A 563,319-nucleotide genomic window follows, 5' to 3' on the forward strand; every position below is an offset into this window, starting at 1 on the left:
CTGCAATAAGATATTTAGATTTGCGTGAGACCACTTTTCGATTCTCGAAAGATGGTAACATTTTATTATATTTGGGGTTGGAGCAGTGTTTTGGAATCAGTCGCCAAAGCCACGAGAACAGCTAATTATTCCTCCGAGCCTACAATGTGGGAGTCGTTTGCAGGGGTGGACACACTGGTTACTATTATTTTATTTCTTTCCCCCTGACTTCCAGGTGTGAGTGATTATTAGAGAACACACATGGCATGTAATCTTCATTGCCTGTGAAGACCTCCGTGTTGAGAAATTCTAGAAGCCTGGGAAAGTTGGAGAACTTTTGCTCTGTTTCCAGTAGGATAGATGGAGACCTTCCTCTGGTGATTCTGGGGCTGGTGGCTCATGTTCTTGGATGAGAAGCACTTTAAAAATGAGGAGTATACAACAAATACGATACAGGGCTTTTTGGGGAGAGATTCGGGGCACAGACTATTAGTCAGAAAGGCATGGGTTTGATTTCTACTGCCAACATTTTCCTGGGTAACATACTTAAACTTTCTAGGCTTTCTTTTTCTCATAATAAAGCCTCTTTCATTGTCATGAAATTAAATACCCACAAGTCCATGCATGTGCATATGCACACACATGTGCAAACACACACACATACACACAATTTTTCTGTGAAGTGCTTAGTTCAGTTCCTGGCAGGAAGTTAATAAGTAACAGTTATTATTCTTATTAAAGCTAATTAGCTTTTCTAAAACCTCTGTTGTACTACTGTAGGGGCACCTGGGTGGCTCAGTAGGTTAAGCGTCTGACTCTTGATTTTGGCTCAGGTCATGATCTCAGGGTTGTGAGATGGAGCCCCGAACTGGGCTGAATGCTGGGCGTGGACACTGCTCAAGATTCTTTCTCTCCCTTTCTCTGTGCCCCCCACACCCCCATCGCTTGTGCTTTCTCTATCTCTCTAAATTTTTTTTTTTAAAGAAGGCATTATAATCAGATAAAATACAAAAATCGAAACAGAGAGATAGTTGTCTGTTAAAGTGAGATGAAGAAAAACTACATTTCCGTTTCAGTTGGCCTGTTCCTTCTGTGCACACGCTGGTGTGTCTTTCCTGTCTGGGCATTGAGGATAGAAACAAGACTCTGGACATCTGCAACGAGTTCTCCTCATTGGTAGAATCCTGTTGTATTTTGACGGCTGAATAGAACCAGGTAGGAAAAAACCAGGGCATTCAAGTCTGGGATCAATTGGGATTGTGTGTGTTTTCAATGAGTATAATCTCGTTGGCAGAAGAATGAATGAAGAGTTTAAATATGGGTTTCAAGATCTTAAAAGCCATTTAAAGTACATCAATACATAGAGTTGATTTACACAGTTTAGAAAAAGCGAGGAAAAGGAAGCATCAAAGCTTAGTATTTTATTCTGATTTGGCTATTTTTGTTTGAAAAGAACTTTAAAATGCAGGTTAAAAACAGTCTCAGGGTCTGTTCTGTTCACTTTTTTTCTTTTGATATTTAAACTTTATTTTTTCAGTGTTCCAAGATTCATTGTTTATGCACCACACCCAGTGCTCCGTGCAATATGTTTCCTCCTTAATACCCACCACTAGGCTCACCAAACATCCCATCACTTTTAGAGATTCACCTGCTCTCACTAAGTGGTAATGATCCTTTGAAATAATGAGATTTAAAATCCCAAACAGAAAAACATGCAGTCATACAATAAGGCCAAACATTAATAAAATTTTGTGGAGATATACATTAGAACAAAGAGAGACACGAGTCCAGAAAATGCACTTCAAGAAAACAAAACGGAACAGATCAAAAGATCTGGTTTTCAGCTTTTCAATATGTATAAAGTCCCATAGTAATTATACAATAAAACACCGTGTAGGTGGCATGTCCCTAAGATATTTGCATTTCAATTTGGGGATTTTGGAACCCGTCTTATCAAATAAAATTTTCCAAACAAAATTTGGTAGACTTGAGCAAAATTTTTGATGTGCAGTGGGAAAACAAGAACTTCAAGCATTCAGAAAGCAAATCATCTTTGTGGATTTAATTGCCATTGACAGAGAAAGGCCGTTGGGCTGGAAAGATAATCATTGTTCAGCCAAAAGGCATGATATAGTCTGAAATTAAGGAAAAAAATTCTATTAAGTTAAAACAGCTGGAAAATGAAATCTAATAAAGAAAATATTTAATTTAAATGATTTGCTTTATTTTTTATTTTATTTTATTTTTTTGGTCAGTGAACTTTCTCACTGCAAATGTGACATGTATGGCCAAATATCACATGTCTAGGCCAGGTATAAGTGGATATTTATTGATAAATGTCAGTCTTGAGAGAAAAAAGTCACAGACCCACTGCTTTTAAGTTTATTGCATTTTCATACCAGGCCAAGTTTTTTTTTTTTTTTTCCTCCTTTTTCCCCCCCTTCTTTCCCCCTATGGTTTAAAAAGAAGAACCCTAGTCCATTTTATGTCCAGGCCCAGGGAAGACATTTTTTTAAAAAATGTATTTACTTGAGAGCGAGAAAGAGAGAGAGAACCTGGAGAGAGAGGGGGAAGCAGACTCCCCACTGAGCAGAGAGTCTGGCTTGGGGCTTGATCTCAGGACCTTGGGATCATGACCTGAGCCCAAAGGCAGATGCTTAACTCACTGAGCCACCCAGGTGCCCTCGGGGAAGACATTTTGATCCAACAGTGCCCTCATAAAGGGGAACTCCCCTTCCCTTCCTGAGTTGGACCTCAGCTCAGATGAAGGCATCTGTCCCTTCCAAACCAAAGCTGCCGCCGTGGTTTGGTTTTGTGTTTGTGGAGTGTGCTGTTTCTTCTGGTTTCCTTGCTGCCTTTTCTCACTTTGTTCCCTTTGTGAATGTCCTAGCCTAGCCTGCTCCCCACACAGAGCACCTTCTCTCCACCTTCAATTCACCCTCATGCTGGAGAGCCACGGCAGCCACGACTCCTTCAGGTGGGCCCTGCGATTGAAATACAGTCAAGCAGTGATGTAGACATGGCTTGAATTTCAGGAGCTTTCCCCCCATTCCCCAGAGCCCTAGCCTCTGTACCGAAGACAGGCAGCATCTGCTGTCTTCATACTCATGGGTCTGAATGAAGTCCCTGGGCTAATATTGGTTTGACTATTAAGTCTGTCGTTTTCACATCTTTTTTCTTCAGGAGACATTAAGTTCCCCTAATTGGGGAACCATTAATTCATCTACTTGTTCATTCATTTATTCATCTTGTTTTTATGAGGGGCCAGATACTTGCATTCGTCCCTGGAAATAGAAAGATTATTGAGAAGGAGCCAATGTTAAAGGAAGAGGGGTGCTTTCGACTGAGGCTGGATTTTCTTTCACAGTGTCCCTGAGATCGGACCTGGCGTTTAGGCATCCTAGACTCAGATCTGTTCACTCGAATTCTGTTATTTCTCATTAACACTCCCCTCCACCCCTGAAGGGTGCTCTAGCCTGTGTGTCCTCTCTCATTACTGTCATTCCTGTTGTAGGAATTCACATCCAGAATTTGGGCTCAGTATTTGGAGATGAGGTAAGAAATCATGGAAGCCTGTATCTCAGGGCTTGCATGTTCTCTGTGCAGTGGGAGGCAGACACAGTGCCCCAAGACAGGGTAAAAATTAGGGAGAGCAGTCAGTCAGTTGTTCCTGTCATCACTCTAGCTCTACATCTCCTTTTTCATTAGAGTCGGCAGCCCCTCCAAAATCCCCCAAGTACCCAGAGGTTACCAGAGCTTTTTTTTTTTTTTTTTTTTTTTAATTTATTTGACAGTGAGAGAGAGAGAGAGAGATCACAAGCAGGGGGAGAGGCAGCTAGAAGGAGAGGGAGAAGCAGGCTTCCTGCTGAGCAGGGAACCCAATGTGGGGCTGGATCCCAGGACTCTGGAATCAATACCCGAGCCTAAGGCAGATGCCTAACTGACTGAGTCACCTGGGTGCCCCACCAGAGCATCTTTTATAGGTTCAAGGACACATTCACTCCACAGTGTCAGAGTTTCCATAATGCCCGTGGGCACTGTGGGTTTCCACCAGTGGCCCCAGCAGGTGGCTGCTACTGCATAACCAGGTACAGAAGCCATGCCTTGGACCCTTCGTGGCTCCTCTGGGCTGTGATCCTGCTCACTGCTCCTTCCGACCTGGTAGTTCCAGCTGACACCCCTCTGAGCACTCTCCGTTAGCGTCCTCCAAAGCTTTGTTGCTAAGGGCTTCATGGGCTGTAATGTGAGAAGAAACAGCTTTTTCCATTTTTTATTTTCTCTCTTGTATACAGACAAGCCCTCAAGGGCTGGCTTAAGCATACATCTGAATGAGCCGCCTTGCTGTTCTAAAAATCTTTAGTATGTTTTATGGACTAAGGCTCTGTTACTCAGTTAACATCACCGAGCTGGAAATGAATTCCATCCTGGAGGCTCTGCAGATCTCATCATCTCCCACCTCACTCCATTAAATGGTCTTGAACCCCACTATGGATACAACCTGAGTCACTGTGTCAGCAGACCTCAGAGAACCCTCTCTCCATAGCTCCCCAGCCTGTCTACACAGCCCAGAAGACAACAGCAGTAAACTAGGCTTAGCTTAAAACCCATGCCAAGAAAATTTTAGAACAACAAAGCTTTAGAACAGCTGCCTAGAGGCTGGAAAATGTAGGAGACCAAGGAAGGTTACAAACTGCTGACAGTTACAAAATTCTACTCATTTCTTCACGGAGACTAGAGACCTTCGATTGAAATGGCAGCATCCAGCATCTGTCTGTAATTTTTCCAGCAGTGTTGGGCATCCCAGAAAGAAAAGAGAGGTTTAAATTGAATCAGGGTTGAGGATGAGCAGGGCTGGTAAGGTGTGGTGATCCAGAGCGTGATGGGACTGAGAAAGTTTGTAAAATCATTGTTGGAATGATGGATTGGGAAGCTCATCTGGGTAGAGCCCAGGAAGAAGGGGAATCTGGGGAGTTGGTAGAGTCATTTGTTCAATAAGCCGTTATTGATCACTGATGATGTGCCAGCCAGGTACAGGAAAACTGTAGAAATTTAACTGTGTGAATTTATTTCTGGGAAAACTGCTCTTGAGAAGTTTACGGGCTAGTTGGAAAGGTAGATCAAGATAGAGTAGACTGTGCTCCGTGCTACGATGATCTACAAGGCATTAGGAGTACAGCAGAGGAGCACTGAACTTTATTTTGGAAGCTTGATTTGAGGAAGTTCTACTTCCATGGAGACCAGGTAGGCAAGAAGGAGTTAACCAGAGACAGGGAAATGTGCTCCCAGGCAGATGGACCAGCTGGGTAAAGGCTGGACAGTAAGAGGGAAAGAGGATGGCAAGGTCAGACTGGGATGGCTGGGGCATAAAGATCACAGAAGAGTCTTGACAGGTGAGGTTGACGGGTAGCAGGGAGTTGCATCAGGAAGAGTCATGTGGCTTCACAGGATGCTTGCAGGATTATCTACACAGCCTGGTCCTTTCCCTTTCACCCTGAGCCCCACTAAACTGCTTCACCATCAAGGGGAGACTCCAAAATCCAATGCTGTGTGATGCTGACTGGGCTTCCCCTGTCATAGCTGGTCTGACCACCAGGATCATAGTCCAGCATATTCACAGAGGAACATTGAAAGCTGGTTGATGGAGAGAGACAGAAAGAAAGAGAGAGTGAGAGAGATGCTGAGAGAGAGGAGGAGGGGAGAGATTTATTGAGTAGCAAACTTCCAGGTTTTCCAAGAGGTTGTAATAAATAACAAAGCTGTGTCTATGTAATTAATTCCCCCCCTTTTGAACCCAATCTAGCACAAGTAGGCAACTGTTTCTTGCAACCAAAGGAGCTCTGGACTAGGCTCACCAGGGGCAGACTATAAAATGATAGGAATGAGCCCCAGGTAGAACTCTGGAACAGAAATAGGGGTAGACTTGTTTTATGTTTGAAATAGTCACAGATTTTTCTAATCAAGTCTGTGGTTTTCTTGGCTGTACAAGAGACTTCAAAGCTTACTGAGTTCAGGGGTCAGCAAACTATGGCCAGTGGGCCACATCTAGGCCACCACTTATTTTTGTAAACAAAGTTTTATTGGAACAGCGACATCCATTCATTTACATGTTGTTTACAGCTGCTTTGACCCTACAACAGTGGAGTCCCATAGTTGTAACAGAGACACAATGGTCAGCAAGACCCAATATCTTTTCTGTATGTCCCTTTATAGAAGTTTGCTGACCCTTGATCTAGTTGATTCCTCTGTTTTCCATGACCATGCCCACATGCCTTTTCTAGATGTACTTCTTAAGTTTTGTTTTTTTTTTTTGTAATTCTTTGCATTCTTATCTCCTCTCCTGTTCTTTCTTTCTATTATCCAAATTGTCCAGTCCCTTGAGCTTGTCAGGGTGTGGGTGGAAGAGCCACACTTTGTCTCCATTGACTGAAGTGTTCCTTCTGACGGAAAGGATTTTCTGTGCACCACACCTTTGGTTGAACCATTCCTCTGACATGCCTCAACCAGTTCAAAGTTTTTAACAACAGTTCATAGCGTGGCCTTGACCTCACCCTTACAAGATAAGGCTGGGTATTATTTGGCCCTTATTGCTTAGAGAACTTCTCAGTTTTATCTTTCCCCAGTTGGACTCGAGTGGTTTTCTTCTTTCAGACCACAGGTCCCTCAATTTCCAGACTTCTGTTTTGTTCATACTCGTACACCTGCCAACACTTTTCTGAACTCATCCTTTCCTTGTGCTACCTTGTCAACCTCAGCCAACGACAGCAACATGTCTACTAATGCTCTGTTTTCCGATCATCTCTCTAGAGCTGTGAGTTCATGAAGTACGTGATCTACCCACATAATCTGAGTGGCAGGTTTGCCCATTTTTAACCACTTCATGCTGCATACCACCGTCCCAGCCTCCAATGACCAGTTCCCAATGCACTAAATACTTGCTAGCCAGTGGACCATATTGTAAGTATTTGGTATGGTGGCACCTCGCTTCTAGGTACTGTGGAAGCCTATTCACGAAAAGCCACTGGAAATACTCTTACAGTCAAATAAAACTCACTTCATTGCAAGTAGGGCATTGAGGGTGGGTGTTTTGTTCTATGAGTCAGGAGAGACTTGCTGTAGGACTTGGGTTTGTGCACAGTGATGGCAGAGAGGGTTTAAGGAAGTGAGGCCTCATTTTAGATTGGGAGCTTTAAGGAACTGGGGGCAGTTCAGTGATGGAGAATCTCACTAATTTTTATCTAGGAGATGAAAGGCACGGAGTGGGGCTAAGATTGTCACTGGTAAGAAAGCAGTGATTATTCGTGTGGTGACAGTCCTAAGGACTGTCCATTAGGACATCCAAGATATCCAGAAAAAAACCCAAAAAAGCTGGTGACGCAAAAGCTACTGCCCAGGGGGGAGGAAACTTTCCTTTTGATCTCTTGAGCAAATCTTCTTTGGATGGTTTGACCTTCAGTGCATGGCATAAAGTCTATCCTTTAATGTGCATTAAAAAAAAAAAAAAAACAACCCTTGAGTGGCAAGAGGAAGCCTTTGGGACAAAGAACCTCTACCTCTTTATGTTGCTTAATGTTACTGTCCTAGAGGTGCCCAGAGACCTTGGCAGTGAGTGCATTTCTATAAATCTTAAAAATCAATCAACTGATCAATATGTAGGGAGGGTTGGTAGATGTGCCCACTTAAAGCACTAAACTCCTGGTTCAGCTTGGCCTTTCTCATTATTGAGGAGACATTGATAAACTGGGGATGTGCAAGGGATCATAAAGATGACCCTCGTTTCACTCTCTCCTTCCTACTCGTTTCAAAATCATGCATTTTGAAGTCATCTGGGATCAAGGGAATTGAATATGCACATTTTGAAGGAAAGAAACCACTGAAGCATCTATAAATACTGAGGAAAGATAACGGAAGGAAAAGGGACAAGTTATTGACTGTCATTAAAAGTACAGCAAAGAATAATGGGCCTCACCAGGATGAGGATAACTTTTCAGTTATGATGGATCCGACTTCTTACGCTGAGGAGTGGGGAGAGGTCTGTAGACAGAGACCCCTTTCTGGGTACTCAGAGGCAAGCAGATGAAATCGGAAGGGTTTAGTACAGCGAACAGTATTGCCTCCACCAGGGGCTTTCCGTGGCCCTAGTGGTTTGTTTTTTCATCCCTGAAATCTAGAATCCAGTTTTTCTTTGTAGATTTTGTGTTGACTCGCTTTGATTCCTTCATTTCTTCCTCCCCTGCCCTCCTGTGCCTGTGGTTGTGGCTTTTAAAAATTTTATCTTGTGAGTCCAGTTTACTTTCCTCTTCTTGTTGATCCTTATGGTCCACTGCACGCGTACCATGTTCCAGATGCCTTTCTTCGCGACTCTCTCTTGTTAGGGTGGATGCTAGGTGATTGGAACACAGGAACTGCCCCTTGAGAGACATTTTTCTTTTACTCACTTTCTTAGCCCATGTTGCTTATTGCCATTCTTTGCAAAGCTCATGTTTGACTAAGAAGCTCATGACCAAGAATAGTTGGTCCAGCCATACTGTCTTTGTGCAAGAAGGATTTGAAAAAAAAATGTGGCTTCATTTATCCTGGCGCCATGAGGCAAAAAGGTGGCTTTTTACAAATACAATACAAATACACCAGCATTTATATACAAAAAACAAAACCAGCAAAAACCAGACTATCCCTCACTGCAGCCTCCTTATTCTACTGCTACTGCCAAAAATAAAAAAAAAATCTGGACGGCTGTTTGGGAATTGTTTATGGGGCATATTTGTAAACCATCCCTGGAAAGTAGTCTCATTGCTTATTAATTGCATCTTTCTATTTGACCTAAAATTATGTTACCTAGCATTGACACCCATCTGACTTAGTTCAATCTGCCTCATAAGGCTTTATTTACAGGTTGACATCAGGATGATCATCAACGTGTTTGACAACACATTTCATTCAGAACAGATGTGGATAATGACCAACAGTGGTATACATTGTATGAATATCAACTCTGCTCTGTGATATTCCACATTTTTTGAAATAAAAATACCCTATTTATAGTGAACTTCGACATTTGTTTGACTTTCCAATGTCCAATCCTAAGTGCTCAAGTGGGGAAATCCCTATAGTGTGTGGTCTTCTTGAGACAATGGGTGGTACCTTGGCTTCTCACTCCTGATGGGAAAAGGCTGGAAGCTTTCCTCTCCCCTCCTGGGGCTTCCCAGGTCTGTGGCAGGGTCCTGACCCATTAGATACTCTCTCGAGCAAGTCCAAACAAGGCATGGAGATCAAGTGTCAGTTTCTTTCTTTCTTTTTTTTTTTTTTTAAGATTTTATTTATTAATTTTTCAGAAAGAGAGAAAGAGTACGCACACAGAAGCAGGAGGAGCGGCAGGCAGAGGGAGAAGCGAGCTCCTAGCTGAGCAGGGACCCCCATGTGGGGCTCCATCCCAGGACCCCGGGACCATGACCCGAGCTGAAGGCAGATGCTTAACCAACTGAGCCACCTGGGCGCCTATGTCAATTCCTTTTAATCCTTGTGCTTATACTGTTCTCCTGGGTTCATTTGACTCATATACATTATCTCACAGCCCTGTAAGCATTTGGGTTTATGACCTCTATTACAACTTTAATTCTCATGAAAAGCCACATATAGATCAGAACCAAATGAGTATTTTATTTAACCACCAATGTTGAAGGGAAGTCTGTTTATGCCTGTTGTCTTCAGCAGCATTCCCTCCAAAGTGCCCTCCAAATGTCATAGCCAAAGCTGACATTTATCATCAGCAGGCTTCCAAAAAACAGACAAGGGAGCATCCTTTCCATCTCTCTCTGCTCAGATCTGGAGAGGAAGGCTGGGCCTTTTTGGTATGATTTATCAGAGTTTGGCTGAAAACTCTGATAGTGGTATCTGTCACTATTTAGGACATTCATCTTCTCTCAAGCTGGCCTTGTGCCTCCTCTTTCAGACGAAAGGTCTGGGGTGGGATCTGGGGTGAGCACCTGTAGCTGGACAGAGCCTAGGCTCAGCCCCAGGGTTTCCACCAGCGATGTGGGTGACTGCACTTTGTCCCATCATAATTAGACTGGGAGAGTGCATAGGCCAGGCGGCAGGTGTTGGGAGGCAAAGTTGTGCTGGGAAGAAACACAAAGGAAGTGCCTCAGAAGGTGCTCGTGCATTCCAAGGGCATCTGGGTTAGCGAGAACCTGCATTTTGGTGGTGGGTGTAGGGTATGTCAGTATGGCCTTGACCTGGCAAATACAGACCTGGTCTCTTATCTTCATTGTCCTACTGACTAGCTGTGGGACTTAGGGCTGGAGACAGCCTCTCTCTGCTTTGGTTTTCTTTTTTGCAAGAGGGAAGAAACTGGTAGTATCTTCTAGGGTTGTAAAGATTAGATGTAAAAACACAGTGCCGTGCCTGGTGTGTGACAATGTTCAGCCAACAAATAGTACTTACTGTTGTCGTAGCAGTAACCCATGTAGGAAAAATACAGAACGCCAGGTGCCTGGTTACCCTTGAATTTCAGGTAGACTGCATACACACATAATGTATGAAGAAGTCCCAGGCAATATTACACTTACACTAAAAATTTTGTTGTTGATCAGAAATTCAAGTGTACCTGAGTGCTTTGTATGTTTATTTGCTAAATCGGGTGGTATGCTCCCAAACCTCATTCACTCAGGCAACACATCTTTATTGAGCGCCTAGTAAATGCCAGGCACTGTTTTTGGCTGATGGAAAAGAAATCGAACAAGACTGCTGATTGTGGGGGCACCTGGGTTACTCAGTGGGTTAAGCCTCTACCTTCAGCTCAGGTCATGATCTCAGGGTTCTGGGATCGAGCCCCACATCGGGCTTTCTGCTTAGCGGGGAACCTGCCTCCCCCCACTCCCCGCTTGACTTTCTGCCTACTTGTGATCTCTTTGTCAGATAAATAAAGAAAATCTTAAAAAAAGAAAAAAAGACTCCTGATTGTGAGAAGGTTATATTTGAGCGGGAAGAGACGGGTAATGAATGGCAGGTATTAAACAATTAAACTGTGCAGGCTAGGAGAGGATTATAAGTGTTATAAGGGGGAAAAAAAGCAGAATGAGTTAGGGTTCAGGGAGTGTTGGGGCCTGGTGGTAAAGCCAGTGACTTCCTTTAAGGGGGTACCAGGAGGCCACTTGAAAGATGAGATCTGAGCAAGACTGAAAGAAGGTGAGAGACCAGGAGCTTCCCGGGCAATGCACATGGTTGGAAAAACTACAGAGCCAGGGTGGGTGTCCAGCACATTTCAGGAAAAGCAAGGAGGCTGAGTCCCTTGTACCCCACGGAGAGCACAACCATAAAGGAGCCAGTACTTTAAGCCGCCAATGTCTGCATGGAAGCTGCCCTCTGAAGCTCTTCTTAGGTCAGCAGAAACTCTCCTACCACTTCCTGGACCAGACCCCTAGAAAGGCCCTCACCAGGGTGAGGTCACTGAGGTACCAGGAAGTGACATTTCAGGAGATGCTCGCTCTCAGGGGCTTGTCTTGGGCTCTTCTTGAAATTTTCTGCCCTAGGAACCTTACCTGTGTCACTCTAGTCCTGGCTTTGCTTCTAGAGATGGGGAGTTTTCTATTCCTAAAGCCTGTTCCCTTTCCACATGCCCACTTCACCTCTACTGGAACATGTGCTCTTGCTCTGCTGAAGCTCAGGCTCGTCCTCTCTACTGGGTCCTTCCATGCTCACCCCCATCTCCTCTCAAGGACGCCCCTCTTTCCCTCTAATCTGGGTTCTAGAGGGACCCTCGTGTCTCAGGTGTTCTGCTTATATTTGAACCTCCATTGTGGGATGGGTTAAAGGTCTTTTCCATAAGGCTCCTAGACGCAGTGCAAATGTGGGTTGTGTCTGACCATTTGTTCCAGAGTCAGTAAACATTTCATGGAAGCAAAAATTTCCTAGAACATTCTGAGATGGTGCCTGATGTCAGGTTCCCCAGAGATGAAGATTTGGCTACGTAAGTGATTTAATAAGGAAGATTTGCCAGGAAAAAACTGGCAAGGGGGTGGAGAGGTGGGACAAGCAAGGGAGAGAGTCCAGGCAGATCCCTGGGGAGGGCAACTGCAGCCCAATCGCTCAATCTGGATGGATCTGAAATGTGCAGGAGCCTCACAGATGTTCAGACCAGGGGCAAGGAGCTTGGCAGATATCCTCCTGCACCCATCAGTCATAGGCTAAGGGCTGCCCTTGGCTGGGGGCTTGGGGACATACATTCCCAGGGACTTGGAGCTCTGTACTCCTGAAGGCAAAACTGACTCCAGTAGTTTGGGGTAGTTTTCCAGAAGAAGAGTCACTGGAACACAGTTTTGAGGGTGAAGGTTTTTGAAGCAGGTGGAAGGATGCATAGAAGACAGGTAAAAGGATTCTAGGGGATCTGAGTGGAACAGAAGGCAGGCCAGGATCTGAGTTTGTGGAAGACTTATGGGGACTCTGTTATCCCCAAACCAACTTAATCTAATAGCCCAGGGTGAGCAACCTTCAGTCTACAGGCCAAATCCAGCTGCTGCCTATTTTTGTTCATAAAGTTTTATTGAACAATAATTCCCATTTTGCTTACACACTACCAATGAGAACTTTTGTGCTAAAAATAGCAGAGTATGGCCCTCAAAGCCTGAAGTATGTGCTGCCTCTGACCCCTTATGGAAAACATTTGTCAGCCCCTATAACAGATTCTCCTCTTGATCTCTGCTCTAAATATTCAATTACACAATTATATTTTCACATCTTAGAGTTCTCATCTGGACTTTGGATGCTGATTGGGCTTTGGGTGTGAGAACAGGGAAGGACCAAGAGGCTGAGAGAACACAAAATGCAAGGAGGGGATCCTGGCTAAGAAAGTTGAGGAAGTGTGTGTAAGGAAGAGTGAATGGTCTCATCTGGTGAAACTGGTGATGCTTCTTACCCCTCTGGTTTTGGGGAAAGCAAGGAAAAGTAAATTTTAAAGAGTGGCAGAAAACAAAGGACTAGGGAGAGAAGAAGTGGGGTCAGTTGGCTGTTCTGCCAAGGGCAGGCCAGGTGGCTTTGGGGTGTCCCCAGGTTTTTGCTGTCTGCAGAAGTATAAATAGTTCCCTCAGAGGCTAATCCTTCCTGTGAAGCAGACATTTTCTGCTTGTATCTTCTGGGAGTCTTCATTTTCCTCTTTGGGTTCCTCCTGAGAGGTCTGATAGTGGTAGTAGCAGACATAAAGAACACGTACATACATGGCAAGTGTTTGAGCCACATCTGTTTTTGGAAAGACAGATTGTACTCTAACCTCCCAGGAGGAGAGCCAGGAGCCTGTGAAGGATTCTTCTTTCCATTTAAAGCAGAAGTAGTAGATGAGCATCCATGGCATAGTGGGAGTTGGAAGGTAAGCATGAAGCTTGTTGTCATTGGAAAGAAACAATTGAAAATATCTGATGTGTGTGTGTGTGTGTTGGGGTGCGTGTTGTCAAATTAGATGGCAGGGAATGGGTTTGGTGGATTTCAGTTGTCTTTCTACGCTGTTACAGCTTAGACTGGGTCCCCATGGGGTACATGAGTAAAACACTTAGTGCAAAAATGGTATGAACATCCAAAGTGTTGATACGGCTTGGACTTATCTGAAGATAAAACATTTTTTTTTTTAAATGTAAGGTAGAGGGTCTCATCCTAAGAAGGAATTCTTGATGTTGACCACTAGAGTCCTGCCAATACCTGGGGACACCCACTTTTCTTCACTACCATCTCTTGAGTGGTTAGTAGAGTATTTGTGGATACAGTGTCAGGCATCATATCTCCCAGACAACCAGGGTCTGTTGTGTTTTCTTCCAAGATGAGCTGCATGATGGGTCTAGTTAAAGTTCTGGGTGAAGAGTTACTAAATTTAGACAACTCACACAGCTATGGTGTTTTCACAGAGATGGTATTTAAGATACATGAGTTCCATTTTTGATTTCCTAATTTGATCTCTATCTCTGTAGTTCAAGACAGTCATGTAAAGCAGCTCGTAAATGTTAAAATAGAGCAATATAAAGATGAACAGATGATCTATAATATGCTGACAATGGAAATATCCTTGTGTCTTGGGATTTTCTGATTTTTCTCCAACAAACAGAGTAATTTATAAAATATAAGATATCAATAACAAGAAAAACTGGAAGCAAAAATGTTTCCCTGTTAGTATCTTGTCCTTCATCTGTAATCATGATGTGGTCCATGTGACCAGAACCACGGGATCCACAGTTGACTCATCTGAAGCCCAGTGATCCACATTGATGATGCATTAAAGAGCTTAGTCAGTTTGCATGTAAGTAAGTCTTGATGGATCTTCCTCTTTGAGAATGTTTATTGGTAGCATAAGTAAGTCTAAGCAAGCTGTGAATCTCAGATAAGATTGCAGGATTTGGAAATGAGGACAGTAATACTTACATATGGTGGGAAGCTAAAAAATGCCTCTCTCTTTTCTGCTTGTATCCAATATCTTAATAAGAGTATCAGTGAAGGACATCAGTAGTACCGTTCACCACTAATGTTATTGCGTATGGGTGGATGTCTTATCTTGCACTGGAGTTCAGTTTTTGAAACTACTTCCATTCTGGATGTGTGTGTGATATTGGCCTCCCTATCATTGCATATGTGCAAATCACCAAACATCCTGGACACATTGCCAGTTTCAGAGATTTTGCCCTTGATAATGACCTTGATAATGAAGCCCCTATACATATACAAAGGCTGCCACACAGATGCCAAACTATTGTAGTACAAATAAAGCAGAGGGTGTGACACGTTCCTGAATGATAAATCAGCAGGTTTGTGGAAGCTAGAAGAACTTAACAGCTGGGAGCACACACAGAATTCTTTTTTTTTTTTTTTTAAAGATTTTATTTATTTATTTGACAGAGATCACAAGTAGGCCGAGAGGCAGGCAGAGAGAGAGGAAGGGAAGCAGGCTCCCTGCTGAACAGAGAGCCCCACACGGGGCTTGATCCCAGGACCCCAGGACCATGACCCAAGCTGAAGGCAGAAGTATCAACCCACTGAGCCACCCAGGCACCCCCACACACAGAATTCTTAAGGGTGACATGGGAGTAGCAAAGAAAATTCTGGAGTGGACTCACTGCTGTAGGTCCAGGGTCAGATTCCTGATTCTACACTTATTCTTGTTCTTCACCTGCTGATGAGATTAGTCAAACAACCTGTAGGATTTATAAACTTTCTCTTTCACTTTTCAGCTGGTTTCAATGCCTTTGCCTTTGGAACAATTAGAATTCTGTATTCTAACCCAGAGCTTCTGACTCTCAGTGGTAATGGAACAGCATGACATATTGGAGGCATTTCTAATTTCCCTTTATGTATCTTACCGTTTCTGCAAAGCAGCAGTAATCATTCAGGCTGTATTCATCTAAATCATAGTGGACTTGGTAATTAGACCATTGGAATTTATCTTCAACAACAGCCTTTCCTGAACTATAGCATAGATCAGATACTGTATACTGGTGGATTGAGAGACACGGTCTCACTGGGGTTCAGTGTTTACCCACCTTGCTGAGTACTCTAATTCCTAATATATTTAAATGCCAGCTCTACTCATGAACTCTGGAGTCTTCATCAAGCCCATTAAATTTTATGATTCTTAGTTCTCACCTATAAAATAGAAATTACTACACTTCCAAGGGTTTATGCTAGGAGAAAATTAAGAAAAACATACAGTAGTCTCCTCTTATCCAGAGTTTTGCTTTTTGTGGTTTCTATTGCCAAGGTCTAGAAGCAGATGAGCCTCCTTCTGACATGTCTTCGGAAGGTCAGGAGTAGCTTAATGCTATGTCACGTAGCCAGTCTATACCATCTGCCATCATCACAAGAAGAATGGTGACTGCTCTACAATAGGATATTTTGAGAGAGACCACATTCATATAACTTTTATTATAGTATATTGCTCTAATTATTGTACTTTATTGCTAGTTATTGTTACCAATCTCTTGCTGTGCCTAGTTTGTAAATTAAGCTTTACTATAGCTAGGTATGTATAGGAAAAAACATAGTACATACAGGGTTCAGTATTATCCACAGTTTCAGGCATCCACTGGGCTTGGTCTTGGGCCATCTCCTCTGTGGATAAGGGGGTACTAGTGTACATGAAGGAACTTTGCAAATTATACAAGTATAAAGTTGTTACTCTTACCAGACAGGAAGAACTGTCACACACAAATGATAGGAGGCTAAAAGAATATATTGCCAAACTACAAGTCCACAGGTAAGCCAGATCTGTGGGCATTTAGAATTCTCTGTCTGTGATTCTGTAGCATGTAAATGATGACTGATAAAAGCGCAGACTCAGTGCCTGCTGTGATGAAGGCAGCAGAGTGCCCAGCACACAGTAGAATAACTATTTGTGGAATGGAATAGAATGGAGTCTTAAAGAGTGACCAGAAGTTAGATAGGCTGACAAGGCAGGGGCTGGCCGGCCAAGCAGAAGCACAAAATGTTCCTTGGGTATTGGAAAAATTTTAGGAAGTTTGGTTTGAGAGTTGATGAGAGATGACACTGAAGAAGTAAACAAGGGGGTTGGGTCCTAACAGACCTTGTATGTTGGGCTGGAGTTTCTTGTCCACTCTGAAGGCAATGGCAGGCATTGGGAAGATTTTAAATAAAAGAGAAATATGTTCATATTGGCCTTTTAGAATGATTTCCTTGGTGGCACGCTTATGATGGGTAGAGAGACCAGGAGAAGCCTATCACGGTGGTCTGGGTGAGCAGTGGGTAGGTTTGAGTTAAGCAGAGGCAGCGGGAGATGGAGAGAAGAGACAGAGTTGTGAAGAACTGACATGACTAGAGCCATTTTTAAACAGACTGGAAGTGGTCAATGCAGAGAAACTGCCTTACCTATGTTTGTTTGGACTGGGCCAAGTGGCAGTTGTTTAAATAATGGCTTGAGAAGTCAGTGGGAAAAAGGACATCCTGATCGTAAGACCAGTGGTTATGGATTTTCTGAAGATAGAATATTTAACCCAAGGTGTTAGCTTGTTAACACCTATAGAAAAGGTTTCTCCCCACCTCTACTCATGTAATTGCCCCTGTCCCTCATTATAATCCCTTGCTTTCATCCTACAAGCAGGACACTATCTGGGTTTCTTTCTGCACCTGTGCTCCCTGAATTGCAATTCTCTGATGCTGAATAGGTTCTCATTTGCCTCTTATTGTAGCTCTTCATTTTTGGGTTAACAGTGTCAAAAGGAATTCATGAGGCGCAATTTTCAGGTGTAATTTGGGTGTGTGTACGTGGGTGTGTATGGGGTCAGGATAAATTCCAGACCTCTGCTTTGGATGCTTGGGGGATGGAACCATTAACAAGGATAAAACAAATAGATGGAAAGCGTCCATAAAGAAGAGGGTGATTATGTCCACCATCTGCTTTAAGAAAACATAGCAGTGTTTCATCTGTTCTAGGTAGATTTTCATCTAATATCCAGAAACCCTCCATAGGTGTCTTCTTCCCTTGACCGTAACTTTCTTCTTGGTACTGCAGATAACTGAATGGTTCTTAAGGGCTATCTGTTCAGACTCCGTTCAAGGGGTCAAATGATGGATAAGGAGCCCAGACCTGTGTGTGTTAGTGAGGAACTGGTTTTATCTACTTTGTGACAGCTTCCCCCTGAACTCTTTCCAACCATGGATTTTTTATTATATTCATCAACCATTGTCTTGCTACAGTTGCCACTGAATAGATTATGTGTAGATGGTTGGCTTAGTAGAAAATTTTATTGGAATAGTTTTTGGAATCATTTAAAACAGATATTGGTGATTGTCTTGTAACTGAGGCTGGGTCTTTTTCCATTCATTTAACTGTTTCAAAGTCAGCGTCAGAACTATGTTTCATAATTTTAATTCTGAAATTTGTGTTATTTTTGAAATATTACAGGAAACATGGGACGGTTCCAGGTTCTGTTTTTTGCATTATAACTATGAGTTTCTTGAAGGCAGGTATTCATTTTGTTCATTTCTGAGTTTTCACAACAAAAAGTTTCTGGCACAGGGGCGCCTGGGTGTCTCAGCGGGTTAAAGCCTTTGCCTTCAGCTCAGGTCATGATCCCAGGGTCCTGGGATTGAGGCCCTCATCCGGCTCTCTGCTCAGAAGGGAGCCTGCTTGCCCCTCCCTCTCTCTGCCTGCCTCTCTGCCTGCTTATGATCTGTCAAATAAATAAATAAAATCTTAAAAAAAAAGTTTCTGTCACATATGAAGTGTTTATCACATATTGGTGGAATATGAAATGATTGAATTTAAGTGATGGGTATCTTTATTTTTTCTTTTATTTTGAACTATTTTTTGTCTATTTTATCGTATTTTGTTACATGATTTAAAAAAAAAAAAGATTTATTTATTTATTTGAGGAAGAGAGAGAGAGTGGGGGAAAGGGACAGGTGGAGGGGAGAGAGAGTATCTCAGATTTCCTGCTAATCACAGAGCCAGACGTGGCGGTGGATCTCACGACTGTGATCAGGACCTGAGCTGAAATCAAGAGTTGGGTGCTTAACTGGCTGAGCTACCCAGGTGCCCTGTTCCGTGACTTCTCATAGGTAAAGAATATTGGCACAATGATTCAGATATATAGTTACAAAGTGATTATACTTATATCAGTGGTTGTTGTCCAAATATTGTATTATTATGTCCTTGTTAGAATGGAGACAATTATTCCACTGTTTCTCTTCCAGTCAGCATGACCGTAGAACCCAGCTCTGCTGAAGGTACTGGTGTTGGGTGGTGGAAACTATTTGATTTTTTATTGTGACAGTTGAAATAACTGTGTCCTTTTATTATTTATTTATTTATTAATTTTAAGGTTTTTATTTATTTATTTGAGACAGAGAGAGAGACAGTATAAGCAGGGAGGAGGGTCAGAGGGAGAGGGAGAAGCAGGGTCCCCACTGAGCAAGGACCGTGACTTGGGACTCGATCCCAGGACCCTGAGATCATGAACTGAGTGGAAGGCAGCAGCTTAACTGACTGAGCCACGCGGGTGCCTCAAACTGTGTCCCTTTAGTATATTAAGCATTTGTATAATGAACAAAAGACAACACAGTTTATTTTTATATCTTGGCTACTGTGAATGGTGCTGTAATGAAATGGAAAGTCCAAATCTCTCTTTGAGATACTTGTTTTATTTTTAATTTGGGTATAGTTGAGAAGGTTGTCTTTTTAAAGACATGTTGTCAAACATATTTTATAATGATAGGTTTAATCATGGGCATGGCCTTTGCCCAGTGTATTTTTAGAGGACTCGAAATGGAAAGAAAGTTCGACAAGGACTGTATCTTGTCTCTACCCATGAGGGCAGAAGCGTCAGTATCTTCTTGCTCCTCTTAGAAATCCATCTCGAAGTTTCCTGGCCACTTTCCTCGCCTATTTATAATGTCTGATCACTCCAATTTTTGTTTCCGTTGCTCGTCCTAAAGCACTTCTTATCAATCACAACACGAAGTTCATCTATGGACCTCCCTGCAGCCTAAGAAATGTTTGTGAAGGTCACTAAAGTATGCAGATCGTCATTCTAATTAAAAAAAAAATTTTTTTTACTGGCATTTTAGCAAGATATTCCCGTCTTCCTTTTGATCTAGTCAGCTATAAAATGACGTTAACTTACCTCTCGTTCTCACATTACAATTAATCAGGAGCATATGCTAAACGCCTGAATGTTTCAGAACATGCAACAACAGGCATTGCTTAGGGGCAGCAAAAGCTCTTTCCCAGCAGAATCCTCTGCAGTACTTGGCCCACGGCTAAGTGTTAATAGGAGACTGGGGTGGCTGTGGGCTCCATCTGCCTGGGGTTTAACATCTTCCATCTTCAGGTTCTTGTGGAGACCTCCTCTTTCCATCCTCCGGGTCCCGTGGGGTTGTCATCATGAGGCCCCATCCCCCAACCACAGACATGGTGGGTCTGTGACGCTGAGTGGCCGTTTCCCATGCATCACCCCCCAACATGGCGCCTTGTCTAGAGACATGTATGAGACTCCACATTGGGGGTCTCCATCTGAGAAGGAAGCCGAGCAGGGGAGGCAGGTGACGTCCTTGGAACCACTGTATCCAGCGGTGCTTGAGGTCCCCAGCAGGATTTCCGTGTCGGCGTGAACAGCATTGGCTCTTTTTGTCTCCGCAAGTTCAAGTTGGAATTCTGTAACCTACAACCAGCGGAGTCCTAATTTATCTAGTATTTTATTTGAAAAGTGAAAATAATCATGATGTTGACGAGTCTGCCTGGTGCCCCAGCCTTTCCTGAACCCCCGGGGCCATAACACATGCTCATTTACATGCTTACCATTTAAATGACATATCTGAGTTCAAGACACACTTAGCCTAGAAGCTCATGTCAAACAATTCTTTATTTTTTATGGTACAAATTAAAAGTGACAGATCTGAAGCTGTTAAGAAATACACAAAGTGCAGCTTTACTGACCATACAGATATTGCTCTAGATTAAGTACAGTTTTGTCAGTTTTTTTTTTTTTTTTAAACGTTAAGCAACCTGTGCAGATAAATCAGCTTTGGTTTCAATGTCAGAGCAAGTAAGGAGCTTTTAAATATCAAGTTTGGCTTCTTGGTCACAAGTCCATCATGTCAACTTCTCATCATGATGATTTTTTTTCCCAAAATAACCCAGTCTGTTTTCCTGCCCTCCTTCCTGCTGCCCCCTCCCCAATGTGGGGGGAGTAGGCAGCTGTCTGTGGGGCCTCATTAGTGACCCTGGGGACCAGTCTAGATCACAGCACGTAGGACAAAAAGAAAAAAAAATCACTTTCTCAACAACAAATAAAACAAATGTGCCTCACATAATTTCAAGTTGAAGACAAGCAAACCACATGACGAAAAGCTCGTTACAAAATGTTATCCGAACAGATTTTACACTCAAACATTAAAATGAAAATCAATTTCTTTTTTCTCCATTTCTTTAAGCTTGGTCATTAACTGGGTACAAGTAGAGTGCTGAGGTAAAACATTGATGAACAGTTTGTATTTCTTTTTTTTTTTTCTTAAAATAGGAACAGTTTAGTATTGCGAGATTGTCAGCAACATTTAAGCCATATCTGTACAATGTGCATATACCTACATTGAGCTTTGGTCCAGCGTAGAGAAGATGAGCAAAGGCATTTTACAATTTCTTTTTGGTTATAGCTTGAGTTCTTTGATACGCCTCTACTTGGTTTTCTTTTTTCCTAGCTCCTTTTGCTTTTTTGTTCTCTCTTTTGTGGGGTGTGTGTGTGTGTGTGTGTGTGTATGCATGTGATGAGTGTGTGATTACAACATATAGAAACCAAAACCTTGCAATGCAATTAAAACTCTCAGTTGTTCAAAATGGTTTTTGGTTGGGAAAAAAAAAAGCCCACAAACAAGGGTGAAGTTGAATCAGTCCTTTCTCTTTTTTATCAAACAAGAAAGGAAATGAGGATGACATGATTAAAGACTACGTAAGAAAAATATTGAAGCTTGAAATACAATCACGTATGCCTGAAGTGGCTTTTATTTTTTTGTTAGTGGCAACCTTATCCTTCAGTTCATGGAAACGTAAAAGACACTTAAGAGATACTGGCAGAGACAAAGTTGTTTACAAGTGGAAATAAGAAATGTCATAATAAAATTAAGCAGTAGGTGAGGTCCCGAAGACTTACAAGTCACACAGTATAATTTATATTCCTAAGAATTTGTTCAGGCACCTTTTTATGCCTTGTAGCAAAAAATTCATCTGTAAAAAATTAATATAAGAAGCATTACAACACCTTATAAATAATTTATAAAACAATACAAAATTATAAAACTATAAAAAAAAGCACTGCACATGAATGGTTTTACGACTGTGGGATGAATATATTCCTTTTTTATTCCACTCTGGAAGATTGCTTTTATTTTATATTTTCACTGTCCTAGTTACACCCTCCCAATTATAGATCTCCGAACCGAGCAGGCCTTATGTAACTGCTGCTGGCGTATGTTTAAACATTTAACATCCATCATATGTCCTCTTGTTAACTTCTCTTCCTGGGGAGCTTTTCTTGATGGAATTTGGAGCAGGTCCTAGGAGAATACAAAATCTGTCTAATCGATACATTTTTGGATTTCTGGGTTGTCGGTCTTTGTGTGCAGTTTTGGAGGTGGAGAAATGGGTACCATGATCTTGTTGGCATTGAAGATCAAGTTAGCTGTGGTCCAGTTAGCCTCAGACTGGCAGAATGGAGATGCCTTTACAAGCAAATGATTCCACTTGCAGGATTTCTTTTTGAGTTTCCTTGATGGTGGTCTCCTGATTGGCACAGGAACCCTCCGGAGTGGGGGGTAGGGGATAGAGTGGGGACAGTCCTACCATCGCACTGACACCGGCAGCAAAGGGGCCCACTCACACTCCATGGGTAAGGGAGCGTGCTAGGGGAAGAAAAGGACATTTCTGTTCAGTTGGGCAACTTGAGGTTTTTTTTTTTTTCTTTCACAGTTCACTTTTAGAGAGTACGTGAGCGTGATTAGTAAGTAATTACTCGGGAATATTTGCATCTAGACAGCAGGCAGATTGGTGGTTCCTTTTGCCTAAACACATTGCACGTGGCCCCACGGGAAAGAGCAGCTGTGGGCTCTGCATGGCCACCTGCCCAGCCGTCCTCACATCTCATCCCCTCCTTCTGGCTTATTGGGTGATTTTGGCCCACGGACCTTTGGAGTCAGTTATCTTGAAACCTGAATTAATCCCCTAGTTTTAATGGTGAAGGCTACTCTGATTTGTTAGAGAAGCTCCTTCTAGAATTTTCCTTGTAGTGGAGGTGCTTCACTGTTACAACTTCTCTTCCCCTCAAGAACTCAACCCCCAAGCCTAATTGTTTAAATCCGTCCTCCAACTTTCTGCTTTCTCTATATACATATCCCAAAAACAATGGCTCCCCCCACTGAAAAAAGTCTGCCATCCCTATTGGAATGACAAGAGTAGCAGAAAAGATGGGATTTACAGGATGCATGATGGCCTCTAATGATCCACTTACCATCCCTTTCTTTTTGGCCTGTTGTCTTTGTGTGTGTGCATATGGGTGTGTGCATGCTATGTGTGTGTTTTGACTGAAATCTTGAGACATTTCTTTGGCTATCAGACTTCTGAGAGAAATTGCTTTGCACAGAAGCATAACATAGATGTAAGTATTGAACCAAATGTGCAGTTTATGTTTATATTACAAAATTAGTTTTGGTCAGCTCTCCATGTACGTGGCCAACAGACTGAGAAAAATCCCAAGCTCTGGTGTGGACAGTGAGTATAACGACGGCTTATGCCAGTGTTGACAGTCCATCAAGCAAAGCCCTAGTTATTTCGGAGTCTCTCCTGCATTTCACTGGGATCGGAGTGGAAAAGACACCGTTCCCACTCTGTGGCCCTCCAGCAGACCCTGGAGGCTGCACCGAGGGAGATGGAGATATGGAGGAAGAATGGGAAATGCGAGCTCCATTTTCTTTTCTCATACCCACAAGTCATAGTGAGAAGAAAGCAGTGGATGCTTTGGCACACGATCCAGGAAGTCCCCTCCCTCCGCCCCCTCCCCCCCCAAAAAAACCAAAACCAAGACAAAGAAAAAAGAACCCCCTCACCCCAAATGAAAACCAACAGTGAGCCTCAGAGAATGGCTTCAACAATGGCACCCACCCCGCAGGTGGGGACAGAGATGGGTAAGACGGGAGAAATCAGGCTTCTTAATTTTCCTTTAAGTACAAATGTAAAAATTCGTAACACAACTTTACACGCAGAGGAGTAGACCAAGGAGATCGCGTTTGCAATGCCATGTTTCTGACTTTGGTTAATAGGGTTTCAGAGTGAAATCAGCACTTGGAACCTGAAAGAACGGAGTTCCTCCTCCAGGTGGCAGGCTTGTGTTTGCTTTGAACAGGTACAAGTTCTTGTTGGTTGTTGGGTCTTCCATTCTTTCTTTCTTTCCTTTTTTTTTTTTTTTTCCGTTTGTATTTTTTTTTTTTTTTTTGGTTTGGTTGTTTTTCTTTTTCCTTAAAATGTGTTCACATTTTCATAATATACACAAAAAAAGTTTGTGGTTATTTGGTTTAAGTCCTTTAGAAAATTGGCTTCAGGGAGGCGGTAGGGCCAGGGGACTATGCTACCGCACACACCAGCAGGTATGGTGTGCGCCTTGTTAAAAATTTTCAAAAATTGTTTGTTTGTTTGTTTGTTTGTTTTTTGTTTTTTTCTAACTTTTTGGAAAACCCACGGACACGTATAAACCATTCTGTCCGCTTGGTAGTTTTCTTAGTCTTTTTACTTACAAGGGTGACTTACGGGGCTCTCTTTCGATTTTAGTCCCAACGTTTTATTCTTAGTGATAATTGTTCTCCCGAATTCTGAGCTGCGGAGTCCAAGGGCGGAACTGGAAGGTCCTGCTGGGTCTGCTTCTGCTTCGGGCGGGGCGTCCGTTTAGGAGTTTTCCTCCAGGGAGTCCGTCAGGGGCTCCAGGGGGACCGCCGTGGCCGGCTCGTGCTGTTTTAAGCGCTTAATGGTGTTCTTCAGGGCTTGCCTCTTATTGCAGAACCAAACTCTAACTACCTCCCGGTCATAGTTCAGCTTCTCGGCAATCTCGGTCATTTCCTGCCCCGAGGGGTGTGTGTTCTTCTCAAAGTGGGCATTGAGGATCTCAAGGGCCTGGGGTGTGAAGGAGGTGCGCCTCTTGCGCTTTTTGGACGGCTCACTCCCGATAAACTCGGTCAGGTTCTGCACACCTGCTCGGTGGCGGGCCTCAGCCTCAGCCATCCACCGCTCAAGCACCGGCTTGATCTTCTGGGCACTTTTAGGGGTGATGTCCAGCTTTTCAAACCTGGCAGGATACAAAAGGCCAGGGTTCAGTTTGGCTGTCAGACTGCTAGCTATAGTGTTCTCTTGGGCTTCCTGTGGTAGGAAAAAGTGGCTTCTCAGGATGGTGTGTCTGGGGGGAGAATTGAGAAAGAACAGTCTTACACTGAGTCCTCTGCCAGGGTGGGCGTCCTGCCTGCCTGCCTGCCTGCCTGGCGGAGCCGCGTCCCCCCGGAGGAGCAGCCACTGCGAGGGAGCCCCCCACCCCGCTCCAGCCAGCGCCCCCGGCCCAGCCCGCACGCATGCTTCATGCCCCACATGCAGTCCGCCCCGCACGGCCACGCGGAGGGGGGTGGGGAAGGGAGCCTGCGGCAGGACCTGGGAGCCCCAGGCGCCCACACCCAGACCACCCGCCCATCTCTTCCCTGCACGCGCTGGGAGCTGAGCTTTCACCCCGACCGCCTGGCAATGGTCTGTCTCCCCCCAGCGTCAGAAGCCTCCAGGCAAAAATGAACCCCAGGAAGGGGCGTCGGAGACAACAGCTGTCATGTTCTTTCATTTAAAACGATTCTTTTTTGTGTGTTGCATTTAGTGTTCCTGAAACTCCTCCCATGGACTCGGTGATGAACATCTTGTATGTTACCAGAGTCAGGGATGGCGACTGGGACGCAGCTCTTTTCATCTCTGTTTAGTGTCTCGTTTTAGTCTCTCTCTCCCTCTGTCTGTCTCTCCCTTCCCCCCACGCCTGTGCTCTTTCTGGTAACAAACAATTTGCACCCTATGTCAGTTAACAACTTGCCCCCTTTCCAGGTAAAACACAGCCCGTTGCTGCTTTACTGGGGGGACCCAAGCAGCTGGACACCTTGTAATTGCTACGAACTCCCCCTCCCTGGATGTGCGAAAGCCACCTCGTGCCTTTCAAATGCTGTCCGTTGTAATGGTGTACTTTGGCACTGGGGCATCAAGCTGTGTTTAATGTGTGATATCTGCAAACTGTACTCCAATGATATCATTTTCTGGAAATGAGGTCTTCTATGTATCAATCGCCATCAGCAATTCCTTGCTACACTGATTTTAAAAAGTATGAAGCATCTTGGGACAAAATTATATGGAGTGTTTTAAGAGGTCATCCTGGTATCAAATTCAGCCTCACGCTCAATGAAATATACCAAAGTGCCAATTGCTTTTCTTCCTTCGTTTGTTTATTCTAAATCCAAATTCAGGGCTCTCCAGTATGACGACCTTGGATACACAGATCCTCTCTTTTGGATCCCCTTTGGATACACGCTTTCTAAGTGTTCAGCAGTCTGACTGCACAGTACATCTTACAAAACCAAAATGAACCTGCTCTAGCCAGTCAGGGTATGTTTCAGGACGCTTGCAGGAGGACACAAAAGGATAGGCTTCCTTTCCCGGCCATAATCTTATCTTTGACACTGCGCTTTTAGATACTGTGATAAGCAGTGCCAAGAGTATCAAGTTTGAATGTGATTTCCATAGCTTTGCCTTCCCCGTAGAATTCAAGGGGTTATTATTATTTTTTTAAACCCAACTTCCACTGCTGATCAAAGGGGGGAAAAGTACATTTTGCTTTCAATAGAAAATGAACTAATCATGTCATGTCATTTAATGAGCTTGCCACAAAGCTCTAACTGTCGTGGTAATTTGCCACATACCACATTTTACCGTGGAAGCCAAGCTGCAGAGCTTAAACTCTGGACAGCACGACAGTAGACCTCACAGTGCCAGGGCATGAGGCACAAAGTTTGCAATAGGGATGTTCAGCGTGTTGGTGGTGTTTCCTTCTCTGTATCTCTGTTATGGAGGACTTGTCAGAGCTGTGTCTAGGAGTCGCCCAAGTGACACATGGGTGTGCAGGCTGAAATGCAGATTCTTTCACTCCTCTTCAATAAATGTGAATTATTCCAATGTCAGATCTCCGTCTCTTTCAAGACTTTCATTTTTTTTTTTCTCTCTCTTAGTAGTTAGCTCCTAAAACTAGCTCACCCAAACACTAGAAACTAGAGAAAGGCTGGCAAGTCAAGGCATCTGGCATATTCTGTGATATGAATTCCCAGGGTCTCTCTCTCTCTCTCCATTTCAGCCATAGCTTTCTTGGCTTCCCTTGGGGAAAATTTTAGAAATCTACATATTCGATTGGGAATGCCCCAGACACTCTATGGGTGTTGGTGAAAACATTAGATGGCACTTAAGCCAATAAAAGGAAATCACATTTTAGGACTAAAAATAAGCCAGAGAGGACTTTAGCAAAAATAACAAATTGACAACTTAAAAAACCTGTGGCTGCCTTCATCACAAGGCTGTCAAGATGAAACGAAATTAATGTTTCCCAGAAGGGAGCAGCAGTATTCATATCATTGATGCTGCTTGTTAGTTGATGTTTCTTTTCGTGTTGTTGGGAATAACATATACAAGCCTTGAAACAAATTTCCCAGCAGTAGTATCCTTGTATAGACTGAATAAAGGTTATTTTCTGCAGGGAGGTATCTTATAAGAAAAAACAGTAGGGGAGACCATAGAAGTGAGAGGATCCTATGGCGCTTTTTGTATTTAACAACAATCAATGGGTTTTATGGAAAATCATTGAGCAAAATGTGAGCTGCCAGCTACTACCCCATACTGATGTTATTTATAACCTTAGTCTTAAACTGCAGGAAAAGTACACTTCCGTCCTTTGGGGAATACATTAAAAGTATAAAGAGCAGATAAAAAGACAGCATTTCATGGATCACCAAGAACAAAATCCACTTAAATGAGTTTAGAGTTGGTTTCTTGGCTTTTCCTGATGGAGGAGGACTCATAAGGCATTGCCCAAGAGGGAAAAGCTCTTACAGAAGTGCCTTTGTTACCTCATGCATAAACATAGGATTAGTGCAACACATACACACACACACAGAGGCATGCATGGGGTCTGCTGCTGGCGGCTTGACCCAGATCAACTTGAACACAACCAAGGCTGGATTCTGTCATTTATTTATTTATTTATTTATTTATTTATAGGGATGAGGACAGGGTAGGCCAGGTTCTTATTATCCCTTTCTGAGCCACGTAAAGCGGCTGCTTCTTTGGAATGAAAAAAAAAAAAAAAAAAAGGCCTTTTAGAGTTATGTCTGGGAAGGCAATGCTAAAGCATTCCTTTGTGGTGACATGAGGGTTAATTTTCTTTTTAAGGTATTATTTCCTTGGAAAAATCCCAATAGCCATCCCTGGGCAGAAAAGGGAGGAATGTTGGGACTGGCAGCTTTACCGTGTTTGCTCAGGTTACCCATCTGCAGGCGGGAGATGGGGCTCTCAGGGGGTAGGAGGGTGGGTCCAGAAGGAAGCTTCTGGCCCACGGTGGGTGGGGGTTTTCCAATGACACTGCCTTATTTGTGAGTTGACAGGAGTTATCAAGCCAGGCCCCAGAATCTGCTTTAGCACCTTCGTTTCTGTCAATATCACCGATTGCACCATATCAACCCCCCACCCCCCAAACTTAGTCCCCATACTCTACCCCTCCAGCTCTGCCCACCCGAAGAAGAAAAGCTGAGCCATGAGGACAAACGAGGCCCAGGCCGGCCAGGAGAGGTGACAGCACGTGGGCACGGGTTACCTGCAGATGGCCGACTGGCTGTACGCGGGGCCCTCGGTAGCACTGAGAGCCTGTCCCACCTGAGTCTGCGTCAGGCCAAGGGACAGGCGCCGGATTTTAAAAGCTTTGGCAAATTCTCGGATCTCCTCCAGATTAACCCCATCCACCTCACCCGCTGCCGTTTGAGGATCTGTGGAGATGTTTTTAAAAATAGGATCAATACGTCAACGCACATCCAAGTAATATCTGTTTGTGACGGTTTCTAAGAAAACGGCTCTCTTAACAGCAGATGCTGGGGAAACTGACCCTGCAGGATGTTCTCTTTGTCTCCCAAGTGAGGTGCCCGGGACCCCATCCTCAAGTGGTTACACCTCCACAAATCACCCTTCGGGATGTTTCTATCCCAGATAAAACCACGGGTAGTTCACCCATGGCCACTTTCATGATACGAGAGCCTGTTCCCCTGGGCTTAACGGGGAAGCTGTTAAGGGGAAGGCAAGAGCTAGGGGATGCAACTCCATTTTGCCTGTCGATAGGTTCAATTACGGTGCAAAAACATAAACATGGAAAGGTTTCAATGTGAAATGTCTTAAACTGGGTTCTTTAGGGCTGAAATTTGCCCTTGAAGAAAATAAGATTTTTGGTTTTTTTTTTTTCCTTCACCAGATCACTGCTGCAGTCAGGCTACCAGATGGTAATGTCTAATTTCTTAGTTCACCTTAGCCCCTCAGAAGAGAGTGCTTATGAAGCTGTGAGGATAATATTGTCTTTTTTTCCCCCTGGTAGCAGTTTACTGACACGATGTCTTTGTCCCCTAAAAGGGCACATAATAAAAAATGCCTACTGCAGGAAGGCTCCTTTGGTGCCGGATAACGCGGTCAATTTAGGACTTATCAAGGGAAATGACACAACAGCTGGAGAACGAACCCCCCAGCTTCCCGCTACTGATCCCCAGATAAATGATAAATGAAAGCGTACACCAAGCTGGAGACAGCATGGGTTGGGGATAGGGGAAAATTTCAAAGTGCTGCTTGCTCTTGCCTGGCGCGAAGTCCTTCTCCCTGAGAGCTGACCCTATTGTTCTCCACCTCATTCCTCGGACTTAGGTGAAAAGTTTTTCTCTTCTTCTTTCTGCACAATAATCCATCAATTTCAGTAAATTCAAGTACTTGTCTAGGGACTCTGGTGGACTAGATTCGCCTTTTGGGCTACAGCGAGGCTCCCATTATCATGAAGAGAAATAAGCATTTGCATTTCAAGGGCCAATTGTTCAAAGACTTTTAAATAAACATGTTAATATCTGTGGGGGCTTGGAGCTTCCTAGTACATCTTCTCAATACAGGGGAAATGGATTCTCTCAGTAGAATCAGCAAGACACTTCTGCACGGTACCTTCTTTATCTTCACATTCAAAAAAGTCCTGTAAAATTTTTGCACGTCATTCATCGTAAGTTTGTTGAGGAAAGATTGAAAAGGGGTACAGCCACTGAGACCTGTCTGTGAGTATTTAAGAAATACTCCTGGGCATCCAACCGAGTGTTAAAGGGGAGCAGGAGAAATAGGGGAGGCAGTTCCAGCTTCTTGTGGGATTTACGGTCTATAAGGGGTTGGGGCTCGATATTAGGAATGAGAATCACTCATGAAAAATACCAAGCTGAGTAAAATCAAGAACTAATGGTGTCATCCTCACAGCAGAATTTACAGAGAAGCGTCGGTTGACTGGAGGGAGGATTCGTGTGGGTCCTGCCCCATGGCTACCTGTGGCAGAACAGAGGGGCCACATTCTGGCCAGTGGGAGCCACCTGCAGACAGGCCGGAGCAAAGCGCCTCGAGGTGCCTGCAAGCGTTCTGGCCGGCTGGACTGGGGAGCTCGTGCTAGGAGCGGCGGCTATTTCATTGTAGGACATTGAGAATCTGTGTCCATGGCCAGGGCAGAGGGTGACTATAAAACTGATTAAGATTAATTAAAATCTTGCCCCCCCCAACTTCCCCCCTGGAGGGCTGGCAACCCTGGTTAAGGAGAGACTTGTTTGGGTTGTCCTTGGGGAGCGGCTGCCGTCTGGATATTAAATCCCACCAGCACAGCAGCCTGGAAGCAACTTCAAGGGTTTGCTAAGGATTCTGGGAAGTCGCGTCCATGCACACAGCAGCCTGGAGCCTCTTCTCTCATTTCTTCCTTAAACATTCCTAGAGCAGAAGTTGCAAATGAGCAGCTTGCACATACAGCTCAGCTTTCCTAGAGCTTACAGGTTTTTGGAATTGCCAACATTTAAACATTGGGAGGTTTCTCAAGAAACACATCTTTTTTTTTTTTTTTTTATGTTCTTTTGAAATGTTTAGAAGGTTTGGCTGCACCAGGCCTCCACTGGCACTTAGTTGGGCACAATCAGTCAGCTCGAACTGGTTCTGGCTGCCCGTTCTGCTCGTCCTCCTCCTCCTTGGCAGCCCCCCTTACACCCGCTGCTTGGCTCAGCCTATTTTGGAGACTCTATGTTCAGGTTGTGCATTCCCAATGCAGAGGGTTGTGGCCCCCCCAGAGGCCTGTGGGACATAAACAGTAGAGATGTGCAGTAGATCTGTGATATTAACATTTTGCCGGGGAAGGAGGGCAACCGGGATTTAAAAAAGCGTAACAGGGCTTCTTGTGGGGGAAGAAAGTGATGGTAAAATAGTAGTCAGGAAGATCTGGTTTGGAACTGAGCTGGCCACTTGGTGCAGATGGGCGCAGGGAGGGAAGCCTGAGAGTCCTGGGAGGCTTACCAGCGTGGGCAGCAGAGGTTCAAAATCAAGGCTGAAAAACTGGAAACTGCAGACTTTCCTTATAACGCTATAGCTTTTAGGACGGTGTTTTCTTCCTTTGGCAGGGCTAGGAGTCGCCTGATGGGGCCCAGGACATGCATTTTGAACAAGTACCCCACATGATTCTGCAGCAGGGGATCCCTTGACCCCACAGATGGGGGTCTCTATGTTTCTGGCCTGGCCCGGGACCAGTAGCATCACCCTCTGCAAATGGCTGTCTTCTCTCCACTCTTTACCGTCCTTATTCACCAGGTTCCACGACACAGGAAGGTTGCTGTGCCACCTGCGTAAAGAGTGATGAGCCAAAAAGGCGCTGGGAGGGGGGACCCCGGGCAGGCACCCCATCCCTTGCGTTCCCTGAACCCAACTCCTTTATTTCTGTCAAGTGGCAAACGTCTGGACTGGGGTTGCCAGTGTAGTCCCTAGTTAGGGGGAGAGTTTTTCTCTGAGTCAAGCTAAGTAGTCCTTGCGGGAGGTAAATCTGTTGCCTTGTATTAGCTCCCTCTCTAGATCAACAGGAATCAGTGGAGTTACTCAGCACGTGAGGGGTGGGTCTTTGATCTAGGAGAACACTGTTCCGCTTCAGCCCTGTGGTCTCTGCATGTTTAGGACTTGGGTTGCATTTTATGTAAATCCGATCTCTCTTACTTCTTCCCTTCGCCTGCAGCCTTTCATGTGTATTCTCCTTCCTGGTTCCGGGAGACTAGCAACAAAATCTATGCATGTGCCTGATTACTGATGATAACCAGGGCTGACCAGAAAGCTGTGGGCTCTTAACTCCCTGCACTGAACAGACTGTCAAAGCTGTCACTCTAGAGCTCAGAGAGGTGGGCACCTGCCCCACTGAGCCCAGGGACTTCCATGGGGCTCCGGACGAACACTCATCACACCAGGAAGCTGAGTTCCTTCTTCCTCTTCTCACACATTTCCCTTCTTGTCTTTTTCCTCATTCTACTCAGAGAGCTGATGAGATAGGAATTCTTGTGAAATTTAAATAGGTTGATGATCTGTTGGATAAAGGCCCAGGGAAGAGAAGCCAGTGTCTCCTTCTTTGTGTAATTTGTTAATGCTGGAGATGAGCTGCCCAGTTTTCTTTATATTATTTTTCTTACTCATAAAATCAGATGGTAAAATGTCTTACTACAGTTTTCTCCACGAGTCCCAAGGCTACAAAGGCCTCACCATGCAAAGAAGGGGCCCACCCCTGGGCAAAAATTAGTTTTATCCTGATCACAACATGTGGGAATTGTTTTCACACTTTGGGAGAATTTATGAGGTGGTTTTTATAAGACGTTTTTGAATTGATAAAAAAAATTGACGCTTTCTTTTCTTCTTCTTTTTTTTTTTTTTTTGATACTAAAGTTTCTGTTTTAAACTCTTGAGGATCCCTCCCCCGCCCCGTCAGAACAATACTCTTCCTTAAGAGATACATGCTTTTCTGTCTGAGGAGGGGGAAATGTAATGGGACCCTCTTCCCTGAGATATGACATCAGCCCTCAGTCTGGCTTAGAGATTGACATTCCATCCTGGGACAGCTCAGTCTGGTTTTCCCTCACCCAGTCTCCTGGCTTGGGGAGATTGGGTTAATTTCAAGGAGAATTCTGGGGCTACCTTGATGGGGGCCTCAGAAGGATCTCTCAGATCCCCTCCCGGATCGATCCAGGGCTAGGGCAACCCAGTCTGGGATTTCTGTGCATTGAGGAGGAAGTGACACCTTTTCGAGACGTTTGCTCTTGATGAAGTTAAACCAACAGATTAAGTATAGGGTCAGGAAGCAACAGCAATGACTGCCAGAGTCTGCCTTAAACCCGACCCTTGCTAGAGGAGCCAGAAGATCAACCCATATAGAGATTAACTGGCCCAGAGATTTAGAATGAGCTGGCCTTGAAAACTGGCAAGATCTCATAAGCAGGATGTTTCCCAAATCAAATCTGGAATGCAAGGGCTGAAAAGCATTTTTTTTTTTTTAATGGTAACTAAATGCAAATTGGGTGAATAAAATCCTGTTCTGCAGAATCTGGTTGTATGGTCCACGGGTCCCTACCAACCTGAGGGCCGAGGATGGACCAGCACAGATGCTTTTCTTGGTTTTGTTTAATTTTTAAAATTTAGCTCCTTCTACCAGTTAATGTGGACATCAGCTTAAGGGTTTGCTAAGTGGGTCGAACCATCACCTCCATCAACATCACCCTTCTACAACCTCTGCTTACGGGATTTTCCTATGAATAATATGCAATTTTAAAGAAGCTGCCAAGTACGAATTAACAGACTTAGGTAAACACCCGTCTACTTTTTTATGCAATTCTCACAGCAAATAATGGGTGTATTTACCAAATATTTCTGAGAAGTAAGAAACTGCTTGAGAACGGGCAATGTAATTTGGGAGAACAGTTTACTTGCAATATGGTGACTTCATTGTGGAAAATGGTGGAAGTCGTGATCATGGGAATCAGGGGTGCCATAAGCTATCACCATGCATCTTTATGTTCACTTTATGGTTTGCTTTTTTCTGGTAATAGCCAGTGGTCCTTTGCTGTCTTAAAAAAAAAAAAATCAAGTTTACAGGCCAGGGGTTTAAAGAGTATGTACTGAAAAAGAATACAAAACCAAGCTCAGCAAGGAATTAAAAAAAAAAACAAACAAACCTGAAATCTACCTGTTTTTAAATAGTGCTATGGAAGTCTTGAGCCAATTTGGGACATTTGTCAAGTCATTTGTTTGACTCTGTTCGACTTTCCAAAAGCCCTGCTTTTAGAAACTATATTTACCTCCAATGACTGTGAAGACCAAGCAAGGTTTAGCGCAGGGCACAGGGTAAGCTGTATGGGTACAGAGAATAGGTGCCCACAGCAGGTGTTCTGGGAAGTAAGGAGTATGCTTATTTGGTGATGCTGAGCTAAGATGTGATGTCCTTTGCATATGAAGCTCCCATTATCATTGCTAGGGCATTAACTCTGGGTTCTTTTGCCTGGAGTGGGGAAGATTTGAGGGTGACTTTTGGTCCCATTTTATCGGGAATAGCGGCAAGTTGAGCAGCATTATGACAGTCTTTGACTGTGATGTGGGAGGGATCATTGACCAAGGTCTTGGCCACGGGTTCCAGTTCAATTTGACCTGGTTCCTTCTATGGCCTTGGTTTCTTGGAGGGATTTGTTGATTAACCATCCAACTCAAGAATTATTTATTCTAGGAGGTCCTTCTGTTCTGTTTCAACCTCTAAAACCAAGTTAACTATCGACTGTATTGCCATAGTCCTTGTTCATGTGTTGATCATAGCATTTCTTTCTTTTTATTATAACTGTGTTTCTTTGTTACCGGTTCATGACCTCCCCCAGGGCAGGGAGCCCATATTACTTATTTTTGATTTCTTAATTTCTATTCCTGTGCTTGGCATATATATGGCACTGTGTTTTTATTTTTAAATTGACAGCCTCTAACCAAACCACCCTTTTCCCCTCTGTATTTTAACCTGTACCACAACTACATCTGAAGTATGGGGTTAGGTCTCCCCACATTATCTTATCTGCAGATTTGTTGAAGTGCCATCTCAGACAAAAATAATTCTAGATGGATATTTCATGCTTGAATACAATTTCAAAACATGAACGATGTCTAGTTTTTCTCTTTATATTATCTCAGGGAAAGGCCTGTGCTTTAATTGTAAGGCATGAGTCCAGGCTTTTAAAGAACTATTGAGGACTATTTAGGTAATCTGATATATGCCACTGGATATATGTCAAATGTCACTGGATAAAATTTAGGTGTAAACATCTTTTTTTTTTTTTTAAAGATTTTATTTATTTATTTGACAGACAGAGATCACAAGTAGGCAGAGAGTCAGGCAGAGAGAGGAAGGAAGCAGGCTCCCCGCCAAGCAGAGAGCCTGATGTGGGACTTGATCCCAGGACCCTGAGACCATGACCTGAGCTGAAGGCAGAGGCTTAACCCACTGAGCCACCCAGGCGCCCCTTAGGTGTAAACATCTTAATTTTTAAGGCAGCTGTGCTGTGTGTCATGTGTACGACCCATTGAATCAGACTCTGGGTCATCATCCCAGCCTGCAGCCCATTAGATTTTTCACACAGAGTGTCACAGCCTCTCTGCCAAGACAGAATGTGGTTCCTCGGACAGAAGTTCGCCAAAATGGGTTGCACTTTCAGGAGCTATCCGATGTCAGTTTCAAGATCTGCAAATGAGGATTTCTATGGCCTTGGTGTACTAAAATGAGCAGAGTATTGAAAGTGCTTTGAAAACCCTACTTTACAATCCAAGTCTTAAACAGAGATTTGTTGGGGGGGGGGAATCAGCATCCGAGAAATACTCTGTATATCATTCACTGTGTAGTTGGGTTTTGAGACAGAAAGAAGTCAATTAAACGACATGCTCAAAATCGGGAGCAATTTTGAGGCAAGGAATGGGTTTCTGTGAAGTCTGACCCTCCATGCAACTGCTAGAGCCGCTCCTGTATCTTCCAGAGGTTTCTCATTCAGGCTCTGCATATGAGTTTGGGGTTTCCTGCCTCAAGTGCATATGGTAAAGGAATCTCTGTCCCCATTCTTTATATCTCATATCAGGATATGTAATATGGTTCACTCATTATACACCCAAAACTTAGATGCCCCATTGGCAACTGTGCAATTGAAATTCCATCTGTCCCAACACTCTGTGATGGATTTCTGAAAAAGGCTACTCCTTTCCTGCCCAGGACAAGAAAGTGATGAGAAAGAACCTGGTATCATCCATCCATCTGTCCATGCGTTCAACCACTCACTCATCTCCAACATGGACTGAGTGTTTAACATTGTACAAAATACTGTATTTGTGGGGTGCTTTGTCCTGTAACTTATTTCTTCTCTCTGTTTGATCTCAGTTCCTTTTCTTTTAGGACCAAAGCTTAAAAGCCTCTCCTACACTTAAGACTGTGCTGCTATTTACAACTAGAGTATTTTGAGGAAACTTACGCAGAATATTGAATGGGAATGACATTGAAACCTTTTCTAACACCCCTATGAGGAGTGACTTTATCGGGGAAAATCTGGCTATAATTAAATTAACTTTGTGGTTTTATTCCAGTAAAACTAGAGTTTCTGGCCCAGATGAGAGGGTTTGTATATGCGAAAATCCTATAATAAGTGGTTGATGGCCACTCTGTGTGCACCCTGACACTGTGTTTGGTGTTGACCCATCTTTGGGGTCAGGAGCCTCCAAGCTAGTTGACATACTTGGGCATTTTAATATCTTCCCATAATTCCTCATTCTCTTCTCCCTTCCCTGTCCTTTTTGCTGGAATTATCCATGTTCTTGAATGTACATGTCTGCATGCACGGACATATATATTCTTTTTTGCAGGTGGGGCTGCTTGCATGGGGTGGGCATGGCAACCCTCCGTTTTGCTTCACATCACAGACATGTGACGATCCCTGCTGTTCCCATTATAACAAGTTATTCATGACACCTGATCAACACAGATACTCCACTGTATCCTTATTTTACAGCCCAGATGTCTATGCAGTACTTTAGCCCTTTAAACCTGTAATTACTGGATTTTTGGTTCCTGGAGCATTATAATCGAAGTGCACATTCTGTGATTCTATTCACGGGTAAAAATTGCACCGACAGTCAGCGACTAACCTGGAAGCAGACCACCATCCCAGTCATCTTCGGCTGTTTTGATCTGCGTGTGATACGTATGCTGTCTTTACGTGGGGCCACATACCAGCTCTCAAGATTATGTATATATGTGGCCCCTTCAGGGAAGCAGACCCGTAGACTTATTTTATTTTATGAATGGTGGCTCAGAGATTTCCCATCTCATTCCAGCCCAGGCAGCTTCCCCATGTGCCCCTGGAGGCCACTCCTTGTGCGCACACACCCACCCGCCCACGGGCACGCTCTCTTTTATTTCCTCTGACACCTACAAACAGAATGGCAGGGGACTTCAAACGCACGGAAAAGCAGCTTGACCTGCTGGCTGAGTGCCTGTTGTTGGTTTATTTCAGTTCTGAGCTCCGCGGCTCATGGCCTGCAAGCTGATCAGCTGCTCCCTTCTGAAAGCAGCAGGACTGACTCAGTGTGGCAGAAAGCACTTGAGATAGAGACCGGCCCCTGAGCACACTCATCAAGGGGGCGTGCTTTGGGGCCCTGATTCCCTAAGGAGCCATCCGGCCCTGGGCAGAGACCTTATTCTGCTATTGGCCTAGAAAGGCCAGGAAATTCCTCTTTGATGTTGAAAAAGAACAAGGGAATGAAGGAAGGAGGGCCGGTGGGGAGAGAGAAAGGGAGGAGGAGGGGGAGAAAGAGAGAGAGAGAGAGGAGGGAAGGCATTGCAGATAGGCAACAAGAAGGCCACCACGATTTAACCGAGCCAGAAAGGATACTTACTGCTGACTAACTGGCCCACGCTCAAAGCTGAGGAAGAGGAGGATGAAGAGGAAGAAGAGGAAGCCTGGCGGACGGGGCTTTGAGACATGGATGCTTGGCTGTGAGCCAGGTGCAGAAGGCTGCCTTGGGAGGCTGCTTGACCCACTGACGTCTGGGAGGGTTGGTGGAGCTACATGGGAGGGGGATGTAAAAAATACACACAGGAGTGAGAAATCAGGGTGGGGAGACACCAGAGGGCAGAAGTTTCATCTGGGGTTGAAGCATTGTATTTCCAAGAACATTATACTTCTCAAGAACAGTGCAAACTCTACACCAACTGGCAGGAATGTGTGTGTGTGTGTGTGTGTCTGTGTATAATATGTTGCTGCTTGCTTGACAGGCATTTTATTAGTAATCCTAAATATATTATTAATTCCCTACTTGGCTGGCAGGAGCATCCAATTTTCTACCTTTCTCGACCACAGTGTATGGCTGGACTCTTTTCTGCCTGTTCACACAATTATAGCGCACTTGACAGGCCTCTCTGGGAGGTACAGATAAAATACAGTGTTTGCAATGAACTTGGAATGCACAGCTCAGGCTCACAGGTGTGGCTGCACCCAAGCATTTTGGCTTCTAAAACTGGTAGTTTTAGGAAAGTTCCCCTTTAGGCTGAGTGTGAATTGAGTCTAGGAACTGTCTGTTCCCCCTGATCCAAAATCTGGCTGGATTACTGTAAAGTGGGGGGAAAACGTTTTCTGATGTCCTGTAGGAAATGGAGAGATAATTTGGGGCAGCCGGGACAAAAACATCCAGTAGTATTTGCAGCTTCCAGTTGTTGCTTTCTTACTCTGTGCTACTCTGTGTTAAGGACTTTGAAACCCTCGCTCATTTAATTCTTACATTGGCCTGTGAAGTGGGTGTTATTTTCACCTCTGTTCTGCAGACAAAGAAGCTGAAGCTCTGAGAGGTTAATGGGTTTTGTGGGTTCATCCAGTAGGTGTAGGGGAGCTGATTTCTGGATGTAAAAAGTCTGGCCTGTAGGCTCGAGCTCTTAATCATCATGCCAGAAGCAAGAATAAACCTAATTTTCAAAATTCAGTGTGCCTTGACAAAGGCTGACTTTATGTCCATTTCTTCATGACTCCTTTAGAGCCTCTCAAAGGCTGGTTGTTCTGGGTGGTGAAAAAGCCCAGCTCAGGAGAGGAAGGTTGGAGGGAAGGGAAGCGAGTGCAAGTACCAGGTCCCCTTGAAGGCCCAGGAGGGGTCTTTCTCCACCTGCATGTTGCCCTCCCCTCCCCCGCCAGCCAGGAAGTTGACACAAAGCAGGCAGCCCAAGGGCCCCCGGAAAGGTCCACGATCAGCCTCAGCCATTGCGTCGTTTGTGATTGGAGATGGCCCTCCTTGGTTTACGAACTTCTTTCTTGGCCATCTTCACACTCACAGAGGTGTAGCAGAGTTTCTACAAAAGGAAGGCAGCTGGGAAGTAGAATCAGGTCAGGCCCTGAACAGTGGTTGGCCCTCCCACCAAAGTTCACGGCCTCACCTGATCTCTGACCACCTTCTCAGGATCTGACAGCCAGCCTGGGACGTGTCAATTGCACATTTGTCACTGTTTCCCCTGTGTGTTGTGTGTGTGTGTGTTTGTGTGTTCATTTTTTCATTCAAATTTACCAAGAGATCATTTATACATAATAAAATATACCCATTCCAAGCATGCAGTTTGAAGAGTTTTGTCGAATAGATACTCTGTGAAAGCACCAACAAATCAAGATGTAGAACTTTCCTTCCCATCATTCTGTAAAGTTCAACCATCCCCTTTGAATCAGTTTCCCCCAGTGGGACAGTGGACTTTGTCACAACGGACTCATTTGGCATGATTCTAAGAATGGAACCGTACAGTACGTACTCTTCTTTTATCTGGGTTTTTTGGCTTGAATATTGTTTTTAAGATTCGTTTTGTTGCATGTGTCAGCAGTGTCATCGCTTTTTTTTTATTGCCGAGTAGTATATATAGTATATATTTGTGGTGCATATCTCTATATTTATAAAGATATCTATGCCACAAGTTGCTCATCCGTTCACCTGTTGATGGACATATGGGTTATTTCCGGTTTGGGGCTATCAAGAACAGAGTGGTCGTAAATACTGATGTTCGGATGTTTGTGTATACCTGTGTTTTCATTTCTCTTCTGTAAATACCTGGGAGGGGAATTGTGGAATTCTTGTCTCGTACTATAAATGCATGTTGAACTTTTTAAAGAAATTATCAGACAGACTGATTTCCACCATGGTTGTAGCATTTCGTGTTCCACAAGAAATGTAAGAAAATTCCAGCTGCTCTCCGTCCTTACCAAGGTTTGGGGTTTCTCAGTCTTTTAAATTCCTTAATGAGCTTTTAACCACCAATTAACATTTTACCCGCAAACAGCTGTTAGTAAGATGCTACCCTGGAAGTGCATAAGGAGCTCTTTCCTCTTCTGGTCCCTCGTGGTAATGCTTTTGCTCTCCGGGTTCACATGACATTCCCATGCAGCAGATACACTGAGCCTGATAACAAGGAGTGAATGACTGGCCCAGATCATGTGTTCCAGAGCACATTAGAACCTGGGTTCTCATTCATAGCTCCGGGCTCCTTCTGGGTGCCATCTTGTCTCCCTTCAGAATTGCCTGAAGTTACCTTTCAAGTGCACGTCCTTATTGTTCCTGAACTGTGCTAAATGGAGGCTATACTGTGAATAAAAGATAGTGATAATTGACATGGAACCCAAATTAATATGCATCAAGTATATGTCCCAAGGTAATTAGCCAATCTACCAAGCACATAATCAACATTGAATCCAGTAAATTTTATTCTGTAGGGACACATATTAAAGATTAAATCTATTTTTAATTTGCTTAATAAAAGGTGATGGATATTTGCATGTCAGTCTACCCCTTCTAACTTATTGAGTTGTCCTTCTAAATATTGTTACTTGACAAAAGCTTTTCACAGTTTTGAGTCACTGGATCATGAGATAGCCTTCTATTTTACCATTCCATCAATATTTTATTGGCCCTGGGTGTGGTAAAGTACCATCAAAGAACTGGGTAAGACAATAATCAATTAAAATTTTCTTCCTCAGATACAACTCAGTAGAGAAACAAATTAATGGGTTGCAGCCTCACTAAGGACTCAAAAAGCAAACTAAGGCTTATGCAGGAGAAGAAATTCAAGGGGAAAATAAAATAGTTCTTTTAAGAGCTTGTGCAGTGTCCACACAGTCAGAGAATGGGATGACTCTAAGATATCTAAGAATTTAAGAAAGATACATTTCTTTCAAAGAAAATAAGCATTTTCTTTTTAGGACATTGGGGTTCTGCTTTCCCTCCAGAGTTTAACCAGACAATATGGAGAGACCAAGAAAAATTCTGAAAAGTTCTTACTTATTAAGAATTGACATTATATAAGCAGTAGCATCCTTACTGGAGCCCATATGTCTCACTCCAAGATAGGGAGTGTATAAACATGTATCTGTTAATTCTAGAATCACTTGTAAGTTTAGATGGAATAGCCTTTTGTACACCAAAGTGAGCCCAGAGATTGACCCTCTTTGATAACTTCTTCCCTCAGAAAAAGAGGATGTTAGAGTAATACCTCTGTTACTTCCCAACCCTAACATTGTAATTCTTTGAGGTAAATAACAACAACAAAAAAAGGCTTTATCTATGATATTCTTAGTCTAATGATTCTGATGCATTAATCTTTAGAAATATCATACTTAAAAATACATGTACCAAATAAAGAAAGGGAAAGCAGAGATTTAAGCTCCCTCATTAAACAACTGTGGTTTTCCATATGAAAAGTTCAAAGACTTTAAATAAGCAACATTAGAAAAATGTCATTTAATTAGATGTAGCTTTGCAGACCCTGACTTGAATCTGAAAATCATGTATTGTAATGTGCAATTACTGGCAAAAGAAATAGGTGTATAAATACCTCAAACATAATGGACCATAAAAAGTGACAGAAAGTGCAGGGAATTAGGGAATAAGGAGAAGCCTGGAGGAAAAGCTTCTTTCCTTTTCCTTCCTGGAGAAAAAAGAGAACTTGGAAGCTTCTATAGAGGGAGATGTTTTATTATATTGCCTTGATCTTGAGAAGCCAACTACATGGGTACCATTGATGGGATGCTTCCCACGTGTTTTTGAGTGTACTTTTAAATTTTGGTATTAGCCCTCTTGGTTATATGATGGTGTTGTCCTTACAGAAATGGAAACAAACTTAAGATGGCTTGGCTGGGGTCACACAGCTGGTATAACTGAGCTTTGAGTCCAGAGAAGTCTGACTCAGGAGCCAGAACTCCTTCCAGCAAGCACACCGCTGCCCCGCTCCTGTCTACACTGGAAGCAGGTATGAGTCAGGGAGATAGCAGGAAGCTCTAGCTGGGGTTGTGGGAACAGACAATGTGTATTCAAACGGGACATGCTGAGCTACACTCTAGGGTTGATCAGCACGAGCGTACATGGTGGTCTATCATTTTGAACACATCTCATCTCTTTTTGCTAAATATGACAATTTAAGTATTTTTCTATTTAGGATTATTTTCTACATACAGGTCCTGAAGTATTTAAAAATGTCATATTTTTTTAGGGAATCATGGTAGTCAGAGGTGGCCAGAGCATTATGACTTACTTCAGTGTCGTCTGGGACACACCTCGGATTGAGTTGTCTATAGATTGTCCTTTGTTTAATGTAATGAGTCCCAGTTATTTGGAGCACCCCAAATTTACTTTTCTCAGTATCCCGTTTATATGATGATATTTTCTATTTATTCACTACACCCTCTCTGTGCTGCCTAAAGGAGCTGGAGTTTATTTTCATTAAGTTCCAGGAATCCTTTGCTTGCCTTTTACTGGGCTGTAAGTCAGATGTAAATAGGCTGTGTTATGGACTGAAATGTGTTACACCCCAAATTCGTATGATAAAGCCTAACCTCCTGTATCTCAGAATGGGACTATAATGGGAGATCGGGTCTTCAAAGAGGTAATTAACTTAAAATGAGGTCCTTAGGATGGGCTTCATCCAGTATGACTGGTGTCTGCCAAAGAAGAGATTAGGACACAGACTGGGAAAGGGGGGAGACCACATGAAAACACATGAAGGAGGTGACCACCTGCAAACCCAGGAGAGGGGCCTCAGGGGAAGACATCCCTCCCCAACACAGTGATCTTGGACTTCCAGCTTCCAGAACTGTGAGACAATAAACTTCATCCTATCTATGGCATTTTGTTATGGTAGCCCAAGCAGGCTCATACAATCTGAGAGCACAGAGTCAACAAAACAGGAGAGGGAAGGGGCAATTCATGTTAGCCTGGGCTTTGCATTACCCAGGGAAGGAGGGAGGAATGTCCATCTCCTCCAGGAAATGGCAAACAGGGAAGGATAGGATTCAGGGTCTCAAAATCTTCTCTCTTTCCATGCTTTTCAGAGGCTGGTTTCGTTGGTTTGTTTGTGTTGGCTGGAACTAAAGGGTGTTTAATATATTCAACAAAAGTAAATTCAAGTGCAAGCATGCTTTATAGATGTTCTTGCTTTTCTATGCCCTTGGCTCCCTGTATAGCTTCCATGGGTAACATAGTATATCCTTAATAATGTTTTAGTTTGTGGAATAAAGCATCTCTTCCAATTGAATCCACAATTGCTATAAAAATAAGTGGAGGTGACAAGTGTCTTGGAAGTGGAATAAAATGTGGAATGTGCTAGACAAGTTGGAAAAATGAGTGCATATAAAGAGTAGAATTCAAATGGAATTAAATATAGAGAGATTAATTCAGGGAAGAAAAAACTCTCCAGTTATGCCAAGGCCAAATGCAGGAGGTCTGGCCTTTTACAAGTATGTCAGGGAGTCATAATGAACGCCAGGCTGTATCCCCAGGTGGTGCAATGAGAATGTGAACACAACCCCAAGAGTTCTAGCAGGAACAAGAGCATGAAGGAGGACATGGTGATTCTCCCTCCCTGCACTGGCTGGCATTTTTCTGAGTACCTACTCTGTACCTTATAATAGCCTAAAGAGAAATTCAGTCAGTGGATCTCAAGATACAGCATTCGTCAGAATCACCTGGAAGAGCTGTTAAAACAGAGATCATACCCCACCCTTGCCTGGAGGGTCTGATGCAGTACATCTGGGATGAGGCTCAAGAATTTGTATTTCTAACAAGTTCCTAGGTGATGCTCATGGTTGGGGGACCACACAAAGGTTCTGAAGGAGCTTTTCTTCTAAAAAGGGTAAAGGAATAGGATTTATTATGCCAGATGAGAGAAACAACAGCTTGGACTTAATCAGAACCTTCAAGAATGAGGAGGACCGCCTGAGTGTTACTGTGTTACTGAGCTGCTCGTTCTACGGTGGGTAGGACAGGAGCCCAGGTCTTAGATTTGCCAAGATTTAGAGTTTACATCAGGACAAACCAGCTTGAAAAATTTTGAGGACCTGGAACATGACCTGAAGTGGCGATTTGAATTCCTTTCTAGAAGGCTTGAAAAAAGCAAGGAGGGAGTTGTCCTTTTGGCGGGGGAAATTCATGAGACTCCCTGAATTTTCCTTCCAGTTCTCTCCATGACCCTGAAACAGCTCTTTCGCTTGGGCAGGAGGAAGAGCCCCAGATGTAAGCCTCCCTCGGACACTTCCGGTCTGCAGGGGAGTTACGCACCGGAAGCGGAAACGCCCGCTTCCGCTGGACGCAAGAAGGAGTCACACTAGGCCCTGGAGCCTGCGGGGAGGTGAGGAGAGGCCAGGTGGGGACGGGATTCAGGGAGATGCCTGCACACAGGCAGGCAAGGCCGGTGGCAGTCCTGAAAAGCAGCGAGGCCAAGTCGCTCTGGGCCCTGCCCGCGGTGAGGGCTCAGTCGATGGCGTAGATTTCTAATGACAGCACAAGGGATGACAATGAATGGAACGGAGGGAAGGCAGAGATGAGGGAGCATGTAGGGAAGCTTCGAGAAGAAGGGATCCCAGACAGAGGGGCGGTGGCAGGAGTTTGCCAGACAGAAGCGGTGGGAAAGGCGCTGCGGGCGGGGGCACTGCGGGCCGGGCTTGGCAGGGAGTGACAAGGGGAGACCGGAAGGCAAGATACCCAGCTGTGCGGCTGGAAGGTCAAAGGGCACTCTGCGTTGAGCCAGTGATAGGCGTTGTATCCATCTAGGAGAATTCCTGTGCTGCTTCAGATCCTTGTGGGTGGAAACGCCTCATTTGTGTCTCGTGGTGGGTGGCTCCGGAAAGAGACCAGGGACCCCTGTTACAGGCAGGTGGGGGCTGGGAAGGGCAGCTGACGTTCCAAAGCAGGTAAGGGAGTACATATTGTATTTACTTGAAAAACAAATGAACGTATTTGGGTAATCAGATGGCATTGGGGGGCAATTTAAATAAACTACTTTCCTTTGGCTTCCTGTTAACACCAAGATTACATTTTGAAGAGAAATCACGTGCCTTCGTAGATGGCAGTCTCCAAGGATTATATCCACAGCCTTTAATTTTCGAAAAATTCCATTGCTTTAATTTTACAGATTGCAACATTTTTTCCTTTCAAATGTCCCTATGCTCTTAAGCGTGCTAAAAACTCCTGCTAAATTTTGTTGGAATTTAGTTAAAGGGAGAATAAACATACATAAAAATGATGTCTGTGCTGCTTATGGACACATCGTTAATTCACAGTCACAGTTGTAAAGGGATCTGGGGCCTCACACTTTGTAGAGTCCCATGGAAGGAACAAAAGGCTCCTTTCAAAATCCACCAAATATTTTGGATTAAGTAGCTTCTTCCCCCCCCCCCCCCCCCCATTGCACAGAAAGATACTTACATCTTTCTCTGTTTTTTTTTTTTTTTTAAATCTAGTCTTTTTCTGACTTTAATTCTCTTGCACTGCTCACCAAGAATCTCCGCTGTGATACTGTGAAGACTATATCTAGGACCATCAAGTCATGGTATGTATTTAAGAAATATTTTGCTTGCTTTCCAGATGATAACTTTGTAGTTTGGCAATCTTTTATCATTGGCATAAATCATCATCAAGAGTAGTTGAGGGTTCACTCTTAGTTTTTATTCATTCATTCATTCATTCATTCTACCCTTAGACTTTATTCAGGTTCTTTTAATTAATGCTAGGTAGATGTGAAAATAAAGTTAAAGATGTAATTATTTTTGTTAAATTAAAACAAATCACCACAAGCAATCTGATCCAAGCTACTTCACTCCCATGAAAGTGAACTCCCTCCTGAGTGTGAGTTAGGGAACTTTCTGCTCCTATAATTTATGATGTATTTTACTGTTGGAACTATGCTCTTGTGAGATCAGGCATTTGTCATAAATCACATGAAAAAATAAATTGAGAAAGTTCTCTACTGTATGATAGAAATCCTTTATTTTTTAGTGGTTGTCTGTATTATATTTCTTCAATGTAAAGGGTAATATTTAAAGAAAAAAAATTGAAGACCACTATCCTTACACCTCCAGCTCTGAGCTTTTTACTCTTGGACGCTTGGGCATTTTATGATCCGCTCTCCTCAGGATCCCAGCTTTTATGTCCAGGACTCAGACTTGATTGTCTCCCATCAGTTCACCCAACTTGTTAACCATACTAGGTGCTCTGAGGTGTTTCACGGTGTTTCAGAGGCGGATGGCAAGAAACAGTACCAGTCATTCATTTCTTTCCACCATTTCCTGATATTTCCAACCAGGTTCACCCTTGGTTCCCTCGATCTTTCTGGGACTAGAATAGACCATGGGCATGTGGCTAGAACAAGAAGGATGGGCCCCGGGGTGTCTGCTGCTTGGAGTTTCAGGAAGTTTCGCTTGCCACTCTTCTCCAGCTGTGCTCATGTGTTCTCTCAGCATGAAGGTACACCAGAGGCACTTGTGCACACATCAGTCCAGGACAGTCCTGCTTATAACTGAGGCGAAATGGATTTGCAAGGCACACCCCCAAGGGGCTGATCTACAAGTAGGCAGAGAGGCAGGGAGAGAGAGAGAGGAGGAAGCAGGCTCCCCGCTGTGCAGAGAGCCCCATGCAGGGCTCGATCCCAAGACCCTGGGATCATGACCCAAGCTGAAGGCAGAGGCTTTAACCCACTGAGCCACCCAGGCGCCCCGGGCTGGCTGTTTCTTAGGAGTTGCTGGGTCCTAATTCTACAGTAAAGAAGACAACCATGGAGGTTAGAGCAGCAGAGGACCAAATGTTCCTGCAGTGATAGTGAAGTTTGCTCCAGCGACCAATAGGTGCAGGGTGAGAACGTTTCTGAGGTGTGTCTGTGCTCACAAGAGAGGCTGTGGAAATGGATCAATGATGTGTACTTTGGGCAAAGAGTGAAGGAATGGTACCATATTCTGCCTTTTTTTTTTTTTTTAATGCCATTTCTTGGTTAGGTCCTTCTCCTGGATTAAAATCCTTCTACCTCAAATCTAGAGCTGTAATTTTATGTAACTCAAATTGTCTATCACCTACACGCCCTCCACTGAAATCCAAGGTGAGAACGAGACTACCTTGTACTAAATGTTGATGATTTCTAATTAATTCATCACCTTCGTGGCAATTTACAACTTGGCTTTGCTGACAGAAATAGTTTTAGCAGATTGTATGAAAAGAGGCTGATCTCATTTTCTCCCTCCTAGAGATAATTTTAGCCTAAGTTTGAACAGATAGAAATAAGTCTTAAAAAGCCAATAAAAGATAGAATCTCTTGCCTTATTTAAGGAACCATTTAGAAGGTAAAGAGTCCAATGGCATCTTGTATATAGTATAAGAGATAAGCTAGCTGAGAGACAGGGGTGTGGTGGGGGAGCGAAGTCCTCAGTGGTATATTTTGGCAGGGACTGCACCACGGCCTAGGATTAAGCTGAGGAAGAAGAGGGGTGCTGGGAGCCTTGGCTCTCTAGGCAGTAGACTTACAGATTCGGTGGGAGAACCAAAGGGCATAAGACCAGAGTCACCATCTCTAGGAAGTGTGTTCAGGCCTGACTTGGTTTTTTCCTCCTCCCTCAGTGGAGGAGGTGTCCTTGCTGGACCTGCTCCTAGATCCCCTCGCTACTCCCTCAGCATTTACTAGAGATCTCAGGTACATATTTGTGCAAGTCTTTGATGAATGTCCATATTCCTCCCTAGACTCATGGTATCCGTCATGTTTATGACATGACATGTCTATGTCTATGTCATGTCTTTGTCATGTCTCATGTCATGTCTATGAGCCTAGCTTCCAGGAACAGTGCCTGACAAATAGCAGGTGGGAATCTATATACATATATATATATATATACACACACACACACATACATACTCAGTTACTTGTTCAATAAATATTTTTAAAAATCTGTTTTATACATATATATGTGTATGAAACAGATTTTTAAATATTTTAAAAATATTTATACATATATAAAATTTTTATACATATATATGTATAAAATAGATTTTTAAAAATATTTATTGAACAAGTAGCTGAATTTCCAAGCATAGCCTTTAAGTGCCACCAAGAATGGGCTCTATGCATGGCTGGATCAGAAGCCAAATGGCTGAGATATCTGGAAAGATACTTCTACTTTGTTACAGGTGATGAATAGAGCAGTGCTTTCTTCTTCCTTTTTCTTTCACATCCTATTTCCTTGCTAGACGCTTCCCATTATAGAGTTTTCCAACAACTCATAAGGCCATGTACTTAGTCACGTACTCACTGTTAATATCTGTCTTCTCCCACTACATTTCCTGGTAGTGCACCCTCCAACTGCAAATCTGGGTCTCAGCCTGGTCCAACTTTGGCTTCTTCACTCACCCTGCTGCTGGTTTCAAAATGTTTCAAACAGAGCAGCTCCAGACTTTAAAGCGTCACAACAAAGAGAGAACTGATATTTCTCCATTGCTTTACCCGATATCATCTCTGCAGTGTTTGACACTGTGTCGGTTCCTCCTTTTAAAAAAAAACTCTTGGATGCTCAATCACTACCCTCTAGATTCCTCGCCTCCTTAACTGGCCATTTCTTCCATCTCTTCCTTCCTCTTCTATTCCTTAAAAGCTGATGTTTCCCCAAGTGACTCTGTTGTCTTCCTTCCTTCTTATGCTGCTCCTGAGTTTTCTGAAAGTTGGTTTTGCTTTCAGTGACAATGTATGCACTCGCTGACTCTCAGGTCCTGTCCTGGAGCTACTACAGTTCCAGACTCTTGGTTTCAACTATCTGGCATGTGCTTTCATAAATTCCTGTCCACGTTTTACTATAGTCTCCTAAATGGTTTGTTGACAATTGATGTTTCACCACTTCAGCTCAGCCTCCATCTGCTCCCCGAGTTAGAGTTGTTTTCTTGAAAAATAAAACTGAACATGTCACTCCTCCCTTTAAATACCTCTTACAGGTTTCCAGAGCTGCCGAATGGACGGTCATCACCATCATCATGAGCGTGTAAGTGTTTACTGTGTACCAGGCACGGATCACTTCATACAGATGGACTCACTGAATCCTCGTGACCACTCTGCGAGACGGGTACTGGTTATTCCCATTTCTCAGATGAGGACACTGGGGCACAGAGATGATGCGTAATGCGTTCAAGATCACATGAAGTCCATCCTTTCCAGCTTGATTATGGAGCCCTTTCTATGAACCTTTCTTCTATTTCATGACGCTCCATCCTTCTTCATATTTCCCTGTCTTTGTGCCTGTGACCTGGCATGTTGTGATTCCATCATTGTTCCATCTTCATTCATCAAGACTCTGTCCCCAAACCATTTTCTCCGTGAGAACTCAAAACTCCTCAGACAGAGTTGGCCGCTCCCACCTCTGTGATGATTCTAAACCTTGTACACACCTGCCCTGCTATGGGACAGCTCCTGCTTTATTTCACAATGGAGCAGTTTTTTTTTCATTAACAGTTAAGGCAGAAGTGGACTTGGCTTCCTCTTGACCCCTTTTAAAATTGTCTGAAAATTAAGTATCACCAGTGTCCAAGCAAGGACACATCCCTATTGAATTTTAGGCGGCTATTTGTTTATAACTTAATATATTCATATTTTTAGGTTAGAGAACTAGCTCTTACCCATATTCTCTAAGAATGTAATAAGAGCTACTTGCCTTTTAAAATTATTGATGTGTTAGGATTCAGGTTGGAATCTTCTGTGGTTTTATAAAAATTACCCGTCATTGATTGAGCGCAAACAGAAGATGAGTGGGAAGGAGGTGGTCCACGCAGCTACAGCTGCCTGGACTTGGGCCGTTACCTGCTGGCCGGGCTTGATGGGTGAGAGCGTGATGCCCTGGGTGTTGATCACTGGCAGGATCTGGTTCCCGATGACTGTGGCAATGATCTGGCCCTGGGCGTTGGTCAGGAGCTGGGGGGTGATGGGTTGCACTTGCAGGCCCTGAGTGCCACTCGCTGCTTGACTCGATGGCCCCGGATTCGGCATCAGAGGGATGGTCCCAATAATCTGCAAGAGATGGGCCCAGAGGTGAGGAGGCGGGCTCTGCTCTGGTTCTGCACATGCAGCTGAAGGTCACTCATGCCTTGCTCTGTGCAGGAGCCTCCCAAGAGCCTACGGAGAGACTGTGACCAGATCTGGAGGAGGGTGTAGAAGGCAGGGGTAGGGAACAAGCACCTGCAGGAGAGATAAGCACACGTGAACGGGATGCATGGGAAGGCGGGGGGAAGCACCTTACTTGAAAGCAAAATCAACCTTTGGTGAAGACGCAAACTTGGGGTTTCACAGACATCTGCTTTGTTGTCTCCGAACCAGCCAGAAGATGGACTTCACAGGCACCCAAGACCCTCTTCTAGCAGGGAAGCCACATCTCTTCCCCAGAGGAGCATCTCAGACCTGCTGTGCTCCCTCACATCTTTCCCCTGCCTTGTTCTCCTCTGCTCTCTACATCCCGGCATCCTTTCACCTTCCATCCTACTCCCCCAAGGTCCTCAGCAGCCTAGCAGGAGTGCGTCTCTCCACCCTAGTTCTGGCATCAGGGAGACAGGGTTGCCTTCCCAGCTCAGTCAGGGAGCTTCCGCTTTCTGAAGGTTTGAGAGAACTGGGATCATAAACGAATGCCTGAAACTCTTAAAATAGAGTTGGAATGACAACTGAAAATGGCACTTTTTGAAAATGTGCATTTTAGATAATGTGTTTGCAACCAGGTCTTAAGGGTTAGAAGTTCAGGGCTTCTGTGGCGGGTGGCAGAGAAGGTTTCTGCTTGCGTCTAGCAGCTTCTGGCTTCAGTGAGGGGATGGGGCGGAGTGTTGCAGGAGGGACCTGGCTGGATCTGGTGATGGCGCTGAGGAGGAAGGGAGCAAAGGGAGCGTGGGCAAGATGGCAAATGGTCACGGTGTCTATGAAAGCTGGAAACATGGATCACATTCCTATGCTGCTAAGGGCAAATTTAATCAGTACAGAATGAAAAGATGATCTGTCTTCCAAAGTTATGGACTCTTCTGGGGGAGTCACGGAGCTGGCAGTTGGAGGCTTTCCTCTCCCACACAGCGCAGGATGGTTCAGCAGGGCTGCTCTTGTAGTCACATTCCAGGATTCCCTCCTAGGGTGAACCGTGGTCACATGACGTGAGGACCACCTAGACGTATTTATAATACTGTCTCCAGAAGTGCTTTTACGTCCATGGTTTCGTTTCCTTCCATGTTCTTACTTCCGCTAGGAAGTGGGCATTAGTCTGCCCCCTTTAAGTGGCTGGGACCGCGGAGGCCCAGCTGTCGCTTGATGGAGGTGTTGGTAGGTGACAGCGGGGCAGTCTAGGTGCACCAAGCGTCTGATGGCGGCGCTTCCATCATGTCATCTGTTTCCCACCGCAGGGAGGACGTGGGAGAGGGCCCACTCTTCGGGAGGGCACTGTGTCCCGTGGGAACTTCTGTTGGGACAACATGCAGCTTGCAGTCCCGAGTTTATAAATGACTCTGTTTTCCGGTCCCACAGCCCTCCAGAGAGGGCTTTGAACACAGGTTCTCAACACATGTCTTTTGGACGAATGGTTTCTAGCCTCTGCTACTCCTACGATTCCAGAAGCAACAAGACTGGCCGGAGAACCACAAGGGCAAACACGGTTTGGTGATGAGGATTGCGACAAGAGGGAATCCTCCTGGCGCTGCCGTTGCTCCCACTGCAGGAGCCCCCAAGGGACGGTGCTAATGGAGCAGCTGTGTGCATACAAAGCAGTGGCGGCAGTTGTCAGCGGATGCCGTTGGAGGTCATGTAATGCCTGCGAGAGCAGTCAGCAGGCCCTGAGGGAGTCCGTCACTCTGCGGGTCTCCTGGGCAAGCCTGCGGGTCCGTCTGGCAGCATCAGTGGTGAACCCATCCCAGCAGGGCAGCCAGGTCAGGACGAGTCCACATCAATAGATGAGAGCATGCAAGTGCCGCACTGAGTGGTCTTGCACGAAGCAGCTCAGGACCCAGAAGCTGTCCCTCTGACCCCACGGGTGGTATGTAGAGACCTGGGGAGCAGGCTCCTTCTCCCACACCTACATGTACCTGTCTAGTCTGGCCTCCCCGTGTCTTCGACCTGAGAAACCCCAGTCCACCAGGTTGGCCTGAGTTGGAAGCCGAGAGAAGCCAGATTGGTTTAGGTGGCAGGGTTGTGGGTTCTATTTTAGGCAGCATGTCAGCGTGTTTAGGAGCCCGTGTGAGTTAGTAAGCCGGAAGAAGGCTTCCCAGTGAGGCACAGCGCCTGACAGCTAAGCCCGCTGTGATGCTGGGAGGCATTCTGCTCCCAGAAGATTGACACGAGTCTCTGCTCCCATCACGGTAATGAGATGCTTTGCCTTCTTTCCCAGCGCAAAGAAGAAAGGCAAATGCAAACGACTCTCCAGCCTTTCCCCAAAGTGCATCCTTGCTCTGAATACTGTGCTTGACATTACTAAAACATAGTGCCACTAAAACTCCTCCCTACCAGCTCCTCTTTTCTTTTGGGGGGCCCAGCATCACTTGCCGTGGCTAGCATGGGAGCCAGAGGGATCTGGAACTGCACACCTGGAGGAATCCTTTAATAAGGAGGCTTTGCCTGCCAGGTGGCGGGTGGGGGGTGGTTGGACCGTTCTAAGGTCTGGAAGCCTTCTGTGAAGCTGTGCATTTCTCATTTTTGTTCCCCTTGCAGGGGAGTTGGGATGACTTTCTGGGCATGGCAAGAACTTGGCAATGCACTGTGGGGGTTTCCCAACATCCCCCAGTGAAAACCAGAACGCTGGTTTTCATTTGCTCCCATTCATTGAGGGTAGAGATGATCACACAGTGCGGTCTACAGATTGCCAAATGTGCCCGTTTTGTTCAGGTTGGCCCCGACTCCTCTCAGTACTTCCACAGACCTCACCAAAAAGCTTCCTCCGATCCTGATGCCAGAGAGATCTCAACAAGGAAGCCAGAGATGCTGAGGCAGCCATGGTGTGAGGCTCTTGGCACTTGTGTAAAGTTGGCAGTTTACTGTATTTGAAACTGTATTTGAAATCAGAGGCCTTTTGATATTCAAGGGAAGTATTTACATCAATACGTATTCCAAGGAAGTCAGGAAATTAAAACTGACCATTGATATTTGGAGAGCTCCTTCTTGAGGGCAGAGAGAGAAGGGATGCTTCTGAGACATCTGGAGACCAAGCCCTTTGGAGTCTGAGTTTCTGGCTCACAGAGCTAAGGATTTGCTGCTAGGGGAGTTCTGAAGGAAAGATGCTGAGTGAGCAAAGCCAGCCAGTAGGCTGTGACTCCTGGTCAAGGCATTAACTGCATCAAGAGAACTGACTTTGGCAGAGCAGCCTAGTGCCTGCTGACTCTTCTCTGCGTGGAGTGTAGCATCATGCGCCATGGAGAAGACTGAGAAGATGCAATTAGGGACAGAGGAGGGGGTAACAAGGCAGGCACATCTCATGCAAAGATTCTATCAATTCAACAGAAAAATGATATATACCAAACAAGTAGTAAGGACTACTGATAAGAATCTCTATATCCACGTGGTGAGTGTTCCAAGGTCTGTTGGGAATGAATGAGTGGTATCAGAGGAAGAATGATGAGGGAGTTCAGGGAGACTTGACTGAAGAAATGGGGCAGAGCTGAGTCTCGAATTTTGGGTGGGATTCGGCAGGGCAGAGAAACCATTCCAAACAACAGACGAGCTGGCCATGAGAGACATGGGGGCTGGGGCATTGACTAGTTTTCAAGCAAGAGGGTTGAGACAGTGGATCAGGGACAGGTCAGCATGGAAGCTGTCAAATTGCATTCGGGCAAGGAGATTCAACGATGGTTTTTGAGCGGGTGGAGAGGAGCGCTGAAATGGAGTTACTTCTGGGATAAAGACAAAGATGTGGACGGTAATGAGAGGCTCTGGATAGGAGCTCCATCGCCAGGATGCCATTCTAGCTGGCCAAGGGTGAGGAAAAATGCCTCCATGAATCCTTGACAGAGAGGTTCTGGAGTCATTGTCACTTCAGTTCAAAATGCATGGCCTACTTTATGCCTTGGTTACAACATTAGAAATTTTGGGGTGAAGTTATTGTCTCATCAGTCCCACAGCAAATAGCTCGGGCATTGTTTGCAATGATCCTCGATGTCTTTGCCTTGGTTCTAACTGTAATGATTCATCTTCTGATGAATGCTGTAACTAGGGTTGGGCCCTTCGTATCATAATGACAGCTTGAGATCTAAAAAAGAGTTCTGGCCTCTTTGACGGAGGACTTCCTTGGTTGTTGCAGCTCGTGTCCACCTGTCTTTTTCTTTAGAAAAGTTATAAGCATAAACCACAACAGAAAATGAAGTCTGTGGCACAAGAGCAACTAAAAAAATATAGTTAAAGTGACTGCCGGTGTTCGTTAGCACGTGTAATCCCTGTTCCTGTAAAAGTTTGGGTGGCATACCCATAAAAGTGACTGTTGTGCATTCAGCGGCAATGAGGACTATTGTCTTGGAACTGTAGCAAATCTCAGCAATTTGGGGTCACGTGGTTATCTTTACAGTGTCCTTAGAGACTTCGTACTAGTTGAGATGCTTAGTAGGGACGAATTAGAACTGATGGAGATAACATGTACTGAATTCATTCACTGCCTACATGTGGTGTCCTCAGCAACAGCAGACGCTGGCATCACAGAAGCCCAGGGCACCCAGACAAGTCATCTGATAGGCCACGTGTCATAATTGTCTATGACATGCTGTTAAACTCTGCCACAGAGAATGTGTTTGCAGATGTCACCATTGACAAGTAATTTCATTGCACGATCTTTAAGAAAAGGAAATCCATCAATGCTGTGAATCGGTGACTTTCTCAGCATCTTCAATCCATCAGCAGAGATGATTCTTTGCCAAATATTTGTGTAATCTCAGCACTTTTTGGTCAAGAGGCTTTTGTTAACACTAGCATCCAACAAAGAGCACCAGAGCGCCAAGGAACCAGTATGAGTGATCCCCAGGATAGAAACAGCTCATTACCTTCTCCTTCCTCTCTGGTCTGGCAACAGCCATTCTCTCTCTTTCTCTGAGGGAGGATTTTGTCTTCTTTATATAACACATTCAGTGTGGGGTGCCTGGGTGGCTCAGTCAGTTACGCATCTTCCTGTGGCTTAGTTCATGATCCCTGGGTCCTGGGACAAGTCCCACATCAGGTTCCTTGCTCAGCAGGGAGCCTGCTTCTCCTCCTCCCTCTGCCTGCCTCCCCTATGCTTGTGCTCTCTCTCTCTCTCTCTCTGTGTCAAATAAATAAAATTTTACAAAAATAACACATTCAGTGTGATTTCACTGGGCTCCAACTGTAAGGTTAAACCCACTTAGCCTTATTTTGGCAGCTCCGATTAGGATGTTGGTTCCAGGAAAGGTAGGAGAATACAGTTACTCCCCAAATGAAATTCTTTTTTTCTGAGATGCACTGGGGCCTTCTTGCATTTAGCACTCTGTCCACGATGGCGAAGAAGAGAGGCGTGGGTGTTGAAATGGGCTTTCACAGAGAATCTGAACCGGAAAACAGTAAAGGCACGAAGATAAGCAGATGAAGGAGCTCAAAAGAGGGAGACGCTCAACTAAGGACCCTTGGGTTTAATCTTGGAGACAATGGCAATCAGTTGGTTATGGCTTCCCCAAACTCTGGAGGTGTCAGCGTTCAGGACAAATATAACACCATGAGGGATGAACAATGTCTGGCTTGGGCATGGGCAGTGGGAATGGCGGTGCCTGAAGGTGGTATCACCGAAGCCCAGGAGATGAGGCAAATTATATCAGACCAATTTGCAAGAAAGGGACTCCACGTAGTTCTTTAATGAGCAACTGCGATGCTTGTGTTCTGGGTGTTGAGAGGTGTTCTACCCCTGGGAATATGTACCTACTCAGTGTTTCCTGCTGTCAGAATTAGGATCCCTGTTGGATGATTGGTTTTCAACTTCAGACCCCCACTCACAGACAAGAGTAAAGAATTAGAAGTGCCAGGATCTTTGCAGTGTCACTTGTGGTCACATTAGGAGAAGGATAATTTGCATGAAAACCAGATGTTGTAAAGATAACCATAACATCAATAAAAATAATCCTCTAAAATCTTCCTAAGAGCCATTAAAGATCATTCTGCTTAATGGAATTTAGGATATGTTTATAGAGGAATTAAATTATCCACTGCCCAGGTGCAAACCCAGGTTTTGCCCCTAACCAGTGGGAGATTGTTGGCAAATGACCTCACTACCTAGAACCTCAGGGTATTCATCTGTAAAATGGGAATAATGACATCCACTTCATAAGGGCATTGTGAGGATGAAATGGGACACAAGTCTCCAAACAATACTTCACTAACCAAACTGATGTTCAATAAACGTTTGTTCTTAGCTTAATTTTGTTAATATTGCCTGTGTGTAACTCCTGGCGTTTGTATTAATTTGTACAACTCTCTTGTATTTTTCTGAGTGGTATGACTTTACTATGAAAATAGCTTACCAAGAAGAACAGAAAACAGTAGTTCACCATGAAAAATAGTTAAATCCTTCCTGTCTTATAATAGAATGCTAAGCTGAAAGTTTCCATCGAAGCACCAAGATTCAGTAGGTGTTGCGTTCCAAGGGAGGGAATAGACTATGCTGCTGAAAACCAGGAGGACAATTTCTAGAATTCAGAGGGCAGACACAGAAAGATTTAAAAATTCTGTGTGTCTTCCTCACTCCCAGGAAGGGGGCATGGGGAGTTTTCCCTCACCTCCAGGTTAATAAAGGTAGTTAAGTAAATAGTGTTCCCTCAAAGTTGGGGAACATACGCCATAAGGAATCTAAAGGTGAGAGGCTATGGTTTTTGAGCTGAGGAGGGAAGAGAGAAAAAGAAGAGCAAAGAAGAGGAAGGAAGAGAAAGGAGAGGGATGAGAGGGAGAGGGACAGAGAGAGAGGGCTCTACTGCATTGGCCCTTGCTACCCTCCCACTGAGAACAGGCAAAGACGGGTGAGTGTTTCCCTGGACTCATTATCAGGGGTCTGAGCCAATTATAATCCTGTCCCAGAGGACCCCCTTGAGGAATGGGCACTGGGACAGAAAGCCTTGGAGAGTAGACTTGGAGAAAACCAGTCCCTGGAGGGGAGTATGTAGCTGGAAGAAAACACATTGCTTATAGCACTGTGCTAATAACATAACACAGAGCTGTAGCACTGTCCTATAGCTGTTGGAAGGTCCCAGCTGTGCCTCAGACAAGCTCGTGGGAGAGCTGGCTTGAGCCATCTGCTGGCCCAGAGGGCAGAGGCTGTCTCTCAGCAGTTCAACCTGGGGCCGCATTTATGCCCATCTGTCTTCTCCCCACCTCAGCCTGCCTTGTCAGGAATGGAGGCAGCAAGCTGAAGGAAGGAGAATCACTCCACCAGAGAAAGTACCCTTTCCTACAGCAGCAGCTGCAGCAGCGAGAAGGAGGTCCACCTGGGGCTTCTGGTGGCTGTGGGACGTTTAAGTTAGGTTCCAAGTGTTGATTACTGTCATGGATGGGGTATCTTGTTGGCACCTTAAGGTCACTCTAGAAGACTCTGTTTCCTTAAGGGCCTATGAGAAGTTGTAGGACAAGAGTCTGAGGTTTAATCCAAGGGGAGGGGACAGCCTGTGGCCACCGAGCTGGTTGACAGGGACAGTGAGAGGCTCTGAGGATCTTACCCTGCTGGGTATCACTTCTGTCCTTGTTCCCCACTTTAGGGGAAGGGTCTTCATAACTGCCAATTACGTGACCAAGAGATTTAAGCTTGTCCTTCCGAGACCATAGTTCAGTAGGTTTTTTTTTTAAATAAGTTAAACATGACTTAATCATGAATATTAACAAGTATTTTCTAAGCCATTCCTATCTATAATTTTAAAAACAGGTAAAGAGAGGGGACTGCCTTTACCTCAATCATCAAGGTCAGTAATACTAAAAAAGGAGTCCCTGTGGGTCACAGGACTTTGTTCACTAAGAACACTTGCAAGGTAGAGGAGAAATGAAGGCAAGAAGGAGGCTTAGAAGTGGGGAGAGAGTAACGGCTGCTGGAGGAGTTACAGCTGTGAGCACAATATACACATTCCCACGTGTATATTGAACTTATATTGACTATATTGACCATGAACTATATTGAACTATATTGAACTATATTGACTATGAACTTGGTTTGGTTCTGAGAGCCTATGCTGACTGTGGACAGGTCAGCCGGTAAATTACTGAAATCTACATCCAAAACTCACGAAGTACTCTATGTAGCTAATTGAATTTAAATAAAAAAAAGAAAAAAGAAAAAAATGTCAGCCGACTTAAAAACAAATAGTATGGCAGTGGCTTCATTGCTGAAATGCCACTGAGGCTCTTCACAACCTGGGAGCTACACTAGGGAAAGTCAGTGGCCCCCAAAGGAGGGGAGAGTGTCAACACCCAAGGGAAGGTCAGAGGAATCAGGGAATTTCAACCCAGTGGTTTGGCAGTTATCTTAGCAAGACCATTCTCATCAGCAACAGCAGATTTATAAGATGTGATAAAGGTGTGCATATGGGTCTTCCTTTCCTGTCTTATCTTTAATTAGACATATGATTAAGGAGCACAAGACCATCCAGTACTCCCAAACGCAGCCTGGAACACGGTCTTTAATTTGTTTAATTGTCGAGAAAGAAAAAGTCTAATGTAAATGTGTTTGTTTTCCAATTCCAAATGGTGAGTCGGGGAAAGGGATCCCACTCGACTTTCACGAGGGGAATGATTTGCTTATAGAGCATGGCCTGAATCCTGGTTCTGTGGCCCATTAGCAGCAAACACTGTGGAAGAAACTCCACATCTCAGGGAACTGACAGGCCTCCCAGGTAAGAGTCAACTCAATTGATACAATGATCATTCTTATTGGACCTGAGTCTTTCTTGAGTCCTTTGGCAAAATGAAGTTAGCAGCTGCGGCCACGGTCTGAACTGTTGACAGTTTCTATTACAATAACACTACAACTGAATCTGGCACACTCAACACTCTGCATGCAGGTGTTTTTTTGTTTGTTTTTTCCCCTCAATTTTTAAAAATTTTAAGATGCATCACAATATCTGTTCTTACATATTTTACTGTAAACGTGAGCTTTTCCTATTCTCTCTTTTATTTGGTTTTGTACTCAAGCATTAGGAACCATTGGCAGAATAAAAGTTTTGATCTAGAGTGTAGTCTAAAGATTAAATTAAATGTGCACAAGATGATCCTACAGTGTGATAGGAATTAAGTGGGGAGTTATTGTAATTGACTGCCTGTCTTACTCGTGGAATGACTGGTGGGCAGGGATCAGTGTCCAGGACACTAATCCTTTTCTTGAGCACAGTATAGGTGCCCACTGTCAACACAAGTTCTTTTGTTAAAGATTTTTATTTATTTATTTCTCAGAGAGCGAGAGAGAGCACAAACAGAAGGAGCAGCAGGCAGAGGGAAAGGGAGAAGCAGACTCTCCACTGAGCAGGGAGCCCACTGTGGGGCTTGATCCCAGGACCCTGGGATCATGCCCTGAACCAAAGGCAGGTGCTTAACCACTGAGCCACCCGACATCCCTCACCGCAAGTTTTAAAATTGTATCTGAATTATAAATCTACTCTATTGGAAGGCATATTGGTAAGCTCTGGATTATTTAGGAGTTCTTTATTTCTCTGTGGTGCTATTTTCCCTCTACTACTCTGCTTTTACTTAACTAGAATGTGGGAAGAGGAAGACAGAAGAGGGGAGAATGAATTTTGTAAAATATTCGCTCAGAGTTTTATTGGGCCTGATATGGAATTCAAAGTTGAATGACTTCATCTGTGACTGGACAGAAATATCTAGTGACACAGAAAAGGTTCTCCTAGCAAAGCTCAAGTAAACATGACTTTCAGGACTAAATGCAATTTTCTTTGGGGAAGGGAAGTGGAATTTGGAGAGATTCTTTTGGAAATGGAAGGAGAAATTGCCACTTTGTTCCATGCCCATCTTCCCCTTGGAAATTTATTGCTTATGGTTAGCAGTTTGTGTTTGTTTATATGAATATTAATATTTACATATTAAAAGTATTTTTGTATAAAGAGATAATACCATATTAGCAACTCTTTTACTGTCAGAAAGAGTAGGGGATTGAAATGACTAGGTGATTCTAGCAAAGAAAAAAATCTCTTCCACATTATCTGGAAAAGTCAGGTAATTGAACATCTCTGTTTTATTCTGAATGGCTTCAAAATTAAAAGTGTTGCTTTATTCATTCATTTGTTTCATGCACAAGTTAAGCGCTTATATACTCACTTACTCACTCACTCACTCAGCAAATCCTTTCTGGGGTCTGCTCTGTGCACATCACCCTAGTACCACCTGCTCTCATTCCTACTGTAGAAGACGGGGAAATCACCCAGCCATCTGCGTTCATGAAAATCCCTTCTTTTGGATTAACAAGAGCATTCTGTAAAGCTTGCTGTCTATGGCACCAGCAACTGGCCAATGAAGAAAAGAGCCGAGGTTTCTAGTAGGCCGGATGGTCAAGATGGCAGCCACTGTATGAAGCCATAGCCCCCACTCTTGACGAGTAGGGGCTGCAGCCTCTTTTCTCCTTCCGAGAAACAGCTGCACTGATCAGAGAAAGAGTATGTTTTTCCACAGCAGCAGCAGCAGGAAGGAGGCCCCCTTCCTGCCTGGTGGCTGTGGGACGTTTAAGTTAGGTCCCAAGTGTTGAGTACTGTCATGGAACGGGGCATCTTGTTGGCACCTTAAGGTCACTCTAGAAGACTGTGTTTCCTTAAGCGTCTATGAAAAATCGTGGGGCAAGAGTCTGAGGTTTAATCCAAGGGGCTTGAGGTGATCTCCCGCGGTCCCCCTTATTAAGGACTGCCTGTTTGCATGCTCACATGTGTCATTGGACAGCTGAATTCACCCATCATTGAGAGGTTCTTATTTTCTCTTGAAAAGTAGCAGGGTTTTTGTTGAATCTTTGAAGAAGGCCAGGCACTGTTCTACATTTTGGGAGACTGAGGGAAAAAAAAAGAAGCAGCAGCTGGATTTGATGCCTGCTGAAATCAGGTGGCAATCAGGTAGCAATCAGGGGGGTGGTAGAGGTAGATCCATTGGGACCTCTGGTCCCCAAGAACATAAACAGAAACTGCTGGTTTCCCACTGGAGACGAGGAAGGACAGGAGCGTGGTGGGGAATGCCCCTCGGTTTGCACAGAATGACATTCCTCCTTGGCGACCACAACCCCGTTGCAAGACCTCTGCCATCTTGATTCCACTACAGGGATCCTCGTATGAATTCATTCTTCTGGTAAACGAGGGCTCTGGGTCACTGTGCTGTCACACAGCTCCCCCCTCTTCATCTGTGAACGTATCAAGACTTTCCTATAGAGAATCGGAACTGGAATTTAAAGAATGCATATTTCAGCCCATGGTTAATACATAACAAGGGCAAGTGTGACGTCTGGTACCAAAGCAAATTCCTTCATGCCGTTGTGGTCCAGGTGTCAATTTGTGGCTTCTCACTCGATTTTCAATAGTAGGGAATGAAAATGTTTGTAAATATGATCTAATGCCCCAATTTCCAATTCTCTGCAGAGCCTTTACATTTTCGTTTTTAATAGTCGTTATATTTGCCTAGAGGGTTGTTCCACATACCAGATAGCAAAGACAGATTCTTAAGGATGAACTGTAACATTCGTTATTCATCATCTTTCCCTTTTCCCCCAACGACTACAAATTAAACTCTGAGTCCTATTTATTTTCTTTGCTGCTGCTAACGCTGTGGAATTCCGAAAACATTATTTTTCCCTTCCAAAGAGGATCATCACTGTAGTGAAGCCATCATTTTGCAGACAGACCAACTTTGTAAGATTTTATATGGCTTTGCCTAAGAGTTTAAGTTTTAATACCAGCAAAAAAATACCTAGAATGTGGGGAAGTATTTCTGCTTCTGCCTGCCGATGCCAGATTAAGTGACTAAATCAGATTAATGTTATTTATTGCTTGGGAGAACACCTTTTAGTTTGACTCAGCCTTGGTCCTTAGAAGCTTTAGTAAACATCCCTAGATGAAGCTCTGGACCTATGAACTGTATATTTTATATTTTTTCCCAGATGGGAGAAAAAAAAAAAAAAGCAATAGCAATGAGCTAAAAAAAAAGACCCCACAAACACACACACACACACACACAAAAACACAAAAAACAAACAAACCAAAAAAAATAAATAAATTTGGGACCAGTGATCTCCAACATTCTAGGTTCTTTGGAGCAGTGGGTCCCAGTGAGGAAATGTTTGGCAATTGCTCAAGAAAAGTGCTGCCCATATTTAGCATTACCTAGTACTGTGAGGGCATCCAGCCTGTAAAGATGAATTTAAATAAATATAAACAAGAAAACAAGCATCTAAAAAAAAAAAAAGAAGCGTAGGGAATGAAACCACTCCAAGCATCATTAAAAAATGCATCTATTTATTACCACCTGGTTTCATGAGTCTGAGGTGATTCATATGCTTTTTGTCAAGAGAATATCCATTGTTGTGGCAAAATTAAATGTATTTTGATACTGCTTGCCATATTTATCTATCTGTTCAATCAGAAAAAAAGTTGCCTCATCACTCTGACATATATTACTTTTTCAATTTCCTCTTAGTAATTTTTTTTAATACTCTTTAGGGTGAGACCACGGAGTTTCTCATTTCTCACAACAAAGACGGTAACTCATTAGAATGATGCTGATGAGTTTTTCTCATAAAATTGCATCCTCATTTTCAAAGGTGACCAATCTGCCCCCTTAGCCACAGCCATCGGGCAGGTGTCGATGGATGTGATTGAAAGGGCCAATGCCCCTGTCCTGGTGTGGTTTCTCATGGTTTTGCGCTTCCTATTTTAAATGTCCCTGTGTGTGTGTGTGTGTGTGTGTGTGTGTGTGTGTGTGTGTACTGACTCAGGTTCTTCCAATGCAGTCCAAAAAAATGTAATTTATCATAATGAATCAACCACCACTGTAATGATTTTTTTAACTGTCCTGTTCTAAGCTCAGTAATGTAAAATTTATACCAATGGTATGAATTTTGGAATTTTTAATTTCAAAAGCTGTTTTTGAAGTATAGCTTTATCAGGAATAAGTTTGGTTCCTTTTAGAATTTTATTTATTTATTTGAGAGAGAGAGTGAGCGAGACAGAGCACAAGCTGGGGGAGGGGCAAGGGGATAGGGAGGAGCAGACTCCCGGCTGAGCAGAGACTGGAAGTGAGATTCGATCCCAGGACCCTGGGATCCTGACCTGAGCTGCAGGCAGCAGCTTAACCACCTGAGCCACCCAGGTGCCCCAAGGATGTCACCTTTTATATTAAAAAACGCAAATAGTTCCTTTCTAATTCAATAATACTGAGAAGATCCCACATTAAAAATCCATCCATAACTTGCAATGAGATCTTCCAGTTCCGTGTCAGGTTAAAAGAGTTTTGTTTTGGTAGCAATACATATCACTAAATCTCTTCCTTTTGGTTGCCTGGGAGAGCTTGCTAATGTCACCTAAAGATTTACTGAAGGCAGGTGAATATGTTTTTTATTCTAGAGCATCAAGGAAAGCAGCAGTAGTTAAATGAACCTAGCAGGTAATAATACTCCTGTGCCCCTGCCTTTGGATTAAATGAAGTCCAGCAGCCACGTAGTCATGATAGAGAGGGAAAGTACACATTGCCTAGCCTTCTGCTGCTTACACTGTAGAGAAAGCGAGGCAGCCAGCTTAACCTGTTACTAACGGTGTGGGCAGTGGACTCAAAATCCTCCTCCTGGCCCTCCACGTGCTGGAGTGACCATAGGTCTCAAGATGCACGGGGTCAAGGGAACAAGACGGTAGGGGTGGAGTTTGCTGGCTAACTCTGCTGTGTTAAGCATTTAACATCCTTTCTGACTTGCATACTCCTTACAGCAGCCCCTAAATGTTAGTAGTTTAAAAAACTGAACAAAGTAAACAGACAATGCCATTTTCATCAGGCACCTTAATGCTGGGTGCTTAAAAGCATTTCCCCATAAGACTTCAATATAGTTAACAACTCTACTTTAGATCAGCCACCCTAAGTGGATTAAAATATATGCGGGTGAAGAGCCAGAGATATTTATGGAAAGGCTGCCGTATGGCAGGCAGTGTCTGTTCCCGAGGTGCTGAAAGCGGTTTCACTCAGAAGAAAGCCGAGCTTCGAAGGCTTCGAAGAAACAAGATCTTCCCTCAAATCCAGACTCTTTCCCTTACTAACTGTGTGGCTCTGGGAAGTTGGTTCCCTTTTCTGAACCTGTGCTTGCTCAGATGTAAATTAGAGATATTAGACCAAGAGCAATGTGAGAATGAAATGAAATGATGAATTTTTGTAAAATGCTTATCGAATAATGTATTAGCTTATAATAATGTATTAGCTATTCATTCACTCCTCAGATTTTATTACTATGTTTATGCTTACTGTGGGCCAGGTGTCATTCTAGCCGCTTGGGATACATCGGTGAATAAGAATGTTTTAAATTCGTATCAGATCACAGTGATAAGAGCGATCACTAATAGCAGACAAGAATTGAGTTTCCATCCTGCCATCAGCTGGGTGATCTTGGAGGTTTATTAATCTGTACAATAGGGATCAGACATAGTCCATGGTTGGGGTAAAGGTGAAATGAAATAATAGAATATTATTGAATGCTAAGCAAATCTTTACTATGTGGAAAGTGCTTAGTAGGGGCACCTGGGTGGCTCAGTCAGTTGAGCGTCTGACTTTGGATCAGGTCATGATTCCAGGGTCCTGGGATTGAGCCCCGCACAGCGCTCCTTGCTCAGCGAGGAGCCTGCTTCTCCTTCTCCCTCTGCTGTTCCTCCCCACCTTGTGCTCTCTCACTCTCAAATAAATAAATAAATAAATAAAATCTTAAAGAAAAAAAAAGAAAGTGCTCAATAGATGGCAGGAATTTAGGAATTTTATTACTGTTAGTACGAATCCCTCTAACAACCCAGAGAGGAAGGGACTGTTGTCAGTGCACAGAAGCGAAGACAGCTGCTGAGTTAAACTAGCTGCCTTGCCTGGGGTGGCAGAGCTGCTTGGGGATGGTCCCTAACTTGGAAGCCTGTACTCTTTACAGTGGGTGCCTTCCATGGGACCAAGTAGACCTTCCCACTCTCCACCTCTAACTCTTAGACACAGTGTTCTGGTGAATATCTATCGAGAAGTGTTAGAGGTAGGGAGTGTGTAATGTGTTTCCTTTGTGTACCGGGGCGGTGCTTGACTGATGGCATTGACTTCTAGGTACAAAGCTATATCACATCTCGACTGTGCTGTTTTACCCTGAATGCCCCACCTTATGACATCTCAGGATCTACTTATATTGTTACTTTTACAAGATGGAAAAGGTTAGTTGATGAATTGATTCACAATTTGGAGCAATGTTCTATGTGAATGCATTGAATTTGGTTGGATTGTGCAAAGGCCTCCTTCTGTATGTTTGAACTTGAACCTGGCTCTTCCCACTGTTCTGAATTATGACTTTTCCATTCCTACCTACTTCTGATCTATTTCTCATTTCTCCCTTATTGGCCTGTGAGTTGAGGACATGTTGCCCATGTCTTTAAGAAGAATGTGTCGTGTCAACAACTGACAGGCCAACAAAAAAGTTGGGTGTATCATTGGGCATATGGCGTAGTAAATGGTTGGGTGAACATTTATTTGGAGGTTGAATGCATCTTACATGTAAATTTAATGTTTTCTCCTCTTTAGGAATGTTCTGCTTAACCATAAAAATCTTTCACTGAAAAAACTGATATTGATTTAGGGATGCTAAGTCAAAATTCAGTACTTCCTCTCTTTCCTCACCCTCAGACCCAAATCAGGTTTAATTTTCATTCTCTAGTTGTGAAAACTGAGACATAAATAGCTTCTACTTCCATCCCTGACTTTCTACTAAAAAATGTGATTACTGAAAAGAGAATTATCGTCAACAGCCCAGTCTTTTTGATATTGTATTTGGTTAAGGTTATTTATCAAATAAATAACACACTTCCTCAATTATAAGAGTCCCACATTTTTTCTATTTTTAATATCTGTGAAATCAGGTTGCCCTAACAGTTGATGTATCTGTTTAGTGCGGTAGTATTTTCTTCCATTGTAAAAAAGCTGTTCTTAAACTGATGGTGTAATTTACTATCAGTGACTTCCTAAACTCAGAATACAGTATTAGCTATTACTCTTTTTCTTTGGAAGGGCTTACTTCCCTAGAAGGGAGGCTTCCAAAGAGAAGGATATAGAAATGTATAGTGCCTTGCCACTCTGGGAGCTTCCTCAATTCCAAAATCACTTTACTGAGGGATACTACAAAAAGCTCCAAGCCGACATTCACTGACCTGGTGTTTCCTATGTGGCTCTGAAAGGCTCACTTTGCTGAGCGCCCATATCAAGGACACAGCATGCACTCTTCCAGCCTGTCTCAGCTGTCTGGCTGGCAGGCAGGGGACCTGCAGTCCCCCAGACCCTGATGCCCTGGGGCTCATATTCCCCTCCGCAAGATAAAGTGGAGACCTGAGGTCATTTTTTTTCAAGATTATCTCATTGCTTTAGAGACTCCCTCCTTTTCTGGTTCCTCAAATCAGCAAAAATAATGTGAGAATACTGATTAAAATAACATTTATTTTGGCAAGGTTTACATTTTTTTGTAGTTTTCAAGTGTGTGTTTATATATCTTCAAGAGAAATCTTCGAGGTTGATAGGGTGAGAATTACAGTTACCATTTGCCGATGGAGCGAGGAAGTTTCTGGAATCTGTGTCCTGTCTAATGGAGCATCTAGGAAATGAACCCAGGTCTTTAAACCTAAGAAAGTGATGATGGTACTGGAAGATGAGGTTGGACTTGGGGCTCAGATCTCAGTTCTGCCAGTTTCTTAAGGTTTCATCTCAAAAGTTTGCTTGTGTGCACAGCTGGGGTAATCAAACTGCGTGCTCTTCTAAGAACTAACACGGTTCTAGAGCTTTGCTCACCGAAATGAGCTACATGCGCAGGGGTTAGTGATACTACCTTGCGGTCGGGATGGAATGTCAATGCAGCTAGTCAAAGATGCGGGGAGTCGGATCAGTTCTGAGGAAGCTGTCTGTGAATAGTACCTCGAAACCCATTACCTGTTTGGAATTATAGCTGTTAATTAGGTTGTTTCATTAGTTAATTGGCCCCTTTCCTATTTATCTGGAAAGAATGTGCCCATTCTCCATTCAGGAGCCTACACAAGAACACATTTCACTGTTCCCAGGAAAATGAAATATTATGTTGAAGAACTGGAAAAAAAAAAAAAAAAAGCAGTGGAGAAAAAAATGTAACACCACCACCATCCAAAGTTCTGCTGTAGATGAAAGAGAACTTGGTTCTCTCTGGCTCAATCTACAGGGTAAATCCCCTAAAACAAGATTTTTTTTTTTTTAATTGTGTATTTCTGGCCACTCCTTTAATTGCGAACGACAGGTTGCACTGGGTGGAGCGTGGGAAGAAAGATTTCAGAGGGTGCTTCATTTTTAGTTCAAACTGGCCAACTCTCCGGGGTGTTGGCATTAATAGGATTAACCCTCTCATTTCAGAAATGGGGGCTGTAAGGAGGAATCACTCGGTGGGGAGGGAGAAGGCGACCTCTGGCCCGGCAGCCAAGGTGTGGGCTGAACCATTCACTGTCAAGTACAGGGCCAGGGCATGCTCCTGCCGTCTCAGAGACCCAATTATGTCCCGCGCGTCAGCAGGCGAGCCACTGCAGAGGCAAGGTCTCCCATCAAATCCATCTCCCGCGAAATCACTGCGGAGCCCAGGGCCATCAGGGCTCATTAGCGCCGTTTACCATCCAGGGAGGCCCACTCCTCAAAAGGGCGAGGACCCAGGACCCGAGAGCCAGGCCCGGGGTCACTCCACTAGCCGGCCCCCTCCTTTCCGGCCCTGACCAGAGGATCCGGGCGGCGCGTCCCGAGGGGACCTGCGATGGCCCTGCGCGCTAGCGGCGCAGCCGCGGGGTCAGAGCGGCGTCCGTCCACCTCCCGGTCTCCGCTCCCTGCAAACGTGCTCTGGGATGTGCGCGCCCTCAAAGCCGGGAGGGGGCTCTTTCGGACTGAATCATCAGCTCGCAGTCCAAAGCGCGGATAGGAACGAAGCGAATGACTCCCCGCAGCATTTCCCAAAGCGTGCTCTGCAGAGGTCCATTCTGCGAAATGTGGGGTGGACAGGAAGTTTGGGGAAAGCGGGGTCCGACAAGTTAAAGGGGTCTGGGCGCGTCGGAGCCCAGCTGCCCGGCCCCGCGGAGCCCCTCGGGGCGGAGCCCGCGCCCCCCGCCTCCCGGCCGGGACCCTCCTTCGTGCAGCGACCCGGGGGGCTCATTTATTTCCAAGGCGCACACTTAGGGAAACGGGGCTTTAATGCAATGGCCTCTCCTGAAATGAGGAAATAAAGCTCTCAATTGGGCTCGAAGGGGAAATTTGATATGTTAGTAGAAAGATTGAGGTTGTTTATTGTTGTTATTGTTTCATCTTTATTACTCAGATGAAGCCAGGGTAAAATTCTTATAATATTACTAACCCCATGAACATTTATTTCCCAGTCTCCGGAAAGAGCAGATTTTAAAAGTGTTAAAAAATGTGATTAAGGGGCGCCTGGTGGCTCAGTCGGTTGAGCCTCTGACTCTTGGATTAGGCTCAGGTCAGGATCTCAGGGTCCTGAGCGGAAGCCCCCCTCCCCACCCCAACTGGCTGGTCCTGGGTTTGGAGCCTGCTTGGCGTTCTCTGTCTCCCTCCCTACCTTGCACATGCACCCTCTCTCTCTCTCTCTTAAAAAAAAAAAAAAAAAAAAAAAAGATGTGATTAACAAAATGCATATTTGATAAGTATTCTACTGCATGTGATTGAATTTTTACACATTTTTTAAGACTTTATAGAATGATATTTGCAAGTGAGAAAAGAAAATCTTTTGTTAGACTGTTTTTTGAGTTTTGGTTTAGAAAACATGGCCAAAACCATTATCTAAATAGATTGTTCTGTTCATATTTGGGCAAAAATATACAGACACCAACCCTGAATTTTTAGATACCTACTCTGAATTTTCAGCAAAACATATTTGATTCTTAGTTATGCAACATGTCTATTTTTAGTATTAAAAATGGTATTCTGTACATATGATTTTGTAGCTTTTTAGAAAGATACCTTTTTCTTTTCTTTTCTTTTCTTTTTTTAGTAAAGATGTAAAACTTGCATGAAAGGAATTACCAGTGTTATAGTATCTATCACCTTGGAGGGAGGGGCATGAGGAGAAAGTGTCAAGGACTCAACTGTATCAGTAATGTTTTATTTCTTCTAAAAATAAACAAGAGAACTAAAGCTTATATGGAAAGATGTTAATACTTAACATCTCTGAAGGATCCTTTGTTTTTTTTGTTTTTTTTTTTTTTTTGTAAAATATTATTATTTTTTTAAGTAGCCTCCATGCCCAATGTGGAGGCCCACTTGGGGCTTGAATTTAAGACCTTGAGATCAAGACCTGAGCCGGAATTAAGAGTCAGATGCTTAACCGACTGAGCCACCCAAGTGCTCCTGAAAAAATTATATTTACCTTTTCATGCATCTAATGTGTTTTATTATAAAAAATTAAATAAGAGGCACCTGGGTGCTTCCATTGGTTCAGCATCTGCCTCTGGCTCAGGTCACAATCCTTGGGTCCTGGGATCAAGCCCTGCATTGGGCTCCCTGCTCAGTGGGAAGTCTGCCTCTCCCTCTTCCTCTGCCCCTACCTCCCCCACTCCCACGCTTGTTCACTCTCTTTTGATCTCAAATCAATAAATAAAATCTTTAATAAAATACAGTAAGAATATGTGTGAAACTCCCTAAATTCCTGATCCTCTCACTCTAGCTGGGTGTGTGTGAGGCCCCCCATTTGCTCTAGTCACATTATCTGAGTTAACACACTTTATCTCCTTTGCACAGGGTTTGAAATTTGTTTTACAAAGGTGGGCAGCTATGGCTTTATTTGTTCTCCTGAACAGATCTAATAAAACCCACAGAGAGGTTCAATGGACCTCAATTGAATAAATGTATTACATCTCAATTCTCTGGCGGAAATTTGCATTTATTACAACTTCATCTTCGTTCATCTTGTAGTGATTTTCTCTGAAAGAGTCTCCTCTTTCCATTTAAATTATGTGTTGAATTACTTTAGCCACCTATAGTTCAGGGCCAATTGCTGGCTTTTCATTTAAAGAAGAATAGCTATAACATGAATTTATTGATAACAATATACTTTATTAAATACTTAAGACATATCGGGCACTGTGCTCAGCCCATTGCTTGCTCTCTCATGTTTAACCCCACCATGAAGTATGTGAGATCTCTTATCAGTCCCATCTTCACTGATGAGGAGACAGGGGCCCAGACGAGCTCTGTAACTTATTCAAGGCCAGATAGCTAGAAATGTGTGCCAATCAAACCTGTTTCCTTCAAAGCCCGGGATCTCAGCTGCTCTACTCCCTTCTAGAGATGCTCTTTAGCCTTTGAGGATTATAATTCAGAGGAATGTCCCAACCTAGAATTCTTCAATTCTAAGACATGTATTTTTCACATATTTGAAAGTTATGGTATTAGGATGGTCTCCCAATTGATGTGTACAGACGCGGGGCCGGTGGTGTTCCTGCCTTGGCCTTCTTCAACCCAGGGCTGCCATGAATAGAGGCAACTCACCATCCATGGTTTTGCACAGTCAAGGGTGTACTTTCTAAGCTACATTGCAGAGGCTACTACTGGAACTGAGAGATTGCTTTTCTTTGAGCATGACCTGGTCCTTTTAGACGGCAATGCCTCCCTACTGCAAATCCTTCTGTCTTGCCAAAGCAGCTCTGCTCAACTACTGTTTCTTCATGTAATGCTGCGTGTGTTCTTGAGTCATGAAGCGAACGGGTAGGTCCTTTAAATTTTTCTCCTTTTTATACATTAAAAAAGTAAAGGCACCCGGGTGGCTAGTCCATTAAATGTCTGCCTTCGGCTCAAATCATCATCTTGGGGTCCTGGGATCGAACCCTTGCATCAGACTCCTGCTCAGTGAGGGGTCTGCTTCTCCCACTCCCTCTGCAGTACCCCCTGCCTGTGTTCTTTCTCTCTGTCAAATAAATAAATAAAATATTAAAAAAAATAAAAATAAGAAAAAGATTTAAAAAAGTAATGTTGTTTTGTTTTGTTGATTTTTTTTTTTTTAACTTGACTGTTTCTTTAAGGATGGTTGGGAAGGGCTTTGGTTTGACTTGTTGCCACTTAAGAAAATTTCACATCGGTCGAGAACTAATTTCATCAGGAAACATTCTGAGCTTCAGTTAAAATGTAAAATGCTTTTCTTAGCCCCAGGATAAAATGAAATTTCATTTGCTTTTACTTTTCTGCAATAAGGCCAATAAGGAGATATTGCCAGGGGCAATAGGGAAGCCAGTTCTATAGCTGAACAAATCGATGGTAAATCTACTTGCCAAATCCTGAGTATACCCACTGTACGAGTGTTAACACACACACACACACACACACACACACACACACACACACCCCTACTGCACTATCTGGGGTAAGGCTAAGATTTCCTTAAAATAATTTAATGTTCTCCTGCTAAGATTCTCACATTTAAAACTCCTCGCACACACAGTGGGGGTTTGTGTGCACAGTGTGAACTGAAAACACATAGCATCTTAATTAATAATAACAGCATATACTGAGTGTTAGCATTACTGAATGATGTCTATGTGCCTGACCACAGGCTGAACTATTTAATCCTAGAAGATGGTTATCTTCTTATCCGCATTTTTCTTTTTTAAGTTTACTTATTTATTTATTCGAGAGAGAGAACCCACATGACTGGGAGGAGGGGCAGGGTCAGAGGGAGAGGGAGAAGCAGATTCCTTGCCTAGTGTGGAGCCTGACTTGGGGCTCGATCCTAGGACCCTGAGATCATGACTAGAGCTGAAGGCAGATGCTTAACTGACTGAGCCACCAGGTGCCCCTTATCCCCACTTTTCAGATGAGGAAATTAAGGCACGAGAGAATTAAGTCAACCTGTGGTCTCACTGCCGATGAATGGCTGCCTGGTTCCAGAGCAGGAAACCTGCTGTGTGCTGGTTTTGCCTGTGTGCTGTACTGCCTCTTCCTATATATCCAAACCAAAGAGAGGTTTCCAGAAAATGCTAGACAGAACTCTAAACCGTGATGATGATGATGATAATTTCTGCAGCCGCTAATTATCACTGAGTCTTTAACTATATACTCCAGGCTTTTTACACAACTGACCCCACTTAATCTTCAAATCTGGGGACTTCGGTTTTATTATCTTTATTTCATAGTGAAACTGAAACCCAGAGAACTCATGTAACTTGCTTGAAGTCACAGAGCTAGTTAGTTATTGGCTGACCTGGGATTCAAACATGTGTCTTGCTAATGCCCATTCCCTTGTCTGGCTTCCACACTCACAGGAGTTCCTGATTTAGGAAGCAAAGAGAACGAGAATGTTCTTCTCAGCAGTGTGACAGTCATTACACATTCCAAGATTATGAATTACCAAGTGGACACTTGCTACCTTTTCACCTCAGAGTGAAGGTGGGTATGATACCATTTTTTAAAAATGGGATACAATATTGCTTTGTGACTTCGGAATATAGTGTTTCTGTGAAAATGAATCACTCTTTGGAATAGTGCACGACTTCTGAATTAACCATAAATGGATGGCAGAGGCAGAAGGGGAAAAGAATGACTGAACTGGTTAGGGGGAAAAAAGGGAACTAAAAAACTAAAGTCCTTTAATATATGGAGATTCCCCATCCCTTTAAATTCATTGAAAGCCTGTAAATGGAAACAGTCAGATTCTAAGACAAGGAGACAAAAACTGCAAGTCCCCGATGAAGGGGCGCTTTCTCCCTGTTCAGATGGGGGCATGTCTCCCTCCCCTTCTCTGCAGGAAGACCAAGAGCCTTTTGCCCAGAAACCATGGTCCACAGCCCTGGGCCTCCTCACCGAGGTTGTCTTAAACTTTGAGGATGAGGCTCTGGTTTAGAAAGATTAAATCACTGATTGCCCCAAGGTCCAAATTTAGAAACATGTAGAGCTTGAGCCCTATTCTAGGCAGGTCTGAATTTAGTAAGGGTTCTTTTCCTGGGTAAAACTGTCTCCGTTTCCAAGTAGCCAAGAGAGGGAACCTTAGCAGGAGGGAGCAAGTTTCAGGGGACCCCCCACCGGTGCCTTCTCTGCAGCCGACCTCCCCCAAATATCAGCAGAGTAAAACAAGCTTTCTAAACCTAGGTGTAGATTTTAATGTTATGACTTCTGGGCAGACTTTCAAATGTAAAAAATAGTTGATGTCAAGAACTCAAATGAAAGGATCTATAAATATATTAAGAGTTTTCTCTTTGTACCTTCTCTGGTAAAGCTCTGTGGAGATTTTTAAGGAATTGAAAATGGGCTGGGTGAAGTAATTCTCATTTACACGGGTTTTTGAGCAAGGCTAATTATATGAACCTGATTCCAATGCAGTCTTATTTTTTGTACCGCATTAATAAAGGGTAAGGAACACACACACACACACACACACACCCCAAATAATTTTTGCCCTTCTTTTTTGTTGTAATCTCACCACTTCATGAGGTTCAAACAAGTATCTTTATGCCAAGAGGTACAAAGCATGCACTTTTTTCTGGAAAGATGATTGTGTTTGTATTGTAAGTTTTTTTAAAAACACACACAGACACACGCACACACAGACACACAGACACACAGACACACACACACACAGCACTACGGGAACGTGGCCAATTCATTAGCTTTGGAAACTGAGTACCTCAGTCTTTTCCAGCACTGGGAGGAGTACATGACACCCCAGGGTATGTTTCTAAAACTCTCAGACAAGACTTCACGAGTGGGCAGTATCGATTCCGCTGTGATGTGATTTTTTTTTTTTTTTTCACTTTAGGAGGTTCGTGCACCATATCAAATCAACTATTACAGCATAGTTTCTAAGACAGAAGAATTTTAAAATTAGACCCAACCCTTATTCGATATATGCAGAGTGCCCATCAAGGCTTTAATGGGAAGTTCATTTCCCTGTGGGTCCTCACGGGAGGGAGAACCATCCCCGGAGGTGGGAGCTGGCAAAGGCCAAGCGGAGTGGAAAGGCTGTAACTCTAGGCCCTCAGAAGGGGATGGATTTGTAACTGGCAAGATGACCCGCCATTAAATCACCAGAAGAATAAACTCCTAATAATTCCTTCTCGGCAATAAAGCATTTTCTCCATCACAAACTCACAAGCGGTGGGGCAGAGTGGTGCATTTTCCTTGGACTCTGGAACCGGAAAAGTCAGGGGGAAATACACATCAGTGGATATGATTTCTATCTGGAACTCCTAAAATCTACATCTCAAGGGCCAGCTGCTGGCAGGAATGAATCGGGGTGTTCTATTTTGGGCAGAACTCTGGGAAGCAGCTTCCAGGACCGACCTGATCGGAGTATGAGTTACAGATATTATAACCAACTTTTCCTCCGTGCCCAAACCCAATCCCTCCAGAAATCGTAATAGGCTTTTGAGAGCCTCCACTTAGAGCCGGCTGCATAAAATGATGCTCTGATGAAAAGGGATTGGAACAAGGGTTAAAGCCGACATTGAGAGGTGACTGTGGAGGGCACAGTGTTCATACAACCCTCCTTTAATATGTGTGGTGTGCACCTGTGATAAGATGATTCATTACCTGGGGCTGCTCTTTGACAAGCTCCATCGTTCAGCCCTCGGGGTTCTGACGGGACAATCCCGCACCCGCCCAGGAAATATACCAAGGTCAGCTTTTTTGCCCTGGGACGTAGATTGAGATGGTTTAGCTTATAATGCATCTCTGTTTACTCTTTATGTAAAATAAAAACAGGGTGCAAGACGTCGCCATTCCTGTTCTTCACAGAGCAGGCCAAGCAGGGATCCGTAAACTCACTGCTGAGTAAATAAGTCTGGGAGGGAAAATCCTGAGAGCGTGCAAGCTCCTTCCACCTTGGGCTCCCACCCTCAGAAGTGGCCACACTTGAGGTCAAGGTGCTCTATCCACTAAGGGTCAATGTCGAGCCTTTGAGTGGAGGGCGCTTCTGATACCCTCAGCTTTAACTATGGTTTGCTTTCTCTGCAGCTTTTAGGTTTACTGGGGTCTTGAACGGGGAGCCCCGTCATATGAAGCTCTGTCAGTGTCCTCGGGGCCGTGAGGCGGGCGCATGAGGGGCGTAAGGGGACCAGCACGCTGCCCATGACATGAGGAAGGTTTGCTGGCCCTGGCCCTGGCTGACTGAAGCAAGCCTTTAGACATACGCGACCCAGCCTGGCTTCCAGAAGAATCAGCAAGAGACCCTCACCCCTTCCCTTTGCTGCTCTCCCAAGAATGCACTGGTCCTTCCCATCGCGCCCCGCCCCCCCCCCCCCCCCCCCAGTCAGAACCTGGCTTGCTTAGGGCTGCTTTAGAAATCTTAGAGCAACTGGGGAAGGAAATGTCCCAGTTTCCCCCCGCTGTCCAAGTTTAAAATGAATGAATAAATAAAAGAGGAAAACTGAATTTTTATTTTAAAAATTACCTTAAAAAAAAGGAAAAAGAAAAAAAGAATGCCCCGTCATGGAAAGTGTTTTCCTTCAGTTAAGGTCAGAACACGAGCCATCGTACAGAAATAAAAACGAAAACTTAGCCATTCTAGGGGAAGGAAAAAAAGAATCTTGCTTCTAAAATATAGAAACCCCTCCCAACCCTTCTCCTATTCTTGACATTGCTAGTAAACATTATTTATTTGCCTCAAATGGATGCAGTTACATATCACTGTCATGCAAAAGAAATTCATTTCCTTTCCGAGTTCAATCTGCCATAAAAATTCACTCTTGTTCCCATCTCCCACTCACCTGTCCTTGTGCATTAGTAACTAGTTGACCCGTGACCCCCTGAAGACTGGAGAGAGCATTGCCAAAGGCTTGTGAACTTGCTATGGAGCCCATGGCGGCTGCTGCAGCAGCCTGACTTGCTAGTGGATTATTAACCAGCTGCAAAGAGAGAAAAGATCAGGGTGAAACCACCAAGAGAGGCACAGGCACAGCACACCGTACAACATTCACGTGGGGGAAGGACGGTCCCCCTCCAATTGGTTCATGCAAAGGGCCCGGAACCTCCGGGAGGGAGCCTGCTGAACAAGCTGTGGACTCTAGGGGAGGTTGGCTATGAGGCCGGGAAGAAAACAGGCTCCACCCACCCTGGGCTGCTTAGTGGAGCCCCAGGAGAGAAGGAGGTGGGCCCTGGGGTTGTGGTGGGCTGTCAGGGTCTTGCCAGGTGGATAAACGATTTTGGAGAAGTCCCTGGATTGTGTCCTCTAGCCTACCTAAAACTCTGGGAAAATGTCTCCTTTCCTTGAGGCCAGCAGACCGAATGTGGATTCATGTAGGTTGGGAGTAGAAGTGGAGAGGAGGAACAGATGTTAGGGATTTCTAACTAAATTCTAAATGAATTTATCATTTTCATTTGTGAGTCGCTCCCCATGGCGAAAGGCAGATGCCTCACTCCACCTTCTTCTCTGAAGGAAACCAAAGTCAGTAGCAATGGAAACCTCCTACCTCTGTGTTCTCAGAGGGGGAGTCCAGGGTTGGGACCTGGGGGGAGGGGCGGCTCATGCCAACCGTGGGATTCAAGGCCAGTGAGGAAGGTCTTTTGGTGATTGGCCAAGTTGAAGCCTAGCTGCTTGCTTTGGACTAGTATGTGGCCTTCCCTGGGTCTCTTCCTGGGACCAGGGTGAATTAGGGAGGAGAATTTGACTTGGGTGGGGGGACCCACTCAAGGAGCAGGGTATAGCTGCCAAAACCCGTTTTTCCATGGAGACCAATTCAATATTCTTTATCCTGCCAATTTTCCACGCCACGGGTTTTCAGGCCTTCTGACCATGAGGCAGAAGTGTAGCTTGAACTAAAATCTGCATTTAGGTTAATGACTAGATATAAATTCAAGAAACATTTAAACTATTTTCACAGTATTGGTTTTGATACATGAATTTCATTTGTATTTATTCTAGGGTGTTATTTTTTCCCATATAGTTCCTCTCAAGTACAACGATTGTTGTGTATAATAATGCATTTTCCATCACCAGTTCCCACATCCATGAAATTCCTGCATTTTAGAAGAAGCCTGCCAAGACTAAGACTTGGAGAAAAAATTAATGCCATGCTTAATTCAGGTCCCAGAAGCTTTTCTTCCACTTTCTTCTTTACTTTCTCAATTCTCTTAGTCTTTCTTATTTCTTTCTTTTCCTCATTCCCTCTTTCCCTCAGATTGTATCTTATTGCTTACCTCCTCTCAAAATTTGCCTAGAGTTTTATATCATCCAATGAGGATGGGAAAACTAATTGTCAGGGGAAACATCAAAAGAGACATGAATTTAAGAATTCTTTTTTCATTAATGTGATATCCTTATCTCTCTGGTTTCTTTATTCATCTATAACTGAATTTCACGTAACTAGTTCTACAGAAAATCCCACTGACCTCGCGCAGTTTTTTTTTTTTTAAAGAAGTGAAAATCCATTTTAAGCTCATTACTTTATGTGTCTTTTGCCTTTATCTCTCTCCTAAAAGACAGGAATGATTTTCTTTTTAAGGAGAAAAAAAATTCTCATTCATCAGCCTCAAAGAAACCCTGTCTCATCCCAGATTACCACCATGGGATTTAAAATTCAGGTTGGCTGTGTTCTTGGCTTTCGATGTTCATAGTGTAGATGAGGCAAATAGTGGTGGATGGTAAGTGGAGCCCTCCCTATTTACGGATTGACTACCTTAGGTGAGAGAGTTTGTACCGTGTACCTTTTTTTTTTTTTTTCCTTTTCCCCCATTGATGAAGTGAGAAGATCTTTGGGAATACCTTCCCCAAACTGCCCGGACAGACCCTGCCTACAGGCACACTATCTCGGCTCACATGCCATATGCTATGTTTACTCTTCTTTTATGCCATACAAGTTAAAATCACAGTGAAATTCCCCAGGCTCAGAGAGATCTCCAAATATGCTTCTCAATCTCAGAGAAAAATGAAATCATGTGCCGCTTGGTGTTTGTGTTGAATATGCCCTTTTGTCCAGGAGTTTTGGGTGCAAAATTTAAATCGGTACGTGCAGAATGTTTTCTGAAGAAGAGAGACAGTGATTCCTCCTTAATGAAGAGAAAATATTTTCAGAAGTTGTAAGACATTTCCCTAACATCTAGGTCAGTCAAAAATTCTAAACAGGAAATTATGGAATTACTCTCTGGAGATAGTGGTGTCCTAGGAGAATTCCTTACATTTAGGATTTGAGTGTATGTTCAGCTGTAGTTCCATATATTTGCTGTAAATTCAGACATTCTACAAAGAATGAATTATGGCTCTGAATAGGAAACAAAGTAGCTACTTAAGCCTTCTTGTCATGGGAGCAGGAACAGGTATCCTTGCCTTGTTCTGGAAGGTTGCCAAAGCAACCACAAATGCAAGGATTTTGTTGATTTTTAATGTTTCTTTCCTCTCAATCCTGGTCTTAGTTCCCCCCTCTTTGCTGCCTTTCCCTCTTACTGGAACAAGAGCCTACTCGGTGACTCTCTTCATTCCTGTCCTGCATCCCTAGGTCTTTGCGAAAGGCGTAGGGACTCTGGGGAGATGCACCCCTGACCCCCGGAAGTACAGCTAGAGCTGAAGGCAGGGGGTGTGGTGCATACAGACAGCCGGGACGAGTCGGTCTGCACACTGACAGCCTTTCAGGTGGACCATTGGTGTTGTTGACGGATGCAGCTCTGTAAATATCTTTGGGCTTTTCTATCTGAGACTGCCAAGGCAGGGATGTAATATGCATCGAGATTTGTGGCAGAGATGGGGAGGGAATGGTCCGGAAACCATAAGTGTTTCCTTCATCACCTCCGGTCACGTCACTCTGTATTGTCCCCAGTCATGTCATATTAGCAGTGTTCCTATCAGTCCTTCTCCTTGATTGGAGGCTCGGGGTAGATTTGGACAGCGAGGAGCCCGGGCACAATAAATGTACATAATGAGCAAGTCAACATTCTAGGAAGTCGCTCCCAAGTTTATGCCTTCAGATCTTTCATTGCCGACGTACCTAAGCAGCTAAAGGGTGGCCCTGATGAAGTCCGATTGTATTACATACTTGAATTTTCCACAGACCGGCGACTCAAAAGTCAGGCTGAATTCCGGGGCAGGCTTGTTTATAAATGTGGACGCCCCCCAAGCAAGCAGGAGCAGAGCGCTCGAGTTCTCACACTGCCTCCAAATGGAATCTGCACTGTGAATACATCAAGCTTTAGCTCTATAATTCACAGATAGTCTAAATACCTTCTAATAGAAAAACTAACTTCTTGAAATAGTTCCCTGCCTCCCCCACAATATTAGAGAGTAGCATAACAGGGAAATTTTTAAAAATAGTTTTGCACTGGGGGAGGGGTGGGCATCGCCTCTGAAACCAGACTGCATTGGCTTGTGACCTCTAGCAAATCAGGTCTCATTGTCTCATGGGTAAAAGGAGTATAAAGACGGTACCAGCCACAGAATTACCATGAGGATGAAATGAGCTAATACGGACAAAAGTTTTAGAATAATACTTGACATTTACCACGTTCTGAATACATGCTCACTATCATTCTCATGGTTCATATGGTGCAGGAGGGTTTTGAACTCATCAGTATGTCAGAATTAGGGCTCACCTTTACAAAAATTTTCTCCCTTTGGAAATAATGGGGACGCAGGCAATTGCATTTTCTATTTTGATATTTTAACTGTATTCTCTAATTTTATTTGACTAATTTTTTTTAAAAAGTTTATATTTTTGACCTGAGGACATCGAAAAGAAGTACTGAAAACCTGACATTACCTGCTTATTTTGGGCTTCCTGTAGTTGGTTATTTATAGAGAAATTTAGGGGGAAGGCACAGTTCTGACTCTGAGGCCAGGGTTGTTCATGACGGACCAGCAAAAGGGTACTTTTCTAGCATGTTATCCTCATACTTCGTTGACAACATTTGTTGGGTTTCCACAAGGACACCCATTTTGGAGTTTAATTCCTGCCTCGTGTCAAAATATTGTGAATGAATCTATCCCACACTTGCTGATTTGAGAGTGAAGGCATGCAGAAAGATCTGTAAAAATCTTTCCTTAGGATTCGCAATGGTTTATTTCCAAATGGTTTATTTCCAAATATTCCATATCAATATGGATATTGGGTGCTCACTTCATAATGAGAAAAAATCCATATTCCCAGCTCTACAGAGCTTTGTGCTAATCTTTGTTCTCTGAGGTCACTAAATGGTGATGACAAGAAAAACTCGGATAAAGTCTCTTCCAGGAGCATTCGATGATGTCATATGTAGGTCACCGTATAACTGTCACCATAAATTATGTCACTCCCTGATGGAGGGCTGTCTTTCTCCAAGTCCTGCCCCATCTTCTCTTTCTCTGAAAGACTCACAACCTAGAGCCTGGTAAAGAATTCAGGTTTCTTGAATCTGGGCATTAGCAGTCAGAATACTTCTCAGGAGACATTGCTGATTACAGTATTCTATTATTATGAACCTTATTTATGAAAATAAGGCAGGACGATGAGGCACCTGACCTATGGTGTCATATTCTGCTTATGCCTTTATTCCGAGAGGGACCTGTGAATGCAGCAGGCTCAAAACATTTCTTTGGAGCAGAATTGCCCATGATGTATAGTTTTGTCCTACTCCTCGTGAGCTACGTGGATTTCATAGAGCATGGACTGTGGAGCAGCTCTTTTTGCTACTAACTTCTCAATTTAGAACCTGGAAACTGTGGCGCCATTTGTTTTTAAATGAGGATGTTGATAAATGCATTCACCATCGCTCACTCCCGCAGAAGGTCTAGAGACTTGCAGGGGCTGCCTGGACACAGGACGGCAAATACGGCTGCCCAAGTTCATTTACGTGCATGAGGTCCTTGTCTTTCTTAGGCTCTAGATGTGACACATGTGTCTCTTGGTCTCCTGTGACTCTTAACCGAATCAGTGCTTGCACTCACTACCCTCAAGTCTTCTCTTAAAAGGGGGAGGAAATACCAGTAGACACGTGTTGGAAGGTTGGCCACATTTATTTCAACGACCTATTTGATGAAGGTTTTATCCTCCTAGGCTTTCCCCCTAGGTCTCATGATTGTTCTGTGATACAAACAGAAAGTTAGGAATCAGGTTGGAGAGTTTCAGTATCAAGCCCGGCTCTTCCACTCGCTGTCTGCCCGCTTCTGTGCAGTGATGGTGAAGTGTTAGATGCTAACCCTCCGACCCTCTGCCCGTCAGAAGTCTCTGGCTGGAGGGCCTGAGGTTTGCAGGGATGACCTAGGCACCACCATACCCTAAAATATCTTTGGTCCATCAATGTCAAGTCACACTGATTTCACTATAGTTTTAGAATAAACTTGATTTTTAAAAAATTTTTGACAAAACTGTAAGTATAATAACTTCCAAATAATGCTCTACTATCCAGCCACATTCAGTAACAGAGAAATTTTTATTTTATTTTACTTTTTAAAAATTTTTAAAGATTTTATTTATGAATTTGAGAGAGAGGGAGAGCACAGGCAGGGGGAGCAGCAGAGGGAGGAGAAGCAGGCTCCCCACTGAGCAGGGAGCCTGATGTGGGGCTCGATCCTAGGACCCTGGGATCATGACCTGAGCTGAAGGCAGCTGCTTAACCAACTGAGCCACCTCGGCACCCCAATAGATAAATTTTTAAAGTGATCTCATGTCTGACGTTCGGGTCCCCAGAACCAGGGTGGAGAAGGGAAGGATTCTGATCCCGTAGGGGCTCTGGAGTGTGACTAAGGTTTCAGAGCTGTCCTACCCCAAGGCAAGGAAGCTGGATGCTCTCCCTTGACACTTGATGCTTCCAGTTGAGTGAGAGCCCTTAGGGTCAAGGAAGGGTTGGAAATCAAATCCCTGGCCCTGGTGGCTCTTTGCTCTTGGGGTAAAGTATATATGGGGGCTGAGGAATGGAAGAAGGGCTGCAGGTGATGGTTGTTGAAAGCCCCCAAAGGAGTAAAGGCAGCTCACCGAAAAGAGCAATTCCAGGGGACCCGGGTAGGACATTATCATGACCTGTCACAGCGCAAACAACACTTCCTTCCACTCACTATGTCTTCATCCCACAAACACTGGTTCAGCACCCACTATGTTGTGGGCACAGTATGAGGGGAAACAGTGTGATGACTGATCGATCTGCTCCCTACATTCATGGGGCTTTAAACAGGGAAGAGCCTTTGGTGGAGAGGGAGGGGACGTAGGAAAAGATGAGGGATGTCTCACTAAGGAGGGATATCCGGACCTGGAGAGGGTTATAGTCTGGGGTGGTGTGTCCAAAGAGACCTAGAAGGGGCAGCTCTGAGTCTTTGCACCTATAGTTCCTCCAAGTTGCACAGAAATGTGCCTGGCGAGAGACAAGCCATTCTCCCTGAGAGGATTAAGAGGTGGCATTCTGGAGCCAGACTGTTTGGGGTCTAATTCTGAGTCTGCTAGTAACTGGCTGGTAACTAGCAGCACCGTCTACTACAGTCTGAATGTTAGGGTCCGCTCCTTCATATATTGGCATCTTAACCCCCAAAGATGGAATTAGGAGGAGGGGCTTTGAGGAGGGACTTTACGTCACAAGGGCAGAGCCTTCATGAGTGGGATTAGTGCCTTATAACAGAGACCCTCTAGACACCCCGAGCCCCTTCCACCATGGGAGGACACGGTGAGCAGGTGCTGTGAACCAGGACCAGGGCTCTCGCCAGAGCCTGATGGAGAGGGTGCCTTGCTCATGGACTTCCCAGCTACTAGAATTGTGAGAAATAAATTTCTGTTGTTTATAAGCCGTCCAATCTGTGGTCTCTGAAAGGACTGGCACACTTTCTGCATCCAGGCTCCCTCAGTTTTTGTAAAAGGGGACTATTAGTGGTGGTCATGACGTCACAGGGGTATTGGGAAAAACCACACAGCATATGCAAAACATGGGAGGAATTTCTGGCACACGGTGAGCATGATAGATGTCTTGCTGTAAGAATCTTCCCTCCTGAACTTCATGCTGTTGTAGGCTTGGGTCCCCTCTGGCCCTCATTCCCTCCAGGGCGGACACACTGGATCCTCAGCTATGTCAGGATGTTCGCATTTGCTGGCTCTACATCCACAGCTCTCTGCGCTGTCCACACGTCTCCTCCCCCAGGTCACCTGCCTGGACCACCCTATCTGAGAGGTCATTCCCTTTCTTTCAGAGATTTATGCCAAGACATGTATAAGGAAACCGTAGGGTGCCGGGGATTTTTTTCTACGCAATTTGTGGTGGGATGGGGAGAATGGCGGGAAGGACGAGGCAGTCTTGGGTTGAGCACATGGAAGCTGGGTGGTAGACATACACGGTTTGTTTGACTATTTGTTCTACTTTTGCATATTCTTGCAATTTTGCCGCCGTAAAGTTTTTTGATAACTCTATTCACTCGCCGTCTTGTCTTCTCGCCTGCTTACCTCGTAGCACCAAGAGAGCTTCACAGTCTCATCTGTTTATCCCCATCACCCCTCTCTCTAGAATGTAGATTTCGGCTCACGGGTCTGTCTTGGGCTCCTCCAGCAGTGCCAGGCACCCAGGGGGCCCTCAACCAACGTTTAGTGAATGAATGTAGGAAGGAGTGAGTTGAGAATGTGTAGGCCTGGCCGGGACCTCAGTGGGAGTTTGCCCCTTTATTTAATATTTACAGAAAAGAGCCAACATTTGGGAGGCAAATTCGTCTAAACTCTTCTTTTTTAAAACACAGCACCACACTTAACAGTCTCTCATGGCACGCTGGCTGGACTGGCAGGAGCCTTGAACATGGTGATGCAGTCCTGAGATTCTGGAATCTTCCCTGGTGTGTCCCTCCCTCCTGTGAGGCAGCCCTTCCAGGCTCCTCTCAGTGGCTCAGAGAGATTTTTGCCAGGAACCCTGGGATCCTCCAGGGTATAAAACTCAATAATGGCAGCCTCTAAAGGTGACAACCCAGGCATTCCCTGGATATTTTAGACCCAAATCCCTAGACATCCCTAGAAACTGTGTGCCTAGAATTGGGTGTGGATAAGGCTGGGTGGAAGGCTTTATCTTTAGGTATCTGGAAGCTGCAGGACAAGGAGGCAGAGAAGGAAGCTTTAATATTTTTATATTTTATATAAAATGTATTTTATATTTTTATCCTTGGACTGTGGTGGTGGAATTGGAACTGGGGGTTGGGAGTCTCCTTCCCCAGCCCAGCCACCTAGGCTATATAGAGCAAAGCCCATGTAGACAGCAGCAAGGGTGGGAACAAGAAGGGACAGTTTCCCCAGATAAAGATGGATCTATCTGTCGTTGGGCACAAGCCATGATGCTTTGAAGACAGGTGATAGGGTGTGGATCTATTAAGGAGAGATATGTTTTCTCTTCTTGGGGTCCCACTGGAGTAGGACCCAGGAAGTGCTGGGCAACTTGGGCATCTAGATGGTTCATGGCTCCTGATGGTCCTGGATGCAGGGGCAGAAAGGAGACTCTAACCAGATGGGTTCACAAACCCTGAACATCATTGCGGGTGGACAGAGGGGACTCTGCAAGCACAGATGGATGCCCTAGAGACTATTCTAGAAGTACCTTCAAGAGAGAGGTGGATCCTGCAGGGGCCCCCAGGCCCAGGTAACACAGGAAGATCAACAGATCTGTAAGGAGGAAGCGGGGACACTGGAGGAAGGGAAGGAAATAAACAAGTGGCCAGCGCACTGTGACTTAGCAACAAACTACGGCAAAGCTCTTCTAAGGAATGCACTTCTCTTTTATTTTTAAATTTACTGATAAAACAGTCAAGCCCAGAGTTGAGGGGGGAAACAAAACAAAACAAAACACCAGCTTTTAACTCAACCCAATACATCTGATTTTGAAGTAGAGAGGTCAGCATTATGGAAACATACCAACTCTAAATCAGATTTTATCCAAGTTATATGGAGCCCAATACTGTGTTATCACAAGCTTACACATCTCATTTCCTTTTCCGTCTAGTCCTCCATTTAATAACCTGAAAATCTATCCTTTTATTGAGTTTCATGCTATTTTCTTACTTACATACAATAGTGCTCCTCTCACCAATTGCCTATTGTCATGGCACATTAGTTAGGTGAATTTGTTGATATTTCAAAATTACTCTTCCTGTATTTTTTATTCTATCATCCAGTTTAAACAAGTGATCGGGAGCACTCCTGGGATGAAAGAAAAAGGCTTTACTTCTTTTTTTTTTTTTTTTTTTTTTAAGAATAAATTGCTGCGACAGTAGAGTAGTTGGCATTATTCTGGCTCCTAGCTATGGGAATGTACAGTTTAGTTCGTCTTCGGCCGTACCTAATGTACTTACGGTGCTTCCCCAATCGAAGAAAGACAAGGCACGGTCTGCCTTATGGAGCCTCCGGATGATTTTGGACATGATCTGTTTCCTGATGACTATGGTACTGGCTCTAAGCCAGATCCCAGGGGCACAGACACAAGGCAAGAGCCTCTGGCCCTAGGTGCTTCCAGTCTGATCTAGAACTATGGATTTCCACCCTGTAAGAAGGGGGCGCCCCGAGCCCAGGTGAGCCCTCATGAGGCCTCAGGCAAACAGACCACTTGGGAACTGAATTTTAAAGGATTATGAGGAGTTGACTAGGGAAAAGGTGGGAAGGGGAGAAAAACCTTCTTGATCAGCAGCGATAGTGGGATTGCAGCTTGGAGGCAAGGGGTGGTGTTTTGGGGACATGGAGCCCCTCAGTTGTCACTTAGACCTTTGGGAAGACAAAGTGGAGAGAGGAAAAGGGCAGAGATGAGGTAAATCATGGGATTATGGAGGGATGACTGTCACTTTAAGGAGCTTGTCCTTTATTCTATAGGCAAGGGTGGAGAGGTGTGATGAGATCTGAACTTGAGAGTCTTTGGAGACGGAGTCCAACTGGGTAGGACTGGGTCAGACTAAGGTAGAGGAGAAAAGGAGGCTGCTAGAGCCAGGACAGGGGCAGAGGGTGGCCCTGCACTAGGGGAGGGCAGTGGCTTCCTGTATTCACACACGGAACGAAGTCTGGTTCACGGTTCACTGATTCAGCAAACACTGAGCACCAACTATAAGTCAGGTACTGCTATATTGTCTTTCTCCCCAAAGAGCTTTCAAGGTACGGGGAGGGCAGATACACAGACACATAAATCAAGAGCCAACGGTGCAAATCGCAGTACGCTATCACCTCACACCTGTTAGAATGGCTATCATCCAGAAGACAATGGATAACAGGTGTTGGTGAGAATGTGGAGAAAAGGGAACGCTTGTGCCCTCCTGGTGGGAGAATAAATTGGTGGAGCCACTGTAGAAAGCAGTATGGAGGTTTCTCAAAAAGTCAAAAACAGGATTACTGGGTCCAGTAATCCAGCAATTCCATTTCTGGATATTTATCCAAGGAATATAAAAACACTCACTAACTTGAAAAGATATATGCAATGGCCGAGATATGGAAACAGCCTAAGGGTCCATTGTGATTCTGTGTGTATGTGTGTACATACATTTATGTATATGTATAATGGAATATTATTTAGCTATAAAAATAATGAAATCTTGCCATGGGCAACAACATGGATGGACCTCAAGTTGCATTATGCTAAGTAAAATAAGTCAGACAAAGAGTAATATTGTATGAATTCACTTACGTATGGAGCAACAAAATCAACAACAACAAAAAACCAGCTGATAGACACAGGGAACATATTGGTGGTTGCCAATATGGGAGGGTGGGGTGAAATGGATAAAGGGGGTCAAAAGGTTCACACTTCCAGCTACAAAATAAATCAGTCATGGGATGTAATGGCATTAACTATAGTTAATAATACCATGTTGTGTAGCTGAAAATGGCTACGGGAGTAAATCTTAAAGATCCCATCCCAAGAAAAAAACAATTTTGTAACTATGTGTGATGCTGGATGTTAACGAGACTGATGATGGTGATCATTTTGTAATCCATACAAATATCAAATCATTACGTTCTACACCTGAAACGATATGATGTTATATGTCAATTATACATCAATTTAAAAAAAAGAACCAATGAGTATGAGCCAGGCTAGGGATATGCTCAGTTAGCTGTGGGAACACTGGAGAACTGACTAGTTCAGTGGGGGAAGAGGGATGCCAGGGAAGCTTCCCGAAGTAACTGACAGGAGCTCAGTCCTGAAAAAATGGCAGATCAACAAAGCAGACAAAAGAAGAAGGGCAGATAGAATAGAAGAATAATTATGAAGTTATGGAAACATCAGAATGCCTGCTGGTGTGTTCTGAAGGGCCAGAGCACAGTTAGGGCAGGAAATGGGGTTAGGAAAATTCTGGGTGGGGTTCTGAAGGCAGAGCAAGAAGGTGGGAAGATATAAATTAGGAAGCACACATGCCTATGTATCTATGGTACAGAGCATTTCCTGAGTGATTTCACTACAAGTTGTTGCTACGAAAGTACCTGAATATTACCATTCATGGAGATAGTTCAGTAGCCTTGCCGCACAGGAAACAACACTACTTATAGTAATTGAGTCATAAAATCCTATCATGTATTTTATATAAAGGGAAACCTAAACTGCTGACTGACCCAAAATTAACCATTGAATTTTGATTAATAAAAAATAAAAGCCATCATCTTTTAAAATACAGAATGTTCTCTGTTATGAAAAATTACAAAGATGGATGGTAAGTGATACATTGTATCTGTGTATTTACCTTGGTATCCACAACTGGGTCCCTGTGTGAAGACTGAGCTGTGAATTCAGAAATTATAATTTTATAGATTAATTATACAGGTTGCATTTGTTTATAAGACTTTAGGTCTCTGACATGCTGCGCAGAGAAGATGGAAGTCTTTATTTACTTTGGACTTATTTTACTTCTGAAAACGTATATATTGTATGGGTAGATAGTAATGTTACTATTGAAACTCACGAAACTTTTTATTAAGTGCAAACCAGTTAAACTTATGAGGAACCAGTTAAACCACTTATGAGGAACAAAACATATGCTTCTTCCTTTCATCCCCATAGGCACATTGGGTACAAAAATGTGCTTGTAACTGTTACACATTATATCGTGGTTTGATCCTTCCACTGGCAAATGGGAAGTCTGTTTCAATTGTTACTGATTTTTATTATTATGCATAATGGCTTGCTTGCCTCATAAAACGGATTCACTGAACAGCTGTTGCACACAAAAGCTAGTCAGAAGAAATGTTACGCTTCCCACAAAACAATACGACCGTTGAGTCACTCATGCATGTCCTTTTCCCCAAGGACAGCAAATCAGCAGAAATCAACCCATTTCCTGTTGGTCTGCCATTGACCCTTTACAACTTCTACTTCCTTGGATTCACAATAAGGGTCAGATGGACCATTTAAACTCAAAGATGAAGAAAATGCCATTTTTGGTCAGGTCACCCGCGTCTCCTTCTGCAGAGGTGTGCTAAAACCTGGGAAGAGTTCCTTCCTTCCCTGTAAAGAGTCGACAGAGATTTGTGGCAGATGTGGGCATGTCTGCCTATCCTAAAAGCCCCCATCTGTGCCAGACCCATGGCAGCCTCCGTGCCCAGAAGAGAACTTTTGCCATTAGGAAAAACGAATGGTCCAAATTATTAAAGGAAATACGATTCTGTAGAAAGAGGAAGATAAGTACATGAACGAGAAAGCAAAAAACATGGCCAGAATGCTCAGAGGTAAATAAAATTCTTCTGCGCTCACAAAATATATTGGTTATAGGTTGTTCTAAAAACATTAAGCTAACAGTAAGAACCACTACCTGTAGGAGCCGTAAGCCAGGAAAATATAAAAAGTTGTTGTATAGATCGTTCGGGAAGTTTCCATTAATAAAACGGAACATAGGTTAAAAAACATAAAGCTTAATCTCACCAAGAGCAAAAGCAAAGCTGGGTCAGAATTTTCCGCGTGGAGGGAGAAGAGAGCAGAAAGTCACTGGAGAAATCAATCCACCCAATCAGCAAGGAGAAAAATCGGTTCAAAAATTTCTTGCCAATAATGGTAACTTCTGAGCAATGAGTGGCCCTGCATTTATAGGCAGAAACCAGGCAACCAGGAAGGGACGAGGGAATGTGCAGAAACAGCGAGAAGTCAGGGCGCACAGGGACTCCCTCCCGAGTCTGCAGCTGACGGGGTCTGTGTGGGCCTCCACGCCTGCCCAAGCTCCATTTGCTGGTCTGTGAAATAAGAAGGTTGAACTAGATCCACTAGATCAGTGGTTCTTGAAAATGGTCCCCGAAGGGCAGCTAAGCTGCCGCAGTTTTGGGTACGTGTGTTATGGAGTTTGCCTTTCCTAATGGACACCCCTGATGAACAGTAAGGCTTACCCATCCATCATCCCCCCAGCTGCCTGCAGGCCTGGAGAATTCATGATTTCCTACCTCCACTGATAGTTCTGCTGGGTTTGGGTTTCCAGCCCGCTCCAAGAATGTTCAGTCTCTGGAGCAGACTGGAGAAAGGCTTTTCTAGGATAGTGGTTCCCGGCACAGGTCCTGGGACTAGCACCATTGGCATCACAGGGGAACTGTGCAAAATGTAAATTCTTGGCTTCATCCCAGACCTGCTGAATCAGAACCTCTAAGGGGGAGTGGCAATCATCTGGGTTTTAACAGCAACCTAGAGGGTGCTAGCTAAGGCACACTAAGGCCTGGGAACCCTGAACAAGATGATTTCCAAGATTCCATCAAACAGTAAAAATCTATGGTGATGTTAAAATGATGGAAAAATATTTGGAACAATGCTATACTCTTTCCAGTTCTCTTCCTGTAAGAGGTACAAAATGTTTTCTAGATCTGCCCTGGCATGTGGAGACATAGTGCTGGAAATATGTTTAGGTCAGGGCTTAAAGCAAGTTCCCAAAATGACCATGCTGTTCATTGACTTCTGGGCTGGTGGCCAGCAGCCGCCAGGCAGCAGTGGGAGGGTGCAGCACATGGTTGTAGCACATGGTTGAGGTGGGGGGCTACCGGCCTTCCCAACACGATCAGAGCAATCCCAATGTTCTATCACTGAGATCAGCAGTAGAATTTTAAATCTGTGATAGAGCTTTAATAAAAAAACTAATTACGTGGGGGCAGGATGTCTGGGTGGCTCAGTCAGTTAAGCATCTGCCTTCAGCTGAGGTCATGATCCTGGGGTCCCGGGAGCAAGCCCAGAATCGGGCTCTCTGCTCAGCGGGGAGCCCGCTTCTGCTTCTGTCTCTACCTCCTACTCTGCTTGCACACTCTATCAAATAAATAAATAAAGTCTTAAAAAAACCTGATTACTTGGTATTAAAAGATAAATTACCACAAGCCAACCAAGCAAAGGCTTTCAAGGACAAGAACAAAGAAAGACTAAGAACTGGCATATTCCAGTTCTGCCTGAATACAGAGGAAAACCACCGCTGAAGGAGGGCTGGTCACCGCTAGGAAACCTGGGTGGACGCACCTGCTGGGGATTAGCCTCAGAGTCTCTTTAGTATAAAACTCCCATTCTTTAGGTTTGGAGGGATATATTCCTGGGCCTGGATGATAGAAAGTTTTCCTCATGCTTTGTTTGAGTTTTCAGATTAGCATGTATGCTGTTTACTTCTTGTTTGGTACATGACTTTAAAAAAAATAAGAGTACTTTTTTTTGTACTTGATATCCTGTGTTTCTATATTGTAGTACACAAAGGGAAAATAAAGCAAAATGGCCAAGAGTTAAAAAAAAAAAAAGGGAAAAAATCAAAATATAGAGATGATTATACAATCATTTTATAGAAAATATCACTGAAAATACAGAAATAGAAGATGAAAAAAATCACATTAAATAAGTAGGTTTACTTCCTCTAAATTTTGGTTTCAAGAACTTGGACACATTAAGTAAGATAGATTTTGTTGTTGTTGCTGTTGTTGTTTGTTTTTTGTTTTAAGAAAAGAGGCATGAAGTGAAAAGGGGAAATGTACTTTCAAAGGACTTATCAAAATAATGTGGAAGTCCATGATGTCTTTCTTTAGAACGCTACATGCTAGAAGCAATGAAATTTTGGTGGAACCCTTGAGAATTACAGCAGTTCCCAAAGTGTGCTTAATAGGACTCTGGTCTTGGGATTTGCTTTAGAATAAAAGGTCTGGGAGTCAAATAGTTTTGGGAAACATTGCAGGAAGCATCTGCCTCTAGGTGATGGATGGTGTATCTTGGTATGGTAATGGTTCTGGAAATTGCCCACAGGTAAAGAAACCTGTTTATCTTATTGAACTCAGCATTCCCCAACATTTGATTGTATTGTCCCCTTTGCCACTAATGTCCCGAGAACTTGCGTTTCATGGTGTGCCATCTAAGAAAAGTTGGGTGATGTTATTACTTGGTCGCCCACAGATTTATCAAATGGGCTAGTGCAAGAAGCTTGCAATCCACCTTGGCTAGTCTCATCTATGATAACTAAAGGAAAGACTATATTCCAAACCCAGATGCTCCACAAACCATCTAAGTCTGAACAAAATTCCCTCTGGTACTTTTGCAAATGTTCATGCAGACTGGTTAAGATAAAATTCATGGATTGAAAAAGAATCCTGGAGATCGCGCACACTTTAAGAATTCACAAACACGTATGTGTTACCATTAAGTGAGCTGGATGATAATACGTTCAAATTACCATTAGGGGGAAAGTACCACTGTTAAGTGAGCATGATGGTGTCCTCACTATTATCACCTGCTGTGGCCCAAGATGTGACCTGCTGAGGTCAGGATGGACTGGAGTGCAGGAGAAACCAAGCCCTTGTGTTAGAGAAGAAACCCACGTGAAGGGAGGGCTGTCCTCGTACACAGCGCTGTGTGTGTCCATGTGTGTCTATTTTGAAGGCTACGCATTTTGAACTTGCCTCACTTGCCTAATTCTGGCTTGAAAATAAATACTCTAGTCTTTTTTTTTTTTTTTTAAGTTTTTAAAATTTATTTGTCAGAGAGAGAGAGAACACAAGCAGGGGGTGTGGCAGGCAGAGGGAGAAGGAGACTCCCTGCTGAGACTGGTGATGTGGGACTCTCTGATTCCAGTATTCTGGAATCATGAGCTGAGCTGGAGACAGATGCTTAACCAACTGAGCCACCCAGGTGTCCTTTTATTATTATTTTTTTTATTTTTAAAATTATTTTTATTATCATTTTATTTATTATTTATTATTATTATATTATTACTTTTATTTTGTTATTTTCTATTGTGTGTGCCCTAGTAGATAATTGCTAAGCAGAGTGGGGAAGTAACCAGGAAAGCTTTTGTTTTGTTTTTAAAACATCCATGGTAATGAAGCCAAGAAAAATATTTTTTCATATATCCAGGACATTATATAGTTAAGAAAAAAATATTTTGGAGCAATAAGAAGCAAATTCACCAATTCACATTTGGTTTTCATTTTCCTTATTTTCTGTCACCATAGCATTTTTTTTTTTTTTTGAAACCTTGGCAGCTAAATATATTTCCATCTCTGGATGGGTTGCTTTATCTTACAATTACAAAAAAGGTGAGTTACTCAAAGGTATTGGTTTGGCTATATCCAAAGTCCTGAAAAAATAAAGTTTCCTTAATACAAAATATAATCATTGTAAATTATAATGAAATCTCACAATTAAAAAGCCTGGTTCTAAAATAACTCCATTTTGTATTTTATTAATATTTTAGAGAGGGAATAGAGGGGCAGAAAGAAAGAGAGAGAATCTCAAATAGATTCCATGCTGAGAGCAGAGCCAAACTCGAGGCTTGATCTTACAACCCTGAGATCGATGACTTGAGCCAGAATCAAGAGTTGGTGGCTCAACTGACTGAGACACCTAGGCTCCCCACCCATCTTGTTTGAGAGCTTTGTCATTGTCAAGGTTATTTTGAAGCATGTCAGAATAAAACCAAAGCATGTGGACTTATTGCTCTGGGAAATAAACTTATTCAAAACACAAGAGAATCATGTATTACTGTCTTTTCTCCTAATTATCTCTTGAGTGTTTAGAAAAGTAACAGGATACAGGGACTTCTATATTTCTATATTTGAAAACAAGTAACACTAGTTTTCCTTCCCATAGCCATTGTTACTCCTGCTAGGACCACCATGGACACAGTTTTCTGCAACAAACATCTGCACAGGGAGGGGTGGGGGTGGGGTCAGTAAACTGATGGCTATAGATGTCTACAAATTGCCCAAAGTAAAACAGTAAAACTATGGTAAGTAAACCCAGGAAATGTCCTGAAAATTGCATTCCATTTCAGAAAATTTTTGAAACAATCCTATAATTTTCTAATGCATTTCCCTTCTGTGAACTTTGTCACCTAGTATTCAAATAGCAATCACGGAATACATTATAAAATAGGTTATTTCAAGAAAAAATGATTTTGAATATAAAAGGGGGTTAATGTACCAGCCATTAATTTAACTGAAGAGATAGAATATGGACTTGGCAGAAAAATCAGGTCTTTGCCCCCACTTTCTTGTTTTTGTTTTTCTTGGAAGAAGAAGATCAGGGAATTCAATTCACCATTAAGAGGGCCATCCACAGCCAACTTTTCTTGGTTTAAAAAATCATTTTGGCAATCAAACAAGGATACTAACAGGACATTCAAATAATAGAAGCAAGGAGATGATTCTTATTGGTTGGGAGGAATGGTGGAGTTGCCCCCTCTGGTCCTGCCCGGGGTGGTTCAGTTCTCCACATGAGCGCTGCACAAGGCAGGGAAAACCCTCACCCAGAAAGCGGTTGTGGGGTCAGTTCTTGCTTTCGGCCAAATACCTCTTCATTCCCTTCCATATAAAGGCTGGAGAAACATGTATTTTGCTCCTTGACGGAGGGGCCATAAAGAGAGATATTATGATTTCCTAGAAATAACTGCTTTGGGGAGGGTCCCTTTATCTTCATGTTCTGAGTAAACAATACGAAGTGATTTTTAGACAGTTGGGATGGTTACTTTTGAGACAGGAGGCCAGTGGACTAGAAGCAGCATCAGCAATCAGACGGCCACGTCAGACATGCACATTGAGGGCAGTAGCTGAATTCTGCGTCCATTCTGTGACTTCTACAGGTAGCTCAGTGTCTGACACTCAAAGGACCTTATTAATGTTTGATTAAAGCATGATTCTCCACTATCAAGACAGCAGGTTAAGAACCACTGTATCAAAGACAACTGTTTGGTCAGAAATTATTTTTTATCCCAAAGGACAAAGCTAAGAAACTGGGCCTGGATCATCAGTTCTGTTGTTTGGAGGCAGGAAACCTTCAACATTGTGGAGGTTCCTCTGGATACAAAATACGCCCCCAGCATAACAACTGAGGGCCGGCATTCCAATGAAATCCCCTATTCTTTAAAGGGGAATAATAATGGATTTGTTGGGGCCAAAATGGAATTGTAGGCAGTACCTACTCTCAGCTACATAAACTGTGAAATGCAAGCCACGTTTCTCTGGGTTCTGCCATTGTGACATATGTTCAAAGTTGGGAAGATGGACAATAACGTCAGGATTGCGAGTGCCTTCTCATGGAGACAGCCCAGTGTGGAGAGAAGAGCAGTGTTGTCTCCTGGGTGACCCCAGCTTCCTGGAGCATGACTTGGGTCCAATGGCTTCCCATTCCCCCAGCAGCAGGTGCTCCATGTGGGCTCAAAAGGGCCTTTTGGTACAACTGGTCCCAGGAAGCGTGTGCTCCCAGTTGACCTACATCTCCTCTGAACAGTCCGTGCTCAAGCTTAGGCTGTTTCTACTCCACTTTCAAGACTGATGTCATGAGCCCAATAAAAGGGGAGAAGCAGGGGGAGCCCAGCAATGACTCTTCCAATCATCTCCTAACTGCCCTGTGGGCCATGACTTCAAAGACCTTCTTGTGTTGAAGATAAACTGGAAGTCAACCATCTACCTGAGGATTATGCAGGGGGTAAGTGTGCTCCTGTGCATCCTTCCACTAATCCAATTTATGTCTGTTTTCTTTTGCATTTTTTTCAGAAAGTTAAAGAAGGGATTGTAAAGAAGGCGAGACTCATCGACAGCCATTATGGAGATAAGGTGACCTTTCCCTTATTGTCCAGGCTCTGTGATTTTGTCATAGAAACCATCTTAAAAACATTGGCTGATATCACCCTCCCATTTAAAATCCTTGCTGGTTCCCCTCTGGACTTTGAATAACATCTCACCTCTTTGGGATGACACAAAAGGGCATTCAAAGCCTGATAATTCTGACTTCATCTCCATTCTGCATCAGGTATCAGAGGGCTAGACTAAAATAGTTGAGCTCTGGAGTCCTGTTGTCTGGGTTCTAAACAAGGCTCCAGCAGCCTATCACCTTGACTGAGTCACAGGTGGGTGAGACTGCTGGTCAAGGACAAGGACTGTCTGCCTTTGGGGCTGACCCCTGAGGGAGGGCAGGGTAGAAGCAGGAGTGAGGAGACATCCAGCTGGGACACCGGCCTGATGTCACTGCCAACTCCATGAGGAAGCTTTGGAGCTAGAAGTGTCCATAAGAGAGGCCAGAGTTGAGCCTTTGAACTCCCACATGGATAGGTCCCTGGATATGGACCATCCTGGAAGGGCCTTGGGCAAGGCTTTGGATGAGGAGGTTTCTCTGCAACTGAGGCCATGCCAGAGGGGCTGTTGGGAGCTGAAGCCTGTGTGACAAGAGCATTCCCAAGCAGCCAGGGTGACAGGTCCTCAACACCCCTTCGCCACTCTGACTAACTCGTTGCTCCAGGAGACCCCAGCACGCTCTCACATCTTCGGGCCTCTGACTGGAATACTTCCCTATCACTGGCGAGCTTCTTCCCAGCCCGAAGCCGACATGATCCCCCCTCCAATGTGTATCCCCAGGCCGAATGAATTGCTGCCTACCCGTTACTCCCATTGCACTTTGTATATGACTCTAATAGAATATTTATCTTATTATAATTAATTATAGTCATAATTAACTATAGCCTGGTCTGATCCCCTCCCCTTCCCCCAGGACCATGAGCAGAGCAATGCAAGGGTAGAGACATGTCTTTCTCCTCTTATCTCCTCCCTGTACTTCCGGCACGGAGCACACAGGCTTATCAGGAAAGCAATGTGTGTTTGCTGAATGAATATACGAAAAAGAGGAGGGTCATTTGTGACACACTCAGCAATTCCTCCTGTAAGGATTTAAGATTTACAGAAACCATTGTTTCCTTCTACATCTTTGCCCTGAGAAGGTCCTGGGTTAAGTTTAATGAGCAACTGTAGAAATGCTATCCGCCTTGGCACTGAGTGTCTTAAGTTCTTTTTATACTGCATGGATTTGGGTGTTTGTTTTATTGACTCTACTTCTGAGATTGTATGTTTTCGATCCTACATCCTCTCAGATCACTTTTGGAAGCAGGCAGGTATAAATTACATATATGCAAATAGCAACATGGCCTTCAAAACATGTGGCTAGTACTACCTGATGAAATTCATCCCTCCACTTATAAGCATTTGTTACAAAATGCAGAGCTTCTAAATGTGTTCGGAGTCACCTCGTCCCAATATAATTTGCTCCCATCTGATATTTACAGGGGCATAGCTAAGATATGGTGGGGATCTTGCCTAAATTTGGCCCACACAGCAGAAACATAAATGCTGAAACAAAGGGGAAGTAAGTGGAACCATCCATTCAGCATGTGTTTACTGAGTGCCTGGCATTTTCTAGGTAATTCGGTTGGAATAAAGGGCAAGATCAATGTGGGGGACAAAGTGCCTCCAGTCTAGTTGAGTGAAGACAGGCTTAAATGGGTAAGCAACAGGTGAGATCACAGTAGGCAGTGGAAAGTGCAAAGGAGAAATCAGAACAGGAAAAGGTGTTAGAGGGACTGATGGTGGGAAGAGGGAACACCTGCTTTCGATAGGGAAGCTGGGAAAGATCTTTGTGAGAAGGTGGGATTTGAAGTGAGAATTTAGAAAGAGAGAAGCTAGCCATGTAAATGTCTCGACATAGAACTGTGCATATGAGGGACAGCAAGTGCAAAGGCCCAGAGGCAGAAACAAGCAAGGCTGTTTACAAGCCCTATGCTTGAAAACATGCATAATTATTTGGATATTAGTTATTTCAATGTATAGCCAGTACATATGGCAATTAAAAAAAATATTTTATTTATTTATTTGACAGAGAGAGAGAGAGAGGGATCACAAGTAGGCAGAGAGGCAGGCAGAGAGAGAGGGGGGAAGCAGGCTCCCTGTTGAGCAGAGAGCCCCATCTGGGGCTCGATCCCAGGACCCTGAGACCACGACCCGAGCCGAAGGCAGAGGCTAAACCCACTGAGCCACCCAGGTGCCCCCATATGGCAATTTTTTAAAAAAATTAAATTTTAAATTTAAAAAATTTTTTTCACAAAGAGAATTTCAAGCAGGCCGCACACTCAGGGCAGAACCGAACGCAGGGCTTGATCTCATGACCGTGAGGTCATGACCTGAGCTGAAATCAAGAATCAGACACTTAACCAACTGAGCCACCTAGGTGTCCAGGCAAAATTTTTTACCTTGGTAAAGAATCACAAAAAAACGCCTGCAGACTCCTAATGACTTCCATTCCCACAGACTTCAGCCTCAGCCATGAGTGTGAGCCTGTTCTGGGCTGCAGCATGCTTTGTTAAAACTTTTAAGAACTTGATAAGGTTTTCACCATAGTGATCTGTCATTGCTATTTGCAAGAAAGGAAGCATCCCGGCCGTGGTGGCTAGCCCAAGCTCCAGAGCGGTTTGGGGAACTCCACCCTTGAAGGACAACTGTATCCTTCGAGCTGCTCCAATTTTGTGGCTGACTGCAAGCTCTGCTAATAGGGTCCTTGATGCATTCTCTCTGGCTTCAGTTCTCCCCTGAGACCAACTCTCATGAACCAACTGCAAGAATTTCTAGGGATGGAGTCTTTACTATTTTATGCGGCACAACCACAAAAATCCCTCTTTCCAGATGTCAGTGGAACAAACAAGAACCACTGGGGCTACTGTGGATTGACCCCCTATTCCCTGACCTCTAATCCGGACAGTGCTTTCAGTTATTGAAATCTTTGAGTTCCTTGTGTTTCAATGGTTTGTGATTTACCGCATATGTCAAGACCCCTATGGGGGGGGGGCGTTGATTACATTCAAATTAAGCATCTAAGGAGAAGGTGATCGAATGAAATGTGTGGCTCTTGCAGAAACAGGTGAGAGAAACACTGAACATGCATTTGAGTGGGATCTCATACAACAGGGATGCTGGGAGGTGTGCAACTGACAAATGAAGAAATCGAAACTCAGGGAGATCTCACAGGGGCTTACAGGTGCAGAAAGTCCCGACTACTTAAAACTCGTGCAGCTTTCCCAGCATGGTTGGGAATCCCTGCGGCTTTGGCAAGTAGAAATGCAATCGGCCTTCAGGGGCTTGGGTTCTAGCACCGTAATCACTGGTGTGTTTTGTGACTGAGGACACCTTGTAACCCTTCTAGGGTTTGGTCAAAGGATAAACACCTCTGAATGACTTATATGGACTCCTTGCTGATTTTAATACTCTGCTGGTAGAAAGGAAAGACGTCAAAGAAATAGATCTTGATGCTAAAAGAGTTTGCATGGGTGGATTTAACAAATTAGAGGTCTTTGCTCAAAGGAAATATAACATCTTCCTTGTAAGAATAAGATACAATGTTGCAGGAGATGGTGGCACGGGAAGATTCTGTTGGCGGTGGTGTAGACTGAGGTTCTCATTTCACAGATAGAAGAAAATCTTAGCTGTCTGGGGTTCCTAGAGGCATGAATTACCGCAGATCACCAGGAGTTTAGACTGAGGATTTTTTAAATACTGTTTTAATCTTGTACATGGAAATATTAAAAAATGCATTGCCAATGTCTCTACCTTCTTTTTACCCTTTATCACTTTTTGTATACTCCAGGCACCTGTTTGTCATGGAATATTGTGAAATAGAGACAAGCAAACAAGACATAAATTACAACTACCCCAATCTCAGAGAAAACAATGCCAACATTTGGAAGCCTGTCCCATAAGTCTCTCTGGTGATGCACATTTTAACAGTAATAGGAGCATAATATGGGTTCTTCTTGGCGGGGGGCAAGGTAATCTTTTCTTCACTTTTTTTAACTGCATTATATGTGATCCATATTTTGTCACACCAGTAAATTTTTGTGCCTCGCTAAGCTTAATGGCGTTCCTTTTTTCTGATGACTCTAGGTCATCATTCTGAAAATCAATTAGTGTCGTAGGCCCTGCTAGGTTGTTTGTCCCAGGTCCCCTCCTCTCTAGGAGCTTAAGAATTTCGGTTTGGGGAACTCCACCCTTGAAGGACAACTGTATCCTTTGAGCCGCTCCAATTTTGTGGCTGACTGCAAGCTCTGCTAACAGGGTCCTTGATGCATTCTCTCTGGCTTCAGTTCTCCCCTGAGACCTGCTAGGTGTTCTTCTTCTAGGCTGGGCACTGCTCCTCCCAAAGGAGCACAACTCTGTCCTGAACTTTTGTTTCTTAGTCCTGTAGGGCCTGCTTGTCTCTGTGTCTGGGGAGTTCCTGGGTGCAGTGCTCTGTGTCCTCTGCCTGGGGTCTGTAGCTGGGGTCTGTTCCAGTTACTTGCCTCCCCTGCGTCTCCTCTCTGGACTTGGTTCCCCCTGCTGTCCCAGACCGGGGACACTGAGCTGGCATTGCCGTCTTGGCTAATGTGCATTTGCTCCCTTTGCTTCCATCCTACACAGGCCCAAAGGGCTGTTCTTTCTGAGTTGTATGTTTCTAGATCTTCCTGTCCCAATAGTGCTATTTTTCTCAGCTATCACTGGGTCTGTTTCTAAAAGCAAGTCTACCCCTTCTTCTCCTTCTTTTAAAGCTTTTATTTATTTATATGAGAGAAAGAAAGAACGAGCAGTGGGGAGGAACAAAGGCAGAGGGAGAAGGGAGAAGCAGACTCTGTACCAAGCAGAGAGGCTGATGCAAGGCTCAGTCCTGGGACTCTGAGATCATGACCTGAACCGAAGGCAGACGCCTAACCAACTGAGCCACCCAGGTGCCCCGACTCTACCCCTTCTCATATGTTGTTTTATAATCTGCTATGGCTTTGGGAACCAGATAGTCCATTTGGTTGGTTCTGGATGAGAGCTTAAGTGTCTTCTCTCTCCTCTAAAGGACGTGCATGGCTATTCTGACAAAGGGCTCACAATTTTTATATTATTATTATTATATTCTGCTTGTCTCTTGGTTCTCAACTGTTTCAAAGAGTCAAGCTGATGGATGGAGGAATTTCCAATAAAAGAGGTGTTACCCTGAAACATTTGTTTTTCTTACACTCCATCTGGAATGGCATAGCTGTTAGCTCGAGAGATTTCTAAAGATATAAACAGGTTCTAAGAAAGAGTTTGTCTAACTTTACAAAAGACACAGGCTGGGTTAAGAAGCAGAAATCAGGAATCTAATCAACTGATAATGAGACTCCATTTCATAATTAGGTCACTTTTCTGTTTAAATTGGAACAGGGGCATGGTTCCCCCCGCCCCACCCATCTGTAGTAAATATGCTGAGAAGGAAACACTGAATACATACAGATCAGTCTGTTAAAACCCATAATGAAAGACCTTCCTAGGCTTCTCCTGGGAGAGCTTTGGATGAGTTGGTGAGAGCTTGCTTAAGGTGAAACTTCTGTGTCTGGGGAGGAGGAAGAACCCACCAACGATGTAAAAATGGGAAGACGCAAGAGGTGGGAATGCTGATTGTATCTGGGCTCCATGACATACATGCTATATGGGTTCATGGGTAAGCCTCTATCTCATCTGGGGGAGGGGTAACTGAAGAGTAGCAAGCCTACCCACCCCTCAAGTGTTGTGTGGCATTTCTAACAGAGACCCCTAATGAAACCAGTGGTCTGGGTAGTATGAGCAGAATTTCTGGTAGACGTGGTGCTCAGAAACAGAAGCTTGGAGTCTGTTGTGAAATCTGTCTTTCCAAAGACATTTATTAAATATCCCAGCAAAGGGGGCCCCAAAAGGGAGAACTTCCAGGAGCAAAAGGGCAGGAGGCTGCGCCTTGGTAACTTTTCAGGACTTTGCCTCTGTACAGAGAGTGATCACACAAGAAGGTAGCTCATACGATGATAAAATAGAGCGACGTAAAAAAGAACTCGATGTATAATGAAGTGATTTTTTTTTTTTTTTGCATTGAGCACTGTCACCCTGACAATGTTCTTATTTTATGATAGTCTAAACATCTCCTGCAATTTGCAATACAGTCTGTGCTGAATTGAGAACAAAGGTGTGAAATGGTGTCCTCTCCATCACATGTGCAGAGCAGCATATGTACATGGACGGTTCTGGAGATGCAAAAAAGATCCGTGCAAAATATGACTTTTTACATGTGATAATATTTACCACATCACATCGTATGTGTCAGATGCTTAACATTTCATTGAATCCCTCAATATCTGGAAAAATAGATTCTATTATCCTTGAAGCTCAATAACTTGTCCAAGGGTCATGGGAGCAGCTGCAATTAGAATCTGGGTCTCACTCACTCCGGGGATTAGCTGCCTTCTTCGGGTGTCACAAATAAAAGTGAATTTTGTAGGCCAGGTTGATACAACCCAAATTAAATGGAGCTGTGAACATATTCAGTGGGAACATCTATACTCCTCATGTGAATAATATGACAATTTTTTCCCTGTTATCTATATTTCTTCAATTGGGTTGGGATGAATAGATCATTTCTAAATAAAACAGGAGAGCATAAAAAAGTAAAATGAATGGGCTCAATCCCAGTTGAAGCAAGAAGAGTAAAATACATTTCCCTGCTTGAAAGAAAACGATTCATCTATTTGAGGTTCAGTAAATGCCCTCTTTCAGAAAGTCATACAGCTCTGTCTGGAAGGGCATTTTACCTCAAAATGACAGGGGCTTTCATTTTGAGAAGGAATATCCTCGCACACATTGACCCAAGTGAACAGTTCTCTCTGAAAACCAAGGGAGCTGGTGATGGTTGATATGGAGGGGAGGCAGCTTGGTAGAACCAGGATGCAAACTGGCCCTGGATTTCTTTTTGTTTAAAAGATTTTTTTTTTTTTTTAACGGAGAACAATAATAACCATGGTGGGAAGCAGCGGAGCTTGTGAGCTATCTGGCTCCACTGGGGGACTGGAGATCTTGGGTAGAATTTTTCCTGAAGAGCACTGAGTGGTGGGTCATGCAAAAGAAAGACAATAAACTATGAACATATGTTCCTTGACTGCTATGTCAGGAGGGTTGGAACTTGAGGAAAGGAGCTGAGCTGAGGCTGGCTGGAAGTGGGTGACAGGTACAGAGGGTGGTCGTTTGGGGACAGAAGGGGAAGGTGGGAGCTGAGTGGCTAAATGGACTCCAAAATACAATAGGAGCTATAAAGCCAAGAATGCAGGGCAGTGGTTGTTGGAGGACAGGCAGAGTAGCAAAGGCCGTGCGCTCCCCAGGAGAGATTTTAGTCCCCATAATTCTATATCAAAATCTACGATTTTGGCTCTGGCTTGGCCTGCTTCCAGAGAAATCTCAAATGTCTGCTGTCTTATTTCCATGGAAGGGAGAACAGCCCCTAAAACTCTGCTTGTTCAAGGTGGAACTCAATTTCCTCCCCTGAACCCCATCTCCTCAATCCTGGGTCATTCCTCCCCAGTTCCTCTCTCTCTCCACTTCTCAGCTCCAGTCAACGACTAAATCTTATCATTTAGATTTTGAAGCTCCATCCACTTCTCTGCTTCCTTTCTACTCATGGTGGTCTCATTCAGGTCCCCATATCTTCTCGTTTGGAGGATTATAAGATCATCTCGTTGTTCTGCCTCTAGACTTTTCTATGTCTAACTAATCTTCCCCACAGGAGAAAATCTTGAATAACCATATAATTGGGTCACAAAATGAATGTCAGACATTTCTGCGCTCAAATTAATAGTCAAGAATGGCTTTGTCATTCAAATGATCAGAAATCATCTAATAAGGATCTCACGTGGGTCCTCCTAGAACACGAAGAGTTTCTGCCACTGTTTGAATGACCCAGTTACAGGGGGGACACCCCACATTTTCTTGGATAAATGTCACAATGCTGGAGAACGATGGGGTCTTTCATATGAGCTATTGATGGGCTCATTTGTCAGAAGGAGAAACTGAGGCTCAGGGATGATAGCAGATTTACAGGACCCAGACTGAGTGGCAGAGGTAGCCCCTGCTTGCACTCTGCCATCTGCTTCTCCATGCCAGGCCACACCATGTTCCATGGCACGTCACGCCTCCGACAGGAGCAGGTCATTGCTCATGTTTCAGAAGTTTGTCTTGGTCTGTACAATGGGTTGGGAGGGGCCTCAGGGAAGCATGGAGTCAGGGAAACTGGAAAGAAGGTCCAGAGCTAGTACACCCTGGAGGTCACCTGGGATGGCGGCAATGGGGACAGAGAAAAGAGAATGATTTTGAGAAAGAGAACACAATTCTGCACCCATAAAACCGTGCCTTGACTTGCACAGTTTCCTGGGACAGAGACTCTCTCGAAACATGATCTCAGCATTTTTTAAAAAAAGATTTTATGTATTTATTTGAGAAAGAGAGCGAGTACAAGCAGGGGCACAGCAGAGGAAGGGGGAGAAGCAGACTTCCGCTGAGCAGGGAGCCCGATACAGGACTCGATCCCAGGACCCCAGGATTGTGACCTGAGCCGAAGGCAGATGCTTAACGAACTGACCCCCCGACCCACCCGCCAGACACCCAGCATGTTCTCATCCTTATGGGAAGTAGAGTAGTGGTGAGGGGCCAGCAAGCTCACGTCAGCAGATGGGCTATGTGCACACACGTCTATCAGTGGACAAACTGGTTATGCAAAATATCTGGCATTATGTTTTCGATGTCCATTTGAGTTGCATGCATCTAGGCTAGACACTGGAGACCACAGATAAGAGATTGCAGTTATTTTAAACAGCAAATAGTCAACTGGATCATAAACTCAGAAGTGGAAGAGTCCTTAGACATTATTTACTTACTGGGCACATGTGGCCCTTAGGTTTGTTTCTTAAATGCTCTGGGCCTTAGTTTTCCTAATCTGTGGAACGAGCGTGGCTGAGAGGGGGCATTCAGGTGCAGGACCCAGGAGACTCCAAGTCCCCTTCAGCAGAAAGCTCAAGACGCTTTCAAGGCTCATGTGGACACCCCAAGACCAGGCAGCCTCTGTCACTCACAGCTCGCTGGCCCAGATGCTCCAGCCTTTGCTCCCCATCCGGTGCCCCCTGCACCCCGTCAGCTGCTCCGCCAGCACTTAGTTTGTTCATTTGCTTTGACTCAGACTTTGAGCCCTTGCTGTTAGAGCTCATGCAAGGTTCAAGCAGTCCTGCAGTCCAGAAAAAAAGCAAGGGTCAGGTTCAAACCATGAGTCTCTTTGATGGCCTCCTGAGGCACGTATCCGGGAGCACCTGCCACTGAACAGCTTGACAGTGGAGTCTCAACCGATTCCATAAGGCAAATTAATCCCCAATTTGTGATATACTTGCACATCTTTTTGAGTTGACCATAATACCAGCTGCAGTTTATGGAGGGCACACAGCAGTCATGCCAAGTTGTTTCTTTCTTCCTTTCTTCTTCTTCTTTTTTTTTTTTTTTCCAAGTTGTTTCTTTTTTCCCTTCCAACAGAAAAGCCTGGACAGGTAGCTACTATGATAGTTCCATTTTACAGATGAGGAAACAGGTTCAGAGTGTTCAAGGAGTTTGCCCAGGGTGACACAGCTAGTGAGCGGCAGTAGGATCTGAATGACGGTATCTCCGGCCTTCCTGAGAGGGGTCAAGGATAGTTTGAGGGGGAGGGCCTGGAGCCACAGGACAACCTCCCCCCCAGTGAACGACTCTGCCAAAGTGTAGCAGGGACCAGGAATGCTGATCCGAAGGCTTAGACAAAGGACTGCTCAGGGTGTGTCTTTTGGGACTGGTTCTCCTTTAGGGCTAATCACTTCTCCTGTGTTGTGGGGGGACAGCGGGTAGGAGGCGGTGTTCAGTTGTACCTTCTGCCTTCCCTTCTATTTCCTCAGCTAAGTGGGAAAATTAGATTTTTAAAAAAATTTTTTTAAATCAAGGAGGAAGCATCAGCCCTAACCAAAGAGCTCAATGATTCTCACATCCTGGTAAAGGACAAGGGCAGTGGTGAGCGCTGGGGGGGACTCCAAGGGCACCAGAGACTCGGGGGACACGGCCCAAATGAAGGTTGAATTTGCCAGCCCTTGTGCTCATCACCTGAGTAAGACCTGGAGAGTAAATGAAAATAGCCATCCCCAGGAGAAACATATTTATTCATTTAATGGCCGAAACAGAGTACCATCTCTGTTGTGATGACAAAAGGTTTGAAGTGCATTACTGTCGTTTCTCAATACACTTGTGGTCTGGCTGTGGGGTCATGGGGAGCAACAGCCCATGTAATCCCCTGAATGGAAAAAAATTAGGCTCAAAGTACCAAACGGACGCCCACAACATAATATCAGGTAAAACAAGCATATTCTTTCCCCCACCCCTTCCGAAACCTCCCCAAATGTTAGAGAAATAGAGAGAAATTCCAGTCATTTCTCATTACTGTGAAGGTCAGCCTGGCTGGGAAAATTGTTTCTGCTTTACAATTCCCCAAACTGTAGAAAGCAGTTAGACTTCTGGACAAAAACTAATGTTGCATTCAAAGGGAAAAGAGGCTGAGACGGCATTGCTGTAGTAATAAGAGAATTTTTTACTCTTTCCACTTCCCTGTGAACCTAATCAACTGTGACATGAGAAAATATACTGGGCTCACCCAGCCAGAATCTGACTGCCACCTGAAAATGTCCTCAATATTCCACTGTTTGGGACTTTACAATGATCTGTCTGACATCAATTTCGTGCATGTACATCAAAATGCCATTAGAAATGCCTACACACTGCTCCGTTCATGGGCCTGCCCTGGGCCTCCAATCGAAGGCTCCCAGGGAAGACCCCCGTGGTTGACTAATGGTTCCTTCCCGTCACCCGCGTGAAAACATTTGCTTATATAGAAAGTTGTCTTGGGAAAACACAAGAGATCTCAGGATCATGATGGCTGATCTCTCCCCAGAAGCATTCTTGAATAGAATGAGGCAGAACTTCGAGAATCAGAGGGGATTTAAGGATCAGCTCCAAGCCCGTGATTAGTATTATTCGTTGACTTGAGTTCTAAGGCTTTCCTCCAGACCCAGAGAGCTGGTCAGCCTCCCATAGCACATTGGAGTGCAAGGAAAGCGAACCCACACGTGTCTGTGTGCAGGGCCTGTTGCAAATTCCTAGCAGCTATCAGACGCTGAGAGGCATGGGCCTGGCGTAGGTGGACAGGCAAACAGATGGCTCCCCTATCCATTCTCCTCTAGAGGACATGCGTGTGCATGCTTTCTGGGCTCATCCACCGGCACGTACACATGCATAAATGATGTGCAGCAGGTTTTGACAAGTGCTTGGCATATATAATGAAGTTCTTGATGACACTTTTATTATTTCTCAGTTATGTAAAGTTGAACAAATCTGATGTGACTCTTCACGGTGGCATTATCATCATTTCCCTTTGCCCTAATATTTACAGGAAATATTACAAGTGTTTGACATATAAATTCAGCATTTGACTGGCTTTAATAACCATGTGATCAATAACAAGTGATATTTTTATAGTCCAAGTTCAATATTTAAAGGGTCATGGGTGGCAAATCTTCATCAAAGCAATAAGCCTAGATCTTTTGTTTTGCAGAATCTATTCTATCTCTTTTAAAAAATTCTCTTCAGAATGAGTATGATTAAGGGTTAAGATCTAGAAAAAGTTGGCCGCATTTCAAAGTCGTGGCATTATAGAGGCTCAGGCGCATAGATACATCTATTTCCCCCATGGCTTTATTTTTGGATACTAAGGAGAAATTCAACGTGATGAACATAGATAGAAACTGGATAGGAAATCAATGAATGTAAATCTGGAACTTATTCTTTATTCAATAAGGACACAATTCCCCCTCCTTTGTAAAATTATTACTTCTCCAGTAAACTCACAGTTAGCTAAGACTACTAGATAGGCAGGACTTCATCTCCTGTGTGCTGGGTTCTGAATCACCTCTGAGCTCAAGCGGCAACTTTCTCCTTCCCTTGCCCCACATCTCTCCCAGCTCACAGTCCTCCAGATCGTAGGGTCTCCAGAGCAAAAGAAACACTCATAATCTTGCTGAGTGAACTGTAACACAAGACCGTGACTCTCGGTGCTTGGAATTCCAGTGGAAGTCCTGCATTTGGCAACGTTTGGCAGGCTTGGCCAGTCTCAGAAGGCAACCAGTTTTTGAGCAGCACTCCAAGCCTGTGGAAACTACTCAGGGCCCTGGCATCATGAGGACTCATTGGCCATCTTCTTCATGGTCTTCCTTCTTCCATGATCCTGGCCACCATCAGCTTCACATCTAGCACTTGAGCAGTGCTCACTCTGTATCAGGCAAAGTTTTTCTAAGGACTTTACAGACAACTAACTCCTTTCCTGTCCACAGGAAGCCAATGAGGTGGATACTTTTATTTGCATCTATGAAAGCAGAAAACCGGAAGCACAGAGGGGTTAAGGAATGTGCCTAAGATCCTGAGCTCACAGTGAGAAGTCAGGATCCCAGCACAGACTGTCAGGTTTCAGCCTCCTCTCTCACTACCTTCTTTGTTCGGTGGGGTGGGTTGCTGTCATTATTATTATTAAAATATTATTCGATAGCAATTATTGGCAAACTGTTGCTCATAGACTGAATTTAGTCCACAATCCAAGAATGGTTTGTACAGACGAACACTTACCATTGCCTTGGTGAGGAGGAGCACTAATTTTGCCCTCCAGTTAATGAAACATTATCCCCCTGTGATGGCTAACTTTATGTGTCAACTTGTCTAGGCCACAAGGTGCCTCAGATAGTTGGTCAAACTTATTCTGGATAGTTCTGTGAGGGTGTTTTTAGATGATTTACATTTACATAAGTGGGCTTTGAATCAAGCAGACTTCTCTTCTCAATGTGGGTGGGCCTTTCCCAATTCGTTGAAGGCCTGACTAGACCAAGAGCTAAATGTCCTCTGGGTAAGAGGGAATTCTCTTGCCTGTTGCCCTTTGGACTCCTGCTGGGACATCAGCTCTGCAAATTTGGATTTGCCAGCTTCCATGATCACATGAAGTAATTTCCTGGGATAAGTCATATATACATATATATATGAAAATACAGCCCTATTGGTCTGTTTCTCTGGAGAACGCTAGCTAATACACCTCCCTCAGAAAAATACCAGAATTCTGTTCTCGTTCGGAGCCTGTATTAAAAAATTCTACTCAGTTACTGTTATTATATCTTGGATTTCACCAATAAGAAATCTGTGGAAATCTGTTTACCCTTATTACAATATAAGCACATAAAAGTATCTCCAATTTTCCCTCAACACACAAAGCCTAAAGCATTTGCTACTTATCCCTTTGCATAAAATGTTTGCCAACTCCTGCACTAGAACAATGAGCCCGTGGTTGAACCTGAACTCGCTGGTGAGTTTGGCCAATCATTCACCTAGCTTGAGTGCTTGGAGGAATTATCAGTGGAGTCAAATGACAGAGGGTAACTGCAGGGGAAAGAGATAACAGACCCACTGCAGAGGAGCAAGGGGTGAAAGATGGGGCTTCTAACACTCCAGGACTGGGTTACTCCCAGAATGCACTCTGAGAATCACTCGCCAGACTTTGGATTCTTTTGCCCCAATAAATACAGCAATGTCTGTGATCCTACTGACTTTATGGGAAAGACTTCCTCCATTCTTCCACAGGTCTGGAGAAGAACTGTACCCCTTCTGTCTTCATATAATCCATGAGAAAGGGACAGGATTGGTCAGATTCTCCAGAAAAACAGAACCAATAGAATGTGTGTGTGTGTGTGTGTGTGTGTGTGTGTCTATCCCTATATATCTATATCTATATCTATATCTATCTATCTATCTATCTATCTATCTATCTATCTATGTAGAGAGAGAGATAGATAAACAGATAGGTTTTACAGAATTGGTGCATGCAAATATAGAGGATGATGAGTCCAAAATCTGCAGGGTGGGCTGGCAAGATGGAGACCCAGGGAGAAGCTGATGTTGAAGTTCAAGTTGGAATCTGCTGCAGAATTCCCTCTTGCTCAGGGGAGGTCAGTCCTTTGTTCTCTTCAGGCCTTCAACTGACTGGATGTGGCCCACCCACAGCATGGAAGGAACTCTGCTTCACTAAAAACCTACTGATTTAACTGTATATTCCTTCCAAAAACACTCTCATGGAAACACACACAATAATGTTTGAGCACATATCTGGGCACCATGGCCCAGTCAAGTACAGAGGGCACAACTGACCAACGTGGTGGTGCCTATCTGCCACAAAGTAGAGACCATCTCAATGAATAAACTACTATGCAAACATTCAGGAGCATGTTTACTTACTATGTCTTCCTCTGGATTTTCCTGCCCTTCTAAAATCTACTAAACTTTGGAGCCCTGCTCAAGTTCCACCACCTCCAGAAAGTCCTCTCAGACATTCCCCTCTTCAGCTGGCTCCTTTCTTGGTCTCTGACAGCCCTTGCTGTCTGTCCACCCAGTTTGATCCTTCATGATGTTGTCTTACAGTGCACAAGAGTCTTGCTTTCCCAGAACATATATAATTTATATTGACAATAATGATCCAACATCATCAGGGAGTCGCAGTTATGCTCCCTTTCATCCACACCTGGCAAATCACACCCCTGCGACTGTCCGTCTCACCAATCTGTCAAATCTGTGAAATGCCCACTTTGCTGGGATGTTGGTAGATAATAGGAGATAATGTTTGTGAAAGTACTTGGTAAACCACAGGCATGATACAAATAGAAGATTTTTATTACAATGATACTTTGTTTAAGAAGGCAGGGGATGGGAGTAAAATGCTTTTAAGTGATTTACATTTTCCAAGTTTTATAGTTCTGGCACTAAAAGGTTTAACCCTTAGCTCTTCTGGGAAAACTCAGCTATCAAGAGGAAGTTATTTCTTTGGGGGTGATGAATAGCCAACCCCTGATGTTCTATGTGCAACAGATCCCATGCCTCCCCCCCTTCCAGAACACCCCTGATTTGTTTCATCAAATGTCCCTCTCTATTGGATCACTACCATCTGCCTGTAAGCAAGATGTTTCAATTTCCATCTTAAAAAAACAGATCCATCTTGACCACCCCCCTCCAGCTAGTGCACCAGTTGCTTCCTTTTGGAGAAGGTGCCTGGAAAGAGTTGTCCATTCTCAATGCCGCCAATTCTTCTCTTTTTGTCCCTTTTTTTTTTTTTATTGGTATCCACTTTAATCCCTGCAACCCCTTACCCCCGCCCCTTACCCCCGCCCCTCAGAAGCTCTTGTCAAGGGCACTGCTTCCATCCACATGCTAGCTCCAATGTTTATTCTCAGCTCCCCTCTTACTTGATCTGTCAAGTAGTTGGCACTGTTGATCACTCCTTCCTGGAAGTATAGATTTACTTCAGCTTCTGGGTGCTTCTCCCTTCCCTCCTCCTTGACCTCATCTCAGTCTCCTTGGCTGATTTTTTTTTCTTTTATAGGAATTTTTCACATTAAGTGCTTCAGAAATGCTTGAACCTCTTTTCTATCTGGGCCCACCATTTGGGTTATCTGGTTCAGGGTTATGGCTTTAAATACCAGGGGAACACCAATGAACTCCCAAATTTATCTCCAACATGGGCCTTTCTTTAGAACTTGAGATCCACCTGCTTTCTCAACCTTTCCTCCGAGACATTTAGCAGCTCTTGAACATAACCTGCCCAAGACTGACATGCCAAAACCAAACATGTCCCCAAACCTCTTCATCCCATCAGCTTCCCCATGTGGAAGTTCCATGCCTCCCGTTGCATAGACCAAAGTCATTGGAGACAACCTTGACCTCCTGTCCTTTTCTGACATATCAAAGCCAGTCCTTTAATGAATCCTGTCAGTTCGTCTTCAGACTACATGCAGGTTGATTACTTTACACCATCTCTACCTCATCCAACTTGGTACAAGATCTTGTCACCCTGTTGAAATCAGTGCAGTGGCCTCCTAACTGGACTCCCCATTTTTGCTTTTGAGCCCCCACAGTCTCTTCCCCTCAGAGGGTCTGCAGGGCTTCCTGATTCATTCAAGGTAATTGCTGACATCCTAACAGTGGCATACAGGCTCCAAGATCATCTGGTCCCTGCTTCCTTTATGGCCCTATCTGCTGCTACTACCACGCTCACTCAAGACTGTAGTCTTGTTGCCCTTTCTGCTCTTTCTGGAATCAGCCCAGCACCCTCCTAGCTCAGGGCTCTGTCCTGGTCTCTCCCCTGGAGCCCATTCTCTCCATATGTTGGCAGGTTCTCTCCCAACATCTGTAGAGGCTCAAGGCATCATTGTTGAATAAATGAATGCATGACTTGAAGGATTTGAATGGCATGAGAAATCTAATACGGAACCTGAAAAAAGTTCCCCAGATGTAAAGGTCTGGGTTAGCTTGCCACAGAATCCCAGAATACTCTGTGAATCTCGGTACCCCACGAATCCTTCTGGATTTGCTATCCTTCTAAGCAGACATGCCCAGAAAGGAGAGACCTCCCAAGTCAAACCTGGGAGGTTCTTTCCTGGGCTACTCAACCCTTATATGTGTTGCAATAAACATTTTCATTTCCTCCTCTCCCCTCTTCCTTTTTTTCCTGGAAGTTGATAGATTTCAATAGGAGATAAAACGGCATTGACTAAATGCACGTTCTCTGAGTTTTGGGCAGGAGTGAAAGCTTCAAGATATATTTTTAGTGGAGGGTATTTTTTGAGCCATTGAAGACTAGATTATAATTTTGTTTGGACTCTCCAAAACAGGAACTCATATTTGCAGACAAGGGAGGCAAGGACTGCTATAGAGATGGAGGCTGAGTGAACGAACACGTTCTCAGACACTGCCACCGGGGGATGGTACCCAGAGGGAGTCGAGAACTGTCCTGCATGGCTCAGGACTTTGTCCCCTGGCAGTCGGAGAAGGAAGTGCTGTCTCTGTGTGACAGAGACACTTTCTATGGGCTTTTCCCCATTGCCTGACCCACTCATTTCTGCAAATAACCTCAGGTCCTCTCTAAAACCAGAGCTCAAACATTTGTGGATGTTCTTTCTTCAGACTCAAGAACGGGCAATTTCATGGTGACCCTTTCAAACTGTGTGAGCGGGGCAACATGGTGAGAGAAACACATCTTTTAGTGCTGTTTCCTGGCTCTCAACTAAGTTACATAAAAAGGGAGAAAATAAACTTTAAAATGTTTTTTTGAACTGTCATTTGATGATGTGTTCTGCAATCTTCAGAAAATAGGTATATGTTACTACCACATTAGGGAGAAAATAAGTTAAATAAAAATTTCTAGCAGCAAGCCTGAAGGCTATCATATTGTCACTCAGTAATCTTTTTCTGAAAATCCCCCACTGCATTTTAGTAGGTCTTCAAGCTTTCAACTTTCTGGATCACATACCGTGTGCAGTACACCCAAAAGAAACAGAGGCAGTCAAAGTGACAGATTCTAATTTAGAAACCAAAAAGTGAATTTTCTACTGTTTTTGAAGGTAAAAAAATGACAGTCTTGCCTCTTCTCCTGAAAACTTATCTATAATTATGCTTTGTGGTAGAAGGAAAACAGCCTACTTGCTGTGCACAACACTTGGGTTTTAAAAGCTGCTTTTGATTAATTAATTCATATTTTTATCATAAGGTCAGCAAGTCGGCTTTTCAGAGCTCCACCTACATTTTGCAGCAAGTCTTGATATATGAGACAAATCCGGCTGAGCCCAGTCGAATACAGGGAAATCACCGCATACAAAGGGAAAGGAAGTTTTCCAGTGAGGGCCTCATTAGATTAAGATCTTTGGTCTCTTTGTGGTATGCTCTTTCCTGTTGTGTTTCTGGGTTCCTTCAGGCTGAGAGAAAAACCTCTACTCCCCACCCTCTAGAGTACTCTTGCATCTCAGGAGTGCTGGGGGCTCGGATTTGGTCAGGTTCTCAGTGCACACTCAGAAGGAAGAATCAGAGGTCTTGGCAGCATCTCCAAAGGCAACACTGTCTTGGTGAGAACAGACGGGTGGGGTGGTTCGGTTGAACCAGTCAGCAGAGAAGAAGGGAGGGAGGGAGCCAAACTCAGATGCGCTGAGTGACTACTGTGTTCTACTTCCTGAAAGGCACTTTAGCACCTTTGTTTATTTAATCCTCGTGACAAACGAGCGTGCCATGTAACATTTCACAGTTGTAGGAAGTCTCCGAACGTTTCTATGTGACTTCAAAGATTAGGTACCTGGAGTTTACAGAAATCGTTTCTGTTTCTCGTTCACATCTGTGCCTTGCTTGTAACTCATCTCTAAGAATACACTCAGGGTATTCATGAGAAAGTCTTTGGCTGATACTCAGTAACTAATACTAATCAACAAAATCTTAATTGGTAAACAATGGCACTGCGGGACACTTGGCCTTGGCTCCTACTTCACAGGTCCTCTCACAGACAACGAAGATCCTATCGGGAAATGCAATTCTAAATAAGGACATTAACTACTCCCTCGAAAAGTACCTGGAAACATCCCCGTAAGCCAATCTTGCACGTGAAATATAAAAATCCTCTGTGTTGCATTTGAAATCTGATAAATATTTATTATCAATGCTGTTTGCTTTTAATCTGTTCAGGATATCATTTCTCCAGCTTCTTAGTAGTTAAACAAAAATGGCATTTACATTACAATATTGCTTGCCAACAATCTCATTTTCTGGTTTAGTCAGCAGCCCTTCATGCTTGATTAGTCTTTAATTATACAAATACCTACATATTAAAAAAAGTTTTCTTTTTTCCATACTTTGAGCATGTAATTATTTTCTCTTGCATGCAATAACCTTTAATTTTAGGATTAAGCAACTGATTCTTTTTAGTATGGATGGGCCTTTTCAAGTGTTAAAACAAATTTGGTTATTGTATTATGAGAAAAATTAACTTTGGGAAACCTCTCATCAGTGTCTTTGACCCAGCACCCTGATGGGCTGTTACAGAAAACGCCAGGTATCCAAAAGATAAAACAAGATTTCATCCCCCCCCCCCGCCAATTTCTCCCTCTCTGTCTCTCTGGTCTAGGAATGTGATAATTTAAGCACTGAAGACCTGAATATATCAATTTTCCTATTTGTGTCAATTAGGGCTGAGAGCATATGTTTCATATAAAAAATATTTTAACACAAAGGCTGTTTATAGTTTGAGTTGGAAAAATCTGCAAACTATAAACTTTTATAATTTAAGGTTTTCTATAAGAAATCCACAGAATCCTTAAAAATATAGGAGTATTTTGTTGAGTTACATGGCGTTTCTCTCCACACACCATGTGTAATACATGGGGCCAATGAGAAGCCAGAGTAATGAAATGGTGCCTCCCTTTCTAAAACCAAACAAGGGAAATCCTTAATATACTGCCTGACACACTTCTGGACATTTGCTTTAGTTTTCTTCTCTCTCCTCTCATACTAAACCTGGAAAAAATGACACGCATTTCCTTATGAGAGTCCTCTCCAGGAGCGAACTAATCTCAGAACTTCATGGCATTCAGCTGGTCACCTTAAAGATGCCCCGGGTTCTAGGTTCCAAGTGAGGCTTGCAGGATACAGAGGCAAGTAAGACTCACAGATGAATTAAGCCAAACCCATGCAGTAAGACTTGAGCCAGGTTCAATACTTGAACTTGAGTTCAAAGCATTGCCAGGAAGATATTTTAACTTTCCTCCATTACGCATTGCAAAGTTTAGTCCAGCTGGTGATAAAAGCATCATCCTCTCATACCCTGCTTTTATGGAGAAGTACAACATTCTCTTTTGTTCTGTCCTCAGGACTGACCATAGGATCTGAGAACTGGACGGGATCATCAGGCTCCTCTGGTCCAATGTCTCTACAAGAGAATCTCTGAAGTGGCTACCCCTTCTCTGAGAGGGACATCTCGCTGGCTTTCCCAACAGCACACCCCTCTGTGTGTATATCTCCTAGGAAGCTCTGTTTTCTAGAGATTGCCCCTATAGTCCTAGGTCTACCAGTGTGAGCACTTGACTCTTGCTGGATTGTAGCAGTGAACGGGACAAAGTCTTGTGACTTTGTCACAAAGGGGACTACAAAAGTTCTATTTACCTCTGACTCTTTTAGTACACTTCCTTCCTTGTAAAAGTTTTTGCTCTTATCAAAGATAGTCATTGCATTTCTATTTGCTTAGTTTTCTTTCTATTCATAATTCTTCCCAAACTCATCTCAAGAATGATGAACACTGCTTTCCTTTAGGTTAACCATACCAGGTGTTCTCTTGGTTTCTCATCTGCTCCCTTCCCTCCTCCTCTCCTGTCTCTTCTCCAGGGACAACATTTCTAGAGTCCTCAATGTTCTGCCCCAGTGGAAACTGGTTGCTTTCTAAGCCTACTGTGTAACTATCAGCCTGGGGGTTCCTTCTTGGCTTTTTTGATGGTAAAGCTCCAATCTTTCTGTCCTTTGGCTTACTCTCTTGTCTTGGTGGAATGCTTTCAGTAAAGTTGATGATGAATGCATGACAGATCAACTTGAGACAAATTTTCCAGAGACTCTACACCTGGATTGTTAGTTTACTCTTATATTTGATTGATTGCTCAGCAGTATATTAAATACAAGCTAAAAACCATTTTCCCTCAAAGTTTTGAGGAAAATTCTTCCAGCTTCATTGTCTTCTAGCTTCAATAATTGCTATGGAAACCCAGTGTTATTCTGATTCTTGATTCCTTGCATTTTATCTATTCTCCCCCAGAAAATATTCACAATGATACATTTCAGGTGTTTTGTTTTCATTCATTTGGTTATTTACTCAGTGAGACTTTCAATGAGGTAATATCCTTCAAGTCTGGGAAGTTTTCTTGGATTATTTCTCTGATAATTTTCTCTCTCTCTGTCCCCTCCCTGCTTTGGATTCTGTAATTCTGTTAGTCAGAATTTAGATCTCCTGGATTGATTTGCCATTTTCTCCTTGTTTTACTAATTTATTCTCTTTTTTATCTTTTTGTTCTACATTCTGACAGATTTTATTTATTTTCTAAACCTTCTACTGAATTTTTATTTCTGCTATAATTATTTTAACTATTATCTATCTCCTGAATTATTTTTTAAGTGTTCCGTGTGTACTGCACCTATTACATGTTTTGTGGATACATGATCTCTATGGATATTCTATAGGATAATAGTTTTAACATTTTTATTGAATTGTTTTCCTTCCTCTATTGCTTCTATTTCCAACAAATGTCTCCTCCCATTTCTTTTTGTTTCTGATTTCAGACAAAGGCATTTCTCAAATATTTAGTCATTCTTTGTTGTCTTTTCACATATAAAAATATAGCAGGGACCTGGTGATGTTGGAGATGGAAAATATTGATAACTGAGTCTTTTCTCTCTCTGATTAGTGGTCAGGTTCCTCCAGAGAAGAATCCACCAATTACCTGGGGTGGTTGAGGTGGGAAGGCAGTGAGATGCCTGCATACTCGAGCATCTGTATGCCTTACCATGTAAGTGACCCAGGGAGGCCAGGTTTTATCATTCAGGTTATAGACTTCCCCTTTGATGCCCTGGTCAGCAGTAAGGAGCTCTCTCCAGTATGCAGCCAGACAGACCTATATCTCCAGTCTAGAGGGTCTCTTGTTTCATTTTCTCACACATAAAGTTGCTAGAAGGATAGTTGCCTGCCTGCTTGGATTGGGGCAGCAGCTGAGGGTCTAACTGTTCATTATGCAGTCATTAACTTATGTCCTTGTTTTCAGCAACATGGCCTGCCATCCCCATCTTCCATGGCACCTGGTGTCTGCAACCCCCAAGTGTTGCCTTGCTTCTTGCTGTGTCCCTTTCAGACCCTTGGTGTTTACCTTTCTCAGCTTGGTTTTCTCCTCCACCTGCTTCTCCAGAATTTGGTTGACATTACTTGCCCACTGTTGTCTTTTCTACACTTCTCTTTGTCCTTTTGGACTTATATGATTAAAAAAATTTTTTCCTTGAGTATTGTTTTAGTGCAGCTCCCAGAAGATGTGTAGAGATAAATGTACATATTCAATCTACCTTACTGAAGAAGAAGCCCTCCCATTTTCTTTTTCTCTTTGAGAATTGGAAGATCTTTTCTATTTTTAGTTTCCTAGTACCCTTCCTATTCTTATATTTCATCAGATATTAATAACCATCTTCACTTTTTCAATCCTTCACTTGAAAAAACCTGTTTCTTAAGATGCTGTGTTTCAACCCATCAACCATTTTTCATCTGTATATTGCCCTGAGCCTTGACCAACCTATCCTGATCTATGAAACTGTTTATAGTTCCATAGCGCAAGAGTTCTTCAACTTCTTTGATCATCAAAATCACTGGCTTCACCTCAGAGATTCTGATCTTGTAGTTGTTGGGTGGAGTGAAGAGAATCTATATTATTAAAGAATCCCCAAGTCATTTAAACTTATTTCTTTATTTTTTCCTATGAAAAAATTTAAACACATGTAAAAGAAGACACAATGTTATCATGAAATCCCATGGACCCATCACCCAGCTTCAATACTTATCAGCTCAGGGCCAAACTTTTATCCATACTCTACACAACAACCTCCACCAGTATTATTTTCTTCCTTCCCATATCATCTGAGGAAAATCTAGACATCCTACCATTTCACTTGTATTTAAGTATGTATCTTCAGAAAACACTCCTAAAAATATAACTACATACCACCATTACACCTACAAATATTAAAAATAATCCCTAAACATGATCAGACATCCCATCAGCAGTCATATTTCCAACTGCCTCATAAATGTCATTCTTTTTCTTTTCATGTTTGCATGAACTGTAATCTAAACAAAGTCCACATCATGAAATTCTTTGTGGTATCTTTTGATCTACATGTCCAACCTCCTCTAGTCCTTCATCTCAATCTCTCTTTCTCTCTCTTTCTTATGATTTACTTGCTGCAGAAACTTTCCCATGTGGTTTTGATGTGTGGCCAATCTGGGAATTACGGCTTCTCTGAAGCACCCTCCGAGCCCACCTAAATGAGAGAGGCTGGAGCAATCAGTACTCTGGAGTCCCCACTTTCATTAAGGAAATGTTGTCACCATGTCACCAGCAAATCTTTTAATAATATGCATTTTTGGCTCCCATTCACCTTGATTTTAAAAATCATTAGTTCTGGGGTGCCTAAGTAGCTCAGTCAGTTAAGTGTCTGACTCTTAATTTTTGGCTCAGGTCATGACCTCAGGGTGGTGAAATGGAGCTCCACATTGGGGTCCACACTCAGCATGGAGTTTGCTTGAATTTCTTTCTGTCCCTCTCCTTTGGCCTCTTGCCCCATGTACATGTGCATGTTCTCTCTCTAAATAAATAAACAAATAAAATCTTTAAAAAAAATCATTAGTTCTTTTTTTGTGCATGTGTGTGTGAGTACTTTTCCTCTCCTTATAATATATGTTGAACACCATCTTTGGGAGGTGGTTTATTGTTGTGTTGAACACCTCATTGAACATCATCTTTTAGGAGGTGGTTGGTAAAGCTTTCTGTTCTAAATTACAATTCTGTTAGCATGGTGTTAGTCACCTTAGCCAGGATCCAAGAACCATCCCAGTTAGGTTTTTCCAAATCATTTGGGAAACGAAGGTGTCTCCTGTGGCCCTCCTCTTGTCTCAAATAGGATTGTATTTTGAAAAATTAGTAAAGTTGCCAAGTAGAAAGAACACAACATATTTCTAAAAATGACTAATTTCATCTTTTCACTAAATTAAGATGACATCCAAATGCCTTTGCTTTTATGACCGAACCATTTCACCTGTGAGGTGAAAACAGGTAGAGGTAGTTTGGACAAATGTTGGAGGTGACATAGAGAGCAGAGCTTAGGAGAAGGGACCCCAATGATTTATTGTCCAAACCATGACAGTTCTGAGTGTGAAATGGGTGCTATTAGCAATTACACTGGACAACAGGCATACAGAGACCATCCCAGTTAAAAGACTATTTGACATCCCCCAGGTTAGAGCCAGACACTCTGGACTCAAATCCCAGCCCCTAAGAAGCTGTGGGCTTTTGGTGAATTACTGGCTTCTCTAAGTCTTGGTTTTCTTACTACTATAAGTGATTGTAAGGCATAAGTAGGAAAACAGAGACAAAACACCTACCACAGTTCCTGCCATGAAAAGCTCAATAGTATTTTCATTTTTAAACTGGATCATCATTTTTCTACTGGGAGATTCTGTACTAGTGGGATTTGGGCAGCAGAGCATGTCACATGAGAGTCTCTGGTATCCAGGTGGGGGCCTGAGGTACACCCTTGGTGGGAGATTCCCTTTCATCTTTCTTGGATCTTTCTATCTGTTTTATAATATTTTTAAACTTTGGAAAATACGACTTAACTCCCAGATCAATCAGATCTATAATATACTAAGGCGGCTTGCATTTCTCTCTATTATCAAGAACCGCCATGGGTCATTGAGATGAGGGAGAAGGAAACAGAAGATTAAATGGAAAATGGTGGTCCTTGCTTTGATGAACATTTCCCGCTAAAGGAAAGAAGCTGATTGGAAGCAGTCTAAATGAGTTCTGGATTTCCCAAAGCCCACTGAAAAGACACTGCAAAGAACAACAGTGTTAAAACCATTTCAAAGAAATCATAATCATAGGGGTGCCTGCTGGCTTAGTTAGAAGAACATGTGACTCTTGATCTTGGGGTTGTGAGTTCAAGTCCCATGTTGGGTGTAGAGATTACTAAAATAAATAAATAAATAAATAAACGAATGTGGAAAAAAAAGAAATCACATTCAAAACAAGATCTAAGGCTTTCATAGTCCTTACTACGTATGAGGCATTGTTCTAAATATAAAAATAAATGGGTAACATTTCTTTCATTAGTACTTGTTATCTTCATGGAGTAATTTTGCAAATAAATTTAAGGTAGTTGGATAACAGTCAGCTGCGTATTTGTGCAATGAGTAGCTATGACATGAGAAATTACTAAAACATTGTTGACATTCCTGGGATGTACCGAGGTGTGAAACATAGTGTCGTTCTTAAGGGGCTTATAATTCAAGTAAGTAAGTAAGTAATGTGTGAGTCAGAGAGGAGCGCACTCACTGAGGGCTGGACAACCAGGCAGGGAGTAGGAAGTTCAGAAAAGTGTAGGGAAGCATGCAGGGCAGTGGTGAGGAGAGCAGGCATGCCTGGTAATGGGCAGGGGCCCCACACAGCCAGTGAGGTAGACTGCACAAGGCCCCTGAGGCCTGGGAGGTGGGGGGAGTCCTGGGCGGGGGTCAGTGGGAGACGGAGTGGAAGGGAGGGCTAGAGCACCCAGGCTAAGAAGGCCCAAAGAGGGCTTTTTAAGTATGAGGGTGATGGAACAAAGCGCTCTTTTAGGCAGGTTAGCTTGGACGTGGTTTGCCCAGTGGATAGGATCAGGGAGGAAACAGAAGTAGGAAGACCAGGTCAGGGAGGATGATGCTAGCTCTGCCCCAGGGTAGGAGAACCGAGACAGGTTCCCATACTTTGGATGTGGAGCTCTCTAGCCCATGAGTGTTCTGACCAGAGCCCGTGGACCCCGCTCCCACCCTGTAACTCTCAAGACAGAATTTTCCCCTTGATTAATGTTCCAGGAACCCAAATCGGTATGGGGTCCTGGGCTTCCTTCCCACCCCATTCTCTCTCCCCTCCCCTTTCCACTTTCTCTTTAGAATGGCTTCTTCACTTTCCCTGGGACTGCTTTGTTCTTTTTAAATATGTTGCTCCATTTCTCATTTAATAGGTTTGTTAAGCTATGAATTTTATGTGAATTTTCCACCACGGGGGCAGTGGTATAATGCTAAAGACTCCTGCAATGTTGTGTATGTGGCAGGGCTGGGGGTGGATGGTAGAACTCTTCAGGTCCTTTTTGACTGTTGGGGATGGCGGTCAGTGTTGAGGAGCCCATCATCACTTTCAGTACATTAGAACACCAATAAGCTGGCTTCCTGCGCTATTCTAGGTTTAAGAATTCCCACCTTGGGTTGGTTCAACATCCGCAAATCAGTCAATGTGATACAACACATCAATAAAAGAAAGAACAAGAACCATATGATACTCTCCATAGATGCTGAGAAAGCATTTGACAAAGTATAGCATCCCTTCCTGATCAAAACTCTTCAAAGTGTAGGGATAGAGGGTACATACCTCAATATCATCAAAGCCATCTATGAAAAACCCACCGCAAATATCATTCTCAATGGAGAAAAACTAAAAGCTTTTCTGCTAAGGTCAGGAACACAGCAGGGATGTCCATTATCACCACTGCTATTCAACATAGTACTAGAAGTCGTAGCCTCAGCAATCAGACAACAAAAGGAAATTAAAGGCATCCAAATCGGCAAAGAAGAAATCAAATTATCACTCTTGCAGATGATATAATACTATATGTGGAAAACCCAAAAGACTCCACTCCAAAACTGCTAGAACTTGTACAGGAATTCAGTCAAGTGTCAGGATATAAAATCAATGCACAGAAATCAGTTGCATTTCTCTACACCAACAACAAGACAGAAGGAAGAGAAATTAAGGAGTCAATCCCATTTACAATTGCACCCCAAACCATAAGATACCTAGGAATAAACCTAACCAAAGAGGCACAGAATCTATACTCAGAAAACTATAAAGTACTCATGAAAGAAATTGAGGAAGACACAAAGAAATGGAAAAATGTTCCATGCTCCTGGATTGGAAGAATAAATATTGTGAAAATGTCTATGCTACCTAAAGCAATCTACACATTTAATGCAATTCCTATCAAAGTACCATCCATCTTTTTCAAAGAAATGGAACAAATAATTCTAAGATTTATATGGAACCAGAAAAGGCCTCGAATAGCCAAAGGGATATTGAAAAAGAAAGCCAACGTTGGTGGCATCACAATTCCGGACTTCAAGCTCTATTACAAAGCTGTCATCATCAAGACAGCATGGTACTGGCACAAAAACAGACACATAGATCAATGGAACAGAATAGAGAGCCCAGAAATAGACCCTCAACTCTATGGTCAACTAATCTTCGACAAAGTAGGAAAGAATGTCCAATGGAAAAAAGACAGCCACTTCAATAAATGGTGTTGGGAAAATTGGACAGCCACATGCAGAAGAATGAAATTGGACCATTTCCTTACACCACACATGAAAATAGACTCAAAATGGATGAAGGACCTCAATGTGAGAAAGGACTCCATCAAAATCCTTGAGGAGAACACAGGCAGCAACCTCTTCGACCTCAACGGCAGCAACACCTTCCTAGGAACATCGCCAAAGGCAAGGGAAGCAAGGGCAAAAATGAACTATTGGGATTTCATCAAGATCAAAAGCTTTTGCACAGCAAAGGAAACAGTTAACAAAATCAAAAGACAACTGACAGAATGGGAGAAGATATTTGCAAACGACACATCAGATAAAGGACTAGTGTCCAGAATCTATAAAGAACTTAGCAAACTCAACACCCAAAGAACAAATAATCCAATCAAGAAATGGACAGAGGACATGAACAGACATTTCTGCAAAGAAGACATCCAGATGGCCAACAGACACATGAAAAAGTGCTCCACATCACTCGGCATCAGGGAAATACAAATCAAAACCACAATGAGATATCACCTCACACCAGTCAGAATGGCTAAAATCAACAAGTCAGGAAATGATAGATGCTGGCGAGGATGTGGAGAAAGGGGAACCCTCCTACACTGTTGGTGGGAATGCAAGCTGGTGCAACCACTCTGGAAAACAGCATGGAGGTTCCTCAAAATGTTGAAAATAGAAATGCCCTATGACCCAGCAATTGCACTACTGGGTATTTACCCTAAAGATACAAACGTAGTGATCCAAAGGGGCACATGCACCCGAATGTTTATAGCAGCAATGTCCACAATAGCCAAACTATGGAAAGAACCTAGATGTCCATCAACAGATGAATGGATCAAGAAGATGTGGTGTATATACACAATGGAATACTATGCAGCCATCAAAAGAAATGAAATCTTGCCATTTGTGACAACATGGATGGAACTAGAGCGTATCATGCTTAGCGAAATAAGTCAAGCAGAGAAAGACAACTATCATATGATCTCCCTGATATGAGGAAGTGGTGATGCAACATGGGGGCTTAAGTGGGTAGGAGAAGAATCAATGAAACAAGATGGGATTGGGAGGAAGACAAACCATGAGTGACTCTTAATCTCACAAAATAAACTGAGGGTTGCTGGGGGGAGGGTGGTTGGGAGAAGGGGGGTGGGGTTATGGACATTGGGGAGGGTATGTGCTTTGGTGAGTGCTGTGAAGTCTGTAAACCTGGTGATTCACAGACCTGTACCCCTGGGGATAAAAATAGATGTTTATAAAAAATAAAAAATTAAAAAAAATAGGAATTCCCACCTTGGCCTCCCTGAAGAGCTCAATTTTTCAGGACAGCGTTCTTCAAATTCTTCTGACCTTGCTTCATGGTAAGAAATACACTTGACAACTCAATCTAACACATTCATACATAGAAAATACACTCAAACGTATATGGACAAATCTCTCTCTATATGTATCTCTATCTGGAACTATATACATTTATCTCTATGTATATACTTCAAATAGGAGCCTCAAGAAAAACATGTAGCTTTACTACTTGTGATAGGATGTCTTGTTATTTTCTATTCTCTTTTATTATTTTCTTTAAAAATGTTGGTTACGAACCAGATACTAAGCCCATGTAATAACCATGCCAAGTGTGGTTATTATATCCTCCCCCAATCTGGGCATGTCGTCCCACCTAAATCTTCATAAAGATCCAAAGGAAGGTGCAGGAAGCAGAGTCTCTTGAGCGCCAAGGCCACCATTGTCTTCTGTGACTGCCTAGCTCCCTCGTTTACAAAATTTACCCAATTTATTACTGGTGGTATGAAGATAGGACGAGGGCCTTTTCACACTGGGGATGGAAAAGTATAAGCATCTGGTATAGGGATTCATGGATGGGATTTGGGCCACCATCGTAAGGTCAAAGAGGAAGAACGTGGTGCCCCAAACAAATTTAATCCCCGTTGATTGGGAAGGAAGCTTCCTTTCTCTATACCTTCCTGTCACCTCTGTTATAAAATGGCTCTCCCCAGGCGAGGCATCTATAGTTCCCCGATAAAGCAGACCTGGTTGGAGAAAAGTTCTACATTGCTCCTAAACTCTAACTTCTGAGGTCTTCCAATGGAAAGTCTAGACTGGGATGTCCTTTAGGGCGCCTTCTCTGCATTGCTAATAGGGCAATGTATTTTGTAAATACTGAATGAATTACTGCTCAGTGTCAAGGCTCCTGTTGAAAAGAATCTGGACTCTGAATTGTTTTCTTAAAAAAGTTAGTGCACAGCCACCTGTTCACCTACTTCTCTCCCCTGCCCCACCCTAACACAACACATGGTATAAAGTGGTGTTTATTTAAAAATTAGTATTCCAGGACCACACCCTCTTGGGGGACAATCAGCTCTTACAGCTGAGGTTTCTGCCCCTTCTGTTGGGACACTTTAGTTCTATCCACGCCCTAGTTGTAGAGCCCTGTTGGCAAGGAGATTTTTCTAAAGGCCTATTTTCTCATTGCTTAGAGCCAAAGATTTTGTCCTATGACCTTTTGATTCCCGTTCTGCCTCTAATCAATGTCAGGTCACCGCAAGGGAAGCTAAGATGAGGTTAAGTGGAAAAAGCCAGAGCAAAAATCCCAACTAGATACAAAGCCCCCCCAGCCTGCCCCGCCGCTAACTTTTAAAAGCTCACCATGTTGAAAGAGTACAATCACTTGGATAAGAGAACATTTCTGGCTTACCTCCCCACTCACCGCCCCCCCCCACCCCCATTTGTTTGGTGCCTGATTTGTTTCTAGTTGCAGCAGGGAGGTCAGAGGCAGCCCGGAAAATGAATGGAATCAGCCTCCTGCCCGGGTGCCTGGAGCGGGCGGGTGTTACGGATCAGCGTAAAGCCAGCTCCCTTTCCCGGGCCGGGCCGATGTAACTCACTGGAGTGGCAAATTACATCAGACCTACAGCTGTAACCCGACATTATGATTAATTTGATCAGTAATTTCTCCTGTTTTTCATTTTAATCGGTGTGACTATTCTGCTGTGGCAGGTCTTTCAGATCTAATTAAGATAAATTTCCGAGTAAAAGACTTGGCAGACTTTCCGAGTCAAATCCAGGCATCGAGTGTGAAGACCTGAAGCCCCAGTCAATCACCTTCGGGGAGGGCCGGCACCACACGTGGCAATCAGCCATTCACACTTAAGCAAATTCATAATCTCTGGCACTGCTTAGTCATTCTCTCCAAAATGTCCCACGCAGAAGAGGAAAGAAAGGAAGACCGCAGACAATGTCATTTCTCCCCTTGGGCTCACACTTGGCTGATCTGCCCAGACTACATGGATAACCCTGTAAGTGGACACTCTACAGAATCCCTGAGTTGGTGTTCAAAAAAAAAAAAAAAAATTAAGTAAATATGTGCCAGTGTATACATTGAATAAACGCAGTTATATATACACACAGATGTGGAACGCACATACATGTAATGTAGGAAGACTGGAAAGCCTACGTGACAGGTCTTTTGCAGCAAACGCCAAGAGTGAAGGGCTTCTTTCAGAACAAGACAGAGGACAGGAGAAAGCCCTACCATGAGAAACGAAGTATGAGCTGGGAAGCCTCAGTGCCAACATTATGATGGGGGCTTGCAGCCCAAATACACATCGTCTGCTTTCAGGGAGGCCAGAAAAAGCCCTGTGCCTTGAGGGTGGACGTTGGGGACATCCCCGGGGGCTCTGAGGGTTGTTGTCTACAATGCTGACAAGGAACTAGTCCGTACCAGTGACGAACAATATTGTGCGCAAGGAAAGTGCCCCGCTCTGATGGTGGTAGGAGTCCCACTACGCACTGCCTCTGGGCTGCAAGAAGGGGGCCACCCTGACTGCCCAGGAGGAAGAGATTCTAAACAAAAAACAATCAAAGAAAATTTGTAAGAAATATGTGGAAAGGCAAAAGAATGCCTAGATCAGCAGTCTTCTGGAGGAACGTTTCCAGCAGGGTGAGTTTCTCCCGCGCACTCTCCAAGAGTAGATGGACCCGCGCTAGAGGGCAAGGAGCTAGAGTTCTTGCTGAGGAAAATCAAAGCTGGAAAGACAAATAAATTTTCCTCCCTCCTATCGCTGGTCATGTAAAAAAGGTGTTTACTGTTCAGAAAGAAAAAAAAATGGTCCACGTAATATGCATACAGTCTAATGCTTTAACGCAAATACACATCCATCCACATACTGGGCCTGGGTGGGCATGGGTTAAGAGCTTATTTCCCCTGTTTGTTTTCTTTTAAGTCAATCCATGCATTCATGTGTGTATCCTAAGGCTAGCGACTAATATTTGCACAAGTTCTGTTAGGTTTCTTCTGTTCCTTGAAAATGACGATGTTAATGAGATTATTTTTTCCCTAAAGCCATTTAATCAGCAAGACCCGCCTGTCCAACCTGGTAGAGGCAGACACTGGGTGAGTGGTAAGGATTTGCCTGGGCTACTGGGTTTACGTGTCCACTTACAGGAAGTCCAAAATGATGTGCTAAGAACCTCGAGCGGGTGGATGTTCTTGAAGACTTCTCTTGCATTTTATGAAGAATACATCACTTCACCATGATGGCACTCCTCCTGATGATTACACAGCAAATTCTCCATTCTTATGGAAACAGCCATTTTGGAAAGTAGATGTGACTGGAGAGACAGTGCTCGATGTGAATGTCATGTCACTGTGTACCCTGCTCCCACACTCCTGATGAAGACTGGAAGGAGCTTTCACAAAACACACTATTGGAACGAACTTCAGGGAAAAAGAACTATGTTCTGACTCTGTATGGCTTCTACATCTAGAGGATGATTTTGATACCATTTTACATTGATTTTGGCTTTTGCTCTTGAAAAAGTGTATTGAAATGATGGTGTAGAAGACTCCCTTGCCCCCCCCCCCCCCCCACTGAAACAGAGTCTCAGGTGCAATTCTGTGGCTGTATGACAGATGGTGGGGATATAAGAAGGGGTGAGCTTCCCAGTCATATAGCCAGGCGATCTTGGGCCTAAAAATTGGAATGAGACCCACCAACTTTACAGCTCTGATTTTTTGGTGGTCACAGAGCATTTCAATCTCTTTGTACTTCAGTTTCAGTTGGGTAGAAAAGGTTCCAACAGAAACTAGTAGATATACCAAATAAAGAGAAGAATGTGAGGCTGTACCCTCGTCCCTAACTTCAGAGTTTCTGTTCACGAGCAATGATGAGATTGAAACTGAGATCAGGAGCTATAAGACAGACCAAAGAGGGGATGGAGAGAGCCTTTCTTCTAATTGTGCAATTACCTCCATCTTTATCTGCAAGTGAGATCATTATGGATTTAAATGAGATCTTTTCAAACAGATGGACATCCACAATGGAAAAAAAAAAGACTAAAAAGAGGCAGTTGAACATAGTAGACAAGGTCTTATGTCAGACAGACTTTGGTTTGAATCTTGCCTCTTAAAGGTCCTTACTTCTAACTTCTGGCCATGAAGAGAGCAGTTGGGACATATAAGTTTCATTGAGCTTTGCTACTCCAAATGTGGGCAGAGGGCCAGGTGCATCAGCCTCACCTGAGCTGGTTAGAAATGCAGAATTTGGGGTGGGCCTTCTAACCCAGAGCTACTGAATCTGAGTCTACATTTATCAAGGTCCTAGGGGAATTCATATGCAAAGAAACGCTTGAGAAGCCCAGGTATAGATTGGATGAGACATCACCTAGCAGCAGTCTGGACATCTAATAAACTCCCAGCCAGTCGCAGATAGTTCTTGTTTGGAACAAGAGGGTGTTAAAAGATTATTTATTTCTCCTATTTTGAGTGTCAGAGGTGAATCACAAGGTGTGAGATTCTTCTGCAAATATTGGCTAATACCCCAACTTCAGAGTCTGGGAGAGACTCCAGTGGATAACAAAGTACATTTATGGCTGTTTTCATTTCCTGATGGGCTGTGAACCTGGGGAGGGAGAGGGTTGAAGTAACACTGGCTCCATCTTCTTAGAAATGAAGAGCTAGTTTTATTATATCATAGAAGTAAAGTTAGCACCAACTCCTGCAATGGGCATTTCATGTAAAAGGCATTTTGTATGAATAAAAGGTAGGAATTTGCTTTTTAGTAATGAATAATTAGGAGCCTATTTACAAGACAACAGGTAGTTGTCCTTAACCCTTGCTCCAAGTTGGAATCATTTGGGCTGCTTTAAGAATGCTGATGCCCATGCTTTACCCCACTTGGGTTCGCCCAGGTGTTGGCATTGAAGAAAAAAGTCCCCACAGGGGATTCCCAAGGTGCAGCTAATGCTGGGAACCACTGCCCTTGAGTGTGTAAAAGAACTGAACAAAATACAAAGAAATGAACAAAATACAGTGTGGGCATGGCCACAGCTATTTGGAGATAATATTGCTTGTGTGACCAAGAGGAAGGAGAGGGGTCAGACAAGGCAGTGAGTTAATGGGGCCCTATGGCCCTGAAAATATCTGATACATGGAGGTCTGCCTTTCCGGTATGAAGATACCTCCTCTATCACTTAAGGAAACCCAGTAGTAATGAAAATGGTATGCACGTTGTGCCTTAAAGATGCTTAAAATGTATTCATGGTGATATTTACACTGGGGAAGCTTGGAAAATACCCCATATTTACTTTCTGCCTTTAATAACTTTCTGCCTTGTCCAGGTTGGTTCCAAGGACAATTTGGTTTTCTAGCGCTAGATTGGTCAAATTCTTTCCATAGTGTGCAAGATACTGAAGGTGGTAATTACACTAAGGAATGTTAATTTTTAAAACCTCAGACAGAGGCACCGTAAGATGACTGACTTTCCCTCTGATTTAACAACATACAAGTTTCCAAGACAACCAGACTCAAGAGAGCTTTCTTTGGGGGAAGTGAGAGGGTTTCTCTGAAATCTTCTCCTCTCTGAACTCTTCAACATTGCTTTGTTCTCTTTAAATGCCACATTCATAACCTCACAATGCAACGACAGAGAGCTCAACTCTGGAAAGAGCGGCCAGCCTCAGGGAGGATATGGAGCCCAGCTGAGAAAAGAAGGAGCTCCCTGACTTGACTTCTCTTTTATGACAGTTCCATTTCTTCTGGTGTAGAAAACTAAGTGATGGTTGATCCCAGTGAAATGACAGTTCAGGCAAAATGTGTCGGGCTGGAAAGTTGCATTGATCAGAGCCCAACTGGGCTTTCAGATGAGAGCCACTCGTTCCCAAAAGAAAGCCATCAGCATCTACATGCAGGGAGCTCTCCCAACCACTGCGTTCATCTCTGTCCTCACAGGCATCCCCACCGAGGGGCCAAGGTCTGGGAAATGCCCTGCCGGTGGACGGCCACCCTAAGGAGCACCCGAACCTTTGCCATGTGGATTCCTCTTACACATGAAAGAAGAGATTCTCAACATGGCACTTTTCTATGGCTTATCTCCGTACGGAAGCCAGAATGCCCAATTTAGTTCTCCACAGAGGAGGATGAAAGAGAAGGAAAACACCAGTGTCTCCGAGGCACTAACTCTCTCTTTTCAAATAGGAAACAAGAAAAGAGTCAGGATGGGAGCATTACCGCTGAGAGACAGTGCCCCACAGACAGAGAGTACTGAGATCCGGTACTCTAGACGCCTGTATGCCAAACTGACTTGACCTGTTGCTTGGATTCCAATCACTCTTAAACCCGGGAGTTGAGAAGGTGGTTGTCAGGGTATTGGGAAAACGTCCTGACCAGCAGTCAAAAGGCAGGAGGGTGGGGGTGTCGTGGGGAGAGAGCATGCTCTCTCTGCCCTGTTGATTCCACAGGGTTGCCAGGGGCCATGGGGTCCCAGGGTCCCCTGCTGTCACTTCTCCTTGCCCTGGCATGGTAGGCATGACTCCAGGTGCAGTGCTGTGCGAAAACGAGGAACAATAGGCAGTGAAGAAGAGGAAATGGGGGAGCCCAGCTGGAGGAGAAGCTCTCCAATACCTCAGCTGCCATGAGGGGCAGCCCAAGCAGACCTTCCCTTAATTTTTCGACCCAGTGGTTTTTTTTTTTTTTTTATTGCCAACTATAAGGACCATGCTTGGTTTTAGCTTTCCCTCCTCTTACTTTGGTTTTGAATTTTTTCTTTGCTCTTTCCCCACTTTTCTATACTTTGTTTTCTCAACTGTCCAGGCTATAGGATTTGGTCTGTGGATTTTTGCACAATGTTCTAGGTAAGAAAATGCAAGATTATTTTAGTTGTGTGGATGCGGCTGTGATAATTAGAGAAGGAAGGCTTACAGTAGTTGTTGAGGGATTTTTTTCATGGGATATTAGTGTTATGTGAAAAAAAGAGGTTCAGCGGTTACATAAGTTTGAGAATTTCTTGGTTAAATAATTTGTCTAGACATCTCTACTGCAGGACGTGTTTTAGCATTTAGTGTCTTACTAGTCATTGAGAAATATTTAGGAGTGGCATGCAGTGTGTGGTATCTTCCTGTCTTTCTCTCTCTGTCCATCCATCCATCCATTCATCCACCCTTCCGTCCATCTATCTGTCATCTCCTTAACTACCATGAAATCTGTTGTCATGCAATTTCTTTGGCCTTGGTGTTTTAGGGATGACACTTTGGGAATGCTGACATTAGAAAATGCTGACAGCCAAATAAGGGGATAAGAATATATAACTCACCAACAACCCAAATGAATAATAGCAGAGGCAGTAAAATATAAACAGAGATGCTTTGAGGTTTGCCAATAATGTTGAGAAAGTCCCTTCAGCTTTCTGACAGTCTGCTTCCCTGTATCTGAACTGAAGATTCAGGCTCTTGTGAGGAGGAAAGGGGAGGCCAAAGTACTCAGAAAGTATAAAGATACATAGATAGAGCCCATAAATGATAATGGTTATTCCAAGAGACCACTGCATGAAATACTGTCTATAAAATGCACTTTGTAAATTTCAAAACACACTGCAAATACTGGCCACATATTATCAGGAGTCTTTCTGGAATATTGCATACCTGTTCTGGGTTATGATGTGGTACATACATTGCTCTTTCTTTCCATGGAATTCAAACCACCTTATTTGTGTTATTTCATAAACAGAATGTGGAGCTGGAAAGGGCTGTAAGATCATCTAATACAAAGTTTTCATATACTAAGTGACACAATGGAGGCCCTGAGATTAGGCAACTTGTCCATGGTCAGTCAGTGGCAGAATCCAGATTACCAAGATTCTTCCTGTTCACCACATATTAAAAACCCACAACTTTGGGAATTTAGAAGGAAAAAAATAATTTTGGGATCTTAATAACATTGGTGGAGAATCTGACATTCTATGGGTTGAAGTGCTAATTCTTTAAGATTCCAGGAGTGCATGGCTACAATTTGTTCTTGCTCCCCACCTTCTCCAAGGCCTTTGTGCAGACTCGCCTTTGCTGTGTATGCCCAGCCCCGCTCTGCCGTGTTCCCCTCCTCAGAAATCCTCCTTGCCTCTCCAGCTGGACTCTGCAAAACTTATTAGCCTCATGTTAGCTTAGATGGGTTTTTTGGTGGTGTGCTGTGCATGATTCTATTGTGGACATGTAGACTTTTGTATTCCCATGAATATTCGCTTTTTATTCAACTTCAAGTAGTCTTTTTTTCCCCCTTCTCAGATGGTAGTATTGGTAGCCAAGAAAGGAAAGAAGGCAGGCAGGATACTGGTATTTTTTCAGTACCTGTTATCTATCAGAGACCCTCATGTAAGTCATCTCATTTACCCTGTCATCATCCCTCCAGCCAAGGAGGAGATCGAGGCTAAGGATGGGCAGACCTCACCCGAGTGCCCAGCAGAGCCGGCATTCATTCAAGTTCAAGTCTGTCTGCTTCTAAAGACCCACGTCCTCTATGGCACCACACTGTCTGTTCTGCAAACCTTCCCTGGGGCCCCCAAACACACCATAGATGTAAACACACCCAAACACTCCCTAAATGTTTGCAAATCATGAGAGAAGTGCTTCCTCCACAACCTGGAGAATATTCACTTGCAAGTCTATACTGTGAAAATCAATTTAAAAGTCCGTGGAAAATATATCCCAAACCTGTGGGAAGTGAACTGAGGCTCAAACACAAGGAATAACGCTTGATCAGGCAAGCCCCAAGAAGACGGTATTACGTTAGCATAAATACTGGCTGTATTTTGCTCATTCGGAGTGAGGAGCCAGCCAGCCCATTTGGGACATCTCAAATTGCCACTAAAACCTGCATCTATGCACCTGGAGGCAAAATGGCTTAGAAATATTCTGAACTAGACTTTGAGATTCGCTTATCAGCCCCATCCGACAGACGGCGATGGGACTGGACGTCGTGTGCGGCTCCAGCCTCAGAGCTGCACTCGCTGCCGATGAGCCACGGATCTGCCCGCTGTGATGCTCAGAGTGGGCTGCTTCCCTGGGGAGGTTGTAACTTGCCATGTCCGAATGCAGCAATAATCTCTCCACCTCTCTGAATCTGGCACCCCTCCTATCTATCGCTACTTGACGTGAGCTTCCGTAGTCAGTGGGTGAACATGCTGTCTGCTTTGTTAAACCCTTTTCTACATGATTTGACTAATCTACACAGCACTACCCAGAAATGGTAAATCTAGACAATGACAAAGAAGCACTGCACTGTATAAGTATATTCTTTGTAAACTAATTTCCCCCCTGCCACTCTCAAAGCAATATAAACTTTGTTGTTCCTCCTGGATCTCAAATGCTTGTAATAAATTCTTTGAAATGTCAGTAATGTTGAACTGAGGGTTTTTTTTTTTTAAAGGAGATTTTCTTTCTTTCATAAAAGGAAAGATTGTCCCTTGCAGACAATGTGGATAAATATGTTTTGTTTATTTTACTCAGTGCTGAGTATGGTTGGGTAAAGGGACTCCCATTTCCCACCCAATCTCTTGCTGAAAGAGTGAATGATAAATGAAACCCTCAGTTTCCTGGACAGTAGTATAGCCAAATAAATTCATACTCTTTCATATATGTAGTATAATTAACAATTGCTGCACCCATTTATAGCCTATAATAAATACAAATATAAGTATAAATGTAAACACTGTCACCAAACTCACTCATTTTCATAAAACCATAAACCAGTTCAGTGAAAAACGTCAACCAAATTAAAAACATTTCAATTCAATCAAAATGATTGGTTTATTAGACCCATGCATACACTATTTAGTGAGCATGGATTTCCACCATAACCCCTGCTCCGAGCCACTCTCCAACACACACACACTTGCCTTTCTACTGCACAAAATTTGGTACAACTGTCAAGTTCAACTGGAAAGTGGGATCCAAGACCTGGATGAAATTTATGCTGGATGCAAAGTCACTGGCCTTGGAGGATATTTGCCAACTAAATCATTTACACAGTTGGTATCCAAATGGTGGGGGTTGAGGGTGTGGGAAGTGAGGCAGTCATTTCAGGCACAAAATTAAACAGTTTCCCCCAAAACACAATTATCAAGATGAATCTAATGTGATATTTTAAAAAATCAAAATGAATGCAAAAGAATTCTTGATCAACAAAATCAGTATTGCTGACTTTTTATCTTGTCTCAGACTCCAATATGACTCAAGGTTATTACTGATCCTATATCCAAAATTTTGTTATCTAGTGCATCATGGATTTGGGCATTCATTTTGATTTTTAAAAATACTGCATTAGGGGCGCCTGGGTGGCTCAGTGGTTTGGGCTGCTGCCTTTGGCTCAGGTCATGATCTCAGGGTCCTGGGATCGAGCCCCGCATCGGGCTCCCTGCTCCGCAGGAAGCCTGCTTCCCTCTCTCTCTCTCTGCCTGCCTCTCTGCCTACTTGTGATCTCCGTCTTTCAAATAAATAAATAAAATCTTAAAAAAAATAAAAATAAAAATACTGCATTAAAACACTATCGTCAGGGTGCCTGGGTGGCTTAGTCAGTTAAGCGTCTGCCATCAGCTCAAATCATGATCTCAGGGTCCTGGAACTGAGCCCCGTATCAGGCTCTCTGCTCAGTGGGGAGCCTGCTTCCCCCTCTCCCTCTGCCTACCCCCCTTTGTGGTCTCTCTTACTTGTTCTGCCCTCTCTCTCACACACACAAATAAATAAATTTTCAAAAATCTTTAAAGAAATATCTAACTTGACAATTGCATTTTTGGGGAGCACCTTGAATTTTGCATCTGAGTACATCCCTTGTTTCACTTTAGTTTTGGTCCAGGCCAGGAGAATTCTACACTGAGATTCAGCCTCATGTGGGCATGGAGATATCTGAGTTCTCTTAGAATAACCAAGGCCCCCAAAGGGTTATGTGACTATGCCTACAAGGGTAGCAGACTATGCCACCCCAAAAGGTGTCACTTCAGCATGAGGATTATTTTGAGTTGAGGACAACTGAGAAGTAGATATAGGAAAAGCTCTCTAAAGAGGAGCCCTTTTACACTGTTGGTAGGAATGCAAGAGTAGAGATTCTTTAGGAAATTAAAAATAGAGCTACCCTATGACCCTGCAATTGCACTACTGGGTATTTACCCCAAAGATGTAGTGAAAAGAAGGGCCATCTTTACCCCAATGTTCATAGCAGCAATGGCCACAGTTGCCAAACTGTGGAAAGAGCCAAGATGTCCTTCAACAAATAAATGGATAAAGAAGATATGGTCCATATATACAATGGAATATTATGCCTCTGTCAGAAAGGATAAATACCCAACTTTTGTATCAACATGGACTGAACTGGAAGAGATTATGCTGAGTGATATAAGTCTAGCCAGAGAGAGTCAATGATCTTATGGTTTCACTTACTTGTGGAGCATAAAGAATAACACAGAGGATATTGGGAGAAGGAAAGGAAAAGTGAATTGGGGGAAATTGGAGGGGGAGATGAACCAGGAGAGACTGTGGACTCTGAGAAACAAGTTGAGGGTTTTGGAGGGGAGGGAGGTGGGAGGTTGGGTGAGCCTGGTGTTGGGTATTAAGGAGGACATGGATTGCATGGAGCACTGGGTGTGGTGCATAAACAATTAATCGTGGAACACTGAAAAAAAATTAAATCAAATTTAAAAAAAAGAAAAGAAAAGCTCTCTAGCATTCCTTATTTGCCAAAAGTTGGACATAAATGTGTTAAAATGTCCCTCCCTCCACTTTCTACCAAGAAGGACAGCAATTGGCGGCAAGGAACAACTGGAGACCTTTCTAGCATGAGAGAAATCGATAACAGATCTTGCCAAAATTAGCCTTTACTTTCTGTGAAATTCTCAGTACAGGGGTGCCTGGGTGGCAAAGCCAATTAAGCATCCTACTCTTGGTTTCTGTTCAGGTGGTGATCTCAGGGTCATGATCTCAGGGTCGTGAGATGGAGCCCCATGTCCAGCTTTGGGCTCTGGGCTCCACACTCAGTACAGAGTTTGCTTAAGACTCTCTCCCTCTCCCTCTGCCCCTTTCCATTACATGCATGTGCACGCATTCTCTCTCTTTCTAAGATAAATAAATTAAAAAAAAAAAAAGAAAGAAAGAAAAGAAAGAATTTCCCCATATTTGCCTTCCCACAATCTGCCTTCCCTGGAAGCTCTAAGTCCTTCTCCTTTGTCTTGTCACTTCTCTACCAGTATATTGTTCTGCTAAAATGCTGTGTGAATCTACCCCCTTTGAGTTACTCCTCACTCAGTGCTCCCACCTGTGATGCCCAAGTTGATAAGCTCCTATTTATTTTCCTCCTGTTGGGTCTGGCTTTTGTTAGGCAAATTTATGGGCCCCAGCCTGAGCACCTGGAATGAAGAGAGAAAAAAGATTGTGTTTTCCCCTGCACCAATATGGGTCCCTCAACACAGTTTCAGAGGTTTATAACCTAAAACTGTAAGAACCATGGAAGGCAGAGCTTGAGAGAGTTTCATTTTACCCCCTCCCTTTAGAGATGAAAAAACTTAGACCCACAGAGTTTTGACTAATCCCATGTTAAATTAAGACTAAACCCTAGAGAAAAGGAGGTTGGCCCAGGGCACCGAGTCTTTCTTTTCTTTTTTTAAGTTTTATTTTTAATTCCAGTTAATTAACATAGAGCCTTCTATAGAGCCTTTCTATAGGAAGAAGCCCTTTGGAGACTATTTTCTTTTCTTTCTTTCTTTCTTTTTTTTTTTTTTTTAAAGATTTTATTTATTTATTTGACAGAGACACAGCGAGAGAGGGAGCACAGGCAGGGAGAGTTGGAGAGGGAGAAGCAGGCTTCCCACCAAGCAGGGAGCCAGACCCAGGACCCTGGGATCACAACCTGAGCTGAAGGCAGACCCTTAACGATGGAGCCACCCAGGTCTCTGCTTTATAAAGGGATACTGTACCATCCTCTCCATCACTCACACACTTTGGAACTTCGTACTGAAAGTCTGCCAGTGGGAAAATGTCCCAAATCAGATTAGGAGGCGGGGTCTGCTACATGGCACAGGTGGAATCTGGATGCAATTTTACTCCCGGATGCCTGAGTGGTAACAAGACCTTTACCTTGGCAAATGCACACGGTCGAGAACAATTTTACACTATCTCTCGAGCAACTTCACCTCTGAGGAGGTGACCATGCCCCTCATTCCTCATCCAAGCACAGATAACTTTCCCTCCCCTAACTGCTTCCACAGATCTCTCTCTCCCTCTGTTATTTATTAAAATGTGCAATACAACAAGAAAAGGAAAAGATTATCCTGCCTCCTGCCATGCAAGACGGCATGCGGAAGGCCAGGGTTAAATGCAGCATTTGGTTTCTTAAGCTTCTATAATGCATAGGTGTGGAAAAGCAATCTGGGACCAGAGCTTACAGCGGTGACTGTCTGAGGATAAAAACTTGACTTTAATTTGGACTCTCTGGCTAAGATAAAATCTGCTTCTGCTATCATTATCCCACTTATGTTTGTCCCCACTCTCTTTCCACTCTGCCACCCAGCTGAGTGGGAAGAAATTAACATGACCTTGAAGAATACCCAGAGACTCCTTAGGACCATCGCGTTTTCAGTGGCCAATACAGAGGACTACGAACATTTACATAGACTCTGGGGCCTGAAAGGGATCTTAAAAATCATCTAGACCACACATTTAACAGATGAGAATAATTAAGTCCAAGAGCTCATGTGACTTGTCCCAAATGGTCAGCTAGTTGGAAGAAGGGTCAGATGAGTATGAAACCTCAAAACCGGGAGCTCCCTTCCCAGGGCACTGTGAGTAGGCTCCAACCACGGCCCGCTCAACCCCAGATCACTGACCAAGGAACATGCACACATCGGGGAGTTTATACACATTTAGAATTTCTCTCGGGCCAATAAAAAATCCCAAGGAATGGGATAAAGACAAGCCATCTCACAGGTCACAGAAAGGAGGTATTTCAATATTCTTCGGTTTATAGGGGCTTTATCCAGATCAAAATTATATACTCAAATTAGAATTGAACACTTTTTTCCTACCTAGGAATGAGAACCTCTGTTTTCTGCCCCCTAAGTTGCTTCCATTTATGTTTCTGATTTGCTCCTACCCAACACGTTCTGTTTTTCTAGTTTTAGGTTCCAGCACAGCCCGTGGCCGGTGGGTAAGAGGAAAAGGATGAAGTGCGGATTGATATTTATACAGGAATCTATGGATTAAATTCAACCCACCAATGTGTTTTGTCAATCCAATCTGTTTTTCTTATTTATACTGGGAAGTGTAAATTCTCTCTTCACCCCTGCTGAGAATGAATTTGTGGGTGGGTAGTCTTTGAGCCTCAATGTAAAGACAGCCCTCCAGGGGCCAGATGCTGGTATTCATGCTGGACAGGGCGCTCCCTTACAACCCTGAGCAACCAAGATTAGTTCTCGGAAGTGACCATCCTAGAGACTCCTATGTGTCTGGAAGCAACAACTGGGTTTTGCTAATGCAGTCAATTTCATGGACTTGAGTAAAAGGGTGAAAACCTTATATGGCAGTCTTAGAGAAAAACCTGACAAGAACTATTTGGAGAATTTCAGTCTAGAGTGATACTCTCTGCCAGCACGATTCATCTTTTTTCTCATCTCGAGAAATTACCTCACCCAATTAGACCCACACAAACCACTGCTCTTAATTTATTTTTTTCCTGAAGATACGACAGCCTCTGCACACTGTAGAAGCAATTATTATCCTTCAAAGCTTTTGGTTTTTTAAACCTCCTGCATTACTGGTTCTCCCTGACAATCTAGGTTGTGTTGTTCTTAACTACTTTCTCTCAAGCAGAGTTGGGAAAAACAAGGGACAAAGCCCACATGAAAATAAAGAATCACAAAATAGAATTTAAACCGTCACATATGAATTTAGCTGATCTTTGTTCCCCTTAATAATATTCAAACAAAAGCACTGTGTTCTGGTTCATGGAGATCATTACCTTTGAGAGTTAAATATCTTCGCAGGTCCTTTTAAAGTTTTCTCTTTAGAAAGTTCAAATATTTCATGTTCCACAAACTCAAAAATCCTTCAACTAGTGTAGAAAAAACTGGTATTTCAAAACCATGGAATTCTCCATTTCCTTTACATATGTCTATCGTGAAGGGAAAAATCCTTTTATGTCCACTGATATATATTTATTCTAAATTAGTTCTCTATCTACTGGGTAAAATTTTTAAAAGCTCTACAGAATCATTCCTTCAGTGGTCATCCATTAGATCTACAGAAGTTACAATGTATTCATTAAGTTTATAAGTTAAAATCCCAAGAGCAAAAAATGAGAATATTCCCTCAAGGTTATAATATAAGGAATGAAATGTGGCTCCAAGCCTTCATTTCTTGCAAAAATAATACAAAACAAAACATAGCCCCTGGACTTTTATAGGAAACCATTAGGGCAACTTTGGGAAATTCTCCTAGTAGAATTTATTTCCATGGGGCGGATTGGTGACCTCATCCACAAGTCCTGTCAATAGCCACTCAGATGTTTGTCTACACCAGGCTTTCACTGGCCCATAGAGATCTAGAAGATGTTGACAGTGTTCCGAGAAGATTGCTATCCACAGATTTCAAGTTTCACTCCACTGTAATGAACACCGGATTCTACATGACAACAGAGGACTGAGCTAAGCAACCTCACCCCTCAGAGAAGGATACATTTTTTCTTTGGTAATTTCACCTGTTTAGGTGGCTCAGGTAGAAGTCTTTAACTGAATGGTGTATAGGTCCGTCAAATTTAACTGCTCCTGAAAAGCATTAAACTCATTCTTTGGATTAACAGAGTTGAATTCCGAACACTAAAAACACTGGGACGGCTACGATTGTGCATCTTTTAAGTTTGATCGTACCTTTTTTCTCTGTAGATGTCAAGTGCACACTGAAGATGTTTATAGCCTGTGTTCATGTCAGTCCCAGGTCAAAGGTATTATGCTCTCTCACACTTGTAAGATTTTAAAAAACACATCTTCAACACCGACTCAAGAGAGCGTTCATGTTGAAAGTAATCATGACCCAAGTGCCAGGGAAAATACGATTACTCATCTCACTCAAATGCTTTCATTTCCAAGAAAACTTTGGGCCACCATTGAGAATTCAAGTTCACAGAAACAAAGTTAAGGGACAACAAACAAAGTCAGTTCTTAAAATACTAAGTCTCTAATCCGCTTGCCTCTCTGTCCGTGTGTCATTCTAGCGTGACCTCGCATACTTTGCTGTTGGGGACCTAAGAATGCAGTGCAACCGTTGGTGGCAACGGTGAGGGCTGAGTTGGTGTCTGAAATGAGCGCCCAGGCTGCTCACTTGGTACTAAATCATTGGTCATCTCACCGGGGAGCCGATCATTATACAAGTCAAAACCTGCACTATTAATTTCTGGATTGGAGGTATTGACATCATGGCCATTATGTTTTGAAGCTAATTTATTTTAAAGGCATCTAAGTTAAGAATGGCTTTCTGAACTTTAAAGTTATGTACTCCTGAATGAGGGGAGATTAAAGATCAGCTTTCATAATTAGCCTGAATATCTTTTTTTTTTCTTGATGCCTACAGCCTCAAGGTAATAAAGTAAATGTCCGAAAGCTTTATTATTTTATAAAGATGTGGATTTGTTGAGGCTCCGTGCATCCTTTTAGAGGACTTGTTAGAGCATGGTTGGAATGGTTGGAATCTGGGACCAGACGGGCTGAATTTCTTTACCCTCTTAACCCCAGAGAGTCTTTAGAAAAATAGAAACAAAAGAGCACAAAGTACTTAAGGTAAGACACTGTTGTATTCATAATATAGAGAAATAACCACCATGCCTCATGGACAGGAGATGTAGTTCTCCACGGGGCTACAAAACTGTGCTAGTAATAATTTTAATTGGATGCTATCTTTGCTGCCTTCAGAAAGTATCATAAAATGGAATTATTACGGGCTACAAGTGCACTTCCAGTGCGGGCCTCTCACAGGAGGAAAGAGAAAACATTTATCCATCGGAGGGCAACATCAGCGGCTTCTATTTGTTTCCTTTACATGCCTCCCCAGCTGCCTGCTCTCACTTCTTCCTCCCTGGGTCTGAGACATCAATTCGAATTAGGCGCCTTGGACCCGGATGCCAACTTTTGCAGGCCCTGGGCTTCGGTGGGGTGTGGGGGGAGGGGTGGGGGGACGCCGCCCGAGGGCAGGCCCGGGGCGGCAGGGTGGGGCGGGGAGCATACCTGCAGAGGATTGGGTGGCGTGAGCGGCGACGGAAGGCCATGTCCCGGAGACTGGCTGGGTTTCTGAGGGGGGCTTGCACTCTGCTGAGTTGGAGACGGTTGGTTCTGGTTCTGGTTCTGGTTCTGGGGATGGGGGTGGGGCTGCTGGGGCTGAGCGGGCGGAGCCGGCGGCTGCTGGGAGGCGGGAGGCGGCTGCTGGGGCGGGGCGGGCTGGGGCTGCGGCTGCGGGGGCTGCGGGGGCGCGTGCGGCCCGGGCGGCTGGTGCTGGCCGGCGGGCGGCGGCGGCGGCGGCGGCTGGAGCTGCTGGAGCTGCTGGAGCTGCTGGAGCTGGGAGTTCAGGGATGAGGTAGCTACAAGGAGAGAAAGGGAACGTGGAGTTGAGACACGCGCGACCTCAGCTGGCGGGGTCTCCGACAGCTCGTCCGGCGCGAGCCGCGAGCGGAAGGGTTGGCTCGCCCGCCCTCGTCTCTTCGCGGCTGGCGAGGGTCGTGGGGGCCCTGGGAGACGAGAGTCCCTTCGAGGGGGAGACTTTGCCTTTGGGAGGGGACCATCCTGTCCCCCGCCAGGCATGTCTTTCAAGCACCGAGCAGAGCCAGGCAGGGCTGCGCCAGAAGTGGGAGTAGCGTTACTCGCTTTCCCTCTCTTCCTTCCCACGCTGGCCTGGGAAAGCCACGAACGCTTTCTAGATTGGCTTTCCAGGGTTTAGTTCTTTCGGCAAGTGCCCGGCCGGAGTGAAGAACAGAAACTGAGCTGTCGTCTGCTTTGGATCTCAGGCCCCCATCCACGGCGCCTCTCCCACCTGCCGCTTCGGGCCTCCCCAGTTTGCTCACACGTTAGTTTCAAGTTTCTACGCTTTGGGTGGCTTTTTATGTTTTTTTTTTTTCCTTAAACGTGGCACATACTTCTTGGCTTTGCAGAGACAAATGCCTGAGTCGGAATATTTTGTCTGCTGATCAAAGAGGCAGAAACCCCTCACCCCTCACCTCCACACGGAAGGGTCAAAGTAGACTACTGCGAACTCTGCAGTGCTAACTAGACATGACCTGTCAGAGCCTCAAAAACAGGCCAGGAACTGAGAGAACAAAATCATCTTTTTAAGATTTCCTTGTTGTTTGAAAACTAAGGTGAGCTTCTTCACACTAAACACACTATATTTGTTCTATGCCCATCTAGCACTGGACAGTTTCTACATCAGGAAGAATGTGAAGTTTGGCCAATGAATGATCTAGAGAAAATTATTGCTACAAGTTCACTTCCTCCTTTACCTGAATCTCAGGCTAAAAGCTTTCTAACACTACTACAAACACATACAAGGATCAATGTTGAACCCATAGGTCTTGACTGAAATGTTTTCCTACTTTTCCTTTACTTAGAATTAGTCAACTATTTGAATAGTAATAACTCCTGTTTGTAACATTAAACGAGTTCCTGTTTTTTTTTAATGCTCCTTTAAGGATGATTGAGTGGTTCAGTCAGTTAAGCATCTGCCTTGGGCTCTGGTCATGATCCCAGTGTCCTGGGATAGAGTTCACATCAGGCTTCTTGCTCCGTGGAGAGCCTGCTTCTAAGTTTGCCTTCTGTTGCTTGTGTGCATGCTCTCTTTCTCTCTCTCTCTCTGTCAAATAAATAAATAAATAAATAATGAAATCTTTTAAAAAATGCTCCTTTAGAAAAAAATCCAGTGGTTCTGTAAAGTGGAATATTGCATTACCTGCCCTCACACAACAAATAGGTTCTTGAGAAGTGTGTGCACATTGAACCCTGTGTTGAGGACACCTAGAGAATTTGGTAAAAAAAAATCAAGCAGTGACTCTAAATTTAAGAATCATTTTGTTAAATTTATTGAACATCAGCTAGGCACTAGTACTGTGCCAGGCAGTACGTAGGATTTAATCCTGCCTTCAAGGAGTTCATAGTCTATTTATGGAGATAAGATTAACTCATAAAAAACAATCAGGTCTGGGAGTAACTGTTATAGACCCCTACTGATGGTAGACCAGAAGGACCCAGGGAATCAGGCCAGGGGTTTTCTGTGGGTTAGAGAGGCCAAGGCAGTGTCCATGGAGGTTGTGGAACCAGAGCAGAGAGGGTTCAAGAGAGAGAGGGTCATTCCTCGAAAGGAAGGAAGAGAGGATATTATGGTCTGGAATGTGAGAAATATCAAGATGACACAGCATGGCTTAAGTGATATTTCTGAAGGACAATGTGGAGAACGGAGTGCCTGCACCAGAGGTTCTGGGAAGTTTGAATGAATTTAAACCTTAGAGAAAGCAGAGAGCTTATTTTTTGAAAGTGATGCAAAGATCGCTCCCAGTTAGTCTCCGATATTAAGTCAGATTTTAAACATATAATCTGGTTTATTAGTATTTCTTTTAAAATTGGGTTTGTTCAAAGCCAGGCACACCTGTATCGGCAAAATGGTAGCTTGACAGTTCCCAGGGCACCAAATACCTATCTGTGCTCTCGGGTCCTTTGTAGAGCTTCCCTGTTGGACAGGTTGGGATGGCCAGTGCTCACTGGGTTGGTGAATGACTCTAGGTCTATTCAGCACTTGCTGCAGTGTATGTCCTGCCTTGCATGGAAGCCGCGGTGCTCTGGGAGTCCAGAGGTAGAGACAGTGTGTATGAGACAAGATCGCGAAATACCCAGTCAATGGGAACTCTCTGAAGCTTCTGTTCCGTTTTGCAGCAAACCTAAAAATGCTCTGAGAAATTAAGTCCCTCCAGAAAAAGTCTTCCCATGTATTGGAACCTCAAGAGAATGGCCTGATTTTGTCACCCGCACATTCCTATTATACAAAATCACGTTTTATTGAAGATTTGGGAGCCCCGCTCAATTCTGACCTCCCAGGATCTCCCGTAATCTGTAGGGTCCCAGGAGAATGGGCTTTGATCTTTCCTTTTGGTGAGTTTACAGATTTGGGGAATCTGATTGCATCTGGCCTCCTGCCTGATTCAAATCAAGCCTGTCCTGCTTCCTTTCAGGTAAGGGGCACATATGTCAGTGCTTATTTTCATGGTTGACTTAAATACCATACTGTTTCATTTTAGTTAGAAAATCATTTATCTAAATCAGCATTTAGAAGCAGGATAGACTGGGGAATATTGGCAGACAGGTATTGGCAGATGGGTAGGTGCAGCAGACCCTAACCTACTAATGAGACACGGTTCCAAATGTGTCTTCGTTTCTATATGTTGGTGCGTTCACGTTGCTTGGCTATTTCTTTCCTTTAATCTGCAGCTTGCCTGGAAAGGCATTAAATTAAGCTAAACAAAACTTCTTTGAGTTACATAAACTAATTTGGCATCTTCAAGCAAAAAGTGGTGGACTATAAAATATGTCCAGGTATGTACTGGGTGCAAAGAAAGGCACAAGGGAGTGATACAAGAATGTAACTCTGGTCTGAAGAACTAAAGCCACATACATAACAATATGTAAACAAAAGCTTAAAAAAAGTGGTAAAGCAAGGAGCGTCTAAAGGGCTCATTGTGTAAAGCATACAGAGATACAGACACACGGTAGGAGGGTTCAAAGACATTTAACTACAGAGAATGTGGATAAAATGAAGATTTTTAGGAATGAAACCCTGACCTTATGCATGAAAGATTAAAGATTTTTATGGTAGATGGTAAATATAAAATGTAACTACAATACCAATAGCTATGAAAGAAAAAGAGATGCATAGAAATTTATATTAGGTCATTTAGCTTTTTTTTAAACTTACGGTGTTAAAAAAGAAACATAAAACAAAATTCCAGCCAACTCTGAACTTCCTAGAGAGAACACTATGACAAAATCTGTGGCTCGAAACCTCCCAAATAATTTAATATGACAAAGGAGTAGCCAAGAATCCTCCATTTCTCCATTTGCTCAGTTTCTATTTATCAAGTGTACATTAGAAAAAACCTCTTCTTTTGAATCTTTGTGAGGGGTTTCCTTGGAAGTCTCACACGCAATAGAGCCATACCACCAAAGGAATCAAGGACATTGGCTGGGATTTACGTTGACAACTTCCAAGCTGGGGAATGTTTGTTCTCAGTATCTTTTGGATAGCAAGAGAAAACAAAGAGAAAAACATTCTTCCAATTAAAAGTCTCTACAAATTACCAGTTAGTGCTGAACCACGCAAGCTTCTTTCTTTTGTGGGTTGTTTTTTGGCCAGCTCTAGGTAGCCTATCTCAAATTGTGGACAGAATCACTTGGGGAGTTTGTTAGAAAAGTCAATTCCAGAGAGTAGGCCAAAATCTGCATTCTAAAGCACCACCCAGGGGGTCCAGAGCCCTTGCCATTGTGGGTGCCAGCAGCCCAGACCAGAGGGAGGGGCTGTCAACTGGAGCAGCTTGCCTTGCCATCTCTCCATAACTTTGAGAATGTTCTTCTGAAAAGTGAATCTGTTCTTCCACTAGCAAAAAAATATGAAATAAAATCACTGTTTGGGAAAAAAGGGAAAACAGACACCTGGGAAATCTTTCAGTATCTTTAGCATATTTTTTTGATATGAGGGCAATTTGCCACCCATTACTGCCTTTGTGGACATATTTGGGGCTACTCTTGTTGGAGTCTTTTTACAAGTATTTAAGTATGGAGACATAATGTTAGCTTTCTATGCCGCATTAAACAAGGAAGATTAAAAGCAAAGGAGCACCCATAGCAAAGCAAAAGGAAGAAGTTGCAGCATGGGCCGTCCCCAAGGCAGCCGTACCTTCCCAGAATGCATCAGGGAGGCTGGGGACTCATAGGTGGCTGGGCCTGCTGGAATGTCCAGCAGGATTTGCCAGGGACCCCTTCAGTGACAGCTGTTCTCCTACCATCACCAGAGCTAGGACAACCTAAACTCTCAGGAAAAATCATGGGAAGGCTCTTCTCTAAAGAAATTGAAAAGCATGTCTGGGGAAGAATTAGGATTTCCAATGTGGATGTGGGCACATCAAAGTAAAGTCCTCTTATGTACCCTGAAAAAGCCAGTCAGTTCCCAATATCACCCCAATACACTGAGCTATCAACACTCTTCCAAACCCTTAGGAAGCCATTCCAGTTTCCAACTGTGTTCCAACCAAGTTGGAAGAAGAGAGGACCAATTGGATACTTTCCTATTAAATTGCAGAATACCAAAGATAAAGATTTTTTAAAAACTTAGAAAAATTTCAGAGAGACAAAAGGCAATCTACAAAGCAATGTAAGTCAAACTCACATTAGACCTCCCATTAGTAAAACCGTATGGCTAAGATCAGAGGAGCACTGCCTTCAAAGTTCTGAAAGAAGATAATTCCCAGCCAAGAGTTCTATTGCTGGCTCAACTTTCTGTCAAAAGCAAGAGCAGAGTAAGGCCCATTCTGGAAATTGTCAAAGCTTATACATCCTATCTTTACACACTCTTTTCTTAGGAAATCAACAAAATAAGGTGGTGAGCCAAGAAAGAGGAATATTTAGGACCCAGGGAGCAGTGTGTGACACACAGGCCAGAAATACCAGAAACCCCACTACAACTGTGTCTGGAAGTTCTAGAAAGCAATGAGTCTAGATTGCAGCATGAAGTCAAGGTTTAGGTGAGCTCTCTCCAGAAAAAAATGAAGATTCCATAGAAGTGGTAGAATATATAAGAGCGTGGAAGAATTTGAAAATATGGGAAAAAAAGAAAGGAAACTAGAAACTTTAGCAAAAACAAAAGCTCTCTGGGAAAGCCATGATCAAGAAATGAAAGGGTCGTTCCAAATCAGAACAAGAAATCACTGAGCTCCAAGGAGAAAGGTGGAACCGGTTGAATGCTGTAGAAAAAGAAGAAGCTGGAAGATGGTAGCCACTTCCTAAAAAAAGGATACATTTCTTCTCACAATAAAAAAAGATGGGTAATAAGATACTTCAGGCAAGACAAACAAACAATATAAGAACAAGGTATGGTTTTATAAGAAACAATAAAAGAAACAGACAACATGACCCAGTTGTGCAGTGAGATGTGGTGTGATTTTGAGGACTTGGTGAAGGACAAAAGGAGAGTCTATCTGAATGTTTTCTTTGAGTGGCACTAAAATCCAGACTAGAAGGGCATGTGATCACAGCATACTTCTTGGCTTTGTAGGAAATAATGAGGTAGCCATATTAAGGTTAAAAGTATTTACTGGCTTTCAAGTTTTGAAACAGCCTGTAAATAAGGTATGCAAGATTTAATGAGAACATAAACACTACTAAAATCCTTGACAATGTGAAGTGAAAATTTCCTGGGAGGGAGGAGGGGAAGTGAGAACCAGAGCATTAAGTGGGGACTCAAGAGACCCCTCCATAGGGGACCGAACAAATGGGGATTTAAAGGTGATATTTGAAGTCATAAAGGTAACTAAGATCAGGGCTATACTTCCATCAGTGGAAGGGAGGAAAAGGAAGCAGATGTTGTAAAGGAACTAAACCCGCATACACCATAGCAGGAAATGAGCAGATGAGACATCCAGCTAATAAATGAAGAGGCAGATAGAGATGGAAAGTATTCAGAAACACGGAGATAAGACCATAAGACCTGAATGAAACGGGGAATTGTTCAATGTGCTCACCTTGGAGGAGTAATCCTGAGGGTAGGGAGGAGTACAGCTGCATTTCTTCACAAACCTTCTCACTGTAATGATTTTTAACTACATGCCTGCATTACATCAACAAAGGTTTCTAGAAAATCAGTGTCAACACTTGGGCTGCATCTTGTAGGACAATAGCTAATTCTTTGGGGCCAGGCATGGTTCTAGACCCTCATATTTATTTTCCATCCTCCCAATAACCTTATAAAGTCAGTCTCCTAGATCCAATTTTTCCCAGTGCAAACCCTGAGCCAAGGCTTCAAGTGTCAGTGATTTATTAAGAAGGGCTTCCAGAAGAAACTAGGGTGGGAGTAAAGAACAACAGGATAGAGAAGGGCAAGAAGCAAAGGGTGGTGAGATTTTAGGTGAACTCCCCACCCCTCCCCTATCTCATCCTCTCCCCAGGGGCTCTGAAGCATGAACTGCACTCAGAGCCTGTCCTGTCTTGAAGCTCATCTTCTCCTCTTCCTGCACCAGGAAGTCATTGGCTCCAGGTGGTCTGCGGCATAAACTCCTGGAGCTTCTTATTCTCGAATGGGGGGAAGTGACTCCAGTGCCCCAGAATCAAAGAACTTCCTAAGAACTACCATACAGTATCTGATAATTACCACCAGAGGTCATGATACTGTGTAGCAGGCCCAGAAAGGTACTCAGAAATGCCTTCAAAGTGACAGGATATGAATTTGCATGAACTCATCTATAATGGTTTGGTCACAACACAACCATATCAGGTCTCCTTGACTATTTCTCTATGTAGACAAGGATATATCTATTTATATCTATAAATACACCATCACATACATATCTGTATAATATCCACCTATATCTGCATTTACACCACTATATCTATATATAATCCCAGATGTATGTCATCTGTATATCTATCTATATTTATATCTATATATACACCAAGCCAAGTTAAAGAGACAGGTGGTCTCCAGCCTCTAATATTTTGGTCAATTAATTACTGAACAGAATGCTGGTGATAGAGGATTGAACAAAACAGAAAAGGGTGTTGCTATTATATTGCTTAGAGATCATTTCCACTGAAGGCCCTGAACTGATGAAAGTTTTAACATAGCAATAGGAAGTAACTAGCCATCAGACAGAGGCTAGTTATCACCAGAAGCACAGAAAGAGACGCTTTACAGAAACCAGTTTTGGGCTTGGGATGGTGTTCTGAGACCATGACCTACCTGGCCCAGAGGGGCAGATATACCTCCTTGTGCAAATATTCATGGCCATATTATCTTTGAATAATCGACATGCTTAATTTCATATTCATGGTCATCTGCAAATCTTCTGTCAAGATTAGAATTTTCATGGTTTTGTCCTTCTATAAGCAGAAAAATTGTTCGCCAAAGTACAATCATATCAGGTCCACTTAACAATTATATTTCTTTTTGTAAATTAAAAAAGACATTCTCGTTTTATAAACCTGTCTTTTTGGGTGTGAGTGAGTATAGTAATATTTGGATCCATTCTGCAACACTAATTAGATAGAACTCCTTGAGCTCCCTGGGCTGGATGGAACCAATTTCACCCTGTGCTCCTTCAGCGACACCAACTGTGACTTAAACCTCCTTTTGAAAAGTCCACAATAAGCAAATAATCCAAAAATTTGTATGGAATCAGAAGAGACCCCGAATCGCTAAGGAAATGTTGAAAAACAAAAATAAAACTGGGGGCATCATGTTACCTGATTTCAAGCTTTACTACAAAGCTTTGATCACCAAGACAGCATGGTACTGGCATAAAAACAGACACATAGACCAGTGGAACAGAGTACAGAGCCTAGATATGGACCCTCAACTCTATGGCCAAATAATCTTCGACAAAACAGGAAAAAATATACAGTGGAAAAAGACAGTCTCTTCAATAAATGGTGCTGGGAAAACTGGACAGCTATATATAGAAGAATGAAACTCGACCATTCTCTTACACTGTACACAAAAATAAACTCAAAATGGTAAAAGACCTCAACGTGAGACAGGAATCCATCAGAATCTTAGAGGAGAACATAGGCAGTAACCTCTTCGATATCAGCCACAGCAACTTCTTTCAAGATATGTCTCCAAAGGCAAAGGAAACAAAAGCGAAAATGAACTTTTGGGACTTCAACAAAATCAAAAGCTTCTGCACAGCAAAGGAAACAGTCAACAAAACAAAGAGGCAACCCAAGGAATGGGAGAAGATATTTGCAAATGACAGTACAGACAAAAGGTTGTTATCCAGGATCTATAAAGAACTCCTCAAACTCAACACACACAAAACAGACAATCATATCAAAAAATGGGCCGAAGATATGAACAGATACTTCTCCAATGAAGACATACAAATGGCTATCAGACACATGAAAAAATGTTCATCATCACTAGCCATCAGGGAGATTCAAATTAAAACCACATTGAGATACCACCTTACACCACTTAGAATGGCCAAAATTAGCAAGACAGGAAACAACATGTGTTGGATGGGATGTGGAGAAAGGGGAACCCTTTTACACTGTTGGTGGGAATGCAAGTTGGTGCAGTCACTTTGGGAAAACAGTGTGGAGATTCCTCAAGAAATTAAAAATTGAGCTTCCCTATGACCCTGCAATTGCACTCCTGGGTATTTACCCCAAAGATACAGATGTAGTGAAAAGAAGGGCCATCTGTACCCCAATGTTTATAGCAGCAATGGCCATGGTCGCCAAACTGTGGAAAGAACCAAGATGCCCTTCAACGGACGAATGGATAAGGAAGATGTGGTCCATATACACTATGGAGTATTATACCTCCATCAGAAAGGATGAATACCCAACTTTTGTAGCAACATGGACAGGACTGGAAGAGATTATGCTGAGTGAAATAAGTCTAGCAGAGAGAGTCAATTACCATATGGTTTCACTTATTTGTGGAGCATAACAAATAGCATGGAGGACAAAGAGAGTTAGAGAGGAGAAGGGAGTTGAGGGAAATTGGAAGGGGAGGTGAACTATGAGAGACTATGGACTCTGAAAAACAATCTGAGGGTTTTGAAGGGGCGGGGGTGGGAGGTTGGGGGAACCAGGTGGTGGGTATTGGAGAGGGCATGGATTGCATGGAGCACTGGGTGTGGTGCAAAAACAATGAATTTATTTTATGCTGAAAATAAATTTTAAAAAATTAAAAAATAATTAAGAAAAACAAAAGTCCACAATAGACATTCTTTCCTCAGGTGAGACACATTCCCAAACATCATTCCACAGGATCTCATGAAAAAACAGCATTCTGTGGTCAAATAATTTGAGAGATACTGTATATTGTATTCTATATTTGGAAACCCACAGTGAGCATTAGAATATCAATAACTTAGAATTTTGGCATTAAAGAAACCTGATTAGCATTTTTCATCCAACACTCACCAAACTCACTTGACCTTAGAACACCACCATCTTGCTTTTTCTGACTCAAACTTATGCATGCATATATGTAGAACTAATACTGTGAATGGTCCACTTAGGAGTAATCTAAAGATGTTTCTGTCTGTTGTAGTCAAACATGACCATTCAATAAAGAAATTATATACCTATATGTGAACAAGAAATGTACATTATACAATGTATATATATATATACAATGTACATATATACAATATAGACACATAATGTGCAAATATAATATATATACATATATATGGTGTGTATAATGTACATATACATAATATGCATATATGCAATACATATACATATGTATATGATGTATTTTAATATACTTTTTATATATACAATTTACATATACATACAATGCACTTATATACAATGTATATGTCCATACAAAATTGCATATATAACTATATATATATGAATTACATATATATATCAGTGTCTCTGGAGGAAATAATAAATTATTTTCAATATAAAATAAGTTTAATAAAACCGTTTTCTTTTGGGGGTATAATTGAATGTATTAGTTTTAGGTGTATGGCATTTTGATTGTTATATTTATATATTGCAAAATAATTACCAGAAAAACTTTAGTTAACAACCTTCATCACACCGAGTTACAATTGTTTTATCTTTGCAAGATGAGAACTTGTAAGATTTTCTGTCTCAGTAATTTTCAAATATATGATCTAGTATTGTCAACTATATTCACTATGCTGTATGTTACATCGCCAGAACTTACGTATCTTCTAACTGAAAGTTGGTACTTTTTGAGCACCTTGACCCATTTCATCCACTCCAAATCCCACTTCTCTGTGGCAACCACCTATCTGGTCTCTGAATCTATGAGTTTTTTTTTTTTTTTTTTTTTTTAAAGATTCCACATATAAGTGAAATCATGCAGTATTTGTCTTTCTGTCTGGCTTAGGATATATGGATATCCTAAGGATAATGCCCTCAGGATCCATCCAGGTTGTTGTAAACAGCAGGATTTCCTTTTCTCTCATGTCTGAAGAATCTTCCATGGTACACATATGTACCACATTTTCTTTATCCTTTATCTGTCAGTGGACACTCTAATAAGGCTGCCTGGATTTTTCTGTAATCAGATTTATGCACTGTGGTGAAACCTAGTTAGTTCATGCTGAAGAGAAGCTGTAAGTGAGTGTGGTAAATGTCTTTGATTGATTAAAAATGTAAATAGGTGTTAAGAGGGGTTTATGCATATGGATTTCTTAACCAATGCAGTTTTCTTGAAGGCAAAGAAAGCCTTTCAGGTAGTTAGACAAAAATATAAAGTAGAAAAGAGAAAGACATACAAAAAAAGTTCTTGAAAGGTGCAGAGGGAAACCAGAGCTGGAAATTTCTCTGACTAGCTAGGACAACCTGGGAACTAGCCAGACTCTCGCCAGCACTGGAAAAGCATCACTGTGAGCTATTGAGGAACGTGGGATGGATATTGTGCTCTTCAAATAAGCATACAACATGAGTAAAGGACAAAAATGCAGTTCTATCAATACTAAATCTTTTTTAAAAATAAGATCTTCCTTTCAAAAAAGATTTAAATAACCCCCTCCTGCTTTTTCCTGCTTTTTCCCATCAAATTTTTAAGTCTTCTTCGGGTGTTAATAGCATATCAAATGAGAACGCCTAGGATTTGAATGTGCATTTTGACTAAATTCCTGTGGATAGATTCTACATGTTCCTTGATTTTGCTTGATTGATTTTTCCATAACCTGCAGGGAGTCATAGACTATCTATGGCAACATTCACTCTTGACTTGAAATCTATTTGTTCAGCAGATGAGACCAAATTTATTCATCAGCAAATCCCAACCCTTCCATAATAACTGGTTTCCTTCTCTTCTGGAAGTCGGCAGAGACTCAGTAAAGAGTACGGTTGAAAGCAATGAGACCCCTAACGGGTGATGGTTCTCTAGGCTCTGCTCATTCTCCAACACAGGAATAATCAGGAGTGGGTTTTTGTTTTGTTCTGAAAGATTTGAGGGTCCGAGAACATCACTGATTATGACACTTCACCTTCTTAAATGCCATGTGAGTTAAATGACAGAAAATGCATTTGGGTAGAGTAAGAAGCAGCTCAAAGAAGCGCTCGCGTAATATTCGATCCCATTATTTTCCCCCCATAAATGTGAGAAACAGTTATTAACTTCCTTGGTGACCTCTTCTCAAAAGGCCAATCCACCTTTTAAGTGGAGGTTAAAAGGTTTAAAATTATAGCTAACATTTATGGAGTGTGGTGTTCCCAGAGAAAATTTCAAATCATTAGCGTAGAAGTGAAGCCGTGTTCACTAAAAAGGGAGCTATGGGTATGGGGGAAGAGAAGGAGTATGTCCATCTGCTATTCCTATGCTAAGAAAATAATAACATAATTCTCTACACTTATCAGACAAAGCAAGATGTACACTGGCCTTCAAAACAGCAGTCTCTCTTTGCTTTTCCCTTCCAATGAACATTTGCAGGAGAAAATATTAGAGGCGATTCAAAGTATATGGTGCCTGGTTTAAACACAGCACTATGTTCACTCAAATTTCTTTTAGGCTATAGACACATGGGCCAGTGCTTATTTTCATGGTTGATTTAATCCATCCCTCTGCCACTGTGGGGATTATTCCCTACAGTTATTCTCCAGTGAGCTGTCAGTTCAGATTAAAAAAAGTTAAGTGACAAAGATGCGGTAGCTGATTCCTTTAGAAGGCTCTGGATGCTAGAATGTATAGCAAGAGAGTTCTTTTTAAGAATCGGACTGGGTTCTCCTCTTTTTCACTTCCCCCATAGTACTACAAGCCTTCCTTATGGGGACTGAATGGCAAACTACAGGTGATGCACCGTTGTTCCCATACAACAACGTCAAGGTTACCAATAAGGCTTAATAGTTCTTATCTCATGGGATCTTGCTTATTTCTTGAGAAGAGGAAATAGCATATATTTCCTCTTACTTTACAGATGAAGATGTCTGTAGATGAAGAATCTATAGATGACTCTAGGACCACGTGTATCCTAGTATTGTTTGGCTCACGCAATAAGTGATAAAACTCTCCTTAAGCTACACCTATTTTTGTATTTTGAAACATAGGAATTAACCATATGTCCTTGCTAGATTTGCAGTTCCATTCCAGATTCATTGAAAAGAAACTTGTTCCAAAATGACTTTAACTGTATGGCAAAAAGTTACTCCTATTACATCACCATATTATTGTAATTCTCATTTGTATTTTCTTTTCCCAACTCTGCAGCAAAAGTCTTTAGTAGAATAATTACTACACCTCAAGACTTATTTGATGAGGTTGCATTGACATGCAAATTAGCCTCCCAATTCACATAGTTTGTTTTAAGCTTTCGTATGTAGTAAGTTAAAAAGAGGAAAGCTAGTTTCAACGAAATAATTATATTAATGAAAACCCTACTGGAAGAACAGAGCCATCAAAAGAAGAATTTTTGGAAAATTCATAAAAAGCAATAGATGCTGGAAAATTAATGCGGTCAGAATGTAATATGGTTTCACCTATGCTGGCACCCGTGTTTTCACAGTAAATTTTGTGGATTTCTGCCAGTCTGGTTGATCTTGCTCATGAGAAGTAAAGTAACATTATTTTTACTTTGTTAATGCAGTATGGACGCAAAAGGCAAACACAAACGTGATCAGTGAGGATAGATCAGGTTATACTGTGGTAATAAACTGCCCTAACATCCCAGTGGATTAGCTCAACAAAGTTTATTTCTTTTCATGTCATCATCAGTTGGCAGGGGGTCTTAGCTCGTTGCAGTCACTTCCGTGTCCAAGCTGATGGAGCTCTCACTATCTTGAACGTGGCCAAGATGATGCCAGAAGGAATGACAGATTTTGAGGGGTGGGGATTTAACCCTCTGGTTTAGAAGTCATGTCATCACTTTCTACAGCAGCTCATTGGCCATTAACAACACGTGGCAGTGCTAAATAAAACACCAGACTAGGAGGTGTCATCTCATCAACTCCCAGGGAGGAGGAAAGCCAGACAAATTTGGGGGAGGTAGTTAATGACCTGCATGAGGGCATCACTCTGCCTCTCAGATAGTATCTGTATTTATTACTCTCTTTCCATGTTTGTTTTCCTAAATTTAACCTCATTATTGTCTGGATCATTGAAAGAGCCTAATTACCTGGCCTCTAATGGCTTACCTTCTCTGCTCTCTTGTTTCATTCATTAATTCGACAAATGTTATCAAGTCATGAGTTGAGTGCCCATCTGCCACCAGAATTATCTTCCTAAAACACTGCTAATGGAAGAAAAAAAAAAAAAAGACTGCATGATAGTTTCCATGATCCGGAGAATGGAACCAGAGTGCTCTATCCATATTCAAGAATGACTGTCTTTGCTCCAGCCCTCCTTCCCAGACTCATTTTAACCCCACCTGAGAACTCTCAATGTCCAAATCAGAGGGAGAAGGTGGTGGTACAGAACTCAGCACAACTTATGGAAATGGGGCTTTAAAAAAGTTTGAATTGGTTAACAAGATTAAAGAAGCAGGAGAGCCTGCATAAAATATGCACTGCTCATTTTTCTAAAAAAATAAAAATAAACATAAAAATAAAAATAAAAATAAAAATCCAGAAGATCTTGCAGCAAGTTCTGGAGCTGAGTAACTCTGTACTGCTAGCCAGGGCTGGTCCCCACTGCAGCCAGAATGAACTGCTCTTCTCCCCATGCCTGTAAGGAGACAATTATGGGGAGCCTCGCATTATGATGAATAACGTGTATCCTGTTGCTTCTTTTGCCAAATATCTTCCTACAGAAGGTAACCATTTCAGTCAAGTCTGTTTTTCCTTCTTAATCTTCCTCCTTCCTCTCAGCAACTTGTATATAATAGATGCTCACTAAATAATTGAGAAATGATAATTGTGGGGAATGTAACCTGATTTACCACTTGTTCACTTTATCTTGTTCCTTTTTTTTTTTTTTAATTTTATTCATTTATTTGACAGACAGAGATCACAAGTAGGCAGAGAGGCAGGCAGAGAGGGAGAGAGAGAGAGAGGGAAGCAGGCTTCCTGCGGAGCAGGGAGCCCGATGCGGGGCTCGATCCCAGGACCCCGAGATCATGACCCGAGCCGAAGGCAGCAGCCCAAACCACTGAGCCACCCAGGCGCCCCCCCCACTTTTTTAAAATTTTATTTATTTACTTGAGAGAGAGAGAGAGAGCGAGCGAGCACAGGTGGGGGAGGGGTAGAGGGAGAGGGAGAAGCAGACTCCCCCCTGGGCAGGTAGTCCAACACAGGGCTGGATCTCAGGACCCTGGGATCATGACCTGAGCCAAAGACAGACGCTCAACTTTCTGAGCCACCCAGGCACCCCCGTCTTGTTATTTTTACCTTGTGTCATGTGCTTGCTCTGGCTTGGCTTGCTCTTGGCTTGCTCTGGCTTGGCTCACAAGAGAAGAGATGCCGTGGGAGAATTCTTGAGGTTAAAGAGATTCATTGCTGAGGTTTCTAAAAGACTAGGATCTACAGTCAACTTTGTGGAGGGGTATGGATTCCTGTGTTCCTTTTTGGTGACCATACAGGCAAAGGTAGACATATGCATCTGGAGCCTGGACCAAGACCTAAAAATTCTGTGGAATAATTTTGTTTATGAACTAGGATGTTCATAAAGGAAGTGAATGAGCATTTAGGGATTCCAGATTTGAAGGTGTGCTACAGAAATTCAACATGAAGTATGCATATAAAATGTGGTCAAAGAGGAAAGGACAAGCTTAGAATGCTCTTTGAAAGGTTATCTGGAAAAACAGCCAAGAGCTTCAGGTGGGTCTGCCACAGACAGAGGAAATCATAATCTTAGAAGTGCAAAAAATGTCATCAGAACCCAGGACTGATCCAAATTCCCCCTAATCTGAGAAGAAACATCATAGAGCATATGGATTAGAGAGTTTGAGTTGAAGGTCAGGTTTTTAGTACATCCCTGCCAGCAGGATTTGTGAGTCAGCCAGGCATAACAAGGGCTTTGGCTGGTTAAGTAGGGAGTGAGTAGTAAAAGGGCAGGGACAGATGTAGTAGATGTGGAGGCCCCATGGGTCAGTAGCTGTCTCCTCTCTCCATGCCCACACTCTACTCCTCACCATCAGCAAATGCATGCTCTGTTCATCAGGGAAACCGGGCAAAAGTGTGGGATGGATGATTGTAAAGTCACTAACAGTGTTGGTAAAGCAACACTTATAGATCCTTTCTACTTATAATGAATTAAGACATTAAATACAAATCTTGAACATGTTGTAGATTAACTGTTTAGAGGAAGATGAGAATTTGAATTTTATGGCAACACTAGCATCTCATAAATATAAGTAATTCTCATTGTTGCTTGCCTGGACCAATGTAATGATCTTCTGTTTTCTCTTCCATTGTGTGTGTGTGTGTGTGTGTGTGTGTGTGTGTGTGTGTGTGTATACATATATGCTTCATAACGATGGTTTATATATTATAAGTGCTCCTTTTCTTTTTATTTTACTTTTTTTTTTAGATTGATTGATTGATTGATTGACTGATTTGACAGAGAGCGTGCACAAGCAGGGAGAGCAGAAGGCAGAGGGAGGGGGAAAAGCAGGCTCCTCACTGATCAGAGAGCCCAATGAGGGACTCCATCCCAGGACCCTGGGATCATGGCCTGAGCCCCAAACAGATGTTTAACCCACTGAGCCACCCAGTTTCTTTTTAAACTGAAGCATAATTGACCCACAATGTTACATTAGTTTCAGGTGTATAACATAGTGATTGAACAACTCTATACTTTATACTATGCTGATCACAAGAGTAGCTACCATCTACAAAATGTATATAATAAAAAATACATTTTGAAAGTACAGTTCCCCCTTTCCTTTTCTCCCTCTGCTTTCTTCCTTCTTTCTCCCATTTTCCTCTCTTCCTTCCTTTTGCCCTATCTTCCCTCTTGACTCTAACAAGTTATTAAGCATCTACCATTGCGAGGGAAGTATTAACATGAATTAGACTCTGATTTCCCACAGTTCATTCACAACCCACCCAGGGGGAAAGACAGGCAGATGGCCAAACATAACACAATGTGATAGTTTAATACTTCTTGTTTAACCGTATTCCCCTCTTGCCTTATTCTCCAAGATGAGTATAAGTCTTCAGCCTTCACATTAAAACCGCCCACAGCTTAGCCTCAGCCCCCTTTTCTGGAGTTTGTTCCCCTGATTCTCCTACATGAGACCTCCAGTCTGACTGAATGGCTTGAGTGTACAGTAGGTGCATTGCAATGCTGTCCTGGTTGTGGGATGTATACATATCCTCCATAGCTCTCACGCAGACTGTGTTATATTACAGCGTCGTTGTCCTTGTTGAGACCATGTTGAGACTCCGAGGCTGTGTTGAGCCTGGATCATGAACGCTCTTGAGAATCTGTTAAAAATACATACCTGTGCTTGATAGACGTGTTCATATTTGAAAATTTAACGTAACTTTTCAGGAGATTTCAGATGCCTGTGAAGCCCACCCATAGATGTCTACCCAAGGTAAACTTCTGGGATCAGTCTACAGGTGAGGGTGAAAGGCACTGGCTTTCTCTGAAACATGGGGCCCCCAATGGTGTCCACTGATGTGGAGAGGTGGGTCTTCATACTGAGACTCAGAGTACGGAAGGTGGGCTGCAGGTGGCAGAGGGAATTCCAGCCCCTTTGATGGTTTTATTCTCTTGGGTCCGGTCTCGACAGTCCTTGCTTATGCTCTGGACCTCCCAGGTGGGAAGAGTTAAAGGTCTCTCTGCCACATGGAGATTCATTCTGAGTGAGCTCAAAGACTATCTGATGGCAGCTTACTCTTTGAGCTTTTAGTAAAGGCATGATAAAATATTCCAGTGCAGTCTCGTTCTGTTAGAGGGGTTAACATGATCCTATAATGGCAGATATTAGACACCACAGAACATTCCTGGACCAAGGGGCTGATTTTTTAAAGAGGCTGTCTGCGAATGAGGTGGGCGTCTCATAACTCTTCATCTACATCATAAAGGAAAATACTTGTAAATAGTACATTTGGAAAGAGTTATTGGTGTTCTGTGAGTAGAGAGTAGGGACTCTGTATCTTTCACCTCATGTCAAGAAAGAGGGGTTTCACACAATGACACAGAGGGCTTATTTGTATCTTGGCACTGGGGAGACACACTGGACTTGTGTAGGGCTTTAGCTCGGACGATGCAAAAGGTGGAAGACAGGCTGACTGGCTGCTCTGATGGGCAAACAAAGGAAAGATGGCAGGTCTAGTGGCTGGCACCTCAGGTTTGTGTGAGGATTTCCTAGGGGCCAGGTGTGGGCCAGGTGCCTGAGGGAGTGCTGGTGTGGACCATCTTAGAGCCCATCTGAGAGAGTTCTGAGGAGGGTGAACAGGTCTCAGCAGGGAGCATTTAGAGGTAGGGTATCACCCACATTGAAGGATCTATAGTCCAAAGGCCAGGACTGGGAGGTGGACTGGAGGTTTTCTCAAATCCACGAAACCACCCCTCAGAGAAAGAAGAGTCCCCTATTAATATTTCCAAGTCCAGTGAGCATGAAGCTGGATGGCAGACTGCCAGTCAAGTCGGGTGTCCCTGCCCTCCTCACCTCTGTAGGGGTCAGAACCTGTCGGTGGTCAGGGGTAAAGGAGCTGGAACCTGAGGTGGGGAACAGCTGGGATGTTGACTGTTACTGCATCTGGACATTGTTCTTATTAAAGTGAAGTGGTGTTGGGGCACCTGAATGGCTTAGTTGGTGAAGTGTCTGTGTCTTGGTTCTGGCCCAGGCCGTGATCTCAAGGTTCTGGGATCAAGTTTCACACTGGGCTCCCTGCTCAGTGGGGAGTCTGCTTCCCTCTCCCTTTGCCCCTCCCCTCTGCATGCATGTTCTCTCTCGCACACGCTCTCTCAGTAAATAAAGAAATAAATCAAGGTAGTGTTTCTATTACTCAGGAGTGGCCAAAGAAGCTGTGGGACCTCTGTGAATTGTCATCTGGAGGCAGGGGAAGAACCAGCCTTAGTCCATGAATTTGAAGTGAGAGCAGGGGTCACCATGACGTTGAGCAAGTCCTGCTTGTTCAGCCTGTGGTTACACTAATGTTAGAGGATCGGATCCTCGGTTTGTTTTTTCCTGAGAGGGAAGATAGGGTCATTTGCAGTACAGACTTGGTAACTGCTGGTTTGAGTGCTCAGTACTTTTTCTGTGCTTTTTCTCCCTAGTGTGGCCCTTGTGAGGCCAAGACCTTTGTTGGGGAGAAAGGGTAAGTGTCCTTTCCTTTGGAAACATGCATTCAGCATTGGGCACATATTTATTGACTGTACTATTAAGGAAGCTGTCAATTTTTGAGACGTGGAGGGATCACCTAGGATGCTTATAAAAATGCTTATTCCAGGCTCCACGGATTTTGATTAGGTAGACCTCCAGTGGGCTGAGGAACTAACCACTTTTCACCAAGCTGCTTCTGATACATGAAGGAAGTTGTTCATCCTCGAGTAGCACTGGCCTTCAAGGGGTTCTAGGCACTGTGCTGGGTGCCTGGGAACGCCCAGAGAACCAAGGATATTTCTTACCCTCCAAAATCTAACAGATTGGGGGCACCTGGGTGGCTCAGTGGGTTAAGCACCTGCCTTCAACTAGGGTCCTGATCCTGGTGCCCTAGGATCGAACCCCGAGTGGGGCTCCTGGCTCAGCAGGAGGTCTGCATCTCCCTCTGCCCCTCTTACTGCTGATGTGCTCTGTTTCTCTCTCTTAAATAAATAAATAGATAAATAAATATCTTTAAAGGAGAAAAGCCTAACAGATTGGCGGCATATGTACATAGCCTGTAAGTTATTGACATACATGAGTATGTATTTCTTTTGGAGGCATTTACAAACCCCTGGACAGCAGTAGGATTAGTGTGGGGAAAAGAGAGAGAAAACCCAGTGCAAGTGGCAAGAAAGAAGGGTGTTTCTGCTGGTGTGAAGATCAGATTGACAAGGGAGGGAAATAGAACGCAAAGTCTTTAAGAGGCCAACTGCAACAAAAGGGTGACTTCTAATTTGATGATTCCTCTGCCAGGATTCTGCCAAATGTATGAAAATCAGAGCTGGCAAGGTCCTTGGAACTCATTGCACCCAACCTCACCCTTGAGAAATAAGGAAAATGAGACCCAGAGACCTCATATGATTGGCCCAAGTGCACACAGAGGAAAAGGTAGGCTTGTATATCTGTAAACTTTGGATATATTTTGAACCAATAACCGCTTATACTCAAGGTAGACTTTTATTGGCTTAGAATTCTAGGGGCAGTTCAAGTCCAATGGGTAATAACCCGGCAAACACATGGTTGAATGAGTGAACTAATTAGAAGGGCCTCCAAAAGTGTCTTCTTAAAGAACTATTTCATCGCAGATAACACAAGTAAGTGAAAAAAAATCCCCATGGTAATTTATTATCGCTTAGCTTTTGACCATAAATTATTAAACTTGAAAAATATCATTGGCACAGAAACTGAATTGTGTATACATCTTCATTTGTTTAGGCAACAGATATTTTCCGAAGGCCTCCCGAGGCCCTGGGGCCTCTCCCAAGCAATCTGGCATGTGAAAGAAGGCGGTGTGCACGTTAGAAGGGACCGCAGCTCTCTCTGGGCGTCTGCTGCCTTTCATAAACCATCAGTGAGGGCCAGCCCTGTGGGCAGCGTATTTCTAGTTCAGCTGGGAATCATTTTATCTGCGAGTGAATTAGGTGGTCCTCTGGGAAATAGAGCCCCTCCCACACATTCAAGGCCAGGTAAAGAATTTCAGTGATACCTATTCCCTTTTGGCCTATAGGATGGCTTTCTGCAGAGGGAGAAGAATTGAAGAAAGAGAAAGTGCTGCTCTGGAATAGAGTGAATTGCTTATCTTTGCAGGAAGGGGAGCCCCTGATGCTTTCTTCTCTCAGGCTGAGACAACGCCACATCACCAGAAGCTCCTGTCATCTTGGGCAGTGGTTGCACGGGACCTCTCTAGTTTTGCCCCTTGCTTTTCAAGTGAAGATATATAACCAGAGATTGGATATTCGAAAAGACTCAAACCCACAGTAGTAAAACTTTTTTCCCTTTTTAAAATTATTAGGCAGTTAATACAATAAATTTCTTTCCTGGAATTCAGAATAGCCACAACGTCTCATCTTCCTCCTGCCGCAGCAATGTGGGGCCAGAGGAGAGAGGAACCTCCTGTCTTGTCTTAGAAACTCCTACTTCAAAAATATGCGGATGCAAAATTAGAAAGATGATTAAGAAAATGAGTCTTTCAGAAGATACGGTACCTAGAGCACCATGTGCTAGACCAACTGAGGTGTTCCCAAGTCATACAGAGCAGGACACAAAAAACTTCTCAGATGTAGGAACTGCTGGTGATGGCCCCCCCAACCCCCGCCAGCCCTCCAGCCTTGATTTGCCTGAACCTTCCTGACACACAACCACTGGGCTCTGGCCAGGAGCTCAAAGGGGCCTCGGGGTTCTTAGGTCTTTCTCAGCCTCATTACGGGAGATCCGAACACTTTGCTGCCAAACCTTTTCATTTGAGTCTCTGGATCTGGCTGGGATGAATGTCAAAAGCAGCTCTGCACAAGATCACAATCGCTTTGTTAGCGTTCTAGTTAAAATGGAAATCAAAAACCATGTCCTTTTTAGTGTTCAGAGGGTGCTTGGCAATGACATAAATTCAAACCCATTGACTGAGGGATCTGAATAGTACCATGTGAGCATTTAGAATAGGAACGCTGAAAAGACCTCAAGTTGAATATTGAAGCCTGTCAATAGGAGGGGGAGGCATAAACCTTCTGAGATTTCTACTACTGTCATTACTACTGTTGTTAGTGTTGTTACTATTATCGCTTTTTCTACTCTCATTGCTGTTACTCTCATTGCTATCGATATTACTATTAAATAGAACTTGAATTCAAGGAGGACTTCAGTCTGCTCTCCACCAACATCTCCCACCTGAACTGGCAGGATTTCCCCATAGGACAAGTATAGAAAAAGGATGGGGTAATTAATTTTGGGCAAATGGTTTACTGAGTCTTAGGTCTTGGGAAAATTAGGGACTCCACATGGATATTATGAACACAAATGATATAACCCATGTAGAGCCCCTAGCTCAGAGCCATCCATAAAGTAGGAACATTGAAAGTGTTTGTTCTTTCCTCCTTTCTCCCTAATCTACGCTGTTTCTGCTGCTGGAGACTCCAGCTGCTGGACTGAAGTAGGAGGTCTGTGAGATAAGCCGGGAGCGGGGTGTGGAGGGGAGACAGGTGGAAAAGGGAAGGTAGACCCCCAGAAGAGCAGAGCCGCACTGTTGCAGAAGCTACGATAAGAGGCCATTGGTACAGAAAGGCTGCCTGCCAGAAACATAGAGGAGAATGGAAATTGTCCCTAAACTAGTGGACTTAATCTTTCTAACAGTGCAGAGTTATCAGTCTGAAAACACCAAGTAATAAGCCAAAAAGTTTTCTGATGATTCACTTTTTACATGCAGCATTCCATCTCCTATGGTTCTTACAAAAACCCCTTGTGGTTAACTGGCACAAGTCAAGCCAGCAGAATCCTTCTTGCTGTGACTCCAGAGTCCTTATGCTTCCCTGGAAAAATCAGCATTGTACATTGCTAAGAAAACATTTACAAAAGAAAGGTTCTCTCAGATGGTTGACAGAATTAGAACAGCCAGGGAGCTTCCTTCAAAAGTCCTAACCTATACATAGCTGGCCTCCCCCCTCCCCCAGCAATGAACTGGAAACACAAACCTTTCTTTCTATGGCTGTAAAAGCAGGATACTAAAATAGGCAGTACCATAAATCTCAGTCACAGAAATGCTGTGAAACACAGTGAAATGTTGTACGTAAGACCACAGAAGTCTGGATTTTTGTTGTCTTTTAATTTTGATCACCTGAAGCTTCATCCAAACCAGCTCTATGAAGGTTATCGCTGTCACGGTTCCGTGGCCAAGAGATTTTTGAAAAGTTACCTCCTTAAAGGCATCACTGAAACTTAAGGAGGTGGACTTCTGAAGAGCTATTGGGAATAATTCTTTCCTTTCTTTCTTTTTTTCCCCCAGAGCCTTATATCTCTCTATCTTTGCTACAGTTGAGTTCAAGTATCCCATAAAATAAAAGTATGATTAATTTAGCTCCCAACTTTCCAGTACAAACAAGTTGTTGTTGTTGTTTAATATAGCAACACGAGTTCAAAATTTTCACTGTTTAAATGAACATGAAGTCTGTATTCTGTCAGTTGGACTCAGAAACAGCATTAGCCACACAGTATGATTATTAGAAAAATGAACACAACAAAACTGAAATGCAGACAAACAGAAACATTCATTCCATGCTCTTCCTTCTGACACCCAGCATGAATGTGCCTCTCACCGAAATGCCTGGTACCAGCTCAACTGTGTTTAGAAAGTTTAGCACCTTCTTATAAGTCTTTTATCTTCACTGCCAGGAAATGTAGGATCTTGCTTCAGCCAGGGCCCACGTCTAGCTTGGAGGAATTGCCTAGAGGTCATATTAATGTAGTTACAATTTTCAAAAGATATTGGAGGTGTCCTGCTTACTCCATTACAGGAGATGGATTTCTCCAGTTGGAATTACTGATGAATTGTAAATCTTTTCAGGAAAGACCAGGCAACCAGCTGTCCACTGGAAGTGCTACAATTCAATGGGCAGTCCGTAGGAACAGGTGAAGCAACCGGCCACCTGCAGTCAGGAGTATAGTTCCAGTCCCCAGATGTCAACATCTGCAAAGCACCATTACTACAATGGAACCACATGTGCATCACAGAATCTCAGAGCAGGAGAAGACCTTGGGGGCTCTCTTTAAAGGAGCTGGACTGAACTCCTCTACATGGTGAGAATTTCTTGCCTAGGGTCCCTTTCAGGAAACATCCAACCTCTGTTTTAACAGTCTTCCTTGGCAGGGAGGCCAATTCTATTATCAGCTCTGACTGCAAGATGATTGTCTTGGAAAACTGAAAAACTACCTCTCTGTAAATATCCAAACTATTTTCACAACAATCCAAAAGAAGCAGTACAAGACTTCTTGGATGTTCTTTCTAATTCATTTAGGTACAATTAACACAAAGGCTCAGTATTCAGGGGGTCCTAACAAGACGTGGGTTTCAGACTCCTCAGACTCATCAACTTCTGGGTTCACTCTGGTTTCAAAATTGTAAGGAGGTTGATGGGAAGGGATGGAGTTTCAGTCCAGGGGATTTATTCCTTTATTTGGTAAATATTTGTATGCCTACTATGCTTCAGGACTGTTAAAGGAATAAAGAGATAGATAGAAATTTGTGTCCTTAGGGAACTTTGATCTAGTAGGGGAAAAGAGATAGGAAAGTCTGTGAGGTGGTGATAATAGCTAAGGAGAAAAATCAAGCAGAGAGGAGAAAAAGAGGGTATCTGTGGGTACTGAAATTTTAGACAGGATAACAAGGGGGGCACAAGACAGGTAAGAGAATAAGACATTCCAACATGGAGTGAAAACCCTCTAGGAAGAGGACACAGTGCAAGGCTGGTGGTGTGGCTGATGCGTTTAGGGATCAGCCAGGAAGTGAGTGAGTCTGGAGTACATGGGGCAAGAAGGAAGGGAGTGGGGAATGGAGTTAGAAACATTAGAGTAAACAGGAGGTGTGGGATCTCGTAAGCCATTGTAAGAACTTTGGTTTTTACTATGAGCCAGGTGGGTCTCTACCCATCTCCTTGCTGAGTTGGTATTCAGTAGAGCCATGTTCCTTGGGTTCTTACACAGTAGTGATTTTATTGCTGGGGGATTGCTTGGCTTGGGATAAAATGTTTAGGCCATTTTTCTCTCAAAGGTTTATTGACTTGACCCCATCATCTTCTGAAATATTAGAAGTTGGAGACCAACTTACTAGTTACCCTTTCTAGATAAGTTCCTTTTGATGCTTCTGTGTTTGAATAATTAACCTTTAAGTTCAGTAGTAGTATCGAAAATATGTCTTATAGCAAATATTCTGCATTAATTCACTCCCCCCAAATGTATTTTTCATGCTGATTCAGTCCTTCATTCATGTCCAGATATTTTTTCTATTACATCTTTCATTTTCTTTGGAAAATCAATTATATTATGTTGGATCATCATTGTCTATTCTCCATATCTTTTTCCCTTCTGGTCGATTTAATCTATGACTCTTTTATTTTCACCACATAAAGGTACACTGTATTCTGTTTTCTAGCTATGTATATTCTGTTAATTGATGTTTCTGATAATTCATGTTGTATTTTGCTAGCTCCTCTATTCTTTCTTTATAAATTTTGTTCAATGTTACCACCAGCTCTTTGTAGTCTGTTCATTGATGACTCTGGTTTATTCATCTATTTTTAAATGGTATTATTCTGATTTGTTTTGTGTTTTGGTAGCTCCTAAATTCCTTATAAATCTAATTCAATGTCACCATCACCTCTTTGAAGTCTTGCTTTATTAATTTCATGTTCTCTTTCATTTCCTTTCAAGAGGATTTCTTTCTTTTTAAAAAATTCTTCACTTAGTTTTTGCACACTGTGCTCCTTTATTTACATCTACCCATATGTATCTATCTTTAAAAAAAAAAGATTTTATTTATTTATTTGAGATAGAGAGAGAGCATGAGTAGGAGGGCAGTGGGAGAGGAAGAGGTAGGTTCCCCACTGAACAGGGAGCCCTATGTGAGGCTCGATCCCAGGAACTTGGGATCATGACCTGAGCTGAAGGCAGCCACTTAACTGACTGAGCCACCCAGGTACCCCTATGTATCTATCTGCCTTTTCATGTGTTTTTTTCTATCATCATAGCCACTTTCATCTATATTTTTATACTTACACCCACATAACTGCATCATCGAATTGCTTCCATCTTGTTTAGTGCTGTAATGTTCTTCATGGATAACTAATTCATTAGTTCAGCAACATTTATTGGGCTCCTAGCAAGGGCCAGCTGCTATTTTAGGTACTAAAGAAAAATCAGGAATAAAAGCAGACAAAATCTCTGCCCTTGGGGAGCTTACATTCTAGTGGAGAGGAACAGAAGGCTACTAACTATAATAAGTAGGTACATTTCATACGTGTGAAAAGGTGGTAAGTGTTACAGAAAAAATCCGAAGCGAGAGAAGGCAACTAGGAGGTTAACCATTAGAAGGTTTTGAGAAGACCGATGTGATTTTATGTATTTTTAAAAATAAGTACCCAAGCTGCTTTTTTACATATATAGTTTGTGCCCCATCTGGCTACTATTTCCTCCTGCTTAGTAGGAATGGGTTCTCTCCTTGACTTTTCAGAAAAGAGCGTCAGCTGAGGGCTTTTCATTGCTTCAGGAATGAGGGGAAAGAGGTCAGTGGGAACCTTGGGCAGACCCTGGGAGATAATCCACTCCCCACTCTGTCTTCCTGAGATCTCATTAAAAACCAGGCACCGTGATGGCTCTCTCCAAACAGGGAGGCAGCCTGCTTCTCTGGAGGTATTTCCTTCTGATCGTTCCCTAGTTCAGGTTGAGGTCCCTTCCAAGCGGGTCCACTGCAGGGGTCCATTTCCCTGCTTTCCATCTTCGCTTTCTCTTCTCAAGCAGCAGTCTTTGCTCGGCTCTTGAACAGAAGGTGGAAAAGGCACAAGATTGCAGGGGCCCATGGCCGAGGCAGGTGGATTTCCTGCTGGTGCCTCTTGACTCCGTGGGTTTTCGCTCTTGTCTTCAATCAGCCAAGTCCATGGTTTCGACTCTGGGTGATGACAGTAGTGCTGCCTTCCTCCTGGCTGGGGGATCAGAACCTCAGCAATCACCTTATTATCGAAGCAAACCTAAGTGGAGACTTGAACTTGAAAATAGAAACAGAACTCGTGTGTGTTACGACTCACTTTAAAGACCTGGGGAACCCTCCACTGGCCTCTGAGGACGCCTCCCAGGATCAAGACCCAGAGCAGATGGCTGAAGTGCGCATAGACATCCGGAAGCTCCTGCAGTTCCTCCCTGGGCAGCAAGTGAACCCCACGTGGGCCGTGTGCAACATTGTCAGCAACAAGCCACTCCATTTTGATTTGCTCCATGAAGACGTGTCCCTGCAGTACTTCATTTCGGCTTTCTCCTAGCCCACCTCCAGCCACGCGTGTCTGTGCTTTACTCTGCCCCACCATGATATCTAGCTAAAAACTGAGTTCATGGAAGACAGCTGGATAAACATACTTCTTTATGTGGAAAAAAAAAAAAGAGAGAGAGAGAGCAGTTTCTGTGCTCTCCGTGAGAAACTGAATACCGTCCTTCAGCATCACAAAGTTGAAACCTACACGTGCCGGTGTTCTCTTCATTTTAAAAGAATCCATCTCCGTTTATGGGGGCCGCATTTTCATATTGATAGTTAAGGCAACAGGTGTTTTCCATCAACACTTGAGGATCTGGATTTCTATCTCAAATCTTGTTACAGGAAGGAGGGTTTTTATAAATAAGTCTGTGTTCATGGATGGCAAACTCCTGTGTCTTCCTGAGTCTTCTGAGATGAAAACATAAATAGACATTTGTGTATAAACCAATAAGGACACTCATCCTTCTGTACCTTCTATGTAAAGCTTTTTTTTCTTAAGTGTAATTTTCCTAACGTGTTGAAACTTACTTTAGTTACTTTTCCACCTCACAGAGTTATTAAAAAAAAAAAAAATTAGATCCAGTGCACAGATCTGAAAGGCTTCCCATCCTTTACAAGATTTTTTTTCCTTTTTCTTCTGCCGCTCATTGTGAAACGCTCTGAAGCATGGCACGGTGGGCTGCATCCTCTGGACTGCCCTAGATTCAGCGAATTCAGAGTTAAGGCTCCAACAGTAACCTTAACTTTGGCTTCTTGCAAGGTTACGGCAGCCTTTTGTTATGTGATCCCATCATCCCAAAGAGCTGTATTCTCCACGGCTTATCTGCCAGTCCACCTGCAAACCCCTCTTTGAAGCTGATGGGCTCTGGGCACAGAGGGGCCAGACATACTACAGGAGAATTAGGCCCCGTGCATTCAAAGCTACAAAACGACACACATATGTGCATTTCTTATCTGTGAGGAAAGGTTTAAAAGGTCACCATTTAGCTACTTTAGCTACTTGATGGCGCCTTCTGGAGGAGCTATATGGAAAAAAAGAGTGTGAACTCTTCCATTTATGTAAGTCACATTCTGTGTCATGGCTCCAACTCACATATAGTTGGTGGATAAAAGCCTCCATTGTACAGGAAAGGTAACCTTGTAAAAAATGACAAGCGTAGGCTTTCTTGGTGTTTTATGCAATTAAAATGTTAACCTTGACATTATATTAGCCCTTCAGTTTTCTTTAAATGTCCTTCAGTTTGCAAACCAGAGGAAATTTTTTTTCTTAAAGTGTGGCATATCTATAGAGGTAATCTGCCTTTTTACTTGTGTTCTCCTCACCGATAGCCACGGGGATGGGCTGTCCCAGCCAGTGGCCATGGCCATGTTGGGCTCCCCTGCACTATCGTCATTCCACTGTCTCTCCCGGAACTTTCTTCACCCTCTCCTGCCTACCCTGCTATGGGGCAACAGAGCACTAGGGGAGAGAAGGGAAAGGCCCGAGAGCGAAGGTCGCTCCTACCTCGGTCCTCCCCGGCGTGGACACAGGGAGGCAGGACCCTCTGTACCATGGTCTCGCTCACAGAGGGCCCTGGGTTGTTCCTGAGAGAAAATTCCTTTGATCTTCTCCAGGTCCTGATTTCCCTAAAAAGCAGTGGAGTCTCTTCCAGTTCTGTCTCCATTCCAGGCCCTTTTCTTTGTTATCTATAAGCAGGCATGCATCATTTTTATCTACATAGTGGAAATACAAAAAGGGAGATGGAAGACACGGAAGGAGCCTTCTAAGGGCTGTTTGCCTGCAGTAACGTCCTATTAGGAAAACCTCATCAAGGTAAAGGAGGGGGATGGCAGTGTTTCAGCCACAGGACATAAGGACGAAAGCTGTGGGACAGCTTCCAAAACAGCCATCAGAGCTCTGTGCTGACAAGATGAGAGGCCGGAAGAAAACAGGGCGGGAGGTGGGTCAGCTCCTGGGGCCCTGAGTAGGTGATGGGCAGCCAGACTGTTTGCTGAGATGCGATGGGGTACCCGGGCCTGTGATGCAACCTCCCTCAGTCCTTGGCCCTGGCTTGGGAGAGCCGGAAGTGCCCTCCTTGGGCACTACCCCAGTGGCTTGGGGCCAGATGATGTTCTGCTTCTGTCTGGTGGGGGGGGAAAGGAACCGAAAGTCTTACTGTTTTTAAGGAAAGTGTTCTGATATTCCATTTGGAAACATGAGGTTATTTTTGCAGAGAAACACAGACTACCTTCTCATTTATGTCTATGATCCAGACTCTACTGGGGGTGGGTTCTGAATCGAAAGCTTATAGAGACACCCTGACAATCTTACTTTTCCCATGAAACTAATGAAGCTTAAGCCCCAAGCCCCTGAGATCCTTGACAATCGGCAACACCTGCTGAGTCTTTCCAGTGGATCCCTGCCCCACCCCCCCACCTTGGAGTGGTTGTGGGCATTTGTGGGGAAACTGGGTTGAGACTATATTTAGTATTGGTTTAATGGGATGTCTTTATGCAGTCCGCAGTTCCCTTCTACGAATAGTTTAACTACTGCTAGATGTCTTAGAGTAGGAAGTGCTTCGAGTGATATTCCTACCACCTGCCTTGTGATATGCATGATGTAGCACTTGTCCAATGGTGTCTGGCACCAGAGGTCTGTGGACATCAGAGGCCATGAATGTAATGTGCAAAGGGAGAAGTTGTTTGTGAAAAAGTCTTCTAAATGTCACAACTCTCCTAGTGACAGTGACTCCATAGAGAGTGAAATGTTCTCAAATTTGACAACAGTCCTAAAACTTCACAATTCCAATAACAAATGAAACTCCAAGAAGCCTCTGAAGTATCAATCATTTCTTTTTAAAATATTACTCAGGACAAAAGAAACCCTGAATTATCTTTTAATAATCACCACAGAAAGTGATATTATAAAATTTCTGTCATGTGAGGAGGTGATCAAAATATATTAACCAAAAAATGTAGGTGATATTATAAGAGTAATATTGATTATACTTGTGGGTTTTGTGATACTTGTAGCCTTTTCCAACATTTATACTTTTGCTTTCTTTGCCCATTCTAAAAAACCTATGAACCCTAACACATAATTTCGTATTCTTAATTATATATATATATATATTTTTTTTTAATGAAGACTTCCCCAAATTATAGAACCCTCAGGCTCTACAACCCTAGACCTGCCTCTGAACAAAGAATATTCTGATTTGTTAAATACTGACTTAGCAAAATGTTGTCTGCTTTTTAAGGTGGTGGTTGGCTGTCAATTATTTAACCTGTACAATAGTAACTACAAAAGCGGTCCCTTGAGAGCTTTTTAGAATTCAAATCAACATCTCTTAAGCCAACACTTGGTGATTTTCTTGGACATCTGAAATAATGCAATGCCCTTGAATACCTCATCCATGAACGACTTCTTCTACACCTCTTCTAGTGGATCCTCCCAAGTCCTGACCTCTAATCAGAGCCGAATGTTTGTGATGTTGAAGACAATTAAAAACAGAACCCAAGAAATCCAGGGACAATGTAAATCCCAACACTGACAGAAGCAACCAATAAACAGAGCCTTCTGGCATAGGAAATAGGAACTGGAAACTCCTATTTGGACAGAAGTCCCCAATCCAAGGAGTGACATGAACAAATGATGCCCCCTGTACTCTGAGAACAGACACAAACAGCATGCCTTTCCATCTGGGATGGCAGCCCCCAGGCTTTCGGTATTCTGTAGAAATTTCTAAAATCCTGGATAGTTTTTCTGAGTTTAGCTAACTGTTAAAATTAGGTAATGCCCCCCAAAGTGAGCTTGGAGCTAAAAATCCCAAGGCAATGATGACACCACATGCCAGAGCGTAATGACACATTCTAGAAAGTAGAATCACACAAAAAGTCTTAGCTGCCATCTCTGTAGTGGTATAATAGTGGCAGGGCAATGGTGTGGAGGGACCATTAGTGATCCTGGTTATGTTACATAATCTCTCAGAACCTCGCTTTTCTTATCCATAAAACTAGCATAATGGTACCTACCTGCAAAGATATTAGCAAGAGTAAATACTGTGTTCTGGGTAAGTATCTGGATACCAACGTGTCCTCACCAAAGAGAACTATTATTCCTCTATGCGCTTATGCCACCACTGCTGTTAGAAGGTCAAAGTCTTGGGCTCATTAATAAAATCTGTTTTTATAAGCAAGGGTGACTTTATTTTCAATAATGCTAATGTATTGGCTACTGACTGGCTGTATGTTCTGGTTGATCTAATGGGTTGGGCTGTCTTGATTTTTGAACCTGGTTTCTTTTTGTTACATGCCCGGAAATTTCCAATATTGTTCACAGACCGAACAATATTTGAACAATATTCCCAATATTGTTCATGGAGTGAATTTGCAAATATAGTGTCTGTCCCTAAGCAACCACAGATAAAAGAAAAAAAGAGAAAAGAGAAGCAATAATGAATGCTACTCTTAAAGGGAAGGAAATTGAGTCATATTCCAGGAACAAATCTGTCTCATATCTCTTCTTTTATATTTGGTGGAAATCACATAGATGACAATTTAAGGAATCATGCTTTGGGATGTTCTTAGCACACTGGAGAAATTAGCTAAGACTTGTTTACTATCTTACATTTTCTGAGGTGTATTGTCAACCTAAGCCAGCTTTTTTCCCTTCAGGCTGTACTTGTATATTCTTATTGAAATTGCATAGCAGGGAAAAAGCCACTAGCAAAGTCCCCACATGTAAGTATGATGCCTGAAAATCTCCACAAGGCCCGTGTCAAGGACTGCTAATGAAACTCATTAAAGTTTTCTGGACAGCTGTATAAATGTTCTACCTGTGGCATGACCACCTGTGACCAACCCCATTCATACTGGATCCATGTCAATAAGTTTAGTATAACATTAGAGTGCCATTATGATTTTTGTTACCCATTAAGAGTTATAAGAGAAGCACTTTCCAGTTAAATACATTCTGAAAAAAAAACTAGATAAACAGCTGTCTTTGATTATAGAGTAATAAGTACAAAATTAGTGCCATTATTATTACTAATGGTATGGCCTTGGGTAAGTTACTTGATCTCATTAAGCATTAGCTTCATCAAGAGTAACATGGGAGAGGAATGTCATCTTAATAAAGTTACAGAGGAAATCATGTGTCTACAGAATTTATTTTAGCACTAAACATTAAAAATTGGTCATTGTTATTTTGGCCTGTAAGACTTCTATTGATTTTTGGCATCAAAAATGCTAACTTATGAATTGGTATATTACATATGGCTGAAGAAAAGGTTTTTTGTTTTTTGTTTTTTTTAAAGTTAGGTTGTGAACTTGGGCAAGGATAAGCCTAAAGAAATAAATTTTTTTTTTTAAACATATCTTACTGAACTGAAACACTTTGAACTAAAGGATGGTTTGTGTAATTCCCCTTTGTAGAACGAGTTCTAACATCCATAGTAATCTCTGTCTCAGGAATTTTAGCTCTAGGTTCACATCTTGGAGTCACTACCTAATCTAAGTATCTAGTGAAACTCTCTAAGAATTGGGAGTTTTCTGCAGAATACTCCAAACTGAGGAACTTCTTTCCAAATAGAAAAGCATACATTTGTGTTCGTTTTTGGCTTGTAGGTAGCATCATTTTTGGATAGGGATTTCTGTCTAAAACTGAGGAGATGATTTTCATTTCTGGTGCCAGGGGACCCTATTTACACTGGGTTTCACTCAGGACTGAGATCACAATAATGCCTTGATTTCTTTGCTCCTTTTTAAAAAAAAGTTTTAAAGATTATTTACTTATTTATTTGACAGAGAGAGAGAGAGCACAAGTAGGCAGAGAGGCAGGCAGAAAGAGAGGAGGAAGCAGGCTCTCCTCCAAGCAGAGAACCCAATTTGGGGCTTGATACCAGGACCCTGGGATCATGACCCAAGCATAGCAGAGCCTTAACCCACTGAGCCAACCAGGCGCCCCTTTTGCTCCTTTTTTTTTTTTTTTTTTTTTTTTTTTAACTTTGCTTGGTTTTACTTAATCTCTTGGCTCTGATTTGGGGTAAGGATCTTGGAGAGATCCTTTTAACACAGAGACTTGTGAGGTGATTGGATTGTTCAGCATTCCAAGAGACCTACCAGATGTGGGCTCAAAAAATATTGAGTTGAATTCTAAAAAGGTCTCTGAAGACTATTTCTATTTATTCATTTGCATTGTTTTTTAGATTCCACATATAAGTGAAATCATATGGTATTTGTCTTTCTCTGACTTGCTTCACTTAGCATTATACATTCTGGGTCCATATATGGTGTTGTGAATGGCAAGATTTCATTCTTTTTTATGGCTGAGTAATGGTCCATTGTGTATATATATTACTGATTCAGTATTTTGTACACCTGAAACTAATGTGTCAATTATACTTCAATAAAAAATAATTTTTAATTAAAAAAGACTTTTTATAGTTTGCATATTTTTCTTTTGTGTCCTTGCCCATTTTTTTCCTGTAATGAGTCATCCTTTCATTATTAATTTATAAAATCTTTGTATATTAAAGGTATTTCTGTCATATTTGTCTCAACTCTTTTTTCTCTTTTTTTTTAGTTTTGCTTTTTTAATTTAAAATCTTTTACATTTTTGTATATTAAATTTTTAAAGATTTCCCTCTAATGGAGCTTTTTTTCTTTCTTTTTTTTTTTTTTTTTTTTTGCTTTCAGTTTTAAAAATGCCTATTCCCATTTGAGATGAGATTAATATCCCTGAAAGCTGCTGGTGCAAGAGGGTGACATTATCAGGACTGTGGCTTGGTCAACTCATCTGATACTATATTTGGGATGAAGTGTGTTGAAGTGGGAGTTGGGAAGTGCCGAGTGTAGGAAATCCATAATGTTTTGAGTTGGTGGTCTTTCATAAATTAGAGTTCCTAACTACTTTTTTCCTCTGAGAGGAATCAATGAGACTATTTCTTAGGATCTAAGCACAGTCTTCTCTTCCTGCCTCCTTTCCTTTTCTGTGAATAGGCAGACCACATGGGTATTCCTTTTTTTTTTTTCATATTCCATTTATTTATTTGAGAGATATATATTTATTTGTGTATATATAGAGAGCATGAGTTGGGAGGAGGGGAGAGGAGGAGGCAGACTCCCAGCAGAGCAGGGAGCCCAATGCGATATAGGACTCGATCCCAGGTCCCCAAGATCATGACCTGAGCTGCAGGCAGACGCTTAACTGAGCCACCCAGGTACCCCATCTAAGGGTGCAGCTCGATGGGCTGAGCCAGGCTGGGTGTGCTGTGCACATCACTACATCGGACATAGCTGATAGCAACATTTGGCTCCCACATTCACTGAAGGAAGAGAAGTCAGCCTGATGTCCAGAGTGCTGTCCACCCAATAAACTTGGTCCACAAAATCAACTCATTTGCACCTTCCAAAAGCCACAGGGATGAGAATATTGTGAAAAGACTAAGGAAAAAACAATTACAATCAAAGAGTGTGAGGTGTTTCTACATAGTCATATAAAATATCCAAGCAGAGGAACAGAGACCTAAAGCAGCGTTAGTAGTAAAGGAGGCACCTGTGTTCTAACAACACATCAGCAAGAGTGGTGTCCCTGTCTGACAGTATCAGCATCATCTATGGACTTGTTGGAAAAGCAGATTCTCTGGCCCCATCGCAGACCAATTGGTTGAAAATTGATGGAAAACCCCAGCAATCTGGGTCCTTACAAGTCCACGGGATTCTAATGCATGTTTGAGTTTCAGAACCATGGGACTAAATTAGACCTCAGATTTAGGATCTGACTCTGACAGTCACTCACCACTCAACAAACATGAATGTCTACACTTGTGTTCCGTTCTACAAGCACTGGTTCTGCTCTGCCTGTGACCACCTGATGATGCTTGAACTGAAAGGAAAGAAAAGATACAGGTGCTCACCTTACTTAGGAAAAACGTAATTTTGATTTTATTCCAGTTTCTTGGCTCTTATCGATTGTTTCTTTCAAGACCGGGCATACTAGCATATGTTAAAAATCTGTTTAAGACTTGTGTTCTTCTAGTCGTGGTGGAAGCTCCAAAAGAAAGATCAGATATGACCCCCACCCTTGAGGAATTTAGAATTTCACCTGGCCAGATTAAACATGCAGGAAAGAAAGTGCCATGATAAGGTGTGGATTAAGAACTTGATCCAGTGGTACAACTCTGAACTACTTAAGAGTTTCTCCTTTCTTCTCTCTTGTCAAATGACTTTTACTCAAACATTTTGGCTTTGGCAAAAAATTCTCAAGAACATGGCATGTGAGGGAAATAAGTATCATCATTAAAAGCCTGCATTTTGTTATGGCTTCTGTTTGTTTTGGTCTTTATTCCTGGAGTGGGGCAGATTTCTCCTCAAGTCCTTTATCCTCCTTTTGGGGAGTTGTTAGGTGACACTAGTTCAAAGCTGATTTGAACAACACTTGCCTTTATAACTTGTGAACTTGCCTAGGAGAATGGGTGTGAAATTGAGAAAATGTAAAAACTGTCAAAAGAGGGAAGAAGATGGTCTTTGACAACTGCAGACTGGAGAAATTAAATTTTCTCTCCCACAAAATTCACTGCATGTGTATTAAATAAGTGATTTGCAACTGCGTAAAAGGGTGAGCACTAACTGAGAACTGGCATACATTAACAAACAAATTAAAAGGAAGAATTCACTCCCCTCCCCCATAGCAAAACGTATTAGTTTTGTAGATTTGGGGGAAGCTGTAAACAAATTTCTATTATTATTTTGGTTTAGATAGAATAGTCCAATAGCTTCTCATATGTCTGTGTGAATATGTTGAGAAAGTATAGACTACTGGGGGATTCATCAAGTTCATAACTGGCTGAGCAAACAAACCCAGAGGACTGTTTAATGGGCAGTGTGGAGCCAGACAGAGCCCTTGATGTGCTGCCTCTCATAGATCTGCCCTTGACCTTTCCTATTTAACATGTTCATTACTGACTGGAGTACAGGTACGGAGGGTGTGACTGCCCAGGCGATGAACAACCGAACGAGGGTCTAAGACGTTCACGAGAGTTTGGATGGAAGGTGACAAAATAACCTATGATGAAGACAGAGTCGACAATCCGTGTGGTGGTTTAAATACACGCACTGATGCCGGCATGCACATAAGCACACGTGCGCACTCACGTTCACGCACAGAGACATACACGTGCACTGACGCACGTGCCTCTGCAGAAAATGATAGAATGGGGGTCCAGGGTGACAGCGGCACACGTGAAACAGCCTTATGGGTTCTGGATGACAAAGAGCAGCAACTTTCAAGAGAGTTGCCCAAAGCTGATGTGTTTGACAGAATAACAGAGTCTGGAACAAAGACCGTAAAATCCCCCTGCACGCAAGGCTGTCAGGTCCTACTGGGGGATACAGCGTTCAGTTCTGGACACCATGACTTTTAAGGGGCACTGAGAAGAATCCATCTTTTCTTGGTGCTGCTGGAAGACCCTAAAGTAAACAAAATGGAAACTTCAAGAAATGTGTCAATTTTAATTTCACAAGATGGCCAAGAAGTGGAGATAAAATGCTATTAAATGACACTGAAAAACACTTTGGAACCTCTAGATAGCCTTTTTCCATCACAGAGGACTGAAATGTAATGATCCTGAGAATAAAAAAGACAAAATTACTCTACAGCATTTCTTCAAAATACAAATGAGGTACAATTTTCTCTATAAAATTAAAGAAAGCATTCCAAGGAAAATGACTTCAAAAGAGTGGTAAAGTTTGCAGTAAGAGATTTTATAAACTGTATTGTGTCTCCCCTGAACTTCCTATGTTGAAGCCCTTATCCTCAGCACCTCAGATAGGACTGTATTTGCCAGATAGGTTCTTTAAAGAGGACATTTCATTAGAATGAAGTCATTAGGGTGGGCCCTAATCCAATAGGACTGGTATCCTTATAAGAAGAGGAAATCTGGATACAGACACAGAGAGAAGATGCTGTGAACACACAGGGAGAAGATGGTGGTCTACAGCCCAAGGAGGGGGTCAGAACAGATCCTTCCCTCATGCTTTCAGAAGGAAACAACAGTGTTGACACCTTGATCTTGGACCTCCAGCCTCCAGAACTGTAAGAAAATAAATTATTATTGTTTAAACCCCTCAGTCTGTGGTCCTTTGTTACACAGCCTGAGCTGACTACTACAGAACTCCCGTGAGGTGTTGGCTGTCCTCTGGTGCCAGCATTTGTCCCTGGCTGTGGGGGGATGGGCCTGAGAATCACAAGCCCTTCCCAGCACTTTTCTAAGGTCCCTGCCACTGCACTACCAGCTTTGCAGTCCCTGGTCTTCAGGGAATCTTGGCATGTCCTCTATTATTTGGGATATCTCCATTCCACACCTGACTGAATTGTGACTGTTTCTAGTTATTTATGACAACACTTAGCGGAGTCGTGCCAAAGTTTTAAACTTTGTTTTAAAACTTTAAAAGTTTAAAATTCATCTTTTTCCTTACAACATTTTTGGGGAAAGAACATAACTTTTCTGTGCTTGGGCTTGAGGGTTTTTCTTCTTATTTTATTTTATTTTTTAAGTGTTCCAAGATTCATTGTTTACGCACCACACCCAGTGCTCCATGCAACACAAGCCTGGTGGTGGGTATTAAGGTGGCTTGAGAGTCTCATTAGTGACTGAAGGCCATCCATTTTGAGAAACATCCCAGGTCACGGGTCTTCCCGGTCAGGCTCGCCTTGAGGAGGGGAACAAGAGCTTTGTCTCCTCAGTGGGACAGGCAGGATGTGGAGTCTTGCCTGCTGGCAGGAGGAACAAAAGCTCTCTGGCAGCAAACAGCACGGCCTGAAGGAAGCCGCCAGGGGCAAGCACCTGGTGCTCGGTCAATCAAGCTGTAGCACACCATGGCTTTCCTCCCCGGAGAATTCTCCCAGGCCTTTCCTGCCTAAGGGACCTTGACATCACGAAAGGCCCTTTGGAGTTGAATGAGGACCCACATGGGGCACCAAACCCAGAGCAAACATCGGTGAGGTGGAGAACTCCCAGCCTTGTTTAGGTTGTAAGCCAAGGCTCCTTAAACCCAGTGTATTTAATTCTAGTAATCTCTGAATTTTAACATTCAGTTTTGAAGGAAGCCCAGAGCAGGTCTGAAACAACTCGGGTCCCTCATTACCAGTAGCAGCTTCCTGTGGGGCAGGGAGGGACGTTTTATGGCCTTCTGTGAAGTCGATACACTTCTAGCTGGTTCGATGTTGTTTATTTTCAGTGCCTTTCAGACAGGCCATGGCTGGGGGCACAATTCAGGCAGCAATGGGGTTTATTAATTATTTGGGCTCCCTCTCTAAGAGGACCCGAGCAGATCTCTGCGAGAGGGTTGAAATGCACAGCAGTAGCCAAAAGGGTGGGCAGAGAAGATCTGACAGGCCACCGGTGGGAAACCAGGGAAGGGCGGCTTCCTTTGACAGCGCTGGGTCCCAGCCCACACCGACAGTGACATTACCTGAAAGAACGCTCCCCACCCTCTCCCCAGCCTCTTAGCTCTTTTGTAGGAATATACCCACTTTTATTGAAGACTGGAATGAAAAGCAGGGAGCCTGCTTCCCTCTCTCTCTCTGCCTGCCTCTCTGCCTACTTGTGATCTCTATGTGTCAAATAAATTAATAAAATATATTAAAAAAATAAAATAAAATCATTTAAAAATAAAACCCCCTCAAGTTTTACATATTGTTGGGATACCTTAGGGTTTCAGAACATATTAGAGTCCTTCAATAAGACCTGAGCCTTAATGGAGCAGCTAAACCATTTATTCATTCATTCACCCATTCATTCCTGTCTGATACAGGCGAGGCACTGGGGAAACAATAGGGAACAAAACCAGGCATTGAGCCTGTTGTCACAGAGCTATGAGGCTCTCACTTTTAAGAGGGGAAAACACACATTTGGTCCATAATCACACATAAAAATGCCAAAAAGACACCTTTCTTCTGGGAGTGGTGCAGGCAGGAATCAGCTTCTAGGCACAGGGAATAGTACCTGCGAAAACTCTGAGCAGGAGAAAGTGGGCGTAACTGGAGATGGTACTAGAGATGAGGATTTGGGGGCTGTGTTTAGGGATTTGGGATTGGATTCCCAGGTCTATAGGGGTACAGCCTGCTAGGGTTTGCATTTTGAAAAGATCACTTTGTTGCAATGTGGAGAACAGATGGGATTTGTGGAGGGGAGGGGAGAGAGGACAGTGGCTTATTTAAGTGCATTTACAACTAAGACATAGTATCTTGCCCTCCAGGGTGCTTAGCAGGGTAGACAAAAATTAAGATTTAACATTTGTTTGATAGGGAGACTAGAGGGGAAATGATTAACTCTAGAGTTCTTATCATTAATAAGCATCAAATAACTCTTGTTTTCTCATGTTTCCACAAAAGTTAAAAAGCCAGAGAATTCTCCGTAGGAGTTTATGTGGGAAACCGGACTCCACTCTGAAATCACTAAATAGAAAATTGTAAACTTACTATCTCTGGGTTTCTATTCCCTTAAATCTATGACGTGACTTTGTTCTCATCAAGCCCTCCCAAAAGACATTTATGTGACAAATTCATTCACGTTAAGGTGTGAAGGGCTGATAACTGTGAAACGCAGCTCTGTGACGGCCGGGACCAGGTCCCTCCTTATATCCTCGGGTCTGCTCTGCTCTCCAGTATATAGTTATTCATATAGAAGGAACTAGGTCACTTGTCCTACCTGGCTTGTGTTTTGAAATAACATGTATGATAACATATAGGAAGAAATTTCTAAGGGATGAATTTTAGACAATTTGGTATAAAGATGAGGGAGATCATTTTTAGTAATATGGTCTTCCTGATGCTGATCGAGACAACCATCCCCAGGGCTCCACTTTTTCTTCCCCGTATACAATTTCCTTTTGTCACTTCACAGTTCCCCCATCAACCCCAAGAAGGCATGAAGCAGATTTTCCTGTGTTGCTTATAGAACTAAATGCACAGCATTCCAGGTTCATGATTCAGGAACCTGTTAGCTATATGCTGCACTGCGCAAAAGAAAATTTGGAGGGGCGCCTGGGTGGCTCAGTTGGTTAAGCATTTGCCTTTGGCTCAGGTCATGATCCCAGGTCTGGGGAGGGAACGCTGCATCAGGCTCCCTGCTCAGCAAAGAGCCTGCTTCCCCCTCTCCTTCTGCCTGGGCTCTACCTACTTATGCTCTCTCTCTGTCAAATAAATAAAATATTTTAAAAAAAGAGACAATTTGGACTAAATATTTTGGGGAATAAAACAAAAGCACTTAAGATAATGTTGCTTAGGACGACAAGAATTCAAACCTGTAAATGGGGTCCTTTGGCTAAGGTAATTAGCAACATGACTCACAGATGAGAACACGTTAACAATTCTTTCTCCAAATCCATTATGTGAGAGGTTTTATTTGTTTTGTTTTGTTTTTTTCCTGGCCCCATCCCTGATCCAACTGCATGCATTCACAGGTGCCTAGTCCCAGATCTGACTCTGGAATAGTCTCCTATCCTGGGCTCAATCCAGCAAGTGTCCCACCAGAGGTCTTTCCCCAGGTCAAATATGAGTCAGGCTTGAGGGAGGAGGAAGTCAAATGAAACATCCATCACATGCTGGTCAGGCCGCATAAGTAGCAGTCATCCACATGAGGCTGACTAGCTCTGGGTCCCGCAGCCTTGGTGATCTGGCTTTACCACGATCAGCCAATCTCTTTCTTGAGCTCTGGAACGACTCAGGATACATCTGGTAGACCCCAATGGGACAGACACTAAGCAAAAAATGTTTTTAGTCCATAAGATTCACGAGTAAGATGAATGTTTGTTGTTGTTTTTTCACTTTCTTTGAATTAAGTTGATGTAAGCTTTGTTCTGGAGTCAGACAGACTTGGACCACTTGCTACTTCATTTGTTCTTTGTGTCTAGATGGGCAGAAAAAAGAGTAGTGTGCTTTTATTTATTTATCTAACTATTCTTCTTTCTTTTTTCACCATTTCTGAATGGTGAAATGCTGTTAGCAGAAAAAATTATATACAATGCACCTTGTTAATAATTTGGCTGAGGACACCTACTTTTAATACTTTCAGTTGACAAGTTGTACTGAGTCAAAGTAAAAACTGAGACAGCAGCCTCCATCATGGTGGCAGCTTTCTGGACAGACGGACATTCGATTCTCCCACAGTGAAATGATCCATTAGAATGAATTCTCAAAATGTAAAAACAGGCAATAATTTATTCCGTTACTAGTCAACCTTGTCTGTGACTAGTTTTTCCAAGTAATAATTCTACTGGCAAACTGTCTCCTCATTTTCATGCCAGAAATGATTTTGCTTATCTTCTTGTTTTTCCTTCTTCCCTTTCCCTTTTCAAATCTTTTGCTCTGTCCTTATTTCATCCAACTTGTACATCCATGTGGAGTCTTCCCTGATTGTTCAGGTCACGGTGGTTTTACTCCAGGAACAAGACAATTTACCTTCACTTCACAGAGTTATGGAAAAAAGAGATGTCCCCATTCATTGGATTTAAAAGGACATCAGACTTTAAAAAGGAACTGCCACAAGTTTCTTACGTTAAGCTGAACATTTGAACTTGGTCTTGAGATGCTGCCACTTTGACAATATGTTTAGATTTAGTACGAAACCTGACCAAGGGCCTGGCTCACAGGAGCTCCCATGGTTCCCATGTCGTCCAGAGAGTGGGCCCATCAGGCCGTAGGAGGAATTGCGCCATTTACCTCAGCTACGCTGGGGTCCAGAGTCATCATGTTCTATGCGGATCAGAAAAGGAAGCCAACAAAAAGGAATGAAGAAGAAAAGAAAATTCAAGGGGAGGAACGACCAGCCCCCAGTGGCCTTATTATATGAATAGACTGTAGATAACTCCATCTTTCTACCACAGTGGTTCATAAATTCTGTCATCTTGTTAGCACTGTCAGAACACTGACCTCACTTCCTCCATTAACGAGCTCGCCCTATTTTGAGGGGAGAGTCTTTGCGAACACACAGCCCAGAAACACCTCATAAACAGCTTGTCAGCCTTGCGATTCTGGAGGTAATGAACTCCATGCCAGCGAGGGGGAGGGCGGCGGGTGGGAGACCAGGGGACCGCACAGGTGTGCCTGGCCCAGTCACAGGCTGAGGAGGGGCCACACACGACTAGGTCTGGGAAGGGTCTGGAACAAAGTGTAATCCTGTTTACCCAGAAAGGTGTCAGCGACCGATTCGTGGCATTTCACATAATAACTAGGCTTCTTTTTATTGCCTGGGAGCTGTCTCTATCCAGTAAGACAGAGGCAGCCTGAGTGCACGAGTCAGGCTTGGCAACAGGCTCCTGAAAGAGCCCATTTATGTGCCCCTCCCCCAACACAAGGATTTCACTTTTGTTTTTGAGAGCTACTGGAAGACTCCATCCATCTCCCCGGCATCCAACCTGGTTCTCTTATCTCAGACTAGATGAGTAAAATGGCTTTGAGTTCCCAGAGATCTGGGATGGATTAAATGGTCAAAAATTGCACTCTGGAAAAAAAAAAAAATTGCACTCTGATTCTAAGAGCCTAAATTTGCGTGGAGTCTCCAGCACGGCCATGAGAAGGAAACTACAAACCTATAAAGCCAAGGAGACGTCCCCGTGGCGAGCTCATGCACCGGGCAAACTCCATAAACCCGGATCAGCCTGGGTTTGAGAGTCTCAAGACACACAGCGTCAAATTATTTATAAAAACAAAGCGTTTTGAATGCCCAAGAGGACCTTGTGGCTCATTCGTAAGGTCTCCTCTCCCACCCCAGCAAGAGACTTTTCACCCCTGTTGATTTACGCTCCCTCCGCGGACACAAGGGAGAATGGAGCACACACTGTCTAGTGCTTCTTCTGGTGCCTTCAATGCACAATGAAAACAGCTCGGTGGCCTGGACACAGTGTCCTCTCTTTCCTGCAATGGTTGGCACCGAAACCTTTCCCAGCACACACCATAATCAGAGTCTGCACACAAGGGATGGATTCATCAAAATTCATTTGACACCTTTGGGGGGCCAGTGGAGGTGGGGAGCAGAGGTAGGCTGGGCTGGCAAGCAGGCTCAGAGCTCACCCATCTCTTCTGGGTGTCTCCTCTAGACCAGGTGTACAGGGTCATCCGTTATTTCCAGTTGCTATTTTGGTCAGCCCCATAAAAAATATCCCTGACAATTCTGAATTGCATGTATAAACCATTTTATGGCTGTTGGTCTTGTTGCTCTCTCCTCTCTTTCTCAGTTTTTTTCCCCCTTCCGAGGATCCCATATTTCCTCCTCTCTGCTGTATACAACATAAACATTTATCTTCTTGGACTATGTATTCAAAAAAAAAAAAAAAGGTAAAGGGAATAGTAAAAATCCAGAGTCAAATGTGAGTGGCAGAGCTATAATTCTTTATGAAGTAGCAGGTAAGATTGATTGTCAAGGGTCAAAAGGCTAGGTCAAACTCCGCTCATTCGTCAGCTGAATGTCATTTTTGTTTTCCCTGTCACCAGATAGCTTTAAAAAAAATTGCAACTCCTTCCTCATTATCTGGGACTTGGCTCCTTTTCTGCCATCCAGTATTAATGAAACCGTGCGTCAAGCCTGGCCCTCATCTTCTGAGGTTCTTCTTCACGTCCTGCCTTCCTTTCTTAAGCACTACAGAGAAAGCACCATTTCAAAGGCCATTTTCTCCCACAGCCATGTTGGGGAATTGCCACTAGCATGAGGATGATTTGCAAACACACATGGAGTCTAAGAGTCTGAATGAACAAAAATGTAATTAAATCATAGCAGGTGTAAATCTCGTGACCCAATGTAATTGGAGGGTGGCAATATCTTTGCATCTCATAAGTAGGAAAATAAAATGAGCTGTGAGATCTGGAAGCCGTCTCAAATTAATGTGTCATGTCTACAGAAAAAAAAAAAAATTCCCTTGTAATCACAGCCGGCCACAACAACATAATGCAAAACGTAAAAGAACACACTGATTTCCCTGGGAGTCTGACATGTCACCCACAGCAGGTCAAATGTAGGTTAACAGTATCAAATAATTCCTCCTCCAAAAGATTCACTTAATTAGCTCATGTTTGCATTTCCTGAAGTGAAAGAGAATGATGATTAGCTAGATGGGGATTCATTTGTGAATTTTTAAGCATACATATGCCAAATGCTGTAAGTTATCAGCTGAGAGAGGTACTCTTGAAACACAAATTTCTATCCACAGCTAAATAACAGTGTAGAGTTGAACCTTTAAGCAATCACAATGAGTTCCTCATTTTGTAAGTCTGAGCTATTTTGCTTTCTAACCCCTTTGCCTCTAAATAGTGTTAGTACAGAGACGTGGACCAAAGTGCATTGATAAATCAAAGTTAGAGTTTTCTTTATAACAGTGACATCATTTGGGCCAATCATATAGTCTTCTCCACAAGCGTTTATAATTTCCATTAGCTTGGCTCATTCCTATTGGTTGGCAACCATATGGTGTGACCAAAGTCTTAATATGGGCCAGTGAGTTTCACTTTGTTTCTATTTCCTGATTATGGGCCTATAGTCACCACAGAGGTCCTACCAAGTATCTCAGGAGGCTGGAAAGAGAGGGCATGGACGGATGGGCTTTAAGATCAGCATACAGTCTCCTTAGGGAGGAAAAAGAATGACAACAGCAAACCAAAACCCTCAGTGAAATTCTAGGCTAATTTCAATTTACCAGAAATGATAATTAACTTTGAATATAGCATCTATTGATTTTGCAGCAGTATGTTTGGTCTTGGAAAAATGGCCCTTGCAAAGCCATCCACTAGGTTCAGCTCGAAGAAGTTGATTAAAAGGAAGATGGCTCATCTTTAGAATCTGGAATATAAGAGCCAAAAGCCCAGAGGAAAAAAAACAATTCTCCATGGGAGTGGCTTGCTAGAGACGCTTGTCCAGCCAACCCGTAACTGTTAACCCAGCCCCAGGGAGAGGCCCCAGGGGAAAGCTGACTGGCTGTAGCGACAAGGGTCCTGGGAGTGAGATTTAGATTCTGAAAGTGTGGTGGGAGACCCCAGCGGTGGGAGCCATGAAAAGCAATTCAGTCCATTCTCTAATAAGGAGACAGACTAGTATGAAAGAGGAAGCTGACAGCCCCAAATCTGAAAGGGATGAAAGAAAACTCAAAATCCATGTAGACAAAAAAGGACCTAAAATAAACTCAATAAAATGTTATGTTAAAAAATATGTACTTTTCCTTAAGTTGTATTTCCCCTCCAACTTTGGATGGTGTTTTATTTGATAATTTCTAATAAAAAGAAATAGATTCACCTTTTGTTGTTATGATTCTTAGTCTTTGTAAGTTTTACCAGGACTGCCCAGGGGTCAGTAGGAAGGTCCATGTCCGTGTTGTTAGACTAAGATGTCTTATCTTAACAGCAACACTGCTCACCCTGCTGACAGTGACTAGGAGGAACAGGGCCAGACATAATATAATAAATCCCATGAGGGTTGTCCCAAACCACAAATAATAATGGCAATGTCACATCTCTGACTGTAAATGACCTAGATTCTATCTTGTGACACCAAGGTGTTTGTTCTAATGGACTATGAAAAGCAGGGCCAATCACTTCAAACCTCGAATTCAGATTATTGGAAAGAAGTATTAAAAACTGACTGCGTACATTTTCCTTTAAAAGACCATGTTCGTGTTGTTGAAAGATCAACAGCCACACTGGGATTGCAAACCACCAGGCACCAAATCACTAATAGACGTTATCAGTGAAAGTGGAGAGCTAATATTTTCCACAATTGAATCGAATTGCAAAAAGACTGATAGTTTTTAACGTGGGCATCGTCGGGAAAAATGTGAAGTCCTGCTTTTAGGTTAGCGAAAGAGCTCTAAGCATAAAAGAGCAGGAGAACTTTGCTTCACAGCAGTTCATATGAAACAAACAGAAGACTTCATTATAATCCAACAATTTGACACTGTGATAGAATGGTGATGTGGTAGGTGGATTAATGGCTGGAGTGATATCTAAGTCAGGGATACACCAGCCTATATGGCCTTTGCTGTCTAGTGTCTGGTGCTGGGCCGGAGTGGCCCCTGGGAAGTGTAGTTTGGTTGGAATGACGCTGGGGATAGAAGACCTGTGGCCAGACAGAATCGCCAGTAGTGTCTACCAGAGGCAGCTGGAGTAGGTGCCAACATGGAAGGGATCATGGGGAGAGAGGATATCAGTGGAAAAGGCAGGTATTGGTGCTACATTTTGAGATGTTCTCCTCAGAAAAGCAATGATATTTAGGTAGCGTAGCTCTAGTTTAGGGCAAGATCAGGAACAATGTTTAGAAGCTGAATGAAGGTGAGATTTGGGCTCAATGCAAACACAAAGTCTTAATAATTTGATTATAAGGAGAGAATGTGCTATCTTCAGAATCCCCTAGTACCTACCACTAGGCTTCCAGGCGGAGACTGGGTGACCACCTGTATTGTAGAAGAGCTGAACTGAATGGGGCTTGGACTACCCATCCTCTAAGGCTATATATAACTCTCATTTTATTGACCAACAGATGAATAGATTTGAAAACAATGATTGAACATCTTCACTATACTGGACACTATAATCTTATGAAGTATCTGGTATGGTCCCAGCCCACGTGATGGGCTGATTCAACTGCTTTTTCATCATGTAGTCTCCACTGGAGGTAAATGGAGAATGGACTGAAAATTCCTCCCTTTGCTCACCACGATGACTACAGCACTGTGGTCATGATCCATGCTTCAACGATGAGCTTCCAAACCAATGATTGTGGGGCTGTACATGTAAAGAGCTTCCTTGTTTTCCCCTCCATCATGGCTTTGATGAAGAGAAAGTTGGAACGTGCTGAAAAGGGAAGGAATATTTGTGGATTTGCTGTTCACATGTGAGTCACTGTGCTAGAAGCTCTGTGTATATTATATTAGCTTATCCTCCTTTGCCAACATTACACAGACACAGAGTTAGTAAGAGGTGGAGCTAAGCTTTGAACTCAGGTCTGTCTTAATGCAAAGACCATAGTCTTGACCCTACCTCTTATTGCTTCTAAGGATAAATACAGCCCACTGAATTGTCAGCACTATCACTTGCATTTAGAATTTGATTATAATCAAAAGAAGATTAAGTAATGAGAAAACAAATAAATAAAAAAATAATTCAAAAGCAAGGTTTTTATGTTTTAGTGTTTAAAATTGTATCTGCTCTTTGGTCTTATGTAGACAAATTATAGTAATTGTTTTGAGGCAAGCCTCTTCCTGTTTACTCTATACATGCCTCTGGCTCCAGAATTTTCCAGTTATCAATCCCCCTACTAACAAGTTTCATGCAGTTTCAGTTAATAAGCATGGCTGCTAGAAAACCCCATTGAGTCCCTGCTGTGTGCAAAGCCCGGGCTGGGTGACGTGAAGGATGGGGGCTCAGGGCTGGGCACATCATCTGTGGACTATTGCTTCTCACCCCACATAACCACAAATCACCTGGAGATCTCAAGGAAATGCGAGTTCTGATTCAGTAATCCAGGCTAGGTTCTGAGAGTCTCCATTTCTAACCAGGTCCCAGATGATTCTGGAGTAGCCAAGCTCTTGGGAACCAAATAATGACCACGGACAGGTAAAATTTAGATCATTACACGATTGACCCAATATTTTGTCTGTGTGTGTCCTCTAGAATCTGAATGTGAAAGGTAAGACTAAAACACGTGTAAGAGGAACTAAGTCCTAAATAGTAGAGAAGATGGAAAAACAACCCACAGCTAACGCATACGTAGAGCTTTACGTACATTAACATACTTAATTTTCAAAACTACTCAGTGAGATTGGTTGACTTTGACTTTTCATACTTGTAGGCGAGGAAATTAAAGCCAGAGGGGATAAAGAACACATCCAGCAGCAACTACAGGTTTGGAGTTCTGCTTTAACATGTTGTGTGTTAGAAGAGGTATGATGCATCTAGAGAAGAATCTAGGGGAGAGGGTCTAGGATGCAGAGAAGGTCTATAAACCTTATCACAGGCACAGTTATTTGAGAAACTAGGATATTTAGGCTGGATTTTTAAAATTTTTTAATTTAACTAGGCTCCCGCCCAGCGTGAGGCTTGAACTCACGATCCTGAGATTAAGAGACACGTTCTCTACCAATGGAGCGATTGGGGATTTTCAACTTATGTTCCTTATGATTTTTTTCAGATAGTATTTAGAGAGCTTTATGTGGAAGGAAAAGTAGATTTGCTTGACGTTTATTTTGCATAACTGTTTACAAACATTGCTTGCTGAATGAATTTTTAGAGATGCTCTGTAGAACAGGAGATGCTGCGGTCACGAGAACACCTATTGCCTACCCACTCCTTACAGGGATTCACAGCATCCAGGTGTCTAATAAAGGCTCTGAGAAGTCCCAGGCAAGCTGCCCTTTTAAGTTAGGATTTTCCTTCTTATTTGATCACAACTCCAAAAACCATACTTCTTAACTGGTCTCCTTGGGTCTCACTTGGGAAAATGTTCCTGTCCATGGATGAGGTAGGGCCAATGAGTGAAAGTTTCGGGGAAGCAGATTTCAGAGTTATAGAAAGGAGAACTTTCCAAATATGTGGACTGTCCATACCAATAAACTCCCCACCAGGGGAAGGGAGAGAAGATTCACTGTGTCTGGAAAGACACACCATTCTGTGGAACAAGTGGTTGGTGTTATAACACTATCTGTGTCTTGGGTGGTCTTGTTGATTTTGTCCTATAATTTGATGGTAAGATTAAACCATGTTATGGTACTCAAACCACCACATTAGGAAGTAACGTCATAAAAAGAGTAAATAATAAAAATCACTTAGATTCACTGCGGAGTCAAGAAGTTTTCTGCTTAAAACCAATATGTGCCCCAGCCATCCTCTTCCAGTAATACTTTTGTAATCTTCAGCCCAGGTAACAGCTCTAGAGTCTTCCAATTTATGTAACATGGCACAGAGACCCACCTCATAAGTAAGTAGGACAGATGTGTGCCCATATAAACCATGACTTCAGAGGTCCTTGCCCCACCCCTCACTTCATAACTAATTTGCTCAGGGATGCTCTGAAGGCTAAACTTCCTTTACCAAGGGAAAAAATGTACAGTTAATAAGCAGAGATGAAGCTTCCAGTTCAAATGCTGGTGAGAGAAGGAACTCACTGACTCTGAGTCACCCACTCATTCATTCACTGATTCATGCCATCAATCAACATCTATGAGCATCGACTTATGCCACGCACTGGGAATACAGAGCCACGTGTTCCCTTCCCCAGGCAGCAGATGACTTCCTGAATACAGGTTTAGATAGGACGATGGGGAGGAGGTCTCTGGGAAGAGGAAATGGGGGGAGGAGCTACACTAAGGGGAGAACATGGAATTCCTGAGATGGTATTGACAAACCTCTGCATCTCCTTAAGGCCAGTCCTATTAAGGAATTTTAGATAATTTCAAATTTCTTAAAGATTTATTTATTTATTTATTTATGAGAGAGAGAGATAGAGAGAGAGAGAGCAGAATAAGTGAGAACATAAGCCAGGGGAGGGACAGAGGGAGAGGCAGACTCTCACTGAGCAGGGACCCTGATGTGGGGCAGGATCCCAGGACCCTGGGATCATGACCTGAGCTGAAGGCAGACCCTTAATCAACTGAGCCACCCAGGTCCCCCTATAATTTCAGATTCCTTTACTTTATGGCTAAGATATATATTTTTTCAAAATCTAAATCACATGTAAAAGGAAAAAGGTTTTCGTTTCTTAATAAGGGAGTGTTTGAGTTTGAAAAGTGTGAAAATCCATACATTTAGGTTTTTGAAATAATACATAGCAATTGGGTCCTGCCCAAATATGACTTTTTAAAAAACTTAGTTGGGGGGGGGGGGTGCCTGGGTGGCTCAGTGGTTAAATCCTCAGGTCATGATCTCAGAGTCCTGGGATCGAGCCCCACATCGGGCTCTCTGCTTGGCGGGGAACCTGCTTCCTCCTCTCTCTCTGCCTACTTGTGATCTCTGCCTGTCAAATAAATAAATAAAGTATTAAAAAAAAAAACAAAACTTAGTTGGTAAGTCTGCCTATATTCCCAAGTAGAAATTCCTAAACCTTTGCTTCTGACCATGGAAATAAACCTCATGTTCCAAAGGTCTTTTTGCTGGTTGGTCAGTTGGTCAAAAAACCGTGGGTGACTAACACATTAGGTACACAATGAATATAGCAGCTATACATCCTAGGTTTCTAGGGGTAGTCTCAAAATATCCTGTCTTCATTTCCACCATCACAGACATACCAACAATGGCCCCAGAGTTTTTAGTGGGGTATATGATATCCAGAGTGAGGGGGTACAAAGGTAGAGGAGGAAAATTCTAACAAATAAAGCTATGGCAGAGTAGAAAGAATTGTTGATTTTGGATTTGAAGGCCTGGGAGTGAAATCCAGGCTTTGGTGTGACCAAGGCAATCCACTGCAAAGGCTGGGGTTCCCAGAATGGGAGGTTATCCACTGTGAGGACCTCACAGCATGCACTACAAGCTCAAGAGCTATGTGGAGAGGCCCACGGATGAACTTGGCATAGAGGGAGTGAAGCCTTCAGATCTTGTGTGGACCCCATAGGCTTGGGTGAGAAGCAACGCTGCTGAGAACACCCCCTTCTGAGGAGTCAGGCCATCAGGTATTGGGGTACAAATATGCCTGGAGATCTTACTCAGTGGGAGGAGGAGGAGACAGCCCCTGAGAGGGCTGATACCACATTCTTTCCAACCTTCACTCAGTTTAACTTGGAGGGGGAAAAAAAAACCCTTTCTTATTCCTTGAGTACATGGAAAAACCCAATCCCGTTATGATGTTAATGTTGAGTACTTCCCAAACAGAAGTGTTTCAAAGCACACGGAAAAAGAGATTGTGTGTTTCTCCAAAGGATATATAGCATCTTATTCCCACTCAGAAGGCTGTATCACCCTTCTAAAGAACAAAGATCAAATTAAATGTTCGGCACGGCAATGTGCTGTCGCCAAGTATGTCAGTATATTTATGAACAATTTATAACTTGAACTGCTTTCCAGACAGCTGGTCATATGTACATTAAAATAGTCATAATAGCCTGTCAGGAGAAATTTCCTACAGCATGTTCACTGCAGAAAATACAGGTAAGCTTGGCGGCCTTTTCAAATCCCACCAAATCCCTTTATCTTCCAAACAGAGACCCCCACAGCTGCAAACCCTGCTGAAAACCCAGAGCTCACAAGGGTTTATTTGTATCCCTGCCTTGTCCATTTGCTCCTCGCTGTGAAGACTTTGGGTCACAAATATTCCTTTACCCATACAGAGTTGCCCCAGTACTGCCTGGGATGTGTTAAAGTCAACCAGATCTCCAAAAGACGTAAGAAGGCTCTATCTTCATCATGTGCCAGCAGTGAAAATGAATCTCACTACCAGGGATCTTTTACAAAGGAAATCTCCTGGCTCTGAGACTGTAGGATCTCTATAAGGTGAGGAGGGCTTGGACAGTAGAAAAGGGAAAAGGCTCAGACTTCATTGGTAAAGGAATCAACTTCTGTGTCTTGCATTCTTGGTATTTTCCATTAGTAAGTATTAAAACTTGAAGATGCATTCATCTTGGAAAGTGTCCTTTGGTGTAACCCTAAGGCATTTTGCATCAAGGTGCTGTGGATTCTAGCAAGGTCGTGAATGTCTGGGAATTCACTGGTTTCTGCCAAGTGGATCACTACATCTTGGGCACCTAGAAAGGTATTTGATGATCACTTTGTAGCAGAAGGTATCTTTACTCACAGATCCTCCAGTGCTCCAGTCATGAAGTTCTAGTGAAATCCCAAAGCAATCAGTGTGTTAACTTATTTTCTCTTGGTTGCATTATCTTGTGCTTACTTATGTGGTTTTCTTCCTCCATTATGTTATTCAGTTATCTTGTGTGAGCTTTCAGGGAAAGAACCCACATATCCTACTTCACTGCCCCCTTAAATTACCTGTGAGAAATGTATCAAATACATAATTTCAGAAAGTAGTCATAATTATTTCCATTACCAACATGCAACTATAATTTCCTCTTTAGCAATTTTTGGAAGCAATTGAAAGGAGAGTAAGTTTCGGATACATGGTCCATTTGAATCTTTATATTTGGGTTTGTATGTAGTTTTGGATTCTGGGGTTCCTAAAGGTGAGCTATGAATGCGTTGGGGAAGGCAGGGGAAGAAAGCAGCACCAACTATCCTTCCTTTATCGAACATACATGTTGAGTCACCTGTTCTGTGCTGGTGTGTGTGGGATTATTCCTGAGAGTGGAAGGGGCAAGGCATCTGAATGCATGGTGGGAGAGCACAGGCTTAGTACATACCCTAACCTGCTATTTATTATTTCTCTTGGGTTGACTTAAGTTCCCCCCAAAGATACATTGAAGTCCCAACCATCAGTACTTTAGAGAGTGACCTTACTTGGGAATAATGCCTTTATAGATGGAATCAAGTTACAATGAGGTAATCAGGGGGCTCTCATCTGATAAGACTGGTGTCCTAATAAAGGGGGAAATTTGGGTACCGACACGGACACACACAGGGAAGGTGGCTATGGGAAGATGGAGGATTGGGAGGATGTATCTATAAGCAAGGGGTGTCAGATTGTGCTGGCACACCACAAAAAGCTAGGAAGAGACAAAGAGGGATTTCCCTAGTGTTCAGAGGGAGCAAGTCCCTCTCAGTCCCTTGGTTTTAGACTCCTGGTCTCTAGAACTGTGAGACAATGAGCTTCCTGGTTGGGATACATCGTTAGGACAGCCCTAAGAAACCAATGTGTTATTTCATTTCTCTCACCACCCTACGGGACAGGTGTTATTTTTTTCTCTCCTATTTTGTAGATGTGGAACTGAATTCAGCTCAGAAAGGGGATGACTGGAATAAAAGGCCCTTGAACATCATGAGAACCTTTAGCGTGCCTAGGGTGTCTGTGAAGGTTGATTGGTGGTGTCTGAGTTGGGCTCATGGCATGTGCAGAGTTTGCTTGGTGGAAATAGTGCATTTCTGGGGGATGTGAGAGAAGAAGTTGCTGGGCAGGAAGGGAAGTTCTAGATGGCTTGAATACAAAATGTGAAGCATGGTCAGCCATGAGGTGAGGTGGGAAAGAGTGATCAGAGCCCAATTCTGAATGACCATGTGTGTCATGCCAGGCACATCAGAGAGAATCAATCCAGTGGGAAGTGGCGGACAGGCTGCGCAGCTCCTAACCCCAGTTAGAACCAGTGAGGGTTGGGATTAAGACCGTGAGAGTGGAGATAAGGAGTAGGAAGTGAATTTGGGGCCATTTCAGAGACAGAACCTAGAATGGGGGGTTCATGGGGTTGGATGTTGTTGGTGATGAGGGAGAAGGACGTTTCAGACACACTTCTTTAGTCTTTGGGACTTTGGATGCTGATGCCTTGATTAAGAAAGGTAATACATGGGAAGAAATGCACAAAAATGCATCTCAGCCAAGTCACGTGCTTGACTTAGTGACAAGCACATGTCTTGTTCATGAGTGAATACTGGTGTGAAGAAGGAGCATGAGCACAGAGTCCCTCAGAGAGGAGGCTTTGCTGAGTGAATACGCAAAGGATTATCAACGGTCAGAAAGAAGGCCCTAAAGCAGTCACAGGGATCTTGCCACCAGGAACAGAATGGGACAAGTGCAAGGGCGTATCTACTTAAGAAGAAGATCTAGAAATCAGCATTGACATCCACTGAACATCCTTTGTTCACTGCGCCCCCCTCATCCAGTAAGTTGTAGAGCACTCGCGTTAAAGAGTGTGGGCTCAGCCACTGTCAATAACTTCTCTTCATGAGACACAGGCTAAAGAGTGTCACCACCTGGGCCATGTGGACTCCGATCTCTGTGGAGAATGAGGAACACAGGGTGGGCGCCCCCCTGGGCCCTAATACCACACTGAAGAATAAGCTGTAACACACTCATCGCCATCGGTTTGGGCTTTCTAGGCCCAGAAGTGGAATGGCCTTTTGGTTTTTGACCACACTTAAATGCTGATGTGTCCAGAGGCTCGTATCCCAGGGGATCTTCCTGAAATGCTCTTCTTTGCCTTTGCCCTGCGTTCCTCTGCATGTGGGCCAGGAGGAGCTATTCCTTACATGCTGTCCTCCTTGTCCTGCCCTATATGTACCTTCCCCAGGACGGACGGCTTCCCTCCCACCATACTGGTGACCCCGATGAATGTGTGTGAAAGGGAGTTAACCTGGGAGTCAATCTTCTTCTCTTCCCTGAGCCTACCCAGCTCCGTTGATAATGACAAAAGTTCTGCCATCCTAATCCTCCCTACTCCCCCAGGGCTGAAATCAGGGCACTGGGGCCCGGAGACTTGATGCTGTGTGTTTTTCTGATTATGTCTATCTATTAGCTAGAGGATTTGAAAAAAACAGAGATCTTCCTATCTAGCTTTGTTTACTCGAACTTGTACTGTTTCGTAAATCTTAGTTATTGTTTTTCCAATTGAGAGACACAGTTTGCCCAGAAGCACAATGCTGTTAGCAATGTTTTGAAAGAGAATTTTATATATAGTTCGTTCAAATTAAATGCTAGTGGGCAACAATAAATATTTTGGTGAGTAGTTTGAAGGTGAAGTGAAGTGGTCACCAAACTCTTGAATACAGTTGCTATTTATGTAAAGCAAATTAAATTTGTTGGGAGTAAGCACGCAAAGTTGTCATATCCATAGGGTTACTAGTCCTATTTTTCTTCATTATTTTTCTCCTTACCTTTACATTTTGTAGATGAATAAAGTGATATTGCTATATAATCTTTTACTCATTTATATTTTTTCATTGATAATTACTAGAATTTTGTTGTCAACACAGACTTCTTCTCTTCTTCTTTCTTATTTTTTTTTTGGATACATTGTAAAAAGATTCCTCCCATCTAGTTAACACAAACACATTCATCGCCTCATAATTATTGTTTTTTTTTTAAATTTTATTTATTTATTTGACACAGAGAGAGATCACAAGTATGCAGAGAGAGAGAGAGAGAAAGGAGGAAGCAGGCTTCCTACTGAGCAGAGAGCCCGATGCGGGACTCGATCCCAGGACCCTGAGATCATGACCCGAGCCGAAGGCAGAGGCTCAACCCACTGAGCCACCCAGGTGCCCCATAATTATTATTTTTTTTTAAATTATAATTTTTTCCCCATCTGGTGAGATCATGTAAGTCCTATGTTCTTAGCAAATTTCAATTATACAATGCAATGCATCAACCACGGTCACCATGTTTTTACGTTAGATCCTCAGACACTTATTCATCTCAACATAGACTTTTACAAAAAGCAAAATTCTTTATCTTTTCTGAAGCAGCAAAAGTGTTATATTGAGAAACTAGTTGACATGTTATAATCTACCAGGATAAAGGAAGGAAATGGGCAGAATTAAGCTTCACGTCCAGAGGGGTGGGGCACATCTATGTATGTTATTTGGAATTCCTCTTTAAGGAAGATATGAGGTTGTTACTTGCCAGGTTGATAGTAGGTTTCCTGGTTAACATCTTGTGAATTCTTATGTTCCCATAATTTCCCCAAAAGGTTTATAGTTTGTTTAAAGTCATCTTCCATCCTTAGTATCATGGGCTTCCAGAAGGAAGTCAGTGGCTCTAACTTCCTCCCTGCTGGTTGCCTCACCAGTGTGGAGGGCAGAGCTTGCTTCGGTAATGTAATCTAAATATTCGCTGATTCCTTTCCTCCTTGTTTTAGGATGGAAGATTTTAGGGGAAGGAGAAATATTTAGTCCCGAAATTATCATTTCTATTTAAGGACTGTCCTTTTTTTTTTTTTTTAAGTAGGTCTTTCTAAAAACAAATAATTATGAATCTAAAAGTAAAACATAGAAAATTGACTCACATTTTTTTGCTGATGTGGGTTTAACCAATGCTTGAGGAACTAGATCTTGAAATTTAGGTTTAAAGAATGTTTGGTGCTGTAATCCTTAAACTGTTTATTTTCAGAGAGATCCAAACTCAACAAGAAGTTCCTCCTTCCCACCCCCTCACCAAAGTTGGGCTCACTAGGTATTTGGTTTTTGTTCAGTAGACATTTTATTTATTGGGTGCCTATTATGACTCTGGCCTTGAGGGCAGCCCTTGGATTCCGTGAAGAAGATTTCCAGGTTGGTAGGGAAAGAAGACACATCTAGGAGTCATTCAATGCAATCCAGCAGTGGCGGGATGGACAGGGGGTGCCCCGTGTGCTGTGGAAGCCCTGGAGAGGGTTCTCCGGCCCGGAGGGAGATGCCAGTGGGGGTGGTTAGAGGAGTCCCGCAGCTGGCTGTATCTCTCTGTGGTAGCCACAAGGATGATGAACTGCAGAGTCAGAGCATTCCCATTCGGTATTTCTTTTTTTTTTTTTTTTTTAAAGATTTTATTTATTTATTTGACAGAGAGAGATCACAGTAGGAGAGAGGAAGGGAAGAGATCACAGAGAGAGAGGAAGGGAAGCAGGCCCCCTGCTGAGCAGAGAGCCCGATGTGGGACTCGATCCCAGGACCCTGAGATCATGACCTGAGCTGAAGGCAGCGGCTTAACCCACTGAGCCACCCAGGCGCCCCCATTCGGTATTTCTGACTCCTCTCGGTCCACCCAACTGCTAAATGCTGTGTTTTCTTCAACACGACAGAAGAGTTTCTGTTCTACAACCCTGAGCTACCACCGGACCTCCCCCAACTGTCTATGGCATCCTAATACTTAAATTTCTCTCCAAGTCTATCACCGACATGTGTTTCAGAAGTACCAGGCTTTGGGAAATCTGTTCTAACAAAAACCACACACACACACACACACACACACAAACACGCACACACACACACAGACACTCACAGACACTCACACTCACAAAAACCAATTCCTCATCTTCTGGATCCAGCCTCCTACTTGATCGGAAATAATCAAATCTCTGAGCTTTTTTTTTTTTTTTTTTTTTTTTTCCTTCCACAGCAAATTGGTTTTCCTGAAAATGTTTTCCATTTCCAGGATTTTTACTATTTTTTTTTTCAAGGGAAGAGTAAAGTAAATAGAATGACCAGTTGAACTCCGCTAGGATCTCTCACCCCCACCCCCCATTACAGCAAATTATCCCTCCTGGCGGAGATAATGTTTGAAAATGAGCATTTAGGCTTGTTCCTGATGGAAAGTTGTGGCACACGAAGCAGGTTTCCTTAGGCACGAGACCGGGGCATTTTGAGAAGCTCAAGCGGCTGCGATAATCTATTGCTCCCTATGGCTCACGCAGCTGACACGGCCGCTTCTGTGGCCCGCTGCCAGTGCCCGGGCTGTCTGTAATTTCTCGACCGTGGGGATGGCTTCCTGCTCATAAGGATTATTTGTTTCATGGACTGAACACAGGACAGGACCTGGGATTTTCTTTGGGAAAGAAAAAACAAAAAAGCAAAACAAATCTAACCTGGAAATTTTCTTCTTGCTGTTCCTTGAAATCCAGAGGTGGTAAACTTTCAGTAAAGTGCCAGATAGAATAGGCTTTAGGCTTTGTGGCTACATAATCTCGATGACAGCTACTCACCTCTGCCGTTGCCCGCAAAAAGAGCCAGACGCAATAATACGTAAAAGAAGGAGCGAGCTTGAATGCCAATAAAACATCATTTATGGATGCTAAAATTTGGATTTCATGTAATTTTCGTGTGTCATAAAAGGTTGTTGGCTTTTTAATTTTTTTCAACTATTGAAACAAGTACACACCATTCTAAGCGCGTGGTGTATGGGAGTAGAGGTGGGCTGGGTTTGGCCTGCTGGCTGTTGGCCGACCCTGATTCAGAGGAATACAAGGAAGGATCACCCAGTTGGTCTCCGGACAACAGTGGCCTCCCTCCTGCACAGGTCTGCTCCCTGCTCTGTGGGGTGTGTGATGGTACCCTGGCCTAGGACTCTGAAAGAGAGTCCAAGAAATCCTCAAGAAGGAAAGGGGCTTGGAGCACATAGAAATTAAACAGTCTGCTTTTACAGGGGAACAATGGGAGTCTAGGTGAGGTTAACCGGCTGATCTATGGTTAGGGGACAAGTTGGGACCAAAATACTGGTGTTCTGCCTCTCTAATCTAGGAGTCTTCCTACTATTCCACGTTTTCGCGAATGAAAGATAATTGATGGGAAAATAACATTTGAGTGGCGCTGTGACCCTCCATGCGTCACAGTGACCAACAGAATGAATGTGCGCCATAGCCTCATTTATTACTGTGACAAGACTCAGGTCTTGGCGGTAAAAGCTATGAAAACAAAAGCTCCATGGACACTGCAAAGGCTTGTGCCTGTTCACTCGCCTCCACCCCACAGAAGAATGGAAGAAAAATAGCGACAACAGTAATCATAGCTACTACCATTTACGAAATACACTTCCTGGAGACAGTATAGCATAGATGTTAAAAGCACGCTCTCCAAAATCAAGCTGCCTGGATTCATGCGCCGTTCCTACCACGTGCTCCCTAAAGGGACCCTGGCGAATTCTTTAGCCTCTCTGTGGACCGTATTGAGTCCCTACTGTAAGGTGCTTACGCTGGGACTAGGCACCTGTAGGTTTTTGCTCTCTCCATCCTCCTTGGAAGGACTCTTAAGAGGCAGGTGTCACATGTCACGACACCAAGGCTCAGGATAGTTCCCTCCCACTGGAACTGCGTATTCTCTTAACTGTGATGTTGCTCTGTGTCCTCTGAAGGGAAAGACAGGGAGAGATGCACAGGGACGCTATGGACTGATTACCCCTCTGCTCGCCTGTGTTCTGTCATGGCTTCTCTCCTAATGATTACTGCTTCAGCGACGATAATGACAAGGCTACTTCCTGTGTTTGACGAAATGTGGAGAGTCCTTCTTGACTCTGTCCTGGAATTGAGAGTCCAGCTTTGGGGAGTCTGGAACCGGGCACCGTGATTTCATTCTATCTACTCTCCTTTTTTTTTTTTTTTTTTTTTTGATGGGGTATATGATGGCAACACAATACAGCAGGATTGGCCGTGATTACATGCCTCTCACTCTCTGATGCCTCACTTCTCCACACAAGCAATACACAAAAGAGCCCACGGCAAGTCCATTATCCACATTAAGAACTGAACATAAAGCCCAAGCAGGTGGCACTCCCACAGGCTTGGGCGGGCCTCCCAGGGAGAAGAGTTAACAGGCAGCCATGTCTGGCCTCAGACTCCGGAAGACGAGATGTCCTGGGAGGCAGATCCTGTGCTCTGAGTAAAAGAAGCTAATGAAGAAAGGAGAGCCATGAGGAATTAAAGGAATAGTTTGCCTCCGGTCGGCCGGCTTGTCGAAGCCAGGCTGGGCAGATTGTCTGCGCCGGCCAGGAGGCCTCCATCTCAGGGCTCAGGTGTATCCCATGGGGAACCTCGGGAAGGTCATGGTGTCCCTCCTGATCCCTCCACCCCCACTTACTGGCCTAAAATGAAGCAGTATAACTTTCCTATGCACAAAATTTCTTAAGAAATAATCAATATAATCTCTCACTTATACCATCAAGAAGAAATAAAAGGAGGATAATGGATAAGAAAAAAACGCCACATATTTCCACCTGGAAATGCCCAAGCATGACTATTCTAAAAGACACAGAAAGTCTGATTTTCGTACCTATAGGTGGAATCTGAATCCCACAGAGACTACGCTATTAGGCGCATGATGCAGGAGCACAAGGTGAGCGAGATAAACACCCCCAGTGGCATTTGGATTGGAGGCTTTCTCCAAGCCATGGAAACTCTCGGTAAATCTGGCGGCAGATCAAAACAAGCCAAAGTCCAGCCCTCCCTTGATGTCAACGTCAAGTAGTCACATCCTGGAAAACTCGATGCCTATTAATTCCGTACAAAAAAATCATTTGGATTGATTGGCTTTCCGTTTTTCAGTTCAGATCGTTATAAAAAGGGTTTTTCCTGAATGTGGATGCCTGGCAGGACACTCAGTCCCTCTGAATCAGAGCGGTCTTCCCTGTGCGAGGCCGGCCCCTGTCCGAGGACATCAGCTTCTCCGTCCCTCACCCGTGGACTATGAGGCGACGAAGGAGTTCTTTCTAAACAGGGCCGTTTGGAGTGCCTGTACCTACTTCTGCTTGAGCAACCTCGCGACGATTCTATCTCTTTGCTTAAAAACACCCACTAAAAGTCACCGCGTGCCTTGTGCCTCGGCGTTTTATGTACTTCCCTCCCTCACCAGGATGAGCCAGAGCCCCGGTGTGCTTCCTACGACTGTCCCACACATACAAACACTCATAAAGAGAGCATCAGGCAGATCTAAAGTGGCGCCAATTAGTGTCCCGGCCCTGAAATTCCAGCTCGGGTGGGTGCAGAACGGGCATGTGATTTTATTTTATCTCCTTTCCATTATCTTTGATGGACTCCACAGCGGTAACAAAATCACAGTCCATCTGGCACGTGAGTCCGTGACTTTCACACTCTGTTGCCACATCTCCCTATGCACACAACACATAAAAACACAGTATATTATCTCGGAGGCTAAAATTGAGAAAGTCACCAAGAGCTCATGCTTCTCTGGAATTAGTTTACTTTAAAGAGAAGCCCAGCGATGCTATAGGACACACCTGAAGGATGGGCGTCAGTGACCCCTTCTATGCAAATTCTACTCACCAGCGAGCCCGGTGTTAGTCACTTTGTTTCAAGACCTGACAGTTGGACAATAAACCTCTTATTAGGACTAAAGTAAACAGTGGGAAAAAAAAAATCTGACGAGAGGAATTGGAATGTTAGCAGATGGCTAGAAGGTTAATAGTAAGTGCTTAATTAAACATTATAAATTACACGCAAAGTCACAGATAGTCCTTATCAGTTGGAAATGTTACCTTACAGGGGAAATCCTGCAAATGACAGCAAGTTCCTGGGGTTCTCCCTGTGTCAGACTGATCCCAGATTGGACTTGCACTGGATACGCAGTGACAGGCAACACTGCTGCCTTCTCAGGGCCTGGGTCATGTCCTGCTCAGGAGAGGTGCTCTGTGAACATGTATTCAAAACATAAATGAGTGGATTGGGGAACAAGTGAAAATAAGGGGCGCTCAAAGGGTATGGGCACCATAGAAAATGACGCTTGTGTATTTGAAGAACAGGAGCCCAACTGTGTTTTTCTACAATGAAACTTTCCAAAATAGACTTGATTTTTTTCAGAGAAGGTTTTGGTTCACCGCAGAAGGTACACAGATTTCCCACATGCCTCCTGCCTCCACTCACGCAGAGACCCCAACCTGTTACCATCCTCCTCCACCAGACTGGTTCGTTGGTTACAACTGTTAGCACTAACGCAGCATTGTCATTGTTCATAGTTTACATTAGGGCTCTCTATTTTTTCGGGTTCATCTTGATGTGGTACATTCTAAGGATTCAGACAGATTTATGCTGTCATGTATGCACTGTTAGAGAATCGTATAGAGTTTTTCTGCTGCCCCTGATAATCTTCTCTCTTTGTCTCTTGCTTTCCCCTAACCCCTGATAACTACTGGTGTCTTTCCTGTCTCCCCAGTTTTGTGTTTTCCAGAGTGTCATGTAACTGGAATCATACAGCATATAGTCTTTTCAGATTGGCTTTTTTTTTTTAAGATTTTATTTATTCATGAAAGATAGAGAGAGAGAGAGGCAAAGACAGAAGGAGAAGCAGGCTCCCCAAGGAGCAGGAAGCCCAATGCAGGGCTTGATCCCAGGACCCCAGGATCACGACCTGAACTGAAGGCAGATGCTTAATGGACTGAGCCACCCGGGTGCCCCAAGATTGGCTTTTACACTTAGTAATATGTGTATGAGTTTCTTCCATGTATTTTCATGACTTGGTAGCTCATTTCTTTTTAGCCCGGAATAACATTCCTTTGTCTCCATGGACCACGTTTTATTTATTTCTTCACCTGCTGAAGGACATCTTGGTTGCTTCCAGTGTGATACAATTTTTGTGTCGTCTGTGTTCTCTTTCTTATTTCCATTCTCTGTGCACACTGTTACTCAACTCCATTTTTTACCTGCTTCTTTAGTTTTCTACACTTCTGCCATTTTACTCTCTGGTTACATTCTCCAAGCAAGCACACCACTCCTCCTCCCCCTGCACCCACCAGGATAATTCTTGGCATGATGATAATAAACACAAGGCAGCTTGTGTTCAAAAGATGGAGTATTTCACCTCAAAGTCGCTACATGAAATGCAAGGGCCAAACCCAGAACTGGGTTAAGGGTGATTCTTGAAGGCCAGATGAACAGTGTAGATGAGCAGCACCTGAAGGGTGTCCCTCTGCGATTTCCTGGGGAAAGCAGCTCACCCAGGAGCAATTTGCTGAAGATTTACTACATCCTTGCAATCTGGGGCAAAATGTTGTCTGATGACCTTGAACCCTTCTTCCTGGTCAACACGGGCTTTCACCTGCCCCTAAGCACATGGATTCCCCCTGCCCCCAATTCAAGTTGTCTTTTGGACCCTTTTTAACTACCAAAACTACATTAAAGTCTTTGTCAATCTTTGCCAAGGGCACTCAACCGGTGGGTGCAACACAAACCCAGCCAGATTTCACTCCATGTAAAGGGCTGAAGGATTCCAGTGTCTTCACGGGAACTCTTCCTTCCTAGGGAGGTGAGATGTTTGGATACATCTGAAAACCCACTGTTGGAAGGAGAAGGCAGACCAGCCTTTCTCTTCCCCATTATTACCTGATATTTTAACAATGAAAAAATGTATGGACTTTGAACAGGAAGGGTTAAACAGACTTTAACTGATAAGGGAGAATTCTTCCTGGAAACTCCTTGGAGACACTTGTAATTAATTTGATCTTCTTCAGTCATTAACTCAGACCCACAGTGAGTCGTCTGCACACTGCTCTATTAATTCACTGGAGATCACTTCCTAGGATTCATTTAGTTAAGCAGCACTGTTGGATTACATTTTAAAACCCTTAAAACTGGTTGTAATTGATGTCTGTTTATAGAAGCTTACTTTAATGGAGTCAAAGTGAGATGGAAATGTCGCCTGCCAGCCCGAGCCGCTGCCTTCCTGCATAAAGCCGGGCTCTGGGAGCCTCAAGCGAAATAAAAATCACTGCTGATTAAAATAAATTATTATTTTAACCTGGATAATAGTTTCTAAAATAGGGAGTATGTCAACTGTAACAATATGAATAAGTTATTTAAAACTGCAAGGTCCTCTTGAAATGCACATGTACATGTACATACTTGCTTGGACTGAACTTTCGAAGAGACGAAACGTCAGTGAGAGCAACATGGGTTAGAGTAGATGGGTCTCAGACATGGGTCTGAGATTTTGTGGGGCTCTGGTTTTCTCCCTGGAGGAAGTCAGGGCGGAATGGTGATAACGCCCCAGTAAGCCTCCCCTGAAGCTGGCTTCGTACCCACATCACCCAACAGGCCTGGCTGGCTCTGCGGAGACAGTCCAAATGCTGACCAAGCACTCTGACCCCAGGCCTGGGGCATCGATCACAGGCCTGGATTTTCTATCCCAAATGCTCAGAGCCAGAGGGTCCCAGTGTTTCCACTAGGCTGCTGGGGGGTGTCTTTATTTTTTCGATGAAACGGTAGATCACGAACTGCCTGAGACACACATTCTGACCTTTTCCATTTATTTCACTGGGCCAGCTTTTCTCTGCTTGGCCGACCTTTACCTTTCCTTCAAAGTTCACCTCCAGGCCTAATGACTGCTCTCATAATCCTTCTCTGGCCACACCTGACCATACAAGCTAATTTTTTGTTGTTGTTGTCTAGACATTTTCAGTTTTTCCAATCAATTTTGGATACCCTCTTAGACTTACTCTTGAGAGTCATTCTGCATGGTATAGACCGTGTGTGTGTATGTGTGTGTATCTATATACACATCTGTACCTAGACTCACAGACATACTCATACATATACACACATACTCTGAACACTTAGACGATTTATTGAACATATTATTTGTTGACTCATTCATTCCACATATACTGAATACTAAACTGCTGGGGAGCCCTGGCTAGGTACGAGGGATGCAGACTTATAACACGGGGTGGGGCAGATGGATAAGTGATGGATGACGTTATGCCCGGCCCCCCAGTGGCCCCTACATGGCCAGGCAAGACAGAATCAGAGGGCACGCACTATTTAGGCACAAAGTAGGACTCTCCCCACATCCAAAACAACACACTCTGAGAATAATCTTATGGACCGCAAGCCCACTTTTGGAGTCAAAGAGGCATTCTCTGACCTTCATTATAATTCAAGGATTGAATTTTCTAATCAGGCAATTTACTTTCTTTGAAAATTGCCCAATTTCCCATGTCCAGGCCTCAAACCCCTATTTGTTACCTACTCTCCAGGAGACACACACTCTCATTTGCCTTTGTAGTCCAATGACATTTTCCCAGAAGTGACAGCTTACACGAGGAGTGGAGGCAAGGGCAAAAATGGGGACCCGTCTGGGTTGGGTGTCCAAGTCCCTGGGAAGAGCGCTTCCACCTCTACTTCCCTACTTGCTCCCTGATTTCCTTTAATAACAGCTGATGCTAACAGAGTACTTACTACATGCCAGGCCTCATTCTAAGAATCTCATGGATATTAACTCATTGAATGCACATGGTGGCTGAGAGGCCGCACAGGTAGGAAGTGCGCCAGTGGAGAGCACAGACCCAGGAAGTCAGGTCTGGGGCCCGAGCTCTTGACCCTGACACTGAGTGGCCTGTACTTCTGTTCCAGTTTTGATCTCCCAGACACCTTGGGACTATCGAGCCATATAGGCTGCTACAGTCAGCTCTTCTGTTTGTGGGCAGAAAATCAGTGAATTGGCCCCAGATGCCAGACCGAGGGGTAGAATGCAAAACAGGAAGTGGCCCTGGGTCTATATGCCCCAAGGGCTTATTGAGGACTTAGTATATGCCAGGTACTATTCTAGGCTCTGGAGATATGAGAGGGATAGAAACAGAGCCTCTGGCTTCATGCAGGTTATCTTTGGGAGTGATAAGCCATAATAAGGGCGATTAGGAAACAGGCAGCAGGGCAGGTGACAGAACACGTGTGGTTTAGGAGTGGAGGACAAGACTTTCTGGGGAGGGAAACTTGACCTGAAGAAAGTACGGCAGGAGCCATGTGAATATGCATGGGAAGAAAATTCTACGCACAGTAAGTAATGAGTATGAAGACAGAAGCACACCTGTGTGTGTGTGTGTGTGTGTGCACACGTGCATGTGCATGTGGGAGATCATGGGCATAGTTCGTGGTTTCATAACTCAAAGACCAATATGGGGTGCCAGGGTGGCTTAGTCCATTAGGCATCTGACTCTTGGTTTCAGCTCTGGTCATGATCTCAGGGTCCTGGGATCAAGCCCTGCATTGGGCTCCCCACTCGGTGGGGACTCTGCTTGTCTCCCTCTCTCTCTCCCTCTCTCCACCGCTCATGTGCACGCTCCCTAAAATAAATAAATAAATCCTTAAAAAAAAAAGACCAATGTACATTATATCAGAATTCTGCTTTTGACTCTATTTTTCTTTATCTAGTACATCATAGTCAAGAAGAAGCCACATTATACAACCATTGTTATTTTAATGAAACAAATATATCAATCCTCTGAAGTATACAGGTCCAGTTATGTTCAAAGCTAAAGGCACAGCTTGAGGAATACATTTAAAATATGCTAAATGAGAAAGCCCTGGCTCCTATAAAAAGCGGGATTTAAAAATTTTAAGACATAGACTATATAGGTGTGATGAGATAAAACAGTGGAAAGAAAAACACCAAAATATTACAAGTAGTTAACTGAATTCAAAGAATCTGAGTGATTTTAAAACAAATTTTTTTCATTTTAATAATGCTAGAAAGAGAAAGAAGGAAATAAAATTTTCCTTAATCTCATGATAAATTAGGAGTGATTTTGGTTTCCTTTTTAATTTTTTTCAGCATTTTTTGAATTTTCAATTTGTGCATATATGTCTTTATAATAATGAAAAGCACACAAAAGAGGTCTCTAAAAATGTGATTGAATTTCTGGGGACAGCATGTGGTTTCACAACAAGAAGAAACAAATTGCCACAATCATCTTTAGCGTGATCTCATATCAGATGAGCTGAACACTGTACCTTAGGAAACCCATAGAAACTTGGCTGTTTTCAGTCAAATAAAAGTGAAGGGAAATGGTGATTTTCTGAGCAATAGCACTCTTGTTGTCAGAAGAGAAGGTAAAAGGAGTTGGGTACTATTCACAGAAAATGCACTGGGTAATTTTGTTAAGTATATGTTATAGGTGCCAATGCATTTTATATTAAAAAAGTCCGACTTCATGATTCCTATAGGTTGGGGAAAAAAACAACAACTATAAATAAAATGCATACTATAAGACTTAAAAGTGAAGAAGTTTATATTCTGATCTGAGAATTCTACACCTTTCTGAGCTGATAACTTTAAAGTTTTCCCAGTGTGACGTTGATTAGTATAATATGATGCTTTTCGTAAGAACTAAAAAAAAGTCCTAGTTATTTATAAAAAGGAGCACAAGTTGCTCCACAAAAAGGTGGGTTGGCATTTGTAGATTAAATAGCTGAACAATGATCCAATGTAGGTTCCATTTATGACCTTTTTTTCCCCCCAAAGAACAACAAAATAATTTATTTAGAATATTACCAGACACATTACCGTCAGGGCTAACCAACTAAAGAAGGATGGAAAATGAGCCAAAATCTAAATTTCAGACTTCCTACCGTTTTCAAAACTTAATCATTCCTTCTGAATTTGAGTCTAATGACCTTTAATAATATCCATGCACACTGAGAAAAATAAATAGATTCTAAAATTGAGTGTAAACAAGCAGGTGATGGGACTTGAGCCTGTTGTCTCTAACCACTGTGACCTAGGCACAAGTGCATGGGAGTGGTACAGAGGCCCCTCGTTGCTGTCCTGCTAAGCTGTTTCTTTCCCAAATCTGACTGTTGGTAGTTGAGTCTCTTCCTCTTGAGGTCTTACTGAAGCTTAAAACAACCTTATTGAGCCACTGTTTTCAACTCAGTTCTGTCATGTATGAAGCTCATCTTTGGCTTTAAATTTATTTAAGGTGAAAGATTTTGAGCCTCAAGAGGTCTCCCCGAACTGATCCCATTGAGTAGCCTTTTCTTTGTGCCCCAGATCCCTCACCCCTGGTTACTCTACACTTCTGCATTGCTGTCTGCAGCAGCCAACTCAGAAAACACATTTCGAGCTCTCCCTCTCACACCGATTCCCATGGGGCCTAAAATCAAGAAGGGAGAAAATATTGAATGTGTTTTAAATTTACTGGCTCATTTCCTTTATATCTACTGGGTCTTCTTAAAGATCTAAGCACTAGCGTATTTTCTGGTTAAGCCAATCTGCATAAATATGACAAAAATAAAAGCTTATTTACCTGACTGGCATTGTATGGAAGCATCACCAAACTATACAGATGAGAAGGACCTTGGGGATCGCTAGCTCATTTCGCCATTTCTTAGGGGAGACATGGCAGTAGAGGGCAATGTGGTCAGGTCCAAGCTCAAATACTGTCTCTGCCGCTTGCCAGCTGAGCGGTCTTGAACAAATGAAAGTTCAGAGCCTCCGTTTTCTCATCGGGAACACCACCACCCACCTGAGCAGGTCACGTCTAGCAAACTGATGACAACAGTGCCTTGTACAAGCGGGTTCTGGACAAACTCTTTTCTCAAGGCAGCCTGAAAGAGGAAGTTGGTGCCAAGCAAATAGAGAAACACGTATCATGGCTTGGAAAAGTTCTAAGGTGATCATTAGCATTTGCTCCTTCATAAAGCGACATGAAGAGTTAGCAGAGGTGCTGGGGAGGAGTTTGACATTTAGAGATGCCTGGCTCAGTGAAGGGAGGCGAGCGAGTGGCGCAGGAAGAGCCGCTGGTTACAACACGTTTCCAGCAGGACAGGCAACCTGCTGGCTGGCTGTGGAATCAGAGCTGCCAGAACTCTTGCCTAGATGTCTCCACGGCAGCTCTTGCTGTTGGCTGAATGAGGCAGGAGACAGACCCATGTGGGGTGTGCATGCGCACCTGTGTGTGAGTGCACGCGTGTGTCTGCGCTTGGGCCGTATGTGTGCGTGTGCGTGTTTGCGTGTGCACGTATGTGTGCGTGCACGCCTATGTGTGTGCACTTCATGTCTGCAAGTGCGCGTATGTGTGTGTAAGTGTGCACACACACACATGCATGCACATGGGCTCCCAACTGGGTCTGAGGTGGTGGTTAAGCTCACGGGCTGGGGAATCCCTAGGCATCCAGGCTCTGCACAAGTTATAACAAAGCTGGGAGCTGGGGGTGGGCAAACGGCTGAAATGAGCTCTCCACAAATCTCCCTAAGGAGCAGCAGAGGCTGTTAGAGAGTACAAGGAGACCAACGAAGAGCTAGAATCTGGAGCAGGCTGGTGAAGGGCGGAAAGTTTTAGGGCATGCACAAGTATGTACTTGGCAGGGAAATGCCAGATTGGTCCGAGTGGAGGTGGAGGGATGGGGAAGTAGTGGTGGGGGAGGAGAAAAGCTTCCTTCAGAGAAACTGTGGGCAAGAGGTGCTCGACTGGTGCTTCAGTGGGCTTTTCCAGGTCCCACACATCTGCTCTCAGGGCCTGGGGAAACTGGGCATGCATGTGCCACGCCACCTAATCAGCATTGACTTCAGAGGAGCAACTTTGTCCTTGGGAGTCCTCAAGGATGAATGTGACCCCCTACAGGGTCGGGGCTGGGCGCGTCCCCCAAGCTTGTTGCATACCACTGGGCCATGTCCAGGCTTGCTTCTTGCCTTTAACCTTGCACACAATCTGAACAGCCCTGATACCTCCCTACTAGGACCAGATGTATTACATGCAAAGAAGTAGTTAATGGGCTTAAAAGATTGTCCACTGTTAATTTAGTTTTTTTCCCTCATTCTAGGACAACACTGAGACCGGAAAGCCAAAATCAGCTGCTCCAAAGTTCATAGACTGTACTGTTATAAAGGCCTAGTTGGCCGGATTTTTTTTCTTTTGAATCAATCTGTGGTCTTTAAATGTCTCTGCTTAACATGGCTTCTAGATAATCATCCAACTTCTGATGGAGTGATTACCAGGTAATGCTATCAAATAACAATCATGATTAAACAAGTTATGTGAACCCTCAGGCCCTGAAGCGATTTCTGTGAAGAATGAGTTTGGCCTTCAAATGGCATAATAAGAAAAAAATTAGGTGCAATTCACCCTGAACGGTGTGTTATGCTGGGAGAAGGATAATATGTTTATCCATTCTTAACAGTTATAAATGGCCTACAATTAGCTTGCTTTCTTTTCAGCTTCCCTTCTTTCTCATTTATGTTTTACATTCTTTGTCATATGAAATAAGCGAAGTAGTTTATAGCTGCCACTGGCTTTTTGTGTCTACCTGGACCCCTCTTTTAGATCATCACAAATTCTGGCCCCCCGCTTTTTACCATCTAGAGTAAAAACACACAAAGCAGGAAGAAAACATTTTGTAGCTCTGGGTGATTTTTATACTTGACATGTCGAAAAGCTGTTAAACATAATTAAGCTCAGGGGCGCCTGGGTGGCTCAGTGGGTTAAAGCCTCTGCCTTCAGCTCAGGTCATGATCCCTGAGTCCTGCACTGGGCTTTCTGCTCAGCAGGGAGCCTGCTTCCTGCTACCCCCTCCCCTCCTCCCCCAGCCTTGTGATCTCTGTCTGTCAAATAAACAAATAAAATGTTATAAAAAAATTAATTGAGCTCAGTAAAAAGTCAGCAAGCAACAATTATGTTACCACACTACAGATTGTCCTAGATGAGTCTCTGTGGACTGAAACAACCAGAAAAAGGATGGGTTGATTGATTCATTATATGCAAGGTTTAGGCATAAGATTCTTAAGATGTGGAACTTGGGGCTCAAGCCAGCTAGAAAAGAGAAAACAGAGAGAAGGGAAACACAGTTTAAAAACCCACATGGAAATCTGCGGATGAAAATCCAAAACTCCAGAATAAAGGTATTGTTAATATTCCTTCCTATTTTTCTCTTCTATACCTGGGAAATGTTTTCAAAAAGTAAAAGGCAAATCAGCATCTGCTGTTGCCTTTCCATGTTTTTTTTTTTTTTTTTTTTTTCTGTTTGGGGAGGCAAACAAATGAAAACATAAAAATACATAATTATTGTTTCTACCGTGAGTTACCGTCATAACCAATGGAAGTGAATTCCACCACCCAAGCATAGTAGCGCCTAGAACATTTGATGTCCTCACCTCTGTGCAGTCTTTCCACAGCAAATCTGGTACTGGTACCAAATGCGGGGGGTCGGGGAGATACACTGGTGGACCCAATAATTTAGTTTCAAAATTGTGCATGTAAATAGCATTCAGCACTGATATTTTCCTTTCAGAATTTTTTTGTTGCCTTTCCATAAAAGTTACAGATGTCTGAAAGCTGTTATATGCATGAAAACATGTCTATGGAAGGAGAATAAAAATAGAATCAGCGTGGGGATTGGGGCACATATACATTTCCCCTGTTCTCATTCTGCCTCCTAGGCACACAAAGGTTCAGTAATGTGTATTTTCTGAGTGGAAGATGGGATGCTGCACGTGGTTTTGATTCCAATGCATAAACATTATCTTTTTATTTGAGGTGTTCAAGGGCTGGGCTTGCAGTTTCAGGCTCTAATTTGAGCCCGTTTCTGCAATCTTCTTAATTTTGCTCTTTATCTCCCAGAAGGTGTCTTTTTGAAGCTCACTAGGTATGCGCGGAGTCCAAGGGTGTGCCTTTCATGCCCACCCGTGGCTGGCTTGGTGGTGCCCATCGTGTGGAGACAATGTGTCGGCAGTTTCAGGAAGGTTGATGATGGTTTTTGTTACTGGATAGTGGGTGATGATCTTCACCTGGGCAGTGGGGAGAGGAAAGCCAGTCCAAATAGCAATTTAGAATTTTACCGTGTGAGTAGGATGTCATCTCCCTTTCAAAAGTTAAAAATTATATCTATGCATATTAAATTATTTGAAATTCTAACTAGGCTTTCCAGTGGCTGATATTATCTAGGTTTTTCAGAACTCAAGTTACGCCTGACTCTGGGCACAATGCATTTTTCCTAATGTATTAGGAAGTATATTGGTCACAATATGAGGGAGCAGAAAATCTCCACTGGTACCTTCCCTCGAGAACCCCATTCCTCTTTGTTATCTAGGCCACGTTTCCCAAAATATAAATATATGTGGTTGCTGAGTTTAGCTCTGGCTTGGAAACCACCAGATGTGAGCGCCTGCCTTTGAGAGGGTCTGATGGGAGTTCTCCATGAAAGAGCCACTGAACTTTTATGTGCATACGTGCCATTTCATGATAGACTCCCAGGGCATGTATAAGTTTTCTGTTTGCTGCTGTAACAGATGACGCAAACTTAGCAGTAAAAACAACATGAATTTTGTTATCTTAGATTTCTAGAGGTCAAGAGTTGGAAGCGGGTTTTACCATCAACATCAAGGTGTTGGCAGAGTCACATGCTTTCTGGAGGCTGGAGGGAAGTATTTGCTTTTGATCCTCTTTCCAGCTTCCAAGGAACCCCAACATTTCTTGGCTCGCAGTCTGCCTCCTCTAGCTTCAAATCCAGCAGCGGTGGGGCAAGTCATCTCTTGATGACTCAAACTCACAATGCCAAGGTCAAGAGCTGCATGCTCTACTGATTGAGCCAGCCAGGCACTCCCTCTCTTGGGAGCCTTCCTTTGCTCCCTGGCCTTTGAGCACATTGTTCTTTGGCTCCATCAGATTCCATCCTTTTTCGTCCTTGTACTAGATATTCCTGATACTTGATACTAAGTACTAGGTACACATAAAGCCATGTGCTGTATGAAGGAGAAGTACATAAGAAGCTTATAGGGATGAAAGTTATGAATGAGAAAATGATAGAGACCAGGAAAGAGGAGTACAGCAATGATCTCAACATGGACTGAAGAAACATCAGAGGGGACTCAAGGGACCTAGTTGGAAAGCCCAGAAGTCCTTCTTGTACTTGTAGCCCTCTTAAATGCCTCAACCCAGTGAAACCCTATTTCATATTTCTAGGTGATTTTTGATCTTATCCACATATGGGGCAATCCATTCACTCAGCAAACACCTACTAGGCACTGTGCTAGAAGGCAGAAAAGCAGAAGGATATACTTATTCCTCAGAGGGAGCTCACAGTCCAAAAACTGGGAGGGAAGAGAGGAACTTTCTTTTTAAAGGGGAAGGAAAGGAGAAGACAGATAAGCACCCACCACCTTCTTCAAAAGAAGTCTTCTGGAGTCTCCCAGAGCACCCTCAGCTTTGGACGGATGCTGTCTGAAATGTCATTCCTTGCCTAGGAAGATACTGTCATTTCTAAAGCTAGACAAATTACAGATGAACAATGATTTGTCTGGTGATTGGTGAAACCAAACCAGGCATTTAGCTAGTTTAATTTTTAAATAACTTGAGCTAAAACCTTTTACTTCCCCCAAGTAGTTTACATTCTGCTCCATTTCCCAAAATATTAAAACCAGAGTCATTTATTATTAATTTCCCAAACATTTATTGACCACCAAATATGTGTCAAATTCTGAGCTTCACACCAGACACACAAAAATGAAAAAGGCTTTTTCCTTGTCCTGAATTGTAACCCAGAGAATAAAGTATTTCCTTTCCATTAGGTATGTCTGTTAATTTGGTGGACTGTGTTCTCATCCACTTGGTGAAGATACCCTTTTATAATTTATCTTTCTATCTAGCTTTGTAAGATTTTCTTCTAATCTAATAGTTGTGACTTTCTGAATCCCAGTGAAAGTAATTTAACAATAGTAAATGTTTATAATTCAGTGAGAAGGCCACTTGTACTAGAAAACAAAAACAAAAAACTACTATTCATTGTCAAAAGTTGCAATAATTTCTTTAAAACCAAAGCTTCCTTTTTGAGAGGGTTTCAAACTATCCTTTCTAATTCTTCTGTTCAACTATGAATCAAAGGATACACTCACACCCTCAAAATTTGTCTAGATGGTTTTATAAATCTATCATAGTATTGACCTCTGTAGATTAATCTGTGTAGTTGTTCTTGGGCTGCAAAATGACCTGGATGGGTAGAGAAGAATTACAGCAGGATTTTGAAATGTTCTAGATTTTGACATGTCTAGAGCTTCTGTCCCTGCTGGGGCCATGAACTGGTCCCATGAAGCCTCCACAGTATCCCAGCCCACAATTAAATCTCTCTTAGAGGATGTCTGTGTTGTGGCTCAAATGAATAAGCAGAAGCAATCATATTTCTCTCTGAAAGTTGACTTTAGGAACTGAAAAAACTTTAGTGATGGGACCTGAACCTGAAGTTACCAAAAGGACCCAGAAAGCAGACTGGGGGAGAGATGCATGGTCCCAGAAGCGGAAGGTATAGGGAATTCAGAAATCATTGGAGTTCTACAGTTTGGGGAGGGAGGGCAAGATCATCAGGAATAGAAGCCAGAACGCTGTGAAAAAGCACATACAAGCCACCAGAAGCTCCAGACAGTTTCTCAAAAGTTGGTTCCCCAGATGGTTTCTCAAAAGTTGGCTTCTCAGAGCAACTGTTCTGCTATTTCATGCCTAGAGATCCTCATTCATATCCATAACAGAGTCCCTCCTACTTGAAGCAACCCAAGCCAGCCTCTGCTTCTCACTCACAGTAACTAACACGGAAGTGGAGGGTGGACATATTCAAGTTCATTCATTCATTGTAAGTATCTTGATTCTCCCATTTGACAACTTTTGGTATGCAAGAGCTGCCCTTTTTTGGGAAGAAATGGTGCAAAGATTATAGCTTGGTGGATATTAGGCTGTTGGGAATATCTTAGCAAAAAAAAAAAAAAAAGAAAGAAAGCAAATTTCATTGTCATTGGCTTCCAAATTCCTCAGTGTTTCATCTCTTCATCAAATATTTGTGCAAGGGTCTGTGTCAGGGGTCAAAACTACAGAGAGGAATGAGCCAGTGCCTACCCTGGAGATGTCCAGCCTCAGGGAAGGGGTTGGGGAGATTGCACAGTGAGGAAATTATGACGCGAAACAGCATGTGCAATGATGAAAGGAAGCCTAGATCCATGAACACTTCCCTCGTACTGATTTTCCACTGACCTTAAAGTGTGTCCTGCCTTTGCAATGGGCTCATGACAGCAACTTGTGGTTCATGGTCAGGTACTTACGAGTGCATTCCAGGCAAGACCAATGTTAGCAAATCAGTGCGGATGAACCCAGATATAAAGAGGCAGAAATCTAGTAACGAGTAAATTCTAGAAGGAAACCATGGTTTGGGGACCTCAGAGGAGAAGCATAATAGGAAAAAGTTAACTTTGCCCTCCACTTATAAGGGAAAGGAAGCATAGCCTTCTTCCCAGTGTCCCATTTTCCGAGGTTGCTCTAGGTATCTCTGTGCCTTCTCTCCTCCCGGCTCTGAGCCTTCCTCTACCAGCTCCACCACTTTGCATGAGACTGGGGGCCCAGTTTTCCCCATCTTGTGACCTACATTACCTGCTTCTCACTCCTACAGCCGGCAATAGTGATCGGCTGTTGTTCTGGGCTGAGTAGCAATTCGGTAATTTTGTTCCCTCATTATAAGGTGTCTGTTTATTTATTAAAGCTGCACTCTGCCCAAAGGCAATGAACAAAAAATATAGAAATACCAAAATTAAATAAAAGCTATTATTGCTGTTATTTTATAAAGCTTGTCTCTCACAATACACTGTGTAGCTTTAGAGAATAGAGGCTCTGTTAATCAGGCTCTCTTAGTCACCTCAGTCAGCAAACTTAGCCACTACCCTGTTCCCTGCCTCTGTCCATGCACAGGCCCTCTTTATCTGAGGTTCTTGCGAGAGGCCCAGAGGGTGGCAGATATGTCTAGAGTCTCGCACCTCCTAGAAAATTCTGCAGCCTCTGAACCTCCACGCCAAGCAGTGCCTCCATGGGGTCTTTCTGTTGAGCTCAAACGCCCTGGAGACAGAAGGAACATTTTTGTTCCCAAATGGGTCTTTCCTCAGTTGGATAAAGAAATGCAGGGAACTACTGAGTCTCCTTTTGGTGCGTGGCTGTTGATGGGATGCTCCCGGGGGCTGAGGGGCCAGCAGAGAGTACACACAGTCACAGCCCTGCAGGAGCTCATGTGTCACGAGGGAGGCAGAAAATGGACAAATACTCAGGGCAATATATGGCCTCTCACATGATGTTAGAGCTATGGCTAAAAATAAAGCCAGGAGAGGGCATCAGGCATGCCAGTGGGGTGGGGGTGGGGTGCTCTGTTCTATATAGGGTGGTTCAAGAAGGTCTCACTGAGGCAGTGAGGAAGAGGGTCATGTGGACCTGGAAGGGAAAAGCATTGCAAGGGAAGGGAAGAGCAAACACAAAGACTTTGAGCACATGGGAACAAAAGCATAGGTTGTACGTTTTTCTAAACACAAGTGTTAGCATTTGTAAATAGCTAGCTCCCTGCTGTCACTCAATAAAGAGTAGTCCCCACCCCCCCACACCTTTCTTTCTCTATCTCTTTGTTTCTCTCCTAACACACACACACACACACACACCCCACATCTGATTGGATTTGGGATCAAAAGAGGCTCCGGGAAGCTGTTTTGGCAGCATTACATAATGCTCATTCCTAAAAACCCATAAGAGCAAGAAAGTTCTAGGGCTGCTCAAAATTGTGTGTGCATGTGTGTTCCTGGTGACTGTGGAGAGGCTATAAAACCTTTGAATGCAAACATTGCAACTCTCCTGTAGGAGAACCCCAGCCCCCCCTCTTTGGCTCAGTGGGGCTGGGCCCGCTTTCAGGTAACAAGTAAAGGGAAGCCTGTTGGGGTGTTTGCCCTGGGATGAGAAATGCTGAGAAACTCACGAAGGGGCGGGGCTCCTGGGCCAGATTCTGGCCACGGAGTCACTTCATTTCCTTCCCTATTACATCCTGATCTCTCTACAGAGACTCTAGGGGAATGAGAAGGAACACAAGGACAGCCACGTGCTCAGAAGTCTGTAGGGCTGGCCATCACAGTTCAGACAGGCCAAGAACAGAGGGGAACAGTTTTTAGATGAAGGGATAGATTCGAGGCAACAGGCGCTAAAGGGAACCACTATAGAGTCGGCTCTAGCCCTTTGATGACTCTGAGCTTCCTTATTTTTTTCCTTTGGTTATGATCAATTTCATGGAGGGGAAAGGAAAGGAGAGGGAAAAAAAACAAAGACAGGAAAGAAGACAAGACAAAGGAAAGAAGAAGGAGCCCGTTTCCTCCCCAGGCTGGTGGTCTGGGAATCAGGTTCTGTTTTCTGGGGGACACAGTCTTAGCCCCTGCCCTGGCCCCCAGGTCTTTGAGAGTATGTCCCAGGATCCAGAGTTGCGACTGCGTTTTTAAAATTTCCTCCCCAAGAGACACGCCTCAGAGCAGGAGCTCAGCTGGGGCCAGGAGCCATTTTCCCGTTTTATTTCTTTTTAACGTTGAAACAGACTCATTTTGACCAGTAGGTACTTGAGCCAATTTTCAGGGTAGGAGACCATCAAATAAGACATTAGCAAGAAAGTTTAGGATATTCTGCACAGATTTCTAGTTTCCTATAAAGAAGAGACAAGCCTGGCCTGCCTTCCCCCACACACTCCAGCCTGAGAACAAACTCTTCTCCAAGCTTGGCTCACCAGTGTCATTTTGCTCATTCTCCTCGGCCAAAACTCATTTCAGAGAACACTGCTCGCTATAATAACTTTGCTTTAAGTAGAAATATCTCCTGTGATGCCATCAACTGGAAATAAAAAGAATAATTTTCAAAACTCTTTTCAAACAACCAGCAGCACTGATGAAGCCGATCCCAGAAAGCAGGCAGCCGCCACCGGCAGGCAGATATTAAAAGAATTAAAAATGATGGAATCGTGTCCCCTTTCTGAGCAATGGACAAATTCCAGATAAATGCCGGGCCAGTTCTCTTAAAAAAAAAAAAAAAAAAATCAGACTGTGCTTAGGTTCACCATAAGCTAATGTCTCCTATGTATCAAGTTGGGAGCCTTTATAAGATACTGGAGTTTGAAGTGCTTTATTCTGGCTGTAGCTCCTCTCTTCCCCCCAGGTTAGCAAGCTTCAAGGTGAATGTTATTTTTGCTATTCCAAATGGTTACACAAAAGGAAAAAGTGAACACATTTGCAATTATTCATTAGAGCAAGCCTCTGTTTTGCACCATGATTTTTATTTAACATAAAATGGTGTTTTCCCTTTGGTTGACTCTATCTGGCCAACAGGGACTTTTTATTTTTTATTTTTTTCTTGGTTCTTTTAATAGATAATTTCCCTTCCCAGGCCAATTCAACTTGAGAATTCTTCCCATAATATAAGTTAATTACATCAAATTGCTTAAGTTTGTGCGAGGGGGCAGGGTAGCTGTGACTCCTCTGGGCTAAGGGACCTCGGTGGAATGAGGGGGAATCAGATCCTTGTGGGGGTGGCGAGGATTAGACTCGCCTCTTGTTTCCAGGGGCACAATCCCCTAACAGAATGATTGCACTTCCCATGGAACGTTTTAAATCATGAGGACACAAGCTAGAGAACTATTAATGAATAAGGAGCGCTCCAAGAGGGCCCACGCAGGTTAAATGGAATGCGGCTATTAAGGAGGTTGGTTTTTCTTGTCCCTGCGTATCAATGAGCCACATCTTTCGATAAGGCTTTTTTTCAGCCCGATACCAGATCTTATCCGATGTTGTTACACACTGTTTAGTCTCTGGGGCCGACACAAAAGAAATGACATCAAGGTCGGATCGCCGGCGAACGGCGTGGAGAAAACCAGAGGGCGGTGCAGCGAGGGGGTTCAGTGGCCGAGGCAGGGGTGCTCTGTCCACAAAGCTGAGCGACCCCCCCCCCCCCCCGGAGTGGGTGGAGACCGCCAGACGCGTGCAAGCGAGTGTGCGAGCGCGTGTGTTGGTGGGGGGCGGGCGGGGGTGGAGGAGCGCTTTCAGAAAAGGAGATCCGTGAAAACGCAAGGAGGGAAAGAGAAAATAAAATGGCACGCGGGCTGCCAAGATGGAGATGGAATTTGTTTTCCCTGGTGCGGCCCCGGCCGGGCAGCCCCCGCCCCAGCCAGCTTTTGTCCTTCAGAGCCGCGAGAGCCCACGCTTTAATGCCTGCAGGTTGACCATGCATTGTTATTATACAGTCTTCATGTTCACATCATGTGTCATCTGACCAAAGGAGAGTCTACAAAGTGAAAGGCTCATGCAAAATTTATGCTTATATGGCTGTTTCAGTCAGTGGAAAAATCAATACTGCAGGCTTGATGCACAGAAATGACTGAGTGCTCTCTGACTGACACTAAAAGCACCGGGAGATTGAGAGCAGCGTTTGCTGTTCAAGGAATCGAGTGTATTAGAGCTCTTCTAATAGTCTGCTCACCTTATATTAGCCTTTCCTTGGGATTATTTTTTGATAACAATTATGATTGTGGGGTTTAAGGCAATTACACTATTACAAAGAAAAAGCTGCTTTTTATGTCCTGTAAAGCTGTCATATATTTCACACCGCAACTGCCTTCCAATTATTTTGCTACAATGCACTTTGGAAGCAAAATGTCCTAACGGATATATATTAGTCCTTTATGTTTTATAAATAAAAATCAAAGCCGTAATGTAATCCTTCAAAAGGAGCCTCTCAGTTTCCCCAGACATGATTTTAGAGAGAGCAGGAATGGAGTGGGTGCCGTATGTTTTGAAAGAGACACATTAGAGCGTCTGTGGTTCCTGGGGAAGATGCACATTCCAGGGGTGCTGCCGAAGATAAAGCGAGAGACCCCATCTGGACCTGGGTGGAAAATGCTAATAGCCTCTGTTACGGGTGGGTTCTGGGGAGGGGAGTGCTTATAAGTTAGAATTTAATGATAAAGCCAGAAACCATCCTTGAAATTAATTCAGTCAGAAAGGTACTCAAAGCCATGGGACAGAACATTCAGGAGTCGGCAACAATATGGATAAGATTTTTCTCTTATTTTCTAAGCCCTTTCACGGTGAAGATTTGACAGCTATACAGAGCCCCTTGTGTCCGAGGGTTGGGCAAGGGGAGTACGGAGACCGGCACACAGGGAACCAGGTAGGAAAATCATGGGCCACAATGAGTCATCATAATGGGGATCTGGAAGTTAAGAAGAGGCAAGAGAGAGCTCCTTGTTGGTGATCCATGAAAAACCATCCATACACATTCTTGTCCCGGGGAGGGTGGGAAAGGCTGTTGTTTTCAGCCCTGAAAACCCTCCAGCAAGTTGGGCAGTCAGCTCAGGGGGTAAAGGAGAGACCCTTGTATGGTGACCGATGACGCTTGCCTGTCTCTTTCACCATATGACCCATGATTCCTCCGCGGCCACCAAGGCAAGTGAGTTCAGCCTCTAAGTGAACGGTAGGTATGAAGGTTGTTTTATGTCTGTGTTCCAAAAATTAAACAACAGCGTTGCTATAAACAGCTGGAAGCACACTGGTTGTTCTGATGATAAGGGGATGATAAGGGTGCAACATAGAAGGATGCATTCCACAAAATTGATTCACCAAAAAATTTTATCCATGCATGCATGGAGGAGGGCCTTTGGGGCTTTAACACTCAGTGTGTAAAGGATTTCCATGATCCCTGGGACACCATGTTGCAGTAGAGAGGCACAGACATCTGGCTGGCCTGGGAGCATCCTCTCGCTGGAGTTCTGTGATTGGCCAAGGACAGGAAAGCCAAGAGAAGCAGCATGGATGATCTTTCATCTTGTGTGCATTCCTAAACACACGTCACCATTTTGAAATGTTTCTATTAGCTCCCTGGTAAGGACTGTTTCCTCAGGACTGTTCCATTTTTAATTGGAGGATCCCATTTCCTTTTGCTGATGCTTAGTTCCAAAGTGAGCTCATCAGCCAGAACTACTATTTCATCCCATATCCTGTTAAACATTGTGCTGGCACTTGAAACGTCAACAGTATCTTAGTAAGTCAATATGGCCCCTTCCCCCGGAGGGGTAATGTCACTGTGCCTTTTGTCCTGGGAAACAACACACTTACTGTGAGATCTGTTAGAATCAACACAGCACATCTTCCCTTTACTTTTTAGTATATTCTGAGGCTTCCACCTATGACACATGCTAAGGGATTTTATATAGTTTATAATCTCTTAGGAAAATGACCCATCTCAGATTTAGAGGAAATATCTAACCTCTACCTGGAAATGGCAGTAAAAAATAGAAAGATCTAGGGATGCCCAGGAAATCATAGAGGACTTCCACACTCTGACAGGGAAAGCACGTACTAGATGCCCTGGAACGTTGTGTCAGAACCTGAAATCTGTAAAGTCTGAACCCTTTTAACCTGAAAGTCTGGAACATCTTGATTTTGGTTGAAGTCAATGGTAGCCCAGGGAAGTGGGTGGTTTCTGAAATTCCATCATAGTCTCTTCTGGGAATGAGGCTGGTCATTAAGTAGATGTTGATGAGTATGTTCACTGGTATGTCAGTGAACAGACCAATGTGTCCATGACCACGTAAAAGGAGACAGGGCACTGGACTTGAGGTCAGATAGCCTCACTCTAGATCCTTCTCTGTCCTTTATTAGCTGTGTGACACTAAGCAAACATCTCGAGCTTCTGTGAGCCTCCATTTCCCCATCTGTACAGAAGAAATAATAACCCCTGTCCAACAATGGCCTGCTGAGGGGGTGCCTGACACAGTGTGTCAGGCAGTGAAGAAATATTTGTTCTACAACTAGTAGGCAGTGAAGAAATGTTTGTTCTTTAACTCATTCCCTAATCAGAGTGACTCCTGGCTATAAATAAATAAATAAATAAATAAATAAAGCCATCCTGGATCTGAGGTAAGCTGGAGTGTGTCTCAAAACTGAGCGGAAAGACCTTTTCCAATCTCTCTCTCTTTGGCTAGAAACATCCATGGAACAAATGGCTACAGAAAAACTGAGTGAAAAAGACTGTCCTGATTTATGAGATTCCCTGGGTCTCCACTTGTTACTATTATCACCACTGGCAACACCACCACTGATGATGATGATGATGATGGTAGCTGATATTTATTAAACCTTTTCTTAAAAACTAGCCTTCTTAGAGAATCATCCTATCAATTCCATCAGATAAATAAGTGATTATTGTCACCCTAATTTTATGCGAAGGAACCAAGGTTCAGGTAGGTTAAGTGACTTACCCAAGGTCAAATAAGACCCAATACTAGCCAGCCTGGCTTACTCCATCACGCTGCCTTCCAATAATGTTCCTTACATGTCACTTTCAGGATGTGGTAAACCTGAATTGTTTTCATCTAAATTACACACCCCTTTTTCTCTACCCTGACAGTGTTTTCCCTCTTCATACTACCAATAGGTACTATGCTGACCATTCACTTCTTTGGTTAAATGAATGCTCTTCAGTAGAATGTCCCTGGGGTACCCATCCTGCACTCTAGTCCCAGTGCTTACCTCATGCCTGGGACATAGAAGGGACTCAGTATGTATTCCCTGATGGAAGGAAAACATGATTTCATTGATTGTGTTGGTTGACCAACAGCCATCCAATGAGATAATTTTTTAAGGCTGGTGATATCAAGTGGCAAAAAAGGCCTTGGATTCAGTCTAAAGCATGTCAAAATCTTATTTCTTTCTCTCTTAGCAGTTACCCCAAGACTTAGGGATATGTAGTTTCGCGGGGAAAGGAAAGAAGCTGAAACATACATCATATTGAAGTTCCTCCTCTATATCCCCACTTCTTATCTCCAAATGCCACCTTTGTCCCCTTCACCATGTTGGTAGAAAAGGGTTGGAAATAGTGGTAAAGAAAGCAACAAGGACCATGAGATAAGCTTGGTAAAATTATTTGGTCCTTTTCCTGGTTTTTAAGAATTCTTTCCCCACCAGTGCCTTCTACTAAAAATCTAGCTGGTGCCACGGACAGTCCCTTATGTTACACTGGAGACAACTGAGGATTTTACTGAGGTTGACAACATGATTTTCTGAGAAAACTAAGCTCTTCCTTGGATAGAGGCTTGTATTCATGTTCAATCTGACTCAGCAGATAGAGTTAGGAGACTGCCAGATGGTGGCAGGGACAGCAATCTCTTGCTCATTGGTTTAAAGGAGAGGTGAAAAATTGATCAAAAATCCTGTGATAAAGAAAAATTTTTCTTTCAGATTGGAAAATACTGTTCCTGAGGCATTATATGAGGCTCATGACTTCGCTAATATTCTCCCAGTGTGTCTGAATAACAAACAGAATGGGGAGACCCCTATGACTTGGTGCAGAAGTGGAAGGACAGGTGATCACACATCATTTACACCTTTCAGAATCTAAAACTAGAGCAGAACTGGGCAGTCCTCAAGAAAATTCTCCATGGGTCAAGTTTTATGAAGCTGTCTGCTTGCTTCTGAATAAATTAATTTTGATATTATCTTCAACTCAAGATCTTAAAGGAGAGCCAGATATTTTCCCCCAAGCAGGCTTAACCTTTAAAGATATTTACTTCCATGATTTTAGAGATATTTATTTCCATGACTTAAAGAACAAGGTAGACTTTAGCTTTGCTGGGTAGTAATTCACTCAACAAAATTCTACTTTCAGAAATTCATTATCTAAGCCCCACATTATTTCTATGAAATACCTGCAAGGTTATAGAATTTTAATTTTTTTAATATTTTATTTTTTATAAACATATATTTTTATTAGAATTTTAATTTTAATTTCAATCTTAGAGAATTTGGGCACCTTCAGGACCCCTTTCCCCCCCCCCCAATCTTAATTGATAACCAAATTCTCCACAATGGAGGAATCATTTCTGGGCGGGGATAGCTGTAAAGTGATACTGAGGAAGAAATGATAGCGATTTGGGTCCTCTGAGCTGGAGATGGTGAATCTGCTCCTGGTAAGTGTAATGGGAATCATGACTTTAGACACCTGACTTGGATTTGGGGTCTTCACATGATAGGTCATCTTAGGATCTTTCCTGTATTAACCCTACACAGTTCATCTGAAACATATGTGTGTATATGTGTACACATCATGAACAATTAGTGTTTATGGGATTCCTTGAGATTTCATAATTTTAGAATTTTAGGAAAAGGGGCTATGAGTAAGTCAATGACTATTCAAGGTTCACACATGAATGTAATTAAGCCTCACTGCAACCCTAAGTATAAATATTCTCATGCTACTTTATTGATGAAGAAATTTGGTCTCAGAGAAGGAAATTCATCGTGGCTTATAGGCAGTGAGTGGGGTAGTACCAAAACCTGGTTCTTGCCCCCAGATCGGATTTTCCACAGTTAACCAAATGGGTATGTGTGGGATTTTTTCATAGTATGGACATATACTGAGGGGGTAAGGTGTTGTTTTCTGTCTTCCTCTTAGAAGCAATTTTAAATATGACTCTGCCTCAGAAAGACACAGCACAAAGTTAAAGATTTCATTATAAAATCTCACCGCAAATTTTTTTTCTTTTTTAAATAGGAGGTTTTAGAGGGTTTCTGTTTTTCTACTTCACTGAGAAATATTACTTAGGACATGTTAAGTCAATTAATAGAAATTTGTCAAATGTTGTTACCTTTTTGATTAAAAAAATTCCTTTCTCAATAAGCAGATCTTGTCTTAAGAAGTTGAAGACCACTGTTGTAAGTCTTGAATTGTCAATGGCCTGACCACTTTCTGCCCTCCCAAATGGGCCTGACACTTCTACACAACCTCCTACACCTTCGCTCTCCACAGAGGAATCTTTGCTAGAGCACAGTATCCTAAACCTGTTTCAAAGGAGTTTCCCAGTTAAAAAAAAAAAAAAAAAAAGAGCAAATTCTCAATTTCCTGACTGACTGAGGGACAAATCAGATAGATTCCAGGGACTTCATATCTGGGGATTAACATACTATCCTGACAAAGCTTGGCTTTTCACACTCTTACGATATACAATCTCTAAAAATGTATTCATTTTGATCTAGTAGCACAAATTGCCCAGATTTGTAGACTAAATTATTGATACTACAATTAGCACCTCTTATCTATTCTTGGGGAACTCAGCAAAATAACTCCCCTATAACTGGGCCAAGAAATGAGAAAGGATAAAAGGACTTTCTGTTATGTTTTTTTGTTTGTTTTCCCTTATCCTTCTGGCTCCAGACAAAGGTGGATGCTGCCATGCCCTCGAAGGGAGTAAGTGCTCCAAGCAGTGATGCTGGACATCTGTGAAAACATGGACCGGAGAGAGGGAGGAAATGGCTCTAATATGCACTGGCTACGTGAGGAAGGAATGAAGAGGTGTGTCTCCTTTCTATCAGCAGAAGACTAAAGCTGGGCCAGAATCACTAAAAATTGATAAAGAATCGTACAGTCTGCCAAGTTTGGGGGCCGCTGATCTTAATCCAGTTGGATAAAGAAGAAAGAACATCATCACTATTATTGTTCAAACAATATGGCATATGTGCTGGACATTATGGAGAAGAGTTACATTTAATGTTTTTGTTGGGCCAGTTTTGATTCTCAGTAGGGATGACCGATGATTTCCCATCGTTTATTAATTTGGTTAATTCACCAACTATGAACGGAGGTGCTTCTAGGAGGGCAGTATTGTGTGGCAGGCAGAGACAGATTACGAGCATTCAAATCCCCCAGCAGCCATTTACTAGCTATATGACCCTAAGTGAGTGGTTTTGCTCTCCATACCTCAGTTTCCCCAGATATAAAACAGGGGAGAGAACTAGAACCCCACAGTGTGATGTGAGGATCTGTAAAGGGTATATGTGTGCCTACATGTGTCTCGGGCGTCATCAAATGGTAGAAGTCATTGTTTTCTAGGCAGGCACAGTGCAAGGTGTTTTCATGTTGGATGTCTGCATGTTAGGACAAATATACCAGCTAGAGATATTCTGCCCAACTCATCGCCTCCAACCCAGCTTGTGCAGTAGCCTCTATCCGATCTCTGCCTCACCGGCACCTTGTTCCAGACCCAGACTCATCTTTCTTAAGTTCTGCTTTTACCATGTCATGATACAAAAAAAATAAATAAGACCTTTCTCATTAAGCACTTTACCAAAGAAAATAAATGGAAAGCAAAGAAGCATATGAAAATGTGCTCAATATTCTTAGTCTTTAAAGAAATGAAAATTAAGGCCATAGTGAGATCCCACTAGACAACTGTTAATGGACTAAACTGAAAAGAGAGAGAGAAAGAATAAACCTAAATTGACTAAACCCAAATGCTGAAAGGATGTGGAGTGACTGGTCCCTCAGACATTGCTGATGGGATTACAAAATGATAAATAAAAAAAGAGCCTAATTTTAAAAAATTAAAAATAAAAAACTAAAAAGATAAAATGGTAAAGGCATTTTAGAAGATAATTCAGCAGTTTCTTATACAGTGAAATAAATACTTGCCGTACGACCCAGTGGTCTCATTCCTAAATATTTACCAAAGAGAAATAAGCACTTATGTCCACCGAAAAACTTGTATGCACATATTTGTAGTGGCTTTATTTATAATTGCTAGGAAATGAGAAACTGTCCAAATACCTTTCATATAATAAAATCCATATAATAAAATCCCACTCGAATCAAATGAACCACTGCTACACACAGCATGAGTGAAGCTCCGATGGATGAACTAAGTGAAAGGAGCTACACTCAGAAGACCACATATGACATTCAGGAAATGTCAAAACTTTGGGGACAGAAAACAAAGCAGTAGCTAGCAGGAGCTGGGGGCCAAGGGGGATTTTACTGCAAACGAACGAGAAAGTTTTGGAAACTATTCTCTACCTTGATTATGGTAGCAGTGACACCGGCTGGATGTATTTTTCAAAACTTATGGAAAATATACTAGAAAAAGTGAATTTTACTTTATGTAAAGTATAGCTCAATAAAAGGGAGATGTGGTATATATATATACAATGGAATACTAGGCAGCCATCAAATGACATGGATGGAACTAGAGGGTATTACACTAAAGGAAATAAGTCAATCAGAGAAAAACAAATGATCATATGATCTTGCTGCTATGAGGAATTTGAGAGGCAGGGTGGGGGTTCGTGGGTGAAGGGAGGGAAAAATGAAACAAGATGGGACTGGGGAGGGAGACAAACCATAAGCGACACTTAATCTCAGAAAACAAACTGAGGGTGCCTGGAGTAGCGGGGGGTGACTGGGTAATGGACGTTGAGGAGGATATGTACTACGGTGAGTGCTGTGAATTGTGTTAAGTCTGATGGTTCTCAGACCTGTAGCCCTGAAGCAAATAATATACATTACATGTTAATAAGAAAAGAACTTGACAAATACCCAGTTCTTTCCATTACCAATAGAATAAAGGCATTCCAATAAGCCGAGCATTAAAATCTGCTCTTCCAGACTGATCCTTAATTATTGTCCCCCACTGAGTCTTCCTCTCTTTAATCTGTCCTCCTTGTCATAACACTTGTTTTATGTGTTTCTACTGCCCTATGTTGGATCAAATGGTCCTGACAAATAAAATAACTTCAGCAGCCCTTGAGCCATACCAAACCATCCAAATTCAGGCATATGCTATTATCTCAGTGGACTCTTGCTGCTCACATCAATCTCCAGTGACATCTTCAGAAAACTCCTTTGGCATTTATTCTTTGGATCACTCACTTGGCTGTTATGTTATTTTGTTTTGTCTTCATCTTGATGCCATTGGTTCCCCTTTTGTTCATTTATTAATTCATTTATTGATCAGGTACTAATACAGGTGTGATCGCTATTGGCTGATCACTATGATCAACCTATTCCTATGCAAGCCTATTCCTTTGCTTCCTTCTGTGTAAGATGATCCTGATTTTGTTTCAGGAAGATAACCATGCCTCTTAATTATCTAATACAGCAGGGATCCCAGACCTTCTGCCACCGATAGATGAAGGGTAGGCATGTGACCCCATTTTGGTCAATAAGAAATGAGATAAAGTCAGCTGGAATCTTCTGGAAAAGGTGACACCTAGAAACTGCTACAACTATTCTGCAACAATAGGTGAGTCAGCTGCGAGAAAGCTAATATGCCAAAGACAGTGGGGTACAATGTAGAAGAACATTGAGTCTTTGGTGAGCCTCTTGAACCCTGAATGAGCCAATATGGATGCTGTCTACCTCTTTAATTCTTTTTTTGTTTGTGTGTTTTGTTTTCCCCCAGTTTTATTTAGATATAATTGACATATAACATTGTATCCATTTAAGGTGTACCACATATAATGGTTTGATATATTTGCACATACAACAAAACCAATTGTTCTAATTGATGGGAAACTGACACTTATAGAGCATAATGGATTGTGAATAAGCAGGTGATATTCACAAACTTTAACAAAACACCTAAGTTATAATAAAAATACAGAATATCTGCAAAGCCTTATTTTTTACAGTGTAGGTTTTAGTATGGAGGTGTTTTCAATTATTACCAATGCTGTAAGTAAGATACAAGATATTTTCATGAGATATGTTTTACCTATAGCCAGGTAATTTAAAATAAGTCATAATTCACACTCAGTTGATTTTACCTCTTTAATTCTTATTGCATGTAATTTTCCATATGGCTGGAAGTATCTTACTGGTTATTTACAAGAGTCATGGAAGAACATAAACTTCCTTCTATTCATCAAAGAAGCAAGCATGAAAATTACCACTCATTCATTTATTCAGCAATAATTTTGAGCACTTACTTTGTGCCAAGCCCTGTTTTAGATACTGGGGATACCACAGTAAACCAAACAAAGTCCTGTGTTCAAATAACTGTTTTGTAAGCTTCCTCCCATCTGTAGATCCTTAAGTCTTACCTTATGTCATATGTAGGATTTTGAAGTGATTGGTAAGAACTGGTTTCTGGCCTTCTGAAATTGAGACCATCAGAAATTCACAGAACTGGGAAAAGGTGAGGAATTCATTTCAATCTACAAGATCCCTTTGACTCACAAATGAGGAAACTTAGGCACGCAGAGTTTAAGTGGCTCGTCCAACACTGCTCAGAGAGTAGTGACAGAAGCCAGAGCGGGGTTTGGTCCCCAGAACCAAACATGTCAGTACCCTTTCAGCTAAAGCAGGGACCTCTTCTTTTGATTATTTCTAGGTACATCTGGAAAATCCTGGTGCGGGGTCATTTCTGCAGTTTGCTTCTCTGGTGAACTTTTCTTTCCCTTGTCCTAATTTGGGGGAATTTCCCTGCTCACTGCTCTAGCAAGCAGAGATGTCAGGGATCTTGGAGTCCTTTCACTGGAATGCTTCAAACACACATGGCACAGCAGGAACTCTAGAAATGGTGTGGTTTTAAAAATCTCAGGTGGAATCAGCACTAGATAAAACCCCTCACCTAGTCCTTCAGAAAAACCCTCCTGCCCTGTTCAAGGACACTTAGCAATTTCTGTCTTAGTGGAAGAAGTTGCCACTTTGAGATGTGGTTGAAAACAGTCTCTCTTAAGAGAGTCCCATTTGTGCATAGAGGGGCGTTGCCCCTCTATGAGCTTTCCACCTCTCTCCCATCAAAGCTGCTCCAAGAAAAGTTTACAGGTTATGGGCCCTGGAGATTGGGTATCAACTAGCTCTATGGAAACTAACAGCTATGACCTTTCTTGGAATGGAAGCAGAGACCACAGTTAATAATAATATTACTCTTGTGTTGGCTGTTTGCATGGGACAGGCATTATTCTAAGTGCTCCTTAGGCATTGCCTAATTTCATTCTCCTAATCTCCAGGAAGCAGGTGTAAACCCACAATCCCTTATAAGAAACTCTGTGGCAGGTGTTTAAGAATTCAGAATGTTTTATAGTTTAAAAAGTTAATATGGAAAATATGTACTATACATCACCTAACAGTCTCTGTATGATCTAGGGCAGGGTTCCATAATCAAACACATCAATGATTCTGTAACAAAACCTACTACTTTTCATACTAAGCGAGACCGATAAGAACTCCAAATATCCTGATACTAGTTCAGCTCAGTTTTGCTGCCACATGAATTATGAAAACACCTTTTGCTTTTCAGAGATGTCTGGGATTTTGGAATTGTAGATGAGGAAATTTAGGGCAATACCACTATTTGACCATTTCACAGTGGAGGAAATAAGAGGTTGCCCCAAGTCCCATGACTGGCCTGGAGGGGAGTCAGCATTCAACCTCCTCTGGGCAGCCTCCTCTCAGAGCTCTGCTTTGTCATTCTCCTGTCTCCTGTCCCTTTAGTCTTGTGCATTCAGATACCACATACCAAGTACAGGAAGGGCACTGACTCTAAACATACAGCTCAACAAAGTCCTGCCCACGTCACTACCATCTTGAGCTAAGTGATCAAGGTATTGAGCAGAAGGTCTCCCTTGCTCCTCTTTCCAGGGACTATCCTCTCCCCCACGACTCTGACTTGCATCTTCATGATTAATTTTGCACATTCTATAACTTCATGAAAAGTCAAGGAACCGAATGTGCTCCTTTACACCCAGCTACTTTTGCTGGCCCAATGTTTCTAGTTCATCCTTTTCATTGCAGTATGCTATGTCCCTGTACCGATGTCTCATTCATTTCCTCCCCATGGATATTTGAGTCCATTCCAGTCTGGAGTCTTAACTATCAGACCTTCCTGCCACCACCTGCCAACATCCAGAGCATCAACTAACCCTAGAGAATTTATTCTGTAAAGAGCCTGAATAGTAGATACTTTTGGTTTTGTGAGCCATGTAAGCTTTATTACAACCCCTCATCTCTGACATACAGCCTTAAAGCAGCCACAGACGATCTGTAAACAAATAAGGGTGGTTGTGTTTCAATAAAGCTTTATTTAGAAACACGAGTAATGGATCAGTTGGCCCCACCCTGCTCTGCCATGGCTGACGCTGCTTCCTGGTTAAGGAAGCCAACCCAATGGGCACTAAATGGAACAGCACTACGTGCCAGGTGGAGTCTGTCTTTGTACACATATTGCCTTGTTTCCTCTCCACAACAGTGCACTCAGGCAAATATCACCTCTGTGCCCATTTTACAGATGCACAAACTGAGTTCAAGGAGGCCAAAATTCCTGCCCCAGTCTGTGGCTAGTGATTTGAAGGCGGTGCTCTTCCCCCAGTGTTCAGGGCTCCCCAGCTGAAGCTCAGAGCCTCTGTATTATATGCAGACCTCTACATGTCCCCACTGTATGCATTTTTCTTTTTTCTTTTTTTTTTTTTAAAGATTTTATTTATTAATTTGACAGAGAGAAATCACAAGTAGACGGAGAGGCAGCCAGAGAGAGAGAGAGAGGGAAGCAGGCTCTCCGCTGAGCAGAGCGCCCGATGCGGGACTCGATCCCAGGACTCTGAGATCATGACCTGAGCCGAAGCAGCGGCTTAACCCACTGAGCCACCCAGGTGCCCTGTATGCATTTTTCTATGGAGAAGATCCACAGCTTTCATTAGCATCTCAAAGACTTTGCAATCCAAAGAGCAGGAAGAAGCAAGACCTAGCCACAGTTTTGTTAACACAAGGAAGGGAGAAAACCAAATGGCTTGTTGCCTTCTATGTAGTCAAGGTGTTTTCTCAGTGGCCAGAAGTGATGTTCCATTTAAATTCTGCATCCTAATCCTATATTCCAGGAAGGGACTTTTTTTTTCTTTTTTAATAAAACAATAAGTGAGTTTTCATTTGAGAGACATCTCCCCTTTTATGTGAACACCTCCTGCCAGCCAGGCAGGCCGGGCTGAGCCATATTTACATGCAAATAAGGGAACTCAGGCTGAAACCCACTGAAGGACTATCTGTGGTCCTATATAAATAAGAACACTGGGGCCTCTGTCTATATTTACATCTTTAAGTAAGTGCCTGTAACCATCATCTGTCTGCTCAGGTTCCATTCAGCCGAGCTCGTTCCTAGACTGAAGAACAGGGAGACAAGCAACTGTGTAATTGTGAACTGTATTTCGGACACAATTCCTTTGAGAAAGGCCCTAATTAGTCTAAGCCGTGTTTAATGTAAATCAAGTTTCACTTTCAAAATTTCAAGGGCCCTATTCTGACAGAACGTAGATTTTTTTTATGCTCCGCATAAAACATGGGTGCTAGTAAAACACGGTAATGACAGGCGGGGAAGGGCAGAAATCAATACATGAAAAGTCACTGAAATTAGGTAGGCCTGACCTCCTGGAGCTGCCTTGGAAAATCACCCTTTAAAAAAAAGACTATCGAAGGGAGATGCTCGAGCTGTGTTTTTCTTGCTCTCCCTTCACAGATGCCCACAGAAACCCCAAATCATAGTGTCTCTCTCCAGCTTAATTCAAACTTCTCAATGTGTTGGTTCTGACTCACGGCAGCACTCCCGTAAAGGAGAAACGTGGTAACCCTTCCCCTGGTGAGAAGGGTGGTTCCCCAGAACCTTTCAAGCACTGTGGAGATTCCCCATAGTCCTGATTTATTACACAATGTAATTCAATTACTGAAAATAGCATTTTTATATCTTTCAATTCTCTTATAGACCAAATCACAAAAGCCAGATCTTTTCTATGAGTGTTTGATAGCATGTGGTTAGCAGGGTTATAAAAATAAAATAAAATAAAATAAAGGGTACTTACAGATTTAGTATAAACTATGATTAATTTTTATTAAGAGGATACATTTATACATCATAAACCGACAATTTATTTGAAGATCTTTTTTTTTTCCCCTTGTGAGTTAGGTACTTCCACTTGGTGCCGAATGCAGAATTGTATATGAGATATTTGAGTGTCTAAAACGATGTATGATAAATGAAGTAGCATGCTACTTATACGCTTATCATGTTCTCTGACTAGCAACAGGTTCAGCAAAGGGCACAGCCAGTAAATGAAATTTTCCACCAGGACAATATATCATCACAAGAAGTAGATGCGCTGGAAACTTACAAGCTTGCTCAAGATGCGGACAAGGTGTGAAATGGTAAAAAATGAAAAGCAGAAGCATCGTACAGTAAATTTCAAATTCAGCTGCATATTGGTTGCAGATGATGCTTTAATTGTTTCAAACCACAGGAATGAGCGAAAAATGCAAACGCCATCTGAAGGCAGAAATAAGTTTCCACTGTTACTGAATTTATAAATTATTTTTATCATAGGCACCACTGAAGCAGAGAAAAGTAAGGGGCATGGAAATGTATATGACTGTCACGGTATTAATTTGAGGGGAGAGAGAGACACTTGAGTTATATCTGAGGAGCCTTCGCCGTGTTTAACCTTGAGTGAATCCCTTAGTCTTTCTGTACCTCAATTTCTTCACTTGCTAAGCAGAAGGTAGGGGCAAATAATTTCTAAAGTCTCTCCCATTTAACAAAAGCTCAGCGGTTCTCTGATGCTGATCTGTGAGCACTCAAAAGGAAATGGTCAGTAGTGTTTTTGTTCTCGTAACATATATCATATTAATAGTTTCTTGGGAGAATATTGTAACTGCATTTGCCCATGTAAAAGATCTACTGAAGGAAGTTCCAGGAAATGCAGAAGCTCCTGTCTAGTATTTCATTTCAAAAGTGATCATATCTCAGGAGCTAATTCTCTCTACTGGCTCCCAAGTCGTCAAATGATGCTCTTATTGGGAAATAACAAACAAAAAGCAAAACAAACAAACAAACAAACAAAAAAACCCACACAGGTGATCCAAGAGGTACAGACTCATCTTCCCACACATAAGGGTGGGCTGCGTCAGGGAACACCAGGGTCCTCTGTTGATAGGCACCATGCATACAATTTCCCTTTGCTAGCTACTTCGGGTGACAGTGCACAGTGACAGTTTGCAAGGGTGAATTACCCGCAGCATAGTGTCAATAGGTATAAATTACAATAGACCTAGGTGACAGCTGTTCTAAGAAAGGGCTCCCTGTATGTTAAAAAGCTCAGTGGAGACAATGCAAGGGGAATAAAGGGCTAAAACTAATCTGATCTAGACTGAGGCCTTGTCAACACCAAAGACCTCCATGAGGAGACAGGCTGAGACTGTGACTCCGGGGGCGGGGGGAGGGGGGGATGACCCAGAGAACTGGAAAGAGAAAAGGCAGTGTGGCAGAATGGTTAAGGCAGGGAGTCTTTGGGGTGTGTGTGTGTGTGTGTGTGTGTGTGTCTGTGTTTAAGTAATCTCTGTGCCCAACACAGAGCTCAAACTCATGACCCTGAGATCAAGGGTGGCACACTCTCTCGACCAAGCTAGCCAGGTGCCCTGAGACCTTGGTTTTGAATCTCAATGCCACCACTTACTGTGTGACCTTGAACAACTGAGATGACAATAACTACCTAGCAAATCATAATGTGTATAAATGAGATAATAGATGGAAAGTCGTGCGCACAGGACTGGATACTTGGGAGCTATTTTTATTACCGATCTGCCTAGATACATCTATTACACTGCTTTTGTCGCTACCTTTCTCTTTTATAAAAACGAGTGGCTATAGATCCAGGTTGGATAAAGGTAGGCTGCCAGGAGAGGTGAGCATGTGAGCAGTAGGTATGTATACAGCGAGGAAAGGGAAAGGTGGTATAATATTAATTAGGAAGGTAAGGGTAGCAATCGTAGAATGTGAGAGGTTGAACCAGAATCACCACCTTGGAGGTATAGAGTATAACATCAAAAAGACAGCAGAGTAGGGATCTACAAGGCATCAGAAATGCAGGAACTAAAAAAAGGAAGAGAGATGTTTTTGTTGGATTAGCATGAAAGCACAGGTTTCTGAACACAGCAAGAAAGCCAAGCCCAGGGAGTAATGTGCAAGATAGCTCATATTCACTTAGCAGTCTCGCAAAAAAAAAAAAAAAAAAAAAAAAAAAAAAAAAAAAAAGTTATTTTGTTGGTGGATGCCTTATCTGGTTAGTTTTACCTCTGGAAAAAATGCTATGTGTAACAGAAATAGATGAGAACAATGGCATTAATGATGCATGGAAAATGCAATGTGTTGGCAAGAAAATTGACATTAGTAGAGAACAAATTTCTTGATAAGTCTCGATTAAGTAGTAGTTTTGCTCATGCGAAAAAGCAGTGAGTGGACTGCAACCAAAGACGCTTTTGCGTCGAGAGAGAGGTTGTGCGTGAGGCAGCCAATAGACAAGCAAGAACACAAAGAAAAGAGAGTTTCCAAAGCATCACACTGTGATCTAATTCCTTTGCTGTTGGCTTCCTTCCCAGAGATGAGCACGCAGCAACCCTGCTGTATTTTGTGCTCACCTGAAAATATCACTAAATTCAATAACTGATGGAAATGAATCTTCTACACATCAAAACTCATTGAGGCAAAGGCTTTGGAGGGGGCGGGCTAAAGGATCACACAACAGCAGGGGGCGCCATTTGCACTGTGTTCTATGGGATGAGGGCCCTTCGTTGGAACACAGTAACCACGGTGCTCGCTGATGAGAGGCCCATAGAATATTTCCATTCAGACTCTTTTTCTCCCTCAATAATCTAATTTTAATCATGAGGAATCCTGAGGGTACCATCCTATTCAATATTTGAGTGAACCAATTTCCTCATTAAAAGCGAGGCATGCGTTTTGCCCAACAGAAATTACAACATCCTTGGATTACTTTCCACAGGGTTGGGCTCCTATGGCGCTGTATGCTTAGCATACCCTAAAGATGAAGTTTCCATAAAATTTATACCCTGACAAGCAGGACAGGAGGCCCACATTATATGGGTAGTGGAACATTAAAGATTCAACACTGCCTTTCTCTGTGCTGAATACCATTTAATGAAAAGTCTCCAAGGAAATATCCACATGCCCTGATTTCACAACTGGGAGCCTGGAAAACACAAGAGGGGGACAACTGAGCAGATGGATTGATATAATTAAAGTTATCGGGTTTTATGCTTTTTTTTTCAAGACCCAGCTATGCGGGAGAAAATGAGTCCTCAGGAGGTTCAGTAATGTGACCACACTGGTTCACGTTCACAGAACCCTGGCCACTGGCATTAATAGTGTGATCACATGGAGGGAACGCAGCAAAAAATAAAGAGTCCCAGGTCCTTAGCCTAAAATCCAGCTCACCATCTAACCCCTGGACACGCTTTTGTCTCCACGTAATCAGGGAGGGGCAAGGATCATCCTGGGGACAGACTCTTTCTACAGCCCCCGAGAATGAAAACAAATCGTGTGAGAAGCTTTGCAGTCACAGATTTCTAAGAAAAAAGTTTTACATTGTTGACAATATTGGCAACTCAACAAGGAAAAATGTTAATGATAGTTTTGAGAAAAACCAAATGCTAATGGAGATTGGTTACTGTTTAGGATGAATATATTTTGGGCAAGAGAAATGAGACCATCGTTTCTCTAGTTATCATTTGTTTGCATAGTATGTATGTATGTATGTGTATGTGTGTATATATATATATATATTTTTTTTTTTTTTGAGAGAGAGAGAACATGCGCGTGCATGTGTGCATGAGTTTTAGGGGGGACAGAGGGAGAGGGAGAGAGAGAATCTTAAGCAGGCTCCACACTTAGCAAGGAGCCCAATGCAGGGCTTGATCTCACAACCCTGGGATCATGACCTGAGCCAAAATCAAGAGTCGGAGGCTTTAACGACTAATCCACCCAGGTGCCCTCATCTCCATATTCTATTAAATTATTTTGTAAATTGCCGTTTATATGTCTACTTTCCTTCTAAACTACGAGCTCTGTCTTATTTGTGTTAGAATATCACAACAGCGGGGCGCCTGGGTGGCTCAGTGGGTTAAAGCCTTTGCCTTCGGCTCAGGTCATGATCCCAGGGTCCTGGGATCAAGCCCCGCATCGGGCTCTCTGTTCCGCAGGGATCCTGCTTCCTCCTCTCTCTCTCTCTCTCTCTGCCTGCCTCTCTGCCTACTTGTGATCTCTGTCTGTCAAATAAATAAATAAAATCTTAAAAAAAAAAAGAATATCACAACAGCGAGAATTGGGTGAGATACTGGTAACTGGAACACAGCATGGGGCAGTTAGTTAATAAAACGTCTGATCCATAAATGAATAAGTGAATCAAAAGCACATCATTTGTAAAAAAATATCTTAAATGTATCCACAGTAAGCTAGACTAGTGTTGCCAATAATCTTCAAAGCTTAAACACCAAAAAATTGTCCCCTAAAGAATGAAAATATTTACATGCAAGAGTCAAGAAATCTTGTTGGTGTTCCCGAGAGAGCACAAAACTTCATTTCATGGGCAAGTCCTTAGATTAATGCCATGGAAATTGAGGCCACACTAGAAGATTCCTCCCTTTTTAGCACATAACCTCATTCCAGGCAAATGGTATGAACTATACCTACTTCTGATTTTAGCATGTCATAGCAATATAAAATGACTGCTACTGTAATAGTATTTGCTCGATATGTTGAGTTCAGTGAAATCATTGGCAGTAAGAAGTGAAAGGAACCTTACCAACAAATTCAGTACGGTTTTATTGTTTTTCGATCTGAGAACTATAATAATAGAGTACTATTCAGATTCATTTGATAGGTATTTGAATACTTCCTATACGCTGGAGGAAGCTGTACATATTCTTATGAAATTTCATCTTTTCTATATAGGTGAGTTCTCAACCAGGCAACCATGGTCATAGTCTTAGAGACTCTCTTCTTGGTTTCTCAGTTTGGAAATGCAAAGTTTGCTTTTCTAGTTGATGGCCCCTACCATTCATCAAGAGTCAGCATTTTTATTTAATTTAGAATAGGAACTAGTAAGCAGCACTTGGTTCTTCTAGTCTAGAAACCTTTTTTCTCTTCTCTCCATGTTTTTTTCTGAAATCTTTATAACCCATTTACCTGCATTTTTGTGCTTGGAAAGTGGAACAACTTGTAGGCATCTAGTTAATATCTGAGGAACATGTTAACAACAGTGTTTATTCATATCGTAATCATAAAATCACATATTTTTATCTTCTTCTAAAATTGTTGACTATTTATACACTCCAGGGCTATATTTGTATTGATTTATGAAATCATCATAATGAGAAAATTTCAATGATAGCTATATACTTTGACTTTTCTATACAGAAGAAGCACCGAGAAAATTATAGACGTCTTTTCCTATCTATTGTTTGAAAATAATTTGTACTTGTCTTAAAAACATTAATAATCATTTATTTGTGGCATAATGTAGTAGACATGACCTGGGGTTTTGGGAACTGAAAAACATGGGTTCAAATTCCAGCTTACTTAATAGGTACTTGTTGTCACGGCACATCAATTGCTCCAAGAAACAATCGCAATTTCTTAATGGCTGCAAGCAATAGAAGTTTTATTCTCTGTCATATTAAGGCCCCACAAGGGGCCAGGGGAGCTCTGCTCCACACAGTCATTCAGGATCCAGGCCATTCTGTAGGACCCCTGGACTCTTCTATTGGATTCTTTGTATCTGGCTAGCAGCTGAGGGAAGAGAGAACATGCAAAGGATTGCACGGGAGAGATTTTTAGGAGACAGTCCTGGAAACCAACCCACTTTACCCATTCCCTTGGCCAGGACCAGTCATAGAGCCTTCCTTATGTGCAAGAGAGGATGGAAAATATGGTCCAGGAGGAAAAGGAAAGAGGGTTTGGCGGACACAAGACTAAATATCTCTTCTACACTGTTCCATCTCTCACAAGCCAAAATTTCATCATATATTAAAAGGGTAAAATTCTGTGCATCTCTGAGAGTTGTGAAGGTTCAATAAGATATTTGTAAAGCATGCAGTAAATGCTTGGCATATGGCAGGTGGTCAAAACATACTACTTCTTATCGTGGCTGTTTTCCAGGAATTTGACTCCATGGCTGATTGAAATTTCTTATGAGGCTAATCCCATTAAACTATGAAAGATACTGAAATAATTTTTCAATCAAACTAACCATATTAAAACTCTTTTCTTATCTCAATTTCTAGCCAGAACATACTTTCACTTAGAGATTATAAATTTAATCACATTTCTTTACCTTTCGTCATTTTCCCCCCCCTAACATTAATTCTCTAACTCAGGGCTTCTCAGTATTAGCACAATTGATATTTGGGGCCAGAAAATTCTTCCTTGTGAGGGCTGTCCTGGGCATTATAGGATGTTGAGCAACATCGCTGGTCTCTACCCTCTGGATGCCCCACCCTCGATGGTAACAAAACTGGTTCTAGAAATTACCAAATGTCTCCTGCTAGGCGTTAGGGGCTCTTTCTCAGTAAAGTACCATTGCTTTAATCCTTTGTTTTGCATCTTCTAACTCTATTAGCACACTGATTTATTGTGGGGAGGTTTTAATTCTCATTTTAAAATTCCAGCAATAATATGCATCAGATGTACACACAAAAAGCCACATTAAGAATACTGACTGGTACTGACTGATATTCTTCCTTTGCTTATCTATTTTCAGAATAACAAAAGCGATTTGAATCAATTCTGATACTGCTGTGGGACCCCTAAGAATTACCTCCCTTTCTGGATTGACTTACAAATTCTTCCACTGCTGTGGGAAGAAGAAATGCTGTATTAAGAGGCATGAGGCTGCTCTAATTAATCCATTTAATTGTTTTACTGAGCACCTACTGCTAGCTTAGCATCCTGGGATTATGCAATCCAACCACACCATCCTGAATTTTTTATAGAGCTTGTGGGAGCCATTTTCAATCTTCCAAACCAATGGCAGGCAAAGACTTTCCAAGCCACTGTAATATTTTAGTAGAAGGAGAAAGGGAGGAGAAGCCAGAGACTTCAAGTTCAGACTTAGAGGGGGGCTACTTTCTAGTTGTATTGTTGTGGGGAAATCCTGGAAGCACATCTGTTCCTCCACTAACTAGTGTGCAGAGTGAGGAGAATAATGTCCACTCACAGAGAGTCGGTGGGAGGAAAGGGAGATGAGCTTTGAGAACACTCAGCATTTAGCATAGGCTCAATAAATGTGAATGGGATCTGAATCGGAACACCACCATTAACATCCTCATAATATTTTCATTAGCTTCCCCCTCCCCTCACCATGTCCAGGACCACACGGCTTGTTTAGGGAAAAGATTGTGGGGTAAATAGAGACACCTATGGCTCTTAGAAAACACCCACCTGCTTCCTTAACACATAACACTTGGAAAGCGTGGATGTGGATGACATCTTTTGTGTAGATGGTATTTGGATTATTGTGGAGAAAATTTTGATCACCAGTGGGTCTTCATACAATTTGCAGGTATCAGTTTACACAATGAGGAAATCAATAAATCAATGAAGATAGCAGGTCCTTCAGTACCTAATACCTCCTTAGAGAAGTCAATCAGGTCACATACAGGTTGAGGCTATAAGGTGAATATTTTTTTTTTACCCCTTCCAAAATAATGCCCAAACCCAGCTGACTGATGCCCAGCTTGAGAATTTGCTTTCTTCTAAGTATTTGTGGAAGCATTATTGGGAAAATATACCTCAAATGTGCAAGTTCATTGGAATCTTTTCCAAGAAGAGGTTTGGACAGAAGAGGAAGCAGGGGCAGCCACCCGTTTGGACAGTTGGGGGGAGGGTGAGGAGGGCAGAAAAAAGTGAACATTACTGAAGAGAGCAAAGGAAAACGGAGGGCCAGGAAACAAACTTGGCCTTGGTCACAGTTCTGCCTAGGTCCCCGCCCTTCAGAGGAGATGCTGTCTTCATCTCTTAAAGATACTGAAGTAGGACTGGAGGGTCCCAAACTAATCTGTCCTGGTGTTCTGTCTCTCCAGCTCTTTCCAGGAGCACAGGCACAGGTCAAGAGGGCCGCTGTCTCCCCACCAGAGCTTCCAGTCCCCCGGAAGCAGCACACATTGAAGTCTCTCTTTTCCAAACAGGAGCTGAGGGCAGAGACGGATCCCCTCACCCCACCCCGCGGCCACCGTTCACCACTTTGTGGTCTGTGCTAAGAGAGCTGTCTGATCACCGGGGATGTTCTTGGGGTTAGGAAAAGATGGGGGCCCGGAGGCCTTCCCCAGGGTCTGTTTACCTCTCTGACACTTCGGGCAGAGCCCAGAGACACTCCCAGGACCTTGATGGCAAACTCACGCATGCGCCCAGGAGCAAGGGTCCCGGGTTTAACAGCTATTAATTAGGGTAATGATTCCCAGGGCTGCAATTACAAACCCAAAGATCCACTTAGCATCTCCTCTTGAATCTCTTGTTTCTGTAATGCTGATGTCCCTAAAAGATTCATTTGCAACCACTTACTGATTGCATTTACTCAGTATATTGTTTCGGATGGACGGACGGAAAGCCGATACGGAATATTGACCTCGGCGGCATCCTGTGATTACTCGGGCTGCCCCAGCTATCATTAACCACCCCATTTTATTTTCTGAGTGCCACGAACACTGCGGTGACAGATCTGTGACCTTTCCCCTAGAAATGTTATGAAGCGAATGTGCTGTAGAAATGACAGGAGCGACGGATGTCAGATGGCTGTTTAAATGCTACGTCAGCAGCCACAGCCACGATCTTAGGTTCTGACGTTAAAGGACATTTCGATCGGGGGTGGGGGGTGGAAGGTGGGGTGTGCTCTGTTTGCTTTCCACTTGTAGGAGACAACTAAAAACCAAGCAAGAAGAATGGAAACCATAGGCCATCCTCTGCCCCCCCAAAACAGACACTTCACCTAGCTCTCAGAAGTAAGTCTGAAGTTTTCTAGTCTTTTATTTTAAACCAGATCAGAAATCTCAATTTAAGTCATTAAAGAAAAAAAAAATTCAAAGTGTATTTTGAGCATATGATTGAAAATGCAATTAAACAACGCAGAAGTCTCTGGGAATCTGATTATGCACATACACATCCACATACTGAGGGTCCCATAACGATTCCTGGACCATAAGAACTGCATGTAGAGGGAGAAGGTGGAGCTGTGCCCTTGGGTAAAGCCAGTGAATCCAGCTCCCTCCTCTTGCCACACACGTTCAATAGAGTAACCTCACAAAGAGTTTCTCTAGGACCTGTTCTTACAGACTATAGGCTGATTCCTGGCTGTGCATTTAGCTCCACTAGGGAGTTTTTAAAAGGTACCAATGTCAGCACTGACCCTGGACCCATTAAATCAGAACTCTGCCATGGGACCTAGACAGTGACATTTTCTGTAAGGCTTCTGGGTGATTCTGATGGGCATCCCTGCTTGAGAGCTACCCCCCATCCCACCCCACTGTAGTGTACAGGGATAGAAAGCTGCCACTCTGGTTGAAATAAAGATGATTCTGCTGAATCTACTGAAATAACTAGCTATTTTCTTATTAGAGAAAACAGTGAGGGAAAAATGAGAAACTTTGCAAATAAGAAATACTGATGAAAATAATTTCAAAGAGGAAAATCCAAACTGCCAATTCCTAAAAGTAAGATTCCCTACATGCAGTGGATTTATTTAAATACGCACAAGTAGGTATCAATTTATCCCAAGACCTTAATCTTTGAATTTGTGGAATTTCTACCTACACTCAGCTGTGGTTCATGGAGCAGGCGATTAAAGGGAAAAAAAATAAAAGAGATAGAATTTGGATTTTGAAATTCTAGGGTAAACAATTTCATGGCCTATGCTTTAGCGCAGGGTCAACATATTTAGATGATATCAAATGTTTAAGTTACAGTAATCCAGAAATTATATACTTTTGAAAAGTTATGGCCATCTGTCAAATACAATAAATGCAGGAAGAAAAAAAAATAGAATATGGACTTACACCCACTAGGTATTCTCCCTTATAAGATTTATATCCACTAATTAATACTGAAATCTGATGATGTTTCTTCCTCAGCAGAAAAAGAAGAGAGTCTTCTTCACCTTTTTGTACCAGAACATACTTCTCTGACAACAGAACAACAGGGATTGCTTTTACAAAATTGGAATAGAAGGAGAGGAAATGGACAATTTCTGAATGATTTATTTCTAGGGAGGTCAGAATTTCCCATTCTGCTAACAAGCTCTAGGTTTTGGTGAGGGGTTAATTGGAGTTTTGAATCCCCCCCCCCCCCAGACCAAATACCCAGTGTAGGGCACAAGCTTCACATTCAGTGTCCTTGGTTCTTTTGTGTACATCTTGGAGGTTCTTTCCTGGACGTGACCTAGACAATGCAGAACTAAGCGGAAGTTGCAAGACTGCTTGAAATGTGCGCTTAGATTGTATTTGTGAGCGTTTGATGTTCTTCTTTAATAACCTCAAGTAAAAGGCTGAATGCATTCAACAACAGTAGCTGAAAAAAGTGCAATGAGTCATATTATAGGAAAATGGAGAAAAGGATACAGGACTCTCCACTGAACACAATCCTATATTGTAGGCAATCTGTGATAACACCCTTTTCATTTCAGTTCAGTCCCATAAAATTACCACTAACATTACAACTCATGCAGAACACAGATAAATGTAAAAATGTCACAGAATTCTTCCAGATGGGACTTTTAGTTCCACTAGATCACCATCTACTTTTTTACTTGTCTAATATTTCATTACAACCTTCCATAAGTTAATTTTCTTTCCACTGACCATGTAAATCACAAATCAATTTTCATTTAAAATGCCTGACTACAGATTGCTCCTGAAAGCTCAGAGCATATGCTTCAGTGAATTTCTCCAACATCCTTAATGTACATTAGAAAAATGTTGTGTTTTTAAAAGTCTTTTTTTTTAAAAAGAACTAATTGTACATTAAAATCTGGCATGAGACCTGAGGCATCCTATTTCCCCCCTAAAATGCAGATGTATTATTTGTAAGGCATGAAATCACTTGTGGCCAAATATTTGTCATGACAAAACTGACAAATACGGCAACATTTTACACCACCAAAAATATAGCACATTTGCTAAGGAACACACATGTATATACGTATATATATTACATACAGAAACATGTAGCTAGATAGTCTAGTTTTTAAAAATAAAATTATAGGTAGGGGCACCTGGGTGGGTCAGTCGGTTAAGTGTCTACCTTTGGCTCGGGTCATGATCTCAGGGTCCTGGGATCGAGTCCCGCGTCCCTGCTCAGTGGGCTGTCTGCTTGCCGATCTCCCTCTGCCTGCCCCTTCCCCTGCTTGTGCTCTCTCTCTGTCTCACTCACTCTCTCTCCAATAAATAAATAATAAAAATAAAATCTTTCTTAAAATCTTTTTTAAAGATTTTATTTATTTATTTGATAGAGAGGAAGAGATCACAAGTAGGCAGAGAGGCAGGCAGAGGGGGAGGGAGATGCAGGCTCCCCGCTGAGCAGAGAGCCTGGCGCTCCATCCCAGGACCCTGAGATCATGACCTGAGCCGAAGGCAGAGGCTTAACCCACTGAGCCACCCAGGCGCCCCAATAAAAATAAAATCTTAAAAAAAATAAAATTATAGAACAATTTTTTTTATAAAGTCTTTGTGTCTTTCCTATCTGCTAATTCCATGAATGTTTGGATGTGGGAATTTTACCTGGAAGAGGAATGTGCTTTGGAATCTGGGTTTCTCATTAATGGAGAAGGAGTTGAGACTCAGTGCACTGAGATTTTCTCAGAAATATTCAGACCAAAAAGGCCATGGTACACTTCTGTTATGAGAATATAAAATACCTTGATTACAACAATAATGTGGGAAGAAGTTGGGCAGTTATGGACAAAAACATCATTATGAAACAGGCCTCTTTTCAAGTTTTAGCTCCTTAATTAAATATTTATTACTTTAATGGTATTCTGAATTGAAGAGGTTTTTTTTTTTATATTTTGTAATATTCCTAATTTCTCCTAAGAGCCTGTGAAAGTCAAAGTGCTTTAAAGTTGTTGTTATTTTTTTTAAATTTAAATTCACAAATGGTATTTCTATGTGAAGATGGTATTGAAATACTTGAGGTAAAAAGTGCTCCGACTTCTCATTTTTTAAAATACAGTTGACAGATGACTGTAAATAAGTAAATCACATGGTCCTATAATATTCCAGAACATTCAGGAGGCAAGAACCAACATGGAAGTTTGTCCCAGGTCTCAGAGAGAAGATTGCACTTCCAGACTCAGTCACATTTCCCGAGGGATACCCAGAATTTCTGAAAAGCTGTGATGGTGGGTGGGCTTGTCCTCTTTCTGTACCATGTGAGTAAAATATATGTACTCTGTGACAGAATCTGGGGACTGATAAGGTAAGCATGCCTCTGTGGGTCTAAGATCTGTGTGTTGGGGACTCTTGCTAGCATTCTGCTCCAGAATCCTCATTTTCCTCCCCACAAAGGGGGTACTTTAGCTGAAGACACACCTGAGCACACACCTGGCCAGGAACACTGGCTAGCTTGATGATTTCCACAACTGCTTTTCCTATTTTTATTTCTTTACCAAGTGAAGAAATCCAATGGCATTAGTGTTTTGAACTGCAAATATTCTCAGAGCAAGTCTCTGGCAGCTGGCAAACACACAACTTTCTGACTGGAATTTGGCCAAAAAATTAATGCTGTTTTATGACCCACTAATTAATCTCCTGAAAAAGTGTGCAATACAGTTTTATGAGCACCAATGACTTTATGATTTTGAGGGGCTTTTGTACACCTGCTCTTTTCTTTGAGGTAAGCTGTCTACCTTACCCTGTATTCTCTTCCTTGCGAGAGTAGAGGGCAGCCTGTGTAGATTATGAAAATGAAAAACAGACCAAAACTTGGTGGTGAAGTGTAGCTCTGCTAAGCATAGTTTGCACTTTTTTTTTTAAAGATTTTTTTATTTATTCATTTGAGAGAGAGAGAGAGAGAACAAGCAGGGATAGAGGGAGAGGGGGGAAGCAGACTCCCTGCTGAGCTAGGAGCCTGATGTGGAACTCAATCTCAGGACCCAGAGACCCCAATCTGAGCCGAAGGCAGATGCTTAACCATCTGAGCCACCCAGGCACTCCAAGTGTAGTTTACACTTGACAGACAATACCACCTATTGCACATGAAGAGGCACCAGAAATGTCTAAGAAATATATTAGGCATGTATGATTGGACAGAAATGGTAAAGTGGGGAACAAGTTTACTTCTTAAATAGAACTTGAAGCCTTCAATGATAAAAATTTAGGCTAGGATAAAACAAGAACTAGAGTATAGAATTTATTAGAAAAATAAACATCAGCCTCTTAAGGATTTGAGGGTAGTTTCTACCAGACCGAAGCATGAACATGGTAGAAACATCTGTGACATTCAAAACAGAAAGTAAAGCAGTGCCCTGGCATGGAAGGAATTCTTGGATTCAGAAAGGTGCTTAGAGAGCTCTCCAAGGTAGGGAACATTTCAAGATTGAAAAAATGCCACAAAGGAAAGGACAACTATTGTCTAGGCCCTGAATGTCTTCATAGAGTCCTTCCATTAGATTCCAGTAATCAGAATCCCAGGGAGTGGGCTGCAGCTTGAAAATCTTCTTCAAGTAAAGTTTTCATTTTATCTACAGGTAAATACATTTTTTGTTTAGTGGACTCTTTAATTGTAAGGGAAGTCAATAGGAAAAGAATATTTGCACTGAAGGGATTTCTTTCATGATGAACATTGCAAGTGTTCACCTGTATATGAGATACATTTATAGGTCTTGAAAATGGAAATCCAACTGCAATTATACCTATAACTGTACCTATAATAGTTACCATTTGCAGGCCATGAAGCAGAAATAAGGCAACTTCTAAAGTGTACATTCTCTCCTTAGGGTTATTTTCTCCCTAGGTTATTAGGTTATTTGGAATATACCCATATGTGATTATCAGTATCAGGAGAAGTCAGTAGGTAATTAATTATTGTCTCAAAAAGGCTCTTTCAACAACAGTGAGATACCACTTCATATCGGTTAGTAGAACTACTATCAAAACAATACAAGAAAAAAACCAGATTTTAACAAGTATTGATGAAGACGTGGAAGATTGCAACCCTGTGCATTGTTGGTAGGAACGTGAAATGATGCTATTGCCAAGAAAAATGGTATGGCGACTCCTCAGGCAGCTAAGCACAAAATTACCATATGATCTTGCAACTATATTTCTGGGTGTGTACCTCTAAAGCACTAAGAGCAGGGACAAACAGATTATTTGTACACCCACATTCACGGTGGCATCATTTGCTATAGTCAAAGGGTGAAAGCAGCCCTAAGTATCTATTGACAGATGAGTGAATAAACAAAATGTAGCATATGCTTACAATGGAAACTTATCCAGTCTTAGGGAGGAAAGGAATTCTGACACATGCTACAAGATGGATGAATCTTGAAGACGTTATGCTAAGTGAAATAAGTCAGTTACAAAAGGACAAATGCTGTGTGATTCCACTTAATGAACTACTCAGAGCACTCAAATTCATAGAGCCTGAAAATAGTAGGGTGGTTGCCCAAGGCAGGGAGTAATGGAGTTATTGTTTAATGGACACAGAGTTTCAACTGCTAAAGATGAAAAAGTTCTAGATGATGATGATGATGATTGCATAATAATGTGAATGTGTGTAATGCCCTGAATAGTGTTTAAAGTGTTAAATATTATGTTATGTATATTTTAACCACAGCAAAAAAAAAAAAAAAAAAAAAAAAGGGCAAAAAAATTCCACAAACAACAAATATGAGGGAGGAATATGGGATCTGGGAGTATTATAAAGACCACTTACAAATATTTGTAATATTTTAAAGAAGCAATATGAAGCAAGAAGGGAAAAGTGTTAGAATTTGATAGAACACTGCACATAGGTATTTACTATAGTCCTCTGTTATGGCTTGAATACTTCAGAATAAAAATATTAAGAACTTTTAAAATGCAGAATTAATTCAGAATTAACTTCCAATCCTTAATAGATACAAAATTTATTAAATTAATAAATTAAAATTTATTTTAAAATCAATATCAGAATTTAGAAATATTCTAAAAACAAAAACTAAACTATGTTTTTCTGAAACTGAGAAATTTCTTATTCATGATCCCTGCTGGTTACTTATTTTTGAGACCAAAGCTTAGCTGAATAACTTTAGACATCCACACAGAATTTGGTTTATTTAATAAAAACCACAGATATATCTATTATTCAAGAATATCCCAAGGATTACAATATTAGTATTCGTAATGGTCTCGTGCTTTCTTTCTAAAAGTTTCCAATAATTCCACAAAGAGTATTTACAAATTTCTGAAAGCTCCAGAAAAAATTCAATTTAAGTCACTACCAAATTTAACTGAATGCTTGAAATGTTTAGGAATCATCTATCTGCTAAGGATTAGTTATCCAGACTTGACTTACTTACAGAAATTGAAAAAAGGGAGAGGAAGAGATTTTTTTTTTTAAAGATTTTATTTATTTATCAGAGAGAGAGAGAGAGAGAGAGCAAGCGAGCACAGGCAGACAGAGGCAGAGGGAGAAGCAGGCTCCCCGCCAAGCAAGGAGCCCGATGCGGGACTCGATCCCAGGACGCTGGGATCATGACCTGAGCCGAAGTTAGCTGCTTAACCAACTGAGCCACCCAGGCGTCCCAAGGAAGAGACTTTTCATGGAAAAATATTTGACCTAACATAGACAACCTTTCTGCTTCCAATATATAGAAATTATGCCTAAAATATGTCAAAAATTTAGATACACAAGCAGAAAGGGAAACCCTTACACATCAGAAATCAAGAACAGCAAGACAACTAGCTGACACCTTGGTCCTCTGAGGCCAGACCATGAGTTAGGCCTGGCCAGCATGAGGCTGATGTTTGGCTACCAACAAAGGGACAAGATCCGGGGACTTGGGCACATGGGAAAAAAGCTGTTTGAATTGAGCTGCTTCTAAAATTCCGAAACCTGAAAGGGGAGCTGCCCCAACAGTGAAAAGAGATGAGATGGATCCCATTGACTAGTTCAGGGAATTAACAGAAATGTTTGTTTCTGTTAATGGCCTCAAGTAGGAAAAACTCTGTGAGAATACTTCGTAATGTAGTTGAAATTTATGCTATGTATATGGTGCAGGTATCTCCAAGCAGAGAAATAAATCATTTATGAAACTTGTTGGGAATTTGGCACAAGAAAATAAATATTTAGCAATATTTGTGGCACCCCAAAGTTCAAAGGACTTTATAGAAAAACTATCTCTGTTTAAAGTGAGTTCAAAATAAAAAATTTCTTACCACATATGGACAGACATATTCCACTATGAATAAGAGAGAGACTGCTGTCTCTTTAATCAGCTCCTCAAGTACTTAAGCTAAAAGATAGCCTGAAGATATAAAATGAGCATACTTAAAGTGATTTTAAAAAATCTAGGAAAACAACCCCAGAAACCATAAAGGAAAAAACATATAGTTTCTGCTAGTGAAAAATACAGTCTTTAAAATGAAAAATTTAAAGTGACACATAAGATTAAACATAACTACAAAGAGAATTAGAAAACTGGATGATTGATCTAAGGAAATTACAGGAAAAATACAGTACAAAATATAATGGGAGAGAAAATATGAAAGGCTCAGAGATATGGAAGACAGCAGACATGTAACAGGAGTTCTGGGAGGAGAGAAGTGAAAGACTGGGGGAGAAGACGTAATGATGGAAATGTCAGGATTCCCAAATACCAAGCAGGATAAATAAGAATAAATCAAGACCAAGGTCTTTCACAATAAAACTGGTGAATCCCAAAGACAAATAGAAAAATCTTTACATCAGCCATGATTTAAAAAGGCATTTTGTCCATGAAGGAATGACAATTAAATTGACAATAAACTTACTATCAAGAAAAAGCAGAGCCCAGAAGATAATTTCTTCATCTGCTGAAAATATAAGTTATTAACCTATAATTCTAACTCCAGCTGAAATAGAAAATAAGGACAGAAAGAGTCTTTTAAGCAAATGAAACTCAGCTTATCATTCAAAACCTCCTTTAAAAGAATCAGAAAGCTCTGAAGGGAAGTAATGGGATATAAGACATAATGAAGGGTAAAGAATTTTGCAAATGCAATGAAAGCTCAGGGAGATTCTAAACACAACAGTGCAAAGAAAAACTAATGCTGGAGAGTTACATTATAGAAGATGAGAGGAGGTGATCAAAAATTTGCAATGTTATTTGGGAGGAAAGATGAAAATACTGATGTGATAACTTAAAACACATGTTCCAAATATAGGGATAACAACGAAAAGAATAAAAATAGATGTTTCATTTCTAATCCAGTAGGTGGAAAAAAAGAAAACTCAACAAATCCATTAGAATGCAAGGAAGGAGAAAAAGGGCAGAAGAAGCATGATGAAAAAAACCACACGAAATAAGATGATCGAAATAATTCTAATAATTTCTATCTACATGTATCAACATACGACAAACCTCAAATGGAAAATGCAAAATATGAAAATATATCTAGAGTGTGCTATCATTATGTAAAATTTTAATACACCCCAAATAATACCATATATTTATAGTAAGTATACTATACTTATACTTTATAGTAAATGTACTATATATTTAATGTATATATGTATATATAATATATATATAACCATATATATTTAGTAAATTTATAAACACAGGGTAGTGGTTACTTCTAGGAGTAGGAATACTATGGAATGACTGGAGAGAGGTAGAAGAGGATTTCAGAATTTTTTATGATGTTTCATTTTTTTAAGATAAAAGATTTCAGGCAAAGGTGGCAAAATGTTAATGGCTAATAATTCTAGATCATTATTCTCTCTCTCTCTTTCTCTCTCTCTCTCTCTCTCTCTCTCTCTCTATATATATATATATATATATATATTTCCTCTATATTTTAAAGTACAAAGTACAATAATTTTTAAAAAGAAAAGAGAACTTCAGATTCTGATCACTGGAGGTTGTTAATAAAAATTATATAGATACAGTATCTCCTCATCAGTCCCTAAACTTCAGCAGAGAACCTCCAAATTTTATTCTCTCTAATTTTTGCCACCAAAGCAGATCCTTTGTGATTTTTCTGTGTGAGGGACCAAAATTTAAATGTATGCTAAAAATGTTCATTTTTAATGAACATAATTTTTAATTAGTGCCCCATGTATATGGGATTTAGGGAGATCCTCCAGGCCAGGCCAATGTTGTCCAATAGAAATATAATGCAAGCCTCAAACGTGAACCACACATGTAATTTAAAATATTCTAGTATTGATATTTTAAAAAATTAAAAAGAACAGGTGAAATTAATTTTGACAACATATTATATCCAAATTTAACAAACTAATATATCCAAAACATCTTTTCAACATGGTATCAAGATAAAGATATTAATGAGATATTTGCAACTGTCTGGATTTTACATCTACAGCGTATGTCAGTTCAGACTTCCTTCCTTCCTTCCTTTCTTCCTCCCTCCCTCCCTACCTCCCTCTCTTTCTTCCTTCCAAAGATTGTATTTCTTTATTTGACAGAGAACTGGAGGAGCAACATTTCAAAGGCTCGATGCCACATGTGGCTCAGGGGTTTCATTGTGGACTTTGCAACTCTAAGTAATAAAAGTACAGTAGTCCCCTTTTATTTGCAGTTTTGCTTTCCGCAGTTTCTGTTACCTATGGCCAACTGTGGTCTGGAAGCAGATGACCCTCCTTCTGACATGTCATCACAAGGTCAGCAGTGCTCCAATCCCACGTCACAATGCCTACGTCATTCACCTCACTTCATCTCATCACACGGTATTTGAACATCTCACATCAGCACAAGAAGGACGTATTATAGTACAATAAGATATTCCGAGTGAAAGACCACACTCATGCATTTTTATTACAGTATAATGTTATAACTGTTCTGTTTTATATTACTACTGATAACCCCTTACCGTGCCTAATTTATAAATTAAATTTTAGCATAGCTAGGTATATATAGGAAATAGTACTGGACATACAGTATTTGGTACCATGAGCAAGTGGCGGACTCCTCTCCCCACATTCTGTTAACCCTTTGCTCAACAGTTGCCTTCTGCTGATCAAGCCTCCCTTGGCCATTTAGCTTCTACATTTACCAAGCACCTCCAATCTTATTGTCCACCAGGCATGAGGGTTTTCAGTTGGGCAATATCCCTCCCCCATCTGCTGGACTCAGAAATGGTGCCAAGCACACCCCTCCTTTTTGCCCATCTCCTGTCCAGGGCCAGAAAAATGAGATCTAATACTTGCCCTGACTCACGATGTCTTCAGAATGAGCCCAAACGCAAGAGAGCAGCAAACTTGCCGAAGAAAGGGACAGTCTTATAGCATTCAGCTTGGCACGCTCTAGCCATTTCCCATCCTTTTGTCTATAGCTGCTGTTCAACTATTTGACAAACTTCTATTTCTAGCCTCTCCATAAAAGTCTCCCTAGTTGGGGAAGTTGTGCACCTTTCATGGTTTCCTAATAAACTGGAGGTGAGCACCAGTACGGAATCAAAGGAAATAAAACTCTAGTTGCTGCTGCTGCTAGGGCTGCCTTTTGAATGTGGCTTATACAATATTTCATCTGTGCTGACACCTTTCACTCTCAATTATTTGACTGCTGTCAAAACAAATCAATCAAATTATAGCACTGTGTCTTCATGTTACCGTTCTATTGTAAGTTAGCAACATTAGCTTTGAAATATATAGAAATATAAATTTTATCTCTATTATTTATTTAATGCAACTTTCTCCCATGTGAGTTATTTTCCAAACACAGCAAACTCAAATTATCTTATGTCAAGTGTTGAACATATATATGTTCTGCTAAGAATTTCTAAAATAATGGCACACAGGGGAACAGAGATATGTAAAAATGTTTTAATGGACCTGCAGATCTGTGCTAATGCTAATCTGGTGGCAAATGGCAAATGGACTAAGTTTTTGGGGGGGTGTTTTGAAAATTCTGGCTAGAAAGTTGGTGAGCCTGGTTGATTAATATAATTGGGGTAATGATGACACTAATATCAAAGGAAAGGTTAACATGAAACTAAAGGATGTTCAGAGACTAATTTTGCTAGCAACAAGACGTCATTTCTCAAGAGAAATAATTTCCAAAAATTAAAATTACATTATCTGAACTACAGTTTTTCCCAGGCCCAGATATCCTCTTCTACCCAAACCCCAGTGCCCTCGAGCTAAGCCCAACTTGCTGCTTCCTCTGCCCTGCGTGGCTATAATGGGCATGACCCAAAGTGCTTTAAAAAGAAGAACGGCAGGGAAGAAAAGACTCAAACACTTTCATTTTGAAATTTTTAAGATGACAATGACATTTTTAAATAATAGATTTAAATCAGTGGAGTTACTTTTCAGCAAAAGAGCAATACCGTTGAAGCTTTTATGTACATGCTCTCAAAATAGCTTCTTTTATACATGGAGACTTGGCGGGTCTTCAGAAGATAAAGATCAGACTGACAGCACAGTTTGTTGGCTCCTTCTTGTGGCACTCTGGCTATAAAACGGGTAAGCAACAACCAAAACTCCGAGGTGAATGTGTAGATTATGTCCAACAGAAGAATCCAAACACAAAGACCCGCAGGAGCCCCACATTCCGCTGGTATGGAGCAATCTTAACGCACTGGGACCTCTCTGCTGGGTCTGTGCTGTGTCTGCATCTCCCTCTTCTGATGGCCTGGACTGTGTTCCTTCACTGACCTCTTCTTCCCCAGAAAATTCTTCCCTCCCTGGCTTCGATCACGTCCGTGGATGGTTTCTACATCAGGGTCTCCAGCATCAGCCCCCTTCTGAGTTTTAGATCCGTGTATTTCCAACCAGCTCCTGGCGTCTCCACTTAAAACAACCACAGGAAATGAACTTACAGGTCCAGCTGAACTCCCCGTCTCCTTCTCTGGCCTCCTACCCCTCTATATTTAATCCATCACCAAATCTTCCCAAATGAACCTCGTTAATGTCTCCTAACTCATCTTCTGCTCTTCATCGCTGTCACCGTGTCCCTTTCTCAGGATTACCACAGTAGTCTCTTTCCTAACTAGACCTGAATGCCTACCACAGTGCCTGGCAAAGAGCAGATGCTTAGTGAATATTTGTGAAATCGATCAATCAGTCTTTGTGCACGGCTCAGGACAGGAAACGAGGACTAAGCTTTGCCCTGGAGGGGCTGAGAAATAATAGCTGTGACCTCTCACTGGAAAGCTGCCCTGTAAGAATCACACACGTAAGAAAAGACAGGACTTGCTTGGCGAACTTTACCTCTTCATTCTCTGAAAAGGGGGCAGAGGAGAAGGGAGGACCAGCTCCCACCTCCTTATTTTCAGTACCTCCCCCGTCCCTGCCTGCCCCTTCCTCACTTCCCTCAGATACAGAAGACATTTTTATTTTGGTTCCAGAGGAAATTTGAACACGCCATCCCGGTTCCCTCTCACCCTTGGTAACAGAGTGAGACTGAGAAGCATTTCGAGCACAATCTTTTCCTTTGTTTATGTTCAGTGCCATTCTAGCGGCAGCCATCTTGGAGCAGAGCGCTGATGGCTGCTGCCTTGGAATCTAATCCAGTTTGCACATCCTGGTGTAGACACATCGCTGCATACCATCAAGAGCCCTGATGGATTTACAGCCTTATTATGTACAAACTGGGGATCACATTACTTCCCTGCCTTTTGCTTTGAAAATAAATGCTTTGGCTTTGCTTTGACATTTATGTGGCAGCTGGAAACCATTATCCTTTGACAATGCTTTATTCCATTGACAGTATCTCTTAAATACACAGTATACTAGTCATACTCCTCATTCATGTGCTTCCAGTTTAATCCATACCCCAGTGCCTCAGTGACGCCTGCTTCAAGGATAATGTACTGCAGACCGGCTCTCCAGGTATTTTAAATAAGAAGTCTGAAGCCTCAGAGATACGGAGGTTTGAAAAACTGCCAAAGTTAAGACACACGCAACAACTTTCATAACTTCTTTATGGTGGATGGGGTATTATTGTACACTGTGTCATGTGCGGCTCTTCTGAATAACTCCGCAAATATAAATTTATGCACTAGGTATTTTTAATATTGGACTTTGTGACAGCAAACCACCTATCAGAGGCTGAGAAATCATTGCATACTAAAAGCCGGAGTCCATCCTTCTTGTTTCTGTAGCACGGGCTACACTGTCTTTTCTGTGAGTGGTATCATGCTCATGAGGTCCCTGGGGATGTAACTTTCTGAGTGTAGGCACCACTCGAATAGCACAAAAGTAAATCATTAGGAAAAGCAGCACACATGGCCACCTACTGTTTTCTTCTTCAAGAACGGTACCAGAATGCTCAGCACTCGTTTCTACTCCTCACCCGCTCCTGGACAATAAATCCTCCTTTGATCAATAAAATCAGGCACATTTAAAGGCAATTTTACTGGTATTAAAGATTGCTCATACATAATAAATGCACAGAGTTGCTTTGTGGTTGTATTGTTAATTTGAGAATTAATCCACTTTGAGTTGAGGGATGCTTTTTTAAAAAGGTGGTTAGAAGGTCAAGATGGCAGACCTATATAGACATAAGCTCATCAATGCTAATGATGATGCTTTGGATATGACTTTTAACCTAAATGAGTATAAAGTATAAGAAGGAAAGCAATCAGCCATCATTTCTTACTGTCCAGAGTCTCCTGGTAACTCTTTGTCATATGCAGTATTTTTCTTTTCCTCTCTCTGTGGGGTATGTGTGTGTTTGGGTTTCTTTCAAACAACCAGGATCAAACTGTGCACATGTGAAATCTTTACTACTTTAGAGTTCATTTGTACATCTGAGAAGCAGAGCCATTAACACTTTAATGGGAGAGCCTGAGTCTCTCATCTCCATGAAGCTTTCCCCAGCTTTCATTTCATTAACAGTTTTGTACTCCCATGTTCTTTTCTATGTTTTAAAATAAGTTGGTATTTTATTGATATTTTATAAACACCATGTCACCTACTTCCCTTTTTTTTTTTAAATTGAGGTACATTTTACATACAGTAAAATTCACCCTTTCCAGCATTCTGTTTTAAAAGTTTGACACATAGAGTCATGTAACCACCGCCAGGATCGAGACAAGAGCACCATTGTGTCAGCCCCCCCAAATTCCCCTGCACTGCTTTATAATCAACTCTGACTCCCAGCCCCACCCCTGGTCACCACTGTAATTTTGCCTTTTCCTGAATGTTGCATAAGTGAAGTCATGCTTTTACATGTGTTCATGGGCTATTTTTAAAAGCCCCTAATTGTTCCATCTATTTGTAATCTATTTTTATATTTATCATTTGAATGTCACACTTTAAGAAGTTGTTCTTGTGTTGTGTTCAAAGGAACCACATGGATAGCCAATGTTACCTCATGGACTAATGGAACTGTAGATTCTCAGTGTTGGAGGAATCTTCCAGGGACTGAAGTCAAATGTTCATGCAGTGTATCTTCCATTGAGCAATGTAGCACCTTGTAATACAGTTTCTAATTATGAGCTGGAGAAACGGCCCTCCCTTTAGGAGAATCCTCATTTCCAATGGCAGCAGGCTTGCGAAGGACCTGACTGGAAGTGATACAGGCCACTTCCAAGCCAAAGCTTTGAAGGCCATTGCTGATCTGCCATTTTTTCTTCCCTCTGTGATGAAAAAGGCCTATCTCAGGAAGAGGCTGCTTCTTTAGCCTGATCCTAGAATGTACATGGACAGCAAGGCCACTGCTGACTGCAGCCAAAATGTATTATTAAATAAAGACATAAATCTTGGTTGTACCTCACTGAGATTTTGTGCTTGTCTGTTACTATAGCGTGACCTCATGAAAGCTCAAAGAGAACCTGTGTCCTGCGCCTCAGGTGGTTCCATGTTTCTTCATTGGCAATCTGTGTGATTAACTTTTCTTAGCACCTCCAACTTCAACCCGGTACACTCTTCATCCAGATATTGTATGGCTTTGTTGCTCACGTCCTTTGGGTCTCTGTCTCTGTCCCCATCCCTGCCACCCTTCATCCTGTCCATCTTCTTTATCCCCTGCCACGAGCACAGAGATGGCTTCCGAGACTCTCTTCACTTTGTTTACTTATACCCTAAGCTGCGATCATGACCTAATATGCTATGGAAGCTCAGTGTTGAGTAAATAAATAAAATCAGTGAAAAGCAAAAACAAAAATAAATAAGGCTTTCTTGTTAAGCTGGTATGTTTCTATTTACTGTCAGATAATTAAAAGTATGGAATGTGATGTGTCTCCTCTTCAACTTGTCCCATTGTTCCAAATCTCCATCCAAGTTTCTTCCTTTTCTAATAAACAGTGTCTGGACTTTTTTGTTTCTTATATGAAACCTGCTTTGAGTCCTTGGAATTACACTGGCATAATATATAAATGCAAAACTATATAAAAAATACATAGAAAATAAAACGAAAATATCATTGCATAATTACACATCTTTAAGTGTGTTCATCCCTCACGCATTAGCCCTATAATGCCCACTCCTCATGCACATGCAAGGTGTACGTGCCCTCCTTCCTGCCCCTCTGGTCTGATTTCTTGCCACCTCAGACTCTTGACCTTCACTTGAACAACCAACAAAACTGTTCAGAGGACTCTAGACTCCATGTTCCTCATGTCTTCTTCTCCTCTACACTGAATGTCTTTTTACTTCTTTTCACTTAACTCACTCCTACTTTAAAATCCATGTATCCATCCATCAATCCTTGAGCACTTATGAGCCAAGTACTGTTTGAGTTCTTGGACCATATCACCAAACCAAACACAGATGCCTATTGTATGGTTTACATTCTGAGGGGAGGACCAGAAAAACACTACATCTTACAAACACATTGGATGCAGATATCGTCCCTTAGACCATCAGTGCCAAGCATCACGACACAGCTACCACTGTCCGGTGTGGCTGTAGGAAGCATGACCCAAAGTGCTTATAGAGAAAGAATCAAAAATGTCTCAACGATTTCTAGATTTTTAAGGCTCTGTAGAAAGTAATAAGTAATAAGTATGGACAAAGGAAATAAAGGAAAGCAGGTAGGGGGGAACAATAGTATTGAGGGGCTGTGGAGAGACTGATGCTTTCTGGGGAAAGAGTCCTTCAGGCAGAGGAAATGTTCTGTGCAAAGGCCCTTGGGTATGTGTGTGTTTAGAAAACACCAAGGAGGTCAAAGTACCTGCACCCTGAGGCCAACTGAGTTGAAAGAACCGTGAAAGTGAAAAAGCAAAAATAAATTAGACTGAAGATGTATGCCTCGGAAAAAACTGTGGCACCTGGGACTGACTGAAAGTAAAAAGATCGGAAGCATTCTCGGTTTCTGAGAGAACCACATTCCCAAGGAAGCTACAAATCTTTAACTATTGGAAATTTCAAGCAACCGCTTCAGCCCCCAGAGCTTCCATAAGCCACACATGAACTGAGGAAGTGCTCATATAAAGGCATATTTCTCAACTTTCTCTTCAGATGTAGTCAAGAAAGAAAATGGACAGGGAAGAATCTTCCAGGGGTAGAGAGAAGGACCAAGGAGAACCATGGCCAAGCATGCTTCCCAAGGGATGTCCAATGGGGGAACCTATTCCTACCCCCAGGGAAGGGGATCTTCACCATATCTGCCCTGCTAAGACATCAGACTAGCTATGGATAAAGCAATTGTGGCATATTCTTACAATGGAACACTGCTCAGAAATGCAAGAAAGGAAACCCTGACACACACTATGGCATGGTGGAATCTCAAAAACATGAGACTGAGTGAAAAAAGCCAGAAACTAAAGCATACATACTGTAAAAATCCATTTACATGAGGTTCTAGAACCAAAAAAAAAAATAATAATAATAATAATAAAACAAAAACCAACCAACCAAAAAAAAACAAAACCCAATCCATAGTGATAGAAAGCAGGTCAGGGTTGCTTGCCTGGTTGGAAGGACAGGATTAACCACAAAGAGACACAGGGGAACCTTTTGGGGAGAATGAAATGTCTTTTGTGTTGACTGTGGTAGGCGGAGATTGCATGGGTACACACAATTTTCAAGACCCATTGAGCTACATTCCCAAGATCCATGCATTTTATTGTATGTAAATGATGCCTCAATTCAAACAACAAATACCAACAAAACAAACAAAAAGGAACTGTGATGTGAATCATACATGAAATTCCTAAAACCAAAAGCATTCCCACATACTTTACCCTGAACAAGCTTTAATTTGGAGAGTGAGAGAGAACCAGGTCTGGTTTCCTGCCAGTATGAAGGGCAGGAAAACCACCCTTGGTCTTCATTTTTCAACTTGCCTTGAACCTAATTGCTTTTCCATGTTCAGATTACGCATCTCTCTCTAATGTATTTTTGGTCATTAATTTAAATGTTATGCTTGACTGAACTGGAATGCTCACACTTTGATATAAATCTCCTACGTAGCACATTTATATTCTCCATTTATGTTGCCCACAGTGATTAGTGGGTTATCTCTCAGCCTGTGCAATGAGAACAAGTCACTAACTTGAATCATCTGTCCTAGACGTAGACCCACCTCTGCTGTCCCATTAACCCTTCTGCTGCTTGCCACTTGTTTGGGGGTTCTTTTTGACTACATTTTCTGCCTCAATTGAAAAAAAGTAGAAAACACAACCCATTTGCATGAATTCCATCATGGGGACTTTATTCTGCCATATCAAATAATAATTTAGTTCCCACACTAGGACAAATGCAAATTATATTTTTAACCCTGCTATTTGTGTGTCAGAATGGTAAGTAAATGGAAGCCTGACTTTTAACAAAGTTCACAAAGTATGTGATAGAGCTTCCTGAGACATTTTCCTTCTTGAAGCCTCATAGTCAGCATGAGTCTCCTCTCACTGGTGTGGGTTCACTGATAGTCTCCTGAAATTGAATCCCTGTGAGCAGAGGACAGACAAAGGACACAGCGATGGAAGGACTCAGAGTGGTGATGGTGGGAGGTGCTTGGCATGGGGCAGGGCTCTCAAAGGAGAGGGAAGAGAATGCAAAACTGTGTCTATTTCATGCAAGGACATGGAGTGTTGAGGAGTAGATCATTCCTAGGTCTTATCTGAGTTTAGGGCACATCTGGGCTTGAATCCCAGCCAGAACTTCCACAGACTTCCTCTAAATTATTCAGAACCTAGACCCCACCCGTGGCATCTCTGAGTTCAGAGCTGTTCTCCATCTCTGCCCAGGCACATAGGAGGGCCTCCTGATCTGTATGTTAATCTCAGCAGACAGGCCAATACCTAGCCTTCTCCCATGGTGCCCTTCTACTGATGAGGGAGGCCCTAGTGTTTCTCTTCAGCATGTTGTGCATGCTCCATCTCACATATCCTGGCTCCCCCTTCCACCCACATTACACCTGACTGTACAAGAATGCATACTTCCACACAGGGCAGTCAATCTCTAGTCTGGCTAATGACCTACAAGATAGCCTAGAATGCAAAATCTCACCCCATTGGGAATTAGAATGTTGGTGAGTTTGAGCTGTTGATAGACATGGAGATGGGGATGAAGAGAGAGATGCTAGAGATAGCAATGGAGTGTTCCTAAGAGGTACATGGGTTGGGAAGATGCATGTACTCCAAGAAGACAGAATGGAATATGAGTGAACTAAAATTAGGGGCTAGTCAGAAGTCAACCAACACAGTAGAGAAGAGTCACATGGAGGTACAGGGAAGAGTGGAAACAGTTTAGAAGTAGGGGTATAGGCCTGTCTACTCAGAGGGAATGAGACAGTCTGCTACTTGGTGGTTCACTGGATTCTCTGATCCCCAAACTCTAATCCCTATTGTCTTATCTCTAATCTCACTGGGTCCTCTAATCCCCAAACCTCATGTCCTGGGACCCTGAGGCTGGGCCATAAGGTGTTCCTGGGATTCTGCAAGATTTCTATCTCCTAATTCCCAGCCGTTTCCTTACAAGAAAAGCCCTTCTTTGATGGCGTAGGGGTGCTCTTTTTCCTGCCTGGAAGGATCTGAGGAGAAAGGGGAAACAATCCCCAGGCTGTGCAGTTGGATTTCCTACAGGTCTCTTTTTTCAGCAATGCAAGCTTTTGTTGGATAAAATCTCAGAGCAAGGACTTTAATTGTGCTTTAATTGTGTAAGAGAATGCCTCTTGGTCTTGGGGACGTGATTGTCCTAACAGGAGCAATGAGTTAATTCCCAAATAAGTTATTCCTTTCAGTCCTTCTCCTCATTAGAGGCCAGGTTTGGTGAGTTAGAGCTGGAAAGTTAACAAGGGCACTCCTCACAAGCACATGGCTCCCATCACCCTAGGATGCTCAGAATCTGGGCAGACTGCTGGAGATACAGGGGAGTTGCCAAACAGATTTTGGAAAAGGTCCCTAGTCCAGGCTTCCTTAAACTGTTGTGTAAGTAGGAATCTCCTGGGACTCTTTTAAAATGCAGAGTCTGTTCCATGAGCCTGCATTTCTAATAAGCTCCCAGGAGGGGCTGATACCGGCTGGCAGGAAGTACCTCAGAGGAGGAGACAGTGATAGGACCCCTGCTGCCTGAGCAGAGAAAAGCTGCTCAGTGTAACATGATGTCATTAGTGCTCATTAAAATACATGCATGAATCATGGCCTCTGAGGGTCTGAGAGCAATTCCGTGTCACTTGACAGTGAAAGTAAATGAACTGGCTCCCAATCCCTTTAGTAAAGAAAATACTTGAAAAATTATCCCTGAATGCCAAAACACGATGAAACCGATGTCAGCACTTTTCTTTCATAGCAAATTTGTAGCTTTTGAGCTAGAAGCATGGACAGGCTGAAGGGCTGGGCAGGAAGGCTGGAGGAGAGTCAGAGATAATTCCAGCTGGCAGGCTTCTTTCATGAATAAACCTTAACGTTTCACAATGACGAAAGGGGGAACCATCCAGGGCTAAGTGCACAGGTTGGAAACAGGTTCTATTTCAGAGCAGGGGTTTAACACTTAAGTCCCTCCCCCTCACATGGACAGATCACAGCTCTTTTATAAAACCACCCAAGACGGTGTGGTGTTAATTAGTGTTGAGTGGTTTCAAGACTCATAAAAGCCTTGGAGGCTACTGTGCTCCTTGTCTAAGGTGGGCCATGGGGAAGGGCGGAGCATTCTACCCTGTCAATGACACAAATGTGTGTAAGGACTTCCTCTGGGGTATCATAGCCCATGAGCCAGGTTGCCATCCTCAAAAGAGCCTGAGACTGGATTATGTCTAGGATTGGCTCGGTCTCAAAGTCAACCAGGACTCTGGCAGATGGACTTCCAGCCAGCCAGTTACCATCCCTAGAGTCCCACCACCTTCTGTGATATAGCCTGGAAAACCACACAAACCATAGACACTGCCTGTGGATTGCCAAGGACTACAGTAGGTTTCCTAAAGGGGTGAGATGCTGACTGACAAGGTAGCCAATTGCCATTGCCCTTCTGGTGGTGAACATCCATCTTGGGCACTGTGGAGATCTGAGACATTTACCTGATTCTCATTCTTATTGCTCTTGGACTTCTGGCAGAGTGACAAACTCCTTGTTTGCCCAGGACCATCCCGATTTCAACAGTGAAAGTCGCATGTCCCCAGAAAAGCCCAAGTCCCCAGCAAACCAGGATAGTTGGTTATTTCTCAAACTAGTGAGGTCTGGGTGGTCCAGAAATCATGTGGGAACATATGAAAGGAAGAGGAAGGCCCAACAGAACTGCATGGGAATTTATGTGGATCCTAACAGTGACTCGGGAACGGGAATTCATTCACAAGGTTATTAAAGAACAAAGTGTTGGAAGAGAGGCTTGAGTGTTAAGACTGATGAGGAAGGTTTCCTTAGAATAGGCTGCCTTGCAACCAGGAGGTGTTTTATTTTAATGACCTTACTACCTGCCTTCCAGCGTCACTGGGATGACAAAGGGAGACATGTTTCCTTGTGTTTGTGCAATAGACAAGAGCTTGACCATCAACTTCAATCAACGCACTTCTGAAGATGAGACCGTTAAGAAAATCATGTAAGAAGCACCAAGCAGTAAAGAGTCAGAACTCTTATTGAACCAACTCACTCAGGACACAAATCTTAGGATTTCTTTTTTGAAACCAAAAGTGCCCCAAAGAACCAAATTCCAAACTATAAGCACTCCAAAATTTGATATTTAAAGAAAAGAGAAAATCTTGATGGAAGTCCACGTTCCACATTAGTCCACAGTCACTAACTTTGAGCCCTTAAAGTAACCAGGTAATAAAATCCTAAGAACACCAAACTATAATAAAAATACAACAAGCTTGATTTTTTTGGACTCTGACTTTGGCATCTACTTTAACCAAGCAAGATTAATTCATGACCTATGAGCTCTGTGAGCTTATGTTTATTTATAATATTCAATATTCCCATAAGCACAGATGTTGCAAATGGAAGGTTGCATTTTGATAATGCCCATTTCTTCATTAAGATTTCATCATCCACCTGCATTAGAAAGCCTCTCCCTACACTTTGTTACTTCTGCTTTCACCTTGTTTATTCCTGCCTTATTTGCTTAATCTTGGGATCCTGGCTCCCAGGCACTCTCAAATTTTAAACAAGTAAAGTTTGTGCATTAGCGTGTCCTGCGCATGCATGATTTATGAATGGCGGGCTTCTTGGCACAATTTAATGGTACGAGAGAGACTTCGGTTTAAACATTAAAGGGAAAGTCAAGAAGTGGCAACAATAGGAGGGATATTAGAACATACAGTGTGTAAAAAAGTTTGGGTTGAGAATTAACCAGTTCTTCTATGGTTCGTTTCTTAGTCTTTGGACTGATGACATTTGACCAACTACAAAAAGTGCTTTAAGTTGTTACTCTGATAACTTAATCCATTGAACTCACTCTGAAAAAAACAAAAAGCAAGCAAGCAGAAAAATTTCTTTCTAATTGCTAACATTCCTATCAATGGGGAAAACAAACACCTTTGAGCAGCCTCAAACGAATTCATTTTCTCTTTGTTAGGCATCCTAATCCTATCATATTCAGGCCATTTTTCACCATAAAATTCTTCCTTCGACAGAATCTTTTGTAAATCAGTCTATCAATCAGTGTTAGCAAATCTTTCCTAGAAAAGTGAAACCCTTTGTAAAACCAAAAGAAATATCCTTCCAGAGTTAAATGAGTCCAGCTCTTACTAAATGCCCACATAATATAAAGGTCCGATCTACAAGTCTGTTTTTCTCATTATAAAGTAGGATCCCAAATAATACATTTCTGTTTAATAATTAAAACTAAAAATACTTAACAAGAGAACAATAATTAAGAATTCCAAATGCTACCTTGTATTGGAGATGTTCCAATCACTTCTCACATTAACAAATCTTTCTTTGCAGATGGCTACACTGAAGAAGTCACAAAATCATAATCTGGGTCCTCAAATAATAACACAATAATTTTACATCTAAGTTTCTGATGATTTGCAGGACTGACAAAGCTCAGGGCTTGAGCAAGCCAGGAATTCACACACAACTTGAAACTTTGCTTCCTACACAAGCCTTCCATCTCCCTTGATAATGGGGGCAGCTCTGAACCACATTCACCGGCCGAGGGCATGTGAGCACTGCAGAGTACAACGGGCAGCGGATAGAGCCCTACATGGCCCAAGGAGACAATGGGTTACCTTGTAGATTTTGCAATGGTAGAGTCATTATGCCTCCGGCTGCAGCGGCTGCTACCAGCCCTTGGATGTTGGTGAGATTCGCTGTAGGCAACGTGAGGACCAGTCCTTGTTGTCCTCCTAGCTGTCCGGCCATGTTGAAGGGGATGAGGATGGGCTGGTTGAGGGCCGGCGTGCCTCCCGGCATCACGCCAGCGACAGCCGAGGCTAACTGTTGTGCTGTCAGAAGTGGCTGCAAGGAAACAGATAATCCTAGCTCACTTTCCAGTAGAACCAAGACGTGGCCTTTCAGAGCATTTTCTTCTTAGGGTCTAGTTCTAAGCAGGGTCCAAAATTTCCTGAACAAGGAGTAAACACACATGCTCTGTTCCAGAACGAACCAGTAGGAAAAAAAAATTGAAATCACATTTCATTTTCTTGGCAAATTTCATTTGGTTCGGATTTCTTTTGAGGAACTCGAATACATTTAAAAGTAAAACCTTACGTTTATGCATTATTCTTCTAATAAATTTCCGTTTGATCTTAACCTTACAAATTTGAAATTCTTTGCTAATTTGTGCTTTCTTGTTCCAGAAAGAACTCATTGGCATCAGAGGGTTTTGTTTTGGCTCAAAAGTAGCAATAAAATACTATTTTTTATTTATTAAGTTAGCAAAAGTGATGTAAAATAGTTACAACATGCTGGTAGGTCTCTAGTGTCACCATTATGTGGATTTAGGACGCACACACAGTTGTGAGCCTTTTGGAAAGCAATTTGGAAATCTATATCAAGAGCTGCAAAATATTCAGCCCCTCTTGACTCAGAATATACTCTTGGGATGTAGCCCGAAGATACCATTCAAAAAGACAAAAAACAAATGCATAAAAACATGCATTACATTTAAAAATATTTAAATGTTGAAAAATACTTTGTTACAGTACTAAACCCGACAAGATATTACACGGTCTTTAAAGTGGATCATAATGGCCACCTCTTTAGAAAAACAGAAAATGTTTATAATACAACTGGATAATCATTCAACAGTGACAATGAGATCATTAAAATGGTAAAATTGTGTCTGTATACTAACAGTTCTGAAAAAAGCACAGGAAAACAAAAGTGTTGGCATTTGATGTGGATAAGTTGGAAAAGCTTTTGAATATGGCTTTGCTCAGTTCATACAAGATCAGAAACACGGGTTTGTGTCCACCCTTCATCCAATAGCCATTGCTCAAAGTGAAAAGGCGGGGCCGCCAGTGTGCGCTGTGGGCACCAGGCGTATTTGAGCCTGGACATGGGCTCTCCACCGGGATGGCCTAGGCAGTATTCCTGTGCTGAACAAGCCATGTGAATGGAAAGGTCATTGGTCTTACAGTCCTCTATCTGGGACCTTCACTACTCTCTTTTGGGAACCACATGACAGATAATGCCACATCCATTTTTCTTCTGGAGGAACGAAGACAAAACTCTCTTGGAGGGGTGGCAAGTAATTAAATATAGGCATAATACAAAGCCCAGTGAATTATAGACAGGCACTATTCTAATATTGCCATGTGTGTATTAATGCAGTTGCACTACTGGTGAGATACAGAGGGATTAGTAATCTGCCCAGAACCCCATATCTGGTGGGCGTGGGAGGGTGGGGTCATGCCAAGGCAGGCTCCTCCAGAACCCATGGCTCACCCTTTTCTGGCCACGCCCTGTCATGCAAGGAAGTGATTCAGAGGAAGTAGGGCTGCTCTATTTGCAGAAGGAGGGGAGGAGGGCTGAACCCAACCTCTGACTGCTGCCTACAGCCTCCCCTCATGGCTCCTTCTGGTGAGGCCTCTGCAGAAGCCCTGGGACACCAGATGCAGCCTGGTTTTAGACCATTCCAGTCTCCACAGACTAGAGTCTACTAAATTCACAAAAAGTAACTGCCTCTCTTTAGAAAAATAAATAAATAAATAAAGCTGCCCTAAAGCACAAAACCAACATATTTTCCAAGAGTAAATGCAAAAGTGATAAGCTCGTCCTCAGATCACTGATTTCCTATCACTGCCCACAGCAATATCATGATAAGAGGGGATGCAAATGGCTGGTTCTCTCAGACCACGCAGGTCAGAGATTTGGGGGGTTGGTATGTAGTATTCTTTTTAGTTGAATTCTTGGGGTGGATCAGGGCATGCATTCTCCAGCTTGTCAAGCTGCCAACCATGTCTCACTGTCTGGGTCTGTCACACACTTACTGACCCGGAGGCATGACTTTGTCACCCCTGGTATGTTCACACACATGCATGCACATACACACAATGTCACAAGCGTGGAATTTTTAGAAAAGGCATGCCAGGAGATTCCGGCTTCCGGGGGTCCCTGTAGAACCTTCTCTGGGCTTCCATAGACAAGCAGACCCCTCCCCAGCCTTTCTGTCCTTGAGCACCAAGGCATCCATGCTCTGAGATGGACGTTAGGACCTGAGACCACAGGGAGACTTGGTGGCTACTGGAACAAAAGGGAGGACCACCCCAAGCCCTACACGTGGGTTTCCAAATCTTGAAATGGTGAACCCTCAAAGGGCTGAAGGTGATTAATTTACAGTAACAATGACTGTAAAGGGGAGAGACGGGCTCCCATAGCTGCCTCTTCTCCCATAAAAGCAGGTGAACTCTGAAAGCTTCCCACTAAATGCCAGAGCTAAAACAACGGCCAAGAGCCCAGCTCTCATAATTGTGTTCTACACCTCCATATAACCATACCAGGCTGCAAAAAACAAATATTGGACTTTAAAAAATAATGAATGTATTTCTTTATTAATGCAAGAGCTGTATGTGATGTACAGTATTGTCAAACCCAATAAGCTGAACTTGCATTAAAATTGCATTAACTTTTTTATATTAAATCACATCCTGTATTTCAAAAATGGTTCCAGTAAGGTTGAAATAACTTAATTTTCTTCACACCCCAGTCATTAAAGTTTTACTTTCTCGAAAACTGCATGGTAACCAACGGCACATTGGTAAGTAGGTTATAAGAAGATGGAAAAAGTTTCCAAATGATTAAAACCAACATTGCCTTTAAAAAGAGAGGAGTTCTGCAAACACTTTTTTTTTCCTTGATGGCATTTAATAAATAATGCAGTCATATAGTTTCCCACACAAAAATTTATCACCATGTTTGCTCTGTTGGAGTTGATTGGATTTAACTCATTACTATTTATTCGGTTATTTATATGGTTAAACCATCCTAAATGCAGCCTAATGGAAAAGCAGTGGAGAGATACTGACCTGCGGCCCAACCGGGAAAGGGGGGTGGTTCTGACTGGCCTGGTGTTGGTCAGGAGTGCCTGGATCTGATAGAGCCGGGTTTCCTCTGGCCCCTGGAATTCAAAAGAGAAGTGCTCCCTTTAATAGAAGATCCAGCCCGGGAACTGCCCATGACCCCATTTTCCTGTGATGTCACATAACATTAAGGTACAGATGACATGCCAGAGTGGTTTATCAATAGCTCCAGTGCTCAAATCACTTGTCAACTGCATAAATTATGCTAATGGATATTCAGGATGGCCAGTCATTCCAGGAAGGAGAAGGCTGGGACCGGGGACGGGGGCGGGGGAAGTGACACCATCGTCAGTCGCACTAACAGGCTTGCATGATCCATCGGTTTGCACCGCTACCCCAATGCGCTGTGTGGGTGGGAAACCGTATCCTTTATGCACAGGCGGGCGATAGCTAATCTAATTTCCCAAAGCCAGAGAACACGAGATCTCAGACGTGACCAAGTACATCTGTACGATCCCTTAATATGACTGCAGAGCCTTGGAAGCCTTTTCTCTGTACCCATCGCAGATACCAACTCCTATGAATGTGTTTTCTTAGAGACGGCCTTTTCCAATTCACCTTAGGTGATACCCTGAACAGCATAGGGATGTCCTGAAGCCAGTTTCCTGGGCGCTAAATGAAACAGTAGGAATAACACCCTAACTCCGGGGATCCCCGCTGTGCTGTGTGTGGATCACAGCTTCCCGCTTGTGCCAGAATCCTGTTGGATGCCAAAGCACAAAGAATGAATTCCCACCAAAATGGCATGTCTTTCACATCTTCTTCAAACAGAGTAGTTTCTCTGTGTGTGGCGGTGTGCTCTGTTTTCTGGACAGACGGGAGCAGGTAACATAGCGGCAGGAGCCATAAACAGATGAATAGGTAAGCAAAAAATAAATAAATAGATCTGGCTGCCATTTTTGGGGGGCTTGACTCAGTAGCTTTTGTTTTCTTGGTGGCTGAAATCCAATTCCAAGCCACCCTTAACAAGATCCTCTTTCCTGATGTTTGTCCTATGAATAGCAAGTGGGAGACAATTCAAACCCTGTTTACTGGCAAGCCATGGACGGCGGAGAAAAAAAGATACGATTCTGTCACGCTTATAAATTTTAAAGAAGGTATTATTGGCTCATTTAAAACAAATTCTTCTATATATTCTCCAAAGGGACAGACTTATAAATAATGGAAATGTGGAAAAAAATATTTCAGCACATTAAGCTACAAATAAAATTGACTGCTACATATTATTCAATTGACTTCTATCTCTACTGCGATGTGTCAATCATAACAGCATTTTATAATAGGATTAAGCAATAAATGTGCAAAGCCATTATGCAGAAATCTGAAAATCTGATTAATTTGTAATATTTTTTTTGTGCAGAAAGTCAGGACTGGACATTGCTTAGGGAATACTTACAAGCATTCTATTGAAATTTCTAAATTGATTTGGAACAAACTAATAAAAACACAGACTTGCTGACATTTTATAAAGTGAATTCTGTCAAAATATGTTTGGCATTTTAATGATTGCTGTCATTTAATAACAAGGCTAAGATGACCCATCGTAAGACGCCAACAATTTCCTCATAATGTGCACGAGACCTTTCTTCTAAATTTTTTATAGGTGATGTACTCATTATGCTTGAGTAGTAGGGCACTTTAAACGGTGAACTTTGCTGGTTGAATCTCATATTTTCTGTTCTCATATAACCAAGTCCAACTTTGCCTTAAAATTCTCAGCAGGGCTTTGTGGACTTTTATAGAACAAACCCATGTCCCTGAGGGATGCTTTTGGTCACTTAGGCATATTCTGAAGTAGCTAAAAACCCACTTTTGTTTAGTTTTGAAGACACTTTAAAATTTTGGGGTGGCTTCCTCATTCCCACTGGGCATGGATTTTAACACCAGACTGCGGAAAGAAAGTTTTACGATACACAGAAAGAGAGAAAAATCCTTCTGCACCATTAAAACACATGTATGTCTTAATTTCAAAACTTTTCTATGCTATGACAGGCCCTCTGACCTCAATTTTTTTTCATGTGGACCAGGTCTGCTTTTGGACCTTATTCTTAATGATATACCATTGTAAGGGATAGGATCTGTCCCGAACAGGCGCTGTATCAATGAGATGTTGTTTGTTGTTTGTTGTCCATAACTTTACACAGATTACATTTGCTTACAATTTATTCTTTGTTGCTGGAGGTCCTCCCCAGCACAGGGCAGCTTGTCTTGAGGCTGATCATTCTCAAAAACCATGTTCAGGGCAGTACAGGGCAATTCCACACAATTTCATGTGTAAAATGAAGTCTTTCACAGGCTTTAGAAGAGATTATGTATGCTCTCCTGCCAGGATCAAAAAGTAATATTTGTTCTTAATGCACATCTCCATTTTCCCCAAACACATGTATCATGCTTAACCTTGGAGGACCATAAACGGATCTGTCTGGTCGGAAGGCAACTCCCAATTCAGGGGCCTTCTCAGAGCCAGAGCTGGGGAACCAGCAGTCAGAATGAATAAAGGACGTTGGCTAAGGGTTTCCAAGAGATTTGAAGCAGCACTTAGCTGTGTGTTAGGGGAGACTCTGATATCACCTATTTCCCGTGCCACAGACATGGAAACATGAACTTTAACAGGCTGGGCAAGTTCCTCTTGATCAGGATCCCAAGACACACACTACCTCTCTGGAGATCAGGGATGCCCAGAGTGCTCTCCATGACCTGTTCTGAGTATAATAGGCTGCACTTATCAGGCAGCACCTGTGGGCTTTCGTGGAGCAGGGACAGTCTGCACTCTGCACACCCAGTCCCTAAGGCACACAGGGTATTTGCACTGATTGAAATCTTCACTTAGTGGAAATAGAGGTTTGGCTTTTAATTTGGGAGTGGTAGAATTCCCAGAAGACAGGCATTGACATCCACTTGACTATCTACTATTGTTTAGTATAAGCCAGGAAATACCTTTAAATGATTAGCTTATTGGTCGATTCTACCTCAATTCCAATTCAGAGACGAGAAGCAGTTTGATGTCAGGTTAAAAGCAAGGGCTCTTTTAAAATTTAAGCTCTGCCTGGGTCTCAGTTTATGCCACTTAGCTAGGTATGTGAACCGGGGCTTGTTTTCCAACTTCTTCATGCATCAGCTTTCTCCTCTAAAAGTCCAGGATGATAATAATGCCTCCCTCATAGGGTTGCTGTTTATAAGGATTAAATGAGCACAGAGGTTTGTCAATTTCATGGGACAGTGCATGTCTGTACTAATTCTGCTGACTACTATTATTTAACTCAATTTGTTTTTAATGTATTTAATATTATTTAATTTTCAAAAGATTTATTTATTTATTTATTTATTTATTTGAGAGAGAGAGATAAAGAACAGAGGGAGAGTAGAGGGAAAAGCAGACTCCCCGCTGAACAGGGTCCCCGATGCAGGGCTTGATTCTAAGACTCTGGGATCAGGACCTGAGCTGGAGGCAGATGCTTAACAGACTGAGCCACCCAAATGTCCCAATATTATTTAATTTTCCCATGACATTTGCCTTCCCGAAGTCAACTTAATACATACTCCTATCCCTATGTGTGTGGTCCACGTTCCCACCCATGCTGCCCTAACTGTGTATTCTATATCATTTGATGAAAGTATGACATTGAACCATAAGAGCCCACAAAGCTAGAGGTTTACATAGAACCCTTACTTCAGTCCATGGTAACGTGATCAGGAAATGCGACAAAATGATACTGGCAAACAGCTTCCGGATTCTCACAGACCAGGGCTTGGACCTGAGTTCCTGCCCAGGCCTGAGACCCAGAATCACTCGTGGAGCTTCTTGAACATAGAGATTCACATCACTCGTTGCCCACACGTGTGTTTTCTGAAACCCACCAATGACTGAGGACCCCAGAGGGGACAAGGGGTGTAGGTGCTGCCCACACGAATCCGGATCTGCTTTGTGCGGAGGACCCACACGTGAGGAGTTCATGATCAGCACATGGGGCACGATCAGGCACGGCCCTGTCGCCTTCCACGTGTCCGCACCCGAAACCACCTTCTGTCTGATCCTGGTTGACTTCTAGCTTCGCAAGGGGAAGAACCATCTCAAATATGTCAATTTCGTAATCAGGATTTGTTCCCAGGGAATCAAGGACTAATTCGAGTGTGAAAACGGGTTTTAAAGGGATTATAAGATAAAATGTTCAGTAGCTACACAATAGGAGTCCATTCTCTATAGATACAGGGACCCCTAGTGTGAGTCTGTTAAGGAAAGGATAGATCCTAAATGGTGAGACACTGGAACACTGAGGAGGAGTTACGCTCAGGTAAAACTTATTTTTAATTGTTGAGATGCCTGCTTGTCAGAGCATGGGTTTATTCCACATCATCTTTCTGGTGTTGATCTCACATCTGAAATCTGAAAAGCTGCCTACAGATCTCTCTGCTGTGGAGGGAATGGACGGTCTGCAGAAATGAGAGGGGGACACCCAGACTCTGTCCTTCTCCCAGACTCCTCTACTCCTCAAGTAGCCTGGCAAGTTCCACCCCCAGCCCAGCTCAAGTTGGGAGTTCCCTGAGCTACCACTCACTGTGTTCCTTATATCAGGTTCGTTTTCTTTTGCAAAATTTCCTCCTCCTCCTCCTCCTTCTACCTCTTCCTCCCCTCCCCCTCTCCTCTCCTCTTTCTCCTCCCAACTTCCTCCTCCCCCTCGTGTTCCTCCTCCCTCTCCTCCTCCTCCTCTTCCTCTTCCCCTTCTTTTCCTCTTCCTCCTTCTCCTTCTTCATACAATCCTTAACTAAGGCAAACCCAGGCTTGGCACCTCCCTGTTACTCTACAGGTAACAAAGGAATATATATTCTAGTAAAGGATTAAATGCTCCCAGCTACCCCTCTCCCCTTCCAGCCCTTTTGGGAGTTGACTTTTCTAAAAAAGTCATTTTAAGAAGCAAATATAACATCTTTAATCCTGAGAGGGTATACTCCTTTCTGGAGCCTTATCCTGTTCCCTTTGTGAAGAGACTACGAGGCCAATATAGACTGAGAAGGAACCAGAACTGCAAATACGGATAGCTTATCCGGAATAAGCCAGTTCCACCTTCTCCCCCGCGCTGGGCATCCCTCCCACGGATACGTTTTTAAAACCTGTTTTTTTTCAGAGAGAAAGAGTTTGGGTTTCTGTCTTCTACACATTAGCATGGGCATAATCATGTAAAGGTCGCAGGGATAGCGTAGCTTTTTCTGGTATTCGGACCTTCCTTACCCACTGTTAGCAGTTTTCACTGGCCAGCAAGTGGACGCAAAGGTTGCTTATTATAAGATGGACAGTTGAAGGCATTATTATTTCATGTTGGGTATGTGAACCCAGCTAAACAGGGCAGAAGCCCCCCTCAATTACACTCTGTTTTCTTTCAGTTTCTTCAAGATTCCTAAATGCCAAGGAGGGAGTGAGTGTGTCTATAAAAATCTTTTTCAAGCCTCTCCCATGGCTTGCTCCTGCTTTTGCCGGTTGGGATTTCTTTAGGATACAGGCCGCACATGAATTTATATACAGAACGCCGTCCAGACCCCTGGTAGAATTGGAGACTCTAGAGTAATAAGCTGCACTTGGAAATTAAACGTTCGTTCATTCACATAAGGGTTTGTGTGTTTTTGCAAGTCCTGCTGAGAAGTACTTATAACTTCACTCATGGAAGCCTGGAGAACAGAGGTCTGATGACATTCATGTGATACATGGATTTCTTTATTCTAGCAGGTGACTTCCCTGGCCTTTAGTGGAGGGAAATCCAGTTTTCTCTGAGGGAGGGTCTAAGTCTTCAGTGGTCCTTAAGGCTGATATTTATTTAAAGGCTGCACGTATACATGAGAAGTCGAAGGGAGATTTGAGATATCTCGATAGAGTATAACAAGAAATCCTACAAATCCCTTATTTGGATTTGATTATCTTCAGGTGTTTTTGTAATATCTACCAGAATTATTCCAAAGTAGAAAATTCTGCTCTACCAGTGGGCTTAATCTATGCATGCTGGAGAATAAAGACATTTTTTTTTCCTTTCTCAGAATTTACTAAATCTCTCTCCAGTCTCCCTGCAACAGTTTTTTTTTTATCATTTGTTTTCATATCCATCTAATAAAAGCAGAGCTGAACTCCTGTGATATCTAGGCCAGTAAAGGTCTCCACTTCTGTAAATGCTTCCTTTAGGAAAATAGATGAAAAAATAGAGAGTCATCAAACCCATTTAAGCAAAATTCCATGACATACTATTGGCACAGAGGGAGTTTTGGGGTATGGATTATTCCTTGAGGACTTCTATCTCCACAAGAATAGGAGTTCTTCCAGGGCAAAAATTCTAACTCACCTTCGCATCTCCTTCAGGCCAGCTTTTCACCATGCATGTATGTAAATCCACAGGTATGCATGTATGTGTGCATGGGAAAATATGCATGCATGCCGGTGTATATGTATGCTTTAGTGAGTTGGTTTTTTTTTTTTAAGATTTTATTTATTTATTTGAGAGAGAGAGCACAAGCAGGGGTAGCAGCAGGCAGAGAGAGAAACAGACTCCCCACTGAGCAGGGAGCCCACTGCAGGACGCAATCCTGGGACTCTGGGATCATGCCCCAAGCCAAAGTCAGACGCTTAACTAACTGAGCCACCCAGGCACCCCAAGAGTTGGTATTCTTAAAATGATGGAGATTTGTATCAAAGTGAACTGAACACATCTAGACACAGATTTTAAACCACCTGAAAATGGTTTGTCTAATTTTTACAATGCCTTTTTAAATCAACACTATTTCTAACTCAAGGAAGAAGTCTTTGCTCTCCGCTGATTGATAGAACTCTGCCACAGCCCAGAGAGAAGACGGTCGAGTGTCCCCTGTGCTTTTAGGCCTATGTATGGAGTCTCCTCCTTCCATGCTTAACCCTACACCAGGCCCTGCTGACATAATTTATGGGGTTCGTTGCCAAATAAAACTGCAGGTCCCTTGTATGAGGCTGGGAAGTCCATCTCCTCTTTCCCGAGACTGCTGTTCCCCACATGCACCTGAATAGACCCACAGGTCTGCAACCTCCTTGCTGGGATGGGCTAAACACCTGAATCCGGGGTAGGTGGGGAGCCTCTGTTGAGTCATACACTGAGCAGATGACCCTCTGTGCACCGGACCTAGGCCCCCTGGAAAGGCAGGATGGAGAGAGTGACAGTCACAGCCAGGCTTCCAGAGGTCCTGGGGTGCCAGGGCTAGGGAGCAGGTCCCGGGGGAGGTGAGGAGACAGCGGCTAGACTGCCAGAGACTCTAATCCCCCACCCACCCACTCACTCACTTTTGTTGTCCCATCAGTCTTGACTTAGAAGACATAATTTCAAAGGTAAATTATTAAGAATGGCCAGACAGTGGTCTCAGAGCCCCGCTTTGTGAGGAGTCCCGGGTGCCTACAGCCGCTCCCAGTCCCATAGAGTGACCCCTGCCTTTGGCTCGCTGTCAACCACCACCGACAATTTTGGATTACTAGTTTTCTGTCGAGGGACTTCCTTATAAAGGGTCCTCAAATTTTGAAAGTTGCACCTGTACCCACATTGGGGAGTCATTTTTCCAAATCAATACAAATTTTGAAAATAATGTTTGCATCCACAAAAGAATTTAGATACGGTCTTTTTCCCCAACAAGAAACTGAACTCACAAATCATCAGCGCATCTATTAGACATCACTACCAATGACCACATAAACATTTGGTAGAAAATTAAGATAAAACATGGCTTTGTTTCCTATGACTCCTCAGTTACCTATCCCTAAATTGGGAGGACAAGGCATGCATCCAGCAAAAGGGAAATCATAGGAACATGTCACATATCTTTTCGAGTTGTAGACCTCACTTTTGAAAAGTGTGTTTTCACTAACAAAAAACAACAACAACAAAAAACCAAACTCGCACCCTTTCTCTTCTGACTAGCTGGCTTCTGGACCTTCACCAAGCTTGCTGACAAGGGGACATGATCTAAATACTCCAGGACAATATAATCGGCCTATGGTAAAAGTTCTCCCACATTAGCTATCGATGGTACAACGTGCAAGAATGCCTCAGAACTGACCTTAAATGTCCTTGAAGGAGGGCCAGAGCAGTTAATTAATCTGCTTTAAAAGCTTAGGTGAAAACACGCGCGTGTGTATACATGTGTGCGTCCACATGCGTGTACATGTGTGTTTCAGAATAGGAAGATGAGGCCAAAACCGGGGAAGCTGATCTACCTTCTCCCACATGACACCTGTGCTATAGTGCTGCAGCATTCCAGTGGTATGGGGTAGAGGTTATGGGAGCTCTTGTGATAGTGCATCCTCCAGCCTCATCTAGCAACATTCAGGTTTGTTTTTGAATATCTGCAAGCCTCTCTTGCAGCCCTACAGCAGTCTGTAGGGCTGCCCCACCAGAACTCTCAGTAGCAGATTTAGACTGTTTCAGTGTTTCGATGCTCTTCACTGAGCAGCCCCATGTAGATACCTGGAAACCCTAAGCCTGAAAGGGAGGGGGGATGTCAAACAGACATTGCTGTGTCATGGTAACGTAAGCCCCAAATCCTGGCTCACACCAAAGTGTCCTGGAAACCACAGTAGTGGATATCCCCGCTCTGCTCCTCAGTGACCCTAGATGCCTTCCAGAGTCCTGAACTTAGCACCACCCTTCCGCTGCAAGGAGGCCAATGATACCATGTTCTGAACATGATTTAACCGTTAGTTACAATGGAATAAATCACTATTTCAATTGGAAAGGATAGCCTCTGGGTACATTTACTTCTGATAAAATACTCAGAATACAGGATCTCAGAGACATCCTTCTACCCTGGTGCAGAAACTTGCTGTCCTCTATCTTCGGTGGGAGCATTTCTGACGCAAAGATCAGGTGGTTGGATTGTCACAGACCACGGACTTTCCCAGAGTCTGGTATGTCACAGATCAGTCAAATTAAAGGGGCATGCTAATAATCGTGTGGCTAGGAAGATCTTAGCGTTTAATTTTGCCAAGCAAAAATATCTTTAAAAACTGCCAGGAACAGGGGCGCCTGGGTGGCTCAGTGGGTTAAAGCCTCTGCCTTTGGCTCATGTCATGATCCCAGGGTCCTGGGATCGAGCCCCGCATAGGGCTCTCTGCTCAGCGGGAAGCCTGCTTCCCCCTCTCTCTCTGCCTGCCTCTCTGCCTACTTGTGATCTCTGTCTGTCAAATAAATAAATAAAATCTTAAAAAAAAAAAAAAAACCTGCCAGGAACTGTTGTTATCAAACAAAGGCATTTTAATGTTCCTCTCTTACCCAAAAAGATGTGTTTACATTTCTTTGTTTTTTTTTTTAAATATTACATTTATTTGTTTGAGAGTTGAGAGAAGTTTGAGAGAAAGTACACAAGTGGAGGGGAAAGGCAGTGGGAGAAGCACAGGGAGAAGAAGGATCCCAGCTGAGCCGGGAGCCTGATGGGGGACTCAATCTCAGGACCCTGGAATCATGACCTGAGCCAAAGGCAGACACTTCACCCTGGGGCCCCATAGGTGTGTTTACATTTAAAAGACAATCCTTTAAATAGAAAAAATTAGACTAATGAAAAACTCTCTGTGTTGGGCTTTTTTTTTTCTTTCCATTTTTCAATTAAACAGTGTCTGTTTAATGTTAGGAGACACTGGTGTGTCACAGAGCACTGGGGATCTTCTTGTTTGCATACTTCTTGTCTAAAGACTCAGTGTGCCTCTCCCTAGCACCCTCCAGAAACAGAATCTATCTGACAAACACTCTGAAAATATTTCTTCTTGAAATAACTAATCCCTCTTTTCCCCTCCATCCTTATTTTTAGAGACAACCGTATAATTTTCTTTATGTAAACTTCTATGTGCTAAATAATACACTGATTTCTTTGTATATATTATTTTATCAACCCTTACAATAACCCTGTAATGTAAGTTTATGACTGTTAACGTCCACTTACACAGGAAACTAAACTTTAGAGAGGTTAACTCACTATCACTCACATAATAACTAAATGACACCTTACCCCAGGCCATCTGATCAATGGAAAGCCCATGTCTTCATCAGCTTGACTATCTACTGCTCAAATACAAAACAGCTACCACTTACTGAATACCTACTGAAGGCCAGACACTTTGCTCAGTATTTTATGTACATTTTCTCATTTAATCTCCATGGAAGCCCCATGCTGTCAGGATTATCATTCCCATTACAGATGTGTAGCTGACAGATATGTAAGCTAAGTTTTAGACAAGCTAAGTAACTCATCTGTGGTCCCAGAGTTAATGAGTGATGGCTTCAGGATATGAACCCAGCTCTACTGGACGCCAAGGCTACACTAACCCATGCATCAAATGCAAATGTTTTAGGGAGACGGAACACAATTGATAGAGATGATGTTTTTCGGGTATTTTCCTAGTGAGACTTGGCTCTGGAGACCTCTAGGTTCCAGGTGTGGGAAAGAGGGTGACGGCAGACTAGAAACGGTGCACACATGATGGGAAGACAGCGAAGGGTGGGTCCCATCGCTTACAAGATTTTTCTGTGCCCCATTTTTTCCCAGAGAGACTGTGACCAATTCCTAAGAAATAAACACCCTTATCTTCCTTAAAATAATGTCCATAATGAGCTAGCTCTATGACAGCTGCATTCTTAGGGTCTCCATTCTCAAGGCGTGATCTCTGGGCCAGTAGCAAAGGCGTCACCAGGGACCTTGTTGGAAAAGCCCATCAGCGGGTCCCAGCCCATCCAGGCGGGAGATCCACTGAATCAGAATCCACATTGTGACAACATCCCCAGGTAATTCACACCCACAGTGAAGTGTGCAAAGTACTGGTTTTGAGTTTGAAAATAAGTCGTTCCTTCCCACCCACCCCTTTCCTTCTTGCTTTCTCCTGCCCTCATCCCTTCCCTGTTTCCCTTCTCCTTCCTTCCTTCTTTTCCTTCCTTCACTTGCATGGCCTTTAAGCACAAATATACCTAAAACACCTAACTCACCAGGCGCTCACAGGAGACTGTGGTATCCTATCTCACAGAAGCCAGGGCAGGGGCACATGGGGATGCAGAAGAACACATTCAAGAGGAGTACTCTGTCACAGTAATAACCTTCGACAAGTCCTCGCCCCCCGCAACCTGTGGGAGGACCCCCAGCAAAGAGGTTCGCAGCAGGAAGCGCGGGCCCCACATTCTTAAAGGGAGGCATATTTATCCTTTTAAAAACACAACAAAACTGATGCCAGATGCAGCCCCGTATTCTTGCTCTGTGATTTATGGCAATTTTCCTGACACTTTCTCCTTCCGTATCCACATCTTCGCTTTCCCATTTGTGAGGATCTGTGTAGATAAGAGTCTGGCCTCTCCATTTCAGTTATTTACTCTTAGAACAGCACATTCTTTGCAAAAGTAGCCAGAGCACCACTTTAAAAAGGGGGAATAAAAATTTTAAATCTCTTAAAGCTGAAATAAAACCACATTTCTACAGATCCACTGAAAGTGTAGAGTTTGCGATCATTCTCGTGCGCAGCTCAAGATGGGTGGAAGAGGAGTCATGCAAAACTCAGCAAAGCACAGGAAGGAAAGCCTCCCAGAGGAACTACATGGTGTGTGCCTGCAGCATCCCCCCTAGTTAACAGCTCCTTATGGTCCCAGAGCTTCTGTGAAAACACTGCATGGGAAGAGACAGAAGGATGTTGCACAGCTCACTGTGAACAAGTTACCAAGTGCTACCAAATCTTCAGAGAAGGGGTAACAACACACTGCAACTGTAACACGATTGAAGGGATCCAGAATAGAAAATGCAAATTCATGCCCCATCCATAGATCTTTGGTTAGATGTTTTTTCCCCCACAGTTGGTTATAAAAAACCAAACAGGCAAATGTCTCATCTGATTCCTGTGTCCGTGACCATTTTTCTCTCTTAGTCTATTTATCCCTTACCATTCCTGTAATTGAAAAGTATCTATTGCTAAAAGATGCTATTAACTTGAGTGCATTCATAGAGTGTTATATCGCTAATAGACTTAGGTCATATTCTTTTATCCTTTTAGCAAAGCATTATTTTGTTGTCCTCTTGTTCTGAAGGTTTCGTTCCACTTAAAGTCAAATAGAACAAAAACTTCACAGAACTTGTTCGTATTGTTTTTTACCATTATTTTCACTCCATTACATGACAGTATCAAATGTGTTACAATTTCTATTTGTTATATCAACTTATTTTTGGATCTGTGTCAGAGCTCATAATGTAAAAATGTGCCTCCCAAACGTGACTTGGACTCAGGCGATAACTGTAAGGTTTTAAGTCCAAATATTTTTAAGATCTGCTTGTTGAGTTTACGTTTTACTTGAGAATGGTAAGGTCAGAACTGAAATAAGAAACAGCAAACCACTAACTACAACTGTGAAAAGGTGAAATAGTGAAAGAAAACATATGCCATCATTTACAAATATATACAGGTTTCTTCAAATCTCGACTGCTCTTGATGTATATAACTCATGAATATTTTATGTTTTCACTAAGAAAGAGAAAAGTTCCCGATTAAACTGTGACATGCTGCTAATTATAATACACATCCATTTTTTTATCCCCAAATCTTCCTTTTAAGATATCACATTAAAATATGGGGGATCAGTTGTATTCCTCAGAATGAATAAAATACATTAGTACTCATTGACTTGATTATATCTATAAGTTTGGGCACAGAAAACATCCAATAGAATAAAAAACTGAAAATTTTACATACAATGTTTAAATATCTTCAAAATTTGGTGGGTTAGGATTTGTGAGTGGACTATGGCAGTTGGATAAAATTCCTTACTTAGAACAAACCAATCCAGTCAAGAAGGGATCCCAGGAAGACCCCAGAGAAAGGTAACAGTCATAGAATATCAGGCAAGAGTCTGGCAACACACTAGAATATTCTACATAGGTCATCTCCTTCAGTCCTCATACCAATCCCATGACATTAGAATTCAGGCTCTGGAAATTTAAGTAACTGACCCCAGTCCACAGCTTGTTTAAAAAAATAGAAAAAGGGGTACCTGGGTGGTTCAGTGGGTTAAAGCCTCTGCCTTCAGCTTAGGTGATGATCCCAGGGGCCTGGGATCAAGTCCTGCCTTGGGCTCTCTGCTCAGCAGGGAGCCTACTTCCTCCTCTCTCTCTCTGCCTGCCTCTCTGCCTACTTGTGATCTGTCTGTCAAATAAATAAAAAATCTTTGAAAAATAAAAAAATAAAATAAAATAAATTTTAAAAAGAAGAAGGAGGAGAAGGTGGGATTCAAACTCACATCTGGTCAAGTTGTTGTGTTCTTTCAATCCCACCCTGCCTTGTAAGCAAATCTTTGGTTATATGCTAATCTAAGAATGTATATAATGAGGAGTGTCTAGGCAGGTCAGTTCTTCAGCAAGGACCATCATGTAGTTGAACTAATTTTGATTTATAGACTCATTGGAAGGAGGGAGAATGCTTACCATGGAAGCCAAGAGGCATCGCGGTAGGAAGGTGTTGAAAGGAATGACTCAGAGGGTTTGGGCTTAGGTCAAGTGATTTGGGGAGGTTCAGGGAAGTGGGACTTTGCTCCACATTGGGAGTGGTGGCAATTTAATGATTGAGTGTTTTAACAAGTCTCGCGAAGAAGACAGGAAAGGCGAAGTCAAACCAAAGCTGTTTATTGGTGAGATCATGGTATTCACTCACTGTAGCCAGGATGCGTGACTATTTGGTCATTTTGTAGTCTGGACCATGTTCTTGTGTTTGTCTGTCTTCAGACATGATTATGGTGTGACCTCAGTTTTGTCCTGACCCATCACGGACAGAGTGGTCCTGTTTGACGCTGATGTTCTATGAGATTGTGTTTATGAGGTGAGTGCCAGGCCAGCTCCTGAATGTTGGGGACTGCTTTTCTCTTCCTCAGCTAAAAAATATTACTTCCATTTTGAGGGTATCTGATGGATCCCAAATCATATGGAAGATATGGATGATGTTATCTAATGCAAATTATAAAATTTTGTTGGGGAGAAGTGTTTGGTGATGAAGGGTTTCTCCTGGAGTGTCTGCTAAAAGCAGAACATCTGATAAGCTCCTGGTTAGTCTGTCTGACAGTTTCATCTCTTGGGAGGCTGAGCAAGCAGGAAGTGGTATTCTTAGTCTAGACTGAATTCCCAGCAACAGGGCCATGCTGAAGTAACCGGATCCCAGGGATACTATGACTGTATTTCTAGACGGTTTATTTGTCAAGAACAGAAATGTGGAGCAGAATCAGATGTCTAGAAAGTAGGATTCTGAAAAATGCGAGAAAAATCATTTTCTTGAGCCCATAAATAGAACTCACAAAAAGGATACAGAAGTCTTTAGACAGAGTATGGTGTCAGAATGACTTGTGTTTTTAACTTTGCTTCATGGGTGCCATCTGTGTGACTTTGGATAAGTTATTCAACCTCTCTGATCTTAAGTTTTCCCAACTGTAACATGGAGGTAGTCATAGCAATTGCATTACAGCTGTGAAGGTGAAACAGAGTACTGAGCAGAAACAGAGTACTGAGTAGAAACAGAGTACTTAGTACTCTGAAACAGAGTACTGAGTAGAAAGAGCCTAGCATTGTGCCTGGAATGTAATAAATGCTTCACAGTGTTAGCTGTCATGATCAATTATAACTGGAGTATTGTTACAAAGGATCTAGAGAAAGAAGGAAAGGAAAACATGTGGCCACAGAGGACACCCTGCAGTGAGGGGACACTTCAGAGGAACATGAAAAATCAGATACATGGCAGCCAATGTCCAAGAATGAATTGAGGGGAAGGAAGGGGAAGACAGTGCTGGAAGCTTGGAGAATGAGGATGTCTTCAAAATCTAAATGGTTATATCTAAAAACTCCTCTGAGATCCTGTCCAGTATTTCTCAACAACACACCTCCCACGGGTCCAAAAAAACAGAGCATCTCTTCTCTCAAAAGCTCCAATGCCTCCTAACTGCACAATTTCCATTCGTGTTCGCCCTTCTAATCACACATCCTCCGAAAATAAATCTCTAACTTCCTTTTGCCTGGCCAGCCCCAGGGAGGGATCTAATGAGACCATGAGAGCCTTACGATGAGGAGCAGAGGCTCTGAAATCAGGTTGCTCATCTCTAACTTACAAGATGTGGGACCTCAAGCAAGTTGCTTAATCTTGCCAGCTCAATTTCATCATCTGTAAAATTGAAATAAGAATGGTACCCTCTTCAGAAACGAGGATGAAGTACACTAATCCACACAAGTAAGTAGCATCACCTAGTAAACGTGCAGCAAATGTGAGCCATTGGGTTTGGGGGGAGTTAGACACCTCAGCCTGGGCTTCACAATGCATCGCAGGGCTCCGGAACACAGAGCAGGCAGTGCTCCACGCAATGCGTGGGAAACTGGCCACAGCTGATAGACTTGACAACCCGCGGAGCCTTCACCTCTGACAATGCCAATGCCTCGAGGGCAAAGTAGAGCCCACAGGTGTGTCAGGAAAAGGAACACAGAGGCAGGAAGGGGCTGCACCTGACAGCAACCTCCCCTAGCATTTGCAAAGGCTCTGGGGGTGCAGGCATGACAGGCACCGCTCAGATGCAAGGGAGACAGAACTGGGGACAGAAGTACCTATAGTCATGTGGGGCCGACGTGGAAAAGAAGGAAAGAAATGATACTCTTGGAGTGGGAAGTATGATTTTCAGGGCAATATCTGGTGGGGATGGCTTTGGTCAAAAATGGCTCCATTGTGACTAGGAATCAAACATAGGTTGGGGTAGTGTCTGAATGTGAGTCCAAAACAGAACTTGGCTCTACAGTAAGGCAAAGAAACACAGATGTGTGTACAGGTGGACTCAGAAAATAAAGACAAGGGGTGCCTGGGTGGCTTAGTGGGTTGGGCCTCTGCCTTTGGCTCAGGTCATGATCTCGGGGTCCTGGGATCAAGTCCTGCATTGGGCTCTCTGCTCAGTGGGGAGTCTACTCCTCCTCCCCCCCACCGCCTGCCTGATTACCAGTGATCTGTCAAATAAATAAATAAATAAAAATTTAAAAAAAAGAAAGAAAGAAAGAAAGAAAGACAAAATAAATACGTAAGGTCCAGGGAGACCAAGCCACAAAGGAGGTGGTCATAGTCCTCATGGGTAAGCTTTATTTTATTATTTGATTTTATTGTGGTAAGAACACTTAACATGAGGTCTACCCTCTTAATGAAGTTTTAAGTGCACGAATAGTATTGTTAACTATAGGCACAATGTTGTGCTTAGAGAGTTTAGTCATCTTAGATAACCAGAACATTACAACCACCCAACAGCAACTCCCCCTCCCCTCTCTCCCCACCCTAGCTCCCGGCAACCACCATTCTACTATCCATTTGTATGAGTTTGACTATTTTAGATGCTTCATATACGTGGAATCATGAAGTATTTTTTTTTTCTGGGACTGGATTATTTCACCTAACATAACACCCATGTTGCGTACAGCAGAATTTCCTTCCTTTTTTAAAGGCTGAGACGTGTTCCGTTTTATGGATCCGCCACATTTTCTTTATCCATCCATTCATGGCTGGGCATTTAGGTTGTTTCCGTACCTTGGATACCGTGGACAATGAGTTACCACCTGACACCTGTTAGGATAGCTATTATCACCACCCCACCCCCCCAAAAAAGATTAGAAAATGTTGGAGGGGATTGGAGAAACTGAAACCCTTGCATGCTACTGGTGTGAATGAAAATGGTATAGCTTCTGGGAGAACAGTAAAAAAATTCCTCCTTCACCTCCCCACATTAAAAATTGAACTGCCCTCTGAGCCAACAATCTCCATTCTGGGTATATCCCTGAAGTAATTGAAATCAGGATCTCCAAGAGACTGTGTCCTATGTTGATTGCGGTATCCTTCACGATAGCCAAGATACGCTTGCATTTTCTTACAAGGTGCCTTTGCTCTCTGGCTCTTGCCAGAGGGGGGCAGCTGTTCTTGGGGACTCTGAGGCCCAAGACCTGTGTCCGAGTTCCAGGATCACAACCGACTTCGAATGCTAGCCACCTCCTCTGGGAAATGGCGATGCTAAACAACCCTTCACTCATTCATTATCCACGACATTAGGTGGGGGGCTATTTTGCAAGGTGCTGGAAACATGTAAAAAGGATAGTGTGTGGTCCCACTTCTCCTCATCATTTAATTAATCCACTCATTCTCAATAAATATTTACTGAATGATGACCAGGCAAGACCCTTGGGCCTTTGGAGCTTCCAGCTAACAGGGAAGCTGTGCATTGGACTAAGAGTTAAACAAAGAATTATTTCAAGAGGCTCTGAACAAGGCTCCAGGGAACTGTAGGCAACTAGGAACAGCCCCCAGGATGTCCTTTCCATTTCCACTAGTTGCCCCGTCAAGAGAAGACTTTCGGCAATATTTGATCCTATTCGTATCAAACTTCCTTTGAGACATACCCTTCATGTTTAAAAATCTAAAGCCTGCAAGAAAAAAAAAAACTACAAAGACTGGACTATAATCATAATGGCTTGTATAACTGAAAAGGAAGTTTAAACACCTGGATCCTTTATGCCAACCATCTCCAGTGACAATTTTCCCATGCTGGCCAAAGGAGTAATAATTCAGTGACTCTGTGTGCCATCTGATTACCCCCAAGATTATTTACTGTAGACCTTAGCTGGGCCAAGACCCCCTCCTTAGTTCATTCTTGCTCTTTTGCCTGCAATCCTTTCTTCCCCATAGCCTATTGTAATGCTGTTCTGATGACCACAGGCAGGTGTATGCATGCCCTGTCTGCAACTTCCTTGGGTAACAATGGATACACATCAGCTCTAGAAATCCCAGGTCTATATTATTTATGAAGCAGCAATTCTCCTGTAAATAACCCAGTTGTTAAAATGATATGTATCTATGTAATTGAGTCTTCTGTATACAAATAAATAAGACTTTATTGCAATGTCAGGAGTTAACAGACCAGTCAATAAAATCAATAACTCACTTTTTCTTGCTTATATATCTAACTTTTCTCCACCTTTCCTATGTCCTCTGTTTGTTCTGGTTACATATTACTGCTCACAAGAAAACACAGCCCTGTGCTCTGCCTATTAAACGGTAGGTGGGGAGGGGGGCGGCAAACAAAGGGAAGAAGAAAACCGTGGAACCTTCTACCCAGGTGGTGTTTCAAGTTTCATGTCTATTTATTTAAGGAAACTAAAGAGTGCAGATAGTTCTAATAGGAGTGCCCTACTGCGGGCACAAGTAAATCAGGCCACAGCCACAGGCTGGGTGAGCATCCAGGCGTCCAGCCTGGTATGGCTTTGTCCTCTAACTGCTGTCAGAACGACGCTGCTGGATTAGAGCGGCACTCTTTTGCAACCACAGTTGAAGTTCCTGTCAGCATTTCCCTTGTAAATCCCCAGTTTTGAGAAGCTGGTATTCAGCTGGAAAAATGTGTCCTGCATAAACCTTAGCAGGCACTATCTCTGAAGTAAGGAAGAAGTTCTTTGGAGCCAGTAGATTATTTTTTAAAGCAATTTGCTTAATTGATTCGGCCCTTGTTGAGCTCACTGAAAGAGCTCAGAAGGACGGCTTGGTATTTTTTTGTATCTATGCTTATTTTAAAAATCCAATTAAACAAACTGGCATTGATCCAAATTTTCTGCACCTGAGCGGGGAAAGATAACCAAAAGAGAGAAAGAGAAAAATTAATGGACGGGGGTCACTCTAATCTTCATGATGGTTCTATTGCTGTGCAAATAAGTCCATGATTTAATGGTCCATTTGCACGGACCTGTTTGCCCTCTCCCATGGACTAGATACAAGAAATTGTTCTTGTTATTATCTATCAGAACAGTAATGGGACTCTGGGGAAAGGAGGCCCCTGGCATAAATTTATGAGACTTGATGGAGAATGCAGGTATCATCCTGGACTTACTTAGCCTTTAATCAGGCTGGGTGGGATCCTAGATTCTTAGTGGTTTTCTGTTAAGAACATGGTAGTGTTCATACTTGGGCTTGGAGCACGAAAGACTAATTCAGATTTGCATAGCCTATTCTGTATTATAATAATAAGGAATTACCTTCATCACAGTAGATCATGAATAGCAATGCCAAGTTTTAAATGTATTCTTTGGCAAGGTAGGAGAAGATAGTTCTAGGAGAAGGTAGCCTACAAGAACTCTTGGCATCTTCAGGGCTAAGGAAATGTGGAATTACCTGTCTAGAGAATACTGTCAGTAGCTGCCAACGCCGGTTACAGAACCCACTATTGTTTCCGCTGCATTTCTCCCAAAATAAAAAGTTCAGGTTTGGGTGTAATGCATCCAAAGGGCCTGTGGACATGTTGATCCTGCCAGATGCTCAAGGAAGAGAGGCTACGTGTAGACATGGACTCGGGAGCCATCAACAAACAGGGGGCACATAAAAACTAGAGAGTGGATAACTCCCAGGACAAGTGTGTTAGAAGAGCCATGACTTAAAGATGCAATTTTGGAGAACAGCAACAGTTCATGATTGCAGCAGGAAAGATGGGCCCAGGAGTTCACTGAGGGGAGAAGACTTCAGGGTTCAGTCATTTAGTGACCAAGGAAGGAAAGACTCAGTCAGAGGACGGTACCATTGGTCATCCCAAATGCTTTGAAGTGTCAAGTAAGAGAAGAGAAAGACATCTACTAGACTCATAAATATGGTTTTTTTTTCTTTTAAAATATGTTAACACATCCTAACTACTTAAAATATTATTTAGAATGATAAAGGCTAACATGAGCACTTTCATTGGAATAATGGAAACTTACGGTGCATTTCAGGGAGTGGAGGGATGTTACAGGAAGTGAAGTATAGACTATGTGTTTAAACAGGGCAGTTTAGGTCAGTGATTTTCAAAATTTAGGGTATAGTCTTTAGAGGGTATGAAATAAGTTTAAGTGAGTTGCAACCAGCATTTTAAAAACACATAATAGTAAAGAATATAATAGTATAGAGTAGAATAAGATAGAAATAAAATGTTTGGAACATATTAAGGGCAAATACCATTTTAAGAGGTTTTTAGTTTCAGCTACATTTATGTGTACACTAAGATCAAATGTGTTTTGTAATGCGTTATGAAATGTGTTTTGTACTGCAAATTAAAGTTAAAAAGTTGGAAAATCTTCTGGACTAAAATACAAACAAGAAAGTTTGGAGTTAAGTTTTTTGTTTGTTTAAAGAAAGTACAGATGAAAGCCTGTTATCTGAGTAGAAGGAGATGGTTAAGAAGGAAAGGTTAAAATTTTTTAGTAAAAACATTGGTGCTCCTCATGGAATAAGGACCTCAAAGAAGTGGAGGGGATGGACTCAGAGCTCATGCCACGTGCTGGCTTTGAACAAGAAGGAAAAATCACTCTTGGGACCAGAAGGAAAGAGAATGAGCATGTTTGAATGAAGCAGGTGGAGAAGAAACCTGATTACTTCAGTTTTCTAAGTGAAGGAGGACATCAGCTCATCTGCTATGAGAGAGATAGGAATGGCTTGATTCCAGGGTTCCAGACAGCCGCTGAAAGCAGTGGGGATGTGAGCTTTTGTGAACAAGTAACAGGACAGGTTAAAGAAATTCCTGGTTTTGTGTGGTTCCAGTCTGCAGAGCCATATGTTTGTGTAGTGAAAGACAGGGGGGTTCCCAAAAGACATATTCGTCTCCTAATCCCCAGAAACTGTGGGTGTTGCTTTTTTTGAGTGGGAGCATAGGCATGGTAGGAATAAGGGCTGAGAAATGACCTTAGAACAAGGCCAAGCTCAGCCCATGATCTTTGAAATGGAAGAGTGTCAGGTGACAAGAGTTAGGTATGACAGTGCATGTCCACAGAGAGAAGATGATGTCCCATAGCATGAAGGGGGTCAAAGAACATCACCTTCAGTAATAGAAGCACCATCTGTAGTATATCCTAGAAGAGCAAGGTTCTCCATGGGATACCACAGAGGAGTAATGGTGTATTGCAACATTTGGGGAATGTGACGATACTGACTGGCAGATGCCATGCTGTATATACGGGACAAGAATGGCAGTCTCTACTTGAAAGCACTCTAGAGAAAGCCACACCCACTATAGAAAGCCAAGATTTTTTTACTAGTCTGATTGTCTGGGGTAGAACTTAAATATTAGTTTTGATTGATTGATCCATTTATTTATTTGAGAGAAGGAGGAGGGGCAGAGGTAGAGGAAAAGAGAGAATCCCCAAGCAGACTCCCACTGCTCGCAGAGCCAAATGTGGGACTCAGTCCCAGGACCCTGAGATCATGACCTGAGCCAAAATCAAAAGTCAGATACTTAACTGACTGAGCCACCCAGGTTCCCCAAATACTGGTATTACCAAAAATGCTTCAGCTGATCCTGATGGGTAGTCACTTGAGAACTGTCAATGGGACTAATTATCCTAAAAAGGTATTCTAGAAGGCAAAAGGAAAAGGTTGGCAGGAAGGTCAGCAGTGGGTAGTTGGTAAAGAGAGGAGGGAACTGAAGCCAGTGTGGGGCCCAGGGCAAAACGAGAAGGCAGCACCCCTTGTTCAAAATGATTAGGAATTTCAAGACAAGGACAGCAGAGCCTGAAACGAAACCCAGGTCCTTCTGAGGGCAGGGCCTGTGCAGCTGCCCAAACCACACTCGCCAGCGGCTGGCCCTATCCCAAGTAGGAGGCAAGGGATCAAGACGGCAAAGATGTAAAGCAGGAGTTCCCCGTGCAATTTTGGGATCCATCCTTTGGTGCAGGGACCAGCTAATCATTAGCAGCACGGGGGCCTAACAGAGCCAGTCATCAGTGGGGAGGTAAGTGGAGGGGTCTCTATGTCGTGCTTGGGAGCGTGAGAGCTCTGTCTGCTAAAGGAGAAACATGGAAAGTGCTTGGTCACATGATTCCTCCTTTTGTCAAAAGGTTTCAATGGAGAGTTGAGATGCAGCATTCTACCTTCTCTTTTATGCTCTTATCCTTTGACTACTTTTTTTTTCAAAGATTTTATTTATTTGACACAGAGAGAGGGAGCACAAGCAGGGGGACAGGGAGAGGCAGACTCCCCACCGAGCAGGGAGTCGGAAAGCGGGGCTCAATCCCAGGACCCTGGAATCATGACCTGAGCTGTAGGCAGACCTACTGAGCCACCCAGGAGGTCCCAATTCTGACTACTTTTCTAAAAAACCCACTAGCCCATTAATTCTTCAGGACAGACCCTCCATGGAGGACCCCGGGAGCTTGCTGTCCTCCTGTGTGTCTGGGCACGTGCAGCTGGACTTCATTGCTGCTGTCTTTGTGCCCTTTTCTGCACCAGCAGTTACTTCTCAGTTGGAATAACAGTGAATGGGCCTCTCTTGCCGCCTCCTTCCAACACCAGCTCAGAATTTACTCTTCCGGGGAGCTCTCCATTACCAGCCAAACATCACTCAGCCAGCCCCTCCTTCCGCTACTATTGATCCCTTTACAATTGGGCAGCACTTTTAATTTTTCAAAGAGCTTTCACATACATTTTCTCATTTGACCCTTACAACAATCTCGTGAAGTAGGTAGAGCAAGTATTATTATCCCCATTTGGAAGACGGAAAAATGAAATACGATGCACTTAAGTGGCAGGCCCTGAGTGATGTGACATGCAGGTGGTCCATGGCCACGCGGGCCAGAGTGGGACCCTCCCCATTCCCCTCCGGTGCAGAGAACCAGCCAGTGGACACAGAGTGATTGTAATGGGGGCCGCGTTAATTTTCTAGTCTTGGTATTTGCTATAAACACTGTTCTTGGTCTGCTCCAGGGCCCTACGACTCAGAGCATGGTCCATGGGCAGGCAGTGACTGCATAATCTTAGATCATCCTAGACCTATAGGATCACAATTTGTGATCCCCAGATTTAAGATCCCCAGCTATCTGCAACAATGCAGATGGACCTCGAAGGTGTTATACGAAGTGAAATAAGTCAGAGAAAGGCACATACTGGATAAGCTCACTTATATGTAGAAATCTAAAAAAGAAAAAAAAAAACAAACCCAAACTCATAGGAAAAGCGATTTGTGGTCATGAGAAGTGTAGGAGGGGGTAAAAGGGGGAACTGGAGGAGAGGAGACAGAGGAAAGGTTCAAACTGCCAGTCATTGGAGAAATAAGTACAGCGTGATGACTCCAACTACCACTGCTGTATGATACATTTGAAAGTTGCTAAGGGAGAAGATTCTAAGAATCCTCATAATGGGATAAAAATCTTTTTTTTTTTTTTTTTTTTTTTGTATCTACGTGAAAGGACAGATGCTAACTAAACTTATTGTGGCAATCATTTCATGGCATAGGGAAATTAAATCATGATGCTAGACCTTAAACAAACATAGGGCTGTATATGTGTCAATTATATCTCATATAACTGGGGGAAAAAGTCCCAGGTGGTTTCGAGAGCCACTGCTGTTGATCATGTGTGTGTGTGTGTGTGTGTGTGTGGTCTTTCTGAGTCTCACAACAATACCAACAGCAAAGCCTCATGTAGATATTATTACACATAATATCTGCAAATTCAGTTACTCCCTATGCCAGGTGCAGCTGGAGAAGAGGAGGGCGCCGTTGCAGTCTATCTTGAACAAACAACCAGCTCAAAGCATGGGGAGGTTAGTGACTTTGCCCAACCCAAGTAACAGTGACACAATTGGGATTTGAACCCACATAGTGTGGCACGAGCATGAGTGTTTTTGAGCCCACCTCCTTGGGGCAAGAAAGGCATGCCCTCCCTGGTCGTTGTGGACCAGAGCACTTGAAAGACACCAGTCTCAATACAGTAGTGGTGACATAGGTTTTCTGCACTGATCAATAATCCTATAATAAAGTGAATACAATCACATTATCATAATGCAACTGTCTCTACAATTATCTGGAGTCCAGCACCCTGGAAACTCAGGTTTCCAGAAGACCTTCAGAGCTGACCCGGAGGCAATTTAATTAGGAAAAGGTGGCTTTCACTCCCCTAATGAAACTCCTCCCCCAGAACACCCCTCCCCCAGACACAGGTCATTATCAGTTAGACACCGGTAGAGCAGTGATGATTGAGGAAGCATGTTTTAGGAAGTGAAAACTTTCTTGCCTGCCCGAGTCTTGCCTAATGGGACCAATCTGTGGAGCAGATGCTAAGTCACCAGATAAAATGTGACAACAGAGGGGGTTCAGCGATGGTGTTGAGTAACCCTCCAGGCAGGCAAAATCCAGGCACCGCAGAGAATTCCCATTCTCGTTAGCCATCCCATTAAAGAAGAAATCAACATTCTCTACAGCTGCGATTTCTCTCAAAATCAAACATAAGGAATAGTCCAGAAAAGCGTGAGGCTGCTTTGGTGATGTGAGCCATACTTGTTCTCTCTGGCAAAGTTACAGGCTGAGGGATGAGCCCTCCAGACCCAAAGAGCACTGCAGGAATCTTGAGGTGGGAGATGTTCCTCCCCCACTACTCATGGGAAAGAGGAGACAGGGTCCTGCACAGGGAGGGGTCGACTGGCCAGCGTGGCTGTGTGGCAGAGGTTAAGTATGTTGCCACTGGCCCAGAGAAGGGAAGGGTGCTGACAGCTGTGAAGGAGGGAGAGGAGAAAAGATGAAGGAAGAGAACAAGAAAAATGGGAATAAATCTGGCAAAACAACATTCTTTGCTTTGCTGACTGACTTCAGATAAAGACACCTGTGGGACAGAATGGCTAAATCACAGGGACCCTTCTGGTAAGTTGTATGAGCATGGAAAGGGAGGGGTGGAGGGCAGGCAAGGGTGAAATCCAGGTGTTCAGTTTGGGATCTTTTGAATGGAGGATGAGGATGTCCGTCTGTGAGCTGAAGAAACCAGCAAAGGAAACAATGATTTTTGTGGATCCTTAGATATTGAAGATTCTTCCACCAAAAAAAATAAATAATAAATAAATAAATATATTTTAAGACTGCATTGGTATAAAGGCAGCTATAATCTGGGGTATTCATTATTACATTTATTATTATATGTGTTTATTATTATTATTTTTATGTGCTATATTTGTAAACTACAAATACCTTTATTACATTTGTTTTTCTTATGATCTTAAGCACAATTAAAATTAAAACATTGTCATGGGACCCTACAAGTGTCAGGGTCACTGGGTTTCACCTATTGTGCCTAACAAAGTTATCCCTAGACATGTGTCCTGACTTGCCTGGAAGTCAAGGTCTTGCCTTGTCTATTCTTACGACTTCATTGTTAGTAGTGTACCATTTTCACATTCAAAATTGACCTAATTTGGATGGTCAAACATATGGTCAACTTACAATGATGCCCTATGTTTGGGAAACACTTAATTTGGGTGCCCATTGAGACATCTGAATGGTGTCTAGTAAGACACTGATGGTAAGATTGGAAGTCTGAGCAAAGACTTGGAGAAACATAGGGTGTGAACTATTGATATTTAAATCCCATTAAAGCCATGGGACTGAACATATGAGAAAAACAGAGGAGGAAAGACGGCACATTCCAGGGAGGTACAGAAGAAGGACTACTAGAAACAAACAAACAAAAAGAGGTAGGAAGAGAAAATAGTGTGGTGTTGCAAAACCAAGGAAAAATAATTTGATGGTGGAGGGAAGAGACAACAGCATGGAACCCTGAAGAGAGGTCACATGAGAAGGGGAGTAAGTGTTTCTGGCTTTGGCTACAAGGATCACGTTGCTGCTCCAGGTGAGAGAAATGGGACTGCAGTGGTTGGACAGTAACTTGAAGAGGACATGGGGTGGGGGAGGGGATGCAGCCAGTAACACCCTCCCTCAGCTGTCAGGGCCCTGACAGGGAAGAGAGAGAGCAGGGAATAACAGGCGAGGATGTGGGGACTTTGTTTTTCTTAAGATGAGAAGGTCGTGGCTGTCTGGGTGGCTCAGTTGGTTGAGTGAATGCCATCAAGTACTATGTAGGGCTCCCTGCTCAGCAGGGTGTCTGTTTCTCCCTCTGACCTTCCCCCTCTCATGCTTACTCTCTCTCAAATAAATAAATAAAATCCTTAAAAAAAAAAAAAAAAAAAGGACGTGAGTAGATGAAAGACTAGATATGAAGGAGCCAGTTGAGAGCGATCAGCATTGAATACTGAGGAGAAAGGAGCAATCACCTGCGGAGATTTGACCGAACCAGGAACACCTTTTCTACATGAGCAGGAGCAAGGACAGGTATGGCTGCAGGTAAGTTTATAGGTGTTTTCCAAGTACAAAGATAATAAAGAGAGCACAATAATATATGAATGCAATGAAAATCAGACAGTACTGGTCATGATTTTCTAATTATAATTAGGGTAATTATTTACATACACGATATAAAAACATTGGGACTAAAACCCAATTTTCAAGACTGCAGAGCTGACAGCAGTGGCAACCATTAGAAATTCATACTTTATTGTGACCTCTGAACTCAACAATGGGTTCCAGGTTATGCCTGTGAAGTTCATTCTGCCTGGGGATGTCTGTTGGTCAGCATGAGTGCTTGCGTTTAATATAGCATTTCCATCAGCTTCTGGCACATTCTCCAAGAGCAAAGCATTTGTGTGCAGCCATGGTCCTTCTGCTCTAAGGAATCCAATCCACTTCCAGGGTGAACCCAAGGGAGACTTCTTCATTCACATCCCCCACATGGGCTCTCCATGGGGTCTCTCTCTTCATCTGGCAGAAGCACTGATTCACCCACACTTGAACTAGCATGAAAAGCAAGCTCTGTGACTCAGAAATTTCTGCCGAAGTCTTTGATTGTTTCTGTTTCAGGCTGGAATATTAGAAGTTGAGAAGAGAGGCAGAATAGGCTTAACTCTTTTCTATATAGTCCTTGCACACTATCATGGCAGCCTGCAGGCAAAGAAGCTGTTTATGCTAAGAATCTGTGATTCCCATCCACCACTTAGAGGAACTATGTTTGGAACATATTATCATATTTGGTACATATATCTATGTATTTGGTACCTATATATCCAAGATATTTGGAACATATATAGGCCACAAGGAAATAGTGCAGACCTTTACTAAAAGAGGCCCAATTCGAGTCACAGAAAAGGACCATCATCAATTTATAAAAATAACAAAGAGCTACAGGATTCCATGTTGTTTTGGTTATTAGGGAATGGCTTCCATGAGAAACCAAAGCATGAGAGCAGTGATTATCTTCTAAATAATTCATTATTAGGAAAAATAGTGACACGATTAAGAGGGAAGATCATGGATACTGAAACTATTTGGTTAAATTAGAGTCAGATCACTCACTACACTTTTTTGGGATTCCCTATACAAAATGTTTATTGAGTACTTCATGGATTGTCTCATGAATCCCTGCATCAACTCTACACAGTAGTTACTGTTGTCATTCCCATTTAACAGATACAGAAAACTCATTAAGAAAGTTAAGTGATTTGCCTGAGGTTAGATAATCAGTGATAGAACTAGCTCAGACTCCAGATGGAGTCCACATTTTTATCGATTGCTCATCCTTTCTCTCTCTACAGCTGTGCTTTCTAATATGGTAGCCACCAGCTCCACATAAATACGGAGCTCTTGAATGGTAGCTAGACTAAATAGAGATGTGATGTTAGGATAAAATACACATCAGGTTTCCAACACTTAGTATGAGAAATATTTGTAAAATATCCTATTCTTGAGCACCTGGTGGCTCAGCTGGCTGAGCCACTGCCTTCGGTCATGATCCTGGGGTCCTCGGATCAAGTCCCACACTGGGCTTCCCCTGCTCTGTGAGGAGACTGCTTCTCCCTCTGCCTCTGCCTGCAACTCCCCCTGCTTGTGCATGCTCATTATCTCTCTCTGTCAAATAAATAAATAAAATCTTTTAAAAAATAAAATAAAATATCCCATTCTTAAGTTTTTAGACTGACTGCATTTGAAATGATAATATATTGGGGGTTTTTTGGAATAAGTAAATTAAATTAATTTCTTCTCTTTCTACTTTCCCAATATGGCTTATAGAAAATTTAAAATTATACCTGTGGCTTGCATTTGTGGCTCATGTCATATTTTTATGAGGCAGCATTTCTCTACAGCTTTAAAAAGGGATCTGAAGGGGTAAACCTTTGGCAAGTCTCATCTTCAATTTTCTGAAACATGGGGGAGAGATACATAGTAACTAATTTTCAAGTATTTTCCTATGCTCCCAAGGTTACATATGTATTAAAAATAATAACATTCTAGTTAAGAATGACCTTCTGTGTATTAAGTTCTATAGAGTAATCCTGTAAGTTTTGTAGAGTAAGCTGTTTATGGCTATGCAAGCAAGGAATTAAACTGAAGTAGGAGTTCAGTCTAAAACAACATGTCATAAATAAAACAAGACAAAATCAGAGAGGGAGAAAAACCATACGAGACTCTTAATTAATCATAGGAAATAAACTGAGGATTGGGGGAAGTGAGGGAGTTGGGAAGACGGGGTAACTGGATGATGGACATTAAGGAGGGCACACGATATAATGAGCACTGGGTGTTATATAAGACAGATGAATTAGGGCATCTGAGTGGCTCAGTGGGTTAAGCCTCTGCCTTTGGTTCAGGTCATGATCCCAGGGTTCTGGGATCGAGCCCTGCATGGGGCTCTCTGCTCAGCAGGGAGCCTACTTCCCTTCCTCTCTCTCTACCTGCCTCTCTGCCTACTTGTGATCTCTGTCAAATAAATAAATAAAATCTTAAAAAAAAAAAAGATTGATGAATCACTGACCTCTACCTTTGAAACCAATAATATATTATATGTTAATTTAATTGAATTTAAATTAAAAAACCAATTTTATGATCAATCATTAACAGTCTACATATCCAACAATAAAGAATGGTTATGGAAATTACAGAATATGTGGAAATTACAGAGATGAAATGTTAAATAAAATATTAAATATGATTCATCTAAGATTTTACAATACTGGGAAATGTTTGTGATCTAATTTTAAGTGTATACTATTATCTTAACTACGGGAATTATATATCTTAACTATGGGAACATATATGTACAAGGACAAAGTAGAAAACAGAATACTGAAATGTTAACAGTGGCTATCTCTTGGGAAGAATAAGGTTTGGGGTGATTTTTCTAAGATAACTAATCTCCTTATACCTTTCTGATTTCTCTACCAGGAGCAAGTGTTTCTTTTCAAGAAATGATGCGTTAGCAAAGCCAACAACCTTTCCTTTTCCAGCCTCTCTGCTCTCCTCCTCCACTGACATTAAAAACAAATAAGCAAGTAAACACACAAACAAAAAACAATTGTAAAAATTGTCTGAAGAAATCTTTAACTCTTTGGCAATCATAGAACTGTGGAACATGAGGAAGTTAAGTTAAATAAAGGCCTGTCTCATTTCATTGTACTTCATAGATGTTGCAATTTTTACATATGGAAGGTTTGTTGCAACACTGCTTCAAGCAAGTCCTTTGGTGCCATTTTCCCAACAGCATTTGCTCACTCTATGTCTCTGGGCCTTATTTTGGTCATTCTTGCAATATTTCTAACTTTTTCACTATTATTATTTTTTTATGGAGATCTGTGATCAGTGATCTTTGGTGTAACTATTGTAATTGTTTGGGGGCACCACAAACATAAGATGACAAACTTGATGATAAATGTCAGAGTGTCTGACCATTCTACCAACAGGCCATTCCCCCACTTCTCTCCCCCTCCTTGTGTCTCCTTGTTCTCTGAGATACAAGGCTATTAAAATTTGGCCAACTAATAGTGGCCACTGAGTGTTCAAATGAAAAGAAGAGTTGCATGTCTCTCACTTTACATAAAAAACTAGAAACTATTAAGTCTAGTGAAGAAGGCATGTTGAAAGCCGAGACAGGCCTGCCAAGACAAAAAACCAAGATGTGAGTGCAAAGGAAAAGTTCTTGAAGGAAATTAAAAGTGCTACTCCAGTGAACACACGAATGATAAGAAAGCAGAACAGCCTTACTATTGATGTGGAGAAAGTTCAAGTGGTCTAGATAGAAGATCAAACCAGTCACAATATTCCCTTAAGCCAAAGCCTGACCCAGAAAGAGGCCCTAACTCTCTTTGACTCCGTGAAGGCTGAGAGAGGTAAGGAAAGCTGCAGAAGAAAAGTCTGAAGCTAGAGGAGTTTGGTTCTTGCGGTTTAAGGAAAGAAACCATCTCCATGATACAAAAGTATAAGGTGCTACAGCAGATGCTGATGTAGAAGCCACAGCAAGTTCTCCAGAAGATCCAGCTGAAATTCTAAGTGATGGTGGCTGCACTAAACAAGAGATTCTCAGTGTAGATGGGACAGACTTCTATCAGAAGATGATGCCATTTAGGCTTGGCTTCAAAGTTTCAAAGAACAGGCTGACTCTCTTAGAGTCTAATGCAGCTGCTGACTTTATGTAGAAGCCAATGCTCATTTACCATTCTGAAAACCCAAAGGCCCTAAGAATTTGCTAAATCTACTCTGCCAGTGCTCTCTCAGTGCAACAACAAAGCCTGGATGACAGCACATCTGTTTCCAACACAGTTTACTGAGTATTTTAAGCTCACTGTTGAGAACTACTGCTCAGGAAAAAAAAAAAAAAAAAATCCTTTCAAAATATGACTCTTCATTGGCAATGTACCTGATCACCCAAGAGCTGCAATGGAGATGGACAAGGAGATTATTGCTGCTTTTGTGCCTGCTAACACAATATCCGTTCTACTGCTCATGGATCAAGGAGTAATTCTGACTCTTAAGTCTTATTACTTAAAGAAATACATTTCATAAGGCTATTGCTACCACTGATAGTGATTTATCTAATAGATCTGAGCAAAATAAATTGAATATCTTCTAGAGGTGATTCACCATTCTAGAGACCATTAAGAACATTCACAATTCATGGGAAGAAATCAAAATATCAGAATTAACAGGAATTTGGATGAAGCTGAGTCTACCCCTCATGGATGACTTTGAGAGGTTCAAGACTTCAGTGGAAGAAGTCACTGCAGCTGTGGTAGAAACAGGAGAGAACTAGAGTAAAAAGTGGAGCCTTAAGATGGGACTGAATTGCTCTAATCTCATGATAAAACTTGAACAAATGAGGGCGCCTGGATGGCTCAGTGGGTTAAACCTCTGCCTTCGGCTCAGGTCGTGATCTCAGGGTCCTGGGATCAAGCTCCCCATCAGGCTCCCTAGGGAGCCTGCTTCTCCCTCTCTCTCTGCCTGCCTCTCTGCCTACTTGTGATCTCTCTATATCCAATAAATAAATAAATAAAATCTTAAAAAACAAAACAAAACCTTGAACAAATGAAGAGTTGCTTCTCATGGATGAGCAAAAAAGAATTTCCGTGAGATGGAATCTACTCCTAATGCAGATACTGTGAAGATTATGGAAATTACCACAAAAGAGTTAGAATATTATCTAAACTTAGTTGATAATGTAGAGCAGGATTTGAGAAGACTGACTCCATCTTTGAAAAAGTCCTATTATGGGCAAAAGGCAATCAAACAGCATCTCATGCTACAGAGAAATTATTTGAGGAAGAAAAAGTCAATTGAGGCAGCAAACTTCATTGTCTTATTTTAAGAAATTGCCAGGGCCACCCCAACCTTCAGCAACCACCACCCTGATCAGCCAGCAACCATCAACTTCAAGGCAAGACCCTCCATCAACAGTAAGATTATAACTCCCTGAAAACAGATGATAGCAGTTTTTGGCAATAAAGTATTTTTTCAACTATGGTATGAATATTTTTTTTTTTTTAGAAATAAGGCTATTGCACACTTAATAGACTCCAGTATAATGTAAATATAACTTTTATAGGGACCAGGAGATCAAAAAAAATTCATTTGACTGGCTTTATTGCACTATTTGCTTTATTGTGTGGTCTGCAACTGAATCCATGTCTCCGAGATATGCCTGTATAAGGATGTCTTTCCTGACTTTCAAAATTGCTAACACTTGGATGTGTTAAAGCCTGGAGTGATTTTCAAAGAGGAGCTTGAGTAGATGCTGCTGCTGCCAAAGACAGGGCCAGAGAACAGGCTACCAGGTCTTCCTATCTGAAACCACATGGAAAGAAATAATGGTGGGTGTCTTAGGGCTAAGTACTTGGAATTTGAATTTCTTGCTAGAGTCTATTAAGGATGGCCATTAACCAACTGAAGGATTATTTTGTTTTATAGTGGAACATCTTTCTTTTTTTTTTTTTAATCCGACAGCCTCCTCTTCTTTCTTTTTGATTCAACTTTTTATAACATAATACTGAGGGATGTTTGCTAAAACTGTCTAAGAAAAATCTAAGTAATAGAAATCTTATAACTTACAGATTATTTGTTTTCTAAATTAAAATGCCCCCCTGATGATTAAAAGTCAGGTATTCTGTCTTTAAATACAGCTACTAAAACATTTTGACTAAAGAAAATTATTTAATTTCTAGCTAATAATCTTATAGCAGAACTCATAACAGTATTACATAGCAGAACTTGTGGGATGAATATATACTATAAAATACATCTAAGATTTAAGTAAACTCCATTTTAATTCTGATGTTTATTCCATATTTGCTAAAAAGTAATTTAAAATGGTTCATCATTCTAAGGAGATATGGAGGTTCTTGGATTAAATAAAGATTAGGTAGGTCTCAAAATGTCTTCTGTGTCTATTGTTTCTCCTCTCCGATTAAATACATATAAGGATTTTGCAACATTGAAATTGCATGGTTACGCTGTTCAAAGCCAGGAAATTGGAAATTTTCAGCTCTTCTGGTCATATGAACTCACCCATAGTACACAGATTACATTGCATGTAGTACATGCATAACAATTCTCTGCAAAACTTTCATTCTCAAAGCATAATGACTTATAAAAATTAAGTAATAAAGGAGAGAAATCAAAGGGGATTTCTAATCTTTTTTTTTTTTTTAAAGAACAGGAATTTTCTCTGAGAATAAAAATCAGGAGGTGTTAAGATAATGGTGTGAAATTTAGATGCTGGATCTAATCAGATCTCAAGAGCAGTTGTCCAAAGGAAATAAAACTCTCTTTTGCTGTTCAAACTTCCTCTCGCCTGATCTGCATTCTCTTCATGGTCCAGACTTTCTTTGCATAGGACAGGGGCGGGGCCTGTGCTATTGAAATGTACATCTCCGCTAATTCCACAATGTAGGATTGTTAAACATAAAATAATGTACTGAGGTAGAGCATCACACCATCTATCACAACAGACAAGTCGGGAAACAGAAATGCACTGCATTTTCAGAGTAAAATGCAATATAATGACCATTGCTTTGAAATGGATCAATCTGGCCGCGCTGGCGCAGCTGCCCGGCATTCAAAGCAGCAATCACCGCCGGCTCTGGTGTGGTACTTTTCTTCCCAATGTCATCTCATTTTATCCCCTCGGAAAATGGCAGTGGGGACAAAAAGATGCAGGAGACACACATCAGGTTTTCCTCCAGAGTCCTTTCTATTGTGTTAACAACTCTCAATTGTGCTAGCAATTTTCTCCTGGCTTGTATTAGGAATTACAGGGGCACAATTTGTACCTCTCCAGGTAAGCCTGCACCTGCACCCAGCCTTGTCCCATTTCCAGCGAGTATGTAACTCAGTCACGGTCATTTATGTTAGGACAGAGATGGGCAGAAAGGCCTCATCACCAATAGTTTTAACAAATCTATACTGCTTAACCTACATCTTTCACTTTGATTATAGTCAAGACTTTCTGCCTTGGGGGTTCTTATGCGGAAAGGAGGGAAGACATCTAATGCAGACAAGGGAAAACATCTATGCTGTTTGACTATGCTACCTTGTGAGCAGATTATAAATGCTGTATATAGACAGAGTACTGGGTTTAAAGAGAGTTGACCTCTAGCATTAATACAACATTAATTATCTCAGAGACCTTAGACAAGTCATTTGAGATAGATAGTAGCTCCTGCTCTGTCTACCCTGCTGAAAAAGAGAATCCAGATACAAAAATTTTTGGATGATTTTAAGGATCTTCACAAATACAAAGCGTTTTGTCATATGACTCTTAAGAAAATAAACATGGATTCTCACTGAAATGAAACTTGAACAAAATATCTGATTTTATTTTTCTAAGACTTTAAAAATTCTTTGGTAAGATGTGATAGATAGTGCTAAAATCCTTCCCAACTTGAAAATTCCTACTGCACGCCATCCCCCAAATTAAATTCTATATAGATTAAATATCTGTTTGTAAAAAAAAAAATTAATAAATTTGAGGAAATGCCAAACGAAAATATAGGCATAGTTTTATAGGCCTGAGTTAGAAAAAGTCTTAATAGCATAACATAAACCTAAAAGGCAAAAGAAAAAGTGTAACATATGTAACTATATAAGATTTATAACTTCTCTGAGACACAAATGAATTTGGAAGACCATAAAGAATTGGTATATGATCTTTCCTTATATAGAATAGAGTACTAACATTCATACAATATAACATCGCTATAAATCAACAATAAAAACACAATCTATTAGGAAATAGCAAAAGACATGAATAAATAATTCATAAAGGAAATATAAATAGCTAACAAACATGAGAAAAGGTGCTTAACAGCCTTGGGAATTGGAGAAGTATATATAATGGTACAGTCCTTTTGAAGGGCAAGTCTGTGGTATCTCTGAAAGTGAAAGATATTCATACATAGGACATAGAAATTTCATTTCTAGATGTCCCTTCTATGGTAAAAGTCATGCTAACGTGAAGATGGTTACAGGAGCATATTCATGGGGACATTATCTTTACAGGTAAATATTTTACAAATGACTCAAAGATAGACCAATCAATAGGAGACTCCTTAAACAAATTATGAATCATCCATATCTTGAGATACTAGGATACTATGTAGATATCAGAAACTAAGCCATGGAAAGATGTGGATGATATTTTGTTAGATAAAAACAAAAGTTCTAAATGATATTCCTAGGATGAATCTACTTAGTAACAAAAGTATTTTTGTAGACCTATATATTATCTATTTACTTTCATGTATATATGAGTTTGGGGGCTCCTAGGTGGCTCAGTTGGTTAACCATCTGCCTTCGATCAGGTCATGATCTCAGGTTCCTAGAATGGAGCCCCACGTCGAACTCCCTGCTCAGTTCTCCCTCTCCCTTAATCCCTCCCCCTGTTTTTGCATGTGCTCTCTCTCTCTCTCTCACTATCTCTGTCTCTCTCTTTCAAATAAATAAATAAAATCTTAAAAAAAAAAGTTTGTCTGAATACGCACAAAGTCTTGAGGAATTTAAACCAAAATATTTGAAATGTTTACTGGAGAATAAATGGGACATGAGGAATGTGGGAAGAAGTCTATAACTTTTGACTGTGCTACCAAGAGCATGTCTTATAAGAAAGCAGCAAAGGCCAGAAAAATTCCCCAAGATCTTGGTCCTTTTCATTCATATATAAAACTCACTGAGCTTAGTCTGTAAGGAAATCCCCTCAAAGTTGGGACCCTATTGGTAAGAGAAATGTCTCTTTTATCCTCTAGAAAGTCTCTTTCCAAGTTGAACATTCCAACTGCATTCCACAGGTAGGTTTAACAGTTCATCAGTCATGAGCAAGGATCAGTTAGGGGAAACAAGGATCCTAAGGAAGGAAAAAGCTTCAGAGAGCCCAGGAGTGGGAACGGGTAGGGACAAGGTCCCAGTTCCCTTGGGGTGTGATTCTTCTAATCATTAGTGATATAATCCAGCTTTCACAGGTGATAGACCGAACTTGGGCTCTGACAAAAATGAAAGTCTACTGCATCTCTCCCTAATCACATCTTCCTTCTCCAAAAAAGTGTTTTTAATGTCTTGCAGAATATTAATTCCCAGGGAACTATAAGTTAGTGGGTAAATAAAATTTCCATGATCAAATAAGTTTGGGAAATACCAAGTCAAGTCAAATTTATCTTGGTGAGAATGTCCAACTACTTCTACTAATATGTAAAGTGTACTATGAACATCTATAAATGATGATGGTATCTAACATACTGCAAAGTTATTTTTAATTGTGGAACCAACAAACCAAACCACTGTCTATAGGATACTAGTTTGGAAAAATGGGACTAAAATGATAAAATATCCTAGGTCTTGGCAGCAAGGCTTATTCATTTTTTAATTAATTCAACCAACATGCATGAAATACTTCATTTGTGTTTGACACTATGCTGGGTACTGAAAATGTCAAGATATTTGACAGAGTCTGGTGGATTAGAGAAACACAATGAGAAATTCGTGGCTAGGTACAATGACAGAGATATGACAGAGATATATCAGGAACAGATTGTTGACACGAGCAATCATGAAGGGGTGGAGAATGGATAGGGAGAGGTTCTTTGGAGGCTCTGCTTACTAATCACCAATCAAGAATTCTCACTTTGGATCTACAACACTTGACATGGGTTTGTGAGTTGGGATTGAGAAAAGTTTTACTCACTGAGGTTGGTCAGTTCCTGATTTCATTATATTTATTGGCTTATTATTATTATTATTATATTTGCCTTTGGATCTTTATTCACCTAGATCCCTTATTTGAAGAACTCTGTTTTTCCTCCCCCTTCTTTCTCTTAGGTTCTCAGGTTTTCCCACCATCAAGAGCTTGACTAATTTTTTCCTCAAAGGGATACAGGTCTTAGAAAACTTTTCTGCCAAATAAACTTCACTTACTTAACCATAATAATACCTTCATTTCATTTTTATTTACAAAACACATATGAGAGGCAGCTGGGTCGCCCAATTCGTTAAGCACTCAACTCTGGATTTCGGGTCAGGTCATGATCTCAGGGTTGTGAGTTCAAACCCTGTGTGGGGCTCTGCCCTGTGTGTGGCTCCTGCTTGAGATTCTCTCTTTCCATCTCCCTCTGTCCCTCCCCATCCCCAAGCACGTGCATTCTCTCTGTCTTTCTAAACACACACAAGCACACACACAAACACATATGCACTATCTTTTAGAGTTACAGCTTACCATGTTTCTACAAAGGTAATATCATTTCAGCCTAACAAAAGAAATCTGATTTTCCAGGTGCTTACCATGAATAAATCTGCAATTCTTATTTGATTTCTGAAACAAGAAAAATGGGTGATGAACTGTCACTCTTGTCTTCAGAGTCTCTAGGGAATCCAGGGACTCAAGTAAAATATCACTGTTTTAGGCAGTTAATTTTATAATTTTATAACTGGTCTAACTTTAATCTTTCAAATTTTAGTGGAAATACATTCCCTCATATAGTCTTCAGTTGGGGCTGAGGGCAAAGAGGAAGTTTGGGAGTTGAACATACTTCTAGTACAAGGGAACCATTAAGTAATTCATTTTCTAGCCCTCTTTGTTGTGGGCCAGGGGAGGGGTGCCCTGAATTTTTTAAAGATCCTGAACAAAATTTTCACATTGCATAATAGTTAATACCAGGAATTTTCTGCATGATGGGAAAAGGTGATGGCCTGTAAGTTGTATATATTTCTCAGAACTATCATCATTTTCTGGCTTAGTACGTTTTTTTTTTCCTTAAAGAAACTAAGTATTTCTAAGGGATAAAATTCAAGCACAAGGTTCTGGGAAATACCCATACCAGGCATGGAGCAGTTTAAAAATCATTTACACATAATCTCCTCTAACATCCTCCATCCTGGGCTGGGAAACATGAACACAACTGTTACTCATTCCAGAGCTCTCACTCTGATACTAGTTGTCTGCCCAGCTCTCACATCCTTTTATTTCATTATTATTTTTTTAATAAGAGAAATACACATTTATTAATATGCATACCTTCTGTACACATGTGAGAGGCTCAGGAGCATGGAGTAGCTCCCTCTCACCTCTTTCTAGTATGAAAAATTGGAGGCTACTAAGTTAGAGAAGTCCCTGCCTGTGGTTAAATTGGGTCCTGGGAATCTGCTTCATCTCTCCACATGTTTGGGGTTACTACAGGAGAGGGCTTTACAAAGTAGCCTGGAGATGTTTCTGATCTGGGAAATGATGGATCAGATGAATTGTCCTCTAAGATCGGTGGTGCCTCTTGCAACACAGCAACCACAAAATCAACAGAAGGAAAAGGAAGCCATGCAGAAAAATCATAGGCAGATTGAATTCAAGGTGTTTATGGAAAATCCAGGTGGAGATGGTCTGGACACAGACAGATGGGAGTCCCATGCTCCAGACAGAGCTTTGAGATAGAAAAACTCAGATTGGAATCATACAAATAGGAACGAAAGCTTGGGATTGAAAAAGCCCAGGAAGGGCATGGGGACAGAGCACTTGGGAAAACCAGCATTTAAGTGGAAAGTGGAGGAAGAAAAACCAGTAGAGACAGAAGAAACTATCAGGGGAAAAAAAAGAAAGAAAGAAAGAAAGAAAGAAAGAAAGAAAGAAAGAAAGAAAGAAAGAAAGAAAGAAAGAGAAGACCTAGAAGAAAATGATGTCACAGAGCCAAGGTAGGAGAGAAATGGTCCCAAGATAGCCAACTATGTCCGAGCCAACAAGAAAAGTGAGAAGCCCACTGGCTTTTCCAACAAGGGGGTCATCTCACAGCAATCCAGTATGATAAGTATGGTAGGTATGGTAAGATTGGTGAATGTGGACTTTGAAGCTATAGTCACCAGTGCTGGGGTGTCAGCTCTGTTAGCTGTATGAACTTGAACTAGATATGCAACCTCACTGAGCCTGAAAATCCTCATGTTCAAAGTGAAAATTCTGCATTTATGTCTGATTTTTAAGGCGATCTGTGGAATGAATGAACCAATGCATAGAAAGCTTTTATTACAATGTGTGATACTATGTTCATAAACCAGAGTCTCAATAAATTTTGGGTTTCTTCCTCAAAACAGGATCTCTACCAATACTCATGTTTGAAATCCTGGAGCCAGTTTCAACTCATCCCTTTCATCTTGCACACCTAATAATCATATACTTTTGTTTTATCTCTGTTGGCAGCTCACCTCATATCCTTATTCCCCCAGCCACCAACTCTTTAGCTTCTCACTACCTCGTGCCTGTTTTGCTATGATGAGCTCCTGACTTCTCTCCCTGCTGGCCTCAGTCCCCCCTTGCTCCCACCTGTCCATCAGACATCATTGTCATTAAGCTTTTCCTGACCCTTCAGTGCTCTGCACCACCCTTAGGAGAAAGCATGAGTCTTCAAAGGAGTTTCTGAGACCCCTACCCCAGGCTCTGGGCCTTTCAAGGTGACCCTTATCTCCCAGGACTGCTCAAGCCGCAGAGTAAATTCCAACCCCTCCCGACTGAGTCACCTGTGTGCACAGGCTCATGTGTGGCTCTTTAACATGTCCCTGACATCTCTGGACCTGGAATGTTCTCCTCCTATTTGTCACAGTCAAGCCCACCATTTGAGCTCCAATTCAAGTCCCTGAAATCCATAGACTGTTTTCTCTGAATAGCTCTGAGGGCATTTGCCACCCATGATGATTTTTTTTTTTTATTTTGTGCATTCAGTTTAAGCTGTTTCCTGATTTTATGTCATGCAGACTAGAAGCTCCTTAAGGACTAAGAGTGCGTGTTACACCTCCTTGCTCCCTTTCACAATGCTTAGAGGTATACTGGATAGGTTTCAAATGCTTGACAAATACTCATTAAAATAAAATAAAAATTTTGAAACTACACAAAGCAACTTAATAATTGTTTTAACAAGGTCAAGATGGTAGAGGAGTAGCAGACTGAGATGACTTCAGGTCGCAGGAGTTCAGCTAGATAGTTATCAAACCATTCCAAACACCTACAAACGCAAGAGGAAATCAAAGAAAAGAAGAGCAGCAATTCTAGAAACAGAAAATCGACCACTTTCTGAAAGGTAGGATGTACGGAGAAGTGAATCTGAAGCCAAGGGAAGATAGACTGCAGGGGGAGGGGCCAGCTCCCAGCAAGCCATGGAGCAAGAAAGCACAAAATTTGAACTTTTAAAAGTCTGCTCCACTGAGGGACATCGCTCCAGAGGCTAAACCAGGGTGAAGCCCATGCGGGGACAGCGTGGCCTCAGGTCCTGTGGGGTCACAGAAAGTTCAGGGGAGTCTGAGTGTCACAGAGCTCGCAGGTATTAGAGTGGGGAAGCCGATTAGAGACAGAGCTGAGGAGTGAGCTCTCAGCCTGGGGTTACCTTGAACTGTAATCCATGGCAAAGGCCACTGCTCTGTGAGTGGGGTCCCCACAAGATGTGGGGAGAATCCTTTGGAAGAGCTCAGGGATATGTGGGGTTTGGAGACTCCATGCAGAGCAGTGTGCCAGAGACAGAGATGCTCTGTCACAGGCGAGGTGAGCAAGGAGCGTGGCCGGAGGCCAGGGAGATGGGAGTGATTGAGCGCTTTTCTCTGACGGCACACTGAGGAGTGGGCCCGAGCTCTCGGCTCCTCCGGGCTGGAGAACTGGAGGCCACCATTTTCATTCCCGTCCTCTGGAACTCTACGGAAAGTGCTCAGGGAACAAAAGCTCCTGAAAGCGAACCCAAGCACATTACTTAGCCTGGCCCCTGGTAAGGGCAGTTCAATTCTGCCTCGGGCAAAGATACTTGAGAATCACTACAACAGGCCCCTCCCCCAGAAGATCAACAAGAAATCCAGCCAAGACCAAGTTCACTTACCAGGGAGAACAGCAGAATTCCAGAGGAGGAGAAAGCAAAGCCTGGAATTCATGGCTTTCTCCCCATGATTCTTTAGTCTTGCAAAGTTAATTAACCTTTCTAATCTTTTTTCTTCTGCTAATTTTTTTTTAAACTTTTACACTTTCCTCAACATTTTTTAACTAGTTTATCTTAACAATACCTTTCATAGAAAAATAATCTTTTTTGAACCTTCTTCATTATAGTCATATTTTATCCTTCATTGTATCTAACTTTAATTTTTGTATACACATAGGATTTTTTCTTCTAAAAAATTTGGGGTACAAATTCTTCTAATAGATCAAAATACACCCTAAATCTAGCACCGGGCTTGTTCTAGTTTCCAGCCTGAGCAAATTCTCTCCACTTTCTTTTCCTTTATTCTCCCAACCAACTTACCTTATACACTCCTTTTTTAGAAATTAAAATAAAATTTTTTTCATCTTTATAGTCACATTCCATCACTTCATTGTGTTTACCCTTATATATGTTTTTCATTCTTTAAAATTTTGGGAGGTAGTTTCTTCTAGGAGAACAAAATACTCCAAAATTAAGTGGGTGACCCTGTTCTAGTCACGAGTCTAATATATATATTTTTTTCTTTCTTTTTTATATTTGTTTTCTTTTTTTTAATTTTTTCTTTCTGAACATCTTTTTACTCCCTTTCTCCCCTGCTCCCATGATTTGAGGTCTCCTGTAATTTGGTTAAAGCACATTTTCCTGGGGTCTTGGCCCTTTTTATTTGCTCCTTCATATATCCTTCTATGGACAAAAAGACAACATGGAAAAACTCACCACAAGAAAAAGAACAAGAGACAGTACTGAAGGCTAGGGACCTAATCAATATGGGCATTGGTAATATGTCAGATCTAGTGTTCAGAATGATGATTCTCAAGGTTCTAGCCAGGCTCAAAAAAGGCATGGAAGATATTAGAGAAATCCTGTCCGGAGAAATAAAAGCCCTTTCTGGAGAAATAAAAGAACTAAAATCTAACCAACTTGAAATCAAAAAAGCTATTAATGAGGTGCAATAAAAAAATGGAGGCTCTTACTGCTAGGATAAATGAGGCAGAAGAAAGAATTAGTGATATAGAAGACCAAATAACGGAGAATAAAGAAGCTGAGGAAAAGAGACAACTACTGGACCACAAGGGGAGAATTCGAGAGATAAGTGATACCATAAGATGAAACATTAGAATAATTGGGATTCCAGAAGTAGAAGAAAGAGAGAGGGGAACAGAAGGTGTATTGGAGAGAATTATTGTAGAGAATTTCCCTAATATGGCAAAGGGAACAAACATCAAAATCCAGGAAGTACAGAGAACCCCCCTCAATAAGAACCCCCCTCAATAAGAATAGGTCCACACCCCGTCACCTAATAGTAGAATTTACAAGCTTTAGTGACAAAGAGAAAATCCTGAAAGCAGCCTGGGAAAAGAAGTCTGTAACATACAATGGTAAAAATATTAGATTGACAGCAGACTTATCCACCGAGACCTGGAAGGCCAGAAAGAGCTGGCATGATATATTCAGAGCACTAAATGAGAAAAACATGTGGCCAAGAATACTATATCCAGCTAGGCTATCATTGAAAATAGAAGGAGAGAGAAAAAGCTTCCAGGCAAATAAAAACTGAAAGAATTTGCAAACACCAAACCAGCTCTACAGGAAATATTCACAGGGGTCCTCTAAGCAAAGAGAGAGCCTTAAAGTAGTAGATCAGAAAGGAACAGAGACAATATACAGTAACAGTCACCTTACAGGCAATACAATGGCACTAAATTCATATCTCTCAATAGTTACCCTAAATGTAAATGGGCTAAATGCCCCAATCAAAAGGCACAGGGTATCAGAATGGATAAAAAAAAAAAATCAATATGCTGCATACAAGAAACTCATTTTAGACCCAAAGACACCTCCAGATTTAAAGTGAGGGTGTGGAAAGCAATTTACCATGCTAATGGACATCAGAAGAAAGCTGGGGTGGCAATGCTTATATCAGATCAATTAGATTTTAAGCCAAAGACTATAATAAGAGATGAAGAAGGACACTATATCATACTCAAAGTGTCTGTCCAACAAGAAGACCTAACAATTTTAAATACCTATGCCCCTAACATGGGAACAGCCAACATATAAACCAATTAATAACAAAATCAAAGAAACACATCAACAATAATACAATAATAGGAGGGGACTTTAACACCCTCCTCACTGAAATAGACAGATCATCCAAGCAAAAGATCAACAAGGAAATAAAGGCCTTAAATGACACACTGGACTAGATAGACATCACAGATATATTCAGAACATTCCAACCCAAAGCAACAGAAATCACATCCTTCTCTAATGCACATGGAACATTCTCCAGAATAGATCTCATCCTGGGTCATAAATCAGGTCTCAACCTGTATCAAAAGATTGGGATGATTCCCTGCATATTTTCAGACCACAATGCTCTGAAGCTAAACTCAATCCTAAGAGGAAATTTGGAAAAACCCAAATACATGGAGACTAAACAGCATCGTTCTAAAGAATGAATGGGTCAACCAGGAAATTAAAGAGGAATTGAAAAAAATTCATGGAAACAAATGATAATGAAAACACAACAGTTCAAAATCTGTGGGACACAGCAAACGCAGTCCTGAGAGGAAAATATATAGCGGTACAAGACTTTCTCAAGAAACAAGACAGGTCTCAAATACACAACCTACCCTTACACTTAAAGGAGCTAGAGGAAGAACAACAAAGAAACCCAGCAGGAGAAGAGAAATAATAAAGATCAGAGCAGAAATCAATGAAATAGAAACCAAAAAAACAGTAGAACAAATCAATGAAACCAGGAGCTGGTTCTTGGAAAGAATTAATAAGATTTATAAACCCCTGGCCAGACTTATCAAAAAGAAGACAAAGGACCCAAATAAATAAAATCATGAATGAAAGAGGAGAGATCACAAAAAACACCAAAGAAATACAATTACAAGAACATATTATGAGCAACTCTACGCCAGCAAATTTGACAATCTGGAAGAAATGGCTGCATTCCTAGAGACATATAAACTACCACACTTGAACCAGGAAGAAATAGAAAACCTGAACAGACCCATAAATAGTAAGGAGATTGAAGCAGTCATCAAAAATCTCCCAGCAAACAAGAGCCCAGGGCCAGACGGCTTCCCAGGGGAATTCCACAAACTTTTAAAGAATTAACACCTGTTCCCCTAAAACTGTTCCAAAAAATAGAAATGGAAGGAAAACTGCCAAACTCATTTTATGAGGCCAGCATTACCTTGAACCCAAAACCAGATAAAGACCCCTACAAAAAAAGAATTACAGACCAATATCCTTGATGAACACAGATGAGAAAATTCTCACCAAAATAGTAGCCAATAGGATCCAATAAAACATTAAAAGGATTATTCACGATGACCAAGTGGGATTTATTCCAGGGCTGTAAGGTTGGTTCAAAATCCACAAATCAATCAATGTGATACAATACATTAATAAAGTAAAAACAAGAACCATATGATACTCTCAATAGATGCTGAAAAAGCATTTGACAAAGTACAGCATCCTTTCTTGACCAAAACTCTTCAAAGTGTAAGGATAGAGAGTATTTATCTCAATATCATCAAAGCCATCTATGAAAAACCCACTTGAATATCTTTCTCAATGGAGAAAAACTGAGAATTTTTCCGCTAAGGTCAGGAACACAGCAGGGATGTCCATTATCACCACTGGTATTCAACATAGTACTAGAAGTCCTAGCCTCAGCAATCAGACAACAAAAAGAAATTAAAGTCATCCAAATAGACAAAGAAGAAGTCAAACTATCACTCTTTGCAGATGATATGATACTTTATGTGGAAAACCCAAACGATTCCACTCCAAATCTGCTAGAACTTGTACAGGAATTCAGTAAAGTGTCAGGATGTAAAATCAATGCACAGAAATCAGTTGCATTTCTATACTCAAACAACAAGACAGAAGAAAGAGACTTTAAGGAGTCAATACCATTTACAATTGTACCCCAAACCATAAGATACCTAGGAATAAACCTAACCAAAGAGACAAAGAATCTGTATTCAGAAAATTATAAAGTACTAATGAAAGAAACTGAGGAATATAGAAAGAAATGGAAAAATGTTACCTGCTCATGGATTAGAAGAAAAAATATTGTGAAAATGTCTAAGTTACCTAAAGCAATCTATACATTTAATGCAATCTCTATCAAAATACCATAAATTTTTTTTCAAAGAAATGGGACAAACTATCATAAAGTTTATAAGGAACCAGAAAAGACATCGAATAGCCAGAGGAATGTTGAAAAAGAAAGCCAAAGTTGGCGGCATCACAATTCCAGACTTCAAGCTCTATTACAAAGCTGTCATCATCAAGACAGTATAGTACTGGCACAAAAACAAACATATAGATCAATGGAATAGAATAGAGAGCGCAGAAATAGACCCTCAACTCTATAGTCAACTAATCTTCAACAAAGTAGGAAAAAATGTCCAATGGAAAAGACAGTCTCTTCAACAAATGGGGTTTGGGACAACTGGATGGCCACATGCAGAAGAATAAAACTGGACCATTTCCTTATATCACACACAAAAATAGACTCAAAATGGATGAAAGACCTCATGTGAGGCAGGAATCCATCAAAAACCTTGAGAAGAACACAGGCAGCAACCTCTTTGACCTTAGGCACAGCAACTTCTTCCTAGGAACATCACCAAAGGTAAGGGAAGCAAGGGCAAAAATGAACTATTGGGATTTCATCAAGATCAAAAGCTTTTGCTCAGCAAAGGAAACAGTCAACAAAACCAAACGACAACTGACAGAATGGGAGAAGATATTTGCAAATGACATATGAGATAAAGGGCTAATATCCAAAATCTATAAAGAACTTACCAAACTGAACACCCAAAGAACAAGTAATCCAATCAAGAAATGGGCAGAGGACATGAACAGACATTTCTGCAAAGAAGACATCCAGATGGCCAACAGACATGAAAAAGTGTTCCACATCATTCGGCATCAGGGAAATACAAATAAAACCACAATGAGACACCACCTCACACCATTCTGAATGGCTAAAATTAATAAGTCAGGAAACGAGAGATGCTGGCGAGGATGTGGAAAAAGGGGAACCTTCCTACACTGTTGGTGGGAATACAAGCTGGTGAAACCACTCTGGAAAACATCATGGAGGTTCCTCAAAAAGTTGAAAATAGAGCTACCCTACAACCCAGCAATTGCACTCCTGGGTATTTACCTTAAAGATACAATGCAGTGATCCGAAGGGGCATGTGCATCTGAATGTTTATAGCAGCAATGCCCACAATAGCCAAACTATGGAAAGATCCTAGATGCCCATCAACAGATGAATGGATAAAGAAGATGTGGTATATATACACAATGGAATACTATGCAGCCATCAAAAGAAATGAAATCTTGCCATTTGAGATGATGTGGATGGAACTAGAGGGTATTATGCTAAGCAAAATAAGTCAATCAGAGAAAAACAATTATCATATGCTCTCCCTGATATGAGGAATTTGAGAGGCAAAGTGGGGGGTTTGGGAGGTAGAGAAGGGAAAAATGAAACAAGATGGGATCAGGAGAGAGACAAACTCTAAGAGACTCTTAATCTCCCAAAACAAACTGAGGGTTGCCAGGGGGAGGAGGGTATAGAGAGGGTGGTGGGGTTATGGACATGGGGGAGGGTATTGCTATGGTGAGTGCTGTGAAATGTGTAAGCCTGATGATTCACTGTCCTGTACCCCTGGGGCTAATAATACATTATATGTTAATAAAAAATAATAATTGTTTTAATGGTGGCTAGCTCACAAAAGCTGTCACTAATAGATAAAAGTCTTTTTAAAAATTCCTAAATAATGCTGGAGCATGATACTAGTCCTAGAGATACACAAAGAAAATAATCTTTCTGGTGCAGAGAAGAAACTAATAAGGAACATAGATCCCAGCGCAGGTATAATATGAACGGTGCCCAACCAGGGTTCAGGAACTTGGCCTTAATCTATACCAGTCCTTCACAGCTGTACTCTGGTCTAGGGGTGGGCTGCAAACCCAAGTGGGGTGGGCTTCCAAATTTTGATGAATGTATATCTTTACCTGTCCTACAGCTGAAGAGATATTTACTATGATGCCTATTAGACAGAACTGGGAGCCGAAAACTTTAAAGATATGAAGTGGAAAGGGATAGTTGCAGCAGATGAAACTTAAAACCAGAATTCCTGGGGCACCTGGATGGCTCAGTAGGTTAAGTCTCTGCCTTCAGCCCAGGTCATGAACCCAGTGTCCTGGGATGGAGCCCCGCATCAGGCTCTATGCTCAGCAGGGAGCGTCCTTCCTCCTCTCTCTCTGCCTGCCTCTCTGCCTACTTGTGATCTCTCTCTCTCTGTGTGTGTCAAATAAATAAATAAAATCTTAAAAAAAAATAAAACCAGAATTCCTATCTAAGCACATTCGTATCCAGAATGTGCTAGAATGATACACATCAAGAAGAGAGTATCATTTGGGCACTGGGCAGCACTAGCAAGAGGGCAATACAATCTGACAGCGAGACTGACTGATCATTGTAGGCGGGTTGTTTTCCTCTAGTTTTCTTCCTTCCTTTTCTTCCTTTCTTCCTTCCTTCCTCCTCCCTTTCTTTCTTTCTCTTGTAAGAATTGCATTTTTCAATTGCAGAGCCACCAAAAACTCTAGTTTAATAATATAGCACAAGAACATAAAAAACAAAAAGGCAAGTCAAGTACCACAGTTCTAGGCATTGCAGTGGGGCCAGGAAGGCGGGGAGGTAGGGAAATGGGGAGCAGGGGAGGTGAGGGAGAATATGCTCTGAGCCAAACAGAAGGGGTTCGGTCAAACCCTCCACTGACATGCCACTTTATGGACTTGGACAAATGACCTAAGTTCCATGACTTTCAACTTTCTCATTTGCAAAATGAGGCTGCTATTTCCCTCCTGGCAATGTTAGAGAAAATTAAGCTCAATAATATGGAAAGTGCTTAGACTGTGCTCAGCACATGGCCGAGGCTTAGAAAGGGCTGTATTATCATCTCACCTCTACTTTGGCAAGTCACATCTCTGCATTCTCTCATATGAGCCAGCGTAGAATATGCAACACACATGATCTCTGCCTCTGAGTTCCATTAGCTTTCCTCCCATCAACTCTAACCAATACACAGTCTAAGCTGTGCTTAAAAGGGTTAACATATGAAGGAGTAGTCTCCTGTAAAGACATACTTGGTAGACAAAGTCTACAAAGTCCTTGATAGAAACCCACTTTTTTTCCCTATCAATTCTTTTTTTAAAAATTTTATTTGTTTATTAACATATAGTATTAGCCCCAGGGTACAAGTCGGTGAATCGCCAAGTTTACACACTTCATAGTACTCACCATAGCACATACCTTCCCCAGTGTTCATAACCCCACCCCCCTCTCCCTGCCTCCCTCCCCCTGGCAACCCTCAGTTTGTTCTGTGAGTTTAAGAGTCTCCTATGGTTTGTCTCCCTCCCAATCCCATCTTGTTCATTTATTCTTTTCCTACCCCCTAAACCCCTCACGTTGCCTCTCAACTTCCTCATATCAGGGAGATCATATGATAATCGTCTTTCTATGATTGACTTATTTCGCTAAGCATAATAACCCTCTAGTTCCATCCACATCATCACAAAAGGCAAGAATTCATTTCTTTTGATGGATGCAGAGTATTCCATTGTATATATATATATATCACATCTTCTTTATCCATTCATCTGTTGATGGACATCTAGGTTCTTGCTGTAGTTCGGCTAATGTGGACATTGCTGCTATAAACATTCAGGTGCACGTGCCCCTTCAGATCACTACATTCGTATCTTTAGGATAAATACCCAGTAGTGCAATTGCTGGGTCATAGGGTAGCTCTATTATAAACCCAGTTTTAACTTCAGGGGTAGACTTGAGTTTTCCTTCCTGTCTTTGTTGCTTTCCTCCGTATAAACAGGTAAAGCCCACATGCACTTTCCATCCCTTCCCTGACCCGGGACGACCCCACACATACCCTCCTCATGGGCGTTGGGCCTGCAGCCCCCTACACTCTAATGACTACCAGAAGCTTTGGGTGGTAAGTGCCTGTGGTCTTCCTGCCCACCTGACACTGGGCCCAGCAGGACTCAGTGGGAGCATGGCCTGATGGTTGAGGGGGCCTGAAGGGGCAGTAGTGCTCATATCCCCAGGCCCCCAGAGTCCTGCCTGGGGCTCCTGGGGGTGTGCTGGTGCTTCCTCTGGGGAATGAGGGGACAGGACAGCAGAGCAGTGGAACTCTGAGCCCTACTTCCATCTTAGCACACAGCCTTTATCCATTCTATAGACACAATCTTGTTTGGAAAAAAGAAATGGCAAAAATCATCAGTGGTTTCACTGCCGTATGTGAAAGAGGAAACTGAGGCCAGGAGAGGCTTTAGGGGACATGTGTAAAGTCACCTCCTAAGGAAAGCATCAAAGCAGGAACTAGACCCTGCATCTCCCTCTACAACCTCACCCATTACCTACAGTGCCTCACGCTCGACGCTTGGTTCTCTGTGCTGCCTCTTCCACCACCACATGCTCTAGAAACTCCTCCACGATGCCATGACCAGGCAACCTGCTGTGTCCCCTAGAGAATCAGGCCGGGGGGGGGGGTGGCAGATCAGCTCTTTTAAATCGATACCAAGGGTTTAGACATGCTTCTTGGGGACTTTTCAGAAATCCTCTAATGGACTGGGGCTTGATACTCATCTCTCCTCTGTCAGCATTTATCTGACCACACCCTCTCCGACACCTTGTGTTTATAGTCGCCTCTGAAGGGAACTTAAAGTCATGCTGGCAAAGGGTCACAAGTCAGCTCTCTGACAGACAGCACGGCAGCATGCAGACCTTCCAGCATGTGTGGGGAGGCAGGAGAGGCAAGCAGTGACTGGGTCCTACCTTTCCTGGGGTGATGCAATGACTGATGTCACAGGTGGTGCCTACAAAACACGATTTGTGCCATGTCTTTGTGTCTCAAAAGATCGTAATGTATGTTCTAGGAAAAGTGTTTTATTTATTGAGAAGTCTGGGAAACCCTGAATACCAGCCGGCCCCCACCCCAGAAATTAACCAGCGGAATGACACAATGACTCTGAGAAGACCAGACTGTTAAATTTAGTTTATACTGAACGTCTTTAGCCCCAGAACTGTAGCTTTATCCCTGTGAAAATTCTGCTGAAGTGGTACTCCGTGGAACACACTTTGAGAAACACAGCACCACAGGCCTGAGAACAGCCTGCCTCGTGGGGATTTATCTGAATTGCTACATGGAGAACATCTGATTCTTGGGGAAAATGAGGGCTACTGGAAATAGAACACAGTCAGTTTGGCGTGCAATCACGCCTGCTGAGTCGACATGTACCATTTCTCTATAGAACGTTCATTGTGAGAAACAAAAATTTAAAGAAGAAAGAAAAGAAAAAGAGAGGGAAGGAAAGAAGGAACAAATGAAGAGAAGGAAGAAGGGAAGGGAGGAAAAGAAAAGAAAGTGCCCTGAGTTACTTTAAATGCTCCTCACTAAGTCTTAGTCACGTCTCCCCATCCCCGGGCAATTTCCATACTACTACGTGGTTGCATTTATAAAGTTTCTCTCTTGCTGCATGCACTTTGCTTTTTCATGTTCTACAGCCACAGACGGTACCCATAGCCCCTAACCATGTGTCTTGTAATAATGTATCCTGGGTTGCCATGGAAACTCCATGAAAGCATATAGACAGACCAGTGGAAAGGAATCCCCACAAAAGGAAAAACCACCCAAAGCCTGTGTCATGATGGATGGCAGATCAGGTGCATGTTTTCTGATTAAAGGGCAGCATTACTACACCATGCAGATTAAGTGATGGGATACTGATGGGAAAGAAGACACCAAGTTCTTACCCTAAATACCACAGCAAATGGACCTACATAAGAACAGGGCAGTCTATGTCCTCTCATGCATGATATTTACCTTTTCTCCTCTTCTTCATCACTTTTTCCCTGATAGTCCCTAGCTTCCAGAGTAGTGCTTTTCTATCATGAAGCTGAGGGGAGATGAGGCACTGTCCCTGACCAATGGGACCAGGAACCCAGTGACACCCACTTGGCTTTGCTCTCAGGACTTGAAGTTTACATCATCAGTTTACATGGGCCATTCTGCAGCCAGCTGCCTTGAAAAAAATCACTTGACCTCTCTGGGCTCCTTTGTTTCACCTATAAAACAAAGACACCAATACAGATCTGTCTCGCAAGGTTAATACTTATGCCAACATATCTGTCATATGGCTGTCTTTGGCAGATTGAAACCTGGGGAAATACTAAATTTTAGTACTACAATTCTAGTGACCTTTGCAGAAATGAGACCAAGTGAGCACGAAGAAATATACTCGAGGCAGATGGAGATGACTCGAGTAGCATATCCGTTTCAACGTAGGTGATACGCTTTTGAAAAGATAAAGGACTTGATGAAGTGTTAAGGTATTAAGCCATGTCTCTATCAAGAGATTTGTGATGATAAATCTCGACATTGAAAAGAAAGCAAAAAAGGAGGAAAAGAGTCTGAGAGACTGTGGTGGTGACTAGATAGTGACTAGAATACATGGTGATGAGAAGAGATAAATAAGACGTGGTGAATCCCCTCTTCAGCATTTGCTACTCCCCCAAGCGCTCACAGTTATGATAGTCTGATCCAGAATTTTCATCATAATTTATTCCCAATTTGTGCCCCAAGTATGAAGACTTGAAGATTAATGGAAGACATCTGTGATTGCCATGAGTTCAAGTCAACATCGTTTTAACAAGTAATTGTCACGTGCAAAACACTATGTTGGGTATTCAGGGAGGCACAAAAAGGCGGAATGTTCTTTCTCAACAATTCTCTGACAAAGGTCATACTCTGGGTAAGCCCTTCCGAGGGGCTTACCTCCAGCAAGAGAATGTTTCCAACTCCACAACTTTCATATGAGTTAGAATATTACACATGCTTTCAGAACAAGTATAGTATTCTAAATTGTATGAAGAAACCATTTGCCAAGAATTACTCAGCAACATCTTCACGAAGGATGCTGAAGTTACATAGAGCTTGTGGGTGGATTTCAATGAACAGAGGGGAGAATAGGCTTGAGCAGGGATCCAGAGTGAGAAGACAGAAGCCCAGTTTGAGATGCATATCAGGTTCAAATAAAGCAGTGTTCCATTAGCAGAACACAGAAGGGCCCCCTCTTATAGATGACTGAGGAGTGGGTCATGGAGTAGTGGCGACTGGGAAGGGGGACACTAAAGGGTTTGTGTTGCTCCAAGCCAAGAGACCAGTTGGAGACACGAAGGTGGAAGGAACAAGAAGAGTCATGAAGGAGGGATGAAGTGACCTTTCTCTTGCCCTACTATCCCCTAAGCTCTAGAATAAGCCTTCCACCACCAGTTTATGGAAACTATAAATTCCACTTGCCTCTTCCTACTCTTCCCCTTATTGGATGCTCCATACGGGATTTATGAGTAATTTTAATAGCTGGCATTTAGTAAGTATTTGCCACATGTTAGAGCTCTAACATGGAGCCCCATCCTCTTTTGGAAATAGTCTCTCAACTTTGGGGACCTTGCCCTGCCCAGGGTCTCTTCCTGATAGCTCCCCAACTCCCCAAATCAGTGTCCCTTACTGATTCCACTTCTGTCCACACCGTCAGACACACTCGGCAGCCCTCTCTTGCTATATGAGAATCTCAGGTTGGGGTTGGCTTGTTTAAACTGTGCGTGCCATCCTAAGGTTCTGAGAAGGCATGTTTTTCTAGTTGGGAACCCGGTCCTCTCTCATTTCAACAAGTTTAAGTAGATTCTTTTCTTTTCTCTTCCCTCCCCTACCTTCGTCTCTCCTTGACTTCCCTCCCAACTCCTCTCTTTTCTATTTCTCATCTATCATCTTCCTTTTTGTTACCTCTTCCCGCTGCATTGCCTAACATAACACCCATTTCAACACATGTTTCATGCATTTTTTTTCTTGAAGTGCCATGCACAGAGTAGGTCTGCAATAATTATGTAGATGGGGTTATATGCTTATCTGTTTACCCCATAGAAAGGCACATATAATTTCAGCCTTCAGAGAACACTGAACCTTCATATGAACCTTCATAGAGAGAATTCTCTATGGGAATTAAAAATGATAGGCAAGGCTATAACAGTGAGTCTCTGAACAATATATTCTGAGAGGCTTAATTATATTCAGGAGCTCCACAGAGCTGAGACTTCGGGGACCCTTTCTGGCCAATAGCACTCTTTGGATGAGCATTGAAGACCAGACTGGGGAAGAAAGAGAGAAAGAAAAAGCAGCTGTTACATCTTTGAGTAATTAGAAAGCGCCAGTGAATGATGAGAGCAAGCCTGGGGATGAATGGCACAGCCTCGGGGACATAGTCAGTGGTACCATAATAGTATATCGTGTGGTGGCCAATGGTAGCTACACTTGTGGTCAAAAGAGCATGATGTACAGAGTTTTCAAATCACTGCATTGTACACCTGAAACTAATGTGAATTGGATGTCCCCTGTACTTCAAATAAACAAAGAAATAAAATTAAAAAAAAAAAAAAACAAGAAGAAGCCTACAAGAACACAACAGTCCCATAAAATCGCTGGAGGAGGGCATTTAAACTCCCTCAGCAAAATTCCTGAAACTCGAGGAATAATATTTATCACTGTATCCTCAGGCCTGCCAGGTGGCATAGTTAACAATTCCGTACTACAACTTAATACAATTTTTATTATCAAAAATTTTGTATTAATTTTTATTATTACTTCCTAATTCACCAAAGTGAATGAAAACCACTCTTTAAAAAGAGCTAGTGATTACTGAGTGCCATGAGCAGTGTACTTTGTTCCATGCTTACTGGGTGCTAGTCCTTCTATCTCCCAGCCCAGGAGGAATATATCATCGCTGCTCTCAACCTACAGATGAAGATATGGAAGTTGAGAGAAGTTACGCAAATGGCTGAAGTTGGGAAAATGGAATCCAGGCAGCCTGCTTCCAACCCCCTGCCCCTGAGCGAGGGGTGGTTTCCTGGGTGAATGACTGGCATCCTGAATGTTTATCTACTCTGTGAAGCATTTTACTCCAAGGAGAAAAATTGGCTGGTAACCATCTAGCATTCATTTTTCCTGCTTTACTACAGTCCTGAGAAGGAAGAGAAGTTAACTATTTAGGGATGCCTCAATGTTTGGAAGATTACTGAAGTCACCCCTCCAACGATTTGCTGCCCATTAAAAAAGTGCATGTTTAATCCAACTCGATTCTTTATGGCTGTTCAGGATCTAGCCACAGGATAGAATCACTTGCCATCATCCAAACCATTCACCAGAGGGATGTTTACAATGTGCATTTTGTGCAACAACAGGGCAAAACCTTGGAAAGGTTTTATTTGCTGAGTAAATGTAGCTTCAAATTAATTTCTTGCAATCATTGTTCATTAATATTTAATATATTTATATGAAGGATACCACTTCACAATTCCCTATACATTCAGCATTTAATAATGTAGAAACAGCTTATCTTCAACTCACGGAGACTGGATTTGCAATAACTAGTAAAGTTAAATGTATTTTAAAAAAATCAATAATAAATAAATGCATAAGCACTTCCCTCTAGTGCTTCTGATGTTATTTACAAAATTAAAAAAAAGATGACAGGCCCACCAGGGACTTTATAACCATTTCATTACCACCTCCCTAATTGTATATGGTGGAACTGCGTAATCTGTTTATTGAAATTGAAATCTTTGGAACGGGTCCTCCCCACAGACATTAACAATAAGCATCTCGTGCAATAACATAGTACTTAATGTAATATTAACATTATATGCAGCAGGCCTTAAACGCTCGCTGGTTCCCCCGCTGGAATTGAACATTTTTAACACTCAGTGCTCTGCCTCGGTATCCAATTCTATATCTAATTTACAAGCTGTAAAACACAATATTCACAGATTACAATAAATACAAAGAAGTTCTAAGGACATACCTGGTGGTGACTAGGATGAGAAAGAGCACTTTCTCTGAAGTAGAAACAAAGGAAAACCCTACTGGAAAATGCGAGGTATTTACAAAGTCTGATGAGGAAGAAAGCCATTCTTTTTGGGGCCACCTGGCCAGGAGACACAGAAGCATTATTTTGACATCAGGTGAAGGTGTTTGTACCTACGTGGCCCGTGGTTCAAATCTAAATATTCCTCCCTGGCTAAATATCCCTTCCCAGAGAAAAGCAGGGAAGGGAGGAGAGCCTGGAGGTGGGGAGGGCTGGTTTCCATCCTGAATCTTCTCGAAGGATCCTGAGTGTTTGGAGCAGGTTATTTAACTTCTCTGCTGAGACTCTCATCTTCATATGAACAGGATGAACTGGACCATCTCAAAGATTCCTTCCAGCCATAGAGCTCTAAAAAATCTAAGACTAAGTCCTTCATGTGTAATAACTCGTTTGCAAAGCCCACCCTGAGATTGTGTTCTTTTTTTCCTTTAACGGGCCCCTTTGCACCTCTGGCTTCTTTGTCGGTAACAGAGCAATTACAACGACATTTATCTCGTGCTGTACAGTTTCACAAACCCTTTTAATATATTATCCCAATTCATCACAAGCACAGTCCTGGGCATATGAGGCTATGATGAAGACCAGTGACAGGGCTAGGAGGGCAGAATCACAGGAAACTGCAAAATAACTACTGAATAATGGAAAAGTCTCAAAAGTCAATGAACACTCACTAATTCTTTCATGCTCATTCAGCTAACTAAAAGACGCAGGTCTGTGGTTAGGATGGCCTTTTGCAAAATGCGTGTTTAGCTATCACACCATAATCCAGAAATCTCGGCCACAGGCTATATAGCCTTCCATTACTTGTGTTATATGCCGCGCTAGGCAAGAAACTCACAATTGGGATTTGACTTGGTGATTTAGACGAGATACCTTCAGACATTTCCTTAGGTCATCAGGTCCCTATCAGCCCAACTGTGTAATTGATATGCATTTGTGGGAAAATGTTGGATAGTTATTTGATATGAAAAATAATATGACCTACCAGATGAAAGATAGGTGTCACATTTCATTTATTTATTTATTTATTTGAGAAAGAGAGAGAGAAAGCATGAGCAGAGGCAGCAGAGGGAGAGGGAGAGAGAATCTGAAGCAGACTCTGTGCTGAGCTCAGACCCTGACCTGGGGCTCGATCTCCTGACCATGAGATCAGGACCTAAGCCCAAACCAGGAATTGGACACTTAACTGGCTGAACCACCCAGGTGCCCCTACATGTTACATTTTAGAAATAGGGACGGGAATTTGTTCAAGGAATGGGACTCAGGGACTTCAACTGTAGGCAGTGTTACATTGCTTAATCCGAGGGGCTGGTAGCCTGGTGTTTGCCGTATTGTTATTTACATATTTTATCTTAAACATATAAATTAAATTTTCAGAGTAAAGAGTAAATAATAGGTTACTTTTAAATAAACAGTGTTCTCTCAAGCCTGTCTTCCTTTCAGAAAGCTTAGGGGACAAAGATTAAGACCATTGAATTATAATGTGAATTATACTATTGGGCATTTTTCCTTTTTTAGTTTATTCTCTGACATGACATGGAATGGCCTCAAATTTAAAACATAACAGTAAACGTGAAACAAGTTTAAGATAAATACTACAGAATACTCTTGATTTAAATCTGATAACAAAGTTTTTCAAAGGCATTTGCTATATTAGAGATTACTTTTTGCAAGTTGAGTTCTTCTGAGTGAAATTATACTCTTTCAGAAATGTCTTCCAAAAAATCACCCACCTATTCGCTTCCTTCCCTTCCCAAAATGAAAACTACTTTTTACCATCTTCTTAGACCTTTAGAAAGCAGGACATTCCAGCTATAGTGAAAAAGATACTTTCTTTCCAAAGCCCCCCTTCTGCTACTTCCTAACAAAAGTTACTCTAACTCATGAAAAAAAAAGGAGAAAAAAGAAAAAAAGAGGAAACCTCTAGAACTCCTCAAAAAAATCAATAAATTCAAGAGAAATATTGGTTTAGAATTATCATTCCTTTCTAAAGTTGCTCAGTGCCCTTCAAACCCCCAAATGCTTTATCTTCAGTCTGATTTTGCTTTGTCTGCTTTGGGGAGGAGGTTGCTTTATTACTCTCCTCATTGCCTCAGTCATCTGGGAGAGTCACTGCTAAACCTGACTTTATGAAGAGGATCCTTCAGGTATGGGATGGGTTTGTTTTGCTTTGTTTCTTGGGGTACGCATGTACTGGAGTCATTTCATCCTACAGGTCCACCTCCTTTACACAAATCCAATTTTCCTACAACCTGGAAGCGTGAATCAGCACACAGCATTGGTTAGACGAGGTATGTCGAAGTATGCTCCAATTTCTATGCCTGGGATCTCTATAAGGCAACATACAACTGGGCTCTCCGGTGGTCTGGTTCTCCCTAGATTAGCAGCAAACAGATGGCTATCATCACCGAGCCATGAAAGAGGACACTTAGCAGCATTTCCCTTGCGATGGGGGGATTATTGTCCTCCCCAAATGCTGTCTTCATTTCAACTTAGCCAGGGGACCTCAACCTCACCCAGAGAACCTCTGTACAAAAGAAAGGCAGGAATTCATATTGTGCTCAGGGTCTGTCAACACTTGGAAGTGGCTCTACCCATAGGTGCAATTTTGAATCCAAATAATTAAAAAATGAATCAACTATTCTCAAATGTATCTCAAATGTGGTTCTTCAGAAGAGACTATGATGTAAGACTTGTCCTTAAGGATCTTATATGTTCCTGAACTGAGACATAATGATCAGACACATAAAAAAGCACGTAAGAGTATTAGGCACTATTAGGTGGGCACTTACTATGTCAGTCACTAAGCCAAGACCTGTATCTATTTTAGCTCATTTAATTGTACAAGAATCTCACCTGCGCATTATTATTCTGGGGCCAAGAGAGCTTACATACCAAGGTTGTAAAGCATTGTGACAGCAGGAGGTAAACCCATGTCTTCCTTTCTCAGAAGCCCGGGCTCTGACGTTATATGTGGCAGAGAATATTAGATTAGCTTTCCCTTCTCCTTACCACCCAGAGCAAGGGAACCCATCTGGTCCCTTGCCCTCTGGGCAACCCTGCTGAATGCGTTTGTCCAACGCAGCCTCTTTGCCCCAGAGGCCAGTCGTGGTACTGCAGCCCCTTGCCAGGGACTTGGCTCCGGACGGTTAAATTGTTACTGGTTAGAAAAACAAGCACCATGCAAAAATGAGGGAAGAAAACTGAGCAAGTAGCACCACACTTTCACTCTGGCTATTGAAATCTAAAGACCATCAGTTAAATCACTGCACTATACCCGTACCCTTTTTATATTAATGTTTAAATTAATTCTCAAGTATGGGGCTGGTATGAAGACTGATTTCCCTGATTTACCCCAAAATAGAAATGCATAACAACCCTTCTGTTGAAATCCACTATGTTTTGAAATGACTTCGTTTTTTCATATTCTTGGCCCCTTTGTCCTACGTAATAGGATGCAATCTGTTGTAGCAAAATGAGAGAAGCTGCTGTGTCTGGGCACCGTGGTTGGTGCTGGGATAGTGCTGCATATCTCTCTGCCTGGTGTCATGAACAGATGTCATATCGGTTCAAGTACAGATCAATTTATTTTTTTAAAGCAGTAGAAACTGCCATGATTGGTGTTGAAAGCTCTGGATCACTCTTCCACCTGTAACCTTAATAATAAATAAACAAACAAACAAATAAATAAATAAATAAAAATGTATAATATATACATAAAATATGTATAAAAGGATATATATAGAAAGGATATATATATATATATATATAACCTTTTTCTCCATCAACATTACATCGGTTGCTGTCTTTGACACTAAGTCTTCCCAAACCATCTTTGTCCAATGCACATCACTGCAGAAACCATTTCTTATTGGCTAAAAGGAGATAAACCTGCCAAAAGCTAGCACTTATTTCTCTCCCACGAGACCGCACTTGAGTAAGCATAAGCAAGCATAACTCTGTGTGTTTCCTTACCCAAAGTGACAGGCAGCCTGAGAACAGAAGATCTCCCTTTCTTAACGTGGCACCCTGGATTTGGATGATTTAACTATATATAAAGGCAGCACTAGGTTGATTTGAAAGATACATTTTATCAAGTTGTCAGCTTTCCAGGGCCAACTGTTTCAGAATCACTTATAGGTAAACTAGAAAATGATTTGGATTGTAGGAAATTCAAGCCTTACTTTCCCGGAATGTTGTAGCAAATAGCTGAAAAATAGACATCGAATCAGACTCTGAAATTAAAGTGTCCTGAGTGTGTCTCCCTGGCGGGGAGAGGCTGCATGGTCTAATGGATGGAGAGGAGGACGTGGAGTCAGGGGACCTAGGAACTGATTGCCACATTGGCAGCATCTGACCGAATGACCTTGCAAACCTCAGGCAGCCCAGCCACAGAGAAACTAGAGCCCTCGCACTTGGGCTGCTCACTGCCTGCCCACTTGCTACCTCCTTGGTGGGCTCTGCCAACAGGAATGAGAGAGTCCTTGGTAGAAGGACAAGGTAGGAGAGGCTTGGGATCCGAACAGAACTGCAGACCCACACTTTGCTCACATCTTTCTCCAGAGGCCAGGACAATGGGCAAGACCTTCGGGGATCAAACAGTTCTTATGCCATTTCCAGCCCGGTGACATAAACAATTGCCATGGTCAGTCCCTAACGACCATCCGGGGGCTCCTTCTCTCTGCACAAGCCCAGAAGATAATATTGACCCTTAGTTGACTTCCATTCTTGGATGAGGATTCATCATGTATAGACTGCTGGGGACTTTTTTAAAAGAATGCTGAACATCTCAATTAGGGGACTATTCTGATACTTTCAGATTCCAGTTTTAGTCATAACCGTACCCAACTAAAACTCATAGTTAGCTCTATTTCTATTTCAAGGTAAATCATAGTCGGCTGCATTTTCTAACATTGCACCAGCGTGTGGTGTAAATACACAGTGTGAGCAAGGTCCCTGGGCCTTCAGGTCGCTCCTTCTTTATCATGTGCCTTCCAGGCGACAGAAGGACAATAAGGCATGAATGTTACTCTCATCCTGATAATCTCACCCGTCACAAGCCACACGGAGAGAAAAAAAAAATACCTAACAGAAATCTCTGTTAGCGCCTGATAGGGAGAATCCCGGTGATATGACCTCAACATCTTCATTGACAGCCCTGCCTGGGACTACATGTGGCAGAATGCGGTAGAAGGCCAGCCCCCATCTTTTCAAGTCGGCTTACAACTGTCCCATTCTTTAGTGAGTCCTGAGTGTGACCACCTTCTGTAATTTGGGGATCGCTGGTTTTGCAACCAAAAATGTCTATTTTTCAGCATCTGGGCACAGTCAAAAGTGTGGGATTATTGACAAAAGGCCGTCCTTGGCATGACGTCCTTCTTTAAAGAATCAAATGAGTCCAGCCATTTCAGAAGCCATAGATCTGCCTTATTTGACAGCTGGATGAAAAGAAAAGGTATAAGGAGAGGATGAGGCATTGTCTCCTTTAAAAAAAAAAAAAAAGGGTCAGAGATATTGTTCTGCCACTGCCTAGCAGTTGATGTTTTGTAGAAATCTCTATACAACAAACTCTGTGGAGCTCAATTTATCTACCTCAGAAGAGCCAAGAGTTACCCTAGCTCAAAAGGGATTTGAACTCGCAGTCCCAAGGACTTCTGGTCTAAGGAAGCTGATGGTGAGATGTCTTAAGTCATCACCACTGGCTAATGGGCCCCCAGAGAGGATACATATGATCAGAATGATTTATTGATTAATGCTGACCTCTAAAGCTACTTTAGGACGGACATCGGAAACATAAAACCACTTTTACTGTGCAGTGGCTCAGACTGTAAAATGTCATGCGGGGCTGGGATCAATCATGGCTAGACCTTGCAGTTTGCTGACCTCCAGCAGGAAAAGAACCTTCCAGAAGAGGCAAAAAAAAAAGAAAGAAAAAAGAAAAGAAAAAGCCCTGTTTAATAGCAAAGACAGTCATGCCACCTCAGCATTGTATCTGAGATCATGGGACCTTAGAGGGCAGAGCTCCCCAGTTTCCACAGGACTAGAGATTTCCAAGAGAATGAGGGCTGGGAAGAGCCAATCCCACATAATCCCCCAGGAACAAGTTGTATTACCAGAAAAACCTTTTATTTTCCAGAATGAGGAAACTTCCCTCAATTCAATGAATTACTTCATCTATTTTTTTTTCTCAAAAGGAATTCCAATGAGATTTTACCATAAAACTTCCTGCAAGTAGGCATATGGCTGGATATAGACTGCACTTTTATATGGGCTCATTAATGGATGCCCCATGATCATTAAGAGACGGCAAGCCCACATCTTATCTGGAGATGTGATGGGCTTCTCTGCCTGAGGGACCCAGAGAAACAGTCATGGATGGAACAAAGCAAATGTAGCAAGAGCTACAGAATGCCGATTCCAGAGTGCCTCAGCCAGAGTCTGCTTCCTCCTCAATTCCTTCTTCCCTTCTTGCTCACCACTCCCTTCGTCAATACCCCCGCCCAGATCCTCACCTTCTTCTCTACTAGGGCTCTCCCCTCTGCAGATACATATGCTCAAGTTTCTACTATCAAAAAGCAAGCCCTCTATCCTTTGACATAATTCCTTCCACTCTCACGGGCAAAATTCTTACCTGTTAACTGCTCAGTCTCCACATTAACTCCCACCCCAGCTCACCCATGCCCTACCACCCTATTCGGGGTTACCAAGAAGTATTTTGACCAGATTGCATCCTTGGGGTCAGATGCTTGACTGGAATGCCAGGTGTGCATTGCCCTAGCTCCATTACAGTGAGCAAATTACAGAGTGCCTGGGTGGCTCAGTTATTGGGCGTCTGTCCCAGGGTCCTGGGATCCAGCCCTGCATCCAGCTCCCTGCTGTTTCTCCCTCTCTCTCTGGCCCTCCCCCAACTTGTTCCCCACCCCCAGCTTGCTCTATCTCAAATAATTTTTTTTTTTCTAAAAGAAAGTATGCTCAAGTTATGCTCATACTTTTTTTTTTCTAAAAGAAGTCATCATCATCATCATCAAAGTTAACACTTTACTGGGGAGGGAATCCAAGACCAGTGTTGACAAAAGAAATTGAAGCTAGGACAAGCAAACGATTGTGCCAGAGGTAACAAAATTGAGAGTGAGAATGTGGAAGCCTAAATCCAGTGAGCAGCAAGGGGCAGCCAGAGATCAGAACACAGTCAGAAGGTAAACAGACTTCTGAATCTAAATGCCCAGGTCTCTCCCCAGGCCTTATCCTCTCAGCTCTCAAAGGAGATCCAACCTGAACTTTGAGCCACCTGTCTGGAGGGCAGTGCTCGTGGCAAAGAGGCTGATCATACCCCAGTCAAGATGGAAACTCCTCTGTTCCGGGTCAACCTTTCTGTCAATGGGCAGAGGGAGTTGTCCCAGTTGTGAAGAGTATCTTTATTTCCCAAGGAGAGCTCCTGCCAAGTTCATGGTTGTGAAAGTGATGAAAAAGGATATGGTTGGGAGCAGTGCCTGGGGGGTGGGAGGGAGCAAAGCCCCCTTTGGAAAATATCTAAAATATTTAAAAAACGACTTTTTGAAGATTGTGTGTGTGTGTGTGTGTGTGTGTGTGTGTGTGTGTGTGTGATTTCCTGCATAACGTGAACGTCGGTGCAGATTTTCATCTCTTCTAGGTATATGGGTTCTGTGTGATAAGGATGTCTTCTGAAATGAAGTATGGGGTGAAAGTATATGGTAGAAAGTAGGCTACAAGCTGTAGCCCAAGGTTATGTATTTGCTCTCTTGTTTTAAATGATTGCCCCCTATAATTTCCAGGGCATCCTAAGTTCTCCCAGTAACCTAGCCCTTCCTATCGCTCTCAGTTATGTGCAGGCTGGGGAGGGAAATAGAAATGCACAAGCACTGGAGTATTTTTTCCATGGGGGAGGGCAAGGAGGAGGGGAGGAGAGAAAACTGAATGGTGTGGAGACACATCTACCCTGGTCTGGGGCTCCTTCCTGCTCCCGTGAAAGGCATGGTTTATGAAATCCATCTTTACCAATGAAAACTTGTTTCCTTGTCCTTTCTTTATTTATGCATAAGCAACTTCAGCTAAAGTATAGGTTAAAATTGCATTTTTCCAGGATGTTTGTGTTCTCTACACTCAGATTCCAATAGCTCACGGAGTGTTTCCTACAATAAAATGCACATACTTGTGCTCTAACCTTGCCATAGGATTTACTTGATTATGCTATATGTAATTTCCCTGAAAATTTTTTCAGACAGGAAAATATTTACAACATAAAATCATTTTTAATAATTTAAAAAATATATTGCTTTTTGTAGAACATTTGGAAAATATAAATGACTGGAAAGAAGTTAATAAAGTCTATCTATAATCCTACTAGTCAGATAAAATAGTGTTCTAATATATACTCTTCCATGTGTTTTCCATGTGTATATGCAAACATGCATAGAGATATATGGAAACAGGTGCCCGGTGGCTCAGTCGGTTTAGCATCTGCCCTCAGCTCAGGTCATGATATCAGAGTCCTGGGATTGAGCCCCACATTGAGCTCCCTGCTCAGTGGGAAGTCTGCCTCTCCCTGTGCCCCTTTCCCCTCCCATGCATGCTCTCTCTCTCTCTCACATGCATGCCCTCTCTCTCAAATAAATAAAATCCTTAAAAAAGTAAAATTTTAAAAATTTTTAAAAGAATTTTAAAAAAGAAGTATATGGAAATGTCTTTACTTAATCAAACTCTTATTTGTATCTAGTGTTATGTAACTTAATTTTTCATACAATGTTATATATTTGAAAAATATTTATGCTATTAAATTCTCTATAAGACTATTTTAAGTGATGGGAACTGACCATTTTAAGCATAAAAATGAGCCTGGTGAGAAGATCTCTCGCCTGAGGATGGTTTGCTCTGCCACTAACATGCTGTATGGCCTTGGGCAAGTCACTGTACTTCTCTGACTCTTGGTTTCCTGTGCGTTGATTGAGAGTTAGGAACAAAATAATTTCACCAACCCACCCTGCCACCTCCATGGAGGAAATTCATGACTTGAATTCCCAGCCGTCCCTGGTCCCTCAGGAGCGCTTCCTTTCCCAGGCTTTCCTGCAATCTCTCTGCCCATTGCTGGGCGCATTTTCTTTTCTCTACATTGTGACCCTGTTATCAAATATATGAAACTTTATTCGCTGTGTCTCAACCTCATTTTACCTCTCTTCTGCTGTTGTTGTAAAAACAAAGCTAGGGCACCTGGGTGGCTCAGTTGGTAAAGCGTCTGCCTTCAGCCCAGGTCATGGTCCCGGGGTCCTGGGATCGAGTCCTACATTGGGCTCCCAGCTTGGCTGGCCTGCTTCTCCCCTCTCTGCCACTCCCCCTGCTTGTGATCTCCCTCTGTCTCTCAATCAAATAAATAAATAAAATCTTAAAAAAAAAAAAAAAGAAAGCACAAAAACCAAATCTAAGACCTTGTCCTCTGGATGATACTCTTCAGTGGTGCATAATTGCTTTACTAAAGCCCCTGCCCACCACCACCACCCCCAACCCCACCGCCCCCCCCCCCTCACCAGGCACCCCACCAGGCAGCCTCTGTGCTCACTGGCCTTCCGACCCTCCAACACCTTCCAGTTCCTGAAAGACATCAAGTCCTGAGGCCTGGGGGCTTCGGTGTCCACTGTTCCCCCAGCCTGTGACTGCCACATTCAGCAGAAGTAACTCATCTTTGTTTAGCCTTTAGGGAACGCTAATACTATCCATCCTCCTTCCCTTTTGTTAATTAGATCACAGTTTCTTGCTCTCCTTCTCCCATAACATTTATCCTAGTGTGTACGTCTGTGTGTGTGCGTGTGTGCGCGTGGTCTTTCGACAGCTACTTCTTTAGACCCAAACCACCACAGAGGCAGAACCGTGTAGTTCATTACCACATCTCTGCTGCCTAGCCCAATACTAGCACATAATGGGCACTCAATAAATATCTGTTAAAAAATGAATGATTTTATCTATGCCTGTTTCCTTCTTCAAATGAAGCTGACCCTTGAACAGTACAGATTTAAACTACACGGGGCCACCAACAAAGTGAATATTTTTTTGATAAGTACAGTATGGTAATGTAGATGTATTTTCTCTTATGGGTTCTTAATACCATTTTCTTTTCCCTTTTGACTTATAGCATACAAAATACGTGTTAATCAACTGCTCATGTTATTGGCCAACAGTGGGCTAAGTTTTAGGGAGTCAAAAGTTATATGTGGATTTTAGACGGGGAGTCAGTATACTGACTCCCGCATTGTTCAAGCTGACTGTATTTTAAATGTCATTTCCATTTAAATTCTGTTAAGGTGAACTTTCTCACCACCTTTCTGTATCCAAGCAGAGAAAAGGAAGGAAATGAATAAATGACTGACTGAATGAATAAATAAATAAATACAAATGCTTTTCTTTCTTGAAGAAAACATAAAAAACAAAGTAAGAATCATCCACAATCCCACCTTCTTAAAAATATACACAGTAGCTCCTAAAGAAGGCACAGAGAGGTCCATGGCTAGACAGAAGCAGAAAAGTCAGGATTCAGGTATGTCCTCTCTGCACATTCGCAAACAGGCCCAACAAATGCACCAGTTATTTTTCTCTGCTTGGGCAGGTTGTATTGGGATGCATCTAGTAAGTGACATAGGTTTGTCAAAAAGGAGTAACGCAGCTCTTTCTCTGCCCACCAATGCATATGCCCACCAATTCCCAGTGTGTTCTAAAAGGGACTACAACTATTTCCAGAACCTGATTTTATATACTACCTGGTCTTGGTGCAGATTTCTTAATGAGCATGTTGATTGTCAATTTCTGGAGGGAATAATTTGTTTTGGTTTTTAGTAAATGTTTAAGGATATTAGAGTGTCAAAAAAAAAAAAAAACTAGCTCACTTTTGTCTTGAATTACCAGATTTAAGTGGAGAAAGAAGTCTGAAGAAAGTGCAACTGGGAAATCGGTCCGGAAAAGCCAGTGTGAGGGACTGAGCGAGCTGCCATGCAAGAGAAGCAAGGCCTTCTTTAGAAAAAGCCATCCACGTCTTTGAGCTAATAATGGCCTAAGACCCCTGGTCTCCCCTGGAGAAAGAACGCAAGGATAAGCCAATGATGCCTCCAAGAGAAGCCTCCGAATCTTCAGAATTGTGCCCCTGAAATATGTCTAACACCTTAGAAGAAGAATTACAGCCTTGGGTAATTCTCAGGAGATCTGTTACAACAATTACACTAAATGAGAGTTTTGTCTGAGATCTTCCACGTAAAAAGTAAGTATTTTGAGAAATATTGTTGGTAATTTCCATGAGGTATATGAGAGCAAGAGAGACGATCGAAGCCACTAGAGAAACTCACGAAGGGGCTGCCTGACTGCGGATAAATTATGGGGTACTACTCACACTCCATATGCCACTTCACCTTACAAATATTTCTTTAAACGGCAGCTTCCCAAATAATCTAGTTATTTACTTGGAGTGTCAATTAGGGATGGAAAGAGGGTGAACAGGATGACAGAATAAAGCTGGAAGAAACTGACACAAAGGCCATTGGCAATCAACTGATTAAGTTTTTTAAAGATCTGTTTATTTGAGAGAGAGTGAGAGTGTATGAGAGGGGACGGTGGGGAGAGGGAGAAAGTGAATCCCAAGAAGACTCCTCAGGGACCGCAGAATCATACAGGGAGCTCAATCCCAGGACCCTGATCTCATGACCTGAGCCAAAATCAAGAGCCAGATGCCTAGTCAAGTTAGCCACCCGGGTGCCTCTTACCTGATTAATTAACAAAGCTCTGACAAAGTTCTAATGCATGTCAAGGGAAACATGACTTCATTTTGAAATTATGTCTTTGTCCACAGTTCTTCAGAAATAGTCAATTATGCAGTAGAAACTTTTTCTTTGAGATAAACACTTTTATTTCTGATATATGATGGTCAGACATAGATACTCCTTATTAAAAATGAGCTTTTTCGTGTATTCACCCTACAACATCATGCAGAAGTAAGGAGAGTATAGCAGCTTTCTTAAAAAGCCAAATTCTTTGAAGGCAGAGGCCAAGAGGTGTTTCACTTCAGTTTCTCCATGCTTGGCACCTGGTAACAGCTACTTAATAAATATTTGAAGAAGGCAGGGAGGAAGAACAGGAAGGAAGGGCTGTTTTGATGTTACAGCTGTTTGGCTTGTGGTGGTAACCCTAGCATTTGAGACTTCCTAAATATGTCTGCTCCTTTTGCCTACTTGTCCAAAGTCCTCCATTCAACTTTTGAAACCTTTTGAAGACTTCTCAGGAACTCAGCTTCTTCAATCTGTCAGTGAACCTTTAAGAAGGCCACCATAGATGTCAGAATTCAATAATCCTGCCACCTAGAATACGCTAATTCAAGTTCAGACTCTTGAATCCAATGGTCCAGACCCTCAGGAAGGCTCCTCCCTTCATCTCCACCCCCAGCCCCTTCTCTTTCTTTAAACAATGATCTGAGTGCCTATCACACACCAAAACCCCAGTTAGATCTGGGAGATTCAAGGGCCAATGCAAACCCTCTGCCCCCAGCTCCCCAACCCCTTCATTTGCTCTTCATCCCCCAAATGCTCACCTCTGCTATGTCAGGAGGATACACTTGGGTAAATGCTGCTGTTAGTCTGGCATACAACAGTCTTCCTTTTTGCTACTTTTAAAATTCTTCATCTTCAAAGTCTGTAACAAACTGAGCCTTGAGGAATCCTTCATTGATGAACCAAATCTGACTTCAGCCCATTTTCCCTGCGTGCCCAGTCAGCAGTTCTCTGGAAACCGTGCATAACCATTTTATCGCCTCAATTAAACCAAATCCTTTGCTGGGGAGTTCATCATCATCATCCTTATCTTCCCACCCCTTGCTAGGCACTGAGCTGTTCCTTCCTTTAGGCCCTACGTTCCCTCTGGCAGCTTCCTTCTGACTCAAAACTATCACAGGGAGGACTGACTTGAAGACCACCCAAGATAGGTGACCCCCAAAGTGGTTTCAGAAACACCACACCTTCATCTCCTATATTCCTCTAAACCAAAGTTATTCCAGATCTTGAAACTTTCATCAAAAGAAACAACAACAAAAACCCAACAACAATCCCACTAGAATGTAAGGACAGTGGTTTTTTGATTTTGTTCAGTGTTATATCCCCAGCATCTAGAACAGTACTGGATGCACATAACAGTCCAATGAAAATATTTTGAATTAATAAATTATTACTTTAAGTAAGTGTATATTAAATAAATAAATGTCTGTGTGCTTTTGTAAATCTAAATAAATTTACATATGTTTTTAAATAGGTAACAAAGCACATAACATGTGGAAAATTGTATGCACAACTGCTCACATCCATTAGCTCAGGGAACTGATTTAAAATGAAGGAGGTGGGGTGGCTTTATTTTTCCTTTCTCCGATACAAGGAGAATAAGATGACCAAGTAGAGGACTTCAGCTAAAAATGCAAAGTTTTTCCAGGGAAATAACTAGGTGACTCCATGTATTTCTGATAGCCAAGAGTTTTATGATTCAACAACAGCAAAACATCAATAAGGAAACAAAATCAAGGGTAGATGAAGTTTCACGAAAATCTAATCTCATCATGTGAACTCTATTGTCATATTTTAATGTGTCTAAAAAGCGGTCCTTGTCTTTTCTTTTTTTCATTAGTTACCAGAGTGATTCCTTCTCTTCCTCTGAAACAGACTTGCAGCCAAATGCAAAGGAACATCTACAAGCATGTAAATAATTTTCGGCCACTCACTACCCACCTCTCTGCCTGACGGAAGGTACGACACGACAGTAGCAAGACAATAACGTGACACTCTCTCTACTGGCTCATCGGTATAATGTTCTGAGAGCAAGGAGCAGACTCTGACTGCAAAGGCAGAGTTCAAGCTCCTGGCCACTAGGGCAGCCCTCACACCGGATGCTTTCGCAGAATTGGGTAGAGAGCTGAGCCCTACATTATAGGACACTTACGTATTTTGTTGTTCAGTGTGACAGTATGGGTGATACTTTTTTTAGTAGCATTCATGAGGTCCCATCTGTAAACATATTTTTAATGATGCAAATATTCATCATGATTATTACTGGTAATATATTGGGTAGCTGATCCCAGAAATTTTTTTACTTGTGGTATTAGGATATATGCTTTGGGACAGTGGCATAAACCCTAAAGATAAAATGACATAATACCAAAGATCTCCAGAATTATGTTTAATACATATAAAGAATATGATAAGACTTCATTAAATGAGGCTACTGGTAATCTTGAAGACTAAATAAATCAGAGAACTTTAGTCTTGAGTCTCCCTGCCTTTCCTCATCCTACATCCCAACCATAAGGAAGCCCCAGATATCTGGCATACATTGGGATCTGGGACCTCCCCACAGTGGGAAGAAAGTCCATTTTCCCCCTACCCTCTTATAGCTGCTTCCTGCTGGCTGAAATCCCAGCCAACTTGCTTTATTAAGACGTTGTGCTCATTAAATTAAAAATATTCCTGGGAAAGGTGAGATGTTGCAGCATTAATCAGTCCAGCTTGCATGGGCTAACTCTCTTCTAGTGAAAGACAGAGAACAGAATGGGTGTGCCCTGTGGAAGAACACTGTCCCTTGGATGTTTGAGCTTGGGTTCAAAGGCTCTGGTGTGGATGAAGTCAGAGGACCCAGATGACCTCAGAATAATTTATGACTTTAAAACTGGCCAAAAAGACACTCTCTCCAGAGTCAGAGGAGGGGGGCACAGGGCCCCCCGCAGTGCCCAGGCATGGACTGGAGTACTTTTCTAACAAGGTTTCCTACTCTGTGCTGGATCCTTCATCCCAACTCCTCAGATCCCTACAAGCCTCCAGTGCCTCCCCACTGCACTCAGGATAAATTCCAAACTCCCAAGCAAGGCTCAGATCAAAATCCCTCCGTCTCTACCCCTAATGGTAGGCACAATGATGGCCCTTCAAAGGTATCTTCTTCCTCATCTCTGGAACCTGCGGATGCTACCTTATATAGTAAAAAGAGATCCTTGCAGATATGATAGAGTCAAAGATCTTGAGATGGGGAGAAAGTCCCGGATTATCTACAGGAGCCCTGAATGCAATCACAAATGCCGCTAAAAGAGGAGGGGCAGAGGGAGATTTGACCACACAGAGGAGGAAGAAAGATGTTCCCAGAGGCAGAGCCTGGGGGATGTGGCCCCAAGCCAAGGAATGACAGCAGCCCCAGAAACTGGGAAGAGGCAGGAAAAGATTCTCCCCTGGAGCCTCCAAAGGAAACCCGGCCAGCTGACACTGTGATTTGGGACTTCTGGCTTCTAGGACTGTGAAAGAATAAACTTCCATTGTGTTAAGCCCCTGGGCTGTGGGAGTTTGTTAGACCAGCCACAGAAAACAAACACACAACCTCCCCTTCCACCTCTTCTGGACCCTGGCCTTCCGAACCGATTTGTCATTAACCAAATACATGGTTCCACTTCACCTCTAGCCCTTAGCATAGGCTATTCCCTCTGCTGAGAGAGTCCTGTCCACTCAAAGTCAGGAGGTGGAGGGATACCAAAATGAAAAATAGAAATAAACTTTGGTTTTGTGTCTCAATTCATAAAATAGGAGTTGCAGGAGCAGATCGTACACATGCACAGGGCTCTACAGGTTACGGAGGGCTTGTCCACATCCCATTTGATCCCCACAATAGCCCTAAGATATAGGGAAAAGAAAGGAAATAATACCACCCTTTCCATATAAGAAAATTGGGGCTCAGAGACAATCTCCCGACAGCTGGTCAATGACATTAGGCTCATGGCTCTGTCTGTAGTTCCTTTTTTTTGGTCCAAATATACTAATGTTCAGTGTCCCATAAAAGCAGCACCGGCATCTAATTTCCAACCCAAGTTCAACTTGTCTTGCTACGGGTTGCTCTTGAGGCTTTCCTAGATGTAGGAAAGGCCGACTCACATATCGTTCTAGGAGGGATGGCCGGATCAGTCTGTAAATCAAGAACTGACTCATCCCAGAGCAAGCCAGGACTACGGGCCAGCTGCTCTCTCCCCGTGTTCTCCTCTCCCGGTGTTCACAAGCAATGAAGAACAACTCGGCAAGCTGCCCCGAAGCCAAGAAACCCTCTTGTGTTTGCACAGGAGAGCACTCCCTCAGAAGACTTTCCCAGCCTAGATTCTGAAGCAGTCCTCACAGGAGAAGGGAGATCTAAGTGCAAATGACAGGGGAACCTTGTCCAGAGCCTCGGGATGAGAAAGTACAAATACCACCAGTGGCAGGAGCAATGTGGCTTTTTGGAATGTATAAAAAATAAGCAAAAACAAACCACAGTTAGTGTCCATTGCAAAAGAATCATGGCCACTCTTCGGAAGAAATCAGGTCACAGACAGCACAAGCGGAATGGAAGAGATTTAAACCCAGACTCCTAGGATGAGCAATAAAATGTCAGCATCCCAGCCACTTCCAGGCGCAGCCCCTTTAAGGCAAAGGCAGCTTCTTATTACGTCTGAGGGAAGGTAGACCGTTATAAGCCCCTGATGCCTGGGGAATCTAGGAACAACTAGTCCACCAGTGAGCGTAACCTGCCTGCCAGAGAGCTCACTGGGCTGGCTACGTCACTGGCATCACCACTGCAAATTGAAAATGTGGAACCCCTGGTACAAAATTAGTAAAAATGTCACAATGGTGACAGTAGAGCATGAAACAAAGCATAAACGCTTCTGTGCCCAGGCCCTTTATGAATGTTTGGGTCTCAAGCTCATGCAGCTGCCCGTGCAAAAACACGGCAGCTCCCTCTCCATACAGGTGATCAATGACCGTTTACTGTGTCAAAGCCAGAGGGAGGCTCTCTAGCTATGACTCTGTGATGTAAAAGATGAGATGCGGATGTTCCCATCAGACTGCTGTAACTAATAGTGTTCTTGGGGTGGTGTATTTCTGTTATAACAGACTCGTTGTGGGTCAGACATTTTCCCTGCAAACCTGCACCATCTTATTTAATTCTCACCACCATCCATGAGTGCATAATAGTGCTCTCCCCATTTTATAGGTGAGGAAACTGCTTATTTTCCTGGGTCTAGTGTCCAAATGTCTCATTCCTAATTACTACGTTATACCATTGCCTTACACTCAACAAGCATCCAGAGAAGCACCACCACCTACATGAACAGAAAAATATTACTGATCCCTGCCCACTGTAATACACACGAACACATCCCCTCGCTAGGGCAGACTTTGCCTTGCACTCATGCCATTCTACATTCATGCTGAAGGATGTCTTGACAGGACTCTGTACTTGCAGACATTTTCCGGAATCTCATAATCTACCTCAAGGGAGGTCCTTAGTTAGGACACGCAATCCCGAGAAGCCTAGAATCAAATGGAACCATCAACATGCATACACTTAACTGTACCTCGCCCAGGAGTATTATATAGAGAGGTCCAAAGAGACACAGGCAGTTTATGGGAGCTTGAAGAAGGGAGATTAATTCTGATTGGGAAATTTGAAAAAATTCATGGATGAGGTGATAGTTGAGCTGGGTGTGAAATGACATGAGTGTTTAATGTTTATTTTATGTTTGTTAATGTTTATTTTTGTGATAATTAGAAAAGTTGACAAATTAAAGGCTTTTATACCCGTAAAAAATCTATAAGCCCATCATCTCAGAAGTAATCACTATTGACAATTAGATACATTTCTCTCTATGATATTTTGCATGTGTGCTTATCGATTAAAGGTGGGATTTTATAGTAAATATGGTTTTGAATCCTGGGTTTTCACCTAACATATCTGGATCAGTCAAATCACATTTTTAAATAGTTTCAAAGAATTCCATTTTATGGAAGGGCTATAATTTATTGACACGTTCCTTGCTGGAGGTCACTTATATTGTTTCGAGTTTCAATGTTACTATTGACAGTGTTTCAAGGAACATCTCTAGTCCCAACTGATTTGTACCTCTAACTACTCCTTTCTAGGATTCTTCGAGGAAGAGTCTATGGATCAAAGACTATTGTTATATTTAAAATTGCATGTTTTAAAAGCATATGAAAATCACTTTCTTAAAAAGTTTGTTCTGGGGCACCTGGGTGGCTCAGTCAGTTAAGTGTCTGCCTTCAGCTCAGGTCATGATCCCAGGGTCCTGGGATCAAGTCCCACATCAGGTTCCTTGCTCAGTGGGGGGTCTGTTTCTCCCTCCCTCTGTGCCTCTCTCCCTGTTCATGCATGCACTTGCTCTCTCTCTCTCTCTCTCTCTCTCTCAAATAAAATCTTTAAAGAAAAAAAAAAGTATGTTCTGTGGGACACCTGGGTGGCTCAGTCAGTTAAGCCTCTAACTCTTGATTTTGGCTCAGGTTGTGATCTCAGGGTCCTGAGATTGAGCCCTGTGTTGGGCTCCATGCTTAGCATGGAGCCTGCTTAAAATTCTTCATCTCTCCACCCCTACTCACACACTCTCTCTCTCAAAAATTTTTTTAAAAGTTTGTTCCACAGATGTTAGCAAGAATATGGAAAAAAAGAATCCTTGGACACTGATGATAGGAAGGTCAGTTGGTGCCGTCACTGAGGAAAACCAAAAAATAAAAAATAGGAATACCATATTTGGCAATTCCACTATTGGATATTTACCCAAAGAAAACAAAAACATTAGTTTAAAAAAAAAAAAAAAGATATATGCACCCTATCTTTATTATAGCATTATTTACAATAACCAAGATACGGAAGTAACTCAAGTATCCATCAACAGAGAAATGGTTAAAGAAGACGTGGTACACACACACACACACACACACACATACACACCGGCTATAAAAAAAGGAACAAGATTTTGTCATGGGTGGACTTAGAGGGTATTATACTAAGTGAAATAAGTCAGACAGAGGAAGACAAATACGATATGATTTCACTTATATGTGGAATCTAAAAAACAAAACAAGAATAAACAGATGGCAGAATCGGACCCATAATCACAGGGGATAAACTGACAGTTGCCAAAGGGAAGGGGTTGGGGGATGGGAAAAATGGATGAAGGAGTGTGGGGGACAGTTCACTTCCAGTTATAAAATGAATACATCATGTGGATAAAAGATACAGTACCGGGAGTATAGTCAGTGGTACTGTAATAGCATTGGATAGTGACAGATGGTAGCTACACTTGTGGGGAGCAGGGCATAATGTAGACTTGTGGAATCACTATGTTGCACACTTGAGACTAATGTAACATGTGTCAACTATACTTCAACTAAAAAAAAAAAAAGTTGGTTTCAATGCATACTAAACTTATTTACACCCCAGGGTCATTAGGCTTCAGTTCTCATCTTGATCCCCTTCAACCCCAGGACTTTGGCACATGCTTTTCCATTAACACTGCCTGGAACATTCACATATCCCATCCTAGGATCTGTCTCAGAAGTATCTGTGACTCTTCCTCGGACTGACCTTTAAATCTCAGTACAGTACCTTGCTGTTTCAATGTTTACACCATTATAACACATTTCAGTATTTACTATCTAGGCAAATCCTATTCTGCTTACTCTACCATTCATTTTTCAAATTTTTCTTGACATTTTTATATTTTTTATTTTTTACATTTAGGCTTTGTCCAGCCAGCCAGATAATCCCATATGGATTTCAGTGGGAATATGAGAACTGTTAGGGAGGAAGTAAGATAATTTGATTTTACAGTATTTCCATCAAAGAACACAATATGCACTTCCACTTATTCAAATCTCCTTTGCTATTGCTCAGTAAAATTGTGTGGTTTGCTTCACACAGGTGTCATACATTCCTTGATAATTCACAGCTTGAGTTGCCATTATATCTTCTAACATGTTTATTGCTGTTATATAGAAATGTCACTTGTTCTCGCATACTTATCCTGTAGCCATTCACTTTTGATGAACTTGCTTATTAATTCCAAACATTATTTAGTTGTTGCCCTGGATTTCCTAGATGTGTCTAATCATACTGTCATCATATTACCATAATTTTATCTCTCCTTTATATAGTTATTCTTCTTATTTTCATGGCTTATTGTATTTGGCTGAACTTTCAGACAATGCTACATAACAACAGTGACAGTAAGAATTCATCTCTGGTTTCTGGTTTAAATGGAAATGCCTCCACTGTCTCACCATGAAGTATGACATTGGATTCAGATATCCCTTATCAGGTAAAGGAACTCTCCTCCTCTTACTATTTCAAGATACAATAAATATTTAATTTTATTGAATATCTTTTCTGCATCTACAGAGATCAACATTCTTAAAATCAGTGGATATATTGATTTGATGCATTATATTAATGCATTTGCTAACATTAAACTATCATAATCCTGGACTGAGTATGGATGAGTGTTCTTTTAATGTACTGTTGTATGTAGCTTCCTTTTACTTATAGTTTCCCATCTTTATATATGATTGCTCTATTGCCTTCTGTGTGTGGGTTTTGGGGGTTTGACACTCGAATTCACAAAAGTAAATTACAAGGTCTGGGCTTTTGCTTTTTTGTTTGTTTGTTTGGGGTTTTTCTGGGGATATGTTTTGTTCACACTCCTCTGCTTAGGACAGTGCCTGATGTACAGTAATGGCAAACTCAGCTATGTTGAGTTAATAGACTATAACTGAGTCAGTGTTCATTAAGTGCTTCCTCACAAAATGTTCTGTTTCATTGTTTTCACATTTCTTGGTAGATGTTTGTTCATGTACTTATCAGAGGCTTGTGCCTTACCAGTTTCTTGAAGATCCATGGTCTAGATTTCTTTTTCCTTTTTATTATATAAGTAAAGATTTATTTATTTGAGAGAGAGAGAGAGAGTGCACCAGCAGGGGTAAGGGGAGAGGAAGAGAATGAATCCTCAAGCAGACTCCCCGCTGAATGGGGAGCCCAATGCCCAGGTCTCACCCACAAATTGAGCTAAAACCAAGAGACGCTTAACTGACTGAGCCACCATGCACCACTATTTGTTGTTTGTTTGCTAGTTTACTGAATCCTCTTGTCCTCATTTTCATGTCCATCTCCATATTTTCTTTTATTGTTCTCTTCCTAATTTCCTAACATTGCCTCTTTCATTTGTTTTTATTCATTTATTTGTAGTGAAAGATTATGAAGTTATGAACATGCTTTTGCCTATAACCTTCCCATATCCTATAAACTGGTAGTTTAGGGCAGCGGTACACAAGAACTCTTCGTGAAGCTTTTTGAAAAGGCAGGGCTCATCTGGGACCTATGGAACCAGACTCATTGGAACAGGGTCCAGGCATCTGCATCTTTTGAGAGCTCTGTGAGTGATTCTGACACAGAGCCAGAGTGGAGAGAAGTTGTTCCATTGTGCCTGGAGCTTGCACACAGGGTCCAAGCTGGGGTAGTAAAGGATGGCTGGTGTCCCTCAATGACGACAGATGGGTGTAAGCACTATGTGAAGGGATTTGGACCTTGTGATATAGATTTAAAGGGTGAGCAAAAGTTTGTAGCAGGGTTGGAGTTTCGATTAGATTAGTTCTTCGGGATATGATCACTAGAGTTCCAATGTGAAAGACAGAATGAAGAAGGAGAAAAAAGAGTTGTCATTGTCATCAGCTCTCATCACTGTTGTCATCATCATTACCTGTGGGCCTGACAGCAGTGGTTTTCGAACTGTGGTTTTGGACCAGAAGCATTAGCATTACCAGGAAACTGTTAAAATGTAAATTCTTGAGTCCCACTCCAGATCTACTCTCTTAGGCACCCTGGGAGTTAGGCTCAGCAATTTGTGTTTTTAAAGACCTTCTAGATTATTCTCATGCATGCCAAAGAACAACAGGCTTAATGTTATTCATTGTTCAGTCATAAAAGGAGGGTATTTTATCTATCCACAGTGTTTATTATCTACTGTGTTCTAGCTCCTCAGGCCTCTCATGTAGTAGAGCTTATGTAGATGGTACATTATAATCTATATGAATAACACCCCCGGAGTAGTGCAGTGCACAACACAGTCTACCAAACCATAGTTTCTTACTCTGCATTAGGGTGATGCTACAGAGAACAAGACAGACAATGTTACAGTACTCATGGAGTGTTCGTTCGACTGGGGGAGACCCACATGAACCTGGCAAATGACCAAATGCATAAGATAAATATGAATTCTGAGAGGGCTTTGAAGAAATTAAATGACTACACAATAGAGACATCCATTTCACATTCAAATCCTTAAGTATATTCACCAATGAATCTACAGCCATTTTGAAACAAAGCAAGGAAAGAGATGCCTTCCTTTCCACCATATTGTTTCTCTTGACCTTACTCACTGCAGAAACAAGACACTGACACAGCCCTGCTCTCTCTTCAGCAGCACTTGAAAAACCACAGCAATTGATGTGGGTACTCTAGACTCAAAACACACACTCAGGCTACACACAGCAGCTCTCTGTGTGATGGGGACATTCTATTACTAGCTATATGCTTAAGGAGGCTTAAGGCAGAAGAAGCCCCAGAAATAGCTGAGTATAATGTTCAGAAGCACCATGAGGAATGATATGGCCTGGCTTTCCTGGCCACAGAAGTTTGCAATATTCTTTGACTACATGCAAATGACAGAAACATTTCCAGAAATTATATCTGACAAGCAGATTCCTGCTCATAGATATAGGGGCTATAGTAGAGTGTGATGTTTTATGCATTAGGTTGACCTGTTTCATTGTCCACAGGAATCTGTAGGACTTCTGTCAAAGAGGTAATGTCACCTGCCAGCAAGAAGATGTTCCTTGAGGGTAATACCATCTCTAATCTCTTAGAGTGAGCTATCTCAAGTTCCTTCCTCTATGCCACCAATGGAGAAAGAGTAAAGGTCCTGACTCCCACAGTGATGTACAGTGACTAAAGAAAACAAAAATCATGTTGTAAGTAGATGGAGCAAAAACAATTCTCATTGCTCTCTCCCCTGCCCCATAAACCCAGAGTCTAAAGGCTTCAGGCTACTTTTACCCTGAACTCTGTTTTTGTCAGATCAATGATAAGTCACGTTAACAGCAGTGTTTAATTCTATCAATATGTGACCAATTGTGTTAGATTGTTTGGCCATTGATTTTACTTAGTGCTACAGTTGAGTCTGAAAGGAAATGCTTTTCCCTGCAATGCTCCACAGTGACAAGTGCAGAGTGCTGACTTTCTGTCTGGCTCGTACATACGGAGTCTACCCCAAGAACAGTCAGCTCACATATCAGAGCCCAACCACACGATACAAATATTATTTCTGAAATCACAGGATCATCACTTGCCCCTTTGATCAGCCCTGAAAGAGAGCATGGCCCAAAATGAACAAGGACAAAGAAAAGAAATCAAGAGGTATTAGAATTAAGCAACTGAAAAAAAATTCAATATCCCAGTTGGTCACGAAAAATAGAGTCATGAGCACTTCTGAATTCAGATGGGTAGATTCGGATGCTTTTCTATTACTTCAGCCTTATCAACGGTTTTCCAAAATGGCCAGCCAAGTGATTTTTGATTTGGAAATACGGTTGTTATTCACGACTCCCACCAGTTCTCTCCGTCGCACCTTCACACGCGCTCCTGGACCTATTAGTACATCTCTCCTTTTCTTCCAAAATGGTTGCCACTCATAGAAAGGTGACTGGATGGCTCAGCGTGGGGGTGGGGGCAGGGGGTAGGGGGGTGTCTAAGGTGCCTTTCTATTGTGTAGGTGAGAGATCAGAAGATAAGGCAAAATAAAGTCAGTAATTTCCTCAACACCAAGCCACTTCTCAAAATGGGCTTAGTGTGGTACTTACACTCCTCATCCCACATCCAGGATGTGGACAGTGAGGACTGTCCTTGAACAAAGAGAAGACCCCAGTCGTTCAAGGGGACCTGAGGTTTCGAGGCTTTGCTCTTCTGACCCAACTGAGCCACCATCAAGGGCTTTTTTAAAAAGCAGGCAGCCGTGGTTCCTGCAGGGGGTCAGAAAGGAGCCTGGCCGGTGCTCTGATCTCCACCCACCAGGCTCCAGCAGCCCGTGCCATGGCCAAAGTCCTGAGCCCCTCAGGTGCCCGAGACAGCACTCAGCTTATCAATTTACTTGCAAATGGCTCCCTGAAGTATTAACCCAGGTTAATTATTCGTCAAATATGATTATGCAATGGTAATGTAAAAAATCGGAAATGCGGGATGGAATTTTTCACTCCAGCGGTTTGGCGATTGTGGCAGCTGGCGGAGGAGCTGGAGTAATTACCAGGCCATTCCAGCTGGTGGATCAGCACTCTGGTTCAGGAGGGGAAGGGGAAAAAAAAGCAATAAAGAACTAGAGGAGCGGGAATATGAGCCGTGCCAATCGACGTGGGGAAAATTTCACAGCTGCTGGTGGTGATAAATGAGAAACGGTGGCCCTACTTCTAATCAATACATGTAAATGCTACTCATTACAGCCTTTATACACACTTCTCAATTAGCCTTTCCTCCCACTGGTAACAGGGAATGTCATGCTTTCTGGACTGTGAAAGTGGTTCAGTACTGGGTTCACCTGCATCCGGGAGCCACAGCGACAAGCCTCGCAGCACGCCGGGCAGCAGGTGGGAGCGCTCAAGGTCCCGATTCCTCCCAAAAGCACGGAAGCCAAATCCGAAATCCCACGTGAGCCTTTTTAATTAAACTGTCTCTTTGAAGGCACCACTTGCTCATTTTGGGTGACAAGCCCTACTTAGCATCCCAAAGCTCAGAACTGTTTTAATATGAGGTCCAGAGAAGATCGTTTTTAAGCAAATTACTTTCTTCCTTTTAGGGAAAAAATGTGGGTTTTTTTGTTTTTGTTTTTGTTTTAGTTTTAGTTTTTTGGTGGGGGATGGGGAGGGTGTTATTCTTCTGAGTAATAAAATTCATTGGGATCCAGTGTCTTTTCCACATATAATCACAAAACATCTTTCTAAAAACCTGAAAGATCCCCTAATTTGTTGTGTGTCATTTCATTTTACTTTCGTGTAGGGAGCTGAGGGAACACTCTGAATCAGGAAATTCTGAGACATAGTCGCTGAACTCGGCAGGCTGGTTGTACCGATATAGCTTCTCTCTAGTGGATTTTTGACAGCTATGATGCAGTTGCATACACTGTCCACAAAGTCAGATACGACGGCCTCTGTTTGTCTAAATCAGGAATCCTGTTTTTAAAGAGTAAAATTCTTAAGGACAATCGCAGGTCTCCTAATCTATAGGTAGGTGGCATTTCCCTACCTTCCAAAAGTTACTTTAATTTGATTACCTCTGTTGATTTTATTTTGTCTTATAAGAAATAGCATTTTTTCCAGTTAATAAAGAAGATACACACGTGCCTTTTTTTAGTTCTTTTAATGATATTTTACTTGAGTCTGTGCTGTAAAAATATTTTTGTAAAAAAAATAATTATAATTATGCTAAAGTTTGAACTGTTACCTGATTTGGCGGGGTGGGGGGGGGGAGCCTTCAAATTGTGTGAAAAATAATGAGTAAGGAGTTTGATGACCTTTCTATCTATCTATCTATCTGTCTGTCCATCTATCATGGCTGTGTTACCGGGTTGAAGATGATATTATGATACTACAATTCAAGTTTAAATGCTAAGGACTGTCCCTTACTTAACAGTCAAATTTCAGTGAAGATGCAGGGAGGGGAAGCAGATGTAATTTTGAAGACTGTCCTAAAGGATATTTTATATTTAAACCAATTCAGGTCAAATTTCCCCTCACTGGTATTTATAGAGCAGCCATTGTAGGCTAAGTGCCCTTCTAGACACTAAAAATGTTTTGGTGAATGCGACAGGCCCAGTTTCTGCTCTCGTGGAACTGGGGATTCTAACAAACTTCTTTGGTGTTACTAAATCTTGGGATTTCCAAGGAGAAAGCTATTCTTCAAAGAAAGCACAGATACGATGGCTAGGCACAACCTTAAAAACAATTTTTCAGACCACACTAAGAAATGGCCAATTACCGAGATAAAGAGCATCCCCTTTGAATCCATCGGCGGCCTTTTATTCAGTCTGAACTCCTGAGGGGGTATTCATGTCTCTTCAGATATGTTTATTTTCACCATGATATTCCAGAAGCAATATCCACTCGTATTCTGATCTTGGATTTCATCCTAACTGTATTTAGAGAGCCTTTTACTAAATAAGGATGCCGGCAAGAGATTTGTTCTTAGAGTCCAATATACTCCCACAGAATTTCAGTTCAATTCTTTTTCGGAGGGAAATGTAGTTTCCTCACTCTGCAGAAAACTTAAAGCAGAGAGCAGGAATAACTTATGATTCTAATAGGAGATAAGGCTGGGCTGCCTGAGAACACATGGCAATCAGAGATCCAAGTAACTGGAAACCCTTTGGTTTTCTTTCTTGTTTCCTAGCAATACACATGTTGAATAAGAATAAAATACCACCAGTTTCACCCTGTGCGCATTCAGCACTGATGATAATCGGAATTTTGTGTGAAGACTGACAGAAGACTAGAGTTCTGCATTTATGCACCCACAAGTCTGAGTAAGAAGTCTCTGTGTGCAAATATTCCCCATTAATAACCAGCAAATTAAGAGACACATCTAAAGTAACCCATTTTTTAGGTAATAATCTGCACATTCCAATTTTTGCTGGTGTTCAGATGAGCTGCCTGATCTCTGCATCAGCCTGAATATGCAAGGTTTGTCTGGGACGCAGCTCTTCTCTATTTGAGATGGATATCTCACCATTAGTTGCATAGTTGATAATGGCATTGTTTAAGTAGAATGCAGGAATGTCATTTTGCCTCCTATTGAATTTAATCTTGGAGAGATGAAATGTTTCAAAGGGAAATGGACCAATACAAAGAAATAAACATATACATGCATGTATATCGAAATGATACTGGCCTCTCTACCCAGAATCCCCAAACTGTCTATTTTCAAAGAGAATCTAGATAGTCTTGTCATTTCTTGACTCAAAACTCAAATAGTGGCCCATGGGACCATTTGAGGCAGGGCCTTCCTGGCTCAGGGCCTTTGCAGCTGTTTCCTGCAACAATTTCTTTCTAGATAGCCACAGGACTCAATGTCTCCCTTTTTCTAGGCTTCTGTTCAAATGTCCCCTTATCAGACACCTGTATAGTCCCCTGAAACCTAGCATGGTACCCCATCACACTCTAATTCTCTCCCTGTTTTCTTCTTTTTTATAACCCTTGTCTCCAAAATATTCATTGGTCTCTCTTCCTCTATCCCTCACTGGAATGTCAACTCCCTGGCAGAAAAGACCTTGTTTGTCCCTTCCACTTCTACACACTGTCCCCATTCCATCCATGTTACATGTCTTGCATGTATCATAAAAGTTCATGGTTGGTATATGATGGGCCCCGGATACTGGCTGAATGAATAAAACTGATCCAATATTTCCAGCCTAAGCTGAGATGCAATCAAGATCCCTGCTATGGTCTGAATGTTATTGCCCCTGCCCCCCCCCATTCCCTCCCCCAATACTCCTCCCACCCCAGGCACAGAATTCTAGTTTTGGAATCCTAATGGCCAATGTGATGGTATTAGGAGGTAAGAAATCTGGGAGGTGCTTAGGTCATGCGGGTGGAGGGCTCTTACTTAACAAGAGACTCCACAGAAATCCCGAGCCCCTTCCTCTATGCTAAGGCAGAGTGAGACCTCTCCAGCCCATGACCCAAAAGAAGAGTTTTATCAGAACCCACCATGCCAGCGCCCTGATCTCGGACTTCCGAGAACCATGAGAAACAAATTTCTGTTTTTTTTGGTTTAAAGCTCCCAATCTGTAGTGTTTTGTTATAGCAGTCTGAACAGCCTGAGACAATCCCCTCTTCATTATTTTTAACATGGCCACACTTGAGCTCCTTCCAAGTCACTCTGTCTGTCTAAAGCTATTACAGCAGCCATGAGCCCCGTGTAGCTACTGAGGCACTTCAAATGTGGCAGGAACAAGTGAAATGCACTATACATGAAAACAACATACTATATTTAAAAGACAAAATACAAAAAGGAATAATGTAAACCATCTCAATAATTTTTAGCTCATACATACATTTAGTGTACATTAGCTCAAACAGAATAGGTTACTGAAACTGACTTCACCTGTTCCTTTTTACTTATTAAGTGCGGTTACTAGAAAATCTAAAATGACCTGTGAGGCTCACATTTAATTTCTACTGGGCTGTGCCAGTAAAGCATATCCAAAGCATATTTTACCTATGTGTTAGGTCCTTCATCCATTCTTTTAGCCCACGGATCTAACTTCTCCTATCTATACTCGATACTCAGTACCAATAAGCCCCTTGCAGATAAGTAGATACTGGCATAGGCTGGAACATCTCTGTGGATCCCTGTGCACATTCTAGGAAATGATGCACACAAGTGGTTTCAGCTTTCTCACGAGCAGCCTTAGAGAGTGTTAGTTTCCAGGAACTCGATTACCAAAAAACTGAGAATCTCAGTGGTTGGCTGAGGCCTGCTTAGGAAAAGCTCAGGCTAGATTTGATCATTTCCATTTCTAAATAAAGGCTGAATGTGGCAGAAACCCATGAACCATGGCACAGTTCATGAAGCCATTGCTAGAAGAAAAAGAAATGCACCCCACATGCTTAATGGGCATGGACTAACTAGATCTTCTGTTCAATGACTGAGCACTCCTGGACCACTGTGACGGTCACCAGTAGTCATCACAGAGAACCGAGGAGCCCTGGTCCCATTTCCAGATCCACATACTCAATCTGCCTTCCTTTCTCACGACTGGACCTTCCTCAGAAGTGTTCCTGACCTCTCAGTGGGGGATTTCAACCAAACAGAAGTTATTCAGCTTATGAATCCTGAGGCACCCAGGCCTGGTCTCCACATACCTCTTCTTTTTCCCAACCCCTCTGGATTGCACGCATGCCCACATTATTTTATACCTTAAACCTTAGCCATGGCCGAATTCTGTTCTCATGGCGGCCAGGGTTGGTGTGTCCTTGCTGTCTGGTGTAAGAGCTGATAATGAGCCAGACTGGAATGGAAACTGTCACTTTGCATCGCATCAGAGCAACCTGAACAATGTAAAGAAATTAAAAGCTCCCAGTGGCAATGGATCCCATTTCAGTCATTAGCTGCGTGGGAAGCTCAGGCACCATTCAGGAGACCGGACCCAGTGGGAGTCTTTGGTCCTCAAGGGAATTTGCCACTAATGTTGCTTTATGCCCCACTTCTTTTACTGCACACAAAGTACAAATGAATTGTTATTCCTTCTTTTTATTATTATTTGGGTCCAGCTCCTGTAGACGGGGGGAGGAAAACAAAAACAGAAACAAAAACAAGGAAAGCAAAAAAGACCTAATTCTTTAAACTAGCAATCAAGGTAACACAACAAATTTTTTTTTTTTTTTTTTACAAATGGAAACGCAAAAGTGTATTTGTGTGTTTACGTGACAGCTCTTATAATGAATATAAAAATGTGACTTCTTTCTACTTTTTCTCTCTCTCCCACCCTCCCCCTCCTTTCTTTCTTGTGGGTTGTTTGGTGGGGGTTTTTGAAGCTGGCCTGGTGAAAATGAATGAGACAAGCAAACCCACGACTGACTCTTATTTCAGGCTCAGAAATATGAAAAAAATGTAATATATTTTTTAACAGAAAATCTCAGAATATATGCTTCAATCTTGGAGTTTCAAAAAAGGCAGCGAATCAGGCAGAAGGACAGAAGGTTACAGATTAGTACTGGTCATTGCTCAAAGAGTACGGGTTATAAATAATAAAAGAGGAAAGGGTGAAGGACACTCAAATAGAACTGGGGACCCACAATGAAATAATCAAAGCAGAGAATCTAATTTCAGCTTTAAAAATACCATCTAACATTGAACTCCAACTGTATGGGAATCTTTCTGTGAGAGCTGGGCTATGGATACAAAAATACCTGCCTCCCCTACACACGGTCCTCAGGTTTCAAGGTAAGTACTGGACTAGTATATGATTTCAAGTCTAACAGCATGGTCTTTTTTTTCATTTGTCAAGTGAGTAATAATATTTTCCATGGGAGTTTAAGTGCAAATAAAAAGAAAGGAAAAATAAAGAGCATCGTGACAAGCATTTTCAAGTAAAGGTTTCAGATCTATAATTTTATAGATTATATAAATTATATAATAGATAGACATTTTGGCAGACATTTAACATAAGGGGCCTGACACACGCTTGGTTGGTCTTGGGAACTGTATCAATGTATCTATGAGCAATATCGATTTTGCCTTCCTCCATACACAAACATCCATGTAAGGAAAATATAAAGCTCATCATCCCAACCAAAATGTAGGTAACCTCAACTTCTGAAAATACATGCAGCTTTACAGTGATAGGAAAACCTAGTAGAGAAGCCTCCATCACTATTCAGTCACTCTGAGCCTCATGATTTGTGTCCACTGAATGTCTGTGGTGGTTTTGCTACCAGACCCAGCCTTGTAATTTACTTTTAATCTGCTTCTACCTTACTGGGGTACAAGAGGACACTAAGGAATTACATTCTCCAGGATGTCTCAGAAGCCACTGTTGTTGTCACCAGAATGATGACAGCTATGATGATGACAATGGCTGTCTCATGCTGTCTCTTAAGGGAAAGCTTCTCTTATTTATTTCAAAATATAAGGGGCTGTTTCATGGAAGGGATAGTTGGAGATCACCACATGCTACACTTGCATGTGCAACTTCATTTCTGAAAATAATAAAAGGAAACTGAGATGGGGAAAGGGAAACTGAGTCTCTTCAACCGTTAGTGTGCAGAAGGTCAGAAGGTCCCACAGGAGGCAGTGGATTTTTTTTTTTTTTTTTTTTTTAAGATTTATTTATTTTTTCAGAGAGAGACACAGAGAGTGCACCAGCAGGGGGAGCCAGAGAGGGACAGGGAGAAGCTGACTCCTCACAGAGCAGGGAGCGGGATGTGGGCCTCGATCCCAGAACCCTGGGATCATTACCCAAGCCGAAGGTAGGCCCTTAACCAACCAAGCCACCCAGGCACCCCTGGTCTTTTGAGTGGAAATCTGGTTGCCTCACAGCATGTGCTCCTTCTACTAGGTAAGGAGAAACAGAATTTCCATATCAGTGGAGATTTAGTAGCAAACTGAATTTTATAGCAAACTAACCATGAATTGAAGTGTTCTTTTCCACTGACCTTATTTCCCAAAGGGTTCAGATAAAACGTTCCATAGATGTGAATGCATTCATCTGCACATATCTGCGTAAGTCAGGAAAAGTCCACTCTACAGATGGGAAAATGAAGGCAGCACAAGGTCACGTAGGGACTGAAGAACATTTTTCGTTTCTTAATCATGTAGCCTCATGTGGGTACCCATATATGCAGTTTAATCTACATCCTATACAGGCATACACACACTTATTAGTAATTTACAGATTTCAAAACTAGTTACTTGATTTTTTTCTCCTGATACATGTGAAGTTGTCAAAATGTCGGTATATAAGCTGTAATTTAAAAAAGAATACAAAATAGAATAAAGGCCAGGTCAAGGAAAACTGAAACTTCCTCTCTGAAATTGAGGAATCATTGCTAGGAGCAGACACAATCAAATAGATGCCTTAAAAGTACCCAAGACATCTTGAAAATGAGCAAGAGATAATAGAAATGTTATTGTCTTTTAAATCCTGGCCAGACCAAAGGGACAACAAGAGAAAGTGCCATAAAAAGTTTGAAAAGTCCCCAATTCCCAAGCAACTGATTCTCTATTATTGGAGATAATCGTGTTTTAACTTGAAGGAACTACATGTTAGGGGTGGGTGTGTTATTCAGGCCCAAAGCAGAGAAAACAGATTTTTTTTCCACACAAATATCTAATCAAACAAAGCTCTATTTCCTACCAACTTTCAGAACATGTGATTTCATGATTATTAACTTAGATTTGCATTTGGAATTTTCCTATTTCCACTGACAGAGGAACCGATCTGCCGGTTGTCCTTGGGGGATGAGCTGTGTGTGTATCTGTGTTGAGAAATCACACAAAAGTCACACTACACAGGACACAATGGCTTCTGTCGCCTAGATACCTCATTTGCATAATTTTAGCACTTTTTAAGGACCTACTATTTTTATTTGCATCCTTCATGCTCTTTTTTAAAAGACATTTTGATGGCTCATTCCACATGAGGCCATTCTTCATTTCACACAGTGGTCTCTAAACATGCCCATTCAACTGAAGGGGAAACTGAGTCCTTTAGCAGTTAGCATGTGTTCTTTCCACTAGGTCATGCTGCTTCTTGGGCTTCACCCAAATTCCAGTCTATGTGAGTTGTTTGAATTTTATAAATTAGTCACATTCTGAACATACAAGGGACATTCATGACTTGCGGGTAGGTTGCAATACAACTTTCAGGAAGTGTAGGATCCTCTGGAAAAAATATGTATCTATTTACACATTTCATAAAACAGATATTCGCCCAAAGGCTCAAAATGATAGGCTTAAGATTGCCTTAAAAATTAGGTATGAACATGGGGATGGAATCAGAACAATCTTACCCTTGATAACCTGGCGATCAATCGTTCATCTGCATACAGCATCATCTTAACTAAGTTAATGGACACAAATCTTTCCTCCTGGATGGACATACAAAATTACTAACAATGATACACTGGGCAGAGGCATAAATTATTTTTTCAAAAGCATAAACTAAATAAGAAAACAGCAATAGATTATGTGCCTGTTCTAGGGTAATGGATGAGGGAGAATGATGAGAAGCCCATGTTTTTTTTTTTTTTTTAAAGATTTTATTTATTTATTTGTCAGAGAGAGAGCGAGCAAGAGCAAGCACAGGCAGACAGAGTGGCAGGCAGAGTCAGACTCCCTGCGGAGCAAGGAGCCCGATGTGGGACTCGATCCCAGGACACTGGGATCATGACCTGAGCCGAAGGCAGCTGCTCAACCAACTGAGCCACCCAGGCATCCCGAGAAGCCCATGTTTTGACCAATCTTTTCTACCTACTTGGGAAAAATAAATTTCCAGTCTTAACTACGTTCCTTCACAAAGAGTTCTGGTAAGACAAAAATCTGGGTGGGAGGAAACATTTGATAATGAAAACCAGCATCTACTGCTCTGAACTGGGAAAAACACTGTAACAGGGATTATTACATTTAATCCTGGAAAGCATCATGTGAGAACTATACGAACATTCCCACTTGCCAGGCGAGGAAAGGGAGGTTCACAAAGGGTAAATAACTTGCCCAAGTTATTAATATTAATAATAATAATATTATTCTTATTAATGGGAAAGATATCTCATTGAAACAAAAGTTTTACAACAATAACTTCCATTTTTTTCATTATGGGTCATGATGAAAACAAACAAAACACATTAAAGTCACCACACTCTACAGTACTATCCTCAGGACTTACTTATATTAAAACTGAAGGTTTGTACTTTTTGACCATCTTCACCCACGTTGCTTAGAACACTTTCATGGGATTGAGAAAAATAACTGAGTAGCCTAGCAGAATCTTGCAAGTTGACTGGAAAGTCTGTCCGGTGCCCCAGATTTCTCTGATTTGTGTTATTCCTTTTTTTTTTTTTTTCTTTTTTAAGATTTTATTTACTGATTGATTTTACAGAGAGAGAGAGAATGCACACGAGCTGGGATCCCGATGTGGGGCTTGAACCCAGGACTCTGAATCGATCAATTCATCTATCTATCTATCTATCTATCTAATCTCCCCCTTCCATCCAATATAGAGTTCACCTTGGGTATGCCTGATTTGCTCATTCAATTAAGCCTCTGCCTTCAGCTCAGGTCATGATCCTGGAGTCCCAGGATTGAGCCCCAATTGGGCTCCCTGAGGCAGGGAGTCTGCTTCTCCTTCTGTCCCTCATCCCACTTGTGCTCTCTCTCTCCCAAGTAAATAAAATCTTTAAAAAAAAATCACCTTGTTGAGTCAATAAATTAGAAAATTTGGGTTTTCCCTTCAGCTATTTTCTATTATAGAGTAGCTATGAAAAAACAATGTATTCCATTGCTCAACAGGTTGACATAATCATCAGAAATATATTACATATGATATTATGTTGCTTTTTATTCACAGTATGAATTTTCATAAAAGAGAGAGGTAATTGCCCATTGCCTTCATTGGTATCTTATTCTAATGTTATAAGCAACTCTTGAAGTATATAGGGCCTATAATCAGATACATGAAGTTTAATATGGTACTGAATTTGTTTGATATTGTCTTACCCATGAAATGAAGGGTTTTTCAGTCAGTAAATGTCTGGTAGTGCTTGCAGAGAAGAGCTGGTTTACAACTTCTTCCTACCCCACCTCCACGTGGCCTGGATTTTATTTCATGCCATGTCAAGTCAGGGCATCAAACTGAGGCCTGCCGCTCCCCTGCATGGGGAACCTTAATTTGTCATAGACCCCTTCCTCTTTTGTGAATCACAAGCCCTTGGTTTCAACACATTGCCCTGCATCTGAACCATTCATGACAAATATTCTTTAAAAAAAAAAAAAAAAAAGATTTTATTCATTCATTTGACAGAGAGAGGAAAAGAGAGAAAAGAGAGAGAGCACAAGTAGGGGGAGGGGCAGAGGGAGAGGGAGAAACAGGCTCCCGGTTGAGAAGGGAGCCCAACCTGCGGGGCTCAATAATAAAATAAAAATAATATCTGAAAAAATCAGTTTTCGATGCCTACATTATTATTATGCATTTATATTTCAAAATTGAGACTCTTAGTGTGCAGTTATTATATTTATTTCTTAAAACTTTTTCAGTAATTAATCATTGCTTTGTCTATTGATTTAATAATTCTCTACCAGTAAATCGTTGTTTCTTCTCTTTAGTGAAATGTCTTCAGCACTGTCGAACACAGCAGGCATCTAATGGTGCCTGGAGACACTCCTGGGCACTCCAGCTCTTTCCTCTTCCAAAGAGGACCTCCTGTTCTGCAGACCCTGCATTATCATCCTCCTGGGAATTCTCTCCGCCCATCTCCCAGGTCACAACCTCTTTAGGACTCTCGGGTCTTCTTTCTTGGTTTATCTTCTCATTTTGGTGGAGCACATCCTCTGATAGCTTCCCAAGAAGCAGCATATGAAAAATACATTTTCTGAAAGTTGAGCATGAGTGTTTGAAAATTATAGCCTGCTCCCATAATTGACTGTGCTTCGGACCCTAACCATTGCTCTGTTGTCCTCTCACTGGCGGAGTTACTATTGAGAAATCTGCCACCATCTCAATTCCAAGTATGTGTCCTGTTATTTCTGAAAATGTGTAGAACCTTCTAAAATGTCATGATATGTGATATGTTGTCATTCATTGTATGCAGGGTACTTGGTAGACCTTCTTGATCTGGAAGCACCTGTCCTTCATGTATATATGGGGAATGTTCTCATGTCATTTTGTTGTTAAATTTCTCTCATTCTTCTGCTCCTCCTGTTAACCAGACAGTGAATTTCCTGGTTCTATTGGCTAATTTTCTCTTCAGTCTCTTCTCTCCTATGCTCAATCTCTGTATGTTATGAAAACAACTGGTAGATTTCAATTAGGCATTTCAAACCTTCTGTTGAATTTTCTATTTCTACTATCATCTTTTAATTCCAAGAGCTCTTTCTTGATATCTGAACATCCTTTTCTGTAGCATCCTTTTCTTGTTTCATCATTGTAATGCCTCAAGTTGCTGAGGAGGTTGTTCTTTTCTCCAAATTTTATTTTGTTGTTAACCATGTTTTGTTTTGTTTTTTCAGAGTTCCTTCTTCAAAACCTGTTTCTTTATTATCTTTATTATCTGTCCTTCCTATTGAAAGTTTTCCTCAATAGTAGCAGTTGTTTAAAAGTAGGGTAATAAAATGCTGATTGGTCTATGCATAGGTGAGTTTTATCGACTTATGATTGTTAGACTGAGAACCCATTATTTTTCAGAAAACAACCAACATCAAGCCTGTGGGGCTTTTCTGCTGGACCGTACCATTTCTCCCAAGAAGATTCCTCTAATCGTCTGCTAAGAGGGTATATAGCGGTGTTGGTATAAGGGCATAAGACCAACTACTGGCATTGTAGAAAGTGAGCAGGGAAAAGGAATCAAGGGTCTGACGTCCTTATGTCCAACTTTTCATTCATCGCCTTTGTTTTCAGTCCTGTGTGTTTCCTCCTCGCTGGTCTGGTTGTTCCTGGGATTGAAATCTCTCAGTTTCATTTTCCCTAAAGAGTAAGACTCCCAACTCTGCTGGATGGCAAAGAATCTCTAACCTTCTAAGAGGGAAGCAGGAAAGGTCTTGAAGCTTTAACTGCCCTTTATGGGACTTCCAGCCAACTGTCCTGCTGGCAGCTATCCCCCAACACAACCTGTGGGGAAGTCCTAGGCATCCCCGTGTCCACAGAGCACAGGAGCTCCGGTGTGAGGATTGGCTCCCCTCTTGCTGGCTTTTCTTCCTGCTGGCTGGAAAGGCTCGCCTTTCTCTCCTCAGTTACTCAGCCATTTCCCTTCTGAAAGCTCACGGACATGTCCCATTCAGGCTCATCTCCTTCTGGTTCCACATCAAACTTACAGTTGTACAACTTCTAAAATTCTTTTTTGGGATGTTCATCATGTTTCAGTACAAGTGGAGAGAAATACATGGGTTCAGTCTCCCATGTTTAACTAAAAGTCTACTGTAGTATTTTTGGTTTTGTTTACTTGTTTGTTTGGTCTAGCCCCTGATGGGGTCAGTGTGGGACTTTGTTTCCCAGCAAGGTAATTTAGTAATTCAAGTGTGTCTGTCTTTGTGGAGCATTTGTGTTTATCTCTCTGCTTCTTATACCCCTACACCCAAACTGTCAGCAACCACACAGAGTTATCATCGTAACGATTTATGATACAACAAGTGAAGCACTAATTCACTTGCTATTAAGTAATTTTCTGGGGGTGCCTGGGTGTCTCGGTCAGTTAAACATCTCCCTTCAGCTCAGGTGGTGATCTCAGGACCCTGGAATCGAGTTCCACATTAGGCTCCCTGCTCAGCGGGTGGCCTGCTTCTCCCTCTCCCTCTGCTCCTCCCTGTGCTTGTGCTTCAAATAAATAAATAAAATCTTTTTCTTTAAAGTAATTTTCTGGGTACACGCTACAGAATTCTCTTGAAACATGCCTATCTTTCAAAGTACAAAAAATTGATATTCAACTGAATACACGACCTCCTGGCTGTAATTCACCTGAAAAAGGAGATTTCTCAAAAACACGGAACGGTGTTTCAGAGAATTCAGGATAGGATTCTAATCCACTCTAAACTCCCACAATTGCAGTCTGACTTGCTGCCTAAAATTCTACTTTTAGTTAAAAATTTTTCCCCCCAAGACTTTCCCCTCCTTGATGTGCAAGTACTCTTGGGAGGTGTTAACACACAGAAGTCTTGGTATAAATAAGAAAATAAGAAGTTTTTTTTTTTACGGAGATTTTCAAGGACCTGATGTTGGAAGGAAATGAGAAAGATGTTCTAGAAAAAAGAAGGGCCTGGGGTGGTTGGTGAGGGGAAGGTACCACACGTCTGGGTTATGCAGATCGGTAGTGTAGTGGCTAAGAGGAGGGCTCTGGGGGCCAGACAGACATGAGTTCAAATCCCACTTCTGTCATTATTGGCTGTGTACTGTTAAACAGGTAGCCTGTCTCTGTGTTTTCTCATTTGCAAAACAGAGACAATACCTATTTCAAAGAGCCTCTAAGAATGAATGGGGTTGTATATGTCAAGGGCTTAGCAAAGTGCCTGGCACCTGTAAATCCTTGATAACAAGTAACCAACAAGCACGTGGTGACCATGATATCATGACCGAGCTGCCTCCGAGTGGTTTAGCGCCCAAAGATGCCCACATGGAGGTGTAGTTCTACTGGGTCGATTTGCCCCAATTCACTGTAAGGCCGTGAACGGCTTACTTAGTCTCAGAAGGATCTCCTACTTTCTGCAAACGAGAATAAGTGCTCAAGTTTGAATTTGGTGCATAATCCAATAAATTCTTCCATAATCCAGGGAAGAAGAGCCACTGCCAGGGTTAGATACCTACATTATACAAAGAGAAAAATGTTTTTTTGTTTTTCAGATTTTTTTATTTATTGGAGGGAGGGAGAGAACATGAGCTGGGAAGAGAGGGAGAAGCAGGCTCTCTCGCTGAGCAGGGGCCTGCTGCGGGGCTCGATTCCAGGACCGCGGCATCATGACCTGAGCTGCAGGCAGATGCTTAACCGACTGAGCCACCAGGAGCCCCAAAGCTGTCTTTTTTCAAAAAGAGATCTTACGGGGTGCCTCGGTGGCGGCACGATCAGGGGCTCACGATCCCACACTCCTTGTCTGTGACGTGAAGAGTGGGGCAATCATTGCAAAGGTTTGACTTCCATGCTTGCGTGGTACTTGGGGTGTCTCTCTTCTCTTCCACAACTGGGAACATAAACTACTAATTATATGTCTTTTAGCTGCTATATGTATTTTTGCTACCTAATGTCACTAAAACATATACCTGTATGAAAGGAATACAAGCAGATAACACAAACCCATCGCTACACACGTATCTACCTACCTCCCTATCAGCATATGTGCTCACACGTGTATGTGCGCGATTACTTGGTTATACATCTTCTATAAAATTTAAAATTCCTCGTCAGCAGAGCTACATTGGTAATTTCTCCAACTGACAGCAAGCCTGGTGTTTCCAGCACAAATATTTATTATTACGATTAAGCACTTAAAGACAATAATCTTCCTTTGGTGTAAGGGTTAACAACTTTTTTTTATGGTAGAAAAATCATAATTCGGTACCTTGCCAGCAACAATTTTTTAAATAAAATTCCTGGCCTTTAATACCATCAAAAATCAATTCCATCTCTTTCTTTCTTTCTTTCTTTCTTTCTTTCTTTCTTTCTTTCTTTCTTTCTTTTCAGAAAAATCACCTTTTCATTAAGTCCAGGTGATGATTTCCATGTGAATGATATTGTTTATCTGCACTTTCCCCACATTTGACCTTATTTCTTCTAAGAAATATGGAATATTGCTTTGGGCCTTTGAAAGGCAGGGGGCTGGAGGAAGTTTCTATTAGAATAATCTCCACCTAAAGAGGTTTTAAGACTCACCTATCCATTGACCCATGAAGGGTAAATGCTAAATTCCTACAGTCAAATATTCATTCTAACCCTTCAGAATAGATGAATGAGTTTGCCTCTTATTTAAATTACTCTAAGATGGATAAGATTTTTCCTGTCAGATGAAAGGTGATAATCATGACCAGAACCACCACTATCACTTGGTTGTTAACAATGACAAAAGTGACAAAGAAATTTGGCTTCTCCCAGTGACTTCCTTTGTAATGTTTATTTGTGTGTGTGTGTGTGTGTGTGTGTGTGTGTGTGTGTGTGTGTGTGTGTGTGTGAGATCTCGGCACTTTTCTGTGGACTCCCGTGTCCATATTCAATCTACGTTTACCTAGATCCTCATGTATTAGCGCCTTCTTTGTTGAACCCTGTTGTCTAGTTTCCTGGTGGGCCCCAAATTAGCATTCGATTAAGTGTTTCTTAAGAGCTATAACCTGCTGACCCTTGCGTATCTCAAGTGTGCTCTGGACCTGGCATTCTCCTCGAATTTCCTTCCTCATGATGGGTGCTCCATTCTCCATGCTTGCTCACCTTCAGTCAGCCTGTGACCCTCAGCGATGCACCATGTTGGAAACAAACCTGCTCTGGTGAATTTCCCTTGTAAGCGTGGTTCTCAGAGGACTTTGATCTAGGGTCGATTTCATTGAAATGAGGCACTTTTCCCAGCTTACAGAAAGAAGAGATGAGCTATTTCAGAGGCTCAGTTTCTCAACAGCCAATTTGCAATGAGAAGAAACACATCTAGGGCAGGAGATGCCGTGATATCACACCCAGGGATCCTTCAAATTTCTTCCTCATTTGTGAGTCGACTGGGTTGGTTGCCACATCTTCAGGACCCCTGATTTCACCCTGGCCCATTTCAGTCCTTGTTTCCTCTGTTTTACCTCCTTGTATGTTTTCTTCCCTTCCTATTCGGACTTGAGGAGAAGCAGAGGTATGTTTTTCCCTTAGTGAGCTACCTCAAGCAGTAGCAGACCAGCAGCAGCAATGAACCTCTATGACTTCACCGCTTGCCCCAGGAAAAGATGGTTTGGTCATGTGGTATTAAAACTCTAGTAAATTCTACCCATTCATTACACTTAGAGTGTTTCTCTCTTCTATCTCTGATGCTTAAAAAATTAAATTAAATGGGGCACCTTCGTGGCTCAGTTGGGTAAGCGTCTGCCTTCAGCTTAGGTCAGGATCCCAGGGACCTGGGACTGAACCCCAAATCAGGCTCCTTGCTCAGCAGGGAACCTGCTTCTCCCTCTCTCTCTGTCCCTCCCCCAGCTTATGCTCTGCTCTGTCCTGCTCACTCTCTCTCTCAAATAAATAAATAAAATCTTTTAAAAAATTAAGTTAAAGTCAAATTAAGTCAAAACTAAACTAAGAGCAGTTTCTTCTCCCTCATTTCATTGTTTTACAAACAATGGCGATGTATTTTCATGAAGTGGGCACCAAGGGGCATTTTTCTGATTTTAATATCAAGACAATGATATACTTTAAAAGTTTTGCCCATTTTTTTTAATATCTTGCATTTCTTTGAAATTTATATTGCAAACTGGCTCAAAGATAAAACCAGGATATTCATATGAGTTTTCTTATCCCTGGAAATAGGTGTTTTTTTTTTTCCTGTAAGAGTAAAATTACTACTTAAAAATTTCAACCGCCTTGTAAAATTCAAGAGTAGTTAATTAGAGGGTTAAAAATATAAACATCTAATCCATAATAGCTTAAGATGGCAGTATCTTTTCTCTGGGGAACAGAAACTTTAGAAATCTGATTAGCATTGCTAATCAACACAGATCCTTTCAGTACATAGTTATTATATTGCTACATGCCAAGTCTAATTAATATTCCAAAGTACTAGTCAAGATTCATTTTTGTTCATTTGATCTATGAACTTTTTCAAGTAAACCACTGATTTGGGAGCTATAATTGGCCCCTAGAGGGTATACTGTATTTTAAAAGTAGAAGAAAAAAACCCACCCTATTCTTATGCCTTAAGCAATTCTATGAGGATACTTATTGAAATAGTTGGCCAGTGGCAACTCATTTCAAATAGTAGTTTTCAATGTTTTATCCCTGCCCTGCCCTTTATTCTTTTCATTGGTTATAAAATAACTGTATCCCCCAAAAAAGGGATAACAAAGTGGGAATTTGTGATCAAGCAGAGTTCTAATAGTATAAGCATAGAATACAATGGTATAATCTACTGCTAAGAGATCATAGGGCTTATGTGTTATGTGCTACCTTCAATATTCATAACTATTTTTTGTTATAGAGTGCACTTCTTTGTAGAAGGATTTATTCCAGTGGGATTTTACTTGAGCTCATTCATTTAGAAGTAGTATATGATCATGTATATATTTCAGTTATCATACTTGCAAGACTAATTTCAACTTTTAACTTTCTAAGGCACCATGTTCAGCAAATTTCAGATAAGCACATTCACAAGGACTAGCTCCTGCTCTGTGTTTAATATACAAGTGAGATGTCGAGTCACTCAGAATTACAGAATTGGAAAGGTCCGAGGTCAACTGCATCCCATCTTTAACAACTCTCAACCCCTCCTGAGGACTTCAAACGTGAAGAAATCACTGCCTCATTAGGAAGCACATTTTCATTTAGACAGTTCTAACTACTGGATAATGTTTCTTACATCGGACCAAATCTACCCTCCCCCCAAAAAACACACACATGACTCCATCCGTTGGGCTTTGTTAGGCCCTCTGAAACCACCTAGAATAAACCTAGTCTTTCTCCAACATTTTAATAAAACTTTCCAATATTTACAGCCCTCTCTCCAAGCTCTCTTGAGTGCAGACTGAATGTTTTTTTTCACTGTTCAGTCCTTCTGTGCCATGGCTGTGAATCCTTTGTTTTTTCCAGGGCACTCTCATTTGAACATGCTGCATTTCTGTACTTTATAAACAGAGCAGTGTCTAGAGCTAAATGTTCTCCACTTTTAAGAGAATTGTGTCATTTTAGCTTATATTTATATATATAGCATATATATGCATATATATACCATACATATATTTATATTTATATATAGGATGTATATTTATATCTGTACCTGCAATCAATGTATGTATATATGCTTATAATATAGCTGTGGAATATAATAGCTAACATCCATGATTTTAATATTTCTTCAAGTCCTTTTTTATCCTTCAATTCCTTATGCAGAGAAACATGAACCCCAAGAACTAAGAGGTTGGGCATAAAGGCTATATTCATCTAAATTTTCTAGATTTTCACTTTAATTTTACTATCCACAGAAATCTAAATCATTCATAAACAGTTTCTTCTTTCAGGAAAACAAAAAATGCATTAGTATTAAAGACAAAATGCTACTATAGAAATTCTTCCTAAAAGTCTTCAGGATATTTCTGGGGACAAACTTTTCTTAGTAAAACTTTTTAATCTCTTTGTGGATCCCCACAAACCTACAGCTGGTATGTTAAGACTAAGATGCAGAGTGTCCCAGACTTGTTAAAGAACTAGTAACGTCCAAACAATTGTGCGCTGGCAACTGCTTCCCAGCCAGCATTCTGGGAAAAATAAAAATTATGCATATAGATAGGTGCCTGCATTTATTATAAACTGTTATAAAGAATGGTAACAGTTTACAAATAATAACAAAATGTACAATATTATTTATTTAAAATTCTGTACTTCTCTAATTCTGTTCTTTTACTGTTTCCTGCAAAATTCACTGTAAGTTTCTATCACCAACAGCAGTGTTACAAAATTAGACTACAAATAAATGTTTGATTACTATGTGATTCAACAAAAAGCCACTCATGCCATTAACAAATATCCTGACTGAATACTGGATGATAGTTTCATTTATGTTAGCAAAAGGAAAGTGAAATACTGAAGTCTCATGTTGGAAATTCACTCATTCATCAATGATGTAAGCAATCTCCTTGTAGAACTGTACTATATTTTTTGAATACTAGAAGAATATTTGTTTATTTCTTTGTGCTCATTACAATCTAATACCTATCAAGACGGCACTCTTTAAAGTTTAATTTCCATTATTAGCATTTTCTCCATCACTTTCTCAAGTCCAGATAATCAATAACACAATCAATAGAAGTCCTCATTTTTAGCGTTTGCAAATTTCCGTGGTATGCTCTCTCCATGGCCAATTTCAAGCTACCAAAGTTATCTCGTTGAATGTAGGGTTGGAGAAAGATAGACAATATCATTGTATCCTACCATACGAATACAACAAATACATAAGACCATAATTAATAAACTATAGAAAAATATTTTAGGAAATGATGACTTTTGAGCATTTACTATCTTTGTTTTAAAATATAATTTATGTAATTTTAGACGTATATAATCTAATTCTTGGTAGTGACTTTGTTTAACAACTGGCTCACAAAATTCCTGAAGTGGGGCACCTGGGTGACTCAGTGGGTTAAAGCCTCTGCCGTCGGCTCAAGTCATGATCTCAGGGTCCTGGGATCGAGCCCCGCATCGGGCTCTCTGCTCGGCGAGGAGCCTGCTTTCCCCCTCTCTATCTGCCTCTCTGTCTACTTGTGATCTCTGTCTGTCAAGTAAATAAATAAAATCTTTTTAAAAAAAATTCCTGAATGTTTACAATCATCTCTCACAAGGCAGCGTGAGCTGGCTTCAACATGTCACTGGTGACAGACCTGGAAAGAGATTCAAGTTTTCAGAATCTACCTTGATTGACTCCTCCCTGAGCTTTAGAATCATTGACTCGAACTGGAACTATTACTCAAAATTTAAATCCAAAGTAACTTCATCAGTAATGCCACTCATATGATTTACATTTCCTACTGTGCAAATAAATGTACCAGAACACCATCCCTAATATTTATTCTGAGTCATTTAAATGTGACATAAATTACTCTATGAAACCAAATAATTCTTGTCAGCAATGCTATAAAAACACTGTAAGCCCATACACAAGAATTAAAGTTGCTCTTAGAATAATCTAAACTCCCCATCAAACAGATGGAGGGAATATCTCACCTTATGCTCATATTTATCAGGCAGAATTTATTGCTTCCCAAATACCAACTCAGGTTAGATATCAATACCTTGAATTCATACCAACAAACACAGTGTGGCAATTTCATACCATTAGTGAACATTAAAATGACAATAATTATATATAGAATTGTCTTTACTTCATTCAGAAATTAGTAACCAACAGTAAACTCAAGTAGCCTAATACACAACCAAAGTAATTTCTGTTCATACCTCTATGCTTGAAATTTTCTTCTGGTTTTGATCAGGAAATTCATCTACTAATGCTACAAAGGAGATATACTTTTTGTTGCAAATTATTACTTAGAAAATCTGGAGTACAGGTAACTACACGTATTAATGCATACTTAATACACCTCTCCACATACTCAGCTTGTTGGTTTGATGATTTTATTTTTTAATCCAGAAAAATAACATTGAAACAAACCCCAAAAAATCTGTAGATAGCTTCTAGAGACCCAAGTCATAAGGTTATTGTGAGAACAAGAAAAAACTAACTGGTAAGAAGTACATTTATTTTATTTCACAGTTTCTCTGAGCAAGTTGAAAGCATCTCTGGGAAAGAGCACCCGAGTGTGTGTGCCACAGTTGAGAGTACCTATGCCAAAGGAATGTCATAAAACATCTGGCATGACACAGGGCAGCCCTGAGTCTCCCCTGGGTCGGTGGTCCGAGGATCCACAGGGAGATGTGTAGGTCTGTCTGGATTCTGGGTGGGAGCCATTGCCACAAACTCTCTAGCTGAGCTCTGAAGAAAGGAATAGGTTGGCCCCTGGTGATTTAAACACTGGGTGCGCAACAAAATCTCAACCAGCCACCAGGCTAGGACAGAAACAGGGATTATTAAAGAAGAGTAGAAAAGAGAAAGAGAAAGAAAACATTCCAGCTTCCTTAGACCCTCAACTGCATATATACTAGATACACTACATGTCAAGACTGTATCAAGGGCTTTAACTCCAACTATCACAGTAGCAGTGTGATACAGGTACTATGGTATGCCCCACATTACAGGTGAAGGTCATAGATGTTAAGTAACAGTTGAGTACCAAGGCTGGGGACTAGAGCCTTCTTGAGACCAGTTTCAGAATCACAGTTATATTCCACTGTGCAGAAACCAAGTGTCTCTCCAGATTATTACTCTCCTCTTTTCCATCTTGCTCAGTGCCCCAGGAAACTGACCTATATGGGCTACATCAAAACCTCTTTTTTCTCTCTGGTTTCTAGTTGAGTTTTGTCAATGGAAGGAAGGAAGAGAACAAAATTGGGACATTTATTCCCTCATCTCTCTTCCTGTGGGGTCCAAGAATGCCTGTATCATCCAACAGAGGTTGTCCTATCCAAATGACACTCCCCTTCTAGGTTTTGGTACCTGCCTAATCCTTTCAAGATAACTTTAAATCGTTTCAAGATAACTTTACCCTTTTAAGTAAAGGGAGAAACCATGGGTCCAGGGATGATGAGGTCAAAGGGTTGAGGGTGATAAGGACACTGTGTTATTAATCTTTGGGAGAGGAGGCTTCCACTATTCCTTATATTTCCCTTCATTCTATCTAAATTTGTGTAAATAGTACCATTAGTGAACTCAGCTTAACTAATTTGAGTGTGCCTTCTCTTTCTTGCCAGGATCCTGACTAAAACAACTACTGTAATATTTTGCCATGTATAGAAATTGCTGGTCTTTAGATAACTAGCTAATTCAAAAGGAAATGTTTTCCTACCATATTCTTGTTTTATGTTTCATTTGTTCTTAGGTAGCAAAGTCTAGGGAAGTTTATAAGTACGGGAAAACTAATACTGGTGTCCTTTTATATAAAAAGCTTACATAAAGCAAAAAGAAAAAAGATGGATTCTCCATTAGAAGAAGCCAAAACAGGAAATTCACAGAGAAATTACCAATAGCCAAAAATCACAAAAAGACTATTTAAACCTGATTTAGTAATCAAAGAAATGCAAAGGAAAAGAAATCCCATTTCCTACTTAACAAATTATCCAGGATCAAAAATAATTTTTAAAAATTCAGGTTTAGTGAAAGACTCAGAAAATGGTTAGTCTCAAATATAGTTCATGGATGTATAAATTTGCATATCTTTTATGGAGGTCTTCAAAATGTGTATACTTATTAATCTAGTAATTATCCTTAATTAATTAGTTAATTAACCCTAAAAAATGATTCAGAATATAAACAGAGATTAAATTAAAATTAAAATTAGAAACAATCTAACTGTCCAACTACAGGCGATTAAATAAATAAATGATGATTTGCATGCTATGTTCTTCACAGCATTATTTACTGATATGGAAGCAACCTAAATGTCCATTTCTAGATAAATGGATAAAGAATACGTGATTTATATGCACAATGGACTACTACTCAGCCACAGAAAAGAATAAAATCTTGCCAAATGCAACAATGTGGACATACCTAGAGGGTATTATGCTAAGTGAAATAAATCAGACAAAGACAAACACAGTGTGATTTCATTTATATACGGAATATAAAAAACAAAACAAATGAACAAATGAAACAAACAGAAAGAGACTCACATATAGAAAACAAACCAGTGGTTACCAGAGGGAAAAGGCTTTGGGATTTGGGTGCCCTAATGGATCCTGGACTCAATCCCAGGACCCTAATATGATGACCTAAGCAGAACACATCACTGAGCCACCCAAGCACACTTTAATTTTAAGTTTTTATTAAAGAAAAACTAATATAGGAGCACCTGGGTGGCTCAGTCAATTACCCATCTGCCTTCCATTTAAGACCCGTGTTGCTGGGGCACGTGGGTGGCTCAGTGGGTTAAAGCCTCTGCCTTCGGCTCAGGTCATGATCCCAGGGTCCTGGGATCAAGCCCCGAATCAGGCTCTCTGCTCAGCGGGGAGCTTGCTTCCTCCTCTCTCTCTGCCTGCCTCTCTGCCTGCTTGTGATCTCTTTCAAATAAATAAATAATCTTTAAAAAAAAAAAAAAAAAGACCCATGTCGTTGGGCTCCATGCTCAGCAGGGAGTCTGCTTCTCCTTCTCCATTTACCCCTCCTCCAGCTCATGCTCTCTCTCTTGCAAATAAATAAAATCTTTAAAAAAAATTTAAAATGAAAAAAACACTATCTTGCTACAAAGCCAATAGATAAATAAATAGACACATCCATATGATAAAATATTTCATAGTCATTTAAGCTATTCCTATAAAAATCATTTATTTTTTATTTGTCTTTAAGATCTGTTTGTTTGAGAGAAAGAGTGCACACAGAGGGAGAGGGAAAAGCAGACTCTTCACTGAGCAGAGAGCTAAATGCAGGGCTCGATTCCAGGACCCTGGGATTATGACCTGAGCCGAAGGCAGATGCTTAACTGACTATAACACCCTGGTGCCGCTAAAAATCTTTGTTTAGAAAAATGTTTACCTCTCACTCTGTCTTTAAAATAAATAAATAAAATCTTAAAAAAAAAAAGTTTAGCTTGTAGACAGATTTGGAAATCTACTTTACTATGAAGTTCTTCTCATTGGTTTTAAAGGAAATCTTTCTGTGAAGGGTTCTGTAGACTGGCATTTCATGTTTCATATTTGTGGCATATGCCCCCACCTACAGAGGATGGTTACAAGTAACAAACTGGACATTTTTCCCATGGGCTCCCCTTCCCATGTAGGCTCATTTGCTGACAGCACTGCATGTGAAGGCTGGCACTGAGGGAAGTTCCATCCTGGCTTCTCATGCATCTCCTGAGAGATAGAAGGGCTGGGGGGTACTGGTCCAAGAAAACTAAGATTCTGAGCTAGAATTTTTGTCATGGTGAAAAAAACCCTCAGAATTCAGTTTATGACTTTTCAGGTAATAAAAACCCCCCAGTCTGGCCACTATTTGAAAAACTCAGAGAGGCTGAGCAGATTTTAATTTGCTGAATCCATACTTAAAATAGTAACAGGTAACTCCGAGTTTTAGTGGAGCCTTTTGCTCCCTACTTTTCACAACTAGAAAAAACCTTGTATTTCACGTATATACCTGTCTGTGTAAAACACCAAGAACAGGGCACCTGGGTGGCTCAGTCTGTTCAGCGTCTGCCTTTGGCTCAGGCAGTGATCCCAGGGTCCTGGGGATCATCCCACATTGGGCTCCCTGCTTAGCAGGGAACTTGCTTCTCCCTCCCACTCTGCTGCTCCCCCAGCTTGTGCTCTCTCTTTGTCAAATAAATAAATAAATAAAATCTTTAAAAAGAAACAAAAAATAATATACCAAGAACATACATTCTTGCCCCTGATGATCCTTCTTTATAGAAATTCCATACATTAGAAATGTGGAATCAATTAAGAATTCAAGATTTTTAAAGAAAGATTATTTTAGATATAGTCAGAAAAAAATTTTCAAGTACAAAACCCTCAAATGTAGAATTCATTTAATTTCAAAAGATTTTTAGAAAATTGTAGTACAGATGATTTTCTTACAAACAACAATAATTACATGAAATGCCTTCAAACATACCAACTTCCTTTTACCAGCACATCCTTCTTTAGAATGTCTAGTGGTAGACATAAAGGCTCAGAAATGGTTTATTATAACTGAAATTTCTGTCTGTTATTACCAAAGAGAAATGTATTGAACTTAATATGTTAGGTTTGGGAAATCTGTTTTCATTCGCTATAACCAATAGTCTGTCATAAGTGTGGACATAGTGGGCTTTCAGATTCTACCTTCTACCCCTGACACCCTAAGATGAGACTTCCTTTATTTTTCTTGTGTTTATAAAAACCCAGTTTCCAAAACCTAAAATAAACCTCTTCATCTCTAAGAAAAATGAAAGTGATAAGGAGGAAACTTTCAGGAGAACAAGACACACAAATATCTAAAAGATATTGATATATGCTCACTAAATGGTGTAGAAGCTATCCTTCACTTACCCTTGTCTCAAACAAGGTCTTCTGATTTCCCTAGGAATACCTATTCACTAATAAGGGGACATGCCCCCCTCCAAAAAAAAATGACATTTACTTATTTTAATTTATCAGAAAGAAAAGGAATAGATGTGTAGAAGTAACAGTGCCTTTGTGGCGATTTTGAAAGCTTCCATGAATTTGTTGACAGTCTCCTCATCAAAAAAGTATAGACTAGTTCCCCTCTTGTTGAATATGAGGGAGCCTTAATGACTCATGATTCTAATGAATAGAAAGTAGTGGAAGAGATGCTGTTGACTTCCAAGGACAAGGCAGAGAGGTCTAGTTTATAAAAGCCAGATTCTCCTCTTCCTTCTCTCCCTTTGCCCTGGGAACACAGCCACCATATTGAGAGGAAGCCCAGGTCGCATGGAGAATACGTAGGTATTCCAGTCAACAACCCCAGAAAAGATCCCAGCCAACAGTTGACATCGACCGCCAGACATGTGAAGAAACAAGCCTTTGGACAGTTCCAACCCCCAGCCTTTGAACTGCCTCTGCTGACATCAAGTGTAAGAAAAATGCATGGACTCCACCAACTTATCGGCAAAGCAAAGATTTGTGAGCAAAATAACTGTTGTCATTGTTTAAGCCACTAAGTTTTGGGTTGGGTAATAATGTAGCCACAGATAATGTGATCAACCATATGATTGCAATGACAGTATTTTACTTCAAGAAGCAATGACACTTCAGTAGAAGGCATTAGTGCTGGTGGTAGGTGCTCTGGATAGGTTTGAGGCTAGGGAGGAGGAATGGGAAGAACGTTTAGAATTCTAGCCTATGCCCTTTCTTCTCTCAAACTTTCCCAGCTTAGCTAATTCAGAAGGCCCATTTCAGTCTTTGTAATTAACACTCCACCTGGCCCTACCCCTCTTTCTACCAGGATGAATTAGAATTCTTCTCATTCCTTACCTCCTATCAGAAAAATTTATAGCTGAACACAACTCTCTCACTCTGTTCCCTTTGCCCATGGAATGGCTTCTCTGTTCTAACTTGGAGATAATCAATCTTAGAAAAATGTCTTGTCTAAATGTAGCTCTGGAGATCATGAACATACAAGTACAGGTGTTATTCAGTTGCATATAACATGACCCTAGTCTGGCCTACTTAAGCAAAAACAAGAAAGGGCGGGGGGAGGATTTGTTGTAAGGATGGGTCTGGAGTTGTTCATGGAATCAAAGGAAAAAGCTAAACATCTAGTTCTTTGAAAAGATATTAATCAAGACTTCTAGGAAATCAAGGTGGTAAAAACTACAGGCAGTTTCTAGGATCACTGCCATCTTAGATATACTCCAGCTGTTTTTCAGTCCTTGGATATCTCAGTTCAAGAATTATCTTCCTTGGGCGCGTGGGTGGCTCAGTGGGTTAAGCCGCTGCCTTCGGCTCAGGTCATGATCTCAGGGTCCTGGGATCGAGTTCCGCATGGGGCTCTCTGCTCAGCCGGGAGCCTGCTTCCTCCTCTCTCTCTCTCTGCCTGCCTCTCTGCCTACTTGTGATGTCTCTCTGTCAAATAAATAAATAATCTTTAAAAAAAAAAAAAAAAGAATTATCTTCCTAGAAGAAAGCAAACTAATTCTCTACTTTGGGGAACATACAATCTCTTTGTCCAGAAGATGGAACATCTAGGTTGATAGTTCCAGCAAGACTATCTTTCACTGGAAAGGGGTCTTTTGCCAAAGTAATACCCACAAATTGTTCACTCAATGTCCACCACAATACCTGATCTTTCAAACTAAGTCCTGGCCCTCAGTTATTCATTTCTCTAGCATCCAGTGCTTCTCTTGGAAAATACTTCTCACTATGGTAAATTTCCTACCATTTATAAACTCCATGAAAACAGGAACAAAGTCTAATTCATCAGGACATTCTCAGCCCTCAGCACAATGCTTAGTGCAAAGGTGCTCAATAGATATTTGTTGAATATGTGAACAAACCCTTATTTACTTTGTTTTGTGATTCATTTTTGCTCACACACACACACACACACATACACACGCGCACACACACATTCTTCCTTTAGCTGAAGAGTAGACTCCTGTGGGTAGAGTCTATTTCCCCTTAATATTCAGTAAGTATTTACCAGGTGTGGGTGATGTCTAGAAACATCCAATTCAGAAGCAGTTCAATTCAAAAAACATTTATCTGGCATTTAATATATGCAAGATCTATTATCTGTCCTCTAGGGGCTTGCTACCCAGCAAGGGAGGCAGACAAATGCACAAGTCATTATAATACTAGGCAAACAGTGGAAATGGCTGCAAAAGAGGTTAAAAAAATGAGGGAATAGTTGGAAAGCAAGGGAAGGCAAGATTCATCGTAACGTGTGAAATCAAGAAGCTTGGCCAAAACATTTTGACCACAGAAAGGGGAAGGGACAGCAGACTGGGACACACTCAGTAAGTGGATCTAAATAAATTAACCTCTCAATAAGTTCATTATAAGCAGCTTAGAGAACACATCAAGATATTAAATGTTATTTGTCCCTGACCCCTTTCACCTAATTGAAATGAAGTGATGGTAGCTAACAGAGTATGGCTATATAGATTCTATAGATTTTTCTCTAACAGAGTGATACCTGAATAGGAAAAAATCCCTCTCTGAGGGGTCATAAGACCAAGAACCAAAGGGTCCTTCCAAAAGGTAGCATAAAAGTATTGCCATTTTCATGAGGCAAATCGCCTTTAAAAAGGTCTAATACAAGCCCACTTTAGTATTTTTTTTAATTTTTATTTATTTTTTAATTTCTTTTCAGCGTTCCAGAACTCATTGTTTATGCACCACACCCAGTGCTCCATGCAATACGTGCCACTTTTGTATTTAAATGCAGAAGGTAAGCTATGAACTCCTAGGGGTGTCTAAGAATGTTACAGTCTTGAAGATTTTTGAGCCACCAGACATAAAAGCAGAGAAATCAGTAAAAAAAAGAAAGAAAAAAGAAAAAGGTCTTAACCTAGAAGAAGCAATTCTTCTCCTAAGCACTGACTTTTAGTCAGGACTGATTAAAAAGGCAACTTAACAACTTCTTCTCCTTCTCCTTTTCCTCATTCTTCTTCTTCTTCTTTTGAAATTTTATTTATTTATTTGACAGAGAGAGAGAGAGAGCACAACCAGGGGGAGGGGCAAAGGGACAAGTCTGATGAGGGACTCGATCCCAGGACCCTGTGATCATGATCTTAGCCAAAGGCAGTCACTTAACCGACTGAGCCACCCAGGTAGCCAGCAACTTAACTTTCATAAAAATATGAAAAGTTGGGCAATTCGGCTGTTGAATGCACTACTTGAAGAAAGTATCTTCTAGGTTGTGGTTAGAAGACAGGATGTGGGAAAGACACATCAGAGCTGGAGGGGAGGCTCAGTATATAAAACCTGTACCCAATCTACAGCACAGTCTGAAGAGGGGAGTTCCCTTCTCTTTGTACAAACCCTTAATAGAGCCAAGCTTCGTGTTAGATTTCCCAACATCATCCTTTCCAGGCTCATTACTACCCAACGGCACAGCCAAGTGGAGACAGGTCTGTATGGTCACCAAAACAAAAGATCACAGAGGGCGATAAAAGCTGGGACCAGTAAGAGACAAAATATCCTATACATACACTCAGTGAAAGAAACTCAGAACTGTCAAATAGACACTTTATATGAAGGGGAGGGTCACTGGCATGAACTTCAAGGAAAATTTGTCTCTTCTACTTAAAATGTTTTTAAAGTTTTTGTTTATTTATTTATTTGAGAGAATGAGAGACAGAAAGAGACAGAGAGAGAGAGCACAAGGGAGAGGAAGAAGCAGGCTCCCTGCTGAGCAAGAAGCTCGATCCCAGGACCCCAGGATCACAACCTGAGCCAAAGGCAGAAACCCAACTGAGTGAGCCACATAGGTGCCTCAGAAGTGCCAATAATTTCTGACAAATGTACAGGGGGCATGGATAAATATGTAATTAAAAATGTGTGGGGTTGTCATGGTAACCACAACAGAACGATGCTCTTCTAGTGATCCTGACTTCTTTGGTGGTGTCTATAAAAGGAAGTAGGTTTTAGCAATATCAACCAAAATCTCTAAATATCCTTAATAAATGTCATAGCACATTGCCCCCTAAATATGGCCTCAAATATCAATTTAACCTACTTAAATTTCACAGCATGTTCAGCTCTTAAAAATGTGGCTTTTTGAAAGACTTTTTGAGGCTGTCATTTTATTTTAGATTTATTCATTAAAAAAGAATGTATAAAGGGTTCATTGTGGAAGATTAGAAAGTCCTAATTAAACACTGGCTATAAAAAAATCCCCAAAGGAATGAAGACACCATGGATTTCTACTTGCAGCTCAATTCCAATACTTAACACATAACCAACGCTTTGAGAAGAGGGCATTACTGTGGAGACAGAAGAGAGCTCCCCACTGGGACAGAGAAGACCCACAGCTAATTTAATCCTCTTTACTTCTGGAGCAGAGATGATTCTCTCTATACCTAGCTCCAGGTATGTCTTTTATGGAGAAAGTTAGATTAGGAAGACAGAACTTAGTGTTTAAAACACCTACGTTGTTTGACCATTAATGTCTGATCCACACTTCCTGTGAGGTCATTTCTCAGACCTGAGAAAGAGAACACTATTGGTCCAAGAAGTGGGCAAAAGAACCTCACATTTCTGAAATCTCCCCCCCCCACACACACACACCCAAGTACAGGCACCTCACTTGCCTTCCGGTACATAATTTTCAACACCTTGTCATATGTGATCTGACTTCTCACATTACAGAGGAGGAAATGGGCGTACAAGAAATCAAACCCATCTGTGTAGGCCAAGAGCAGTGTTTTGAGCCCTGGTTACAATCCTTCTGGCAAGCCATTCTTCCCCTATCTTCCTGGGAGTTCAATGGAATGTTTCTTTCTCTGAAATGTTGCAGAGTTTACCTTGCTATGGTGAACATCAGAGGATGTTCTGAGAAGATCTCTGAGGCAAATGCTATGCTTGCTTTCAATTTTGGCAACAATGTGGTCCAGGAGGAAAGAAATAAGGGCTTGGCCTGAGATCTGGCAAGTGCCCTTGGAGAGACAATGAACTCGCCTCAGAGGGAAAGCACCGAGAGGCACGCTGCCATCAGGGTAGTGACCTAACCACACGTTAGAGAAGCATTTGCTGTCGCCCACGGACATCTGGTTTCATGTCACTTCTCAGTGCCAAAATTATTTTTAAAATTTCTATGATTTGAAAGAATCACACACTCCAATATTTTAAATTTAGAAAAGAGTAAGATATATAACTGCCCACTTCCATCTTTGCCCAACACACTGCCCACATAGTCCCCAAGATGAAAAAGTGAATTATTGCCTCCTCTAGAACTTGTTTGATATCTACTTGTAAGTCTGAATCCTTTCTTCAACGGACTGTGGAGGAAAGCAGTACCTTATGTCCTAAAGAAGGAAGGGGTGTTATCACCAGGAGAAAAAAGATCCCCAGAACTTTACTTTGGCCCAGAGAGTTCTGGGGGCTGACACTTCCTCAGGGAGGAGTGTGGCTAATTCCGAGGCCTCAGAAATCTCCCTGTTGGTTTTCTGATATCTGCTGCTAAAATTTAATTGAATTCCTTCTAACAACGGCAAGTTGAGTTTCAGCTCTTAAGAAAAGTGTGGGATGGCTGATATTTGTTGAATGCTGGGCTTGACACACGTCACCTCTTTTCGACATCAGGCTGCCCCATGAAGGAAGTACCATCAATGGCTGCATACAGGAACGGGGAAGCTGAGGCCTGGACATGCTGCGCACCTCGCCCACCCAGCCAACAAAAAAGCATCCTGCCTCCAAAGCCTGGACCCACTACATTGTATTACACGACAAACAAGAATCTTGGGAGGAGAAAGGAAGCGGGAGAGATGGGGAGGAAAAGATAAATCCAGTTCATTCTCCCTTTGGACAAGACTGAGAAACAATGGCTGAAGAATCCCAATTGTGTTTTAGAGCATAAGCACCAAACCCTGGGATGAAAACATCATGGACGCAGTGTGTCCCGGATCACGTCAAGAAGCCTTTCTTCCTCCTCACTTTTTTGGAGGTAATTGTTTTTCTCAACTGTTTCGGCCTCTGACCAATAAACTACGCATGGTTTTGAAGGTGAAGCTTTCCCGAAGAGGCATGGGAAACGCGGAATGTCAATACGCCATGTGGGTCTTGGGCTAGGGAGCGACCCTGTCTGTCTCCTCAGCATCCAGGGTAGTGGGTGTTCAAGACGGGACAGTTGATTCTTTCCAGTGTATTCTCCCCTGAGGCCACAGAGCATGTCACCGCTCCTACCACAGAACACACAGCTTGTTGAGTGGATGAATTCACTGTTGAATGTGGAACACACACACTGCACGGCACGGAAAAGGCTGATATAACAAACAGAACAAATGATCAGTTTCTACGACGCTGTGAGGTACCTACACTGGGCATATGCTCATCTCCTTTGTCTTGATACGTGAAACATAGCATGAGAGCAGGGAAGTTAGTTTCAAAACACTTCGCAGCATAAAAGAGAAATATAAGAAACACAGACACAGAGTGTTGAGGAAAATTCCTAGGAAAAGTAATTTTGAAGATTCAATATAGAAATGATCCCAGGATATCATGGTCTTATTTTCATCAGTTGTTTTATTTTGAGACAAAAACTGGCTCTTCTAACTTCTACAGATGCATTCCCTCCACCAAAAAAAAAAAAAGAATGTTATCTGATATAGCTCTGTGACTGTCACAGAGCAAAGGAGGAAATGTGATAAATTTTGACAGAGAATAATAATAATAATTTTAAAACTCCTTTATTTATTCTTTAGTGCCCTCCTTGGGAAAGGGCACATATACTAAGAATGGTGTAAAATGACAAATATAATGATGTTGTAATTTCAAAGAGCAGCAAATGTTAAAAATTTGATGACAGCATAAAATAGTCTCATAATTACATTTATATTGAAAATGTCATCCCCTTTTACCTATATATTAAATATATGAAATCAATGTTTCAAATATTTAAAAAATAATCTCACCTATGTATTTCTTTCCTCCGATAGGTACAACTAGGCCGTTTTGTTTTGGTGCTGAATGAAGAATTTCATTAGATAAGCTAATTTTCAAATATTGTTAAACTAAGCCATTCAATTATTTTTACATTCACTTGTTAAATGTTCAAATACGGCCACATTACAAGAACCAATTTGGGCGTTCGGCTGTCTCTTTTTAAATTTTAAGTCATCTTTTTTTCTTCTTCTTCCCAGGCTGCAAAAGTGTATTACCAAATAAACTGACACAACATCTGAGCAACTAACATAAACGTGCAATTTTAATGCCTTCTAATCACACAAATCAATATGAGATTTTTGTGCCTGCTCCTGACCTCCTTCAAATTATCCCCCCATTTTGGTGGAATCAGAACGAGTGTGGGCTATTTGATAAAAAACCCTAAGTGTGTGAAATGAGAGCTCTCGCCTCTTCTGCCAGACTCCCCTTGACAGAAAGATGATAGAAGCATCACATCCTTGGAAGAGTAAATGCAAACTGACAAGAGATGAGCCTTTAGATGTTGAATATAATCTTGAATTGTGCTTGAAGTGTCTTATTATCTTGTCTTTTGATGTCTGAAGGGGCGGCTCATTGTTAGAAAAAGGAAAAGCCGCTGCGCATCTTTGCCATCTTTAAAAATTGTTTGGCCTTTAACAACTGCTTCTCCAACTAATGTCCATTTCTCCTGACAATAAATATGGCAGGTCGTCGGCAAGTGACAAACAATTTACTTTACATGCCACACTTTTATGGGTTTTGAGAGCTCATGTGGAAGCGGATTTTTTAAAAGTCCAGAGAAATTAGCAGTGTTACACACGTTAAGAGGACAGAGGTCGCTGTGCTTACGCTGATGCGACCGCGTGGTTATTTCCTGCTGGCCTGGGGCTTGTTTCCTTCCTCACGCATGCTGGATTCGAACTTTCAGCTCTTTATTTATCATGGACTAAAAAGGTCCCGGGAAATTGATACTGCAACACCCCAGTCTGAGATATCCCAAGAAGGAAAGGCCCTACAGCGGAATTTGGAACCGTGCCTAAATGGAAACCCATGTCTCAGAAGGGTATGAAGTTCAACATGGGGTTGAAGGAATTTGGCCTTTGCCCTCAGTGCCTTTAGCACTTCCTAATCTCTGCTGTCCTTCTAAGCGCCCCGCACCTTTCGCGTCTACCATTTGTTTTGCAGGTTTTGTTTTAACTTAAAAGTTTAAGGATGCTCCCAGTCAACAGGATTCCATAGGAGCTAAATCACAGGCATGCTACTTTTCTGTCACCCAGCCAGATTTTGTGAACGCTTTCAAGATCTTTTCTCAGACTTCCATCACTCTAAGAATCCATAAGAATTCTCAGAAGGACCATAAACTGTTACAGGTTTCGGGTTATTGTATCATTATAAAAACATATTGATACACTGCAGATGACAAGAGAGGTGACCACCAGCCAAAGCTTGTATGGCCATCCCCATGCCATCAGCGATGGCCAATCTGACCATTTCTGGTTTTGTGAGTGTTTGCGCGTGTGTGCGCGCGCGCGTGGGTGCACGTGTGCTTGTTTGATTGTTTTAAGCAGGCAGCCACAGCCATTAATCCCTTTTGAGGCATGGCAGCCAATTTTTGACACTTTTCTGATTGCCTGTGGATTCTGATTGGATTGTTCCCAAATTACGATAAACGTGGATTCTAATGGCTGAAAGAGAGATTCTGACCTACGGCAAGGAAATAGACGAGCATCCCTGAGAATCTAATTTTTTGGTGACTCTTAAGAGTAAAATCTGATTTAATCTAAGGCATCAGAAAGAGAGGAGCCAGTCAATTCTAAAATAGTGATGTAGGTTTCTTTCCAAAAGTTTATGAAAGTTTTTCCACATAATCCAGATAATCTCTTTTCTGACTATTCATGCAGGGATTAAAGGATAGCATGTTCGCTTTTTTCCCTGTTTCTTTCCTGCTTCTCCTTTTGAAAATACCGGGCTTCCTTTTTTGACATGTTTCTATTTCACAATATTTTGCTATATGAAATTAGATCTATCAAAGAGAAAATGCAGGTTTGGAAAAGGGCATTTCACCCCCTTCCCATACCACTACACATTTTTAAATACAGGAAAATGTGTTTTTCCATTTGATTTTTTATTCTCTTCTACCCTTGGTTGATTTTGGCAAAAATTCACTCTGTGGTAATAATTTTTCATGCTTTATAAACAGCTTCACATGTTTGCATTTTTAAATCAAATTAATCCCTCACAGCCCTTCTACTTTGATGGTGGTGATTCTCTCCTGCAATAAGTCGCCCCAAACCATTCATTCATAAAAGTAAATCTTGCCATTTTGCTATTCAAAGACAAATCAGCATATACGTGGCCATCAAGAACTGCGAAAGGAGATTCAGTACACCATGCTATTTTAATAGCAAATGTTTAAAATGTGATTTCTTTATTGTGCATCAGACACCCATTCTATCTTGATGTGTGTCCAGGTAAATGTTCATTTAGGTCCGTGAAATCCTTCCAGGCAAAAATTGTGTTTTCAGTGTAGAGAACAAATGCTTTTTACTTAAAAGAGAAAAAGATAAATGTTTGGTGCTTATCCCCACAAGTAAACAAATACTCAGGTTCCTAATATTTAGATTCCAAGTGTCTTTCTCTCATTTGAGCAAGTTTTGCATGTTTTAAATATATGTATATATTTCCTATAAATCAAACTGTGCAGAAATGCTCAAATCTCTTTGCTGCATTAACTGCACAAATTCTAAGAAATCCTGTTGTCTCCTCCGCTCAGTAAAGAGCAGCTTCAAACAAGACACTAGAGCTTGGATACTAGCCCAACTATGCCCGAAGCAATACTATATAATATGATTAGTTATCCTTTATTGGTAAACTATTCATTTTGATAATTTTACCTGGAAACTATGTCTTTGAGAGTTCATAGGTACAGAAGAAGCACATTTAATTGATCGTGTGAACTAAAAAATAAAAAAGCCTATTATTACAAATTAGGCTTTATTAATTTCATGATAAAGACATGCCTATGACAAAGTGAGTAAGACAAATCTGAAGTATCACATGAACACAAGAGAAAATACGGAGAATACGCTATAGACACACATACACATAGAACACACACAGACACACCCACGTTTTACATGCATAGCACTGCATTAATTCACTATGTATTCACGGTGTTGAAGAAAGAAAACAGGGAAACAAAGTATGGAAGTGATAAAACAGAAAACGTGCACTGTGCTTCTAAAATACTAGGCTAATATTAGTCTTAAAATATGAGTTTCTTGGATTTCACAAACTTGTATCACCATTTCTCCTCATTAATAGGAAGAAATCAAAGTAACGCAAGAGATTTGGAAAGCACAATCACCTAAAAAACATTATTTCAGAAAAAGATGTAACACTGAGAAATGCCAAACAGCACAGAGGAGGACAAATACATTCCCGAGATTGTGAAATCTTTTCATGGTGGCTACCGCTGGCACATTCTGAGTGTCCTAAAAACCCCTTAATAGTGTACCTCGTCCTCAGGCTCAATGAGCAGGTTTTGCTGTAGTTCATTACCAAGAACATTTTTTCACCATCTCAATGAAGGCAAGTTTCATCACAGAATCCCACTTTCCAATGAACTTCAGGATGGAAGGAGATTTAAGCATTTACTTTCTGTGCAATGCTATCATTTAATCCCTTCACTGTAATGTGATCGCTTCCCCTATATTTTCAATTCATTTTGAGGGCAGTGCAGTCCTCTAAGAAAAGTGACTTAGATTGCATTAGTTCTGTTGTTCCAGGTGGCTAATTTTTTAATGAAAATAAAAACCAATATATTCTCACCACATGTAGCACTTTCAAAGGAAAGACGGTAAGAGCCATTTGAGGCTGGATTTTTATTTTAATTTCTCAAATAAAATAAAGACATTCATATAACATACCAGGATGTTCAAAAAGTAGCAGCTAACTATTACAAAGAGGTGTCAAAAGCTACGCATCTTTATTAGGTAGCTTTTAAAAATGATCTTTGAATACCTAACAAAACAACTTTTTTTTCCCCATTTCTCTGAGAATGACAGACTTCAACCAAAAGAGAGTCAGTATTGTTCTTGCTGACCTCTGTGTTCTCATTAAAATGGCTGAGTCAATTTTTGATAGTTCACAGTAGTATCACAACAGAGGCAGAGCTGTTACCCAACCAGTCTGCACTTGTTTCATATTTTTATAAAATCTGACTCTGGGAGTCAGGAGGTGGGAGTTCACATGGAAAAGGCTGAGTCAAGTCCACATGCGTAATAAACAGGCATCTTCAGAAGCCCCCATACTGCCAAAGCCCAAATACTCCTTCTGAACAAATTTTAATATAAATATTACTATGGTCTTTCCAAAGAGAAGTCCAGTGTTGACAGACGCAGAACACCGCCCAGCTCATAGCACGAAGGGACATGCCCCACTGTAAACACCAGCTTTCAACAAATTACGCTCACTCACTTCCCTCTTAAAAAAAAAAAAAAAAAAAAAAGACATTTGAAATTTTAAAGGATAAACATTTTAAACGTAAGACCGAAATGTCATTAATAAAAGGAAAGCTGAACAAAAACACCAACGAAGTAGAGACCCTCGGAAGACAACAAACAAGAAAATTCCAGAGCCATGCTGCAGAATGGCAACTGTTACTAGGAACTCTCTCTCTCGCTACCTCTGCCTTTGGATATTTTTTAAAAATTTATTAACCTGACAGCAGGAAACTTTACACAGATTGCCCCCTGACAGGGTGCCAGTTTGGTATAAACACTTTGCTATCTTTTTCTTTAGCATAAGAAAATCAAGAAACATGGTAAGTGGAGCCAGGTGCATATTTGGGCAAACGTGACTGCTCCTCAGCTGGTCTCGGCACCCAGGGAAGGCCTGGGAATAATCAGGAGCCCAACAGCAGAGCGGCACCCTTCCTCTTTCCTCCTTCACATCCACTTTCTTTTTAATGTGTGGGTATCTGATGTATTATTAATCCCCAAACATAAGCCAGCAAGATCACCAATCAAAGGAAGTACCAGTCCTCTCGCAAATTATTTGTTTACTGTCTAAGAGCAAGCAAGGTGCACTTGATATAGTCACTTAAGTCTCATTTCTCAAGTGAGGGAAATTTTTATTTGGCCAGTTCTTACAAGAAGAATGCGATCTCTATAATTAAATCGGGTAATTGAGAAAGAAGGCAATCTACTTAAGGGCCGAGCCTTGGGAGCTTGAATCTGGAATGCACCTCTATTTATTAATTATGACATAAACTGAGCTGGGTGAATGATAAAACCTCTCCTGTGCCCTGTAACCTTTAAGTCAGAAACATCCAAGATGCTAAAAAGACGAAAATGAACGCCTTTAAAGGGAGGAATGATGCAGATCAATGTAATTTCTAATACTTTGTCTTATTTCCAATCCTATATAGGACCGTTTAACTCAATGACAACAAAATAGAAGAATTGTGGCCACCAAGGTAGAAGAAAAACGTAAAACCATGCCAGCATTTTAGTTTACTAATGTGTTAGCACGGACAACATCTTCAGACACTTGCAGTATCGAACTTTATTCCATAAACAGATGTCTGACCTGAGCACCCCAGACTCGGCAGAAACAGAAAAGGGAGACACTAAGAGAGTCCCCACTGAATCTCGTGTTACGTACCACGTCCATTCAAGTGTCACTTAGAAATGAGCATGGCTCAACCAACAAATATGGTGAAAAGTTTGAACATCCGTGCTAGTGCCAATGATTTATTTGTATTTCAAAACGCACACATTAACCCTATTTCAAGTGGATTTACTTATCAAGGTAGTATCACAATGGTTTTCGGGGGGATGGGGAGGAACACTAAAACTAAGTCTGTCTATACACACAGAGTGGATTTTTTTTTAAAAGAAATACCTAGGTGCGTTAGGTTGCCCTAAATGTTCAGGAATGTATCTGAATGTGCATTTCCCCCTCAGTAGTCAGAGAAAAACACCATAAGGGTTTGTTTGCCTATTAAACAATAGGTTCGACAAATACTTTATCATGCATCTCATTTACTTACACAAATATAGGTTTCCATTGGTTTCTTTTAAATAGCTATTTGGGCATAGAATCTATTCTCCAAATTATTTAGTTAAAAGTAGAGTTCTTTGATATTTCCCAAGCAACATACACTTTCTTCAGTGAAAAAATAGTGTACATTTTCCATTAAAAGACTATCAAAACTCATAAAAATATAGAAGTACAATGCATAAGGTAAATAAATTTATTTCTCTAGGGAATATTCCCCATCACCTGCCAGCTAAATCCTTCTTGGGCTTCAGCCAGACGTCCTGGTTACTGGCCCCAGCATATTTCATCAGAATATTATAAATATCCAAGACATTGGAACCTTGAGAGAGAGGTTTCAATAAAGTCATACAGTGATACCATCATAGGCAGCCTGGCCACAAAGAGCAGCCCCCCCCCCCATAATGCCCCACCAGTGACCTCCATGCTGACCTGCAGGGACCACTGTCTCAAGGGGTGACAAGACAATTTAATCCTTTATTCCTTTGTCATTGAAAAGGACTCCACTGCCATAAATTCTAATCAAGTCAGACTGACTGGCAATTAAAAAAAAAAATCTTATAAAGCATGTTTTTATGAGAAAGATAACAGAAAGGAAGGGAAAAAGAAAAACCCTATAGATGGGACATTTTCCAGCCAGGAAGAATCACTGACCCAACTTTCAACCCTTATCTGAAAGTTCACAGGTAAATGATACTGAAAACACCCACGCCTGCACGTATCCTTATATGCAATTTCTCTTAACGCAGAAAAAACACAGCAGCATGACAGAAAACTAAGCATCCCTCTTTACCTTGGGTCCAATATGTGTAAATGTTTTTTCTGTTTACATCTCAGCTCAGGGCTTTGGAGCCGTGTGCCCAGTTCACGGACAGTGGGGTACAAACGAGCAGCGGAGCAAGACAGGGGCCCAGCCACCCGAGGTCGTTGCGACTTTAAGAAAAGCAATCATGAGGTTTATCTTGAAACAATAAAACTACTCCCAGGAGGAGCACAGTTAATAAATCATCTTTCAAATTTCAAATATATCTGGGAGAAAATATTTAGGGCCTGTTTTATGCGCTCTCGCTTCTCCAGCCAAGACTGCATGGGAAAACTTTAGTACAGATATTTTTCTGGGGATATATATTACTTTTATCCTTCCTGTGGCCATCTTTCCGATGAAGTTGTTGATGCTCCACCATTTGAATTTTAGCATCCAACTTGACGGAATGGGGACCACTGAATTCTTGATGAGCATGACTAAAAACGAAGCACCACATTTAGATGGGGGCATAAATGTCACCCAAGAAACACAGCAACCTCTTCCTTTTGAGATCCTTTGCCAAAGGCCATTTCTGAGAATGGTTTCGAATATGTACATCACTGGTCACATATTAAATGGCTGGCCCCGTGCGCCATCGCTCATTCGATCCTGCAACGGAAACCCAGAGAGATGGGGAGCCCCATGCTCTGATAGCACCCCCTCCACACACACCATCGACACACAAGTCTCTTCTCCTCCATACTATTTCCTACAGCTCAGAGCTCAGCAGAATACAGTCACGGACCAAAAAGAAGGAGACGGTTATTTCACAGGCTTTCCAAGAATAAATAACATACCACTTAATGATATCACAGAGAACTACCTCCCGACGCGTTTCTCAATGAAACGTGGATTCAGCTCTCCTAAGTGTACTTGAGTCTTCATAGCTGTTCAAGTTAAGCAAAATGTTACCTCTGATGTAATTACTTCATAAACACAAGGGCCCTTTTCTGAACTTTCTACTGAGGCTGGCATATGGCTTCTGATTTTCTCCTTCCGGTATTCTGAGCTGCACCGGGCACAGAAACATTCTGGACACTGTGTTTCCCTTTCCATGCTGTTAAGAGCAGAGGTGCAATTTCAGGAGAGGCATAAAAGACCCACTGGTTCCTGGAATTCCCTTTGTTTATCCATAGAGGGCATCCGTATTAGCCTTTCTGCTGCAGTGTTGGGCTGAAGGTGCCCATACTGTGACAGAAACAGGCTTGTGCTCTGGGCTGCTAATTTCAATGAGGCACAGAAGGGGGAATAAGTACCAAAGAAATCCATCAATACTGAAATTTCAGGTACAGTACAAAACAAACAAACAAAAAAAAAACTAAAAAACAAACAAAAAAACCAAACTGAGCTCTTCTTGCCTCCTGTTGTTGTTAAATGTCTCTCCACAAAAGTGGAACATCAATGTCACAGTTTGTCCTAATCTGCTCCTTTCCTTATGGGAAGCAGGGTTTTCAAGAACGCAATACGCATACCATGAGGGTGACTGTTTGAGGGAGTGTGTTAGGAAATCCGGTTGAGAGCTAAACCTGGATGCTCTCAGTTATTCGGGAAAAAATGTACTTCTTCATTGTCAGGCTAAGAGGATCATGAAAACCACGGATAAGAACAGAACCACTTGAGTGTATTCATGCCAAATAAAACGATGGTCCATTCAATGGTCACTCGTTAAGGGCAGCCAAAGTTGATAAAAATCCTGGGAGAGAATTATTCTAAAAAGTTTAAGTAGTTACACAAGCTGGGATTTCTAAGGCTAAGTCTCGGTGATATTAACAGCATAGAATACAATAAAAAGCTCAAGAAGCCTCAGGGAACATTGGGTGTGCTTCCTTCAGTGGACCTTCTAGTCCCTCTGCCTCCCAACCTCTCCAGCAGTTTTCAAAACTGCTAACCTACTGGTTGCTTCTTTACCGAACTGGAAACTGGAAAATAGTCACACTGTGTTCAAAAAGCACTCTAGAGACCAAATAAAATTAAGTGACTCTATAAGGACTATAGATGTAAGATGGAGATTTTACCTGGTGCCCTCTCACAAATTCAGAAGTTGGGAATTTTAAAGTGAGGATGAGTGCTTTGAACACCCACCATGATTTCTACCCTGTAAATATTCCACTTCTGATTATATTTTCAATGAACTTTTCATTCAAACCTCTTTGACTCTCTTCGGGTTTTTAAAAAAAAATTTTAAGTTTATTTCCCTCCCCATGTAAAATAACAGATCTATAACAATTTTCAAAAGCGGGAAATCTAAACAAATATTGAGAAGCCAAATGAATCATCCTTCTATTGGTTTACTTGAAGGAAAAACAAAACAAAACAAAACAAGTTGGGGTTATAAGTGAAAGTCTCCAAAATGTATTTACTTTTTTAAAATGCATGCAAAGTTTAGGAGGAAGTAACCCACTATCCACAGTTCTGTTGAATTCGCAGTTGATTACTTTTTAAAAGTCAAAATGCTTAGTATTAGCATCCCCAACATCAGAAAGACTGGAGCGTGGCTTTGCCTTTCTGTAATTTATAATTTTATCTGACTTTTCTCCCTAATCCCCTGAAAGGAAATGAGTGTTCTAGGACATGACTCTCCCTACACACATAAAAACTGAAACTACAACAAGATATTCCTTTAGAGGGCAAATGCTAAAACCTTAATGCCTATGTGTAGAAAAGAAAAAAAAATCAATGTGGCAGGTGGAATTGCTGCTTTTTGAAAAAATGTAGTTCGACAAGAATTTCTTGAAACTGAGATCTATTCTACTCTGAACTGTAAAGCTATATTTTACCAATAGAAAATCTGAAACAGAAAGTTTCTCAGCAACACCCCTCTCGTGTTTGACTGAGTGAGCATTTCAAATCAAAGAAAAGCTCCTCTGTTGAAGCTGGCCTAGAGTTGCTGAACACCGAAACTGCTTTCTTCCTAGAGGCTAAAAAAAAAAAAATTAAGGATTTTTTTTTTTTTAGCTGAATTAACGACTTTCTCAACAAAGCCGTCTATGCAGCGGTGTTGTTTCTCTTTGACATTCAGGCACACGGCTGTGTTTTTAACCTGAGACCCAGCAGTGCTCTGCTTAGTATACATGTATCTCTATTTATCTATCCCTCTATCTATAAAATCAGGTATATATCAGGTTAATATAAATCGGTATAAGCAGGTTAGTAGGTACATACACATATTCAGTGTTTTGAGTATACAAACACTGGAAAATAATTAAAAGCAAGTGTTTCAGGAGCAAGGTTTCTGAAAACCCACTGTCACTCTATCCCACAAAGTGCTTCTCCAGCCCAGACATCTCTTGCCATCCATCACTCGGTCACGCGCCTCAACAGCCCGCTCCCCTTTCTGATTAGAGATCACAGTTGCTTGAGTTGGCTTACAGAGTGTCATCTGTTTGAATGACAGATGTCTTTGCTGGAGTGGCACTCTGCTCACTCTTGTTTTGTTTACGGAACAAAGATTCCTGAAAGGTCCTGGGCTGCCTGCACGTTTAGGAAGAGCCTGTAAACACCTGGTCAAGGGAAGATGGGCAGAGGAGGGCTGCAAAGGACCTCTTCTCTTCCCTCGGTCCCCTGCTAGAAGGAGACATACCCACTCCAACCATGATCACAAAAATGTTATTTCTCTGAGCAATTCCCGTAGCCACCTTTGTTTACCTGGCACACAGAGACTTGTATCGATATTTCCCAGTTCCCTCTTTCGTCTTTTGACTACAGATAATAACTCTTAACTCTCCTTCCCCTTAACAAAAGGCTGCGAAGCAACCCGAAACCGAGTCAATATTTATTCAATAAATGTTAACCAATTCTCACAATGGAACTGATTTCCTGATTATTATTACCATTTTCATCTTCTTCTTCTTTTCCTTTTTTTTTTTTTTTTTAAATTTCTAACCCGGGGACTCTGGCAGTGTCTGGCAAGCCCCAAGGAGCAGTGAGGAAGTTCCTTGCTGGGAAAAGTTTGGAGGACATCCTGCCAGCTGCCCGGGCTCGGCCCCTCCAAGATGCAACGCTCCTCTTTAGCACTTACAAGAAAATTGAATGAACAACAGGGAAAAGGTGGTGGTGGTGGGGGGGGTGGATTGCTCTTCCGGACAACATGGTAGGGCTGAAATGAAATACCTAGACAGACTTACCGAAGAGCTTGCTGGGAGTGTCCTCGCTGTCATTTGATTCCACAGGCGCAAGCAGGGGCTCATTCAGCTCGCTGTCTGAAGTAGCAGCCTTGTCCTCACCTCTCAACTCCGCATTCATTTCACTCCGCGCTGACAGCGAGGGCTTACTGACTTGTCCAGCTATCATTGGATCCTAGGATGGGGGAAAAGAGTGAAGGGGAGGAAAAAAAAAGTGGCAGCTTTAGTGTGCGTGTCCTCTCTCCCTCTCCCTCTCTCCTCTCTCTCTCTCTTCCACACACACACTCTCCCTCTCTCCTCTCTCTCTTATCTCTGGCTGCTCCCGCTGTTATTGCCGGCTGCAGTCAAGTGAAGAGCTATTACAGATCCGAGGAGTTCTCCATTACTCCCCACCCTATTAAAGCTCCGCTAGCATGTGAGAGATTCAGGAAGCTTCGGAGGGAAGAAGGGGGAAAAAAAAAAAGAAAAAAAACTTCTTTGAAAGCCACCTAACCAACACAGCTTTAATTGTGGGATGTGCTTTTTTGTACGAATGTTTTTACACCTTGTTCAGTCTTTAATGCAGTAAGAAAAAAGAAAGTGCTGGGTTTGTACTTCAGCAACACACTCAAAAGGAAGGAGCACCCTATGGAGGAACCAGGGGCTATTTTAAGAAGCACTCTCCCTGGGGGAGAAGCAATTAAACCCTATCCCCAGAGCAGAGAAAAGAGATAGGGAGAAAAGAGTCCTCAAAAGGCTTTCAATGGAATAAAAGAGATTTCTCATGTAAATTCCATCAGCACCCTTAGAAGTTGACTTGCTGTTCCCAGATTTGGGACTGAAGCTAACCCCGAAGCCAATGAACATGTTAAACCAAACAATACACAGCAAAACAGATGAAAATTGGTTTAAAAAAATTTTTTTAAGGAATTGGAAAAATACTTACAAACTGTGTTCAATAATCCCGAAACCCAGAGCATCGTACGCCCCGAGCATGAGAGAAAAAGAAAGCAAAGAAATCACCTCCAAAAAAGGCAAGCCTCCCCCCTCTTCCCAATAATTTGAATCTGCTTTATCTTCAGCTCATTAGGAGGGCGTCTTGGGATCAGAAATATTTCCCAAGGAGAGCCGGCTCTTCCATTTGCCAACTAAGATGCATGATACTGTTTGGGCACAAACGCCGGCTGCAGAAGGCAAAGGAAAGCAAGAAGTGCCCTTTTTGCGTTATCTGGGAGCTATTTATTGCCAAGTTCATGCCTAAGTGGTTCCTGAGCAGGAAACAGGTGACCAGCAAAGGAGCAGGTGGGGCGGCAGGCTCTCTTGTCCCATCCTTATATTGGTCCCGGTATGCCTGTGGTTATTTTTTTTTTAATGTATTCATGCCTGAAAAGTGAATTTGATATGACACATGATAATCTATGAAAATGTTAATCAATACAAATAGTTTAAGCTGTCATCAAATGCACTTCTTTAGTCAATACTCATACCACTGAAAACAATGTCACTGTCACCAGGGCTTAATGTGCACAGCACTTAATATTGGACTCTGTGCATCAATGCACTTCTTCTTCAAATACTGTAGGTAAACACATTTTCTCCCTATTTAAGGCTGAGGCACTCAGCACGCATTTAGCTGAGCCGAATCCTCCCTTTTGAATACCTTGATAGGTCCACTGGAGGGCAAAATTAATACTTAATTGAATCTCACAGTCATCAAAATAATCAATACTTTTTTATTATTTATTCTTTACAGTCTGTTGACTGTTTCAAACCTCTGAGGGAATGGTGGAAAGGATTCATGGCTTCGAAACACTGTCATTTAACAAGGTAATTTTCAGTGGGGCATTAGGGGTTGTGAAACATATAATAAAACAAAAATGGTGGCTTATAATAGGAAGAAAGAAAAGAATTATATTTCTGCCATCTAACAAAACAGGATAAATAAAAAAGCAAGTGCAGAGAGAGAGAGAGAGGGAAAGGAGGGGGACGAGGGAGAGAAAGACTGGCTTTTGAAGGGTTTTATCATATCAAGAGCAGAGCCGGGCTTTCATAATGCTGACATTTCTCATCCTGACAATCCTAAACAAGTGGAAAGGATGAGATCGTAGATATCATCTTTCATCACATTCCCCGGCTTAAGAACCAACATGACAGCTCCTCTCCCCTTTACACTGTTAATTACTAAATAAAATACTACTCTCTGTCAGCATCAGATGATTGCAGATAGCAACCACAAACATTTCTCCATTGTTCCCCCCCTCTGGATCGGTGATACCTACCTTGAACTCTTTAGAAAATAAATTAGGCTTGTCTCACCATATTGTAAATATTTGAAATATAATCAATGTCATCAATGTGGTCGATTCTCGGTATTGTCAGCCTGAATTTGCTGGTGATAGATTAGCATTTCATTGACTGTGTTTGGTCACTGAGATGGGGAGTGCTTGACTCTCAGGGGTGGAGGAATGCAGGGGCAGGGGAAAGGAGACTCGAAATTCTCAAATTCTCCCCACCCCCAATTTCTTTCCTAGGCAGCTAGGGGAATGTGTTTGGATTCTTCTGAGTCAGTTCCTGGAGCAGGGTGGGGAGGAAAGGAAACATGGCTTTGCCTCCCGCTTTTGGTTAAGTGTACTCCTCACCTGAAGTAAAGAGCCCAGGTTTAAATTCCAGGACATTTTTACTTCACAAAAGGCTGAATACTCAGTCTGTCTAATCTAGAGGAAGGGTTGTGATCTGTGCCTTTGAGACACCCTATCTCTAAGGCCACATGGCTCATTTCGGCATTTTTTTTTTTTTTTAAGAAAGCGTTCATGGGAAACGTATGTTTAGAATGGCACTCAAACCCCAGAATCAACCAAACACGGTATCGGAGAATATCTGGGTAGTCTTCCCCAAAACAAAGAATATTTCCTTTTTGTTTTATCTGTGAATGGTCAAACTAAATTCTGAAGCACGCAGAGGAGCCGAAATGCAGCTGCTAAGTTCAAGTGCACTTAAATCTTGAAGGCGTTCAGTCTGGCTGATGTGCGCAAAGCATGTGCTGGCGGATGGTATGTGTTCACTGACCATTAGCTCTTCTTCCTTAAATTACTTTTATGTACCTCATACATGGCTCGGTTCCCAACTAGTGCCTCTCGGGGACTCGAGCTTAGGAAATTCAGGAGTTTGTCAACCAGGTACTCATTTGATTTTTCATCTTACAAAACACTCTACGTTTTCCGTGATGCAGCTGTAGCCCACATCTATATGTGCATGACATGGTTAAACAGCAAACCCCCAGTGAGGCAGAGAGCAGACAGCTTTTAATCACAGCTGCAGCCAGTGGGGGGTCCATTTGAAAATGTGTCACAAGCAGTAACCACTGAGCACAGTCATAAGTGATGCGGGAGTGCCTCTTTCAAGCAGCACTCGGCTCAGGAGTCATTCTTCCCCTGCCAAAAGGGATGGCAGTCCATAAAAATCCTTTCTGCCAGGGCAAAGAAAGGATCTTCCAACAGGCACCAACATAGGTGCTTGCGGGAATGCAAGAGAGTTGCAATGGTACCATGCACAAGGACCTCTGCAGCAGCCTGCGGGAACGGAAATAGCTAAGAGAGGCAAAAAATAGAAGTGGCGAAGACATCTTGCTTAAAAATCAGAAACTGTCATGACTGCAGGCGAAGAAGCTGGGACTTCTCTGCAATTCTTTTATCAGCCCTGATAGAGGAAGAATGACTAATTCAATATGGAGGAGTGGCGAGTAGGTATTAAGAACAGGACATGGCGGGTGTCAATAGAGGTCAATCCATGACAAAGCATGAGGCTCATCAGAGACCCAAGAGCCAGACGCTGAGAAAAGAAGGAACAGGAGAAGCAGCTTCCATGAACAAAATCTGAACAAGAAGTTTCGCCATGTCCTACAATGAAAGGACTGTGATCAACATCACACCCACCAAGCGATGACTGAAATCCCAGCACTGTCAAAGAACAAAAATCAGTCCCATGTCTCAAAGGAAGAGAGATATTTCAGATGTATATAATGTCACCCAAACTGTGCAAGGCATTAGTCCCCCTTTGAGGGACACAGGTCTGAGACTCAGCAAAGCCGAGTGACTTGTCCCAACACAGCTCATGAGTGGTGATGCAGTATTTTGAACTTCAGTAGATTCATCTTTTAATACTGCCCAGTAGGCACTGGATGAAAAACTAAGGCTCATAAATTTAGTAACTCATGGGGTGTCCCAGAACTTGAATTATGAACCCTGAAGGGCATTAAACCCTGGATAACTGATTCCCAGAGCATGTTGTGCGTAGTGCCTTCCTCCCTGCAGAGTCTAAGAACAAAACACTTCTCTGTCCAACACTGCTCGTGTGAAATCTATGGGATGATACAGTGTAGTAGACAGGACATCGGATAGTGTCAAACTTCCAGGCTTGCATTCAGGTTCATGGTCTAAAGAAACTTAGCAAAACATTTGACTACCGATACCCTCAATTCTCTCATCTGGAAAATGAAAAGGTTGGAATAAAACAGCATTTCCCAAAGTACATTCCCCAGGACATTTGTCCCCCAAAATATTCTACTTAAAAGAGTTTTGCAATCATACCCGCATGGAAAATGCAACAGACGAGACTTCCAGGAAAGAAACCAATTCAGCTCTGCTTAACCCTGGCATTTCCCCAAATCATCTGAACGTGGAAGGACCTCTCCTTGTAATCTCTGTTGCATTGTCCACTGGATCTGGTGCCTCTTGAAACTCATTTTAGAGTTTCTCCTAAATTTACATTCACATTACTGCTAATGTAAACTAGAGCTCTAACTATCAATGATGCTGCAATAATTACCCGGAAGCCTTCAGCAAGTACACATCTGCCCGGTGCTTCCCACACTTTAATAACTTTTACCTACAGCTCATTTCTATATGGTCACATACAACTTAGCATATACTAACTGTCTGTATTCTCACTGTATACTAATTCCTGATGTCTTTTAATATAATTTTAAAATACAGATGTCCCTGTGCAGCTCAGGTCATGATTTGAGGTCATGAGATTGAGCCCCACGTCCAGCTCTGTGCCCAGCATGGGAATCTGTTTGGGATTTCCCTTCTCCCTATGCCCCTCCCCCGCTTGCACGCGTGCTCTCTCTCTGTCTCTCAAAATAAAAACAATTTTTTAATAAAAAAAAAGATATCCCTGTATATTTCCGTTGTAATCCCCCCTTTACCTGAAGAGCAGATATAGGACACTGTATGAAGGAAGAGGATTCAGTTTGGGCCTTCACTCAGCTGTCAGCAATAACCCCCAATAAACAAAGAGATAATTCAGCTAAAGGCCTGCAATAATTTAGCCAACAGAGTGTTTGTAAGCAGAATCATTCTCATTTGAGAAGTCAGAGAAACTTAAGATAGCAAGATGATTAACTCAGCAAAGCATCCGTGTCCAGTGGCACCCACGTGATGGAAACAGCCACCCCCATCTAAACCGAGCTTGAACTGGGTCCAGCATATTTTTATGTACATACAAACCAACTCTGAAGCAAGCAATCAGAAGATTTTGAGGGAAATGTAAACAAGACAGGCAGGTTTCACAAATCTGAGGAAACAATTCACTTGTTTGCCAAGTGCCAAAGTATGGTGAAGTGATGCTCAACGGAGCTATTTCTAGAATTCAATAGAAAAATTATATCCATTATAAAGAAAAAAAATGTATCAGGCCTTCCCCCATCCCCTTAGAAGACCACTTTTCAATTTAGAAAAAGGTCGATGCATTTACCTACAGCTCATTTAAGATGCAAAGACAGCACCATATTTTGTATTTAATTTCTCCTGCTGAGAAGAGGTAAAATCAAAATCACAGATAATTAAGAGGATAAAACTAGATTTTCATGGGTTTTGGGAAAGAAAACTTGAAGTGTGAATTTTGTTATCTTGATCATGAAGTCAGTCTTTACTTTCTTTTGCCAATTACCAAATATTATTAAGTCAGTTGGTTCTCATTTAAATAGTTAACGTACTGAAGAATCGTTCCTTCAAAAGTTACAAGGCATTTCTATAACCATGCAATATTTCCTCTTTTTAATAATAATTTGTAAAGACATTCTATTTTACTTTTAGAAATAAGACCATTGTGGGGCGCCTGGGTGGCTCAGTGGGTTAAAACCTCTGCCTTCAGCTCAGATTATGATCCCAGGGTCCTGGGATCGAGCCCCGCATCAGGCTCCCTGCTGAGCAGGGAGCCTGCTTCCTCCTTTCTCTCTGCCTGCCTCTCTGCCTACTTGTGATCTCTGTCAAATAAATAAATAAAATCTTAAAAAAAAAAAAGAAAAGAAATAAGACCATTGTTTATTTTTATATTTTTTCTACTGTTGTAAGTATATATATTTATTGTTGAAAATTCTGAAAATTAGTAACGATCAAAACACTAAAAATACCGTAAATTCACCCACTGCCATGTCTTTCATTTTAAATGTCACCTTCTAAACTGCGAACAAAAATTGTTTTGAAGAAAGCAGAAAAACCCGTTTTTAACAAATATTCAATAAATAGAAATTTACATTATAATGAATTTAATTACAAAGCTTACACAAACACACTCTTGTTCATCTCACAATAGATTTTCACAGTGAAATGTTGATACCAACCTGGGTTTCTGTCCTCAGCCCAAGGTTCCCAACTGTTAATCTATCTCCCCCACCTCCCCACCTCCCAGTGTGGCTGGGATATTATTGGACCCCATCCCAAAAGAAACAAGCTGAGTATTCTGTGCAAATCAAGCAGGCATTCAAACTTCAAAAGAAAGGCTGGGTTTGAGGGTAAATCACTAAGAAGGCTTCCCAAGAGCTCGTGGATGTTCTCTGGTTTTGCATCAAGCACCTGCATGACCACGAGTGAGTCACTATGTCTGCATCTTGGTTTCCATACCAACGGGGCTTTCTATTCTCAAGGGGGACTCTGCAAGACTTGAGTGAGGTGATGCACAGATAATGCACATGAATATGGTTAGAAAGATAGATGCATTGCACAGAAACACCACCTTCCATCACACCACCTCCCACACTGAGGCATCCAACAGACCAGGGTCCAGCTGCACCAGAAGTCTACGCTGCGGTGGATGCCGTGGTGTGCCTCCCAGAACCCCCTTCACCACCAGCACTATCTTCTCCCAGCTGCCACGAGTGCTGGCTGAGATGGCTCACAGCTGTGTCCTCCCTCAGGAGGCAGCCTCCATTTTGTTGTGTGGCCTGCAAAACTGAAAATATTTACTCTCTGTCTTCTGACAGGAAAGGTTTTCTGACTCCTGAGCTCCATCCTAGCTTCAGTCAGCTGCCTCAACCAATGCTCCTTCTCTGGGAGCTACCATTTCCTCAGAAAGACCCTACCTCAGGCTTGGATACCTCAGGCATCCAAATTCAGTTACCTCCATTCACCATCCACCACTCCCTCACCCTGCATTTTGCTGATTTGTATAATTGATATCAATATTCGTGAGATTAGGATCTTATTGACCAGCCTTACTGGAAGCTAGAAATGGGTTTTCATTTAGTTAGTCACATTCAAGATATATGCCCTAGCTAAAATATTTTAGGGACATTCCCCTTCCTTGAGTGGAATCAAAGGATATGAAGAACCTAGCAAGTCCTGCTGCCTCAGTGTTTCAGGCTAGAAACTGTCCCACATCCAATCTATGGTTCGGAGAATTCTAGCTGCCTGATGCTGTGAGAGAAACAGACCTTGCTTCTGAAATCTTGCCTTATCTGCCTTAAGAGAACTTCCAGGCATGCTGTGCTAGGTTCACCTAAAACGACAGATGGTTATAACTTCTTCAAGCTTTGAGAGAGGTTGAACGAACAATTTGGGCATTATCTGCTAGTAAAAGCATGCTCAATAAATGTCTGTATGTATGGCAATATCTGGCCTCAGAGCTTATTTTCATTCTAAGCAGGTGGCAAGGCTTTGGGGACATAGCAAGCCCTCATCCACCTGTAACCGTGACCGACTACCATATCCACCAGAAAGAACCCAACAGCTGTGTGTAAAAAGGCCATTTGCAGCACAACCCACCCTACTAGATATTGATCCCCAATTAGAGAAATGTTGTCTTAGGGGCGGGCAGGTCATTACAGAGTGAAATGGGGTCCCCTCTTCAGAAGATGGTCTAGGCAAATTAGACTCTTTCCTGCCCCACCAATCTCCAACACTCTCTCAGGTTTGTTTAGTTAAGGTAGATGGCCACAATCATGTTGAAAGGAAAAATAAGACTGCAAAATATCTGATTTGCCTGGATGTCAGAAGATGGTCTTTAATTTAAATGTACATATGGGCAGAGTCGAAGCATCTCTTGTCTTTTTGTGGAACTTCAAATAAGCAACCTCCTCCTCCCCTATTAATCACCACCCAGCGGCTCTATTTTTCTCCTAGCCCCACCTCCTTTTCACTATGCTTATACTTCTGTTGTTCAGGGTTAACTATCAACACATTTATGAGGACTCCAATTAAAGATAAGAGTATTAGACATGGAACTACATCTAAACAGAAACAAGCAAATAAACAAAACAGCTCATCAGTACCAACCTCTAAGTTGGAATAACAACGTAACCATCAGTCAAATGGGAGTCTGTGAGTTCTGGACTTCTAGAGTGCACTCAGACACAAATCTAGATCATCACCTTGAACCTCTATAGCTCTGAGTTCTTTTGGCCCCAAGAGGTTAAAATGATGGTGTGGTTGATGCTTCATGTATACTTACTTATCTGGGAAAAAAAAGGGAGACACTGCTATTGATAACTTAATAACGCCATCAATTCCCTTTCTGCTGCTTTGAGAAAAAGCATCAATAAAAGCTCTATTCAGGCTTTTTGAGATATGGTCTTCTGGTAATGGTGTTACATAGCGGTATTGACACCGCATATGCACACCCTCTATTCACACATTCTTCATAATCTGATGGCTTCAAATAGGTATCGGATTGAATCAGAATACAACTCAGATTAAAGTGAACTGGCATTTAGTGGTTCGAATGTACAAAGAAAGAACAACCAATCTCTGTCCTAAAAATGCTTTCTTTCTGGAGGTACTCACTACATATAATCTCAAACATTTGCAATCTTCTGCAGAAGTGGATGATGCCATAAATTCACAGAATGGAAAGACCTTGCCTCTAGTTTCAGAGTGTGCAAACTGAGCACTGAACTGAGAAGCCCTCAGGTTTTAGGGAGGGGCCTCCAGGACCTCCAAGAGAGGCAAGGGAGAACCAAAGCCTCCACTCCAAGCCTTGAACCACCATATTGGCTCCTCTCATCCATTTTGGGTGGAGTTTCCAATATACTAGGAGAAAGGGTCTCCGTTCTGCCCATCTTAACCTATTTGTGACGCATCACTGATGCAGTAAAATCATGACAGTTTCCCATTGATTAATCACTTCCTTTTCCAGAAGCCTTTGCCTCAAGCTGAGATGCTTGAGTTTTTTGTAGGTAAATAAGTCTCAGAGTTCTGAATATTGTGTCTGATACAAAATAGGCTTTTAATAAATGTGTTTGGATTGATTGATAGGTTGACTGATGACTGATTAATGACTGTGAGGAAGGCAGACAGGAAGGAAGGAAAGTGTATGTGGTACACATATGTGCACACACATACACACTGACTTGCATCCGGCTTCCAAAAATGTGAGTTTGATCTTGTGCGCTGTGTTACTTTATCACAGGACAAAATGGAAGAATTTAATATAGACACTGAAAAGGAATAAGAAAGCTTCCTCCCCCCATCTCCCCCAGGACTGAGGTTGAACAGGAGAAAAGCTACCACTGGCAGGAGAGATAAGATCTCCCAAGCAGGGCACCAATGCTGGAGCTTGGGGTGGCCCCAGATGAGCCCCCCCCCACCCCAAGCCTGGGCCTCTTAGGTCTGTCATTTCCTTTGTTCACCCCATAAGAATCCCCAACCCACCAAGGGGGGTCTAACACTGTTCCTACACAATTGGCTCTCATGTCATTCAGGGGCAAGTGTCGCCAAACCCTCTGAGCATATTAGAAAGAAGATTTTATTACAAATTCTCCAACTCCATCATTTTTCTCAGAGGCAAATACTCACTTAAATGAATAATACATTAAATACGGGGATCCATTTCATTCTGTTCTTCCAGCACAAATGGCAAAGAACACACAGTTGGGGCAAAAACCTTTTGATTCAAAAAATAGCCCAGTTCCCTATAGTTTCAAATTTCCATAAATAAATAGAAAAATCCATTCTGCCCCCTGCTGACAGACTAACATTCCTAAAAAATCCAGCTCTGAAACCTGACAGTCTCGGAGCACCTTCAGAGTTGGGTCAAAATTCCTGTTTAGCACCCCAGACCCTCCACACTCAGCCAGGGTACAGCTTTCCCCTGGTGGTGGCATGTGGGTAGGCACTGCTTGGCCAAAGAATGCATCAGCCACATCTTTCTAAGCGTTGTAAACATACTAGGGTGGTTTTCCCGCAGATGATGATACAATGTCAGCGGACCACCTGGTCTACCCCGCATAGACGCCCTCGCTCTGGCCCACCCCGGGCAGCGGTGGTCAGCCTCACCGGGACCTTGCAAGTCCCCAGGCCAGCACTGGCCACTGGGGCCAAGAGCCTGTGCTAGGGCCGGCGTCACTTGCTACTCCCCGAGGAACCTGGGGCAAGGGTCGTAACACATCTTTCTGCACAGTTTCCCTGGGAAAAAAGGGGAATAATAATACATGCCTCTCAAGATAGGTTTGCGTCTAAATAAATAATCCACAGAAAGTGCTTACAGTTGACCCGGTTGCATAGTTATAATCAGAGATGTATATACTGTTCTCTGTCTAGCAACTGTCCGGACAAAGACTGAGCGCGTGTGCATTTTTTTACAGAGAAACTCCTTCGTCTTCAGCACATTTTCAAAGGGATTCATGATCCATCTGCCAATCCCCCCATCTTCCTCCCAAATCAGGAGGGAATCAGAGCTGACAAGTAGGCGCCTGCCCCTGTACATCCTCCCTTTCCAAATTTTAGGGCAGTGCTTGGCACATACTAAGTCCCCGCTAAATATTCATTGATTTTATTTAAGAAAACAAAAATAAGGATCAATGCCTATAAATGATGGAAGAAAGGTCAAAACACGGATTTCTAAAAACTAAATTACTCTGACATCTTTTGAGAAGGAATTTATAAACCCCAAGCCCTTGTTATTTTAAGAAAGAAGTATCGGTCCACCGTCTGTAAATCTTACAGCACTGGATCCTTGAATTAAAATAGTCCCTTGGCTTTTAATTTTTCAGGGTTCAAGGTTCCTGTATCCGCGGTCTCTAAAGAAACCCTTCTGTTTCTGTTCAAAGGGCCATAGCCTAATTGATTTCGCTAATACGTGTTTTGCTTTTCTTTCCTCTCAGACTGCAGCAGCAGCGCCCGGACACGAATAATGTGGGTTGTGATGTTCGGTACCACCTCGCGTCCATCCGGACGCGCTCTCGGCTGGCGCAGCTCCTCGGGAGCTTTCCTCCCATTTTCCGCCCTGGGTCTGCACGGGGCTCCGCCTAGCCCAGCTGCTCCCTCTTCCTCCCTCTCTGTAATCCACTTGCCTTTAATATTCCGAGGGTGACCCTTGACTGTGCTTTACATGCCGCTCCAATTCAAAAGGCTTCTGAGCTTTTAAAAGGAGCCTAGATAACATAATTCCAAGGAGCGGGGGTGGGGAGGGAGGGAGGGAGGGTGATTGCAAAGATTAGCTAAATGTTCCCCTTCCTGAGGATTTGGGCTCTCACAAATCCTGAGCTGGGACGTTGGTTTTTAGGGGTTCTACCCACACCATCAGCTATCTTACTAACCACTATTAAAAATATTTTGTTTCCAACCCAAACTATAAAAAGAGACTTAGCTAAATATTCCTTTGAATCTCGGGTCTTCGAAATCGAGGGTGACTTTAAAACAAGGCTGGCTTTTATTAATATTTATTTATGTCCTTTTTAGTTCGCAGGATTGGGGCGATGGTCCTGAATCAGGGTGTACTCAGACAAGTCTACTAAGACAGGACGGATGTAGCTCGAGAAGTATTTTACTGACAATTCATCACGTGCCAACTGTTGTGCTGGGGACTGTGGGGAATGAAAGGATCAAGAAACATTTGCTACCATCAAAAATTCCGCCGTCCAGCAGACCAAAGCGAAGGAAAGAGAGTAACGGTATTCAGCGTCTTCTATGAGCCGAGTATACTTGCTTTCGCAGACGTAAAGTTTTCTCGGCATCCTCACGCTCCCGTTCTGTAAAACACCGATGTACACCCAGCACGTGGAGCACGTGTGCGCACACGCGCACACAACATCCTTTCTTGGAAGCACTGTTTTACGGACGCTACGAAGAAACACGCTATTCCGCCCAGGGATCTTCAACTGTCCTTTTCTGGACCTCATTCTTTATTTTAGGGAGCTATCTGGGAACTGATGACTTCCACAATAAAAATAAGTTATCAATACAGCCAACGGCAGGATCACTGACAATGAGGGCCTGCCCCTATGGTATAGATGAGCATCCGAGTTACTACTGTGTCACCGAATATTTTTAAAGAATCTCTTCCCTAATATCCTCAAGTACCTAGAGTATTAAGAATAGGTAACATGTTGGGGCGCCTGGGTGGCTCAGTGGCTTAAGCCTCTGCCTTCAGCTGGGGTCAGGATCCCAGCGTCCTGGGATCGAGCCCCACATCCGGCTCTCTGCTAGGCAGGGAGCCTGCTTCCCCCTCTCTCTCTGCTACCTCTCTGCCTACTTGTGATCTCTCTCTCTCTGTCAAATAAATAAATAAAATCTAAAAAAAAAAAAGAATAGATAACATGTTGTCAGAGGAAAACATCCATTTTTAACAAATCAGTAAGGCGCTCTCTCTCTCTCTCTCTCTCTCTCTATATATATATATATATATACACACACACACATACATATAATATACAATATATATAGATTTTATGTATATAATATATATACTATAGATGGGTTATGGTCTTTATAAACGATTGGCTCTTTTCAGTGGCTTTGGAAGCCTTTTTTCCCTATTCTAAACCCATTGCCATGAATTTGCTCAGACAAATCCTCAATAGATTGAAAATAGACAATTTCAACTCAGTGCTGGCTGACTTATCCCAAATCTGATGGGTAAGTGGGTCTACTCCAATGACATCCATGTACCAGGGGTACACAGTCCTTTCTCCTTCTGCTCCACTGACCTTCTGTATTCTTCCTCTACATGCCCATGCCTTTGGCCTAAAAAGTTTTCTGTCTCCTGCACAAAACAAATGAGACAAAGATTGTTGTCAGGTTCCGTTACTTCTTACCTAACTCCAGCTATGGGACCCATGTCTCTAATTCCCTGCTGGGCAGCCCTTTAGGATCTGGGGTCCTGGCTCTCATCTTTCAGGGTTTGCTTGTGGGAGCTCATTTCCTTGGTATGTCAAGCAAAGCTGCAGAGGACTCCCTTAAAAAGAAATCAGCAAGAAATCATCTTATTGGTTAAAAACAAGCAGAAAAGTAAATTAAAATGAGCACTGAAATAGCTGGGAAACCAATTTCGAGTTTTTTCAATACGAAAATAGTCAATTACAATCAGTTTTTAATAATCGAATACATTTGTTTTTGATCCGGTGGAAAACGGTTTGCTTTGTTGTTGTGAGAGAATTATGGGAGATTTTTTCCCCCTCCCCATTTAACTTTGATATGGGGGAGTGTTTTTAAATGCTGGTAATTCATTTATTTGACAAATATGTATTGAGGGAGTGTTGCTTGCCATGCCATTCACTCTTCAAGGTACTGGGCACAAATCACAGAACGAGACGGATCACATGCAGGCCCTCACGCACTGAAATGAGCCTGGGAGACCGACAAACACCGTTGAGGCAGTACCACTGTGCTGGAAAGTGGGAAGTGTTATAAGCGGAGATAAAGCAGGGTCAAGTATGCAGAGGAATGTGGGTGTGTAACTCATGTAAGAGGAGAGAAGTCACACAGATAAGGGAGCGAGGGGAGGCTCTGGAACATCATCAGGGGATAGTGAGAAAACAGCCCTGGTCTGGGAGTCTGCTTGGTGGTCTCCAGGGACCAGGAGGTCAAGGTGGCTGAGGGCAGGTGGGTGGGCGTGGTTGCAGGTGAGGCCAGAGAAGTAGCCAAGGGCAAGATCAGGTGGGGTCTTCTGGGCTACTGTGGGGACCTGGGATTTAATTCCCAACATGAGGAGAAACCATCTGGGAATGGGAAACCATTCCTAGCATGAGGGGAAACCAAGATGTGACAGGATCTGATTTACCTTTCAAAAGGCTGCTTCGTGGGGGAGACAGGAAGGAAGCATGGAGGGACAGACCTTGTCATTTGGGTACTAAATTAAAAACAAAAAACAATTTAACAACTTCACTGAGCTATAATTGATATTTTTAAAGCTGCACATATTCAATGTATGCAATTTGTGAATTTGAACATATGCATACCCAATATGCGTACCTGTGTAAACCCAACCCCACAATATATGTAATAAACCCATCCATCACCTCCCGAAGTTTCTTTGTGGCCCCTTTTCCAGACAAAGTTTTCGTTAGAAATAAAGGATTGCAATAAACCATAAGTGACTCTTAATCTCATAAGACAAACAGGGTTCCTGGGGGAAGGGGGGCCGGGAGAGGTGGGTGGGGTTATGGACATTGGGGAGAGTATGTGCTATGGTGAGTGCTGTGAAGTGTGTAAACCTGGCGATTCACAGAGCTGTACCCCTGGGGATAAAAATACATTATATGTTTAAAAACATTTTTAAATTTAATTTAAAAAATTAAACACAGGATTGCAGAAGGCATGCACTCAAATCTTACAAAAACCCAAATTTAAGCCACATTTTTTTTCTCACTACCTTATCACACAGCCTTTCTGTCAACTTAATTTCTTTTGAAAAATGTATCAAATGAACCGTCTCTTGGCTTTAGCTGCTTTGGTAGAACCTGTACTGGCTGTCTGCTTGCTCACCTGTGAGGCCTGACGGGATTGTTACCGAAGTGCCCCTGGGCAGGGGAGGGCAGGTGCAGCCGGGAGTGGCCAGGTGAGGAAGGCGGGAGTCCCCAACATCACTGAGTCGGTCCTTGTGAACACTCGACTGGATAGACCCCAGTGAAGTTTTAGAAAAGGGACTTTAACCTGAGTAGTTCTTTCATCTAAAATAATATCTGTTACTTCCCAGTGGGGCTTAAGGATGACACATGGAAAAAGACCATCACCTACAGGAGTCTCGGCATTAAGGCCCCTCCCAAGCCTGGGAATGGCTTTGGAAGCAAGTTCTTGTGGTCACTTGGGTTCTCTGATCTCCACAGGATAAAAATCACCCTTTTCAACTGTTAATAGCTTGCACGGACTTCAGTTTGGAAATTTCTGCTCTTCAAGTCCTCTTCATAAGGCAGCTTTGGGTTCTGTGTGCCTTTCTAGCCTCCTCTCCAGTCTACGCCATCTCTCTGTCGCCATCTGCTCTGGGATGGGCGTGTCGCTGAGATTCTGTGTGATTCAGGGCAAGGGCTTGGTCCCACTCTCCACAACCCCCAACTGTGAGTATCAAGTCCTGGGCATCAGACCCAGCTGGGGCAGGTCGCAGGGTTAGGTTCCTGGACCCTTCCTCACACCTGCCAGTCAGTGTTGCAGAGGGAGGGGCTCAAAAATCTACACTTTTTTTTTTTAAGATTTCATTTATTTATTTGACAGACAGAGATCACAAGTAGACAGAGAGGCAGGCAGAGAGAGAGGAGGAAGCAGGCTCCCAGCTGAGCAGAGAGCCCAATGTGGGGCTCGATCCCAGGACCCTGAGACCATGACCTGAACTAAAGGCAGAGGCTTAACCCACTGAGCAACCTAGGCAACCAGGAATCTACACTTTTAACACGTTCCTCAGGAAACTCTTCAGAACATTTACATGCAAGAACTCCCAACATAAGGGCATATCCTAAGGACCCAGCCGGAGAGCAGAAAGCATCACCAAGTTTCCCCCACTTTTCAGAAGGAAGCATGCGGTAGCACTACCCAGATTCATAACTTTGACATTGGAGAAACCCTCTATGAATGCCTCTTATTCTGTCCTCTGAGTCATACAATTTGAGGTCTTGAACTGTTTATTTCATATTCTCGGTATTTCAGATTTTATCTTTTATCCTTTGAAAATTGTCGTTCATCTTGACAGTTATATTTCGAGTTCCATTTTTTTCATTCATTTCTACCTTGACTTTTAGTTTATAATTATGTAATGCATTGTAGGAGTTTTTGAAAATTATCTCTCTATATTATATATATGCATAATATGTGTATATGCACGCACATATATAGTATGTCTGTATACAATTTTTGTCATCTTGGTTCATACTTTTAGATCCACATTGCATATACAAGTTAGTGTCCTGCTTTTGTAATTCCTTTTTTCCTTCAAGAAATATTTATTGCAGACCGAACCTGCGCTACCAGCTGACAAACAGGGAGCCAGCTGGACACTACATTCGCCTTCACAGATATTATTATATAGAAACCATGTTCTCAAATTCAACATTATCCAAAATTGTGATCTCAAACAGCTAAATAGTTTTTACTGATGGATGTGCCTTAATTTATTTAATTATTTTCTAACTGCAAAATATTCTGGGCTGTGGTCTTTGAAATGGGATCCCTGCACGCTAGGAACTAGGCAAACCAGTGGAGTAAGTAAGGCGCAGGAAGAAAGTATTAAAATTTCGATTTTTATTTCAACTTTTTCAGTTCTATTTGGGGTATGTTTTTAAGTGGTAAAAATAAATGGTACCAAAACCCATAAACAAAAAAACTTACATACATTAAAGAATATAGCAAAAATTATTTTCATCAATAAAGCTGAGTTATCACAAAACCTTGGAGTCCCTTGATTTAAGATGTGTCCAATTATTCACACAAAAATAAAATTTTGACAGTTTTAAATATATTCTCAGGAGTGAAATTACAGGTAAAAGAGTGTGGCCCATTGCCAAATTGCTTTCAAGGTCAGTTGGTGGGAAATTTATGCTCCCAGTGTATGAGGAAGCTTCTCTTTTATATTATATATATTTTTTAATTTTTTCTAATTTATTAGATGGAAACTGGTATTTTATTACTGTTTTAATTTGCATCTTATTAGCAAGGTTAAATTTTTCAAGTTTATTAGCTAATTAAGTTTCTTCTTTCATAAATTACTCACATCCTTTACCTGTCTTTCTGTTAGGGTCTAAGTATTTTCCACATTGAACTTTCTATAGATACAGAGTACAAGAAAGAACAGCTGACACTTACTTTACTCTAAGTATATACTTTATTTCTAGCCCTCTCAACAAACAAGAGTGTTATTATCCCTGTTTCACTGATGATGAAATTGAGATGAATGAAGTTAAATAACATGTAAATTGGCAGTTATCTTGATTCCAAGCTGTAAGAATTCCAAATATTTTTTCTAGAATTTGTTTTTCCCTGTGACTTTTTTGATGTTGATTTTTAAAGAAAGATTTAAAGAATTCTTATCCAGTCATATTTATCAATTCTTTCCCTTATGCCCCATTCTATTGCCTTTATGATGAGAAATCATCCATGAGAAGGCATATTCACCAATATTTTTTTTATTTTCTATGGTTTTTAGTTTCAGTGTAAGTCTAGAATCTGTCTGGAATTTGTGTGAGCATATGGCATTAACTGAAAATGTTAAATTTCCCCAAATAGAACATTTTTAGATCACAACTAATTGAGTAACCCATTTGATTATTATGCTTTTTTTTTCTTTTAATCAAAAACCAAGTTCTAATGGAATCTAAGGGAACATTCTAATAGAACTCAGGCCTGGTTTTGTACGATACATATGTGTGACTACACATAATACCATATGTATGTATTAAGCATAAAAATATACAACATATATAATATATACATTTTAGAAATTATATTAAGATATATTTATACGTAATTGTATGTGTATTATATATTATGTAATATATATATTAGAGCAAAAATCCTCTGTACTATATTCTTCTTTTTCAAAAATTTCTGCATATTCTCAGCTGTTTATTTTCCAGGAGAAATTTAGAATCATTTTTGTCACATCTGAAAATTTAAAAAAGGAGAAATAAATTCTTTATAATACTCAGTGTCATCACCAAGAAATATCCTTTTTCTTCATTTATTTAAATTGTCTTTTATTATTATCAGTCGTGTATGGGGTTTTTTCATATTTATTACAGACATTTTCCTCCAAAACTTTCCAAATATTTTGTTTTGTTCCTGTTTTGAATAAAATCGATTTCTCTGTCTATAACAAAGTTTTGTATATGGTTACTGCTCTTATATAGAAAATATGAGGAGTCAGCCATTGATTTTATCTTATTTTTATCCCCTAGTATTTCTTGTCTTGAATTCTACTTTATGTTTTTTAAATTTTACTAATAAACATTTGCTTTTCCTTTGCTTTTACCATTTTTATAATATTTTATTTTAGTTAAGCTTCCTGTTACTAAGATGTTTGGATTTTTTTATTTTAATTTTTTTTTTTAGTATTTTATTTATTTATTTGATGGAGGAGAGGGAGAAGCGGACTCCCCGCTAAGCAGGACATCCTGTGGGGGACTCAGTTCCGGGACTCTGGGATCATGACCTGAGCTGAAGACAGACACTTACCTTGAGCAACCCAGGTGCCCCTGTGTATGGATTTTTTTTTTTTTAACGATTATTTATTTATTTATTTGACAGGGAGAGACAGCAAGAGAGGAACACAAGCAGGGGGAGTGGGAGAGGGGAAAACAGGCTTCCTGTGGAGCAGGGATCCCGATGCGGGGCTCCATCCCAGGACCCTGGCATCATGACCTGAGCTCTGAAGGCAGAGACTTAAGGACTGAGCCATCCAGGCACCCCTGTGTATGGATCTTTTTAATGCAAATTTGCAGTTTGTATCTCATGAATAAATTTAAAATATTTATGTTCATTTATCAGTATATTTGGTCTTATTTCAGTTATCTCAGCATTTGTTTTCAGTTATTTATAATTTTATAATTTTTTATTATTTTTATTTCCACTATATTTAATTATTATTATTATTTTCCATTTTATTTTAATTTTTTCAATTACTCTTCCTCTTTATTTATCTTGTCTGGTTTTTGTTTTATTTCTGTGTGTTTGTATTGATCTTTGCTAGAAATTTAAAGTTTTATATCCTGCTTTTAGTCCTTTAAGTGGTCACTATTTAAAAATTTAGAAGTATATATATTAGGTTTTCATTTTTAACTATCGTAGTTGAGAATATAATGATACCAGTTGAGAATATAATGATACCAATAAAGCACCACCTCTCTTTAAGATTTTTTTTTAAAGAATGGTTTCATATAGCTGTATACAACCACTCAAGTCTTTAACTTAGCATTTTACACCAAATTTACTATTATTATAGAAGTTTTTTGTATTCTGCAACTTTTTATTTTTATTTCTTTTCAGCATAACAGTATTCATTGTTTTTGCACCACACCCAGTGCTCTTTCAATATTATTTTGTCTTCGTATTTAATTTCTTAACTATTAAATATATAACATTTAATATTTAGTCTACTCTATATTAATTGGGTTCTAAGTTCAATAGCAGCCCAAGTTCAATAGACTCCCCTTTTGAATCATCTTTCATTTGCCTTTTACTAATTTCTAAAAGAAAATTACACATGCGATATATTGTCCAAGTTCTTATTTATCTGGTAATATCTTTCCAATGCCTTCCCACATTGAAGGTATCTTGACTGAGTAAATTTCTTATACTGCCACTTGAAACTCTACAGAGATTCTTCAAATATCCCCTGAAATTTGCTTTCTAAATGGGAACGTTTGAGACTTACCCAGTTTTGGTTCCTTTGTAAAAAACTTTATTTTTGTTTGTTATCACACTCTTATAAAATTATTCTGTTTCTCTTTGTTATTAAAGCAAAAAAAGTTCAAAGACCCAAATGGTGGGTCTCTTTGACCAATTTTCTTAGAACTGAGAGAATCCTCTCAATCTTCATTTCTTGGGTATTTTTCCACCATTCAGTTTCAAGTTTTACATCATTATAGCAATAACCAATGCTTTAAATTCTTTCCATTTAGTCTTCAGGAAATCTTAGACTGTTGTCCACTTTCTGTCCTTTATAAATGATTATCTCTCACCATTTTAAGGTCCTCTTGCTCTGGTTCTGTTTTGCAAGAGTTTTGTTGAGTCTCTCCCTATACACTCACTTAATTTGTCAATGGGAAGCCTACATGTTGATCCTCTAATTTTGTTAACCAAGTGACCTAATACTAATGGATTTTCTAAAGCCTTCTTCTGATTCATACCATAAATCACATCTCCAAGCTTGTTTTTATTGAGTGTTCATAATAATGTCCTTGCCCCATAGCATCTTTACATAAGTCCAATATTATAATTTTTTTCTATTTATCTGTACCTAAAAAGAAAGCTATCCAAGCTATTATTTACTAAGCCAAAAGGTGACATTGGCCACATTTTCCAAGTCCACATAAGTGGATCCCCGAACCTGTTTCTCAAGATTACAGTAACCAGGGGTTTGCTTACCGGAGAGCTCCTGGCTCATTTGCAGTGTCTTGTAATTCTTCTTCTTTGTGTCTACTCTGTTTGTTTCCCTGCCATGACCATTCTCCCACAAAAGGCTCTCTATCTATTCCAGCTCTCTGGAGTTTGACTGACACTGGATCTTCTGCTCCCTCTGCTTGACCGTCCACCCCTCTGATGTCCTACGTGAAAAGTGCTGTCACTAGCATGCGGGACTCGTGGGCTTCTGCTTCTCTCTGCCGCCACTCGCTGTCTTCATGGGTAAACTTCCTAGTGCAGGACAGAACGGCCAATTGCCTTCTCCCTTCCACTTTCTATGCTGTTATTTTTGGCAATAATATATGAAAGGGGAAAAAAGAGTGGAGGAAGGTTCACAGTTTGATTCATGTTCAAACTGTCTCAAATGCGATATGCCATGAAAAAAGGGACACCTTTCAAGTTATTCCATTCAGCAGTTCTCAAAGGACGGTCAGCAAATCCCCTGGGGTCCCTGAGACTCTTTCAAGGTAGCTGCAGGGTCAAAATCATTTTCATAGTCATGCTGTAATGTTGCGACGCTAACTACTTCGTGGTAATGTTAGACGTCATTTGCCTTTTCACTGAGTTGTCATTCATACTCATGACGCAAGAGCAATGGGGGACAAAATTGTTGGAGGCTTGTCATAAATCATAATAATGGCACCAAACTACGCTTGTAGTATCCATGAACTCACACTAAAATTAAAGAAAAAAAAAAAAGAGAGGCGCTTGGGTGGTTCAGTTGTTAAGCATCTGCCTTTGACTCCAATTATGATCTCAGGGTCCGGGGACGGAGCCTCGAATTGTGCTCCCTGCTCAGCAGATAACCTGCTTCTCCCTCTGCCTTCGCCTTGTTGCTCTCACTGCTTGTGCTTGCTCTCTCTCTATCAAATAAATAAATAAAATCTTTTTAAAAAGTTAATTTTACTTAAAAATGTCCTTGATGGAGCAGCAAAAATGTTAATATGATTAAACTCCAAGCCTTGAACACATATTTTTTTTTCTAAGTACGCATGAAGCACCTTGGCTGCATACCAAAGTATAATGATTGCTTCAAAGAAAAGTACTTGCATGATTATTTGAGTCATACACTTGAAAGACCAGCAATAGACAAACTATGGTTTTTCAACCTCGGGTATTTGGCAAGCAGACTTGGGGAGGGGAGTGAATGAAATGAGCTTGTCACTTCAAAAAAAAACCAACTGAAGGTATGTGTTTCTAAAGAGAAAATTAGAATTTAAGAAACATATTTGCCACCAAAAGTTTAAGAACTGCCCAATACTTAAAGCTTCTGATAAAATAAAGTAGTGATATTAATTTTTTTATTGTGCAATGAAATGTTTGAAAAACCTGCCAAACACACTAAATCGATATTTTCCAGATGACCAATGCATGATGCTGCAAAATTATGCATTGGTAAAAGGTCCTTTCCAAGCACAAGACAGATTAGTGGATTTTAATGTTAAAGAGCAAAAATGGTGTTAGTATGGCTTTTGGTACTACATTGCAATGAAGCTTTATGAAAATGCCACTTGTCAGATTTTGGTGTATCAAAGAATAATCACAATTGACCTAGAAGGCAACTAAAGTACTCCTTTCCTTTCCTATCACCTATCTGTGTGACACTTGATGTCTTCATAAATCTCCACCAAAGGAACATAGCACAATAGAATAAATAGAGAAGCAATGGTCTTCTATAACATTTTTATTAAAGAAAATTATCAAAATGTAAAACTGTCACCCTTCTAAATTCTTGTATTTGAAAAATAGAGTTTTTAATAATAAAAACATCTATGATGACACCTAACTTTATTATTTCAAATGCATTTATATAAAAATTAAATGTATTAATATAATTTTTCAAAATCTCCTCACCTTCTATTTCTAATTTGATAAACATCAATAGATGTTATCCACATAAATAAAAACTCTTTGCGGCTTTTAGTAATTTGTAAGATTGTAATGAAGTCTTAAGATCAAAAAGCTTGATCTTAAGACTTCATTACAATCTCTCGTTTTGCCTCTGTGGATTACCTGCTCTAGACATCTTGTATAGAAGGAGTCATTCCTTATGAGACCTTTTGTTCCTGACTTCTTTAGCTTAGCACAGTATTGGCAAGGTTATTCAACTCATAGCATGTGTTAGTATTTCTTTTCTTCCTAACGCTGAATACTATTCCATTGTATGAATTATCTACTGATGGGTATCTCGATTGTTCCTTTTTTTTTTTTTTTTTTTTGGCTGTCGTGAGTAATGTTGCTATAGACGCTGTGTACAAGTTTTTATATACATATGTTTTTACATCTCTTGGAAATATACTTAAGAGTATAATTATAGGATTATATGGTAAATATATGTTTCACTTTGGAGGCAGAGGCACTGCTACTGTTTTCCATAGCATCTACGACATTTTCTTCTCCCACCAACAATGCATACAGGTTCTGATTTCTCTAGATCTTTTCTAACACTTGTGATTTTCCACTTCTTTTTTTTTTTTTTTTTTTAAACCGTAGGCATCCTAGTGGTATCTCATCGCGGTTCTGAGCAATTGAAAATGTTTGTATTATTACACCTATGAATGAAATCTGGTCATTCACTTAAACTATTACATGCAAGTCTGTGAAGTTTTTCAATCAGCCTATGATTCTTTTCTTGGTTCTCCTGAGCCTTCTAGAATACATATGCATTTATTTATCTGAGAACTTGGTCTCAAGGACCTTGGCATGCCTTCTCCCTTAATTAAAAGCTTTGTCTTATCTGTAATATCCCAAAATTCTTCTTGGAGCTTATGATTTGAGTTTCTATGTGAACACATAAGAATGACTGGCTCATTCTCTGAAAAGTCATGGAAATGATTATGCTGTTTCATTATTTCCATACTGTTTTGTAAGCTTACCAAAAAGATGCCACATAGAACATTCCAAGAACCTCTGTTTGCTGTGACAGCATCTGTCTGAAAGGTGTGTATTTTTACATTTTTATTTTCCTACTTCTTTGAGACTGTTTCTTACCCTTTCAGGAAATTAAACACTTGACTTTCATAAAAATAAATATAAAAAATAAAATGGGTGCCTGGGTGTCTCAGTGGGTTAAGCCGCTGCCTTCAGCTCAGGTCATGATCCCAGGGTCCGCATCAGGCTCTCTGCTCAGCAGGGAGCCTGCTTCTCCCCCCTCACCCCCGCCCTCTGCCTGCCTCTCTGCCTACTTGTGCCTACTGTCTGTCAAATAAATAAATGAAATCTTAAAAAAAAAAAAAAAAGATTTTAAAATGAAGATTCTGAGTGTTAGTTTGGAGTCAGGAGCCATGAATACCAAAATTAACAAAACTCCTTTCCGAATTACAAATTACCCACAATTTGAATTTTCATAGATCTTCCTTTCATCATTCAAATTACATGAAAATGTTAATGACTATTTGCAATGCCAAACTGATAAGTAAGTTAACCCCATACATATCTAATCATATAAAAATATTTAATTTCCCTAAGACTTTGCAAGTATTAGAATCATCTAAAACTGTTCCTTGTAGTTTCAGTTTTCCATGGTGATAGATTCACTCATCCCCAAATCCTAGTCCTTGAGAACCTGACAATGATGAAATTCTAGAAACAAGAATGCAGACTAATGAAAAAAGATGATTTCCCAAATTCCAGGGGGAGATACAAAGCAGCTGCAGTGCCTGTGATGGGTGATGAATTGAAATCACTGCAGAAATACACTCCTACAAGGTAGGCACTCTGAGGTGTGCAGGAAACTGCCCTGTGTCTGGACTACTCCTGATACGTCAGGATTCACCACTAAGAATCTTACACGTTTTCTCTTCTAATTTCTCTTTTAACTCCCCCCTCCCCTCAGTAGCTCCTTTCACTATCCCAGTTCATCCATAAGACTTTGGTTGACTCCTAGCACAGAATTCACTAAGATGCTCGTGTATTGCTCTCTGGAAGACCAAGTCACATAGAGGAAGTGCAGGTGGTTTAGAGAAGAGCATATATGCTGGAGGATGCTATGCTATAGGTACCTTTAAACAAAGAGCAAATAGACACCATTACTGGCTTTATAGAACGATGAGAAAATCCAAAAGTTGGAAGAAGAGAAACATTAAATTGAGTCTACCAGACTTTATAGTCTGAGGATCTGTTGGGCACAAGAGGCAGACAGATTCTATTCATTAACCTCACTGGTTAGCCAGGAGCTGTGGACAGGAAGACTGCTGGAGACAATACCGATCGTCATCCGGAGTAATAAACCAACATCTAGTGTGAGCCTCCCTATGTGAGGAATAGACTATGTTAGAAAACACTTACCATAAAAAACACCACAAATCACTGGGAAAGGAAAAGAGTTTCAGTGAATGATTTTGGAAAAATGACTACTTGGGGAACTCTCAACTGAAAATCTCCTTTCACATTAAACCTAAAATAAATTCAAGGAGAATAAAAAGCTAAACATAAAAGAGAAAACTAAAATAAAAATACAATAAAATGTGAAAATTAACAAGTCTTAGAATAGGGAACAATTTTCTAATCATAAAGCAGTGAAAAAAAAAAGAATTAAAAATCACAATATCGAGGAAACCATTACAACACCGCTCCGGCCGTGCTCTCTGGCTGCTGCCACCACCCCTGCCCTCGCCTCCGGTGCATATTAAAGATCCAAAACCATGACTGACTGACTCCAAGTACTTCACAACCAATAAAAAAGGAGAAATATTTGAATTAAAGTCTGAACTCAATAATGAAAAGAAAGAAAAGAGGAAGGAGGCTGTGAAGAAAGTGATTGCTGCCATGACTGTGGGAAAGGACGTTAGTTCTCTGTTTCCAGATGTAGTGAACTGTATGCAAACTGACAACCTGGAATTAAAGAAACTTGTTTATCTCTATTTGATGAACTACGCCAAGAGTCAGCCAGACATGGCCATCATGGCTGTCAACAGCTTTGTGAAGGACTGTGAAGATCCCAATCCTCTAATTTGGGCCTTAGCAGTCAGGACCATGGGGTGCATCTGGGTGGATGCGCCATCAAAGTGGAGCAATCTGCAAAACGTTGTGTGAGCACATTGCTTGATCTCATCCAGACCAAAGTAAATTATGTGGTCCAAGAGGCAATTGTCGTCATCAGGGACATCTTTCGCAAATACCCCCAACAAGTATGAAAGTATCATTGCCACTCTGTGTGAGAATTTAGACTCGCTGGATGAACCAGACGCCCGAGCAGCTATGATTTGGATTGTAGGAGAATATGCTGAGAGAATGGACAATGCAGATGAGTTACTAGAGAGCTTCCTGGAGGGTTTTCATGACGAGCACCCAGGTGCAGCTCACTCTGCTTACTGCCATCGTGAAGCTGTTTCTCAAGAAACCATCAGAAACACAGGAGCTGGTACAGCAAGTCTTGAGTTTGGCAACACAGGATTCTGATAATCCTGACCTTCGAGACCGGGGCTATATTTATTGGCGCTTCTCTGAATGGACCCTGTCACAGCCAAAGGAGTAGTCTTGTCTGAGAAGCCACTGATCTCTGAGGAGACAGATCTTATCGAGCCAACTCTGCTGGATGAGCTGATCTGCCACATTGGATCTTTGGCTTCCGTGTACCATAAGCCTCCCAATGCTTTTGTGGAAGGAAGTCATGGAATCCATCGCGAACACTTGCCAATACATCACGGGAGCACTGATGCAGGTGACAGCCCTGTTGGCACCACCACTGCCATGAACCTGGAACAGCCTCAGGTCATCCCCTCTCAAGGTGACCTTCTAGGAGACCTTTTAAACCTTAACCTTGGTCCCCCAGTCAATGTGCCACAGGTGTCCTCCATGCAGATGGGAGCAGTGGATCTCTTGGGAAGAGGACTAGATAGTCTGGTGGGACAGTCCTTCATCCCCTCATCAGTGCCTGCAACCTTTGCTCCTTCACCTACTCCTGCTGTGGTCAGCAGTGGTCTGAATGACCTGTTTGAACTCTCCACGGGAATAGGCATGGCACCTGGTGGATATGTGGCTCCTAAGACTGTCTGGCTGCCTTCAGTAAAAGCTAAAGGCTTAGATATTTCCGGAACATTTACTTACTGCCAAGGGCACATCTATATGGAAATGAACTTCACCAACAAAGCTTTGCAACACATGACAGACTTTGCAATCCAGTTTAACAAGAATAGCTTTGGTGTCATCCCTAGCACTCCTCTGGCCATCCATACACCACTGATGCCGAACCAGAGCATTGACGTCTCCCTGCCTCTCAACACCTTGGGCCCAGTCATGAAGATGGAACCTCTGAAAAACCTACAGGTGGCTGTGAAAAACAATATTGATGTCTTTTACTTCAGCTGCCTCATCCCACTCAATGTGCTTTTTGTAGAAGATGGCAAAATGGAGCGCCAGGTCTTCCTTGCCACATGGAAGGATATTCCCAATGAAAATGAACTTCAGTTTCAGATTAAGGAATGTCATTTAAATGCTGACACTGTTTCCAGCAAATTGCAAAACAACAATGTTTATACTATTGCCAAGAGGAATGTGGAAGGGCAGGACATGCTGTACCAATCCCTGAAGCTCACTAATGGTATTTGGATTTTGGCTGAGCTACGTATCCAGCCAGGAAACCCAAATTATACGCTGTCACTGAAGTGCAGAGCTCCTGAAGTCTCCCAGTACATCTATCAGGTCTACGACAGCATTTTGAAAAACTAATAGACTGGTGCGGGGCCCTCCGGCCACACTGTGATTGGTGCAAAGCCAAGAACTCTTAACTGGAAAAAGTCGTATTGCCGTGTAGAATCTGAACCCAAACACACTGAGGCCGCCCACCAAGGTAGTGACTAGTGTAACCTGTGCTAACATTAGGGCACAACCTGTTGGATAGTTTTAGCTTCCTGTGAACATTTGTAACCACTGCTTCGATCACATCCCACCCCTGCCACCTGCCACTACGATCTGTCCTTACTTGTGAGCTTCTCCATAGTGTGCCAATGGCTGGCATTTTTGAGTGTAGTTTGATATTTTGTAATTGAGAGCTCATTTCAAAAGCAGAAAAAGACAAAAAATATTAAAGCAAGGAAAAGTGTCACTGAAAAAAAAATCACAATATCAATTTACACAAAACTTGAATTTCTTTGTGTTAAAAACACTCTAAAACAATTATGCAAATGATAGGCTGAGACTGATAACTTCAGCTTGAATAGATTAAAATCACAACCTACCATTTTTTTCAAAATTAAAAAAAATTAATTATTTTTTTGGTTTTAAAATGAAGGTGTAAACATGATGCTTCCCCAATTAGCTATTTAAAGGCATGAAAAGAAGTAAAGATAGGAATAGAAGTCACAAACTTCACCTTCAACCAGATAACGGGACTAAATCCTTTATCCATAAAGCAGTGAAAGTATAGTGGGGTAAGGAAGGACTTTGAGAGGACAGCCACATCTGCAGAGCTCAGAAAATGCTGTCAAGCACCCTTCTCCAAGATGAAGGGTACATTCTAAGGTCAAAACCAACAATCATTACTTTTTAACAATGGAACTGGGAAACAGGAGCTGACAGAGAAATGAAGCTCTTCTCAATCTTGTTTGATTCCAAAAGGAAAAAAAAAAAAAAATCACACGGACAAGTCATATTTTCAAAAAGCATTCTACTGGTAAGACAGAGTAAGGAAAAATTTCACATTGTCAGCTTATGAGCAACCCTGCAGTGCCTATTTCAGTTCTCAGTTGACGGGGAGAAGTAAGGTCTAAAAGAGCACCCCCATATGCAGAATCTTGTCACTAAATAAATTTTTGCTGGCACAGACACAGCATTGTCAACCACTGCCATCACCATCACTGCTCCCAATATACACGTATAGCTTCAATTTCACTCTAATCCTGAGTTCTAGAAAGTTCTGAGTTCCTACAGTAATAACAAAAAAAGGAACCAAAACTTTACCTATATAAAAATAAAACTATAAAAAGGATGGAATAACAGGAAAAAAAAAAAAAAGGCAAGGAACATATACCAGAAAGCTTCTGTCATGAAAGAATTTAAAGAACATGTCAAAATATGTTGTTATCAATTTTTAAACCTAATGGAACAATAACCTATATAAAACAAGAATACAAAACAGGGATTTAGTAACTCAGGGAAGACATGATAAAACCACAGAGATAAAACATGAGTTGGCAGAGCTCAAGAGAAAAGTAGAAAAACAAAAATAAAAACAAAACTGAAGCCACACCTGCGAAAACAGATATGCTAAAAATAGAATGCACCGACAGCCAAGCAAAACTAAAGGCAACAAAACAAAAAGCTGTATTTTTTATAAGGTTGGAGAGCTATTGGAGGAATCCAGACAAAAAATATTCTGGAGTTCCAGGTTCGAGTCCTGCATTGGGCTTCTTGCTTAGCAAGGAGTCTGCTTCTCCCTGTCCTTCTGCCCTTCCACCCCACTCATGCGTGTTCTCTCTCTCTCTCTCTCTCTCTTTCTCAAATAAATAAAAATAAAATCTTCAAAAAAAAAAAAAAAGACCTGAGTACCAGAATAAGAGAACCAAAATATTGGGAAAAAACAAAGCATAATTTAATGACATTTTTAGAAATTACAGAAGAATTGACCCTTAAGTTTGAAAGGGCCACCATGCCTCGGGAATAATTGACAGAACAGTTAACATCAAAACACAATAATATTATTAGATCCAAAAAAGAAAACAGTGTGTTGTGTTTTTATGGATCTAGAAGCATTCTATTAATTTCAGTTTTAGGAGCATTTTTTTTCTATCATTGTCTAGAATATTATTTACCTGTTTTGAATGTTTGTTTTGGTCAAACATATAGAATATAACCACGAAATGAAAGAAACAGGACTTAACAGAGAAGGGAAAGAAGAAGAAAAAGTCATGGTTTGAAGGAAAAAGAAATATTCATTTGCCTAATTGAAGGGCTTAAGAATAAACATCCTTAACAGGCAGAGTAACTTCAATTACATATTTATTTAGTATTCTCACTCATGAGGGACAAATTTTTTTAAATTACTAATATGTCCATTACTGTTCAGAAAAGCGGTATTTGCTGTCAAAAATAAGATTCAGGGGCGCCTGGGTGGCTTAGTGGGTTAAGCCTCTGCCTTCGGCTTAGGTCATGATCTCAGGGTCCTGAGATCGAGCCCCACATCAGGCTCTCTGCTTGGCAGGGAGCCTGCTTTCTCCTCTCTCTCTCTGCCTGCCTGTCTGCCTACTTGTGATCTCTGTCAAATAAATAAATAAAATCTTAAAAAAAAAATAAGATTTAAATCTGGCAGTGTTCTAAGCCTGGTGGCTTCTGGGATACAATGATGAATCATCTCCTGTGTTAGGAAGAAAGCCTGCCATTGCATCTTTTCTCATATCCAAAGAGAAAGCTGCAAATGACGTATAAATCATAGCACCACACAGCTCTTTTAGAGCTTAAAGAAATAAAAAAAAAAAAAAATTCTAAAAGCCACACATTCAAATACTATTTCCCCTTGCTCACCAAGCACACTTAATCCCCAAATCTAATAAATTTATTCTCCTGATGTCTTTTGACTGTTTCTACTTTGTGCCCATGGGCCACCATTTCTTTTTCTTTTTTTCATTTTTTTTTTTTTAATTTAAGATTTCATTCATCCACTTGTCAGTCAGAGAGAGAGCACAAGCGGTGAGCGCAGCAGGCAGAGGAAGACGCAGGCTCCCCGCTGAGCAAGGAATAGGCCACCATGTCTAGCCCAAGTCCCTTCCCAGTAATCTTGCCCCCATTCAATCTACTGTCTTCTCTGTACCCAGTGATCATTTTCAGTGGCAAACTCATGTCATCTCCCCCCACCAACAGACTCTAGCACTCTTTAAGATTCTTCAGGACTTTCTATGATCTGGAGAATAATGAATAACCCTTACACGATGTGCCCTCTCCCACCTCTCTTCAACTTCTACAGTTTTTTTCCTTGGGCTTACACTGTTGTTATTTCAGTTCCTTCAAAAGCTCGAATCTTTGCCTATGCTCTGCGAGGAGCATTTCTCTCCTTCTTCCTCTTCCTCAATCCCTACCAGGGCTCAAGCTGTCTCCGGCTCAACTTTTGTCTCTGTACCAACATCCTTCCTCAGGGCAGCCTTTTCTGAGCCATTGTTCCCCTCTCCTCTCAATATCTGACTCCTCTAACTCTATGCCCATATTTGAAGAAATGTCACGTATATTAATTTATAACTATGTTTTACCTCTCAATCCCAGAAAATTAAATAAAACCTGGTTATTTTGAAGGTATCAGAGATCCAAAATGACACCCCCATTTTAGATTTACATTCACTCCATTATTGAATGTCACCATAATATTGTAGGTTTGAGTAAGTTGCTTAAGCTTCCTGTGGCTTATTAGGCTTACCTATAAAATAGAAACAATTATACCTTCACTGACTGTTGTGAGGGTGAGAGTGGATAATGACTTTTATAACTTTTTATAAAGGATTGTGTAATGGTAATTAAGAGAATAATCATTATTGTTTGCAAAAGGCATTATTTTACTAGTCATATCTAAATATAAGATGTAGAAAATTGCCTTGTAGTAGTTCTGATTATAAAAGGAAGAAATACAAACTTTAAAAATGTTTAAGAATTTTTTATTTTAAGTAGGCTCTGTGCATGGAGCCCAACATTGGGGCTTGAACTCATGATCCTGAGATCAAGACCTAAGCTGAGATCAAGAGTAGGAGGCATAACTGACTGAGCCTCCCACGTGCCCCCAAGGGAATATTTTTTTTCAAATTTCATTTTGTTGTTTCATTTGCCAGTGCTGATTTCTTTTAAATCAGAGACATGGAAGGTTCAAAGTTATTTATACAGCATTTCAGCCTGAAGACTTTCTAATGCCCTCCAAAGAATGGTAAAACTAATGGTGAAGGGCATAAAAAAACTGGCAATTACATATATCATATGCTTAAAGATCATCCAGTGCACATGTGACCAATTCATGTATTTAGAAAAAGAACATTTTATATATTAAGTAATCCATCTTCACCCTGGAATCTTCTAAGAGGAAAAAGGGTAGTGGTGGTAGTGTCAGATGTGTATATATATTTCATATAGCTGAGGAAGAAGGAGAGAAATAGGGAGAAAGGGACAGAGGGACAAGGAAGAAAGGGAAAAGGAGGAAAAGAAAAGAGAAAAGAATTACCATTCTCTATCATGGAGTACCTTCATGGATAAAAAGTTACCAGGAATTAAATGTAGAAAAGGAAGTTTGATATAGTTAATACACTGTAAACTACCCCGATTGAAAACCTATTTTCCGGAATAAACATAAAAGGTCCATATGATAGACTTGTGATGTAGTCTTTGAATTTTCCTTCTTTACTTTGGGAGTTATGTCTGCAAAAGAACCAATCCTTTCCTCTCCCATCATCCTTAAGGGACTGTTCCATCATAGATTGGCCCTGGGGGTCCTTATCTTTGGGATCAGGAGCTCTGAAAGCCCAAAGGCAAGGACAGAAGATCTTAGTCATTCAAAAGAGCTAAGAGAGTGGACAAAGCCAAGAAATAGCATGGTTCTGGCACATTTGGGGCACCCTATAAATACTGAATATACAAATAAATGAAGGGCTAAATGAATGAGGGACATTTGTTTTTTGCTAAGCTTCCCTGAATGGCCCATAGAAGCCATATATCAATGTGGGTGAGAGCACAGGTTTTGCAATCAGATACATGAAATTTCAAATCTTGCTTTCTACTTACTGGCCTTGTCACATTGGATTATTATTTAGTTTCTCCATGTCTAAATTTTTCTCAAGTTTATACTGGAGTCATATCTATTTTATGGAGTTTTTCTGAAGATTAAGAATAATGGACATTAAACTAAACTAAATTAAATTAGTCTACAGCACCTGAAACATTGCAAAGACAGCCTATGCTTGCCTTCTGCTGTTATCCCAAGATTCCTGAAAGTTATGTCATTTGGTAGGTCCTGTGCTCCAGGGCTGGGTCCTCTGACACTCAAATGTTCAGTGGTCACTTTCCCATGACCTGCCACAGTTACTGGAAGGAAAGAGCCTGGCCATGAGTACGTGAGAGGTAAACAGCTATACAAATGCAAATATATTATGTATGTGATTGTATATGTAGTTGAGAGTTGCAACTCTCAACACAATATTATGCATCACAAGAACACCTTTAGCTTCATTAATGAAAGACTAAATGAACTAGAGAGGAGTAAATTACTCATGGATACATTGAATTTGAGTAAGGAGATAGAATCAAACACTTTGTCAGGCACTTCCTGTTCCCTTGCCAACCCACTAGATCCATACTGCTTTTGAGAATATGCCTTAATAACATGTTTTTCAATGGAACACACTTCCTTTTCCTGGAGAGGATAGCAATCAACATGAAAGGAATAGTTACACCTCAGTGCAAAAAAAATCTCTCCATAAAAGTCTCAAAGATTATTACTAAATGCCCTACTCAAAAACTGTTCAATTCTTATACCACAAGCTTTGACTTGCTTTTTTAAGACAAATATTTCTGCAGAGTATCTCTGAAAAGCATGGGTACAAAAATATGAACATTCCTCAAATGTTCTGATGGTTTCCAGCAGATACGTCAGCACTCTGGGTATTATGTGCATATAAACTAACAAGTAGACTATTGAGCACAGGATCTTATGGGTACTTTCTAACCAAACCCTTTCAAACATATACATTAGGATATAGAACAGCATGAAAAGTAGCCAGCTCTAGTTTGATTTTTAACAAAAACAGAAAGTGAGTTGTCTGTTTTCACTACAACATGACTGGGGTTCTTCCTTTCCTTGGGGTCCTCCTTTGCTGCTATCACTCTTGCCTATCAAAAACTCACTCTAAGTAATGACCTGAGGCTCACCAGAATGAAAATACAAATGACTTAAAACATGTTTAATTCTATCTTCTCCAGGAGGCCTGAACCCCATCATTAGAGCACTAGACTGGGCTACAGGAGGTATTTTATGACCTGGACTAAACTTAGGACATGCAGGTTCTCAGGAAATAATCCGAGATGCTACAGTTTGTGGGGACACAAAATGCAATGCAGGTGGACTGGTAAAGTGAGGGGGTCAACAAACAGCTATTATAAAACTGGACAAATGTTTCAAAAACAAGAATTAGAGTACCCTAGAAATGGACCAAATGCTTAAGACAAACAAATAGGCACAGATTAATGAAAAACTACTAAATTTGGGGTCAAAACAGTGGGACTCCATCCGCTTAACTGTAGGAGGAAAGGGACTTGATTTGGAGCAGTAGTTGGAAAATTCCATGCCTACCAGTTTCATCGGTGGTGACAATCTCAATGAATTGGGGCAGTCAGCATATCCAATAGCCTGAGGTTGCAAACCTGGCAGACCTCGTGGGCCAACCAGAACTTGAACAGATCAGAGAAATGAGACAGTCATAGAGACATTCTTGACTTATTCTTGACTGATGGAAGTGCAGGTGCACGCATGAGGAAGAACGAAGGCCCAGCCTATTCACATACCTATCTTGTACCAGGAGCCTTCCTGTATTGGCAGAGAGGATACTAGAATGTCTGGTGGGAAGGAAGAGAAGGAAAAGATCTGAAAACTGTTTACACTTTGAATGTGTTCAGGAACCCACATACAAACCCACAAACTGAGAGGAGGAGATTTACCAGTGTTAAGATGTTTGAGCCCAACCTCTGACCAATCATTGGTTCACCACTGGGCCATGTAGAAAGAGAGGAACTCCTAAGAGGCTGGGCTTAAAAACAGGAGCAAGGTGTGAGGGGAGAAGTGAGCCAAGAGATCAGTGGCCACATACTGCAGAGGATATGAATTCCAAAAATTTAGCCTAAAGAAGTTATTAAATAAAGATCTAAGCAACTTTTTTAAAACAGCAATGACAATAACCCTCTGGGAAGGAAAAGTCAGAAGCCATAGTTGCTATCATATGATTTCCAAAAATGTTCCATATTCAACAAAAAGCCATGCAAGGAGCCAGGAAAGTGTTATCCAGAGCGAAGGGGGAAAGGGAAGTACATAGAAATTGCTTAGTGTCCTCAGATGTCAGATGGAGCTGATAAAGACTTCAACTCATTATTATATGTATGTTCAAAGAACTAAAGGAAATTACATTTAAGAATTCAAGAAAGGACTTCTGGGTGGTTCAGTTGGTTAATTGTCTGCCTTCAGCTCAGGTCATGATCCCAGGGTCCTGGGGTCTTGGGATCTAGCACCCCACTGAGCTCCCTGTTCAGCTGGGAGTCTGCTTCTCCCTTCGCCTCTGCCCCTCCCCTACTCCGTTTGTGTGCATGCTCTCTTCCTCAAATAAATAAGTAAAATCTTTAAAAAATAAAGAGGAAAAAAAATTAAAGTACCATAACAATGACCAAAATAAAGGACCTCAATAAATATATACAAACTATTTCTAAAAACCAAATGGAAATTCTGGAAGTAAAAAAAAAAAAAAACACACACACACAAAAAAAAAACAAAAGAAGAACTGAACTAAAATTTTCATTTCAGGGGCTCAATGGCAGCTATGACACAGTAGAATTCAGTTAGTATTATGGTGAGGCAGAGTGTAATAAGTTAAGAGATATGGATGAGAGTCAAGGTGGCAGAGAAGTAGCAGGCCAAGACGACATCAGGTAGCAGGAGATCAGCTAGATAGTTATCAAACCATTACAAACACCTACAAATCCAACAGGAGATCGAAGAGAAGAAGAGCAACAATTCTAGAAACAGAAAATTGACCACTTTCTGAAAGGTAGGACCAGCGGAGAAGAGAATCCAAAGCGACGGGAAGATAGACCGTGGGCAAGGGGGGGGGGCTCCCCCGCAAGCGGGGGAGCAATGGAACACAAAATCAGGACTTTTAAAAGTCAGCTCCATTGAGGGACATCGCTCCAGAGGCTAAACTGGGGTGAAGCCCACACGGGGTCAGCGTGGCCCCAGGTCCCGTGGGGTCACAGAAGGAACGGAGGTGTCTGAGTGTCACAGAGCTCACAGGTATTAGAGCGGGGAAGCTGGCTAAAGAGACAGAGCTGAGGAGTGAGCTCTCAACTCGGGGTTACCCTGAACCATAATCCATGACACAGACCACTGCTCTGTGAGTGCAGTATCCATAAGATCTGGGGAGAACCCCCCTGGAAGAGCCCAGGGATCTGGAGGGTTCAGGGACTCCAGGCAGAGCTGTGTGCCAGAGACAGAGACCCTTGGTCACAGGCCGGGTGAGCTCGGAGAGCAGCCAGAGACCAGGGAGATGGGAATGATTGAGTGCTTTTCTCTGAGGGCGCACTGAAGAGGGGGGCCCAGAACTCTCAGCTCCTCCGGCCAGAGATTGGGCAGCCACCATTTTCATTTCCATCCTCCAGAACTCAACGGAAAGTGTTCAGGGAACAAAAGTTCCCAAAAGCGAACCAGAGGGGATTACTTAGCCTTGCCCCTGGTAAAGGCGGTGCAATTCTGCCTCAGGCAAAGACACTTGAGAATGGCTACAACAGCCCCCTCCCCCAGAATATCAACAAGAAATCCAGCCAAGACCAAGTTCATTTACCAAGGAGAACAGCAGAATTCCATAGGAGGAGAAAGCAAAGCATAGAATTCATGATTTTCTCCCCATGATTCTTTAGTCTTGCAAGGTTAATTAATTTTTTAAGTATTTTTCTTTTAATTTTTTTTCTTCTGCTGAAAAATTTTTTAACTTTTACCCTTTCTTCTTTTAACGTTTTTTAATAGTTTATCTTAACAATACCTCTCATTAAAATTTTTTTTGAACCTTCATTATTGTAGTCCTATTTTATCCTTCATTGTATCTAACTTTATTTTTTGTATACACATAGGGTTTTTTCTTCTAAAAAACTTGGGGTACAAATTATTCTAATAGATCAAAATACACCCTAGATCTCTCACTGGGCTTGTTCTAGTCTCCAGATTGAGCAAATTCTCTCCACTTTCTTTTTCTTTATTCTCCCAACCAACTTACCTTATCCACTCCTTTTTAGAAATTAAAAAAAAATTTTTTTGCATCTTTATAGTCATATTCCATCATTGTGTTTACCCTTATATGTGTTTTTCATTCTTTAAGATTTGGGAAGGTAGTTTCTTCTAGGAGACCAAAATTCTCCCAAATTTAAGTGGGTGACCCTATTCTAGTCACCAGTCTAATATATATATATATATATATATATATATATATATATATATATATATTATATATATATTCATTTTTATAGTTTTTCTTTGTTTTCATTTTTTATGAACTTCTTTTAAAGCCCTTTCTCCCCCCCACAATTTGGGGTATCTTATGATTTAGTTAAAGCACTTTTTGCTGGGGTCTTTGCCATCCTTTTAGTATTTATTTGATCCTTCATATATTTTTATCTGTACAAAATGACAAGGCGGAAAACTCACCAAAAAAAAAAGAACAAGAGTCAGTACTGAAGGCTAGGGAAGTAATCAATATGGACATTAGTAATATGTCAGATCTAGAGATCAGAATGATGATTCCAAGGTTCTAGCCAGGCTCGAAAATGGTATGGAAGATATTAGAGACTGTTGGAGAAATAAAAGCCCTTTCTGGAGAAATAAAAGAACTAAAATCTAACCAACTTGAAATCAAAAAAGCTATTAATGAGGTGCAATAAAAAATGGAGGCTCTTACTGTTAGGATAAATGAGGCAGAAGAAAAAATTAGTGTTACAGAAGACCAAATGACAGAGAATAAAGAAGCTGAGCAAAAGAGAGAGAAACAACTACTGGAGCACGGGGGTAGAATATGAGAGACAAGTGATACCATAAGATGAAACAACATTAGAATAATTGGGATACCAGAAGAAGAAAAAAGAGAGAGGGGAGCAGAAGGTATATTGGAGAGAATTATTATAGAGAATTTCCCTAATATGGCAAAGGGAATAAGCATCAAAATCCACAAGGTACAGAGAACCCCCCCTCGAATCAATAAGAATAGGTGGACACCCCATCACCTAATAGTAAAATTTACAAGTCTTAGCAACAAAGAGAAAATCCTGAAAGCAGCCCGGGAAAAGAAGTCTGTAACATACAGTGGTAAAAATATTAGATTGGCAGCAGACTTATCCACAGAGACCTGGCAGGACAGAAAAACTGGCATGATATATTCAGAGCACTAAATGAGAAAAACATGTAGCCAAGAATACTGTATCCAGCGAGGCTATCACTGAAAATAGAAGGAGAGAGAAAAAGCTTCCAGGCAAATAAAAACTGAAAGAATTTGCAAACACCAAACCAGCGCTACAGGAAGTATTGAAAGGGGTCCTCTAAGCAAAGAGAGAGCTTAAAAGTAGTAGATCAGAAAGGAAGAGAGACAATATACAGTAACAGTCACCTTACAGGCAATACAATGGCACTAAATTCACATCTCTCAATAGTTACCCTGAATGTAAATGGGCTAAATGACCCAATCAAAAGGCACAGGGTATCAGAATGGATAAAAAAAAAAAAAATCAGGGCGCCTGGGTGGCTCAGTGGGTTAAAGCCTCTGCCTTCAGCTCAGGTCATGATCTCAGGGTCCTGGGATCGAGTCCCGCATTGGGCTCTCTGCTCAGCAGGGAGCCTGCTTCCTCCTCTCTCTGCCTGCTTCTTTGCCTATTTGTGATCTGTCTCTGTCAAAGAAATAAATAAAATTTAAAAAATTAAAAAAAAAATCAATATGCTGCCTACAAGAAACTCATTTTAGACCCAAAGACACCTCCAAATTTAAAGTGAGGGGGTTGAAAACAATTTACCATGTTAATGGACATCAGAAGAAAGCTGGGTTGGCAATCCTTGTATCAGATCAATTAGATTTTAAGCCGAAGACTATAAAAGAGATGAGGAAGGACACTATATCATACTCAAAGTGTCTGTCCAACAAGAAGATCTAACAATTTTAAATATCTATGCCCCTAGCAAGAGAGCAGCCAACAATATAAGCCAATTAATAACAAAATCAAAGAAACACATTGACAATAATACAATAATAGTAGGGGACTTTGACACTCCCCTCTCTGAAATGTACAAATCATCTAAGCAAAAGATCAACAAGGAAATAAAGGCCTTAAATGACACACTGGACCAGATGGACATCACAGATATATTCAGAACATTCCAACCCAAAGCAACAGAATACACATTCTTCTCTAGTGCACATGGAACAGTCTCCAGAATAGATTACATCCTGGGTCACAAATCAGGTCTCAACCGGTATTGAAAGATTGGGATCATTCCCTGCATATTTTCAGACCACAATGCTCTGAAGCTAGAACTCAATCACAAGAGGAAATTTGGAAAAACACAAGTACATGGATACTAAACAGCATCCTTCTAACGAATTAATGGGTCAACCGGGAAATTAAAGAAGAATTGAAAAAATTCATGGAAACAAATGATAATGAAAACACAACAGTTCAAAATCTGTGGGACACAGCAAAGGCAGTCCTGAGAGGAAAATATATAGCGATACAAGCCTTTCTCAAGAAACAAGAAAGGTCTCAAATACAGAACCTAACTTTACACCTAAAGGAGGTGGAGAAGGAACAACAAAGAAAGCCTAAACCCAGCAGGAGAAGAGAAATAATAAAGATCAGAGCAGAAATCAATGAAATAAATACCAAAAAAACAGTAGAACAAATCAACAAAACTAGGAGCTGGTTCTTTGAAAGAATTAATAAGATCAATAAACCCCTGGCCAGACTTATCAAAAAGAAGACAAAGGACCCAAATAAATAAAATCATGAATGAAAGAGGAGAGATCACAAACAACACCAAAGACATGCAAACAATTACAAGAACATATTATGAGCAACTCTACACCAGCAAATTTGACAATCTGGAAGAAATGGATGCATTCCTAGAGACATATAAACTACCACAACTGAACCAGGAAGAAAGAGAAAACCTGAACAGACCCATAACCAGTAAGGAGATTGAAGCAGTCATCAAAAATCTCCCAACAAACAAGAGCCCGGGGCCAGACGGCTTCACAGGGGAATTCTACCAAACATTTAAAGAAGAACTAATTCCTATTCTCCTGAAACTGTTCCAAAAAATAGAAATGGAAGGAAAACTGCCAAACTCATTTTATGAGGCCAGCATCACCTTGATCCTAAAACCAGACAAGGATCCCATCAAAAAAGAGAATTACAGACCAATATCCTTGATGAACACAGATGTGAAAATTCTCACCAAAATACTAGCCAATAGGATTCAACAGTACATTAAAAGGATTATTCACCATGACCAAGTGGAATTTATTCCAGGGCTGCCAGGTTGGTTCAACACCCACAAATCAATCAATGTGATACAATACATTAATAAAAGAAAGAACAAGAACCATATGATAGTCTCAATAGATGCTGAAAAAGCATTTGACAAAGTACAGCATCCCTTCCTGATCAAAACTCTTCAAAGTATAAGGATAGAAAGCACATACCTCAATTTTATCAAAGCCATCTATGAAAAACCCACCGCAAATATCATTCTCAATGGAGAAAAACTGAAAGCTTTTCCGCTAAGGTCAGGAACATGGTAGGGATGTCCATTATCACCACTGGTATTCAACATAGTACTAGAAGTCCTAGCCTCAGCAATCAGACAACAAAAAGAAATTAAAGGCATCCAGATTGGTAAAGAAGAAGTAAAACTATCACTCTTTGCAGATGATATGATACTATATGTGGAAAACCCAAAAAACTGCACTCCAAATCTGCTAGAACTTGTACAGAAGTTCAGAAAAGTGTCAGGATATAAAATCAATGCACAGAAATCAGTTGCATTTCTCTACAACAACAACAAGACAGAAGAAAGAGAAATTAAGGAGTCAATCCCATTTACAATTGCACCCCAAACCATAAGATACCTAGGAATAAATCAAACCAAAGAGGCAAAGAATCTATACTCAGAAAACTATAAAATACTCATGAAAGAAATTGAGGAAGACACAAAGAAATGGAAAAATATTCCATGCTCCTGGATTGGAAGAACAAATATTGTGAAAATGTCTATGCTACCTAAAGTAATCTACATATTTAATGCAATCCCTATCAAAATCCCATCCACTTATTTTCAAAGAAATAGAATAAATAATCCTAAAATTTATATAGAACCAGAAAATACCTCAAATAGCCAAAGGAGTACTGAAAAAGAAAGCCAAAGTTTGTGGCATCACAATTCTGGACTTCAAGCTCTATTACAAAGCTGTCACCATCAAGACAGTACGGTACCGGCACAAAAACAGACATATTGATCAATGGAACAGACTAGAGAGCCCAGAAATAGACCCTCAACTCTATGGTCAACTATCTTTGACAAAGCAGGAAAGAATGTCCATTGGAAAAAAGACAGCCTCTTTAACAAATGGTGTTGGGAAAATTGGACAGCCACATGCAGAAAAATGAAATTGGACCATTTCCTTACACCACACATGAAAATAGACTCAAAATGGATGAGGGAAATCAGTGTGAGAAAGGAATCCATCAAAATCCTTGAGAAGAACATAGGCAGCAACCTCTTTGACCTCAGCCACAGCTACGTCTTCCTAGGAACATCACCAAAGGCAAGGAAAGCAAGGGCAAAAATGAACTATTGGGATTTCATCAAGTTCAAAAGCTTTTGCACAGCAAATAAAACAGTTAACAAAACCAAAAGACAACTGACAGAATGGGAGAAGATATTTGCAAACAACATATCAGATAAAGGGCTAGTATCCAAAATCTATAAAGAGCTTATCAAACTCAACACCCAAAGAACAAATAAACCATCAAGAAATGGGCAGAGGACATTATAGACATTTCTGCAAAGAAGACATCCAGATGGCCAACAGACACATGAAAAAGTGCTCCACGTCACTTGGCATCAGGGAAATACAAATCAAAATCATAATGAGGGGGCGCCTGGGTGGCTCAGTCGGTTAAGGCCGCTGCCTTCGGCTCAGGTCATGATCTCAGGGTCCTGGGATTGAGCCCCGCATCAGGCTCTCTGCTCGGCAGGGAGCCTTTAAAAAAAAATCATAATGAGATACCTCCTCACACCAGTCAGGATGGCTAAAATTGACAAGTCAGGAAACGACAGATGCTGGTGAGGATGTGGAGAAAGGGGAACCCTCCTACACTGTTGGTGGAATGAAGCTGGTGCAGCCACTCTGGAAAACAGCATGGAGGTTCCTCAAAAAGTTTAAAATAGAGCTACCTTATGACCCAGCAATTGCACTACAAGGTATTTACCCTAAAGATACAAACATAGTGATCCGAAGGGGCACATGTACCCAAATGTTTATAGCAGCAATGTCCACAATAGCCAAACTATGGAAAGAACCTAGATGTCCATCAACAGATGAATGGATAAAGAAGAAGTGGTATATATATGTAATGGAATACTATGCAGCCATCAAAATAAATGAAATCTTGCCATTTGCAACAACGTGGATGGAACTAGAGGGTATTATGCTTAGCGCAATAAGTCAATCGGAGAAAGACAACTATCATATGATCTCCCTGATATGAGAAAGTGGAGATGCAACATGTGGGGTTTGAGGGGTAGAAAAAGAATAAACGGAACAAGATGGGATCGGGAGGGAGACAAACCATAAGAGACTCTTAGTGTCACAAAACAAACTGAGTGGGGCGGGGAGGGAGGGAGAGGGTAGTGGGGTTATGGACATTGGGGAAGATATGTGCTATGGTGAGTGCTGTGAAGTGTGTAAACCTGGCGATTCACAGATCTGTACCCCTGAGGCTAATAAGACATTATATGTTTATTAAAAAAAATTAAAAAATTTAAATAAAAAAAAGAGGTATGACCACAAGCCATAGTTTGCTGATCTTTGTGCTCAGCTATACAACACATCTCAACAAGTTCAAAGGATTGAAGTCATGTAATATGCTTTATGACTATGACAAAATTAAATAGATCAACAAAAGAAAGAAATCTGATAAATCACCAAGTGTTTGGAAATTAAAGAACACACGTCTTAAAGCTCATGGTCAAAGAGAATTGCAAAATACTGTGAACTAAATCAAAACAAAAACATGAAATATCAAGATGTATGGCATGCAGCTAAAGCAGTGCATATAGGGAAATTGATAGCTATATCACAAAACTTCTCAAATCAATAACCTAAACTTTTATTTAAACCCAAACAGAGAAAGAAATTACATAGGCTCACATGGAAATCAAAGAAATATAAAAAATAGGGAAAATAATGAGACCAAAGTGTGATTCTTTGAAAAGTTCAACAAAATTGACATATTTTGAGTGAAATTAAGAAGAAAAAAAGGCACAAATTGACAAAATGAAGACTAAAATAGAGAACACATTACAGAAATGAAAAAGATAATAAGTAGATATTATTAACAAAAAATGTAACAAATTAGATGAAATGGACATTTCTAGAAAGAAAAATTTTCAAAGCTGACTCAAGAAGGAATAGAAAATCTGTATAAATTTTTAGTAAAGAAATTGAAGTAATAATTTAAAAATCTTCCTACAAAGCAAGCCCCAATTCTGGATCACCTCACTAATGAATTCTATCATCCATTCAAAACCAATCTTCCAGAAAACAGGCAGAGAGAAAAGAATCTCAAAATCATGCAATGAGAGCCAAAAACATCATAATAAAATTAAATAGTATGACAAGATTCCTCAGGACTATAGAAGCATAAGTCCTCTTAAAAATTCGCAAACCACAGATTAAAAAATATTTTATAGCATTACCAACTGAGATTTTTCCTAGGAATGCAAGTTCAATTTAACATCTGAAAATCATCTTATGTGACCACTTCAATAGATACAGAAAAGAAAAGACGCTTGACAAAACTCCACACCCGCTCCTAAAAAGTGAAACATAACTATATCAATATGACCCAGAAATTCCACGCCAAGGAATCTACCTAAGAGAAATGAAAACACATGTCCGTACAAAGACTTGTATATGAATGGTCATAGCAACATGACTTATAATAGCAAAAGACTGGAAATAATCCAAGTGTCCATCAACTGAGAATGGACAAATAAAATGTGGTGGAGATTAAATTAAAACCAGATAAATAAAGCATTTGAAAAGGGCAAATCTGTAGTAACAGAAAGCAGATCAAGGGTTGGGAGGGAATAGTTGGAGGTGGGAACGGAGACTGGTTGCCAGTGGGCATGAGGAAACACTGGAATGATGGAAATGTTCTAAAACTGGTCTGTGGGGATGGCTGCACAATTCTGCAAATTTACTAGAAATCATCAGAGTGGCACCTTCACTATGAGTGAATGAATGGTATGAATATTATGCCTCAATGAAGATTCTTTTTTTTTTTTTTAATTGAAGTTGGCCATCACTCCAAAGAATCTAGTCTCAGTGTGAAAATGCAGGTAATGATGGAAGAGAAGTCAAAAGAGAGCAAAGTTTAGGCAAACAGACATTGGAAAATACCATCAAGTCTAATTGCAATGTGCTGAGAATCCCGGTGAGGAGAATCAAGAGAGCTATAGCCTAGCCTGGAAACTCCTCCTTCCACCTCTTATAATACATGGACTGGCCACCAGTTTGCTTTTAGAAAGCCGCAGTGCTCTGGAGCATTTGAAGGTGGGAATTCCTGGCCCCCTCCTCTAGCCTCCACCTACTGAGACCTGTAGCTGACCAAGGTGCTGACAAGTTCTCAACTCAAGATGTGGGTCTAAGTGTGAATTCACGACTTCATAGCATGCAAAATTGAAACTGATAGAGGGGAGTGTACTAGAGTCATAATATTGTGTTATCAATCTTAAAGAGTTTCAAGGAAAAGTATTGCAAGGTGTGGGGTGGTGCATGTACATGCAGAGAAGTCACAAACTAGAAAGCCATGTACCTGTCGCACCAGCCTATCTTCACACAATTGCTCCAAAGTAAATCAGATAAGATTTGCATTTGGTAAGGGCTCAGAAATGGGTCAGATCACACCTGTGGAATGATCACAAATAGGAACCCATCTTTTGCACCTTCAAGGAGGGCTGGTGGTAATTATTGCTTCGTATGTGTCCCAGCTAAACCAATCACAATTGCAAAACAATAAAAATGAAAATAAATACATCACACCCTTCTTATAAAACATCATATGAATTACTTTGAATACTAACTTGAGCACATTTTTTTTCTGCAGAAAAAAATGTCCATATTTATCAACTTATTCATGGCTCGGTCAGCAACTTTTAGCCTATGAAAAATGACATCTCATGTTGACCACAACAACTTGTAAGAAGAGAAATTTAATTTCTAATTTAATCACATCACAGTAGTGGTCAGCCTCAGAAAACATTTATTATTTCACGACAGAGGTGGCAATATTTTTAAGATCATTTTATAATCTTGGATCAGTCTCAGAAAAACTAACATGTTTTAATTTCCAATATAAATGCTACATTCTGCTCCTTCATTAGATACAATTCTCTCAAAATATCCTGAAGCATTTCAGTGTTGAAAATGTCACAGGTGAACTCCAAACCAGATCTTTACATAAAATATACATATATAAGATCTATTCTTATGCATGAATTCTTATTCACAACAAATCTTTAAGGTGACTGTGCCTGAAAGCAGTATGAAAATTATTTGGAAAGCTGATACAAACTTGGATTTCCAGATTTCTCTGAACAAAGGTACAATACAAATGTAAAACAAGATGATAATGAAAGTAAAACGTATGCATTCTTTCTTTCTTTTTAAGATCTTACTTATTTATTTATTTGACACAGAGAGACACAGCAAGAGAGGGAGCACAAGCAGGGGGAGTGGAAAAGGGAGAAGCAGACTTCCTGCTGAGCAGGAAGCCTGATGCGATGTGGGGCTCCATCCCAGGGACCTGGGATCATGACCTGAGCCAAAGGCAGATGCTTAACAACTGAGCCACCCAGGCACCCAAACTTACACATTCTTTAATATTTTCATTTGAGTCATTGCTTACATTCATCTTTCCTTACTTCCAAGTACCCACACTCTGCTGGGCATAAGAATCTCCTTGGGTGTTTGTTCAAAATGTAATTCTCAAGATCCCACTCCCTTGAGAGTCTACTTCAGTACCTCTGAGTCAAGGCCTAGCAACCTGGTGATTCTGATGCAGGTCATATGAGAATCACACCTTGACAACATTACTCCAGACTCACGTGCTCTGCTGAAAGAGAGCAGTATTTCCTAAAGTCTTTTGTACTGGAGAGCCTGAGGTATGTTGAAGTGTGTAACAGAGAATGTTGGTGAAAATGTGGACAGTTGGAGACCAAAGGGACAGAAGGAGTCTAGATGAAACCAAGAAAACAACAGGAAGATGCTTTTCTTAGGATGATTCAAATGTGTGTCCTAAAACCCAATCCAAGCCACACAACATCTGTGCCTTCGATGAGTATTCAAGCATGACAATTGCTAATAATAACTCCCTGATTATCACCAGCCATAAATGCAGGCAGCCTGAGGAATCTGTGTGGGCATTACCACGTTCTTTTCTGGTCATAAAATCCAGTTGGGGTGCAATTACTCCAATGTGACACCTTATAGAAGCTAGAAATCATGTCTTCACTTTCAACATTGTAAATCAATGAAATTACATTGTAGCCATTGACAACACATACAATTTTGCCTGTTTGATGCCCCATTACTGCAATGGCACTTACCTTGGTTTGGAAAGCAGCCCTTCTTTTCACTAAGTGAGCAGTACAGGGCAGTTCACCCTCTGCGGTCGTCTTGCATGCAGGACATATTTATAGATAGCAGAATAATGTCACACAGATTGCTCTCACAAACAGTCCTTACTACTTTGCAGTATTGGTGTCCATTCCTCAGCCAGAGAGTGAAATTGCCAAGGGTTACATTTTTTTCTCTAATGAAGTTCCTTGCCATTTTTACATTGAAAGGTGGTGGAGTTGAGGACTGCATTCCTGAATTAAATGTGTCACATTAAACACAATAATGTGCAAAATATAACTTGTTAAAACTTCACTCTATGATCTAAATATAAAATTCTTACAAGAATAAAATGAAGGAGAATATCTTCTGTGAGATATTAAAAAGTCCAGTACTCTCCATTATCCCCTCTGGGTTCCAGCCTACAGAGAACATATACACATTCAAGATCACTTGCCCAATGGGATCAAAGTGCCAGTTTTATTCATGTCCTGGCAGGTGTTCCCGATACCACCACCCCCTGCGCCCCTCCCCCAACCCTCCCCGCAAAGGCAGGCCTTCTGATTGGAGGCAGCACAGGAAAGAGCCCAAGATAAAAAGGTTTCTATTCACTCTGCCCCAATTAAAAACAGGTCAAGTGTTCATGACTTCGCCATCCACATGGAAATGAAAAGCTGAAACAGGGGAGGGGCAAGCATCTCACTGGGTCACCAGCAGGCTCAGATAAGATCCATTTACCACTTGGAGACAGGTGGCGCAAGGCGAACTCCACTAAGGAGGCTGACATTAAAAGGCATGAGCTGAGGGGTGGGGCTGACGCCATTTGCGGGCGGATGGGACAGCACCACAGGCTGCGTTAGGCTGCGGTAATAAACGACATCGGAATCTCAGGGACGTTAAAACAGGGCTGTTTTCATGCTCATGCTACATGCTCTGTGTTGCCAGAGTCTCTGCTCACAGAGTCACTCAGAGACGATGCTGACAGAGGCTCCTCAACACATGCTTCCATGACCACGGCCGCTGAAGGTCTCACGGCCTCCAGTGAACACTCTGGCTGGTCAGTAACACACATCACTCCTCCCCACAGTCCACCTGCCAAGCTGTCAGATGGCTCTCTCTAACTCCAAAGGGACAAAAAAGCCCAATCCTTCCATGGACCAGCAAAACAAACACTAGGAAGGTAGGCTACATTGAGGGGTAGCATTTTGAAATCACCATTTAGGGGGAGCTGGGGTGGCTCAGTTGGTTAAGCATCTGACTCTAGATCTCTGCTGAGGTCTTGCTCTCAGGGTCATTAAGTTCAAGCCCAGAGCTGGGCTCCACATTGGCCGCAGAGCCTAAGTAAATAAATAAGGTAAGTAAGCAAGTAAGTAAATAAATAAATGAAATTGCCATTTGTTTTACTTCCTATGTATCTCACATCTTGAACACTCACATTTTATTTTTTATTTTTTATTTATTGACAAAGAGAGAGACAGCAAGAGAGGAACACAGGCAGGGGGAGTGAGACAGGGAAAAGCAGACTCTCCACTGAGCAAGGAGCCCAATTCGGGGACCCTTGGACCCCTTGGGATCCCAGGACCCTTGGGATCATGACCTGAGTCTAAGGCAGACACTTAACGACTGAGCCACCCAGGCAACCCAACCACTCACATTCTAATTAACTGGTTCTATGTTTGTTTGTCTCCCCAAATCTCTTATTTTCATAGTTTTAACAAGCACTGAAAAGTTCCTTCTATAAAACTGTGTGATGAAAGACCAACAGTTTTCTCCACATCCTCTTCTGCCCACCTCCTCTACCTCCTACTCCCGTGCTTTAGTGTATATGCCCAGGAACCAAGAGTCGGTGCCACAGAAAACTATGACTTTTAATACTCAAGTCACACATTTGTAAATCTGGCTCCAAAACACTCATAATTCTCACCAATCAAATTAGTAATTTCTCCTCTCACAGGGGCAAGTAAATAAGCAGAGAGGAGATCATTCCAGCATTCCTTAGGTTTTTGATTAAGAATTGAAGTGCCCTTTTCCATGAAAAAAGAGGGAAGAAGTCTAAGGACTTTACCCAACAATTTTACAGCCTAATTAGAGAAAACTATAATTCTGACAGGAAACTTGGATATATGAAACAAGAGTATAACTCTCATAAGGCAAAAGAAGCCTTAAATAAGATAAAAGAAAAAATAATATATTGGAAGAAAATGTTTACTACACATATAACAGAAATGTAGTATCCATAATATGTAAAAAGTGCCTATAAATCAGTAACAAAAGACTAAGAAGAAATGTATGTGAACAATAAATTTGTAAAATACGATTAGCTTATTAAACAGAGTACCAATTCTTTTGCCTATAAATTAGAAAGTTTTTAAAGATGGATAATATCAGGTTGTGGTTAGAAGACTGAGAATTGGTTGATGTACAAACTAGAACACTGATTTTAGAGAGCAATTTGCCAGTAGCAGTCAAATTTGAAATGTATATGTTTTAAGACCAAAGAACATCCACTTCTAAGAATGTGTCCTATAGAATGACTTGCACAAGATTCACAGACCGGTACCCCTGGGGCTAATAATACATTATATGTTTATTTTTAAAATTTGAAAAATTATAAAAAAAGAAAAAAGAAAGCCAAAATACCAAAAGCCTAGAATATCAAGTTAACTGTAGCCCCTGTGGTGCTTATCATGAATGTGTAAACACTTCAAGGGAGAAGTTAGTGTATCTTTTCACTTGGAGATACCACAGTTAACTATACATACTCAGTAAGCTTGTTGAAAGGAAAAGTGAATTGGGGGAAATAGGAGGGGGAGACAAACCATGAGAGACTGTGGACTCTGAGAAACAAACTGAGGGTTTTTGGGTGGGGCGGGTTGGGTGAGCCAGGTGGTGAGTATTATGGGGGGCATGTATTGCATGGAGCACTGGGTGTGTTGTATAAACAATGAATCTTGGAACACTGAAAAAATAAAATTTAAAAAAAAAGAATTACTTGCACAAATACATCAAAAGATATAAGCATGATACATCTTATAGTATTGTTTCTGGAAAAGGCATAAAATTTTATCAATAGAGAGATCCATACAAAAGAAGACCATGCAACGAGAAAAAGACTCAGATAAGAGCTGTAAGTACTGACATGGAATATGGTTTGCATTACTAAGCAAAAAGCAAATTATAGAATAAAATATATACTGTGGGTCAGTGGGACATTGAGAAACCAGCTCTCATTTAAAGAGGAAGCTTTGATTAGTGTTGCTGATATCCGTGAGGTAAAACCTCTCACCATGGCTGAATTGAAGCCACTAACACTTTACTAATTGGCTTACAAAATTCTGGAGGCCATTATAGGAGATTATTTTTATTTTTATGTGTGGGGGTGCCTGGGTGGCTCAGTCAGTTAAGCATCAGCCTCTTGGTTTCAGCTCACGTCTTGATCTAAGGGTCCTGGGATTGAGTCTTGTCAGGCTCCACACTCAGTGGGGAGTCTCCTTGTCCCTCTCCTTTTGCTTCTCTCCACACCTCCTCTCTGGAATAAATGAATAAAATCTTTTTTAAAAATAAAAAAAAATACATATGCACGTGTGAGTAGGTAAATATGTGCATGTATATTTGCATATAAGCATAGAGGTGCAGAAAAAAATATCAGAAAGAGTGAACAGAAACAAGAGCAGAACCATAGTGGGACAAAGGGCAAAGTGCCACTTTGTACTTTTCATACTTTGGTATTGTTTGAATTTGTCCCACTGAACATGTTTTGCTTCAGTAGTTAAGTTAGGATTTAAGAATTTTATTAAGGAAATAATATATTATGACTATAGAAAAATTGCAAAATATGAAAAATAATAAAGGGAAAATATAAATTATCCATAATTCTTCTATTTCTACTTCACTGTAATATTTTGGAGTATTTCAGTTGTTTTTCCCAGAAACACACAGCTTTGAGTTTTTTCAAACAAGTTCACATTTTATGAGGAATTTGTTAACATAAATTCTGCCTCCATTTCAGATTATTTCCTTAGGAAATAGTGTTGTTTATTTTCTTAGGAGTGGCATTAATTATTGATGAAAGGTGAGATTACAAAATAGATCTTAAAAAGAGGATGACTACATTTTATTCAATGCAGTTCAGGCCAATACTATGTCACCAATTTTCATTTCTTCATCTTACTAAAAACATATAGGTAAGTGTTTATAGCAGTAGAGAAAAAAAAAGAGAATTTGTTATAGATTTTCCTACACACACATAATCTTATATGAAGAGCACTGTTGGCCCTGTGATGCTTGCAGCAGACACAAAAGACAGTGCAGATGACTGGGTAAATTCCAGATAAGGGAGTTTAAGGAGGAAAAGATGGGTTCACAGATATGTCAGGAAGAAAAGAAGGATCAGAGAGGAAACAGGGCCATTAATAAATGGGAAGGATGATGAGATTGGTGGTGACTAAAATGGTAGAGCTACCAATGGCTTTTATACATATATGTATACACACATATATATGTATATGTGCATATATATATATATATATATATATATATATATAACTTTAACAAGAAAAATAAAGCAAGCCAGCACAGACATTTAGGAAGTAATGAAAATCTTGTCAATACAGCTGCTGATAAAAGGCAGGTGAGGGGGGCGCCTGGGTGGCTCAGTGGTTTGGGCTGCTGCCTTCGGCTCGGGTCATAATCTCATAATCTCAGGGTCCTGGGATCGAGCCCCGCATCGGGCTCTCTGCTCCGCAGGAAGCCTGCTTCCCTCTCTCTCTCTCTCTCTCTCTCTCTCTGCCTGCCTCTCTGCCTACTTGTGATCTCTGTCTGTCAAATAAATAAATAAAATCTTAAAAAAAAAAAAAAAGGCAGGTGAGGGAATTCAGTACAACCGCTTAAGCCCCGTATTCCAGGCACCTGCAGTCCCTAGGCATTTGAAGTCATCCCTTGGAGCTTTGGCTTCAGCAATTCACACCCTAATCAACAGCCCCCCCACCCCAATCTAATTTCCAAATGCATTCTTCACTTTACCCTTGGCTCAAAAACAGGAAGTGCAAATTTTCAGCCATCTTTCATTGGGTACCACACTCAAGAGGTATCTTGAGACTAGAGTGCAGTACGTTACCTGTGTTGCAAGCCAATTGTTTTACTTGGGACCACCAGTCCAAATGCTGACGGCTCTTCACCCCACACCCCCCCACACTCCTTAATAAGTTGTTTAAGTAATTGATAGAGCTCATATATCCATTGAACTAATTAAGATTCCTTGGGAGAGCTATTGTACTTTTCTTTTTGCAATTAGGGAGAATGTCTACTATGAATGAATGAAGGAAAAAAAATAGTCTCTTCCTTTTTGCTTTAACCCAATGCAATTACTTGATGCATCCATAAGGGGACTCATCTGTACTTCGCAAAATTAAAGATGTCGCTGTCAGAAGATTTAGATGACCAAAAAAAAGTCAGATTCCAATGGAAATTAACTATTAAGGTTGCTCAACTATTGATTCTTCTTCTTCTTTTAATAAACTGTAGAGAACAAAGTGAGTGTCCCAGAATCAGGGAAATTAAATGTGATGCCGGCATTCTGAACAAGAGTACCCCTTGTATCTGTCATCCCCAAATAGAACTTTTGACCACAGTGAAATAGCAAGGGAAATGTTGAGAAAATCAGATAGAGAGTAATGGAATCGCAGAACCAATAAACTGCAAATCAGTAGAGAAAGGGGCATCCCAGAGGCCCTAATCTGGACTTGAGTCAATATTGTGATACAATTGTCCAACAAAAGTTATGTGAATTCAGACTGGCTTGAATGTATGCCCTTAATCCATGTATTTATATATTACCTCTTCCCAAGGAACTAAAAGCATTTTGTAAGCAGTTTGGTCTTCCACCCTTATTAAGCACCCCCATTTTCCCTTCTAGTGATGTAAGATTCTCCATCAGCAGAAGATAGAGGAAGCTTTTTCATTTGCCCAAGAGAAATCAAGAAGGTATAACTAAAGTCATCCCAAAAAAGTGTTATTTTCATTGGGGCACACTCTACACCAGCTAGGTTTTAACTAGGGGACTGAATGATTTAATTAAGGGAACAGGAAAAATTCAAGTGAGTATAGGTATGGAGGCAAAGTTTTTAGGAATTCAACAGCATTACTAAAGAGGTTTTCAAAGGATCTACAAGAAAGAATAAACACTGCCCTGAATTCCAAGGTTTAATAAAGTCGAGCCATCTTGAGAAGTAGGTAGACTTTTCTCCAAGATCCAAATTACCTTAAGGCTAAGGTTTAGGGAAAGAAACTTTTTGTGGGTGATTCTTGCTACTGGTTATCTTCTTTCACACATAAAACTTTTGGGATTCCCATATATTTACTCTTGGCAAAATAAAGCTACCATTTTCTGTGATAAATAAAGGCCTTCAAATATCTACAGGAGTATTCAAGTTCCTTAGAAATAGCTTAATGTCCACCAAGATTTTAATGTCCAGAAGGACTGGATAAGCTAAATAGGGGGAAAGGGTGACTCAAAAATGAGGAGACATGTCAGAAAAGCATGAGCAGCACCTATATCCTGGTGGGAAAGAACATCCCACAGATGGTTCCTCTCAGTGGAAAAGAACAATCCTATGCTGCAAACTAGACGGACTCGAGGATCGAGAAGCAACTCTCTTCCTTAATCTGTGAATCCTCAATTAGCTGCAGCTTCAACTGGCACGGGTCTGTGGGCAACACCCGTCAATTCAACCAGTCCCTTCAGTAGACTATCCAAGAGAGTAAGTTTCCAGTGAGGGCCTCTTGCTCTAGACCATCAACAGATTTGAATTGTGGGAGACTTATGGGAAACTGCTAATTACACATTTCCTCTTTGCCTAATTGAAGCTGGGGTGATAAGTGGTGAGGAGATATTTTATTTTCTAACCTCTACCGATGGTAATTCTAACCAATCAGGGCGATTGGTAAAAGGATCTCTCCAGAGAGCTTCATGGATCAAACCCTTTCCTTAGGACTAAACCAGTTTTTGAGAAAAATCAATAAATATGACTTGTTCATCTGCACTACTGACAATAAGGAAGGGATGCCTCCAAATAAAAATAAAAACATGGAAGTGCAGAATAAGATCATATACTCTTTTACTCACCTGCTATATTGCTGGAGAAGTACCGCAGAAAGCAAACATGACAGGAAAGTGGGAATTTTCCAGAAAGAGCACCCCCAAAAAATATTAAGAAAAAAAAGAAGGCGGCCTTCATCTCTGAAATCTAGGAAAGGCCTCTTTGGGTCTAAGACACTGAATTGATTGCACATGAGCAGTTCATCTGGATGAAAATATGACCTCTGTGGGATTGTCAAGGTCACTGAGCCTGGGGTTCTGTTGAGTAAGTGCCAGTCACATAAAGTAGGGCAGCTAAAGGGACACTTTAATTTATATCCTCAATTTTCCTGAGATCTCAAAAAAGAAAAAAAAATGAAGGTGGGGGAAGGGGATAAATGAGGTTAATTTTCAGGGTGGCACATTCAGGGATGCTTTTGAGATTAAGAGTTTTCCCATTACCCCAGTATCCTCATCTGAAGAGAGGTGATCTTGTAGGAAGAAACATCTCAGAGGCAGGCTTAATTTTCACCCATTCACCCTCCCCAAAAGACCTCTGTGCTTCTAAACAGGGACTGAGCCTCTAAAATCCATTTTTCAAATGAAAGCTATGTAAGAAAGATATCAAAATCGTAATTAATGAGAGGGTACTTTTTCACTTTCTCAAGTTAAAATACTAGGACACTAAAGAGTTAAATGGAATAATAAATATAATAATAAATATAAAAGATAATAAATATAAGGAATAGTATGTATAAAGGGAATGATAAATATAACATAAAAATATAAATAAATATCATATCATATATTGCAAAATACAAAATGGCATATGTTGTAGGTTCACATGTAAAGTACATTTCCTCTTTTCCATTTATCAGGTGTTCCTTCTTGGAATATAAACATATGGTTCAGGGGCATCTGGTTGGCTCAGTCAGTTAAGTGTCTCCCTTTGGCTTGGGTCATGATCTCAGGGTCCTGGGATCAAGCTCCACATCAGGCTCCCTGCTTAATGGGGAGTCTGCTTCTCCCTCTCCCTCTGCCTCTATCCCTTGCTTGTGCTCTCTCTCTCTCACTCACTCTCTCTCTCTCTCTTTCTTTATCAAATCAATAAGGATAATCTTAAAAAAATAAAACAAGGTTAGAAAGAAATCTATGTTGGGGAAAACTTAAGCATCCTATTATTTTCACAAATAAAGTTATTCTGGAAAGAATCACAACTGCAAATTTCAAAATTTCCCCTTCCTCTCCTTTTTAAAGGGCACATGTCTTGTAAAACCACTGATAGGACAAAGAAAAGAAAATCATTCTGCCCATGAGTGAATTTTGTATTTAGTATTATGTAGAATAAACACTGAGGACTCACATAAGAAAGTCGCTTAGTAATTAGAGTCAGACAATACTGCATCACTGATGACAATTAATTATAATTAAACCATGCTTTCCACACCAGATCTTTACATAGTATTTCAAAATCCTGAGACTTAAGGTTTCGCCCAATAGAAACATACACTGAAATGCCATAGCTTTATTTCTGAGTTGTTTGGAGATTGTAATAATTAAATATACAAACTCAAAATGGTTGGGCCAAAAATCCTAATCATTCGCACTGCAAGCAAAAAAAAAAAAAAAAAAAAATCTCTAGAGGTCATTAAAAGAAGACTTTTGAGGGATAAACCCAAATGTTCCAGTTGGACCCTAGAATCAAAAGAATCAAAAGACCCATAATTGAGAGCTAAGACCCCTGTCCAGGGCGGCCAATACCCACAGGCAAAATCCTTCATCTGTTCTCCAATACCTCACCACCCCACAGTCTTAAAACCTTCTATTCTCTGGGGCATCTTTCCAGTTTCAGCAAATAACTTCGACCTCTTTGTACTTGACCTGTACTATTACATATACTATACTCAAATTAGCTCTGGGTTAATAATAATAATAATAATAATAATAATAAATAAAAGTCTATTTGAATGGGCAAGGCTGCCAGGTCCGAGTAAGGGAGGGTGAACTTGGCTTTCCACCACGGGCCAACAGTGATCTCAACCTATTTCCTCCCACCTTCTTTTACTAAATTAAAATCTGAAAGTTCAGATCAAATTAAGTTTAAATTAAAAGCCAGGTAGCTTAGAGTGGAAGAGAAAACATCAAATAGCAAGTCAGTGGTAAATGTGTTCCAATTTAATGGAAGATTAATGTTCCTTAATTTCTCCAGCTTTTGGCCCTTTCAATAACTGAGAGTCCTTGGCTTATTTTTCTCAGTGGATTAGAAGAACCCTTTTGCAGGAAGAGGAAAAGTATTACCCTAAGTAAAATGCAGAATCTGCCAGTTACTCTCATCTGTGTCCCTGCCAGTCCACCTGGGGGAGAGAACAAAAAAGGTGTCTGTCAGAGACTTACATAGAGTATTTTTATAAATCCTGGTCCTTCCTCACTTGCCTTCTCCCCTAAACAGAAAACGACAGTGCCTTCCTTCAGCAATCTATTTCCCTAAATGACACAAAGCCTCTCTCACTGGTGATGTGACATGATGAAGAGAAACCCATGAAAGATCCTTCAGCAGCTCCAGAACTTTCATTCTACTGGGAAATCCGCATTTATAATTTGTTCTTCTAAATAGGAAACTGCTGGCTACTGCAGAGACTCAGAGGGCCCGAAGAATCAGTGCAAAATCGGATTTCTTCTAGCTTGGAGGGCAATCAAAAAATCTTCCCTCCGCACTCTGACCAGATCAAACTTTAAAAATTTTAATTGTAGAGGAACGATACTAAAAACCAAATGCTACTGACACAATATTGCTATGATATTGATAAGTAAGTCATAATCATGAAAAAATATACATTAAAGAACCTTTCTTTTAATCAACAAACCCTTATGATGGATAGGTAGATGGCTGGATGGATAGGTGGATCAAGAGAATCTAGAAAAGATGCAGAAATGATTTTGTATTGGTAACAATTTATTTTTCATTTTAGAGTGTTCACTTGTTTTTTCGATTCATTAAAATTAGCAACATAAGCAGAGAACCAGGTATCCTCCACCAGTCAAGTGGCTACTAATTTGGTTGCTCGAATAACAGGGCTCCAAACTCCAAAGAAGCATTTGCAGACTGCCTCTCCTGTTCTATGTGCACATAGCCTCCCACCTCAATAATGATAATCAACAAACAGCCCATTTGCATTGCAATCTACTCTTGATCTGAAAAGCTGAGCCAAACCACATTTGAAGCTTGAGACTCCCACCCAGCAGTGTCCACTTTAAATAGAAAAATCACATTGATTGCATGAAACTCCGGGCTCATTTTGGTCCATTGATTCCCCTAGTGACCTTCTGCAGCATCAAAGCCCAGAGCGAACCCAGTCTGACCCCGACTTTATGTGCATTATTATATCAAGAGACAGGAGCTACTTACAGTCTATGCCATCGTCTCCATAGATATGTAATAAAGTATTCTAGAACTGCTCCTGCCGACAACAATTCAGGTGCACGTCATCTTCTCTAGCCTTCTTTCCCCCTCGACCCCTCCTGCTTGCATACAAACACATACACCCTAGCCTCCTGCTGCTATTAAAATTCTCATTTACTGAACATTTCTTTCCCTCCCGATACAGAGCGACTGAAAGACCAACTTCAGACTTTGACTAACACTCAGGTGACTCCCAGAACACAACATCCTTTACCCAAATCCATAACTAATAATAACGCTCTTTATTAAGCTCGTCTGTGAAACAATACATCTAATACAAAGCTCCCCTCCACACTGTTTTAATTATAATAAATCACCTTCGTTATGATGCATTCTTCAGTATACCATGCAGGCTCCCTCGCTACCTCAGGTACTCCGGTAATGAGAGGAGAGCAGATCTGTATGACTCCAAAAAAGTTATTTACACACACACGCATGCACACACACACAGAGACACATGGAGAAATTCCACAGCATTCCACGGCTTTGCAGCATGAATTTCAACAACTTTTATCTTACCTCACTGTTCATAACATCACAGCCGAGAAGACAGGGGGGAAAAAAGAAAAAGAAAAAGCACCACATCTGAAAAACGCTGTTTACACAAATACGGGACTCTGAATCCATCCACTAGCATGGAAAAATAAGTCCTTGCAGTACAATCATTTCTCTATAAATGTATGAAAGTATTTTACTGCCTGGTGCAACAAATCAGTGATGAGACTCCGGGCTGCGGTGCGAGCGCTCCAAGGGACTGCGTGTCAAAGTCAACTTCCCCGGGCAGTCCCCTGAGATCGGCGCTGGGCACATTCTCCTGAAAGGTGTGAAAATCTGATTTTCTAAAATGGATCAGTAATTCTCTATGAAGGGGGAAAGGATCGATAAATCTTTGCTAAGTAGATTGTAAAGGAAAAATTATTCTTTCAGTGACAGTACATTAGGTCCCTCCAAACAATCTCAATAAACTAAGGACGTAGCGTTTCTCCACCAGCTACTTTTGACTTCTGATCTATTTTTGTCATCCCGGATAGTTCTGCCACGCACATACATTTATATCTGCTCAGCAACGCTCCGTGTGGATGTTGATTTACGGTGTGTGCCATTATAATGTTTGGCTGTGACTAGAAAAAGAAAATTACAAGCTGCTTGTAACCTGGTGGAGAGGAAACAGGGAGATGTGATTATAGGCGCACGCACATCGTGTTTCCAAGCACACCGCTTCTCCCCGCAGCCGCTGACGCACTCGGCACAGGCGCCCGTGTGCCTTGGAGGCGCCTGTTCGACCGCGCGTGGCGCACACTCCCTCAGCGCCTCAAATGACCCGAGCTGTGCTGTGCTCAGAATCGCGGGGGTCACTGTCCTTCCAGGAATACTTGTCTGTCCCTACGCAAAGACCAAGGAAAGCACCCACCCGGGTGTTGTCACACACGCACCCCATGACGTGGAACTGGTGTGGCCACGATCGTCACCGGGCTCACGATCGGGGTGTCCACGCCCTTTACCACGCAGGGGCCTTGCTAAAGATCTACACAGACGATGTGCGTCACGAGAAAACGGGCCCGGAGCGGACCGACTGCTCCCGGGAGGCCCCCGGTTAGAGCGACCCCAGCCGCGCGTGGCGGAGACTCCCTGCGCCGCGTGACACTGGTTGGTGAAAAAGGCGGCTTGTGTGCCGGCGAGGCGTTTCGGGGCTTCGGAGCATGCGGGACAGCCTGCGTCCTGGAAAACGAAGCGAACTCTCCGCAAGGCAGGCTCCACAAGGCCGCACTTCCTCGTCCTCCGGGCAAGGTGGTGCGGGAGTCAACTTCGGGACAGCTCTTGGGGACTGCAGCCTCTGCCGCGCAGCGCACCGCGTTTCGGGGACAGCATCCCGGCTCCAAGAAGGGCGGGAGGAGGATGGGTGTGTGGAACCCCAGCACACAGGTGTGACGCGTGCACAGGTACCCCGTTCAAGACACTGGCCTGCTAAAGCTCCCGCGTGAGGAATTCCATCCGCGAGGACGTTTCCAGGGGCGAGGCTGTGGCAGTGTTTTCATTAAATACCTTTTCCCACTTTTTACTGAATAATGCTATATTGGGGCTCATTTGGGTACAATAGGGAGGGATTCTAACTTCTCTTAGCAGGTAGAAGGACTCACTATGATTATAAACTCTCCTACAATCTGGCCTTTGTGAAATGTTCTGACGGGCAGTGCCAGGGTGGCTCAGTCGGTTAGGTGTCTGCCTTCGGTTCAGGTCATGATCCCAGGGTCCTCTGACCCAGCCTGGCATGGGGCTCATGGATCAGCGGGAGCCTGCTTCTCCCCCCTGTTCCCCCTGCTCCCCCTGCTTGTGTTCTCTCTCTCTGGTCAAATAAAGAAATAATAAATCTTAAAAAAAAAAAAAAAAGAGAGAGAGAGAGAGAGAGAGAGAGAGAGACAGAAAGAAAGAAGGAAGGAAGGAAGGAAAGAAGGAGAAAAAAGGAAGAAAAGAAAAGAGAAAAGGAGAAAAGAATAGAAAAAAAAAAAGAAAAGGAAAGGAAAGGAGAAAGTTCTGACTAGAGGGTTGAAGAGTTCTAAGAGTCTAAGGTTCTCCATCAAGTCCACCATTCATGCCCGCAAGAAGGTCTGTGGGGATGGCAAAAGAACCAGCTCTTAGCATCTCTAAACATTTTAGGGGTATGTGTCTTCATTCAAGCATCCTAAACACAACATTGATCTAAAAAAAATGGGTAATATCGTTTTGGGTTCACAAGTCAGATCCAGGAAAACATACTAGTGAAATATAAAAACACAAAATCTTCAAGTCAGGGACTGTGAAAGGATGGAGTCCCAAGATATAACTATCAGATGAGAAGAGCAATTCTAAGAGAGGATGAATGAAGGGCACCTGGGTGGCTCAGTTGGTTAGGCACCTGCCTTCAGCTCAGGTCATGACCTCAGTATCCTGGGATTGAGCCTCACATTGGGCTCTCTGCTCAGTGGGGAGTCTGGTTCTCTCCCTCCCTCTGTGCTCGTGCTCTCTTTCTCTCAAACAAATAAATATAATCTTAAAAAAGGAAGAAAGAAAGAAAGAAAGAAAGAAAGAAAGAAAGCAAGCTCAATGATAGGATGGAGGAAACTCAGCTCCTAGTTAAAGGATAAATCAGGGCCATTTAATGAATAAAACACTAACACATAGAGGTCTGGAGCAGGTGTTTTCTTTCATGCTTACACTCACATGGGAACCCTCAAGTGACATGTTTTCTCTGATACTGTTTCAAACTGAATTATAGACCTGAGAAGTATTCTTAGTATCACAAATTCATTTTGCTGATTCTAAGAATTGTCCTTTACTAAGCTTCTAAGACGAGGCTTACAGATAATTTTTCTAAAAATCAATATAATGGTAGGTTCTGGCCAAAGGCCCTGCCTCTTGGGCAACATCCTGAGGTGACCGTGAGACACACAGAAGGTGCCAACCACCAAAAGGGCCCATTTCGCCCACCCTCTGGCCCACAGCTGCTTCATCAAGGTTTTGGTAAATGTAGTAGTTTTTCTTGTCCCACTTTGTTTATACTTGGAGATATTTTCTTTGTGCAAGGAAATGATTTCAGTGATCCAGTGATAATCGTAGGCAAAAATGGAAATCATCACATTCATGTCTCTGGACCAGCTTCCTCAAGGCTTGAGAAGAATCAACTCCATCAGTTCTCTAGAGACAGTTGTGAAAAATAGAAAAAGTATCTGCTTTAGAGAATGCCCCTTTACCCCATACATGGCCCTGGATGAATTCTACAATCCTTGGTAATATCCCTCCTTGTTTTTTTTTTTTTTCTCTTTGCCTCTTTGCATTAAAATAACACTTATTATTAGAAGTACTAATAATATAAGAATTCATATATTACTAAATAATATTTAAAGAAGCACAGACTTATTGAAGAGAATTTGGAAAATGCATATATATATATATATTTATCTATGTATATAAAAAATAGAAAAAATATATCACCCACAGTCACACTACGTGATATATTTCTTTAATACATACATACTAAGGCAAGTTTGGTATCATATAGCCTATTTACTATCCTGTTTCATTCCCTTAAGATTATATTGCTGGGGGCACCTGGGTGGCTCAGTGGGTTAAGCCTCTGCCTTTGGCTTGGGTCATGATCTCAGGGTCTTGGGATCGAGCCCTGCATCAGGCTCTCTGCTCAGTGGGGAGCCTGCTTCCCCTCTTTCTCTCTGCCTGCTTGTGATCTCTGTCAAATAAATAAATAAAATCTTAGGGGAAAAAAAAGATTATATTGCTGCCATTTTTCCACTCAATATTCCTCAAGAATCTCACCATCACAGTTGTGTAATATTTTTAAGGTAACCACTGTGTATGGTGGGATACTTATAGCTATTTACAATATATTAATTTTTTTTAAGATTTTTAAAATTTGTAGAGAGAGTGAGTGGGGGAATGGGCAGAGGAAGAGAGAGGGATAATCCCAACCAGACTCTATACCAAGCATGGGGTCCGATACAGGGCCCCATCTCACGACCCTGAAATCAGGACCTGAGCTGAAATCAAGAGTCAGGCACTCAACCAGCTGAGCCACCCAGTGCCCTAATACTTCAGTATTTAAAGAGAATAAGATGTCTATTTTGTTCAACATATTTAGCCTGGATCACTATAATCACATAATGGTTTCTAATATGAAAAATTTAAATAATCATAAGAATTTTAGTCAGAATGTTTTGACTAAAGCAAATAATGTCAAATTTTTTTCCAAAAAAGGTCTAAGTACCATGCATTTCAACACACTCTTCCTTGAACATTTTACATATTGTCAATTGTTTTCATTTTTGGAAACTTCTCAGATGTAGAATAGCATCTCATACATTTAACTTTCTTTTAATTTATGGGTGTGTTTAGACATTTCATGTATTTTTTATTGTGTGTGTTTATCATTTCTTTGAACATTTTCTACCCTGGAGTATTATTTCAGTAATCGATTGGGGGAATTGTTTACAAGAATGATACCAACCTTTGTCATATTCATGCATATATTTTTGAGTTTTTAGTGTCTTTTAAAGTTTGTTCATAGCATGTTTGGCCTATAGACATTTCACATTTTTATTTAGCCAAATCTCTTAGCTTTTCACTTCAACAGCTTTTCCTGGGCTTCTTTATACCTGGGGAAGTTTCTTTCTGAACCAGGGGCAGGTATATATTCTCCTATTTTTTTTATTCTATCTTTTTAATATTAGTTCTTTTTCTATTTAACTATTAAATCCATCTGGAATTTATTGGGTGTACAAATGTGAGATGAAGTGCTAACATTTTTTAAAGAGATAATCTATTCAATAATGGCTCCTGGAGAGCCATCTGGTCTACTGATAAAGGCTTTCTTTAGCACTGAATGAGATTCTCTGTTAAAACACAGATCACCCATATGCCGCATGTGGGCACTGCCCTGGCCAGGCTCTCCTCTACTCCCCTCACCACTCCTTCTCAATCACCTTTGCTTTTCCTAAGCATCCTAGGGTTTTCTTGAAGACTATCAGTCATAAACTTGTAACATCGGCTCCCCCTAGCTTCTTTCCTGGCATCCTCTCTCCTTGCAGAACTCAATCCATACTCTGTCCACGCCAGTTATTGGAAGGGGACAGGGTTAACACTATTTTTTTTACTTAATCAAGATTTTAATTCTGCTGTAAGAGCAACAGTGTCTCCCCAAACAACTCGTCCCCGGAGTTTTTATTTATTTTTTATTTTTTTAAAGATTTTATTTATTTATTTGAGAGGGAGATAGATAGAGCACAAGCAGAGGACATAGCAGGCAGAAGGAGAAGCAGGTTCCCAACTGAGTGGGGAGCCCAATGTGGGGCTCAATCCCAGGACCTTGGGATCATGACCTGAGCCGAAACAGACAGCCCCTGACTATATTCCAGGGCCTGGCTGTGGTCTGCCTGGAGTGCCACTGCTGCTCCAAAGCAGAGGGAAAGGATTGGCCACCATCCTCATGGACCACAGCTCCAGGGCATTCTGTCACTGGGAGAGCACAGGAGGTGTCCTCTGTCCACTCGTGTGTTACCGAGACCCTGTGTCTCTGAGGCAGCAGTACGTGGCTGGGTGGAAACACTGCTCGTTCTTTGCAACAGTTGTTTCCTCCAAAGCGAGGTAGAGGCTGAGCTCTGGATTGGTCGGATTAATGGGGATGCCAACAGTGAGGGGGCGCTCTTTTACATGGTGGCTGGTGCTGGACGTTTCTCTCTTCTCAACAGCCCAAGGAGGTAGGTACTGTTGACTGGCTATTGCTCTGCTAAAGGTCACCAGATCAGCCACATTTCTAAATCCAATAGTCAATTCTCAGTTCTCATATGACTTGACCTTTTCACAGCCTTTGACAAAATCAATCACTCCTTTTCTTGAAAACCCTCTTGGCTTCCAGGATGCTGCATTGTTAGATGTCCCTTTTCCTTCCAGGCCTCCGCTGTCCCCTTGCAGTTTCCTCTTCCTGGCCCATCCTCTGAGCACTAGAGCGCCCATGGGTCCGGTCTCCTGATTCTGCTCTTTCCATCCTCTCTCCTTCGGAGACACTCCCCAGCCTCCTGGCTTGAAAGCCCACCCATGTGCTGACATCCCCAAATACTTAATTCCAGCCTAGAGCTGGTTTCTAAGTGCTAGTCCCAAACATTCAACTAACTCGCTCAATATATTTCCACTTGAGTATCTAATAACCTCTTAAGCGCTACTTGTCAAAAACTGAATGACCGCTTTTCACCCTGAAAAACCTGTTCCTCCTACAGGCTTCCCCATCTCAGCAAATGGCAATTTCAGCCCTCCAGCAGCTCAGGTCAAAGTCTCTGGGTCATGGGTCTTTTTTTCTCACATCCTGCCGCCAATCCAACAACACATCAAAATATGCCCAGGATCCAAACAATTGTGACCGATTCTAGCACATCTGCCTTGGCCCATGCCGCTACACCCCAGATTATCTCAGCGGCTTCCTCATTGATCGCCCTGCTGTCACCCTTGTCATGGACCATCAATAAGGATCCACTGTTCGTGTCATGGCACTCTGACTAAAATCTGATGGCTTCCTAACGTACTCAGAGGAAAAACCAAAGTCTTTATAATGACCTAGAAGCCATGCAGGGTATGTCCACTAGCCTTGCACCCCCTCCTCTATCCCCCGGCCCCCACCCCAACCGGTTCCCTCTGGTGGCTGCCCTGGCCTCCCTGCAATCCCTCTGACCCCCCAGCACACTCTCATCTCAGAATCTGCGCACCTGCTGTCCCTCTGCCTAGATGCTTCTCCTTTAAAGAGCCAAACTGCCTTTGTAGCTCTGTTTCAACTGCACTTTGTGGGGTAGGTTCATTTAAAAGCAAATTAGGTATAATCAAAGTCAGAATTGAAATACTGAAAGATAAAGCTAAAGAAATGTTCTGGGGTGAGGTACAGAGAAACTAACAGAAGGAAAATAAGAAAGAGAAATTAAGAGACTTAGTGGATAACATAAAATTCAACATATCTTTAATTCTTGAAAGGAGAGAATACAGAGAATTCAGGGAAGGCAATATTTGAAGAGATGACTAATCCAAATTTTCCAGAAATGTTGGAAGTATAAATTCACAGATTTAGGAAACATAACCTCTCCCAAAACAAATAAATAAAAAGAAGTGTGAACCTGGACGTATTTTAGTGGAACTGCAGAACACCGAAGACAAGAGTTATATATCTACAGAGATTACCTTTCAAGAACAGGGGCGAAAAAGAGACATTTTAGTTAAGTATAAAGAAATTTACCACCAACAGATTTTCATGATTAGAACTTTGAGGGAGAAAAAATGTAGTTAAGAGAGAAGAATGAAAATGCTTAAAATGCTAACCATGGGGCGACTGGGTGGCTTAGTTAAGTGTCCAATTCGTGATTTTGGCTCATGTCATGATTTCAGGGTTGTGAGACAGAGTCCTGTGTCAGGTGTGGAAACTGTTTTAAGATTCTCAATCTCTCTCTCTCTCTCTTCCCCCTCTAGCCCTCCTTTCTTTCTCTCCCTCTCTTACTAAAATAAATATATAAATAAAGTGCTAACACGTAGATAAATCCAAGCAAACATATCTATATAAAAGAATGATGACTAACCTGTAGAATATTCAAAATAACTAAAATATCAAACACAAGTAACATGTAACTAGGGAAGAAAGTAAATGGAATTAGATTTTTAAACTATCCATTTATTATTTCTAAAAGAAGTTAGAAGTGTTAGAAGCTAGAAGTTAGAAGTGTTCAGGTCTTTGTAAAAGTTAAATATGCCTGTAGAAATACCAAATGTAACCATTTACTGAATCAAAACAGTGTGGGAGCATGTAATACGGTTTAGTAGAGATAAGAAGCTGAGATGAGAGAGAAAGGAAACAGACACCGCAAAAACTCAAACTGTCTCAACAAGGATCTAAAAAAAAGACCCAGCCCAAGAGAAAAATGCATAGAAACAGTTGTAGATTGTAAATAAAAATGAAAGTGGGGGGAGAAGAAGGAAAATGAGGGGGACCCAGCTGTATCAGCCTGTGGAGTGTGCAACTCTTGGTCTCAGGGTTGTGAGTTTGAGTCCTATGTTGGGTGTAGAGTTTACTGAAAAATAAAATGTTTATAAAAAAGAAACTGAAAAAAGTAAGCCCAATTTTATATAAACCTCATAAATGTAAACAGTTTCAAATCACCGTTTCATAAAGAGATGGTCAGACATTATTAAAATCAGTTCTGTGTTGTTTTAAAAGAGACATTTATAAACTATAAGAACATAAAATATAGGAAGGTTAATATGAAAGTTAGAAGAAGCATATATCAGACATGTACTAATCAAAAGAGCTGAAGACAAACTATATTAACTCAAATAATCTTTAAGAAAAAGCTTACTTAGATAGAGATGATCACTAGATAGCAATAATTGTTCATCTGAAAGCTAAAAAATATTAAACTTTAATGCATCTCACCAAAACAGACTAAAAATATATAAAGAAATAATGGACCTGTAGAGACATTTTTTTAAATTTACCACCAGAGTGGGAGATTTTCATATATCTCTTTCATATATCTCTATTTTTGCTAGGACAAACATATAAAAATTGATAAAATACAGACAATGTGAATAAGACCAGTACCAAGCTTGAGATAATGGACCTCTACAGAATTCTGTATCTAGTAATAATAAAATTAATATTCTCAAAAACATGGAACAGTTATGCAAACTAACAAGGTCCATAAAGCAGATCTCAAATTTCAAAAAATCCACTTCAAGTATACTGCATTGTTTGACCAAAATATGACTAATTTAGAAGTCACTATCAAGGCGGCACCTGGGTGGCTCAGTCAGGTAAACGTCTGCCTTCAGCTTAGGTCAGGATCCCAGGATCCTGGGATTGAGCCCCTGCCTCTGCTCCACCTCACTGCTCATGCGTTCTCTCTCTCAAATGAATAAATAATACCTTAAAAAAGAAATCAATGTCAAAATATATTTTTTCAAAATCTCCATATATCTGATAATGTTTAGAAAATCTAGTAAATAACTCATAGGTCAGAGAAGAAATCATGACAGAAATTTGAAATACTTAGACCTGAATTATGATGAATACACTATATAATAAAATTTGTTAGATATAGAGAAAATAGTTCTTCTGGGGAAAGTTACAGACTTCAATGTATACATTGGAAAATAAGAAAGAGGAAATTAATGACCTAAACATTCACTTCAGTAGTTAATGAACTCAAAGATAGTAGAAGAAAATAACTAATAGAAATAAGAAAGTTCAGCTAACTTTAAAAAAATGATTCAATAGAGATAAGCAAAAAAAAAAAAAAAAATGCTCCTTTGAACAAGCTAATAAACATTCCGATCTGAAGCAAGAACAACCTAGACCAAAAAAAAAAAAAAAAAAGAGAGAGAGAGAGAGAGTGTGTGTGTGCAAGTAAACCATATTAGGAATAAAAATGGAAATACACCTACAAATAAAACAGATATTGTAAGCAGCTTCTAAATTAAGTCATGCTATCAAATTTAAATATACCAAGATATTGAAAAGATAATGAGAAATGAACAATGCTTGCCAATAAATATTAATTCCTGGTCAAATTGATAATTTTTCAGAAAATAAAAGTCTCCCAAGAGACTCAGGAATAGATTAAAGCATGAACACCTCCCATCATTATTAAATAAATTAAATCCTTAGTTTCAAATATATATATATATAAAATATGTATATATACATATTATACATATAATTTGTGTGTGTATATATATGTATATATATATATATATATATATATATATCCAATTTGTGTGTATATATATATACAGACACACACAAATTGGATCAGATGATTCTACATATTAAAAAAAACTTGGGGTGCCTGGGTGGCTCAGTGGGTTAAGCCTCTGCCTTTGGCTCAGGTCATGATCTGAGGGTCCTGGGATCGAGTTCACAATCTCACAAAAAGAACTGTACAATTTCTCTATGAATATGTATAAATTATTATGAAGATATATTAGTGAAACCCTATTAATTAAGGAGGTATATGATGATCATTGATTGGAAAACTCAATGACATCAAGATGTTAATTCTCCCCAATTCTTTAAAAAAGCCTTTCAAGTCAAAACCTGATCAAGATTTTGGGCACTTGCCCTTCCATATATCAGGACCTTTATGAAGTAGAGTTAATTAAGACAGAATGTTAGTAACAAAATTAAAAGCTAAGAAACAGACACTCACATAAATGAAATTTTAGTCTATGACAGAGGTAACAGGGCAGATAACTGGGAAAAGATTGAGGAGTGAGAAAAGATTGAGACATTGGGATATCAATTTAGAAAAGAAGAGATGAAATTTGATCCCTGTACCCAGCAAATGAAAATAAATAATAATTCCAGGTGGACTGAAGACTTAAATGTGAACAGTAAAAGTCTAAATGTTTAAAAAATATAAGAGAGTATCTTTAAAACATGGAGGTGGGTCAAGATTTCTGAATCACAACACTAAAAGCAACAAACATAAAATAGTTTTAACATTCATTCTCTCTGCATCAACATTAAAAGCTCTGCTCACCAAAATGCACCATAAGGAAAGTAAAAATCTAAGGCAAAAATAGGGATAGTATTTTTAGAATGACCATTACAGACAAAATATTAGTATTTTAAGTACCTAATGAATATGTAATATGAGAAAAACAATATAAAGTGTGAGTTAAACAAAAAAATAGACTTTTCAAAGAAGATAAAAAAGAAAGGGCAAATAAATGTATGAAAAGATGCTTAACCTCATGTATACTCAGGGAAATCCAATTAGAAAACAATGAGATACAATTTTACACTCCTTAAATTAGAAAAAATTAACAAATTTGATTACATGAAGTATTGGAGAGCACAGGGGTCGATGGACCATCTTATATATGCTCTGGAAGAACATAAATCGGTATATCCGTTTGAAAGACAAACTGGTGTTATCTTTTAAATTTAAACATGGGAATGGGAATACCCCAAATAGAAAGGAATGTCAAAGAATACAAAACAAAACAAACAGCATGTACAAAGAGAAGGAAGTATGGAAAAAATAAGACACCTTCAGATGATTCCAGAACAACACAAACTTTCTATGGATGGAGCTCCAGTTGCATGTTCATGCAGGAGAGAAACAGAAGTGATCAGCAACATTGTCAAAGAGATAACTCACAGTCTGCCATTTTTTCAGTGTTAAATGTTTGTGCTTTGTCCCACATTCCAAAAATTTTCAAGCAATTTTAATCATAAAACCACTTGAAATTGAACTTCGGAAATGTAAAAAGAAATCACAATAGCAGAGTTGCTCTAAATGAATTTAGAGGACCTTGGTCCAGGTGGGCACAATCCCCCACTTTGCTCTTCTTGGAGGTCCCTGAGGACACAACATTGTATTCCTCAGGCTTGGGCACAGGTTGAAAACAGCTCTTGTGGACAATGAAATTTTGAACTCTGCGGGACCACAATCTTAATTCACATCACATGGGCACAAAACATCAATGCAGTTGGATAATGGCAGAAAGCCTAATGAGTGATTTGGAGAACACCTGCTCAATGTGTGGTAATGGGTGGGATTTTGGGAAAGATATCCAGTTGTAGTATCAAAGGTAACCAATATTTTTCAAAGAAGCATCAAAGGTGTCCGCATACAAATATGTTTCCTATTACTCATTCAAATTGCTCAAAACACTCTGGAAGTACACCACAATTTTCATAAGTAATTTATTTACATTGTTTTCTGGGCTGTCAGGAAAAATTGCTTATATCTTTTATTAATCCTAAGAGAAACCTAGTCTATACTACTTTCAGTCATCAGAAAGTTGGACAGTCAGATAGAAAACAAAAACAAAAATAGAGGGAAGAACAGTAAATTGCCTAAATTCATTCCTGGGTATCAGAGGAAGCACTTGACTTCTGTTCCGAACCTGGCATTCTCTAAAGTGTAAATGAAAATATCTATCTCCTTACTGCCCCATGATTCAACCTGAAGTGTTCTATCATCATAATGCAGACAGAGCACACCTTTTTTTGAGTATCAGTATTATTATAATTATAATATTAAAATACAATTAGTAATTTAAGCGATAATTTAAATTTCATATGAAAATAAACACAAAGAATACTTTGAGCCTTATAGGAAACTATCACACTGATCTGGACAGACATCCTGGTTCTTTGACTTCTGAAAATCCCTTTCTGGCTTCGGTTTCTCTATCTGTAAAGTGGGGAGAACTCCTACTTGCCAGACATTGAGTATATAGGATATGCTTGATGAATGGAGCTATGGTATAATATAGATTACAAAACCTTATAAATGAATGAACTGGAAATGAATAAAAGAATTCAATGGAAAAAACTTCCTAATAAGAAACCTCCAAAAGAAAAATGGAAAAGTCTGGGCGCCTGGGTGGCTCAGTGGGTTGAGCCGCTGCCTTCGGCTCGGGTCATGATCTCAGGGTCCTGGGATCGAGTCCCGCATCGGGCTCTCTGCTCAGCGGGGAGCCTGCTTCCTCCTCTCCCTCTGCCTGCCTCTGCCTGCTTATGATCTCTCTCTGTCAAATAAATAAATAAAATCTTTTAAAAAAAAAGAAAAAAGAAAAATGGAAAAGTCATTTGGACCACATTTCTCTTGACACTATTGACATATGGAGCTGTATAATTCTGGGTTGTGAGGAAACGGTCCTGTCCATGGCATGATGCTCAGCACTATCCTTGACCTCTACCCATTAGGTGCCCGTAGCTCCCCACCTACCCAAGTTGTGACAAAAAAAAAAAAGTCTCTAGACATTGCAGATATTGCCAAGTGGCCACTGGGGGACAGGCATCTTAGACAAGATACAAAAAGCAGCAACTGCAAAAGAAGAACATAACACATGGGGCTTTATCAAAATCTAAAATATCTGCTCTGAAAAACTTTTGTTTAGAAATAAAATGCAGGGGCACCTGGGTGGCTTAGTCAGTTAAGGGTCTGCCTTTGGCTCAGGTCATGGTCCCAGGGTTCTGGATCGAGCCCCCCCATTGGGCTCCCTGCTAAGGGGGAGTCTGTCTCTCTGTCTCTGTCTCTCTCTCAAATAAATAAATAAAATCTTTTAAAAAATGCAAGCTAGAAATTTATTTAAAAAATCCTCTCTCTATAGATATAGATATAGAACCAGATATCCATTAAGGGCTAGCATACATATATATTTTAAAACTACAGCAAAATAATTCTTTCTTTAAAAATGAATTCTGGCACCTAGGCAGTGCAATCAGTTAAGCATACAACTCTTGGTTTTGGCTCAGGTTGTGATCTCAGGGTTGTGAGATGGAGCCCCACATCAGTATCTGCGATGAATGGTGGAGTCTGCTTAAGTTTCTCTCTCCCTCTCCCTTTCCTCCTTCTCTCTAAAATAAATAAATAAGTCTTAAAAATAAATAAACAAACAAATAAATAATGAATTTTAAAAACTAAGTAAAAGACTTAAATACTTGAAAAAGGCAGACACACAAATGGTCAATAAGTATATTAAGATTTCCACCATCATTATTCATCAAGGAAATCCAACATAAAACTACAATGAGGGTCGCTCAGACAGTTAAGCACTGGACTCTTTATTTCAGCTCAAGTCATGAGCTCAGGGTTATGGGATTGAGCCCTGAGGCTCAGCACTCAGCAGGAAGTTGGCTTGAGATTCTCTTCTTCTCCCTCTGCCCCACCCCCAGTCATGCATGCACATACACACACACACACACACTCTCTCTCTCTCTCTCTCTCTTTCCCTCTCCCTCTCTCTCAAATAGTAAATACATAATTTTTTTTTAAGCCACAGTGAAGGACCACTACATACTTATTAGAATGGCTGAAGGTAGACTCAAACATACCAAGTGCTGGTGAGGATATGAGGCAGCTAGACTCTCATACACTGCTATTAGATGTGTAAAATGGGTAAGCCTTCTGGAAAGCCAGCAGTTTCCTACAAAGATATATACCTATCCTATGACTTAACAATTCCACTCCTATGTATTTACCCAAAATAAATGAAAGCATATATCTCTACAAACACTTGCAGAAGAATGTTCATAGCAGTTTATTCATAGAAGCTCAGAACTTCAAACAATCCAAATATTTAAGAGATGAATGGATGAACAAGGTCTATCTGCCAATGGTACACTCCTCCAAGTTTATCTCCCAGTGGAATATTCCTCAATACTCCTCAAGGGGAAAAGGATGAGGGAAAGGAAAGGGAAGGGAAGGAAAGGAAAGGAGAGAAGAAAGGAGGGAAGGAGGGAGGAAGAGAGAGAGGAAGGAAGGGAGGAGCGAAGGAAAGTAGCTTGGTTCATCTTGTAGACATTATGCTGAGGGGAACAAGCAAGTCATAAAAGGGAACACACTGTATGGTTCTATTTGTATGAAGCTCTAGAACAAGAAAAACATAAACTATAATGACAAAATTCAAATAACAAATGTCTCTGAGGCACTAGGGAGCTTTCTGGTCCCTGAGAGTGTTCTATGCCTTGGTAGGGTTGGTGGTAACCAAGACACACACATGTCAAAACTGACTGAAATGCACATATGTGTGTTTTACTATAAAAAATGAGGGGTGTAGAGGTAATCAGGCTATGCAATCAGAATTAACAACACGTATAGAAAATATCAGTGTAGGAAACTGGACAACATTAAGTAGACATATATTCAAGCCATTTCAGTGGATTTTGAGAAAACACTTTATTCAGAAAAAAGGATGGGGAGCTACCAGGCATGACAAAGAAACAATTGGCAAACGGGGGAAAAGACAAATTAAAAACTGGAAGGACAGAGGAAAGAATGCAGAAAATAGCACATACAAGATATCACAAAAGAAAAGAGAAAAGAACAGAGAAAATCAAAGAAAAGCATTACTTAGAGATATAATAAACACATTTTTCCTGAATTGAAGAAAGTCACAAGTCCTTCTATCCAAAGGCCTTCCAGGAGCAAGGCAGGATTATTCTCTAAGGCCCATCTCCTGCTATATCCTGACAAATTTCTGGATTCCAAGGATAAAGATAAAATCATGAATATGTATAGAAAAAAAGTGCTAGAACTGTGGGTTGCCAGAATTGGATTTTAGAAACTAATATAAAAAATCTTGAAATGCTTGCCAAATTTTATTTGCACACGTACAGTACTTAAAATATCTCCTCTACTATCACCATCACCTAATATCATGAAAAAAGAAAAACCAGGAAGAATATGCCAAAATTGCAGGCAGGCCATTCCTCAAAAATGAAAGTATATACATATATTCACACTAATATACGCATTGTCCTTAATGCCTCAATTCTTTACAGGTAAGTCAAAAAAATTTTCTCACAAGGATCTTCCAACTAACACTACGGAATGCAGAAAGATTTCTAGAAATATTTAGCAAAACGAACTACTTTCCTGGAATTCTATTCTTACATAGATCATAATTTTTCACATTTTTAATGCAATGATTGAGACTTCTATGGTCTTTCTATTTAAAAAAATCACTAAGGCAGATGGGAATCAACATAATTATGACAGAATAAAAGGAATTTGTACTATACATGAAATATATTGGGAATAAAATCAAGAAAATAAATATTAAGTGTAAGAAATTACTGACAATGTATTTTTAAACCTAGATCAATTATGAAGAAAGGATTTTTGAAAGGAAAAATAAACTTCTTTTTAATAAATTCTGGAGCTAAAATTTCATATACTTTTTTTAGAGAAGGAGGGAGAGAGCAAGAGAAAACAAGCAAGCTAGCAAGGTTGTGGGGGCTGGGGTAGGACAGAAGGAGAGGGAGAGAGAGAATTCTAAGCAGGCTTCAGGCTCAGTGTGGAGCCAGATGCTGTGCTCAGGCTCATGACTCAGAGATCATGACCTTACCCAAAATCAAGTTTGTCACTTAACCAACTGAGCCAACCAGGTGCCCCCCAAATTTTAAATATTTTTAATAAAAGATGGCATTACTGGGATGGAGTGCATTAATATTAAAATTCTTAACTTTATCCTGGGATTATGGAGAAAGGCTACAAATACAAGTTTAGATTTTGTTGTTAAAAAAAAAAGTTGGCCAAGTACATTTCTTACAAAAACCCCTCACTAGTAGAAGATAAATGAGAGGTAGAATTAAATCAGTAAGAAAAAAATTAATCACTCCCAGGAAAGGAAGGAAGGAAAGAAAGAAGGGAAGAAGGGAGGGAGGGAGAGAGAGAGAGAGAGAGAGAACGCCACAAAACATAAAAAGTATCAGGTAAGAATAAGACCAAGACCAAACAAATCAACTAACATAACACGTGGAATGAACTAAATTTCTGTATATAAGACAATGTCTAAAATTAGAGAAGAAAGGCAAGTCTCGTTTCAGAGGCTGTTTAAGAGAACATTTTAATAAAATGATAAAGGTTGAAAATAGCTGAAGATATCGAAAGCAAATGGAAACAAGAGGAAAGCAAGTGGTATTACTACTAAAGTAAAGGTGAAGCAAAATGCGCTAAATGGGATATTTATATATTTATTCTTTATAAAAGGTACACTCTGCCAAACAGATATGTCAAGAAACTTTTTACACTGAAAAAAAAAAAACCAATCACAAAATATATTAGACGAAGAACTTTTAGAAATACAATGAAAAATTGGCAGAAACTGCAGTCTTAAGGGAAATAACATGCCTCTTTCAAAATGTGACAGATCAAGTAGATAAAAAATGCAGAGTACTTGAATAACACAATTATGAGTTTGATTTACTGAGGAGAAAGAGTAAGAGAGAAATTTCATATATTACAGATGTAAAATACATATTCTTTTCAAATTTCCAGGGAACAATAATGAAAAGGAATCATGGATAAGGCTATACAGACCATCTCAACAAACTCCTTAAGCCAATACACCAGTTAGCCCACACTTAGTCCTTACTGCCATAATTGTGGAAATTAACACTTCTGCATAGACTTTGGAAATGAAAGAAATCACATCAATAGTAGACTGAGAAAATAATATGGGTGATACCTGATTGTTATGTAACAATATCCTGACTAGATATTTGAATATTGGGATTAATATTGTTTCCCCCTTTTTCTTACCATTCTGCATATTTCATCTCATTGCCTGATAAAAATATTTCATTATATAATCAGGGCCTGAATAAGGCAGTCCCCTCTGATCCTTGTCAACATTTTTTAAAATGGAGGCACTGGCTTTCAGAGTAAGGATAGGACCCCAGAGTGGGGGCCAACTTTCTTTTGGGGCTGAGAGGGCACACCCAACCTGTTCAATTACTCTAGTTCCACACAACCTAGGGTGAGGTCTGACATAGCTAAGTAGCAAAGGAAAGCCATGAAAGCAACATATAATGCTTACCCTATGCTTTATTCATAAATACAACTGGACAATTAACTATTGTCAGATACCTGAGAAAAATTATAGCAAAAAATAAACCAAAAGTGGGTGCCTGGTGACTTAGTGGGTTAAGGCTCTGCCTTCAGCCCAGGTCAAGATCCCAGGGTCCTGGGATCAAGCCCCATATCGGGCTCTCTGCTTGGTCAAGATCCTGCTTCCCCCTCTCTCTGCCTGCCTCTCTGCCTACTTGTGATCTCCATCTGTCAAATAAATAAATCAAATCTTTAAAAAAAAAAATAAACCAAAAGAATCCAAATGAACAGCAATATCCACTATTGATAGAGGAAAGAGAAACAATTCAAGGAAGAGCAAGGAATCTTAAAATAATTTTAGTTGGTTTTATGAGGGAGATTTGACAAATTATTTTATTCATAAAACAAGAACACTTTGCAATGGTAAGAAGAACAAGGTTTATCAAAATTCATAATGTAATTCTTGACATGTGAAAGTTTGATAGAATACAAAATGAAAAAGTCAAGGAAACTGCAGAATCTAGGAAAAAAATGACAAATAATCAGAAAATGTGAAGAATTTCAGCACACTCAATCCAGGAGGACCCACATCTATCTACTAGTAGTTCCAGAAAGAGGTAGGGAAGTAAGGGGATGTGAGTAATTTACCAAAGGAAAAAAAAGAATGAAATTATCCAAAGATGAAACAAACCAACAAAAAGAATATGTCTTCATTTTGGAAGATTCTATATGGTGCTGAGCAGAAAGAAAGTGGGGGGGGGGGGGATCCGAACACATTATTATAAAATTTCAAGAACATCAGGATTCTAAAGAAGATCCTAAAAGCTCCCAAAGAGATTACATATATCTTCAAACGAAGAAGGACCAAATTGGTTTTAGACATTTCTTAAGTAGCGCTATATGCCCGAAACAGTGGAGCAATGCCTTTGTAAGTTCTGAGTGAAAACAATTTTGAGTCTAAATTCTAGCTGTCCATAAAGAGCAATGACAAAATAAAGTCATTTTCAAACATGCAGGGACTCCCACAATTTACCATCTACAGATCTGTTCTTATAAAGGGATGGCTGGGTGGCTCTGTCAGTTAAGCATCTGTCTTTACTAAGGTCATGATCCCAGCGTCCTGGGTTCGAGTTCCGCATCAGGCTCCTTGCTCTGCCTGCCACTCTCCCTGCTTGTGCTTGCTCACTCTTGCTCCCTCTGACAAATAAATAAATAAGTAAATAAATAAATAAATAAATAAATAAAATCTTACCAAAAAAAAAAAAGAATTACTTGAAAATGTACTCCAAGAATAAAAACAACAAAAAATGGAATTCAAGAGTGAGGAAAATATGAGATTTAAGAAACCCCGGACCAAATAAGGCAGCAAAATGAAAGGAAATTCCAGAAGATAGCCATGCAGGGGATCTGGAAAGCCAGGCTACAACAGAACTTGGAGCCAGGGAACTCTGAAAAGGGTGTTTCCAAAAACAAATGAATTCTAAGGAATGAATTTCTTGGCAGAGGAAGTGAATGTTCTTCATGAAAAGGCAAAAGCTTATTAAAATATTCAAGAGTAAAAATATCCTGCTCCCTTTCCCTCCCTACTTCCAACTTTCTATTTCTACTTTTAGTGACCCTGCTTTGAAGACATAAGATTCTATGTCTTAAAATACACTTTTTTGTTGTTGATGTTGTTTTAATTTTTATTTATTTATTAGAGAGAGAGAGAGAGCACAAGCACAAGCAGGGGGAACAGCAGGGAGAGGGAGAAGCAGACTCCTCACTGAGTAGGGAGTCTGATGCAGGGCTTGATTCTAGGATCCTGGGATCATGACCTGAGCTGAAATAGATGTTTAACCAACTAAGCCACCCAGGTGCCCTTTTTTGTTGTTTTATAACAAAACAAACAAACAAACAAACAACCACTTAATTTGGTTTAATAGTGACTATTTCAAATACTGAAATTTTTTCCTCATTTTTTAGACTCAATTTACGGATAAATATAAAAACTTAATTATATGGGCTCACAATCTCTTATATGATTCCACTGGAGCAAGATATGAGTCAGAACTCAGAATCAGAGATTTTACAAGCATAATACAATGCTTAGGATATATATTAAGTCACAGTCCAGCACATTCTTGAACATAGCACTAATTAACATTTCTCCAGAAAAAAATATGTAAGTGATTTGAATGATCTGAACATACCAGTTCAGGTGAGGTTTTGTAACCACATAAGTTCAGGTCATTGCCTCAAGCAGGCTTACTCCTGCCAATTGAGACAGAAATTGAACGGGCAGTCAGAACCATTGCATATTTCCTACTGTAGAAGAACATAATGGGAGAAAGAAAGGAAAATACCGGTGAGCCACAGAGACAGAGACATAGCCCCGATAGAATTATTTGAACCTCAGAGTCTGCCTCTGTCTGAAGATAATCCTATCCCTGGATTCATCAATTAGGTGAGCCAGGAATTAGCCCCTCTATTGCTTAACAGCTTGTTTTGGGTTTCTGCCACTGCAACAGAAAAAGGTCGGACCAATGCCCAAAATAGCCACGTCAGAGTCAAAGGGACGTGTGGCAGATGAGGTGGTCTGGTAAGAAGACGGAGACTTTACTCCTCATACCATGATTCTTAGGAATGTGCTCAGCTCATAGTAGGGACTCAATAAATATTTGTTGGTTGGATGAATTAAGGCAAATATCATTACATTGTAATTATGTGTTGACTTTTTTTTTTTTTTTTACAATAAACCATAAGCTCTTTGGGGGCAAAAAACATGTGTTTTTACTTTTGTCTTCAGTATTCAACAAAATCCTACCAAATAACCATTGATTATTGGTGAGTGAATAGAATAAATGAATGAATAAAACAAACGAATGAATGAGTAAACAAATGAATAAGCAAATTAATCTGTTTCCAAAAACCAACTCCTACGTCCAAACTGAACCTCCTACTTTACATCATGAGAAAAGAGATATAGACATAATTAGAGCTACAGGTACAATTAATAGTCTTCATGATATTTTTTTTTAAGCAGAAGGAGAAAATAGACTTGAAGAACAAGAAATTCGTAGGCATCCAAGGATTTTTGAAATTCTGCTTGTCAAGAAATACAACATTCTGACAATGTTACTGATATAATTGTTTAAATTCAGTGGTTTTTTTTTTAACATCATAAGTAAAAGAAGCTAAATATTCCCAGTGGTCACCTGAATGGGAACTACAAGAAAGAAGACAATTATTTATCTTCATATGCCATACTTCTGAAAACAAACAAACAAACAAACAAAAAGGGTCATTAGTGCTAGAAAGAAGGAAGCAATAGCTTTATGGAAATAATTCAGCTTTTGCCAAAAGGAAATTAAGAATGAGGGAGGACCCACCATTTATTAAACCAGGGATATATTTTTATTGCCTTCTGTGAAAAAAAGCTCTCCAACCTGTGTGAGACGGAGCTCCACATGATCCTCCAAGTTCCAAGGAAGCCCAGCAAACAAAACACAAAAACAAGAGCCTGCAGTTCCCTTTCTAGGACTGAGCCATACTGACAATTAGAAGGTTTCAGAAGAATAAAAAATAAGTTGACCAAGTATGAAAAGTCTATATAGTTCAGTTTCCTCTGAATCCATGAGATTCCACATACAGTATTTTAATGGGATTCATCAGCTGGAGTAAGACATGCCCTACCCACAAGCATCCCATGCAAGTCAGTAATGTCATCTTCATATTACCCAAGGCACAGAAGGATTTTTAGCATTATAAGTTGCTGTAGAGTATCTAAAATCTTATTATTTCTGGAAAACTAATTTTATCCATTTATTTTACTGTATGTTCACCTTCATTTTTAAATGTAAAACGTCTACGGTCATGAAAACCTGCTTTTCCAATCAGCTGAAAGAGAACTCCATGCCACCTGCCATTTCCACAGATTCATCTGAAATAATCTCCTGTGGGGAAATGTTCATTTAAAGCAGCTTTGCTCAACTGCTAGTGTCGGGTTATGCTTCTCCGAAAGTTCTGCTGGTAAACACTGGCTTTTAAATAACCGCTTAAGGACACTCCCAAGAGATACACAGTTAACGGTCCCATAATGAGTCGCTTCTTCTGGCAAGAAAAGATATTTCTGCAACATCCATATTTGATTTTCTGGAAAATCTATAGTAGCCTAAGCTTCACGCATGAGCCAGTATAAGCTTATTATAAGCCTATAGTTTTTCTCTTTGCAGCAGCTCAATGTGGACTCTCCCCATTGCTCTGGGGGGAAAAATCCAGAAACAAAGTAACTTGACAAGCTGAGTACATAAATTAAGTGCATAAATTCTTTACAAATAGGGCTCTAGATAGTACATTTAAAGTATAAATAGGAGTTCGGCAGCACACCCAAGGAGTTCGTTTTTTAAATGAATGAAATGGTGCTGGAGAGATGACATTTCAGAATTATTGCCCTCACTCTTACAGCAGCTTACAGCAGCTCTACGTTCTTAATGCTTTTAGCCAAATGCTGTTATTGGGGAAAAAGGGACACAGTTTTACATAAATGATGCTTTCTTTCAGCTAGGGACCACCGCAAAATAACATTATCACGGCAAACTCTGCTGATTATATTATCTCCAGGGTCTAAAACTCTATAGATCAAGACATTCTAAAGTGTTGTCCCATTTTAGAGATGCAACACCTAATACAAAGAGAAGAAAACTAGAAAGCTGCAGACAAGTCCTGCTCCCAGACCCAGGAGCACTGACCTAGGCTGCCCTTAATCACAAGTCTTTCATGCCTTCAAAGAGTACATTCAGCTGAAATGTTTGTCCCCTCTTCTTCATAAGGAAGCTATGAGTTTCACTGAACTAATCCCCGGAATGCGTTTGGGCTTTCCAGATAGAAAGATCTATCAAAATACAAGTGTAAAGTAACACACAAAGATTTATAGCATCTTTCCCCATGAAAGCCGCACCCCCTTTATCTTATTCTTTTAAATGAGATATAAAAATAGCAAATAAAAATTCCACAGGGGGCCATCTAGACACAGTTTGTGTTCAGAATCTAAGCTCTAACAGTCCAGTGTATGAACAACATGTACTCGATGTAGGTGTTCAGTAAATTAAACCCCAGTAGCACTCGTGGATACAAGACTAACCAGAGGCAAGACCAGGCAATGAATTAGGAATAATTCTGGCCAAAAAAAAAAAAAAAAAAAAAAAAAAAAAAAGAATTTTAACCTTTGAGAGGAACAGTACATCAGACCAGAAAGGGGATGATACTCATTTCACTAAAGGGAACACATGGCCATGCTCTCTCCCAGATTGACACAGTAAACTCACAAGTTATGGTTTTGTGGAAATGTTCCTATTGGTAGGCAGTCTGAAAAATCAACAAAATACCTGAAGAAGAGCATTCATTTGCCACTTCCTCTTGGGTCATTATAAGAACATTCTCTCAGTGTCTTGACAGTAAACAGAAAACAGGGTAACACAACCCCAGAGAGTTCATGCCCAGAAGAAAACCCCAACATTTGATTTCAATGATGGCATTGCAAAGAAAACTCAGCTGAAAAGATGCACACAGCAGTTTTTATAGGACTTGGCGGATGGAACACTGAGCCCCTGAGTTCCCTCTGACTCGGCCACAGATCTCCCAAGAACTCTATGGAAAAAAACCCAGAAACCCCTATGTCAGTCCTCCGACCTCATCTCCAATGAAGGAAAAGTAATTTGGAAAATGTGGCTGGTAGATTAGTTTTGGGTTTGGGTTTGCTCTTAAGGGATCTGGGCTCTGCTATTAATAACCTGCTATTAATGAGGAATTTGGAAAGGCGACCAGGTTTAATCAGTGCATGGATGTCCTGACCCCCACAATTTTAAAGTGTACTTCTCACCCCTAATCATGTTCCCCAGCACCACCAAAATGCTGGTACAAGCTTCCGTCCTCCAGGGATTATTTTTCAGGTGGAAAATTTGCTACTGTGTTTCTATCATTAAATATTGTCCTGAGTTCCACCTCCCCCCCAGCAGAGATTGAATAAATATTAATTCGGGTGGGGATCGCTCCTTTCTATAATGCTTCTTTTACCACTCGATGCAAAGATGTGATGAAGAACTCCAATTATTTCTGAAAATAAACTTAGACTTGCAGAGATCCGATGGACCACTTAGAAGAGAAGGCGTTATTATCAATGACTGGCCTGCTACAAGTCTGTGCCAAAAGCAAGAAAAATCTCAAAACTCATAACCAAACCAGAGTCATCCATTCCCTCCCGCTTGCACTCAGTCAACACTGGATCACATTCACTTCAGGGACGAAGCAAACAAACAAACAAAACCGCACCCCCGTGGGTCAAGATCGCACGCGGCTATGAACCAGACCTGTGCACACGTCCTCCCTTTCCCCAAAAGCATTCGTAGGATGTCTCCACGCAGACAAAAGCCTCCTTTGCCTACTGCTTTTGTGTGCTGTGGCAGGAAGCAGTTGTTGGCGGCCTTCGTGGGGGGAGGAAAAAAAAAAAAAAAAACAACCGCAGACACTCAGACACATACCGCAATGTTCCCGTGGAAATCAAACTCTGAGAAATTTTTTAAATGTTTTCAACACATCAGCATGAAGCATCGACCTAGTTGGAATCACTTAGATCTAAAGCAAATGCACTGATTGTTTTCACAGCAGGCTTTTCTTCTTGGAGCTGAAACAGGCACAGGGGCGCGGGGTGTGCGGAAAGGTTTTCAGCCCCCTGCCTCGGTCGGCTACAGCCTGGGACTCGATCAATACCAGGGTGAGCCACAGAGGAAGCTCAGGGAAGATTATGAAGATGAGGTGAGTGACAGAATTCCCTTACAGGATTTGTTCTTTCTCTCACCTTGAATCTCATCGGCCTTGGACAGAGCTGGAACACCATCAGGGTGCGCACCAAAACGGAACGGTGGGCCGGGGCGGGGGGGGGGGGGGTGGTGGTGAAGGGCGTTAGACATCACGGACGCCGAGAGCCTGGCCATTGTTTCTGCACCTGCTATAGCCGTCAGGAAGAGGCGAGTCCCAGAGCAGCCCCGGGGTGGGCGCCACCGGTAAATGGGAAGACAAACGCCCAGCCTCTCTTGCAGGGCCTGGCGCGCTGCAGGGGCCCAGTAATTGGCAGCCGGGATTTTCAGTATTTTTTTTTATTACTGTTAATACAATTACTCCTCCTGGTTTCACTTTTTTACCCCAGACAGGGACCATTCATGTAAACAGCATACATAAAGTATCTACTTCGCAGTCAAAACCCTGGGATGGGAGATGGTCAGGATCAAATGTGCTTTAGGTGCCCCTGACCAGTCACCTGTATATTAAGGACCTCCTCTGTATAGGGTGCCGCTAGTCCACAGTCCTCATCCCCTGTGCCAGAGGTTCAAGGATGTCCAAGCGATTGGTCAGTTCATACAATGGGTATGTCCTGTAGCTCAACAGGAGCACTGAGGTCAGTACAGCCCATTCTTATTCCACACGTCCAGTATGCAAGACAGCCTTTAGGCAACTCTCCTGTGGCTTTCTGATGGGCTTGAACTCTCCTGATCAATTGCACAGAGTGGGTAACATGTCTAATAATCATATGAACAACAATACCTACGAGCTGTGACCGGTTAGACAGCCAATAGTCCAGCCCTGAAGCTTGGGATTTCTTTGAATTTCTCTAGAGTTTTGACAAGGAAACTTGTCAGAGAAATTCAAGGCTATTATTTGCTATTGTTTACTTGAGCCACTGGGTGAATGCAGAGGAAAAGTTAGATGGTGAAGGGTTAATTATTTTCACCAAAACATCTGAATAATTCCTGTCTGGGTCATTCTGTTCTGACTAATCAACAGCAACTCAGCAAATTTTAAAACTTATTATCTCTATATTGTCACTTAACATTTTTATATATGTTTATATATATATATATATATTTATATATTTTTATATATTTTTATATATGTATATACATTTATGTATTTCATTTTAAAGGGGATGCTTATTCATGGAAAAATGAAGAAACATGATTCCCCACACCTAGAAATTACCATAGCCAAAGTGTGCTTATTTATTTATGGTCTTTTATCCTACACCCATATATTTTCATTTTTATGTAATTAGTATCTTACTATAAAAACTAACTTTTTTCCACTTAATATCACACATTATAATAGTCGTTCAAAGTCTTTGAAACCATAATTTTGATGTCACGTGATCTATGGATTTACCTTTGTATATTAAACCACTCCCCTCCTTTTAGACACTAGGTAGTTCTTTTTTGTGCGCAAGTGCTCATATAAGTGACAAGAGGAACACAATTTGTTCACCCAAATCTCTGATTGTTTTCTAAGTGACCAGAATAACCAGGTCAAAGGCCCAAACAAGCCAATGTTTTGTCTGTAGTTTATTTCAAAGTTATCCCTTTTATTGCTGAAATTTTAGAATTTAGAAAAAGAAAAAAATTTTTTTCAAAATATCCCACTAGTAAGAGATTAACATTTTATCATAATCTTGATGTTTTATGTTTTTGTATTTATAAAATTGAAACATTTAGTACATAATGTTTTATAACTTGCTTTTTCAATTAACAAAAATAGCTGAGATTTTTTTCCATGTTCTTAAATCTCAAATTCAAAAACAAAAGAGAAATAAAATGTGTTTGTTTTCCACTAGTGCTCTGCCATAGGTAATGCAGAAGACTGAATATAATCAACAGCAACTCAGCAAATTTTAAAACTTATTATCTCTATATTGTCACTTAACATTAATACCTGGTCCTTAATGAAATCCACACATTTCTATGCTGAGGCTGTTTCTGCAGGAGCAGGAGGGGAAAGAAAAGAGGGAAGATCATGGCAGGAAAGAAGGAGATAACCATCAGGAAGTATTCAGAAATTCTCTCTGAAGAAAAAAATAAACTTAGTGCTTTGAAGAAATTGATCAAATCAATAAATTATCAAAATAGCATGTCAGTAATCAGTTTGCTGCCCCAAAATGTTATTCTTCTCCCTACTTGTAAAATCATTGACCTCAAGGCAAAACTAGTACTATATTAAGAAACTGCTTTCACAACTCCGGGATTTTGCCTAAAGAACAGAATCATAGCAGTCACCTTGTATTTTTCTAGGATTCATTATCGACAAAAGAAAATTCAGAAGTTATGGAAGTATTTCTTGTTCTCTTGTTACTAACAATAGTTTCAAGGGTAGACTGTTCCCTGGCAAAGGTACGATTAAATAAGTTATTTAATATCATTCTAATCGTTATTATTTCTAGGTCTTCTTGGCTAAAATGTCAAGCAGTAACATTTGATGTAGCTCTTTTCTTTTTTTTAACCTGTTTTTACTCTTTTGTTTTTTTAATTGTCATTATGGCTTGTAAGCACTGTCACCACCTCTACCTCCATCAACCATCATCACCATCACACCACCACCAAGTCCATCATCATCCTCATCTCTCCCACCCCATCACCAGCCCCATTCCCCACAAGCTGACCATTCAACTTTTAGGATTTAGCTTAAACATGGCCTTCCCATATATCCCCATCTAAATAAAGTGGGTTTTACACCTTCAATCATAATTTACCATCTTAGCAAAAATTTTTATCTCCTTCCTGGTACTTATCACAGATTTTTTATTTCTATACTTTTTACTGGTTTTTCATTTCTTTCCTTATCTACACTGCAATCTAGGTAAGGACAATGACCACAATTATCTTGGTTATCATTCTATCCCCCATGCATTATCCTGACCCATAGCCAGTACTCAATAAAAATCACATGAATTAATTAATCAATCATCATTGACCTGTCGTCAACTCTGATTGTGAACTCTAACCCAATGCAAAAAAAAAAAAAAAAAAAAAAAAGACACAAGGAAAAGGAAAAGAAAAAAATCAGAATTGGCTATGATACAAAATGATCTTTCTAGCATATTTTGTCTCAGCATGGGAATTGAGTGATTCCAGACCCATAAGCGGTCATTTTTAAACTGTCTGCAACCCATACAGACACTATCAAGTACAAGCATTGCCTAAGGGCAGAGGAAGTGGCCTTGTAAGTGGTACGGGTTGAGAGGTTGAGTGAACTATTCACCCAGAAACATCTGTCTCACCTGCCTAATGTGAAAGCTTCATCATTACATTAATATTGAAGATTAATACACTATAATGTCATGAAACTCCTTTTAAACTATAAATATGGTGTGGTAATTCACATATTAACACTTAGGTATAAATTCATTTATCAGTCTATTTGAACAGAGAACACAGAACAGGTCATTTTTGACTTGCAAGAGGTGAGGTATTAAAAGATAGGAGGAAAAGGAAAGGTTGTGTTGTTGATGTTGAGAAGGATGTACAGACACTGCACCAGACCCTGTGCATGGGGGCCATGAAGTTTTCACCAATGGACAGTAGTGGGAACAAAAGCCTCCTTTAAGTCCAGCCTTTCCTAGATATTCTATAATTAAAATTTCAGAGCATTTTTATTCCATTGCAACAAATATGTTTGAGTGTACCCATTTATGTCTTACGAAAGAAACAAAGATCATAAACATTCAGTCTGGAGGCCAGGGCTCAAATGTAAGAGAGAGATTGGTATCTAGCTGTCATTTGGGGAGGGTGGTGTCCCCACGTGTGCGTACATGCGTGTTGAGAGAATAGAGAGGGCGGGAGACATGGAAGGGACGAAGAGAACATTTAGCAGAAGAATCACACTGGAGTCTGATGCTAGTTGCTGATGTGTCATAAGCATTGGTAAATAATCATACTTGTTTCACTAACTGTTTAAGTCATCACCAGAAGGGTAAAAGCCTTATATGTAAATCAGCCTGAAACAGTAAGGTGCTCTCAATTTAGGAAGACATAGATAAATTGCAGTTTCCCCTCGAGAGTACAACAGATAAGTCACCAAGCAGAAATATCTGCTGGCTCGGGGCCAGTTCGCTTCAACAGTGTGCTCCCATGTCCACCACCTTGCTTCTGGGCGTGTGGGGAAGAGAATGTTAGACCCCACTACACTTCCCCTAACTGCCCCCCCCCCGGCACACTGCCCCCTTTCTTTGGTTTTCTGTTTGCAAAGCTGAGTTACAAGAAGAACTAAGATGAAGTTTAGTCATTTTTCTAGGCGTCAAGAAACTCCCTTTTAAAACTTTGCGATGCTGAACAGAAGAGGAAAAGTTAAGAGTATCCACTCTAGGAAAACAGCTAATGCTTTTCATTTTGGTTGCACCAGGCAGGAGGATGAAACATGGGTGTTCTATGTCACTGTCCTTCGGAACATCTCACATAACCAGACCAGCTCTTGAACTGATCCCTCTTTTCCAAAGGTAGGTCAACATAAAAGCACCCCCCCAATAAAAGAATAGTAAATATGAACGTGGCCGTGAGAAATATTAATGGCATAGTGCAACTAACACAAGGCTAGTAAACACTGTGTTGTCATTATACTCAGTAGCTATGCTTGAAACTGGATGTATCTACCAAATTGGGGGTCCAAGGTCAGGGGGAGGGAGGTAAGGATGAAAAGGTCATCCAGTGAATGTTACCTCGTCACAGACCAGGATGGCTAGCAAGGGCTTATTTTCAATGGGAAAAAGCCCGTGGTTCCCCAAACAACTGTAACTTAACCAGTTACATATATAGTATATTATGACATGAGAGTTGACACCACATACAGAAATACTAAATACTACATATGCTCCAGGGGTACAAGTTACAGTTGCTAGGGGAGCCATAAGTTCAGAATGGCAATAAAAAAGGAGTAAGAATCACCTGAACAGCTTTGGATCATGCCTTTATGGAAACCCTATGCATTCATACACTTGACACATCTTTATTGAGTGCCTACTATGTGTTAAGCATTGTGTTAGAGGCTGTGGGAAAATATGGCCCCTGCCTCAAGTAGCTTATAAGGAAATATATCCACTGGGACCATACAGTTCTGCAAAGAATGGGGAATTCCTTCCTCTGGCTAGACAGCAGAAACTTGTCACAATATTCTTCAAATGTCATGTGGAGAAGTCTGTAAAGTGGAAATGTTATTAGAATCGACCCCCAAATGCCCACTACTTCAATTCTAGCTAAGTCTCCTATAGCTAACCCTCTAATGCCCATTACTGGGCTTTCCACTGTTGGGTCTTTAAGCTTAATGGTCTACCTGTCTTCCCTTGCTCCCTTCTAACTCACCCTTAAGGAACTAAAACAATTAACATCAAAACATGTTTGTTTGCTGCTTAAATTTTTCTCTCATCCCCCTTGCATTAAAACTATTTTACAGAGCATGTCTATGCTTATAATACATGTTCAGGTCTTCTAATGTACACCTTTGTATTCCATGAAATTTCAATAAATATCAAAATATTCCTATGTCTAGATATAGGTATACTTTTTAAACATGAGACATATTATATATCATGTAAGCTCCCTCTCTCTTTGGGATTTGGCTGCAACCCCATCTTCCTGAGTTGTTAAATTTCACTCTAACACACCTTAATCACTTAAGACAGCTCAAGCTAGAATGTACCTGATGAAGAATATGGGAGAAGATTCCTTTCCTGACTCCTAACCTCAGGAAGTTTCAGGGTCTAGGCAATGTCACAGGTAATTTATTAACTGGGATGAGGAGTAGAGAAATACATAACTACATACATTGTTCACGTGATTGTTTAGGGTGGGGGCGGGGAGCTGGCAGGGGTGGAGAGGGGGGGGAAGAGGGAGAGGGGGAAAGGGAAAAGAGTTCATTATAAAAACAGAGAAAACAGGATATAAAGGTAATTTTGCAAAGAACAATCTTTGTTTTGCACATTTTTCTAAACTAATAAGATATTATGCTTAGGGACCAATCAGAGGGTGGCCCAAAAGCTGTGACATCATGCTTAGAGAATGGGATCTTTCTCACCCAGTCCTGGCCACTAGCCTTGGTCCAATCACTTCATGTCTTTGAGCAAAACAAGGGGCTTAGGTGAATTGGGCTCGATGACCTCTTCTTCATCTACAACTTCTATAACCACGTGAAATGTATACTTCTGCAGAGGAAAACCATTTCTGCTTATTCCATACCTGCTGTCAGTGCCATAATAGCTGGAACCCTGTATCCCCAGGGCCTAAAAACTTGCCCAACAAATACCCTGAAATCCTTACTGAATGGCTGAATTGTTTTTGTCATATGCAATATGTTTGGGTTCAGTAGGTCTGGGTTTAAGGCTGTTATGTTTAGTGCTGGTGCCAAAGGGATACAGAGTGGACAAACCCTGTGAGGGTATCATCTAAGGGGAAATTGAACACATATTTACAATAATCCCAATACAAAACAGAAGGTGGATGCCACAAGGTGGCCCATCACTCTCTCAGGGCTCAGATGGTTAGGCCAATGGGTTAAGGCTTCCTGGAAGAGCTGTCATCTCAGAAAAATAGACAGTGTTTCAATAAACAGAAATTGTGGTGAAAACTGAACAACACGAGGAATGATGTTTTAGGAAAGGGAACAGTCTAGTTCCTCTAGACTAGAGTGGGAGCAGTGAAAGGACACAAACAACTGGAAAACAGAGTGGGACATCACCGAGACTTTGAACCATTGAGTTCCAGATGGGGAAGGATACACTCAGAGCTGTCTCATCAAAAAATGATCCAACAGCTGGCTCAGTAGTGGATTTTTTTTACCTCAAAGTTTCCACAGAGGCACCAGGAGCCACCACAGGGGACAAAGTCAACACAGAGCAGGTTGGAATGGGGGTTCCTCTCCTAACTTCTGCCAGAGCTCCACTAACTTTTTTCTACATTTAGGGCTTTTGTCTAAAATTTTTCTGAAAGTAGAAATGTTTGAAGGCCACTGATGTAGAACGGAGACACTGGAGGGCAGCTGTTAGTTTAGTAGTCCAGGTGAGAGGAACAAAAGTCTGAAAAGAGAGGGTGGAACCAAGAATAGACAAAGAGATTTCCAACCCAGGTAAATCCCGAGATGTCGGGGGTCGGGGTCACGCCCCTAAGATGGCGCTGGCTGCATAGCCCAGGCAGCACAGACAGCCTAAAAAACATCCGCCCTGGCCACACGTGACCTCGTGCTCATCACATGAACACCGCATGCCACCACTGCCTATGAGCCCCAGATACCTCCTGTTCATGTGAACACCTCTGTGATTGGCTGTTATGCCCTATATAAGGCAAGGGAACTTCCCCGCAGGGGGAGGAGAAAGACGACCAGGGAATAAACAAGAGCTTGTGCATCGACCTGTGTGTGTGTTGGTGTTGCGTCATCTCTGCAGGCAGGGAGAGCGCAACACCAAGAGCTCTGCCCATTCATGAAACGTGGGAGGTGAGGGAGAGGGAGGAACTGAGGTGAAGAGAAGGCTGTGATATCCTCTGCAGAAATGAGCAGGTCAAGAGCTACAAACATAGACCACCAGAGTTTGAATCCCAACTCTGCCGCTTGCTTCTGCTGAGCCAGATACACATGTAAAGTTATGAACACTGTTTGGCACAGAGTGGGAGTTTAATAAGTTCTCATCATTATTCTTGTAGGTGGAATGGGTTTGTAGGAAAGATGTGTTTAGGTTCCAACATGATGCTAGTAAGGGAGAAACCGAGTGTCCAGGTCAATACGGTTGAAAAGGTGGTCAGGGCTGGAAGTGGATTCAAGAACAGATGTGCAGAAAAATGCTAGTTGAAGTTACTGAAGGTGATGGGAATATAGAAGAAAACAGAAGAGAACCCAGGACTGAACCGTGGGGATGCCTGTTTCTGGAAAGGATACAAAGTAAGTATCAAGTTAAATAGAAGAGAGGTAAGAAAACTAGGAGTATCAAGTTGGGGTCGAGGAAGCCAAGATGCTAAGGAGCTTCAAGAAGTGTGTTCAGCAGTGTTACACACAAAAGGCAAAGGTGGAGGGCTACTTCCATTTCTCTTGTAAGGAAAGTTCCAGTAGAGAGGGAACGGACAAGGAAAAGTCATTGGATGACAACTGTTAGAACAGTGAAGGCACGGTAGTGTTTCTGTGCACCCAGCACTGCACTTTGTTCAAATGAATGATCTTGTTAAATCACTCTTTGAGGGGAGAAGTTCAATACCCCATCTCACCGTTCAAGAAATTGAAGCCCAAAGAAGCCAAGTAAGTTGTCTAAGGTGTAAAGGGTCATGGGCCTGGTATTCCAAGGCTTGCATTCCCATATCCCAACCCTCTCTCCTAACCACTCGGCAATATTCTCTCGAGGATGTGGGATGAACAAATGCTATACAGATAGCCCACTGAAAGAGACAAGTTTCAGAGGTGAAATTCCTGGAAGTTAGCTCCTTCAACAACATTTTAGTATTTTTGAGTATGAAAAAAATCACTCGGGGCCCAAAGTTTCAATTTTTCTAGTGAAATTGTACTGGTTTGTATAGTTCTAGTAATACCTCAAGACACAGATAAAACAAATACACAGTCGTGATCCCAAGGAATCTCTGGGAAGCAACTCTGTAGTTTCCATGCCTTTTTAAATAGAAATAATTGAGGTCCAAAGGCATCAAGATGCTACCCAATGAGATAAAGGAAAGATCTCATGAATTAGGCTGCACATTCTGTGACTTATACAAGTGCTAGTTTGTTCCTTTCAGAGGATTTCCCCTGGGGAATGAATCCCTGTAGAAGGCACCATAAGGAGATCTGAGGAGACCAGCCTGGAGCAGGGGCTGCTGGAAGTCAGGCCCAAGGAAAGTAAGCTGGTGTTAGAGGCAGAGGGGACAAATCTGGCCACAGTAGCCAGAGGCTGTGGCAGGGAGGGGAGCCTGAGCAGACTGAGTGATGAGATCAAAATGGCACATGTGAGCACCTGGGGATTGAAGGAACAGGGAAGAGAGTGGAGGCCTGAGCTGAGGAGGGGCTGAGCCAGGGTGGGAAACCGAAAAGGGGGAAGAAACTGGGCAAAACAGAAAACCAGACAAGGCCAGCCTGCTTCTCCGCCCTCACCACCTTTCCTTATCCAGAGAGCCGCTGACCAGTGCCTCACGCTCAGGCCTGCCAGGAGCATTAGCCACCGCTGTCCTGAGCACTGTAACCCAGTCCTGCTCTATCCCTTGCTCTGAGAGTCACAGTCAGACCACCATCTTGCTTCTGTGCCCAAACGCTCCCTCTGCACCCTGGTCCCGGGGGGCTGCATCTCCTGGCCTAAATTCCCTTCCCTTTCTCCTCTGGGTCTTGTAGAACTCATTTTCCTCCCCACGGGCCCCTCGCCTCACCTGGAACCAGCCAGCTGCCAGTCCTTCCGCCCCCACCACAATACACACAGCGCCTCTTCAGGCTGGCCTTCCCTGCTTCCCGGCTGTTGCTTCCTGCCCTCATCCAGGGGCGCTCCTGCAACTCGGGCTCCAGTCCTTTTTGGAAGGGATGACATGCTATTCATCCAAATCTGAACGAATTGAGACTAACAAAGAAGAATTGGCGCTAATATAATCGATGGGTTTGCCCTTTTATTAGCTTCGGATACTTTGAATTACAGGTGAATAAAATGTTCCACCAAGGAGACTCATTTTAGGAGAGGGGGAAAAAAAAAAAGATGCATATTACAGAGGGCAGTAACGGTACCAAAGAATGGTGTTAAATTTTGCCTGCCCCAAAGGTGGGGGGTAGGGGGGCACTGTTCAAACTCCTGAGAGCATGTTGCTTCTCTGGATATTAAGAGGCCAAATGTTCTGAAGCATGAACGCAAGCACCTGACTCCTCCTGTTCCACGGAATTCCATTTGACAGATTAAAATGAAGGTTTCACAAGCTTTGACCTCTGTGAGGAAAAACAAAGTAAAGGTTTTCTATATGGAAAGACCATCGATTTATACATGCGTGCATACCTGTGTGTGTGTGTATAAAATCCTGAACTTCAAATATCTGTATTGTTCAGTCTCACTTGAGATCTTAGATGGACTTTCCTTTCAGTTTTTGGAACTGTAAGCCTAAACCTATAACCCCTGAAAAATCCCTGTTTTGCCTTTAGACATTATTCCTGACATTTTCATGGTTTTTCTTTTGAGATGCCATTCATATTTTATAACATTACAGAATTCTAATTTGAGACTCGAAGCTCCTGTTTCGGCACCATACTCATCCAAACAAACAACAGTTTTTTACTAATCTGGTAAAACTCTTTTTTTTCCCTCTAAGTAAGCCTATATTTCGTTTCCCTCAATTTATATGCAAAATAGCAATACTTATTTCATTAAAAAAAGGATATATAGACAATCATATATAAGTATATGTATTCTCTTCATTGTTATGTTTAAAATTCAGCATGAAAAACCAAGAAAAAAATTAAATGTCAAATATTCAGATATTGCTATTTGCTTATCCCACTGAAATGTAAATTATGAAACAGTTCATTAACATAACTGTACTTGTGCATTATTTTGAAAAAAATTTTATTCAAGAATCAACTAGAGTAGTCTAAATTCATGCCTTTGTTTTCTAAGTACCAAAATAATTTCTTCATTCATTATGTTCCTTATTCATTAACTTTTTCAATTTATAAGTACACATGTAGCTGCCAACTTAACAGGATCTTCTGTAGCCTTTTGTATTAAAAGTTTTAAAACATGATTTGAATAATCCATATCCTGGACTGGAAAGATGAAAATTAGTCACAGTCAATTGATTTGTGTTGCATAAAACACTACTAAGGTGAGGAGTAATACAAGATTTCCACTCAGAGTAATATTTTAAGGAACATGTTTAGAAGCGGCGAAGTGTTAAACAGACTTGTTTTTATCACTAAACAAATATAAGAGTATTTTCATAAAACTTCTGAAAATGATGATACCGGATTTATGAGATGTCCCTGAGTTGTGTTGTTCTGATCATGTCTTATTTATTTGATCCACATACAACTTAACAGCTAGTCAACATAAACTTCTGAAACACAAATTCTATGCCCTCATTTCCTCACTCCTCTTTGTCTTATTTTAACTTAATATATAGTATATTATTAGTTTCAAAGGCAGGGTTTAGTGATTCGTCAGTTGCATATAACACCCAGTGTTCATCACATCAGCTGCCATCCTTTGTGCCCATCCCCCCGTTACCCCGTCCCCTCATCCCTCCCCTCTACAGAAACACTGTTTGTTTCCTTTACTCAAGAGTCTCTTATGGTGAGTCTCCCTCTCTTGGTCTTTTAAGTCTTCTCAATAAGACCTTGTATCCCTCCTTCATTTTTTAAGATTCAACATTAAGATGTGCCAAAAGTAAGCAGCCATTGGATATCATGGGGATGGTGGCTTAAATTAAACACAATACGAAATCTGAATAACAAATTGTGTGGTGAGGAAGCTACTTTCCTTTCAGGAAGCAATATGAAAATGGAAAATAATTTTCAAGTCCTATTTCCATATTCTACAATGAAATTAGTAGCACAAGACACATACAAAAATTTCCAGACAAGGAATTTTGAGAGGAGACTTAAAGCAAAGACAACTCAAGACTTCAAACCTCTTGAGAAGCCCCTTCTACTTCTAGAAAGGAGAGAGAGAGCTGTAATGGAGAAGAGCTCTGCAGTGGGTACCAGGTGCCCAGACATGCCAGCAGGTACCTCCAGAAAGACTTAGAGTTGTGAAAAGTGGAGGGCAGGGGAGGGTAAGACAGTGAGAATAAAGAAGACAAACCTATAGCATCTCTAGCAACTCCTTCAATTCATCTCAGGTGACTGTGGGCCAATTATTTCACAGAAAGAAAGGTGGCAGGCAGGAAGGAATGGAGGCCAGGGGGGGGGGTGAAGAAAGGAAGAAAAAGAGGAAAGAAAGTGATAAGGAAGAAGCAGCAGCAGAGGAGAGGGAAATGCAGAAATCCCAGGACCTTATTTTATCCAAACCCCATTGTTTGGGTTCTCAGTTTGACAAGAACTCCAATAAGATACCAATACCACCCATTTCCTGTAAAAATAGGCCACATAGAATTGCCCAGAAAAATGGTGGTGGTGGGGGGGGCGCTGATCTCTTGACCTCTTGTTTTCATGTGAATGGACTTCTCACCCCCACAGAGGAGGAATTCTGTATCGCATTGGTGGGTGAAAAGAGTGTGATACTCCTAGTCCTCCGCATCAGTAAAGAATTTGATTGTTTCCCTCTTGACCCCACTCCCCACAGGAGACAGAAATCCTGCATAAATGGGTCTCTTCATCCCATGCAAACTCTCCTTTGATCAAATTGGGAGATATTTTGATCTCCCAAGATCAAAATTTAGGGCCATAAGCAATTAGCAGGCCCCTCTGGCTGCAGACATGAAGTCACATTTTTCAATGTGGCTGTAAGTAATACAGGGAAAATAAACCTGAGAATTAAAGAAAGGGTCTTATTTCCTGTCCATTAAAGTCCCAGTGAAAGAAATGAGCACATTAGGCACCTATTTATTTTATATTAGTATATAACCATAATTTTTCCCAACCTTAAATAACGGCTCATGGGTCAGGGATACAGTCTTCTATTTGTTTGCTCAGAAACATAAGATAAGCCCCTGTTCTGTGATGTGGTATCAACTTTTCCAGCTGATTTTAACCAAACAACCAGGAGGTAGCACGGTCTCTTGCCTTCGATGTTTCCTTCAGAACTCTCTAATAAAAATTTGGTCCAACTGAAAAGAGGAAAAAAACTTCCAAGAAATATTGAAGGGTCAGAGGTGTGAATAGATGAGAAGCCCTCCAAATTCTTCAGCTCATATCCTCATCTACTCTCTTTTTTCTAGCACACCCTTCACTGTTTTGTGAGGGTCCCGGTGTCAGGTTTGACTTGCCTTGTATTTATTTGATCATCGTGGCCATGATCCTACCCTGCCAGATGACGGTTCAGCCGTTAGGATTCATGGGTTTATCCTGTACCAGGTCAACTGGGGTAAAAATAGGAGAGAAAGTGAGAGAGCCAAAGAGAAACAACATTCATGAGTTAACATAAGAGAATTAAGTTACTAGTAGGGCTTCTAACTGACACTGTCCAAGGAAGGGAAACGTCCTGGCGGGGTCACCATCTTGACGTTCAGAAGTCTGACAGATCTGGTTAGCCTAATTTAGGTATGCAGAAAAGTTCTTTTGTCACCAATATCGTGGTAACTGCCAAGCCACCCTCCCGGCTGGTGTGCTCTGAATGTGGCACAGGAAAAGAGGAAATACCCCCCGCCCCTGACCATATTCTTGTTGCTATATTTCAGACAGCACTAGAAGTCCCTGTTTCTTCTAATGAGCAGAGCCAAGGGTGGTCTACAGTATAAGAAATGGACAAGGAAGAAAAGTTTTCAGCATGCACACTCCCCTCTACGTTGCATGCAAATGAAGCTTGAATGAAAAGTGAACTAAGAGCACCTTGTAGATTCTGCTGTTGGGCATACACCTCACTTTGACTCCCTCTCCACAAGCTTAACCCAGTGTCTCCCAGTGCTGGGCCCCTGCCCAAGGTGTTAGCCACACTCAGCTCATCTGTCAAGTCAACAACCATGTCTCCTTCCCATGTCCCCTTCCCGTGATGCACAGTGGTCACGGAGAGGAGGTGTAGGTCTCAAAGAGGTGGCAGGCCAAGGTATAAGATGGATTATACCACAGGGGATTACAAGCTCCAGGCAAAACCACTATCATTTTTTTTTAAGATTTTACTTATTTATTTCACAAAGAGACACAAAGAAAGAGGGAACACAGACAGGGGAGTGGGGTAGGGAGAAACAGGCTTCCTGCCGGGCGGGGAGCCCAACAGGGGGCTCAATCTCAGGACCCTGGGATCATGACCTGAGCGGTAGGTAGATGGCTACTGAGCCACCCAGGAGCCGCACAAACTGTCTTTACCAAGTGTTCTGTTCACTTCTGGTGTTCCAAAGCAGTGAGTGCTTTGTTGAGGATTGTAGTGATTCATTTCACCAAACCATCCTACTACTAACCACATATCCGTGGGTTCTAACCTAACTGCGTTAGATGTAAAGGTTAAAAAGGTACTTAAAAGTAAACTCTAGGAGCGCCTGGGTGGCTCAGTGGGTTGAGGCCTCTGCCTTCAGCTCGGGTCATTGTCCCTGGGTCCTGGGATCAAGTCCCGCATCGGACTCTCTGCTTGGTGGGGAGCCTGCTTCCTCCTCTCTCTCTGCCTGCCTCTCTGCCTGCTTGTGATCTCTGTCTGTCAAATAAATAAATAAAATTAAAAAAAAACAAAAACTAAACTCTACTTGGTCCTACATCCATTACACACAAATGTAAACAGAATTAATGTTTTACTGGGTAGAGAAAGATTTCTCCTTTCCAGCCCCACAACGGCCTCCAGGGAGACAAATGTCAAAAATGTCACTTGACAGGAAGAAATTTCATTGAAAATAGTTAAGCAGGATAGAAGAAACCCTTTATTTACCTGAATTTAAAAAAAAAAAAAAGGAATTGATACAGGAAAAATGCCACAATATTATTAAAGTTTTCCAAAATTTGAGTTAAGAAACATTTTCTTGGGAGAATCACAGACTTCCCACCACCATAATCTTAATTACAGCAACATCATTAGTTTATTAAAATTAGTTTCAAAGTGTCAATGCACATTCGGCTAGAATTTAGTTTGATTAGGTTTTTCTTGGTTTTGTTTTGTTTTGTTTGCTTTGGATGTTTTTGTTTTTGTTTTTTTGTTTGTGTTTTGTTTTGTTTTTTTTTTTTTTGTGAGAGAGAGAGCAAGCAGGGGGAGGGGAAGAGGGAGAAAGAGGGAGAGAATCTTAAGCAGGCTCCATGCTTAGAGCAGACCCCAATTCGGGGCTTCATCTCAGGACCCTGAGATCATGACCTGAACAGAAATCAGGAGTTGGATGCTTAACCAACTGAGCCACCCAGGCATCCCTAGAATTTACTTAAATGTTTATGAAGAATCAATAGAGAAAGCAAGGTCATCTTATAAATTTAACTCGCTGACTTTAAATGCAAGTAAGATTGTTATCAATTAAAAAACAGAATGTTAATTAGCTAAAAGATAAAAACAAGAGTCCTCAGACAACCTCAAATAGTGAGGACCATTATATATAAAATACATACTTGTTTTCTATTTTACATATTTATATATTATAATATGTTACATATAACATAATATAAATATATCAATTTGTTTTGAAAATGAATGTTCAAGCCCTCCCCAAAACCAGGGGAATTTTGTTCCTCATACACGCAGAACAGTGCCTGCTGTGCTCTGTTTAAGTCTGTTGTGTCTGAAGGCACATCTCCCGGAGCACAAAAAAATGGAGGCCAGGGTGACCCCTTGTTTAGTAGCAGCAGCTGTTTCTATGGAAGCCTACCACGGAGGATCAACTTCTCTTCCATCCTTCCATTCAGTGTCTCTTCCCTTATTCTGTATAAAAGACCACCACCAATTACAACAGGTCATGATCCCAACAATAAAATTCATGTGTGGGAAACACTTAAATCATGGATTCTCCTCAAGGGAGGGGAGGAGAAAACAGAAAAAGAGAGGGAGAAAAGGAAGGGACGGTGGAGAGACAGGAACACGAAAGGCATTTCTGTCATAAACTCTGCTTTCATCAAGGGATGATACTGAGAATCATACTTTCCACAGGTAATGTGTATGGCCATGCTGCATTTCTGTGACTTTTGTCTATGACTAAAGGCTTCCAGCATCCTTAGCTGAAATTCCAGCTTTGTCACTTGGGACAAATTTGTGTCAATTCCTCAGTTACCTAGTTGGTAGACTGGAAATAATAACAGTAATTACCTCCCAAAGATATCATAAGGTTTAAAGTATGCTTATAATGTTCCCAACACCTGGGAAGTGCTTACTAATTGGTAGATCATTATCATAATTGTTATTTTCAAGATGGTTAAATACCCAGTTCTTTTCTGGATAAAAAAATTGTTACTAAACATTAACTTAGATATTCAACACAGCTTCCAACATTCAAGATTACCACTGAAACACACACACACACACACACACACACAACGAATACCAGACTAAACTCCTTCCATTCTTTTGCTATAGATTTATGATTGTGTGTGTGCCTGCATGAGGGGAGACAGTGTTTAATTTTCATTATCTCACTTTATTATTTAAAATAGCATTCATTCACTGCACCTGGGTGGTTCAGTTGGTTAAGCAACTGCCTTCAGTTCAGGTCATGATCCCAGGGTCCTGGGTTCGAGCCCTATGTCAGGCTCCTTACCCAGCAGGGAGCGTGCGTCTCCCTTTCCCTTTGCCTGCTACTCCACCAGCTTGTGCTCTCACTCTCTAATAACTAAATAAAATTTTTTTTTAATTTTTAAAAAATAAATAAAACAGCATTCATTCAATTTAAGAGGCACTGTAATAGGTTGCCTTAAAATTACCCAGATAAATTGAATCAGAATTTCTGGGGCTGAGGCACTTTGGCAGCTCTATTGGTTAAGCATCCAACTTTTGATTTTGGCTCAGGTCATGATCTCCGTGTCCTAGGTGTCACGATCTCGGTGTCCCCATGCCAGGTTCCACACTCAGTCAGGAGCCTGCTTGAGAGTCTCTCTCTCTTTCCCTTTCCCTTTGCCCCTCCCCACCTCAAAAAGAAATAAAATAAATCTTAAAAAAAAAAAAAAATTCTGAGGATGGATCCTGGATACCAGTAGATTTTCCAACAGTGGCTCCTGGTGGTTCTAAAAGGCAGCCGGGGTGAGAAATGGTTTAGAGGAAAACAGTGCACCCTTAGAAAGGATTTCTGAATTTGTAGCTCATTTCTTTCTTCACTGGCAATATGGCTGTGAAGAAGGCATCTAACCTCTCTGAGCCGGTTTCCACTTCCATAAAACGGGAATGATGAGTTACACCTAACTTCTCAGAGCTGTGGATTGCAGAGGAAAGCAGAAGGACCCAAGCTTTGCTCTGCAACTTGTTCTTGGGAGCCACTTTTGAGCGCTGTGTGAGGCAGCCAGCTACTTTTAAACTCATAAATGAAGCACGATTATTTCCTACTCGGGTTACTTGTCTATCCACCCACCCAAGGACTCAGAGCTGGGAATCTGGACAGCGAAAGACATCCCAGTTAGCTCACACTCCCATCGCTTACACAAATAAAGATTACTACCCACTTCCTTTCCTTAGTAAATGTGCAGTGATGTGGTTAAGATGAATGAGCACAGACCTATCCTAAAAGAAATGTAAAACATAACTTCACATTCTCTTAAATATTTAAGAAGCCTATGTTTTGTCCACCTTCCCCAAAACCCTAAATTAACTGAATTCAAGGGCTATGTTTGATTGGTTTTGATCTGGCCTTCTCCTGACTGCATTATTTAACCTACGAATCATGGTTGAAGGATTGGTCTGACATTATGAAATATAGAAAACAGGAATTTAACTGACATGCATTACCATGAATTTGTTCTGGTCTCTTTTTCACTAATCTAGGTGTACTAACTGAATCATGCATTGGAAACATACATCTCTGTCAATTATCTTAATAAATAGCACTGAGACCCATGTGAGAAAATCAGTTATGCGTTTTGTTCAGCTGAACTGGTGGCTCGAAAAAACACAGAAGTTTTAAAGTCAAAATGCATCTGATTGAGAACTGGCTCCCTATGTCGTTATCACTTAGTCTTACTTCTTTCACTAAATACGATGTTGCGATCTTTACTGGGATTTTCATGGCCTTGAGTGTTCAATATAGAAATGATAAATCTGTATTCTTACGGCATAAAGCTAACCTTCACCTCTAACATCACTCATCATCTTCTCTTAGAAGATACTCCTTATGAGTTCCTTTGGTAAAGCAAACCCCAGTTAGAAGATTCTGGGATTTGTGGAAGCTAAGAGAAACAAAACATCTCTCTGTGTTAGTCTTATTGCCAAGGCTAACTTATTTCTGAAAAGTAGACAGTCATCAGGAGAGAACTGGTTACATATTTTGCTGATCATTTCACAATACACACAGATGTTGAATCACTATCTTGTACACCTGAAATTAACATAATGCTGTATGTCAGTTAGAATTCAATGAGGAAAGGAAATGGTTAAATAGGTCAGTGTCTACCTGTACGAGGGAATTCCAAGGAGAAAGATGGAAACCTATTCATAATAATATGAGATGTTGAATGTATGTTTTTAAACTGTGGCAGTTGTAGAACTCTGTATATAGTATGAATCTACTTGGGCTATTTGAATATTTTCTGTGCTTACACATGCATAGACAATTTCTGGAAAGATATGATGAATTATTGATGATGGTTATTTGTGAGGTGGAATGATGGGCTACTTTACTTTTCACTTTTTATTCTCCTGTGTTGTTGAAATTGTTTGTCATAAGCACACGTTGCTTTTATAATTTGTTTAATAAAACATTTAAAGAGACTCTTAGGATTCTTACTATGTAACTCACCTCAATCATCTGCATATAACAATTGTCTTCATGTTCTGTAGGTTTTACTCAGATGCTCCACTCCTTGCCTGAACTAGCTATTTAACTCCTATTTGATGGATTATGGTAGAAAGAAAGAAAGCAATCCCAGTTAATATGTCTCAACATTTGTAAAAAGTAGCTACAAAATGGAAATACAAAGTGTCCTTGTTTTTGGAAGGTACCAAATGTATCTTGTACATGTACATTACCATGTAATGGTAATCCATTACCATAATAATCACCCAGTATAGCGCTCAACTATGTACTCAGCAGTAATCCTGATTTCTAGAACTTGCAAAGTATTTTCCCATTCTCTTGAACAACTTAGTTGAAAGGAAGAGTGTTTTAAATCATTTTTATGATTATATTTTATTTTTATTTTATTTTATATTTTATTTATCATATTTTATTTTAAATTTTAAACCAAACATAATTTTTCATATATTAAAATTGAAAACAGTTTAAATATTTTTGTATTATTAGAAGTTAAATAAGCACGTATTCCCTAAATAAGCACATTCCCAAATGTGTGTTTTCACTAATTTGACTGCCTCATTTTCATTTTTATTCCAAATTCTTTAGTCCCTGGAAATCTACATACAGGTTTGTTTACAAGTGGAAAAAGTTTTCAAAAGAGAGAAACTTTAGTCCCTGAATCAGGTATTAACATTTTGCCAAGAAACACAGTACAACTGTCTTGGATTTGAGCAATAATGTTCATTTTTGCTCCCAGAAACCTTTTGAATAGTATTTCCAGTACCTATATATTAGCAACATCAGTAAGACACTAAGAAATACATCTCAGAATGTGTAAAAATTAACTCTATTAATGAGAGCTTTGAAACAGAAAAAATGAGTACAGCCAAAGATGTACTTCTCAGACCCTTGAACACGATCTGCAGATATGAGATGAGAAATTTTCAAATTTGGGCTTCTTCCAACACAGCCAAATTTCCACAAAATCTCCTCTTTTCCCAAATTCTGACCTGGGGCGTTTCATCCTTACAATCACTACTGCCTCCCGTTCAACCAGCATCTTGTCAAATCTGGCTGCAAGATTAAGTTTCCCGATTCAGAATTCAATATTGTAACCCTAAGGATATAAGATCCAAGCTGGAACATTGTTTTTTTTAAAAAAATGGATAAAATTGTTTCAGCCCAGAGACCACAGTTTGCTCTGACCATAATGATGAATCATCAGGGCTGACACTAAGTGAAATGAGCTTGATGTTCCTGGCTTAATTCGCGCACGGTAAGCAGGGTTTTACATTTGTCCCGACCCTCAACCTTTTCTCCAAAAGGCTGAGAGAGCCTCCTTTGCTAGTATTATTTAAGGCTTATGAAATGAACTGGTCTATCTGTAGCAGGTTTGGCCAGCCAGAGCCCAGGACTGTGTACCCAGCCCCATCCACGCCCACGCCGACATCCAATTTTGAAAGAATACAACTGACAATCTAAGAAACATCTACTCCCCTCCACCCCACACACCTTCCATTCTAATTAGGGTTTCTGATATCCATGCTTCTCTGTTGGCGATTTGCCTCTCACTCTCAACAATAAAGTATTATATTTTTAAAAGGTGAGAAAATACCGTTTAACAAGTATTTAATCTTTTTAAAGTAGGTCTGTTTCTGTAAGGTTTTAGGAGCTAGACATAGATATTTTCTCCTTCAAATACTTTCTCATTAGTCCTGAAAAATCAAAGTTGTCCAATCTGCAGAGTCAACATTCTATTAGCCACACAAAACACCTATTTGCATAAGACTGCTCTTCCCTGGCGCCCAAGCACCTGTTCAACTCTAGTAAAAAGCTCCAGAGAACAAGTGCTCCTTAATTTCAAAATTCCTGTTTCATGGCACTAGTACTGCAAAGCTTTCCCCCCACCCCTTAAAGCTTTGTTTTAAAATTGTATTTGTCTTGTTCTAAAGTAATTGTCTCGCTGCTTATTTCTGGGATCGGAAATCACTAGGTGAGAAGAAATCAGCTTACAAAATAACTTCACACAAACACTAACTATGGAGTGTTGGTGAGTTTCCTGCTCCGTGTCTGCTTTGTTTTGGTTCTGGTCTCGCCTCTCTCTCTCTAGCTCTCTCGCTCTCTCTCTCTCTCTTATGCCCTTTGCTGCCTAGGCAGCCCACAAGGATTCACTTTTCACTTATTACTCATCAAACTGACTCTGGATTACCGTGGGGAAGAGAGGAAAAGCTGAGGGCAGAGATGACAGTGAAGGAAGAGAGCAAAACACCAGAGCAATGCATTTGAGTTACTATTTCCTTTTCCTTCACTGAAGGTGTGGACACATTTATTTGCATCTCTGACCTTAGGAGGTGGGAGCTGGAAATTGCATGGGCGTCTTTCTCCACCAAAATAATCCAGCCCCTGGTTGGGGTTGGGCGTGGGAAGACACTGAAATAGGTGAAATTTAAAATATTCTGTGGATCTTCAATTTTTTTTTTCTTGTGCTTCTGGCTAGCTGGTTAGAAAAAATGTGGCTGAAGGGAATCGGGTTGCAGTTCACCTAGAATCAGTACCAAGTAACAACAGCTAATCTCAGTTTTTTAAAGAGTCTTTCCTATCACAGGGGTTTTAAAGCTAGTGATAAAAACAAAAAGCTATTTTCTGAAACCAACCAACTTGAAAAATACTTGTTTTAAACCCTGGAGATTTGTCTTTGGTATAAATAATCAGAAATGTTTTCAATTATTTTGCTCTTCTTTGCATGCAATGGTTTTATATTTAGAAGTGGTGGGCCTGAAATAATAATATGGCCATTTATAGCTTTATAGGTAAAGTAAAGAAAATAACACAAACACTAGGCAAATCACGGGGGAATTCATCAGATAAAAATTAGGCATTTTTCACCATCATTGGTTCCCAATGAAGAATCAGGAAGATTAAGAAAATATTGGAAAAGAAAAAATGAATTTTAGTGAAATGGAATGGCGGTTTCTCAGAGCTCCTTCTTCAATTTGAAGTTCAGAAGAATGTGTAAAGAGCACCACTGGCACAAATTTTGATTATAATTTTGGACCAGCTCAAGACAACTTGACTCTGAACAGATATTGACATGTGATCCCAGAACGGGGTTTGGTAATTTACTTTCTTGGACATATGTTTCACCAACCCGAGACCCCTCAAAAAAGGAGGGAGAGGAAGGAGAAAAAAAAAGGAAGTACATAAGTGAAAATGCGAAATTATAGTGAGAACAGCTACTAACTTCCTCCCAGGTAAAAGCTTGGCCCCAAAATAAAACTGAATTTCAACATCGTATCATTTAAATTTTCTGTTAGTGTTCAAAATGATGGTCAGTATTTACCTTGTTGCCCATTTTTCTTCAGGTCTGATCTTTTGATATTTGCATTATATTTCACAATTTTACTTTTTACTCAGGTGTTAGAAAAAAGGATGTCACAAGGTGTTAAAGGATGATGTCACAAGGAAGGCGAAGCTTCTCGCTATTTGCAGACATTTCTAAAATTCCAATTTTGGCAAACCATAAAGACGAAAACAGAAAGGTGCTTTCAACCCGTGGGGAAAATGCAGTTTACATGGCAAAGTGACTGTCAATGGAGGGATGCCTTCTTTCACTCACCTCCCCAGCAAGTACTGAAGAACTTATATACAGGAAACAAACTTTTCTGTTAAGTAATTAACAGAAACTTTCTTTTGTTAAGTACTCATATTTCAGTGTTCCAGCAACCTGTCTCCATATTCTAGAGACGTGAATCCAAAAGCTTCAAATTCTTAACCACTGAAATCTATACCCTGATAGAGTTTCATTCAGTGATCTTAGAAATAGAAAAGAAAGTGTGATTTCAAGACCAGCTCTCATGGGCTTGGTCAGTATTTATTATTAAAGACATTATTGTACAGTATCATTACTATATAGAGACATTGTTACTTTAACGGGAAAAATTGGCTTTACAATTTAAACACAGCTCAGGTGACACCCTGAACTTCAATTTTAAAATATTTTAAAGGTAATACAAATTGAGTCCATTCAAAGAACACAAAAAGCCAACTCTCCTCTAAGCCTGAGAGTATTGACTCAATTGGAAATACATAGTACTGATTCAATTCCTTATAAAAGGGGCATTGGCACCATTTTGTATTCAGAAAGAATAATCCTTAATTAATTTGTATTTTTCTAGTATACTCTTCACCAGTAATACCCTGAAGAGAAGTATTCTCCATTAGATCCAAACAACAATTTCAGAGCCCTCAAGTATATGAATCCGTTGAAGTGATACGTTGGTTTCCCACAGAAAGGGCGTTCACACCTCCAAAAATGAGTTTTTAGAGCACATGCAAGTTAGGCTTGGCATGGGTAAAACAGGGTTAAGTTAGCCCTCAAGTATAATTTTTATATGAAGGGCATGAAAATCAGTCAAAATGGACTGAGGACGATAGGCAAGTGCATGTTCTACATACCTGCGGGGTCCCCTCCCCCTGGACCACTTTCATTTCATGTCAGCCTGGGTATGTACTGGTTAAACATATTGTCCTCAGAGCCATGCTAAATACTTTTGGGAACAGGAACAGTATAAATAACCCCTCACACACACACACACACACAATTGTTTTACTACCACAACAACGAAATATTTCTGTTTTAAAATCTTCATGCGAGAAACCACGCACTGATCAGTGCACACACTTGAGGCCAGTCTCAGATGACGACATTCCCCTTCTAACGTGCCACCTTCAAACACTTTAAGTTGTCTACACTTACTGTGTAAGTGGGTTTTTTAATTTTTTGAAAACAAAAAAAAGACCCATTTTACTGATAGGGAAAACTGAAAAAGCCTTTGAAGGCACTTCCAGTCTACTAAGCCTCCTTTCTCCACTCTTCCATGGATCCCTTCACCACATCCACTGGATGTGGATCCATGAGCACTTTTACCCAGCTGTGTCTCTCCCATCCCTAGCAAACTCTCAGATATGCTTGATAAATATCTTTATCTAATTTGCCTCATCTGTTGTTTTTATTAACAACTAATTTAATATCCTCTATTCTGTAATATCTGCAGAAGCCAGTATAAGGAAGCGTGCATCCAGCCCAGACCCTCAGGCCTGCACATCAAGATGGCAGGCTGGCCAAGGGTCCTCTGGGGACAGCAGTGCCAGAAGGAGGATTGGACACGGTGACCTGTCTGCATGAGATGAGGGGGGGGGAAAGACAACCAGGAAGTCTGTAATACTGATGAACTAATCTGTCACTCACAAGCTCAGGTCTGCAAAAAAGAAAAAATGCAGTAAACATTTAATGACCATGAGAGGTGGAAATGCGAGTCCTCATTTTTAAATCGTATTCAAACCCATGGCTCAGATTCTGAATAACTCTTTAGTTGGAGTCGATTTGAAAAAACATCGGAAGGCAGCAAGCCACCCTGTAGTTCAAAGGGTTAGGAAGCGTGCTACAGGTAACTCTCAAAAATCTAATGTGGTTTTGGATCTTAAAAAGATGCTAAAACAAACTGTAAAAAAGTTTCTAAAAATCTTTGTGTGAAAACAAGTTTTAGGAATGTGCAACTTGAAAGACCTTCATTTAAAGATTAATTGGTATCTATTGCTTGCAGTAAGCTGAAGAAAGAATGTTGTATAATTTCAAAATAAAATTAATGTGTAAGAAAAAAAAATCCAGTTGATTTCCAAGAACTATATGAATGAACCAAGTTTCTTGATCTTGGTATCCTAGGCGGGGAGTTTGTTCTTAAGTACTAGACTGCTTAATTGCTTGCTTGGGGGAGAGAAAATCCTGGGGGAAAGACATTTATGAACAATATCTGCTCTATGGAGCCAGGACACTCTCTCGAGCTGGATCATGGCCAGCAACACAGAAAAGTCCACTCTTTCCCTCCAGTGGAAGCAACTGGATATTTGATCCTAGACATGAATGAAAAACCTAAAAGATCATATTTCATGGGAATCTTTCAGTATTCTGAATGGAAAATATCATTGAAAAATGGATTATCTGCTCTTCTAACCCAAGTCCACTTAGGAACAGAACAAGAACAGGGAAAAGAAAAAAAAAGGACAGAAATAATAATCATTCTAATATGTATCTGAGGAGGAACGCAAACAAACATTTGCATGATCAAATGGGACGATTCACACCTGCTGAGTAGGTATGATACAGCTGAAAAAAAGACATTTCTTTTTTATTATGATTGACTGAAAAGCAGTAAAGATTATTGTCACTTTCTCTTCAATGTTTGAAGTAGTCATTTGGGAAAGTATTTTTATCTGTGCTACAACAATTAAAAGGAAATCATTTCAAATATCTATGCCCTTTTCATTTTTCATCTATAGACAGGGGCTCAATTTAGGCTTCTGACTTTTATGATATGCAGATGGGGTAGTTTGCCATTTTTCTTTCTTTATGCATACTAGTGTTTCAGTTTCAGAAGAAGTAAGCATTGTAGTTTGTACATTTTTAGTACAATTTGTATAACCTTCAGAAAAACTGCTTTTATAATTTACCAGCTTGACAAAAATCTCTGAGTTTTTTTAAGCAAATAATTTATGAGAAATGAAATCTTCAGAAAACATGCAGCTACTTTGATGCAACTATTTAGAAAGTATTTGTGACAAGTAATTACATGCGTAATTCCTGGACCTAGTGAGTCTCTAAAAATTAGAGTACATACAAAATACCAAGCTATGTAATAATAACAACCAATTTTAACTCCTGACAAATCAGAAACTTAAATCTGACATCTGTAAAATCTATACCAATTTCCTTTTTTCAAGTATATAGTTGAACCTTCTAAAAAGTATACACATTTGCAACTATTTCCAAAAAACAATACTGATTACAAATTTAAAATATCTCTCCTGTCTTTTTTTAAAAAACAAGTTTCTTTTCCCAACTAAGGGAAATGTACATGAAATGAAATCCTATTTATTTTCTGGGACTGAGATACAGTAATTTTGCACAAGATTATGACCACACCATGACATGCAGGAGACAGAACGTGTTTGCAACCTGAGAAAAGTTTTATTAAACAGGACAAAACTGTTATCAGGAGCTCAAGCCTTATTTATCTACAAAAAGGTCATTTTTTTAAACAGGTTATTTATTTAATCCTATATGTCAGGATTATTTTAGATAAACTTGATATCCTTACTTGCTCATCAGTGAACACTTAACACTGAAGTGGGTATTAGCCACTTGTAAAATCAGTCTTTACATATTTTCCCCTGCCAAATATATGCCCAGAGACTTCACTTTATATCTGTATATATAACAAAAACCAACTTGCAAATTTTTAAAAAATATTGTTCCACCAAAGCAGATATCTACTGCTTTTAAGAGTGTGAGCCTGTGGAAACATGGTATTATGTATCTGACATTTCCCATCTAAAAATACATTATGAAGCATGCTGGTATTAATAAACCATGTGCCTTCAGAACCCAAAAGTACTTTGCTATAATTTGGTTGAAAACAGAGTCAAACAGTATATTTTCCACCATGCTATTAACATACAACAAACAAATTTACAGCATCCCTTTGGCAGCTTGTCTCGATTGGAAAGTGTGCAAAGGAAAAAAAAAAACTTTTAGGAGTTTATCAATATTCATAACCCCATTCAGACTGATGAGGTAACAGTTCATAAGGAAGTCTGGATAACTCAGAAAAAATCAGATCAAAAATACATTACCAGAAGAAGAAAAGAAAGAAAGAAACCACATATATTCTCATTTTCCTCACCCCACCCCCATCACAGAAAAATCACCCTTCCTTTGCAGCTGGGCACTATCATTCCTTTCCCCTTCTCAGTTATTGGAAGGCAAATGAAAATACAAAGATCCCTTCCTCTCCTGATTGAGCTCCCAACGCAAACATTTAAGCACAAACATAAAGTACCGATTTCACAGAAAACGCGGAACGAACGGAAAGATCAAGACTCACTGACCCATTTGGAAGACAAAGACGACAGAACAGCAAAGCTCTAAAAATCAGCTTGTGAGGCCTCAGAGAGAGATTCTTCGGGCATTTCATCACAGCAGCCCCAGACCAGTTCACCTCCCTGGATCCAGGGAGGGGGAACTAAATAGAGCTGTTTATTAAAGCTCTGGTGCTGGATTGCATTAGGAAGCCGAGCAGACCACCTGGACCTTTCGAAGTGTGGCAGTGTTTAATTTGCTGCCTGTCCCTCTGCAGCGGCCAAGACCACTGCCACGTTTACCAGGCTCCATCCCACATTATCTGGGTTAGAAGTAAAGGCACGTGTGTTGCTGTATTTCCATTTTCCATATAGACAGGGAGAGGGAGAGGAAGAGAGAGAATACAGCCCAAATAAAAATATGGAACAGAACAATTTTAACTACTACCTAGGAAACATAGCACTTTATTCTCTCCTCACAGTTTCTTTCAGAGCTCACCATCTCAACAGAAAATAAATTCTGAGACATAGATTTTTTTTTTTTAAACACCCAGGCCAAATTATAAATTAGAGCCATCCTTAGATTTTTTTTTTCCCCTGTTGTTTTAATTTTTGTTGTGAAGCCTGGCGTGGAAGTTTGAGGCTGAGGTTCCCTGGCTAGATTTACTGGGTGCCTTTTGCCTCTCGCACTTTCAGCACTACGTGGCGGGTCGCTGGAGATACAGATAGAAAGATGGTACTGTAAATATGAATTATGTGAATCATATGGTGAGACCCTTGTGGAAAAAAAGGGGAGTTGAGAAATGGCTGACTCCATACCTGACCAATTACAGCTTGCATGGTCCCCGTATCCTGCTGGGCTGAGAGATCGCAATCCATCATATGTTGTCTTTGAAAAGGAGAATGGGGGTTTCTAGCATGCATCTGTCAATCAACTTCTGCACTCACAACCATCACCAAAAGCAAGGGGAAAAAAAGTCAAGCTGCTCCACCAAATAGGATGAAACCGTCATGTGACCTCCGGCAGACACGCACACACACATTCACTACCTCCATAGAGCTTAAGAATTTTCTGTAGATATGAAATGACATTGACAAATATCCAATACCAAGTAAATAAAGTGAGACAAACAGCTATTCGCCAAAGACAAAACATTGGCTGTAATCTTCTGCTAAAGGTTTAACAAACCTCTGAGGATTTTTTTTTTTTTTTGTAATGCTCTAGCAACCTGTGTTTAAAACCAAAACCAAAACATAATTAACTATTTCATGTGATAATTGAGGCTCTAGCACATACATTCTTTTCAATTATAAGTCATCACCCTACTTCTGAGAAGCTGTCCCTAATGATTTTATTTTCAGATTCTCTAAATGACCTTTGGACGAGATGCAGTAATCTTTGCAGTTTTCTATAACGTCACCTTTACAGAAAAGCTTGAAATGTTAACCGTCGCATAACACGGATACCCTGATATTTGTTGATTGGAAATGGATATATACAATCATTTGTGTAAACTGTGATGACCACTCAAATATAAAATATTCAAAGCGTGTAAATAGTCGTCACTAAACTTTTCACTTTCTAAAAGGTTAGGAAATGATTTACTTGCAGCTCATCTAAACTGATGTAAGATGATGACAAAGATTTCAACTCTTTTTCATTTAATTTAAACTATTTGATCCCACACACTTGAGGATAGATTGTTGATGGATTATGGGTCAGCTGTTATAAGGGTGACATGTATGTAACTTCGACCTTTTTAACCCTTTCAGGATTGAGATCACAACCCGATTTCCTACACAACCTGATAGGCATTGCCAAGTTGCCCTTGGCAATCCAAAGCCACGAATAGTGATTATTAATCTGGTGGCTTTGGGAAGTTGTTAACATTGGCATGTGTCGGCTTTTTAAACTTCAGTTCATCAGCTGGCATACTCCTGACTTGTGGAAAAAATTTTGCAGGGAAACTTGGTGCTATTAAAATGGGGGCGCTTTTTCAAGGTTCAAAACTAACATCAAGCCGGAGAGGTAGAGCGGTTTTGAGGAACGTTTAATACGGACTAGAGACCACATGTATACTCTAGCATCACATTATGTCATTGCTCAGAAATTAATTAAAAGGAATTTCAAGTAAGAAAGAACATTTTTTTTTTGCAACATTTCTAAAGACAGCTTTAAGAGGAAAGAACGGAAGGTTGAAGTCTCACAGACTTCTCGTTAGGAGTTGCCCCACAATATAAACAGGTTCACACACACACACACACACACACACACACACACACACACACACAGTCGATCACCAGACACAACGAAACCGTGCACCAACTGGGTAGCCCTCCTGGGAACCGACGACTGGGAAGGTCCTCCTAACGTGATTAAAAGGCACAGCTCGCGCGGAAACCCGGTCCTTCCGCGCCCCTGTAGCACAGACCTCAGACTTCCCCGGGGGTTTCCGCGGCCGCCCCGGGCCGGAGAGGGGAGGCAGCGGCAGCCGAGCTGGGACCGCGGGGACCCGGGCCGCCGTGGGCAGCGGCGAGGGCCGGGCCACACTTGCCCGAAGCCCGCGGGCTCGCAGGGGTTGGGGGGACGCTGGGGGGAGCGGTGCAGGGTGGGGGGGGGGCGATGCGATCGCTGCCAGCGCGGCCTTTCGGGATCCCGCGCGGGCGCACAGCGGAGAGACGAGGAGAGCGGCGGGACCAGGGAAAGTTGGGAGGAGGGGCGCGCCGAGCGGCCTGCACCGCTCCCGGCCCCCGCGCCCCCGCCGCCCGCGCCCACCCGGGAGCCCAGCTTGAAGCCGCGCGGCGGCCCCGCAGCGTCCGAGCCCGGGTGTCGGCGGCAGAGCCCGGGTGTCCGCCGAGAGCTTCGCCGCCCGGGCGCCTCCCCGGGGAGGGGCGTGCGGGGTGCAGGTTGCGGGATGAGGCCAAGACCCCAGGGAAGCTCCACCCTCCAAATTAGGGTGGTCCCGGTAGGCAAAGGGACAACTGTGTGCCGGCGCTCGGGTCATTTACATGACCATCTGGCCTGTATTAATTGCAGTCCTTGCTTGTGCACAGGGCTGGAGCCCCCTGCCAAGCACGGGTCAGACACTGGACACGACGTTAGCTTACTAAATCCGCCTAACAGCTCGGTAGGGCTGGTACAATCATTCCCATTTTAGAGAGGAGACACAAAAAGATAACTGCTGGAGAGGAGCAGGACCGTGATTTGAACTTGCTCTGAATCTGAAGCTGGAGTTTTTCAGAAGACACTCGGGAGTCTGGTAACATTCAGGGTAATGGTTACTATATATAAAGTACAGACTCAGTCAACAATTATGTATTGAAACTGGACTACGTGCTAGGTACTATATTAAGCACTGGAGGTATAGCGATACTGACAGTTCCTCAGGGGTCTTATATTGGAGTAGTTTGGCCAGATATTTGTGGAATAATCACAGAAATGTAAAATGTTAAACTATTCTTAAAACTATGGAGAAAAGGAAAAGAGTTAATAGAAGAACCTGTATCAAAGGAATTGACCTAGTGTCTGGTGTGTATGTGAGCAAACGAAAAGGAGCAAAGCAAAGGGAAATGGGCAAAACTTCCCTGAGCAATTGACTTGAATTAAACTAGAACTCGAAGATGGTAGGAGAGAAAGGGAAAGGGGTTATAGGGATAAACATCCTCCGAAAAAGAAATGTGCAAATGGTGGGGAGGTATATGGCTGATTGGAGAAGCTTAAGGAAAGCACAGACCGCAAGTCAAGGCAGGAGACAAAGACCAGAGCACACCCAGTCTCTTAGTTTGTATCCAAGATTCTTTACCTTATGCACTGGGAAGCATCAGAATAAGCATGTAGTCTCACACCTTAAAAAAAAAAAAAAAAAATTGTTAAAGAATTTATTTATTTATTTGAGAGAGAGAGCATGAGCAGGGGAAGGGGCAGAGGGAGAAGCAGACTCCCTGCTAAGCAGGGAGCTGGTGGTGGGGTTCTGGGGCCTCCATCCCCAGACCCTGGGATTATGACCTGAGCCAAAGGCAAACACTTCACCCACTGAGCGACTCAGGGCCCCTCACACTTAAATTTGAAAGATGTCTCTGGTTATACAATGAAAAGCTAGGAGTGTGTGTTGAGGGGATGGGTAATAAAAGTGAATTTGGTGAGCTTATTTAGCTATGGGGTGGTGGTGCTGGTGTTGCAGGGGATGGTTTCAAAACAAGACGTATCATTCACAGAACCCGGTGGCTCGTTGACAGTGGAACTTGAAAGAGAGACGGGTCTCCTTCTGGTGTGTACAAGCATGTAGCTAGTGATGCCACTCACTGAGCTAGGGGAGCAGGCGGAAGACAGGGTTGAGGAAGGGCAGTAGGAATGATCATTTTGGTTGGAGACTTATTTTCACTGCAATCCTCAGGGTAAGAATGATGAGCCCCTCCCCCTCTTTTTCAGGTGAAAAATCTAGAGTCTGAGAGATAAAACAACATTGCCCATGACCAAAGAGGAGCAGGTAAGTTTCTCTGAGGGAAAATCAAGGTTCTTGGCCCTTGCATAAGACTGCTTTGAAATGAGTTGGTGGTTCTGGGGTTTTCCAGTTGATTAAAATCTTCCTACCAGGAAACCAAAGTAAAATTGATGGCTAGAGCCATTCTCCTAAGAACCAGTCCTCATAATGAAGAGTCTTCAGACAGCATGAATTAAGGCATCTCCTTTCGCCAAAGGAGAAAGTTTGGCTGGGACCCTAAGCCCCTGCCCAAATAAAACGGAAGGACTAATTTCTAGGTATAGCATGGCCATGGCAAGAAGGATGTACAGATAAAAGCACAAAGGTAGTTTTGAATTATCCAACTAACAACTTCTATATTTACTGTGAATAAGATCTCCTAATATGCTTGCTGGATAATATAGAGACTTAAATAAGACCCACTTCCTGACAGAATTCATAATCTAGTGGGAAACACAGATACACTTAAATTCAGCATAGATTGCTTTTAAAAAAATAAGCCGAATGCATAAAAGATTTATCTGAGAGAATTGTTTGATTTTTTTTCTGGTGAAAGATGCTTATTATTTTTAGGTATCATGATATACAGGCTTGGGTTTGGGTCCTCTCTAACCCTTACCTCTGACTAGGCATGGCCTCAGGAAACTGGCCACTTCCCTGGGTCCTGAGTTTCTCATCTTCTAACTCCTCAATGGTACTGTCAGAATTTGGGGAGATATAGTTCCTAAAAGCTACTGAGTTATACTTTTTAAGTTAACCGGGAAATGTTAATCATTTTCCCATATGGGAAGACTCCAGAGGGGTAGGAAAGATTAATTTGGCTGGGAACGGAGGAAGATGGGTGGAAGGATTTTGACTGTGATAGAAACAGAGGGAATCTTCTATTTAGGGCAAAGGGAATAGCATCACGAAAGCTCCTGTTCCTCCATCCGTGTGGGTGGCCGCCATTTTTAGGGTTAGAACAATAAAAGACCAAAGAAGGGTGAACTAATTTTTACTCCTACTTCCATACTAGAATTTAGCAAGGAAAATTGATTAAGTGAAATTATTCACCCTTCCCATCAGCAAATATGGTGCTTTCTCTCCTTGCCTCAAAGCTTGGGCATACCTGCCCTTTCTCAGCAGCTGGTGATCTTGAATATAAGAAGCAACAGGTCACCACAAATCAGACCAACTCCCCAGCTTCCCAGGATAGGACACCCTTCATTTCTTAATCACCAAACCTGAGAAACCAATGCTATGCAGGGGACCAGGAGACAGTTGGAGTTGTTGGTCACATCTGTCATTCAAGGAATCCTAGCAACATTTAAGGTAAAAAGAGATAATGTAGCTGAGAACCACTAGAACAGAAAAACCAAAAGAAGCAAAAGTTTAAGAAGTCACCAAGAGGAATCGACTCTGATTGGACTTGGTACATTTTCAATCATGCTATCACAACACGTGGGGTTACTTCAATCCTATATTCCTCTTCTTTTTCTCTGTTAAAATCTGTTCTTTCTCATGTGTATTGTTCAGTCCTTGGTTCCATTTTTATTTTCTCATTTCTTTATTACTCTTTGCTTTCCATTCTTCAGCTTGCTGGTCTCTCCAAGACAAACCTCACCCTTCCTCTGGCTCATTTGTTTATATTTTCCCCCAGATCTTGGGGGGGAAATGGGGGGAGATGGGGGAAGAATGGTTCCCCCCATTCTTCTTATGTGTCCTCATGACTTTGGCCTTCTTCCTAAAATATGAATCATGGCAGAGCATCCTCTAGAGTATGCCCACCATGCTGCGGTCACGTGACATCAAGGCTGATTTAGGAACCAGGTAACAGGTGGACAGGAGACAGTCCTAGGGGCATAGAACATAGTCAAGTCTTCTCCGTGGCTCCATTCCTCACAGTCTTAGGTTTGCCACTGTCAGACACATCTCCTGCCCTCTTTCTTCACGGTCTGTTTTTTCCTTGGGTTTCACTGGGTGCCATCAGTTTCTGGAATGATCTGTTGCTTTCTCTCTTTGTACTCCCCTCAATACCACATTTTTTACTATACTTTCGAGTTTTGTAGACCATTTCTCTGGGACGGTCTTTCTATCCTCCATCTGTTAGTTTCCTTAAGCAATGGGAGACAGATTTTACTTCCACAGGCCCCTGAGCAGTTATAATTAATCTGTACCCTGGGATCTTTCGTTGTTGTTACTTTCATATTTCTAGGGAAAAGGAGCATGGGATAAGGACCCAAAGCAATATGATTACTTTTAGAAGAGAAGCGTGGGAGGAGGGTCACTCTCACCCGCCATGACCCAGGACTGCAGATCTGGGGGCGGCTTGGCTGTGCTGAGTCACATGCTATTGACCTTGAGGACCTTTTATGCAGTTTTCATCTACTACAGGAATTGGGAGTGCTGCTTTCCCCCCGAGAGACAGTGACAAGATTTTACCTTTCAAATGACTAGCTGAGAGTCCAAAAGCCTGTTGACTCCGGACCCGTGAACCTACTAATGCCTGATCACACCCCAGACTTCGTCACCTTTTCTACCAGGAGATTGCATCCGGATCGCAAACAGAAGAAGTTGGTGCAAGTAGCCAATTATCCCTTAATTTCCATTTGCCCCTTTTAAGAAGTGCTTTGGTTGTGGCTGGGCAGAAATATTTCTGCTGCCTGCACATCCTCAGAAAGAGGCTTTGAAATGCTCCTGGGTTTCACTGTACTATCCGCAGTGTTGCGCCTAAGTCCAAATGCTAACACATAACTTCTCATGAAAATTCTCCACGGCGGTACAAACACAGCCTCCGTCTCCTTACAGTACGCCAGGGAGACTTTTTCCTCTTTATTTCATGGCTATAGCTCCACATGCCTGAAAAAGCTAAATACTACTGTCTTTTTATTCCTCATCTCAATAGGTTAACAGCACTTCGACTTAAACGGGTTCCTGTCTGTTACAGACAAGGTTTCTTTTTTTTTTTTTTTTAATATAATTTTTTATTTTTTATAAACATATATTTTTATCCCCAGGGGTACAGGTCTGTGAATCACCAGGTTTACACACTTCACAGCACTCACCAAAACACATACCCTCCCCAATGTCCATAATACCACCCCCTTCTCCCAAACCCCCTCCCCCCAGCAACCCTCAGTTTGTTTTGTGAGATTAAGAGTCACTTATGGTTTGTCTCCCTCCCAATCCCATCTTCTTTCATTTATTCTTCTCGTACCCACTTAAGCCCCCATGTTGCATCACCACTTCCTCATATCAGGGAGATCATATGACAGACAAGGTTTCTAAATGAACGGGTGCATGGAGCCAAGTGCGAGAACTTCACAACCCACAGCTCTAATTTCGGGGCATTAATTTCTATCATCAACATTCTCATCAATAATTATAACAATAAAATCAGGAAGTACTGGGGTGGTTCTCAAGGTACAGTTTAATTTGAGGACTCCTTATGGTTCCTGAGATCCCTTCAGAGGGTCCTCGAGGTCAGAGCTCATTCAAAATAATGTCAAAGTGCGATTATCCTTTCCACTTTCGGTTTCTGAGGAGAGTATAACAGACGTTCCCAAAGCTTCCGACGTGTGATTTCTGAGCAGACTGAACGAAGAAGCAGGTTCCAAGTACCTTCTAGTAAGTCAGACATTACCAAGATTCACAAAAATGTAAAACATTGTCACTTTTCTAACTAATTGTTTTGTTTAGGGAAAACTACGGTTATTTTTCATTTAAAAAATTATGTTATTATGTAACTACCTTAAATGACTTCATAAATATGATTAAAAGCTTCTTGGTTTCGATTTGTAACGTAGTAAATATTGATGAATGTAACCCACAACACAGAAACATCTTGGGGTGCTAGAAAATTTTATAATAGTGTAAAAAAATCCCAAGACCTAAAAGTTTGAGAATTGAAGACATACTAGAGTATTGACTATATGCCAACTATCCTAAGCACTTCACACACACACACACACACACACACACACACACACACACATATTTCATCCTCACATCACCTGTAGAAGGCAGACTTTTTTTTATCTTGATTTTACAAATGAGGACAGTGATTGAAGTATTTTGACTTTTATGGAGGCAAAGTTTCTTAGAGATGAACCCACCTAAAATGATAATTTTATATCTGGGTAAACTGAGCTATCAAACGCCTCCTGGATGGAAGTGTTGTAAAAATCATTAGAGTCTTTAAAAGTTTTATGCCATATACATGTGTGATGAGTATCAACTCTTTGTTCAGTAATTCAGGAGTGTCCCTAGTGACAGTCACATGCCTCAAAGTCAAGTCCAAAGGAGCAAAACTGTCTGGTTCCTCTACCATCTCTACCACTAGCAACTTTACAGGATTGTGCCTGAGCAAGGTGTTGGGCTTTTAATAACCTTTCCAGTGACAACATTTTGTATCTACCAAATCCCCAAGTCAAATAGACAAATCAACACAGAACATAAAAAATACAGTGTATGCTTCTGAAATAGCTATTTGATTATAAAACTACAGTTGAAGTACTAGACCAAAAAAAGATGACAGTCATGAAACAGAACCTAATGTGTATCATAGCATAATCATGTACCACACTAGTCCAAATTCTAAAAGGATTATCCTTTTAGGGAGGGAATTTTATTTCTTCAGGAAAATATTTGATGAACTGCTTAGCCAGGAATGTCTAAAGACAAGGTAGAAGAAGACAAAGTAACAAAGACAGAGCTAAATAAAATTAAATTATGGGTCAGGAAGAACAGAAAGGAAGGGCAAGTAGCCTGAGAGCGTGGGAGTGGGTGAGATGTTCCCCACCATACCCCATGAGGTGAATCAGAGAGACTCTTACAAGCAAGAATCGCTAACATTCAGTATTTTTTTAATATGTTTTTTAATATGTTTTTAATATGTTTGCTGGCTGCCACTGTTGTTTTTCCCTGCAACTGCATATACTCTGATTCCCAAACCTGCAGCAAACTCTGCTACACACACAAACCCTTGTGTGAGAGATAATTTTTTTTGGCTGAAGGAAGAGCTTAATGCCACATCTGAGTCAGTCACCACAAGCAGACAGAAGAGCCCCAGGAAGTGAGATGTCATGAGTTCCAGCAGAGCCTGAATGAGAGACAGCAGGTAAACTAGTATTTGTTATGCAAGAAATGCAAAACCAGACTCTGGCTTTTTCGAATAACAAAGGGAGTTTGCTGGCTCACCACATTGGAAAGTGCAGAAGTGGGTAAGCTTCAGGTCTGGCTTGATCTAACTGTTTATAATGTCAGTAGAGCTACATCTCTCCATTAGTCTCTTGATTCTTTCAGTCTGAGCATCGGTTTGGCTCAGATGGCTTCCTCCAAGAGAGCAATGGTTCTAACTGTGCCAGCCCTGACACCACACCATTAGCCATATCATCTGAAACAGGGCTTTTGTTTCAGATGTCCAAACAAATGCCCAGAGATTCTCTCTGATTAGCCCAGACTAGGTTATACATCCAGCCCTTGGTGGCAGAACACACTGGACGACTTCACCTAGGATGTATGACCCACTGTGGTGATCTTTGGCTGGAGACAGAATCAGGAGCCCTGAACACGCATAACAGCAATCGGGAGTTATAGGAAAAGGAGAATGAATGCTGGGTGAAAAGCAAGAAAATAAAAAGGAAGTCTACCGTAACAACCCCTGAGAATTCACTACTCTTTCTCGAATCCCTGAGCAGTGCATGATAGGGAGGTTGGCATAAATTTTATTTACATGTCAAAGGACAGGCTGACTTCAGCTGGCCTAATAAGTGTATAAAGTTTAATTAATTTATTTTTTTAAAGATTCATTTCTGTATTTGAGAGAGAGAGAGAGTTCATACACAGCAGGAGGGACAGAAGAAGAGGGAAGGAAAGAACCCATTGTGAGTGTGGAGCTGGACTCAGGGCTTGACCTTGAAATCACAACCTGAGCTGAAATCAAGAGCGAGCCACTTAACCGACTGAGCCACCCAGGTGCCCTGGTTGTATAGAGTTTTGGAAGAGAACATTTCATAAATGCCTGTCCCAGTGCCCAGAATAATGGGACATTCTTACAAATTGTAATTCCCTCTTCCACTTTCTTTCTTTCCTCCTACAGAATATAGTGCATATGACTTGGAGTTTAAGGCAGAGTGTTGATTTTTGGAAACACTGTTCCTCAATGAGAAAGAACACTTGCAAGATATAAAACTACATAAAAAGAACAGGTAGTCATCTTGGCATAGAGAAGAACTATGGTAGTTGTGTTTATTATAGCATACAGAAATTTGAGGACACAAATAGAAACAGAAATGAGAAGCACATCAATAAAACCCTGCAAAGAGCTTGTTTTGTTTCACACATCACATTAGTGAATGAATTCATATTTACAGATGCTGTTGTTGCAGCAATGGTGGGATTCACCAGAAGGAGGGACGCTGAGAGCAAGAAAGAGTCCAGTGAAGACAGGCCTTTGGCTGGGCCCGAGTGAAGAGGACAGTTGATCTGGAAATAAAATGAGAATGTAGCTTAAAACACAAAAATCACACTTAAAGGAACACATTATTCTAAAGGCTACAAAACAAAATGATAAATCTTATTAAATACCCATTGTATTGGCAGTCTCCTTGAGCACAAATTGAACTCTTCCTAGAAGCAGCAGCACAAACCCACGTAGTAAAAAATGTAGCATTTAATCTACTTTAATCTCTATTGGTTTACCCACCAGTAGACGACCCTTCCAGGACGTTAGCCCTTCAGCAGCTCATCCTCAGAGCTCTCGTCCCTACCCCACGTCAGCCACCCACTCCTCATCATACCCAGAGCCCACCAACAACTATTTATTGTCCTTGATGTCATTCCCTCCTTAAAAAGCTTACATTTCGGGTGCCTGGGTGGCTCAGTGGGTTAAGCCACTGCCTTCGGCTCAGGTCATGATCTCAGGGTCCTGGGATCGAGTCCCACATCGGGCTCTCTGCTCAGCAGGGAGCCTGCTTCCTCCTCTCTCTCTCTGCCTGCCTCTCTGCCTACTTGTGATCTCTCTGTGTCAAATAAATAAATAAAATCTTAAAAAAAAAAAAAGCTTACATTTCATGGGTCATAGTTACAATCATTTTCTTGTTGGAAGGAAAGGATTGCCAGCTGGTTCTATGAGTGTTCCTCTAGCCTCATGGACAGAGAATTTGACTAGTGGTTGAGGCCACTTGCAACTTTAATGCAAAGAATTGTTAGGAGTTCACCTCATGCCAGATTGAAGAATGAAAATCTGGTGGAGGACTAGGCACCAGACCAAGCCTTTGGGAACTGTAAATTGAGAACTTGCCCCTGAGGGGGCTTCGTGGCCAGCTAGGTAAAAGAGCTGGGGAGATCCCGAGCCCATGGCTTCCCCAAGGTGATGTCATCTGGGGACTAGGTAATTCCCAAGTGCAGAATGACTGGGAAATCATGTTCATAGAGGAGTCATACACATCTTCTATGCTATCACTCCACACGTTGTATTGCCCATCACTTATTCGTTCTTAACCCAAAGTGAAGCCCATTGAGTCTCATGCATTTGATTGTCTAACTGAACCCAAGACCCCTACAGAGAAGGCATTGCATTGACCACAATCTCACCGCCTCTTCACCTGTCATACTAATAGCAGAACCCAGCCCACATTCAATACAACAATCCCTGGACTCTGTTCTTGCAGAAGAATGGAGGAGGGGTAGGACACAGAGTCCTGCCCACTGGTTTCACTTCAAACACGTTAACCTCAAAGGAGCCTTTGGTGCTGCTTTCAGTCCATGACTCCATTTTCCCAGTCAAGTTCCTTTTTTCACTTTCCAACTGACGATTCCACATTTCCTTCTCCCTCTTAAGCCTGTAGCAATCTTGGGCCCCTCCATCCTCTCCATGACAGCCTCCCTTCTGCTTTCACCAAAGCTGCAGAAGTGGAAAATGTCCACCCATTGTTGCCACCGAAACTGCCAATCTGCAGGCAATTTTACTGAAGTCTCTCCTTTCCCTCTGCTATAATGGTTGACCCATCCTTGCTTCTGAGTAAGAACGCTGCCACTTGTGCATAAGATCTCATTTCCTCTCAGTTACTCTAGGATCTTGTCCTTACAGTTTTACCCTCTCTCTCCTGCATTAGTAAAACTCCTATCTCCGGCATCTCTTTCAGTATCACCCCCCCCTTTCCCTGCTTTGTTTACAGAAAAAGGGCTCAGAATGTCTTTATCCCTATATCCTCCCATTCCCATGAAAGTTAAGGAAAACTAGCATACTTATACTTCTATTGTATTAAAACTAACCTTTTAAAACTTGATGTAGAAAAGCTAATGAAATCTACCCCCAGAAGCTACTAGAACTGATAAGTGAGGTCAGAAAGGTTGCCAAATTCAAGAGCAATATAGACTAATCAATTGCAATTCTAGATACTAGCAAGAAGCAATCAGAAATTGAAATTAAGAAACAATGGTGTTCAAACAGGAAATTCTATAGGGATAAATCTGGCAGAGAATGTGAAAGACCTGTATCCTACAAACTACCCAACATTGCTTGAGAGAAAGTAAACACCTAAATAAATGAGAGATTTATTATGCTGTATAGGTTGGAAGACTCGATATTGTTAAGATATCAGTTCTTCCAAAATTGATCTATGGAGTCAATGTAGTAACCATCAAAAGCAGAGCAGACTTTCTTGTAGCAACTGGCAAACTGGTTCTAAAATTCATCTGAATGCCAGAGTATCTGGAAGAACCAAAACAACTTTGAACATGATGAAAAGGTTGGAGGACCCACATTAGCTGATATGAAGACATTATCAAAACAGTGTATTGTAGTACCAGCATCAAGACAGGCAAAAGAGATGAGTGGAACATATTAGAGAGCCCAGAAATAGACTCACGTGTATATGGACAACTGAGTTTTTATAAAAATGCAAAACCAATTCATAGGATAATCTCAACACATGATGGTGGAACAATTAGATAGCTCCATGTATAAAGTAAATGAATTTTGAGCTGTACCTTATGCACTATAAGACAATGGGACTCAAAGTGGATCAGAGACCTAATGTTAAACCTGAAACTATAAGATACTTAGGAGAAATAAAAGAAAAACCTCCACTGTCATGGAGTAGGTAAAGATTTCTTAACATGAAACCAAAAACACAGTTCAAAAAAAGATCAATATGATAAACTGGACTTCATCAAAATTAAAAACACTACTTTTCTCAAAAGCTCTGTAAAGAGAATGAAAAGACAAACCACAGAATGGTAGAAAATACCAGCAAGTTATATGTCTAATAAAGCTACTGCACTCCTAACTGGAATGGCTCGAGCCATCCCAAATAAGGGCAAAGACGTGGAGGAACTGGAACTCCCTTATGCTCCTGGTGGGAATATAAAATGGAACAACCATTTTATAAAAGTTTGGATTGCTTAAAAAGTTAAAAACATGTGAAGAATATTATTGAAGAGACATGTCACCAAAAGGATATGGATGGCTTATAAGCACATGACAAATTTCTCAACATTTAGGATCTCTGACATGGTGCAGCCTTTCCACTACTGGGTGTTTATCTGAGAAAAATGAAAGCGTATGTCCATTCTATGACTTGTACATAAAGATGTTCATAACACCTTTATTTGTAAAGTTACTTAGGAATAAAAAAGAATTGAACAGTTGATATACATGACAACATGAATAAATTTCAAAATAATTATCTGGAGTAGAAGATGCTAGATTAAAAAAATAGTACAAAAAATCCTACTGTATGATTGGATATATAAAATTCTAAATAATGCAAACTAGTGTATAGCAACAGACAGCAGATAAGGGTGTAATTGATATACAACAAGCTGCCGTATTTAAAACATGCTAGCTGGTAACTTTTGACCTGTACATGGGGCCGGGAACAGAATGCGGAAGAGCAAGGAGGAGTTAAAAGTGTCCCAAAAAAACATTTGGGGAATATAGATATGTTCACCACCCTGATTGTGGTGAGTGTTCCAAGGAATATAATCATGGCTCGCATGTCAAAATGTACCAAAGTGTACATTTTAAATATGGTGGTCTGTTGTGTTTTAATTATACCTTAATAAGGCTGCTAAAAAGTAAAACTTTCCCAACTCTGAGATGTTATATTCATCTTTGGGGATTTTGCCTTAATGAATAATTGCAATTTATTATTTAATTATTTATTCAAAAAATTCTTAAATTCCTATTATGTGGAAGGCATTATGTTAGATGTTGGGAGCCTGCTGTGATAAAAATTAAACACACTTTTAGAAAGTGGCCCCTGCTGTTGTTAACCAGTTTATAGACTGCTAAGTGGAGTCAGATCTTAGTGAAATAAACTTATAAATAATTATGATAAATACTAAAAAGGTATGTTAAGGAATACTGGGCTCTTCTATCATTAATTTTCTTTTTTTGATATTTTATTTATTTATTGTCAGAGGGAGAAAGAGAGAGAGAACAAGCAGGGGAGGGCAGGCAGAGGGAGAAGCAGGCTCCCTGCTGAGCATGGAGCCCGATGAGGAACTCCATCTCAGGATCCTGGGATCATGACCTGAACCAAAGGCACACACTTAATGAACTGAGCCACCAGGGATCCCTTATCATTAATTTTTCAAAACTACATCATGTTTTACAAAAATAATTAGCACAATTATTTCGAATTATCTCATGATTGACTGGACTCGTGCTTTTCACCATAACACAAATCCCCCATTCATAGATTCCTGATTTTGATTAATCTTGAAGTAGACTGGATTATTTTTCCAAACTGGATTTTTAGGCTATTACAATCCTGAGTGATTGCATATTTAAATGCATTTTCTCTGTAGCCTTAATTGTAATTAAATTCCTGGTTGGGTAAAGGGGCCTTGGATTACCTTATGTTTTTGGCAACCCTTATAGACATTCTCCATGATTTCTGATTTCCTGCTGCTTAATTTATCAGAGGAAAATAAATTTTGTGGGTGACCAGCCTCATATGCATAACTACTTGAAGAGTTTTCCTTTTTCTTCTTTAAATTTCTGCTAAGAGACACATCATTCTCTTTTGTTGCTTTTATTAAGAAAAATTTCAGAATACACAAAAGAGTACAAGGAAACTCTGTAACTACCTTTTGACCCCAACAACCATCCACATTAATAGACTTTGCTTTTATGGGGAAAGTATTCTAAAGGAAATCCGATGTCATGTTCTTTCACCCCTAAACACTTCAGTGTGAATTAAAAAAATAAAGGACATTCCTACTTAATACTATTAGTTGTTTAATAATGTTTCATATTATCTAACGTTCAATGTTATAATATTCAGCCCATATTCAAACTTTCAAAATCAATATTTTATCCAAAAATGTCTTTTTTCTGTCGGTTTAATTAAACAAAGATTCAAATTCAAATTCAAATTCATTATTTGTATTTTCTTATATTGCTTAGTTTAGCATTAAGTTCTTATTATAAAACATTCTTCATTTTAAATTTTTTTTTTTTTTGCTTTAAATGTTGAAAAAAGTGAATCTGTTCCCTGTTCTGAATTTTCCCAACTGTTCTCTCTGAATATGATTTAACTTGTTTCTCCTGGGAGTTGGGTCTGGAGGGCTGCTTATATTTCAGACACAAATTTCATCACGGATGGTGCTATCGTTTCACACTGCATCTTAGTAGAAGGCATTTCAAGTCTGGTTGTCTCACTTTTAAGAGGTACTTGGGTTCAGGGTTCAGGTGCTGACACTGTTTCCTTCATTATAAAAATTTCCATCGACATTTCATCTAGCAGTCTGATAGCCCATTGATGAAAGTTGTCTGAAGTGGTTATTTTTTAGAAGTTGTAAAACGGTGCTTTTTCAAATTCTGGAACTCTTTCTGCACTTATTAACAGGTTTTATACAGACCAAAGCATGTCCCATCCACTGAAGATATTTGATTCTTCTGAAACACACAGTTCATGCTGCAAAGACAGGATAAATGCTGTTCTTTTCCTTTTGTTATCAATTTTCAAAATGATTTTGTGCCCTGGTAACCTCCGATATTGTGCAATGAGTTATACTTTCTTTCTTTTTTTATTCTTTTTCTAATATCCCTAATAACTCAGAGAATTTTATATTTTTTTAGTGAGTTTTAAACAATTGCAATCATTATTCTCATTGATGCTCAAATTGTCACATCTTTTGCCATGGGAGCCCATCAAGCTGGCAGTATGTACTTTCGACACAATCCATTAGCCTTTGGTATCTTCCTTGTTTTTTGTGCCAAGATGTTCCAGAATATTCCTATACATTTACTATAGCAGCTCTAGGTTCTGCTTAGAAAAGAAAGGTACATAGAAGCACTGATTATACATTGTTTCAGAGGTCAAAACTAGGAAGAAAAATTGTAAGGGAGAAAAATCCTGAGTTCAGACTGATATTTCTAATTCAAAATTTAAGATTAGAGATTTGTTGTAACTTATTTTATGCTTTCATCTCTTGTTTTCTCTTATAATAAATATTGTGGTTCAAGATAATATTAATGTAATTATGTGCTTATTTTACCCTAGAGAATAAGTAAAATATAGCATAAAATGAAACTTATTCTTGGTTATTTCATGTCTGTCTGTCTAGTGATTTATTTTTCAGAAACAAGATAAGCCATTTTTGTTGAAAATATTCAGTCTTTCATTTGTGGGAAATGAGTATTTTTTGTTCATTTTTTGTGTATGTATCATTTGAACCTTCTTTCTCTGCTATACATATTTAGCATTTATTATATAATCACTTAAATCTATTAGTCCTTTTCCTTTCTATGGTTTTCTGCTCGGTTGGGTGAGGCCCATGTGGCCAACACAGGGCTGTGTTTCAGGAGAGGGCCCCCTTCCTGTTGTCATGGTTACCATTCATGAAAGTATGAGTGGTCTTATAGGATTTGAGGATAAAAAAGCTGCTTTAGTGCCAAATAGTCTGTGTTTAGAAATGAGTATCTGGAAAATTTGGGCATTCCCATCTGCCTGAAATTTTGGGCTTGGATGCAGTATCTCCCACTGGGGACACACTAGTCCCAGCAAATGTGTGGATCTTTCCTTGGACAGGTAATTCTGCTGAGCCCACTTCAAACTGTACATGTCACATGTTAGGATATCATTTAACAGTACATTTTTAGAAGTAAAACTGGTCTGATCAGAAGGAAGGGAAATATTAGAGAAACAAATAGGGAGAAAGTGGGAAACCTACATAGTAAGCCATCGAGTTCACAAGAAAACACCAAGAAAGAGGTGGGTTTTTTTTTCAAGTATTTATTTAAATCCCAATTAGTTAACATAGTGTAATACTAGTTTCAGGTGTAGAATTTAGTGACTCAACACATACAACACCTGGTGCTCATCACCAATGCCCCCCCTCCTTAGTCCCCATCACCTATTCAACCCATCCCCCTACCACTGCCACCCCTCTGGTGACCATCACTTGATTCTCTATAGTTAAGAGTCCCTCTCTCAGTTTTCCTCACTCTCTTTTTTCCCCTTTTCATTTGTTTTGTTTCTTAAAGGGAATGAGCTTTTATATTTGGTAATGAAGAGGGACTGGGATTTTATTGCCCTGTTAAGGTCAGATAATGAGGCCTCTGGGTAGTGATAGATGTGAAATGGAATCAAGCATCTTTAAATAGCTCATCTTTCCAATTGGTTGAAACCCAAAGCTAGTCTTAGCAACTAGAAATAGTCTGAAGCATGAATTTACTTCTTCTGTTTATTTACATTGTATTATAATGAAAATTCATCCAAAGCTTTATGACTTACCTGGGGAATCCAATAGAAGCAAATACAAAACTATTCTAGAAGATAGTGTCATAATTTTTTTGCATATAGAATTCCTACAGGAAGAAAAAAAAAACCTTAAAAAATGAGCTTCTAATTAAAAAAAATTAAAATATATGACAAAAGTATCCACCAAGAGGAAAAATCAGAAAAAACAAACAGGAGAATAAACACCCCACACACTTTAGATTGAAAAATAATAAAATGGGAAGCACCTGGGTGGCTCAGTCTCTTCAGCTTCTGAATCTTGAGTTTGGCTTAGGTCCTGATCTCAGGGTCCTGAGATCAACTCCTGCCCTAAGCTCCGCATTGGGCATGGAGGTTGATTAAGTTCCTCCTTCTCCCTCTCCCTCTGCCCCACCCCCTCGTGCACAATCTCTCTCTCTCTCTCTCAAAAAAAAAAAAAAAAATTAAGTGGGTATGATTGTAATAACTAAACAAATGAAAGAAGGTACTAAATCTTAAAGAAAGAAAAAAACCAGTGGAAAAGAAGAGGGTCACAGAATCAGATCTTCTAGTAATGAAAAACTTCTCTATACTCAAAGCTTGAGGGACAGACTAAATAGCAGAATGTAAGTGCAGACAGTGAAGTGAAAAGGGGGAGCTCAAACACAAGATGACAGTTATACAAGTGCACTTAAGAAACAGGAACAAAAGGGGGTCCAACATATACCCAACGTATGGGAAGTGTTGCTGAAAGAACTATACTCTTCAGTTTTCTTGTAGACATGAAATCAGTATCATGATTGTATACATGAAATATCATGAATGATATACATGAAATATCATGTATATCATATTGTATACATGTATACATGAAATATCATGATCGTATACATGAAAACAGAGCAAAGGATTCAAGAACCAGTGGTAACCACCCCCCCAAAGATTCCAAAACAAACAACCACAATTTAAAGTGCAGACAATTTTTTAAAAAATCTAAACTGAAACAAAACCATGGATGGATCTAAGTAAGCAAAGAGTGGAAGGGAAAGAGTAAAATATCATTAATGGTGGATTAGATATAAATATAAGGTGGAATTAGAGTACTAAACTGTAACTTATAAAATGGGAGGAATGGAAATTGGAGTTAAAATATTGAAAGGTCTTTTATTATTCTGAAGAAAGTTATAAAAATTGATCATCTGTAGGTATAAAGTATGCATGTTAAATTTTTATGGGCAATACTACTACTACTACTACTACTACTAATAATAATAATAATAAATAGTAATATGACTTCTTAGCCAATAGAGATAAAAGTAAATAAAGTATAATCCACTTAATAGAAGGCAATAATGGAAAAAATATTAAAGGAATGCATCATTGTAAATATACACTTAGCTTTGTACATTGTATATACAATGTATTCAAGTATATATTGTATACAAGTATACATTGTAAGTATAAAGTATAAAGCAAAACATTTGATGGTATAAATAAAATATATAAAGTTTTTAATGAAATTATTTGTGGATTAAAGATATGATTATATTGGAAATTATAAAATACTTAGAATAAACAGTGAGATCATCACAATGACATCAGTGTATGAAATGTAATAAGAGTGCAAATATGTAGCCTCAAATACTGTGGTTAGCAGCTTCGGAAACGGTTCCTCTTCATTCCATGCCCTGGTATTTTGATCTTTGTGTAATCCCGTCCAGCTGAGTGTGAGCTGGACCTAATGACTTGTTTTCAATGAATAGAACGTAAGAACATGGGAGGATGTCACACAGTGACATCCTAGGGTGTAGGAGATGGTTACTTCTATCTTGCTCACCCTGCTGGCTCTTCTCCCTTGCTCACTGTTGAAGCTGCCACGCAGCTGCTGCTGTGAGGGGAGGCCCATGGGGGTAAGGAACCCGGGGCAGCCTCTAACCAAGAGCCAGCAAGGAACTGAGGCCTTCAGTGCAACAACACGTGAGGAACTAAAATCGGCTAACACCCCAGTCGGTGCGCCTGAAAGTACTTCCTTCCCGGCTCCAGCCTTGAGCTCACTGCTGTCCCAGCTAGAGCCTTCCCTGCAGCCTCTTGAAAGCCCCAGAGCCTGAGAAACTGGCTAAGCTGAGCCCAGATTCCTGGATCACAGAAATCGTGAGGTTACTAATGTTTGTTGTCTTAAACTACCACCTTTGGGGATCATTTTTTATGCAGAAACACATGACCAACACAAAGACCCTTGCAGGACATGGCAGAGAATTAAAAATTACAAGCTAAGCATCCAACTGAAGAAATTAAAAATGGAAAAAAAAAAAAAGGAAAAAGAGTAAATCAAAATAAATAAATGAATGAATGAATGAATAATAAAAAGGAAATAATAAGAGTAACCATGGGGACGCCTGGGTGGCTCAGTCATTTAAGTCTCTGCCTTTGGCTCAGGTCCTGATCCCGGGGTCCTAGGATGGAGTCTCCCCTTAGGCTCCCTGCTCTCTGCCTCTCCCCCTGCCTTGTGTGCTCTCTCTCTCACTCACTCTCTGTCTCTCTCAAATAAAGAAATAAAATATTAAAAAAAAAAAAGTAACCACTGACATTAGGGAGAAGCAAGAAAATACAATAGCTGGGGTGTTGCTTTTTGCTTTTCACTTTGTATTCAATTTCAGACTCAAAAAAGTTGCAAAAATATCCCAGAAAGTTTCCATATATCCTTTACCCAGTTTTTGCCTAAACTTACACTTTACTAATGATAGTGAAATTATTGAAACCAAGGGGCACCTGGGTAGCTCAGTCAGTTGGGCATCTGCCATTAACTCTGGTGGTGATCCGGGAGTCCCAGGATGGAGCCCCGCATATGGCTCTCTGCTCAGTGGGGCACCTGCTCCTCCTTCTACCTGCTGCTCCCCCGGCTTGTGCAAGCTCTCTCTCTCTCTCACTCTTGCTCTATCTCAAATTTAAAAAAAAAATCTTTTTAAAAATTTTATTGAAACCAAAAAATTAATGCAGTTAATACTATACCGTTAACTATTCTATCTACAGGGTGTCTGCTGTTGCTTTTTGTTAGGCTCATGATTCAATCCAGGGTTCCAGGCGGCATTCAATGGTTGTGCTCTCGAAGTTTCTTTAATCTGGGAAAGTTGGTATTCTTCCTTTGTTTTTCATAAACATGAGAATCTTGAAGAACTATATTGCAGAATGTCTTTCAATTCGGGTTCATCTGATGCTCCTTATATTTAAACTTTAGTTAAGCATGTTTTGGCAAAATGTCCACAGAAACAACATATGCTCTCCTCCTTATAACAGAAGATGCATGATGTCAGTATAGTTCATTACTGAGGATGTTAATTTTGATCACCTGGTAAGGTGATCTCTGGGAGGTTTCTCCAATGGAAGGTGCCTTCTTTATTCTTTGTACTTAACACATATCTTGTGGGGAGATAATTTAAGACTCACAAATATCCCATTTTTAAAATCAAACTTTGACCTATTAATTTTAGCATCTATTAATGATTCTTGCCTGCAAGTTTATTACTGTGATGCTCACCAAATGGTGATTGTCTATCCTATCATTCCTTCATTTATTAGTTAAAGATATTCTCTAGAGGAAGAGATGTCCCTTCCCTTCCACAGAAAAGCTCTTTTGTTGTCTTGACAAAACAAATAAAATGGACATTATTGGACTGTGATGATTATCTCAAAAATGAAAACATGAAAATGAACGATCTTAGGGTTAAAAATGTGAAGATTATCAGAGATCCAAGAGGGAACCTAACAGATGGACCTTGTTTGTTTTAAGTATAGATGAGGTATTTACAAATCCTCCTTGTTTGTCTTACGTGCTATAGACAAGGTATTTACCAAGTTTCCTGGTCAGTTTTCTACAAAAGACCAAGCATAAAAAACCTCAGTGGCAAACCATTTGGGACCTCTCTCACTCTAGAGAACTTTTCTTTCTTTCTGTTCTCACCTTCCCTTAATAAACTTTCCCTTCATTTCACCCTTTTGTTTTGGCGAGATTCATTCTTCCACCCAGTGACAAGAACCCTGCAACCCTGCAACCCTGCAACGATAACAATTTATAACACTTCATGCCCATGCATTAGAAAACAGTTGAAATGAACAATGTCATGTAAAAATCTAAATTACCAGAAAATTTTTAAATGATGAAAAATCAGTAGTTTAGTATGTACCCATCATAGGTGTCAGGCCCAGGTATTTTCACACTCCTAACGAATATTCAAGGAATGAGTAATCTGTAATTATCATAACTCTCTTATAACCTGTTACAATCTTTTTAACACGCTGGACAAGGACTTACAATAAAGGAAAATGATACATTAGTCTCACTTAACCAAAGTCACCAAGTTCTAATAAAATGTTAAAAACCAAATGCATCAATGCCTTGGATAAATAGGTGATTTTGCATTGTACTATACAGTTAATTTGGAAGTCACTTTTTTATCTTATTTACAAAATAACTTTTGCAAGGACAACTCCTTTTCTTCCAAGTTGCCCTCTAGATTATCTCATTAACTTGGGTTGGTATTTGGAAATGCAAATTATTTGGGGTTTATCTCTTTTTCTCATCATATTAAAATACTAGTAATCAAAGAATATCATAAATAGTAGGGGTTTTATGAATGCAAAAAAGGCTTGCATTCCCAATAAATTGGAAAATCTATTAATGTATTAAATTATATAGACAGATTAGCAGAAAAACCATTGGTACATTTCAATAGTTGTAGAAATGGCATTTGATAAAATTCAACAAACATTTATGATTTTTTCAAAAAATTTCTCAGGCCTAATTATGAAAAGGAAAAAGTTTAAATTTTGAGAAGATCCATGAGATTACTCTATTACATAAGAGAAGAAATAGTGTCTTTAGACATAAAACCACAAATCACAAATGGTAAATTCTGTGCATTTTAAAGTTATAGATTTCTACCTAACAAAATAAACAATTTTAAACATTAAAAGAAAAGTCATTCCTTTTCAAGAAAGTATTTGCAATGCCTTTAGCCCACGAAGGGGCTAATAAATCAATAAGAAAAGCCAATTAACCCAATCTCAAAATATATGAACTCATGATGGGCTACGAAACTTAGGAAAATTTGTTCAACCACATAGCAATCAGGGAATGCAAATTGAAATCACTCTGAGTTACCATTTCATGTTATAAACTGTCAAGTGTTTGGCAAGGGTGGTAGGAAATTAGAACAATTAACATTCTGATGAGAATATAATTTAGAGAAATATTGACAATACATTGTCAAGTCAAAGTTGTACATAGTTTTGACCCCCTTTTAGGAGTCTTCTCTGGAAGAGATTTTGTATCTATATGAGCTTAAGGAGAAATAAAGGGATATGTATTCCAGAGCTATTTGTAATAACAAAAGGTTATTAAAGAAAATCCTAATATCAGTAGGAAAATGAATAAGCTGAGGATTATTTATGAAATGAAATGCTAGACAATGATTTGACCAAAATAGATCAATGTGGAAAAAAACTTTTTTAAGGTAGTTCTTAGTTTAAAAAAAAAAAATGAGTTACAATAGTAATATGTAATTTATATAATGATAGGGGTCATGTAAATTCCAGAAGCATAAAATAATGTTATTCATTACTTATAATCACATATATTTGTAGTAGAGGTATAAAGGAAACACACCAAATTAGAATGTGATTATGTTTGGGGATGGAAGGATTAGAAAGGAAAGGGAGATCACATTAGCTGTATTTATCCTGTTATATGTCTCTTGCTGTAAAAGATATTTGAAACAAAAAAAAATGTAATGAGTTTTATATCTACCATTTTTTATAGCTCTAATGGTTCCATTTTCATTTCTTACTATATCACATATTCTTTGGTGCTTTCACAGCACTCAAGTTCTTTGAAATTTTCCTAAGTTACTATTTCTGTACAAAAATGATCTTTTCTAATTCTTCAAAAAAATACCCTTAATCTGTGGTTGGCAGTCTACATTTTTCTTATTCATTTCTTACATATCTTTGCAAGATGCTTCCATGGGTTCTATGTTGATTCATTTTTGGTTTTTAGTTCTTCATGTTGGAATGGGGCCCTCACATCCATATCCATGATTTTGCCAAGAATAGGAATGGCAGGGTCTTTCTAGACTCTCATTTTGGTATACATACACACTTACTGAATCATTCCCATTTAAAAATGGGTGCTGTGGGGGCTGGGTGTTGATAGTTTGGGTTCTTTGTTAAACCACTTGGGTTCTCACGGGTCTTTGGGGATTGAGTTGGGACAATGAACATCCATGGCCCAGAAATATTACTTTCTTTTTATTCTAAATCTCCTGTGTAGAATGTCTATTCTACCACATTTTAGCTCTTTCTTTAATGCATTATTTTCTCTCTTCAGTAGATAATTTTCAGTAGCTATAAAATTGGCCCTGAGCTTCCTGTTTCATTTCTTTCCAGCTCTCCTATCTGGTACCACTCCCTTCGGAAATTCAACAAGTAATTGAAAATAAAAATAGTGTGTGGCCTCTTAGTATCTTCCCACTGTTGGGTAGAAAATAGTTCGCAAGTTGGATTTTTTAAAAATTCTTTCATGGTTAATTTTTCTTGGCACATGGTTTTTGTGCTTAATCTTCTATCTTGGGTCTTTTTCAAATCTAAAAATTTTCTTAGTAAAGTCTAATACATTTTCTTTCCTCTCAATTTGCCTTGTGTTCTTCTAGAAGATAGTTGCAATGTCTTAATTAATTCGTCATACCTGATTTCTCACTCATCTTCCCATTTCTTTGTTAGTAACTTTGGGATGTTTGAAAATATTTGGAATTTATGTTGTCATTAGAATTTTTTTTTAAGATTTTAGTTATTTATTTGACACTGAGAGTGAGTAAGACAGGGAACACAGCTGGGGGAGTGGAAGTAGAAGGCGGCTTCCCACTGAGCAGGAAGCCCAATGCAGAGCTCCATTCCAGGATCCTGGGATCATGACCTGAGCTGAGGGCAGATACCTAACAACTGAGCTACCCAGGTACCCCTGTCATATCAGACTTTTATCCAAAAGAAAGAGATCATATTAAGCTAATGTCTACAGCATTTTTACATTCAGTCAATGTATTATTTTTCTGTGGGAAAACAGAGAGATGTTCTCAGGAACATAAAAATTTAAGATATGTCTTATTACTATATTCTTGATCCAAAAATTACCCAAAGAATTGATTAAAAAAGAAAACACAAAACCAGATTTTAAAAATGGGTGGAAGACCTCAACAGACACTTGACCAAGGAAAATATACAGTAGGCAAATAAGCATATGAAAAGATGTTCCATATCATTTATGATGAGAGAAATGCAAATTAGGACAACAATGACATACCACCCCATACCTGTTAGAATGGCCAAAATCCAGAACACTGACATCAGCAAATGCTGGTGAGGATGTGTGGCAACAGGGGGATGTAAAATGGATCAGGGACTTTGAAAGACAGGTTGGTGGTTTTTTTTCAAAACCAAGCATACTCATCCCATATGATCTGGCGTTCTTCCTCCTTGGTATTTACTCAATGCAGTTGAAAATTTATGTCCTCACAAAGCCGTGCACATGGCTGTTTTATTCATGCTTGCCCAAACTTGGAAGCAACCAAGATGTCCTTCAGTAGATGAATGGATAAACATGTTTATCCCAACAGTGAAATGCTGTTTAGTAGCCACCCCTCACCACAAAAAAAGAGCTATCGATCTATAAAAAAGCATGGAGGGAACTTAAATACATATTACCAAGTGAAAGGAGCCAATCTGGAAAAAAAAAAAAAAAACAACTCTATGCCGTATGGGTCCAACTATATGACATTCTGGAAGAGGCAAAACTATGGAGACAGTAAAAAGATCATGGTTGCTAGGAATCAGGGAATGGGAACCTGGGATGAATAGGTGGAACACAGAGCATTTTTAGGGCAGTGAAATATTCTATATGATAAAATAATGATGAATATATGTAATTTTACATTTGTCTAAACCCAGACAATGTATAATACCAACAGTGGAGACCTCCAAAGTCAAGACCTCTAAAGTCATGGATTCTGGGTGATAAAGATACATCAGTGAAATGCATCAGTTGTCATAAAGTACGTCATAAAGGGGGTTGTTGGTAGTGGGGGGCTATACATGGGTTGGGGGGGGCAGAAGGGATATAAGAAATCTCTGTACCTCCTTCCTCTCAGTTTTGCTGTGAACCTTGAAGTGCTCTAAAAAAAGTAAGTCTCAAACACACACACACACACACACACATATGCATACACAGAGTGACCCAGATAAATATTTTTTAGCTCAGTGAAAGTAACCAAAGGTAAGGAATTCAAGTCTGGGTACCAAGAGGTCCAAAAGAAGAGACAGAGAGCAATAAAACCTATAGAACATGGGGTCATGGCTAAGTACACATAGTGGATGAGTTAAGGAGATCTATTTTATCAACTAGCACCAGACTTCCTCCTAACGTAGAAACTTTTGTTTACGGCAGTGTTTTAGTAAGCCTGGTTAGATAGCAAGTAAAGATAATTATAAAATGTGTATTTCAGGTCAGTTTATGGAGTCTTTCTCTACCTCCAATATCCCACTTGTAAAATGGGGATGATTATTCCCAACTCACAGGGTTGCGAGGGTGGACAATCTATCTAAGGCAATAAGTACATAGTCAGTAATGTCATTAATCATTGAGTGGGAATTTGAGTGTGGGTGCCATGAAGAGAGGAGAGGGAAAGGGCTGCACACCTTGGTGAGGACTGCAACTGAGCTGATAGTATTGAGGCTTCCTAGGAACAGGCAAAACAAACGTCTTCTGCTCTGGGTTATCACTCTGTAGCACTGGAAGGAGCCCAACTCTACGCCCCACCTTCCCACCATGGGCTTTACGCTACCTAGAACTCCTCCCTGGCTGAGTAGCATTTTGAAGGATGGAAGACTTAAGGAGAAGGAGGTCTGTTGTATGGTTGGGAGACAGTGGGCTAGGAATGTAAAATGAATTTTAAAAACCCAGAACCATAAGTAATTTGGATGAAAGCAAACTTCTGAATTTTTTTAAGAAATCTTGGTAAAACCATAGAGTTTCCACAGACAGGGGTTTGAGGAGATCATAATATGATCCTAAAGGACGATGTTAGCCCTATTGGTATCTGGTTTTGCAACTTGATTTCGAAAGGTAATACAGGTGACACGAATAATGACTTAAGAGATAGATTAGAAATAAACATAAGGTAGACCTCAAGTTTTGATATTTCACCCCAAAACTGAGGACTGAGGAAAAGAGATGAAGCAAAACTGCCTAAGTGAATCCTACATAGTCAATAGTTGCAATTTCATGCTTTGTGTTAATATAGGAACTCAAGTTTATTCCTGCAAGACGTGACATCAGACTGGTCCACTATCTTAATGACATCCTACTGAAATGGCATGGAGAGGTAGAAGAATCAGGAACCCTAGATACCCTGGTGACATATCAGCATACCAAAAGGTGTGGGTAAATCTCTAGAGTCAGAGTCTCAAGGTTCTGGCTCTGATATTTTCTGAAGGTTCAGTATTATAGGGCATGTGAGCCTATTTCTTCCAAAGTAAGCAACAAATCGTGCACCCATAAGAAGAGTCAAAAAACTTTGTGGGCATCTTTAGATATTAGGTACCAATTTTAAGGTACAACTTTGACCCATTTGATCTGAAAAGTCACTTACTTGGAATAGACCACTCAATGAGAGAAGATTCTATGGCGGCTGTCTACAGCAGTGCACATGGCTATTCCAACTGGTACTTTCCTGATGGACCCTAATTGATAGTCATGCTAATAAAGCCCCAATAAAAGACTAAATCAGGAATTATGGTTTGCAACTATCTTAGGAAGAGAAAGTTATTCTCAGCCAAATAGCAAAAGAGAAAACTAAGCTCGAAACCTGTTGCTTCTTGCTAGAAGAAGCTAGGAAGGCGTGGCTGTTTTCTATTATAAGCCTCATACTGTATGACTTGTGATTAAAATTAAGATTAATTTGAAAATTATTTATTTTCGTTTAGTAAGTTAATTCACCAAATGAAAACGTCCTGTTTTCAAAATTAATCTCCTCGTCGTTTTCAAAACTAAATGTTCAGTAGAAAAATTTGGGAAATTAAAATCTCTCTCTCTTTTTTTTTTCACAAGTTTTTGGGTCAATTTTATTTATTGCCACATTTTATTCTACCTTTCTTTTTTTTTTCTGGAAAACCTCTTTTTAATACATTGCTGGGTAAAACATGCTTTCTGGGCCATGTCTGTTTCTTCACTGAATTATTAAGGAAACAGTAGGTCCACTAAGTTAAAGCTCTGATCCTATCAAAGAAAACACATGTGCAGCCTCTGTGAAATCTAGGTGGCATGCGCAACTTGGACAGGAGATTTGCTGTTGCTATGTGAGGGACACAGGAAACAAACATTGTTTAGAACTTATGAGAAAAACCAAAAATGTACACTGTATTGGATATTTAGATTTTGCAAAGAAGTATGGAATTACATACTCACAAAAGTTAATCATTCAGTAGGTTTCTTAAAGCCGAAATCTGTCCTTTCTATACAGCACTATCTGTAATCAGTGTTGGCATCATTGCTGCTACCAGTCAGCTGAGTGACGGGCAGCTAATGACTGGCTTTCCAACACACCAGCACTTAAATTCCCTTCTAGGTGAAGAGTTCTGGCTAGGGTTCAGAAACTTCTTGATGGGGTGTGCTGTTTTTTTCATTAAAACAATGGAAAGCTTTAAAATACCTTCAGAGCTTTACGACAATCCTGCTTTCAATCTTGGTGATGTGACCTCTCAGGTAAAGTAAATTATCTACTAAAAATAAAAGGGGTTTTTGTTTTGGTTTTAAAGAGAAAGAAGAGAAGGCTTTTCTTGGAGTTCGGGGAAAAGCAAGAACAAAAATCACTCAGTGTTCCAGGTCAGGTCAACCTGTACAGTAGTTTAGGCTGTGGACTGCACAACTCCAGAGAGTGATACTCATATAAACTGTGATGAGAATGGTACTCCCAGAGACGCACAGCAGATTATCCCTGCAGTTTCAACTAAAGACACTAGATCCTGAGATTACCCACAGAGAAACTTTACTGTAATTATGAGCAGAGTAAAATTCTAATAACTTGTATTTCTGATTTTTTAAAAATACACTCTTTTTATAAAATTTAGTATCTCCTGGAAAGCATAACCAAGGGAAGAGAAATCGCCAGAAATATACCACAAATGTATCTATTGGGATTGCATTAATTCGCAAATCATTGACATCTTCATTATATGAAGAGAGTCATCCAAGATCCCCCACTTAAATTCACTTCCTTTTTCTTTTCTTTTCTTTTCTGTTCTTTTCTTTCTCTCTCTCTCTCTCTCTCTCTCTCTCTTTTTAAGAGAAGGAGAGTCAGGGATGGAGGAGTTCAGGAGGAGAGAGAGATTTTAAGCAAGTTCCACTCTCAGGGCAGAGCCCCACGCAGGGCTCGATCTCACAACCCAGACATCATGACCTGAGTCAAAATCAAGAGTCAGACACTTAGCTGACCTAGCCACCCAGGTGTCCTTTCACTTTCTTTTATTTTTTTTTTCAAGTTTCAATGAAAATTTCTAATTTTTCTAATTTTCTTCTTATAACTTCCTCACAATTCCTACTAAGGTTCTTGCTGGACAGCTTTTGTATTGGGTTCTTACTATACGTTTTTTTTTTTTTTTTTTTTGAGCTGTGTAAATCCTGACCTCTGGCTATACTGCAGTTCTTCTAAATGTACTCTCCTGAACCCTCCCAAACTAGGATGTTTACCTTCTCTTAACACCATCCTTTGATTCTGTACTCCTCAACTCAGAATATCTACCAATATCTACCGCGTGCTCAGTAACTAGCTGGAAACCATCGATCAAAATGAAACCATTGATATTTTGTTATTTCTTGTGTTCCCGTCAGAGCAAATGATTAACACTGTGTTTGAAGCCACTGCTGCTACTCTGAAAAAACTCTGATCTGAGACATCTCTTGCTATGTACTTTATTCAATTACAGATATAAAAAGCACCCTTCATGATAAATAACAAATCATTATCATGTCCCTCCAAATGAGACATCTCACTGGTTAAGGAACCCTGTAACAAATGTTTCATAAGGTTTTCAGCTTGAATAATGTAATTCTATTCAACTCGAGGTACTTTAAGTATATCCTGCTTTGAGTATTTACAACACATTTCCCTCTGTGGGTACAATTATGTCTTCCTCAACAGCAGGCTGAAGGGCATCAAAGGGAACAACTACTTTAACCACCCAGTGCCATGAATAGGATGTCAAGAAATCTTAGTTTTGCAACCACCGAACACAGACAATAGCATTGCCTATAACTTGCGTATGAGTATTTGAAGGTTAATACTTCCCGCCTGAGAAAATAATTGCAACTTCAAGATTCCTGTGGCATTAATGTTGAGCACGGTAAACAGAGCAGACTGGAAGCAGCAGAGTCGTCTAATATGAAATTTGAAAGAAACAAAATTTGAAAGACCGCCCAACTCTTCCAAAAGATAGGCATGATCTAAGGATGTCTTTTTAAGGATGACAGCAAGACAAGACTGTAGACTGAAACCAGCCCACAGCTATCAGCTACAACTTAGCTACCCAGTAGAACACCTGATCCTGTAACGTTCTAACTACTGAATGCTTCATAAAATAGACTCTAAATAGCGGCACCTGGGTGGCTCATTATGTTAAACGTCTGCCTTCAGCTTAGGTCATGATCTCAGGATCCTGGGATATAGCTCCACATCAGGATCCCTGCTCAGCGGGAAGCCTGCTTCTCCCTCTGTCTCTCCCCACCCCGTGCTCACTGGCCCTCTCTCTAAAGTAAATAAATAAAAGATATTTTTAAAAAATAGACTTTAGGGGTGCCTGGGTGGCTCAGTGGGTTGGGCCTCTGCCTTCGGCTCGGGTCGTGGTTACGGGGTCCTGGGATCGAGCCTTGAGTCGGGTTCTCTGCTTGACGAGGGGCCTGCTTCTCCCTCTCTCTCTCTACCTCTCCACCTGCTTGTGGTCTCTGTCTGTCAAATAAACAAATAGAACCTTTTAAAAAATAGACTTAAAAAAATAAAAATAAAAAATAAATAAAATAAATTTAAAAAATAGACTTTAAATTGACAGTCCAAGGCATAAGAAATTAAATGACATTAATGCATATTTTTCTTACCAATCTCAGCCATTCTTAACAGCAGATTAAAATATTTTCATTTGGTATTTAGTATTTTCCTATTAAAAAGCCAACTTTGGATCATCTACCAGTAGTTTCTCTACATGATAAAACCTGATGGTTTGTTTGACACACAACATAAATTTGGGGGTGACTACCTGACAGTAATCAAAATTAAGTATTTAAGTAAATCACAAGGTGCCAGTCCCTGTGTGAATCTGTTAGGGCAGCCATCACAAAGTACCCGCACTGGATGGTTTAACAACAGAAGCCTATGTTCTCACAGTCCCAGAGGCTGAAAGTCCAAGCTCAAAGCATCAGTGGGGCTGGTTTCTTCTGAGGCCTCTTTCCCTACCTTGTAGACGGCTGCTTTCTCCTGTGTCTTCATACGGTCTTCCCCTGTGTGTGTCTGGGTCCTTATCGCCTCTTCTTTTTCTTTTTTTAAGAGTTTATTTATTTATTTGACAGAAAGAGATCACAAGTAGGCAGAGAGACAGGCAGAGAGGGGACAGGAAGCAGGCTCCCTGCTGAGCAGAAAGCCTGATGTGGGGCTTGATCCCAGGACCCTGAGATCATGACCTGAGCGGAGGGCAGAGGCTTAATCCACTGAGCCGCTCAGGTGCCCCCTTATAGCCTCTTCTTATAAAAATACTCCTCATGTCAGATTAGGGCCCACACATGTGACCACATATACTACTACTAATTACAACCCTGTTTCTAAATACAAATCACATTCTGAAGTACAGGGACTTAAGATTTCAACATGTAAACTTTGGGAGGGATACAATTCAGCCTGTAACAGTTCCCCTACTCAAAAACTTTCCCTGACTAGTTTTAAAATCTCCTTCCTCGCAATGCTCCCTTTGCTTATTAATCTGCAAAGGGGTTAATCTCCACAGAGGTTTTGTTGGCCTTCTCTTAATGACTAAGAAGCACTGAAATCTTTTTTGCAATGGCCCCCTGAATTGCTCTGTCTGCCCAGCCTATTGCATAGAAAAAAACTGCATAAAATAAGATAGGAATATATCCATCTGTGTAAGCAGCCATCAACATAAAACAGACCACATAATCTACGAAAGTGGGAAATATTGTCAGATTGGCTAAAAAGCCCAAAATCCAGCTCTATGTCATCTACAAGAAACATAAGCTTGAAAATAAAAACAAAAATTATCTATGTAAATCATAATCAAAAGAAAATTGGTGTGCCCACTTTAGTTCCAGAAGAAGAAACAGAGTTGAAACACAAAGAATAAAAACCAATCTTTTATGAGTGGTAAAATTTATAACATCAAAATTATGACCTTCCGTTTCTCAAAGTTCACCATTAAGAAAGTGAAATGACAAGCCACAAACAAACAACAAAAAAAGATATTTTCAAAACTACACCTGGAAAACAATTAGAATTTGTAATATATAAATAACCTCTTCAAATTAATGACAGTGAGACAACCCCCCCCCATAGGAAATGGAGATATCATTTCAACAAATAACTCATTAAAGAGAAGACACATGAGGGGTGCCTGGGTGGCTCAGTGGGTTAAAGCCTCTGCCTTCGGCTCAGGTCATGATCCCAGGGTCCTGGGATCGAGCCCTACATCTGGCTCTCTCCTCTGCAGGGAGCCTGCTTCCTCCCCCCCCCTCTCTCTGCCTGCCTCTCTGCCTACCTGTGATCTCTGTCTGTCAAATAAATTAATAAATACAATCTTTAAAAAAAAAGAGAGAGAGAGAGAGAAGACACATGAGAAGGTGTTCCTTCTCGTTAGTTATCAAGGAAATGCATTTTAAATCACGGATGGCAGTTTGTCCCCTTTGAGTTAGCAAAAGGATAAAAATTTGATCTTTTCAAATCTTGGCAAGGATGTAAAGCATCTGGAGACTTTCTAAAAAGCTGGCGGGGATGTAAATTGATGCAATCACTTTGGGAAACAACTTGGCATTAAAATCAAGTTAAAAGTAAATACGCACTAAATATGACTCAGCGGTTTCACTCCCACTTAATAACCAGGAGCAGGGGCCAACAAGCCATGCTGTGATGGCCAAATCCAGCCCCATGTCCATGTGTCCATGTGCTTATGTATCGTCTATGGCTGCTTTCACAATACATGGGCGGAGTTGAATAGTAACAACAGAAAACGTGTAGCCCAAGGGGTGCCTGGGTGGCTCAGTTGGTTAAGTATTCCGCCTTCAGCTCAGGTCATGATCTCGTAGTCCTGGGATCGAGTCCTGCACTGGGCTCCCTGCTCAGCAGGGGTCTGCTTCTCTCTCTCTCTCTGCTCCTCCCCCCTGCTCAGCTCTCTCTCTCAAATAAATAAATAAAGTCTTTTAAAAAAAAGAAAGAAAGAAAGAAAGAAAGAAAGAAAGAAAGAAAGAAAACATGTAGCCCTCAAAGTCTAAAATATTTACTATTTAGCCCTTAACAGAAAAATTTGCCAACCCCTGACCTAAAGAACTCTTGAATTTGTCCACTGAAAGATATCTATAAGGATATTTAGAGCAGCACGGTTTTTGACAGCAAGAAACTAGAAGAAAGCAGATGTCCATCAAAGTAAATTTCATGCAGCATAAAATCATGAGTTAACTGTAGTTTCACACAACAGCAGGCGAAATATCAGAAGCTTAGTGTTGACTAATAGAAACAAGTCCCAGAAAAATACAGGCAGTATGGTTCTGTTTACATAAACTTTACCACAGCATTTTATTGTTTAGGTACACAAACATGTGATAGTATTATTAATACAAGCAAGAAAATGATAGGCTCAGAATTCAAGATAATGATTAGCTCTGCATGGGGACAAGAAGGGTTGGGGTTGTAAAAGGGTAAGGAGGGGCTCTCACTCTTAAGATAGGTAACATTTACCTTCTTAAACCTGGTGGACACATCTAGCATTCTTTATATTGTTTTTCTTCATGCCCTATTGTTATGGACAGAACTGTGTCCCCCAAAATTGATATGTTGAATCACCACCCCCTAGAGTGACTGTATTTGGAAAAAAGGCCTTTATGGAGATCATTAAAGTCAAATGAGGCCATAAGCTCCAAGCTGGGGTCCTTCTGAAAAGAGGAAGGAACCCCAGAGTGCACTCTCTCTCTCAGATGCACAGAGGCAAGGCCCTGTGAGCCTGCAACAGGAAGGCGGCAGTCTACCAGCCAGGAAGGGAGCCCTCACCAGAAATACACTGGCGCTTGCTGGCACTTGAACTTGCTGGCACCTCCAGGCTCTAGAACCGTGGGGAACCAATGTCTGTTGTTTGAGTCACATGGTCTTGTGGTATTTTATTACCACAGACTGAGCAGACCAATACACCTATCAACCCATTTATACATGTTTCATCCATTCAATATTTTAAACTTAAATAAGCAATAAGACCTCTCTGAGGGACTATTAAACTGTTTAGAAGAAGAGTAAAGCTAAAGTATTAAATGAGCTATTTGTGGCTTTCATGTGATCATATGTATTAACATTTACCTTGTGTCAGTTTTGGTATTTGTATCTCTAAAGGCTTTTGTCCTTTTCATCTAAAGTATCAAATTTATTAGCATATTCATACTTATTTCCTGGTTTTCCTTTCAAAATATTTTCTAATTTCTCTTTTATTTCTTCCTTGACCCACAGGCTATTTAGAATGGGTTGCTGAATTTCTCACTATTTGAAGATTTTTCCAGGTATCTTTTTCCCCCAGTCCTAATTTAATGCTATTGTAGTTAAAGAACATACCTTGTATGACTTCAGTTCTTTAATGTGTTCAGACTTGTTTTATGGTCCAGCATATAGTCTGTCTTGATGAGCACTCCATGTGTGCTGAACAATAATAAGCATTCTACAACTGTTGAGTGTCAAACCTAATTGTCAAATACAATTAGGTTACATTGGTTGATAATAGTATTCATATCTGTTATATCTTTCCGGACCTTTTGTCTAAATCCTCTTAAGAGAGGATGGTTAAAATCACCATTTGTAATTGTGGATTTGTGAGCTCTGTCAGCTTTTATATGATGTACTCTGATGTTCTGTCATTAAGTACATACACATCTAAGGTTGTTAGTATCAACAAATATTTTACAAACATCTTTCCTCTAATTGTTTTCAATATCAGTTCATCAAGGAAGGATTAATTTTTATTTTTATGTTATTTTAATTTTTTAAAAGATTATTTATTTATTTGAGAGGCAGAGAGAGAACATGAGTTGGGGGGCAGAAGGAGAAGCAGGCTCATCGCTAAGCAGGGAGCCCATTACACAGCTCGATCCCAGGACTCTGGGATCATGACCTAAGCCAAAGGCAGCCGCTTAAGCTTAACCGACCGAACCACCCAGGTGCCTTGAAAGATTAATTTTTTAAAAGAAATCATATAAGAAAAAGAAAGAAAGAAAGAAAGATCATATAAGCAATGGTTTCTTAATGGAAAAACTCAAATAAAAAAGATACAGAGCAAAAGGTCAAAGCCTCCCCCCTTGAGCTCCTTTAGCCTCTTCCACTTACCCTGCTCAGATATAATCCTGTCAACAGTTTGACAAAGCATATAATCTTAAAAAGGGCTTTCTAAAGCCCCTTCAAGGGGCACCTGGGTGGCTCAGTAGGTTAAGCATCTGCCTTTGGTGCAGGTCATGATCTCAAGGTTCTGTGATCCAGCCCCATGTCCGCTCCCTGCTCAGCAGGTATCTGCTTCTTCCTCTGTCCCTCCTCCCTCCCCTGCTCATGCTTGTGTGTGCTCTCTCTCTTTCTCTGAAATAAATAAAATCTTTAAAAAAATTCCTTCAAACCATACTCTTAACCTAGAAGTTTGAGACCGAGCTGTATCTTGGTCTGACACTAAAAGGAATCATTTTTAATGCCCCTCATTAAGCACCAGACTCTTAAGAAAAGTTTTATGTTGGCTGGGGTCAGAATGAAGAACCTAGAGAACTCCTCATTCTTGTGGAGACTAGTTTTCAGAACATGCTTCAGTTACTTGGTGATGTGAGGCCCCTGTGCAGTATTTTGACTGATATATATGAAAGATAAGTATCTTACATATTTATCTTGTTTTTTAATTAAAAACCACTTTTTAATCACAATTTTTTATTTCAAACAATACTACAAAGCTATAGTAATCAAAATAGTGTGGCACGAGCACAAGACACATGATCAATACAACAGGATAGAGAGCCCAGGAATAAACCAGACTCTAAATAAAAGAGTGGTTGACCACATTTATATGATCAATTAATCTGCAACAAAGGATACAAGAATATACAATGGGGAAATGACAATTATTTCAATAAACTGTGCTGGAAAACCCAGACAGCTACACGTAAAGAATGAAATGGGCCCTCTCTATGTCATACACAGAAATAAATTCAACAGGATTAAAGACCTGAAGCCATAAAAATCCTTTTTTAAAAATACAGCAATTGCACTACTGGGTATTTACCCTAAAGATACAAACGTAGTGATCCAAAGGGGCACGTGCACCCGAATGTTTATAGCAGCAATGTCCACAATAGCCAAACTATGGAAAGAATCTAGATGTCCATCAACAGATGAATGGATCAAGAAGATGTGGTATATATACACAATGGAACACTATGCAGCCATCAAAAGAAATGAAATCTTGCCATTTGCGACAACATGGATGGAACTAGAGCGTATCCCGCTTAGCGAAATAAATCAAGGGGAGAAAGACAACTATCATATGATCTCCCTGATATGAGGAAGTGGTGATGCAACATGGGGGCTTAAGTGGGTAGGAGAAGAATAAATGAAACAAGATGGGATTGGGAGGGATACAAACCATAAGTGACTCTTAATCTCACAAAACAAACTGAGGGTTGCTGGGGGAAGGGGGTTTGGGAGAAGGGGGTGGGATTATGGACATTGGGGAGGGTATGTGCTTTGGTGAGTGCTGTGAAGTGTGTAAACCTGGTGATTCACAGACCTGTACCCCTGGGGATAAAAATAAATGTTTATAAAAAATTAAAAAAATATATAGGTAATAATCTCTTGGACATTGGCCTTAGCAACATTTTTAGATATGTCTCCTGAAATGAGGGAAACAAATGCAAAAATGAACTATTGTAACTACACCAAAATAAAAACCTTTTGCACAATGAAGGCAGCCATCAATGAAATAGAAATACAACCTACTGAATGGGAGAAGAGATATTTACAAATAATACATCCAATAAGGAGTTAGTATCCAAAATATTTAAAGAATTTATACAACTCAATACCAAAACACCAAATAATCCAAATAAGAAGTGGGCAAAGGACCTGAATAGATGTTTTTCCAAAGAAGACATACAGATGGCCAACAGATATGTGAAAAGATACTCAACATCACTCATCATCACGAAATACAAACCAAAACTACAATGAGATAACACCTCATACCAGTCAGAAATGTTAGTATCAAAAGAATGAAAAATAGGAAGTGTCAATAAATACGTACAAAAAGGAAACAATTAAGCACTGTCAGTGGGAATACAAATTGGCATAAGCATTGTGGAAAACAATATGGGCTTTCCTCAAAAAATTGAAAATAGAAATGCTATGCAATCCATTAATTCCACAATAGTTTACTTACTTGAAGAAAATGAAAACCCATAAACCTCAAAAGACATCTGCATCCCTATGTTTATTGCCCCATTATTTATAATAGCCATGGTACATAAGCAATGTAAGTGTCCATCAATAGGTGAATGGATAAAAAGCATGTGGTACATATATACAATGAACTGTTACTCAACCCATAAAAAAGAATGAAATTTTGCCATTTGCAATAACATGAATGGACCTTGAGGGTATTATGCTAAGTGATGTAAATCAGACAGAGAAAGACAAATTCCTTCTGATTTTACTTATTTGTGGAGTTCAAAAATTAAAAAAAAAAAAAAAAAAAAAAAACAGAAAGAGACACACAAATACAGAAAACCACTGTTGGTTGCCAGACATACAAAATGGGTGAAGCAGAGTGAGAGCTACAGGCTTCTAGTTATGGCATAAGTAAGTCGAAAGACAAAAGGTACAGCACAGGGAATATCACCAATGATATCATGGTAGTGTTGTGTAGTGATAGATGGTGATTCATTTGTAGTGAGCACAGAGTAATCTACAGGGTTGTGGAATCACTGGGTTGTACACCTAAAATTAATATAACATTGTGTTTTAACCACCGTTCAATTTTTAAAAAAATAATGAATCAATAAAAGCCACTTCAAGCCGTACTTCTTTTGTACTCTATCAGTAGAGATCATCTAGATGAGGATATTATAGAAATGGAATCAGTTCTCTCCAGTGCTCAAGAAGTACACAGATACTCAAAAATTTTTGAGAATTGGGGAGCTGTTCAGTGAATATTCTGTTTTCTGAGTACCTCTTTCTAAAAAATTTCCCCTTTGATTTGACTATGAGAAGAATCATCAATAAAAATAAGGTTCTCATGTACCCTAAATCCACCTGCCATTTACATTTTCTAGTTTCATTGCCTAAGTTTGTTTGTCTTTTCCCTAGCAAGATGAAGGATGCAGAACTATTCCCATGGGAAGCTGTGTCAATGGTCTGGTACATGAAAAATAGCTTTGAGTTTCATGAACACTCCCCAAAGTTTCTTCATTTACTAATTGTCCCATCCATTGCAAGATGAACTTTTAAGGTGAAGATAACAGAAGCTGGTGCTGGAAACCTGAGCTCTTGCATTTCTTCTCAGGGAGAGTTGCAAAAGAATGACATTTTTTCCATATGTAATAGACCTCAGATATTTACGTTCTAACACACATATAATTTTCACTTGTGGCACACAATGGCTCTGTAAGAATATGATTATCTGTTGAATCTGTTTCCACTTTTATGATGCAGACCTCAATGTAATATTTCATAAAGTCTCTGCCTTCTCAAGTATCAAGGGCTCACTTCCTCATCTTCTTATGTCAGGACTTGAAGAGTTAGTCATTTTTGTGTATCCATCACATTCATGGCATTATATATTTCAATATAAAAAACAATAATAAGTAGTATTTGTATAGTACTTTGTGTTTTGCAAGATGCCTTAACATTAAGTATTTCATTTGTTAATCTCTTTGATTCCAAGATTTCACATTTTAGCAGTTCCAACATCAGTGTGCATCTTATCTTTTTTTTTTTTTTTTTTTTTGAGAGAGAGAGAGTGCACAAGCTAGGGGAGGGGCAAAAGGAGAGAAGCAGGTTTCCCACTGCATGGGGATCCCAACATTGGGCTCAATCCCAGGACTCTAAGATCACGACTTGAGCTGAAGGCAGACACTTAACCGACTAAGCCACCAGGCACCCACAGAGTGCATCTTATAGTTGATAGTGTTATACTCTGGCATTTTTTCTCTTCGTTGTACATAAAGTAATTTACTTACAAAAACTTACACCACTTAGAATCACTTACAATCAATCCTATCTTAGAGTCTATGAAATATAATAATTCTGACCAAAATCTTCCCTTTGATACAATCATACTAATTTTACTGAGGGAAAAACTGAGGCTAAAAGGAGGAATATTTTTACAAGGTTTGTAGGTAGTTACTAGTAAATCCTGTGTTTGAAACCTGATTCTTGACCCATTATTGATAGTGGTGGTGCCCATCCAGGGTGGCCAGCTGGTGTGGGAAAGAAAGAGCGCATCAAAGTGGGTCTAGACACAGAACTATAGGTGATGGGCTAGAACACGAATCATCTCTTCCCATCTTTGCAACCCCCTCACCTGTGTCCTCTGCCCCAACACAGCCCCTCATATATCCAATCCCAAATCCTGTTCCTTCAAGTTATTCCAAGCCTTCCCATTTCTGTTCTAAAGATCACAACTCTAAATACTCAGATGTAGTAGATTAAATCTTCCTCTATGTTGCAACTAACACCTATCTGACTCAATGTACCAAAACACCCCAAAAGTAACTCCCCCAGCACTCTTTGGATTATATCACTCTCATCTCAGGAAGCCAAATAAGCCTCCTTTTTACCATTATCTGGATGCTATGTAGGAATGAACTGTGAGTATACCTACAAAGTAAAAACAATTCAGATGTCCCAAACAAACTAACACAGCCTAGATATGTTAAAACCCAAATTAGACATGTTAAAACCCAAATTAGGTCAATGGAAAACCCAAAAGGATCAGTGACCTTGAGAATCATCGTAACTGCTTGGATGAGGAATGGGGAGGAGGCATAGAAATTGTTTGTTTATAAATAAATTTTATTCTAAAAGGCGAATGTGACCTCCTCAGAATCAGAATCTAAAGTTGAGCCTTCCCAGAATATCTATAGTTCAAAGAATCTCTCTGGGAAACACTTTCGAGGAATGCCTATTTTATGACCCTGAAGTCATCATGTTAAGTTTTGGAAGGCTGCTCAGGGTGAATGAAGAAGAAGCTCATTTCGTTAAATTTGACAGTATTTGTCTTTCTGCCAGCAGCAGCTTGAATATAGCAGCAACCTTCTTTTTCTCTGTGTATCTCCAACACTTAGTACCATGCCAGACCCATGGTCCTGGGCAGAATCTATAGGCAGAGCTGCTAAGGTTAAGCACCAAATCATTCTGGCATCAAAAAATTTTGAATGAGAATATATTTTTAATCAGAGAATATTGCCTCTAAAAAATTCCAATGTAAGAAAAAAATTCATTTTCTTAGTTAAATAAATACAAATGTCTTGGGAACTCTGTTTATCTGGAGACAGTTAATATTGGATGAGACTTTTCTCATTATTCTCCTTGAAGTTCAACTTGCATGGTTATCTAAGATGAAATCTAACAAATGGGTCATATAAATATCAAGGGTTGCATTCTAGATTTAGATCTGCTTTTATTTGATACTAAATTCTAGGTCTAGATGCCTATAATCTCCTGGAGCTATTCTTTAGTTTATAGCTGGAGTAGGATGCACCAACCTATGCTACATATATTGTAGGAAGTCCAAACCTTCCCCAGGGGGACCGTTCAAGCTCATGATCACCTCCCACTGTAATGTATAACTTTCTGAATTCTCAATTAGTCAGCTGAGTTCAGAGACCAGTCAGTCAATGCCCAGGTTGCTGTCCTCTCCTGAACCTCCTTAATCTATGCTCTACCCCACCTCTCTTACATCATTCTCTCAAAAGACCAATAACCACAGCTGTTCTATGTAGCAGACATTTAATTGATGGCTTAGGCTAACAGAAATGAATTCCATGCAGACAGGTTAGAACTGGCAACAGCATAAAATTGAGCGTTAGACATCACTATGCTAAGATCTGGAGATCATCTCTGCTGCAGATAATGTTTTGTGAATCCTTCCTCTTCAGTCTTCGCTTGTTCCTCACCTATCACATTTCTTCTGCGTCTTGGCCTCTCTGATCCCCTCCCACTCAAGCTGGGAGCCTCCTAATGACTCTCTTCATCCAAGAGGGAAAAAATTCCAGTGACCTTGTAATGAGGAGTAATTCAGTTCTTTTTTGTTGTTGCTACATTAAAATTTAACTTAATAAATTTTTTGAGGGTTATGCTGCTTACAGGGAGAAACTGTTTAAACATTCACGTTGATCAGAGGTGATGACCATGGCACTTATCAATCAGGAAGGGCACAAATTCAGTGTCCTAAAGGTGCCCTACTATAACGGGCTTAAACCTTTATTTTATTGTATTATTATTTTTTTTCATCATGGTCAGTGTACTCCTTAATCCTCATCACCTATATCACCCACTTCCTACCCCCTCCCTCTGGTAACTATCAGTTTGTCCTTTATAGTTAAGAGTCTGTTTCTTGATTTGTTTCTCTTCTTTTCCCATTTGCTCATTTGTCTTTTTTTCCCCTTAAACTCCACATATGAGTGAGGTCATATAGTATTTGCCTTTCTCTAATTGACTTATTTTGCTTAGCATAATACTCTGTAGCTCTATCCATGTTGTGTATATGGCAAGATTTCATCCTTTTCATGGCTGAGTAATATTCCATCCTCCATATATATATCACATCTTCTTTACCCATCCATCAACGGATGCTTGGGCTGCTTCCATAGTTTGGCTTTTATAAATAATCCTGCATTAAGCAGTGATTCATGCATCTCTTTGAATTAGTGTTCTTGCATTTTGGGGGTTACTACCCCATTGTGTGATTACTGGATTATAGGGAAGTTTTTTAATTTTTTGAAGAACTTCCTTACTGTTTTCCACAATATCTACTTCAGCTTACGTTCCCACAAACAGTGTAAGAGGGTTCCTTTTTCTCCAAATCCTTGTCAATACCTGTTGTTTCTTGTGTTTTTGATTTTGGCCATTCTGACAGGTGTTAGATGATGTCTCATTGTAGTTTTGATTTGCCTTTCCCTGATGATGAGCAATGTTGAGCATCTTTACATGTCTGTTGGCGATCTGGATGTCTTCCTGGAGAAATGTCTGCTCATGTCTCTGCCCATTTTTTAATTGGGTTATTTGTTTTCCAGATGTTGAGTTGTATCAGTTCTTCATATATTTTAGATACTAATCCTTTACCAAATATGTCATTTGCAAATATCTTCTCTCACTCAGTAGGTTGTCTTTTAGTTTTGTTGATTGTGTCCTTTGCTGTGCAAAAACATTTTATTTTGATGCAGTCCTAATAGTTTATTTATTTATTTTTGTTTCCCTTGTCTCTGGAAACAAATCTAGAAAAATGTTACTAAGGCCAATGTCAGAGATATTACTGCCTGTGCTCTCTTCTAGGGTTTTTATGGTTTCATACTTCACATTCCATTTTGAGTTTCTTTTTGTATATGGTGGGGGAAAAAATGGCCCAGTTTCATTCTTTTGCATGTAGCTGACCAGTTTTCCCAACACCATTTGTTGCAGACTGTCTTTTTCCCTTTGTATATTCATTGCTCCCTTGTCAAAGATTGTCTATAAAATTGTGGATTTGTATCTCAGTTTTTTGTTCCATTCCTTTGATCTATGTGTCTATTTTTATGTCAGTACCACACTTTTTTAATTACTGCCACTTTGTAATATAACTTGAAGTTTGGGGTTGTGATATCTCTAGCTTTGTTTTTATTTTTCAAGATTCCTTTGGCTATTTGGGGTCTTTTGTGCTTCCATACAAATTTTAGAATTGTTTGCTCTAGTTTTGCGAAAAATGCTGTTGGTATTTTGACTGAGAGTGCATTAAATCTGCAGATTGCTTTGGGGTGTAGAGATATTTTAACAATTTTGTTTTCCAACCCAACTCAGGAGCATGGAATGTCCTATCATTTCTTTGCATTGTCTTGAATACCTTTCATCAATGTTCTATAGTTTTCAGAGTGCAGGTCTTTCACCTCTTTAATTATGTTGATTCCTAGATATTTTATTGTTTTTTGTGCATTGTAAACAGGATTGGTTTTTTTACTTTCACATTATGCTGCTTCATTATTAGTGTATAGAAATGCAACAAATTTCTGTAGGTTGAGTTTGTATCCTAAGACTTTGTGGAATTCATTTATCAGTTCTAAATTCAGTTCTTTATGGGCCTCCATTTTAACTTTCTAGGATATGCCCTACAGAATAGATGATTTAACACTACAAAAGGGCAATTTTTACCCTATGAGGAATTCTGCCTTTATCCTAGGTTGGCCAGCTTAAACTGAAAAATAAATGGATAGGCAGATAGATAGATAGATAGATATGTAGATAGGTAGATAAATTTAATATAGCAATTTTCCTTTCCTAGGTAAAGTTGTCATTAAAGAGTATATTTAATACAAATCATTGCAGGGAAGGGGACAAAAGTCTGTTCTTTCTGACCTTTAATACTATTTGGAAGAAACTGAAATAGTATTAAAACTGCATAAATCTTAAAACCCTGTTTTATAATGTCTATAATTTGCTTAAAAATGCTTCAGTACAGACAGCATGATGTAAAGAGATTTGTGCGTTAATTTTAACTTACACCCTAGGGGCTGTCACTTATCCTAATCAGGAATTTACACTCAAAGGGGGGTCAGCTAGCATTTAATCAGAAAGGCCACAGCTATGCAGAGACCACAGCTATCTCAATATTCAATCAAAACTAGACACTTGCCTAATTTACATATTGAGTATTGAAATGGATTTGTGTTGGTGAAATTACTGGCTTGATCCTTAGTGCAAAAAAAGTTAGAATTGTCTAAATTAGTTAACCAAGTGGCATTTGAGATAGGAAAATTGAGTACATTACTTTAGGTATGCCCTTACCTTACATGAACCAGCAAGTCCTCAAGATGCCATGTGAGATATGATTCCAGGCTCCACTTCAAAGGCTCACTGGTCAACTGCTACCAATTATTGGGTAAAACTACACCTTTAGACTTTGACTTCTGTTTCTATTGAAGTCTTAAATAGGATTTTCCTTGCTCATCTCACTTCAAGTGAACCTTCCATTTAAGGTGTTTACAGATCACCTGAAGTACCGAGAGGCAGATCTTCATGAATTCACAGAATGGGTTGTTTGATGGTTAAAGGGCTTGCTTACTAAAGCTGTTTATCTAATAAATGTTTGCATGTGTGGCAGAATTTGTCCTGCGACCTAGCTTTCCTTTAAAACCAGATTGTGGAGGATTCGTTAACTCTTAGAGCACCAACATTAGTAGCTACTACTACCTACAATAAAGGACCTAATAGTTGCACATACCCAACTGATGTAGGTGGGTTCAAAGCCCTCTGTGTAGCCAACAGTTTCACTGTGCCAGGGGGGATATCTGCTCCCACAACACATTGCAGAGGGCTGGATATATAACGCTTTTCTCTATATGTGTTCTATGGATGCATAGCAAGGGTATACCATAAATCTCACTAGGAGATAAGAATGAGGAGAAGGGATTATATTGGCTCACTTTGTCATTTTGGTGTATTGTGGATAAATGTGAATATGGGTGCGATAGAGGTGAAATCAGATAGGGTGACTAGAGCAGGACAGGGCCTCTCAAGGAATACCTGAATTAGATACCTGTCGAGATGTATGCGGTTCATACACCTGTATTTAGTGTACAGAATACATACGCATAGGGAGGAGGCAAGATGGCGGAGAAGTAGCAGGCCGAGACTACTTCAGTTAGCAGGAGATCAGCTAGATAGCTTATCTAAAGATTGGAAACACCTGCAAATCCATCGGCAGATCGAAGAGAAGAACAGCAATTCTGGAAACAGAAAAACAACCACTTTCTGAAAGGTAGGACTGGCGGAGAAGTGAATCCAAAGCGATGGGAAGATAGACCACGGGGGGAGGGGCCGGCTCCCGGCAAGTGGCGGAGCAACGGAGCACAAAATCAGGACTTTAAAAAGTCTGTTCCGCTGAGGGACATCGCTCCAGAGGCTAAACTGGGGTGAAGCTCATGCGGGGTCAGCGTGGCCTCAGGTCCCGCAGGGTCATAGAAGGATCGGAGGTGTCTGAGTGTCACAGAGCTTGTGGGAATTAGAACGGGAAAGCCGGCTACAGAGACAGAGCCAACAGTAAGATCACAGCTCGGGGTTACCTTGAACCAGCCACAGGCTCGGTGAGCTCGGAGCGCGGCCGGAGATCAGGCAGACGGGAGTTACTGGACGCTGTTCTCTGAGGACACACTGAGGAGTGGGGCCCCGGGCTCTCGGCTCCTCCTGGCCAGAGACCACGAGGCCGCCATTTGTATTCCCGTCCTTCAGAACTCTACGGAAGGCGCTCAGGGAACAAAAGCTCCTGAAAGCAAACCCGAGCGGATTACTCAGCCTGGCGCCTGGTAAGGGTGGTGCAATTCAGCCTGCGGCAAAGATACTTGAGAATCACTACATCAGGCCCCTCCCCCAGAAGATCAACAAGAAATCTAGCCAAGACCAAGTTCACCTACCAAGGAGTGCGGTTTCAATACCAAGGAGAGCAGCAGAATTCCAGAGGAGGAGAAAGCAAAGCACAGAACTCATGGCTTTCTCCCTGTGATTTTAGTCTTGCAGTTAATTTAATTTTTTTCTTTTTCATTTTTTTTCTCTTCTTCTGCTAAATTTTTTTTAACTTTTACCCTTTTATTTTTTAACATTTTTAAACTAGTTTATCTAATATATATATATTTTTTCTTCTTTTTTGTACTTTTCTTTATTTGTTTTCTTTTTTTTATTCTTTTCTTTTCTTTCTTCTTCTTTTTTTAAAATTTCCTTTCTTTCTTTTTGAACCTCTTTCTATCCCCTTTCTCCCCCCCTCACGATTTGGGATCTCTTCGGATTCGGTTAAAGCACATTTTCCTGGGGTGTTGCCACCCTTTTAGTATTTTACTTGCTCCTTCATATACTCTTATCTGGACAAAATGACAAGGCAGAAAAATTCACCACAAAAAAAAGAACAAGAGGCAGTACCGAAGGCTAGGGACCTAATCAATACAGACATTGGTAATATGTCAGATCTAGAGTTCAGAATGACAATTCTCAAGGTTCTAGCCGGGCTCGAAAAAGGCATGGAAGATATTAGAGAAACCCTCTTGGGAGATATAAAAGCCCTTTCTGGAGAAATTAAAGAACTAAAATCTAACCAAGTTGAAATCAAAAAAGCTATTAATGAGGTGCAATCAAAAATGGAGGCTCTCACTGCTAGGATAAATGAGGCAGAAGAATGAATTAGCAATATAGAAGACCAAATGACAGAGAGTAAAGAAGCTGAGCAAAAGAGGGACAAACAGCTACTGGACCATGAGGGGAGAATTCGAGAGATAAGTGACACCATAAGACGAAACAACATTAGAATAATTGGGATTCCAGAAGAAGAAGAAAGAGAGAGGGGAGCAGAAGGTATACTGGAGAGAATTATTGGGGAGAATTTCCCAAATATGGCAAAGGGAACAAACATCAAAATTCAGGAGGTACAGAGAACGACCCTCAAAATCAATAAGAATAGGCCCACACCCCGTCACCTAATAGTAAAATTTACAAGTCTCAGTGACAAAGAGAAAATCCTGAAAGCAGCTCGGGAAAAGAAGACTGTAACATACAATGGTAAAAATATTAGATTGGCAGCTGACTTATCCACAGAGACCTGGCAGGCCAGAAAGAGCTGGCATGATATTTTTAGAGCACTAAACGAGACAAACATGCAGCCAAGAATACTATATCCAGCTAGGCTATCATTGAAAATAGAAGGAGAGATCAAAAGCTTCCAGGACAAACAAAAACTGAAAGAATTTGCAAACACCAAACCAGCTCTACAGGAAATATTGAAAGGGGTCCTCTAAGCAAAGAGAGAGCCTACAAGTGGTAGATCAGAAAGGAACAGAGACCATATACAGTAACAGTCACCTTACAGGCAATGCAATGGCACTAAATTCATATCTCTCAATAGTCACCCTGAATGTTAATGGGCTAAATGCCCCAATCAAAAGACACAGGGTATCAGAATGGATAACAAAACAAAACCCATCTATATGTTGCCTCCAAGAAACTCATTTTAAGCCTGAAGACACCTCCAGATTTAAAGTGAGGGGATGGAAAAGAATTTACCATGCTAATGGACATCAGAAGAAAGCAGGAGTGGCAATCCTTATATCAGATCAATTAGATTTTAAGCCAAAGACTATAATAAGAGATGAGGAAGGACACTATATCATACTCAGAGGGTCTGTCCAAAAAGAAGATCTAACAATTTTAAATATCTATGCCCCCAACGTGGGAGCAGCCAACTATATAAACCAATTAATAACAAAATCAAAGAAACACATCAACAATAGTACAATACTAGTAGGGGACTTTAACACTCCCCTCACAGAAATGGACAGATCATCCAAGCAAAAGATCAACAAGGAAATAAAGGCCTTAAATGACACACTGGACCAGATGGACATCACAGATATATTCAGAACATTTCATCCCAAAGCAACAGAATACACATTCTTCTCTAGTGCACATGGAACATTCTCCAGAATAGATCACATCCTCGGTCCTAAGTCAGGACTCAACCGGTATCAAAAGATTGGGATCATTCCCTGCATATTTTCAGTCCACAATGCTCTGAAGCTAGAACTCAACCACAAGAGGAAGTTTGGAAAGAACCCAAATACATGGAGACTAAACAGCATCCTTCTAAAGAAAGAATGGGTCTTGGGGCGCCTGGGTGGTTCAGTGGGTTAAGCCGCTGCCTTCGGCTCGGGTCATGATCTCAGGGTCCTGGGATCGAGTCCCACATTGGGCTCTCTGCTCAGCGGGGAGCCTGCTTCCTCCTCTCTCTCTCGGCCTACTTGTGATCTCTCTCTCTGTCGAATAAATAAATAAAATCTTAAAAAAAAAAAAAAGAATGAATGGGTCAACCGGAAAATGAAAGAAGAATTGAAAAAAATCATGGAAACAAATGATAATGAAAATACAACGGTTCAAAATCTGTGGGACACAACAAATGCAGTCCTGAGAGGAAAATATATAGCGGTGCAAGCCTTTCTCAAGAAACAATAAAGATCTCAGGTACACAACCTAACCCTACACCTAAAGAGCTGGAGAAAGAACAAGAAAGAAACCCTAAGTCCAGCAGGAGAAGAGAAATCATAAAGATCAGAGCAGAAATCAATGAAATAGAAACCAAAAAAACAATAGAGCAAATCAACGAAACTAGGAGCTGGTTCTTTGAAAGAATTAATAAAGTTGATAAACCCCTGGCCAGACTTATCAAAAAGAAAAGAGAAAGGACCCAAATAAATAAAATCATGAATGAAAGAGGAGAGATCACAACTAACGCCAAAGAAATACAAACTATTATAAGAACATATTATGAGCAACTCTACGCCAACAAATTTGACAATCTGGAAGAAATGGATGCATTCCTAGAAACATATAAACTACCACAACTGAACCGGGAAGAAATAGAAAGCCTGAACAGACCCATAACCAGTAAGGAGATTGAAACAGTCATTAAAAATCTCCTAACAAACAAAAGCCCAGCGCCGGGGGAATTCTACCAAACATTTAAAGAAGAACTAATTCCTATTCTCCTGAAACTGTTCCAAAAAATAGAAATGGAAGGAAAACTTCCAAACTCATTTTATGAGGCCAGCATCACCTTGATCCCAAAACCAGACAAGGATCCCATCAAAAAAGAGAGCTATAGACCAATATCCTTGGTGAACACAGATGCAAAAATTCTCACCAAAATACTAGCCAATAGGATTCAACAGTACATTAAAAGGATTATTCGCCACAACCAAGTGGGATTTATTCCAGGGCTGCAAGGTTGGTTCAACATCCGCAAATCAGTCAATGTGATACAACACATCAATAAAAGAAAGAACCATATGATACTCTCAATAGATGCTGAAAAAGCATTTGGCAAAGTACAGCATCCCTTCCTGATCAAAACTCTTCAAAGTGTAGGGATAGAGGGCACATACCTCAATATCATCAAAGCCATCTATGAAAAACCCACCGCAAATATCATTCTCAATGGAGAAAAACTGAAAGCTTTTCCGCTAAGGTCAGGAACACGGCAGGGATGTCCATTATCACCACTGCTATTCAGCATAGTACTAGAAGTCCTAGCCTCAGCAATCAGACAACAAAAGGAAATTAAAGGCATCCAAATCGTCAAAGAAGAAGTCAAATTATCACTCTTCGCAGATGATATGATACTATATGTGGAAAACCCAAAAGACTCCACTCCAAAACTGCTAGAACTTGTACAGGAATTCAGTAAAGTGTCAGAATATAAAATCAATGCACAGAAATCAGTTGCATTTCTCTACACCAACAACAAGACAGAAGAAAGAGAAATTAAGGAGTCAATCCCATTTACAATTGCACCCAAAACCATAAGATACCTAGGAATAAACCTAACCAAAGAGGCACAGAATCTATACTCAGAAAACTATAAAGTACTCATGAAAGAAATTGAGGAAGACACAAAGAAATGGAAAAATGTTCCATGCTCCTGGATTGGAAGAATAAATATTGTGAAAATGTCTATGCTACCTAAAGCAATCTACACATTTAATGCAATTCCTATCAAAGTACCATCCATCTTTTTCAAAGAAATGGAACAAATAATTCTAAAATTTATATGGAACCAGAAAAGACCTCGAATAGCCAAAGGGATATTGAAAAAGAAAGCCAGCGTTGGTGGCATCACAATTCCGGACTTCAAGCTCTATTACAAAGCTGTCATCATCAAGACAGCATGGTACTGGCACAAAAACAGATACATAGATCAATGGAACAGAATAGAGAGCCCAGAAATAGACCCTCAACTCTATGGTCAACTAATCTTCGACAAAGCAGGAAAGAATGTCCAATGGAAAAAAGAGAGCCACTTCAATAAATGGTGTTGGGAAAATTGGACAGCCACATGCAGAAAAATGAAATTGGACCATTTCCTTACACCACACACAAAAATAGACTCAAAATGGATGAAGGACCTCAATGTGAGAAAGGAATCCTTCAAAATCCTTGAGGAGAACACAGGCAGCAACCTCTTCAACCTCAGCCGCAGCAACATCTTCCTAGGAACATCGCCAAAGGCAAGGGAAGCAAGGGCAAAAATGAACTATTGGGATTTCATCAAGATCAAAAGCTTTTGCACAGCAAAGGAAACAGTTAACAAAATCAAAAGACAACTGACAGAATGGGAGAAGATATTTGCAAACGACATATCAGATAAAGGACTAGTGTCCAGAATCTATAAAGAACTTAGCAAACTCAACACCCAAAGAACAAATAATCCAATCAAGAAATGGGCAGAGGACATGAACAGACATTTCTGCAAAGAAGACATCCAGATGGCCAACAGACACATGAAAAAGTGCTCCATATCACTCGGCATCAGGGAAATACAAATCAAAACCACAATGAGATATCACCTCACACCAGTCAGAATGGCTAAAATCAACAAGTCAGGAAATGACAGATGCTGGCGAGGATGCGGAGAAAGGGGAACCCTCCTATACTGTTGGTGGGAATGCAAGCTGGTGCAACCACTCTGGAAAACAGCATGGAGGTTCCTCAAAATGTTGAAAATAGAACTGCCCTATGACCCAGCAATTGCACTACTGATTATTTACCCTAAAGATACAAACGTAGTGATCCAAAGGGGCATGTGCACCCGAATGTTTATAGCAGCAATGTCCACAATAGCCAAACTATGGAAAGAACCTAGATGTCCATCAACAGATGAATGGATCAAGAAGATGTGGTATATATACACAATGGAACACTATGCAGCCATCAAAAGAAATGAAATCTTGCCATTTGCGACAACATGGATGGAACTAGAGCGTATCCCGCTTAGCGAAATAAATCACGGGGAGAAAGACAACTATCATATGATCTCCCTGATATGAGGAAGTGGTGATGCAACATGGGGGCTTAAGTGGGTAGGAGAAGAATAAATGAAACAAGATGGGATTGGGAGGGAGACAAACCATAAGTGACTTTTAATCTCACAAAACAAACTGAGGGTTGCTGGGGGGAGGGGGCTTGGGAGAAGGGGGGTGGGGTTATGGACATTGGGGGTGTGTGTGTGCTTTGGTGAGTGCTGTGGAGTGTGTGGACCTGCGATTCACAGACCTGTTCCCCCTGGGATAAAAATATATGTTTATAAAAAATAAAAAATTTTTAAAAATTAATTAGTTAATTAATTAATAATATCTCAGAAGATGCATGCTTTCTTGTTTGTGTACTGCAGAGGTACCAGCCTGACAGAAAGAATGAAAGCAGCGAAATTGAAGAGAGTGACTGAATTCACTGGCCTGAGGTGTTGTTTGGACCTTTAAGAAAGAGTTGGGAAGTTGAAATGGAAGGAGATATATTTGTGAAATGCCTCATTTGACTGTGGATCTTTTTTTAGTTATGTTCTGCAGTGTAACAAATTATTCTGAAACTTGGTGGCTTAAAACAAGTAGCATTGTTATATTATATGCTCAGGAATCTGGTTTTCATGTGCCCCTGATTCAATGTCTCTCATAAAACTGCAGTCTCAGTGTGTCAGCCTGAGTCGTGGTCTTTTCTGAGGGTTTGACTGGGGAAGGCTTCACTTCCAAACTTGCTCATATAATAGTTCACAGGATTCAGCTCCTCACGGGCTTGAGTTTCATGCTGGTTATTAGCTAGAGGCCTCCCTCAGTTCCTTGCCACACGCGGCTTTCCATAAGAAAGTTCACAGCATGGCAGCTGACTTCCCTTAGTGACTGAGCGAGAGAACATTTATGATAGACGTCATTTTTTTTTTTGTAACCTAATCTTGTAAGTGGCTTTTGATTGCTTCTGATGTATTCCATTCACTGGAAGCAAGTGTTTGAGTCCTTGACATACTTGAATGGAGAAGATTATACAAGAGTGTGAATACAAGGAGATAAGGATCAATGTGGACCAACTACATGGTCCAAGCATAAAATGTGCATCTCAGGGCCACAGTGGCTAAGGGCCACATAGATTTGGGAGAAGGCCTCCCATTCCCTATTACCTACACCACCACAGCACAGACTCTACACAGGCCATAGTACACTTGACTCAGGGAAGCCTTCAGCCAGGGGATAGCTGTGCTCAATCAAGATAATCACAGAAGTGAAATTAAGAATTTGTGAAACTGAGACTCCAGTTGGCCTCCATTTCTATTCTTTTAGTGGCAGTGGCTACATCAGGTAAATATGAAAACAATATCATCAGGAAGAAATAACCCTTGACAAATAGGGAGACTTGATAGGAAAGAGTAAGTTCTAGAAGCTATATTAGTCCCCAAATCATCTCCTGCCACTTCCTTGGATAAAACATGTGCATATGAGTGTATACAATTAGAAAGATTTTACTGAAAACTGTAAGATTGTTGAGGCCAGGTTAGTTTTCCCAGGAGACATTCTGTGAATGAGGAATCTTATAATCTCCATCTTGCGTCATAGAATCATCTACTGTCACCTTCGAGGCAAATTGACAGAGATCTACAGGAATGTAGTAAGAGCAGGTAGCTCTACCTGAGCCACTTTCCAGTTCATTGTTGGCTGGAAAATTCAGCATGGCCAGCAGAAACAGAGCTGTAGTTAAAGGTTTACCTTGTTCACCCTCCATCTCATTCTGCTCTCCTTGCAGGTACCCATGAACATTATACTTCCACACCTCCTCGCTGCATGGAGAGTCTTACGGCCATAAGCAGAAGTGATGTGAGTGTATCTAGTTGCCAGTGTGAGGACAGTCACCCATCATGGAGCCACCACAGAGAAGGCTTGTGTTGAGAGGAAACTAAAGCAAGTTGGAGGCGGCCTAAATCTACTTCATGAGAAGGACAGTCGTCCTCTGTTGTAAACAGGAGATGTGGAGGAGCAAGAAATGAATTTGTATAGTATGAAGACTCTGGGTTTTGGGGTTGTTTGTTACTGCAGCACATGTTAACCTTCCCTGACTAAATACCAGGTTTCCTCCTTTACTGGTGACCTTGGGGGTAGCAATGTGGGGTTATGGAGGTTAGGGGGAGTCCTGGCTTCCTCACTGTAGGTAACTGTTGAGGCAGCTTAGACCAGCTAGTGCAAACACTTTGGTTGGGACAGGACCTCTGTGAAGCTGCCTGTGGAACCAACAGTTGTAGTCTGGGCTTCAGAGATGTTGCTGGGTTCTCACTCTGTCCATAGGTAGAAAGGAGAACCATGGCAAATTCAGTCAGACTCCAGTTGGCCTCCATTTCTATTCTTTTAATCCTGAATTTGAGGAAAAAAAATGTGGATTAACATCTGCAGGGCCTAAAGGAGAAAGGATGTGGCTCTAGAATTATATAATCACTCATATTTCCTTTATATTGGCAACAGAAATATGTAAATAAATAAATAGCAAAATATAATTCTCTGGTCAGAACAACACAAAGGAAGAAAACTATAAATTCCGCATGGATTATAATAACCATTAGCAAAAGTTGCATGATAAAAAAATGGAAAATGCTTATTTTAAATATATATATTATATATTATTAGCATATAACAAAACTACAATAATTAAAACTGTGTGGGTACCTGGGTGGCTCAGTGGGTTAAAGTCTCTGCCTTCAGCTCAGGTCATGATCCCAGGGTCCTGGGATCGAGCCCCGTGTCGGGTTCTTTGCTAGGCAGGGAGCCCGTTTCACTTCCTTTCTCTCTGCCTCCTTGTGATCTCAGTCTGTCAAATAAATAAATAAAATATTTTTTAAAAAACCTGTGTAAATACAGCTTAGTGGAATGGAATAAAGAGCCTAAAATAAATTTTACTTATCATTCAATGAATAAAACATTCAGTGAAAATATTCAATAATATTTGATGAAAAAAAATCACTGCAGCTATATGGTAAAAGATGAAATATCCAACAAATGGTGTCCAGGATATTAGTTATTTGAAAAAACAATAATAATATAGATCTAATACACCAAAATAAAAATGGCAAGTGAATGTAAGTGAAATATTTAACATTTAAAAAGCAAAATACAATACACGTGAATGCAGTTTATTAATCTTAGTCTGGAGGAAGGAAGACTTCCTGATTATAAATGCAATGAAAAATATTAAAAGAGAAATGATAGATTTCATAAAAATTGTGTGCATCCAAAACATTTTAAGGAAACAACGAATCTATCAGAAAATGTTGAATGTTAAAGATCACATATAAATTAGTAAGAAACTGTTCAAGGAAAAAGGGGGAAAGAGACAATCAATTCTCAGAAGAGAAACTAAAAATGCCAATAAGCACATGATGAAATTAACATGGTTTGTGTTTAAAAATGCAAGATTAAAATAAAAATGAAATACTCATATTTTGCTTGACAGATAGCATATTTTAAGAAAATGTTAACACTCAACACTGGAGAGAATCCAAGGAAACTCTTGGGAATGGCTGAGCATTAACTATGGTGCAGATTTCGCCCATGCCTGCAGGAGAGAAGCCCAGTGGTAGAGCTGCAGTGCAAGGGAGGGTGCAGGGGACAGTTGAGGGCCTGCAATCATAATGGTGTTACGGCAAGGTGCAGGGAGGAGGCAAGAACAATGCCTCCCCTACTGCCTGCCAGGGCTCTCAAAGAAGAGGATGACTAGCATCTCATCATAAAATAGATTTATTTATCTCAAACATGTGTAAGTCTGTTGATAAATTTCTTTCTTAGGCTATAATTATATGAATACCTCTCCACATGAAAAATGTTGGGTGGTACTTTAAGGGATCACTCTTATCACGGGATGAGACTACAAGGGATTTTGTAGTTGTTATCAACCCCAGATACAAGGAGTTCCCTTTGTAAAATGGCTTGCAAGCACCAGATATGACTAGATGCTAAAATAGGCTTTTTAATCATGAAAAGAAAATCAATGATTCTTCTTACAAAAACACATTCGACTAGAACAGACACTCGAAGTTTTTAGGAAACTCTTGTGTATGACAATTTTTGCATTTTATACCACCTGCTTTAGGAATAAAATACAATATCTCATGTCTCTTGAAATTGATTTTAAGATCAGTGGAACAATTTGGTATAATCTGAAAAATAAAAATCCCAAACTTTTCTGTTCAGAGAATAAAAGTGGCATTAAAACAACACTGGAATGACAGACATGCCAAGTCTCTAACCATGGAATTTTCTGTTTCCATGACCTAAGTAAGAGTCTGGCACACTTGCTTTTAATTACACTTGTCATTAAGACTCGATGTTGGCATCTTCCTGTCTCCCTGCTCGGGCCTGAGTGAGTCCAACAAAAATGGGCATTTAGGATTTGTATAGCTCGAATCTGTAAGTCTGTCAAAGTCCATTTGCACTGTCTTCACAGAAGTCTGTCGGAATAGTGGGGGTTGGGGACAGGCATTTTTAGATCAATGGTGTAGGGAAAGGACTACATGGGGCCAAGAGACTGGGTCCCTTCTACACCCAGGGTTGAGTCCCAAGCAGAACTGGGAATTCTGTGAGATGGAAGGGATTTCTTGGGACAGAGAGCCTTCTGGGAAACATGTATGGGATTTTAATTCTTTGTTTTTCTTCCATAATTTTTTCCAAAGAATTCTCTTAGTGCGGGGCTTGCAAATGTTCAAAGGGGCCGGTGGTTGTAAAAAATGAGTTGTTATGGTTTTATTAAATTTAAATTAACATTTGTCTTGTGGAGCTCAGGGGACCAGTTGCTGAGTCACAATTCAACAACAAACCACAAGAGAAATTGAAAATGAATTTATTGCTCCCACATTCAGGAGGGAGTAAATGGCACATCAGGAGGTGCCACATGGGGAGGTCAAGGTGGATTGTAGGCAGAGAGAGCAGGGCAGGACCTGAGGCACAATGCCTCTCTCAGGGTTTGAGAATGGAGTGTTTGGGGTTCCCTAGCTAGAGCCTGACTGGTCAATTCCAACCCAAAGAGTGGGCTTCTGGTAAACTCCACAGGAGTCATATCTAAAGGGTGGGCAAAGGGAAGGCAGTAGGAGGCAGGGGAGACTGTAGGTCACAAGAGCCATGGGGTAGTCATATTGGGGACTTATGTTCGCTGGGAACTCCGCAAGCTGCTATTTAGGGCACACACATACATGAGGGGCTGATGTTAATTTAAGGTACTTGCAGACTGCCTGGCCAAACAAAATGGATGGCAAGGTAGCAGTACCATGATGTAGCTCAGCTTACCTCTCAATGTGAGTAGAATGTCTTTACTCAGCCACATTGATGACTGCAGAGGACTTGTGTCACTTGTGCCCATTAACTCTTCCCTTCTGATACCATCCGAACAGCAAAGCAGGCTCAGTGTGACCACACACTCAGTATCTTTATGGGAAATGTCCTGTTCTTTAGATATGACCATCAGAAAAGTAAATCACAAAACCAAAACTCATGGGCTGTTCTCTGTTGAGAACAGCCAGTTGCTTTCCAGTATGTGACCAGTGCTTAATGTCACATCAGGGTCCCTTTGCCTCACAGGACAAAGCAGCCTACTTAACTGTTTTTGAGAAATGAGAGTATTTCTTTCCTAGTGTTTTGTTCCTGAAACTCCTAGCTATGGGGCAGTTTGTGTGTGAGCTTTAGTCTCCTCAGTAAAATGGGGATATTTATACTGACCTCCCTAAATTTTCTTGAGGTCTCAACAGATCAGGAGCATACAGACCTGACATGTTATTTCTCTTCTCTCCCATTGATAGGCTAGTGTCTTGGCTCCAACATCGCCAGTTTCATTATATCTTCTCCCTCTCCCTCACTCACTGTGTTCATTCCTATCCTCAGCCTTTCTTCCTGCTGTGCCTCTGTTCTAGAAAATTCTTCCCACCTCCTTTACCCATTCTAAATATCTTACAAGATTCAATTCACTTCCCTTTCTACAAGACATCTCTTTGCCTTATTCCACCCCATGTTGATCTCTATAGTCTTATTTCACTATTTTTTCCTCCTGTAGTGACAGCTGCAGGCATGAGGTAACAATGAGCAAGTTGTGAATATGTTTTCCCAACTGAATTCAAGATTCCTCATAAGTAGGAATACAATTTTTGTGCTTCTTTTGATTGGCCCATAAAGCTTAATGTGATGCTTTCATGATAATGAGCTCTGAAAAATATGGTAAACAGAATAATTTAGATGTTCATATTTGAGAAAGAAAGGGAGCTTAGAACAGACTATCTTCAAATATATTCTCAAGCTTTGTGATTGAGATCACCATGCTTCTCACAAAAATGTGCAAAGTAAAGCAGGTTATTTGTGGAGGGTCTTGGAATGAGTGTTGTGGTTTTGTTTTTATTTTTGTTTTGTTTTGTTTTGTTTTGTTTTTGACAACAAAAAATGTTATTTATGAGCTATTGTTACCAAGGTTGGAAGATGCCACATAGATGTCAAATCAAAGCGTATCTTTAAGGGCCCACATAAAATATGATGAAAAATTACCTTAAAGTGATACAATGAACATAGGATTGCAAGATTTGACAGTGACCAAATTTAAGGTACAGGTTTTCCACAAAAAGGCAGACTTGTAACACAAACACAGCTTGTCAATGGAGAAGGAGCCTTGGCCATTGACTTTGTGCTCTATTGTCAATATTGTCACTAAAGTAGAGGAAGATAAGTTGAAACAGTATAATCCAGCTGTTAAACATGTGACTTGTTGGTTCATCTACTTAGTACCCATATTCCCCTGGTAACTTTCTTATTTTGACTTGCCTTTCTATTGAAGTCTTAAATAAGATTTTCCTTGCTCATCTTGATGCCAGAAATATAGCCCACATGACCTTTATTTCTATTTCAAATCAATAGCCTGATACTTCCTGGGCTTACCTTCATTTTCTGAACAATTTACTTTTGCAAGTTTCTTGGGCTTGGTCACTCCTTGCACATCAACAGGTATCTATTTTTATTTTTGAATTAGTAAAAGCTTTATTATACACTCTATACAAGCATATGTATTCTTTTTTTTCTTAGCTTTTTAAAAAAATTTTTTATGTTTTATAAACATATATTTTTATCCCCAGGGGTACAGGTGGGTGAATTGCAGGTCCACACACCCCACAGCACTCACCAAAGCACACACACCCCCCCAATGTCCATAACCCCACCCCCCTTCTCCCAAGCCCCCTCCCCCCAGCAACCCTCAGTTTGTTTTGTGAGATTAAAAGTCACTTATGGTTTGTCTCCCTCCCAATCCCATCTTGTTTCATTTATTCTTCTCCTACCCACTTAAGCCCCCATGTTGCATCACCACTTCCTCATATCAGGGAGATCATATGATAGTTGTCTTTCTCCCCGTGATTTATTTCGCTAAGCGGGATACGCTCTAGTTCCATCCATGTTGTCGCAAATGGCAAGATTTCATTTCTTTTGATGGCTGCATAGTGTTCCATTGTGTATATATACCACATCTTCTTGATCCATTCATCTGTTGATGGACATCTAGGTTCTTTCCATAGTTTGGCTATTGTGGACATTGCTGCTATAAACATTCGGGTGCACATGCCCCTTTGGATCACTACGTTTGTATCTTTAGGGTAAATAATCAGTAGTGCAATTGCTGGGTCATAGGGCAGTTCTATTTTCAACATTTTGAGGAACCTCCATGCTGTTTTCCAGAGTGGTTGCACCAGCTTGCATTCCCACCAACAGTATAGGAGGGTTCCCCTTTCTCCGCATCCTCGCCAGCATCTGTCATTTCCTGACTTGTTGATTTTAGCCATTCTGACTGGTGTGAGGTGATATCTCATTGTGGTTTTGATTTGTATTTCCCTGATGCCGAGTGATATGGAGCACTTTTTCATGTGTCTGTTGGCCATCTGGATGTCTTCTTTGCAGAAATGTCTGTTCATGTCCTCTGCCCATTTCTTGATTGGATTATTTGTTCTTTGGGTGTTGAGTTTGCTAAGTTCTTTATAGATTCTGGACACTAGTCCTTTATCTGATATGTCGTTTGCAAATATCTTCTCCCATTCTGTCAGTTGTCTTTTGATTTTGTTAACTGTTTCCTTTGCTGTGCAAAAGCTTTTGATCTTGATGAAATCCCAATAGTTCATTTTTGCCCTTGCTTCCCTTGCCTTTGGCGATGTTCCTAGGAAGATGTTGCTGCGGCTGAGGTTGAAGAGGTTGCTGCCTGTGTTCTCCTCAAGGATTTTGAAGGATTCCTTTCTCACATTGAGGTCCTTCATCCATTTTGAGTCTATTTTTGTGTGTGGTGTAAGGAAATGGTCCAATTTCATTTTTCTGCATGTGGCTGTCCAATTTTCCCAACACCATTTATTGAAGTGGCTCTCTTTTTTCCATTGGACATTCTTTCCTGCTTTGTCGAAGATTAGTTGACCATAGAGTTGAGGGTCTATTTCTGGGCTCTCTATTCTGTTCCATTGATCTATGTATCTGTTTTTGTGCCAGTACCATGCTGTCTTGATGATGACAGCTTTGTAATAGAGCTTGAAGTCCGGAATTGTGATGCCACCAACGCTGGCTTTCTTTTTCAATATCCCTTTGACTATTCGAGGTCTTTTCTGGTTCCATATAAATTTTAGAATTATTTGTTCCATTTCTTTGAAAAAGATGGATGGTACTTTGATAGGAATTGCATTAAATGTGTAGATTGCTTTAGGTAGCATAGACATTTTCACAATATTTATTCTTCCAATCCAGGAGCATGGAACATTTTTCCATTTCTTTGTGTCTTCCTCAATTTCTTTCATGAGTACTTTATAGTTTTCTGAGTATAGATTCTGTGCCTCTTTGGTTAGGTTTATTCCTAGGTATCTTATGGTTTTGGGTGCAATTGTAAATGGGATTGACTCCTTAATTTCTCTTTCTTCTGTCTTGTTGTTGGTGTAGAGAAATGCAACTGATTTCTGTGCATTGATTTTATATTCTGACACTTTACTGAATTCCTGTACAAGTTCTAGCAGTTTTGGAGTGGAGTCTTTTGGGTTTTCCACATATAGTATCATATCATCTGCGAAGAGTGATAATTTGACTTCTTCTTTGACGATTTGGATGCCTTTAATTTCCTTTTGTTGTCTGATTGCTGAGGCTAGGACTTCTAGTACTATGCTGAATAGCAGTGGTGATAATGGACATCCCTGCCGTGTTCCTGACCTTAGCGGAAAAGCTTTCAGTTTTTCTCCATTGAGAATGATATTTGCGGTGGGTTTTTCATAGATGGCTTTGATGATATTGAGGTATGTGCCCTCTATCCCTACACTTTGAAGAGTTTTGATCAGGAAGGGATGCTGTACTTTGCCAAATGCTTTTTCAGCATCTATTGAGAGTATCATATGGTTCTTTCTTTTATTGATGTGTTGTATCACATTGACTGATTTGCGGATGTTGAACCAACCTTGCAGCCCTGGAATAAATCCCACTTGGTTGTGGCGAATAATCCTTTTAATGTACTGTTGAATCCTATTGGCTAGTATTTTGGTGAGAATTTTTGCATCTGTGTTCACCAAGGATATTGGTCTATAGCTCTCTTTTTTGATGGGATCCTTGTCTGGTTTTGGGATCAAGGTGATGCTGGCCTCATAAAATGAGTTTGGAAGTTTTCCTTCCATTTCTATTTTTTGGAACAGTTTCAGGAGAATAGGAATTAGTTCTTCTTTAAATGTTTGGTAGAATTCCCCCGGCGCTGGGCTTTTGTTTGTTAGGAGATTTTTAATGACTGTTTCAATCTCCTTACTGGTTATGGGTCTGTTCAGGCTTTCTATTTCTTCCCGGTTCAGTTGTGGTAGTTTATATGTTTCTAGGAATGCATCCATTTCTTCCAGATTGTCAAATTTGTTGGCGTAGAGTTGCTCATAATATGTTCTTATAATAGTTTGTATTTCTTTGGCGTTAGTTGTGATCTCTCCTCTTTCATTCATGATTTTATTTATTTGGGTCCTTTCTCTTTTCTTTTTGATAAGTCTGGCCAGGGGTTTATCAACTTTATTAATTCTTTCAAAGAACCAGCTCCTAGTTTCGTTGATTTGCTCTATTGTTTTTTTGGTTTCTATTTCATTGATTTCTGCTCTGATCTTTATGATTTCTCTTCTCCTGCTGGACTTAGGGTTTCTTTCTTGTTCTTTCTCCAGCTCTTTAGGTGTAGGGTTAGGTTGTGTACCTGAGACCTTTATTGTTTCTTGAGAAAGGCTTGCACCGCTATATATTTTCCTCTCAGGACTGCATTTGTTGTGTCCCACAGATTTTGAACCGTTGTATTTTCATTATCATTTGTTTCCATGATTTTTTTCAATTCTTCTTTAATTTTCCGGTTGACCCATTCATTCTTTTTTTTTTTTTTTTAAGATTTTATTTATTTATTCGACAGAGAGAGAGATCACAAGTAGGCCGAGAGAGAGAGGAGGAAGCAGGCTCCCCGCTGAGCAGAGAGCCCAATGTGGGACTCGATCCCAGGACCCTGAGATCATGACCCGAGCCGAAGGCAGCGGCTTAACCCACTGAACCACCCAGGCGCCCCAAGACCCATTCTTTCTTTAGAAGGATGCTGTTTAGTCTCCATGTATTTGGGTTCTTTCCAAACTTCCTCTTGTGGTTGAGTTCTAGCTTCAGAGCATTGTGGTCTGAAAATATGCAGGGAATGATCCCAATCTTTTGATACCGGTTGAGTCCTGACTTAGGACCGAGGATGTGATCTATTCTGGAGAATGTTCCATGTGCACTAGAGAAGAATGTGTATTCTGTTGCTTTGGGATGAAATGTTCTGAATATATCTGTGATGTCCATCTGGTCCAGTGTGTCATTTAAGGCCTTTATTTCCTTGTTGATCTTTTGCTTGGATGATCTGTCCATTTCTGTGAGGGGAGTGTTAAAGTCCCCTACTAGTATTGTATTATTGTTGATGTGTTTCTTTGATTTTGTTATTAATTGGTTTATATAGTTGGCTGCTCCCACGTTGGGGGCATAGATATTTAAAATTGTTAGATCTTCTTTTTGGACAGACCCTCTGAGTATGATATAGTGTCCTTCCTCATCTCTTATTATAGTCTTTGGCTTAAAATCTAATTGATCTGATATAAGGATTGCCACTCCTGCTTTCTTCTGATGTCCATTAGCATGGTAAATTCTTTTCCATCCCCTCACTTTAAATCTGGAGGTGTCTTCAGGCTTAAAATGAGTTTCTTGGAGGCAACATATAGATGGGTTTTGTTTTGTTATCCATTCTGATACCCTGTGTCTTTTGATTGGGGCATTTAGCCCATTAACATTCAGGGTGACTATTGAGAGATATGAATTTAGTGCCATTGCATTGCCTGTAAGGTGACTGTTACTGTATATGGTCTCTGTTCCTTTCTGATCTACCACTTGTAGGCTCTCTCTTTGCTTAGAGGACCCCTTTCAATATTTCCTGTAGAGCTGGTTTGGTGTTTGCAAATTCTTTCAGTTTTTGTTTGTCCTGGAAGCTTTTGATCTCTCCTTCTATTTTCAATGATAGCCTAGCTGGATATAGTATTCTTGGCTGCATGTTTGTCTCGTTTAGTGCTCTAAAAATATCATGCCAGCTCTTTCTGGCCTGCCAGGTCTCTGTGGATAAGTCAGCTGCCAATCTAATATTTTTACCATTGTATGTTACAGTCTTCTTTTCCCGAGCTGCTTTCAGGATTTTCTCTTTGTCACTGAGACTTGTAAATTTTACTATTAGGTGACGGGGTGTGGGCCTATTCTTATTGATTTTGAGGGTCGTTCTCTGTACCTCCTGAATTTTGATGTTTGTTCCCTTTGCCATATTTGGGAAATTCTCCCCAATAATTCTCTCCAGTATACCTTCTGCTCCCCTCTCTCTTTCTTCTTCTTCTGGAATCCCAATTATTCTAATGTTGTTTCGTCTTATGGTGTCACTTATCTCTCGAATTCTCCCCTCATGGTCCAGTAGCTGTTTGTCCCTCTTTTGCTCAGCTTCTTTATTCTCTGTCATTTGGTCTTCTATATTGCTAATTCATTCTTCTGCCTCATTTATCCTAGCAGTGAGAGCCTCCATTTTTGATTGCACCTCATTAATAGCTTTTTTGATTTCAACTTGGTTAGATTTTAGTTTTTTAATTTCTCCAGAAAGGGCTTTTATATCTCCCAAGAGGGTTTCTCTAATATCTTCCATGCCTTTTTCGAGCCCGGCTAGAACCTTGAGAATTGTCATTCTGAACTCTAGATCTGACATATTACCAATGTCTGTATTGATTAGGTCCCTAGCCTTCGGTACTGCCTCTTGTTCTTTTTTTTGTGGTGAATTTTTCTGCCTTGTCATTTTGTCCAGATAAGGGTATATGAAGGAGCAAGTAAAATACTAAAAGGGTGGCAACACCCCAGGAAAATGTGCTTTAACCGAATCCGAAGAGATCCCAAATCGTGAGGGGGGGAGAAAGGGGATAGAAAGAGGTTCAAAAAGAAAGAAAGGAAATTTTAAAAAAAGAAGAAGAAAGAAAAGAAAAGAATAAAAAAAAGAAAACAAATAAAGAAAAGTACAAAAAAGAAGAAAAAATATATATATATTAGATAAACTAGTTTAAAAATGTTAAAAAATAAAAGGGTAAAAGTTAAAAAAAATTTAGCAGAAGAAGAGAAAAAAAATGAAAAAGAAAAAAATTAAATTAACTGCAAGACTAAAATCACAGGGAGAAAGCCATGAGTTCTGTGCTTTGCTTTCTCCTCCTCTGGAATTCTGCTGCTCTCCTTGGTATTGAAACCGCACTCCTTGGTAGGTGAACTTGGTCTTGGCTAGATTTCTTGTTGATCTTCTGGGGGAGGGGCCTGATGTAGTGATTCTCAAGTATCTTTGCCGCAGGCTGAATTGCACCACCCTTACCAGGCGCCAGGCTGAGTAATCCGCTCGGGTTTGCTTTCAGGAGCTTTTGTTCCCTGAGCGCCTTCCGTAGAGTTCTGAAGGACGGGAATACAAATGGCGGCCTCGTGGTCTCTGGCCAGGAGGAGCCGAGAGCCCGGGGCCCCACTCCTCAGTGTGTCCTCAGAGAACAGCGTCCAGTAACTCCCGTCTGCCTGATCTCCGGCCGCGCTCCGAGCTCACCGAGCCTGTGGCTGGTTCAAGGTAACCCCGAGCTGTGATCTTACTGTTGGCTCTGTCTCTGTAGCCGGCTTTCCCGTTCTAATTCCCACAAGCTCTGTGACACTCAGACACCTCCGATCCTTCTATGACCCTGCGGGACCTGAGGCCACGCTGACCCCGCATGAGCTTCACCCCAGTTTAGCCTCTGGAGCGATGTCCCTCAGCGGAACAGACTTTTTAAAGTCCTGATTTTGTGCTCCGTTGCTCCGCCACTTGCCGGGAGCCGGCCCCTCCCCCCGTGGTCTATCTTCCCATCGCTTTGGATTCACTTCTCCGCCAGTCCTACCTTTCAGAAAGTGGTTGTTTTTCTGTTTCCAGAATTGCTGTTCTTCTCTTCGATCTGCCGATGGATTTGCAGGTGTTTCCAATCTTTAGATAAGCTATCTAGCTGATCTCCTGCTAACTGAAGTAGTCTCAGCCTGCTACTTCTCTGCCATCTTGAATCCTCCCCCCCAATTAACTAATTAATTTAAAAATAGACTTGTGTTTCAACAAATGGAGTTGGGAAAACTGGACATACACATGCAAAGGAATCAGTTTGAATCTTACCTGACATCATGTAGAAAAAAGACCTCAAAATTGATTAAATAACCAAATATCAGAGCTGAAACTATAAAACTCTCAAGAAAAAATATTGGAAAAAAACTTTTTGACTTTGAATTTGGCAATCTTGTATATGGCACCAAAAAATAGGCAACAAAAGAAAAGAGAAGAGAAATTCATAAATTATATTTCTGATAAGGGGTTTATATCCAAGATATATGAAGAGCTCCTACAATTCAACAACAGCAATTTTAACTTGATTTTAAAAGGGACAAAGGGCTTGAATAGACACTTCTGCAAAGAAGACCTACACACAGCCAATAAGCATGTGAAAAGATGCTTAACTTCACTAATCATAAGGTAAATGCCAATCAAAACCGCAAAGAGATACCACCTTGCACTCATCGTGGTGGCTGTCATCCAAAAAAATCCCCCCAGAAAATAACAAGTTTGATGAGGATGTTGAGAAAAGAAAACACACTGTTGGTTGGAATGTAGAATGGTGAAGCCGCAATGGAAACCAGTATGGAGGTTCCTCAAAAAATTAAAAAATGAATTACCATGTGATCCAGCAATTCCACCCCTGGGTATATATACATGCAATAGAACTGAAAGCAGGGTCTCAAAGAGATATTTGTACCCCCATGTTTATACGAATCTCATTCACAATACCCAAAAGATAGAAGTGACCTAAGTGTCCTCCAACGAATGAATGAATAAATCAAATGTAGTATATATGTACAATGGAGTGTTGTTCAGCTTTAAAAAGGAAGGAAATTCTGACACACGCAACAGAATAGATGAAGGTGAGGACGTTATGTTAAGTGAAATAAGCCAGTCACCAAAAGACAAATACTGCATGGTTGCACTTACATGAAGTACCTAGAGTAGTCAAATTCATAGACACAGAAAGTAGAATGATGGTTGCCAGGAGCTAAGAAAGGGAGAAATGGGGAGATGTTGTTTAATGGGTACAGAGCTTCAGTTTTGCAAGATGAAAAGAATTCTTGATATTAACTAAACAACGATGTGAACTACCTACAACTACTGAACTACATCCTTAAGAATGGTTGAATGGTACATTTTGTGTTATGTGTATTTTATCACAATTTTTAAAAAATTTTAGTTGGATATCTGGAGGACAAATGGGGGTGGAGAGAATGGGAGGAGCAGAGGAGAACTGCCTGATCCCAATCACCGGAAACCTCCATTCCTACCAGGGCCCCAGCCATTCCCTAAGTCCTGTGCAGCTGCAGTGCTACATTTCCTGGATACTTCGGAGGGAAAATGGGGCAGACTGAGTCTGTAGCTGTCAGCTAACCATCATTTTAAGATCTCCCTTTTAAAAAATATGCATATGGCATTTAACAAAAATACTCATGTCCGATATCATGCTGGGCCACATGATGGTAGTGTGGAAGGAGTGGGAAAGAATGCATATTTCTTTTAAGGCTTATGGTATGCCAGGGCATTTGGATGCTATTCCTTTTCACCTTGGCTCTTCTGATTCCAAACTTGGAGGTCCACATCCTCCTCTTCCTATCTCCTCCCTGC

At 41.3% G+C, this 563,319-nt stretch overlaps 1 protein-coding gene, 3 long non-coding RNA genes and 1 pseudogene across 6 annotated transcripts; 4 read left to right on the forward strand and 1 right to left on the reverse strand.

Moving 5' to 3' along the window:
* Window positions 1-20,303: 20,303 nt before the first annotated feature.
* Window positions 20,304-389,877, reverse strand: POU6F2 (POU class 6 homeobox 2). The gene is made up of 10 exons (XM_082692653.1): window positions 389,647-389,877; window positions 388,725-388,896; window positions 267,093-267,184; window positions 263,853-264,081; window positions 140,618-140,967; window positions 75,818-75,955; window positions 49,746-49,952; window positions 37,529-37,697; window positions 28,371-28,539; window positions 20,304-24,890 (listed from the first exon to the last, which is right to left on the reverse strand). Exons 2-10 carry the CDS (start codon window positions 388,888-388,890, stop codon window positions 24,386-24,388), a joined length of 2,025 nt encoding a protein of 674 aa, XP_082548779.1. The 5' UTR covers window positions 388,891-388,896; window positions 389,647-389,877; the 3' UTR covers window positions 20,304-24,385.
* On the forward strand, window positions 44,497-50,506 carry LOC309845139. 2 transcript variants are annotated; one of them, XR_014301064.1, is made up of 3 exons: window positions 44,497-44,754; window positions 45,385-45,473; window positions 48,887-49,831. It is a non-coding gene; the product is annotated as an uncharacterized lncRNA (long non-coding RNA). The 2 variants fall into 2 exon arrangements; XR_014301065.1 differs by lacking the exon at window positions 44,497-44,754 and adding an exon at window positions 50,259-50,506 and having other exon boundaries at window positions 45,061-45,473; window positions 48,887-48,939.
* LOC309845140 lies at window positions 140,634-160,967 on the forward strand. The gene is made up of 3 exons (XR_014301066.1): window positions 140,634-140,715; window positions 160,642-160,776; window positions 160,858-160,967. It is a non-coding gene; the product is annotated as an uncharacterized lncRNA (long non-coding RNA).
* On the forward strand, window positions 218,159-221,600 carry LOC309845769. The gene is made up of 3 exons (XR_014301503.1): window positions 218,159-218,208; window positions 219,580-219,672; window positions 221,486-221,600. It is a non-coding gene; the product is annotated as an uncharacterized lncRNA (long non-coding RNA).
* A 23,084-nt stretch (window positions 389,878-412,961) lies between the features above and the next one.
* LOC309845017 (AP-2 complex subunit beta pseudogene) lies at window positions 412,962-416,354 on the forward strand (annotated as a pseudogene). The gene is made up of 2 exons: window positions 412,962-413,005; window positions 414,261-416,354. The product of its transcript is annotated as an AP-2 complex subunit beta pseudogene (transcript).
* Window positions 416,355-563,319: the final 146,965 nt, after the last annotated feature.

Source organism: Mustela nivalis (genome assembly GCF_964662115.1).
Source record: "Mustela nivalis genome assembly, chromosome: 12".
Taxonomy (NCBI): domain Eukaryota; kingdom Metazoa; phylum Chordata; class Mammalia; order Carnivora; family Mustelidae; genus Mustela; species Mustela nivalis.

What these genes read in the sequence shown, in the direction of transcription:
- POU6F2 (XM_082692653.1), bottom strand. Translation starts at nt 388,890, where the DNA reads ATGATAGCTGGACAAGTCAGTAAGCCCTCGCTGTCAGCGCGGAGTGAA. An exon ending in CACTCCCAGCAAGCTCTTCG is followed by an intron (nt 267,185 to 388,724) that starts GTAAGTCTGTCT and finishes TTTGAATTCCAG; the next exon opens with GGGCCAGAGGAAACCCGGCT. An exon ending in ACCATTGCAAAATCTACAAG is followed by an intron (nt 140,968 to 263,852) that starts GTAACCCATTGT and finishes CTCTCCTTGTAG; the next exon opens with CTACCTCATCCCTGAACTCC.